The sequence below is a fragment of the Ambystoma mexicanum genome, chromosome 8 (assembly GCF_040938575.1).
Source record: "Ambystoma mexicanum isolate Mex_15411 chromosome 8, UKY_AmexF1_1, whole genome shotgun sequence".
Classification (NCBI taxonomy): Eukaryota; Metazoa; Chordata; class Amphibia; order Caudata; family Ambystomatidae; genus Ambystoma; species Ambystoma mexicanum.
The window spans coordinates 1,720,756,537-1,721,333,252 of NC_090929.1; the positions used below are offsets into that span (position 1 = coordinate 1,720,756,537).

Here is a 576,716-nt window from a genome sequence, read left to right on the forward strand (position 1 = left end):
ACCCAGATGGAGTATGGGCAGCCAGGCAGACACCTGCACAGACAGGTGCTGTCCTTGGTCGTGGTCCTTGGATGTGGAGAGGTACGGTGTTCCATGCCTTGGGTGCCCAGTGGGTGCATGCTTCTTTTTGTGTGCATGTTACATTGCAGATTGGAAAGTGTAGGAGATGTTTGGCTAGCTTGTCTGGTGTTTGTGTGAGCGATGATTTTAAGCTTGTCCTTAAGGTAAGATGTAGTTTTTGAGATGGATGGCTTTAAATGCAATGCAGAGTCCTTTGAAGGCAATTCTCTGTGGCACAGGGAGCCAGTGGAGCTGGGCGAGAACTGATGTGATGTGTGAATGTTTGGGTAGGAGGAGGATGAGTCTGGCTGCTGCCTTTGTATGGCCTGCAGTGGCGCCAAGGGTGCTGCTGGGGAGTCCAGTGAGGAGCACATTGCTGTACTCCAGTTTGGACAGAACTAGTGCTTGGACTTTGGTGCAGAATTCTTTAGGGGGGGATGCATCTGACCTTGCATAGGAGGTGTTGTAGATTGCATGTTTTGGTGACAGCTGCTATGTGGTGTGTGAAGGAAAGGTGGCATCGATGGTGAAGTCCAGGTATTTGACAGGTGTGGAGAGGGAAATGGGTGGTTTGTCTATGGCAAGTTTTGATCCATGGAATGAGGTTCGGGGTTGTTCCTGGGCAGGCGAATGAGGAGGTATTCCATTTTGGAAGGTTTGAGCATGAGGAAGTGGGTAGCCGTCCAGGTGCTGATCGGAGAGAAATAGCTTTTGAGGGTGTGGAATCGTGAAGGGGCGAGATTTGGAAGTATAGTTGCATGTTTTCTGCATACTGGTAGAAATGGATGTTGTGTGTGTTATGGGTCTTGTTAGGACCTGGCCTTTAATGCGGCCGAGAACGTGAGACGCACCAAAAGCAAGTCCCTTCTTGTAGGTGTTCCGATCGCCCTGGAGATTGCAGGCGTCCCAGATGCACCATGGCGACGCACAATGATTTAATTATTGGGCATTTATAAAGCACCTAAACATCAAATGGAGTTTCATGGCGCCACAAGTCAAAAAAGGGGGGGGGGCAGGGGAGGAAACAACAATAAAGGCCCTACTAGGCCTTGTGACATTCGGATCGTACAAGTACGGTAACAAAAAGAGCAGGGGGGTGGGGTGGAGGTGAGGTGGGGGGAGGAGGGGAGGAAGAGGGCCCATGGTGCAAGGCAACTGCTAAGGGGGGGCAGGTGGACACGTGCCAAGGGAAGCAGGGAGTGAGGACTGCATGCTAAGTGCGAGGATGGGGGTGGACTAGGCTGTAGGGATGCACACCCCACCAGGCTAATCAGGGGAAGGGGGCCCGAAGGGCAAGTGCAGGTTGGGGGGAGCAGGTAGAAAGGGGTGCTGGAGTAGACTGGGTGGGGGACCTGGTGGCATGTAGGACTCAGGAGGAACCAGGCAGCCAGTAAATGCTGCAGAGGGGGCATTAGCAGGGGAGGGGGAGAGGGGAGGAAGAAGAGAAAAGGAGGGTCTTGAGAAGCTTCTGAAACTTAAGGAAATCCGGCTCAAGTCTGAGAGGGTCAGGGAGGCCATTCCAGAGGGAAGCTCCTGTCGAAGAGAGTGATCTACTCCCCACTCTCTGCTTGGAAAAGCATCTGATCTGCAGAGAGTAGGAGCTAGAAGACCAAAGGGCTCGAGCAGGGAGGTATTGAGGGAGAGAGAGTTGGATGTAGCAGGGTCCTAGGGCCTAGAAAGCCTTGTGGCTCATGCAGAGGGTCTTGAACTTGATCCTTGCAGCAACCAGGAGCCAGAGGAGATATTTTAGGGCTGGAGAGAGGCAGTTCCTGGGCTTGAGGCCAAGGATAAGTCTTGCATTCCTGTTCTGGGTCAATTGAAGGGGGCGAAGGGCGGATAAAGGAAGAATGAGGAAGAGGCTGTTGCTGTAGACAAGCGTAGAGAGGACCAGAGCTCTGGAGACATTGAGTTTCTGGGGGAAGGGGAGGCAGCTGATGGTGGGCCTTCTTGGCAAGGTCTGCGATGTGAGGAGAGAAGGAGATAGAGGAGTTGAAGATGATGCCAAGGTTTTTGGCCTCACAGGAGGGGTCAGCGGAAGGCTCTTTAAGGAGAAGGTGCACAAGGCAGTGCTTGAGGGGTACCGGGAAGGAACCAGTGGCAAAGGAGTGATTGCAGAAACTGCCAAGGCTGGAGTAAGGGAGGCAATGTTGTCCTTGATAGTTCTGGAGGAGCAGGGGAGGACCTGCTTGAGGAGACTTTCATAGAGAGGACTTGTCTAGGGACCTCATCCGGTGCTATGGGCGAGAAAGAGGCGAGTAGGAGGGAGGGGGAGAGGCGAGTGAGGACAGGATGTCCTGAGTTTTGGTTGCAAAGTGGGAGGCCAGTGAAGTACAGAGGGTCAGGGATGCCATGGGAGAAGTGTAGACTGCAGTAGGATTGGCGAGTTACTTGCAGATTTTAAACAGTTTGCCCGTGTTGTGTGTGGCCCCTGAGATGCGGGCTTGGATAGGAGCCCTCTTCTTCGAGCGGATGAGAGTCTGTATTGCCTTTGGAGCAGGCAGCAGGCCGGTCTGTTGGCGGATGTGCCTGATGCCGATCACTTCCACTCAGCAACTCTGCAGTTGCGTTTCAGAGAGACTTGGTCGGAATCATGCCAGGTGCTGCGCTTGGAGGCAGGCTTCATGCAGATCCTCATGGCAGGGTTGTCAAGGGTGTTGGAGATGGAGAGTTGTGTCATTATGAGAGTCAGTATCTGGAGTGGGAGGGGAAATGAAGGTGGAGGCAAAAGCAGCGACTGACACTCTCTTCATCGGTCGAATGATGGAGAAGGAGACTGCCAATGCAGGCAGAGGCTTAGCTGGGGACCCAGGAGATCCTGAGGAGAGGACAGGAGAGCATGGTCAGACCAGGAGAGAGGTGTAGTGAGAGGGTTGGAAATGGGGATGTCTGCTGAGATGAGAGCATCCAGGGTGTGTCTGGCTGAGTGCGTCTGACCAGAGGGAAGAATGGAGAGAGAAAGAGAGTCGCAGTGGCCGCAGAAGGGTCCAGGAGAGTCAGGTTGAATATTGAAGCCTTTGAGGAGATGTTTGGAGGTGGAGGCCAGTAGAGAAGAGGTGATGCGATGGTGCGTGGAGCGTGGCCATGCATGTGGGTGCTTTCCTCTAAACATGTGGTCGCTTTCCAGTGTACCGTCGCAGGAGAAAGAAATCTCCTTTAGTACGCTGCGCCGTGTGGAGGATCGGCGTTCTTGCAACAGTCATGTTGCTTGAATTCTGGATGCAGCTGAGTGTTAGGGAATTGGGTTTTTAGTTCCAGTTAGTGTTTCTTGACTGCTTCCAGTACTTTTGGACACATAGGTTTACAGGGGACAGCAGCTATATTTCAGGTACCACTTTGTTAGCAATATAGGTGCTAATTTTGTAATGAAAGTACCCGTGCAGTATTCTTGTTTCTTCTTGTGATTGAATTGTCATTTGTACACCTTGCTGCAGCTCCTGTCCTGCCATCAGAGATCGGGTGGGGGGGTGTCACGTAGCACTCCCACCTGGGGGTAACTTTCCCATAGTGTTCTCCTTTTCATTTGACGTTTGGGTGGTTTGCTCCTGGTTGGGTGATGTGTTGCTTCTTGGTCTCCTGGGGGTCTGGCTACAGATTGCATTCCAGAATCTGACAGGTCTGTCCAAGGGGTTCTAGGTGTAGGTTGAAGAGGAGTGGAGACAGGGAGGGGCCTGGCAGGACACGGTACTACTTGCCCGTGTGGGGTCGGATCGGGAAGGGGCATGGAGATAAAGCGTGCCCAGTCAGTGAAGAAGGAGGTGAACCATCCAAGGCAGGGCTGAGGGCTCAATCCTGTGGGACCGGATGTGGTCCATGGGGATGAACTCATTAACAGTAACCTGGTGCAGCTGGAACCCGTGCACAGGGTTTGCAGCTAAGCAACCACTATCCCAACACACCCCACGAATCCCGCTGAGAACAGTCTCTTTCACCCACAAGGGGAGGCATGTTGTGAAATGAAAGCTTGTGTGTGTGTATGTGTGCGCACGCGTGCATGTGTGGGTTGATGTGTGTAACTATGCCCTTGTGTTGACATGTCACTGTGTGTGTGTTTTTGTGTATGTGCCTGAGAGTGTTTATGTGTGTGAGAGACAGAGGGTGTGTGTACCTGTTTGTATCTGCGACAGTGTGTCAAAGAGTATGTGTACATGTCACTGTGTGTGTTTGTATGTATGTGAGAGTGCGCGTATGTGCGTGAGAAAGAGTGTGCGTGTTTGTGTGTGCCCGTGTGTGTCTCCGACAGAGAGAGAGAGAGAGAGAGAGAGAGTGTGTGCGTGTGGTGTGTGTGTCGCTTGCCTTTCTCTGATGTCTCCCCCTCGGGTTGGTGCTGCTGGTTGTACCCACTCCCATCTTGTGAGCTGGGTGACACCCCTGAGCGTATCCCCCTTTCTGGGGTGTGGGTGAGGCATCCTCTCTCACTGCCAGCGCTGCCCCGACCCCCAGCCGTATTGCGCAGTGTTGGCATCTCTGTGCCACGCAGAGATGTGTGTCCTGTGGGTGCTAGAGGTGGCGTGGGGAGGGGGGGGTCAGATTAAGTGGGCGTGAGCTGCTAATAGAGCCGCAGGGGTGGCACCGATCAATGCCTGTCACGAGTGGCGGGGCCTGCATGGGCAGATAGCCGGGCCCAGTAATGGGGTATTGATCTGGCTGTCTTTTCCCTGCTGGCAGCTGTCGGCGGTGATGCTTGGAGATGTTTGGATACCAGGGTTTGGGCCTCACCAGCCCATCCTCTCGGGCAGGGCGTGTAGTCTGTGTGTGTGTGTGTGTGCGAGTGTGTGGACTTGCCACAGTAAGGCTGCTTCCACACAACGGTGGATTCGGAACCAGTAGAGGCCCTGGAAATCATGTTCAGCAAGTCCACGCACGCATTTTCCTATGGGAACATTTGGAAATACCACACAAAAGAGGTCCAGGGTGCAGTACCAGGAAATCTCCAGAGTTCCCTACAGGACAGTGCACCCCTGCTTCCACAGGGTCTTTGCCGTGATGGGCCGCGGGCTCAGGCTTAGACTGATGGGCAGTAGTGACAGAACCAGGCTGAGCCCACCCTCGGGCCCTGTTAGGCAGAATTCTGGGCAGTGCCCTTAGGGACCACTACACACAATTAAGACTACAGGTGGTAATACAAGTTCAGCTTTGGCACAAGCCTGTACTACACTGTTAGAGTGGTAGCAGTGGCGGAGCAGACAGGCTTATCTCCAGAGGATATGAGCAGTAGCAGAGATTACACAAAGGGACCACAATTACTGTGACTCAAGCAAACACTGACTCAAGGTTTCTGGTTAGAAAATATAAGTACATTTATTTTCAGACCATCTGTTCACAAAACACTTCACTTCTATTACATTAAAACCACACTTCAAATACACTACACACAACCAATTCCCCTTGTGCAGAACAATTCAAGGTAAGTACCTTTGGATTTGTGGTGAAGCAAAGATGTTACCGGGGGTTGTTACACGATCACTTTTTGACAGTAATGGCAGTTCGGTCTTACGAAAGAGAAGTGTACCCGCGGGAAGAAATGTTACCCTAGTCAAACACACTTAGAACATGAATTAACACAAGAGAGTTGGGGACAAAAATCATAGGCAATACTTTTGTCAAGGCAGATAGAATCAGGAGACACTTTCTAAAACATAGATAAAAGTCAATAGGCCTGCGCCAGTGTCAATGGGACAGGGGTCCTGTTGTGGAAGATCACTAGGTTAGAACAGTTCACGATTCGGGGTTGCCAGGGTACTTAGATATTGTGGAAAGGGAGGCAAAAGTTATAAGAGGGAAGGAAGATAAGGACAAGCCTTTGGTGAGGAGAAAGGGGGTTCACCCTGGTTCCTCGAAGTCGGACACAGTACCTTATTTCTATGAAGAAGAGCTGGTGCTAGGGCAGTTGTTCCAGGTAGTTCCTGCAGACGCACGGTTCCTGAAGCTTCAGTTGTGGGGACAAGAAGGAGGACGTCTGGAGCGATCTGCACTACCCAGGGATGAAGCCAGCAGCAGCAAAAGCAACAGTGAATAAAAGGTGCGCTCCTTTAAAACAGGAGAGGCTGTTCGGATGGCTATCCGGACCACTACAGCTGTGTGCAGCGATTTCGACCAAGAAGAGGATCCTCTGGCTTTGGAAGACGAGCTGGTTGATCCCACCAGGCTCAAGGGAAGAAGACTCCGGACTGGATCTTCTCTTGTCGTTGAAGGGTAGATAGCTCAGGGCTGCAGCAGTGCTTCACCGGGACCCAGGAGTTGCAGCAGCCGTCTTCTTCTCTGCTTCTCTTCGGTTTCTTGTAGTTCCAGTAGAGACTCTGACTTCCAGCCCAAGAGTCCTGCCTTTTATGCCAAAATCCCCCATTTACACAGCCTGGCTGTCAATCACTCAGCAGGGGGGTTGTCCGGCCCGGACAACCACCTCAGCCAATCGATACAAAGTGCGACTCGAGACCCTCTGCAGGGGGTGACTAAACCCCTCCCTCACATTCAGCCCACCTAGACACCAAGACGCCAAAGGAGGGCTTCTGGACAGAAACCCGCCAAAGGTCGGCGAACAAAGGAGGCAAACATGGTTTGCCGCGCAAAGTAAAACACAAGAAGGACTTTAACAAAAAGAAATAGCAATAAAACCCAACTGGAGCCGAAATAAAAAGTATTTTGTCAAGCTGGTTTAAGTTCGAGGCTAATATAATAGCCTAAAACAGTACCACGTTTATATAGTATGATCGCGATAGACAAGTTAGGGGAGATACCACTGCCACCAGCCAAGTCTTAGTGTTAAGAGAGCAAAATAAAGCTCAGAGAGGCACAGACAAAAAGGGATAGGAGTTAACCCTTTCCAGTACTCCATGTAAGATGGGGTGTACTGGGTCTGTAGTTTTAAATGACTATGTAAAGTAAATGGCAACTTTACCTGTTTTCTGGGGGACAGTAGTCAGCCCCAGAAAAATTGAGTCAGTGGGAAGTCTCAAAGACAACCCTGTGTCACTGCACTGAAGGTGCTGTGTAACACACACAAAAAGTGGGGGCTCATGGAGTGGTGTAGCTCCAGAGCCCAAGATCACACAAACAGTAGAAATACACATGACAAAACACATGTAAGAGTGGGAAAAAGGCTCACACTCTTACCAAGTGGAAAAAATAAACCCTAGAAAGCCAGCAAAGCTGCTGAGGGACTCAGTAGGTAAGGGAAATTAGCCACAAATGAGAATTCTCCCTAACAGGCCCCCAGTTCCAGGGGCCCCTTACACAGCCCTGATGCCTTGGACCCCACCGACCACAAGGCAACTCTGCTGCATAGTGACTGTCCTCACTCAACAGCAAATCACAGAGTATGTCTTCACCCCACAAACACTGATTACCACCTCATCCGTCTTCCTTGTCTCAGTCCTTACTCAGAGGTTCGGCCCCCCCACCTGAGCCTCCTGCACAGCAGCTTCCAAATTCCCCTAAAAAAACCTTCACGGTGCAACCTCCTTCCCACAGCAGGCCATAAAACAGCTCTGCTTGCAGAGACTTCCTTTAAAACAACAATGGGGCCTGGTCAAGTGTTTGGGTAATACCGCCAAACGTGTTTGTGGGGCATGCGATTATTATCGTACTGTTACTCCCTATTTGTGCATCACATAGGACTCCATGGGGATCCAGTCATTGCTGAATGCGTTAATGACACCCCCAGTAATTACCGCATGTGGTACTGGTTGTCTGTGGCAGTCAAATCTTCCACACAAAACCCGCCGGAACCAAACTCATCACTTGGTGGACTGTGAAACACCTGGGCACGATGGTATTAAGCAGCCGGTAAAGTTTTACCACAGCGTCAAAGCATGTGTCTCAAGCGTGAAACTTTCCTCTTCGCCTGATTTTGTGTGGTGGAAGCATTTCTGTGTGCGGTAATTACAACATGCACTAATACAAAAGTGCCCATAGTGCATTGCAAGGAGCATAATAAGGGCCTGATTCATGGAAAGGGCGCAGAGATCGTGCAAAGCCTGCGCACCGAGAACGACTCTGCATGAGCCCGCGCACCGAGAACGACTCTGCAAGAGCCCACGCACCGAGCCTGACTCTGCAAGAGCCTGCGCGCCGAGACTGAGTCTGCAAGAGCCCACACGCCGAGACCAACTGTCCATGAGCCCGCGTGCCGACACCGACTCTGCATGAGCCTGCGCACCGAGACCAACTCTGCAAGAGCCCGCGCACCGAGACCGACTCTGCATGAGCCTGCGTGCCGAGACCGACTCTGCAAGAGCCCGCACGCTGAGACCGACTCTCCATGAGCCCGCGTGCCGACAATGACTCTGCATGATCCTGCGCACCGAGACCAACTCTGCAAGAGCCCGCGCACCGAGACCAACTCTGCAGAAGCCCGCGCACCGAATCCGCCTCTGCAAGAGCCCGCATACCGAGCCTGACTCTGCAAGAGCCCGCGCGCCGAGCCTGACTCTGCAAGACCCCGCACGCCGACACTGACTCTCCATGAGCCCACGTTCCGACACCGACTCTGCATGAGCCTGCGCATCGAGACCAACTCTGCATGAGTCGGCGCGCCGAGACCGACTCTGCAAGAGCATGTGCGCCCAAGACCGACTCTGCATGAGCTAACACGCCGAGACCGACTGCAAAGCCTGCGCGCAGAGAATGACTGCAAAGCATGTGCGCCGAGAACGACTGCATGAGCCTGCGTGCCGAGAACGACTGCAAAACCCGGGCGCCGAGAACGACTGCATGAGCCTGCGTGCTGAGAACAACTCTGCAAGAGCCAGAGTGCTGAGAATGACTCTGCATGAGCCCGCGCACCGAGACCGACTCTGCATTACCCTGCACGCCAAAGTTATTCTGGGAGCTCCGCGGATTCATGGAATTGTTTGTGCAAAGTAACCGTATACGCCCCCACGCAAATCAAAAACAGCCAGAACAGCTACCTTTGCATGCTGCCCCAGGCGCGAATACATGCACCCTTCAAACAGTGCGTGGGTTCCTGGGACTGGGAACGCGTCGAAAATTCGGAAAATCTGCATGCAAAGCAACGTAAACCGTTCCTGCACCCCACTACACTGTGTATGCGCACCCCTAGGTCAGATCGGAACCCCAGCTGCGTACACAAACACCTAAATCCGACACCCGATTTTACCTCTGCGCGGTGAATCCTATGCGCAAGTGTCTGTACGCCTGCCTTCGGGAGGCAGATAGTATTAGAGCTTTGCGTGGCCATTCCCCCGCCAAGCGGTTGCACGCTCTGATCCATGAATATGTACAGTTCCACGCAATAGTGGGCGTGCGATGGACTGGCTGCGTGCCGTCCCTCGTAACGCCCACATTTTTCCTAGTTCTTCCTCATTTTCCAAGTTCCGCCTCCTATCGTGCCCTCTGTGCAAGCCACAGCACGCTCTGCGTGATGTCTCGCACTGGGCACTCGGCCTCTCGCAGTGATGTGCTGAGCCTGTACGAAATCCATAGAAAGTATGAAAAAGTACCAGGCCATCAATTCCATGAATCGACATACGGATCTCGCACGCGGTTTGGCGCGCAAAGTCCCTATTTTCCACACAAATATTTCCATGAATCGGCCCCAAAGGATCCACATGATCTGGAATCATGTGGTCCGTAAAGTCAACCGAGGAAATACTGCTCCCCCCCACCCGTCAACCCCCACTAGCATTTATGTATTAGTGAGGGAACATTTTTTTAGAAACACAGAAAAGAAGTGACGTGACACATGGCAGAGGCAGTCCCAGGGCAGGTGCTCCCACTCCCAGGGCAGGCGCTCCCACTCCCAGGGCAGGCGCTCCCACTCCCAGGGCAGGCGCTCCCAGTCCCAGGGCAGGCGCTCCCACTCCCAGGGCAGGCGCTCCCACTCCCAGGGCAGGCGCTCCCACTCCCAGGGCAGGCACTCCCAGTCCCAGGGCAGGTGCTCCCACTCCCAGGGCAGGCGTTCCCAGTCCCAGGGCAGGTGCTCCCACTCCCAAGGCAGGCGTTCCCAGTCCCAGGGCAGGTGTTCCCAGTCCCAGGGCAGGCGCTCCCACTCTCAGGGCAGGCGCTCCCAGGGTAGGCGCTCCCACTCCCAGGACAGGCGTTCCCAGTCCCAGGGCAGGCGCTCCCACTCCCAGGGCAGGCGTTCCTAGTCCCAGGGCAGGCGTTCCCACTCCCAGGGCAGGTGCTCCCACTCCCAGGGCAAGCGCTCCCACTCCCAGGGCAGGCGCTCCCACTCCCAGGGCAGGCGCTCCCACTCCCAGGGCAGGCATTCCCAGTCCCAGGGCAGGCGCTCCCAGTCCCAGGGCAGGCTTTCCCACTCCCAGGGCAGGCGCTCCCACTCCCAGGGCAGGCGCTCCCACTCCCAGGGCAGGCGTTCCCAGTCCCAGGGCAGGTGCTCCCACTCCCAGGGCAGGCGCTCCCACTCCCAGGGCAGGCGCTCCCACTCCCAGGGCAGGCGTTCCCAGTCCCAGGGCAGGCGCTCCCACTCCCAGGGCAGGCGCTCCCACTCCCAGGGCAGGCGCTCCCACTCCCAGGGCAGGCACTCCCAGTCCCAGGGCAGGTGCTCCCACTCCCAGGGCAGGCGTTCCCAGTCCCAGGGCAGGTGCTCCCACTCCCAAGGCAGGCGTTCCCAGTCCCAGGGCAGGTGTTCCCAGTCCCAGGGCAGGCGCTCCCACTCCCAGGGCAGGCGCTCCCAGGGTAGGCGCTCCCACTCCCAGGACAGGCATTCCCAGTCCCAGGGCAGGCGCTCCCACTCCCAGGGCAGGCGTTCCTAGTCCCAGGGCAGGCGTTCACACTCCCAGGGCAGGTGCTCCCACTCCCAGGGCAAGCGCTCCCACTCCCAGGGCAGGCGCTCCCACTCCCAGGGCAGGCGCTCCCACTCCCAGGGCAGGCATTCCCAGTCCCAGGGCAGGCGCTCCCAGTCCCAGGGCAGGCTTTCCCACTCCCAGGGCAGGCGCTCCCACTCCCAGGGCAGGCGCTCCCACTCCCAGGGCAGGCGTTCCCAGTCCCAGGGCAGGTGCTCCCACTCCCAGGGCAGGCGCTCCCACTCCCAGGGCAGGTGCTCCCACTCCCAGGGCAGGCGTTCCCAGTCCCAGGGCAGGCGCTCCCACTCCCAGGGCAGGCGCTCCCACTCCCAGGGCAGGCGCTCCCACTCCCAGGGCAGGCACTCCCAGTCCCAGGGCAGGTGCTCCCACTCCCAGGGCAGGCGTTCCCAGTCCCAGGGCAGGTGCTCCCACTCCCAAGGCAGGCGTTCCCAGTCCCAGGGCAGGTGTTCCCAGTCCCAGGGCAGGCGCTCCCACTCCCAGGGCAGGCGCTCCCAGGGTAGGCGCTCCCACTCCCAGGACAGGCGTTCCCAGTCCCAGGGCAGGCGCTCCCACTCCCCGGGCAGGCGTTCCTAGTCCCAGGGCAGGCGTTCCCACTCCCAGGGCAGGTGCTCCCACTCCCAGGGCAAGCGCTCCCACTCCCAGGGCAGGCGCTCCCACTCCCAGGGCAGGCGCTCCCACTCCCAGGGCAGGCATTCCCAGTCCCAGGGCAGGCGCTCCCAGTCCCAGGGCAGGCTTTCCCACTCCCAGGGCAGGCGCTCCCACTCCCAGGGCAGGCGCTCCCACTCCCAGGGCAGGCGTTCCCAGTCCCAGGGCAGGTGCTCCCACTCCCAGGGCAGGCGCTCCCACTCCCAGGGCAGGCGCTCCCACTCCCAGGGCAGGCGTTCCCAGTCCCAGGGCAGGCGCTCCCACTCCCAGGGCAGGCGCTCCCACTCCCAGGGCAGGCACTCCCAGTCCCAGGGCAGGTGCTCCCACTCCCAGGGCAGGCTTTCCTAGTCCCAGGGCAGGTGCTCCCACTCCCAAGGCAGGCGTTCCCAGTCCCAGGGCAGGTGTTCCCAGTCCCAGGGCAGGCGCTCCCACTCCCAGGGCAGGCGCTCCCAGGGTAGGCGCTCCCACTCCCAGGACAGGCGTTCCCAGTCCCAGGGCAGGCGCTCCCACTCCCAGGGCAGGCGTTCCTAGTCCCAGGGCAGGCGTTCCCACTCCCAGGGCAGGTGCTCCCACTCCCAGGGCAAGCGCTCCCACTCCCAGGGCAGGCGCTCCCACTCCCAGGGCAGGCGCTCCCACTCCCAGGGCAGGCATTCCCAGTCCCAGGGCAGGCGCTCCCAGTCCCAGGGCAGGCTTTCCCACTCCCAGGGCAGGCGCTCCCACTCCCAGGGCAGGCGCTCCCACTCCCAGGGCAGGCGTTCCCAGTCCCAGGGCAGGTGCTCCCACTCCCAGGGCAGGCGTTCCCAGTCCCAGGGCAGGTGCTCCCACTCCCAGGGCAGGCGCTCCCACTCCCAGGGCAGGCTCTCCCACTCCCAGGGCAGGCGTTCCCAGTCCCAGGGCAGGTGCTCCCACTCCCAGGGCAGGCGTTCCTAGTCCCAGGGCAGGCGTTCCCACTCCCAGGGCAGGCGCTCCCACTCCCAGGGCAGGCGCTCCCACTCCCAGGGCAGGCATTCCCAGTCCCAGGGCAGGCGCTCCCAGTCCCAGAGCAGGCGCTCCCACTCCCAGGGCAGGCGCTCCCACTCCCAGGGCAGGCGCTCCCACTCCCGGGGCAGGCGTTCCCAGTCCCAGGGCAGGCGTTCCCACTCCCAGGGCAGGCGCTCCCACTCCCAGGGCAGGCATTCCCAGTCCCAGGGCAGGCGCTCCCACTCCCAGGGCAGGCGCTTCCACTCATAGGGCAGGCGTTCCCAGTCCCAGGGCAGGCCCAGTCCCAGGCCACTTCTAGGGCAGGCATTCCCAGTCCCAAAGCAGGCGTTCCCAGTCCCAGGGCAAGCGTTCCCAGTCCCAGAGGAAGCATTCCTAGTCCTGGCGCTCCCAGTCCCAGGGCAGGTGCTCCCAGTCCCATGGCAGATATTCCCAGTCCCAGGGCAGGCGTTCCCAGTCCCAGGGGAAGCATTCCTAGTCCCAGGGCAGGCCTTCCCAGTCCCACGGCAGGTGTTCCCTGTCCCAGGGCAGTCCCAGTCCCAGGCCAGTCCCAAGGAAAGCATTCCCGGTCCCAGGCCAGTCCCAGGGCAGGCGTTCCCAGTCCCAAGGCAGGCGTTCCCAGTCCCAGGGCAGGCGCTCCCAGTCCCAGGGCAGTCCCATTCCCAGGCCAGTCCCAGGGCAGGTGCTCCCACTCCCAGGGCAGGTGCTCCCACTCCCAGGGCAGGCGTTCCCAGTCCTAGGGCAGGCACTCCCACTCCCAGGGCAGGCGTTCACAGTCCCAGGGTAGGCGATCCCACTCCCAGGGCAGGCGTTCCCAGTCCCAGGGCAGGCGCTCCCACTCCCAGGGCAGGCGCTCCCACTCCCAGGGCAGGCGTGCCCAGTCCCAGGGCAGGCGTTCCCACTCCCAGGGCAGGAGTTCCCAGTCCCAGGGCAGGCCCAGTCCCAGGCCACTCCTAGGGCAGGCATTCCCAGTCCCAAAGCAGGCGTTCCCAGTCCCAGGGCAGGCATTCCCAGGGCAGGTGCTCCCAGTCCCATGGCAGATATTCCCAGTCCCAGGGCAGGCGTTCCCAGTCCCAGGGGAAGCATTCCTAGTCCCAGGGCAGGCCTTCCCAGTCGCACGGCAGGTGTTCCCTGTCCCAGGGCAGTCCCAGTCCCAGGCCAGTCCCAGGGAAAGCATTCCCAGTCCCAGGCCAGTCCCAGGCAAGGCATTCCCAGGGCAGTCCCTCCCAGTCCCAGGGCAGGCGCTCCCAGTCCCAGGGCAGGCCCAGTCCCAGGCCAGTCCCAGGGCAGGCCCAGTCCCAGGCCAGTCCCAGGGTAGGCGTTCCCAGTCCCAAGGCAGGCGTTCCCAGTCCCAGGGCAGGTGTTCCCAGTCCCAGGGCAGGCGCTCCCAGTCCTAGGGCAGGCGCTCCCAGGGCAGGCGTTCACAGTCCCAGGGTAGGCGTTCCCACTCCCAGGGCAGGCGTTCCTAGTCCCAGGGCAGGCGCTCCCACTCCCAGGGCATGCGCTCCCACTCCCAGGGCAGGCGTTCCCAGTCCCAGGGCAGGCGTTCCCACTCCCAGGGCAGGCGTTCCCAGTCCCAGGGCAGGCCCAGTCCCAGGCCACTCCTAGGGCAGGCATTCCCAGTCCCAAAGCAGGCGTTCCCAGTCACAGGGCAGGCGCTCCCACTCCCAGGGCAGGCGTTCCCACTCCCAGGGCAGGTTCTCCCAGTCCAAGGGCAGGTATTCCCAGTCCCAGGGCAGGCGTTCCCAGTACCAGGGCAGGCGTTCCCAGTCCCAGAGGAAGCATTCCTAGTCCTGGCGCTCCCAGTCCCAGGGCAGGTGCTCCCAGTCCCAGGCCAGTCCCAGGGAAGGTGTTCCCAGTCCCAAGGCAGGCGTTCCCAGTCCCAGAGCAGGCGTTCCCAGTCCAGGCGCTCCCAGTCCCAGGGCAGGCATTCCCAGGGCAGGTATTCCCAGTTGCAGGGCAGGCGTTCCCAATCCCAGGGGAAGCATTCCTAGTCCCAGGGTAGGCCTTCCCAGTCCCACGACAAGTGTTCCCTGTCCCAGGGCAGTCCCAGGCCAATCCCAGGGAAGGCGTTCCCAGTCCCAGGTCAGTCCCAGGCAAGGCTTTCCCAGTCCCTGGGCAGGCACTCCCAGTCCCAGCGCAGTTGTTCCCAGTCCCAGGGCAGGTGCTCCATGTCCCAGGGCAGTCCCAGTCCCAGGCCAGTCCCAGGGCAGGCGTTCCCAGTCCCAAGGCAGGCGTTCCCAGTCCCAGGGCAGGTGTTCCCAGTCCCAGGGCAGGCGTTCCCAGTCCCAGGGCAGTCCCAGGCCAGTCCCAAGAAAGGCGTACCCAGTCCCAGGGCAGTCTCAGGTCAGTCCCAAGGGAAGGCTTTTCTAGTCCCAGGGTAGGTGTTCCCAGTCACAGGGCAGGCGGTCCCTGTCCCAGGGCAGTCCCAGGCCAGTCCCAGGGAAGGTGTTCCCAGTCCCAGGACAGTACCAGTCCCAGGCCAGTCCTAGGGAAGGCATTCCCAGTCCCAAGGCAGGCGCTCCCAGTCCCAGGGCAGTCCGAGGCCAGTCCCAGGGCAGGCGTTCCCAGTCCCCAGGCAGGCGTTCCCTGTCCCAGGGCAGTCCCAGTCCCAGGCCATTCCCAGGGAAGGCATTCCAAGTCCCAGGGCAGGGGCTCCCAGTCCCAGGCCATTCCCAGGGCAGGCGTTCCCAGGCCCAGGGCAGGCATTCCCAGTCCCATGGCAGGCATTCCCAGTCGCAGAGCAGGCGCTCCCAGTCCCAGGGAAGGCGTTCCCAGTCCCAGGCCAGTCCCAGAGCAGGCGTTCCCAGTCCCAGGGCAGGCGCTCCTAGGGTAGGCGTTCCCAGTCCCAGGCCGGTCCCCAGCGAAGGAGTTCCCAGTGACAGGGCAGGCGTTCCCCGTACCAGGACAGGTGTTCCCAGTCCCAGGGCAAGTGATCCCAGTCCCAGGCCAGTCCGAGGGCAAGTGATCCCAGTCCCAGGCCAGTCCCAGGGCAGGCTTTTCTTTAATGCACACCTGGATTATGTAAAACCCTCAAGTCAGGAAGTGATACAAAGCAGGCAGGTGAGGGGGGTGCGCCCCTAGATTGCATTATATTGGGGACTTCTGTTTATCCTCCACCTCCCACAGACATCTGAAGGGTCCCCCAAATCCCCAGGATGCTTAGGCCTGAGCAGCAAAGGCCCCCGCCGTGTTATCCGGTGTGAGCATCAGTTGTGTGTAGCGCGCTTTGGTTGCCTGTGTGCTGCGGTGTGGTGTGGTGTGCGTGCATGCATGCGCACTGCCCAGCGAGGTGGGGGCAGCACGTGTGTGCAGGACTGTGCAGGGCGGGGCCTGCGGGCTGGTTCACTTCTAGTGCACACACACGGACTGCATCCGGGTCTGCGTTGTGTTGAACACACTGCTGACGTGTATCTTGTCTGCAGCTTCCAGGAACACGTGTGTGGTGTCTAAGCAGAAACAGTCCCTCAAAGTCCATTCAGGGGCTGGAACACAAGTCGTTCACCTTCTCTTAGTGTGTATATATATCCCCGTGAGGAGACGTGTTTTCTAGGTTACACCCCCCCCCCCCCCCCCCCGCGCCTGCGTCTCTTTCTGAAATATGGCCTTGTATTCATCCTTGCTGTTTATTTATGTAAAACTCAGCAGCGCCCAAGCGGGCACCGGAATCATTGCGGTGCCATGGCAATACCTCGGCGCGCCGCGAGGCGGCAGTGTGGCTTGCACACACTGATATCCTACTGCCTAGAAATGCACTCAATTCCCCACCGTGCTGCACTGGCCAACTGCACAGGCACTGCATTTCCAAGCCGGGGGCTGGGGGGAGGGGGGGGGTTGTTCTGCCCGGAGAGCAACGGGCAACCCCACCCCCCCTCCCCCGACCCAGCTGTGACTGCCAGCGAGGTCCTCCTCTGGTGGGCAGTACAGTATAAACTTCGATGACCTTGTCACCCCCTCCCCCCAAAGCAGCTGTGACACTGCATGTGCGAGGGCAGCCACACTGCTGCTTGTATGACACTGACGGGCAGTGTGATGTCACCCTTCTTACTTCCGACCCCTGGTGATACTCACAGCACTGACCCCTGAGATACTCACAGCACTGACCCCTGAGATACTCACAGTACTGACCCCTGAGATACTCACAGTACTGACCCCTGAGATAGTCACAGCACTGACCCCTGAGATACTCACAGTACTGACCCCTGAGATAGTCACAGCACTGACCCGTGAGATACTCACAGTACTGACCCCTGAGATAGTCACAGTACTGACCCCTGAGATACTCACAGTACTGACCCCTGAGATAGTCACAGCACTGACCCGTGAGAACCTCAACATACTCACCACTGGGGTGCCCGCAGTACCAAGGATGCACCTGGACATGTGATGGCTGCACCTGGGCATTTCATGGACGAACCTGGGCATACGATGGCTGCACCTGGGCATGTGATGGCTGTACCTGGGCATGGAATGGCTGCACTTTGGCATGGGATGTCTACACATGGACATATTCTGGCTATACCTGGGCATGTGATGGCTGTACCTCGGCATGTGATGGCTGTACCGGGGCGCATATATATATATATATATATATATATATATATATATTCATAATGCGCTTAATACCAGAGATTGATTTGTAAGCGCAGGATCAGGATTCAAACCTGTGCTGTGCTGCGTTGTCTTGCTTCCAAGACAAATGCGTTGCCCCTGAGCTACCCCCTCACGAATATGATGGCTGTACCTGGGCATATGCTGGATGTACCTGGGCAAATGATGGCTGTACCTGGGCATGTGATGGCTGTACTTGGGCATGTGATGGCTGTACCTGGGCATATGATGGCTGCACCTGTGCATATGCTGGCTGTACCTGAACATGTGATGGCTGTACCTGGGCATTTGATGGCTGCACATAGGCATATGATGGCTTCACCTGGGCATATGCTGGCTGTACCTGGGCATATGCTGGGTGTACCTGGGCAAATGATGGCTGCACTTGGGCATATGATGGATGTACATGGCAATATGAGAACCCCCCTGGAAAATGTCTGGGTGTGTAAAGGGTACCTGGGCATATGCTAGCTGTACCTGGGCATGTGATGGCTGTACCACGGCATGTGATGGCTGTACATGGGCATATGATGGCTGTACCTGGGCATGTGATGTCTGTACCTGGACATGCGATGGCTGTACCATGGCATGCAGTGACCGTACCATGGCATATTCTGGCTGTACCTGGGCATATTCTGGCTGTACCTGGGCATATGATGGCTGTACCTGGGCATGTGATGGCTGTACCAGGGCATGTGATGGCTGTACCCGGGCATATGATGGCTGTACCCGGGCATGTGATGGCTGTACCTGGGCATGTGATGGCTGTACCATGGCATGTGATGGCTGTACCTGGGCATGTGCTGGCTGTACCTGGGCATATGCTGGCTGCACCTGGGCATATGCTGACTGTACCTAGGCATATGATGGCTGCACCTGGGTATATGCTAGCTGTACCTAGGCATATGCTGGATGTACCTGGGCAAATGATGGCTGCACTTGGGCATATGATGGATGTACCTGGCAATATGAGAACTCACCTGGAAAATGTCTGTGTATGCAAAAGGTACCTGCGCATATGATGGCTGTACCTGGGCATGTGATGGCTGTACCTGGGCATATGATGGCTGTACATGGGCATGTGATGGCTGTACATGGGCATATGCTGGCTGCACCTTTGCATATGCTGGCTGTACCTGGGCATGTGACGGCTGTATCTGGGCAGGTGCTGGCTGTACCTGGGCATTTGATGGCTGCACATAGGCATATGATGTTATGTTATGTTACATACACTTGTAAAGCGCACGGTCGCCCAAAGGCATCATGGCGCTGGTGTGGAAGCTGCAAGCTAAGGAAAAACAATATAGGCAGAAAGCTAGAACAGAGTGGTCTTCAGAGCTTTCCTGAAAGCCAGATGATTAGCAGAAGATTTGAGTGATAATGGAAGAGTGTTCCAAAGCTTGGCCACGGCAATGGAAAAGGCTCTGCCACCAAGTCTTTCCTGGTTAAACCTGGGGACCGTAAGTAGGTTGGTTGTAGAAGAGCGGAGGTTACGTTGCGGAATATATCGGGAACATTTGGATTGAAGGAACTCCGCTCCTAAGCCATGGAATGCCCGGTGGACAATACATAATGACTTAAACTTGACTCGCTGTACCACAGGGAGCCAATGGAGTCGGCGAAGCACCGGTGAAATATGGGCACCATAGGGGGAGCCAGTGGCTAATCTGGTTGCCAGATTTTGCATACGTTGGAGCCGTTGGAGCAGGCCAGTTGGTTGGGATAAGTACAGGGAATTACAATAGTCCAGCCGTGAGAGGACCAGTGCTGCCACCACGGGGGTGGGGGCGCGCATGGCTTCCGGGATCATAGGCAGGACCCTCTTTAAAACCCTGATTTTATGATGGGCAGACTGGCAGACCGCTGAGACCTGATTTGACATAGAGAGGGAGGCAGAAAGAATAACCCCCAAGTTCTTTACCTTGTTGACAGGACAAGGTAATGGATGCAGTGATGTAGGCCAAAAGGCAGGGTTCCATAGTGAAGGGTTAGGGGGACAGCCCACCAGCATCACTTTTGTTTTGTCGCCATTGAGCTTAAGCCAGTTTTGGTCCATCCAGGCACCGATTGCTTTAAGGCAGTCATGAAGTCAAGCTGAGACCACAGATTGAACCTGATCAAGCCGGATCAGGATTTGGGTGTCGTCAGCGTAGGAATAACAGTTAAGTCATTAAGAGCGAATAAGGCAGACCAGTGCCCAAATATAAATGTTGAACAAAATCGGGGAGAGAGAGGATCCCTGAGGGACACCATAGGTAAGTGCACAAGGGGCAGAGAGAAAGGGAGGCATAGCGAGAGACTGAGAACGGTCTGAAAGGAAAGAAGTAAACCATGCAAGAACAGGACCGGAGATCCCAATCTGTGGAAGACGTGCTAGGAGGATAGGATGGTCCGCTGTGTCAAACGCGGCAGACAAATCTAGTAGGATCGAGGCTCCTACTCCGCCCGCGTTGACTAGTCTGGACATATCGTCTTGCACTGAGACACGCAGACTTTCCGTCCCTCTCCCTGGTATAAAACCTGCCTGTGCGTGATTGAAAATATTAGAAGATTCCAAGAAGGAGGACAGAAGAGGCGTGACCAGAGATTCCAGAAGTTTAGCCAAGAATGCAAGTAAAGAGATAGGGTGGAAATTGGCAGACACAGTGGGATCAAGAGAGGGCTTCTTGAGGAGAGGGATAACCCTTGCAGATTTAAATTCCGGGGGGACCAGTCTGGATTGGCAGGAGTTATTAATAGCCGCAGTAATTTCAGCCAAAATGTCAGGAGCGATCGTTTTCATGCTGATAGCAGGAATGGCATCCTCAGGGGAGGAAGATTTAATCTTTAATATAGCTGCCAGGACTTCTACCTCAGTAAACAGAGGGAAAGTCGACAAGCTGGGAAAAGAATCAGTAGGAGGGGGTGGCACAAAGCTGGTAGTGTCAGGAGGCAGTGTCGTCAGAGATTTAGCAATGTTTGATCTAATCACATCAATTGTAGTGGTGAAAAAGGATGCAAGATCATCGCACAGTTCCTGTGATGGCTTAACCATAGAGGTCAGCGATTCAGAAGAAGCAAGAGATTGAACAATAGAAAATAGAGCTTTCGGTTTAAGTAGAGCATTTAATTTTCTGAGCAAAAAACATTGATTTAGCAAGTTTACCTGGACATACTCTGGCTGTACCTGGGCATATGGTGGCTGTACCTGGGCATGTGATGGCTGTACCTGGGCATATTCTGGCTGTACCTGGGCATGTAATGGCTGTACCTGGGTATGTGCTGGCTGTACCTGGGCATGTGATGGCTGTACCTGGCCATGTGATGGCTGTACCATGGCATGTGGTGGCTGTACCTGGGCATGTGCTGGCTGTACCTGGGCATATGATGGCTGTGCCTGGGCATGTGATGACTTTACTATGGCATGTGATGGCTGTGTCTGGGCATGTGATGGCTGTACCTGGGCATGTGATGGCTTTACCATGGCATGTGATGGCTGTACCTGTGCATGTGCTGGCTGTGCCTGGGCATATGATGGCTGTACCTGGGCATGTGATGGCTGTACCTGGGCATGTGATGGCTGTACCTGGGCATATGCTGGCTGTACCTGGCCATTTGATGGCTGCACCTGGGCATATGATGACTCCACCTGGGCATATGATGGCTGTACCTGAGCATGTGATTGCTGTATTATGGCATGTGATGGTTGTACCTGGGCATGTGCTGGCTGTACCTGGGCATGTGATGGCTGTACCTGGGCTTGTGCTGGCTGTACCTGGGCATGTGATGGCTGTACCTGCCCATGTGATGGCTGTACCATGGCATGTGATGGCTGTACCTGGGCATGTGCTGGCTGTACCTGGGCATAGGATGGCTGTGCCTGGGCATGTGATGGCTGTGCCTGGGCATGTGATGGCTGTACCTGGGCATGTGATGGCTTTACTATGGCATGGGATGGCTGTGCCTGGGCATGTGATGGCTGTACCTGGGCATGTGATGGTTTTACCATGGCATGTGATGGCTATACCTGGGCAGGTGCTGGCTGTGCCTGGGCATATGGTGGCTGTACCTGGGCATGTGATGGCTGTACCTGGGCATATGCTGGCTGTATCTGGCCATTTGATGGCTGCACCTGGGCATATGATGACTCCACCTGGGCATATGATGGCTGTACCTGGGCATGTGATTGCTGTACCATGGCAAGTGATGTCTGTACCTGGGCATGTGCTGGCTGTACCTGGGCATGTGATGGCTGTACCTGGTCATGTGCTGGCTGTACCTGGGCATGTGATGGCTGTTCCTGGCCATGTGATGGCTGTACCATGGCATGTGATGGCTGTACCTGGATATGTGCTGGCTGTACCTGGGCATAGGATGGCTGTGCCTGGGCATGTGATGGCTGTACCTGGGCATGTGATGGCTTTACCGTGGCATGTGCTGTGCCTGGGCATGTGATGGCTGTACCTGGGCATGTGATGGCTTTACCATGGCATGTGATGGCTGTACCTGGGCATGTGCTGACTGTGCCTGGGCTTATGATGGCTGTACCTGGGCATGTGATGGCTGTAACTGGGCATGTGATGGCTGCACCTGGGCATGTGCTGGCTGCGCCTGGCCATATGATGGCTGCACCTGTGCCTGTGATGGCTGCACCTGGGCATGTGATGGCTGCACCTGGGATTGTGATGGCTGCACCTGGGCATGTGATGGCTGTACCTGGGCATGTGATGGCTTTACCATGGCATATGATGGCTGTGCCTGGGCATGTGATGGCTGTGCCTGGGCATGTGATGGCTTTACCATGGCATGTGATGGCTGTGCCTGTGCATGTGATGGCTGTACCTGGGCATGTGATGGCTTTACCATGACATATGATGGCTGTAACTGGGCATATGATGGCTGCACCTGGGCATATGATGGCTGTGCCTGGGCATGTGATGGCTGTACCTGGGCATGTGCTGACTGTGCCTGGGCTTATGATGGCTGTGCCTGGGCATGTGATGGCTGTACCTGGGCATGTGATGGCTGCACCTGGGCGCGTGCTGGCTGCGCCTGGGCATATGATGGCTGCGCCTGGGCTTGTGATGGCTGCACCTGAGCATGTGATGGCTGCACCTGGGCTTGTGATGGCTGTACCTGGGCATGTGATGGCTTTACCATGGCATGTGATGGTTGCACCTGGGAATATGATGGCTGCACCTGGGCATGTGATCGCTGCACCTGGGCATGTGATGGCTGTACCTGGGCATGTGATGGCTGTACCTGGGCATGTGATGGCTGCAACTGGGCTTGTGATGGCTGCACCTGGGCATGTGATGGCTTTACCATGGCATGTGATGGCTGTGCCTGGGCATGTGATGGCTGTACCTGGGCATGTGATGGCTTTACCATGGCATGTGATGGCTGTGGCTGGGCATGTGATGGCTGTACCTGGGCATGTGATGGCTTTACCATGACATGTGGTGGCTGCGCCTGGACATATGATGGCTGCGTCTGGGCATATGATGGCTGCGCCTGGGCATGTGATGGCTGTGCCTGGGCATGTGATGGCTGTGCCTGGGCTTGTGATGGCTGTACCTGGGCATGTGATGGCTGCACCTGGGCATGTGCTGGCTGCGCCTGGGCATGTGATGGCTGCACCTGGGCTTGTGATGGCTGCACCTGGGCATGTGATGGCTGCACCTGGGCTTGTGATGGCTGCACCTGGGCATGTGATGGCTGCACCTGGGCTTGTGATGGCTGAACCTGGGCATGTGATGGCTGCACCTGGGTATGTGATGACTGTACCTGGGCATGTGTTGGCTGCACCTGGGCACATGATGGATACAACTGGCAATATGAGAACTCACCTGGCAAATGTCTGGGCATGTAAAGGGTACCTGGCTGATTGCACCTACCATATGAGACTGCTGATGGCACATGGCGGTCATAATCATACATGTGAGGCGAACCTGCACATGAGAGTGCACCTGGACAGATCTTTCCAGCACCTGGACATCGAAGTGTGGAACCTTTATGTTTGTGTTTTGATCTGTTTTGTGAAGCATAATCGATTCCTCTTTGGTGCTTGCATGCCGTTAAATAGATCTGCGGGTTGAGTGCTCGCTGCTGTGATTTATGTGTGACCTGCAGGTCGCAGGTTCCAGTCCTGCCAAGGCCAACTCAGCCTTTCCTCCTTACGAGGGCGACCTCAGTGGGTAATAATAGCGTGGACAGACATGCGCAGTGGGCGCCACTGTAACAGCGCAGCACCAGCGCATGTTGCTGGGAGACATTCACATCCGTGGTACAGTCATGTGGAATTGGGGCTTGAATCATTGGGTGAGCGGGTGTCCCTTGGGGTGGGTGCCTGAATTGGATGAGACGCAGCTTCACGCACCCCGTGGTGGGTGCAAAGCTGGAGCCTGCCCACTTCTGCAGGGGCTTCTGGATGCCATCGGGTGGGTGGCTCACACGAGCCTTAATGGCATGGGCGGGCTATCGCAAGGATAGCTCAGCGGCAACGTGCTCGCCTTGGAAGCAAGACGACAAGAAGCAACACAGGTTCGAATCCCAGGTCCCCGCTTAGAAACCTCTGGGTATTAAGCGCGTTATAAATACGCAACTTAAACAAAACAATTGTTGTGGCCTAAATAGATGATAGGACGCTGTAGGGTTTCTAACAGTTTTTATTGACTGACAAAAGGGAGAAAGGCTCTAACGTGGCCTGTTGGCGCTGGGCGCTTACTTACAGTTCATTGCGATCAAGTCCTGTGCTTTCCCAGTTGATTCACTGTGGAAAGGTTGTGCTCACCGGTGGCACGCTGTAATCTTCTAGGGCCCCCATGTAGCCTCCTGTGGCTGTGGTGTTACGCCCTAGAAGCTGTGGTGTGAGTCCTGTGGCTCACTGCTTCTTCTCCTGTAATCAGGTGCAGCGCTCCTCTGTGACCGCTTCAGCTGGCAGGGCGCCAACTCTGAAGCGGGAACGTTTTCCCGCGGAGCGTGGGCTCGCGAGATCCCGTCTCGCGAGATCTCGCGAGAACACGCTCCCGCGATCATGTGATGTCCCCACACACCTCCTTTGCTGGGAAAAAGGATGGGTGGTCACTCCATGATGAAGTCCGCATATTTCCTGGGTTTCCTTCTCTCTCTCTGGGGCCTGCCAGGATCGGGGTATGGAGCGGGATCGATGAAGTGTCTTTGGGAAGGTGCTGGTGATTCAGGTTCTCTTTTTCCAGCTCTTTGCTGTGATTCCCTGGGTGTTGTTGGGGGGATGGGGCTTGCGAAGTCGTTGTGATGGTGCGGCTGTATGGTATCTGTACTTGGGAGGTGATGGTTCTCGTATGACTCTTGGCAGACTTGATCTTCTCCAGTGTCTCCTTGTGAGTGTACAGTGTCTTCTTTCCTGCGGTACATGGCTACCCTTTCTAGATTCCATCTCCTGCCATCGCTGGTGCAGATGTGGTTTGTCCCTCTCTCCATGACTTCTATGGGACTGCTGTATCTGGAACCAGTCGAGGTGTCCTTGTGGGGAAGTCGTATCTTCACCAGATCCCCTTTGTTGACTTGTGTGTGTCGAGCGGCTCGGCGCAAATCCCCCTGTGCTTTCATTGCTTCTTTGTTGCGCTGCATGCGGCACGTTATGTCATCCATGTCAACGTCTTCGTCGGCCCTCACTTGCTGGAGCCATGGTGGTACCAGTGAGGATGCTGCCCTTCTCCCCCTCAGCAGATGGAAAGGTGAAACACCTGTGACGGCGTTGGGGGTGAGACGGTGGGCCGCTACGGCTTCTTTGACTGTCTTGTATGGATCTAGGCCCGAGGCGAGCCAGTTGTAGCGCCCCCTTGATGAAGCGGTTTGCCCGCTCGACTAGGCCATTTGCCTGTGGGTGGTATAGACTTGCTTTCCGCTGTTGGATGTTTTTGAGCTTGAGAAATGTTTCCATTTCTCTGGAGACTAGCTGGACTCCGTTGTCCATGACGAATTCTTCGGGCAGGCCCTCCCGCTGGAATATGGCGGTGAGTGTTTCAATGACTGTTCCTGTGGTGATGTCTGAGGTGAAGTCAGCTTCCACCCATTTGGAAAAATAGTCGACCATGACTATCCCGTACCTGTGCTCTGGGGGCATGTTGTCCAGCGGCCCTATGAAATCCAGACCCAGTTTTCGCCACACCCCTTTGGAGACTTCGGTGGGCAGCATGGGGGCTTGCCTCACGGCTAGGCGCTTGTCCCTGTTTGAGCATTCATGGCACCTATCGACCATCTGCCGTACGTCCTGGTCCATGCCTGGCCACCAGTATACGTCGCGTATCCTTCGTCTGGTCATGTTGCACCCTAGATGGCCCGAGTGTGCTCTGCACAGTATGACTTTGCGGATTCCGCTGGGTGGGATGATTTGATCACCTCTGAGAATGAGACCGTTCATGGCGGTGATTTCCTCGTTCACCTTCCAGTAGGGACGAAGGCCTTCGGGGATCGCTCTCTCGTTGGGCCATCCATTTCGAACCCAGGTGCTTACGTGCCTTAGGGCGTAGTCATGCTCGAACTCTTCCTGCCAGTGGCGCTCGCTCATTTCCATGTACTCGACGTTCCTCAAGTCGCCGATGGAAGCAACGACACATTCGTCTTCCAGGAATGTGGTGCCGGGGGCGCTTTGGTTCAGGAGCCTGGACATGTAGTCCGCTTGTGCGTTTTACCAGCCCTCAATGTGTTGTATCTCATAGGTATACTCTTGGAGCTTTGCGGCGATCCTGGCCAGTCTAGGGGTGGCCGTCTTGGTGCCGCCCGGGCTCAACATGTGAATTAGGGGTTTGTGATCGATGATCAACTTGAATCTTGTCCCCCATACGTATAATCTGAAATAGTCGACGGCCCAGGCGCATGCCAACATCTCTTTCTCTACCGTAGAGTAATTCTTCTCGGATGAGGATAATGCAGTGGATGCAAACGCCACAATGTTCTCAGTGTCGCCCTTCTTCTGGGTCAAGGTGGCCCCCAGGCCGTATGCGCTGGCGTCAGTGGTGATGCAGGTGTCCCATTCAGGGTTGTATGGTTTAAGACACGGCGCATGTAGAATCCTTTTCTTGATTTCGCCGAAAGCCTCATCCTGTTCTGGGCCCCAAGAGTAAGCTGCCCCCTTCTTCAGGAGCTCCCTCATGGGAAACGTGGTCTCGGAGAACCTGGGGACGAATTTGGCATAGTACTCGGCTAGGCCCAAGAATGAGCGTAGTTCCTCTTTGGACATCGGCGCCGGTGCTTCTGTAATGGCCTCCATGAGGTTCTTCTTGGGGCTTTCCCCCTCACTCGAGATGCAGTACCCAAGATATTCTACCTTGTTCACCCCGAAGACACACTTTTCATGGCGTAGGTGAATGCCTTCCTCCTGAAGTCTGCTCAGGACTGACTTGAGTGCCTTGTCATGGGTCTCGTTGTCTTTGGCGTACACCAGGATGTCATCTTGGAAGAATGAGACATTGGTGAGTCCTTTAAGCAGGGAGTTCATCATCCTCTGGAATGCGGATGCTGCAGACGATAACCCGAAAGGCATGCGGGTGTATTGGAAGGTGCCAAAAGGAGTGATGAACGCCGTCAGGGCGCGGGAGGACTTGTGTAGAGGAATCTGGTGATAGGCATCACGCATGTCCAGCTTCGAGAAAATGGCCGCCTCCTTCATCATGAGGACAATCTCATTGATGCTGGGGAGTGGGAAGCTATCCGTGATCACCTCTAAGTTCAGGCTTCTCAGGTCGATGCAGATCCTGAGGTCGTTGCTGGACTTTTTCTTTACTAATACTACCGGACTCAGCCACTCTGAGGATTCCACGGTTTCAATGGTTCCTTCTTCGACCATCTTCCGCAGGTGGGCGTCCAAAGCTGGTCTTGCGGTGGCAGGTACTGCCCTTACTTCGTGCTTGACTGGGGTGGCGTTGGGTTTCAGCCGAATCTTGTGGACAAAGTTTTTCACTTTTCCCGGTTTCTCGAAAAACAGGTTTGGAAAGATCTCCTTGTAGTTTTGCGCTGCTCCTGATGAGATCATGAGCACCTGTTCCGGAGTGCTGGGATCTAGTCTCATGCTGAGTTTGTGTTGGTCATCCCACCCCAGCACGGCTGGACCTTTGGGTGAAAAATACACTTTGGTGGTGGTAGACCTCCCTTTAAAATCGATCCGGGCTTTGATGTAGCCCAAAAGGTCGACCGTTGCCCCTCCAAACACGGTCGGTTTTTGCCTGGTTGATCTAATCTCCACTTTTTCTTGTCCCATCATCTCCTTGTACGTGTTGATGGGCAGAATGGTGAGGTCGGATCCCGAATCAGCCATGACGCGCGTTTCCATTCCGTCCACTTTAATGGTGCAGTGGGGCTTTTCTCTTCTGCCATGGGGGGCATTGACCATGACAACCATGGGTCTGTCCGGTAGTTCATCATCATCAGTTGAGGTGCAGTCACCGTCAACACAGGAAACAGTTTTCTCCCGCCACATGCATGCCAGAGCCACGTGGCCAATGCGTCCGCACTTGGAGCACTCCTTATTCCTGGCGGGGCAGTCGCGGTCGTTCGCCATGTGCTTGGAGCTGGCGCATCTGTAACATTTCGGTGCCTCCTTTTTCCTGGGACTTTTGTCTTTGGGGCCGTCGCAGGAATGCTTGTCTCTGCGACCTCTCCATTGAAACGCCGCCATTTCGGGCACAGGCAGGTGACTTCCCGCCTCGTTGTGTCTGCTGGAGGTTTCTTCCTCCGCCCTGGCAATCTGGATGGCTTTATCGAGGGTGACCTCCTTTTCTTGGATGAGTTTGTCCTGTACTTTCCTAGAGTTGGTGTGGACAATGAGCATGTCGCAGATAACCTGTTCTGCATTTTCTCCAAAGGCGCAAAGAGAAGCGAGTTCCCTCATCCTGGTGATGTAGTCATCCACGGGTTCGCTCCCTTCCTGTTTGCGAGTGTAGAATCTCAGCCTGTGCAGTACAATGTTCTCCTTATTGGTGAATCTCTTCATGATGCGACGAGTCGCTTCTTCGTAAACATCGTCGTCTTCGACGTCATTGTCGGCCGCAGGTATTTCTTTAAGGCCGGCAAAGATGCGCTGACCTTCAACCCCTAACGCATTTAACAGCATCGCCCTCTTCCTGATGGAGGCATATCGCGTGCAGCCCACTGCTTCCAAGTAGGTGGAGAACAGGGGTTCCCATTGCATCCAAGGAATTGCCGGTGTCCCTGGCAAGGGGAGAAACGCACAGAGTAGTGTGGCGCCTTGCATGGTGGGTCCGTGGGACTTCTGGTATCCTCGTTGCCAGTTATGTTGTGGCCTAAATAGATGACAGGACGCTGTAGGGTTTCTAACAGTCTTTATTGACTGACAAAAGGGAGAAAGGCTCTAACATGGCCTGGTGGCGCTGGGCGCTTACTTACAGTTCATTGCGATCAAGTCCTGTGCTTTCCCAGTTGATTCACTGTGGAAAGGTTGTGCTCACCGGTGGCACGCTGTAAACTTCTAGGGCCCCCATGTAGCCTCCTGTGGCTGTGGTGTTACGCCCTAGAAGCTGTGGTGTGAGTCCTGTGGCTCACTGCTTCTTCTCCTGTAATCAGGAGCAGCGCTCCTCTGTGACCGCTTCAGCTGGCAGGGCGCCAACTCTGAAGCGGGAACGTTTTCCCGCGGAGCGTGGGCTCGCGAGATCCCGTCTTGTGAGATCTCGCGAGAACACGCTCCCGCGATCATGTGATATCCCCACAACAATTAACGCAACTTTTTAAAAAAAACAATTCCTGTGACAGCGCCTCAATGCCTGCGGACTGTGTGAGCGCTTTAAAGATGTAAACATGCAAAAAAAAGAAATAAATAGTGCCGAGGCTTCCAGGCATTTATATGCAAAGCACAGGATCCTGAATGAGGGGGGAGCAGCACTCTTCCCAGGTGACCTACCTATAGCCTGCTGGTGGAGCAGCACCCTTCCCAGGTGACCTACCTATAGCCTGCTGGGGGGGCAGCACTCTTCCTAGGTGACCTACTTATAGCCTGGGGGGAGGGGGGCAGCACTCTTCCCAGGTGACCTACCTATAGCCTGCTTGGGGGGTTGGGGGGCAGCACTCTTCCCAGGTGACCTACCTATAGCGTGCTGGGGGGGCAGCACTCTTCCCAGGTGACCTACCTATAGCCTGCTTGGGGGGGGCAGCACTTTTCCCAGATGACCTACCTATAGCCTGTTGGGGGGGCAGCACTCTTCCCAGGTGACCTACTTATAGCCTGCTGGGGGGTGGGGGGGCAGCACTCTTCCCAGGTGACCTACCTATAGCTTGCTTGGGGGGGGGGGCAGCACTTTTCCCAGGTGACCTACCTATAGCCTGCTGGTGGGGCAGCACTCTTCCCAGATGACCTACCTATAGCCTGCTGGGTGGGCAGCACTCTTCCCATGTGACCTACCTATAGATTGCTGGGGGGGCAGCACTCTTCCCAGGTGACCTACCTAAAGCCTGCTGGGGGGGGCATCACTCTTCCCAGGTGACCTACCTATAGATTGATGGGGGGGCAGCACTCTTCCCAGGTGACCTACCTATAGCCTGCTGGTGGGGCAGCACTCTTCCCAGGTGACCTACCTATAGCCTGCTGGGGGGGCAGCACTCTTCCCAGGTGACCTACTTATAGCCTGGGGGGAGGGGGGCAGCACTCTTCCCAGGTGACCTACCTATAGCCTGCTTGGGGGGGGGACAGCACTTTTCCCAAGTGACCTACCTATAGCCTGCTGGTGGGGCAGCACTCTTTCCAGATGACCTACCTATAGCCTGCTGGGTGGGAAGCACTCTTCCCAGGTGACCTACCTATAGATTGCTGGGGGGGCAGCACACTTCCCAGGTGACCTATCTAAAGCCTGCTTGGGGGGGTGCAGCACTCTTCCCAGGTGACCTACCTAAAGCCTGCTGGGGGGGAGCAGCACTCTTCCCAGGTGACCTACCTATAGCCTGCTGGGGGGGCAGCACTCAGGTGACCTACCTATAGCCTGCTGGGGGGGGGGGCAGCACGCTTCCCTGGTGACCTACCTATAGCCTGCTGGGGGGGGCAGCACACTTCCCAGGTGACCTACCTAAAGCCTGCTTGGGGGGGGCAGCACTCTTCCCAGGTGACCTACCTATAGATTGCTGGGGGGGCAGCACACTTCCCAGGTGACCTATCTAAAGCCTGCTTGGGGGGGTGCAGCACTCTTCCCAGGTGACCTACCTAAAGCCTGCTGGGGGGGAGCAGCACTCTTCCCAGGTGACCTACCTATAGCCTGCTGGGGGGGCAGCACTCAGGTGACCTACCTATAGCCTGCTGGGGGGGGGGGGGCAGCACGCTTCCCTGGTGACCTACCTATAGCCTGCTGGGGGGGGCAGCACACTTCCCAGGTGACCTACCTAAAGCCTGCTTGGGGGGGGCAGCACTCTTCCCAGGTGACCTACCTAAAGCCTGCTGGGGGGGGGCAGCACTCTTCCCAAGTGACCTACCTATAGCCTGCTTGGGGGGGCAGCACTCTTCCCAGGTGACCTACCTATAGCCTGCCAGGGGGAGCAGCACTCTTCCCAGGTGACCTACCTATAGCCTGCTGGGGGGCAGCACTCAGGTGACCTACCTATAGCCTGCTGGGGGGGGGCAGCACTCTTCCCAGGTGACCTACCTAAAGCCGGCTTGGGGGGGAGGGGGGCAGCACTCTTCCCAGGTGACCTACCTAAAGCATGCTGGGGGGAGGCGGGCAGCACTCTTCCCAGGTGACCTACCTAAAGCCTGCTTGGGGCGGCTGCACTCTTCCCAGGTGACCTACCTATAGCCTGCTGGGGGGCAGCACTCTTCCCAGGTGACCTAGCTATAGCCTGCTGGGGGGTGGGGGGCAGCACTCTTCCCAGGTGACCTACCTATAGCCTGCTGGGGGGGGGGGCAGCACTCTTCCCAGGTGACCTACGTATAGCCTGCTGGGGAGGGGCAGCACTCTTCCCAGGTGATCTACCTAAAGCCTGCTGGGGGGGGCAGCACTCTTCCCAGGTGACCTACCTATAGCCTGCTGGGGGGCAGCACTCTTCCCAGGTGACCTACCTAAAGCCTGCTGGGGGGCAGCACTCTTCCCAGGTGACCTACCTATAGCCTGCTGGGGGGGAGCAGCACTCTTCCCAGGTGACCTACTTATAGCCTGCTGGGGGGGGCAGCACTCTTCCCAGGTGACCTACCTATAGCCTGCTGGGGGGGTCAGCATACTCTTCCCAGGTGACCTACCTAAAGCCTGCTTGGGGGGGGCAGCAGTCTTCCCAGGTGAATTACCTAAAGCCTGCTTGGGTGGGGGGGCAGCACTCTTCCCACGTGACCTACCTATAGCCTGCGGGGGGAGCAGCGCTCTTCCCGGGCGACCGACCTATAGCCTGCTGGGGGGGAGCAGCACTCTTCCCAGATGAGCTACCTATAGCCTGCTTGGGTGGGGGGTGTCAGCACTCTTCCCAGGTGAACTACCTAAAGCCTACTTGGGGGGGGGCAGCACTCTTCCCATTCCTTCTTCCCGCGTAGAAGCACTTATCATAGTTGAGTCGAGAGACCCCCTGCTGGTGGGATTGTCGTGCGGTGTGCGAAGCAGTGTGTCTTGTGAAGGAGTGAAGACAGACCGCTGCTAAAATTCACCTCGATTTGCTATACGGACCTGCAGTCCGCTTTCGACTTCCACAGAACTTTCGACTTTTCTACAAAAGCACCGTGCAGGCGCAGAGCGCGGCGCGGTGTGCGAAGCAGTGTGTCTTGTGTCGGGAGCCGGGTCGGCAAGGCTCTGCCCATTCGGAACTGTGAGTACTGTACACCACTTCTACTCCCTTTATTCATCGCACTTCGCCTTCCATTCCGTCCGCCAATATGGCGCCACTCTCCCCCAGTGAAGATGACATTAGCCGACGGTTACGAAGCAGTAAACCACAGCAGGATCAACAGGATCTCTTCGAAGCGAGCCCTCTGACAAGCCCTGTAAGCCCTGCTACAGTTAACAGCCCCTCCCCGTGACCCCCCTCCCGAAAACACGGCTGCAACTCGAGGGCTCAGGTGTGTCAAAGGACACAAAACTGGACCATCCAGAGTCAAGGGAGGTGGTGGAGACTATCTTACCTGCTGCCAGCGAGAACGATTCAACCAGTTCATCTTCAAGATCCGTGCGGAGGACAGCGCCCGGCCCGATTACCGTTTCGACGAGTGATTCCTCGCCGGAGACTGTCGGAGGACGGTCGCGGCAGGGATCTATTCGGCCGGGTGATGTGATCCAGAATCATCCGCGCACAAATCTGCATTCAAGTTCACAGCCTCACTCTTTGGCGCGCCCTTGCTTGCCACCTCGGGCTGCCACAATTTGCTACCAGGAAGACCAGGATGACCCTACGGATGACGACGTGCTGCAAGACGACAAAAGAGGCAAAAACAATAACCAACGTACATCAAGTATAGCCCAAATTCACTGTAGTCGATTTCAACCTACAGGTCAGCCAAAGCGGGCGCAACATCGGAGGTTGAAAGCCGTCCCGTAGAAAAGCAGCGCCAATGATTCTTGGGACACTGAAAGTGAGGACCAGGTGTTCTCCCCTAATGGGCAGATAGAAGAGGCTTCGGCGGTCAAAGTGAGTTACGTGGTAAGTTCCACGCCTCACGACCCGGAACTTGAGCCTAGAGACCGTATAGAGCTGACTGCGGCTGCCTCCGGCCTGACTCCGCACATTGCGAATTTAAATCTGGCCCCTGGCTACCCCTCTGACCCAAGCGAAGTCCATCAGAGGGACCTAGAGTCTCCAGGTGTTCCTTCAAAGAAAATAATCCAAGCACCCAAGATCCTCTTTACCAATGGAAATTTTAATCCGAAATCAACATCGGGAAAGCTGCCTCTAAAGAAACAGAGGAAAGTTACCCTCAAACCCCAGGGGGGGCCAAAAAGGTGGCCTAGCCCAGTCGACTTCATCATCTCTGAAAGAATATTTTCTAAAACAGCATAAAAGAAAATTAGGTTAAGAGCCTGAGCTGTCGGACGCAGAAATCTTCGAGGCTATCCAAGATCACTCACCACTGACTAAAGCACACAAAACTCATTCAAATTCTCGAGGGCGCAACACAAGCCCCAAATCGCCCCCACAATTAAGCCGAACTCCGGCACCAAGACCAGAGACAGAAAGACCATCGCCTCCAATAGTCTTTCATTCTGAATAAGTATCGACTTACCAAACGGAAATAGGAGTCGGCCCCGCCAACAGGAAATCGCCAAAAGGCGGCCCGAATATGGACCTGAGGCCTACTGCAGTTCCTGTAAAATCTCTTGTTACTGCAGGCAGAGACAAACCCAGCCAAGACCATCGATTCAGCCACAAGACAGACCACTATGCATGGATCCGACCACACATTCAAGGGAACTCGAGCAGAACGCTGGAGGAAATCCCACACACCAGTCAAGAACATACTTCTGCCTCAGAAAGGAGGATTTCCGAGAGATTTACGCTGTTCCAAAGTGATAGAGGTCCAAATGCTCCTCTCAAAACTAGACGGCTTAGTGAAACTCCAATCACATCGGAAAAGGACACACTTTAAAAAAAAAAACAGACTTACTGTCTACCATGTCAGCACTTACGATAGCTCTAAATCCTTTCGGAAAGCTCTTAAAGACAACACAACAATGATAAGTGAAATGAAGGACACACTGATTTTTATTGAAGGGCACCTAACTGCCACAGAAAGGAACTTGAGCAACGTACACTTAAAATTGGAAGAAAAAATAGACAAGTTGACCCATGATTTTAAGAACGTAGGCAAATCTCATCAAACTAGTACAGTGGCCGTGACCAAAGGCACGCAGTCCACACAGACCGAGAAGATCAAAGATTTGGCCCCAATATTTTCAAAAATGTCATCAAAGCCAGCCTCACAATTTGCTACCCCGGCTACGGCATCTACGGCCTCAGGGAGCTGTAAGCAGCACAAAAATTGCAATTTACTTACTACAACAATTCCATCAAAGCCAGGCTTTCAACTTGCTCCCCTGGTTACTGCATCTATGGCCCCAGGGAGCGTCAAGCAGAACAAAAATTGCAATCTACCTAACGCGCTCTTACGGACCCAAGAAAACCTACCAGAAACCTCAGTGCCATCAGGCTCCAATCGAGGGGGGGACATCCCGCTGAACCAGCGGGCTAAAAATAAACTCCAAATGCCATGCAATCAGGCCAAGGCAGGATCTTCAATCATACTGACAACAAATGAGGACCCAGAATCGTCCTTAGACCTGCTGAACACTTCACAGCTCTCAGATGCCATGGAAGTAAACACGTCATCTTCGCCTAAGCTAGAGGTACCATTAAAGCTCACACAAAAAACTCCTACAACAGAAGTGGAGCTCTGCCCTCAAGTGGTAAATAATCGCAAGGTTGAGGATCTCGTAGATCACAATCAACGCCCCCGCTCAAACTCTCCAAGTGCTGCACTAGAGGCACTAAGAAACCTAAAGAAAAAACATCAAACCAAGAACCTTTGCGAGAGAGAGAACCAAGACCGGAGAGAAAGTACAGACATGGCAGTCCACGACTTCAATCTCACAAAGAGGCCAAAAGACCCTCAGAGGCCAACTTAATGAAAGAAAAAAAATTGGCAGGGACGTTACTCTTCAAATTGGAGCAAACCTCGGCAAAGGACACTTACTTGGTCCTGAACCATAGAACAGTCCTAAACATACTGGGGAAAGTAGATAAGCTTTGTCACCTAAGAACTGATGACCTGATACTTGTTGAACCGTAACACCGTGAGCATAGAGCTAAAGCATATCTACATGTAGGAAGCAAGGCTATAAGTGAACTCTCCCCAGAAGTAATAAAAGACCTGCATCGTCTGGAGCTAAAATTACATCAGTTACAGAAACCCGAGCCGGTTCCATCAAACCGGGATGGGGACCCAAGAGAACTTTCGAGCCATCGCCTAGAGCAGTACAGAGAAAGGGACCTGTTAAAGGACCCCAAAAGGACCTATCCTTCAAGTAGTAAGGATTGGGAGTGGCGGACCCCCCACGCCACTCGCGCAAAGAATTGGACAGACGAAAATCACAAAACATCAAAAACTCAAAAAACACATGTGGAAGGCGTACAAAAGGAGTACCACATGGAAATAAAGGGGTCCCTGTCAAGGATGGAATTGAACGAATCAGCTGCCTTAAAACCTTGGAGATGGATAGCCGATACTTTCTCTCGTAACCATAAGAAATAGCAACGAACGCAAGGCCCCACTATCACAAAGACACAGCCAACCGGACCCCTGAACCACCTAAGCAAGAGTACCCTGCATATGGCATCTTGGAACACTAGAGGCCACCGCCATTTAACCACACCCAGCGATGTAAATCTGAGCTCATTTGAGCTGATATGCCTCCAAGAAACATGGCTCCTGGAAATACCGTCCATGGACTGATTCGCAATTGAAGTTTTGCCGGCATCTAAGTCCATTCTGGGCCATCCTTGAGGAGGCCTACTCACGGCAATTCGTCTGGATTCTGGGATTACACTAAAGGGGAAAATCGCAGAAGGATATGGCATGTTAACCACACTGACCTCATGGTTCCATCAAGATTGAGTACGAGACTCTTGGACAAATTCCGAATTGGCAATAATCAACTTATATTGGAACCCGGACAAAACAACTATCAAACAATTCTGCATCCTGGTGGCCACTACAATTGATGATCTAACCGTCGACAGAGAAGTCCCAAACATTATAATATGTGGGGACCTGAATGCTAAATGCGGAGAAAGATCGGGTGACGGCAAAGGCCCTACGATCACCTCGCGGATGGATGAAAGAGGGCGTGCCTGGTCTAATCTAATGAAGGCGAGAAAGTTCCACAATGTGTCATCTCTCCAAGAGAAGAAAACCCAAATTCCAACATGGGAAAGGCTAGGCTCGGCCGCCACCCTCGATTACATCTTCATCACGGAAGGTCTGATTCCGCACTTCACTGACTTTGTAGTCGTAAAAACAACTGAAAGTGACCATAACCTCCTCCAGATGTCGTGGGGGGGGTGGGCTGCTCCGATAAGACTTCTCTACACACAGGACATTGAGTCAAACTTAAAGCAAAATCGACTCTGCCTAACATCTGATAACGTCCGTTCTTTCAAGGACAACCTAACCACGAAATTCGAGCAAGTAAACAAAGGCATGCCAGAAGCTCGACCAGAGTATGTGACTCTGCTGGCTCCTCACAAAGTGAGCTTCACAGGCAAAAACAACAATCAGCCAACGCACATACATGTGTTCAACTTGGAGGTGGCGGCCAAACGGCAAAAGTGAATAAATTAAAAAAACTGGCATCGAGAGCAGAATCCTCTGAAGCCTGGACTACGTATCACATCGAATACAAGCTCTATAAATCCTGGCTAAAATTACAGAGGCAGAAGTTGTACCAAAACGATGCCGAAGCTATGCTCCACACCTGGGCTTCAAGAAATACTCAAGACTTTTGGTCGCTGCTAAAGACTATAAATGGACAGAAGGTAACTCCGCTCTCAAACTCTGTCCCAGAGCAAAAGTGGATCTCGAACTTTACTGAGCTTTATCGACGGCCTCTAATTTCATCTCCATCGCAATTTAAGCCGACTAATGCCCCATCGATCCACTTGTCGCACATTGAAGTCATTCTGGAAGTCATCAAGAACTTAAAATCATCCAGGGCCCCAGGGCCCGACGGGTTGACTAACCTAGATTTTAAGAAATACCCGCAAGCCTGGGCACGAGCGATTGGCGAGCTATTCATCCACTGCCAAAAAACTAAACAAATTCTGAAAACTTGGACAGAGGCAGTCCTGGTGCCAATTTTCAAAAAGGGGGACAGAGACAGCCTGGTAAACTACAGACCTATAGTTTTACTTGACATCATTGGAAAGATCTTTGCATCCCTGTTGCTACGCCACTTTAAAGGCTGGGTCTCCACCTCCCCGGCAGCCGATACCTTCCAAACTGGCTTCCAAAAGGGCGCCGGTACATCGATAAATCTGCTAATTCTGAAAATCATTAAAGCAAAGGTGAAGAGTGGAGCGCCTAAGGTACACATGGCAATGGTGGACCTTTCTCAGGCCTTTGACACAGTGGACCGTCAAAAATTGTGGTCCAAGTTAACTTCTTGGAATTGTCCAGGCTCGATTCTCGACCCAATAAAGGCTCTTCATTCATCAACCTCGCTTCGAGTACGTCTAAATCAGCAAGGGACTCTCTCAGATCAAATTCACACGGAGCGCGGTGTGAAACAGGGCTGTCCTCTGGCTCCAGCCCTGTGTATTGCCTTTATTGGTGACTTTCAAGAATCTGAAAAAATGGTAAGATCTTTTCCGCCAAAAGTTGGAATTTCAAAAGTGTCGAGACTGTGGTACACAGACGACCTGATCCTGATGGATCAGACGGCGATCGGCCTGCAGAGGCAACTTACAAATCAGTCAACATACATGGAAAGTAACTATTTGCAAATCAACAAAACCAAGACAAAAATTCTATCATTCTCTAAAATACCCAAGAAGAGTCACGCCAGTCCATCCTGGTTCTTGGACAAAACAAAAATCGAAGAAGTCAAAGAATTTAAATATCTGGGAGTTCAGTTAGACAACACACTTAAGGAAAGGTCCCTTCAAAATTCCTTGTGGTCAAAGATGAGAAACCTGACAGCACAAACTCGTGCAGTGGATAGAAAATTTGGAAAGTTTTCATGGACTCCGGCTCTACAGTTTTATAAATCATAAGTAGTCCCTACGATAACATAAGGAGTGGCGGCCAATCTAATCCTAGCTGAGGAGTTTTGGACTAAGCTAGAAGGATTCCTGTGGAAATCGGTGCTAGGCTTACCAAAATCAGCCCCAATGCCAGCAATTCGACGTGATCTTGGTTTACCATCCCTAGCCTCCGTGGTAATGCAAAGTGCCATTCTGCTCTATAGGAAAATTCGTATGCCAAATGCCCTCCCGATCTACCTGGTTGTGGCCGCTGAAATCAGCAAAGGATCTTGTAAACCTCTAGTCGAGTGGGTCAGGAAAATCCAAGCAAAGTTGGAAGAAGTTAATTGTAACGAAGACCTTCTCATCTCCAACCCTGGACGAGTTAAGATCAAACTCTGCCAACAAGATTGGATAAATACAAATGAGAGAATTCTACACTCCAAATCTTTAAAACATCTCCCACCAAGCCACAATCAACTAAAGGCGCCCTTGAGGTACTTCGAAAAATTCCCTGAGAAAGACAACTCACATCACAAATGATCAAGCTAAACTATACATTTTGCAAGTTCTCCATTCTCCCATTGGTGAAGTTCTATCTAGCCAAAGTGGTACCAGTCATCCTATATGGCTTAGAAGCAAAGCCGGATCTCTGGTTTACAAACTGGGACAATTTTGAGGGCCATCTATGGGAAAAAGCTCTGGGCCTCCCAAATTGTGCCTCTTTAAAAAGTCTGAGATTTGAATTAGGTCTAAAATCACTGAACTGTATGGCAGACTGGAAGCTCATCTCATTATATCGAGAAATAATAACGAGTAAAGACTCGACAATGTATGGAGATCTTAGACATGAAGCTCTACAAAAGAGATCAACCATTCTCGCCTCATTAGAAGAGAAAACGATGGAAAGACTGGATGCAGTAGATCTAAATGAAGAGATCTTGGCCCTAAACCCACTTAAAATAAAAAAAAGACTCGAACACTGGGACTGGATTAAAACGGTAGAAAAAGTAAGAGAAGACCCAACACAAAACACCTTCTTGAAAGGAGAAAAGAAACTCGGGTGTCTCTCCCGATATCTCCTGAAGTCCCCCAATAGGAAATTGCGTTCAGACGTCCTTAGAATGAGACTGAACCTTGTCCATTGTGGTGCTGTTCTAGTGAAACGCAACCAAGGAGCCATGGCAAAAAAACTATGCTCAGTCTGTGAAAACCCTGCCAAACAAACACTAAGACATGTACTAATGGATTGTGAAGGCACGTGGCCACTGCGATTCAGACTTTTTAGAGATCTCGTGCGGAGGGAGGAAGACATAGTTACAGACCTCCTCTGGGATAGAATTATCTCGGGCACCAACGCTGCATTGATGTTTGCAGCAACCCAGGTCATAATAGAGAGTGGCCTGACAATCTGATATAAAGTAAAGTAGAAGTGTTTGTTAATTTGGAACCAGCAAAAATTAGGAACATTTGGCAGGGTTGGTGGATATCAATGAAATACACATGCACATTTTATAATTTTATTATTTTGTAAAGGCTTGTTCCAAAACAAATAAAAAAAAAAAAATAAAAAAAAAAAAGATCTGAGGAAAGTCTACATGCACGCCCGTTGAAACTTACTTCATACCAGGGAAGTCTTGGCATCCAGAGCACTCTCGTCAGTAACAAACTGCCGCGTGTGCGGAGTGGCAGATCAAGTAGGGACTGTACGTCATCTCCTTACATCGTGTCCAGCATTAATGCGGGAAAGACAGGCATACTTGGCCCCACTCATAACACAGCCGTCTGTTCTAGATGAAGGAAACATATGGTTCCGGCTAATTGCAGGTGACTCCACCAGATGGTCGAGAATGGCAGCAAAATTTCTGGAATTGGCACTTAAAAGAGCTAGCGCACCTGGTGTTTCTTCCAACACAGCGCCTGACGACTAGTTTCCTTCCTCGGCTTCTAGGATCTAAGGTCGTACCAGAAGCTCCAGAAGCTCTAGAAGCTCTTTTCGTTGAATCAGAGTGGTGTCCTGAGTAGCCTTCACAAGACTGAAACAGTTTGACACAGATCTTTTGTAAAAAAAACAATTGGTTAATAAACAAAACAAAAACAAAAAAAAAGATTTTCGTGCGGAGTCCCGTGACCTCTGTGCCCAGGAGTGAGTTTAGGCCACAGTCCCCTCTCATGCCGAGGCCCCTTCCCTTGGTGCAGAAGCCTGTACAAGGGCGGGGCCCAGCATGAGGGCCCCTTCTACTTCATGTTTTCTGACTCATCCAGGAGCCTATCGATGTCAAACCCCGCCCCCTCCTCCCCATCCTGCGGCGCGGCGCCACCTGGGCATATGTGCACGAGCTCAGGTGCGGGTGCGAGGGCCGGGCAGGTGCATTAGTGGTACATTGTGGACCCTGGAGCAGTGCTTAAAGTGGGCCGGGGCCTGCCGCAAAAAGTGGGACTGAGCCGGGACCCTGCCGGGGCCCCCCATCCCACACAACATTGGCGGGATGCATTATCCCGCCCCGGCCGCAGCCGCGACGGGAGATGCGCCCGCCAGTTTAATTTCAGGCGAGATGACAGAAGTGCCAGCCAGGCACAGTGTAGCTGAGGCTGGCTGGCACTACCATCAGTCAGTAACTTCCGTGATGACCCCTCATCTGAGGGGTCATCAGGGAAGTTACAGTTCCTATGTTTGCCCTCGCCAGGTCACTGACCCTTAGGGAACCTGCGGGCTCCATGATCTAATATGCAGATTAGATCCCGGAGCCCGCGGGTTTGCAGAGGGTGAAAGGCGCCTCGGGCTCAGTGATCTATTTGCTCTGAGCAGAGATCACAGAGCCCGAGGCGCCTTTCTCCATCGGCAAAGCTTTATAAAAGATGCCTTGAATTGTTTACGTTTCAAGCCATCTTTTATAAACGTAGAGATATTTCTATGTTTATAAAAGACCGCTTGAAACGTACACAATTCAAGGCATCTTTTACAAAGCTTTATCGATGGACAAAGCCACCTCGGGTTTTGTCCCTCCACAACACTTTATAAAAGATGCCTTGAATTGTGCACGTTTCAAGTCGTCTTTTATAAACATAGAAATATGTTATAAATCCCTATGCTTTTAAGGTGGCTTGAAAAGTGCACAAACCATAGTAAGGTAAGCACACAAGTGTGCGTAAATTACTATGGTTTGTGCACTTTTCAAGCCACCTTTTTATAAACATAGAAATACGTAACATTGGTATGTTTATAAGGCTTGAAAGGTACACAAACCATAGTAGTACGCATACAAATATATAAATGCTCACATACATTTATATATTTGTTTGCGCACCTTACAATGATTTGTGCACGTTTTAGGCCACGCCCACAATGGAAGCCACGCCCCCAAACGAGGCCTCCCCCCCTCAATTTCTTACCCCACTTAAAGCACTGCCCTGGAGAGTAGAGGACACGGGGATAACTTTGGGAGTCTGGCCTTCACTGGGCACACGCTGGACCTGGGGTGCTTTCCACAGCCACTGGGGCGGGGGCGCTGGGGGGGTGCTGGGGGGTCATGTGCCGACTGCGCCAGTGGTTGCATTGGAATGTGCTTATGCATAACTTGCCTTAGGAGGCTGAACTTGGCATAGGAGCCCTGCACCTCATTATGCGAGGCAGGATGTGGTTGCAGCGGCTGCACCTGGGCATATTGAGGTGACTTGGTGCACGTGTGCTTCTTTCTATAGCGCTTTACGCAAAGGTCAACGGTCCAACTCCTGAGGCGGCCGAGGGACATCTTTGCACAGAGGAAAGGTGGTGAGATTTCAAAGGAGAGCGACATTATGGAAACTAATCAAGGGAACGGAGAGAGGCAGAGATCCAGAGTTTAGGGGCCAATCAGGAAAGGGGGCAGGAGGGGGGAGGGGGGTGTTGATTGGTCACAAGGAGGGCGAGGGGCTGAAATGACTGAAAGGGATTGGGAGCAGAAGGGGCGTGGTGGTTGGCACCAGGCAACAATTGAGGAGAGATAAGGAGGCGCCGTGCCATAGAGGCATTTAAAGACAATAGAAAGAACATATTTAAGACGACGTTGAAAGGATGAGCAGTGACGAGAGTTACGATAAGGAGGGCAGCCAATGAGACGGCCTGATGAGTGGTAGATAGACTTATAAGGCTACACCTGGGCATAGGAGTCTGCAGCTGTACATGGCATGGCGGGAAATGTCCAGATGGTGGCGTTCCTGGCATGGATAAAAACTGGCCCTATTGGCTTAGCCAATGTGTGTTTCTTGCACCAGTTGCACATCAGTGAATATTCCGTGATGCCCCTTTGCCTATTTACCCAAGTGAACACATGGACATGGGGGCCTCGTTACAAGTACTAATACCGCCAAACTGCATTACTGCTACCGCTTCTCATGGTGGTATTACCTCCAGGTCAACGCAGGTGGCTGTACATTTTATGAGCTTATGGAGTCATAAAACAGCGGGCACTTAGAAATACCGCCTATTTCACTATTGCTGCATTACTTATAATGAGGCTCGTTAGGGGTCACTACACGTTTGGCGGTATTATCTGGCAGTATTATCTGGGCATATTATTGGGCAGTATTATCTGGTGGTATTATCTGGCAGTATTACCTAGTGGTATTATCTGGAAATACTATCTGGGGGTATTATCTGGTGGTATTATCTGGCAGAATTATCTGGGGGTATTATCTGGCAGTATTATCTGGTGGTATTATCTGGCAGTATTATCTGCCAGTATTATCTGGCAGTATTATTAGGCAGTATTATCTGGTGGAATTATCTGGCAGTATTATCTAGCAGTATTACCTGGTGGTATTATCTGGCTGTACTATCTGGGCATATTATTTGGCAGTATTATCTGACAGTATTATCTGGCGGTATTATCTGGCGGCATTATCTGGCAGTATTATCTAGTGGAATTATCTGGCAGTATTATCTGGCAGCATTTTCTGGTAGTCCCAAGATAGGCGTAAAGACGATGATGTGGTTGGCTTATACCGACGATATAGTCCTCATGAACCCCACCGCAGTCGGATTACAGCACCTCCCGAAAGCCCTCTGCGATTATGCAGAACTGAATGATGTACAAGTCACCCCAAAGAAATCTAAAATGGTGCCTTTTAGAAGACCTGGATTGTGAGTGGTCCCTGGGACAACACATTGTTAGGGAGAATTCTCCAAAATGGCTAATTTCCCTTACCTACCGAGTCCCTCAGCAGCTTTGCTGGATTTCTAGGATTTATTTTTTTCACCTGGTAAGAGTGTGAGACTTTTTTCCACTCTTATATGTGTTTTGCTGTGTGTGTTTTAACATTCTTGTGTTCATAGACTGTGGAGCCTCACCTATTCCATGGGCATCATCTTTTTACTGTGTGTTACACAGCACCGTCAGTGCAGTGACACAGGGTTGTCTTTTTATACTTCCCAACTCAGACTCCATTTTCTGGGAGTGACTACTGTCCACCCGGAAACAGGTAAAGGTGACATTGACTTGATTAGTCTTTTTAAAACCACAGACCCTGTACAAACCATCTTACATGGAGTCCTGGAAAGGGTTAATACTTATCCCTTTTTGTCTGTTTCTCATGGAACATTGTTTTGTTCCGTTTTCATTAAGATTTGGCTGGTGGCAGTGGTATCTACCCTATTTTTCCTACCGCAGTTATTTTAAATAGCCTTGGTATTGTTTTAGACTATCTTAGTAGCCTCGAACTTAAACCCGCTGGACCATATATGTTCTTATTTGGTTCCGGCTGGGTTTATTCACCATTTCTTTTTGTAAAGGTCTTTCTCGTGTTTTACTGTGCGCGCCAATCCAGGTTTGGTTTCTTTAGGCGCCTGAAAGCCTGGGTAGGCAGGATGTGAGGGAGGGATTTTGGGACCCCTACCATGGGTTCTCTTGGTAACCCAAGTAGCACTCCTGTTTGAGTGGCTAGGTGACTGTCCCGCCAGGACGGCCACCCTGCTGTGTGATTGACAGCCAAGTTGGGTGAATGGGGAAAACTGCATAAAAAGCAGGTCTCTGGGACTGAGAGGGCAGAGTCGCCACTGGATCAAGAGAACCAAAAAGAAACTGACAGAAGACCTCTACCATGACTGAACCTTCTGGTGAAGCCCTGCTGCGGGTCTGAATCTCCAAACCTCTACCATGACTGAACCTTCTGGTGAAGCCCTGCTGCGGGTCTGAATCTCTGCAAGGAATCTTGTCCCCTTGAGCTGGTAGTACCAACCAGTTCGCCAAACTCCAAGCAAGGCCTCCCTCCTCTGGTCGAATTTGCTGTGCACATCTACAGTGAACCGGACAGCCAGGAAGGTCGGACCCTGCTTGGGTTTTAAGGAGCGTACCTTTCATTCGTTGCTTGCTCTGCTGCTAGTTTCTTGCCTGGGTAGTGCAGGACCCTCCAGTCTTCCTACTTCGTGTCAGTCCGACAGTCGCTTCAGGAACCGTAAGCCTACAGGACCTGCCAGGAACGTCTGCCTCAGCTACAGCATTCTTCTGCTCTAAAGGTACTGTGCTAACCCGGTTGTTCGATTCGTCCAGCCGCAGTGAAAGTGTGTGAAATCATTCGACAATCCGAGGGCTTGTCCTTCTCTATTCCTTAAAGTAACTTTTCGTCCTATCAACTTCGTTCTGTACTCTTGGCAAAGACTTAACCGCAAACTACCCTGAACTGTGTGATCCTCTGCAAAGACTTTGGTCCATTGACTTTGGCCCAGGCCTCTTGATTTGATTTCCTCACTATAGTTCCTTTTTCTAGATTGCCCTGCTTACTTACCTGTTGGTGCCGCTCAATGTTTGTCTAATTTTGTCTTTCCCTCCCTTTTGAATTATTGGAGTACCATTTTGCTCACACTTCATTTTGAGCTTAACTTGTCCAGAATGTATTGGTCGTGGTGTAGTGTATTAAGAGTGTGATTTTTAAACTGCTTGATAATAGTGAAATGTTTTATAACTGATGTGTAAATAAATGTATATTATTTTACTCAGAAACCTTGAGTCAGTGTTTGTTTGAATCACTGTGATTGCTGTCCTTTGTGTAACTATTGATACTGCTCACTTTACTCTTGAGATAAGTCTGGCTGCTCAGCCATTGCTACCACTTTACTTTGTAGTACAGGCTTTCTACCAAAGGTGAATTTGTACTGTCACTTGTAGTTTTAATTGTGTGTGGTGTTCCCAAAGGGTACTGCATATAATTCTGCCTAACACTGGTGGCAGAAGTGGGATTCAAGTATAGTGATTACACTTAGAGTGCTGCGATTACCTTGGATCTACTAACCACAAGGCTAAACATCACTAAAAAGCAATATTAATCATGTCTGATATGAAAAGCTACAGTCAGGAGACCCTCCTTAGTTACACTGTGGATTATCTGAAAAATCTGTGTAGAGCTAGGAATCTCTCTGTTAAAGGCAAAAAGTCTGAATTGATTGAAAGGTTGTTAGGGAAACAAAGTCTGGAGGGTGGGTCTGAAATACCTACCCCTCAGCAAATGTGGAAAATGATAACAATGATAATGTGTCTATTATTGATGAGTTAGATGAAAGAGGTGGGTCCCACAATAAAGGCCTCACTGCTCCTCTGCCTGCTCAGCAACCTCAACCTTTGTCCACTGGGACCCCCACAGGTCCTACACTCAGTCCGGAATTCATTGCTCTAGAAAATATGAGGCTTGAATTGGAATTTAAACGTTTAAATGCTCAAACTGAACAAAAGCATCAAGAACTTAAGCTCAGAGAAATGGAGATGAACCATGCCTTAGAAATAAAAAAGTTGTTTTTGGAAAATGCTTCCCTCCCAGAGTGTCCTAGGTCTTCCAGTCCTAAGAGACCCCGTATGCCTAAAGAAAGTGTGGGTATGTATGAGGCTAAGCTTAATAGTTTGGATTAGTTGGCAATGTTTGAATATAACTATGGGGTAGGTGGATAGGATGGATTATGAGTGTGTGAAGCTAGCTTTAATTGGTAGATTTGGGAAGACCCCTTCCCAGTACCTTAAGAGGCTTAGGACCCTCAAAAAGCATGATGGCACCCCTTGGGCTACCTGGGTATGTGAATGTTTGAAAAACTTAAATGGTTGGGTTAAGGGTTACAGAGTAAACACTTATGAAGGTATGAAAAATCTTGTTACGTTGGTGTCAATTTATAATGCCTGCTCTCCTGAGCTCAGACAGCACTTGGCTGATTCTAAGGAGATAGATCCAAAGAGGTTAGCTAAGGCTGCTGAGTTGTGGGGTGCCAACAGGGCTACTCACAAGGATTCTGGGGCAACTCAGATGAAAGATGAGGGAAAGCAGCCAAAGAAAGATAACAAAGAGAATTCCAACACCTCCAATCCAAAAGAGGGCCCCAAACAGCAACATAGGGGTAAACCACAAGGGAAACCGAATCAGGCTAGTGCACCATCTGGACCCAAACCAGATGGAGGTCAGAACAAACCCCCATTCATCAAGACATTTGGGAAATGTTATGTTTGTGGGTCAACTGACCATGTGAAAGGGGATCCCAGATGTAAGGGTAAATCTTGCGGGGTCCACACTGTCTCCTTAGCCTTCTCCCCAGAGGAAGAAGTACCTGTGGCAAGTGGAAACTTTCACCTACTGGCTGATGAACCCATGAGAGTCTCAGCCAGTGTTTCTTTAGTGTCCCTGGGCTTGTGGGAACAACATAATGTAGATATCTATAATTCCATCCCAGATAATATTAAAGAGTATTATAAAGATAGTGTTCTTGTGAATGGTCAGGAAACCCCTGCCATCAGAGACACTGGAGCCAGCATAACTGTGGTTGATGAAACATTTTTCAAGGTGGAGGATGTTGCTAAGGCACCCAAGCGCCTGACCAAGTTAGCTGGAGGCCCTGTGCAAATGCTTCCCCAGTTACCAGCTCTCATCCAGTGTAATTATATGACTGTCAAAATACCTGTTAGTGTGCAGAGTGAAGTGCCTAGGAGACTCATATTGGGTAATGACCTGTAAACTCTTGGAGTTGTGTTTAGCACCCCAGGCCTCCCAGTAAGAGGAGACAGGAGCTCACCAGGCCTGCAAGGGAGAGGACCTTAAGAGGCTCTCCAGAGGAGTTGATAGAGGAAGCTATCACTCCAACTCCACAGGAGTTGCTCACTGCTATTTCTGGAAAGAAAGAGGCAAAGGGGAAAGCCAAGACCTCAAGGAAAAAGACAGACAGCACCCCTGTGCTACCAACAAGGACATCCCCAAGATTGTCCAAAGTCACACCTGTGATTCCTCCACCTGCTGAGGCAGAGTGTGAGGTCCAACCCTGTGTGGTTGATCCAGTTTCTGAAGAGTCAGATCTGGAGGAAGACATTGTTCTAGTTGTAGATCTTGACCCTGTTGACCATCCAGAGCTGCAGTCTTTACTGGCAGAAGGTGGACCCAACAGGGCAGACTTCAGCAGAGGACAAAGAGAGTGTCCTACTCTCGACGGTCTTCGACAACAGGCAGCTTCTCGACTTGATGGGCAAGAAGTTGGGAAGCATAGGTTGAGCTGGGAAGATGGCCTCTTCTACAGAGAACCGACTGAGTCTATCCCTGGGGACGGCAAAAGACTTGTAGTGCCCCTATAAAACAGACTCCAGGTCCTACAGTTGGACCATGATATACCTTTGGCTGGTCATTTGAGTTTCAAAAAGACCAAGGAAAGGCTCTCCTTATACTTTTACTAGCCTAAGATGGGTTCAGAAGTTGACAAATTCTGTAGGAGCTGTCACACTTGCCAAACCTCTGGCAAGAGTGGAGCCAAGAATGTGGCAGCCCTGGTGCCTCTCCCAGTCGTGGGAGTTCCTTTTGAGAGGGTGTGCATCGACATGGTTGGTCCCCTTGCCCCTCCCACATCTTCAGGGAACAGGTTTATCCTGGTTGTAGTAGACCATGCTACTAGGTACCCTGAAGCAATACCTATGAGGACTGTTATGGCTCAGGCTGTGGCTAAGGCTCTACTTGGTATTTTTACCAGAGTAGGGTTTCCTAAGGAAGTGATATCCGACAGGGGATCCAATTTTATGTCCCACTACATGCAAGCCATGTGAAAAAACTGTGGTGTCACTTACAAGTTCTCTACAGCCTACCAGCCCCAGACAAATGGACTGGTAGAGAGGTTTAATCGTACTATGAAGAGCATGATAGGTGCTTTAGAGGAACCCCTTAAAAGAAAGTGGGACCTTCTACTGCCATGCCTTCCCTTTGCTTATAGAGAAGTCCCTCAGGAGGTAGTTCGTTACAGTCCCTTTGAACTTCTCTATGGCCATCCAGTCAGAGGTCCATTGGCCTTGATTAAGGAGGGGTTGGAGAGTGCTCCTTCCCCCAAGCCAGACAGAGTGACTGACTATGTGATAAGTCTCCGGAGGAGAATGTCACACATGATGGCAGAAGCTAGTGATAACTTAAAAGCAGGTCAGGTTCTGGTCAAACATTGGCATGACCAGAAGGCCAGCATGGTTGAGTTTACTCAAGACCAGCTTGTATTAGTTATGTTGCCAACAAGGCAGAGGGCCTTGCAGGACAAATGGATAGGACCCTTCAAGGTTGTGGGCAAACTTAGAGAGGTGAACATTTTGGTGGACTTAGGCAGACCTAAGGCAGCTCCCAGAGTCTTTCACACCAACTGTTTAAAGGCATATGTCTCGAGACCAGAAGTGGGAGCTTTGCTTCTAGCTTCAGCTCAAGAGGAGGAGGAGAGTGAACCTCTACCTGACCTACTCAGAGGCCAACCTTTAGATGGGAACATAGAAGGAGTCAATCTCTCTTCTCAACTGACATCTGAACAACAGGAGGAGTGCAAAGTACTGTTAAATCAGTTTGCCTCCCTGTTTTCACTTTCACCAGGCCTGACCCATTGGGGCCAGCATGATATTTTCACTGGTGACTGTTTACCTGTGAAAAGCAGAGGTTACTGAATGTCAGAACATGTAAGATCCCACATCAAAGGAGAGGTCAACAAGATGCTTGATATCAGGGTTATAGAGCCCTCTACAAGTCCATGGTCTAGTCCAGTTGTTCTAGTACCAAAGGCAGGATCCAAGGAGTTGAGATTCTGTGTGGACTATAGAGCTCTAAATGCAGTCACCACGGCTGATGCCCATCCTTTGCCAAGGACAGATGAACTGGTGGATAAACCTGGTGCAGCCAAGTTCCTCAGCACATTTGATCTGACGTCAGGATCTTGGCAAATCACCCTGACACACCATGCCAAGGAGAAAACTGCATTCTCAACCCCAGCAGGCCTCTGCCAGTTTAAGGTTATGCCTTTTGGATTAAAGAATGCACCTGCTACATTCCAAAGGATGGTCAATCAAGTTCTGAATGGGATGGAGGACTTCTGCATGACAAACTTGGATGACATTGCAGTGTTCAGCCCTACTTGGAAGGAACATGTTGATCACTTAGGATATGTTTTGCAGGCTCTTGAGCAGGCCCATCTGACCATGAAGGCAAGTAAATGTCAAATTGGTCAGAGCAAAGTGGTCTACCCTGGACATGAGGTAGGAGGAGGTGAAATGAGGCCATTGCCTAGCAAAGTACAAACTGTGCAAGAATGGGCTACCCCTACTACTCGAACTTAAGTGAGAGCCTTCTTAGGTCTCACTGGGTACTACAGGAACTTCATAGAGAACTATGGGTCCATAGCTTCCCCCTTGAATGTGATATCCTCTCCAGAATTCCCTATAAAGGTTAGATGGAATGAGGAGTGCACTCAAGCCTTTGAAAACCTGAAGAAAACCCTTTGTCAAGCTTCAGTCCTAAGAGCTCCTGATTATCACCAACCCTTCATTGTGCAGTCAGATGCCTCCAATACAGGTATAGGTGCAGTACTCAGTCAAGTGGATGAGAAAGATAGGGAGAACCCCATTTGCTTCATCAGTAGGAAACTGAAGGAACCAGAAACAAGGTGGGCAACCATAGAGCGTGAATGTTTTGCCATTGTGTGGTCTTTGAAGAAGTTTAGACCATACTTTTATGGATCTACTTTTGTAATTCAAACAGACCACCAACCCTTGAGATGGTTAATGCAAATGAAAGGGGAAAACCCAAAACTTCTAAGATGGTCAATCTGCCTTCAAGGGTTTGATTTCACCATTGAGCACAGAGCAGGATGTCACCACCAAAATGCTGATGGTCTCTCTAGGATGTTTTTAACCAACTAAAGTGAAGAGATTCATCCAGGAGTGGATTAAATCTGCCTGTCCCTTAGTCTGGGGGTAGGGGGGCGAGTGTTAGGGAGGATTCTCCAAAATGGCTAATTTCCCTTACCTAATGAGTCCCTCAGCAGCTTTGCTGTATTTCTAGGATTTTCTTTTTTACCTGGTAAGAGTGTGAGCCTTTTTCCCCACTCTTACATGTGTTTTGCTGTGTGTGTTTAACATTTTTGTGTTCATAGACTGTGGAGCCTCACCTACTCCATAGGCAGCATCTTTTTACTGTGTGTTACACAACAACTTCAGTGCAGTGACACAGGGTTGTCTTTTAGACTTCCCAACTCAGACTCCTTTTTCTGGGACTGACTACTGGCTCCCAGAACATGTAAAGTTGCCATTGACTTTATCAGTCTTTTTAAAACCACATACCCAGTACAAACTATCTTACATAGAGTACTGGAAAGGGTTAATAGTTATCCCTTTTCGTCTGTCTCTCATGGAACATTATTTCGTTCCTTTTTCATTAATATTTGGCTGGTTGCAGTGGTATCTACCCTATTTTTCCTACCACGGTTATTTTAAATAGCCTTAGTATTGTTTAGGCTATCTTAGTAGCCTCGAACTTAAAGCCGTTGGACCATATATGTTTTTATTTTGTTCCGGCTGGGTTTATTCGCCATTTCTTTTTGTAAAGGTAATTCTCGTGTTTTACTCTGCATGCCAAACCAGGTTTGGTCCCTTTGTTCGCCGTCCTTTGGTGGACTTCTGCACAGAAGTCCTCCTTAGGCGCCTGAAAATCTGGGTAGGCAGGATGTGAGCGAGGGGTTTTAGGACCCCTGCCATGCGTTCCCTTGGTAACCCAAGTCACACTCCTGTTTGATTGGCTAGGTGACTGTCCCGCCAGGACAGCCACCCTGCTGTGTGATTGACAGCCAGGCTGTGTGAATGGGGGAAAACTGCATAAAAAGCAGGTCTCTGGGACTTGGAAGGCAGAGTCGCCACTGGATCGAGAGAACCGAAGAGAAGCTGAAAGAAGAGGACCTCTACCATGACTGAACCGCCTGGTGAAGCCCTGCTGCTGGTCCAAATCTCCAAACTTCGACGACAGGGAAGATCTGCAAGGAATCTTCTCCCCTTGAGCTAGTGGGACCAACCAGTTCACCAAACTCCAAGCAAGGCTCCCTCCCCTGGTCGAATTTGCTGTACAGAGCTACAGTGAACCGGATAGCCAGGAGGATCGGACCCTGCTTGGGTTTTAAGGAGCGCACCTTTTATTTGTTGCTTTCCTCTGTTGCTGGTTTCTTCTATGGGCAGTGCAGGACCCTCCAGTCTTCCTCCTTTTTGTCAGTCCAACAGTCACTTCAGGAACCGTGAGCCTGCAGGACCTGCCAGGAACATCTGCTCAGCTACAGCATTCTTCTGCTCTAAAGGTACTGTGCTATCCCGGTTGTTCGTTTCGTCCAGCCGCGGTGAAATTGTTTGAAATCTTTCGCTAATCCGAGGGCTTGTCCTTCTCTATTCCTTAAAGTAACTTTTCGTCCGACCAACTTCGTTCTGAACTCTTGGCAAAGACTTAACCACGAAGTACCCTGAACTGTGTGATCCTCTGCAAAGACTTTGGTCCATTGACTTTGACCCAGGCCTCTTCATTTGATTTCCTCACTGTAGTTCCTTTTTCTAGATTGCCCTGCTTACTTACTTGTTGGTGCTGCTCAACTTTTGTCTAACTTTGTCTTTCCCTCCCTTTTAAAATACTGGAGTGCCATTTTGCTCACACTTCATTTTGAACCTAACTTGTCCAGAATCTATTGGGTGTGGTGTAGTGTATTAAGATTGTGATTTTTCAACTGCTTGATAATAGTGAAATGTTTTATAACTGGTGTGTAAATAAATATATATCTATTACTCAGAAACCTTGAGTCAGTGTTTGTTTGAATCATAGTAATTGCTGTCCTTTGTATAACTATCTGATACTGCTCAGGGCACTGCATATAATTCTGCCTAACACACGTGATGCCAGTCGAGGGTGCTTTGGTATATTTGGGCTTCAGACTGTGCTCATGTCCGACCTTGGCACAGCTGGGGTCAGACTTGAATGGGGGGGAAGTTCTCCAACTCGCCTGCCGGATGTGCAAACTATTGGCCAGGTATTGCTCATCATCCCTTGCGCCATTAATAAGATTTTACACAGCAAGCGTGCTATCGGCTCTCCTTTACGGCATTGCTGTAAAACAATTATCTGAGAAAGGAAACTGGAATCAAATTGAGGGGGTGGTTTGAAAGAGGGTGCTGAGGCTCCCGAGCCTGAGATATGAGCTGGGCCTGCAGTCCATGCAAATGCAAGTGGAGTGCAGGTCGGCCTGGTCTTCTAGGCAGGTAAACCCTCTGCGCACCGATTTTATTTATTTATTTATTTGTTGCATTTATCAGATGCCCAAACCCGGGGGGTGTCATGGCGTAGTTATAGACATCTTGATTATATAGAAACAGTAGGATTCACGCTACATTTACAAGTGGAAACAGCAGGATTCACACTACATTTGACAAAATGACATGATACAAATAGGCAAGTCAGAAGTAGAACATGAATTCAAATGTTGGCTAGCCATACATTTTTCAGCAGGTCAGAGGGGTGGGAGGAGGTAGTTACCTGATACTTTGTGTGGTTGATGGGGGGTGTGGGGTGGGAGGCAGCAGACTAGAATTTGTTGAATAGCCAAGTTTTTAAGGACTTCTTGTGATGGCTCATTTCTTATTCCAAGCCTGGATGGCCCAACACCAGCTATGCCTCAATGACGACAAGATGGAGCTCCTCATCCTGGGCACAACACAAACCCTTAGCAAACTTGAGCCATCCTACCAGTCATTTATCATTGATGGCAATACCATCCAAGTCTCGAAAGACACAAAAACCTTAGGCTTTTACCTGGACGCCACTCTATCCTTATCTCGACAAACACATGCAGTCAGATCTGCCTCTGCATACACCTGCAAACTCATCGCAGCCTGCAGGCCATTCCTGACTACTCCAAATAGTGTCACACTAGCCGGAACCCTCATCATGTCCAAAATTGACTACGGTAGCGCCCTCTAGTTAGGAACTAGCCAAGAGAACCTGAATAAACTACAAATCACCCAGAACAACGCTATCAGAGCTGCCTTAAACATCCCTCGAAACCATCACATCTCTGAATCCAGACCAATCTACAGTGGCTACCCGTCAAGCAAAGAATCTCTCTGAAATTACTTTCCCTCATGCACACATGCCTAGCCAACAAGGCCCCCCCGTACCTTTGCAGTCGGCTATCCCGCCATGCGCCCACCCGACCTCAAAGAACCGGCCAGACCCACTGTTTATCGATCCCTATCCCTAGATTCAAACTTCAAAAAGCGGGGGACACAAACTTCCCTGTCCTTGCCTCCAAGCTTTGGAATGCCCTCCCTATCACCATCAGATCTGAAGATTCTTTTAACACATTCAAGTCCAAAACGAAATCATGGCTCTTCGATCAGCATTGAAACATGTTCTGCACACCTCAACCCTACTAGTAACTACCCACTCTTCTCGCCTGCTGTACACTGTTGTCTATATGTCTTATGTAAATCATTTTCTCTGTAAATTATGTAGTGTGTTCTATTTGGTGATTATTATTTATGTGCATTTGCCCGTGCCTGTCAGTTTTCTTGCTTATATGCTCTGTATGTAACTCTGCACAAGTTGCGTCCTGATAAAACAAATTACAGCTGCTTCCCCCAGCTCTGGAACATTTGTAGCGTGGGACAAAGAGATGTGCATTGTTATTCGATGTTGGTACTCTCGTGGTCTTGTTCAGGGTGACGGTGTACTTGATATATGTAGGTGCCTTCTTGGCGAGACATGGGTGACGCAAAGTGTTTTGAATATGATTCTGGCTTTAATCGGTAGCCAGTGGGCTTCCCTCCTGATAGTAGAAATGTGGTCCAAGGGCTGCTCGCAATGCTTTGTTGTGCAGTAATTGAGCAGTAGTACACATGCAGCTGGGGTGTGGGGGGGAGGTGAGGGGCAGGCTCATACCTGCACAGCTTGAAGAATCTGGCGACCAGAGTCTTGCATGTGGAAGGCTTTGCCTCTCACCCAATGGGTGTGAACAAGGTGCCGGGCAGGAAGGGTTCCCCTTGGCCTCTTCCCGCAAGGCTTCCTGGCAGGTGCTTCAGACACTTCCAGACTCCAGATCTAGGAGGAGTTCTTAAGGCTCCGCCCAAACCTGGTTACTACAGGAGAGGTATGGTTACTACAGGAGAGGTATAGTTACTACGGGAGAGGTATGGTTACTATGGGAGAAGTATGGTAACTACGGGAGAGGTATGGTTACGGGAGAGGTATGGTTACTACGGGAGAAGTATGGTTAGTGCGGGAGAGGGGTGGTTACTACGGGAGATGTATGGTTACTACGGGAGAGGTATGGAGAGAAGTATGGTTACTACGGGAGAGGTTTGGTAACTACGGGAGAGGTATGGTTACTACGGGATAGCTATGGTTACTACGGGAGAGGTATGGTTACTACGGGAGAGGTGTGGTTACTACGAAAATGTATGGTTACTACGGGAGAGGTATGAAGAGAAGTATGGTTACTACGAGAGAGGTATGGTTACTACGGGAGAGGTATGGTTACTACCAGAGAGGTATGGTTACTACGGGAGAGGTATGGTTACTGTGGGAGAGGTATAGTTACTATGGGAGAGGTATGGTTACTACGGGAGAGTTATGGTTACTATGGGAGAGGTATAGTTACTACGGAAGAGGTATGGTTACTATGGGAGGAATATGGTTACTACAAGAGAGGTATGGTTACTACGGGAGAGGTATGGTTACTACGAGAGAGTTATGGTTACTATGGGAGAGGTATGGTTACTACGGGAGAGGTATAGTTACTACGGGAGAGGTATAGTTACTACGGGAGAGGTAGGGTTACTACGGGATAGGTATGGTTACTACGGGAGAGGTATGGTTACTACGGGAGAGGTGTGGTTACTACGGGAGATGTATGGTTACTATGGGAGAGGTATGGAGAGAAGTATGGTTACTACGAGAGAGGTATGGTTACTACGGGAGAGGTATGGTTACTACCAGAGAGGTATGGTTACTACGGGAGAGGTATGGTTACTGTGGGAGAGGTATAGTTACTATGGGAGAGGTATAGTTACTATGGGAGAGGTATGGTTACTACAGGAGAGTTATGGTTACTACGGGAGAGATATAGTTACTACGGGAGAGGTATGGTTACTATGGGAGAAATATGGTTACTACGAGAGAGGTATGGTTACTACAGGAGAGATGTGGTTACTACGGGAGAGGTATGGTTACTATGGGAGAAGTATAGTAACTACGGGAGAAATATGGTTACTACAAGAGAGCTATAGTTACTACGGGAGAGGTATGAGAGGTATGGTTACTACGGGAGAGGTATAGTTACTACAAGAGAGTTATGGGCACTACGGGAGAGGTATGGTTACTATGGGAGAAATATGGTTACTACGAGAGAGGTATGGTTACTACGGGAGAGGTATGGTTACTACGGGAGAGGTATGGTTACTACGGGAGAAGTATAGTAACTACGGGAGAAGTATGGTTACTACAAGAGAGCTATAGTTACTACGGAAGAGGTATGAGAGGTATGGTTACTACGGGAGAGGTATGGTTACTACAGGAGAGGTATGTTTACTACGGGGGAGGTATAGTTACTACGGGAGAGGTATGGTTACTACGGGAGAGGTATGGTTACTATGGGAGAAATATGGTTACTATGAGAGAGGTATGGTTACTACGGGAGAGGTATGGTTACTACGGGAGAGGTATGGTTACTACGGGAGAGGTATAGTTACTATGGGAGAAGTATGGTTACTACGGGAGAAGTATGGTTACTACAGGAGAGGTATAGTTATTACGGGGGAGGTATGGTTACTATGGGAGAAATATGGTTACTACAAGAGAGGTATGGTTACTATGGGAGAGGTATAGTTACTACGGGAGAAGTATAGTAACTACGGGAGAAGTATGGTTACTACAAGAGAGCTATAGTTACTACGGGAGAGGTATGAGAGGTATGGTTACTATGGGAGAGGTATAGTTACTACAGGAGAGGTATGGTTACTACGGGAGAGGTATGGTTACTATGGGAGAAGTATAGTAACTATGGGAGAAGTATGGTTACTACAAGAGAGCTATAGTTACTATGGGAGAGGTATGAGAGGTATGGTTACTATGGGAGAGGTATGGTTACTACGAAAGAGGTATGGTTACTACGGGAGAGGTATAGTTACTACGGGAGAGGTATAGTTACTACTGGAGAGGTATGGTTACTACGGGAGAGGTATGGTTACTACGGGAGAGGTATACTTACTACGGGAGAAGTATGGTTAATACAGGAGAAGTATAGTAACTACGGGAGAAGTATGGTTACTACAAGAGAGCTATAGTTACTATGGGAGAGGTATGAGAGGTATGGTTACTACGGGAGCAGTATGGTTACTACGGGAGAAGTATGGTTACTACGGGAAAAGTATGGTTACTACGAGAGAGGTATGGTTACTACAGAAGAGGTATGGTTACTACAGAAGAGGTATGGTTACTTCGGGAGAGGTATGGTTACTACGGGAGAGGTATGGTTACTACGGGAGAGGGGTGATTACTACTGGAGAAGTATGGTTACTACGAGAGAGGTATGGTTACTATGGGAGAGGTATGGTTACTACGGGAGAGGTATAGTTACTACAGGAGAGGTATGGTTACTACGGGAGAGGTGTGGTTACTACGGGAGAGGGGTGGTTACTACGGGAGAGGTATGGTTACTACGGGTGAGGTATGGTTATTATGGGAGAGGTATAGTGACTATGGGAGAGGTATGGTTACTACAAGAGAGGTATGGGTACTACAGGAGAGGTATGGTTACTACTGGAGAAGTATGGTTACTACAGGAGAGGTATGGTTAATACGGGAGAGGTATGGCTACTACGGGAGAGGCATGGTTACTACAAGAGAGGTATGGGTACTACAGGAGAGGTATGGTTACTACGGGAGAAGTATTGTTACTACAGGTGAGGTATGGTTACTACGGGAGAGGTATAGTTACTACGGGAGAGGTATGGTTACTACGGGAGAAGTATGGTCACTATGGGAGAGGTATGGTTACTACGGGAGAAGTATGCTTACTACAGGAGAGGTATAGTTACTACGGGAGAGGTCTGGCACCGTCGCAGGTGCCCAGACCTGCCCTCTCTTTGAGGATGAGGGTAAACGCTCCCTCAAGCAGACAAGAGTCACATTCCTGAGGCGCTCTGTGGGTCGGGAAGGTGCTTTATCTTCTCAGGTGTTTTGGGAGAGGCTGATTGTGGGCCAAAAGTCCACCTCCCGGTGCAAGTAGTAAGGGGGGGCGGGGCGGAAGCCTTGGGCCTTATAAAGAATTGAAAGAGGATGCACATGCTTCATCTCGATAATGATAGCAGGGAAATGTGAAGCATGATTTGGTTTTAAGGAGCTGTAACTTGGGAAATTGTATGAAAATTAAATTCCTTTCCTTGGTTGTAGTTATTCTCTGCATTGTTTGTTTGGGAAAAGTTGATAATTCGAATTGAACACGATACAAAAAACTAAAAAAAAAAGAATCCCCGTTACCGCATGTGGCAAGCATGCAGTAACTTGAGAGAGTCACGTGGTGTGGCAAGCATGCAGTAATGTGAAAGAGTCACGTGCTGTGGCAAGCATGCAGTAACTTCAGAGCGTCACGCAGTGTGGCAAGAATGCAGTAACTTGAGATAGTCACGCGGTGTAGCAAGCAAGCAGTAACTTGAGAGCGTCACGCGGTGTGGCAAGCATGCAGTAACGTGAGAGAGTCACGTGGTGTTTCAAGCATACAGTAACTTGAGAGAGTCACGTGGTGTGGCAAGCATGCAGTAACGTGAAAGAGTCACGTGCTGTGGCAAGCATGCAGTAACTTGAGAGAGTCACGCAGTGTGGCAAGCATGCAGTAACTTGAGAGCGTCATGCGGTGTGGCAAGAATGCAGTAACTTGAGATAGTCACGCGGTGTAGCAAGCAAGCAGTAACTTGAGAGCATCACGCGGTGTGGCAAGCATGCAGTAACGTGAGAGAGTCACGTGGTGTTTCAAGCATACAGTAACTTGAGAGAGTCACACGGTGTGGCAAGCATGCAGTAACTTGAGAGCATCAAGCCGTGTGGCAAGCATGCAGTAACTTGAGAGCGTCACGTGGTGTGGCAAGCATGCAGTAACTTGAGAGCGTCACGCAGTGTGACAAGCATGCAGTAACTTGAGAGCGTCATGCGGTGTGGCAAGCATGCAGTAACTTGAAAGAGTCACGTGGTATGGCAAGTATGCAGCAACTTGAGAGCGTCATGCGGTGTGGCAAGCATGCAGTAACTTGAGAGCATCACGCGGTGTGACAAGCATGCAGTAACTTGAGAGAGTCACACGGTGTGGCAAGCATGCAGTAACTTGAGAGCATCACGCGGTGTGACAAGCATGCAGTAACTTGAGAGAGTCACACGGTGTGGCAAGTATGCAGTAACTTGAGAGCGTCACGCGGTGTGGCAAGCATGCAGTAAGTTGAGAGCGTCAAGCGGTGTGGCAAGCATGCAGTAACTTGAGAGCGTCATGAGGTGTGACAAGCATGCAGTAACTTGAGAGAGTCACGCGGTGTGGCAAGTATGCAGTAACTTGAGAGCGTCACGCGGTGTGGCAAGCATGCAGTAACTTGAAAGAGTCACGTGGTATGGCAAGTATGCAGCAACTTGAGAGCGGCACGCGGTGTGGCAAGCATGCAGTAACTTGAGAGCATCACGCGGTGTGACAAGCATGCAGTAACTTGAGAGAGTCACGCGGTGTGGCAAGTATGCAGTAACTTGAGAGCGTCACGCGGTGTGGCAAGCATGCAGTAACTTGAAAGAGTCACGCGGTGTGGCAAGTATTCAGGAACTTGAGAGCGTCACGCGGTGTTGCAAGCATGCAGTAACTTGAGAGAGTTACGCGGTGTGGTAAGTATGCAGTAACTTGAAAGAGTCACATGGACCCCTCACTTACTGCCCATTAGGACCCCATGGGCAGCGGTAATTACTACAGGTGCTATTTACTGGCAGCAGTAATGCTTGTGTGGCAGTAATTACTTTCGCAGGATGGGGGAGGAGGAAAGAGGGACTATGAGGTACAGGGTGAATGAGGGACTATGAGGGTACAGGAGGGGGAGGAGGAATGAGGGACCACGAGGGCACAGGAGGGGGAGGGAGAAAGGGGGACTACAAAGGTATAGGAGGAGGAGGAGGAATAAGGGGCTACTGGGGTACAGGAGAGGGATGAATGAGGGGCTACGAGGGTACAGGGGGAATAAGGGACTATGAGGATACATGAGGGGGCAGGAAAGAAGGACTATGAGGTTACAGTGGAGAATGGGGGACTACGAGGGTAGAGGAGGGGGAGAAGGAATGAAGGACCACGAGGGCACAGGAGGGGGAGGAGGAATAAGGGACTACTGGGGTACAGGAGAGGGAGGAATGAGGGGCTACGAGGGTACAGGGGGAATAAGGGACTATGAGGATACATGAGGGGGCAGGAAAGAAGGACTATGAGGTTACAGGGGAGAATGGGGGACTACGAGGGTAGAGGAGGCGGAGAAGGAATGAGGGACCACGAGGGCACAGGAGAGGGGAAAGGGGGACTACAAAGGTACAGGAGGGGGAGGAGGAATAAGGGACTACTGGGGTACAGGAGAGGGAGGAATGAGGGGCTACGAGGGTACAGGGGGACTAAGGTTCTATGAGGATACATGAGGGGGCAGGAAAGAAGGACTATGAGGTTACAGGGGAGAATGGGGGACTACGATGGTAGAGGAGGGGGAGAAGGAATGAGGGACCACGAGGGCACCGGAGGGGGGAAAGGGGGCCTACAAAGGTACAGGAGGGGGAGGAGGAATAAGGGACTACTGGGGTACAGGAGAGGGAGGAATGAGGGGCTACGAGGGTACAGGGGGAATAAGGTTCTATGAGGATACATGAGGGGGCAGGAAAGAAGGACTATGAGGTTACAGGGGAGAATGGGGGACTACGAGGGTACAGGAGGGGGAGAAGGAATGAGGGAATACGAGGGCACAGGAGGGGGGTGAGGAAAGAGGGATTACAAGGGTACAGGAGGGGGAGGAGAAGTTATGGATTATAAGCGAAGAAAGGGGAAGAGGAATGAGTGAGGCTAAGAAAATAAAGAGGGTGAGGAAGCAGGGGCTATGAGGGACCAAACTGGTGTTTGGAATGAGGGGTCTCTGGGCCAGGAGGGTGAAGAATGGAGCTGACGACGGAAGAATCAGCCCAAGATGGAGGAGGCAGCAGGGTAACCCCTGCTGGGTCATGCCGCCAGGACCGGGGACCCTCCCCTTGGGGTCAAAAGGCGAAGGGCGGAACCCGTGAAGGGTCGAACAAAGGAAAAGGGGCGGGGCCACCAGGATATAAGCAGGCGGGACCGGGGTGCCAGGCATCTCGCTCCTGCACTGGGACCCGGTCGCCGCCTCGCAAGTGTAAGGAATTTCGTTTGGAGAGATCGGGTCGTGGACGCCGGAGGACCCCAGCAGACGGAGGGAAGCACAGCTGACCGGGGCTGTGGAGTCGCTGCAAGAGGAGGCCGCGAAGGACCAGCAGCAGGATCGCCCAGCGGATCAGGAAGCGGACGCCGGAGGACCGCCAACGGACGGCGGAGAGCCCAGCTGATCCGGCGGGAGGAAGCGCGCACAGCGTCGAGGCGGGGCTGGAGCCCGGACCTGGAGCGGAGCGGTACAGGCGGACCGAAGACGAGCAGGAAAGGAGCCCGCTCGATTCAGCGAACGGCCGGGGGGCGGATCAGGTGAGCAGCTCCAGGGCCTAGGAAGGGCAGGGGCCCAAGGGGCAAGGAGGCGCGGCAAGGACACCCGGGGCAGCAACCCGGATCCGAGCAAGCCCAAACCTCGGCAACCCTCCCCCCATACGGACTGAAGCGGCTCGAACGAAGGGCCTGGCCAGACGCTTCGGAGGGACAGCAGCTCACAGGCCCCCCCCTCCCCCCCAGGAACAGCCACAGGGGAGGAACACTCTTACCAGGAGAAAGGTGCAGGAGAGGAGGCACCAGCGGGGGGGCAAAGGAAACACGAGCAACAGCAGCAGGCTGCCCGTGGAGGCAAGAAGCAGGGGGCTTGCACAGTGAGTGGTCAGCAAACAATGGATCTGGCGGCATTTATGGAGATGGCCAGGGTGGCAGCGGCAACCCATGGCCCGGACTGGATGACAAGGATGGTGGCCCAACTTAGCCAGGAAGGGCCCAGCCAGAGGGTGGAGAACTCCCCTCTGATGTTTCAGGACAGCGGCAGTGAAGCCACGGTGGTCGAGGCAGAGATTCACAGCGTGGAGGAGGAAGAAGAGGAGGAGATCCAAGTGAGCAAAAGGAAAAGGACAATGACGGCCAAGGCCAAGGCAAGCAAGGAACAGGCCAGCAGCACCAAAAGACCGCGGCAAAAGGGGAGGGCGCAGGAGGATGTGGCATTAACGGCTCCTACACCTGCTGAGGCTCCGGGGAACCATGTGAGCCCACCCAGCACTCCTGTGACCAGAACGGTGGAGGTCGCTGATGGAGGAACCACATCCCTGGAGACGGTAAAAGGTATGGTGATTGAATGCATGCAGGCCTGGGGGAAGAATGTGCAAATGCCAAATATTGTTGCCAATACTAGTATGTTAGAGGGAATGGTGTCTCAAGGGGTTATAGCTACGCAACCAGGGGCACCACAGGGGCTAGGGGGGCCATGGTGCGGAGGTAGGAGTCAGGGCTGTTCACAGTCAGGGGGACTAAGTCAGCTGCCACAGAGGAGTGGGATCCCGCCCGGGGGTTTCTTAGCGGTCGGTCTGCCTAATGTGGGCCCACTTATGGGGGGCTGTCAACTGGCACAGATGGCGGGGCCTCCTTGGGGACAGGAATGGGCGGGCCAAGGGCCAAGGGCACCAATGAACGGGGAGATGCCCCAGCAGTTTGCAACAGGGGTACCAACAGCGGCACAGGTGACTCAGAAGGGAGTGGGGCCTGGGCCATGGGCGGTCTTGCCGGGTGGGCAGAGCGCAGCACAGCTGCCGGCGATGGGCCCGAGCAGCGGGGAATCAGGGGGAGTGTGGGGCCAGGCAACCCAGTATGGGAGACCAATGCCGGGGTTCGCACCAATACGGGCTACGGTAAATTCCTTGGTGTGGCACATTCCGTGGGGCGTCAAGGAGAGGTTGTGGAGGAAAGAATTTATTGACATCTTTGACTTATTAGGGATTGTACCCACGGGGGGAGGGCTGAAGGAGTTGTCTGAGAAAGAGAAGGAGAAGAGGGACAGAGAGTGCACCAAGGTGGAGCGGAGCGCTCCATTAACAACTGGCTAAAAGCTTATAGGATGTACATGTCGGTCATGTTGGAGAGGTACCCGCAGGATGCACTGGCAATGATAGCATATGAGCAATACGTGCATGATTTGTACCAGAAATATGGCGGCGAGGGATGGCTGGATTATGACCAGGGCTTTAGGTTAAAGATGCAAATATGGCCAGCAATGTCATGGGACAAAATGGATGTAGGGGGGTATATGGACAAAGTGGTCCCCTGTAGGGAACCCCAGGACAAGCCCCATGGGGAGAGATCCCGGGGGGGAGAGGCAGGGGTGGGTTCTCGCAACAGGGGAGAGGGTCCTTTCGCGGGCCCTCCTCCTGGGTGTACCGGGCAGCAGCTCACCAGGGGGAGCAAGAAATCTGCTGGAGGTTTGCAGAGGGGTACTGCTCATACGGGAAGGCATGCAGATACAAGCACCAGAAGGGTGGCGGAGCGGGCCCCCGCAAAGCCACTCCAGGAGTGGCTAAACCCAGGGAAAGTGGTAAACCAAAGGAGAAAACAAATGGTGATTGATGCGCCGGCAGAACAAGGCGTTGTTAAGGAAGTGGTGAATGACAAATGTATGATTAAAGGGGCACTGCCCACAGCAGTTAGCCTTCTTGCCATGACTCCCTTTCTAAATATATATCACAACAAGGCTGACGCAAAGTTGTTGTGGCAAGGGTTCAGGTGGGGCTTTCGGATCCCTGGGACAGGTGCCCAAGGGGGGAGGGAGGCGGCCAATTTACGGTCTGCACTGGAGAACCCTGAGGTGGTGGAAAGGAAGGTCAACAAAGAAGTGGGGCTGGGGAGAGTGGCCGGCCCATTTACTGGGCCTCCCATGAGCAATCTGGTGGTTTCTCCACTGGGACTGGTGCCCAAAAAGGAAGAGGGCCAATTCCGCCTGATACACCACCTGTCCTTCCCCGAGGGCCAGTCGGTGAATGATGGCATCCCGGAGGAGCAGTGCAGGGTGCATTACGCCTCCCTGGAGGACGCAATACAAATGGTGAAAGCAGCAGGGGAAGGGGCACTATTGGGAAAGGCAGACATCGAATCGGCCTTCTGATTACTACCAATCCACAAGGATAGTTTCCACTTGTTGGGTTTTAAGGTGGGGGACAAGTACTACTACGACAGATGCCTACCCATGGGTTGTGCGATTTCCTGTTCATACTTTGAAGCATTCAGTTCCTTTCTGGAGTTTACGGTTAAACTAGGGAAGAAGGGAGGGGGAATATTGCACTACCTAGATGATTTTCTCTTCATTGGGAGAGATGGGACGGATGAATGCGGGGCCCTGATGGAGGCATTCCAAAAACGAATGGAGCAGCTAGGGGTCCCCCTAGCACCAGGGAAGACCATGGGTCCAGCGACAACATTGACTTTTTTGGGGATTGAGATCGATTCAGTTAAGGGGGAATGTAGGCTCCCGCAAGACAAGGTACACAAATTGAGGGGCCTGATTCAGGAGCTATTGGAGAGAAACAAAGCAACTTTACGGGAGTTGCAGTCACTGGCAGGGAACCTCAATTTTGCAGGCAGAGTGATACCGGCCGGGAGGGCATTTGCCAGGAGTGTGGAGCTAAAAACTGTGGGCTTACAACACGCCTCACAGCACGTCCGATTGGGTTCAGAGGTAAAGGAGGATCTCCGGATGTGGGAAAGCTTCTTGACAGACTTCAACAGGGTGGCGATCTGGAGGGCTGACTGGGCAAGCAGCCAGAAACTCAAACTGTTTACAGATGCATCTGGGTCCCTGGGTTTTGGGGCGATCCTGGGGGACAGTTGGTGCAGCATGGCATGGCCAAGGGAATGGCACGAGAAAGGGGTCACGAAAGACATTACGCTGCTGGAACTTTTCCCCATAGTGGTTGCATTTAAGTTGTGGGGGGGCAGTTGCGGAATTCAAAGGTCGCTCTATGGTTAGATAACTTGGCGGTGGTACAGATTATTAACACAGGGTCATCCAGCAATCTGAGGGTTTTGAGGCTCCTCAGGGAACTCACCAGAAGTCTGTTAATGCTGAACATCGAGGTTAGGGCACGGCACATTCCAGGAGTAAAAAACACGGCTGCTGATTCTCTGTCTCGTTTACAGTGGGACCGGTTCCGAGACAGCTGCCCCGAAGCAAGGGAGGAGATGACCCCATTCGAGGAACAGTGGTGGGGGATGATTGGGGCGACCTGACCTCGCTGGTAGAGACTGCCCTGGCCCCAGGTACAGCCAAAAGGTACAGGGCTTGTTGGGATCGTTTCATGCAGTTTCAGGAGGAGGTGCTGGCTGGTGGCCAGGGGGAGAACCCGGTGAGGGCATTCATAGGCTGGTGCTGGAAGACAGGGAAGACCCGGGCGTGGGTGGGCTACCACCTGGCGGCCATAGCACATTACGCAAAAGTAAAAGGGGAGAAGGACCCCACTAAGGAACACTACATATTGCTGGCCATGAGAGGTTGGGCTAGACAAGCCATAGCAAAGCCAGACGAGAGGCGGCCAATCGATATTGGGAAATTGCATGGGTTGGTTAAATGTCTAGGTGCAGTGTGTAGTGAGGAGGCAGAAAGATTGCTCTTCACGGCCGCCTTCACGGTGGCATTTTTTGGGGCTCTCAGGATCAGCAAATTGGTGCCGGAGAACAAGGCTGGCAAAGGGAATGGGTTCTTGCGCATCAGGGACGTCCAAGTGGGAAGCGCTCAAGTCGTCATTTATGTAAGGAGATCAAAAACGGATCAGAAAGGAAAAGGGGTGGCGTTGACCTTACAGGCAATTCAGGCAAGCAGGGTTTGCCCGGTGGCGGCGGCAGCCACCCACGAAATACAAGCAAGGAGCAGGAGACCTGGGCGTTGCTGTCGCAGGACACCCAGGCCAGGATATGACAAGTTGGCGGTGTTTGGGCAACCAAGCACAAATGATAGACTCCGGACGAGCCAGAAGGAAACGGAATGGGTCTTCGCTCTTCCGGACCAGCGCCTCTTGGGGGCCTAAATGGCGGGGGCGTCTGGTAGGGACAAATAAGGCTCAGCTTCCCCCAAAACAAACAGCGCTCTCCCCACCCACGGACACCTGCACGGGATAGGAACAGGTACAATGGGTCGGGAGAGTTGGGGGCCTACTATATATACCAAGTAGAGGGGGAAGCAAAGGAAATCCGGCAAGCAGGCGCCACACGTACAGACTGAAGTTCACAAATGTGTACAAATAATTCGGTTGTCATAGAAATAAAACTGAGGCCAAGTTTGCCATTTGAAATTCTGTGTCATGCCAATTTGTGGGGATAAGGAGAAATGCATTGGGGGGCATGCGCAAAGAATAATTGGCAGTAAAGGCAAATGGACGGCTGCAGGGGTTATGCGACTTGTTTGGAAATAACAACCGGAAACACTTACTTCGGTGGAGCCTCTCGGGTGATCCTCGGAGCCCATCCTGTGCACTCCGTAATCTCTCAGGTGATTCGCGGAGCCAATCCTGTGATCCCTGGAGCCCATCCTGTGCACTCTGTAGTCTCTCAGGTGATACGCTCCGTAGCCTCTCCTTGCCACCGTCGAACCCATCCTGTGCACCTGGGAGCCCCTCCCGTGCCTTCGGGAGCGTCTCCCCACCTCCGGCGTGTCCCTCTGGGGCTCTGAGCTCTGCACCTTGTCGATTTGGCCTCAATGGGTATTTTTGAGGATCCAGTATGTCAAGAATGGAGAAGGGGGTTTGTGGCGGTCCTGGGACCTTTGCCCCGCCTGGGTCTAACATCTCTCTCGGGTCTGCAGCGTTCCCAATATCTGCTGCTCAGTGATAGGCCCGGCTTCCCTGTGATGGTCTTGCTTCTTAATGATAGACTCGACTACTCGGTGATGGCCCTGCTGCTGCTCAGTGATGGTCACGATAGTTCTGCTGCTCAGTGATGTCCTTGCTGCTCAGTGATGGTCACGCTGCTGCTCAGTGATGGCCCTGCTGCTCAGTGATGGTCACGATAGTCCTGCTGCTCAGTGATGGTCACGCTGCTGCTCAGTGATGGCCCTGCTGCTCAGTGATGGTCACGATAGTCCTGCTGCTCAGTGATGGTCACGCTGTTGCTCAGTGATGGTCACGATAGTTCTGCTGCTCAGTGATGTCCTTGCTGCTCAGTGATGGTCACGCTGCTGCTCAGTGATGGCCCTGCTGCTCAGTGATGGTCACGATAGTTCTGCTGCTCAGTGATGGTCACGCTGCTGCTCAGTGATGGCCCTGCAGCTCAGTGATGGTCACGATAGTTCTGCTGCTCAGTGATGGTCACGCTGCTGCTCAGTGATGGACACGCTGCTCAGTGACGGTCACGCTGCTCAGTGACGGTCACGATAGTCCTGCTTCTCAGTGATGGCCCTGCTGCTCAGTGATGGTCACGCTACTGCTCAGTGATGGCCCTGCTGCTCAGTGATGGTCACGATAGTTCTGCTGCTCAGTGATGGTCACGCTGCTGCTCAGTGATGGTCACGCTGCTGCTCAGTGATGGCCCTGCTGCTCAGTGATGGTCACGATAGTTCTGCTGCTCAGTGATGGCCCTGCTGCTCAGTGATGGTCACGCTGCTGCTCAGTGATGGTCACGATAGTTCTGCTGCTCAGTGATGGCCCTGCTGCTCAGTGATGGTCACGCTGCTGCTCAGTGATGGACACGCTGCTCAGTGACGGTCACGATAGTCCTGCTGCTCAGTGATGGCCCTGCTGCTCAGTGATGGTCACGATAGTCCTGCTGCTCAGTGATGGACACGCTGCTCAGTGACGGTCACGCTGCTGCTCAGTGATGGACACGCTGCTCAGTGACGGTCACGATAGTCCTGCTGCTCAGTGATGGCCCTGCTGCTCAGTGATGGTCACGATAGTCCTGCTGCTCAGTGATGGACACGCTGCTCAGTGACGGTTACGATAGGCCTGCTGCTTAGTGATGGACACGCTGCTCAGTAACGGTCACGATAGTCCTGCTGCTCAGTGATGGCCCTGCTGCTCAGTGATGGTCACGCTGCTGCTCAGTGATGGCCCTGCTGCTCAGTGACGGTCACGATAGTCCTGCTGCTCAGTGATGGTCACGCTGCTGCTCAGTGATGGTCACGATAGTCCTGCTGCTCAGTGATGGCCCTGCTGCTCAGTGATGGTCACGCTGCTGCTCAGTGATGGACACGCTGCTCAGTGACGGTCACGATAGTCCTGCTGCTCAGTGATGGCCCTGCTGCTCAGTGATGGTCACGCTGCTCAGTGATTAGCCCTACTGATCACTGATTGGCCCTGCTGCTCAGTGATGACCTTGAAGCTCTGTCATGGGTTCTATCACTAGCAATTTCACAAGGCGTGTGCAGGCGAGCGCCTGGAGGAGTGCATTAAGGATGGTAGCGCTGGTCCGCGAAGATGCGGCTGTCCTGGGATAACTCTTCTTTGCATGGGGGGAGATGTCCCGAATTAGCCCTGCTCCAGGGGGGGAGATGTCCCGGGTCAGCCCTGATCCAGAGGTGGAGATGTCCCGAGTCAGCCCTGCTCCAGGGGGGGAGATGTCCCGGGTCAGCCCTGCTCCAGGGGGGAGATGTCCCGGGTTAGGTCTGCTCCAGGGGTGGAGATGTCCCGGGTCAGCCCTGCTCCAGGGGGGAGATGTCCCGGGTTAGGTCTGCTCCAGGGGTGGAGATGTTCCGGGTCAGCCCTGCTCCAGGGGGGAGATGTCCCGGGTTAGGTCTGCTCCAGGGGTGGAGATGTCCCGGGTCAGCCCTGCTCCAGGGGTGGAGATGTCCCGGGTCAGCCCTGCTGCAGGGGGGAGATGTCCCGGGTCAGCCCTGCTCCAGGGGGGAGATGTCCCGGGTTAGGTCTGCTCCAGGGGTGGAGATGTCCCGAGTCAGCCCTGCTCCAGGGGGGGAGATGTCCCGGGCTAGGTCTGCTCCAGAGGTGGAGATTGTCCCGGGTCAGCCCTGCTCCAGGGGTGGAGATGTCCCGGGTCAGCCCTGCTCCCCTCTGCCGGTCCTTGCTCTGTTCCCGCCGCAGCACCTGCAGCGGCACAGGGATGGGCTGGGCTGGGGTGGGGGCTGCGGCCAGGGGGCACTGAGAGTAAGGGGCAGGTCACTAGGAAGAGAACATGTATGTCTGTGAGGGTCTTTGATCACTGGGGCTGGTCGGGGGGCGGGGGTCGGTGGGGTGGGTCTGGGATTAGTGTATCACTACCTAACTAGAGAAGGGGAGGGGAGGGGGGCATCTGCGAGGCTTGTACATGAGAAAAGAGCGGGATTGGGGGGTCTGCCGGCGGCCGCGAGATGAATGGAGTCGGGGGAGGGGGGAATGAAATTTAGGAAAGGGGAGGGGACACTCCCGCTCCCCCCCTTACACAATGGTCTTCATGTGAGGGGTGATATATTAGGCATGTCCGGGGACAGGGGGCGCGTGTCCCCATGTTTGCAAACGGGCGAGTGCCGAACATGCGGCTGCGGCTCACGCACGGCAGCTCAGGAGGTTCATGCGCAGCGGCGCGGTACTTGCCTGATCCCGGGGAGGCGGTCGCTTGCTGCAAACTTCTGCCCCCGGGTATTACCCGCTGCTGAGGGGCCAGACAGCTATGGCGTGAAGGAGGGGGTGCGGCAGAGAAAGGACACAATGCGAGGCGAAACATATGAGGGAGGAGATCAAGGAGGGGTGGGGGAGCACACTCAAAAGATACCATCAGTAGCGAAGTCTAGAACTCGCCTCGAGCGCCCCTCCCATCTCCCGGGACATGTGCAGACATTTCCCGACAGTCTTGAAAAAAGGGATATCCCTTTCCCCATCCATTTCACCTGCCAGTGGGAGGAGGTGGGATTCTAGATTGGTCTCTCTCTCTATCCCCCGCTCTCTCTCTCTCTCTCTCTCTCTCTCTCTCTCTCTCTCTCTCTCTCCCCCTCTCCCTCTCTCTCTCCCCCTCTCTCTCTCTCCCTCTCTCCCTCCCTCTCTCTCTCTCCCTCTCTCACCCTCTCACCCTCTCTCTCTCTCTCTCTCTCCCTTTCTCTCTCTCTCCCCCTTTCTCTCTCTCTCCCCCTCTCTCTCCCTCTCTCTCACCCTCTCTCTCTCTCACCCTCTCACCCTCTCTCCCTTTCTCTCTCTCTCCCCCTTTCTCTCTCTCTCCCTCTCTCTCCCTCTCTCTCTCTCTCTCTCTCTCTCTCCCTTTCTCTCTCTCTCCCCCTTTCTCTCTCTCTCCCCCCCTCTCTCCATCTCTCTCACCCTCTCACCCTCTCTCTCTCTCACCCTCTCACCCTCTCTCCCTCTCTCCCTCTCTCAGCCTCTCTTTCTCTGTCTCTCTCTCCCTCTCTCTCCCTCTCTCCCCCTCTCTCTCTCCCTTTCTCTATCCCCCCTCTCTCTCCCTCTCTCTCTCTCCCTCTCTCCCTTTCTCTCTCTCCCCCTCTCTCCCTCTCTCTCTCTCTCTCTCTGTCTCTCACCCTCTCTCTCTCTCTCTCCCTCTCTCCCTCTCTCCCTCTCTCCCTCTCTCTCGCCCTCTCTCTCTCTCTCACACCCTCTCTCTCTCTCTCTCTCTCACACACCCTCTCTCTCTCCCCCCTCTCTCTCTCTCTCTCCCTTTCTCTCTCTCCCCCCTCTTTCCCTCTCTCTCTCTCTCCCTCTCTTCCTCTCTCCCTCGCTCTCTCTATCCCTCTCTCTCTCACCCTCTCTCTCTCTCTCTATCTCATATATATTCCATGGTTTAGCCCAGATGTCCTTCTTCCATGTCTATATTACACACTTTACAAAATTGCCTATGTTTTGAGTTTGGAAAACCCGGTCACCCTAAGTGATAGGTAGAGACCCCCTAAAATGATTGGAAACGAAACATTTTTTTTGTTTGTATTTAATCAAAAAGATTTTGACAAAAATAGACTTTTTGTCATGCTCTTGTCATGCTGAAGAGAGAGAAGAAGAAAAAAGAACTGACTCTCTAAAACTAAAATCATTTCACAACTAGAGAAAGAAGAACCTTAAAGCACAAAATAACATCACATAATTAAAGAGAGACACACAAGATAATCCCACAGTCAGAGAGAGCCCGAAACACACCAGATAATCCAAGTCAGAGAGAGCCCGAAACACACCAGATAATCCCACAGTCAGAGAGAGTCCTAAAAACACCAGATAATCCCACAGTCAGAGAGAGCCCGAAACACACCAGATAATCCCACAACCAGAAAGAGTCCTAACCACACTAGATAATCCCACAGAGAGAGCCCTAAACTCACCAGATAATACCACAGTCAGAGAGAGTGTCCTAAACACACCAGATAATCCCACAGTCATAGAGAGCCCTGAACACACCAGATAATCCCACAGTCAGAGAGAGAGACCCCTGAACACACCAGATAATCCCACAGTCAGAGAGAGAGAGACGCCTGAACACACCAGATAATCCCAGTCATAGAGAGTCCTGAACACACCAATAATCCAACAGTCAGAGAGAGAGACCCCTGAACACACCAGATAATCCCACAGTCAGAGAGAGCGTCCTAAAAACACCAGATAATCCCACAGTCAGAGAGAGCCCGAAACACACCAGATAATCCCACAACCAGAAAGAGTCCTAACCACACTAGATAATCCCACAGAGAGAGCCCTAAACTCACCAGATAATACCACAGTCAGAGAGAGTGTCCTAAACACACCAGATAATCCCACAGTCATAGAGAGCCCTGAACACACCAGATAATCCCACAGTCAGAGAGAGACCCCTGAACACACCAGATAATCCCACAGTCAGAGAGAGAGAGACGCCTGAACACACCAGATAATCCCACAGTCATAGAGAGTCCTGAACACACCAATAATCCAACAGTCAGAGAGAGAGACCCCTGAACACACCAGATAATCCCACAGTCAGAGAGAGAGAGACCCCTGAACACACCAGATAATCCCACAGTCATAGAGAGTCCTGAACACACCATATAATCCAACAGTCAGAGAGAGAGACCCCTGAACACACCAGATAATCCCACAGTCATAGAGAGCCCTGAACACACCAGATAATCCCATTGTCAGAGAGAGCCCTAAACACACAAAATAATCCCACAGTCAGAGAGAGCCCGAAACACACCAGATAATCCAAGTCAGAGAGAGCCCGAAACACACCAGATAATCCCACAGTCAGAGAGAGTCCTAAAAACACCAGATAATCCCACAGTCAGAGAGAGCCCGAAACACACCAGATAATCCCACAACCAGAAAGAGTCCTAACCACACTAGATAATCCCACAGAGAGAGCCCTAAACTCACCAGATAATACCACAGTCAGAGAGAGTGTCCTAAACACACCAGATAATCCCACAGTCATAGAGAGCCCTGAACACACCAGATAATCCCACAGTCATAGAGAGTCCTGAACACACCAATAATCCAACAGTCAGAGAGAGAGACCCCTGAACACACCAGATAATCCCACAGTCAGAGAGAGCATCCTAAAAACACCAGATAATCCCACAGTCAGAGAGAGCCGTGAACACACCAGATAATCCCACAGTCAGGGAGAGAGTGACCTAAACACACCAGATAATCCCACAGTCAGAGAGGGTGTCCTAAACACACCAGATACTCCCACAGTCAGAGAGCGTCCCAAACACACCAGATAATCCCACAGTCAGAGAGAGCCGTGAACACACCAGATAATCCCACAGTCAGGGAGAGAGTGACCTAAACACACCAGATAATCCCACAGTCAGAGAGGGTGTCCTAAACACACCAGATACTCCCACAGTCAGAGAGCGTCCCAAACACACCAGATAATCCCACAGTCAGAGAGAGCCGTGAACACACCAGATACTCCCACAGTCAGAGAGCGTCCCAAACACACCAGATACTCCCACAGTCAGAGAGCGTCCCAAACACACCAGATAATCCCACAGTCAGAGAGAGCGTCCTAACACACTTTATGAAAAGAAGCACCTATTTCTACCCCAAGCAGGCACTCACACCCAGGGCACATTCCCAAAGCGCACCCAGCCAAATACCTAAACATGAAAAGGTGCCCCGCGCCCCCCCTCCCGCCCCCATAAACCAACCTCCCATACCCCCTCCCGCCACCCAGAGAGGATAGTCGTGTGCGCCCCCTCAGCAAGTGCACAGCGGAGAACATGGACGCGTAACTCCAAATGAACACTTGTAGGTCACACGCCCCCAGCACTCACCCACGCACCGCACCGACGCACAGTATTGCGTAGTCAAATGTGATTTGCTACGTGTGCAATTAGTCAAAGGGAAGCCGCTAAACATGGCGCCAAGACTCAGAAGCAGACACGTGTCACAAGTCCATACCGCACCACTGATGCATGGCACCTTGCATGAACCTTTCAAAGAACACCCCGTATGCATGACACCATCTTTGTACCCCCTCAAAAACCACGCGCAGATTACAATTTAATTTGCAATGCATAAGAACAAGGATAGCGCTAATGCCCCACAAACAACTACGTCACTGCTTCAAACCCCGCCAAAACTATCCAAAACATCACACAGAGAAATACCCTTTCCTACAATTAACCACCACCAAAGAAAAAAACACAACAGTTACAACCCTTCTATCTTTAAAGGAAAAACATCTTTAATGCCTCAACAAAACCCTTCTGTGGTGAGTCAGAGGATCACACCTCATTACACTGACCCGGCCCCACAGTGTCCCAATGAAAGGGCTCATTGACAAATCGCGGAATGTGTCCTTTCTTCCCAATGGGGACCCCTTTGAGGCAAGAGAGATGAGCCCGCTTTGCAATATCCTCCCTGGTGGTAGAAGCTAGGGGGACTTCACTGGGAGAGACTCCCCCTTTGGGGACGAGGACTCCCGTTCCTGTGTGGAACTCCCTGGGAAATAAACGCACAATACCTCTTTGAACTTATCATATGAAGACTTGTGTGGAGAAAAAACCAGTATGTATTACTTATTGTCAAATCGAAACTGAAAATGTTTCTTTAAATGAAACATCCCATTTCACTGGGACGAGGAGGATGACGTGTAGAAGAGGAGAGAAGTCGTCTGACAGAGAATGACTCAGACGTACGCTGGGGAAGTCCCTCGACTACGTCATATGTTAGAGGGGAGGAGATTGGAGAAGAGAGAAAACCTGTGAGTTACAAACCAGCAGGGAGGCTGTGACTAGAAAAGACTGAGAAACAGAAGTAGACGGGCTGTGTCTTACCACGAAGCAAAGGAGGGATGCAAAGCCGGACGTGGGGCATCCTGACAATCAGAGAGAGAGAAGGAAAGTGGTGGCGTGACCATGGAAAGCGCGTGGTGGACCGGGTGTCCTAGAAACAACGCCAAGACCACTCTGTGACTGAAGATGTGGAATCTAATGGTAACGGAAATACGGAACGACCATCCTAGACGATGGCACAAAGGAAGAAACATAGAAGGAGCAACAGGGGCCAGTCAGGCAGAAAAGAGAACCGACCCTGTGCAAGTAGAAGCCCTGGTGGCATTATCCCTAAGGGCAGCAGATAATAGGCAAAACGGGAGACCCGAGAGTGGGATAGAAGCTTGTTATGGTTCCAATCATACCCGCCCCCAGTCACGCTGAAGAGACTGTAATATTGAAACCCAGAGGAGTGAATGAGAATTGTTGTGGGATCAATCATACTTGTAACCACAAAAGTGATGGGTGGAAGGTTTTGAATGAATCTAAACCACTGGCATAGCTCTGGGCAACCTTCCATACCACCGTTTTCTAGCCCGTCTGCGCCATTGCATAAGGGGTCCAGCCATGCAAATCAGTCAGGTACGGCCACCAATGGTAGCAGCCCAGCCCGAACTGCTAGGCCAGGTCCCCTCTGCACAGAAAACCAAGCAACCCCAGACATGTTTCAGGCTTGTTGGGCCTCCAAAGTGAGGTGCAGCTTGGTTCCCTATGGCGCAGCGAGCAAGGGACCCACGCCTGGCCATACCCTTTCTCACAAGGCCAAAACATGTCTGGGTTGCTTGTGTTTCCGTGCAGAGGGGACCTGGCCTAGCAGGTCGGGCTGGGCTGCTACCATTGGGGGCAGTACCTGAGAATCAGCTACTGAATAGAAGTTGGTAAAAGACAAAGTATAGGAGAAGGGAGTAATTCTCCTGTCTTTATTTGTTACCGTAGTGGTAGAGTCAGTTAAGGTTAGTTTTGGACGGTGGGAAGATTCACTAACGACTGACGAGCACCTTGGCTACCTTTGTAATGTAGGGACGCCTTATAGCTTAGGGAGAGGTCGTCATTTTCCTTTTTGTTCATAAAGACTACAGTAAAATGACTTATCAGAGTCTGCATCCTTCTTCTGACCCCCCACACCACCCAGGGTTCTATAAGAGCATTTGGTAAGGTGCACATTTTTAAATATTGTGTTAGCACAATCAATGATAAATGGAACTGAAAAAAATACATAATTTCGCTTACATAAGAGTGACACAAGTAAAATAGAGGAGCAAAAAGAGAATGGTACAAATTCTCAAAAAAATATCATCACCATTATTCCAGTATAAGTAAGAATCACTACAAGAAAGGGTCCATACTACTAGATAACTACACTACTAATGAACAGTGCAGGGGAGCTTGCGAGCAACATGAAAGAAAGTTCGTAATAGTTGTACTTTATTACTAATATGAACAACTATTGTGCGTACTACATGCAAAAACCAATACCACATTCGCAACTATAACATCACTTTATATGTCTTAACAGCTTAAAGTCAAGGTAGTTCCCAAAGAGAGAGACTGATTACATTAGGAGAGTGGGACAAGCCACAAAAAAGTGGACAACTCCAAAACGAGAAGCCGGGTAAACCTGCAAACACCAAAAATAAGTTACCCATACCCCCAGTACCAACAAGGAAATGGCCAATGCCTTCCCAGTTACAATTCGGTGTAAGGGAATGCGCTGACAATGTGCAAATCAAAAGAGAATCTGCCAAAATACACGACTTAAATGTTGTCAGCTAATAATATCTTTTATATTCTTTATAGAACGGCCACCAAAACTCAACCACAGCAAAGGCACCAGCCCAGGTACATTCTGGGGGTTACGCCAACGCCACAAGTCCAAGACATATCAAATCCAGGATTCCACTAGTTATAAGACTAGAACCTGCAGTGCTCCTGGGTTAGTGTCAGAGCTGACCCTACAGGGCACCTACCTGGGGCGAGGAGGCTGTATCCGCATTGGTTCACCACATGGCACCCCCATATCAAGGCGGCCCTCCCAGTCGCGAATGCGCGCGACCCGATGCTGCATTGGGCACCACCATCTTGTGGGATCCACACATGCTCGGAGAGTCTGTGTTCCATCCGGGAGCATGCACACTCCACCAGACACTATCGATAGTTGGCGGAAGTGAGGCCAGCCTCCTTTCCATGCCGGACTGTACATCAGATGAGACACACTCTATGGGCCTGATTCATGGAAGTGTTTAGTCCCATAGGGAAACGTTCCATGAATCAGGCCCTATGTCTCAACTCTGTTCTATGTGGTGAGTGCTGCTACTGTTCCTGGCCCTTATCCTCCCTCCTTGACTCCCACACCTGTCTGCCTTGCCCTGTTTCTCAGTCCTTCTCCTGTTCCTTGCCTCCTACTTGCCTGCCTGAAGCCAGTACCACCTTCTTGACTTCTCTCCCTCCTTTCCCTTTGCTTTATTATTCCATCTGCTGGGATTGCACTTTCAGCCATTACCACCCGGATTCATTGCCAGCGAGCAGCTATCCATCCCAATGTTCACACTGCCCCTGCTTCACGTCCATGGTGGACAGCTTTCTGGACTCGTGGGGCAGGGAGCCTCTTATCGCCGACCCTCTGCATTCTCTCCCAAGGCTTGTCTCTGGTTTGCCCTCTGCATCCATAATGAAGGAGCACAGGCTCGTGCTTGCAGGGAGACCACCTGCTTGATAGTTAGCAGGGGACCTTAATTGGGTTAGTTGGAAACTTTGAGCGTATGAGTAAAAAACAATAACTATGTTAGTCAAATTGGGTGACAGTGCAAACAACTTAGCAACACAAAATATTAACTACACGTGTACACCTACGTAGAGAATTAGTTTCACATGTGCGTGGCAGCCAAAGATTGGCTGAAGAAATGCCACCCACTGCAGCATGAAAGCTAAAAACTTGCCATAAATTACAGCTGGTAAGTACACATTATAAACTAAGAAACACTACTACTTAATATTTAGAATATAAACAATAAAGCAGGGTTTATTAAACCGTAAACTGTAATAAAAAAACAAGAATATTGCCTGGTCAAATAAATGGTGTCAAGAACAACATGTAGACATTGTGTGCCAAACCTCCCTTCATATTTTCCCTACGAGCGCTTGTAGCACTGGAAAACCCCAAACCCTTTGGGTTGCTACGAGGCAGCATGTTGCAAACACACAAACAACGCAAAGCACAAACTAACAGCAGTCCTCCATTGTATGTCTTCAAAATATATCTATCTATTGAACATCCCCCGCTCTTTAAAGAGCTAGAGAGAGACCTTGAACGATGGACCTCGCAGGAGATCTCGCTTATTGGGCGGATCACCGCCAACGATTCCTCTACGCCCGCTGCACCCTGCCCACCACTATGCCACTGCCCCCCCTCCTGCGTATGCAGAGGAAAATGCTTTGGTTTATCTGGAAAGGTAGGAAGGCGAGGATATCCCAGAAGGCCATGATGGGCAGTTCCCGATTGGGTAGCTTGGGGGTCCCCGACCTACATATATACCAAGTACCGTCACAACTGGTGCGTGTTCTGGCGTGGGTCATGGCCACCGGACATCTGAAATGGGTGGAGCTAGAGCAGTCCCGCCTCACATGCCCCCTACGCTTTCTTCCACACATTCCGCCCCGATTACTGAGGAACTGGGCTGGGACCGTGGCTTCCACGTAACAATCCCTTAAAATATAGGACTGGACGTTAAAACACAAGGATATCCCACGTGGCTTGGGCCCTTCCTCCCCGATTTTCCACAACCCGGCCTTTTTTCGTGGGTATCACCCATTGAACTTCCAAAACTGGACTACTGGGGGGGTTTGAATCCCTGGGGCAACTCTTCGAGAATGGCCAACCCCGATCCTTCAAACAATGCAAGACAATTCTAGACAATTCTCTGATTGGGTGTAGTAATATTGCCAGGCACAGCCTCAGTCTAGCGCCTTACATTGTAGCGGTCAGTGTCTTCCAGCTGCGCCTCTGCTGCTTCCTCTTTTCCTCTGCTAAACCACTCTGACGGATATGTCTGTGGTTTTCTCATAAAAGTTCTCTATCAGCGCACCGCTGCCGTACCATTGTTGTGCATACTTTGGGCTTTCGTCTTGATGGACACTGCTAGCGTTGTGGTCTCTCTTCTCTGTGTGGTTTGCTGTTGGCACTCTCTCCAAGGTGTCTAAGTTGTATGCTATTACCAGATTCGGCTTACTGGGGAATACCATTGCCCCCTCGATCACCTACCTCGCCTGGTGCCCCTCGTGGTTTCTTTGTTGTGGACACTGTGTCTTGATACTGCGTATGAGGCGGATGGCCGCATTGGTCTAAAAGTATGTCCTTTGCCTCCCTCTTTGCTGCACACACACTAGGGTGCATAGATAACCACATGCTGTACTCTGCACAGGCGTGAGGTTGCACTGATTGAAGAAAAAAAACATAGATTGTCTAAATTTGGTCTTATGCAACCCATTCACTATTTTCAGTAATTCAACACTCAGAGCCTTGCAGTTCTTATCAGTGTTCCTTGTTTCCTGCTAAAAGGGTGCAGCTGATGAAAGAAGTCAGCCAGGATGTGGTTAAGTGCGGCCTCTTTTAGCTTGCGTGACAAACGCGGTTCCTCTACTATTCTCCTCTTGTTCTATATCCCTCACACGTCTATCCACCTTTGCGTGTTCCTGTCTCACCTTCTGTCTCCTCTCTTGTTTGAAGTTACTGCTGTCACCAGGGGTGAATACCAATTATCCTTAGGTTGTCTGTTTGTACCCACCTTGGCATGCAGCCCCTGCAGACCCACTCCCTCCTGTGGCTCCCTACCCTTTACTTTCCAGGACTGCAATGGGCTCTGGGGTCTCTAAAAGGGACCCCTCCCTCTACACCAGCTGTAGGCACCAATGCGTTCTTTATGTTCTCTACATATGGTGCCTTCACCTGTACGTTTTTGACAAAGTGGCACTTCTACACGAGGTTCCAGAAGGTGTTTCAATGGCCATTGGGGTCATCTTCCACTCCACCCTCTCCTTCTCTCCTCACATCATGGACCTCACTAAGAAGTCCCACTACAACTGCACCTCCTCAGAGGTATTCTTCCTTTCCTCTCCTTCCCCAGAAGCTCGCTGTCTCCATAGCCATGGTTCTCTCTATGCTGGACTACTGCAACAGCCTCTTTCTCAATCTGCCTTCCTCCACTCTCCGCCCTCTGCAACTCATCCAGAACAGGACTGCAAGACTTGTCTTTAGCCTCAAGAACACAGATCGTATCTCTCCAGCACTGAAACCTCTCCACTGACTCCTGGTGGCTGCAGGGATGACGTTCAAGACTCTCTGCAAGGCTTTCTGGGGCCAGAGCCCACACTACATCCAACATTCTCTTCCAAAATACGTTCCTTCTCGAGCCCTTCGCTCAGCTACCTCAAACTCTCTGAGGGTCCGACGCTTCTCCAGGCAGAGAGTGGGGGGTAGATCTCTCTCCTCTGCAGGTGACTCCCTGCCCCTCTCAAACTTGAGTCGGACCACCTGAAGTTCTGGAAGCAGCTCAAGACCTTCATTTTCTCCTCTGCTTTCTCTCTCTCTCTCTCTCTCTCTCTCTCCCCCAGCTGACCTACCTGTCTGCTGTACCGACTGGTTGCTTGGCTACCCTCAGAGTCTACTGGATACCAGGTTCCTCCATATTCACTCTCCCCGCGCACTAGTGGCTGTAACTGTTACCTACAGTCCCCTGCTTCTTTGCACTTACCCACAGCTGCACTGCCATGGCTGCACTTACTCAGAGCAATGCTGCCCTTATTGCACTTCCCCCACTTCCCTCTCCCTGGCACTCCCCCCTGCTCCCTTCCCCCTGCACTTTACAGCACAGCATTTGCACGATCTGAATGACACAAGTCCTAGTAGGATTGTTTGTCTTGTCCGCCCTCTGTCTTCCCTCCCTTGTCATGTCCGCCCTCTGTCTTCCCTCCCTTATCTTGTCCGCCCTCTGTCTTCCCTCCCTTGTCTTGTCCGCCCTCTGTCTTCCCTCCCTTGTCTTGTCCGCCCTCTGTCTTCCCTCCCTTGTCTTGCCCGCCCACTGTCTTCCCTCCCTTGTCTTGCCCGCCCTCTGTCTTCCCTCCCTTGTCTTGTCCGCCCTCTGTCTTCCCTCCCTTGTCTTGTCTGCCCTCTGTCTTCCCTCACTTGTCTTGTCTGCCCTCTGTCTTCCCTCCCTTTTCTTGTCGGCCATCTGTCTTCCCTCCCCTGTCTTGTCCGCCCTCTGTCTTCCGTCCCTTGTCTTGTCAGCCCTCTGTCTTTCCTCCCTTGTCTTGTCGGCCCTCTGTCTTCCCTCCCTTGTCTTGTCGGCCCTCTGTCTTCCCTCCCTTGTCTTGTCGGCCCTCTGTCTTCCCTCCCTTGTCTTGTCGGCCCTCTGTCTTCCCTCCCTTGTCTTGTCGGCCCTTTGTCTTCCCTCCCTTGTCTTGTCTTGTCGGCCCTCTGTCTTCCCTCGCTTGTCTTGTCGGCCTATCCTATCATATCATTGGATGGTTCATTTGATATTGATCTCCTGGTTGTTTTGCGAGGGGGTTTTGGAAAATAGAAAATCTAAGGTGTCTCAAGATCACTGGTCTGCTTATTTCACTCAGAGAAAGTCAAACTAGATCTCTTAAGAAGACACAGGCTCTTTTAGAAAATGAATTGGAGCACTGCAATGTGGCTACCAAATCACAAAGATAGGGCATAGACAGGCCTTCACCCCAGCTTGCCAGCTGAACTGTCCAAAGACACCCCATTAGAGGGAGCCAGTACGCCTCCAGTTGATTTTCTGGATAACCTACCTCACCACTCTCCCGCGATCGTTGTGGTCATACCACCGCCACCCGACCCAGCCCCACCAGGGGTTTCTACACCTCCTGTCACTCTGCCCCCTCCCATCCTTGCCCCCTCCAACCCTTCCTAACCCAGCTCCAGCCACCCCACCCCAAGCTACATTAATGCCCTCAGGGTGCGGGTTGCCCTCTGCCTTGCCCACACCACCTTGTCTTGTCGGCCCTTTGTCTTCCCTCCCTTGTCTTGTCCGCCCTCTGTCTTCCCTCCCTTGTCTTGTCGGCCCTCTGTCTTCCCACCCCTGTCTTGTCCGCCCTCTGTCTTCCCTCCCTTGTCTTGTCGGCCCTGTTTTCCCTCCCTTGTCTTGTCGGCCCTCTGTCTTCCCTCCTTTGTCTTGTCAGCCCTCTGTCTTCCCTCCCTTGTCTTGTCGGCCCTCTGTCTTCCCTCCCTTGTCTTGTTGGCCCTCTGTCTTCCCTCCCTTGTCTTGTCGCCCCTCTGTCTTCCCTCCCTTGTCTTGTCGGCCCTCTGTCTTCCCTCCCTTGTCTTGTCGGCCCTCTGTCTTCCCTCCCCTGTCTTGTCCGCCCTCTGTCTTCCGTCCCTTGTCTTGTCGGCCCTCTGTCTTTCCTCCCTTGTCTTGTCGGCCCTCTGTCTTCCCTCCCTTGTCTTGTCGGCCCTGTCTTCCCTCCCTTGTCTTGTCGGCCCTCTGTCTTCCCTCCCCTGTCTTGTCCGCCCTCTGTCTTCCGTCCCTTGTCTTGTCGGCCCTCTGTCTTTCCTCCCTTGTCTTGTCGGCCCTCTGTCTTCCCTCCCTTGTCTTGTCGGCCCTGTCTTCCCTCCCTTGTCTTGTCCGCCCTCTGTCTTCCCTCCCTTGTCTTGTCAGCCCTCTGTCTTCCCTCCCTTGTCTTGTCGGCCCTCTGTCTTCCCTCCCTTGTCTTGTCGGCCTATCCTATCATATCATTGGATGGTTCATTTGATATTGATCTCCTGGTTGTTTTGCGAGGGGGTTTTGGAAAATAGAAAATCTAAGGTGTCTCAAGATCACTGGTCTGCTTATTTCACTCAGAGAAAGTCAAACTAGATCTCTTAAGAAGACACAGGCTCTTTTAGAAAATGAATTGGAGCACTGCAATGTGGCTACCAAATCACAAAGATAGGGCATAGACAGGCGTTCACCCCAGCTTGCCAGCTGAACTGTCCAAAGACACCCCATTAGAGGGTGCCAGTGCGCCTCCAGTTGATTTTCTGGATAACCTACCTCACCACTCTCCCGCGATCATTGTGGTCATACCACCGCCACCCGACCCAGCCCCACCAGGGGTTGCTACACCTCCTGTCACTCTGCCCCCTCCCGTCCCTGCCCCTCCAACCCTTCCTAACCCAGCTCCAGCCACCCAACCCCAAGCTACATTAATGCCCTCAGGGGGCGGGCTGCCCTCTGCCTCGCCTACACCACCTCCACCTCGCCCGCTGCCTGCCGCCTTGGCGTACTCACCACCTAGGACTTGCTCCCATCCTAGTGACTTTCCACCTCAATCTACGTCCACTCCCCTGCTGCACGTGGAGGACCCACCTGCCACAACGTCCTACAGGCGAATGTCTGACAAATTATAGATAAACGTCAGTGGCCTGTTGCCTTATCTGACAGTGATGCTATTACCACCAGTGTTGACGCACTAGCCACCCTCATTAAGCAGAAATACCCAGTTTAATCAGTCTGGACCAAAATGGCTGCCTGTTAGCAAAACCAGCCTGAATCCCCCTCTGACTATCTGTCTAGGTTCACAGACGGTTCTACCAAATACTCGGGCATTGCTACGGCGGGGGAGCAAGCACAGCCTGCCTTTGTGTCTCATTTGTGTTAATGGCCTCCTCCCTGAAATCTCAAACATCCAGAATGTTCGGATAGGCTGGCGAACTGAATCCAGTGAAAAAGCTCTGCAGGCCGCCCAATGAAAAGGCAAGAACAAGATGGTGTCACCCGCCCAATGGCGTTACAAATACAGCATGCTCTGGCTGCTTCAAACCACCGCAGACACCTGGCTAACACACGTCAGCCATGCATTCAACCACCTCTCCTTTTGCCCAGGTCCAGCAGCCTTAACAGACTTATGCAAATCCATTTTTGCTGGCCCAACAGCCTCAACTGGGCCATCCTTTTTGCAGATATTGTAAGCAAACCGGCCACCTTATCCAGCAGTTCCCTACAAAACCTCCCAGAACATGGCAATATGGTCCCACAACTCCCAGAAATGATTTCATCATTCCCCCTGGCCATTCTCCCTTCAATCCTTTTATTGTTCACCAGATGGTATTTACTTGGAGGTTCCACAATCTAAACAGGCTGAATGTTTGTTTCTCCTCCGACGTTCCACCCTCCCAAGGCCCCCCCCGGTGCATCCTCCCTCCCTAAACCCACCCAAGCAACACAGGTCCAACACCTCCTTCACTTGCTCCCTTTGTCTCTGTGGGCTTCTCATGCCAATGTGTGGGACACATCATTTCTGCCAAACCAGTTTGCATCACCTTGAATACTGAGCTTCCTCTGCCAGGCGGGCCCCAGTACAGAATATCCCCCAAGCAGAAGAATGTATCAAACCTGTCATTCAGTCACTCATTGATCAAGGTATTTTATACTATATCACCAGAAACATACTTGTTTGACCACTGCAGCAACCTCACCCTCCACCTTCACGCTAATATAATGCTTGTAGGGAGAAAGATTACGCTCTACACTGCAGAGTGCACGTACAGGGCACTGTATTTCTGTTGCAGTTCTGCTGCCTACCAATGGGTGCCCAACAATCGGATGGGTGAATGCACCCTTGGGTTCATATGTCTTGCCAGCAGACATACACCTCTTTTACCCGGACGCCAGTATACACCACAACATATCAAAAGGAATGCTTGGGAGTGGTTCAAGGGTCTTTTAGGTTTCCCGGTCCCTAGCATCGGTACTGCCATAAACAGAGCCGATCTACACGCCCTATGACTGCTGCTCGAACAAGTAGGAAATGACACTTCAAAAGGCATGAGTATTCTCACAACTGAACAAGTAGCACTCAGAACAATGGTCCTCCAAAATAGAATGCCCCCTAGATTACCTGATGGCTGCGCAAGAGGGGACATGTACATTTATTGGAAAAGAATGCTGCACCTGGGTGCCAGATAACTCCTCCCAGGTAGATTAAGTAATTAAACACTTCCGGGTGTTGGTAAAACCTTACATGATATTAATGAAGGTTATGAAGGGTTCCTTTTGACATGGATTCAGAACACTTTTGGTTCACTGGGATCCTCGATTTTACATGGTGTCTTGATCATTAATGTTGAAATTGTTGCTTTTGCTCTGATCATTTCATTATTCACTGCCTGCTTTCATGCTGTGCAAAACAGTCCTGCAGACCTCACTTACCTGCAGCCGCGCAACTGTTGCCCGTAGAAGTAGAAACACCCGTATGTATGTTTGTTTGTCTTGTATTGTTGTTTGTATTTTGCCTGTATGTTTGTCCTTGCAACTGTTGTACAAATTGCGCCCTGATGCCCCCGGGCCTGATGGTCTGCGCGTTATAAATAAACAAATACAAATACAAATACCCCCGAAGCAAGATGACCCTGAAGTTAAAGAAGTTACAGATGTTCTAGGTGAACTGTCAGATGCTGAGATATACGAATTATTGCATTATGATGCTATAGGACCATATTCCCTGCGTCTGAGGCCACATCCCTTCTTTGACACAGAGACCGAACTGTGTTGAACAAAAGTAGCCAACGGCTAATTGAACTGTGAAAGAGTACAAAGAACTGTGGATACCAGAAGGGGGACAACCAGCAGCAGAGGAGTCTGCCACCACGTGGGTGCTCATTCAGGAAACGCTGGGCGATTACCCGATTGTTGAAACTACTGTAACCATAAGGCCTTGGGAAAGGCAACAACGGGGTCAAAGGGGTTATACAGGGGTCCAGTAAAATCCTCTGTACAGTCACAAGTCTTTAACCGACAGATGATTGTGAAGCTAAGGGAAGTGAATCCTGCATTGTAAGAACTGGTTGAGAAAGTGTACGATTGACATTGTTGGCAAGAGTGCACCCGAAAGAGCGATGCTGATAAACAGGGGGCGCAAAGTCTAAAGTTTCTATATAGTGTATTGACAAGAGTGAACACGGCAGAGGGATGTCCACAGTGAACTGTTTAAAAAGTAATTAAGAGTTGTGAATCTCACAGAGGAGATTGCGTCGAAAGCCACAGTGAACCCGGCGGAAGGAAGGCCAAAAATCGAGAGGGGTCTGAGCCTGGAAGAGGGAGATCCAGAGATGAAAAGCCATCACCCATCGAAAAAAGGCTGTAGTGAATCCGACGAAAGGGAAGGCAAGCATTCGTAACGGGTCTGAGCCTGGAAGAGGGGGATCCAGGGGTGAGAAGCCATCACTCCACCGACAAGTACACTACAAAGAAATCTTTTGAAGAAAAACCAGGGTGAACCCGATGGAGGGAGGCTGATACTCGAAAGGGGTCTGAGCCCGGAAGAGGGGAATCAAGGGGTGAAGAGATATCACCTCCAGGACAATCAAGAAAGAACTTTTGGTGAATCCGAGCCCGGAAGAGGGGGATCCAAGGGGTGAAAAGGCCTCACCCATCGTGCAAGTAGAAAGGGACCTTTGTGTATTATTTTGAAACATGTCACGTCTTCCGAGGCAAGACATATTTTGTAGAAAAGAGACTTAACCACCGAAGGCTCTGCTTGCTAAGAGTGGAACTGTTGACTCGTGCTGGGAAAGCTCGAGCGTGTGCTGTGCTCCAGTATCTTATCTTGTCCCGTGCTGAAAACGTGGGGAAGGGAGACCGTGACTACTGCATCCTGATTTATTATTTGTGAACACTTCCTTCTTTCCTATGAACATGTCCCACACTTCTTTTGTATTTAGCAGAAGGATTGGCAATAGGTTTTCTGTAGTATAGGCCCTTTTATTTGACAAGACGCCACTAGGACTGCCTTATTATTGTTTGATGGTCGAAGCTTGCTCCCATCTTAGATTTAGGTTTAGATTAGGTGTTTTTCCAACCTACCTTTACAGTTTAATAAACACCCTTGAACTGTGGTCACTTGTGTCTGTCTATACTGTTGCCACCATGAGTTCCTTACAGAACCTTCTATAGATGCTTGCGCGCTGTGCAGTTAACACGCTGAGCATTGATGGGAAATCTATGTGTAGTAACAGAGGTCCACGCTAGTTTGGAGAAGCCGCAGAGAGATTTCAGCAGGTGCATCACATTTTAGGACTTATGGTCACTTCGAGAATCTCTGTTATGGAGTAGCATAGGAACCCTGTTTGTTGGCATCTCATCTGGCTTAATGTGGTTAGGTACATGTTCTGAATTGGACGTTCATTCACAATGGAACGTTGTCTGTCTGTATTTCATGTTGCTACACATAAGTTCTTAAAAGGAACACTCCGTCCTCTATGGTAACATGCTCTGTATTCATGTCATCATGTTCTATGTTGCTCTGCACCTTCCATGTATATTTATGTGTTGTGTTCTGTGCATTTATGTCCTTGCATCCATTACCTATGTGTATGGCATTCATTGCTTTTGTGTAACAAGTAGGAAGGAGTGTTTAGGAACTAGTATGAGTGATAGGACAGGATACAGGATTCAGTTTGGTCGGAGAAGGCAGTACAGAAGGTGGGGATGTACCTAATTCTGGGTATCATCCAGTGCTTGTTTTCCCTCTTTACACCCTACTTATCCATTCACGTAACTCTAACCCATTTTCCAGTTTTCCTAAATCCCCCATACCTATGCATAACCTCTCCCTAACCCTCTTTCCTCCATTGGCTTCCTCGTGGTTATCTGTTATCTGCTGTCAGGAACCCACACCAACCAAAGTGGAAGGGTCGTACTCCACTCTGCTTCCGTGATTGAGGGTGTGCATACCAACTCTGACTCTTGACACGGGCGTCAACACCACTCTGTAGTTTTCCAAGGCTTGTTCTGACTTCACTGTAGCAAACATGGGGTAGTAGTCTCGGCATAGTTGTTGGACCCGACGGTCCACCCCCTACACGTCATGCCACTGCCATACATTCTTTGTCTTTGTTTTGGGCCCTCTGCCGGCCTTCTGAGGAGATGCTTTCCGCTCATCAGGGCAATTCGTCTCATTGGGGTGAAAGGCCACTCCTTCTTGGTTGCAGTCTTATTTTCACCTGCTGGCCACCAAGTGTAATTCTGGCATTTGGCGTTCTGTCTGTCATGCATGGCAGGCAAATTACCTCTGGTCCTGGAACACTGTCTTCACACAGAACTGCTTATGCCCATAGAAATGCTAAGCCTTTCTATTCTAAATGGAGGTTGTTTGATATCTTGTCTGGAAAACGACGTTTGCATTATTCACATCGTTGAATTCACGTGATTAGGGATCGTCACGTGTGCTACTGCATTACTTTCATAAGCAGTGTGGAGATGACGCTCGCTGCTTCTGATTGAACCAATATGGCGTCTTGTAGCTGAATTTTTGATCTGCGTCCTCACATCTCCTCAGCAACTTCTTTGGCTTTCCTCATGCGTGTTTCCTCCACACGCACACTCCTGTAGCTGCTTCCAAGAAGTTACGGCAGCTTCCCTTGTTCGCGTGTATCTTTCTACATGCTACCATCAGCAGCTGTCTACTAGAAGACCTAGGGACGGCTTTTCCTGCACACGCGAGTTCTGGCAGTCCCACCAATATTGTTTCGTCCTCATTGTATATGTTGGCATATGCCCAGTCGCTTTGCAAGGAAATCCGTATTGCAAGGTCGTGACCTTAAGTGAATCAAGCCTCCATTTTAGGTTAAAACCGCCATTTTAGTTTATCGTGCAAAGTAACCCTGTGGCCTAAAATGGCCATCTTGTGTTCTCTTGTTCTTGCTTTAACCTCTTCAACCTCTGTAGGAGAGTTAATGTCCAACCTGCCTTCAGGCTACATGTTAGGGTCATGTAGACCTTGTCCTTTGTTGACCTCGGGATCAGGGGATTACTTGAATCGGCGATGTTAACCTACAAGTATACAAGAACGATAACGCTATCTAAACACGACATGTTAAACATCTGTTTGACCTGTATTAAAGCAATGTGTAAAGAGTGTAAAGTTAAACCTAAAGAATAATAGTGTTTGTTAGCAAATGTATTAAAAAGTAAACCGCATGCACGTGATATGTAAATTAGGAAACGAACCTGGCGCGACCCTAGCCCAGTACATGATTAACTTGTAAGAGGCTGGACATCGTTGTAACAAAACTGTATAAATACGCTGATGTCCAGCTAGCAAATCCTGTTCACTGCTCACATTGACCCCTGCTGGTGGTCTCTGTGATGTACTGACGGCCAAATAGCTATTAGTTTACTTTGTTTTGTAAACTGTACAGAATTGCAATAAAGATTCTGGGAATCTTTACAAGCCTGTGTCGGTGTATTTCTCTTTGCATGGTGTAAAAGCCTTAATATTGTATTTTCTGATACCACAACGTGTAAAACCCCACGCGGTTTCCTGAAGTTTTCAAGCGCTGCATTCCTGGCTGCGTGTACTTTTGTCGTGTGCAAAAACACATGCGGGTTCCTGAACTCTGAACGTGCGGCTTTCCTGGCGGCATGTACTTTTGTCGCATGTAAAAACACACATGGGTACCTGAACTTTGAACATGCGGCTTTCCTGGCTGTGTGTAAGTTTGTTGTATGTAAAAACACACGCGGGTTCCAGAACTCTGAATGTGCGGCTTTCCTGGCTGCGTGTAAGTTTGTCACATGTATAAAAACACACAAGTTCCTGAACTCTGAACGTGTGGCTTTCCTGGCTGCGTGTAATTTTGTCGCGTGTAAAAACACATGCAAGTTCCTGAACTATGAACATGCGGCTTTCCTGGCTGCGTGTAAATTTGTTGTATGTAAAAACACACACGGGTTCCAGAACTCTGAACGTGCGGCTTTCCTGGCTGCGTGTAAGTTTGTCACATGTATAAAAACACACGAGTTCCTGAACTCTGAACGTGTGGCTTTCCTGGCTGCGTGTAATTTTGTCGTGTGTAAAAACACATGCAAGTTCCTGAACTCTGAACATGCGGCTTTCCTGGCTGTGTGTAACTTTGTCGCATGTAAAAACATACGTGGGTTCCTGAACTCTGAATGCGCTGTTCCTGGCTGTGTGTACCATTGCACGTGTAATTCCATATGCGAGTTGTGCTACGCTTTTGATTTAAACCCTAGAACCTGTGAGGAGATAACAGGTGGATTTCTACCCCTTATTACTGTTCTACGTGGGAAAGGAAGTACTGCCGACAACTGTTAATTAGAAGGTGAATGTGCACAGTACACATGCACCAACCCGATATCTAGCGTGAGCTTCGTGCCGTTCGGGATAAGTTTTCCCTTACTAACCTTCCTTCCTTTTTTCGTTGTTTCCTTATTTGGATTACTTCAGAGACTTGTTGGGGGAGCCCCAGTTATCAGAATCTTCGGGTTAGTGTTGTACTAGTTGCTATTGCTGTGCTGTTAGTGAGAGTTCATGTTGGGACACTTCCTCATTATACTTTATTGTATTCTAGGCTGACTTCCAATGATTCTCCCACGCCCTTTCCAGTGATCCCTCTCTCTGCCGGTTTTATCAGTCAGAGAGTTGTATCATTTGGAAGGTCTATTTCTGACTTCACTACTTTCAAGCCGTTTGCCTCCTCAAGGATCTGGAAGAGCCCTACCAAGTGTATCCTTTATGTTTATACCTGTATCCTTTTATATAAGATACTTGGGTGATTGATGATACTGTCTTCGTACAGAATGCGTGCTCCAGTCTCTGCTTCTACTTCTCCTCCTAACACCGGAGCGGCCTAATGGGCTTCCTTGTGTGTTCTCCTAAACCACACTCTCCACGTCCCTCTCTCGGCCCGTCCTTTTCTTCCTTCAGCCAAGCCCTTCTCGTTCTTTCTCACTCTCTCGACCTCAGCCTCCTCCTCGATCTCCGTTTTCATTCACGAGTCGGTCTCTCCAACCTCGACTCGCTCATGTTCTTCCTCTTCTTCTTCCTATTCATTCTTTGTCTCCTTCTCGTTTCCTGGTACTCTTCCTCCTTCGGTTGCTTCTTGCGCCCTGATATGGTAGGGCCCGCCCTGACATACCATCCATTTCATTGACTACAGCTGTGCTGGTATTTTTCCCGGTCGCTTGTAGCGTTCTCAAGAGCTTCTTTGTCTCTATACCTAAATTGCTGTGGTGGTTCGATGTTTAACAGTAACACATGGTTTTAGTCATGAGCTTAGACCCATAAGGTTCAGGTACTATCGTCAGCATTCCGGGTTGGGGTTTAAAGATGCTTTGCCTCCCAATCACGTCCTTATCCCCGGGAGAGGAGTCCCTCTCCTTGAGATCCTCCCACATGTTACCATCACATGGGGCACTACTGGTTATTAGCCTCAACTCCCTAGCCTGATGGAGAGAGGTTCTCCCCAACTGAAGAATAGTCACACATACCTATATTACAAGACTACTCAACCCTCACTAACATCCTGTTATGGAGAATTCTCATTGATGGCTAATTCCCCTCACCTAGTGAGTCCCCCAGCAGCTTTGCTGGACTTCTGGAGTTTATTTCTTCCACTTGGTAAGAGTGTGAGCTTTTCCCTACACTCTTACCTGTGTTTTACCAGGTATATTTCTCGGTTTTTGTGATTGTGGACTCTGAAGTATACCACTTCAGTAGCCCCCTTCTGTTGTGTGTCACACAGCCCCTTCAGTGCCGTGGCACAGGGTTGTCGTTGAGACTTCCCCCCGACTCCATTTCTGAGGCTGATTACAGTCCCCCAGAAAAAGGTAAAGTTACCATTAACTTTACTTAGTCAATCTACCACAGATCCAGTACACCCCATCTTCCATGGAGTACTGGAAAGGGTTACTTCGTATCCCTTTTTATCTGTACCTCCTAAAGCATTGTTTCGCTCTTTTAACATTTAGACTTGGCTGGTGGCAGTGGTATCTACCCTAACTTTTCTACCGTGATTATATTAGCTAAACGTGGTATTGTTTTAGGCTATTATATTAGCCTCGAACATAAACCCACTTGATTAAAATTGTCTTTCTTTTGGCTCCGGTTGGGTTTATTCGCCATTTCTTTTTGTTAAAGTCCTTCTTGTGTTTTACTTTGCGCGGCAAACTAGGTTTGCCTTCTTTGTGCACCGTCTTTTGGCAGGCTTCTGCCCAGAAGCCCTCCACCAGACGCCTGGGTGTCTAGGTGGGCTGAATGTGAGGGAGGGGTGTAGTCACTCCCTGCACAGGGTATCCTAGGAAACCCAAGTCGCACTTTGCCATGATTGGCTGAGGTGGTTGTCCAGGCTGGACAACCGCCCTGCTGAGTGATTGACAGCCAGGCTGTGTGAATGGGGGTTTTTGCGCATAAAAGGCAGGTCTCTTGGGCTAGAAGTCACAGTTGACACTGGAACTACAAGGAACCGAAGAGAAGCAGAGAGAACGACGACTGCTGCAACTACCCCGTCCCGGTGAAGCCCTGCTGCAGTCCTGAGCTATCTACCCTTCGAAGACTAGAGAAGATCCAGTCCGGAGTCTTCTTCCCTTGAGCCTGGTGGGGATAACCAGCTCATCTTCTTCAGCCAGAGGTCCCCTTTGTGGTTGAAATCGCTGCACACTGCTGTAGTGGTCCGGATAGCCACCTGAAGAGCCTCTCCTGTTTTTAAGGAGCGCACCTTTTATTCATTGTCGCTGCTGCCGGCTTCATTCCTGTGTGGTGCAGACTCGCTTCAGATGTCCTCCTTCACCTCGAAGCTCCAGGAACCGTGGGTCTGTGGGACACCAACAGGAACAACTGCCAGGGCACCAGCTGCACCATTGGAACAAGGTACTGTGTTCTGTTGAGGAAACAGGGTGAACCCCTTTTCTTCATCTTCAAGGCTTGCCCTTGTCTTCCCTCCTTCTTATAACTTTTGCTTCCGAACATTGACAATATCGAAGTACTTTTGGCTACGGTGAATCGTGAACTGTCTGACTGTGTGATCTTCGGCAACAGGTCCCCGGTGTCACTTAACCCTGGTTCCGGGCCTTTGACTCTTGAACTCCTGTCTCTGAGTGTTGTGATTTTTGCCTCCAACTCCCTCTGGGTATCTCGGGTGCTAAGTGTGTTTTTGCCCCGGTAGCATTTCATGTCACGGATACGCGTTTCGTTATTAGACCGAACTGTCAAAAAGTGATCGCAATCATATTCGCGGTAACATGTTTTGTTTGTAACACTGGTCCATTCAAACACAGGGTACTTACCTTGAGACTTACTGTACAAAGTGAATTGGTTAGTTGTAGTATATTTTTCGTGTGGTTTTAAATCTAATAGAAGTGTCGTGTTTACAACAAATGGTTTAAAAATAAATGTACTTATATTTTTTACCTGAAACCTTGAATCAGTGTTTGCTTGAGCCAGAGTAATTGTGGTCCCTTTGTGTAATCTCTGCTACTGCTCATATACTCTTGAGATAAGCCTGGCTGCTCCGCTACTGCTACCACTCTGACATAGTAGTACAGGCTTGTACCAAAGGTAAAACTTGTATTGCCACCTGTAGTCTTAATTGTGTGTAGTGGTCCCTAAGGGCACTGCCCAGGATTCTGCCTAACACATCCCCACAATGCAGGCAAGATTGCATGGGGAAGGAATATAAGATCGGGGATGCCTATTCTCAGAGAACGCGGTATGCCCCTGCTTCAATACATCCAACCCCTTCTCCAAAACCAAATCCTCCTTCCCCTTCTCTAGATAGAACTAATATGTTCTGTTGTCAATCCATTCAACCTAATACAATTGACAAGACTAAAATATTGAAGAATACCAAGCATATTGCATCTGGTATTAAAATAAGTACTGTGAAGAAAAAGATGACTGAGAGTCCGAGGATCACTCTGGTGAACCAAAGTGTTGGTTGGCCCACAAGAATACAACAATACAACAGAGGAGAAGGAGAACCCAAACATGGTCCAGGATGGAAGGACTACTTGGGCTGCTGCTGAGACGAACCTCTGGGCAACCCAGGCCCAAGCAAAGTGCCCAAACAAGGAGATGCGCTTCCCGGCAGAGTAAGACGTCTGCAGAGCTGCTGCAGACCCTGCCGACAACTCAAACGCTACTGGAACCTGGAGAAGCAACGAAGCTGCTCGGAAACGCTGGTACCTGCCAGAAAGAAACAAACAGGTATGCGGGTTACCCGTGAGGCGTTAGAGGTCTGGGGAAGCAAACGGATGAAAGCAGAAGCTGCAACAAGAGGGTCTGCAACTCTAAGATGAGTTTGCGAGTCTGGGCCCCACACCCATATGAAAGACAAACTATAAGAGGGTCTGCCACCCCGAGAACAGCCAAGATATAGCACTCTGCTCAGGCGCGTCCCTCTGCTGACTTCCCACTTCTGCGCCCTGCTCAGGCGCGTCCCTGTGCTGGCTTCCCGCTTCTGCTCCCTGCTCAAGCGCGTCCCTGTGCTGGCTTCCTGCTTCTGCTCTCTGCTCGGACACGTCCCTGTGCTGGCTTCCCGCTTCTGCTCCCTGCTCAGGCGCGTCCCTGTGCTGACTCTGCTCCCTGCTCAGGTGCGTCTCTGTGCTGACTTCCCACTTCTGCTCCCTGCTCAGGCACGTCCCTGTGCTGGCTTCCCGCTTCTGCCCCTTGCTCAGGCGCATCCTGTGCTGACTTCCCACTTCTGCTCCCTGCTCAGTCGCGTCCCTGTGCTTACTTCCCGCTTCTGCTCCCTCCTCAGTCGCGTCCCTGTGCTTACTTCCCGCTTCTGTTCCCTGATCAGGCATGTCCCTGTGCTGACTTCCCGCTTCTGCACCCTGCTCAGGCACGTCCCTGTGCTGGCTTCCCACTTCTGCTTCCTGATGAGGCGCGTCCCTGTGCTAGCTTCCTGCTTCTGCTCCCTGCTCAGGTGCATACCTGTGCTGACTTTCCGCTTCTGCTCCCTGTCAGGCGCGTCCCTTTGTTGACTTCCCACTTCTGCTCCCTGCTCAGGCGCGTCCCTGTGCTAGCTTCCCGCTTCTGCTCCCTGCTCACGCCCGTCCCTGTGCTGACTTTCCGCTTCTGCTCCCTGCTCAGGCGCATTTCTAAGCTTACTTCCCGCTTCTGTTTCCTGCTCAGGCGCTTCCCTCTGCTGACTTCCCACTTCTGCGCCCTGCTCATGCGCGTCCCTGTGCTGGCTTCCCGCTTCTGCTCCCTGCTCAGGCGCATCCTGTGCTGACTTCCCACTTCTGCTCCCTGCTCATGCGCGTCCCTGTGCTGACTTCCTGCTTCTGCTCCCTGCTCAGGCGTGTCCCTGTGCTGACTTCCCGCTTCTGCTCCCTCCTCAGTCGCGTCCCTGTGCTTACTTCCCGCTTCTGCTCCCTGCTCACGCCCGTCCCTGTGCTGACTTTCCGCTTCTGCTCCCTGCTCAGGCGCATTTCTAAGCTTACTTCCCGCTTCTGTTCCCTGCTCAGGCGCTTCCCTCTGCTGACTTCCCACTTCTGCGCCCTGCTCAGGCGCGTCCCTGTGCTGGCTTCCCGCTTCTGCTCCCTGCTCAGGCGCGTCCCTGTGCCGACTTCCCGCTTCTGCTCCCTGCTCATGCGCGTCCCTGGGCTGACTTCCTGCTTCTGCTCCCTGCTCAGACGCATCCCTGTGCTGACTTCCCGCTTCTGCTCCCTCCTCAGTCGCGTCCCTGTGCTTACTTCCCGCTTCTGTTCCCTGCTCAGGCATGCCCCTGTGCTGGCTTCCCACTTCTGCTCCCTGCTGAGGCGTGTCCCTGTGCTAGCTTCCCACTTCTGCTCCCTGCTGAGGTGCGTCCCTGTGCTGACTTCCCGCTTCTGCACCCTGCTCAGGTGCATCCCTTTGTTTACTTCTCGCTTCTGCTCCCTGCTCATGCGCGTCCCTGGGCTGACTTCCTGCTTCTGCTCCCTGCTCAGGCGCATCCCTGTGCTGACTTCCCGCTTCTGCTCCCTCCTCAGTCACGTCCCTGTGCTTACTTCCCGCTTCTGTTCCCTGCTCAGGCATGTCCCTGTGCTAACTTCCCGCTTCTGCGCCCTGCTGAGGCACGTCCCTGTGCTGGCTTCCCACTTCTGCTCCCTGCTGAGGCGTGTCCCTGTGCTAGCTTCCCACTTCTGCTCCCTGCTCAGCTGCGTCCCTGTGCTGACTTCCCGCTTCTGCACCCTGCTCAGGCGCGTCCCTTTGTTTACTTCCCGCTTCTGCTCCCTGCTCAGGCGTATTTCTGTGCTTACTTCCCACTTCTGTTCCCTGCTCAGTCGCGTCTCTGTGCTGACTTCCCGCTTCTGCTCCCTGCTCAGGCGTGTCCCTGTGCTGGCTTCCCGCTTCTGCTCCCTGCTCGGGCACGTCCCTGTGCTGGCTTCCCGCTTCTGCTCCCTGCTCAGGCACGTCCCTGTGCTGGCTTCCCGCTTCTGCTCCCTGCTCAGGCGCATCCCTGTTCTGGCTTCCCACTTCTGCTCCCTGCTCGGGCACGTCCCTGTGCTGGTTTCCTGCTTCTGCGCCCTGCTCAGGCGCGTCCCTGTGCTGGCTTCCCACTTCTGCTCCCTGCTCGGGCACGTCCCTGTGCTGGCTTCCCGCTTCTGCCCCTTGCTCAGGCGCATCATGTACTGACTTCCCGCTTCTGCTCCCTGCTCATGCGTGTCCCTGTGCTGACTTCCTGCTTCTGCTCCCTGCTCAGACGCGTCCCTGTGCTGACTTCCCGCTTCTGCTCCCTCCTCAGTCGCGTCCCTGTGCTTACTTCCCGCGTCTGTTCCCTGATCAGGCATGTCCCTGTGCTAACTTCCCGCTTCTGCGCCCGCTGAGGCACGTCCCTGTGCTGACTTCCGGCTTCTGCGCCCTGCTCAGGCGCATCCGTGTGCTGGCTTCCCACTTCTGCTCCCTGCTGAGGCGCGTCCCTGTGCTAGCTTCCCGCTTCTGCTCCCTGCTCAGGTGCGTCCCTGTGCTGAATTCCCGCTTCTGCTCCCTGCTCAGACACGTCCCTTTGTTGACTTCCCACTTCTGCTCCCTGCTCAGGCGTGTCCCTCTGCTGACTTCCCACTTCTGCGCCCTGCTCAGGCGCATTTCTGTACTTACTTCCCACTTCTGTTACCTGCTCAGGCACGTCTCTGTGCTGACTTCCCGCTTCTGCTCCCTGCTCAGGCGCGTCCCTGTGCTGGCTTCCCGCTTCTGCTCCCTGCTCAGGCACGTCCCTGTGCTGACTTCCCGCTTCTGCTCCCTGCTCAGGCGCATTCCTTTGCTGACTTTCCGCTTCTGCTCCCTGTCAGGTGCATCCTTGAGCTGACTTCCCACTTCTGCTCCCTGCTCAGGCGCGTACCTGTGCTGACTTCCCGCTTCTTCTCCCTGCTCAGGTGCGTTTCTGTGCTTACTTCCCGCTTCTGTTCCCTGCTCAGGCGCGTCTCTGTGCTGACTTTGCGCTTCTGCTCCCTGCTCAGGCGCGTCCCTTTGTTGACTTCCCACTTCTGCTCCCTGCTCAGGCGCGTCCCTGTGCAGACTTCCCGCTTCTTCTCCCTGCTCAGGTGCGTTTCTGTGCTTACTTCCCGCTTCTGTTCCCTGCTCAGGCGCGTCTCTGTGCTGACTTCCCGCTTCTGCTCTCTGCTCAGGCGCGTCCCTGTGCTGACTTCCCGCTTCTGCTCCCTTCTCAGGCGCGCCTCTGTTCTGACTTTCCGCTTCTGCTCCCTGCTCAGGGGCGTTCCTTTGCTGACTTTCCGCTTCTGCTCCCTACTCAGGCGCGTCTCTGTGCTGACTTCCCACTTCTGCTCCCTGCTCAGGCACGTTCCTTTGCTGACTTTCCGCTTCTGCTCCCTGCTCAGGTGCCTAAACCTTAATTTGACATGTTTCTCTTTTCACCATTAGACCTGCCCTTTTCTAGTCTGCGTAAGACTTCATAAACTCTCTCATCATGTTCCACCTCACTCTTTGCCCCCACAAGAATGTCATCCTGTAAGGATTTGACACCGGATGCATCTCCCAAAATCCTACATCACCCTCTGGAACACCGCAGATGCGCATGCCAACCAAAAAGGCATTCGTACTGATACGAACCCATCGGAGCGATGAAAGCTGGTAATGCAGGCGATGCCAGGTGCAAATTTACCTGGCGATACACTAATGACAAGTTCAAAGTGCTACAACACCCTGCCTCAGCCGTGGTCATCAACATCACTTTCGGCAATGGATATCTATCCGCCCATACACTCCTTTTAAGGTCCGTCAAATCCATGCAGAATCGCATCCGTCCATCAGGACACAGGGTAACCACAATTGGAGATATCCACTGTTCTCAATCGACAGAATTATTCCCGCCTGGCATAGACCTTGCAGTTCCACCATCACTTTCTCTCTTACCGTGAAAGGCACCATTCTGACTTTGTGCACACATGGTACTGCCTCTGCCCTCAACTTTATTTTGTGGCAATATCCTTCAAGCTTTCCTATCCCTTTGCCAAAAACTTTTTTGAACTTCAATCCAAGTACAAACTTGTCGAATCTATTCTCTTTTAAAGCTCTCGCCTGTTTCTTGTTCCCCAGATATAATTCCATCCCTAGTCTCCCTCGGTGCGCCATCCAAGTAAACAATCCACCTTCATTGCTATTTATATTTACCCCTCCACACTTTTCCCACCATATGAGATGGTCTGCTTCACAAATCCAATCACTTTGATTTCCCCCCTCCATATGCCTTTGGCCTTATGTCACTTCAATGCAGCGTATTTGCCTTCTCAGCTCAAATGTCTTTGTATTTCTTCTCTGGTTGTGATCCCGAGTCTGCCAACCTTCTCACCACCTCCCCCACAAGCTTAATTTCTACCCCTGGTGGCACATAATCCCCCTCTGACGTCCTCCACTGCTCCTACACCGCTTTTCTTTCTCGTCCCTTGCACCAGACGCTTATCATTCTCCACTGGTTTGTTTTGCGTAGACTGGCAAAATTCCCTTATTTTCCCACATTTCCTACATGTTACCCGCATTGCAGGGCATTCCTCGGCATTCAAGGCATGCTTTTCAAACCCACACCTGCTGCATTGTCCCTTCTTTGACTCTTGCGGCATTTGAACTCCCCCCTTCCACTTTCCTTTTTTGCAGCACACATCTTGCTCTCCTCGTGTTCCACACCATGTCCTCTCTGTCCCTCACTCACTCTTTGTATATTCTCCTCCCCCACTCTGGCATTCACCTCCTTCAAACATTTACTTGTTCATTCCTTTCCCTTCGCTACGGGCAAGGCCTCTAGCAGCCTCGTATGTGTAGCCTGCCATAAGCACTCCTGGATCTTAGGATTGGACATATGCATCATCAGCTGGTCACGTATGTTCGTCCTTCCTCCCAGTAAATTCAGAAGGTGCCAACAACAACCCTTGAATCCGCAATTTCTTTTATTTTTTATTATTTATCAGTTTGTTAAAAACTTTTTTTTTAAAAGAAAAAGGGACCTCGGTGTGTCATTTCATTAGCCCCTGAATTTTTGCAGAGTCGTGTGAGCTGTGTTTGGTCACCACATAATGTCCCATTAGTTGCACTTGATTTGGTGCCTTTCTGCATTTATGTGCTCTCCGTAGTGAATGATAAAAGTATGGATATTTGGTCCAAGTAAATGGATAGAGCGCAGGGTACTTTTGTGTTTAGACCTTTGCAGACTGTCTGCCACGATTCTGCTCCACTCACAGCGGTCTCTCTGTAATGTGCGCACCAAGATGTCTCGTTCTCAATGTTCTTATGGCTGCAGAGAACAGGGTCAGATGTTTCAATGTCTCCATTGGACCTTGACATAGTCTGCAAATGCGATGATCTTTCGACTTTCAAGGATATCTTTATTAGGAAATAGGTTGAATCGAAGCCTCATGAACAGGTTTCGATGATGTCGGTTTGGAAACCAAGTGATCATGGATTTATTTTCATTGCACACATTTTGGAATAGTTTATATTAATGTCTTTGTTCAATGGTGTCAGACCAATCGCGGTTCCAGAGTTTCCTTCTTACCGCGTCGGGGTTTGTCTGCAATTTGGTCACGGATGTGTCAATATTTGCTAGTAACTTGACACATTGATCAGTCCACTCTTTGAAAATCGGTTCATTTGTGTGTTTGCAGTTTGAACGCAAGATGTCGAACTGTGGGACTGTGTCATCCATTACTATTTTTCTGTACAATGAAAGGACGTTCCAAGCCACTTTGGCGTTTATTGAAATCAAGCCTAGTTCATATCTTATAATGGCTGTAAGTACACTGTTCGGAAGATAGAGTACTGTACCCCAAGGTTTACTCTCCAGGGGTGACCATGTTTTCCAATCACAGCTCACAGCGCAGTCAGCTCCATGGATTAGAGCAGGGATAACTTTCTGTTGGTAAAAGGATGTTATCGGTATTAATGAGAATTTGCAAACCTTTTTGTAAATCATGGTTCCTTGTGCTGTTAGTTGCTTGTTTTTCGATTTGATGCTCGTCACCCACGGAAATCGTTGATGTTTGTGTTGAATCTTATCCCCAGATATTTTGTGAAATCCACTCGGTTCAGTGTCTCTTTCCTGATCCGCCAATGAAAGGTCTTTCTGTTTGTTTTTCTTCCTTTCATATTTTATAGAATCAGAATCTCTGATTTATTGGCGTTGATGTTTAGACCATGAAGGTTAACGTGGCTTTCAAGAATATTCAATTTCTTTTGCAAGCCGATTGGTGTGGAGTCTAACAGCACATGGTCGGCACCGTACAACATCCAACCCAATTTTTGTCTGTTGGTTTTGGGCGAGGATGAAGTGGTGCTTTCTAATGCTTCTCCAATATCGTTTATTGAGAGATTGAAGAGGAGTGCCACCAGGGGGCATCCCTGTTTGACGTCTCTATGTGTTTTGATTGCTTCGGATAAGGTGCCTGAACGGTCTAGGCGTATTTTTATTTCTGTGTCTGTGTGTAGCGCCACGATGGCTATTACAAGGCTTGTTGGGCAGTTCCTTTTTAGTTTTGACCCCAAGCTTGCTGTCAATGCTGTCAAATTCATGAGCTAGATCGACAAAGGCCAAGTAGATTTTGTCTCAGTTTTTGATTACCTTCAGTTTGATTATCAGTAAATTGAGCCTGCATCCAACTCCTTGAACAAAACCTGTTTGTCTTCAGTCATATTGTTGTGAGGACTTGATCCAAGTCAACATTGTTGTTTGTATCAGTGAAGCAAAGATTTTACCCAGTACGTCGAGAAGTTTAATTGGGCGATAATGTTTCGGATTCGTTCTTAGTCCTTTTTTAAATAATCGGGACCACAATTGCACTTCTCCACGTGGTTGGAATTTCTCCTTCTTCTCCTACTCGAGAGAACAGAGACATACAAGAATCGGCCCATTCGTCAGGAGCTTCTTTCAGCATCTGGCTGGTGATGCCACCTGGACCTGGTACTCTGGACGAGCTGGCAGCCTTTTTTTACTTTCTAGTAGGATATCCTCTTTATCAAAGGTGATGCCCCCCTTGTCCAGGGTAGGTAGTGCAGGCATTAGAGACGGCCCTTTCCTTTTGTACAGCTCATCATAATGTTTATGTCATTTATGAACCGCCAAATGTTTCTTGTGTCTCTGCTTGAAAGGGCTCGCATCATACGCTCTGCATCTCTTTCTTCAATTATATCTTTATGTGAAATGTGCTAGTTTTTGTATTTTTGTTGAAGTTTCCTCCTCATGATGGCTTTTGGAAGTATGCTGTTGACCTGATCTCTTTACATAGTACTTTTTCACACTAGTATTTCTGGATCAAATGCATGTTTCTTTTTGAATCTAGATCTTCGACCTTGCCATTGGATTTCGACGTATGGATTCAGCTGTGAGCGGTAGTTGGCTCTGCTGTTGCGCTGTTAGTTTTTTGTTGGTATTCTTCATTGATGTTATTCACTTTCTCATCGTTTAGCTGTAATCTGTTTCTGCCGGGCTCTACCGTCACTAATTTTTTCCAAAGATCTTGTGTCAACGACGTGTGCAGGTGACACGTTAGTTCAAGCAAATTGTGGTCACTCCGGTTCGTTGGTACAGCTTGCAATGTGGCCGTGCTTAGTGCTGCTCTTTCTGAAACAAAGAAGTAGCCCAGCGTGGACTCTTGGGTTCCTCCATTCCATGTTGCCCGCACTGGTATGTTACCCTGTCTATGCCCATTCAACATGGCCATGTCACATACACACATGTCTCTCATCCATGTGTTGGCCGTGTTTGTCCCAGTGTCTGGTCTGTGGGTGACTTTCTTTTTTCCATCTTTGTCTGGTGTTATGCAATTGAGGTTCGGTCGCCACACAACAGTATGGTTGGACTCCTGTCTAAGGATTTTAGATGGTCAATCAAAGTGGTTATTTGGTCTCTGAAGTTAATGGTACCCGTGGCCTTGTGTCGCCAGTAGAGATTCAGAATCGCAATTTGCTTGTCTAGAGCTTTCGGTTTTTCAGCCACATCTAGCAAAGTGAGCTGGTTGTAGGGGCTTGGATTGTCCGATTTGTTGACAGAAAATCCAGCGTTCTTTTTTATTAAGTTGAGTAGGTCTGCCATGGGCCTCCCCTTCTTTATATCTAAGCCCTGTCTGTGCAACTGGAAGTGACAGGTATCCTGCAAACATAAGATATCAGATCGCTCTAGGTTGCAGGCATCTTCGGAGTAATGGTGCGTAAATCCCTGCCTGCTCCAGGAGCCTGTCACGTATGTAGACCCGTGTCGGGGCTCTGGGCATTACCTGAGCGCTTCTGCTGCTAGCTCCAGGATTCTTGCTTTGAGGCTCGAGCTTCTGCATTTCTTTCATTGTTGTGCCCCTTAAGTCCGCTATAAACACATCAACGGATTCAGCAACGCTTTGTGTCTTTATGAAAAATGTATGTCGGTCTAGTACCACATTTGTCTGTTCCCCCAAATGAGCCCCCAAGAAACCCATTAGAGTTGAGAATGTGCGCTCATTAGAGCATCTCTTCCCCCTGAAGCTACAGAATGACATGTGAGCACAGCCTTGCACTGTTCTGGGGGTTCTCCTGTGCTTGTTAAGAATGTTGGCCGAGGTTCTAAATGGGGCCTTTGTCCTGTCCTTTATAACTTTCTGGTCTCCAGCGATGCACCGTTTGGCGGGACCCGGGGCTGTGGTCCTCGTGCTGCTGCTCCCCGCATGCTCCGTCTGGGTGCTACTCCTCACGCCACACACATCTGCACAATCTTCACAAGCAGGGGTGGACTGGCCTCCAGGGAACTCTGGGGATGCCTCTGCCCCCAACATGAACCCAGTTCCTTGGTGGCCGGCTCTGCTGGCTCATTATGTGGCGCCAGAGCCCGCAGGCTATAATGGCTCCTCTGGTGCAGGCTCCTTCAGTTCGGACTCAGCTTTCCAGGACACCACCCATCCGGCATGCCGACTTAACCCCTTCCATGCCATTCCATTCCATCTGGTGCAGCTCTCACCTGACCTCTGCCGGCTGGGGCCACTCCCCACCGTCTCCTCCACCCAAGTTTCACAGGTAAATTCGGTAATTACACTTCCTCTCGCTCTCTCTCTTCATCTCAATCTCTCTACCGTCTGTCTCTAGCTCCCCATGTATCTCTCTCTCTCTCTCTCTCCCACCTCCCTCCCCCTCTCTGCGCCACTCTCTTCATCTCTCGGCCTCTGCCTTTCTCTCTGTATTCCCCTTTCTTCCCCTCCCTTCCTCTCTCCCTCTCCTCTCACTTTCTCTCCCCCTCTCTCTGTATCTCTCGCTGTCTCTCTTTTTCTCTCCCCGCCCTCGTTCTCTGTATCTCTCTCTCTCTCTCTCTCTCTCTCTCTCTCCGTGTCTCTGTCTCTCTCGCTGTGTCTCTGTCTCTCTCTGTCTCTCTTCCCCTCTCTCGGTGTATCTCTCTCTCTCTCTGTCTCTCTCTGTCTCTGTCTCTCTCTCCCTGTCTCTTTCCCTCTCTCCCTATATCTCTTCCTCTTTGTCTCTCTCTCCCTCTCTGTCTCTCTCTCACTCTCTCTCTCCCTCTCTATATCTCTCTGCCACTCTCTCTGTCTCTCTGTCTCTCTCTACCCCATCTCGATCTGTATCTCTCTCTCGCTCTGTTTTTGTCTCTCTCTCCCTGTCTCTCTCTTTGTTTCTCTCTGTATGTCTATGTCTCTCTCACTCCCTCTCGTTCCCTCTCTCCCTGTCTCTGTATCTCTCTATCGCTCCTCCGCTTCCTTCTGTGCCCCCCCCCCCGCCTTGCCCCCACCGCGCGGCGTGTTTACCAGCCCCCCTCTGCCCTCTGCAGGCTGTCAGCAGAAGGTCTCGGGTCGATGCTCCCAGCGGATGGTGTGTGGCCGATAAGGCCTCTGCAGTGTCGTGGGCCCCGGAGTCCTGCTGGAGTGGGGGTAGGGGGGGGGTAGAGGGGGAGGGCTGGGGGGGATCAGGGGGAGGGCGTGGGGCTTCTTCCTGCTCTGGCCCCGTTTGCTGCTGAGATTTGATCTAAAGCTCTGAACCCAGGGGGGAGGCGGGATGGGGGGGGGGGAGTCAATATCACCCAATCACGGCCCTTCTTAAAAGGGCAATACACCTGGGAGGGTCACACACCACTCTACTACCTGTTTATAGAAACACTGGATACCCATTGGCTGCCGAGTGATTGTTGTGTGGGGGTCTAGTTGTTTGGGCAACGTGAGCACCGTGACTGTGTCATGACGCTCACGTGCCCCTTTAATAAAAGGGGCTCTGCTGGCGCTGCGAGGGCAGAACAGCCGAGCCCCCGGAAGCGGCAACTCGTGTCTGTGTTTCTTGTGTGGTGTGGGCCTGCCACGTGGTCATGGCCTTGTGAGTGCGGCGTGGCCCGAGTGCCCTCGGGGCCGCGACCGCTGCAGTCAGGGGGTGACACCCCCGCACGGTGGTTTGTGCGCCCGGTGACCCCGGGGCACCGCAGGGTGATTACTTGCCCGAGACACGCCGGCTGCCCGCCGACGTGTCCCAGGCTGTCGGGTGATCCCGACAGCGTTAGGAGGCTGCCCCGGAGACTGGAGGCAGCCCCCTCACATTGGCGACGAGGAAGTCGCGCCCGCCTACTGGTGTTCGCGGTGGGCGGGTGAAGGGATCCGCGCGAGGACTTGGTGCGGCCGCCCTGCCCGAGGACAAAGAAAGGGGCGGGGCCTGGTGCTCGGCCCGCGGCACATGGCCCGTCGGAGCAGGGAGCACAACAGCTGAGCCCCGTGCTGCCGACGGGCGATGTCGCATGTCGGGAACGCGTTTTTCTCCACGAAGGAGGGGCGCACGTAACGGAGCTGCAGGCGGCCTCCCTTGAGCCTACCTGCATCCGCGTGGCTGGAGCCGCGTGGGGATGGGAAGCCGCAGCCCGACACAAGGAAAAGGGGCGGGGCCTAAGCAACCAGGCCTGCAGCGCTAATCGGCTGTAACGAGCTGGATAAGGGGAAGGGAATACCCTCATCAAGCTTCCTTTTTCGCTCCTTTCTCCCTCATTTGCCGAAACGCAGCCTGAGGAGGGGCGGGGCCTCATCACGTCGTGGCCCAGACAAAGGGAAGGGAGGCCCATCAGCGTCCGGGCCAATAATAAAAAAAAAAAAGAAGGGGGAGCAGCCACCTCCCACATAGCCTGCGGGGCCCAAAGGAAGAGGATTCCAGTGCCCGGGCCGCAGCGGTGATCAGCCGAAGAGGGTAATCCCTGGACCTGGCCAGGCAACTCAGAGGAGGGGCGAGGATAACATCACGTCAACCCCTCCTGCAGGTCACAGTTGCACTGAGCCTGAGGGTTGCGGCTCCGATCCGGAGTGCTCGTGCGCCCTGGGCAGGAGAGACCAAGTGGCCCCGGTGAAACCAACCAGGGAGGGAGAGACTTTGGAAGGGCCCGGGGGAAACGGGCAGTGCAACACCACAAATCACACGTGTGCCAAGCACTGGGGTTGCGGCTCCACCAGGAGCGCTCGTGCGCCCCTGGGCAGGGAGAACGCCAGGCACCGATCAACAGCTACTTGAGCCTGGCAACGGCAAGCGCACATCAACACGAGTGAGTGGCAGATGACGTCCTCACCTGCCAACAGCATGTCGGACGATGAAGGGGTGTGTAGGGGTCAGCTGGCACCAATACCCCATTTTGATGTCCTTGGTGCGCCGGCAAGCCTGGGGGCCCGGTGGGTGGCCTGGGTGGAGAACCTGGAGTTGTACTTCGAGGCAATGGAGATCAAAGACGCAGCCAAACGCCCGACACTCCTATACTCTGCCGGGTTGGCCGTCCAGAGACTGTTCAAGACACTAAAGCCCCGAGATCAATCGTACGGTGCAGCCGTCGCAGCCCTGAACGAATACTTCAGACCCATGGTCAAAAGGGACTATGAGAGGTTCAGGATGAGGTGTGCGAAGCAGGAGGAAGGGGAAAGCCTTTATGCATTCCATGGGAAGCTGCGCGGCATTGCACTGGCCTGTGACTTGGGGAACTTCGAGGAGGACGAGATCCGGGCGCAAATCATCTATGGCTGCAGCTCCACCAAAGTGCGCAAGCAGGTTCTGAAGGACCCAGCGCTGACCCTCGATCGAATACTGGAGCTTGGCCGGGCCCAGGAACTGGCGGAGGGGCGGGCCTCGGTCATGGACTCCTCTAGACACCACCTAAAGATGGAGGTCCCCACGCAGCGAGTGAAGGTTGAGGAGGTGGCGGCTGTCAGCAGGTGGCCAGGAGGAAGAGTGATGAGGAGGGGAGACTGGCCTAAGAGAGACCCCAATGCCACAGTATGTCAACAGTGTGGGTGGGATCTGCCCCACCCGCAGGACTGCCCGGCGATGGGACAAATCTGTGGAAGGTGCGGGAAAGGAGACCATTTCGCACGAGTGTGTCTCGCTCCAGCCCCAGCCGGCATGATGGAGGGGGAATTGGGGGGGAGTGAGGTGAAGGGGAGAAGGACCCCCAAAGTGGCGGCGGTCCAGGTGGCGGAGAGTCCCCGAGAGGCACCGTATGATATGGGGGAGGAGTACGAAGAGAATGTATTCTTCTTGTCCTGCAGCGGCGCCGAGGGCCAGTTTGATCCCGGAATTTTCTGAGTGGGAGGACCCCGTCATAGGGCCCCATGGTGTGGGGACTGGAGCACACCTGTTTTGTCTTGCGGTGTCAAAAGAGAAAAATGTTTGGGTTGGAGTAGCAGCTAGGTGGTGCGCGGACTGGAATGCACCAAATGTTTGTGGTGGGTTTTTGTTTAATTTTGTTTGGTTATAATAAAGAAGGGATGTTGTGTGGGCGTCTAGTTGTTTGGGCAATGTGAGCGCCATGACTGTGTCATGACGCTCACGTGCCCCTTTAATAAAAGGGGCTCTGCTGGCGCTGCAAGGGCAGAGCAGCAGAGCCCCCGGAAGCGGCAACTCGTGTCTGTGTTTCTTGTGTGGTGTGGGCCTGCCATGTGGTCGTGGCCTTGTGAGTGCGGCGCGGCCCGAGTGCCCTCGGGGCCGCAACCACTGGAGTCAGGGGGTGACACCCCCGCACGGTGGTTTGTGCGCCCGGTGACCCCGGGGCACCGCAGTGTGATTACTTGCCCGAGACACGCCGGCTGCCCGCCGACGTGTCCCAGGCTGTCGGGTGATCCCGACAGCGTTAGGAGGCTGCCCCGGAGACTGGAGGCAGCCCCCTCACAGTGATGAAACTCACCAAAATGGCCCACACCAACCTGCTGGGCCTTCACTCTGAGGCTGAGGGAGCTTTCGGGATTTTCACATGAGGGCAAAGCTGGCACGTGTGATAGATACATAGACACAGCTCTGCCACCTGTGAAACGTCATGGCCACCTTTCCACCCGATTCTATCAAAAGCTTTTAGGGTAAAACTCCCGCCCACCGGTCCCCTCACAGTCCAGGGCAGGACAGTTTCTAGCGAACGTGATGCCTAGGGCGAAACACTAGAATGTACACCCCGGACTGGCACACGCCACTCCCAAAAGAAAGAAATGAAGCTGGGTTCATTACATTGTAATGCAAGAACTTTACAGAAGAATTCAAAACACAGCTGCTTCTGCCCAAGTAAATGGCTCTTCTGTCACCTGCTCTCAGGGAAGGCCTTCCCTGAATGCAGTTTCGAAATGCCCTTGCTGGCACACTGCGATGTGACCAGCCTGCCAGGGTCTGAGGATCCACTCACCACTGGTCCTGTGTTGCAGGTGTTCTGTCCCAGCCACTTCACTTGTATTTTGCAAGGGGTAACACTAGACTAACCATATTAATATTTTTCTGGTAGACGGTTATCATTCCAAGGTGGACAGTCTGGTAGACTCCTATTGTACTCTCTCAAAAAATCCCTATGAGAGAGGGAAAGGGGACAAATGGCACCAATGAGGGTTCCTTCCTGTCTGCTTTGCATTAAATCACAGAGCATTTGAAGAAATGTAACAATGATCAGAGATCTCTACATTTGATAAACAAGTCTGTGATAAAATGATTGTATGTGTGAATCTCTAAATGCATAACTGATGCATGGCTTGGCGCTCACATCACGGTTCCCAACACTCACCCTAGCATTGACATGTCTGTAACCATGAACCATACATGCTCATTCAGATATCTCAAGTTTTTGAATGTGGGGATAAAATGGCTGCAACATCAGCCACTGAAATGGGGGAAGAGTGGGGGGTAAGGGCTCTTTTGCTTCTTGTTTCTGGAGAATTTTGGATGAGGAGGGGCTGGGTCTCGGTGTGAGCATGCCCAGCCCCCAATACAGAAACATCCTTAGGGTATTAGATCTGTAGACAGGAACGGATACACTACAAGAGATACACAATAAAGAGGGGACAATTACAGAAAGGATGTACTTCTTACAAACAGTAGCCTGGCCAGTAATACACTGTTGAAGTCTTTTAAACAAAACCGGCTTTTAATGCATGGTAAAAGGTCCACAGTTCCTCGGTCACTACCACCTCACTATTACACAGGCCTCAGGAGTTATTTCTGCAAAAACAAGCAGGTCCATGCTTTATGTGACAGAGCTGGCTTTAGCATCTCTTATTAGTGCTGGCCTGCAGCCAGTGCACATCATGCTGTGGCAGTGTAGAAAGGGGGCTTGGCCTCGTGCATGTACAACCTGAGAGAACCTCTCTGATTGCTCTATGTGTTTAAGTGTGGGCACAGTATGGCATGCTCGTCAGAGCCACATGTACAAAACATTCCAGTGTGCTCTTGTATGGACATGGGACACGTCCGACAAAAACAGGCATATGTGCAGTTACATACAGGAGCGGCACATAGACGCCTTAACAGTCTCTGGAGGATAGCTCAGCGGCAACGCGCTCGCCTTGGACGCAAGACTTCACGGAACAGCATAGGTTCCATCCCCGGTCCGTGCTTAGAAACCGCGCTTTAAGCGCGTTATAAATAACCCATCATATCATAACACACAGGGTGGTGACTTGGGTCATATAAGGAAATGTGTTGGTGTGTCAAATAAAATGGCATGAAAATAAAGAACATCGTTTAAATCTTTTTCTGTGTTGTACGTTAATTCTCAGCTAAGTGATGCTTTGTGCTGACTTGGAGAATAAAAATGCCCCATGCTCAGTTCTTATCACTGTGGTGTAAAAACAATGGCGTGTTACGTGAGCCATCACTTTCAAGGCTCAGTCCACACAAAAAGAGATATGCATAAACTGGAGAGAGGGGTGCAGGGTGTGTGGCTGCTACAGAATATGCATTCCTTTATTTGAAACAAAGGAATGCTTAACCTTTGACTGGCAACAAACTCGGAGGCAGCTCTCTGGGTGGGCCCCTTTCTTTGCCCCCCCCCACTCCTTGAGCTCCTTAAGCTCAGCTCCTCTGGCAGTCACCTGCTTCACCCGCCCCAGGAAACAGGTCTGGTCCTGGGGATGGCCATAAGTCTGCAGAGGGTAGACCCAGACTCTGTAGCTCCCCTGGATGATATTTGGTAGCTGTGGCTGAGCAATCAAAGCCCGGCTTCTTTAAGAGCAGTGCCTGAGGTCGCAGCAGATAACGGGTAAGACAGTGTTACCAGGTCAATAAAGAAGATGGCCAGTCAGAGCTAGATTAGAAAAGAAATATATGTTTCTTTTTTTTCTTTTTTTTTATTGTATATCTTTTAACAAAAAACCTTTACAACATTTTAAAATAAATTCATACATTATAAAACCGAACAGAAATACATCAAAAACAATAATACTAATAATTATACAAATGGAAGAAGAAGAATTAGATCAGAGATCTTCTATCCAATTAATCAAATTAGTTATAAAGAAATCGATTTTAAAAAAAACTTGCGACTGCTAATGCATCAGACACATTTGGTGAATGTAAGCATCTTTGCCCCAGAGACTCTGTATTTATCCAATGTACTGAAAGGAAAAGCTTTCCAAGATAACTCATACACAAAACATTCAGAGCCGGGCAGACTATGATTAGATGTTTGTTAGGGAGAATTCTCATCCTATGGCTAATTTCCCTCACCTAGTGAGTCCCGCAGCAGCTTTGCTGGATTTCTGGAGTTTATTTTTTCCACCTGGTAAGAGTGTGAGCCTTTTTCCCACTCTTACATGTGTTTTGCTGTGTGTGTTTCTACTGTTTGTGTGATAGTGGGCTCTGGAGGACACCACTCCATGAACCCCACTTTTTATGTGTGTTACTCAGCACCTTCAGTGCAGTGACACAGGGTTGTCTTTGAGACTTCCTGACTGTATTTTCTGGGGCTGACTACAGTCCCCCAGAAACAGGTAAGGTTGCCATTTACTTTACATAGTCATTTAAAACTACAGACCCAGTACACCCCATCGTACATGGAGTGTACTGGAAAGGGTTAACTCCTATCCCTTTTTGTCTGTGCCTCTCTGAGCTTTGTTTTGCTCTTTTAACATTCAGACTTGGCTGGTGGCAGTGGTATCTACCCTAACTTTCCTACCGCGATTATATTATATAAATGTGGTACTGTTCCAGGCTATCATAGTAGCCTCGAACATAAACCTGCTTGAACCAAATGCTCTTTCTTTTGGCCCCGGTCGGGTTTATTTGCCATTTCTTATTGGTAAAGTCATTCTTGTGTTTTACTTTGCGCTGCAAACCAGGTTTTCCTCCTTTGTTCACCGTCTTTTGGCGGGTTTCTTCCAAGAAGCCCTCCTCCAGGCGCCTGGGTGTCTAGGTGGGCTGTATGTTAGGGAGGGGTGTAGGCACCCCCTGCACAGGGTATCCTTGGAAACCCAAGTCGCACTTTGGCATGATTGGCTAAGGTGGTTGTCCGGGCCGGACAACCCCCCTGCTGTGTGATTGACAGCCAGGCTGTGTGAATGGGTTATTTTTGCATAAAAGTCCGGACTCTTGGGCTGGAAGTCAGAGTCGCCACTGGAACTGCAAGGAACCGAAGAGAAGCAGAGAAGAAGATGGCTGCTGCAACTACCGAGTCCCGGTGGAGCACGGCTGCAGTCCTGAGCTATCTACCCTTCGACAACAAGAGAAGATCCAGTCCGGAGTCTTCTTCCCTTTAGCTTGGTGGGATTAACCAGCTCACCTTCCACAGGTAGAGGAACCTCTTCTTGGTCGAAATCGCTGCACACAGCTGTACTGGTCCGGATAGCCACCTGAAGAGCCTCTCCTGTTTTAAAGGAGCGCATCTTTTATTCACCGTTGCTTTTGCTAATGCTGGCCTCATCCTTGGGTAGTGCAGATCGCTCCAGATGTCCTCCTTCTTGTCCCCACGACTGAATCACAGGAACCATGAGTCTGCAGGAACTACCAGGAACAACTGCCGTGGCACCAGCTCTTCTTCACTTGTATAAGGTACTGTTTACGACCTCGAGGAGCTAGGGTGAATCCCCTTTCTCCTCACTAAAGGCTTGTCCTTATCTTCCTTCCCTCTTATAACTTTTGCTTCCTCTTGTGACAATATCCAAGTACTCCTGGCCATCTCGAATCGTGAACTATACTATCCGTGTGATCCTCGACAACAGAAACCCTGTTCCACTTGACACTGGCGCAGGCCTATTGACTTTTATTCACTTGTAGGAAAGTGTCCTCTGATTCTATTGCCTTGACAAAAGTATTGCCTATGATTTTTATCCCAAAATCTCTTGTGTTGATTCATGTGCTAAGTGTGTTTTAACTCCAGTAACATTTCTTCCCGTGGGTACGCATATCTTTAATAAGACCGAACTGTCATTACTGTCAAAAAGTGATCACAATTGTCCCACTGGTAACGTCTTTGTTTCACAACACCGGTCTGTCAAAACCAGAGGTACTTACCTTGAATTGTGCTGCACAAAGTGAATTGGTTGTGTGTAGTGTATTTTACGTGTGGTTTTAAATTAATAGAAGTGAAGTGTTTTACGAACAGATGGTCTAGAAATAAATGTACTTTTACTTTTCAACCAAAAACCTTGAGTCAGTGTTTGCTTGAGTCACAGTAATTGTAGTCCCCTTGTGTAATCTCTGCTACTGCTCATTTACTCTTGAGATAAGTCTGGCTGCTCCGCCACTGCTACCACTTTAATAGTGTAGTACAGGCTTGTACCAAAGGTGAAATTGTATTACCACTTGTAGTCTTAATTGTGTGTAGTGGTCCCTAAGGGCACTGCACAGGATTCTGCCTAACACTGGTGTACAGAGGTGAGGATTTTTAAGTATAGTGATTACACTGAGAGTGCTGCTATTAACTTGGGTCAACTAACCGCAAGGCTAAACACCACTAATTCTATTTAACTGAAAAATCATGTCAAATATGGAAAGCTACAGTGAAGAGAGTCTCTTAAACTACACTGCAGATGTTCTGAGAACTATGTGTAGAGAGAGGAACCTCTCTGGTAAAGGAAAGAAATCTGAACTGCTTGCCAAAGTAGATGAGTCCTTGTTAGGAAACCCTACAACTCCCTTGACTACTCATAAAGCACAACCTATGTCCACAGGGACCCCCACAGGTCCTACACTCACTCCTGAGTTTATTGCACTAGAGAAAAAGAGACTTGAATTAGAAGTGAAACGTATTAATACACAAACTGCCATGAAACATCAAGAATTAAGGCTCAGATAAATTGAGATGGCTCATGCTCTAGAAATGAAGAAATTGTCTTTGGAAAATGCTTCTCTCCCTGAGTCTTCTAGGTCTTCCAGCCCTAAGAGCCCCCTATGCCAAAGGAAATGATTGGTATGTATGAGACTAAACTTGATGTTTTGGATTAGTCAGCAATGTTTGAATACAATCATGGGCTTTCCGGGTATCTCAGGGAATCAGCTGATTCCTTGACTTTTCTCTAGGCTCCCCCTGTTGCAAGTGATGCTGTAATGGAGTTGGGGGAGTAGGATAAGCAGGATTATGAGTGTGTGAAACTAGCATTAATAGCTAGATTTGGGAAGACCCCTTTCCAGTTCCTTAAGAGGTTTAGGACCCTCAAAAAGTATGATGGTACCCCTTGGGCTACCTGGGTGTGTGAATGTTTGAAAAACTTAGATGGTTGGGTTAAGGGTTACAAAGTGAACACTTATGAAGGTTTGAGGAATCTTGTGATGTTGGAGTCAATCTATGATGCCTGCTCTCCTGAGCTTAGACAGCACTTGGCTGATTCAAAGGAGATAGATCCTAAGAAGTTAGCTAAGGCTGGTGACTTGTGGGTTGCCAACAGGGCTACTCACAAGGATTATGGGGCTACTCAGACGAAGGATGGGGGGAAGCAGTCAAAGAAAGACACCAAAGAGAATTCCAATAATTCCAATCCAAAAGAGGGCCTCTCAGGAATGTGGGGTAAACTATCCAAGAACAATTCTTCTGACCAGATTCCCCTTCCTCCTCACCTGTCCGTGATTCCTCGGATGAGTCTTCTGAAGATATCTCCCTCCGGCTCCTCCAGGCGTGCTCCGGCTTTTTTGGAGGAGTCTTAAGAAGAGCCCCGCCGGAGGCCACCCTGCCTACTAGCAGCCAACCCGGCATTGGGGACCTCCAGGGGGACTGCCCCACGACAAGGGAAAAGCAAAGCTGAAAAACCCTGGAACGATGTTAAACTGCGGTTCTTGAATGCAGTCGACTGCGTGAGATGAAAATGGCGTATCCCGTCTTTCCAGAAGGTATCGAAAAGGATACGCAAATGCGTGTTAACAGATGCGTTGTAGGAACACAAGTTAAGAGTAAGGAAGGCTCGGAGTGGAAGGACGCTCCGAAGGAAAGCGGAGCGCAGAGGAGGGGCAAAATGGCGGTCGGTAGAATAGAACGAACCGCTAGGAGAAAGTGAGGAAGGAGGTACAGAGAAGACAAAGCAAGGAAGGCGGGAAGGCAGCGGGAACCACCAGAACAGTGGACAGAGAACAAGCGTGTATACCCAAAGAATGAGGGTTGCAACGCATCGTCGCTTAGGCGTGACGCGTATTTGTACGTGACGCGCCGTAAAGAACTAGAGCGCTGCATTAGTTTCCACTCAGTAGCCCTTCTTCCATTTCCACCATAGTTTCCAGGGACGGCGGATCGTGACAGTATGACCCCTTCTTATGGGCACCCCTCCTGGTTTGCCGGGATGATTTCTATGAAACTGACGTAGGAGCCTGGGAGCCTTCACATTCCTTTCAGGTTCCCATGATCTTTCGGACCAGGTGTTAGGCAGAAACCTGTGCAGTTCCCTCTGGGACCACCGCAAAAGATTTAGGACTACAAGTGTTTGGCAGTAAACCCACCTGGTAGCAGTCTGTACCACACAGATTCACTTGGTAGCTGTAGCTGAGCAGTCAGACTTCCCTCAAGAAGAGTTAGGCAGTATACAGAGTATTCACAATAGGTCAAGAGAACACAATAGAACAAGTAAACACTGACCAGGGCTTGGTGTAAAAGAGATATAATTATTTATTTAAAACCACATCTAGAAAAACACACAGGCACTAATAGTAAGCAATCCAAAAACATGGTTACTAAAAGATATACACTCCCTTAAAAGAATATTAGACAAGTCTTAAGTAAAGCCCCCACTTATTTTCAGACACTGGTGAGCGCTTAACGTAGATGGCACTGTAATAATTCGTTTTTAAAAGGGAGAGAAAAGCAGAGAATAAATTGAAACAGATCCCAACACTTTTTCACGAACACAACAAGAGAGGAAGGCAAAGTAACACTGTGAGTTTTAGAGTCAGTAGGCCGGATCCTCTTTAAGAGGATCGAAACGAAATGTGTCCAAGGTCACACGGTTGCAGTGCACAAAAGTCTTGAAAAGGTTCAAAAAGAGTTGGACCAAAGAAAGAGACCAGTTAGAGGGTCAAGGCGGCCCAGTCCAGAAGGTTAAGGAGTTATTATTACCTTGTAGCAATCTTTAGAAAGGGAGGCCTGGCGGACATGGTACCTTAAAGTGGTGAGAATACTCCAGCGGGGGCAGTTGTTCCTGGCAGCGGATGCAAGTCGGTGCTTCGTCCGGGGGAAGAGAAGATCTCGTCGGGGAAGAAGACAGGAGTCCGTTGCACTGCCAGGGAAGAAACCATCCGCGGAGTTTCTCAGGTACAAGGAGCGGTCCATGGATTCGCGGTCAAGTGGTAAGTGCCTATCTGGTTGCCGGGGTGCTTGGCATGGGCAATTCGACCACAAACCGGTCGGGGGTGCGAAGAGAAGAAGGTAAACTGGTTGTGCCCACCAGTCAGGGGAAGAAGCCGCTCCAGCCGGGAGATCTTCTCTGTCGTCGGGAAGTGGTGAGTCGGTTCCGCAGGGCTCCACCGGTGGTGTCGTCGTGGTAGGTCGGCTCAGCTTCTCCCTCGTCGGATTCTCAGGTCCTGTGGCGACTTCTGAAGTTCCAGTCCCCAAAGCCCTGCTTTTATGCAGCATACCCCCATTCACTCAGCCTAGCTGTCAATCAAACATGCTAAGTGGTGAGCCGGCCGGCTCACCACTTGGGCCAATCACACAAGAGTGCGACTTGAGTTACCCAGGTAACTCAGTCCAGGGTGCCTAAACCCCCTCCCACACCCCCTGTGGTACCCAGACAGAGTGGCACCACTTTTGGAGGCTTCTGTGGAGAAGCCCGCAAAAAAGTGGAACAAAGGGCTCGACTTGGGTTGGAGTCACAGAAGTTAACACAACACCATTTTAAAATAGAGTTCTGGCAAAAAATACCAACCGGCGAATTAATATTAAATAAATAAACCGGCGGTATGTTCGAGGCTATAAGAATTAAATAATTAAAGTTGGTAGCCTCGAACAATGGGAAAATCCCATAGAGATATATTCGCGGTCGAATATAAAAAGTAGTATCCACTGCCACCAGCCAAAACTCGATCAGGGGGGACGGAGACGTGCCCCCTCGAACAACAGACACCGGGGTAATCGAATTGCCCCGACCAGTACGTCCACAATATGATGGTTTGTACTGGTTTCTGTTCATAATTTGGGACTAGCAAAGCCAATGGTGACTTTACATGCCCTGGGAGACAGTAGTCAGTCCCAGGGTACAGAGTCTATGTTGGGGGGTCGCAACGACACCCCTGGGTTACTGCACTGAGGATGCTGTGTAACACACATGGTAAAAACACATGAGACCCGATGGAGTAAAGGACCCCATAGCCCAGAAAACACATAGAAAGTTAAAGGAACACCTCAAATCATGTCTAAGAGTGGGAGCAAAAGAATCTCACTCTTAGCAGGAGAGAAAAAAATAAACCCCAAAAATCCAGCAAAGCTGCTGGGGGACTCACTAGGTTTGGGAAATTAGCCTTACAGAGAATTCTCCCTAACAAATGCTATAATATACACATTGAATACTGAACTGAATGAAAATGGGCAAAGTTATTAGCGGATGAAAGAAAAAGGGGAAGTGCCCATTTGAAAGCCATTTACAGAAAAGAGTGTAAGTGTGAAAGAGTGTAACAGAAAGGTAGTGCATGAGCCCGACCACCGCAAAGTTAACTTTATGAATGGGCACAATGCGGCAACGCCAACGAGTGGAAAGAAATGTGTTACATGTTGTGGTCAAGCCAAGAGGCTGATTAGGAGAAGCCAGGAAAGTGTGAAACTGCCCATAAAGTCAACGAGCTGGCTAAGGCCAACTAAATGAACGTGAATCTGTACACTGGGGCAAGTACAGAATAAACTGTGTGGGCTGGAGGTCATAGGGTTCCTAGTTGCGCGACCTGTGATGGGTGGACCGTGTCGTCTGATAACTGTGCCTAGGCCTGTGAGCCCTAAATTGTGAAAGTTAAAGACATTGTGAAATAAACTAAGGACAAGCACTGTAAGCGAACTGGTGTTGCCATCCAGAAGGAGGGTCCGGTTGATCAGGTGTTATGTTGAACTTTGAAAGACGGAAACCAATACCAGTTGCTACATTGAGACAAGTTGCTATGTTCAAGTCTTGGGGAAGGGAACCCTTAGACTTGATGAACTGTGAATTCTGTCTTGAGGATGGAGCCTCAAGACCCTTTCCTGTTGAGCTGTGTTGCTTTGAACTTGGGAAAGGGAATCTTGAGACTTTTGTGGAACTTTCTTGAACTTGGGGAAGGAAAGCTGAGGAGGAAGCTAAGAGCTGTTTGAAGATCAGAACCTTGTGTTGATCATAATGTCTTCATTATTGACATCCCTACTCATGGCTTAGCATTAGTTGTGAGGGCAACGATAGATTTTGGACACAGGCAGACTTTCAAGTTCAACTTTCTGACTAAGACGTTCCTTAGTTTCTTCAGGTAGGGAAATCCCACCTTAGCATGTGGCAAGTTAGGCCTGACATTTGAGTTCATGAAACATTTTGTTTTAAACTTTGAATCCATTGTCTCTGTCATGCTTCATGATGTCTTCCCTGGGGAAGGGGGGAAAAGGAAGAAGACAAACCACAACGTCCCTACTAGGTCTTGAGACAATTTGTATTGTGCAAGGGCCATGAAATAAGAGGGGAGAGAGGGAGAGGAGAGTGCAGGACGCAGAGGAAGGGTGATGCTCAGGAGGGATGGAGGATACGGGTACATTATATGCAAGTGAACAGGATCACTTACACTAGAGGACAGGGTGTACACGGTAGTGCTTGAGGAGAAGCGGGAAGGAGCCAGTGGCAAGGAGTGATCTCAGGATCCGCCAAGGCTAGGGCAACAGAGGCCAAGTTTTCCTCCAAAGTATGGCAATCAGGAGACCCTTAATATACCCTATAGCCAATGTATTTCCTCCTGTCATTTTTTCTCACTCATGTATCCATTTCCCAACACCAGAAGTTAAACTCTGGAGTTTACACCTTAAATTATTCTTATCCATCTGGGCCAAGGTATATACTGTGGTCTGGCCCCACCTTTTTCCAATAAGGGAAACTGCGAAGCCCCAAACTCATTCTCATCTCTCATCATTTGTCTGTCCACCGCAGGGACGATATTCCCACATCGCCTTCTTCCTGGTAGGGATCTTAACCTGCTTACATAAGGCGGCGACTCCCCCCCCTCTCACCATGGAGTTGCCCTTTAGGTTGGTCTGACTGCATCAATGGTTCTGACGCACTAGGCATAGGTGCGTTTAAATCTGACCATCTGACTTCCTTATCCATAGAAAAACATCCCTCAGGGATGCATGCATCCCCTCTCTTCGTTTGACATTTCCTGTGCCCAACTCGTCAACTTCTCTCTTTTTGATCTCTATTTAGTGTCAGTCTTTCTAAAGACAGCTCTTTATGCTTCGTACTACATGAGGCTTCCTCCGTGTCATACAACTGAGTACTCTCAAGTCGATATTTTTTTCCTTTCCCCTTTAGTTCTTTCTGAGCTCTCATTTCATGGTATACTTTATCGATCGATTCCCCAATGCTCCTTGAGTCAAACTCGTCTTCTAGATTTGCTCTAGACGGGCCTGGTAATGACTCGTATTCTGGAAAGAATTCCGCTATATCCTCCCAGGCTACTTCTGGATTAGGATTCCTAACTTCCTTCTCCAGGCAATCAAGATCGTGTGCTCTTTGCCTTTTTTTGAGTTCCATTTCATGTCAAATTCTCTTTGCTTTCTTGCTTCCTCTCTCACTCTGTCTGCCTCTTTTTTCTTCCTATCCTTTCTCTCGTTTGCCCTTCGTAGCTCCTCATCCCTTCGTCTCTTTATTCTTTTTTCTCTAACTTTTGCTCTTCCTCTTCTATTCGTTTTGTTTCTAGTCTTTCCTGCTCATTAATTGTTCTTTGGCTATTGTCACGTTTCCTTTGCTCCTCTGCTCTCTCTTATTTTTTCACTTGTTCATCTTGATATAACTGCTCTCGTCTCTGTCTATCTTTCCTTTTCGCCCCTTCATCTTTCAATCGTTCCTCGCTTTTCTTGTCCTTTTTATCTTGCTCGTCTTGATCTTCTCTTTGTCTTACGTCTTCAATGCTTTTACCATCGACTTTAAACAAAATCTGACCACCCATTCATTCATTCTGTAAAAGCGCTATCTCATCAGTTTTATCTCTATCTCCTTTACTTCTCTTTATTTTTCTTCCTATATCTAGAGATGTACTTGCTCGATCGCTTCTTTCCTTATCGCGTCTCTCCTTGTCTCTCGGGACTTTGGAGATTATCTCTTTCTCAGTATTTTTCTCTGGGCCCTCGTCATTACTTTGTACAGGTGACTCATAAGCGGGGTTGCTATAGCCTGACGCTGCATTAAGCTCCCTCAATGGGTATAACCCATCATCTTTCTTATTCTCGTGTTTTATTTCAGGCTGGGTGGGTGGAGCAGAGGACTCTTCACCCCCCCTCTTTGCATACATTGAGTATCCAATCTAAAGGAGGTGGCTCATCTCGCTCCTCCTGGTACAGTTTCCACAGCTCTAAGCTCGCTAGTCGCTTGTCTAGCTTCTTCTCAGTATATGCTGCATGCAAATACATCATCATATGCTGTAGGACTGTCTTCGATAGTGACCCTCCTTGTGGCCATGACATAAACATTTTATCGACAGTTACTTTAACCCATTCTGCACTATACTGTCTAATAATGTTTCGGCAACTGCTTGCAGAGGTGCACAAGTGGAGTAACATCCACCATTCTCGATTCGTCACTTTTAACCTGTTAATCACTCGTTTGCTTTTATCACAGACTTAAAAATATGTTTCAAGAAAACAACACAATATGAGCAAGCGCCAACCGTCGCAAGCTCCAATCCCTTTGGTCACAGTTTTTACTTTAATCTTACTAAAAAACAACCAACACGTGCAATTTAAAACAATCAATTTCTTTTTCAACTTCGCGCTTTTCTATTTATCATCAATCTTATTCGGTTATGACGTCATCATCAATACATAAATACATAAATCGAACGGACAAACTGTTAGGCAGAGTTACATGCAGTACCCTTTGGGAACACTACACACAATTAAGACTACAAGTGACAGTACAATTTCACCTTGGGTACAAGCCTGTACTGCACAGTTATAGTGGTAGCAGTAGCGGAGCAGCCAGACTTATCTCAAGAGTAAGTGAGCAGTACAAGTGTTTACACAAGGGACAGCAATTATTATGGTTCAGGCAAACACTGACTCAAGGTTTCTAAGTAAAAGAATATATATTTATTTACTCAACAGTTGTATAACATTTCACTATTATAAGCAAGATAAAAATCGCAATCAAAAATACACCATACCACTTCGCTTAAATTCTAGACAAGTTAGGCTCACAAAAGGAAGTGGGAGCAAATTGGCACTCCAGAAATTTAAAAGGGAGGGAAAGACGAAGTTATTAGAAATCAGGCAAAACCAACAGGGACAATGCAGGGCAACTGAACAAGAGAGACTACAAGGGTAAAATCAGATAGGAAAGGCTTAGGGCCAAAGTCATGGGTTCAAAAGTCTTTTGCTCAAGATAATAGGTTCAGTTTAGTTCGCGGTAAAGTTTGTGGCACAGATTCTAGACGAGGTTGGTCGGAAGAAAAGTTAGGTAAAAGAGAAGAGAATGACAAGTCCTCGGATTGGAGAAAGATTTCAAACACTTTCACTGCGGCTGAGCGAAACGCACAACCGGATTTGCACAGTGCCTTAAAACGGAGAGGGAGCTGTAGCTGAGGCGGACGTTCCTGGTGGTTCTTGCAGGCTCCCGGTTCCTGCAGCGACTGTCGGACTGACACGAAGTAGGAAGACTGGAGGGTCCTGCGCCACCCAATGAAGAAACCAGCAGCAGAGCAAAACAACAAATAAAAGGTGCGCTCTTAAAAACCCAAGCAGGGTCTGACCTTCCTGGCTATCCGGCCCACTGTAGCTCCGTACAGCGAATTCGAACAGGGGAGGGGTCCTGGCTTGCAGTTTGGGTGAACTGGTTGGTCCCACCAGCTCAAGGGAAGAAGATTCCTGGAGGATCCTCTCTGTCGTTTGATGCTGGAGATTCGGACCTGCAGCAGGGCTTCACCGGGCGGTTCAGTCGTTGTAGGGGGTCCTCTTCTTCCAGTTCCTCGTTGGTTCTTTCGTTTCAGTGGCGACTCTGCTCTCCCAGTCCCAGAGACCTGCTTTTTATGCAGTTTTCCCCCATTCATACAGCCTGGCTGTCAATCACACAGCAGGGTGGCTGGCCTGGCAAGGCCAGTCCCCTTAGCCAATCAGACAAGAGTGCGACTTGGATTGCTAAGGCAACCCATGGCAGGGATCCAAAGATCCCTCCCTCACATCCTGCCCCTCTAGACTATCAGGCGCCTTAAGGAGAGCTTCTGTGCAGAAGCCTGCGAAAAGACAGCGAACAAAGGAATCTTCCCCAGTTTGGCGCCTAGAGAAAAACACGAAAAATACTTTAACAAAAAGAAATGGTGAATAAACCCAGCCGGAACCAAAATAAAACATATATGGTCAAGCAGGTTTATGTTCGAGACTACTATAATAACCTAAAACTATATCACGTTTATATAGTATAATCGCGGTAGAAAGGTTCGGGTAGATACCACTGCCACCAGCTAAGTCTTAACGTTAAGGGAGCAAAACAAGGCTCCAAGAGGCACAGACAAAAAGGGATAGGAGTTAACCCTTTCCAGTACTCCATGTAAGATGGGGTGTACTGGGTCTGTAATTTAAAATGACTATATAAAGTTAATGGCAACTTTACCTGTTTCTGAGGGACCGTAGTCAGCCCCAGAAGAATGGAGTCAGAGGGAAGTCTCACAGAAACCCAGTGTCACTGCACTGAAGGTGCTGTGTAACACACACAAAAAGTGGTGCCCTGGAGTAGGTGAGGCTCCAGTGCCCAAGATCACACAAAAAGTGAAAACACACACAGTAAAACACATGTAAGAGTGGGAAAAAGGCTCACACTCTTACCAGGTGAAAAAATAAACCCTAGAAATCCAGCAAAGCTGCTGAGGGACTCATTAGGTAAGGGGAATCAGCAATTTATTGAGAATTCTCCCTAATACAAACAGACATACTCAGCCGGTCACATATATTTGTCTCCACAGCCCTTCTCTGGAATCTGTCTTGCCCCTAAAAATGCTCCTTACGGAACTTAAATCAATCTCTTTAGGTCTGTCTTAAATCAGACCCATTTTCTATGTCACGCTACGGGACTCTAGATTAAGATTTCTTCTAATGTTCTTTATCGTTGCCTCTCTCACAATACTTCTTATTGCTCGGCCACACTCATGTCAATATCTGTTCAACATTTTAACACTCTTATTCTCATGTTATGTTTATCCCGCCCCCCTCTGTTACTCTCTTTTTCCCTTATCACCTCCCTTCATTTAGTACGCATGCATCAATTTGCCACTCTCCTCAGTTTCTACTCACCATTCGCTTGTTCACCTTCCTATTCTCGGGATCAAACGCCTTTTTTACAGCCTCTTCAAACTGTTGTCCGATCAGCTTCTCGTAGACGTGGGATGGGATCTTGTACAAACCAGGGGACCCGTCACACTCGCCTTGCAAGGTCTTGGTAATTACACAACCACTATCTACGGGGAGCTTCACGTCCTGTCATTCGAATGGCAAAGGTTGTGCGATATTTCAGGGACTCTAAAGTTTACTTATGTCAAAACGACTCAGGTAGTGTGGCAAAAGGAACACTGTTTTAATGTCAATTATCTAAAACAGGGAGTACAACGAAAATCGGCACTTGCTCGATCATCTTACTCAACGAATCTTACAAAAACGGAGGTTATATTCAGAGAATTCGTCATCAGTGACGTTTTGACCTGTGTCATTACCAATGTCATCCTCCCTGGCAAACTACAAAAACCTATTGAAGGAAGTGATAGGCTCTAAGTGAATATCTAAGTATACGTTCCATATCAGTATGTGACAGTGAATGAAAGTCATAGGGTACTTAACATCAGGTGGGGCAACTAAGCCCTTCCCTTAAAATGGACACTATGAACGTCACTAAATACACAACGTCTTATTGGCTACACAAACTATAGGACCCTTAATTATGCAGTCCTCTGCAATTGGTTGGCTTCTAACCCCCGTCAGTACTTTTCCACCTACGTCTAGCAGCATGCAGACTAAACATCCAGGTGCTGGTGAGCTTGTCTTATCACTAGCTTCTCATCAATTAGCAAATCAATCCATCATCACCTCCATGGTCTAGTGTCAATTAGGGCTTTGAAGCTCAGCCTTGAGTTTGTACTGTGCTCTGAGAAATTTAAGGGGGTGTGGGCACACTCTGCCCTCGTGCGTAGGTGTGACCACCTCGTTCGTCCAACTTTTTCTTCCATGTGACTAGAGACCATGGAATCGAGCCTTTTGGTGCATTTAATACTATTTTTTAATAAACCTCTGACGTCTTCCTTGTTATGTTCATGCCTTCTGAACAGGAGTTTTGTTCTTTCACACGATTTGTATCCAATGTCAGTTCACTCCAGTTTGATAAGACCTTGGCTTCTTGGCTTGGCCAACTCTTTCTGCTGAGATTCATTTTGTAATTCAATTCTGCTTTTTTAACTGCGACACACTGAAATGAGGCCTTTTTATTACTGTCCAGCACTGCTATAATGCGTAGTGGAAACATCCACCCTTTACTTGTCCATATGCATATATATATATATATATATATATATATATATATATATATATATATATATATATATATATATATTCAGTAAAAAAACTTTGTTAAAGGGACGTTATGGTTAAGTTGTGCTACTGAAAACCTATGAAATTCAGTGAAAAAACTTTGTTAAAGGGACGTTATGGTTTAAAGTAAAACCGAAAAACCCCTGAAATTCGGCAGTTATGGTAAGATAAGCAACCATAGCTCGCGCCACCGTGCACTGCTAACACTAACACCCAGGACATCAAAGATGACATCATAAATGTCATTGATGACATCACTGATGACATCACATGTCTGGCTCTCCCTTTTTTCCGTTTACTGACATATCTAGGCCACATAGTTTTCTTCAGTAACAGTCCAGAAGTAAAAATTGAAAAGGTACTGTATTTGTAGACTTAGGGTCAAGTCAAATCATATGAAACATATACATAGCGGAAGACACAGGCTTGAAAGAGAGCAATCCTTTCTGTGCATGAAGATAATCATTAGGGTTATCAGCACTTTCTCATAGTTTTATTTTTATTACTCTACCTTCCCTGTATATGCTCATATTTGTATACATTGTACTCACTCTCCTTTCCTTTGGGTGCAGTCACATCATGTGATACACATACATATGGTAAGTAGCAGCTTTGAAACAGAGCAATAGTTTCTCTTTATAAAGACAATCAGTTAGGTTATGAACTCTTTCTGCTACTACTTCTGCTTTTTTGTTTACTTCACTGTCCCTGTATATACTCATATTTGTATGTGTTGTTGTCTCTTTGTGTTTTGTCTGTAATAATTATGTATTAAGTGGGTTTTGTTATCTACTTATCACAAGTTTCACAGTACGCAAAACTCTAATAAGAAAGCAGTTATCATTTCAGTATTCAACATGGCAAGATTATGAATATGGCTCCTTCATCATGTATACTGCACACACTGCCTATGTTTCTGCATGAGTAGCTTAGTATACTGGATAGAACTTCATAATAGAATGCTATTTATATCAATGCATTGCTTAATGCACTAATTAGCTCATGATATTTATCCCAATGATCCTTGACAGTTTTTGGTCAGCATTATAAGAATCCCTTGTACAGAGTTTTTATGAAAAGTAAATGCACATGTGATGTCATCAGTGATATCATCAATGACATTTGTGATGTCATCTTTGATGTCCTGGGTGTTAGTGTTAACAATGCACGGTGGCGCGAGTTATGGTTGCTTATCTTACCATAACTGCCGAATTTCAGGGGTTTTTCGGTTATACTTTGAACCATAACGTCCCTTTAACAAAGTTTTTTTTACTGAATTTCATAGGTTTTTAGTAGCACAACTTAACCATAACGTCCCTTTAACACAGTTTTTTTTACTGAATTTCATAGGTTTTTATTAGTGCAACTTAACCATAAAGTCACTTTAACACATTTTTTTTTACTGAATGTCATAGTTTTTTATTAGTTCAACATAACCATAACGTCCTTTTCAATGGAGGAAGACCACTAGCATCCTAGGTTCTCAAAGTGGGAACCCGGAGTGGTAAAAAAAAGATTTTTCTTCCCAAACCAGGACACTGCAGGCAGGCGTCCCGGTGTAGGAAGGAAAATCTTTTACCAAGATGGACACCAGGGAAAGGGAAGGCAGGGTGTACAAAGAGAACACAACTGGGCATCGGCAGGGGGTCGGGAAGACCAGGAGAGAGACACGGGGCATGAGTGGGGGGTAACACGAGGGAGACACGGGGCATGAGCAGGGGGTGGAAAGAAGAGAGACACGGGGCATGAGCGGGAAAGAAGGGAGACACGGGGCATGAGCGGGGGGTGGGCGTGAACAGGGGAGACACTGGCCATGAGCGGGGGGAAAAGGAGGGAGACAGACACGGAGCATGAGCGGGGCTGAACAGAAGAGACACGGGCATGAGCGGGGGTAGGGAAAGGTGGGGCCCCCACCCCCGCTCATGCCCCGTGTCTGCCCTGTTCCAACAGTGCAGACACGGGGCATGAGCGGGGGTGGGGGGGAAGAAGGGAGACACGGGGCATGAGCGGGGAGAGGGGGGGAAAAGGAAGACAGGGCATGAGCAGGGGGAGGGGGAAGAAGGGAGACACGGGGCATGAGCGGGGGGTGGGGGAAACAAGAGGTCAACAATGGGCATCATAGGAGAGGGTGACAAGAGGAAGACACGGGGCATCAGCAGGGGGTGGGAGGGAACAGGAGGAAGACACGGGGCATGAGCGGGAGGTGGGGGGTACAGGAGACAGACACGGGGCATGACCAGGGGGTGGGGGGCAACAGGAGAGAGACACGGGGCATGAGCGGGGGGTGGGGAGAACAGGAGACAGACACGGGGCATGAGTGGGGGGTGGGTGGAACAGGAGACAGACACGGGGCATGAGCGTGGGGTGGGGGGAACAGGAGACAGACATTGGGCATGAGCGGGGGGGTGGGGGGCAACAGGAGAGAGACACGGGGCATGAGCGGGGGGTGGGGGAGGGACAGGAGACAGACACGGGACATGAGCGGGGGGGTGGGGGGAACAGGAGACAGACACAGGGCATGAGCGGGGGGTGGGGGGTACAGGAGACAGATACGGGGCATGAGCAGGGGTGGGGGGCAACAGGAGAGAGACACGGGGCACGGAGCAGGACATTTCGGGGAGGCCGGTTCGGCGTGGGACGATTTTGCGCGCCCGGTTCGGCGCGGCACGGCGCGGCAGCCCGCGCCGAACTGGCCGCACATAAATGTCCTGCGAGTTCTTCATGCAGGCACCACAGCCACACCGAGTACTCAGCCGGGCCCGCGAAGGTAGGGGCTGTGCTTCTCGGAGCAGTCTGCTCTGAGCAGCACAGCCCCCAACCTCGTGAGCCCGGCAGATCAATTCTGCTCTGTGCGCCGCACCCCAGTGCACATCGCCTGCTGTTTAGGGAAACGTTCAGTGCCGTGCACTGAAAGTGCGAGTTTCAACTTCATCCCACACAATTTTCAAATGAAACCACTCTAGAGCAGTTTCATTTTAAAATAGTGTGGGGTGAAGTTGAAACTCGAATTTTCAGTGCACGGCACTGAACGTTTCCCTAAACAGCAGGCGATGTGCACTGGTGTGTGGCGCGCCAAAACATCCCGTCGCCGAACCGGCGACGCCGAAATGGGGTGTACCGATGGGGCATGAGCGGGTGGGGGGAACAGGAGACAGACACGAGGCATGAGCGGGTGGGGGGAAACAGGAGACAGACACGGGTCATGAGCGGGTGAGGGAAACAGGAGACAGACACGGGGCATGAGCGGGGGGTGGGCGGCGGGAGGAATAGAGACATGGGGCATGAGTGGGGGGTGGGCGGCGGGAGGGATAGAGACACGAGGCATGAGCGGGGGTGGGCGGCGGGAGGGATAGTTACACGGGGCATGAGCGGGGGGTGGGCGGCGGGAGGGATAGAGACACGGGGCATGAGCAGGGGGTGGGTGGCGGGAGGGATAGAGACAAGGGGCATGAGCGGGGGGTGGGCGGTGGAAGGGATAGAGACACGGGGCATGAGCGGGGGGTCGGGGGGGTGGGGGAGGGGAGAGACACACGGGGCATGAGCGGGGGGTGGGCGGGAGGTCGAGAGACACACGGGGCATGAGCGGGGGTGGGGGAGAGGGAGAGAGACACACAGGGCATGAGCGGGGGTGGGCGGGAGGGGGAGAGACACACGGGGCATGACCGGGGGGTGGTGGGGAGGGAGAGAGACACACGGGGCATGAGCGGGGGTGGGCGGGAGGGAAAGAGACGCACGGGGAATGAGCGGGGGGTGGGCGGGAGGGAGAGAGACACACGGGGCATGAGCGGGGGGTGGGCGGGAGGGGGAGAGACACACAGGGCATGAGAGGGGGGTGGGCGGGAGGGAGAGAGACACACGGGGCATGAGCGGGGGTGGGGGGGGAGGGAGATAGACACATGGGTAATGAGCGGGGGTGGGCGGGAGGGAGAGAGCCACACGGGGCATGAGCGGGGGGTGGGCGGGAAGGGGAGAGACACATGAGGCATTGAGCAGGGGGTGGGCGGGAGGGGGGGAGAGACACGCGGGGGTTGGGCGGGAGATGGAGAGACACACAGGGCATGAGAGGGGGGTGGGTGGGAGGTTCGAGAGACACACGGGGCATGAGCGGGGGTGGGGGGGAGGGAGATAGACACATGGGTAATGAGCGGGGGTGGGCGGGAGGGAGAGAGCCACACGGGGCATGAGCGGGGGGTGGGCGGGAAGGGGAGAGACACATGAGGCATTGAGCAGGGGGTGGGCGGGAGGGGGGGAGAGACACGCGGGGGTTGGGCGGGAGATGGAGAGACACACGGGGCATGAGCGGGGGTGGGGGGGAGGGAGAGAGACACACGGGGCATGAGCGAGGGGTGGAGGGGAGGGAGAGAGACACACAGCATTCGTGTGCAGGCAGCAGATCTCGCTCCTCGGCCCTCCGCAGGCCACCGTGTGCCGATGGCGTGAGCGGGGGGCTGGAGGAACAGGGGAGAGATGGAGCATGAGTGGGGTGGGGGGACAAGAAGGACACACGGGGCATGAGCGGGGGTGGGAGGAACAGGAGACAAACACGGGCGGACTTACTGTGCAGGCGGCAGATCCCGCTACTGCTGACAAAGCCTCTCATGCGAGGAACAAAGATGGCGGGCGTCTCTGAAGCCAGACGCACTGCACGCTTTCACCGCATCCAATGAGAGAGCACGTCAGATGTCCGCGGACATCACGCAAGCTGCTTGCCCAATCACCGTCCTGTCCGCGGAACGAACAGGGAAGTGTGTCCACGAAGCGAACACAGATATCATTAATTTTTTTAACTACTGGATGGATTTACACCAAATAAAGCAAAGCACGCTTTCAGGGCCAAGCCGCCACTCCTGCCGCAAATTTGGTGTAAATCCGTCCAGCGGTTTGGGCTGTAGGCGTGAGCAAAGTTTTTTCCCATTATGTCTATGGGAAAAAACAAACGTTTTGGGACCCCCTATAACTTTTCCCCCCCTGGACAAATCCTCACCAAACTTTGCAAAACAATTCAGAGTGGGCCATATACTTTTTTTGCAATGTTTGGTGAGGATTCGTCCAGGGGGAGCGAAGTTATAAGCCGCCCAAAAAGTGCTCTTCCTATGGAAACACCAACTTAACCATAACTACATTGCCACTACCGTGGCCATGTAATATATATATATATATATATATATATTGGCGCTTGCCGCAACCTATTCACTATAAAGCTAGCCTCATGATTACTTTGTCTACTTGCGTTTCTTTTGCATCTGTACATGTTTAAACTAGCTTAATAGCTTCATCTGTTTCTGTGGCATAAGCTTCTTCACCGTGATCCCAAGATGTCACTTATCTTTGATACTTTCTTGATGCCTTATAGAATATCTGCATTCTCTGGTCTCTGCATCTCTTCTGTAGATGTCAGCTCAATTGTGTGTGACATCACCATTCGTGTTTGCCGTTTATTTGCTCTGCTTCTTCCGGGATTTCATTCAAATGGTCACATTTTCTTGTGTGCAAGTACGGTTTTCTTAATGGGTACCTTGCCTCCCAGATTCTACTGCACAGAGTCGATACTCTGCTCTTTGTCTGTTCAACTGCTCCGTGTATGTCTCATACTCTGGTTTTCAACAGACAGGTAATATGGGCGGGATGATTGATGTGGGGGTACTTAGCTCCTTCTCTACACTTGTGTTGGGGCATGTCAGTATACTGCTCAAGTGTTAGTCCTTTTTCTTTCACAGGGAGCTGCTGTCCTTTTGAAAGTGTTCATGTCGATAAAGGGGGTGTGGGGGGGTTTAAGTTCCTAGGTATCCTATCAGGTAGGATGCAAAAAAGGTGCTATAGGGACGGGGATACTGCATCTCACCATCCGGCATCCCACTCCCACTCCCCGAAGACCCCCCATCCAGGTGATCTTCCCGCACTGATCCACCCGCAGGAACTGGATCCAAAAGCAATGGGCGTGTCCTGGCCACCTGGATGACAGATCCCCAGGGACTAGTGGGTGAGATACCAATTTGCCTCAATTGAGTCGTATCAAACTCCTGACACCATATGTAGGGAAGGCATGGTATCACATGTATTGACTCTGACACAATGGATACAATTTGTAAAACTTTTATTGAAAATGTTGGGGTTGGAGAAACTCCTATTGTGCCCTATAACTAAGATGGGAGTAGTCTAGACCATCAAACGATAAACAAAACAGTCCTAGTGGAGTCTTGTCAAATTAAAATGGCCTACGCTAACAAAAGCCTGCCCTATTTTTTGTACGAAAAGTGTAAAAAGCAGAACATGTATGTAAAAGGAAATGTCAGTGTTCAATTGATAATGTGCCTGAACCAGCTCTCCTCCCCACGTTAAGCCTCACTGGGAAAGGCGATCCTTCTAGGCAGGATGATACACTCTTGCTCGGCTTCCAACACAGTACACAGTTCAAAACCGTGGCCTTCCACGTTTAAAGTTCCTTTCTCTGACTTTCAAAATAATGTTTCAACCAAAACGTTCACAAAGGTTCCTCACTGCCGGGCTCAGACCTTTCACCACACAGTTCTCGTAGGTCCCATCTCTGCCGGGCTCAGGCCTCTCACAATACAGTTCACATACAGTTTCAAGGGGGCTCCCTTCCCCATGCTTAATATACTTCGGGTCTCCCTCAATCCGGCTCGTACCACTTTCAGATGTGGAAGTCTTTTGAATGTGCGTTGCTTTCGTTACAGACCACCGCAGGACTACTTCGACTCAACGTTCTCTATTTGATTTCACTCTTTCTGTTTGTTCGCCCTTTAGCTTCAAGCAATACACCTTTGACAGCGACTGTCGAATGGGCTACTTCCTTTCACTAGACCACTCCGTTATTTAGTATAGCTGATCTTGCAGCTCTGTTTTACTTTAAAGTTAATTCATGGGTCTGCCTTTGTTTGTGTCTCATCCACGCGCGTGTAGCTTTCTCTTGTGATATGATGTTGCTACTACATTCACTTTAACACACACCGGTCTCTCAGGTCACTTGCCAACTCACCGACTGTGTGCGCTTCTTTCCTGTTTTACGTTTTCTGATTTTTGAGTCAAAGTTAGTACCGCAGGCTTGACCTTGCCTCCCCAAATCTACTGTTCACCTGGGAGGGTTGCTGGCATCCTTGAAAGACAGTGCAATCTTCACTTGTGGGATCTGGCTTTCTCCATGTGTCTTTCATGGTCTGTCAGAGGCAATGACCTCCAGTAGGAAAGCCTTGGGATTTTGGGCCTGCTGCTCTTGTCCCTTGGTCTGTTGCTGTGCTCCAGCAGGTGTGCCTTCGTCTCGGAAGTTATGCTCGTTCTCGTGTTCCACCTTGCTCAGACTGTGTCTTTAGGTATTGCCTTTTAATTGTGTGAGGAGAGCTAATTGGTCTCAGGTGTATGCACTTAGGGTAAAGTGCCTGACTTTGCCTGACCCCATTAACGGGACAAGTACAGTATTATGCGAGAGAGTTAGTCTGGTTGCTCTCAGTAACCCTCTTCCTCGACCCAGTGTTTGTGTAAAAAGGCAGGGGGAGTTGGGACTTGGGGAAATCCTAAAAAAATATGATTGTAATTGTTTGTAAATGTTTATTTATACAGCACGTATAGACATGTGGAGTGCTTCAAAGTGCTTCAAGGTGTGAGTGGAACAAGGGAATACAGTAATCATTCTTAGGCCTTTAAGTTTCCAAAGGAGTCTAAACAGAAAAACTAGCATACTAGGCCTGACTGCATTTCTCCTAGTGCAAGTGCATGAAGTGTTACAGTTGGGGAGGGCGGGGGGGCGAGGGACAGGACAGACAAACATTACTTGTCCTAGTACATTTACGTCATGCATGCATAAATACTGAGGTGCGAGGAAGAGGGTAGTGGGGGGAACAAACGCGTCCAGTCCAACAGGGCCCTGGATTAAGTGCAGAGAGGTTGCCTCACTCGTGAAGCGTGAGCTGAAAGTGCAGCAACGCTGAACAAAGCGCAGTGGCCCAGAGGCAAGTGCAAAGACTGGCGGGGGGTGCCTGGGACCTGTAAGGCTCTGAGGTGAACCAGGCAACCAGTCAGCAAAACTGATCAGAGTTAGGGAGGAGAAGAAGGAAGGAAGGACGGTGGAGAGAAAAAAGAATGGAGGTTAGCAGGGGAGAGGGTGAAAGAAGGCGGAAGAGAAGAGGAAGGTATTCAGGAGTTTCCGGAACTTAAGGTGCTCTGGCTCAAGTCGGAGAGAGGCAGGGAGGCTGTTCCAGAGGGAGGCACCTGCAGGGTATAAAGATCTACCCCCAAATCGCTGTTTGTAAAAGCGGCTCACCCGCAGAGAGTTGGAGGGGGACGTGCAGAGGACTCCAGACGGAGAGTATTTAGGAAGAGAGCGTTGTAGATAATGCAGGCCCCGGCTCCAGAAAGCCTTGTAGATTATGTAGAGGGTCTTGAACTTGATCCTTGCAGCCACAGGGAGCCAGTTGAGGAAGTTCAATGCCGTAGAGATGCTTTCCCTGCACTTGAGGCCAAGGATAAGTCTTGTGGTTCTGTTCTGGATGAGTTGTAGAGGACGGAGAGTAGAAGTGGGAAGATTGAGAAGGAGGCTGTTACAATAGTCCAGCCTAGAGAGAACCAGGGCTCTCGAGGTGGTATAATACCACTGAGGAGGTGCAGTGGGTAGTGGGACTTTTTGGAGATGTCTGAGATGTGAGAAGAGAAGGAGAGAGTGGAGTCGAAGAGTACCAGAAGATTTTTTGCCTCATTGGTAGGTGAGGGTGTAGGGCCAAGGGAAGCCGGCCAGTGTGAAAGTGGGAAAGCGGGAGCAGGGGTCCCAATGAGGATGATCTCTGTCTTACTGGCATTCAGGCAGAGATTGTTAACAGCACATCAGGCCTGAATTGCAGATAGACAGTTAAGGATGAGCGAGGAGGAGGAGGCTGAGGGGAGCCTGAAAGAGAGCTGTGTGTCATCCGCATAACACTGAAAGTTAGAGGTACGGGTAGAGATCCTGAGCGCCAAGGAGGCCATGTAGATATTGAAGAACCAGGGGGACAGGTTAGATTCCAGGGGGACACCACAAGTATAGAGAGTGAAAGCGGAGAGAAAGGACTGAAGTTCTACCTGGGAGGGTCGGTCAGAGAGAAAGGAGGCGAGCCACGTCAGGGCCTGATCTGTGATTAACAGGGCATCACAGAAGCAGGTGATCAGGATGTTATGGTTAACCATATCGAAAGCAGAAGAGAGGTCAAGGAGAATGAGGACAGAGGGAGAGTTCGAGTCAGGATTTGAGAGCAGGTCTTCACGGGTGCTCACAAGAGCAGTTTCTGTGCCTCTGGATGCTCTAAGGCCAGACTGATGTTCATGGAGACAACCAACAGATTCAGTGTGGAGGGTAAATTGGGGGATAGCCAGCTTCTCCAGGAGTTTTCACAAGAAAGGGATGATAGAGATTGGGCGATAGTTTGCCAGAATAGACAGGTTGGCAGAGGGTTTTTTGAGCAGAGGGTGCACAAGAGAGTGCTTGAGGGGAGAGGCAAAAAAGTACAGTGGCGAAAGAGAGGTTGCAGAGGTTGGCCAAGGCTGGAGCAAGAGTGTCAATGTTTTCCTTGATGGTTTTGGAGGGGCAAGGGTCCACCTGTTTGGAGGAGGCTTTCATAGACTGGACTAGTCTAGAGACCGGTCGATGAATGGGCTAGATGAACAGAAAAGGGGGGAATACTGCATCTCACCATCAACTATCTCACCCCCATTCCCCGAAGACCCCTCACCCAGGTGATCCTCTTGTACTGGTCCATCCCCAGGGCCTGGATCCAAAGGCGATGGCTGTGCCCTGGCCACCTGAGAGAGATCCCTGGGGACTAGCGGGTGAAACACCCTCTGGTATCTCACAGTAAGAAAGAGGGAATAGGAGTCCCAATAGAAAGGATCACAGTTTTGCTGGCATTGAGGCAGAGATTGTTGGAAGTACACTAGGACTGGATGGCAGATAGGCAATCCGGGATGATGGAAGAAGTAAGAGGGTCAGCGGGAAGTTTGAAGAAGAGTTGTGTGCCATCTGCATAGCACTGAAAGCTAAGGGAGAAGGTGGAAATGGGTAGTGCCAGTGGAGCAAGGTAAGTGATAAAAAGAGCCAGGGGGAGCGGTTAGAGCCATGTGGGACACGACAGGAGGAGAAAGGGGAAGGGGAGGAGAAGGAGCCCAGAATAACCTGGGACAGGCGGTGACTCAGGAAGGAGGTCAGCCAGCTCAGTGAATGCTCGGAGATACCCAGAGTATCATGAAGCCGTTTAATGAGGATGGAGTGGTTGACCGTGTCAAAGGCAGAGGAGAGATTGAGTAGGATGACGACAGCTGGAGAGAGTTCAGAGACGCGAGCAGTTCTTCACCGGTGTTCAGAAGAGCAGTTTCCGTGCCTCTGGATGCTCGGAACCCAGACTGATGGTTGTGGAGTCCACCAACAAGTTCGGTGTGTGAAGTAAGTTGGGGGAAGGCCAGTTTCTCCAGGAGTTTCCTGAGGAAGGGGGTGATAGAAATATGGCGGTCGTTGGCTGGACAGGTGGGGTATGCTGAAGGTTTTTTCCAGAGGGGGCGCACAAGGTAGTGCTTGAGGGAGGAGTGGAAAGACCCGGTTGCAAAAGAGTGGTTGCAGAAATCAGCAAGTGCAGGAGCTAGAGAGACAATGTTGTCCTTAATTGTTCTGGAGGAGTAAGGTGTAAGAAACTCATAATGGCATCAGTAAAGACAGACACAAGTGATCACAATTCAAGGGTGTTTATTAAATTGTATTTGCGGGTTGGAAAAATGCCTAATCTAAACCTAAATCTAAGATGGGAGCAAGCTCCGACCATCAAATGATAATAATACAGTCCGAATGGCGTCTTGTCAAATAAAAGGGCCTATACTAAGAAAAACCTATTGCCAAGCCTTACAACTAAATACAAAAGGGTGTGGGATAAGATTCACAAGAAAGAAAGAAGTGTTCACAAATGATAAGTCAGGAAGTATTAGCCGGGGGTCCCCCTTCCCCATCCATGTTTTGAGCATGGGACAAGGTGGGATTCCGGAGCACAGCATACACTCGAGCTTTACCAGCATGAGCTAACAGTACCATTCTCAGGTATCAGGACCTTTGGTGGTGAAGTCTCTTTTCTACAAAAAAGTCTCTTGCCCCCGAGGACTTGATGCGTTCAAAATAATAAACAAAAGTTTCCTTCTGCTAGCACATTGGGTGATGCTTTTTCTCACCCTAGGTCCCCCTCTTCCGGGTTGAGACCCTTCTTGACTGTTAGCCTCCCTCCATCGGGTTCACTGCGGCTTTCCTCAAAACACTTTCACCTGTTGCATTCATAAGTCTTAATGTCTTTTTAAACAGTTCAGTGTGGACATCCCTCTGTCTGGTTCACTCTTGTCAACACAATGATCATCGGGGCATCGTGATTTGCCCAGTTTTGCCAGCATCACTAAGTCGGGTTCAAATTTGCCAGCTTCCCAGTTCCTTTCTACTGTCTTACGATGCAGAATGTACTTCCCTTTGGGTTTTCAATGGTTTGTCGGTCAAACATTTTCGACTGAACAGGGGATTTTGCATGACCACTTTGACCTTTTTCTTGCGGCTCACCTAGGGCCTTCTGGTACTGGTAGTTTCAACAAACGTGGGATCAACCAGAGTCTCTCGAATTAGCACCCACGTGGTGCATGACCCCTCTGCAGATTGTTTGCCCTCAATGTTAACATTTCTTTGAACTTCCCTTATTTTGCCATTTGCAACTTTCGTTCAACACAGTTCGGTTTCTTATCTGTTCTCCTCTCAACTCACTGGCTGTGATGAACCACTTGGCTTTTCTTGTCTATGGAGTCAAGGATGGTACCACAGTAGCCAGTATCTCTCCCTCGCCTGGTTATCAGTGGAGGAGGGCTCTGTGTAGCGTTGACATCTGTTGCAACACACGCTGGCTACTGTTTCGCAGTTTTGGTTTCGCGGGTCTGGGTTGGAAAGGGCAAGGTTGCTTCTCTTCTTGCCACCCTTTCGGTTCTCGCCGCCTTTCTCCTCCTCTTGAACTGCCGTACTTGGATAATTGTCTCGTCACACGGTCTGCCTTGCTCGTAGTGTGCTCTCATGCTCCACCTTGTATCCGTGTGGGGAAGGGCCGTCAGGCGTGTGTGATTCTGATCAATTGTCTGACTTTGCCTGACCCTTGTATTGCGACAAGTCAGGTAAACGGCTCTGGTGTTAGTCCATTTTTCGTTATAGTCTAAAAAAGTGTTTGTGTCAGAAAAGGGGCAGGGGTAGAGTTTCGGAGTATCCTATGTGGTAGGATGGGGAAAAGGTGTTATAAGAAGGGGGATACCGCATTTCATGCGTCAGTGTCCTGCTTCCACTCCCCGAGGACCCCCCATCCAGGTGATCCTCCCTCACGGACCACCCCCACGAACTGGATCCAATAGCGATGGCCGTGTCCTGGCCACCTGGATGATAGATCCCCGGGGACTAATTAGGCACCTTCAGGTTTCTCACAAAGGGGACAGTGTTTGGAGGAGACATTCATGGAGCGGACAGCTCTGGTGACCGCATCAGGTGTATATGAAACAGGTGGTGGTGCCGGAAACACGAGAGCAACTGAAGAACAAGGCAAAGGATATTACATCAAATATTCATTTTATTTTGTTATAAATTGTAAAACATCATTAATTCATTCATTTTATAAAAAACATCCTATATAGCAGACATTCATACATTCATTCAACTAATACAACTCTAAAAATAGTACATTTACATTTTTTTAAAGGAAATGTGAAGCAAATGCAACAACTGTTCCATTGTTAAGATAAAAATTACACTTTCAAGAAAAACAATTAATGTGATCAAAGGAAAGCAATCAAGTAAAAAGATACAAATTCTGTATAATGGAAATGTAAACAACACTTGCAATGTTCAATAATAGTGGTTCACTCCAGACAAAAGTTATCGACTATTAGTGCCCAGACTATTGATGCCAATACAAATAAGTCTTCTTAGTCAAACAGGCTTCTTAATACATAGTTTCGACTTGGATAGTTATCTTTGTCTTCATCAGGATAGGGATGAACCTAACAACATTTCTAAAAAGAAAAAACAAACAAAAAGAAAAAACAACAAACAAAATAAATGATACAGTTAAAATTAATTGTTAAAAATTCTTAATTCACTCAGTTGCTCTCTGTGAATACCAATAGTCCAAATATGGAGAATGGACAAATTAAGTCATACTCTGAAACCGACACAAAATTTGGCTAAATGGAGAGGGTTAACTCGAATTCATTTGAATACTGCTCACTAAAGGGCAGTGCATAACTCAAAGGCCTCACATAACATCCAGACCTCCATCTCCCTCAAAAGGATAGAGAATTCAATGCAGAAGGAAAGAGAAAATCATTTCCCATTAGTGGGACACTGTAATTTCGTGTCACTCTATTTTCCCCAAATCTAACACCCCACTCCCCCATGTCTCCATTCATGTCACCATCAGGTGTGACAGGGGAGAAGGAGGAGAGAGAGAAAGAAGGAGGGTGGGAGGCTATAGAAGGTAGAGGGGTGGAGGGAGAAGGACGCAACCGTGCTCAAGATGTCCTGAGTTTTAGTAGTGAAGTGTGTGGCCAATGTGTTGTAGAGGGTTTGGGAGGGGTGTGGAGGAGACTACGGATGGGTTGACTAGTTCCCTGCAGAGTTTAAAGAGTTCAGCCGAGTTGTTGGATGCACCAGAGACTTGCGCCTGGATGTGGGCCCTTTTCTTGGCGCGGATGGAAATTCTGTATTGTCTTTGGAGCAGGCGACAGGCCAGTTTGACAGAGGGTGAGCCAGAGGACTGCCACTTCTGTTCTGCAGCTCTGTACTTGCGTTTCAGGGCTGAAAGTTCAGAGTCGTATGAGGTGTTACGCTTAGAGGCAGGTTTCAGGTGGATCCTCATGACTGGGGCAAGAATGTCCAGGCTGTTAGTAATGGCCAGATGAAGGTTACCGAGAACAGAGTCAGAGGTAGAGTCTGGAGTGGGGGCATAGGGGAGATGAAGGTGGATGCGATGGCAGCAGCTGACACTCGACGGATGTTCGTGAACGAGGTTGGCAGGGCTGGGGGAGGTGTGGTCAGAGGGCCGAGGGGACCCAGATGAGAGGAGAGAGTGGTTGGACCAGGAGAGAGCGGTGATCAGTGGGCAGGAGAGTGGGTGAGGACATCCAGAGTGTGTCCAGCCACGTGGGTTGGACCAGAAAGGAGAATGGAGAGGGATAGCGAGGTGCAGAGGTCATGGAAGAGAGTGGATGCCAGGATAGAGGAGTCTAGATGGATGTTGAAATCGCCCAAGAGAAGGAGTTTAGATGTGGTTGCAAGGAGAGAGAAGCAGAAATCGGCCCATTCAGGGTGGTAGAGCCAGGTGGCATGTAGATAGTGGCAATGGTTAGAGAGGAGGAGGGAGAGATGACAAACTTGCAAACCAGGCTCTCAAAGGAAGAGTAAGGCTGGGTGGGTATGAGAGAGGAAGTAACCAACTCAGGGAAAATCAGAGCAAACTCACTGCCAGCACGGTTAGGGCGTGGCTTGGAAATGATCTTATAGACATCAGGGAGAAGGGATTTAAAATCAGTGACTGAGCTGGCATTGAACCACATCTCGGTGAGAGCGAGGATATCAAGGTCAATGTTTTCAAGAAGGAGGCATATGTCTGCTGGGTGTTTGTTTGCTGAGCAAGCGTTGAGTGTTGCCAAATGAAGGAGGCCTCCACCTTTGAAGGTGTTCTGAGGAGGGTTACAGGGGTGTGGTACACAGTCGGAGAGGGTGGGACAGAGAGACTGGTCGAGGGAGAGGCATTAAAGATCAAACGAAGAAGAGCCTGGCTGCATCTGAATGATGTAAAACTCTACAAAGGAGAGAGACTGACCCCTCCTGCACCCGTCGACAGTGAAGCAAGAGAAGAAGTTCCATGGATGACAACAAAAACTCTTCGAAATAAAGACAATTTAACTTAAAAAAATTCCCAAGTCTAAATGGAAAGAATAAACTTTGCAGCAGTTCCAGAACTATTCAAGAATTATTCTACATAGGTTAAAGAGACAAGCCAATGATACAAAGAAGAGCACACAACACTTTGTGTTGCCTATAAGAATAACATGGCACACATTCTTGTATGCTGTTTTTACTTACACACTTCACTCTTACCCAGCTTTAGTAAGACGACACGTTGATGTTGTTACATTTTTGGGAAATCCTAACAACAGTCCTATTATTTTCCGAATCATCATTGCAATCATTTTACAATTTCTATTATAAAAAAAGTGTGGTTTTTAAAAATAGTAATAAGAATAACATGTTCATAAAAAGAATGGGAATGTTCCAGGTTACAGGAGCCACACTACCAGCAAGAAGAACGATAAGCTTATCTGGAATACTTCATGTAGCCTCATTCTGTACAACTGTGTGTCTTCTCTTCCTTAATACCATGGCATTTCCTCAAGTAATGATCAATCAGGCAGGTGAAGCATTGAGCAATGAGACATCTATTTTTATGCCTAACAAAGTCACAAGTGATATTTTCCCTGATATTTTTTGATTTAAGAGAGATGCTCAAGAGTTCATGAAGATATAAATAGATACCCTGATAACTCAGCCCATTTAAAGCATAACATGTGGTAGCTGCACATGAATGAGGTGAGGAGAAGAACGTCAGATGAGAACTGCTATGTGTGTTCTCTCATCCCTTATGCCATGAGCACAGCCAGAACATTTATAGCAAGAGAAGGCGTCTCAGTCATGTAGCAGCATATACGATAAGAGGACAATTTGAAGGAAGATGTGCAACTCTATTATGAGGTCGAGAAAGACATTCCCATATGAAGTGCATGTATAAAAACACAGAAAATGGAAAATTACCCAAATTGGAAAACCAGAATGCCCCTGTAGTCACTCAGTGGTATGACTGGAGACCAGATAATGATTGATGTACAAAGGAGACTGGGTTGTGCAGATGCATGGGAAACCCCATGATTGCCAGGATGCTCAGAGAGTCCTCAGGTATGGATATGCACATATATGGACGAGTAGCAACCAGCACTGGATGGCAAGACGGAATGCTAGCATGCAGTACACATTTATTGATGACAGCACCAGTGCAGAGAGTGCAAACAGGGAATGATGAATACCTGAAAGATTGGGCCAAGTATTCAAAATTATTAACATGGGTTGAAAATTAAACAGGACCTGTATCCATGCTGCCACGAAGAACGCCACATTGTGTTTCATGAACAAGGGTTTGTCCAAAGTTGGAGAAAATACAGGCCGCAAGCAAATCATTGATGTACCAGGAATTAATGGAGGAACTGCCGTGTTAATGCACCACTATTGGGCACGTAGATCTAGACCGTATATACAGCTGGGGGGGAATATGCTCTATAGTGATCCTACATGTTCCTACCTTAGTGATTCCCCAGGTGTACAAAATGGAAATCACCTGCCTACTAAACAAGTTTAAGCACCTGTTAGAAAGGGTGGGTTGCCTCAAAGGTCAGGAGGTCTGTCTGCACATCGACCAATCGGTCCCACCAGTAGCACGCTGCCACCAACAGATAGCATTCCACCTCAGAAAAAAGGTGAACAAGAGCTGTCCAAGCTAGAGACTGCCGTCATTATCGAACGGGTGGAGGGCCCGTCACCATGGGTGGTGCCAATAGTGGTGGCTAACAAGCCGAAGTGTCCTGAGAAGGTCCGGATATGTGTGGACATGAGGCTCCCCAACAAGGCCATCCATTGGAAATGCCAGCCCATGCCTATGCTTGATCATATCCTGGCTAATCTTCAGGGGGCTAATGTCAAACTCAAAAAGGAAGAGAGCATCAACACCCTTTCCCGAACCACAGAAGCGGAATGGATTCGACCCTCCCACTGTGGTTGGCACGGGCGCCTAATGTCCAGATCACAGATAACCACATGGCAGCCAAAGGGGGGAAGAGGGATTAGGGAGAGGTTGTGGATAGGAAGGGGGAAGTTAGGAAAACTGGAAAGAGGTGAAGGGTTATCATGATTGGAAAGGTATGGGAGAGTAAAGGGAAAAAACACTTGCACAGTGAACCTGTTCACAATCTTCCTAGCCCTGATTCTACCTGCCACCTCCCTATACTCCTAACCTCCTGTAACCTAAAATCGCCATACAATAATCATACACCGTCTCCCTGTTGCAATGTGGATTAAACACAAGACAAATGGCATGACACAAGATGAGGCATGGAAACATACATAACACTGAGCAAGCAGTATTAACCACACAAGGGACATTTTCCCATATAAATACACAAACTCATGGCCTCAAGGGCAAAGCAAAGCAAAACATGACACAAACAGAAAGCAGCCTTCTGGCCCATAGCATGGAGGGTCCTTGATACTGTCTGGTGAAAATTGTGGCGTGTTAACTGAGCACACACACCTGTAACTCCAACAAGAGAGTGGATCCATCGCCCTTTTCCTCCTTCGCCTGAGTCAGTGTGCTTTAAATTAAACAAACACTCCTAGCATGGCATCTCAATTGCAAAAACAGTTCAAGGGGTAATCCCTGGTCTTCCAACACAAGTGAATGCCAAAACAATGAGCAGGCCACTTAGTTTAGGGCCGGAAGCCCACACGGGACTATAGCGAAGTCAAAAGAAAGTGTCCGCTCACCGCCGCTGCCCTCAGGTAGTTCCTTCACAGCCCATTACTCCGGCGTTCCAGCTACACCTTCAGTGTCTCTCCCAACCGCCGCAACCGCCTGTGCCGACTTGCATTAATCTGCACCTGGCACTGCGTCCTGATAAGTCTGTGATAATTATGCACGGATGCACACGGGCATGCACAAGAACTACATGCCTTCCCAATGCTACTAGGAATTGTAGTTTCTTCCTTCGCTCTGGCCCGTTAGCACCTTCCTTGCCACAAACGTCCCCATTTGCTCCAACCCTTAACCCTAACAGTGCCTCCTCCCCCAGGGCCCTTCCCAGGACCTGGTTTCTCAGGATGTTGCATATGCACCAATTTCAGAGCATGAACCGCCCGGTTCCCATGAACAGTCTTCTGGACCATAACCGGACCATTGAATTAAATACCATAAACCTTGTTGCTTTCTCATGGAGTGCACAATCCGTTTCACCAGTGTTAGGCAGAATTACATGCAGTGCCCTTAGGGACCACTACACACAATTAGGACTACAAGTGGCAGCACAAATTCACCTTTGGAACAAGCCTGTACTACACAGTAACGTGGTAGCAGTGGCTGAGCAGCCAGACTTATCTCAAGAGTAAAGTGAGCTGTATCAATAGTTACACAAAGGACAGAAATTACTATGATTCAAACAAACACTGACTCAAGGTTTCTGAGTAAAAGAATATATATTTATTTACTTTTTAGTTGTATAACATTTCACTAAAGTAAAGCAGTAATAAAATCAGACTCTTAATACACCACACCACTCCCAATAGTTTCCAGACAAGTTAAGCTCACAAAATGAGGTGTGAGCAAAATGGCACTCCAGCAATTAAAAAGGGAGGGAAAGACAAAGCTAGGCAGAAATTGAGCAGCACCAACAGGTAAGTCAGCAGGGCAATCTAGAAAGAGGAACTACAGTGATAGAATCAAATCAAATAGGCTTACGGCCAAAGTCAATAGGACAAAAGTCTTTTGCTCAAGATCACATGGTTTAGGGGAGTTTGCGGTTAAGTCTTTGCCAAGAGTTCCGGACGAAGTTGGTTGGAAGAAAAGTTAGTTCAAAGAGTAGAGAAGGACAAGCCCTTGGATTGGAGAAAGATTTCACACACTTTCACTGCGGCTGAACGAAACGAACAACTGGATTTTGAACAGTACCTTAAATGGAGGAAAGGCTGTAGCTGAGGCGGACGTTTCTGGCAGGTCCTGCAGGCTCACGGTTCCTGAAGCGACTGTCGAACTGTCACGAAGTAGGAAGACTGGAGGGTCCTGCACTTCCCAGGGAAGAAACCAGCAACAGAGCAAAGCAACGAATAAAAGGTGCGCTCCTTAAAACCCAAGCAGGGTCCGACCTTCCTGGCTATCCGGCTCACTGTCGCTCTGTACACTGAATTCGACCAGAGGAGGGAGTTCTGGCTTGGAGTTTGGGTGAACTGGTTGGTCCCACCAGCTCAAGGGAAGAAGTTTCCTGAAGGATCTTCTCTCTCGTCGGATTCTGAAGATTCGGACCTGCAGCAGGGCTTCACCGGGGGGTTTAGTCATTGCAGGGGACCTCTTCTGTCAGTTGGTTCTTTTGTTCCAGTGGAGACTCTGCTCTTCCAGACCCAGAGACCTGCTTTTTATGCAGTTGTCCCCATTCACACAGCTTGGCTGTCAATCACACAGCAGGGTGGCTGGCCTGGCAAGGACAGTCCCCTTAGCCAATCAGACAAGAGTGCGACTTGGGTTACCAAGGGAACCCATAGCAGGAGTCCGAAGATCCCTCCCTCACATCCTGCCTACCTAGACTATCAGGCGCCTTAAGGAGGGCTTCTGTGCACAAGCCTGCGAAAAGACGGTGAACAAAGGAACCAAACTTGGGTTGGCGCGCAGAGTAAAACCCGAGAAAGACTTTACCAAAAAGAAATGGCGAATAAACCCAGCCGGAACAATATTAAAATCAATATGGTCAAGCGGGTTTAAGTTCGAGGCTACCAAGATAGCCTAAAACAATACCATGTTTATATAACATAACCATGTTAGAAAGAATAGGGTAGTTACCACTACCACCAGCCAAGTCTTAATGGAAAGGGAGCAAAACCGTGCTCCAAGAGGTACAGACAAAAAGGGATAAGAATTGACCCTTTCCAATACTCCATGGACTATACGGTGTACTGGGTCTGTGGTTTAAAGAGACTACATAAAGTTAATGGGAACTTTACATGTTTCTGGGAGACAGTAGTCAGTCCCAGAAAAATTGAGTTAGTGGGAAGTCTGAAAGACAACCCTGTGTCACTGCACTGAAGGTGCTGTGTAACACACATTAAAAAGATGATGCCTATGGAGTAGGTGAGGCTCCATAGCCCAAGATCACACAAAAAGGTAAAACACACAGAGCAAAACACATGTAAGAGTGGGATAAAAGGCTCACACTCTTACCAAGTGAAGAAAATAAATCCTAGAAATCCAGCAAAGCTGCTGAGGGACTCCCCGTTTGCTCCAACCCTTAACCCTGACAGCTAAGATGTTCTCTACCCTTGACCTCAAAGCAGGATACCACCAGGTCTGCCTCCACAAGCATTCGAGGCCGATAACGACATTCTCATCGCACGTAGGGCTATTTTGCTATTTTGGCGTGCCCTCTGTGTAAAGACTGAAGGAGGTAACTCTATTTCTACCTCCTATACAGTTAGGGCAGATGCACAGAGCATGCCAGCCAAAGCTCTCACTTGGTAACGTTGGACGAGCAGGAGGTGAAGCAGGCTCGTTCTTAAGTACAGTGAATACTCAAGTCCCCACAAAGGAATGTCCACACACTATGTTATGTGATAACACAGTTCTTTTATTACTACCATCAAGGTTAAGATAAATAAGGTTCAAGTAAATATATACATCAATAAATAACACACTTTGTACTCAGGCAACACTATCATAATAATGATAAATATATACCTATCTATGTGGTACCACCATATACTTTAGATTCAATGTCGAATGCACCCACTGCTGATAGTTATTTAAAAACATAGGATTCATAAAACATTGGAAAATGCCACAGATATTCCTGTAGAAAGGCAGGTAAGATTAGGAACATTGGCAGAATGCTGTCTTTAAAGTAGATAGGCAATACTGTGTGAGGATACCCCCACCTGGGCAGCCTGGAAGGGAAAGGTTAAGGGGTACATTATAGCCCAGTCCAAATATGTTCAACAATGCTTTGCTTCTATTCTTACAGAACCCACTACCCCAAAGTACCTGGGAAGCCACAGGGGAACAGGATCCTTGGCAAAGCTGGGACCACTGCATGATTTCTGAAGATGGAAGATGGTCTTCGTCGTCACAGTTCCTGGGGTGCCTTGACAGGCGAAGTGGTGGAGATTATGGCCTTACTCGATGGGACCCCTCGAGTATGGAACCCCTTTTGAAGGAGTCACTGGGATGTCGGTGGCGAGATTAGAGACGGAACCAAGCAGTGTCGGAAAGACAGCACTTTCGGTCTTCGCAGTGTTCTCCGTTGGCTAGTAGTTACTCCAGCTGTGAATGTCAAACATAAGTGAAACTTGCTACGGACCATGAAAAGGCTGGCTGAAGAAGATACGACCCTTGGTGGCCTTGAATTACTTCCGATGATGACAGGTGCAGTGGCAGAAGTAAGTATCAGATTTTGGGATTTCACGGTTTAGCACCTTTTGTTTCTTCAGTGCTGCAGCCCGGACCTCTAGATGGCTTCTGGTGACCTAGACACTGTACTGGACTGTGGACACTCAGCAAGTCTGGACACTCGGGATGTCTTCTTCAGATTTTGGTGGTGGGAAACCCACCGGCAGACACTCCACTGCAGGTAGCTACCCTGGACCTTCTCTGGTGTGGACAAGTGACCACATGTCGTGGCAGGTATTCCGCTTGAAGAATTCTTTAGCGTTTTGGAACATTCGCAGCTCTGGGTGTCAAGCAGCACTATGCCAGGGTACCCCCTCTTCTGGGTGATACTCAGCAACCTGGCTTCCAGCAGTCACAAAGACTCCTATGGACCGTGGGCGACAAAGACAAACTTCTTGGCTTCAAGAGGTTCAGGCACTCTTCTTCTGGACCCGCGAAGATCCCTTCTCTGGATGGCAGGCCCACAGCACTGGCTTCCAGGATACGTCGGGTGAAGAGCAGCAGTGGCACGATGTTCCCTCGTAGCTCGGGAAGAAGTCGCCTATCCAGGTCCTCTCTAGTTCAGTCCTTGAGTCAGCACAGCAAATTTCAGATTTGGTGAAGAAATGCAGCTGCAGACTTCTTCCTCCAACTGAACTCCAGGATGCAAGCTCAAAATTACTTCAGCTTCAGCTTTCCTGTTACAGCTTCTGACAAGGAGGTGAGTGTGTGGCCCCTGTTATACTAAGCACTCCCCATTCACTCAGGCTGAGCCAGCCAATCACACACAAGTGGTGCGTTCACGCAGACAGTTCCCAATCAGCCTCACAGTAGTTCAGGCTATTCATTCGGAAACCCACAACACAGAATGTGGATTAGGGGTTACTCCCCAGCCTTTCAGTGCACCACACTGTGTTCATTCCAGTTTCAGTCAGGGCTGGCTCAGGCATTGTGTCGCACAACCAAATCCACACACTCACAACACAGAATGCATACTGACTACTCACTCCATTCAGGTAGGCTCCACCCCACGGGTGTACCCACAACAGGCAGCCTCTGTGAAGTCTCCAGGCAGTCTGGCAGGCGCCAGCCCCAGAGCCATATATGGTCCTTCCACCCAACAGCCATCCAGGGGAAGGGGACTGAGCCATGGCTTCTCGGGACTTTGAGAAACATAGGGGTAAGGCAAAGGAAACCAAGAGGCCACCAGTGGCCATCTTGCCTTTGTGCAAGAATCCATTGCTTCCTATTGCAGGGCCTGGGTATCCCAAAAATGGAGGATACCTAGAGCTACTGCCAAGTCAGCATGTAGCTGCCACAGGCCCATACGCTGCTCTGTGGGCAACACACACATGCCCAAAAACATACACTAGGCCGGGGTTACAGGTTTGTACCCCTACCCATGGGTGCCCTATGGACATCCCATGCAAACTGTTCACCAAGAACAAAATGAAGAGCTGCTTTGCCAGGGGTTCAAACTGCATCCCTGTGCAGAAAATATGCAGAATACACAGAATAAGAAGGTATAGGACAAGGACAAAGAGGTCCTGTCCCTCCGATGCATTTCCAGCATCACACTCCGTGGCAGTGGTGTTCAAGCACACAATCCGTGGAGAACTGGCAGGGCTGCCTGAGGTGCTTAATGTGAGTGATGACATGCTCATCTTCTCCAAATGGCACAAGGATGGTTTATCGCGGCTGATGGCTGTGCTGACAAGGATCGATCAGCATTGATTGATGCTAAACAGGAGGAAGTGTCGATTGATGCAGGCGAAGGTGGATTTCTTTGGGTTTGTATTCCATGCCGGGGGCCTATGCCAGACCCACGCAATGTTCAAAACATCATGGGCGCTGTAAAGACTGGTAGGGGGTTATCTGTACTCCTGCTCTCTATGTGGCAGAGTCAAAGCACAGAGCACCCCAGCCAGGATTCTCTATTGTGTTAGCAATGGACGAGCAATCAAGACCTAGCTTCTCAGGAAGGTGATGCAGGCTGGTTCTTAAGTACAGTGTAATCCCCAAGCCCCCACAAAGGAATATCCACACACTATGTTAGTGAAAACAACGGTCTTTATATAAATAAGGTTTTGATTATGTACACATACAATAACACACTTTGTGCTCCGACAATTCTGGTAAATATATACAGTCTCAATGTGGTACCGCAATTACTCTTGATTCTATTAAAATGCATCAACTGTACTTAGTTCAAATGTCATACATTGTCATTGCCCTGTTACCTAGACACAGTCCTGTGTGAGGATCCCCCCACCTGTGCAACCTGTGAATAAAGATATACTACAAGCCCAGTCCAAATATTGTTTATCTGAGTCTTATTTCCTTCTATAACAGCTCTACGCCCCAATGTACCTGGAATAGCAGAGTTTGACGTCAGATCGTCAACGGATCCTTCTTGAGCGGCTCCCTTTAAGGCAGGAGCCACGGATCATCGAGATCCCACGAGGAAAAAGGGTGAACACTGTCGTTGTGGCAGCAGCTTCGGTTCTTGTGGTGCTCGTTGACGATCGGTCATAAACGTCCTGCAAGCTGAGGCGTGCGGTGCACCTCAACGACGAGGGTTCGTTGCCGCAAGGAGTCACTGAAGAACTTTAGCCCAGCAAGAGCGTCGAGTCGTCAGCATCTCTGCGTCTTCGGTTGGCAGGAAACCCACCAGTGGATTCTCCTCGGTCGTTGGCGGGCTTGATTTCCTCTGGCAGGATGAAAGCGGTCGACGAGGATGAGCAAGGGAGTCCTTGTTTCAATGTTCTTAGGCAAAGGATCACTGCGGCTCCGGTCGGCAGTGGCGGTCGTCGACGGTGATGGACTTCAATGTCCAGGCGCTTCGCTTCGTGATTCCGCGGCGGTCCCCGTCCCCGGTCGGCAGCCTTGCGAGGGTCTGGCATCCAGGGAGCTTTGGCAAAGATCAGCTGGTGCACGATGGTCCCTCGTAGCTTGGGAAGATGTCTGCTAGCCAGGTCCTCTCTTGGATCAGTTCCTTGGAGGCACAGCAGCTTTCAGATTAGCGAAGGACAGCAGCAGCAGTTCTTCTTCTTCCAGTGGGCTTCAAAGTTAAGCATCGGTTTCAACTTCAGCTTCTGAACTAAATTTAGCAGTGAGAGGCCCCCAAATATACTGTTCTGTCTCTCATTAATTCTGCTGGGTCACACTGAGGCAACCAATCACTCAGAAGGGCATTCAGCAGGCAGGCAGCCAATCAGGTTTACAGTGCATTAAGGCCATTCTCCTCCCTCTCAGACACTCACAACAAGGAATGTGTATTGGGACAAGCACCCAGCCATTCAGCACTACACACTGCATTCCTACCAGTTTCGGGCAGGGCTGTCTCAGTCTTTGTGTCACATACCAGAAACTAGACACCCATAACAAGAAGTGCATATTGGTCACACACTCCATTCACCCTGGTCCCACCCCAAGGGCGTACCCACAACATACAGTCACTGGGAGGCTCCAGCCAGTCTGGCCTGGACTTCCCCACAACACCATGTATGGAACTTCCACCCAACAGCCAGTCAGGGGGAAGGGTCAGAGTCAGGGCTTCCCAGGACTTTGGGAAAAGTAAGGTAACAGGTGATAGAAAGCAAGAGGCCACAGGGGCCATCTTGTTTCCTATCAGGAATCCACTGATTCCAATGAAAGGGCCTGGGTATCCCCAAATGGAGGATGCAAAGGGCACCTGTCAATTCAGCACGGAGCTGCCACCAGCCCGTACCCTGCTCTGTGGGCCACACAGAGGTGCCCAAAAACATACACTAGGTGCGCAGGGCTGTACCTCCACCCATGGGTGCCATAAGGGTATCCCAAGGGTCTGTTCACCGAACCAAAAAGAGGACCAGCCTCACCGCCAGGAGTCCCACATAAACTCCTGTGCGGAAAACATGACAGAGCATACATGAAAAGCAATAAAGGACAAGGATTTGGAGGACCTGTCCCTCCAATGCATTTCCAGCATCACAGACGTGGTTCCCAGAGTTCTCCATCTGAAGAAGTTAGGAGCTTTCTGGGCATGGTGAATTTCTGCGGCAGATTCATCCCCAACCTGGCCACAGTGACTGAACTACTGCAGGCGCTGACCAAGAAAAACCATAACAGGAGGTGGGGCACGGATGAGCAGGATGCTTTCCAGGCAACCAAGGAGGCATAGCAATGGCTTATTTCAACCCTTCACAAAGTACAGAGCTGGTCGTGGATGCCAGTCCCGTGGAGCTTGGTGCTGTCCGCCTCCAAGTGGACCCAAAAAGGAAGACAGACGACCTGTGGCTCATGCCAGCAAAGCCCTGACAAGCACAGAACGATGATACTCACAAATTGAAAGAGAAGCAATGGCAATGCTCTGGGGCTGCAGACATTTTCCTATCTACATTCATGGGTACCCTGTGACGGTGCTTACCGACCACAAGCCTCTACTGCCGATCGTGTCGGTATTGGCTCTGAGGCCACCGATCCGGCTTGAGGTGGCTGCTCCAGTTGCAAGGATACAGGGTCATGCTGCTATTCTGTGCTAGTGTGGACAACCCGGCCGACTACCGGTCTCGGCACCCGGGGGGCACAGGAGATGGTTGCCAAAAAGGGTGAGGATGGCATCCAATAGTTTATGGCCATGATCACACGGGCGGCAGTTCCCAAGGTGATGTCCCTGGAGGATATTATGGCGGGCACGCAACGCTATGCAGGACCTTGTGAACCAGACCTTCCTTTCCAGTACTCATAGAACCTCAGAAGCACAGGTGTTTCGACACGGGCTGTAGAAGGTGAGACGGGAGCTAGTGGTGGGGCAAGAAGCTGGACTGCTCTGAGGGGCCCCGCTCGTCATCCCACTAGAGTTGCAGTTAAGAGTACTAAGTCTGGCACACGCCGGACATCAAGGGGCCAGCAGGACCAAGGCGAGGCTTTGCAAGAAAGTTTGGTTCCCAGACCTGGAAGCCAAGGCCCAAGAAGCTTTTTTGGTTATCCCTCCTAAGCCAGTCTACAGCAGACCCTATTTTTAAGGTCTGGGTCACAAAGCAGTTGTCTTTGATAGACTCACCACATGTATTGTATTTCTGGTACATCGTTTCTGACTAATATGAAGTAATATTTAGCCAAACTATGTATACGTGAGGTCACACTATACAACTGTTTATGTGTGTTTTGGATTTATCCCTACAGGACACTTCAGAACTCTGCTTTTTACTTGATTTAAAGTATGTTGTTTATTGTCCTTTTCTCACAATTGTCCATGCACTTTTTGGATTTACTTTTACAGAACACTTGAAAAACCTGCTACTGATTTAATTTAAAGTGTTTTGTTTATTTTCTTTTAAAAAAATATCTACATGTGTAGCCAAATTAAAAAAAGGCAACAACTTTCCAATGGTTGGATCATTCCTTTTCCAGTAATACATATTTGTTGAATGTCTTACTGTCGATTTTTGGAGGTTTGAATAATTACTGCAACAAATCATTGCAGCTTGTAAATATCTGAGGACAGGACTACTCCCTCGTACACAGTAAGGTCCAAGCAGCAACTGGTCGCTGTGAGTGGTGCCAGGCTGCCAGACCACTCGCCAAAGAACCACCAATTGCGTTCCCGTAGAGAGCCGTGGCTCCATGGAGACCACTAAGGCTTGGCTTTGGGACAGTGTTACAGTCCAAACACTTCCTGATCATCCTGGGCGAGTTCTCGCTCTACCCCATAGTGCGGTTCGTTGAATCCACGGCCGCAGGAAAAGCGATACCTATTCTGGAGAACTTATTTGCAGCCCTGGGGATCGCTGAGTCAATCTGCCCCGACAATGGGCCCCCAGTGCTGAGTTTGCACGGTTCTTACAGTTTTATGGCATCTCCCACCGGCGTATCACACCCTGCTGGCTGTGGGCAAACGGTGGAAGTCGAGCTATTTATAAGGAGGATCAACAAGGCGTTCCGCATTGCGGTGGACAAGGAGCAGCCGTTAGGTCTTGTGCTCACATCGTTCCTCATGGCGTACTGGACAACCCCACACACCATGACAGGCATTGCGCATGTGGAGGCATTCTTGGGGTGGAAGGTAACGTTCCTCACACCCGAATACGAGTCCAGGGAGCTGGTGAACCCGGGCCATGCAAGGATGAGGCAGAAGCAGGGCAATGCCAGGGAGACAGCCAGAAGATGGTCAGAGATCATCCGGTGCAGTTCGGTGACCGAATTTTGGTGAACGAGTAACCTGCCTCACAAGTTGTGACTACCACATGATGCTGTACCGTGGACAGTGGCTTGCACAAAGGGATCCATGGTCATAGCTGTGAGAAGACGGGAGTCTTATCACCGAAAACTGCAGTTGGTTTAGGCGACAGAAGAAGGATGGCCCTGCTGCCAAGGTTGCCAACACTCCCGAAGGAGAGAGGGACCTGCAGGACTGCTGGAAGGTAACGACTATCACCACGTGGGCCCAGAGCAGGAGTATGTGAGAATGTGTGATCCAGGACAACCGGCATCCCGATACCCCAAGAGACTGGAGCGGAGAGCCCCAGAGAGGCTGCAGGATTATGTCATGGAGTGAGGGAAGTGTTATATACGCCTTACGTCCCGCTACACAGTGACGTAAGGCATTAATAATAAAAGCCCCGCCCCCGCTCAAATAGAGCAGTTCCGGGGCAGGACAGCAACGCAGCAGCGTCCGTGTCTTCTTTGCTCCTGTTGGAGCTGTGCAACGCGGCCTGGTCGCCCCAGGCATTTCTAACCATGCTTCCCTCCGACGCATCGGTTGGGAGCAGGGACATAACATTGGCGACGAGGAAAGTGAAACGTACGACACACGCGACTGCCTGCCAATTAAGCCCTTGGCAAGGGCACCATTTTTGGAAGCACAATGGGGGGCCCATCCCCCAGAGAAAAAAATTATTTTTTTTTTCTCTTCTCATTCGCCTCCCTGTCTCCCTTATTCCACTACATAAATGGACTGGAACTGACCGGCACATATCCAGTACCTTGGACACAGTGGCCACACATCCAAACCTGAAGGCCCAGGAACAACTGGCAGGCGTTTTTGAGGCCCATCTGTGTGGAAAAGGAAGACAGGCAAGAGCATCGAACCTATACCTCCACTACACGACGTGGGAACCAAGCTGGGTTGCGAATACCAAGGTGAGGGCATTTCAACAAGTGCACACAGGCAAGCACCGGAGCTATGCACCGTAGCGACAGGAAGCTCGACTCCCAGGCCTAGCACGCCCTCCAGAATGGCTGCAAATCTGTCACTTTCCACACCACAAGCACGCCCGCAAGGGGGAACGTCAATCGCACTTGGCCCTTTCGGTCCATACACCGACCCGTCATCGGTTGGCCCCCGGTGGCAGCTGTGGTTGCAAAAATTTGAGATGGCCATGGATTGCAAAGACATTACCACATCAAGGAAATTGAGGTCACATCTCCTACTAAATGTTGGGGATGAGGTCGTATGTATATACAACTCGCTGGCAATAGCAGATGGCCTCGACGTCTACCAACAAACCAAGGACGCACTCACGGCCCATTTTATGACGCAGCTCAATCCCGACTATGAGACATTCATATTCTGTACCACTATTCAGCTAGAGGACGAGACACTGGATGCCTATCACACCAGGCTACGCAAACTCGTAATCTCATGTGAATTCACCAATGTTGAGAAGGAAATCCGTCGACAGATCATTAATGGGATGCACTCAGAAAAGCTGAGGAGGATGGTTCTCAGTGAAAAAGGCATATCTCTGACCAGAATCCTGGAACTTGGCTGCCAGAGAGAGTTGGCACATGCCAGAGCAGCGCACATGGGCACGACCCTGCAGAAACTCCAACCGGCACTCATGACGGCGACGGTGGCCCTAATCACAAACCGTCAATACACAAGGGAGGAGGCTGGCGGTAACAACACACACTCCAGATGGCAACCAAGGACTCCTGGACCCACAGAATGTGGGTGGTGCGGAGGACCTCACCGTGGCAGACGAAATTGCCCAGCCCGAGGCACCACGTGCGCAGCATGCAGCAGAAATGACCACTACGCTAAGGTCTGCAGATCATCGCGTTGACACAACAACCCCAGACTCCCCAAGAGAGGACCTCAACCTTGGGAAAGAAGAAGAAACAGGCTAGTGGTTGCCTAGTCGAGACTGCAAACTCATCGACCGAGGAGGAAGGGGACGATGTAACACAATTCCAGCAAGGGGTTGCAAACGAACAATGGAGAAAAGGAAATAAAGTGTACCTGGTCTCAGCACTGAACTACGGAGACAACACACCCAAACGGAAACTGAGAAGACGGAAATGCCAAATAGCCATACAAGGACAAGACACGCAAATGACCACAGACATGGGGCATCCGTAAATGTCATGCCGCTGACCGCATTCCATAAACTACAGCCCCCGCCGGTCCTGAAAACAACAGACACACTGTTATTTGCGTATGGGTGCAAAACTACACTGCCCATAGTGGCCCGTTTCCGGACCACACTCAGCAAGGGTGACAAGTCGCTTTAGTCCAAAATCTATGCTGTAAATGCCAGAATTGAGTGTCTACTGAGCGGAGACGCAGCAGAGGACCTCGGGCTCATATGCTTCATATGCGAGGTGACCGAACCACAAAACGTCGACAGCATTCTAGGGAGATACCCGAACCTCCTCAAGGGGAATGGATGCCTAAAAGTCAAGTCCATCAAGCTGCACATCGATGAGTCCGTCCAACCATGAGCAGTACGACATCGAAGAACACCATTTCACATACGAGGGCAGGTGGAGAAAGAGCTCTGGGTACTTGAGAAAGCGGACATCATTGAGGAAGTGACAGGACCCACACCATGGGTGTCACCCATGGTTGTTACCAAGAAGCCCAAACAACCCGGGAAGGTGAGAATATGTATTGATATGCGCCTCCCCAACGCAGCGATAAAACGAGAGCATCACATCACCCCGACCCTTGATGAGATAGTAGCAGACCTCACAGGCTCCAAGGTATTCTCGAAAGTCAACCTCAATGCTGGGTACCACCAACTGAAACTTCAACGTTATTCCAGGTACATCACAACATTTTCCACTCACATCGGCCTACGCAGATACAAGCAGCACAGCTTCGGGATCTCCTATGCAGCCGAAGTATTTCATTAAACGATCCAGGAGGTGATACGCGGCATCCCGGGGTTATTAAACGTCAGTGACGACATTCTCATACATGCAGAGAGCACGGAAGAACACATACGACGGCTCCACATGCTACTCACCAGGCTAGAGGATGCAGGCTTAACAATCCACAAAGACAAGTGCGAGTCCCTAAAGGAAGAGATTTCTTTCTTCGGGTATACTTTCAACAGTGCAGGCATCTCGGCGGATCCCCAAAAAGTAGCGGACATCCAAGCCGCCTCACTCCCCATGACACCAACAGAGGTATGCAGTTTCCTAGGGATGGCAACCTACTACGGGAGGTTCATCCCGAACCTGGAGACGCTGTCAGAACCATTAAGGGAGCTCACAAAGGTCAGCACGAAATGGGTTTGGGGGCCTGCCTGCCAAGATGCGTTAGAGAAAATCAAGGCATCACTCTCGGCAGACACCACCATGGTATACTATGATCCGACTCTGTCGACCGAGCTGTACGTCGATGCCAGCCCGGTGGGCCTAGGAGCCATCCTCATACAAGTGGCCAACAGAGGAGAGTCAATGCCGATCGCATATGCCTCCCGTGCCCTGACGCCGACGGAGCAACGATACTCCCATATTGAAAAAGAAGTGATCGCAGTGCTGTGGGGCTGCTGCCATTTTCATCTGTATCTCTATGGCTGTAAATTCAAGGCCTACACGGACCACAAAAAGCTACTCCCCATCTTCACTGGCTCATCCTCACATCCTCCGGCCAGGATAGGAAAGTGGTTACTACACCTACAACAATATGACTTTGAATTAGCATATCAACCAGGCAGTGGAAACCCAGCTGACTTCCTATCGAGACACCCGCGAGCAGCCACACCAGGGGAGATACACGCAGCGGAAGAAACAGAGGAACACATTTGCCAGGTGATCCATACAATGAAGCCGAGAGCCATCAGCCTTGAAGACATTGCAGAGGCCACGCAGACCGACCTGTGCTGTGACTTAGTCAAAGACACGATCATCTCGGGGGGATGGAAGTCCTTCCTACGTAACATCTACAATCGAACGGCTGAGGCCAAAGAATTCCTAACTTGCATCTTCGCAGTGAGACAAGACCTATCAATCACAGAAGAAGGACTCATTCTACGAGGGACCCATATCGTTATCCCCACAAGCATGCAGGATAGAATCGTGGCACTGGCACACGAGGGTCACCAAGGAATGGTAAGAACCAAGGCCCGGATCAGACACTGCGTATGGTTCCCACAGATCGATGGGAAAGTGGAGCAACTGATCAACACATGCCTCCCATGCCAAATAACGGGGGCGCCACCCACTCCCGAGCCCATACTGTCAGTGGAGCGAGGGTCCTCAAGATGGGACGCCATCAGCATAGACTTCTGTAAGATACAAGGAGGCCTATACCTATTGGTGGCGATCGACGACCACTCCAGGTACCCAGAAGTCGAAATCGTGACTTCCACGGCGGCGGAGGTGGTCATATCAGCAATGGAAAAAATGTTCGCCACTCACAGCCTCCCAAGGCGGATCCGGAGTGACAACGGTCCACCATTCCAAGGAGAGGAGTTCAGAAAGTACCTAACCGAACTCAACATTCAGTACCACCACATCATTCCACGATGGCCGCAGGCCAACGGCGACATGGAACGCTTCATGCGAACAATAAACAAAGTCCTGCGCCTGTCGGGCGAAAACTCAAGCCCTTGGAGAGTGGACCTATACAGATTCCTGAGGAATTACAGGGTAACACCACACAGCACCACGGGGATACCGCCGGCAGACATAATGTTCGGAATCATCATTAACTCATCCATCCCACATCACCCGAGCAGAAGCACGGACACGTTTGACAGGGTACGCACCGAACTGGGAGCAACAAGAGAAACTCCACCGAGTAGGCAACCAGGTTGTGATGGTGAGAAACCCATCCAAGTCCAAACTGGACACACAGTATGACTCTGTCCCATGGACCATAACACAAAGGCACGGGACCATGGTAACTGCCAGGAGGGGACAGAGACAAGTCACAAGAAATGCATCTTGGTTCAAGACAGTCCTAAAAGACTTATGGACGGATGGTGCACCGCAACACGAAGAAGATGACCAGCTAAGGGGAGAAGAAAGTAATCACCAGGAAGGCGAAATGTCCCTCGACGACAGAGTGGAAGAATTGCCGAGCGAACCAGAGCTGGGTGAGCCGAACTATGAAGGTGAGCAACCTGAGGGGTGTCAGGGGATAGCACCCAGGGGTGGACGCTATGAGCTAAGAATGGCGCACCGGCCCCCAACAAGGCTCAGAGACTATGAGTGGTAGAAGAACAGCCCGAGTGACTACCAAACTCACTGCAATAGACACTACCCAATGTCACATTGTTTTTGTTCATGTTTTGGTTAAAATAAAGGAGGAAAGTTATATCCGCCTTACGTCCCACTACGCGGTGACGTCAGCCGTTAATAATAAAAGCCCCACCACCGGTCAGATAGGGCAGTTCCGGGGCAGGCCAGCAACGCAGCAACGTCCGTGTCTTCTTTGCTCTCGTTGGAGCTGCTCAACGCAGCCTGGGCGCCCCAGGCATTTCTAACCCTGCTTCCCTGTGACGCATCGGTTGGGAGCAGGGACACAACAGGAAGTATCATAAGACTTCAGTGGGGGGCAAAGTGTGCACTCTTGTTTTGGTGTGCTGTTTATCTTGTTAAGGGGGTTGGACGCTACTGGTGGTCAGGTGACGACCTACGTCAAGTTAGAAATAAAGAGGACCCCTCCCAGACCCGGGTAGGGAGTCTGCGAAAGACACTAAGCTTGTGTGTCTCTTTTCATTTCGGACCGCAAGCCGTGGCCTGCGTGTCCCCACACACCCCACCTTCACTGATCCCCACCGACTGATCCACAAAATATCCCTTCCTGTGCATTTTAACAGCTCAATGGTGTCTCCATTGCTCCTGGCGGCGGTGCGGTCCCACGAGGAGCCGCCGCTGACGATTCCTGGTGATAGAGGCCAGAGGTCACTCCCATGGTGAGGACGTGGCGCCGGCCAGCACACCAACACCCTATGGGTCTGCATCTAACTCTCTCCTGCCCCAAAGATCCCCAGGTATAAGTAGCCCCCACCCCCCGCTGGGGTCCCTTTCTGGACCCGGTAGAAGGAGCTAAAGAGCTACTAGTGAGGCTCCCTCCCATGGCAGGGTCGGAAATTATTCCACCCTTGGCTCCAAGTCTTCCAAAGGAAAGCCTCACTTTGGGGCTCAGGGCCTAGGAACCCTTTTGTACTTGGCCAAACCTCCAACTTTCCATCCAGCAGATCCACTCCTGGATACTAAAGCCCGCCTGTCCCCACAGGGGGGGGGGGGGGTGCGGGTGCACCGGCATGCTGCAAGCCTGACACGGAGGGGCGGGGTCATGTCTTATTGGGAGGGGCTGGGAAGGGGGAGGGGCAGGCTCGTGTGTGAAGAGGGAGGACTCCGGGGGGGGGCATGTTGCAGGGGAGGGGCAGGCTCGTGTGTGAAGAGGGAGGACTCGGGGGGGGGCATGTTGCAGGGGAGGGGCAGGCTCGTGTGTGAAGAGGGAGGACTCCGGGGGGGGGGGGCATGTTGCAGGGGAGGGACAGGCTCGTGTGTGAAGAGGGAGGACTCCCTGGGGGGGGGCATGTTACAGGGGAGGAGCAGGCTCGTGTGTGAAGAGGGAGGACTCCCTGGGGGGGGGGGCATGTTACAGGGGAGGAGCAGGCTCGTGTGTGAAGAGGGAGGACTCCCTGGGGGGGGGCATGTTACAGGGGAGGAGCAGGCTCGTGTGTGAAGAGGGAGGAGTCAGGGGGGGCAAGCCTGAGAGACTGGCAGCGCGATGGCGGCTCCAGCCTGGGCCGGGGGCCTGCGGGGGCTACGGGCGCTGCTCCTCGACATCAGTGGGGTGCTCTATGACAGCGGGGGGCCCTCGGGGGGCACACCCATCCAGGGGAGCAGGGAGGCCGTCAGCAGGTGAGGAGGGCCCAGGAGGGGCAAGGCCACAGTAAACATGGAATGTGGGGGCATTAATTCTGAGCAGTTGCCCATGTCTCCTGCTGGAGGGGGAGGGGAGGGGAGGGGGGGGGCCCAGGGCACAGCCCTAGAGAAGCACTGGCCATTGCAGGTGCCAAATGGTGCCCTTACCCGGGCATCTGACAGCAGTGCCTGGCCAAGGCCTAGTGCTTATACACCAGCCAACACTGCTGGCTTTGCCAATGCTTGCTTTTGGTGAGGGGGGGTTACTTCAGGGCAAAACTTTAACGCAGCGCAGCACAGGTTCGAATCCCGATCCGCGCTTAGAAATCACTCACAGGTATTAAGGGCCTTATATTAAAAAAAACAATCATAATATGAACAGGACTTCAGTGAAACACACACATCATGCTTCTGAAGTGAGCGGCTAAAGGCAGACCTAGTTAAGACCTTTGTATTGCACCAGTAGCAGGTTTACACCTCCCACTTCCAAGTGCTGAAACAATGGTGGAATTACTAGCACATGTAATGGCACGAAATGTGTCACCATCGGGAGGAGGACGGGCTGATTAGGCGCTGCCAAGATCTGAACTTGGAAAGGGCAGGCAGGCACATGGCACAGTTCAGCATTTAACTCACTGGGCCATACACAACTCACTGGGCTATACACAACTCACTGGGCTATACACTCACTGGGCTATACACCACTCCTCACTGGGCTATACACCACTCCTCACTGGGCTATACACAACTCCTCACTGGGCTATACACAACTCCTCACTGGGCTATACACAACTCCTCACTGGGCTATACACTCACTGGGCTATACACTCACTGGGCTATACACAACTCCTCACTGGGCTATACACAACTCACTGGGCTATACACTCACTGGGCTATACACTCACTGGGCTATACACAACTCCTCACTGGGCTATACACAACTCCTCACTGGGCTATACACTCACTGGGCTATACACAACTCCTCACTGGGCTATACACTCACTGGGCTATACACTCACTGGGCTATACACAACTCACTGGGCTATACACTACTCACTGGGCTATACACTACTCACTGGGCTATACACAACTCACTGGGCTATACACTCACTGGGCTATACACAACTAACTGGGCTATACACAACTCACTGGGCTATACACGACTCCTCACTGGGCTATACACAACTCCTCACTGGGCTATACACTCACTGGGCTATACACAACTCACTGGGCTATACACAACCACTGGGCTACACACTCACTGGGCTATACACAACTCACTGGGCTATACACAACTCACTGGGCCATACACTCACTGGGCTATACACTCACTGGGCTATACACAACTCACTGGGCTATACACAACTCACTGAGCTATACACTCACTGGGCTATACACTCACTGGGCTATACACAACTCACTGGGCCATACACCCACTGGGCTATACACTCACTGGGCTATACACAACTCACTGGGCTATACTCTCACTGGGCTATACACAACTCACTGGGCTATACACTACTCACCGGGCTATACACTACTCACTGGGCTATGCACAACTCATTTGGCTATACACTCATTTGGCTATACACTCACTGGGCTATACACTCACTGGGCTATACACAACTCACTGGGCTATACACAACTTCTCACTGGGCTATACACAACTCCTCACTGGGCTATACACTACTCACTGGGCTATGCACTACTCACTGGGCTATGCACAACTCACTGGGCTATACACTCACTGGGCCAAACACAACTCACTGGGCTATACACAACTCCTCACTGGGCTATACACAACTCCTCACTGGGCTATACACAACTCCTCACTGGGCTATACACTCACTGGGCCATACACAACTCACTGGGCTATACACTACTCACTGGGCTATACACAACTCACTGGGCTATACACAACTCACTGGGCTATGCACTACTCACTGGGCTATGCACAACTCACTGGGCTATACACAACTCACTGGGCTATACACTCACTGGGCTATACACAACTCCTCACTGGGCTATACACAACTCCTCACTGGGTATACACTCACTGGGCTATACACAATTCCTCACTGGGCTTTACACTCACTGGGCTATACACTCACTGGGCTTTACACTCACTGGGCTACACAACTCACTGGGCTATACACTACTCACTGGGCTATACACAACTCCTCACTGGGCTATACACTCACTGGGCTATACACAACTCACTGGACTATACACTCACTGGGCTATACACTACTCACTGGGCTATACACAACTCCTCACTGGGCTATACACAACTCACTGGACTATACACTCACTGGGCTACACAACTCACTGGGCTATACACTACTCACTGGGCTATACACAACTCCTCACTGGGCTATACACAACTCCTCACTGGGCTATACACTTACTGGGCTATACACAACTCACTGGGCTATACACTTAGTGCAGATACACATATTTGCCCCACGCTCTCTCCTGACCCCCTGCTCCCTCCAGTATTATTGCTGCATTTATAAGAACTGTGCTATGACCTATTTATCCTGCTTCTAAGCACTGCATTATTAATGAGACATGTAATCCACACAAAGTATTATGACACGTTGCGAGTATGCACATATAAGGAGAAATGTCTAACTGGCAGCATCAATCATTCCACACAAAGGCTCAGAGCCACGTCATGGTCCTAAATCAGTGTTGTCAGTGTGGATCTAAGTGTGACTGTTGTGATGCTTACTAAACCTCAGTTCTGTCCCTACAAAAACCCTATCCCACGCAGTTTCTTTGCTTCCATGAGACATGTACTAATCTAATTAGTGTAGGCTGTATAAGCTGAAACTATTGCATTAGAGTGCATAGGGGGAAATGCATATGAGGAGGGAGACACAGCTTGTAGGTATTGTTTGGTTATGTGCCCGCCTATTGAATGCCCATGGCCATGCCCACGCCATTCCTGCTCCTCCCCACCCAGAACACCTCCTCATGGGAACTGTTAGTGCTGGCTTTAATCAAGCCTTGCCATCAAACATTGCTCTGAAGTGCCTCTCAGTGTTTTTCCAAAGCAGTCTTCTGAGACTTCATGACTTAATTGGGTCTGTAAATGCACTACTGTTGTAATAAAAATGTCATAACCAGGTCTGCCTTTATCCACCTTGTTTATAAGCACAACACATATCCTTCACTGAAGTTCTGTTAAAAACAAGCCTTGGCAAAGCCAGCAGTTTGTGCCTAAGTATTAGGCATATGCCAGGCACTGCTATTAAATGCCCACGTACTGGCTGGTTAATACCACTATGGCAGTTGCTGGCAATTGCCTTTCCTATGCCTACACAAAAGCCCAAACTGTTGGCTTTGCCAATGCTTGTTTTCCAATTGAGTTGGGAAATGATGAAAGGGGTGCAGGTTGTCGTGTGTAATGGAGAAGTGTCAGGTTTGAGAGCCTGAGGATGCCGTTCTAATCCCGCATTCACCCTGATGCACAGCACATAGTTCATTGTTAAAGTTGATTAAATAGAGAATCCTACCTTGGTTTTACAACAAGCCCCAAAAATACACATGGAGGCCGGCATCATACCCCTGAAAAAAGTGAGCGGACAAGTCCACCTGTGTTTACCCTCGAGCTGTGCCCTCTTGGTGACTGTCCAAGGGTAATGCAAGTGGTTCTGGTGTTTGCCCTAAGCTAAGGGTGAACAGGAATGGCTACGGTGTACGAGCGCGATATAAATAAATTATCACATCATATCATATGGGATTTATAAAGCACTTACTTGGATAGGTAGCAATACAGCGCTATACAAAGGGGGCGCACCCGGGGGATACAAGTAAGATGCTGGGATGATGGCTCCGGGCGCAGGAGGGTTGAGTGGAGCAAATATATACCTTTCAACTCAAACCTTTTCTGTTTGGGGGATGTCACCCACCGTGGCCTTAGTCCACTCACATGGAGCCATTTACACGACCATAGACTTCAATGGGCTCCCATCCACCCAAAACAGAATAATCCAGGCAATTCAAAAGATTGAGAGGTGTGGACTAAGGGCAGTGATCGACGTGAGCGGGAACGGTCGGGAGCCATTCCTCTACTTTTTAGGACCCTATTCACCATTCTGGGTAGAGGATTTTTCCATTCATGTCCCTGTGCAAGTGTAAAGTTGTAATAGGAACCTTAGTTACTAGTCAGTCGGGCTATTGCAATGCCCCGGCTGCAACACCTAGTAACATGTTACACTAGGCTTCCTCCTCCCCTCTCCTCCCTCTCCTTAGCCAGTGCTTCAGTGTTCCCATCCCCATGCAGCCCTGGGAATGGCAACTTGCATACCACCGCCACCTGTGATATTCCGATAACACCGGAATGCCAGGTGGTGGTAACGGTAAGGTGAGGTTACCGGCCACCTCATAATGAGCCCCATTGTGACAGAGAATCGGGTGCACTTTCTCATACCTCTCAACTCACCTTTGTTTGGAGGGTGTCACCCACTTTCATTCTCCCAGCAAGCCCTGCCTCTTTGCTGCGCTTGCCCCCCTCGCTCCCAGGAAAAATATCATATTGACTTCAATGGGACCACCCACCAGAAACATCTGATATCAGTCAATAAGCATGGGTTTTAATCATATTAGACAAGCCCAGTGCACACAACAAAACACACTCAGAAAGCGGTCCTGCACGGATGCCAGTTTCTCCTGGTTCTGCAAGGCATCAACAGAAGAGCACAGCTTCTATCCTGTCCCTCTTCCCTCACTAACCAGTCCCACCCACATTTCTTACAGAGCCAAGTGAGTGCCTGGAGACCATGCAATGGCAGCGGTGCGCGTTATCAATCATCACAACATAACACAACCCCGGCAATAGGGGAAACTATCCTATTATTCCACAAGGAAAGAGTGGGATATAAAGGAGAGAAAAAGTGAACTGAAAGACACAGAGATTCCCAAGAGACATAATATACAACCGAGATCAGGCTGGAAAGAGCTGAACTAGAATTGTCCGGAGAGAAAGACAGACAGAGGGAAATCTACCCGCCAAGGTTACTCAAAGCCCATTACCCAGACCCAAAGGTTCAACAAAGGTTAAGAAAAGAAGTTTCTAAAGAGGAGAGAAAAGCCAACAATATCTTGAGAGAACTACGTGAATTGATGAAGAAAGTAACAAGAGACTATTTAAAAATTGCATATTAACAAGAGAAAGAAAGAAGACCACTGCAAGAAGCAATCATCAGGGGAAGGGAGTCACTCTCCTGGCCTTAGCTTGTTTGGAATAGTGGCAGGGCTAGTTTTGGACAGCAGACTCATTCCTTTTGGACATTCACTGAAGACCGACAAGCACCTTAGTAATATAGGTAGGGAACACCCCATAGACATAGGGAAAGAGGGGCCTTATTCTGATTCTTTAATGAACACACGTTGGAAATGTCCTCAGAGTGTCTGCGTCCTTCTTCTGACCCAACACATATGGTGTCAGAAGCAGGATGTATACCACCTGATAAATGTTGGGGACCTGTACTGTTTACTAAGTTGAGTCTCAAGGCCAAAGCCCCCATGGTAGCCACAGCTGAGTCCATAAGGTATGACCATAAAGCACTGAAGAAATTGTGATACCACCTGGTAAAAGACGCCTGATTCCCACTGTGCAGATATTATCACCTCCCCAAGGAACCTATCTTAGGTTAGCTTCCAAATCTGGGTTGGTTTGGAGTTATGGGTTGGATGTTATGGCAGGTGTCATCAATCCTGACTTCCGAGGAGTTATTAATATTCTCCTACATAATCATGGAAATAATCCATATACATTCTTTGAAAAAACATTGTTCCTTGGTACCCCAAGAGGTAGCAGGACAAAAGGATACAGACAGGGGATCAAAAGGATTTGGAGAAGCCAATCTTCCCAAGAGAGAGAAACCCACCAAGGTATCGGAAGAGGTCCCCCTTTAACGGATCTAGCATTCACTCAGAGGAACAACCCCGTCCTCACGGAAGCCTTTAGTAGGGTAACCACAGACAAAACCGGATGTAGTCAGGCTAGTCATTTCTTTTTCTTGAAAAAGGGGTTACTATATCGGTGTAATGTGACTACAGAGGGAGTATGGCAAACACAACTAGTGGTTCCCCGAAGTCCTAGGTGAACTGTCTTGGAGTTAGCACACTCCCATCTGACAGCAGCCCATCAAGCAGTGGGGAAGACCCAAAGTCAGATCACCCCCAGGTTCTATTGGCCAGGAGTATTTGCCGATATCAAGAATGTTGTACTGACCTGTGAGATCTATCAGAAAACGGCAACCACTCCAGTTCCAGCGCCCCCATTGCAACCCTTTCCCATCATCGATATTCTGTTTTGAAGGATAGCAATGGACATAGTTGGCACACTAGAAACCTCTAAACAAGGAAATCGCTTCATCCTAGTAATCGTGGACTATTCCATTAGTTATCCTGAAGTCTTTTCCCCAGCGTAACAACACTAAGCAACAAATATTAAAGTATCTAGTACCTTTCCTTTTGGAGAGTAGAATTTATACCTGACATGTCCCAATACAATGGTCAGGCAGAGTCAGGCAATTACCGATCATTACACACACCTGACTTCCATCGCACTTCCCCACACAGATAAAAGGGGGAGCACGAAAGAACACTCTGAGCAAGGCAAAGCACACGAGGAAGCAGCCGTTCCAAGATGGCAGTTTAATACAAGACGAAAGAGAGCACGAGGATAGTGCCCTTGACCTTTTCACCGAAAGATGTCACTTTCATGAACCTTCGAGAATAAGAAATGTAAAACCAGGAATCAAGGCTGAAGAATCCTGTATTGTGTGTCAGAGGTACCCAGGGCTCTCCTGAGTCGATAGTCAAGGCGGGGAGAATCGTTTTCTCTCTGTAGTACTGTCATTGGCTCTTACAACAAAGCAGCACCAGTGAAGTTAGCACAGCCAGTGAGTTGGGGAGACTGATACCAGACCAGTCTGTGTTGAAGCAAAGATTGGAAGCGGCAACATTTTATAGTCAAAACTGAGGAGAACAGTGTATAAAGCATATGTGGCAAGAGACGTGAATTAAACAGCATAGGAGTGATTGAACTTTGAAGCCAAGATACAATACCGTAGACAGTGGTCCGGTACCATCTGCGTGCTCATTCGAAAGTCTCTGTTAGGTATCCAGCTGAAGTGACAATTGTAAAAGTGATAAAGAATTGTGAAATCAAAGTGGTCCTTCAACAGGTCAAGCAAAACCCTGTGCACATTCAAAACTCTTTGATAACTAATGAATAGATATAGCTAGCTGGGTCTCAGATTTGGCTGTGGGCGTCCCGAAGAATGATGGAGGGGAATCCAAGTGAGGCAGCATTTTATTGCATGTTCGGCATCAGTGTCTGGATGAAGTTTTTGCCACGACCGAGAGGGAGTTGGAGGATTTTAGAAGGTGCTAGGTCAGAGCTTTCTCAGGCAGCGGCCGTTTTGTATCCGCGCAACAGTGCCCCCCCCCTCCTGAATCAAGAGACTTTCAAAGGTAAAGAGACTCGGGCATGGAAGGCCCTGATGCTAATGTTTGAAGTGCACCCTGGTGCCGAAGAAGCCACTGAAATGTCCAGGCACGCCAAGAACTCACTAGAACCCTGCAAAAAAAGAAGAGAAGACCCGACAAGAGAAAGGAACAAAACCAACGTCCTCACCCCTTATATCACAAAAACACAAGGGCAGTGTAGGCAACAACATCTAAACATAGAATATAAAGAAGCAGAAAGAAGAATCCATCAGCCCAACAATCAATCTAACAAATCGTTTCAGCGAGGAAGTAGACTGCACGGACCAACAACCAATTTGTGACAACAACACAGAAGAATTCCAACAGAACAACCACAAGTCAAAACAAGGATTAAAAAACAAACCCAACCATGTCAAAAAGATCCATTGCAACCTAATCAATGCTAGATCAATGTCCAAACATGCCACAGAGATCTTCAACCGCCTGTCCGATGGGGTTATCAACACTTTATTCATAACCGAAACATGGCTATTCGACAACTACAAAATCACACTGCATAACTGCATTCCTGGCAACTTCAAGTGGTTACAAGCAAACAGGAAAGATAAAAGAGGAGGACTGGTGATAGCATACAAGGAACACCTGAAAATCAAAACGGATAAACCACTAAACATCAAAAACTGTGAATCCATAATCCTTCCCCTGACCGCAAACCCCAAAACAAACCTCAAATTTGTTCTGGTATACAGACCACCAACATATGATGCAACCTTCGTGGACACCTTCACTGAAGCCATCACCAACCTAGCCATCGAACCGAAACACCTGTTAATCCTGGGAGACTTTAACATCTGGTTTGATGACGAAACAGCTAACTCACAAAAATCACTAACCAAAAAACTTAAAACTATGAATCACGCTACCAACAAAGACAGACAAACAACCTGAAAAACTGCCGACTGCGATGAAAAGCAACTGAGGATGATCAAAGCCAGCAACCCAGCAGAAAAACTAGAAATCAACAAACCACCAACAATGATCCTGGACAAAGCTGTCCTCGACAGAAAAACAGAACTACTTCACAAATGGATCGCCGGAACAATCGACGAAATCAATCAAGGAAAAACATGTCACCCCATCCCACAAAAGAGCGACAGAAAAATGGTTTACCCCACTATTCATCACCATGAAAATAAAGAACAGGAGCTTGAACTGGAATGGAGGGGAAAAAAACAATTGGGTGAAGAAATTTCAACTCCAGCGACATTTCCACTCATACAAAAAGGAAATCCAGAAGGCCAAAAGGAAATACTACGATAACAGAATCACCAAAGCTGCCAACACCCAAAGAGAACTGTTTAAAATCATACACAAAATGAGAAGCCCCCTGGATGCAGAAACACACCGACACCTTCGCTGAGACTATGCAATGCCCTTGCAGACCATTTCAAAAACAAAATCAGCATCATCCAACAGATCATACAAAGCAGACCAGGCAACTACAACATGCAACCCACCCAGCCACCAGAGGATCACCAGAACAAACTCTGAAGCTTCCCCCAAATATCAGCGGAGACATTTGTCCAGCTGATAAACAACAGCAACAAAGCAGGCTTCCCCATGGATCCATGCCCCCCAAACTTACACAAGTCAGTGCTCATACAAGGCGCACCCATGGAATACTATAGAAACCTCTTCAACCAAGCACTTTCAACTGGGAAAGTACAGCAATTATTCAAATCGGCATGCATCAAACCGCTCCTCAAGGACACAGCAGGAAACATGGAGGACCTCTCCAACTACAGACCCATATCCAACATCCACTACCCCAGAAAATGCTTGAAATCATACGTCTGTAGAAGAACACAGGAGTTCATAGAAGATCACCAACTACTGGACCAGGCAATATTAGGCTTCAGACTGATGAGAGCAACAGAAACTGTGCTGCTTTCAATCTGGGACAGTCTAAAGGCTAATGCAGATGCAGACAAAAGCACAGCTCTAATACTTCTGGATCTCTCTGCTGCATTTGACAGTCAACACGATTGGAAGAAATAGGAACCGACATAGCCCTACTATGGATTAAATACTTCTTAACAAACAGAACAGGAACCATACGGATCAAAACTTTCAAATGCACTACAAGGGAATCCACATGCGGAGTACCGCAAGGATCATCCCTATCCCCACTGCTCTTCAACATTTACTTGATGCCACTAATCAAGCTCCTTAAAAACATGGCCTCACTTGCTACAACTACGCTGATGACACAAGGATCATCTACAAAATACCCACAGGAAGGCAACAACGCTGAAAGGCTGCCTACAAGAACTCTACAGCTGGATGAACACTAACAGCCTCAAACTCAACCCGGGCAAAAAAGAAACAATGATCATATCCAAAAGCAGGGAAAACAATCACTACATCTCAGGGCCGATGGAACTAGGAACAGCACTGACTCTGTTGACGATAGTGAAGAACCTGGGAGTCTTAATGGACAACAACGATCTAACACTTCAGCCACAAGTAAACGCTATAACCAAGAAATATTGCTTCCTCCTACATGCGGTAAAAAGGATCGATCCTCTCTTTCACCCACAAAACACTCATCATCATCGCACTCATCATGTCCAGAGTAGACTACGCCAACAGCCTATACCTAGGAATGTCAGAACGACTATTAAAATAAATGTACGCATCCAAAACACTGCAGCCAGACTCCTGCTCAAAATACAGCGAAGACAACACATTACCCCAGTGCTGAAACTGCTACACTGGCTACCAATAAAACAGTAAATTAAGTTCAAAATGAAGGGCATAACACACCCAGCAATCCACGGCCAAGATGCAAAGTTCCTAAATGAGAAAATAACCGTCTACCATCCAACAAGAACACTCTGATCAAGCAATGACATCCACTTAGAACCAAAACCATACAATAAAAGGACATTCGGAGGATCATCCCTCTCTCACCTGGCAGCAATAACCCGGAATGACCTACCAAAAAAACATACGCAACACAAGGGATCATCTGGAATTACTCAAAACTTGTCTCTTTGCTCCAGGACTAGAAGGAAACGACTAGGAAGCTTAGACCCAACAGGAACCAAGAATCCCAGGGAGCAAACCATGACCCCCTAGGTTTATCCTCCATAACCAGAAAGCTGGAGGGGGGCGCCCATCCACCCATGTCCACATACTGCTAATCCACAGAAGAACCTAGGTAGTTAATATGACCCACATGGCATAGGCAGGGAGGGAGGGAACCCCTAACCTAAACATCCCCAACCTAGGGTGGGGAAATACGACTAGAGTAACACAGAGGAAATCTGCCACTCCTCAACATACCTGCCAACTAGGCGGACAAACTACAATTCCAAACACACAGGACAATCATAGCTGTTGAGCACAGAAACGCAAAGACAAAGAGGTACGGAAAACCCGCTAACAGAAACGTAAAAGAAAAGAGGTAAGGAAACCCTGCTAACCCAATTCTCAACTTCCCACATACAGTTCTCATACAGAAACTCACACAACCACCTTGTTGCACAGCAATCTGCACGCACTTCCCCACACTGCAACTACAGACTAACAACACATAACCTGGCACAAGAGCAAATGGGAATTCACACAGATCTGAAAACCGCAATTAAGCTCAGCGAACGGTGCAAACCGAACTGAAGCTGCCAACAGGACATTGCAACTCTCACTTTCCTATTCCCACTGCACCCTACTAACCCCCCACTTCCCACTTTCTTTACACTCTCCTTTTCAGATCCGCCAGAGCACCAGGGGACCACTCCGGTGGTGACGGTGCGCAGTACAAATACCTTTAACATTAATTTTATTTATAGATTGTCACAAATGCATAGTTAAATTCAAATAATGTATTGGTTCGGCATCATTTGGCTTGGGCAGCCAAAGGTAGCTACTGGTAGCTGTTGGTTTTAAGCTAACCAGGCTCTTCTAGGCAGGAGCTAAAAAGCTCCCAGCTCCCCTCAATTTCTAACCCTGCACCGTGGGAGCTTTTTTCGGGCAACGTTGAGAATGTTCCACTGTTTTGGTGGTGATGGCGGAAGGGTCTCTATGCATTAAAGTGTTTCTTGGACTTTGGCATTGTGGCAGTGCAGGACTAGCTGGTGTAAGGAAGGTATGGTATCAACAGTAAGATAGACAGTGACCACAGTTCAAGGGTGTTTATTGGTTTAAAAAACACCTATCTAATCCTAAATCTACAGATGGGAGCAAGCTACGACCATCAAATAGTAATAACGCAGTCCCAGTGGTGTCTTGTCAAAATAAAAGGGCCTATACTAATAAACCTATTGCCAATCCTTACCTCTAAATACAAATAGTGTGGGTAACCGTGTCACGAAAAAGAAAGAAGTGTTCACAAAATGATATGGGAGGATGTTCAGGCCGTTGGCCTCCCTTCACCACGTTTTCAGCATGGGACAAGGCGGTACACTAGAGCTTAGCACAGTCTCTGGCTTCTCCAGCACGAGGATACAGTTCAATCATTAGCATCAGAGCCTTCCGTGCTCAAGTCTCTTTGCCTTTTAAAGTCTCTTCTTTCAGAGGCCCTGATGCGACCAAAAAACATTACATTTTCACAAGTACTCAATTTCTCATGTGATTCACTGTTTGCCTCGGATCCCCTCAGCCGGACTCAGATCCTCTTTAACACACTGTTCAATTAGTCTCCCTCTGCCGGGCTTGGATCAACTTCATTGTCATCAACTTTCTTTATGTTATTAACATGGAAGACTTTCGATTGTGCACAGGACTTTACTTGACCCGTTGCAGGACCACTTCGATTCACAGTTCTTTGTGACTTTTTCGCTTTTGCCACCTTTCAGTTGGATATCTTGCAGAGACTTTCGAATGAGCAACCATGTGGTGCCGGACCACTCTGTCGAAGGTATCGTATCTTGGCTTCAAAGTCCAAACACTCATTTGTTCTTCAATTTTACTCATGTTGATTATCGCATACGCTTAATACACTGTTCTCCTCCATTTTGACTATACAATTTTGCTGCTTGCAACCTTGGCTTCGTCACAGACGGGATTGTTATCAGTCTCCCAAACTTACCGGCTGTGCTGACTTCGCTGGTGCTGCTTTGTTGTAGGAGCCAATGACAGTACCACGGTGGCAAGCAATTCTCCCCGCCTTAACTATCAGGGCGGGAGAGCCCTGGGTACCTCTGACACACAATGCAGGATTCTTCAGCCTAGTTTCCTGGTCTTACGTTTTCTATTCTCGAAGGTTTCTGAAAGTACCTGTCCCTCGTCGAAGAGGTCAAAGGCATTTCCCTCCTTGCAATCCTCTTTGGTCTTGCCGTCTTTCGCCTTCTATTAAACTGCCATCTTGAACTGTTGCTTCCTTGTGTGCTTTCCCTTGCTCAGAGTGTGCTCTCGTGCTCTGCCTTTTATCCGCATGAGGAAGTGTAATGGAAGTCAGGTGTGTGTGATGGTCAGTAATTGCCTGACCCTGCCTGACCATTATATTGGGACATGTCAGGTATATTATTATTATTTATTATTATTATATGGCTTGGGTGTTAGCCCGTTTTCTTTTATAGCTGGCTGCGTGTGAGAAAGTGTTCGTGTTGGAAAAGGGGGGTTGAGTTCCTAAGTATCCTACTTTGTAGGATGGGGTGAAGGTGTTAGGGAGGCAGATACCGCATCTCACCATCCAGTGTCCCACTTCCACTCCCCGAAGACCCCTCACCCATGTGATCCTCCAACACTGGTACACCCCCAGGAACTGGATCCAAAAGCGATGGCCATGTCCTGACAACCTGGATGACAGATCCCCGGGGACTAGAGGGTGAGACACCTTCAGGTTTCTTACACTGGACTCTGATGAGTTGATCAGTCATCAAGCGTGGAACGACCATTGGCCAAATAGGGTTTTGCCCATTATTTCTGTAAAATATTTCATGGTTAGCAACTGTATCAATTTTTAGGCAATTGAAATTGTGATGGAACGTTAGAACCTGCATGTCAGGGGAGTGAAAATGTGGAAATGCAATAGTGGACAGGAGACTACTCCTCCTCACGCCAGTCCTTAACTGTGTGGTTTCAGACGTGAAAGGGAGAGTTCACGGCTTTAACCCTTTAACACTGAATCTTCTGCAGAAGAGGCTCACTAGAATTTGTAAAGAAGTTAGATGCCCTAAACACCACATTTGGTCCCACAGAAAGAAAGTGACTCACCACGAGAAGCTACTGTTTAAAGCCGAGTTTATAACCCCCAAATGAAAAGTCCCACCATAGCGAGGCTCCGATTTAAATGTGACGATGCTGCAATGCAGGTGGACATGGACAATGACCAGCAACCTCCTTAGCCTGCTCCAATCTGGTTTCCACCTAGGCCACGGAACTGAATCAGCCTTCGTTGATTTAAAGATACAAATGGACGACTGCATGGACAACGGCAATCATGCCCTTTTCCTCCTTCTTGACCGCTCTGCTGCCTTTGACCTGGTGGGCCACAATACACTCTACCATCCCTTGGCCTCAGCAGAACACTTCTCGGCCGAGGCGATCGCCTGGATCAAATCGTTTCTATCCAACAGAACCATGAGAGTCTTCTCATCATCAGCCGCAGTCACTATAGGTGTCCCCCAAGGCTCTTGCGTCTCTCCCACACTTTACAATATTATCACCAAGCCCCTTTTCGACTGCCTTCGACTACTTGGGTATCTTCTACACTAATTGTGCAGATGATACCCAAATCCTCATCCCCATCACTGGCAACTATAATACCGACTCCTGTGCCCAGAACGCTGTTTACCAAAACAATCAGGCTTGGATGGCTATGCACTCGGGATGCCTTAACGGCGATAAAACAGAGCTCTTGCTCATTGGCTCACCCAACTGACTAAACAAACTCGACAAATCCTACGCATCCTTTGTGCTAGACGGAAACACCATCCCCATCTCCAAATCAGTAATAACCCTGGGAGTTTATCTCAGTGCCTCCTTCACTAAACAGGTGCATGCAATAGCCTCCCCATCAGCCTATACATGGAAGTTCATTCTTCCTGACCACTCATAGCTGCCTTACCCTAGCCAGAGCCCTCATCCTTTCAAGACTTGACTACTGCAATGCCCGCTTTGCAGGAACTTCCACCAGTAACTTAAAAAAACTCCAAGTTATCCAAAATAATGCTCTTGGAGCAGCTCTGAATATCCAGAAAAAAGAACACATCTCCCAACGCCAGAAGGAACGCGCACTGGCTCCCTATCCGCAAGAGAATCCACTTCAAAAGCCTCACCATTACACATACATGCCTAGCCAACACTGCCCCCAAATACCTCACTAAAAATTCAAGAAAACCCAAGCGACCAGACCAACCAGGACATCCTTGTCCAACATGCTCCTTACACCCAAATTCAAACTACGAAAATCCAGAGGACGCCACTTTCCTATAGTCGCATCTGAACATTGGAACGCCCGTCCTGCACATCTCAGAGCTGACGCCTCCTATTGGTCATTCTGCAAAAGACTCAAAACTTGGCTGCTCTCACTAGATAACGAACTTATTTAGCACACCCTTTTAGAGCCTTTTTGCCAAGAAGCACTCACCGCTCTCTGTGACTGCACTGTTCGTTTGTACTAATCCTAATGTAACCTAGGAATGCCTATAAATGCCTGTAACAGAACTCTGATGCCTGCGGGTTAGGTGCGCTATACAAATAAATAAATAACATAAATAACATGAATGCAAGCTTGCAAAAGCCAACCAGGCGGCACTTCCCAAGCACAGCATTACCATGTTGGCAAGTACCAAGAGAAACATGCACAATGAACTACCAACTGACAAAGCTAACCACACACCCAAAGCAAAGCATTACCACTCCTGTGTAGAGGGGATGGCTGAAGGCAACAGACTTCACTCCTGTGTATGGGGACAGCTGAATCACCACACTTCACTCCTGTGTAGAGGGGACGGCTGGGGTCCCACACTTCACTCCTGTGTAGAGGGGACGGCTGGGGTCCCACACTTCACTCCTGTGTATGGGGACGGCTGATGGCCCACGCTTCACTCCTGTGTAGAGGGGACGGCTGGGGTCCCACACTTCACTCCTGTGTATGGGGACGGCTGATGGCCCACGCTTCACTCCTGTGTAGAGGGGATGGCTGGGGTCCCAACTTCACTCCTTTGTAGAGGGGATGGCTGGGGTCCCACACTTCACTCCTGTGTAGAGGGGATGGCTAAAGACCCCACACTTCACTCCTGTGTAGAGGGGGTGGCTGATGTCCCACACTTCACTCCTGTGTATGTGGACAGCTGAATTCCCACATTTCACTCTTGTGTAGAGGGGATGGCTGGGGGGCCCACACTTCACTCCTGTGTATGAGAACAGCTGAAATATCACACTTCACTCCTGTGTAGAGGGGACGGCTGGGGGGCCCACACTTCACTCCTGTGTAGAGGGGATGGCTCGGGTCCCACACTTCACTCCTGTGTATGGGGACGGCTGGAGGCCCCACACCTCACTCCTGTGTAGAGGGGATGGCTCGGGTCCCACACTTCACTCCTGTGTATGGGGACGGCTGGAGGCCCCACACTTCACTCCTGTGTAGAGGGGAGGGCTGGGGTCCCACACTTCACTCCTGTGTATGGGGATGGCTGATGGCCCACACTTCACTCCTGTGTAGAGGGGATAACTGAACACCCACACTTCACTCCTGTGTAGATGATTGGCTGGCGGCCCCACACTTCACACCTGTGTACGGGGACGGCTGGAGGCCTCACACTTCACTCCTGTGTATGGGGACGGCTGGAGGCCTCACACTTCACTCCTGTGTAGAGGGGATGGCTGGGGTCCCACACTTCACTCCTGTGTATGGGGACGGCTGATGGCCCACACTTCACTCCTGTGTAGAGGGGATGACTGAACAACCACACTTCACTCCTGCGTAGAGAATTGGCTAGAAACCCCACACTTCACTCCTGTGTATGGGGACAGCTGGGGGCCTCACACTTCACTCCTGTGTATGGGGACGGCTGGAGGCCTCAAACTTCACTCCTGTGTATGGGGACGGGTGAAGGCCCCACACTTCCCCCTGTGTATGGGGACAGGTGAAGGCCCCACACTTCACTCCTGTGAATGGGGGCGACTGGAGGCCCCACACTTCACTCCTGTGTAGAGGGGATGGCTGGGGTCCCACACTTCACTCCTGTGTATGGGGACGGCTGGAGGCCCCACACTTCACTCCTGTGTAGAGGGGATGGCTGGGGTCCCACTTCACTCTTGTGTATGGGGACGGCTGATGGCCCACACTTCACTCCTGTGTAGAGGGGGTGGCTGGGGTCCCACACTTCACTCCTGTGTAGAGGGGATGGCTGGGGTCCCACACTTCTCTCCTGTGTAGAGGGATGGCTGAAGGCCTGCACTTCACTCCTGTGTAGAGAGGATGGCTAAAGGCCCCACACTTCACTCCTGTGTAGAGGGGACGGCTGGAGGCCCCACACTTCACTCCTGTGTATGGGGACGGTTGAAGGCCCCACACTTCACGCCTGTGTATGGGGGCAGCTGGAGGCTCCACACTTCACTCCTGTGTATGGGGGCGGCTGGTGTCCCACACTTCACTCCTGTGTAGAGGGGACGGCTGGGGTCCCACACTTCACTAATGTGTAGAGGGGACGGCTGGGGTCCCACACTTCACTCGTGTATGGGGACGGCTGGAGGCCCCACACTTCACTCCTGTGTATTGGGGACGGCTGGAGGCCCCGCACTTCACCCCTGTGTACGGGGACGGCTGGAGGCCCCACATTTCACTCCTGTGTATGGGGACGGCTGAAGGCCCCACACTTCCCTCCTGTGTATGGGGACGGCTGGAGGCCCTGCACTTCCCTCCTGTGTATGGGGACGGCTGGAGGCCCCGCACTTCACTCCTGTGTAGAGGGGATGGCTGGGGTCCCACACTTCACTCCTGTGTATTGGGGACGGCTGAAGGCCTCACACTTCACCCCTGTGTACGGGGTTGGCTGGAGGCCCCGCACTTCACTCATGTGTATGGGGACGGCTGAAGGCACCACACTTCCCTCCTGTGTATGGGGACGGCTGGAGGCCCCGCACTTCACTCATGTGTATGGATTCCCACATCACCCATGTGTGTCTCCGTGTGTGCTCTGTTGTCTGTGTTGTGTTGCTCGCGTGATTCTTTATTCGTGTCGCACTGTGTTGCTTTTACTGGGTGTCTGTTTTGTTACATTCTGTGTTTCTCACTGGTGCTGTTGGCGCTGTGTTGTGCATATGCCCGACTGGACTGTATTTCTCTCGCCGCCGGTGCGCGCGGGTGTGTGTGTGTTGTGTTTGGTGTTGCACGGCACTGTGTGTGTCTTACACGAGCGGCTGCATCGTCCAGTGTTGCTCACAAATGTGTTTTGTGCTGCACAGCCACGGGTGCTGTTGGAAGGTGGCCATGTGTTTAGTGCTTTGTACTGGGCTGTGCCTGGCTTGCTCGCACAGTCGCACGTGCTGTTCTATCTGGGGGCTGTGTGTGCCCCTCCCCACCCTGGCATGTGAGCAGTAACAGGAGGTGAGCTATTCCGGGCTCACGTCCTGACAGGAGGGCACTGCAGGGCGGTTAATGCTCCATAAAGGACCGCCCCTTCGCATTCAAATCTTTGTGGCGGGTCCGGTCATTAACACGTGCATATGAATGCGGGGGCTGGTTGGACATTTACAACATCCTGCTGCTTGAGGGGGCGGCATCTGTTAGCAGTCCCCTGGAACAAGGGCATGGGGGGGACGTGTGCCCAGGAGCAGCCGGGCAGCCATGCTCGGACAAGAGTGCCTGGCAGGGGGCAGGGGCATAAAAGCGTCCAGCAGCAGGCGCATTCCACCTGCTGCTGCCATGGCAGGCCCCGGGCATGCAGCAGGGGGGAGGGGGACCCCCAGCCCACGCCCCGGAGGTGATGGGAGGGGGGACTGGAAGTGTTGCTGCTATACAGGAACATGGCGTGTGTTTAGTGCCTGCAATTGAGGGTGTTACCTAGAGGTAAACGGCCAACACAGGCCCCTGCGGGAACTCTCCCCTCTCCAGGCAGCACTGGGAAGCGCACGGCACGCACTGCAGCGCCGCTAAGCGCTAGGGCACTCGAGGCGCTGCAACACTAGCATCTCTGTGCATTGCCCTCGTGTGAAGTGTTGTGCTTGCCCCGAGGTCTTCACATGACACCCTTTCCTGTCCAAATCCCCCCTCCTCCCCGACTTCTGAGAGAGATCGTTTTCCTCGCAGACTGTGGGCCGGGGAGTGTTTGGGGCACTCTCCTTCTGCCCTGCAGGCACTTTCTGCCCCCCCCCCTGCAGTGCTCTGTGACTCTATGCAGCTACTGTATCATGCTTGTGGCCCCTCTCGTCTTCATGGGGTCATCGTGTTTCAGGGCCCGGGGCCCTGTGTTCCTGGCCCTTACAGTATGTGGAATTGGGGCTCTGAGTTATGTTATTGGTGCATTATAAAGCTCACGTTATACCTTCTCCTAAACATACATCACCCTCGACCCCATGCCCTACCTCTGCCGGGCACCGTGTTTCCCCAGCTGTGCCTTCCATTATGCCCCATATTGCCCTAGTTGTGCCCCTGGCAGGTGCTAAGGTTCCCTAGCTGTTGTCCCATTATGCCTTGTCTGGCCCAAGTTGTACTCCCTGGGGGGCTCTGTGTTTCCCCAGCTGTGTCCATTATGCCCTGTATTGCCCTAGCTGTGCCTCTAGGTGGGCACTGTTTTCCCTAGCTCTGCCTTCCATTATGCCCTGTATTACCCTACTTGTGCCCCCGGTGGGATCTGTGTTTCCCTAGCCGTGTCTTTCATTATGCCCTCTTGCCCTCTATTGCCATAGCTGTGCCCCTTGGTGGGCTCTGTGTTTCCCTAGCTGTGTCTTCCATTATGCCCTGTATTGCCCTAGCTGTGCCCCCTGGTGGGCACTGTTTCCCTAGCTGTGTCCATTATGCCCTGTATTGCTGTAGATGTGCCCCCTGGCAGGCACTGTGTATCCCTAGCTGTGTCTTCGATTATGCCCTCTATTGCCCTAGCTGTGCCCCTGGTGGGCACTGTGTTTCCCTAGCTGTGTCTTCCAGTATGCCCTGTATTGCCCTAGCTGTGCCCCCTGGTGGGCACTGTTTCCCTAGCTGTGTCTTCCATTATGTCCTGTATTACCATAGATGTGCCCCCTGGTTGGCACTGTTTCCCTAGCTGTGTTATGCCCTGTATTGCCCTAGCTGTGCCTCTTGGTGGGCACTGTGGTCCCTAGCTGTGTCTTCCATTATGCCCTGTATTGCCCTAGATGTGCCCCCTGGTGGGCACTGTTTCCCTAGCTGTGTCTTTCATTATGCCCTGTATTGCCCTAGCTGTGCCCCCTGGTGGGCACTGTCAGGTTGCTTGATTGTCGTGAAGAGTATTGAAACCTCCGTCCCCAAGTACCACAGAGAGAGAATACAAGATTACTCCCTATGCGATCATTGAGGCCACAGGTGGGTAGTTCTTGAAGCCCGGAATCACGGAATGTCGAAACCCAAGGCAGCTGTAAAGGAAACCCTTTATTAGCAATCAACTGAGCACAGTACAAGAAAACAAGGAGAATAAAGAGCAGGGTTTACCTAAGCTAATGGGTGAGGAAGCCCAGAATCCTATGATGGTAGATAATTCCGTGCAGGGGCACGTGAGCTGGTTTCCCCGATGACAGTGGGGAGAAGAACTGTAGGCTGGGTTATAACCCAACTTGCCCTCCTGTAACTTGATGAAACAAAATGACCAAAAATCCAAAGTACTTGATAACGTAATGCAGTAAAGAGAAAAAAATGCCAAGTCCACTTCCGGGTAATCCAAAACAGTCCAAAAGGCGTTCCGAGTTCAAGATGATCCAGCAAACAGAGCCAAAAGACGTGAGCAAAGCAAATCCGAAAACAGTCCAAGAGTCAAGAGCCGTGAAACACAAGGTATCCAAACGCTGTACAGAGTCCTCCAAAGAACAGCTGTGAAGCGCGGACGTGCGGAAGTTCAGCGCTTAAGTAGCGGAGGCTTCCGCGTCACCTGATCCGCGAGTGAGATGGACGAGCGCGTCACGTGACCTGCAGACGCGACACGTGAGCGTTGTTTTGATCTCAATTGTCTCCATGATCGTGGAATTGGCTTTCTGCGTGCAGCGACCTGTAGCCGGCGCCTGCGAGCTCCCTCTTGCAGACGCCAGTGAAGGAACGGGGGACCCTTGAGTCTGCATATGTGGCCCTTGGGGTAAACCCGCTCACGTGACACCCGTCCAGTGTGAGGGACATGGAATGGAAATCTGACTGGGGTAACTGGTGTATTGTGAGTGTTGCCTGTCCTAGATAGAGTGTGAGTATTGTCTGACCTAGATGCTTGTGAAATAGGGACAGAATGAGGGGACAGCGTGACAGGCACTGTGTTTCCCTAGCTGTGTCTTCCATTATGCCCTGTATTGCCCTAGCTGTGACTCCTAGTAGTCACTGTGCTTCCCTAGCTGTGTCTTTCGTGTTTTCATAGTTGTGTCTTCCAATATGCCCTGTATTGCCCTAGCTGTGCCCCCTGGTGGGCACTGTGTTTCTCTAGCTGTGTCTTCCATTATCGCCTGTATTGCCCTAGCTGTGCCCCCTTGTGGGCACCGTGTTTCCCTATCTGTGTGTTCCATTATGCCCTGTATTGTCCTAGCTGTGCCCCCTGGTGGGCTCTGTTTCCCTAGCTGTGTCTTCCATTATGCCCTGTATTGCTCTAGCTGTGCCTCCTAGTTGGCACTGTGTTTCCCTAGCTGTGTCTTTCTTGTTTTCATAGTTGTGTCTTCCAATATGCCCTCCATTGCCCTAATGACAAAGGACAATGCAAAACATTGCAACATCTTATAACTGAATGCCCCGCCCTATATAACATAAGAGCAAAATGCTTTGGAAATAAATTGTTGGTCCAGAGTGGTACTAGTCACAGACAGTTATGGAATCTCTTATTTTCTAACCCAAGATTAACAATACAGCTTGCAATTGTGCAATTTCTTAATCAAATATTTCCTGATACGAAGACTGCTTGTATCTATGTGAAGTAAAAGGCAATCTGGTAGTCATAACATTATACATTTTACTGTTTTATGCTGTCTTGTAATGATTTGTAATGAGATTCAAAGAATGATTGACTTTCTTTTAACGTTGTAAGTATGGAAATGTAACTACAAAAATGATAATGAGTGTAAATATTTGAAAAGTTGGTTTACCAGCTAAAACAAATAATAATAAAAAAATAAAAAAAAATAAAAATTATCCCCTGTATTGCCCTAGCTGTGCCCCCTGGTGGGCTCTGTGTTTCCCTAGCTGTGTCTTCCATTATGCCCTGTATTGCCCTAGCTGTGCCCCTGGTGGGCTCTGTGTTTCCCTAGCGGTGTCTTCCATTATGCCCTGTATTGTCCTAGCTGTGCCCCCTGGTGGGCACTGTTTGCCTAACTGTGTCTTCCATTATGCCCTGTACTGCCCTAGTTCTGCCCCTGGTGGGCTCTGTGTTTCCCTAGCTGTGTCTTCCATTATGCCCTGTATTGCCCTAGCTGTGCCTTCTGGTGGGCTCTGTATTTCCCTAGCCGTGTCTTCCATTATGCCCTCTGTTGCCATAGCTGTGCCCCCTGGTGGGCACTGTTTCCCTAGCTGTGTCTTCCATTATACACTGTATTGCCCTAGCTGTGCCCCCTGATGGGCTCTGTGTTTCCCTAGCTGTGTCTTCCAGTATGCCCTGTATTGCTCTAGCTGTGCCTCCTAGTGGGCACTGTGTTTCCCTAGCTGTGTCTTTCTTGTTTTCATAGTTGTTTCTTCCAATATGCCCTCCATTGCCCTAGCTGTGCCCCCTGGTGGGCATTGTGTTTCCCTAGCTGTGTCTTCCATTATCCCCTGTATTGCCCTAGCTGTGCCCCCTGGTGGGCTCTGTGTTTCCCTAGCTGTGTTTTCCATTATGCCCTGTATTGCCCTAGCTGTGCCCCTGGTGGGCTCTGTGTTTCCCTAGCAGTGTCTTCCATCATGCCCTGTATTGCCCTAGCTCTGCCCCTGGTGGGCTCTGTGTTTCCCTAGCTGTGTCTTCCATTATGCCCTGTATTGCCCTAGCTGTGCCCCCTGGTGGGCACTGTTTGCCTAACTGTGTCTTCCATTATGCCCTGTACTGCCCTAGTTCTGCCCCTGGTGGGCTCTATGTTTCCCTAGCTGTGTCTTCCATTATGCCCTGTATTGCCCTAGCTGTGCCTTCTGGTGGGCTCTGTGTTTCCCTAGCCGTGTCTTCTATTATGCCCTGTACTGCCCTAGGTCTGCCCCTGGTGGGCTCTGTGTTTCGCTAGCCGTGTCTTCCATTATGCCCTCTCTTGCCATAGCTGTGCCCCCTGGTGGGCACTGTTTCCCTAGCTGTGTCTTCCATTATACACTGTATTGCCCTAGCTGTGCCCCCTGGTGGGCTCTGTGTTTCCCTAGCTGTGTCTTCCAGTATGCCCTGTATTGCCCTAGCTGTGCCCCCTGGTGGGCTCTGTGTTTCCCTAGCCGTGTCTTCCATTATGCCCAGTTTGCCCTAGCTGTGCCTCTTGGTGGGCACTGTGGTTCCCTAGCTGTGTCTTCCATTATGCCCTGTATTACCCTAGCTGCGCCCCGTGTTTCCCTAGCTGTGTCTTCCATTATGCCCTGTATTGCCCTAGCTCTGCCCCTGGTGGGCTCTGTGTTTCCCTAGCTGTGTCTTCCATCATGCCCTGTATTGTCCTAGCTGTGCCCCCTGGTAGGCACTGTTTCCCTAGCTGTGTGTCCCATTATGCCCTGTATTGCCCTAGCTGTGCCTCTTGGTGGGCACTGTGTTTTCCTAGCTGTGTCTTCCATTATGCCCTGTATTGCCCTAGCTGTGCCTTCTGGTGGGCTCTGTGTTTCCCTAGCCGTGTCTTCCATTATGCCCTGTATTGCCCTAGCTGTGCCCCCTGGTGGGCACTGTTTCCCTAGCTGTGTCTTCCGTTATGGCCTTTATTGCCCTAGCTGTGCCTCTTGGTGGGCACTGTGTTTCCCTAGCTGTGTGTTCCATTATGCCCTGTATTACTCTAGCTGTGCCCCTGGTGGGCACTGTTTCCCTAGCTGTGTCTTCCATTATGCCCTTTATTGCCCTAGCTGTGCCTCTTGGTGGACTCTGTGTTTCCCTAGCTGAGTCTTCCATTATGCCCTGTATTACCCTAGCTGTGCCCTGTGTTTCCCTAGCTGTGTCTTCGATTATGCCCTGTATTGCCCTAGCTCTGCCCCTGGTGGGCTCTGTGTTTCCCTAGCTGTGTCTTCCATTATGCCCTGTATTGCCCTAGCTGTGCCCCCTGGTAGGCACTGTTCCCCTAGCTGTGTGTTCCATTATGCCCTGTATTGCCCTAGCTGTGCCCCCTGGTGGGCACTGTTTCGCTAGCTGTGTCTTCCATTATGCCATGTAGAAAGATGCCCGGACCATCTGCATAGTGACCCACACGTCAACCCCAAATTAACTGCACAGTGGCTTTCCCCGTCACATGTGGACTCATGGATATGGACTGATTGACTGAAACTAATCTCAACTAAAACACACCACCACTCGCCAGCCAACCAGTCCCTCACCTCCAGAAATGCCATCAGCAAGAGGATAAAACTCTCCATCAGACTCCAATCCGAAATCCAAGCCATAGTCCTAAACTGCACCTGCCAACCCCGATCCGCCACCGCCTCATGCCACGGCAACCATCCAGAACACTCCATGCCCACCTCTACCGATAGTCCCAGTGAGGAGCCCACCGCCTTGGCTCTCTGAACATCCCTCTGGCTGCGGTCAAGGGCAGGGCCCATTTAGGTTCCCCTTTCATTGCCCACCCTTGACGCCGTCTCTTGCACTGCATTGTAACTCCTGCACACCCATTAGTCGAAAACCTGACCATGCCGATGAGCCCATCAACCACAGAGGATTCTGCAAAACCCCCCAAACTACCACCAGCAAACAGCCCCCATTAGAATAGAGCCAAGAACAGTAAGAAGCGTGGTGCCCTCGGTGAAAGACTGGAGCGGGCCAGTCTAGCCGTTCAACCGAACAAAAGAGTCTCATACCGGTATTGTGCCGATAATTCCGGTGGGATACCGGCAAAATGACCTTACCGTTTCCACCACCCGATATCCCAGTATGACCGGGCTATCCTGGTAGCACAGACACCGGTAAATTCCCATTCTATGGACTCCATGGGATGGGATTGCTGGAATTACCGGGACGGGTAGCACCGGTGCTGGTGAATCCAGCATTTATTTGCCGGCAGGGGCCTGAACTCCCAGCAGGTCAGGCATGCCGGTAGTTCACTGCCCCCACCGGCAAACTTGCGCTTCCCTGGTACCTAAGAAATGCCGGTGCCGGAACTAGCTGCATTTTTTCCCGACCGGAACGAGCCCGCCTTTGGCATTACCCTACACACACAGTGGCCCTGCTTACAACCCTGGCTGTAGCCATGCCGGTAAAAAAAGGCAGGCTGCCGCCGGAGTTGTTTTTTTCCGGCACCTAGCTCCACGGAAACACTGGGGGATTACAGCCCCGGCGGTACCTGTAGCCTGGCGCTGGAAACTACCTCCCCGTTCCCTTCCGAGTCCCGTAGGGAGGACGGAAGCACCGGCCGCTGTGCAACAGTGATATGGCATTTGTAACGCGCCTATGCACAAGTGCTTGTGCTTACATCAAAGTCTGTGAGCAGCTGCCGTCTCGCCGGCATCCGGCTTGCAAACTGTACTCTGCCGGTCCGGTAACGCCGGTGAGCCTACCGGCAGGGTCATAATAAGGCCTGCTGCTGCGGGCGGGACCCGGGCTAGATCGGGTATGTGTTGGGGGTTACTGGCCGGCCCAGCAGGGGGCAGGCAGGCTCTGCGGGCGAGGAGTTATCTGTGCTGGCTGGATGCAGGGGTCTTTCAGCACCGCTTGGCAGCCCCTGGATGTGAAGGCAGCTGCTCCTTGGCACGGGATGTGGAGTGCAGAGCCCGGCCATCCCTTTGGTTCAGCTTTCTGCCCCCGGCAGCCTCTGCTGGCATGATGGGCCCGGCCTGCTGCCCTCGCTGCGAATCCTGGGAATTGCACCATGATGGGGCAGCGCTGCTCTTGGCCTGAATTCATAGAAAAAAGACGCCCTTATCTCGCACCACAGGAGGATAGCTCGGGGGGCAAGGCAAGTGTGGTTTGGGGATGAAATGAAGCATTGTGGGGAAGAAGTCTCTGGCCTGTGCTTGTCTGCAGGGCACATTGGGGGCAGATCCCCCTCAGTCTCTAGTTCCAGATTGGGGTCGCTTGGCCTGGATTTGGTGAATGTTTGCCCACCCTCCGCCCCCTAGCTGTTGCTGCTTCGTCCCTATCCCCCCTGCTGCCTGCTCCCCAAATCCAAGGCTGCTTCGATGCCTCCTCCCCAACCCACCCAGCAGGTGGAAACGGCCCCCACCCTGACTGCGGGCAGATGTGGGCCTCCTCCTCCCCACAGCACCCAGGGCGGGCACTGGGTCCCCTCCTCCCCACAGCACCCAGGGCGGGCACTGGGCCCCCTCCTCCCCACAGCACCCAGGGTGGGCACTGGGCCCCCTCCTCCCACAGCACCCAGGGTGGGCACTGGGCCCCCTCCTCCCCACAGCACCCAGGGCTGGCACTGGGCCCCCTCCTCCCCACAGCACCCAGGGCTGGCACTGGGCCCCTTCCCCCCCACAGCACCCAGGGTGGGCACTGGGCCCCCTCCTCCCACAGCACCCAGGGTGGGTACTGGGCCCCCTCCTCCCCACAGCACCCAGGGCGGGCACTGGGCCCCCTCCTCCCACAGCACCCAGGGCGGGCACTGGGACCCCTCCTCCCCACAGCACCCAGGGCGGGCACTGGGCCCCGTCCTCCCCACAGCACCCAGGGCGGGCACTGGGCCCCCTCCTCCCCACAGCACCCAGGGCGGACACTGGGCCCCGTCCTCCCCACAGCACCCAGGGCGGGCACTGGGCCTCCTCCTCCCACAGCATCCAGGGCGGGCACTGGGCCCCCTCCTCCCCACAGCTCAGCACCCAGGGCGGGCACTGGCCCCCCCTCCTCCACACAGCACCCAGGGCGGGCACTGGGCCCCCTCCTCCCCACCGCACCCAGGGCGGGCTCTGGGCCCCCTCCTCCCCACAGCACCCAGGGCGGGCACTGGGCCCCGTCCTCCCCACAGCACCCAGGGCGGGCACTGGGCCCCCTCCTCCCCACAGCACCCAGGGCGGGCACTGGGCCCCGTCCTCCCCACAGCACCCAGGGCGGGCACTGGGCCCCCTCCTCCCACAGCTCAGCACCCAGGGCGGGCACTGGCCCCGTCCTCCCCACAGCACCCAGGGCGGGCACTGGGCCCCCTCCTCCCACAGCATCCAGGGCGGGCACTGGACCCCCTCCTCCCATAGCACCCTGGGCTAGCACTGGGCCCCCTCCTCCCCACAGCACCCTGGGCTGGCACTGGGCCCCCTCCTCCCCACAGCACCCAGGGCGGGCACTGGCCCCCCCTCCTCCCCACAGCACCCAGGGCACGCACTGGGTCCCCTCCTCCCCACAGCACCCAGGGCGGGCACTGGCCCCCCTCGTCCCCACAGCACCCAGGGCGGGCACTGGGCCCCCTCCTCCCACTGCACCCAGGGCGGGCACTGGGCCCCCTCCTCCCACTGCACCCAGGGCTGGCACTAGGCCCCCTCCTCCCACAGCACCCAGGGCGGGCACTGGGCCCCCTCCTCCCCACAGCACCCGGGGTGGGCACTGGGCCCCCTCCTCCCCACAGCACCCAGGGCGGGGACTGGGTCCCCTCCTCCCCACAGCACCCAGGGCGGGCACTGGCCCCCCTCCTCCCCACAGCACCCAGGGCGGGCACTGGCCCCCCTCGTCCCCACAGCACCCAGGGCGGGCACTGGGCCCCGTCCTCCCCACAGCACCCAGGGCGGGCACTGGGCCCCCTCCTCCCACAGCTCAGCACCCAGGGCGGGCACTGGCCCCGTCCTCCCCACAGCACCCAGGGCGGGCACTGGGCCCCCTCCTCCCACAGCATCACGGGCGGGCACTGGACCCCCTCCTCCCATAGCACCCTGGGCTAGCACTGGGCCCCCTCCTCCCCACAGCACCCTGGGCTGGCACTGGGCCCCCTCCTCCCCACAGCACCCAGGGCGGGCACTGGCCCCCCCTCCTCCCCACAGCACCCAGGGCACGCACTGGGTCCCCTCCTCCCCACAGCACCCAGGGCGGGCACTGGCCCCCCTCGTCCCCACAGCACCCAGGGCGGGCACTGGGCCCCCTCCTCCCACTGCACCCAGGGCGGGCACTGGGCCCCCTCCTCCCACTGCACCCAGGGCTGGCACTAGGCCCCCTCCTCCCACAGCACCCAGGGCGGGCACTGGGCCCCCTCCTCCCCACAGCACCCGGGGCGGGCACTGGGCCCCCTCCTCCCCACAGCACCCGGGGTGGGCACTGGGCCCCCTCCTCCCCACAGCACCCAGGGCGGGGACTGGGTCCCCTCCTCCCCACAGCACCGAGGGCGGGCACTGGCCCCCCTCCTCCCCACAGCACCCAGGGCGGGGACTGGGTCCCCTCCTCCCCACAGCACCCGGGGCGGGCACTGGCCCCCCTCCTCCCCACAGCACCCGGGGCGGGGACTGGGTCCCCTCCTCCCCACAGCACCCGGGGCGGGGACTGGGTCCCCTCCTCCCCAGAGCACCCGGGGCGGGCACTGGCCCCCCTCGTCCCCACAGCACCCAGGGCGGGCACTGGGCCCCCTACTCCCCACAGCACCCGGGGCGGGCACTGGCCCCCCTCGTCCCCACAGCACCCAGGGCGGGCACTGGGCCCCCTACTCCCCACAGCACCCGGGGCGGGCACTGGACCCCCTCCTCCCCACAGCACCCGGGGCGGGCACTGGGACCCCTCCTCCCCACAGCACCCGGGGTGGGCACTGGGCCCCCTCCTCCCCACAGCACCCAGGGCGGGGACTGGGTCCCCTCCTCCCCACAGCACCCAGGGCGGGCACTGGCCCCCCTCGTCCCCACAGCACCCAGGGCGGGCACTGGCCCCCCTCGTCCCCACAGCACCCAGGGCGGGCACTGGCCCCCCTTATCCCCACAACACCCAGGGCGGGCACTGGGCCCCCCTTGTCCCCACAGCACCCAGGGCGGGCACTGGGCCCCCTCCTCCCCACAGCACCCAGGGCGGGCACTGGGCCCCCTACTCCCCACAGCACCCGGGGCGGGCACTGGGCCCCCTCCTCCCACAGCACCCGGGGCGGGCACTGGGCCCCCTCCTCCCACTTCACCCAGGGCTGGCACTAGGCCCCCTCCTCCCACAGCACCCAGGGCGGGCACTGGGCCCCCTCCTCCCCACAGCACCCGGGGCGGGCACTGGGCCCCCTCCTCCCACAGCACCCGGGGCGGGCACTGGGCCCCCTCCTCCCACTTCACCCAGGGCTGGCACTAGGCCCCCTCCTCCCACAGCACCCAGGGCGGGCACTGGGCCCCCTCCTCCCACAGCACCCGGGGCGGGCACTGGGCCCCCTCCTCCCCTCCTACCCACAGCACCCAGGGCGGGCACTGGCCCCCCTTGTCCCCACAGCACCCGGGGCGGGCACTGGGCCCCCACCTCCCACAGCACCCGGGGCGGGCACTGGGCCCCCTCCTCCCACAGCACCCAGGGCGGGCACTGGGCCCCCTCCTCCCCACAGCACCCAGGGCGGGCACTGGGCCCCCTACTCCCCACAGCACCCGTGGCTGGCACTGGGCCCCCTCCTCCCACAGCACCCGGGGCGGGCACTGGGCCCCCTCCTACCCGCAGCACCCGGGGCGGGCACTGGCCCCCCTCCTACCCGCAGCACCCGGGGCGGGCACTGGGCCCCCTCCTCCCCGCAGCACCCGGGGCGGGCACTGGGCCCACTCCTCCCCACAGCACCCGGGGCGGGCACTGGCCCCCCTCGTCCCCACAGCACCCGGGGCGGGCACTGGGCCCCCTCCTCCCCACAGCACCCGGGGGCGGGCACTGGGCCCCCTCCTCCCCGCAGCACCCAGGGCGGGCACTGGCCCCCCTCGTCCCCACAGCACCTGGGGCGGGCACTGGCCCCCCTCCTTCCCACAGCACCCAGGGCGGGCACTGGGCCCACTCCTCCCCACAGCACCCGGGGCGGGCACTGGGCCCCCTCCTCCCCACAGCACCCAGGGCGGGCACTGGGCCCCCTCCTCCCCGCAGCACCCGGGGCGGGCACTGGCCCCCCTCGTCCCCACAGCACCCGGGGCGGGCACTGGGCCCCCTCCTCCCCGCAGCACCCAGGGCGGGCACTGGGCCCCCTCCTCCCCACAGCACCCGGGGCGGGCACTGGGCCCACTCCTCCCCACAGCACCCGGGGCGGGCACTGGCCCCCCTCGTCCCCACAGCACCCGGGGCGGGCACTGGGCCCCCTCCTCCCCGCAGCACCCGGGGCGGGCACTGGCCCCCCTCGTCCCCACAGCACCCGGGGCGGGCACTGGCCCCCCTCCTCCCCACAGCACCCGGGGCGGGCACTGGGCCCCCTCCTCCCCACAGCACCCAGGGCGGGCACTGGGCCCCCTCCTCCCCACAGCACCCGGGGCGGGCACTGGCCCCCCTCGTCCCCACAGCACCCGGGGCGGGCACTGGGCCCCCTCCTCCCCGCAGCACCCAGGGCGGGCACTGGGCCCCCGCGCTGTTAGCGCTGTGGCTCTCTCTGCTTGGTGCCTGGAAATCGTTGTTGCTCTGCCAGTGGCCTCATAGCCTGGCCTGGGTTTCATGAGTACATTCTATTTCTGTCAGCCAGTTGCTCTTAACCAGCACGAGTTATTCCTCTCATTTGATTTGAAGGAGCGTGTTTTGGGGATAGTGACGTTTCCTGCCATCGTCTTGTGTCTTAGCTCGTGTACTCACTCTGTCGTTTTTCTATGGCACTCTTATATATGTGTAGTTTGTTTTTTGTTTTGTTTGTCTTGACTTCGTTATTGGTGTCTGCGCCCTGATGCCTACGTGCTAGCTTTGGCGCTACACGCCCCAGCCCCCATGGTCAGGGCGGGGAGGAACGCACTCTCCACGGGAACACATCAAGGCTATGCAACATCAGTCCCATGCTTAGAAGCTGGAGAATCCAGCGTCCAGCGCTATATAAACGCACAATAGTGTAGGGTGACTAGATTTTAAAGAAAATAAAAACCCAGGACAGGCCACCGACATAGAAGTAGGACTACAATTTTGCGGGTCACTGACACAAAAGTAGGACTACATATTGTAGCACTGATAAAGACAAAAGAGGGACTACAAACAGCACCTATGAGATTGAAGTTTGGGGGCAGCCACAGCAGATGAAATGCTGGATTAATGTACACATACCTGTGAAGCCGCTATTTGGCACGGTTTTCTGTTTTTAGAGTGAATTCTTGGGGATCCACCTGTACAGGTAGAGCACTGCAGTGGACTGGGGTTATTGTCAACCCAACAATATTTTGCTGTGAGATTAAAGCAAGCATTTTCACAATTGCACACACTTTATGAAGACTGCTGGCCCCCTTGCATCATAGAATGGCACAAAAGTACTGCACCCCACATGCGTATGGCAACCTTCATTGTGGAATTATTTCACCCGAAAAGGTTTTTGGTGATGAAAAGAACTATGCCTTTATTGCAAAGAATGAAAACAGTGAAGATTGAAAACAGTGAAGATAAAAAGCAAGAGAATTGCTGTACACGTTTTATTACTATTATGAGTACTTTGCTGATGAATGTATTCTTTGTAGCACCGATTTGTCTTTCTGTAGCCTGCTATGGAACTCGGAGCAGCTCAGGCTAAAATTAACCCTAGTAACCAATATGGATTTCAAAGTCTCAATGTCCATTCGGTTTCGTTCATCGGTCCATGTATTGTTCATAATTGAAAATATTCTTTCTACTGGCGCATTTGTGCCGGGCAAGCACAAGACAAACTGGACCATCATGCTCATGTTTTTCATTGTTATGTTCTGCTGTGAAAAATAGGTGAAAACCTCCACCCACCGTTCATCTGCAGACTTTTTTTGCTCGTTCCACTGGGCCAGCCTGTAAGCTGTGTAGTTACACACACAGCTCAGCTCATCAAAAAGCTCTGTGTCATCGAGTTTGAGCCTTCCTGATGTAGACTGCACAAATTGTAGGGAGCCCTCTACATCTCCCCAAACAGGGACACTGTTCAGAAGGACCCAGGAAAAAACGTTCAGTTCTGTGAAGTGAGCGCCCCATTCTTCTAGGTACTTTACACAGCAGTCATAAAAAGAGTACACATATTCGTTGAATTGGGTTTCATTTAGTTGCCCTTGTTCACGGAGGTCATTTAGGAGGCCTTTTACTTTGTTACTCAGAAAACATGCATCACGCCGCCCTATCATTTTCTCCTTCAGCCTCATCAACCTTTGGGCAACATCAATAGTATTTGAGTTTTGCTTTTCAAGAACCTTAATCGTATCATTAAACAGGACTAGCTGGTTCTGCAGGAAACAGAACCACGCCTCACCAATAGGGTTCTGCAAAAACTTGGTAATGGCTGTAGGGTTTTTTCCTGTGAGAAAAAGTATGACTTCAGGGCTGGGTACAGTTGGAGCACCCTCTCAAGAGCTGGCAATAGGGACAGCCAGCGTGTGTTACTGGTGCCAAGAAGGCTCTGGTAGTCTATCTCCACAAATTCACAAAATTCCTTTAATTGTTCTGTTCTCACAGTATAGATGTGGGAGTATTTATACACTTTCAATATGAAGGATTCTATATCCACGGGGAGCCCATCAGCTGCAGTTTGCATTGCATTATGCACCATGTGTGCTGCACACCCCACACCAATTAGTTTATTTTCAGGGATTGCCTCCTTCAACTTACAAAAAACATTGTTTTTCCCTGCTCTTGCTTTCCCACCAAAGTTTGTGTTTGTGTTATCCGCACAAAAGGCAATTACCTTTTCCCTTAGATTGTTTTTCTCCAGGGCTTGAAGCAGTTCCCCAAATAATATTAATGAGGTTTCCCCAGGGACCGAGGTGAACTCCAAAATCTTAACTTTCACCCCCTCAAGGTCCTGGAAATATCGGAGTACAATTGGGATGAGCTTCACCTCTTTTCTGTTCGAAGCATCGACCGAAACTGATAGACAGGTAACATTACTCAAATCACGCTGGAGATCCTCCATAGCTAAAGGCGCCAGCACTTTGGATACTAATGCTTCTGCTTTTGTACCGGCACAGGTAAATTTCTCATCATACAATTTCCTTATCAATGAGGATGTGCAGTCCATTGATCTAAAGCTGTGGTTGTGCTTTGCAAGGTGATAGGCAAAAGTGCCCTCAGCAGCAGCCCTACTGAGGTCTGTGTCCCCAGGAACAGCCTTCCCAAAAAACTGTGTGATATTGCTGCTGCTGGCTCCAGATAACCGAAATTTGTGCTTTTTGGTTTGCACGTGCTCCTTAATATCTCTTTTTCCACCATGGGCAATAGAAAAAGAGCATCTGCAGTGCTTGCAATACACTTCACTGTCACTCCTGGCAACCTTACTCAGGAAAGGGAATGACGTTTGCATCTCCTCAGTGGCGGTACATCTCCTCTGGGCATCTTTGGTAGCTGCCTAGCTAGTGTTTCTAGATAAAGCTTGAAGAAAAAAGTAATGTCATTCATCGTGATATGGTGAACTACGTCTCACGCAACAACAACAAAAATATCTTGATGACTGAACTACGGTTGTAGAAGTATACCTGGAAAGTCAATAAATCCTCAAATGTGTTTGTGACTTATACAGGTGCAACAAAGGGCACAGCATTGGCATTTGCCAAAAAACAAAATGAGAGTAGAGTGGTGCCTAATTTGCAGGAGGGAACTGGGCAAGCATTTACAGGCAAGCATAAAGCCTACACAGGCTCTCTTCATATAAACAAAAAATGTTGAGGACAGAAGGCAGGGGGTTTGTTCTGTCCCAGAGGCAGGAGCGGCTGAGTTTAGAAATAAAAGCCAGGCCACCATTGAAAACATGTCCTTGCTGGCTGCACAATGCCCCCTGTCCCCAAATAAGAACACTCAGGTTGTGGTTGCCTCCTAACACCAGTAAAATGTTACATGTCAAGGAAAGCTTGCCTTGTGGGTTGCACAAATGCTCCCCATGTAAGAACATTAATCATGTTGCCTTTGACACCTGTAAACAAATGTCATATGCCCCCGTCTGAGAACACATATGTTGGCTTTACTCTTAATGCGAGCATAAAATTCCATGCCATAGTACAACCCAGCCAGCCTCATTGTAGTGCCCTCCACGTAATAACACTCAGCACGTTGGCTTGCATAACAATTACATCACAGGAAAACACAAGACATATTGTTGGCACCACCGGAGCATTCTAATATACACAACCCATCAAGCAGCACAACATGGAAACTGTAACTAAGTGGCGTGCAAGTAACAGCGCTGCAATGGCCAAGGCCTGTCTGCGCGCTGTACAAATGTAAAAATAAATCGTACAAATAAATAAGTAGGGTTGGCAAGTATTCTTAAAGAACATGTACAGAGGAACTGCTCCGCTACCAGATGGAAGCAAAATGAGTAACCTGCAAATCACATTTCATTTCCTTACCTGTTGGATATTGCAGGACGATGTGGGTGTTCATCATCATATGCCCAGGTACTTGCATCATCCACCTGCGAGACCCAGGGAGGCGGAGGCATCAACCCCAGCCAATCCTTACCATCCCCCACCGCCCGTACAGCTACAACTAGGTACCACGGGGTTGTGGAACGGACGAGAGACCACCAATCACCACACAATCGGAAGTATGGACACTAGCAGGTGCGCTGGTCATGTGGGCGAGGGTGAGGAGCATGCAAAGTTATTGAGGGAGCGGACGGAGGGGACAGCTAAATGCTCAAGCGGCCCCGAATGCAAAACGGACACGTACCTTCTAAGGCACTGGGTGCGCAAGCACCCCGTCGTGTAAGATTAGACGAGCCCAACCGGTCAATCCAGGATATAGATACCAACTAACCAATACCACTAACAATTTCCTTCTCTGCATACACCTCTCAAACTCCAAACCAAACACAACCACAAACCCCCAGCACAACAAACCGCATGAACTTCACTACCTTGCAACAACAAAACAATAAACATACATAGACGCGCACATCAGCACACGACGACTACCGGCCGCGTACACCCCAGGCCCAGCCGACGGAACCAACGGGATCAGGCTGCCAACAGCACATCACTGCAATCTTGCACTTTTCCAGCCTCCACCCACTAACCCACCTCTCCCTCCCTCTTTCAGAGCCGCCAGAGCGCCAGGGGACCATGTGATAGTGCGCGGTACAAATATCCTTTAACATTAACATTAACATCATATGCCCTGGTACTGGCATCACATGCCCAGGTACTTGCATCATATGCCCTGGTACTGGCATCACATGCCCTGGTACTGGCATCACATGCCCAGGTACTTGCATCATATGCCCTGGTACTTGCATCACATGCCCTGGTACTGGCATCATATGCCCTGGTACTGGCATCACATGCCCTGGTACTGGCATCATATGCCCAGGTACTTGCATCACATGCCCAGGGGCTGGCATCACATGCCCTGGTGCTGGCATCATATGCCCAGGTACATGCATCACATGCCTTGGTACTGGCATCGTATGCCCTGGTGCTGGCATCACATGCCCTGGTGCTGGCATCACATGCCCTGGTACTGGCTTCGCATGCCCTGGTACTGGCATCACCTGCCCAGGTACTGGCATCATATGCCCTGGTACTTGCATCATATGCCCTGGTACGGGCATCACATGCCCTGGTACTGGCATCAAATGCCCTGGTACTTACATCACATGCCCAGGTACTGGCATCATATGCCCTGGTACTGGCATCATATGCCCTGGTACTGGCATCACATGCCCAGGCACTTGCATCATATGCCCAGGTACTGGCATCACATGCCCCAGTACTGGCATCATATGCCCTGGTACTTGCATCATATGCCCAGGTACTTACATCACATGCCCTGGTACTGGCATCACATACCCTGGTGCTGGCATCACATGCCCAGGTACTGGCATCACTGGCATCACATACCCAGGTACTGGCATCATATGCCCAGGTACTTGCATCACATGCCCAGGTACTGTCATCACATGCCCTGGTACTGGCATCACATGCCCAGGTGCTTGCATCACATGCCCTGGTACTGGCATCACATGCCAAGGTACTTGCATCACATGCCCAGGTACTGGCATCATATGCCCTGGTACTGGCATCACATAATCACATGCCCTGGTACTGGCATCACATGCCCAGGTACTGGCATCATATGCCCTGGTACTGGCATCACATGCCCAGGTACCGGCATCATATGCCCTGGTTATGGCATAACATGCCCTGGTACTGGCATCACATGCCCAGGTACTGGCATCATATGCCCTGGTACTGGCATCACGTGCCCTGGTACTGGCATCACATGCCCAGGTGCTTGCATCACATGCCCAGGTACTGGCATCACTGGCATCACATGCCCAGGTACTGGCATCATATGCCCTGGTACTGGCATCACATGCCCAGGTGCTTGCATCACATGCCCAGGTACTGGCATCACATGCCCAGGTGCTTGCATCACATGCCCAGGTACTGGCATCACTGGCATCACATGCCCAGGTACTGGCATCATATGCCCTGGTACTTGCATCACATGCCCAGGTGCTGGCATCAGATGCCCAGGTACTGGCATCATATGCCCCGGTATTTGCATCACATGCCCAGGTACTGCGATCATATGCCCTGGTACTGGCATCACATGCCCTGGTACTGACATCATATGCCCTGGTACTGGCATCACATGCCCAGGTACTTGCATCACATGCCCAGGTGCTTGCATCACTGGCATCACATGCCCAGGTACTGGCATCACATGCCCTGGTACTGGCATCACATGCCCAGGTGCTTGCATCACATGCCCAGGTACTGGCATCACTGGCATCACATGCCCAGGTACTGGCATCATATGCCCTGGTACTTGCATCACATGCCCAGGTGCTGGCATCACATGCCCAGGTACTGCGATCATATGCCCTGGTACTGGCATCACATGCCCTGGTACTGGCATCATATGCCCTGGTACTGGCATCACATGCCCAGGTGCTTGCATCACATGCCCAGGTACTGGCATCACATGCCCTGGTACTGGCATCACATGCCCAGGTACTGGCATCATATGCCCTGGTAATGGCATAACATGCCCTGGTACTGGCATCACATGCCCAGGTACTGGCATCACTGGCATCACATGCCCAGGTACTGGCATCACATGCCCAAGTACTGGCATCATATGCCCTGGTACTGGCATCACATGCCCTGGTACTGGCATCACATGCCCAGGTACTTGCATCACATGCCCTGGTACTGGCATCACATGCCCAGGTGCTTGCATTACATGCCCAGGTACTGGCATCACTGCCATCACATGCCCAGGTACTGGCATCACATGCCCAGGTACTTGCATCACATGCCCTGGTGCTGGCATCACATGGCCTGGTACTGGCATCACATAGCCTGGTACTGGCATCACATGCCCAGGTACTTGCATCACATGCCCTGGTACTGGCATCACATGCCCTGGTGCTGGCATCACATGCCCCGGTACTGGCATCATATGCCCTGGTACTGGCATCACATGCCCAGGTACTGCCATCACATGCCCAGGTACTGGCATCACATGCCCTGGTACTGGCATCACATGCCCTGGTAATGGCATAACATGCCCTGGTACTGGCATCACATGCCCTGGTACTTACATCACATGCCCTGGTACTGGCATCACATGCCCAGGTACTTGCCTCATATGCCCTGGTACTGGCATCACATGCCCAGGTACTGGCATCACATGCCCAGTTACTGGCATCATATGCCCTGGTACTGGCATCACATGCCCAGGCACTTGCATCATATGCCCAGGAACTGACATCACATGCCCCGCTACTGGCATCATATGCCCTGGTAGTTGCATCACATGCCCAGGTACTTACATCACATGCCCTGGTACTGGCATCACATACCCTGGTGCTGGCATCACATGCCCAGGGACTGGCATCACATGCCCTGGTACTGGCATCACATGCCCAGGTACTGGCATCACTGGCATCACATGCCCAGGTACTGGCATCACATGCCCAGGTGCTTGCATCACATGCCCTGGTACTGGCATCACATGCCAAGGTACTTGCATCACATGCCAAGGTACTTGCATCACATGCCCAGGTACTGGCATCATATGCCCTGGTACTGGCATCACATAATCACATGCCCTGGTACTGGCATCACATGCCCAGGTACTGGCATCATATGCCCTGGTACTGGCATCACATGCCCAGGTACCGGCATCATATGCCCTGGTTATGGCATAACATGCCCTGGTACTGGCATCACATGCCCAGGTACTGGCATCATATGCCCTGGTACTGGCATCACGTGCCCTGGTACTGGCATCACATGCCCAGGTGCTTGCATCACATGCCCAGGTACTGGCATCACTGGCATCACATGCCCAGGTACTGGCATCATATGCCCTGGTACTGGCATCACATGCCCAGGTGCTTGCATCACATGCCCAGGTACTGGCATCACATGCCCAGGTGCTTGCATCACATGCCCAGGTACTGGCATCACTGGCATCACATGCCCAGGTACTGGCATCATATGCCCTGGTACTTGCATCACATGCCCAGGTGCTGGCATCAGATGCCCAGGTACTGGCATCATATGCCCCGGTATTTGCATCACATGCCCAGGTACTGCGATCATATGCCCTGGTACTGGCATCACATGCCCTGGTACTGACATCATATGCCCTGGTACTGGCATCACATGCCCAGGTACTTGCATCACATGCCCAGGTGCTTGCATCACTGGCATCACATGCCCAGGTACTGGCATCACATGCCCTGGTACTGGCATCACATGCCCAGGTGCTTGCATCACATGCCCAGGTACTGGCATCACTGGCATCACATGCCCAGGTACTGGCATCATATGCCCTGGTACTTGCATCACATGCCCAGGTGCTGGCATCACATGCCCAGGTACTGCGATCATATGCCCTGGTACTGGCATCACATGCCCTGGTACTGGCATCATATGCCCTGGTACTGGCATCACATGCCCAGGTGCTTGCATCACATGCCCAGGTACTGGCATCACATGCCCTGGTACTGGCATCACATGCCCAGGTACTGGCATCATATGCCCTGGTAATGGCATAACATGCCCTGGTACTGGCATCACATGCCCAGGTACTGGCATCACTGGCATCACATGCCCAGGTACTGGCATCACATGCCCAAGTACTGGCATCATATGCCCTGGTACTGGCATCACATGCCCTGGTACTGGCATCACATGCCCAGGTACTTGCATCACATGCCCTGGTACTGGCATCACATGCCCAGGTGCTTGCATTACATGCCCAGGTACTGGCATCACTGCCATCACATGCCCAGGTACTGGCATCACATGCCCAGGTACTTGCATCACATGCCCTGGTGCTGGCATCACATGGCCTGGTACTGGCATCACATAGCCTGGTACTGGCATCACATGCCCAGGTACTTGCATCACATGCCCTGGTACTGGCATCACATGCCCTGGTGCTGGCATCACATGCCCCGGTACTGGCATCATATGCCCTGGTACTGGCATCACATGCCCAGGTACTGCCATCACATGCCCAGGTACTGGCATCACATGCCCTGGTACTGGCATCACATGCCCTGGTAATGGCATAACATGCCCTGGTACTGGCATCACATGCCCTGGTACTTACATCACATGCCCTGGTACTGGCATCACATGCCCAGGTACTTGCCTCATATGCCCTGGTACTGGCATCACATGCCCAGGTACTGGCATCACATGCCCAGTTACTGGCATCATATGCCCTGGTACTGGCATCACATGCCCAGGCACTTGCATCATATGCCCAGGAACTGACATCACATGCCCCGCTACTGGCATCATATGCCCTGGTAGTTGCATCACATGCCCAGGTACTTACATCACATGCCCTGGTACTGGCATCACATACCCTGGTGCTGGCATCACATGCCCAGGGACTGGCATCACATGCCCTGGTACTGGCATCACATGCCCAGGTACTGGCATCACTGGCATCACATGCCCAGGTACTGGCATCACATGCCCAGGTGCTTGCATCACATGCCCTGGTACTGGCATCACATGCCAAGGTACTTGCATCACATGCCCAGGTACTGGCATCACTGGCATCACGTGCCCAGGTAGTGGCATCACATGCCCAGGTACTGGCATCATATGCCCTGGTACTGGCATCACATAATCACATGCCCTGGTACTGGCATCATATGCCCAGGTACTGGCATCATATGCCCTGGTACTGGCATCACATGCCCAGGTACCGGCATCATATGCCCTGGTAATGGCATAACATGCCCTGGTACTGGCATCATATGCCCTGGTACTGGCATCACGTGCCCTGGTACTGGCATCACATGCCCAGGTGCTTGCATCACATGCCCAGGTACTAGCATCACTGGCATCACATGCCCAGGTAATGGCATCATATGCCCTGGTACTGGCATCACATGCCCAGGTACTTGCATCACATGCCCTGGTACTGGCATCACATGCCCAGGTGCTTGCATCACATGCCCAGGTACTGGCATCACTGGCATCACATGCTCAGGTACTGGTATCACATGCCCAGGTATTGGCATCATATGCCCTGGTACTTGCATCACATGCCCAGGTGCTGGCATCACATGCCCAGGTACTGCGATCATATGCCCTGGTACTGGCATCACATGCCCTGGTACTGACATCATATGCCCTGGTACTGGCATCACATGCCCAGGTACTTGCATCACATGCCCAGGTGCTTGCATCACTGGCATCACATGCCCAGGTACTGGCATCACATGCCCTGGTACTGGCATCACATGCCCAGGTGCTTGCATCACATGCCCAGGTACTGGCATCACTGGCATCACATGCCCAGGTACTGGCATCACATGCCCTGGTACTTGCATCACATGCCCAGGTGCTGGCATCACATGCCCAGGTACTGCGATCATATGCCCTGGTACTGGCATCACATGCCCTGGTACTGGCATCACATGCCCAGGTACTGGCATCACATGCCCAGGTGCTTGCATCACATGCCCAGGTACTGGCATCACTGGCATCACATGCCCAGGTACTGGCATCATATGCCCTGGTACTGGCATTACATGCCCAGGTACTGGCATCACATGCCCAGGTACCTGCATCACATGCCCTGGTACTGGCATCACATGCCCAGGTGCTTGCATCACATGCCCAGGTACTGGCATCACTGGCATCACATGCCCAGGTACTGGCATCACATGCCCTGGTACTGGCATCACATGTCCAGGTACTTGCATCACATGCCCTGGTGCTGGCATCACATGGCCTGGTACTGGCATCACATGTCCTGGTACTGGCATCACATGCCCAGGTACTTGCATCACATGCCCTGGTGCTGGCATCACATGCCCCGGTACTGGCATCATATGCCCCAGTACTGGCATCACATGCCCAGGTACTTGCATCATATGCCCCGGTACTGGCGTCACATGCCCCGGTGCTGGCATCACATGCCCCGGTGCTGGCATCACATGCCCAGGTACTGCCATCACATGCCCAGGTACTGGCATCACATGCCCAGGTACTTACATCATATGCCCAGGCACTGGCATCACATGCCCAGGTACTTGCATCACATGCCATGGTACTGGCATCACATGCCCTGGTACTCACTCCCGTTTCCAGCTGTTGTGATCTTGTGGGCGGCTAGTACCATGATGACAGAGCCTGCGAATGCCTATCCCATGCCTAAACAAAAGCCAACACCTTTGGCTTTGCCAATGCTTGTTTTAGCTGGTATGTGCTCACACTGGCCCTCACTTCCTGGAACGCTTTACCTCTAAGGGTGAGCATGCCAAGCCCCCATGTGCTGATCCCCAGGGGGTCGGGGTGGGGTTGGGGGGGATCTGTGCCTCTGCCTCTAGGGGTGAGCATGCCAGGCCCCCATGTGCTGATCCCCAGGGGGGCGGAGGGGATCTGTGCCTCTGCCTCTAGGGGTGAGCATGCCAGGCCCCTATGTGCTGTCCCGGGGGGGGGGGGGGGGGTGGGTGGGGGGAATCTGTGCCTCTGCGTCTAGGGGTGAGCATGCCAGGCCAAGGAAGGGGGTGATAGGAATATGGCGGTCGTTGGCTTGACAGGTAAGGGTCTGCTGAAAGACTTTTCAGGAGGGGGTGCACAAGGGAGTGCTTAAGGGAGGAGGGGTAAGAACTAGTAGCAAAGAGTTTTTGAAGAAATCAGCGAGTGCAGGGGCGAGAGAGCCAATGTTGTCCTTGATGGTTCTGGTGGCTCAAGGGGGAACCTGTTTGGAAGAGGCCTTCATGGAGCAGAAAACTCTGGTGACTTCTTCAGGTGTGAAGGGGGAGAGAGGTAGAAGGAGGGTGGGAGCCCATAAGAGACAAGAAGGTGTGTGAGGGGTTGAGGCGAGGGAAGCAAGGGTGCTCAGGATGTCCAGTTTGAGTGGTGATGTGTGTGGCCCATGTGTTGCAGAGGGCCTGGGAAGGAAGAGGGGGGAGGAGACTGGATGAATTGGTGTTGTTGGATACACCCACTACCCTCTCCACCTGTGGCCTTCCTATGCAGCCACTACCCTCTCCACCTGTGGCCTTCCTACGCAGCCACTACCCTCTCCACCTGTGGCCTTCATACGCAGCCACTACCCTCTCTACCTGTGGCCTTCATACGCAGCCACTACCCTCTCCACCTGTGGCCTTCGTATGCAGCCACTTCCCTCTCCACCTGTTGCCTTCATATGCAGCCACTACCCTCTCCACCTGTGGCCTTCATATGCAGCCACTAACTTCTCCACCTGTGGCCTTCATATGCAGCCACTACCCTCTCCACCTGCGGCCTTCATATGCGACCACTACCCTCTCCACCTGTGGTCTTCATATGTAGCCAATACCCTCTCCACCTGTGGCCTTCGTATGCAGCCACTACCCTCTCCACCTGTTGCTTTCATACACAGCCACTACCCTCTCCACTTATTGCCTTCATATGCAGCCACTACCATCTCCATCTGTGGCCTTCATATGCAGCCACTACCCTCTCCACCTGTGGCCTTCATATGCAGCCACTACCCTCTCCACCTGTGGCCTTAATATGCAGCCACTACCCTCTCCACCTGTGGCCTTCATGTGCAGCCACTACCCTCTCCACCTGTGGCCTTCACATGCAGCCACTACCCTCTCCTGCTGTGGCCTTCATATGCAGCCACTACCCTCTCCACCTGTGGCCTTCAAATGCAGCCACTGCCCTCTCCACCCTCTGTCTTCATATGCAGCCACTACCCTCTCCACATGTGGCCTTCATATGCGGCCACTACCCTCTCCACCTGTGGCCTTCCTACGCAGCCACTACCCTCTCCACCTGTGGCCTTCATACGCAGCCACTACCCTCTCTACCTGTGGCCTTCATACGCAGCCACTACCCTCTCCACCTGTGGCCTTCGTATGCAGCCACTTCCCTCTCCACCTGTTGCCTTCATATGCAGCCACTACCCTCTCCACCTGTGGCCTTCATATGCAGCCACTAACTTCTCCACCTGTGGCCTTCATATGCAGCCACTACCCTCTCCACCTGCGGCCTTCATATGCGACCACTACCCTCTCCACCTGTGGTCTTCATATGTAGCCAATACCCTCTCCACCTGTGGCCTTCGTATGCAGCCACTACCCTCTCCACCTGTTGCTTTCATACACAGCCACTACCCTCTCCACTTATTGCCTTCATATGCAGCCACTACCATCTCCATCTGTGGCCTTCATATGCAGCCACTACCCTCTCCACCTGTGGCCTTCATATGCAGCCACTACCCTCTCCACCTGTGGCCTTAATATGCAGCCACTACCCTCTCCACCTGTGGCCTTCATGTGCAGCCACTACCCTCTCCACCTGTGGCCTTCACATGCAGCCACTACCCTCTCCTGCTGTGGCCTTCATATGCAGCCACTACCCTCTCCACCTGTGGCCTTCAAATGCAGCCACTGCCCTCTCCACCCTCTGTCTTCATATGCAGCCACTACCCTCTCCACATGTGGCCTTCATATGCGGCCACTACCCTCTCCACCTGTGGCCTTCATATGCAGCCACTACCCTCTCCACCTGTGGCCTTAATATGCAGCCACTACCCTCTCCTCCTGTGGCCTTCATATGCAGCCACTACCCTCTCCACCTGTGGCCTTCAAATGCAGCCACTGCCCTCTCCACCCGTTGCCTTCATATGCAGCCACTACCCTCTCCACATGTGGCCTTCATACGTAGCCACTACCCTCTCCACATGTTGCCTTCATATGCAGCCACTACCCTCTCTTCCTGTTGCCTTCATACGCAGCCACTACCCTCTCCTCCTGTGGCCTTCATATGCAGCCACTACCCTCCCCTCCTGTGGCCTTCATATGCAGCCACTACCCTCTCCTCCTGTGGCCTTCATATGCAGCCACTACCCTCCCCTCCTGTGGCCTTCATATGCAGCCACTGCCCTCTCTTCCTGTGGCCCTCATATGCAGCCACTACCCTCTCCACCTGTGGCCTTCATATGCAGCCACTGCCCTCTCTTCCTGTTGCCTTCATATGCAGCCACTACCCTCTCCTCCTGTGGCCTTCATATGCAGCCACTACCCTCTCCACCTGTGGCCTTCATATGCAGCCACTGCCCTCTCTTCCTGTTGCCTTCATATGCAGCCACTACCCTCTCCACCTGTTGGCTTCATATGCAGCCACTGCCCTCTCTTCCTGTTGCCTTCATATGCAGCCACTACCCTCTCCACCTGTTGCCTTCATATGCAGCCACTACCCTCTCCACATGTTGCCTTCATATGCAGCCACTACCCTCTCCACCTGTGCCCTTCGTATGCAGCCACTACCCTCTCCACCTGTTGCCTTCATATGCAGCCACTACCCTCTCCTCCTGTTGCCTTCATATGCAGCCACTACCCTCTCCTCCTGTGGCCTTCATATGCAGCCACTACCCTCTCCTCCTGTGGCCTTCATATGCAGCCACTACCCTCCCCTCCTGTGGCCTTCATATGCAGCCACTGCCCTCTCTTCCTGTTGCCTTCATATGCAGCCACTACCCTCTCTTCCTGTTGCCTTCATATGCAGCCACTACCCTCTCCACCTGTGGCCTTCATATGCGGCCACTGCCCTCTCCACCTGTGGCCTTCATATGCGGCCACTGCCCTCCCCACCTGTGGCCTTCATATGCAGCCACTGCCCTCTCCACCTGTGGCCTTCATATGCAGCCACTGCCCTCTCCACCTGTGGCCTTCATATGCAGCCACTGCCCTCTCCACCTGTAGCCTTCATATGCAGCCACTGCCCTCTCCACCTGTGGCCTTCATATGCAGCCACTGCCCTCTCCACCTGTGGCCTTCATATGCAGCCACTACCCTCTCCACCTGTGGCCTTCATATGCAGCCACTGCCCTCTCCACCTGTGGCCTTCATATGCAGCCACTACCCTCTCTTCCTGTTGCCTTCATATGCAGCCACTACCCTCTCCACCTGTTGCCTTCATATGCAGCCACTACCCTCCCCACCTGTGCCCTTCATATGCAGCCACTGCCCTGTCCACCTGTGGCCTTCATATGCAGCCACTACCCTCTCCACCTGTGGCCTTCACATGCAGCCACTACCCTCTCCACCTGTGGCCTTCACATGCAGCCACTACCCTCTCCACCTGTGGCCTTCATATGCGGCCACTACCCTCTCCACCTGCGGCCTTCATATGCGGCCACTACCCACTCCACCTGTGACCTTCAAATGCAGCCACTACCCACTCCACCTGTGGCCTTCATATGCGGCCACTGCCCTCTCCACCTGTTGCCTTCATACGCAGCCACTACACTCTCTTCCTGTGGCCTTCATATGCAGCCACTACCCTCTCCACCTGTGGCCTTCATATGCAGCCACTACCCTCCACCTGTGGCCTTCATATGTAGCCACTACCCTCTCTGCCTGTGGCCTTCATATGCGGCCACTACCCTCTCCACCTGTGGCCTTCATATGCGGCCACTACCCTCTCCACCTGTGGCCTTCATATGCGGCCACTACCCTCTCCACCTGTTGCCTTCATATGCAGCCACTACCCTCTCCACCTATTGCATTCATATGCAGCCACTACCCTCTCCTCCTGTTGCCGTCATATGCAGCCACTTCCCTCCCTTCCTGTTGCCTTCATATGCAGCCACTTCCCTCCTTCCTGTTGCCTTCATATGCAGCCACTTCCCTCCCTTCCTGGTGCCTTCATATGCAGCCACTACCCTCTCCACCTGTGGCCTTCATATTCAGCCACTACCCTCTCCACCTGTTGCCTTCATATGCAGCCACTACCCTCTCCACCTGTTGCCTTCATATGCAGCCACTACCCTCTCCACCTGTTGCCTTCATATGCAGCCACTACCCTCTCCACCCGTTGCCTTCATATGCAGCCACTACCCTCTCCACCTGTTGCCTTCATATGTAGCCACTACCCTCTCCTCCTGTTGCCTTCATATGCAGCCACTACCCTCTCCACCTGTGGCCTTCATATGCAGCCACTACCCTCTCCACCTGTGGCCTTCATATGCAGCCACTACCCTCTCCACCCGTTGCCTTCATATGCAGCCACTACCCTCTCCACCTGTTGCCTTCATATGTAGCCACTACCCTCTCCTCCTGTTGCCTTCATATGCAGCCACTACCCATGCAGCCACTGCCCTCTCCACCTGTTGCCTTCATATGCAGCCACTACCCTCTCCACCCGTTCCCTTCATATGCAGCAACAACCCTCTCCACCCGTTGCATTCATATGCGGCCACTACCCTCTCCACCTGTGCCCTTCATATGCAGCCACTACCCTCTCCACATGTTGCCTTCATATGCAGCCACTGCCCTCTCCTCCTGTTGCCTTCATATGCAGCCACTACCCTCTCCACCTGTGGCCTTCATATGCGGCCACTACCCTCTCCACCCGTTGCTTTCATATGCAGCCACTATCCTCTCCACCCGTTGCTTTCATATGCGGCCACCACCCTCTCCACCTGTGGCCTTAATATGCAGCCACTGCCCTCTCCACCTGTGGCCTTCATATGCAGCCACTACCCTCTCTATCTGTGGCCTTCATATGCAGCCACTTCCCTCTGTTCCTGCTGCCTTCATATGCAGCCACTACCCTCTCCATCTGTGGCCTTCATATGCAGCCACTTCCCTCTCCATCTGTGGCCTTCATATGCAGCCACTACCCTCTCCACCTGTGGCCTTCACATGCAGCCACTACCCTCTCCATCTGTGGCCTTCATATGCAGCCACTACCCTCTCCACCTGTGGCCTTCATATGCAGCCACTACCCTCTCCACCTGTGGCCTTCATATGCAGCCACTATCCTCTGCTCCTGTGGCCTTCATATGCAGCCACTACCCTCTCCTCCTGTGGCCTTCATATGCAGCCACTACCCTCTCCACCTGTGGCCTTCATATGCAGCCACTACCCTCTCCATCTGTGGCCTTCATGTGCAGCCACTACCCTCTCCACCTGTGGCCTTCATATGCACCCACTTCCCTCTCCACCTATTGCATTCATACGCAGCCACTTTCCTCTCCACCTGTTGCCTTCATACGCAGCCACTACCCTCTCCACCTGTTGCCTTCATATGCAGCCACTACCCTCTCCACATGTGGCCTTCATATGCGGCCACTACCCTCTCCACCTGTGGCCTTCATATGCAGCCACTACCCTCTCCACCTGTGGCCTTAATATGCAGCCACTACCCTCTCCTCCTGTGGCCTTCATATGCAGCCACTACCCTCTCCACATGTGGCCTTCATATGCGGCCACTACCCTCTCCACCTGTGGCCTTCATATGCAGCCACTACCCTCTCCACCTGTGGCCTTAATATGCAGCCACTACCCTCTCCTCCTGTGGCCTTCATATGCAGCCACTACCCTCTCCACCTGTGGCCTTCAAATGCAGCCACTGCCCTCTCCACCCGTTGCCTTCATATGCAGCCACTACCCTCTCCACATGTGGCCTTCATACGTAGCCACTACCCTCTCCACATGTTGCCTTCATATGCAGCCACTACCCTCTCTTCCTGTTGCCTTCATACGCAGCCACTACCCTCTCCTCCTGTGGCCTTCATATGCAGCCACTACCCTCCCCTCCTGTGGCCTTCATATGCAGCCACTACCCTCTCCTCCTGTGGCCTTCATATGCAGCCACTACCCTCCCCTCCTGTGGCCTTCATATGCAGCCACTGCCCTCTCTTCCTGTGGCCCTCATATGCAGCCACTACCCTCTCCACCTGTGGCCTTCATATGCAGCCACTGCCCTCTCTTCCTGTTGCCTTCATATGCAGCCACTACCCTCTCCTCCTGTGGCCTTCATATGCAGCCACTACCCTCTCCACCTGTGGCCTTCATATGCAGCCACTGCCCTCTCTTCCTGTTGCCTTCATATGCAGCCACTACCCTCTCCACCTGTTGGCTTCATATGCAGCCACTGCCCTCTCTTCCTGTTGCCTTCATATGCAGCCACTACCCTCTCCACCTGTTGCCTTCATATGCAGCCACTACCCTCTCCACATGTTGCCTTCATATGCAGCCACTACCCTCTCCACCTGTGCCCTTCGTATGCAGCCACTACCCTCTCCACCTGTTGCCTTCATATGCAGCCACTACCCTCTCCTCCTGTTGCCTTCATATGCAGCCACTACCCTCTCCTCCTGTGGCCTTCATATGCAGCCACTACCCTCTCCTCCTGTGGCCTTCATATGCAGCCACTACCCTCCCCTCCTGTGGCCTTCATATGCAGCCACTGCCCTCTCTTCCTGTTGCCTTCATATGCAGCCACTACCCTCTCTTCCTGTTGCCTTCATATGCAGCCACTACCCTCTCCACCTGTGGCCTTCATATGCGGCCACTGCCCTCTCCACCTGTGGCCTTCATATGCGGCCACTGCCCTCCCCACCTGTGGCCTTCATATGCAGCCACTGCCCTCTCCACCTGTGGCCTTCATATGCAGCCACTGCCCTCTCCACCTGTGGCCTTCATATGCAGCCACTGCCCTCTCCACCTGTAGCCTTCATATGCAGCCACTGCCCTCTCCACCTGTGGCCTTCATATGCAGCCACTGCCCTCTCCACCTGTGGCCTTCATATGCAGCCACTACCCTCTCCACCTGTGGCCTTCATATGCAGCCACTGCCCTCTCCACCTGTGGCCTTCATATGCAGCCACTACCCTCTCTTCCTGTTGCCTTCATATGCAGCCACTACCCTCTCCACCTGTTGCCTTCATATGCAGCCACTACCCTCCCCACCTGTGCCCTTCATATGCAGCCACTGCCCTGTCCACCTGTGGCCTTCATATGCAGCCACTACCCTCTCCACCTGTGGCCTTCACATGCAGCCACTACCCTCTCCACCTGTGGCCTTCACATGCAGCCACTACCCTCTCCACCTGTGGCCTTCATATGCGGCCACTACCCTCTCCACCTGCGGCCTTCATATGCGGCCACTACCCACTCCACCTGTGACCTTCATATGCAGCCACTACCCACTCCACCTGTGGCCTTCATATGCGGCCACTGCCCTCTCCACCTGTTGCCTTCATACGCAGCCACTACACTCTCTTCCTGTGGCCTTCATATGCAGCCACTACCCTCTCCACCTGTGGCCTTCATATGCAGCCACTACCCTCCACCTGTGGCCTTCATATGTAGCCACTACCCTCTCTGCCTGTGGCCTTCATATGCGGCCACTACCCTCTCCACCTGTGGCCTTCATATGCGGCCACTACCCTCTCCACCTGTGGCCTTCATATGCGGCCACTACCCTCTCCACCTGTTGCCTTCATATGCAGCCACTACCCTCTCCACCTATTGCATTCATATGCAGCCACTACCCTCTCCTCCTGTTGCCGTCATATGCAGCCACTTCCCTCCCTTCCTGTTGCCTTCATATGCAGCCACTTCCCTCCTTCCTGTTGCCTTCATATGCAGCCACTTCCCTCCCTTCCTGGTGCCTTCATATGCAGCCACTACCCTCTCCACCTGTGGCCTTCATATTCAGCCACTACCCTCTCCACCTGTTGCCTTCATATGCAGCCACTACCCTCTCCACCTGTTGCCTTCATATGCAGCCACTACCCTCTCCACCTGTTGCCTTCATATGCAGCCACTACCCTCTCCACCCGTTGCCTTCATATGCAGCCACTACCCTCTCCACCTGTTGCCTTCATATGTAGCCACTACCCTCTCCTCCTGTTGCCTTCATATGCAGCCACTACCCTCTCCACCTGTGGCCTTCATATGCAGCCACTACCCTCTCCACCTGTGGCCTTCATATGCAGCCACTACCCTCTCCACCCGTTGCCTTCATATGCAGCCACTACCCTCTCCACCTGTTGCCTTCATATGTAGCCACTACCCTCTCCTCCTGTTGCCTTCATATGCAGCCACTACCCATGCAGCCACTGCCCTCTCCACCTGTTGCCTTCATATGCAGCCACTACCCTCTCCACCCGTTCCCTTCATATGCAGCAACAACCCTCTCCACCCGTTGCATTCATATGCGGCCACTACCCTCTCCACCTGTGCCCTTCATATGCAGCCACTACCCTCTCCACATGTTGCCTTCATATGCAGCCACTGCCCTCTCCTCCTGTTGCCTTCATATGCAGCCACTACCCTCTCCACCTGTGGCCTTCATATGCGGCCACTACCCTCTCCACCCGTTGCTTTCATATGCAGCCACTATCCTCTCCACCCGTTGCTTTCATATGCGGCCACCACCCTCTCCACCTGTGGCCTTAATATGCAGCCACTGCCCTCTCCACCTGTGGCCTTCATATGCAGCCACTACCCTCTCTATCTGTGGCCTTCATATGCAGCCACTTCCCTCTGTTCCTGCTGCCTTCATATGCAGCCACTACCCTCTCCATCTGTGGCCTTCATATGCAGCCACTTCCCTCTCCATCTGTGGCCTTCATATGCAGCCACTACCCTCTCCACCTGTGGCCTTCACATGCAGCCACTACCCTCTCCATCTGTGGCCTTCATATGCAGCCACTACCCTCTCCACCTGTGGCCTTCATATGCAGCCACTACCCTCTCCACCTGTGGCCTTCATATGCAGCCACTATCCTCTGCTCCTGTGGCCTTCATATGCAGCCACTACCCTCTCCTCCTGTGGCCTTCATATGCAGCCACTACCCTCTCCACCTGTGGCCTTCATATGCAGCCACTACCCTCTCCATCTGTGGCCTTCATGTGCAGCCACTACCCTCTCCACCTGTGGCCTTCATATGCACCCACTTCCCTCTCCACCTATTGCATTCATACGCAGCCACTTTCCTCTCCACCTGTTGCCTTCATACGCAGCCACTACCCTCTCCACCTGTTGCCTTCATATGCAGCCACTACCCTCTCCACATGTGGCCTTCATATGCGGCCACTACCCTCTCCACCTGTGGTCTTCATATGCAGCCACTACCCTCTCCACCTGTTCCCTTCATATGCAGCCACTACCCTCTCCACCGGTTGCCTTCATTTGCAGCCACTACCCTCTCCACCTGTTGCCTTCATATGCAGCCACTACCATCTCCACCTGTGGCCTTCATATGCAGCCACTACCCTCTCCACCTATTGCCTTCATATGCAGCAACTTCCCTCTTCACCTGTTGCCTTCATATGCAGCAACTACCCTCTCTACCTGTGGCCTTCATATGTAGCAACTCGCCTCTCCACCTGTGGCCTTCATATGCAGCCACTACCCTCTCCACCTGTGGCCTTCATATGCAGCCACTACCCTCTCCACCTGTGGCCTTCATGTGCAGCCACTACCCTCTCCACCTGTGCCCTTCATATGCAGCCACTTCCCACTCCACCTGTTGCCTTCATATGCAGCAACTACCCTCTCCACCTGTGGCCTTCATATGTAGCCACTACCCTCTCCACCTGTGGCCTTCATATGCAGCCACTACCCTCTCCACCTGTGGCCTTCATATGCAGCCACTACCCTCTCCACCTGTGGCCTTCATATGCAGCCACTCGCCTCTCCACCTGTTGCCTTCATATGCAGCAACTACCCTCTCCTCCTGTGGCTTCATATGCAGTCACTACCCTCTCCACCTGTGCCCTTCATATGCAGCCACTACCCTCTCCACCTGTTGCCTTCATATGCAGCCACTACCCATGCAGCCACTACCCTCTCCACCTGTTGCCTTAATATGCAGCCACTACCCTCTCCACCCGTTGCCTTCATATGCGGCCACTACCCTCTCCACCTGTGCCCTTCATATGCAGCCACTACCCTCTCCACATGTTGCCTTCATATGCAGCCACTACCCTCTCCTCCTGTTGCCTTCATATGCAGCCACTACCCTCTCCACCTGTGGCCTTCATATGCGGCCACTACCCTCTCCACCCGTTGCTTTCATATGCAGCCACTACCCTCTCCACATGCGGCCTCTACCCTCTCCACCTGTGGCCTTCATATGCAGCCACTGCCCTCTCCACCTGTGACCTTCATATGCAGCCACTACCCTCTCCATCTGTGGCCTTCATATGCAGCCACTTCCCTCTCTTCCTGCTGCCTTCATATGCAGCCACTGCCCTCTCCTCTGTGGCCTTCATATGCAGCCACTACCCTCTCCATCTGTGGCCTTCATATGCAGCCACTACCCTCTCCACCTGTGGCCATCATATGCAGCCACTACCGTCTCCATCTGTGGCCTTCATATGCAGCCACTACCCTCTCCACCTGTGGCCTTCATATGCAGCCACTACCCTCTCCACCTGTGGCCTTCATATGCAGCCACTATCCTCTCCTCCTGTGGCCTTCATATGCAGCCACTACCCTCTCCTCCTGTGGCCTTCATATGCAGCCACTACCCTCTCCACCTGAGGCCTTCATATGCAGCCACTACCCTCTCCATCTGTGGCCTTCATGTGCAGCCACTACCCTCTCCACCTGTGGCCTTCATATGCATCCACTACCCTCTCCACCTATTGCATTCATACGCAGCCATTTCCCTCTTCACCTGTTGCCTTCATACGCAGCCACTACCCTCTCCATCTGTTGCCTTCATATGCAGCCACTACCCTCTCCACATGTGGCCTTCATATGCGGCCACTACCCTCTCCACCTGTGGTCTTCATATGCAGCCACTACCCTCTCCACCTGTTGCCTTCATATGCAGCCACTACCCTCTCCACCTGTTGCCTTCATTTGCAGCCACTACCCTCTCCACCTGTTGCCTTCATATGCAGCCACTACCCTCTCTGCCTGTGGCCTTCATATGCAGCCACTACCATCTCCACCTGTGGCCTTCATGTGCAGCCACTACCCTCTCCACCTATTGCCTTCATACGCAGCAAATTTCCTCTTCACCTGTTGCCTTCATATGCAGCAACTACCCTCTCCACCTGTGGCCTTCATATGTAGCCACTACCCTCTCCACCTGTGGCCTTCATATGCAGCCACTACCCTCTCCACCTGTGGCCTTCATATGCAGCCACTACCCACTCCACCTGTGGCCTCCACATGCAGCCACTACCCTCTCCACCTGTGGCCTTCATATGCAGCCACTACCCTCTCCACCTGTGGCCTTCATATGCAGCCACTACCCTCTCCTCCTGTTGCCTTCACATGCAGCCACTCGCCTCTCCACCTGTGGCCTTCATATGCAGCCACTACCCTCTCCTCCTGTTGCCTTCACTTGCAGCCACTTCCCTCTCCACCTGTGGTCTTCATATGCAGCCACTACCCTCTCCTCCTGTTGCCTTCACATGCAGCCACTACGCTCTCCACCTGTGGCCTTCTTCTGCAGCCACTACCCTCTCCACCTGTGGCCTTCATATGCAGCCACTACCCTCTCCACCTGTGGCCTTCATATGCAGCCAGGACCCTCTCCACCTGCGGCCTTCATATGCAGCCACTACCCTCTCCACATGTGGCCTTCACATGCAGCCACTACCCTCTCCACATGTGGCCTTCATATGCAGCCACTGCCCTCTCCACCTGTGGCCTTCATATGCAGCCACTACCCTCTCCTCCTGTTGCCTTCACATGCAGCCACTACCCTCTCCTGCTGTGGCCTTCATATGCAGCCACTACCCTCTCCACCTGTGGCCTTCAAATGCAGCCACTGCCCTCTCCACCCGCTGCCTTCATATGCAGCCACTACCCTCTCCACATGTGGCCTTCATATGCGGCCACTACCCTCTCCACCTGTGGCCTTCATATGCAGCCACTACCCTCTCTACCTGTGGCCTTCATACGCAGCCACTACCCTCTCCACCGGTTGCCTTCATATGCAGCCACTACCCTCTCCACCTGTGGCCTTCATATGCAGCCACTACCCTCTCCACCTGTGACCTTCATATGCATCCACTACCCTCTCCACCTGTGGCCTTCATATGCAGCCTCTACCCTCTCCTCCTGTTGCCTTCATATGCAGCCACTACCCTCTCCACCTGTGGCCTTCATATGCAGCCACTACCCTCTCCTCCTGTTGCCGTCACATGCAGCCACTACCCTCTCCACCTGTGGCCTTCATATGCAGCCACTACCCTCTCCATCTGTTGCCTTCACGTGCAGCCACTTCCCTCTCCACCTATTGCATTCATATGCAGCCACTACCCTCTCCACCTGTTGCCTTCATACGCAGCCACTACCCTCTCCACCTGTGGCCTTCATATGCAGCCAATACCCTCTCCACCTGTGGCCTTCATATGCAGCCACGACCCTCTCCACCTGTGGCCTTCATATGCAGCCACTACCCTCTCCACCTATTGCATTTATATGCAGCCACTACCCTCTCCACCTGTGCCCTTCATATGCAGCCACTTCCCTCTCCACCTGTTGCCTTCATATGCAGCCACTACCCTCTCCACCTGTGGCCTTCATATGTAGCCACTACCCTCTCCACCTGTGGCCTTCATATGCAGCCACTACCCTCTCCACTTGTGGCCTTCATATGCAGCCACTACCCTCTCCACCTGTGGCCTTCATATGCAGCCACTCGCCTCTCCACCTGTTGCCTTCATATGCAGCAACTACCCTCTCCTCCTGTGGCTTCATATGCAGTCTCTACCCTCTCCACCTGTGTCCTTCATATGCAGCCACTTCCCTCTCCACCTGTGCCCTTCATATGCAGCCACTTCCCTCTCCACCTGTGGCTTCATATGCAGTCACTACCCTCTCCATCTGTGGCCTTCATATGCAGCCACTTCCCTCTCCACCTGTGGCCTTCATATGCAGCCACTACCCTCTCCATCTGTGGCCTTCATATGCAGCCACTACCTTCTCCACCTGTTGCCTTCATACGCAGCCACTACCCTCTCCACCTGTTGCCTTCATATGCAGCCACTACCCTCTCCACCTGTGGCCTTCATACGCAGCCACTGCCCTCTCCACCCATTGCCTTCATATGCAGCAACTACCCTCTCCACCTGTGCCCTTCATATGCAGCCACTGCCCTGTCCACCTGTTGCCTTCATATGCAGCCACTACCCTCTCTGCCTGTGGCCTTCATATGCGGCCACTACCCTCTCCACATGTGGCCTTCATATGTGGCCACTGCCCTCTCCTATGTTGGCCTTCATATGCGGCCACTGCCCTCCCCACCTGTTGCCTTCATATGCGGCCACTACCCTCTCCACCTGTGGCCTTCATATGCAGCCACTACCCTCTCCACCTGTTGCCTTCATATGCAGCCACTACCCTCTCCACCTGTTGCCTTCATATGCAGCCACTACCCACTCCACCCTTGGCCTCCACATGCAGCCACTACCCTCTCCACCTGTGGCCTTCATATGCAGCCACTACCCTCTCCACCTGTGGCCATCATATGCAGCCACTCACCTCTCCACCTGTGGCCTTCATATGCAGCCACTACCCTCTCCACCTGTGGCCTTCATATGCAGCCACTACCCTCTCCGCCTGTTGCCTTCATATGCAGCCACTACCCTCTCCACTTGTGGCCTTCATATGCAGCCACTACCCTCTCCTCCTGTTGCCCTCACATGCAGCCACTACCCTCTCCAACTGTGGCCTTCATATGCAGCCACTACCCTCTCCACCTGTGGCCTTCACATGCAGCCACTACCCTCTCCTGTTGCCTTCACATGCAGCCACTACCCTCTCCACCTGTGGCCTTCATATGCAGCCACTACCCTCTCCACCTGTTGCCTTCACATGCAGCCACTACTCTCTCCACCTGTTGCCGTCATACGCAGCCACTACCCTCTCCACCTATTGCATTCATATGCAGCCACTACCCTCTCCACCTGTTGCCTTCATACGCAGCCACTACCCTCTCCACCTGTGGCCTTCATATGCAGCCACTACCCTCTCCACCTGTGGCCTTCATATGCAGCCACTACCCTCTCCACCTGTGGCCTTCATGTGCAGCCACTACCCTGTCCACCTGTTGCATTCACATGCAGCCACTACCCTCTCCACCTGTTGCCTTCACATGCAGCCACTACCCTCTCCACCTGTTGCCTTCATATGCAGCCACTACCCTCTCCACCTGTTGCCTTCATATGCAGCAACTACCCTCTCCACCTGTGGCCTTCATATGCAGCCACTACCCTCTCCACCTGTGGCCTTCATATGCAGCCACTACCCTCTCCACCTATTGCCTTCATATGCAGCCACTTCCTTCTCCACCTGTTGCCTTCATATGCAGCCACTACCCTCTCCTCTTGCTGCCTTCATATGCAGCCACTACCCACTCCACCTGTGGCCTCCATATGCAGCCACTACCCTCTCCACCCGTGGCCTTCATATGAAGCCACTACCCTCTCCACCTGTGGCCTTCATATGCAGCCACTCGCCTCTCCACCTGTGGCCTTCATATGCAGCCACTACCCTCTCCACCTGTTGCCTTCATATGCAGCCCCTACCCTCTTCACCTGTGGCCTTCATATGCAGCCACTACCCTCTCCACCTGTGGCCTTCATATGCAGCCACTTGCCTCTCCACCTGTGGCCTTCATATGCAGCCACTCGCCTCTCCACCTGTGGCCTTCATATGCAGCCACTACCCTCTCCACCTGTGGCCTTCATATGCAGCCACTACCCTCTTCACCTGTGGTCTTCATATGCAGCCACTACCCTCTCCACCTGTGGCCTTCATATGCAGCCACTACCCTCTCCACCTGTGGCCTTCATGTGCATCCACTACCCTTTCCACCTGTGGCCTTCATATGCAGCCACTACCCTCTCCACCTGTGGCCTTCACGTGCAGCCACTACTCTCTCCACCTGTTGCCTTCACATGCAGCCACTACCCTCTCCACCTGTTGCCTTCATACACAGCCACTACCCTCTCCACCTATTGCCTTCATATGCAGCTACTTCCCTCTCCACCTGTGACCTTCATATGCAGCCACTACCCTCTCCACCTATTGCCTTCATATGCAGCCACTTCCCTCTCCACCTGTGGCCTTCATATGCAGCCACTACCCTCTCCACCTGTGGCCTTCACATGCAGCCACTTCCCTCTCCACCTGTGGCATTAATATGCAGCCACTACCCTCTCCACCTGTTGCCTTCACATGCAGCCACTTCCCTCTCCACCTGTTGCCATCACATGCAGGCACTACCCATGCAGCCACTACCCTCTCCACCTGTGGCCTTCACATGCAGCCACTACCCTCTCCACCTGTGGCCTTCACATGCAGCCACTACCCTCTCCACCTGTGGCCTTCATACGCAGCCACCACCCTCTCCACCTGTTGCCTTCATACGCAGCCACTACCCTCTCCACCTGTGGCCTTCATACGCAGCCACTACCCGCTCCACCCGTTGCCTTCACATGCAGCCACTACCCATGCAGCCACTACTCTCTCCACCTGTGGCCTTCATATGCAGCCACTACCCTCTCCACCTGTGGCCTTCATACGCAGCCACTACCCTCCCCACCTGTGGCCTTCATATGCAGCCACTACCCTCTCCACCTGTGGCCTTCATATGCAGCCACTACCCTCTCCACCTGTGGCCTTCATATGCAGCCACTACCCTCTCCACCTGTGACCTTCAAATGCGGCCACTACCCTCTCCACCTGTGGCCTTCATACACAGCCACTACCCTCTCCACATGTGGCCTTCATATGCAGCCACTACCCTCTTCACCTGTGGTCTTCATATGCAGCCACTACCCTCTCCACCTGTGGCCTTCATATGCAGCCACTACCCTCTCCACCTGTGGCCTTCATATGCAGCCACTACCCTCTCCACCTGTTGCCGTCATATGCAGCCACTTCCCTCTCTTCCTGTTGCCTTCATATGCAGCCACTACCCTCTCCACCTGTGACCTTCAAATGCGGCCACTACCCTCTCCACCTGTGGCCTTCATACACAGCCACTACCCTCTCCACATGTGGCCTTCATATGCAGCCACTACCCTCTTCACCTGTGGTCTTCATATGCAGCCACTACCCTCTCCACCTGTGGCCTTCATATGCAGCCACTACCCTCTCCACCTGTGGCCTTCACATGCAGCCACTACCCATGCAGCCACTACCCTCTCCACCTGTGGCCTTCATATGCAGCCACTACCCTCTTCACCTGTGGTCTTCATATGCAGCCACTACCCTCTCCACCTGTGGCCTTCATATGCAGCCACTACCCGCTCCACCTGTTGCCTTCACATGCAGCCACTACCCATGCAGCCACTACCCTCTCCACCTGTGGCCTTCATATGCAGCCACTACCCTCTCCACCTGTGGCCTTCATACGCAGCCACTACCCTCCCCACCTGTGGCCTTCATATGCAGCCACTACCCTCTCCACCTGTGGCCTTCATATGCAGCCACTACCCTCTCCACCTGTGGCCTTCATATGCAGCCACTACCCTCTCCACCTGTGACCTTCAAATGCGGCCACTACCCTCTCCACCTGTGGCCTTCATACACAGCCACTACCCTCTCCACATGTGGCCTTCATATGCAGCCACTACCCTCTTCACCTGTGGTCTTCATATGCAGCCACTACCCTCTCCACCTGTGGCCTTCATATGCAGCCACTACCCTCTCCACCTGTGGCCTTCATATGCAGCCACTACCCTCTCCACCTGTTGCCGTCATATGCAGCCACTTCCCTCTCTTCCTGTTGCCTTCATATGCAGCCACTACCCTCTCCACCTGTTGCCTTCATATGCAGCCACTACCCTCTCCACCTGTTGCCTTCATATGCAGCCACTACCCTCTCCACCCGTTGCCTTCATATGCAGCCACTACCCTCTCCACCTGTTGCCTTCATATGTAGCCACTACCCTCTCCTCCTGTTGCCTTCATATGCAGCCACTACCCTCTCCACCTGTGGCCTTCATATGCAGCCACTACCCTCTCCACCTGTTGCCTTCATACGCAGCCACTACGCTCTCTTCCTGTGGCCTTCATACGCAGCCACTACCCTCTCCACCTGTTGCCTTCATATGCAGCCACTACCCTCTCCACCTGTGGCCTTCACATGCAGCCACTACCCTCTCCACCTGTTGCCTTCATATGCAGCCACTACCCATGCAGCCACTACCCTCTCCACCTGTTGCCTTCATATGCAGCCACTACCCTCTCCACCCGTTCCCTTCATATGCAGCAACTTCCCTCTCCACCCGTTGCCTTCATATGCGGCCACTACCCTCTCCACCTGTGCCCTTCATATGCAGCCACTACCCTCTCCATGTGTTGCCTTCATATGCAGCCACTACCCTCTCCTCCTGTTGCCTTCATATGCAGCCACTACCCTCTCCACCTGTGGCCTTCATATGCGGCCACTACCCTCTCCACCCATTGCTTTCATATGCAGCCACTACCCTCTCCACCAGTTGCTTTCATATGCGGCCACCACCCTCTCCACCTGTGACCTTCATATGCAGCCACTGCCCTCTCCACCTGTGGCCTTCATATGCAGCCACTACCCTCTCCATCTGTGGCCTTCATATGCAGCCACTTCCCTCTCTTCCTGCTGCCTTCATATGCAGCCACTGCCCTCTCCCCTGTGGCTTTCATATGCAGCCACTAATCTCTCCATCTGTGGCCTTCATATGCAGCCACTACCCTCTCCACCTGTGGCCTTCATATGCAGCCACTACCCTCTCCATCTGTGGCCTTCATATGCAGCCACTACCCTCTCCACCTGTGGCCTTCATATGCAGCCACTACCCTCTCCACCTGTGGCCTTCGCATGCAGCCACTACCCTCTCCACCTGTGGCCTTCATACGCAGCCACTACCCTCTCCACATGTGACCTTCATATGCAGCCCCTACCCTCTTCACCTGTGGCCTTCATATGCAGCCACTCGCCTCTCCACCTGTGGCCTTCATATGCAGCCACTACCCTCTCCACCTGTGGCCTTCATATGCAGCCACTACCCTCTTCACCTGTGGTCTTCATATGCAGCCACTACCCTCTCCACCTGTGGCCTTCATATGCAGCCACTACCCTCTCCACCTGTGGCCTTCATATGCAGCCACTACCCTTTCCACCTGTGGCCTTCATATGCAGCCACTACCCTCTCCACCTGTGGCCTTCACGTGCAGCCACTACTCTCTCCACCTGTTGCCTTCACATGCAGCCACTACCCTCCCCACCTGTTGCCTTCATACGCAGCCACGACCCTCTCCACCTATTGCCTTCATATGCAGCTACTTCCCTCTCCACCTGTGGCCTTCATATGCAGCCAATACCCTCTCCATCTATTGCCTTCATATGCAGCCACTTCCCTCTCCACCTGTGGCCTTCATATGTAGCCACTACCCTCTCCACCTGTGGCCTTCATATGCAGCCACTACCCTTTCCACCTGTGGCCTTCATATGCAGCCACTACCCTCTCCACCTGTGGCCTTCACGTGCAGCCACTACTCTCTCCACCTGTTGCCTTCACATGCAGCCACTACCCTCCCCACCTGTTGCCTTCATACGCAGCCACGACCCTCTCCACCTATTGCCTTCATATGCAGCTACTTCCCTCTCCACCTGTGGCCTTCATATGCAGCCACTACCCTCTCCACCTATTGCCTTCATATGCAGCCACTTCCCTCTCCACCTGTGGCCTTCATATGTAGCCACTACCCTCTCCACCTGTGGCCTTCATATGCAGCCACTACCCTCTCCTCCTGTTGCCTTCACATGCAGCCACTCGCCTCTCCACCTGTGGCCTTCATATGCAGCCACTACCCTCTCCTCCTGTTGCCTTCACATGCCGCCACTTCCCTCTCCACCTGTGGTCTTCATATGCAGCCACTACCCTCTCCTCCTGTTGCCTTCACATGCAGCCACTACGCTCTCCACCTGTGGCCTTCTTCTGCAGCCACTACCCTCTCCACCTGTGGCCTTCATATGCAGCCACTACCCTCTCCACCTGTGGCCTTCATATGCAGCCAGGACCCTCTCCACCTGCGGCCTTCATATGCAGCCACTACCCTCTCCACATGTGGCCTTCATACACAGCCACTTCCCTCTCTTCCTGTTGCCTTCATATGCAGCCACTGCCCTCTCCAACTGTGGCCTTCATATGCAGCCACTACCCTCTCCCCCTGTTGCCTTCATATGCAGCCACTACCCTCTCCACCTGTGGCCTTCATATGCATCCACTACCCTCTCCACCTGTGGCCTTCATATGCAGCCACTACCCTCTCCATCTGTTGCCTTCACATGCAGCCACTACCCTCTCCATCTGTTGCCTTCACATGCAGCCACTTCCCTCTCCACCTATTGCATTCATATGCAGCCACTACCCTCTCCACCTGTTGCCTTCATACGCAGCCACTACCCTCTCCACCTGTGGCCTTCATATGCAGCCACTACCCTCTCCACCTGTGGCCTTCATATGCAGCCACTACCCTCTCCACCTGTGGCCTTCATATGCAGCCACTACCCTCTCCACCTATTGCATTTATATGCAGCCACTACCCTCTCCACCTGTGCCCTTCATATGCAGCCACTTCCCTCTCCACCTGTTGCCTTCATATGCAGCCACTACCCTCTCCACCTGTGGCCTTCATATGTAGCCACTACCCTCTCCACCTGTGGCCTTCATATGCAGCCACTACCCTCTCCACTTGTGGCCTTCATATGCAGCCACTACCCACTCCACCTGTGGCCTCCATATGCAGCCACTACCCTCTCCACCCGTGGCCTTCATATGCAGCCACTACTCTCTCCACCTGTGGCCTTCATATGCAGCCACTCGCCTCTCCACCTGTGGCCTTCATATGCAGCCACTACCCTCTCCACCTGTTGCCTTCATATGCAGCCCCTACCCTCTTACCTGTGGCCTTCATATGCAGCCACTACCCTCTCCACCTGTGGCCTTCATATGCAGCCACTTGCCTCTCCATCTGTGGCCTTCATATGCAGCCACTCGCCTCTCCACCTGTGGCCTTCATATGCAGCCACTACCCTCTCCACCTGTGGCCTTCATATGCAGCCACTACCCTCTTCACCTGTGGTCTTCATATGCAGCCACTACCCTCTCCACCTGTGGCCTTCATATGCAGCCACTACCCTCTCCACCTGTGGCCTTCATGTGCAGCCACTACCCTTTCCACCTGTGGCCTTCATATGCAGCCACTACCCTCTCCACCTGTGGCCTTCACGTGCAGCCACTACTCTCTCCACCTGTTGCCTTCACATGCAGCCACTACCTTCTCCACCTGTTGCCTTCATACACAGCCACTACCCTCTCCACCTATTGCCTTCATATGCAGCTACTTCCCTCTCCACCTGTGGCCTTCATATGCAGCCACTACCCTCTCCACCTATTGCCTTCATATGCAGCCACTTCCCTCTCCACCTGTGGCCTTCATATGCAGCCACTACCCTCTCCACCTGTGGCCTTCACATGCAGCCACTTCCCTCTCCACCTGTGGCCTTAATATGCAGCCACTACCCTCTCCACCTGTTGCCTTCACATGCAGCCACTTCCCTCTCCACCTGTTGCCATCACATGCAGGCACTACCCATGCAGCCACTACCCTCTCCACCTGTGGCCTTCACATGCAGCCACTACCCTCTCCACCTGTGGCCTTCATATGCAGCCACTACCCTCTCCACCTGTGGCCTTCATACGCAGCCACCACCCTCTCCACCTGTTGCCTTCATACGCAGCCACTACCCTCTCCACCTGTGGCCTTCATACGCAGCCACTACCCTCTCCACCCGTTGCCTTCACATGCAGCCACTACCCATGCAACCACTACCCTCTCCACCTGTGGCCTTCATATGCAGCCACTACCCTCTCCACCTGTGGCCTTCATACGCAGCCACTACCCTCTCCACCTGTGGCCTTCATATGCAGCCACTACCCTCTCCACCTGTGGCCTTCATATGCAGCCACTACCCTCTCCACCTGTGGCCTTCATATGCAGCCACTACCCTCTCCACCTGTGGCCTTCAAATGCGGCCACTACCCTCTCCACCTGTGGCCTTCATACACAGCCACTACCCTCTCCACATGTGGCCTTCATATGCAGCCACTACCCTCTTCACCTGTGGTCTTCATATGCAGCCACTACCCTCTCCACCTGTGGCCTTCATATGCAGGCACTACCCTCTCCACCTGTGGCCTTCATATGCAGCCACTACCCTCTCCACCTGTTGCCTTCATATGCAGCCACAACCCTCTCCACCTGTTGCCTTCATATGCAGCCACTACCCTCTCCACCCGTTGCCTTCATATGCAGCCACTACCCTCTCCACCTGTTGCCTTCATATGTAGCCACTACCCTCTCCTCCTGTTGCCTTCATATGCAGCCACTACCCTCTCCACCTGTGGCCTTCATATGCAGCCACTACCCTCTCCACCTGTTGCCTTCATACGCAGCCACTACGCTCTCTTCCTGTGGCCTTCATACGCAGCCACTACCCTCTCCACCTGTTGCCTTCATATGCAGCCACTACCCTCTCCACCTGTGGCCTTCATATGCAGCCACTACCCTCTCCACCCGTTGCCTTCATATGCAGCCACTACCCTCTCCACCTGTGGCCTTCACATGCAGCCACTACCCTCTCCACCTGTTGCCTTCATATGCAGCCACTACCCATGCAGCCACTACCCTCTCCACCTGTTGCCTTCATATGCAGCCACTACCCTCTCCACCCGTTCCCTTCATATGCAGCAACTTCCCTCTCCACCCGTTGCCTTCATATGCGGCCACTACCCTCTCCACCTGTGCCCTTCATATGCAGCCACTACCCTCTCCACGTGTTGCCTTCATATGCAGCCACTACCCTCTCCTCCTGTTGCCTTCATATGCAGCCACTACCCTCTCCACCTGTGGCCTTCATATGCGGCCACTACCCTCTCCACCCGTTGCTTTCATATGTAGCCACTACCCTCTCCACCAGTTGCTTTCATATGCGGCCACCACCCTCTCCACCTGTGGCCTTCATATGCAGCCACTGCCCTCTCCACCTGTGGCCTTCATATGCAGCCACTACCCTCTCCATCTGTGGCCTTCATATGCAGCCACTTCCCTCTCTTCCTGCTGCCTTCATATGCAGCCACTGCCCTCTCCCCTGTGGCCTTCATATGCAGCCACTAATCTCTCCATCTGTGGCCTTCATATGCAGCCACTACCCTCTCCACCTGTGGCCTTCATATGCAGCCACTACCCTCTCCATCTGTGGCCTTCATATGCAGCCACTACCCTCTCCACCTGTGGCCTTCATATGCAGCCACTACCCTCTCCACCTGTGGCCTTCATATGCAGCCACTACCCTCTCCACCTGTGGCTTTCATACACAGCCACTACCCTCTCCACCTGTTGCCTTCACATGCAGCCACTACCCATGCGGCCACTACCCTCTCCACCTGTGGCCTTCATATGCAGCCACTACCCTCTCCACCTGTGGCCTTCGCATGCAGCCACTACCCTCTCCACCTGTGGCCTTCATACGCAGCCACTACCCTCTCCACATGTGGCCTTCATATGCAGCCCCTACCCTCTTCACCTGTGGCCTTCATATGCAGCCACTCGCCTCTCCACCTGTGGCCTTCATATGCAGCCACTACCCTCTCCACCTGTGGCCTTCACATGCAGCCACTACCCTCTTCACCTGTGGTCTTCATATGCAGCCACTACCCTCTCCACCTGTGGCCTTCATATGCAGCCACTACCCTCTCCACCTGTGGCCTTCATATGCAGCCACTACCCTTTCCACCTGTGGCCTTCATATGCAGCCACTACCCTCTCCACCTGTGGCCTTCACGTGCAGCCACTACTCTCTCCACCTGTTGCCTTCACATGCAGCCACTACCCTCTCCACCTGTTGCCTTCATACGCAGCCACGACCCTCTCCACCTATTGCCTTCATATGCAGCTACTTCCCTCTCCACCTGTGGCCTTCATATGCAGCCCCTACCCTCTCCACCTATTGCCTTCATATGCAGCCACTTCCCTCTCCACCTGTGGCCTTCATATGCAGCCACTACCCTCTCCACCTGTGGCCTTCACATGCAGCCACTTCCCTCTCCACCTGTGGCCTTAATATGCAGCCACTACCCTCTCCACATGTTGCCTTCACATGCAGCCACTTCCCTCTCCACCTGTTGCCTTCACATGCAGGCACTACGCTCTCTTCCTGTTGCCTTCACATGCAGCCACTTCCCTCTCCACCTGTGGCCTTCACATGCAGCCACTACCCTCTCCACCTGTGGCCTTCACATGCAGCCATTACCCTCTCCACCTGTGGCCTTCATACGCAGCCACTACCCTCTCCACCTGTTGCCTTCATACGCAGCCACTACCCTCTCCACCTGTGGCCTTCATACGCAGCCACTACCCTCTCCAGCTGTTGCCTTCACATGCAGCCACTACCCATGCAGCCACTACCCTCTCCACCTGTGGCCTTCATATGCAGCCACTACTCTCTCCACCTGTTGCCTTCACATGCAGCCACTACCCTCTCCACCTGTTGCCTTCATACGCAGCCACGACCCTCTCCACCTATTGCCTTCATATGCAGCTACTTCCCTCTCCACCTGTGGCCTTCATATGCAGCCACTACCCTCTCCACCTATTGCCTTCATATGCAGCCACTTCCCTCTCCACCTGTGGCCTTCATATGCACACACTACCCTCTCCACCTGTGGCCTTCACATGCAGCCACTTCCCTCTCCACCTGTGGCCTTAATATGCAGCCACTACCCTCTCCACATGTTGCCTTCACATGCAGCCACTTCCCTCTCCACCTGTTGCCTTCACATGCAGGCACTACGCTCTCTTCCTGTTGCCTTCACATGCAGCCACTTCCCTCTCCACCTGTGGCCTTCACATGCAGCCACTACCCTCTCCACCTGTGGCCTTCACATGCAGCCATTACCCTCTCCACCTGTGGCCTTCATACGCAGCCACTACCCTCTCCACCTGTTGCCTTCATACGCAACCACTACCCTCTCCACCTGTGGCCTTCATACGCAGCCACTACCCTCTCCACCTGTTGCCTTCACATGCAGCCACTACCCATGCAGCCACTACCCTCTCCACCTGTGGCCTTCATATGCAGCCACTACCCTCTCCACCTGTGGCCTTCACATGCAGCCACTACCCTCTCCACCTGTGGCCTTCATACGCAGCCACTACCCTCTCCACCTGTGGCCTTCATATGCAGCCACTACCCTCTCCACCTGTGGCCTTCATATGCAGCCACTACCCTCTCCACCTGTGGCCTTAAAATGCGGCCACTACCCTCTCCACCTGTGGCCTTCATACGCAGCCACTACCCTCTCCACATGTGGCTTTCATATGCAGCTACTACCCTCTCCACCCATTGCCTTCAAATGCGGCCACTACCCTCTCCACCTGTGGCCTTCAAATGCGGCCACTACCCTCACCACCTGTGGCCTTCATACGCAGCCACTACCCTCTCCACCTGTGGCCTTCATATGCAGCCACTACCCTCTCCACCTGTTGCCTTCATATGCAGCCACTACCCATGCAGCCAGTACCCTCTCCACCTGTGGCCTTCAAATGCGGCCACTACCCTCTCCACCTGTGGCCTTCATACGCAGCCACTACCCTCTCCACATGTGGCCTTCATATGCAGCCACTACCCTCTCCACCCATTGCCTTCATATGCAGCCACTACCCTCTCCACCTGTGGCCTTCAAATGCGGCCACTACCCTCTCCACCTGTGGCCTTCATACGCAGCCACTACCCTCTCCACCTGTTGCCTTCATATGCAGCCACTACCCATGCTGCCACTACCCTCTCCTCCTGTTGCCTTCATATGCAGCCACTACCCTCTCCTCCTGTTGCCTTCACATGCAGCCACTACCCTCTCCATCTGTGGCCTTCAAATGCGGCCACTACCCTCTCCACCTGTGGCCTTCGAACGCAGCCACTACCCTCTCCACATGTGGCCTTCATATGCAGCCACTACCCTCTCCACCCATTGCCTTCAAATGCGGCCACTACCCTCTCCACCTGTTGCCTTCAAATGCGGCCACTACCCTCTCCACCTGTGGCCTTCATACGCAGCCACTACCCTCTCCACCTGTTGCCTTCATATGCAGCCACTACCCATGCTGCCACTACCCTCTCCTCCTGTTGCCTTCATATGCAGCCACTACCCTCTCCACCTGTGGCCTTCAAATGCGGCCACTACCCTCTCCACCTGTGGCCTTCATACGCAGCCACTACCCTCTCCACCTGTTGCCTTCATATGCAGCCACTACCCATGCTGCCACTACCCTCTCCTCCTGTTGCCTTCATATGCAGCCACTACCCTCTCCACTTATTGCCTTCATATGCAGCCACTACCCTCTCCACCTGTGGCCTTCATATGCAGCCACTACCCTCTCCACCTGTGGCCTTCATATGTAGCCACTACCCTCTCCACCTGTGGCCTTCATATGCAGCCACTACCCTCTCCACCTGTGGCCTTCATATGCAGCCACTACCCTCTCCTCCTGTGGCCTTCATAGGCAGCCACTACCCTCTCCACCTGTGGCCTTCAAATGCAGCCACTGCCCTCTCCACCCGCTGCCTTCATATGCAGCCACTACCCTCTCCACATGTGGCCTTCATATGCGGCCACTACCCTCTCCACCTGTGGCCTTCATATGCAGCCACTACCCTCTCCACCTGTGGCCTTCATATGCAGCCACTACCCTCTCCTCCTGTGGCATTCATATGCAGCCACTACCCTCTCCACCTGTGGCCTTCAAATGCAGCCACTGCCCTCTCCACCCGTTGCCTTCATATGCAGCCACTACCCTCTCCACATGTGGCCTTCATACGCAGCCACTACGCTCTCCACCTGTTGCCTTCATATGCGGCCACTACGCTCTCCACCTGTGGCCTTCATATGCAGCCACTGCCCTCTCCACCAGCTGCCTTCATATGCAGCCACTACCCTCTCCACCTGTTGCCTTCATATGCGGCCACTACCCTCTCCACCTGTTGCCTTCATATGCGGCCACTACCCTCTCCACCTGTTGCCTTCATATGCGGCCACTACCCTCTCCACCTGTGGCCTTCGTATGCAGCCACTACCCTCTCCACCTGTGGCCTTCATATGCAGCCACTACCCTCTCCACCTATTGCCTTCAGACGCAGCCACTGCCCTCTCTTCCTGTTGCCTTCATATGCAGCCCCTACCCTGTCCACATGTTGCCTTCATATGCAGCCACTACCCTCTCTTCCTGTTGCCTTCATATGCAGCCACTACCCTCTCCTCCTGTGGCCTTCATATGCAGCCACTACCCTCTCCACCTGTGGCCTTCATATGCAGCCACTACCCTCTCCACCTGTGGCCTTCATATGCAGCCACTACCCTCTCCACCTATTGCCTTCATACACAGCCACTGCCCTCTCCACCTATTGCCTTCATACGCAGCAACTTCCCTCTTCGCCTGTTGCCTTCATATGCAGCAACTACCGTCTCCACCTGTGGCCTTCATATGTAGCAACTCGTCTCTCCACCTGTGGCCTTCATATGCAGCCACTACCCTCTCCACCTGTGGCCTTCATATGCAGCCACTACCCTCCCCACCTGTGGCCTTCAGCCACTACCCTCTCCACCTGTTGCCTTCATATGCAGCAACTACCCTCTCCTCCTGTGGCCTTCATATGCAGCCACTACCCTCTCCACCTGTGCCCTTCATATGCAGCCACTTCCCTCTCCACCTGTTGCCTTCATATGCAGCCACTACCCTCTCCACCTGTGGCCTTCATATGTAGCCACTACCCTCTCCACCTGTGGCCTTCATATGCAGCCACTACCCTCTCCACCTGTGGCCTTCATATGCAGCCACTTACCTCTCCACCTGTGGCCTTCATATGCAGCCACTACCCTTTCCACCTGTGGCCTTCATATGCAGCCACTACCCTCTCCACCTGTGGCCTTCACGTGCAGCCACTACCCTCTCTACCTGTTGCCTTCACATGCAGCCACTACCCTCTCCACCTGTTGCCTTCATACGCAGCCACTACCCTCTCCACCTATTGCCTTCATATGCAGCTACTTCCCTCTCCACCTGTGGCCTTCATATGCAGCCACTACCCTCTCCACCTGTGGCCTTCACATGCAGCCACTTCCCTCTCCACCTGTGGCCTTAATATGCAGCCACTACCCTCTCCACCTGTTGCCTTCACATGCAGCCATTTCCCTCTCCACCTGTGGCCTTCATATGCAGCCACTACCCTCTCCACCTGTGGCCTTCACATGCAGCCACTTCCCTCTCCACCTGTGGCCTTAATATGCAGCCACTACCCTCTCCACCTGTGGCCTTCACATGCAGCCACTTCCCTCTCCACCTGTGGCCTTAATATGCAGCCACTACCCTCTCCACCTGTTGCCTTCATATGCAACAACTACCCTCTCCTCCTGTGGCCTTCATATGCAGCCACTACCCTCTCCACCTGTACCCTTCATATGCAGCCACTTCCCTCTCCACCTGTTGCCTTCATATGCAGCCACTACCCTCTCCACCTGTGGCCTTCATATGTAGCCACTACCCTCTCCACCTGTGGCCTTCATATGCAGCCACTACCCTCTCCACCTGTGGCCTTCATATGCAGCCACTACCCTTTCCACCTGTGGCCTTCATATGCAGCCACTACCCTCTCCACCTGTGGCCTTCAAGTGCAGCCACTACCCTCTCCACCTGTTGCCTTCACATGCAGCCACTACCCTCTCCACCTGTTGCCTTCATACGCAGCCACTACCCTCTCCACCTATTGCCTTCATATGCAGCTACTTCCCTCTCCACCTGTGGCCTTCATATGCAGCCACTACCCTCACCACCTGTGGCCTTCATATGCAGCCACTACCCTCTCCACCTGTGGCCTTCACATGCAGCCACTTCCCTCTCCACCTGTGGCCTTAATATGCAGCCACTACCCTCTCCACCTGTTGCCTTCACATGCAGCCACTTCCCTCTCCACCTGTTGCCTTCACATGCAGGCACTACGCTCTCTTCCTGTTGCCTTCACATGCAGCCACTACCCATGCAGCCACTACCCTCTCCACCTGTGGCCTTCACATGCAGCCACTACCCTCTCCACCTGTGGCCTTCACATGCAGCCACTACCCTCTCCACCTGTGGCCTTCATACGCAGCCACTACCCTCTCCACCTGTTGCCTTCATACGCAGCCACTACCCTCTCCACCTGTGGCCTTCATACGCAGCCACTACCCTCTCCACCTGTTGCCTTCACATGCAGCCACTACCCATGCAGCCACTACCCTCTCCACCTGTTGCCTTCATATGCAGCAACTACCCTCTCCACCTGTGGCCTTCATATGTAACCACTACCCTCTCCACCTGTGGCCTTCATATGCAGCCACTACCCTCTCCACTTGTGGCCTTCATATGCAGCCACTACCCTCTCCACCTGTGGCCTTCACATGCAGCCACTACCCTCTCCACCTGTTGCCTTCATACGCAGCCACTACCCTCTCCACCTATTGCCTTCATATGCAGCTACTTCCCTCTCCACCTGTGGCCTTCATATGCAGCCACTACCCTCACCACCTGTGGCCTTCATATGCAGCCACTACCCTCTCCACCTGTGGCCTTCACATGCAGCCACTTCCCTCTCCACCTGTGGCCTTAATATGCAGCCACTACCCTCTCCACCTGTTGCCTTCACATGCAGCCACTTCCCTCTCCACCTGTTGCCTTCACATGCAGGCACTACGCTCTCTTCCTGTTGCCTTCACATGCAGCCACTACCCATGCAGCCACTACCCTCTCCACCTGTGGCCTTCACATGCAGCCACTACCCTCTCCACCTGTGGCCTTCACATGCAGCCACTACCCTCTCCACCTGTGGCCTTCATACGCAGCCACTACCCTCTCCACCTGTTGCCTTCATACGCAGCCACTACCCTCTCCACCTGTGGCCTTCATACGCAGCCACTACCCTCTCCACCTGTTGCCTTCACATGCAGCCACTACCCATGCAGCCACTACCCTCTCCACCTGTTGCCTTCATATGCAGCAACTACCCTCTCCACCTGTGGCCTTCATATGTAACCACTACCCTCTCCACCTGTGGCCTTCATATGCAGCCACTACCCTCTCCACTTGTGGCCTTCATATGCAGCCACTACCCTCTCCACCTGTGGCCTTCATATGCAGCCACTCGCCTCTCCACCTGTTGCCTTCATATGCAGAAACTACCCTCTCCTCCTGTGACTTCATATGCAGTCACTACCCTCTCCACCTGTGCCCTTCATATGCAGCCACTTCCCTCTCCACCTGTGCCCTTCATATGCAGCCACTTCCCTCTCCACCTGTGGCTTCATATGCAGTCACTACCCTCTCCATCTGTGGCCTTCATATGCAGCCACTTCCCTCTCCACCTGTGGCCTTCATATGCAGCCACTACCCTCTCCATCTGTGGCCTTCATATGCAGCCACTACCCTCTCCACCTATTGCCTTCATACGCAGCCACTACCCTCTCCACCTGTTGCCTTCATATGCAGCCACTACCCTCTCCACCTGTGGCCTTCATACGCAGCCACTGCCCTCTCCACCCGTTGCCTTCATATGCAGCAACTACCCTCTCCACCTGTGCCCTTCATATGCAGCCACTGCCCTGTCCACCTGTTGCCTTCATATGCAGCCACTACCCTCTCTGCCTGTGGCCTTCATATGCGGCCGCTACCCTCTCCACATGTGGCCTTCATATGCGGCCACTGCCCTCTCCACCGTTGGCCTTCATATGCGGCCACTGCCCTCTCCACCTGTGGCCTTCATATGCAGCTACTACCCTCTCCACCTGTTGCCTTCATATGCAGCCACTACCCTCTCCACCTGTGGCCTTCATATGCAGCCACTCGCCTCTCCACCTGTGGCCTTCATATGCAGCCACTACCCTCTCCACCTGTGGCCTTCATATGCAGCTACTACCCTCTCCACCTGTTGCCTTCATATGCAGCCACTACCCTCTCCACCTGTGGCCTTCATATGCAGCCACTCGCCTCTCCACCTGTGGCCTTCATATGCAGCCACTACCCTCTCCACCTGTGGCCTTCATATGCAGCCACTACCCTCTCCACCTGTTGCCTTCATATGCAGCCACTACCCTCTCCACTTGTGGCCTTCATATGCAGCCACTACCCTCTCCTCCTGTTGCCTTCACATGCAGCCACTACCCTCTCCACCTGTGGCCTTCATATGCAGCCACTACCCTCTCCACCTATGGCCTTCACATGCAGCCATTACCCTTTCCGCCTGTTGCCTTCACATGCAGCCACTACCCTCTCCACCTGTGGCCTTCATATGCAGCCACTACCCTCTCCACCTGTTGCCTTCACATGCAGCCACTACTCTCTCCACCTGTTGCCGTCATACGCAGCCACTACCCTCTCCACCTATTGCATTCATATGCAGCCACTCCCCTCTCCACCTGTTGCCTTCATACGCAGCTACTACCCTCTCCACCTGTGGCCTTCATATGCAGCCACTACCCTCTCCACCTGTGGCCTTCATATGCAGCCACTACCCTGTCCACCTATTGCATTCATATGCAGCCACTACCCTCTCCACCTGTTGCCTTCACATGCAGCCACTACCCTCTCCACCTGTTGCCTTCATATGCAGCCACTACCCTCTCCACCTGTTGCCTTCATATGCAGCAACTACCATCTCCACCTGTGGCCTTCATATGCAGCCACTACCCTCTCCACCTGTGGCCTTCATACGCAGCCACTACCCTCTCCACATGTTGCCTTCATATGCAGCCACTACCCTCTCCTCCTGTTACCTTCATATGCAGCCACTACCCTCTCCACTTATTGCCTTCACATGCAGCCACTACCCTCTCCACCTGTGGCCTTCACATGCAGGCACGCTCTTGAGCAACATCATGACAGCTGGTACCTGCACTAGGGGCAGATGAGAGGAGGCAGCCAGTGGGCACTTCCAGCCTTGGTGCCCCTCCCTGGCAGCAGGAGCTGGGCTCTTCCCTACCACGGATCTCTCTTGGGGCCCATGCCTTGCGTTCTGCTGCCCCCTGCTGGCGGCGCCTGGAAGAGGAACACATCCAGACAATCCCACCTGTGACGCTGTGGTCAGGTGAATTCCACTGGACTCTGGGATTTTGGAGCAGCTCTATACCCCCCCCACACCACGTGATTTTAATTAATAGCACTGTTTTCCTTTTGCCAAAGCGCCACGTTATGACCCCCTGTTTGGCAGACACCTGTGCAGTTCCCTCTGGGACCACTGCAAAAGATTTAAGACTACAGGTGTTTGGCAGTAAACCCACTTGGTAGCAGTTTGTACAGCACAGATTCACTTGGTAGCTGTGGCTGAGCAGTCAGACTTCCCTCAAGAAGAGTTAGGCAGTATACAGAGTATTCACAATAGGTCAAAAGAACACAGTAGAACAAGCAAACACTGACCAGAGCTTGATGTAAAAGAGATATAATTATTTATTTAAAACCACATCTAATAAAACACACAGGCACTACTATTAAGCAGTTCAAAAACACGGTCACTAAAAGATATACACTCCCTTAAAAGAATATTAGACAAGTCTTAAGTAAAGCCCCACTTATTTTCAGACAGCGGTGAGCGCTTAACGTAGATGGCACTCTAATAATTTGGTTTAAAAGGGAGAGAAAGGCAGAGCATAAATTGAAACAGATCCCAACACTTTCAAAAGAACACAGCAAGAGGGGAAGGCAGAGTCAAACCGTGAAGTTAGAGTTCAGAAAGCCGGATCCACTTTAAGAGGATCAGAACGAAATGTGTCCAAGGTAACATGGTTGAAAAGTGCACAAAAGTCTCGAAAAGGTTCAGAAAGAGTTGGACCAAAAGAAAGGGACCAGTTAGATGGTCAAGGCGGCCAGCCCAGTCCAGAAGGTTAAGGGATTATTATTACCTTGTAGCAATCTTTAGAAAGGGAGGCCTGGGGGACACGGTACTTTAAAGTGGTGAGAATACTCCAGCGGGGGCAGTTGTTCCTGGCAGCGGATGCAAGTCGGTGCTTTGTCCGGGGGAAGAGAGGATCTCGTCGGGGAAGAAGATAGGAGTCCGTTGCACTGCCAGGGAAGAAACCAGCCGCAGAGTTCTCAGGTCAAAAAGGAGCGGTCCTTTTATTCGCGGTCCAGTGGTAAGTGGCTATCCGGTTGCCGGGGTGCTTGGCACAGGCAATTTGACCACAAGACGTCCTGGGATGCGCGGAAAAGAAGGTAAACTGGTTGTGCTCACCAGTCAGGGGAAGAAGACTCTCCAGCCGGGAGATCTTCTCTATCGTCGGGAAGTGGTGAGTCGGTTCTGCAGGGCTCCACCGGTGGTGTTGTCGTAGCAGGTCGGCTCAGCTTCTCCCTCGTCGGATTCTCAGGTCCTGTGGCAACTTCTGAAGTTCCAGTCCCAAAAGCCCTGCTTTTATGCAGCACACCCCCATTCACTCAGCCTAATCTGTCAATCAAACATGCTAAGTGGTGAGCCGGCCGGCTCACCACTTGGGCCAATCACACCAGAGTGCAACTTGAGTTACCAAGGTAACTCAGTCCAGGGTGCCTAAACCCCCTCCCACCTCTGCTCTGGTACCCAGACAGAATGGCACCACTTTTGGAGGCTTCTGTGGAGAAGCCTGCCAAAAAGTGGAACAAGGGGCTCGACTTGGGTTGGAGTCACAGAAGAGAACACAAACGCCATTTTAGAATCGAGTCCTGGCAAAAAATACCAACCGGTGAATTAATATTAAATAAATAAACCGGCGGTATGTTCGAGGCTATGAGAATTAAATAATTAAAGTTGGTAGCCTCGAACAATGGGAAAGTCCCATAGAGATATATTTGCGGTCGAATATAAAAAGTAGTATCCGCTGCCAACAGCCAAAACTCGATCAGGGGGGATGGAGACGTGCCCCCTCGACTAACAGACCCCGGGGAAATCGAATTGCCCCGACCAGTACATCCACAATATGATGGTTTGTACTGGTTTCTGTTCATAATTTGGGACTAGTAAAGCCAATGGTGACTTTACATGCCCTGGGAGACAGTAGTCAGTCCCAGGGTATGGAGTCTATGGTGGGGTGTCACTATGACACCCCTGTGTCACTGCATGGAGGGTGCTGTGTAACACACATAGTAAAAACACATGAGACCCTATGGAGTAAAGGACCCCATATCCCATAAAACACATTAACAGTCAAAGGAACACCACAAATCATGTCCAAAAGTGGGAGAAAGAGAGTCTCACTCTTGACAGGAGTAAAATACAAACTCCGAGAAATCCAGCAAAGCTGCTGGGGGACTCACTAGGTTAGGAAATTCAGCCCAAAAAGAGAATTCTCCCTAACACCCCCCCACATCCCCCTCCTGTGCTCGGCCATGGTGCATGCCATTAATGCCTGAAAGGATAGGTTTCCTGGGGGCCTGGACTCGTGAGACTGGATGCTCCCCCATCCCCCCCCCACCCAAGCAGCTCTCTCGGGATTCCAGGGGCACCTTCAGCCTCGAGCCTCATGGCAGGTCATGGGTGCACGACCCCCACGTCTTCATCCAGGCACGTGACGCCCTAGGGCCCCTCTAGCCACCCAGGCAGTCACCCCTGGGGGGCCACTAATTGAGCACATTGCGTGGGCCTGTGTGATGCCTGCATGCTGCCAGGGTCACCCCACAAGGGCTCCTGAGGCGGGGTTGTCGTTGCCATGGTGCTAGTAATCGTAAACTTTGCACAGTTTGAGATTTATTGCGGGTATTCGTGAACCGCGCATGCGCCTCTGCACAGCAGGTGGTGGGGGGGGGGGCGCTCAGTACCAGAGATTATGGCCCGCACTTGGAGCATTCGGGTTGGTTCAGAGGAGGTCCATTATAGAGTCTATAGGCCAATAAAGCTCTACAGGCCCTGCCTGGGGGCCGTATTGGGGGTCATGGTCCATAACTCCAGGTACGGGCTGGGGGCGGAGTCACTCATAGCCCAGTGGTCATTCAGTAACTGCTCATCCAGATGTCTGGGACAATAACTACCATCGACCCGTGATGTCATGTTTAATGGTGAATGTACGGGGGAGGGGGGTCGCATAATGAATAACCCTACTATATATAATAAAACAGGAGTTTAAAACACAGGAATCCACCTGGGGAGGTCGCAGATAGCTGTCTCCACACAAATGGCGAAATGGATAAAAATGTGAGGAGGGGTAGAAGGATGGTCAGGGAAGGAAGATCCCTGCGGCAGGTAAGGTATGGAGGTGCGTGGAGCGGCACAGGCATAGTGGACAAGAATAAGTGGCCTACCAGAGGCGTGGAGTACGAAATGGCAGCTGTGAGGAGTTCGACCATCCGCACGGTGGGTGTGCGCTCGCATGGGCTTTTTAAAATTTTGAAATAAAATTGATTGTAGATCAGCCTCTGAAATGTAGGTGAGAGCCTTCTTAGGCCTCAATGGGTATTACAGGAATTTTATTGAGAGCTATGGGTCCATAGCTTCTCCACTGAATGTCATCTCCTCTCCTAAATTCCCTAAAAAGGTTAGGTGGAATGAGGAATGCAATCAGGCCTTTGAAACCCTGAAAAAGGCTCTTTGCCAAGCCCCAGTACTCAGAGCTCCTGACTACCACCAAACTTTCATTGTGCAAACAGATGCGTCAAATGTAGGAATAGGTGCAGTCCTCAGCCAACTGGATGGGAAAGGTAGGGAGCACCCCATTTGCTTCATCAGTAGAAAACTGAAGGATCCTGAAACAAGGTGGGCAACCATTGAACAAGAGTGTTTTGCTATTGTGTGGGCTCTGAAGAAGTTTAGGCCATACTTGTATGGTTCTACTTTTGTCATTCAGACTGACCACCAACCCTTGAGATGGTTAATGCCAATTAAAGGGGAAAACCCAAAACTATTGAGATGTTCAATCTGCCTGCAAGGGTTTGATTTCAACATTGAGCACAGGTCAGGGTGTCACCACCAAAATGCCGATGGTCTCTCTAGGACGTATGTCATCGACTAGAGGTATGAGATTCATCCAGGAGTGGATTAAATCCTCCTGTCCCTTAGTCTGGGGGGGGGGATGAGTGTTAGGGAGAATTCTCTCTTTAGGCTGCATTTCCTAACCTAGTGAGTTACCCAGCAGCTTTTCTGGATTTCTGGAGTTTGTTTTTTTCTCCTGCCCAGAGTGAGACTCTCTTTCTCCCACTCTTGGACATGATTTATGGTGTTCCTTTGACTGTTCATGTGTTTTATGGGCTATGGGGTCCTTTACTCCATAGGGTCTCATGTGTTTTTACTATGTGTGTTACACAGAACCCTCAGTGCAGTGACACCGGGGTGTCATAGTGACACCCCACCATAGACTCCATACCCTGGGACTGACTACTGTCTCCCAGGGCATGTAAAGTCACCATTGGCTTTACTAGTCTCAAATTGTGAACAGATCCAGTGCAAACCATCATATTGTGGACGTACTGGTCGGGGCAATTCGATTGCCCCGGGGTCTGTTGTTCGAGGGGGCACTGTCCAGTTCCCCCCCAACCGAGTTTTGGCTGGTGGCAGTGGATACTACTTTTTATATTCGACCGCGAATATATTCCTATAGGATTTTCCCATTGTTCAAGGCTACCACATTTTAAAATAGCCTCGAACATACCGCCGGTTTATTAAATGAATATAAATTCACCGGTTGGTATTTTTTGCCGAAACTTGGTTCCAAAATGGCGTTTGTGTTCGCTTCTGTGACTCCAACCCAAGTCGAGCCCTTTGTTACACTTTTTGGTGGGCTTCTCCACAGAAGCCTCCAAAAGTGGTGCCACTCTGTCTGGGTACCACAGGGGGTGTGGGAGGGGGTTTAGGTGCCCTGGACTGAGTTGCCTCGGCAACTCAAGTCGCACTCTTGTGTGATTGGCCCAAGTGGTGAGCCGCCCGACTCACCACTTAGCATGTTTGAGTGACAGCTTGGCTGAATGAATGGGGGTTTTCTGCATAAAAGCAGGGCTTTGGGGACTGGAACTTCAGACGTTGCCACAGCACCTAAAGAATCCGAGAAGGGAGAAGCCGAGCCGACCTGCAACGACGACACCACCGGTGGAGCCCTGCTGAACCGTCTCACCACTTTTCCCGACGACAGAGGAGATCTCCAGCCCGGAGAGTCTTCTTCCTTTGACTGGTGGGGATAACCAGTTTGCCCGTCTTTTCGCCTTCCTGGACCATCTCGTGGCCGCCTTGCCCGTGCCAAGAACACCGGCAACCGGAATACCACGGTTTACCACTACAGCGAAGAAAAGGGTAGTACCTTGTAACCGGGAAACTCCACGGCTGGCTTCTTCCCTGGCAGTGCAACAACCTTCAGCTTTCCTCCACATCGAGACCTCCTCTTCCTCTGGAGGAAACACCGATTTGCACCCGCTGCCAGGAACAACTGCCCCCGCTGGAGCGTTCTTCCCATTTTCAGGTACTGTGTCCCGCCTGGCTTCCCTTGCGACAGATCATTTGGGGTGACAGTAAATCCTCGACTTTCTAACCTGTGGTAGCCTGGGGCCTGTTAACTAACTTTTCCTGACTTGATCTCAATCTTTTATGAACTATCTACAAAGACTCTTTGGGCATAACCCCACTGTGTGGTCCTGGACACATTTCGCTTGCTCTCTCTAAGAGTGGGCCTGGCATTTGAACTTCGTTGCTCTCCAGTTGACTTTGCCTAACCTGCATCACTGTGGTTCTTTAAAAAGTATAAATTGTGTGCTTTCATAACTGTGCCTTTTTCCCTCCCTTTTTCTATAACTTATTAGAGTGCCATCTTATGTTAAGCGCTCACCTCTGTCTGAAAATAAGTGGTGTTTCGCACTAAGACTTGTCTAATAAGTAATCAGGGTTGTATATATATAATAGTGACTGTGTGTTGAATTTACTTACCTCTTTTTGTGCTAGTGTAATTTACAAGTGTGTCTTTAAATAAATAATTATATACTTTGATACCAAAGCTCTGGTCAGTGTTTGCTTGTATTATTGTATCCGAGTGCCTATTGTGTATACTCTGCATACTGCCTAACTCTTCTTGAGGGAAGTCTGACTGCTCAGCCACAGCTACCAGGTAAATCTGGGTAGTACAGACTGCTACCAATTGGGTTTACTGCCAAACACCTGTAGTCCTAAATCTTTTGCACAGGTTTCTGCCTACCACGTTGGGATCATCATTCCGCCTCATTGCAGACTTGGGCTGTGTATCTGCCTCCCTTAGTTGATGGCTTTCAGGGCCTCCCTCTGTCCGGGCGACCGGCAGAATCTGTGTCACTGGCTGTGATCCAAGGTAGCACTGGCGTTTGGTGTAAACGCTTCCGCTGCCTCTCTAGCAAAACAGGAGATTTTCTACCGGAAGCCGAACCGTGTCACTTCCACAGTTCCACTTTTACAGGCATGGAAATGAAAGATGCACTCGGCTCCCAAAAAGGTGGAACAGCACCAATCTGGGTGCCTACATTGCATTGTAATTTTCAATGCCCTGTTGCTAACAAATAAGATACCCGAGTTATGGCCCAAAGGCGAGAGAGTGCCAATAAACAAGAAGGGGGGCAGAGAGGGCCCAGCTAATTACCGCCCCATATCATGTTTGGACGCTGCAGGGGTTATCTTTGCAAAGGCAGCGTTGAGGAATTTACAGGAATGTGATGCTATGAACGCCAGCAGCACCTACAAGAGGGCCCCCACTACCTGAAAAAAGAAGACCCTGCGGTGCCGGTTCCCGATCACGGAAGTAAAGGGAACAGACGTTGCAGGGACACAGGGAGTCGGCGCCACACAGCAAAGTGTGCCGCTGAAGGGTAAGTAATGGGGTGGGTGGGAGCGGGGTGTCTGAAATGACCACGGGTGGAAAAAACGAACAAATAATAAATCATGGGCAACCCAAAGCTAAGGGCATCCCCGAGTTCCCCGAGTAGCTGTTGGGGATCATTCAACAGCTTTATGGTAAGAACCAGGCTGGTAAGCGGGGACCTTGCAGGTAAAACCACGAAGCCTTCCGCAGTCGATAGGGGCCTTGGGCAGGTTGCGCATTGGCACTGACTCTCTCCTGCTTGAGTTCTGACCCCGAACCTTGGATGCATAAGATTCTGGGCTCTTTATTACTGGTGATGGTGTCTCCCCAGGTGATGGTGTCTCCCCTGGTGATGGTGTCTCCCCTGGTGATGGTGTCTCCCCAGGTGATGGTGTCTCCCCTGGTGATGGTGTCTCCCCAGGTGATGGTGTCTCCCTGGGGGCTTAACACATCACTGGGAACGCAAGGGGATGGGACTGGAGGCCAATGCTGCTAAGACGAAGGCCCTTGCTATTTGATTCAAAACGCATAAAGCGCCCAAGATTGGACGTACCCATCCAGGGCAAGAGGTTAGAAAGGTCCGGGTTTACCCTGAGCAGCACAGGTGGCCGAATCTGATATATTATGACAGGCAGAAACTCTGGGGCAGTGCTGAGATGTGCCCCCAGGCTCGGCAGTGAGGCTCTGAAAGCAGCCATGGAGAGATGTGATATTGGGACCCGCTAAGTCCTGTGACTTAGCCAAGCAGCTTCATCTCCCCCAGAGCAGCCCCCAATATGCTGCTACATTTGGAAACTGATGTAATGGAGCCAGAGGACCACTGCTGTGGCCCCCCAAGATATGACACTGAAGGGGGGGGGTGCCCTCCCGGGGGGGGTGCCCTCCCTTGGTTTCAAGAGATTAAATCCTTGCAAGCAGTTAATAAAATGTTCTTTCATCTTCTCTGGAACCAGGACGGAACTGCTGGGTGGGCACCAGGTTACCCCCAGGACCCTCCCATTAGTTATTGAAAGCAGGTTCTGGGTCTGAGGAGCCCTTGGACTTTGAGGGGAGCTCTGGGTGTTGCAAGGTTCCCAAGGACATGGGAAGAGTCCCAGGGCTGTCCTTGCCCAGCTCCTGAGAAAGAGAGGAGTCGATGAGCATGTTACAGGGGCTTCAGAAAGCGGGATCTCTAACATACGTGGCAGGAATGGCGCCATGGTTGTGTGTAAACTGGCCCCCTCGCAAGGTACTCTGTGCTTTAGAAGATGCCCATTGGCCAGGAACCCAAGCTACACGGGTGCATTAGCAGTTCCACCAGGCTATGCCCAAATGTACTTCAATTCTGAAACACCAAATGCCCCAAGTTTGCTAGCGACTTGCTTGGCTAATGCCCCATGCCAAAAGAATACTGCTAATGGTACTCTCTACTGCCCGCGTACAGCTCTGGATACATATGATAGGACCTTAATAACGCGTCTGCACGCAAGTGTTTCAAGGTGCAACGAGGCAAGGGAGGGAAGACAGAGGGAGGACAAACAACGATCTTACTAGGCCTTGTAACATCCAGATGGCGCAAGTGCAGGGGGGGGCGGAAAGTGCAAGGGAGAGTGGAGGAGAAAGCAATGATCTTACTAGGCCTTGTGACATCCAGATGGCGCAAGGGGGAGGGGGAAGTGCAAGGGAGAGGGGAGGAGAAAGCAATGATCTTACTAGGCCTTGTGACACCCAGATGGTGCAAGTGCAGGGGGGGGAGGGGAAGTGCAAGGGAGAGGGGAGGAGAAAGCAATTATCGTACTAGGCCTTGTGACATCCAGATGCCGCAAGTGCAGGGGGGGAGAGGGAAGTGCAAGGGAGAGGGGAGGAGAAAGCAGTGATCTTACTAGGCCTTGTGACATCCAGATGGCACAAGTGCAGGGGGGCAGGGGGAAGTGCAAGGGAGAGAGGAGGAGAAAACAATGATCTTACTAGGCCTTGTGACACCCAGATCGAGCAAGTGCAGGGGGGTGAGGAGGAAGTGCAAGGGAGAGGGGAGGAGAAAGCAATGATCTTACTAGGCCTTGTGACACCCAGATCGCGCAAGTGCAGGGGGGAGGGGGAAGTGCAAGGAAGAGAGTAGGAGAAAGCAATAATCGAACTAGGCCTTGTGACATCCAGATGGCGCAAGTGCCGGGGGGCAGGGGGAAGTGCAAGGGAGAGGGGAGGAGAAAGCAATGATCATACTAAGCCTTGTGACATCCAGATGGCGCAAGTGCAGGGGAGTGAGGGGGAAGTGCAAGGGAGAGAGGAGGAGAAAACAATGATCGTACTAGGACGGCTGACATCCAGTTGGCGCAAGTGCAGGGGGGAAGTGCAAGGGAGAGGGGAGGAGAAAGCAATGATCTTACTAGTCCTTGTGACATCCAGATGGCACAAGTGCAGGGGGGAGGGGAAGGGGAAAGTGCGAGGGAGAGAGGAGGAGAAAACAATGATCTTACTAGGCCTTGTGACACCCAGATCGCGCAAGTGAGGGGGGGGTGCAAGGGAGAGGGGAGGAGAAATTAATGATCGAACTAGGCCTTGTGACATCCAGATGGCGCAAGTGCAGGGGGGAGGGGGAAGTGCAAGGGAGAGGGGAGGAGAAAGCAATGATCTTACTAGGCCTTGTGACATCCAGATAGCGCAAGTGCAGGGGGGAGGGGAAGGGGAAAGTGTAAGGGAGAGAGGAGGAGAAAGCAATTATCGTACTAGGCCTTGTGACATTCAGATGCCGCAAGTGCAGTGGGGGAGAGGGAAGTGCAAGGGAGAGGGGAGGAGAAAGCAGTGATCTTACTAGGCCTTGTGACATCCAGATGGCACAAGTGCAGGGGGGCAGGGGGAAGTGCAAGGGAGAGGGGAGGAGAAAACAATGATCTTACTAGGCCTTGTGACATCCAGATGGTGCAAGTGCAGGGGGGGCAGTGCAAGGGAGAGGGGAGGAGAAAGCAATGAACGAACTAGGCCTTGTGACATCCAGATGGCGCAAGTGCCGGGGGGGCAGGGGGAAGTGCAAGGGAGAGGGGAGGAGAAAGCAATGATCATACTAAGCCTTGTGACATCCAGATGGCGCAAGTGCAGGGGGGTGAGGGGGAAGTGCAAGGGAGAGGGGAGGAGAAAACAATGATCTTACTACGACGTCAGACATCCAGATGGCGCAAGTACAGGGGGGAAGTGCAGGGGAGAGGGGAGGAGAAAGCAATGATCTTACTAGGCCTTGTGACACCCAGATGGCGCAAGTGCAGGGGGGGGAAGGGGAAGTGCAAGGGAGAGAGGAGGAGAAAGCAATTATCGTACTAGGCCTTGTGACATCCAGATGCCGCAAGTGCAGGGGGGGAGAGGGAAGTGCAAGGGAGAGGGGAGGAGAAAGCAGTGATCTTACTAGGCCTTGTGACATCCAGATGGCACAAGTGCAGGGGGGCAGGGGGAAGTGCAAGGGAGAGGGGAGGAGAAAACAATGATCTTACTAGGCCTTGTGACATCCAGATGGTGCAAGTGCAGGGGGGGCAGTGCAAGGGAGAGGGGAGGAGAAAGCAATGAACGAACTAGGCCTTGTGACATCCAGATTGGGCAAGTGCCGGGGGGGCAGGGGGAAGTGCAAGGGAGAAGGGAGGAGAAAGCAATGATCATACTAAGCCTTGTGACATCCAGATGGCGCAAGTGCAGGGGGGCGAGGGGGAAGTGCAAGGGAGAGGGGAGGAGAAAACAATGATCTTACTACGACGTCTGACATCCAGATGGCGCAAGTACAGGGGGGAAGTGCAAGGGAGAGGGGAGGAGAAAGCAATGATCTTACTAGGCCTTGTGACATCCAGATGGCGCAAGTGCAAGGGGGAGGGGGAAGTGCAAGGGAGAGGGGAGGAGAAAGCAATGATCTTACTAGGCCTTGTGACACCCAGATGGCGCAAGTGCAGGGGGGAGGAGAAGGGGAAAGTGCAAGGGAGAGAGGAGGAGAAAACGATGATCTTACTAGGCCTTGTGACACCCAGATCGCGCAAGTGCAGGGGGGGAGTGCAAGGGAGAGGGGAAGAGAAAGCAATGATCGAACTAGGCCTTGTGACATCCAGATGGCGCAAGTGCAGGGGGGCAGAGGGAAGTGCAAGGGAGAGGGGAGTAGAAAGCAATGATCATACTAAGCCTTGTGACATCCAGATGGCGCAAGTGCAGGGGTGTGAGGGGGAAGTGCAAGGGAGAGGGGAGGAGAAAACAATGATCTTACTAGGACGTCTGACATCCAGATGGCACAAGTACAGGGGGGAAGTGCAAGGGAGAGGGGAGGAGAAAGCAATGATCGTACTAGGCCTTGTGACATCCAGATGGCGCAAGTGCAGGGGGGAGGGGGAAGTGCAAGGGAGAGGGGAGAAGCAAGCAGTGATCTTACTAGGCCTTGTGACATCCAGATGGCGCAAGTGCAGGGGGGTGAGGAGGAAGTGCAAGGGAGAGGGGAGGAGAAAACAATGATTTTACTAGGCCTTGTGACATCCAGATGGCGCAAGTGCAAGGGGGGAGGGGGAAGTGCAAGGGAGAGGGGAGGAGAAAACAATGATATTACTAGGCCTTGTGACATCCAGATGGCGCAAGTGCAGGGGGGAGGGGGAAGGGGAAAGTGCAAGGGAGAGAGGAGGAGAAAACAATGATCTTACTAGGCCTTGTGACACCCAGATCGCACAAATGCAGGGGGGGGTGCAAGGGAGAGGGGAGGAGAAAGCAATGATCTTACTAGGCTTTGTGACATCCAGATGGCGCAAGTGCAGGGGGGCAGGGGGAAGTGCAAGGGAGAGGGGAGGAGAAAGCAGTGATCTTATTAGGCCTTGTGACACCCAGATCGCGCAAGTGCAGGGGGGAGTGCAAGGGAGAGGGGAGGAGAAAGCAATGATTGAACTAGGCCTTGTGACATCCAGATGGCGCAAGTGCAGGGGGGAGGGGAAGGGGAAAGTGCAAGGGAGAGAGGAGGAGAAAGCAATTATCTTACTAGGCCTTGTGACACCCAGATCGTGCAAGTGCAGGGGGGGGGAGTGCAAGGGAGAGGGGAGGAGAAAGCAATGATCATACTAGGCCTTGTGACATCCAGATGGTGCAAGTGCAGGGGGGAGGGGAAGGGGAAAGTGCAAGGGAGAGAGGAGGAGAAAGCAATTATCTTACTAGGCCTTGTGACACCCAGATCGTGCAAGTGCAGGGGGGGATGCAAGGGAGAGGGGAGGAGAAAGCAATGATCGAACTAGGCCTTGTGACATCCAGATGGCACAAGTGCAGGGGGAGGGGGAAGTGCAAGGGGGAGGGGAGGAGAAAGCAATGATCATACTATGCCTTGTGACATCCAGATGGCGCAAGTGCAGGGGGGTGAGGGGGAAGTGCAAGGGAGGGGGGAGGAGAAAGCAATGATTTTACTAGGGCGTCTGACATCCAGATGGCGCAAGTGCAGGGGGGGAGTGCAAGGGAGAGGGGAGGGGAAAGCAATGATCTTACTAGGCCTTGTGACATCCATATGGTGCAAGTGCAGGGGGGAGGGGAAGTGCAAGGGAGAGGGGAGGAGAAAACAATGATCTTACTAGGCCTTGTGACATCCATATGATGCAAGTGCAGGGGGGCAGGGGGAAGTGCAAGGGAGAGGGGAGGAGGAAACAATGATCTTACTAGGCCTTGTGACATCCAGATGGCGCAAGTGCAGGGGAGAGGGGAAGGGGAAAGTGCAAGTGAGAGAGGAGGAAAAAGCAATTATCTTACTAGGCCTTGTGACATCCAGATGGCGCAAGTGCAGTGGGGGAAGAGAAGTGCAATGGAGAGGGGAGGAGAAAGCCATGATCTTACTAGGCCTTGTGACATCCAGATGGCGCAAGTGCAGGGGAGAGGGGAAGGGGAAAGTGCAAGTGAGAGAGGAGGAAAAAGCAATTATCTTACTAGGCCTTGTGACATCCAGATGGCGCAAGTGCAGTGGGGGAAGAGAAGTGCAATGGAGAGGGGAGGAGAAAGCCATGATCTTACTAGGCCTTGTGACATCCATATGATGCAAGTGCAGGGGGGTGAGGGGGAAGTGCAAGGGAGAGGGGAGGAGAAAGCATTGATCTTACTAGGCCTTGTGACATCCAGATGGCGCAAGTGCAGGGGAGAGGGGAAGGGGAAAGTGCAAGTGAGAGAGGAGGAAAAAGCAATTATCTTACTAGGCCTTGTGACATCCAGATGGCGCAAGTGCAGTGGGGGAAGAGAAGTGCAATGGAGAGGGGAGGAGAAAGCCATGATCTTACTAGGCCTTGTGACATCCATATGATGCAAGTGCAGGGGGGTGAGGGGGAAGTGCAAGGGAGAGGGGAGGAGAAAGCAATGATCTTACTAGGCCTTGTGACATCCAGATGGCGCAAGTGCAGGGGGCTAGGGGGAAGTGCAAGGGAGAGGGGAGGAGAAAACAGTGATCTTACTAGGCCTTGTGACATCCAGATGGCGCAAGTGCAGGGGGGAGGGGGAAGTGCAAGGGAGAGGGGAGGAGAAAGCAATGATCTTACTAGGCCTTGTGACATCCAGATGGCGCAAGTGCAGGGGGGGAGGAGGAAGTGCAAGGGAGAGGGGAGGAGAAAGCAATGATCTTACTAGGCCTTGTGACATCCAGATGGCGCAAGTGCAGGGGGGGAGGAGGAAGTGCAAGGGAGAGGGGAGGAGAAAGCAATGATCTTACTAGGCCTTGTGACATCCAGATGGCGCAAGTGCAGGGGGGGAGGAGGAAGTGCAAGGGAGAGGGGAGGAGAAAGCAATGATCTTACTAGGCCTTTTGACATCCAGATGGCGCAAGTGCAGGGGGGTGAGGAGGAAGTGCAAGGGGGAGGGGAGGAGAAAGCAGTGATCTTACCAGGCCTTGTGACATCCAGATGGCGCAAGTGCAGGGGGCTAGGGGGAAGTGCAAGGGGGAGGGGAGGAGAAAGCAGTGATCTTACTAGGCCTTGTGACATCCAGATGGCGCAAGTGCAGGGGAGGGAAGGGGAAGTGCAAGGGAGAGGGGAGGAGAAAGCAATGATCTTACTAGTCCTTGTGACATCCAGATGGCGCAAGTGCAGGGGGGGAGGGGGAAGTCAAGGGAGAGGGGAGGAGAAAGCAATGATCTTACTAGGCCTTGTGACATGCAGATGGCGCAAGTGCAGGGGGGGAGGGGAGCGGAGGTGTAGTGTAAATGGTGATGTGCTGGGCTTCATGCAATGAAACATACTTTTAATCGGACACGTTATTGTTAGGGAGAATTCTCATTTCATGGCTAATTTCCCTTACCTATAGAGTCCCCCAGCAGCTTTGCTGGATTTGAAGAGTTTATTTCTCTTTACCTGCTAAGAGTGAGACTCTTTTTCCCACTCTTAGGCATTTTTGCTATGTGTTTTCTAGGCTATTTTTGTGTTTAATGCCTATGGGGTTTCTCTCTCCCATAGGAACCATCTTTATTCACATGTGTTACACAGCACCCTCAGTGCAGTGACACAGGGGTGTCGTAGCGACCCCCAAACATAGACTCCATACCCTGGGACTGACTCCTGTCTCCCAAGGCATGTAAAGTCCCCATTGACTTTACTAGTCAAATCTTATGAACTTAACCAGTACAACCCATCTTACTATGGAGCTACTGGGAAGGGTTAATAGTTTTTCCCTTGGGTTTATTTTCGAGGGGTACCCTAAAGTCCCGCTCTCTAAAGTTTCTGGCTGGTGGCAGTGGTTACTACCAAAAATATTCAACCGTGAATATTTTCCTATGAGATTTTCCCATTTTTCGAGGCTAACACTTTTACTGACAGCCTCTAACATACCGCCGGTTTATTTTATTATTAACTTTACTCCGGTAGGTTTTATTTGCCAGAACTTTAATATAACTTCTTTTTCGTGTCTTACTCTAAATTCCTAACCCAGGTCAGGGATCCTTTGTTCGCTCTTTTGGCAGGCTTCTGCCAAGAAGCCCTCCGTTCAGAGCCGCTGAGTCTGGGGTGGGTCTGTTGTTTGGGAGGGGGAGTACAACCCCTGGACAGAGTTGCCGCAGCAACTCAGGTCGCACTCTAACCTGATAGTCTGGAGGGTCTCCCGCCAAGAAGACCACTCCACTGTGTGAGTGACAGCTAGGCTGTATGAATGGGTCTCTTTCTGCATAAAAGCAGGGTCCTGAGGACTGGAAGGGCAAGACATCGCCATTGGAACTACGGAACTGAAGGGGAGAGAAGCCACAGACATCTTCAGCATCTACACCACCGGTGAAGCCCTGCCGGATCGTCTCACCACTTTTCTTCCACACGACGAGAGAAGATCTTCATCGAAAGAGCCTTCTTCCCTTGAGCTGTTGGGAACAACCAGTTCACCCATCACTCCCCCGGACCTGCCTTGGTTGAATGGACAGTGCCCAGCACTTGGAGACCGGATAGCCAGGCAGCTATCGAGCCGGACCGCAATTAAAAGGAGCGTACCTTATAAACTTCGTTTGGCAGCACCGCGGCTGGTTTTATCCCTGGGTAGTGCAGTTACTCGAACCTTCCTCCACGATGAGAGCCTCTCTTCCTCTGCTGGACCCCTCAAACTGCAGGAACTACCAGGAACAACCGCCACGGCAGGAGCCACTTCTCCACGTTTAAGGTACATTGTTCCGCCAGGCCTCCCTTTCCCCGTGGTAGCCCTAACGGTGATTAAAATCCTTTATCTACCTGTAGGGTCGGCAGCCCGCTCTCTTAACATTGTCTTTCACCTCGCATCTACCTTTTCAATATTCGTTTACCAAAGACTTGACTGCAGCTACAAGAACATTTTTGCTCCTAAGCTCTTGGTCCTGTACCACTGACTCTGGCTCAGGCCTATTGACTCTGGCTGATTTGTTAGATCTGCTCTCTCTAGATTGATTCTCAATAAGAAATGTGTGGATGCACCTGAATCTTCTAAACCCCTCTTCCTTCCTACTGTCTTAACTTGTGGAGTGCCATTTTGCTCAGTTTTCATTCACTTATCTTTCTGCTAAAGTGTTACTGTGCATTACTTGTTCACAAAACTTCATGGAAGTTTCGCTAGGGGGTGTCTGAAGATATTTCGGTTTAACTTGTGCTTTCCCTCCCTTTCGTTGAATTGTTAGAGCGCCATTTGTAGTTGCTTTACACAGTGCCGTTTTGCTCAGTTTTCACTCTACCGCAAACTTGTCTACAAGTGAATAGGGAGTTGTATATCATTTTCCTTGACTAAACTTAACTTACTTTATTAACTGGGTATTTATGTGTTGAACTAGATGTGTATAAAATAAATATATATATTCTTTTTAATACAAAACTTTGGTCAGTGTTTCCTTGCTCCATAGTACCGTACTACCTATTGTGTAAACCCTGAATACTGCTCATCTCCCTCTTGAGATAAGTCTGACTACTCAGCCACAGCTACCAACTAAATTTTTGTGGTATGGACTGATACCAAAGGTGATTTATTGCTCTCACCTGTAGTCCTAATCCTGGGTAGTGGTCCCTGGGGGAACTGCACAGGATTCTGCCTAACAGTTATACATTCTATGTTTGTCAAGACTTCCCTTTTAACTGAGCGTGCAACATTTGACACTTTTTTCCTATGGTCCTGTAACTTGTGCAAGGCCTTTAGTTATTGGGAATTAAATGGTTTGTGCAGCTGACGTGTGTTAGTGAGGATGGAGCTGACCCCACACCTGGGATCTGGTCCCCAGAGGGCAATGGGGTGGCGCCACTCCCTGGGAGGGGTGGGGGAGGGCACACCTTATTTTTGGTGTTTCTGAGGTTGGGGAGGGCCAGGTAGTAAATATCAGGACTTTTTCCGACTGTTATTGTAATTTTCCATTGTTTCCTAAAACTGGGCAAAAGCCTTTCCCAATCAGGATGTTTCTCGGCCCGTCCCTGTTGGCATTTCCCCAGGCCTATGAAGGAGGGGGGGGGGCGGGGGCTTTTATTGATGTCTTCTGAGGTGTGCCCTTATGCACTGGGTAAATAGCTGAACGGCAAAGTGCTCACCTCTGCCATGGGGCAAGGATGCCGCTTGCTGAACTGCACAATACACCTCATTATCACAGCTCCTAGAAGCGGGCAACATTCAATGCAAAGGGCCATATAAAAACCTTATGCTGCATCAAACACCTTGAATTCCTGGTTAAAGATGCTTCTTTAAAGAGTCCAAATGATGTCCATGCTGCCTGCCCACTGCAGGCTCTCGGCTCATGTGTGACTCTAGTCCAGAGGCATTCATGCAGACCCCCCTGGCTGGGGCCCCAGATGCCAGATTTTTCTGATTTATTAAAAGCAGTCACCGTTCTCGCTTTATACAGTGCCCCGCACAACCCCCGCCCCCCTGCAAATTCTTCAGACCCCGCTAAGGGAACCAGCCCCACAGTTTGAAGACCACAGACCTACTGTGACTGTATGGACCCGCCTGTCTGTCTACTTCACACTGAAGACAGTCCTGCTCTTGCATGGGCCAGGCCTGCTCTCACACATCAGGCGGTCCCTGCTCTTGCATGGGCCAGGCTGTCTGTGTCCCAGTGTGGGGGCTTCTGCTCATGTTCAGGCCAGGCTGCTCTCACACATCAGGCGGTCCCTGCTCTTGCATGGGCCAGGCCTGCTCTCACATATCAGGCGGTCCCTGCTCTTGCATGGGCCAGGCCTGCTCTCACACATCAGGCGGTCCCTGCTCTTGCAGGGGCCAGGCCTGCGCTCACACTTCAGGCGGTCCCTGCTCTTGCATGGGCCAGGCCTCCTCTCACACATCAGGCGGTCCCTGCTCTTCTATGGACCAGGCCTGCTCTCACACATCAGGCGGTCCCTGCTCTTCTATGGACCAGGCTGTCTGTGTCCCAGTGTGGGTGCTTCTGCTCATGTTCAGGCCAGGCTGCTCTCACACATCAGGCGGTCCCTGCTCTTGCATGGGCCAGGCCTGCTCTCACACATCAGGCGGTCCCTGCTCTTGCATGGGCCAGGCCTGCTCTCACACATCAGGCGGTCCCTGCTCTTGCAGGGGCCAGGCCTGCACTCACACTTCAGGCGGTCCCTGCTCTTGCATGGGCCAGGCCTCCTCTCACACATCAGGCGGTCCCTGCTCTTCTATGGACCAGGCCTGCTCTCACACATCAGGCGGTCCCTGCTCTTCTATGGACCAGGCTGTCTGTGTCCCAGTGTGGGTGCTTCTGCTCATGTTCAGGCCAGGCTGCTCTCACCCGTCAGACGGTCCCTGCTCTTGCATGGGCCAGGCCTGCTCTCACACATCAGGCGGTCCCTGCTGTTGCATGGGCCAGGCCTGCTCTCACACATCAGGCGGTCCCTGCTCTTGCATGGGCCAGGCCTCCTCTCACACATCAGACGGTTCCTGCTCTTGCAAGGGCCAGGCCTGCTCTCACACATCAGGTGGTCCCTGCTCTTGCATGGGCCAGGCCTGCGCTCACACTTCAGGCAGTCCCTGCTCATGCATGGGCCAGGCTGCTCTCACACATCAGGCGGTCCCTGCTCTTGCATGGGCCAGGCCTGCTCTCACACATCAGGCAGTCCCTGCTCTTGCATGGGCCAGGCCTGCTCTCACACATCAGGCGGTCCCTGCTCTTGCATGGGCCAGGCCTGCTCTCACACGTCAGGCAGTCCCTGCTCATGCATGGGCCAGGCTGCTCTCACACATCAGGCGGTCCCTGCTCTTGCATGGGCCAGGCCTGCTCTCACACATCAGGCAGTCCCTGCTCTTGAATGGGCCAGGCATGCTCTCACACGTCAGGCGGTCCCTGCTCTTCTATGGACCAGGCCTGCTCTGACACATCAGGCGGTCCCTGGTCTTGCATGGACCAGGCCTGCTCTCACACGTCAGGTGGTCCCTGCTCTTGCATGGACCAGGCCTGCTCTCACACATCAGGCGGTCCAGCCTGTCTGTGCCCCAGTGTGGGGGCTTCTTCTCATCTTCAGGCCAGGCTGCTCTCACACATCAGGCGGTCCTTGCTCTTGCATGGCCCAGGCCTGCTCTCACACATCAGGTGGTCCCTACCTGCTCTCACACATCAGGCGGTCCCTACCTGCACTCACACATCAGGTGGTCCCTGCTCTTGCATGGACCAGGCTGTCTGTGTCCCAGTGACGGTGCTTCTGTTCATTTTCAGGCCAGGCTGCTCTCACACATCAGGCGGTCCCTGCTCTTGCATGGGCCAGGCTGTCTGTGTCCCAGTGAAGGTGCTTCTGCTCATGTTCAGGCCAGGCTGCTCTCACACATCAGGCAGTCCCTGCTCTTGCATGGGCCAGGCTGCTCTCACACATCAGGCAGTCCCTGGTCTTCTATGGACCAGGCTGTCTGTGTCCCAGTGAGGGTGTTTCTGCTCATGTTCAGGACAGGCTGCTCTCACACATCAGGTGGTCCCTGCTCTTGCATGGACCAGGCTGTCTGTGTCCCAGTGTGGGGACTTCTGCTCATGTTCAGGCCAGGCTGCTCTCACACATCAGGCGGTCCCTGCTCTTGCATGGACCAGGCCTGCTCTCACACATCAGGCAGTCCCTACCTGCTCTCACACATCAGGCGGTCCCTACCTTCTCTCACACATCAGGTGGTCACTGCTCTTGTATGGACAAGGCTGTCTGTGTCCCAGTGAGGGGGCTTCTGCTCATGTTCAGGCCACGCTGCTCTCACACATCAGGCGGTCCCTGCTCTTGCATGGGCCAGGCTGTCTGTGTCCCAGTGAGGGTGCTTCTGCTCATGTTCAGGCCAGGCTGCTCTCACACATCAGGCGGTCCCTGCTCTTGCATGGGCCAGGCCTGCTCTCACACATCAGGCGGTCCCTGCTCTTGCATGGGCCAGGCTGTCTGTGTCCCTGTGTGGGGGCTTCTGCTCATGTTCAGGCCAGGCTGCTCTCACACATCAGGCAGTCCGTGCTCTTGCATGGGCCCGGCTGTCTTTGACCCAGTCAGGGTGCTTCTGCTCATGTTCAGGCCTGGCTGCTCTCACACATAAGGCGGTCCAGCCTTTCTGTGTCCCAGTGTGGGGGCTTCTGCTCATGTTCAGGCCAGGCTGCTCTCACACATCAGGCGGTCCAGCCTTTCTGTGTCCCAGTGTGGGGGCTTCTGGCCATGTTCAGGCCAGCTGCTCTCACACATCAGGCGGTCCAGCCTTTCTGTGTCCCAGTGTGGGGGTTTCTGCTCATGTTCAGGCCAGGCTGCTCTCACACATCAGGCAGTCCAGCCTTTCTGTGTCCCAGTGTGGGGGCTTCTGCTCATGTTCAGGCCAGGCTGCTCTCACACCTCAATCAGGTGGTCCCAGCTCTTGCATGGAGCAGGCTGTCTGTGTCCCAGTGTGGGGGCTTCTGCTCATGTTCAGGCCAGGCTGCTCTCACACATAAGGCAGTCCAGCCTTTCTGTGTCCCAGTGTGGGGGCTTCTGCTCATGTTCAGGCCAGGCTGCTCTCACACCTCAATCAGGTGGTCCCAGCTCTTGCATGGACCAGGCTGTCTGTGTCCCAGTGTGGGGGCTTCTGCTCATGTTCAGGCCAGGCTGCTCTCATACATCAGGCAGTCCAGCCTTTCTGTGTCCCAGTGTGGGGGCTTCTGCTCATGTTCAGGCCAGGCTGCTCTCACACATCAGGCGGTCCAGCCTTTCTGTGTCCCAGTGTGGGGGCGTCTGCTCATGTTCAGGCCAGGCTGCTTTCACACATCAGGCGGTCCAGCCTTTCTGTGTCCCAGTGAGGGTGCTTCTGCTCATGTTCAGGCGAGGCTGCTCTCACACATCAGGCGGTCCCTGCTCTTGCATGGGCCAGGCTGTCTGTGTCCCAGTGTGGGGGCTTCTGCTCATGTTCAGGCCAGGCTGCTCTCACACATCAGACGGTCCCTGCTCTTGCATGGGCCATGTTGTCTTTGTCCCAGTCAGGGTGCTTCTGCTCATGTTCAGGCCAGGCTGCTCTCACACATCAGGCGGTCCAGCCTTTCTGTGTCCCAGTGTGGGGGCTTCTGCTCATGTTCAGGCCAGGCTGCTCTCACACCTCAATCAGGTGGTCCCAGCTCTTGCATGGACCAGGCTGTCTGTGTCCCAGTGTGGGTGCTTCTGCTCATGTTCAGGCCAGGCTGCTCTCACACATCAGGCGGTCCAGCCTTTCTGTGTCCCAGTGTGGGGGCTTCTGCTCATGTTCAGGCCAGGCTGCTCTCACACATCAGGCAGTCCAGCCTTTCTGTGTCCCAGTGTGGGGGCTTCTGCTCATGTTCAGGCCAGGCTACTCTCACACATCAGGCGGTCCAGCCTTTCTGTGTCCCAGTGTGGGGGTGTCTGCTCATGTTCAGGCCAGGCTGCTTTCACACATCAGGCGGTCCAGCCTTTCTGTGTCCCAGTGAGGGTGCTTCTGCTCATGTTCAGGCCAGGCTGCTCTCACACATCAGGCAGTCCCTGCTCTTGCATGGGCCATGCTGTCTTTGTCCCAGTCAGGGTGCTTCTGCTCATGTTCAGGCGACGCTGCTCTCACACATCAAGCGGTCCAGCCTTTCTGTGTCCCAGTGTGGGGGCTTCTGCTCATGTTCAGGCCAGGCTGCTCTCACACATCAGGCAGTCCCTGCTCTTGCATGGGCCATGCTGTCTTTGTCCCCGTCAGGGTGCTTCTGCTCATGTTCAGGCCAGGCTGCTCTCACACATCAGGCGGTCCAGCCTTTCTGTGTCCCAGTGTGGGGGCTTCTGCTCATGTTCAGGCCAGGCTGCTCTCACACATCAGGCGGTCCAGCCTTTCTGTGTCCCAGTGTGGGGGCTTCTGCTCATGTTCAGGCCAGGCTGCTCTCACACATCAGGCGGTCCAGCCTTTCTGTGTCCCAGTGTGGGGGCTTCTGCTCATGTTCAGGCCAGGCTGCTCTCACACATCAGGCGGTCCAGCCTTTCTGTGCCCAGTGTGGGGGCTTCTGCTCATGTTCAGGCCAGGCTGCTCTCACACCTCAATCAGGTGGTCCCAGCTCTTGCATGGACCAGGCTGTCTGTGTCCCAGTGTGGGGGCTTCTGCTCATGTTCAGGCCAGGCTGCTCTCACACATAAGGCAGTCCAGCCTTTCTGTGTCCCAGTGTGGGGGCTTCTGCTCATGTTCAGGCCAGGCTGCTCTCACACCTCAATCAGGTGGTCCCAGCTCTTGCATGGACCAGGCTGTCTGTGTCCCAGTGTGGGGGCTTCTGCTCATGTTCAGGCCAGGCTGCTCTCACACATCAGGCAGTCCAGCCTTTCTGTGTCCCAGTGTGGGGGCTTCTGCTCATGTTCAGGCCAGGCTGCTCTCACACATCAGGCGGTCCAGCCTTTCTGTGTCCCAGTGTGGGGGCGTCTGCTCATGTTCAGGCCAGGCTGCTTTCACACATCAGGCGGTCCAGCCTTTCTGTGTCCCAGTGAGGGTGCTTCTGCTCATGTTCAGGCGAGGCTGCTCTCACACATCAGGCGGTCCCTGCTCTTGCATGGGCCAGGCTGTCTGTGTCCCAGTGTGGGGGCTTCTGCTCATGTTCAGGCCAGGCTGCTCTCACACATCAGACGGTCCCTGCTCTTGCATGGGCCATGCTGTCTTTGTCCCAGTCAGGGTGCTTCTGCTCATGTTCAGGCCAGGCTGCTCTCACACATCAGGCGGTCCAGCCTTTCTGTGTCCCAGTGTGGGGGCTTCGGCTCATGTTCAGGCCAGGCTGCTCTCACACCTCAATCAGGTGGTCCCAGCTCTTGCATGGACCAGGCTGTCTGTGTCCCAGTGTGGGTGCTTCTGCTCATGTTCAGGCCAGGCTGCTCTCACACATCAGGCGGTCCAGCCTTTCTGTGTCCCAGTGTGGGGGCTTCTGCTCATGTTCAGGCCAGGCTGCTCTCACACATCAGGCAGTCCAGCCTTTCTGTGTCCCAGTGTGGGGGCTTCTGCTCATGTTCAGGCCAGGCTACTCTCACACATCAGGCGGTCCAGCCTTTCTGTGTCCCAGTGTGGGGGTGTCTGCTCATGTTCAGGCCAGGCTGCTTTCACACATCAGGCGGTCCAGCCTTTCTGTGTCCCAGTGAGGGTGCTTCTGCTCATGTTCAGGCCAGGCTGCTCTCACACATCAGGCAGTCCCTGCTCTTGCATGGGCCATGCTGTCTTTGTCCCAGTCAGGGTGCTTCTGCTCATGTTCAGGCGACGCTGCTCTCACACATCAGGCGGTCCAGCCTTTCTGTGTCCCAGTGTGGGGGCTTCTGCTCATGTTCAGGCCAGGCTGCTCTCACACATCAGGCAGTCCCTGCTCTTGCATGGGCCATGCTGTCTTTGTCCCCGTCAGGGTGCTTCTGCTCATGTTCAGGCCAGGCTGCTCTCACACATCAGGCGGTCCAGCCTTTCTGTGTCCCAGTGTGGGGGCTTCTGCTCATGTTCAGGCCAGGCTGCTCTCACACATCAGGCGGTCCAGCCTTTCTGTGTCCCAGTGTGGGGGCTTCTGCTCATGTTCAGGCCAGGCTGCTCTCACACATCAGGCGGTCCAGCCTTTCTGTGTCCCAGTGTGGGGGCTTCTGCTCATGTTCAGGCCAGGCTGCTCTCACACATCAGGCGGTCCAGCCTTTCTGTGCCCAGTGTGGGGGCTTCTACTCATGTTCAGGCCAGGCTGCTCTCACACCTCAATCAGGTGGTCCCAGCTCTTGCATGGACCAGGCTGTCTGTGTCCCAGTGTGGGGGCTTCTGCTCATGTTCAGGCCAGGCTGCTCTCACACATAAGGCAGTCCAGCCTTTCTGTGTCCCAGTGTGGGGGCTTCTGCTCATGTTCAGGCCAGGCTGCTCTCACACCTCAATCAGGTGGTCCCAGCTCTTGCATGGACCAGGCTGTCTGTGTCCCAGTGTGGGGGCTTCTGCTCATGTTCAGGCCAGGCTGCTCTCACACATCAGGCAGTCCAGCCTTTCTGTGTCCCAGTGTGGGGGCTTCTGCTCATGTTCAGGCCAGGCTGCTCTCACACATCAGGCGGTCCAGCCTTTCTGTGTCCCAGTGTGGGGGCGTCTGCTCATGTTCAGGCCAGGCTGCTTTCACACATCAGGCGGTCCAGCCTTTCTGTGTCCCAGTGAGGGTGCTTCTGCTCATGTTCAGGCGAGGCTGCTCTCACACATCAGGCGGTCCCTGCTCTTGCATGGGCCAGGCTGTCTGTGTCCCAGTGTGGGGGCTTCTGCTCATGTTCAGGCCAGGCTGCTCTCACACATCAGACGGTCCCTGCTCTTGCATGGGCCATGCTGTCTTTGTCCCAGTCAGGGTGCTTCTGCTCATGTTCAGGCCAGGCTGCTCTCACACATCAGGCGGTCCAGCCTTTCTGTGTCCCAGTGTGGGGGCTTCGGCTCATGTTCAGGCCAGGCTGCTCTCACACCTCAATCAGGTGGTCCCAGCTCTTGCATGGACCAGGCTGTCTGTGTCCCAGTGTGGGTGCTTCTGCTCATGTTCAGGCCAGGCTGCTCTCACACATCAGGCGGTCCAGCCTTTCTGTGTCCCAGTGTGGGGGCTTCTGCTCATGTTCAGGCCAGGCTGCTCTCACACATCAGGCAGTCCAGCCTTTCTGTGTCCCAGTGTGGGGGCTTCTGCTCATGTTCAGGCCAGGCTACTCTCACACATCAGGCGGTCCAGCCTTTCTGTGTCCCAGTGTGGGGGTGTCTGCTCATGTTCAGGCCAGGCTGCTTTCACACATCAGGCGGTCCAGCCTTTCTGTGTCCCAGTGAGGGTGCTTCTGCTCATGTTCAGGCCAGGCTGCTCTCACACATCAGGCAGTCCCTGCTCTTGCATGGGCCATGCTGTCTTTGTCCCAGTCAGGGTGCTTCTGCTCATGTTCAGGCGACGCTGCTCTCACACATCAGGCGGTCCAGCCTTTCTGTGTCCCAGTGTGGGGGCTTCTGCTCATGTTCAGGCCAGGCTGCTCTCACACATCAGGCAGTCCCTGCTCTTGCATGGGCCATGCTGTCTTTGTCCCAGTCAGGGTGCTTCTGCTCATGTTCAGGCCAGGCTGCTCTCACACATCAGGCGGTCCAGCCTTTCTGTGTCCCAGTGTGGGGGCTTCTGCTCATGTTCAGGCCAGGCTGCTCTCACACATCAGGCGGTCCAGCCTTTCTGTGTCCCAGTGTGGGGGCTTCTGCTCATGTTCAGGCCAGGCTGCTCTCACACATCAGGCGGTCCAGCCTTTCTGTGCCCAGTGTGGGGGCTTCTGCTCATGTTCAGGCCAGGCTGCTCTCACACCTCAATCAGGTGGTCCCAGCTCTTGCATGGACCAGGCTGTCTGTGTCCCAGTGTGGGAGCTTCTGCTCATGTTCAGGCCAGGCTGCTCTCACACAGCAGGCGGTCCAGCCTTTCTGTTTCCCAGTGTGGGGGCTTCTGCTCATGTTCAGGCCAGGCTGCTCTCACACATTAGGCGGTCCAGCCTTTCTGTGTCCCAGTGTGGGGGCTTCTGCTCATGTTCAGGCCAGGCTGCTCTCACACATCAGGCGGTCCAGCCTTTCTGTGTCCCAGTGTGGGGGCTTCTGCTCATGTTCAGGCCAGGCTGCTCTCACACATCAGACGGTCCCTGCTCTTGCATGGGCCATGCTGTCTTTGTCCCAGTCAGGGTGCTTCTGCTCATCTTCAGGCCAGGCTGCTCTCACACATCAGGCGGTCCAGCCTTTCTGTGTCCCAGTGTGGGGGCTTCTGCTCATGTTCAGGCCAGGCTGCTCTCACACCTCAATCAGGTGGTCCCAGCTCTTGCATGGACCAGGCTGTCTGTGTCCCAGTGTGGGTGCTTCTGCTCATGTTCAGGCCAGGCTGCTCTCACACATCAGGCGGTCCAGCCTTTCTGTGTCCCAGTGTGGGGGCTTCTGCTCATGTTCAGGCCAGGCTGCTCTCACACATCAGACGGTCCCTGCTCTTGCATGGGCCATGCTGTCTTTGTCCCAGTCAGGGTGCTTCTGCTCATGTTCAGGCCAGGCTGCTCTCACACATCAGGCGGTCCAGCCTTTCTGTGTCCCAGTGTGGGGGCTTCTGCTCATGTTCAGGCCAGGCTGCTCTCACACCTCAATCAGGTGGTCCCAGCTCTTGCATGGACCAGGCTGTCTGTGTCCCAGTGTGGGTGCTTCTGCTCATGTTCAGGCCAGGCTGCTCTCACACATCAGGCGGTCCAGCCTTTCTGTGTCCCAGTGTGGGGGCTTCTGCTCATGTTCAGGCCAGGCTGCTCTCACACATCAGGCAGTCCAGCCTTTCTGTGTCCCAGTGTGGGGGCTTCTGCTCATGTTCAGGCCAGGCTACTCTCACACATCAGGCGGTCCAGCCTTTCTGTGTCCCAGTGTGGGGGTGTCTGCTCATGTTCAGGCCAGGCTGCTTTCACACATCAGGCGGTCCAGCCTTTCTGTGTCCCAGTGAGGGTGCTTCTGCTCATGTTCAGGCCAGGCTGCTCTCACACATCAGGCAGTCCCTGCTCTTGCATGGGCCATGCTGTCTTTGTCCCAGTCAGGGTGCTTCTGCTCATGTTCAGGCGACGCTGCTCTCACACATCAGGCGGTCCAGCCTTTCTGTGTCCCAGTGTGGGGGCTTCTGCTCATGTTCAGGCCAGGCTGCTCTCACACATCAGGCAGTCCCTGCTCTTGCATGGGCCATGCTGTCTTTGTCCCAGTCAGGGTGCTTCTGCTCATGTTCAGGCCAGGCTGCTCTCACACATCAGGCGGTCCAGCCTTTCTGTGTCCCAGTGTGGGGGCTTCTGCTCATGTTCAGGCCAGGCTGCTCTCACACATCAGGCGGTCCAGCCTTTCTGTGTCCCAGTGTGGGGGCTTCTGCTCATGTTCAGGCCAGGCTGCTCTCACACATCAGGCGGTCCAGCCTTTCTGTGTCCCAGTGTGGGGGCTTCTGCTCATGTTCAGGCCAGGCTGCTCTCACACATCAGGCGGTCCAGCCTTTCTGTGCCCAGTGTGGGGGCTTCTGCTCATGTTCAGGCCAGGCTGCTCTCACACCTCAATCAGGTGGTCCCAGCTCTTGCATGGACCAGGCTGTCTGTGTCCCAGTGTGGGAGCTTCTGCTCATGTTCAGGCCAGGCTGCTCTCACACAGCAGGCGGTCCAGCCTTTCTGTTTCCCAGTGTGGGGGCTTCTGCTCATGTTCAGGCCAGGCTGCTCTCACACATTAGGCGATCCAGCCTTTCTGTGTCCCAGTGTGGGGGCTTCTGCTCATGTTCAGGCCAGGCTGCTCTCACACATCAGGCGGTCCAGCCTTTCTGTGTCCCGGTGTGGGGGCTTCTGCTCATGTTCAGGCCAGGCTGCTCTCACACATCAGGCGGTCCAGCCTTTCTGTGTCCCGGTGTGGGGGCTTCTGCTCATGTTCAGGCCAGGCTGCTCTCACACATCAGGCGGTCCAGCCTTTCTGTGTCCCGGTGTGGGGGCTTCTGCTCATGTTCAGGCCAGGCTGCTCTCACACATAAGGCAGTCCAGCCTTTCTGTGTCCCAGTGTGGGGGCTTCTGCTCATGTTCAGGCCAGGCTGCTCTCACACCTCAATCAGGTGGTCCCAGCTCTTGCATGGACCAGGCTGTCTGTGTCCCAGTGTGGGGGCTTCTGCTCATGTTCAGGCCAGGCTGCTCTCACACATCAGGCGGTCCAGCCTTTCTGTGTCCCAGTGTAGGGGCTTCTGCTCATGTTCAGGCCAGGCTGCTCTCACACATCAGGCGGTCCAGCCTTTCTGTGTCCCAGTGTCGGGGCTTCTGCTCATGTTCAGGCCAGGCTGCTCTCACACATCAGGCGGTCCAGCCTTTCTGTGTCCCAGTGTGGGGGCTTCAGCTCATGTTCAGGCCAGGCTGATCTCACACATCAGGCGGTCCAGCCTGTCTGTGTCTCAGTGTGGGGGCTTCTGCTCATGTTCAGGCCAGGCTGCTCTCACACATCAGACAGTCCAGCCTGTCTGTGTCCCAGTGTGGGGGCTTCTGCTCATGTTCAGGCCAGGCTGCTCTCACACATCAGGCGGTCAAGCCTGTCTGTGCCCCAGTGTGGGGGCTTCTGCTCATGTTCAGGCCAGGCTGCTCTCACACCTCAATCAGGTGGTCCCAGCTCTTGCATGGACCAGGCTGTCTGTGTCCCAGTGTGGGGGCTTCTGCTCATGTTCAGGCCAGGCTGCTCTCACACATCAGGCGGTCCAGCCTTTCTGTGTCCCAGTGTGGGGGCTTCAGCTCATGTTCAGGCCAGGCTGCTCTCACACCTCAATCAGGTGGTCCCAGCTCTTGCATGGACCAGGCTGTCTGTGTCCCAGTGTGGGGGCTTCTGCTCATGTTCAGGCCAGGCTGCTCTCACACATCAGGCAGTCCAGCCTTTCTGTGTCCCAGTGTGGGGGCTTCTGCTCATGTTCAGGCCAGGCTGCTCTCACACATCAGGCGGTCCAGCCTTTCTGTGTCCCAGTGTGGGGGCGTCTGCTCATGTTCAGGCCAGGCTGCTTTCACACAGCAGGCGGTCCAGCCTTTCTGTTTCCCAGTGTGGGGGCTTCTGCTCATGTTCAGGCCAGGCTGCTCTCACACATTAGGCGGTCCAGCCTTTCTGTGTCCCAGTGTGGGGGCTTCTGCTCATGTTCAGGCCAGGCTGCTCTCACACATCAGGCGGTCCAGCCTTTCTGTGTCCCAGTGTGGGGGCTTCTGCTCATGTTCAGGCCAGGCTGCTCTCACACATCAGACGGTCCCTGCTCTTGCATGGGCCATGCTGTCTTTGTCCCAGTCAGGGTGCTTCTGCTCATCTTCAGGCCAGGCTGCTCTCACACATCAGGCGGTCCAGCCTTTCTGTGTCCCAGTGTGGGGGCTTCTGCTCATGTTCAGGCCAGGCTGCTCTCACACCTCAATCAGGTGGTCCCAGCTCTTGCATGGACCAGGCTGTCTGTGTACCAGTGTGGGTGCTTCTGCTCATGTTCAGGCCAGGCTGCTCTCACACATCAGGCGGTCCAGCCTTTCTGTGTCCCAGTGTGGGGGCTTCTGCTCATGTTCAGGCCAGGCTGCTCTCACACATCAGACGGTCCCTGCTCTTGCATGGGCCATGCTGTCTTTGTCCCAGTCAGGGTGCTTCTGCTCATGTTCAGGCCAGGCTGCTCTCACACATCAGGCGGTCCAGCCTTTCTGTGTCCCAGTGTGGGGGCTTCTGCTCATGTTCAGGCCAGGCTGCTCTCACACCTCAATCAGGTGGTCCCAGCTCTTGCATGGACCAGGCTGTCTGTGTCCCAGTGTGGGTGCTTCTGCTCATGTTCAGGCCAGGCTGCTCTCACACATCAGGCGGTCCAGCCTTTCTGTGTCCCAGTGTGGGGGCTTCTGCTCATGTTCAGGCCAGGCTGCTCTCACACATCAGGCAGTCCAGCCTTTCTGTGTCCCAGTGTGGGGGCTTCTGCTCATGTTCAGGCCAGGCTACTCTCACACATCAGGCGGTCCAGCCTTTCTGTGTCCCAGTGTGGGGGTGTCTGCTCATGTTCAGGCCAGGCTGCTTTCACACATCAGGCGGTCCAGCCTTTCTGTGTCCCAGTGAGGGTGCTTCTGCTCATGTTCAGGCCAGGCTGCTCTCACACATCAGGCAGTCCCTGCTCTTGCATGGGCCATGCTGTCTTTGTCCCAGTCAGGGTGTTTCTGCTCATGTTCAGGCGATGCTGCTCTCACACATCAGGCGGTCCAGCCTTTCTGTGTCCCAGTGTGGGGGCTTCTGCTCATGTTCAGGCCAGGCTGCTCTCACACATCAGGCAGTCCCTGCTCTTGCATGGGCCATGCTGTCTTTGTCCCAGTCAGGGTGCTTCTGCTCATGTTCAGGCCAGGCTGCTCTCACACATCAGGCGGTCCAGCCTTTCTGTGTCCCAGTGTGGGGGCTTCTGCTCATGTTCAGGCCAGGCTGCTCTCACACATCAGGCGGTCCAGCCTTTCTGTGTCCCAGTGTGGGGGCTTCTGCACATGTTCAGGCCAGGCTGCTCTCACACATCAGGCGGTCCAGCCTTTCTGTGTCCCAGTGTGGGGGCTTCTGCTCATGTTCAGGCCAGGCTGCTCTCACACATCAGGCGGTCCAGCCTTTCTGTGCCCAGTGTGGGGGCTTCTGCTCATGTTCAGGCCAGGCTGCTCTCACACCTCAATCAGGTGGTCCCAGCTCTTGCATGGACCAGGCTGTCTGTGTCCCAGTGTGGGAGCTTCTGCTCATGTTCAGGCCAGGCTGCTCTCACACAGCAGGCGGTCCAGCCTTTCTGTTTCCCAGTGTGGGGGCTTCTGCTCATGTTCAGGCCAGGCTGCTCTCACACATTAGGCGATCCAGCCTTTCTGTGTCCCAGTGTGGGGGCTTCTGCTCATGTTCAGGCCAGGCTGCTCTCACACATCAGGCGGTCCAGCCTTTCTGTGTCCCGGTGTGGGGGCTTCTGCTCATGTTCAGGCCAGGCTGCTCTCACACATCAGGCGGTCCAGCCTTTCTGTGTCCCGGTGTGGGGGCTTCTGCTCATGTTCAGGCCAGGCTGCTCTCACACATCAGGCGGTCCAGCCTTTCTGTGTCCCGGTGTGGGGGCTTCTGCTCATGTTCAGGCCAGGCTGCTCTCACACATCAGGCAGTCCAGCCTTTCTGTGTCCCAGTGTGGGGGCTTCTGCTCATGTTCAGGCCAGGCTGCTCTCACACCTCAATCAGGTGGTCCCAGCTCTTGCATGGACCAGGCTGTCTGTGTCCCAGTGTGGGGGCTTCTGCTCATGTTCAGGCCAGGCTGCTCTCACACATCAGGCGGTCCAGCCTTTCTGTGTCCCAGTGTAGGGGCTTCTGCTCATGTTCAGGCCAGGCTGCTCTCACACATCAGGCGGTCCAGCCTTTCTGTGTCCCAGTGTCGGGGCTTCTGCTCATGTTCAGGCCAGGCTGCTCTCACACATCAGGCGGTCCAGCCTTTCTGTGTCCCAGTGTGGGGGCTTCAGCTCATGTTCAGGCCAGGCTGATCTCACACATCAGGCGGTCCAGCCTGTCTGTGTCTCAGTGTGGGGGCTTCTGCTCATGTTCAGGCCAGGCTGCTCTCACACATCAGACAGTCCAGCCTGTCTGTGTCCCAGTGTGGGGGCTTCTGTTCATGTTCAGGCCAGGCTGCTCTCACACATCAGGCGGTCAAGCCTGTCTGTGCCCCAGTGTGGGGGCTTCTGCTCATGTTCAGGCCAGGCTGCTCTCACACCTCAATCAGGTGGTCCCAGCTCTTGCATGGACCAGCCTGTCTGTGTCCCAGTGTGGGGGCTTCTGCTCATGTTCAGGCCAGGCTGCTCTCACACATCAGGCGGTCCAGCCTTTCTGTGTCCCAGTGTGGGGGCTTCAGCTCATGTTCAGGCCAGGCTGATCTCACACATCAGGCGGTCTAGCCTGTCTGTGTCTCAGTGTGGGGGCTTCTGCTCATGTTCAGGCCAGGCTGCTCTCACACATCAGACAGTCCAGCCTGTCTGTGTCCCAGTGTGGGGGCTTCTGCTCATGTTCAGGCCAGGCTGCTCTCACACATCAGACAGTCCAGCCTGTCTGTGTCCCAGTGTGGGGGCTTCTGCTCATGTTCAGGCCAGGCTGCTCTCACACCTCAATCAGGTGGTCCCAGCTCTTGCATGGACCAGGCTGTCTGTGTCCCAGTGTGGGGGCTTCTGCTCATGTTCAGGCCAGGCTGCACTCACACATCAGGCGGTCCAGCCTTTTTGTGTCCCAGTGTGGGGGCTTCTGCTCACGTTCAGGCCAGGCTGCTCTCACACATCAGGCGGTCCAGCCTTTCTGTGTCCCAGTGTGGGGGCTTCTGCTCATGTTCAGGCCAGGCTGCTCTCACACATCAGGCGGTCCAGCCTTTCTGTGTCCCAATGTGGGGGCTTCTGCTCATGTTCAAGCCAGGCTGCTCTCACACATCAGGCGGTCCAGCCTTTCTGTGTCCCAGTGTGGGGGCTTCTGCGCATGTTCAGGCCAGGCTGCTCTCACACCTCAATCAGGTGGTCCCAGCTCTTGCATGGACCAGGCTGTCTGTGTCCCAGTGTGGGGGCTTCTGCTCATGTTCAGGCCAGGCTGCTCTCACACATCAGGCGGTCCAGCCTTTCTGTGTCCCAGTGTGGGGGCTTCTGCTCATGTTCAGGCCAGGCTGCTCCCACACCTCAATCAGGTGGTCCCAGCTCTTGCATGGACCAGGCTGTCTGTGTCCCAGTGTGGGGGCTTCTGCTCATGTTCAGGCCAGGCTGCTCTCACACATCAGGCTGTCCATGCTTTCTGTGTCCCAGTGTGGGGGCTTCTGCTCATGTTCAGGCCAGGCTGCTCTCACACATCAGGCGGTCTAGCCTTTTTGTGTCCCAGTGTGGGGGCTTCTGCTCATGTTCAGGCCAGGCTGCTCTCACACATCAGGCGGTCCAGCCTTTCTGTGTCCCAGTGTGGGGGCTTCTGCTCATGTTCAGGCCAGGCTGCTCTCACACATCAGGCGGTCCAGCCTTTCTGTGTCCCAGTGTGGGGGCTTCTGCTCATGTTCAGGCCAGGCTGCTCTCACACATCAGGCGGTCCAGCCTTTCTGTGTCCCAGTGTGGGGGCTTCAGCTCATGTTCAGGCCAGGCTGATCTCACACATCAGGCGGTCCAGCCTGTCTGTGTCTCAGTGTGGGGGCTTCTGCTCATGTTCAGGCCAGGCTGCTCTCACACATCAGGCGGTCCAGCCTGTCTGTGTCCCAGTGTGGGGGCTTCTGCTCATGTTCAGGCCAGGCTGCTCTCACACATCAGGCGGTCCAGCCTTTCTGTGTCCCAGTGTGGGGGCTTCTGCTCATGTTCAGGCCAGGCTGCTCTCACACATCAGGCGGTCCAGCCTTTCTGTGTCCCAGTGTGGGGGCTTCTGCTCATGTTCAGGCCAGGCTGCTCTCACACATCAGGCGGTCAAGCCTGTCTGTGTCTCAGTGTGGGGGCTTCTGCTCATGTTCAGGCCAGGCTGCTCTCGCACCTCAATCAGGTGGTCCCAGCTCTTGCATGGACCAGGCTGTCTGTGTCCCAGTGAGGGGGCTTCTGCTCATGTTCAGGCCAGGCTGCTCTCACACATCAGGCGGTCCAGCCTTTCTGTGTCCCAGTGTGGGGGCTTCTGCTCATGTTCAGGCCAGGCTGCTCTCACGCCTCAATCAGGTGGTCCCAGCTCTTGCATGGACCAGCCTTTCTGTGTCCCAGTGAGGGGGCTTCTGCTCATGTTCAGGCCAGGCTGCTCTCACACATCAGGCGGTCCAGCCTTTTTGTGTCCCAGTGTGGGGGCTTCTGCTCACGTTCAGGCCATGCTGCTCTCACACATCAGGCGGTCCAGCCTTTCTGTGTCCCAGTGTGGGGGCTTCTGGCCATGTTCAGGCCAGGCTGCTCTCACACATCAGGCAGTCCAGCCTTTCTGTGTCCCAGTGTGGGGGCTTCTGCTCATGTTCAGGCCAGGCTGCTCTCGCACCTCAATCAGGTGGTCCCAGCTCTTGCTGTCTGCCTCACATCGCTGGAGCAGAGGTGTACACAGGGTAGGGCATGAGCGGAAAAGGCCCACCCAAAATCTGTAAATGCCCACTCAGCAGCGCTCTGCGGGCATTTACTGATGTTAACGTCACCGTGGTGGGCCCATGTAGATTAGCTTCACGCCCCACTTGCTACACAATACTGGCCGGGCCTATGCGATTCTGCCCCCCAGCCCCCACCGCACAGCCAAGCTCTCTTGCTGTCCCACACTTGGCAGGTCCCTGCTCGTGCCCGTCTCACTGTGGGAAGCCTCTCTCTCCTCCTGTATGGGCCCAGGAAGTGCCAGCATCCAGTATAAAGGTTACCTCCTCTCAGACTTAGTTCTGCTTCGGTGGCAGCAGTGACAGGTGCCATCTGCCTGGCCAGCCCCCATTGCCCACGTACTCTTCTGAGAAGGGCACAATGCAATTAACTCGCAGTTATGACTCCCTGGAGCCCTCGCCCCCACCAGCCTCATTACCTTGGGGCGAGTCTCCCAGCAGCCCATCCTTGGAGAGAGCTGTGTTTGTGTGCACAGGGGAGGCCATTATTCACGTATTAACTGCCCGCTGAAGGGGACGGCTCGCTCTGTGAAGGGCAATTAGGCCGGTAATTCACCAGCGCTGGAGGGGAGGGGAGGGGAAGGGAGAGGGTGTCCCTGCCCGTGGGGAGAGGTCACCAGCCCTCAGGAAGTTCCAGGGAGAGACTCCAGGTAAGTGCATGTGTGGGGCCATGTGAGTGCAGGTGCAGTGCCCCACGGGAACATAGTGAGTGCCACTGTGAGTGCCCGCACAGTGCTCCTAATGAGTCTAGGAACAGTGGGCCTCATTCTAAGCCGGCCTGTCCGGTAAAAAAAAGTGCTGGTATTTGTGCATACCGGCACTTTACCGGACTGGCCGACTACAGGTTTGCCGGTAGGGCGCCTGTGTTACCGCAGGCGCCCTCCTGGCAAAAAAGCTGTAATTACCGCCACCGGTATTACTGATGCCGGTGGTGCCGGCAAATCCCCCATGAAGGACTCCATGAATGGGGATTTACACAGTCACTCCGACGCTCAGGACCGAGTGCCGCAAACGGTCTCTACATTTTCGCCAGGATACCACCAGGGTCAGAATGAGGGCCACTATTTGGGTGATTTCCGTGTATTAATCAATACTGTGCACGAGGACAGCAGTGAGTGAATAAAACCCTCTGGAGGAGCCAAGAGGAGTGGAAGGGGGGGGGGGGGAGGGGTAGAGGGGTGGGGGAAGCACCTGTCAGAATGAGTAGGGCTTGAGATGCCGAGTAAAGGGGGGGTACTCCAGAAGTGGAGTTTCACACATTAATATTATCATCAGGGTGTTTATTGAGCTCCGACCTGCCTTCTGGAAGCAGAGGAGCGCTTTCCAGTCTTAGGGGGAAGTACATGGCGAGGGAAGCAGATATACACGGGGCGGGGGCCATTTTACAGCAAGGGAACTACAAGCAACCAGGGGAGGAAGCCAGGGGAGCAGATCACGCAGTCTCAGGTTAGGTGAAGAGGGTTACGCAGGTGCCATTCCCTGAAGAGGAGGGTCTTGAGCTCTTTGCCGAACTGTAAAAGCAAGAGGGTGAATCTGGTGTTGACAGGGAGGAGGTTCCAGAGTCTTGGGGCATAGGCAGAGAAGGGTTGACTTCTGGTACTTTCTTTCCTTCCTGCAGCGGTGGAGCTCACACCAGCACGTGGCCTTACTTCTGGTGCCTCGTAGGCCTCCAGAGATGCTGGATTTCCCAGTGAGATAGCCTGGGGACTTCAGGGTGACAGACTAGTAGACGATGCAGCAGGATGTGAGGATAGGGGCCTGGGGACTTCAGGGTGACAGACTAGTAGACGATGCAGCAGGATGTGATGATAGTGGCCTGGGGACTTCAGGGTGACAGACTAGTAGACGATGCAGCATGATGTGATGATAGGGGCCTGGGGACTTCAGGGTGACAGACTAGTAGACGATGCAGCAGGATGTGATGATAGGGGCTTGGGGACTGATAGGGGCTTGGGGACTTCAGGGTGACAGACTAGTAGATGTAGCAGCAGTAGATGCACGTGTAGATGTTGCAGCAGGATGTGATGATAGGGGCGTGGGGACTTCAGGGTGACAGACTAGTAGATGTAGCAGCAGTAGATGCACGTGTAGATGTTGCAGCAGGATGTGATGATAGGGGCGTGGGGACTTCAGAGTGACAGACTAGTAGATGTAGCAGCAGTAGATGCACGTGTAGATGTTGCAGCAGGATGTGATGATAGGGGCGTGGGGACTTCAGGGTGACAGACTAGTAGATGTAGCAGCAGTAGATGCACGTGTAGATGTTGCAGCAGGATGTGATGATAGGGGCGTGGGGACTTCAGGGTGACATACTAGTAGATGTAGCAGCAGTAGATGCATGTGTAGATGTTGCAGCAGGATGTGATGATAGGGGCGTGGGGACTTCAGGGTGACAGACTAGTAGATGTAGCAGCAGTAGATGCACGTGTAGATGTTGCAGCAGGATGTGATGATAGGGGCCTGGGGAGGGCCTGGGGACTTCAGGGTGACAGACTAGTAGACAATGCAGCAGGATGTGATGATAGGGGCCTGGGGACTTCAGGGTGACAGACTAGTAGACAATGCAGCATGATGTGATGATAGGGGCCTGGGGACTTCTGGGTGACAGACTAGTAGACGATGCAGCAGGATGTGATGATAGGGGCTTGGGGACTTCAGGGTGACAGACTAGTAGACGATGCAGCAGGATGTGATGATAGGGGCGTGGGGACTTCAGGGTGACAGACTAGTAGATGTAGCAGCAGTAGATGCACGTGTAGATGTTGCAGCAGGATGTGATGATAGGGGCGTGGGGACTTCAGGGTGACAGACTAGTAGATGTAGCAGCAGTAGATGCACGTGTAGATGTTGCAGCAGGATGTGATGATAGGGGCGTGGGGACTTCAGGGTGACAGACTAGTAGATGTAGCAGCAGTAGATGCACGTGTAGATGTTGCAGCAGGATGTGATGATAGGGGCGTGGGGACTTCAGGGTGACAGACTAGTAGATGTAGCAGCAGTAGATGCACGTGTAGATGTTGCAGCAGGATGTGATGATAGGGGCGTGGGGACTTCAGGGTGACAGACTAGTAGATGTAGCAGCAGTAGATGAACGTGTAGATGTTGCAGCAGGATGTGATGATAGGGGCGTGGGGACTTGAGGGTGACAGACTAGTAGATGTAGCAGCAGTAGATGCACGTGTAGATGTTGCAGCAGGATGTGATGATAGGGGCGTGGGGACTTCAGGGTGACAGACTAGTAGATGTAGCAGCAGTAGACGCACGTGTAGATGTTGCAGCAGGATGTGATGATAGGGGCGTGGGGACTTCAGGGTGACAGCCTGGTAGACGATGCAGCAGGATTTGAAGGGGATACAGGCTTCATCAGGGAGCCATTGCAGTGCGATGAGAGTTGGGTGATGTGGTTGCATTTGTGCAGTCCTCTGATGAGGCGTGCTGCAACATGCAGGACACACCTCATGCATGCCAGGGTAGTCGCTGCAAGGTGTTATAGAATGGCATTGCCATCACCCAGGTGGGAGAGGACCAAGGCTTGGACAGCAGATGGGAAGTTGCTTTTTGGGATGAAGGGGTTGATTTTTTTGCAGAAAAGAAAGTTGGTACCAGGCCATATGTGTCTTCCCTGCTGTGTGCTGTTTGACGGAGAGAGCTGACTGCTGATGTCAAACACAAGGGACTTGGCGTAGGTGGCCAACCCTCGAGGTGCATGGCAGAGAGCCATGTCTGGATGCCAGGGTGTTCGGTGTTGTTGGCCAGCAGTAGGAATTCCGTCTTGGAGGGGTTGAGCTTCAGGTAAGCACTGGGCATCCAGGACTGGATCGATGTGAGGCAGGCCTGAGCCTTTGGATGTCTCCGAGGGAGGATATCTTGCGGTAGAGCTGCGTGTCATCTGCGTGTTGGTGGATGTGGATGTTGTGTGGAGAGAGGAGGATCCCACACAATTCCATGTAAAGATTGAAGATCACGGGGGGCAGGATGGATCCTTGCAGGACTGGAGTGGCTGATCTGGAGGAATCCTCTTAGCCTCATAGTTTGTGCGGAGCCAGCCCATGTGAAGCCAGTGTTCCTATCTGGGAGAGGGTTGGAAGACGTATGAAGTGTGAATTGCTAAGGTAGGAATTGTATTACTACGGCATTAGTCAAGACACCCAAGAACCAGAGTGGAGATAAAGGTTTGAGTAAGATAGCTCAGCGGGTTGAGCTTTCGCTGCTGCAATCTATGTGGGATATGAAGGTCGTAGGTTTGAATCCCGGCGAGGCAAACTCAGTCTTTCATCCTTCTGAGGTTGCTAAATGAGTACCAGCCTCGGTTGGGATGATGTGTGTGAATATGTCCTATGTACGGCGCTTAGGTGTAGGCGCTATATTTTTAAGAAATGCTTATCATTATCACCAGTAGAGTGTGAGGGGAGGAGATTACCAATCCTGCAAATATTCAGAAGGTTTTATCTGACACTGTTGAAGGGGAACTCATGTTTGTTTTTAGTATAAAAGTGTGTATGGCTTTCAAATAAAACCTTTTACACAAAAGACAATAATAGCATTTATGAAAATGACATTCCAAAATTAACTAACATGCACGCAAATGTTCCTATAGAAGTATTTAAACAGTAGGAGTGAGATGATTATACTATATTATCAACATTAACGGAACCAGTAGCAATGCATGATTAGTTGTGCAGCAGCACAGGTGGGGTAAGGTCTCAAGTGAAAGCAAGAGAAACATGTTTACAGCCTCCCGCCAGGTGCACTCTCCTGCCGCCGCCGTCAACATAACTGAGTTTGGCCACACTTGTGCATCCGAGCTGCATCGCATACTCGGCGTTCATGGCCTTGAGAAGAAACTGTTGGCACTGAGTCTGCAGTGGGCATGTTGGGTAGTTAATGGCACCGAGTCTGCAGGGGGCATGTGGAGTAGTTTATGGCACTGATTCTGCAGGGCCGTGTTGGGTAGTTTATGGCACTGAGTCAGCATGAGTCGTGTTGGATAGTTTGGCATGTTGGGTAGTTTATGGCACTGGGTCTGCAGGGTGCGTGTTGGGTAGTTTATGGCACTGAGTCTGCAGGGAGAGTGCTGGGTAGTTTATGGCACTGAGTCTGCAGGGGGCGTGTTGGGTAGGTTATGGCACTGAGTCTGAAGGGGGCATGTTGGGTAGTTTATGGCACTGAGTCTGCAGGGGGCATGTTGGGTAATTTGGCGTGTTGGGTAGTTTATGGCACTGAGTATGCAGGGGGTGTGTTGGGTAGTTTATGGCACTGAGTCTGCAGGGAGAGTGCTGGGTAGTTTATGGCACTGAGTCTGCAGTGGGCATGTTGGGTAGTTAATGGCACCGAGTCTGCAGGGGGCATGTGGAGTAGTTTATGGCACTGATTCTGCAGGGCCGTGTTGGGTAGTTTATGGCACTGAGTCAGCATGAGTCGTGTTGGATAGTTTGGCATGTTGGGTAGTTTATGGCACTGGGTCTGCAGGGTGCGTGTTGGGTAGTTTATGGCACTGAGTCTGCAGGGAGAGTGCTGGGTAGTTTATGGCACTGAGTCTGCAGGGGGCGTGTTGGGTAGGTTATGGCACTGAGTCTGAAGGGGGCATGTTGGGTAGTTTATGGCACTGAGTCTGCAGGGGGCATGTTGGGTAATTTGGCGTGTTGGGTAGTTTATGGCACTGAGTATGCAGGGGGTGTGTTGGGTAGTTTATGGCACTGAGTCTTCAGGGGGGTGTGTTGGGTAGTTTATGGCACTGAGTCTGCAGGGGGCGTGTGGGGTAGTTTGTGGCACTGAGTCTGCAGGGGGCGTGTGGGGTAGTTTATGGCACTGAGTCTGCAGGGGGCGTGTTGGGTAGTTTATGGCACTGAGTCTGCAGGGGGCGTGTGGGGTAGTTTATGGCACTGAGTCTGCAGGGGGCGTGTGGGGTAATTTATGGCACTGAGTCTGCAGTGGGCATGTTGGGTAGTTAATGGCACTGAGTCTGCAGGGGGCATGTGGAGTAGTTTATGGCACTGAGTCTGCAGGGGCGTGTTGGGTAGTTTATGGCACTGAGTCAGCAGGAGTCGTGTTGGATAGTTTGGCGTGTTGGGTAGTTTATGGCACTGAGTCTGCAGGGTGCGTGTTGGGTTGTTTATGGCACTGATTCTGCAGGGAGAGTGCTGGGTAGTTTATGGCACTGAGTCTGCAGGGGGCGTGTTGGGTAGGTTATGGCACTTAGTCTGCAGGGGGCATGTTGGGTAGTTTATAGCACTGAGTCTGCAGGGGGCGTGTTAGGTAGTTTATGGCACTGAGTCAGCAGGGGGCATGTTGGGTAATTTGGCGTGTTGGGTAGTTTATGGCACTGAGTATGCAGGGGGTGTGTTGGGTAGGTTATGGCACTTAGTCTGCAGGGGGCATGTTGGGTAGTTTATAGCACTGAGTCTGCAGGGAGAGTGCTGGGTAGTTTATGGCACTGAGTCTGCAGGGGGCGTGTTGGGTAGGTTATGGCACTGAGTCTGAAGGGGGCATGTTGGGTAGTTTATGGCACTGAGTCTGCAGGGGGCATGTTGGGTAATTTGGCGTGTTGGGTAGTTTATGGCACTGAGTATGCAGGGGGTGTGTTGGGTAGTTTATGGCACTGAGTCTGCAGGGAGAGTGCTGGGTAGTTTATGGCACTGAGTCTGCAGTGGGCATGTTGGGTAGTTAATGGCACCGAGTCTGCAGGGGGCATGTGGAGTAGTTTATGGCACTGATTCTGCAGGGCCGTGTTGGGTAGTTTATGGCACTGAGTCAGCATGAGTCGTGTTGGATAGTTTGGCATGTTGGGTAGTTTATGGCACTGGGTCTGCAGGGTGCGTGTTGGGTAGTTTATGGCACTGAGTCTGCAGGGAGAGTGCTGGGTAGTTTATGGCACTGAGTCTGCAGGGGGCGTGTTGGGTAGGTTATGGCACTGAGTCTGAAGGGGGCATGTTGGGTAGTTTATGGCACTGAGTCTGCAGGGGGCATGTTGGGTAATTTGGCGTGTTGGGTAGTTTATGGCACTGAGTATGCAGGGGGTGTGTTGGGTAGTTTATGGCACTGAGTCTTCAGGGGGGTGTGTTGGGTAGTTTATGGCACTGAGTCTGCAGGGGGCGTGTGGGGTAGTTTGTGGCACTGAGTCTGCAGGGGGCGTGTGGGGTAGTTTATGGCACTGAGTCTGCAGGGGGCGTGTTGGGTAGTTTATGGCACTGAGTCTGCAGGGGGCGTGTGGGGTAGTTTATGGCACTGAGTCTGCAGGGGGCGTGTGGGGTAATTTATGGCACTGAGTCTGCAGTGGGCATGTTGGGTAGTTAATGGCACTGAGTCTGCAGGGGGCATGTGGAGTAGTTTATGGCACTGAGTCTGCAGGGGCGTGTTGGGTAGTTTATGGCACTGAGTCAGCAGGAGTCGTGTTGGATAGTTTGGCGTGTTGGGTAGTTTATGGCACTGAGTCTGCAGGGTGCATGTTGGGTAGTTTATGGCACTGAGTCTGCAGGGAGAGTGCTGGGTAGTTTATGGCACTGAGTCTGCAGGGGGCGTGTTGGGTAGGTTATGGCACTGAGTCTGCAGGGGGCATGTTGGGTAGTTTATGGCACTGAGTCTGCAGGGGGCGTGTTAGGTAGTTTATGGCACTGAGTCTGCAGGGGGCATGTTGGGTAATTTGGCGTGTTGGGTAGTTTATGGCACTGAGTATGCAGGGGGTGTGTTGGGTAGTTTATGGCACTGAGTATGCAGGGGGTGTGTTGGGTAGTTTATGGCACTGAGTCTGCAGGGGGGTGTGTTGGGTAGTTTGTGGCACTGAGTCTGCAGGGGGCGTGTGGGGTAGTTTGTGGCACTGAGTCTGCAGGGGGCGTGTGGGGTAGTTTATGGCACTGAGTCTGCAGGGGGCGTGTTGGGTAGTTTATGGCACTGAGTCTGCAGGGGGCGTGTGGGGTAGTTTATGGCACTGAGTCTGCAGGGGGCGTGTGGGGTAATTTATGGCACTGAGTCTGCAGTGGGCATGTTGGGTAGTTAATGGCACTGAGTCTGCAGGGGGCATGTGGAGTAGTTTATGGCACTGAGTCTGCAGGGGCGTGTTGGGTAGTTTATGGCACTGAGTCAGCAGGAGTCGTGTTGGATAGTTTGGCGTGTTGGGTAGTTTATGGCACTGAGTCTGCAGGGTGCGTGTTGGGTAGTTTATGGCACTGAGTCTGCAGGGAGAGTGCTGGGTAGTTTATGGCACTGAGTCTGCAGTGGGCATGTTGGGTAGTTAATGGCACTGAGTCTGCAGGGGGCATGTGGAGTAGTTTATGGCACTGAGTCTGCAGGGGCGTGTTGGGTAGATTATGGCACTGAGTCAGCAGGAGTCGTGTTGGATAGTTTGGCGTGTTGGGTAGTTTATGGCACTGAGTCTGCAGGGTGCGTGTTGGGTAGTTTATGGCACTGAGTCTGCAGGGAGAGTGCTGGGTAGTTTATGGCACTGAGTCTGCAGGGGGCGTGTTGGGTAGGTTATGGCACTTAGTCTGCAGGGGGCATGTTGGGTAGTTTATAGCACTGAGTCTGCAGGGGGCGTGTTAGGTAGTTTATGGCACTGAGTCAGCAGGGGGCATGTTGGGTAATTTGGCGTGTTGGGTAGTTTATGGCACTGAGTATGCAGGGGGTGTGTTGGGTAGTTTATGGCACTGAGTATGCAGGGGGTGTGTTGGGTAGTTTATGGCACTGAGTCTGCAGGGGGGTGTGTTGGGTAGTTTATGGCACTGAGTCTGCAGGGGGCGTGTGGGGTAGTTTGTGGCACTGAGTCTGCAGGGGGCGTGTGGGGTAGTTTATGGCACTGAGTCTGCAGGGGGCGTGTTGGGTAGTTTATGGCACTGAGTCTGCAGGGGGCGTGTGGGGTAGTTTATGGCACTGAGTCTGCAGGGGGCGTGTGGGGTAATTTATGGCACTGAGTCTGCAGTGGGCATGTTGGGTAGTTAATGGCACTGAGTCTGCAGGGGGCATGTGGAGTAGTTTATGGCACTGAGTCTGCAGGGGCGTGTTGGGTAGTTTATGGCACTGAGTCAGCAGGAGTCGTGTTGGATAGTTTGGCGTGTTGGGTAGTTTATGGCACTGAGTCTGCAGGGTGCGTGTTGGGTAGTTTATGGCACTGAGTCTACAGGGAGAGTGCTGGGTAGTTTATGGCACTGAGTCTGCAGTGGGCATGTTGGGTAGTTAATGGCACTGAGTCTGCAGGGGGCATGAGGAGTAGTTTATGGCACTGAGTCTGCAGGGGCGTGTTGGGTAGTTTATGGCACTGAGTCAGCAGGAGTCGTGTTGGATAGTTTGGCGTGTTGGGTAGTTTATGGCACTGAGTCTGCAGGGTGCGTGTTGGGTAGTTTATGGCACTGAGTCTGCAGGGAGAGTGCTGGGTAGTTTATGGCACTGAGTCTGCAGGGGGCGTGTTGGGTAGTTTATGGCACTGAGTCTGCAGGGAGAGTGCTGGGTAGTTTATGGCACTGAGTCTGCAGGGGGCATGTTGGGTAGTTTATGGCACTGAGTCTGCAGGGGGCGTGTTAGGTAGTTTATGGCACTGAGTCTGCAGGGGGCATGTTGGGTAATTTGGCGTGTTGGGTAGTTTATGGCACTGAGTATGCAGGGGGTGTGTTGGGTAGTTTATGGCACTGAGTCTGCAGGGGGGTGTGTTGGGTAGTTTATGGCACTGAGTCTGCAGGGGGCGTGTGGGGTAGTTTGTGGCACTGAGTCTGCAGGGGGCGTGTGGGGTAGTTTATGGCACTGAGTCTGCAGGGGGCGTGTTGGGTAGTTTATGGCACTGAGTCTGCAGGGGGCGTGTGGGGTAGTTTATGGCACTGAGTCTGCAGGGGGCGTGTGGGGTAATTTATGGCACTGAGTCTGCAGGGGGCATGTTGGGTAATTTGGCGTGTTGGGTAGTTTATGGCACTGAGTATGCAGGGGCATGTTGGGTAGTTTGGTGTGGTGGGTAGTTTATGGCACTGAGTCTGCAGGGGGCGTGTTGGGTAGTTTATGGCACTGAGTCTGCAGGGGGCGTGTTGGTATAGTTTGGCGTGTTGGGTAGTTTATGGCACAGAGTCTGCAGGGGCGTGTGGGGTAGTTTATGGCACTGAATCTGCAGTGGGCATGTTGGGTAGTTTGGTGTGTTGCGTAGTTTATGGCACTGAGTCTGCAGGGGGTGTATTGGGTAGTTTGGCATGTTGGGTAGTTTATGGCAGTAAGTCTGCAGGGGGTGTGTTGGGTAGTTTATGGCGCTGAGTCTGCAGGGGGCGTGTCAGGTAGTTTATGACACTGGGTCTGCCGGGGGGCGTGTTGGGTAGTTTGTGGCACTGAGTCTGCAGGGGGCATGTGGGGTAGTTTATGGCACTGGGTCTGCCGAGGGGCGTGTTGGGTAGTTTGTGGCACTGAGTCTGCAGGGGGTGTGTGGGGTAGTTTATGGCACTGAGTCTGCAGGGGGTGTGTGGGGTAGTTTATGGCACTGAGTCTGCAGGGGCATGTTGGGTAATTTGGCGTGTTGGGTAGTTTATGGCACTAAGTCTGCAGGGGGCGTGTTGGGTAGTTTATGGCACTGAATCTGCAGGAGGCGTCTTGGATAGTTTGGTGTGTTGGGTAGTTTATGGCATGGCACTGAGTCTGCAGGGGGTGTGTTGGGTAGTTTGGCATGTTGGGTAGTTTATTGCACTGAGTCTGCAGGGGGCATGCTGGGTAGTTTATGGCACTGGGTCTGCAGGGGGGGTGTCAGGTAGTTTGGTGTGTTGGGTAGTTTATGGCACTGCGTCTGCAGGGGGCGTGCTGGGTAGTTTATGGCACAGAGTCTGCAGGGGGTATGTTGGGTAGTTTGGTGTGTTGGGTAGTTTATGGCATGGAGTCTGCAGGGGGTGTGTTGGGTAGTTTGGCATGTTGGGTAGTTTATTGCACTGAGTCTGCAGGGGGCGTGCTGGGTAGTTTATGGCACTGAGTCTGAAGGGGGGTGTGTCAGGTAGTTTGGTGTGTTGGGTAGTTTATGGCACTGAGTCTGCAGGGGGCGTGCTGGGTAGTTTATGGCACTGAGTCTGCAGGGGGTATGTTGGGTAGTTTGGTGTGTTGGGTAGTTTATGGCATGGAGTCTGCAGGGGGCATGCTGGGTAGTTTATGGCACTGGGTCTGCAGGGGGGTGTGTCAGGTAGTTTGGTGTGTTGGGTAGTTTATGGCACTGAGGCTGCAGGGGGCGTGCTGGGTAGTTTATGGCACTGAGTCTGCAGGGGGTGTGTTGGTATAGTTTGGCGTGTTGGGTAGTTTATGGCATGGAGTCTGCAGGGGAGTGTGGGGTAGTTTATGGCACTGAGTCTGCAGGGAGCGTGTTGGGTAGTTTGGTGTGTTGGGTAGTTTATGGCACTGAGTCTGCAGGGGGCTTGTTGGGTAGTTTATGGCACTGAATCTGCAGGAGGAGTGTTGGATAGTTTGGTGTGTTGGGTAGTTTATGGCACTGAGTCTGCAGGGGGCGTGCTGGGTAGTTTATGGCACTGAGTCTGCACTGGGCATGTTGGGTAGTTTGGTGTTTTGGTTAGTTTATGGCACAGAGTCTGCAGGGGGAGTGTTGGGTAGTATATGGCACTGAGTCTGCAGGGGGTGTGTTGGTCTAGTTTGGCGTTTTGGGTAGTTTATGGCACGGAGTCTGCAGGGGTGTGTGGGGTAGTTTATGGCACTGTGTCTGCAGGGGGCATGTTGGGTAATTTGGGGTGTTGGGTAGTTTATGGCACTGAGTATGCAGGGGGCGTGTTGGGTAGTTTATGGCACAGAGTCTGCAGGGGGCGTGTTGGGTAGTTTGGCGTGTTGGGTAGTTTATGGCACTGAATCTGCAGGAGGCGTGTTGGATAGTTTGGCGTGTTGGGTAGTTTATGCCACTGAGTCTGCAGGGGGCATGTTGGCTAGTTTGGCATGTTGGGTAGTTTATTGTACTGAGTCTGCAGGGGGCGTGCTGGGTAGTTTATGGCACTGGGTCTGCAGGGGGCGTGTTGCATAGTTTATGGCACTGAGTCTGCAGGGGGCATGTTGAGTAGTTTGGCGTGTTGGGTAGTTTATGGCACTGAGTCTGCAGGGGGCATGTTCGGTAGTTTGGTGTGGTGGGTAGTTTATGGCACTGAGTCTGCAGGGGGCGTGTTGGATGGTTTATGGCACTGAGTCTGCAGGGGGTGTGTTGGTATAGTTTGGCGTGTTGGGTACTTTATGGCACGGAGTCTGCAGGGCCGTGTGGGGTAGTTTATGGCACTGAGTCTGCAGGGGGCATGTTGGGTAGTTTGGTGTGTTGGGTAGTTTATGGCACAGTGTCTGCAGGGGGTGTGTTGGGTAGTTTATGGCACTGAGTCTGCAGGGGGCATGTTGGGTAGTTTGGCGTTTTGGGTAGTTTATGGCACAGAGTCTGCAGCGGCGTGTGGGGTAATTTATGGCACTGAGTCTGCAGGGGGCATGTTGGGTAATTTGGGGTGTTGGGTAGTTTATGGCACTGAATCTGCAGGAGGCGTGTTGGATAGTTTGGCGTGTTGGGTAGTTTATGGCACTGAGTCTGCAGGGGGCATGCTGGGTAGTTTATGGCACTGGGTCTGCAGGGGTGTGTGTCGGGTAGTTTATGGCACTGAGTCTGCAGGGGGCGTGTTGGGTAGTTTATGGCACTGAGTCTGCAGGGGGTGTGTTGGTATAGTTTGGCATGTTGGTAGTTTATGGCACGGAGTCTGCAGGGGCGTGCGGGGTAGTTTATGGCACTGAGTCTGCAGGGGGCATGTTGGGTAGTTTGGTGTGTTGGGTAGTTTATGGCACAGAGTCTGCAGGGGGTGTGTTGGGTAGTTTATGGCACTGAGTCTGCAGGGGGCGTGTTGGGTAGTTTGGCGTGTTGGGTAGTTTATGGCAGTGAGTCTGCAGGGGGCGTGTTGGGTAGTTTATGGCACTGAGTCTGTAGGGGGCGTGTCAGGTAGTTTATGGCACTGGGTCTGCAGGGGGCGTGTCAGGTAGTTTATGGCACTGAGCCTGCAGGGGGCGTGTGGGGTAGTTTATGGCACTGAGTCTGCAGGGGGCGTGTGGGGTAGTTTATGGCACTGAGTCTGGAGGGGGCATGTTGGGTAATTTGGCATGTTCAGTAGTTTATGGCACTGAGTATGCAGGGGGCGTGTTGGGTAGTTTATGGCACTGAATCTGTAGGAGGCGTGTTGGATAGTTTGGCATGTTGGGTAGTTTATGGCACTGAATCTGCAGGAGGCGTGTTGGATAGTTTGGCGTGTTGGGTAGTTTATGGCACTGAGTCTGCAGGGGGCGTGCTGGGTAGTTTATGGCACTGGGTCTGCAGGGGGGTGTGTCGGGTAGTTTATGGCACTGAGTCTGCAGGGGGCGTGTTGGGTAGTTTATGGCACTGAGTCTGCAGGGGGTGTGTTGGTATAGTTTGGCATGTTGGGTAGTTTATGGCACTGAGTCTGCAGGGGGCGTGTGGGGTAGTTTATGGCACTGAGTCTGCAGGGGGCATGTTGGGTAATTTGGCGTGTTCAGTAGTTTATGGCACTGAGTATGCAGGGGGCGTGTTGGGTAGTTTATGGCACTGAATCTGCAAGAGGCGTGTTGGATAGTTTGGCGTGTTGGGTAGTTTATGGCACTGAGTCTGCAGGGGGCGTGTTGGGTAGTTTGCCATGTTGGGTAGTTTATTGCACTGAGTCTGCAGGGGGCATGTGGGGTAGTTTATGGCACTGAGTCTGCAAGGGGCGTGTTGGGTAGTTTATGGCACAGACTCACTGGCACTGAGTCTGCAGGGGCGGGAATGACGGGTAGGACATGTTCTATTCTCATGAGGAAGGTCTTCCCATGCACCAACCTATTTCTGAGGGGTCGCAAGGAGAGTACATCTGTTCTGGCCCGTGTTGGGCCGCCGCTCACTCAACATGCACACTCAATAATACGCAGGACATGGAGCTGTGCAGCATACGTCTTTCTTTATTCCTTTCCTTCTCTGAACTCTCTACACCCGCCCTCCCACGTCCCTTCCTCCCTCCCATCTTCCCGCCTCCCTGTGCCCTGGAGCACGTCAAAGTGACATCTTCCCCCCTTTTTAAACAGTAACTGGACTTGTCACAACAGGTGAAGGTCCAATATGGTTAACTAAGCCATCTCTTCAATTAAGCGTCGAGGCTTGTTGTGACCTTGCTGCGGTTGCTAGCACCCGGGCCCTGGAGGACTACAGCTAGCTCCACAGTCCACTTGGTATTCGGGGTCGGAGCTCCCGGTATCTTCTTAATCTCCATGATAAGGATAATCTGATACGTAGTCAATGGGGACAATCACTCAGCCACTGAGGCGTCGGGACCCTAGCGAGGGAATTCCCTTGAAGTGTGAGGAGTTGCGAGTGATGGACCCTTCCATCCTTCCATTCCTTGCGCGGTGACCATTGGCCCTTTTTTTCACGGTGACGAGTAATGGCTCTTCCTGAAAATCCGATCACCTATTTCAATCTGAGGCTTGCGGGCTCCTACCTGCATATCAGAATACACTTTCATGCAATCTTTAGCTGCTTCATCACACTCTCCTCTCTTGGTCTACATCGGGCCGGTTCTTAGTCATTTCCGACTGGGGCAGTCTTGTCTTGATGTTCTTTGCAAATATTATCTCTGCTGGGGTTTTCCCGGTGGTGCTCTGCGGAGTACTTCTGTAGTCCTGCAGTAGTTGCTGTAAGACTTGTTCATATGGCTGTCTGGTGAGCTTGGCGACTTGTAATGCTCGCTTCAGGTTGGCCATGAATCTCTCTATTATGCCGTTGGCCTGCGGCCACAGTGGAGTGATTTTCCGATGATAAAAACCCATGCATTCTGCGAACTTCGCAAAGTGATGCCCATTGAATGGGGCTCCATTGTCTGTCTTTAGCACCTTTGGAATCCCATACGTAGTGAAGATGCGATCCAGTACTGGTATTACCTGCTGATCCGCCGTTGAGGATATTAGTTGGGCTCCCGGGTATTGGGAGTATTCGCCCATGATGGCTAGGACATATTTCCCCCCTTTGATAGGTCCAAGAAATCGGCCGCTACCGCTTCCCATATCCCATCGGGGAGTTCCGCCATGTTTAGCAGTTCTGGGTGCCTGTTGGGGGTGATGAGGCTGCACGTGGGGCATGATTTTAGTATGTCCTCCACCATTGCGTCGAGCTGCGGGAACCAAACTTTCTGGCGCAGCATGCGCTTAGTAGACACTATTCCCCAATGATTTTCATGAGCTAGATCGATGGTCTTTTTCCTCAGGGCTGTGGGGATTGTTAGGCAGAATCCTGTGCAGTGCCCTTAGGGACCACTACACACAATTAAGATTACAGGTGGCAATACAAGTTTTACCTTTGGTACAAGCCTGTACTACTATGTCAGAGTGGTAGCAGTGGCGGAGCAGCCAGGCTTATCTCAAGAGCAAATGAGCAGTAGTAGAGATTACACAAAGGGACCACAATTACTGTGACTCAAGCAAACACTGACTCAAGGTTTCAGGTAGAAAAATATAAGTACATTTATTTTTAAACCATTTGTTATCAAAAAAACCACACGTAAAATATACTACAACCAACCAATTCACTTTGTACGGTAGGACTCAAGGTAAGTACCCTGTTTTTGAATGGACCGGTGTTATGAAACAAGACACATTACCGGGAATACGATTACGATCACTTTTTGACAGTTCGGTCTACTAAATAAACGCGCATCCGTAACAAGAAATGCTACCGGGGCAAAAACACACTTAGCACCTGAGATACCCAGAGGGAGTTGGAGGCAAAAACCACAGGCAATATGGTAGTTAGGCAGACAGCATCGAGAAACACTCATAGACAGGAATTCAAGAGTCAATAGGCCGGAGCCAGTGTCAAGTGGAACCGGGTTCCTGTTGTCGAGGTTCACACAGTCGTACAGTTCAAGATTCAACGTTGCCAGGAGTACTTAGATATTGTCAACAGAGGAAGCAAAAGTTATAAGAAGGAGGGAAGACAAGGGCAAGCCTTGGAGGCGAAGAAAAGGGGTTCACCCTAGTTCTTCAAGCAGAACACAGTACCTTATTCAATGAAGAAGCTGGTGCCACGGCAGTTGTTCCTGGTAGTTTCCTGCAGACCCACGGTTCCTGGAGCTTCTATGCAAAGGAGGACGTCTGGAGGGGTCTGCACCACACAGGGATGAGGCCGGCAGCAGCGACAGTGAATAAAAGGTGCGCTCCTTAAGGATGTATACGAATTGTTCGAACTACAATTGTTCGAATTACAATTGACCTTTGCACAATTGACTGAATTGTGAAGGTCAATTGTTACATATATGCGGGGGGAAACCCCCCGCAACCCCCCATTATATATATAAATATATATATATATATATATATATATATCACCAAACCAATATATATATATATATATATATATATTTATATATATATATATATATATATGCGGTCAATTGTGCAAAGGTCAATTCGGACCCTCGACTTTCCGTCAATTCGGTAATTCGAACAATTGTGTTCGAACAATTTGGGTAATACCCTCCTTAAAAACAGGAGAGGCTCTTCAGGTGGCTATCCGGACCACTACAGCAGTGTGCAGCGATTTTGACCAAGAAGAGGATCGTCTGGCTGTGGAAGATGAGCTGGTTATCCCCACCAGGCTCAAGGGAAGAAGACTCCGGACTGGATCTTCTCTGGTCGTCGAAGGGTAGATAGCTCAGGACTGCAGTAGGGCTTCACCGGGACGGGGTAGTTGCAGCAGCCGTCTTCTTCTCCGCTTCTCTTCGGTTCCTTGTAGTTCCGTTGGCGACTCAGACTTCTAGCCCAAGAGACCTGCCTTTTAATGCGAAAATCCCCCATTCACACAGCCTGGCTGTCAATCACGCAGTAGGGGGGTTGTCCAGCCCGGGCAACCACCTCAGCCAATCATGGCAAAGTGCGACTTGGGTTTCCTAGGATACCCTGTGCAGGGGGTGACTACACCCCTCCCTCACATTCAGCCCACCTAGACACCCAGGCGCCTGGAGGAGGGCTTCTTTGCAGAAGCATGCCAAAAGACAGTGAACAAAGGAGGCAAACCTGGTTTGCCACGCAAAGTAAAACACAAGAAGGACTTTAACAAAAAGAAATGGTGAATAAAACCGACCAGAGCCAAAAGAAAAAGTATTTGGTCAAGCAGGTTTAAGTTTGAGGCTAATATAATAGCCTAAAACAATACCACGTTTATATAGTATAATCGCGGTAGAAAAGTTAGAGTAGATAGCACTGCCACCAGCCAAGTCTAAATGTTAAAAGAGTGAAACAATGCTCTAGGAGGTACAGATTAAAAGGGATACGGAGTAACCCTTTCCAATACTCCATGTAAGATGGGGTGTCCTGGATCTGTGGTTAAATGACTAAGTAAAGTTAATGGCAACTTTACCCTTTTCTGGGGGACTGTAGTCAGCCCCAGAAATGGAGTCGGTTGGACGTCTAAAAGACAACCCTGTGTCACTGCACTGAAGGTGCTGTGTAACACACAAAAGACAGGGGCTACTGAAGTGGTGTACTTCAGAGTCCACAATCACAAAAACAGTAGAAGTACACATGGCAAAACATGGGTAAGAGTGGGGGAAAGCTCACACTCTTACCAAGTGAAAAAAATAAATTCCGGAAATCCAGCAAAGCCGCTGGGGGACTCACTAGGTGAGGGAAATTAGCCATAGAGCGAGGATTCGACCTAACAGGGAGCACCCGTTTGCGATCCTTTAGCAGTATGTGATCATCCTCGTCCTTCACTTGCAGTAGTCTGTCAACCTCTAGGCGGACGGTGTCACCCACTGCTCGCCCCTTTTCTTTGGCCCTCCTCCAGAGGCCAGAGCTCAGTCCCTCAAAGATAATTTGACAGGCTGTGTCATTCTCAACCTCACGGGCTATCAGTGTCGTTTCCATACCCTCCGGGGCGGCTTGATGAATGAGACATCGAAGATATCTATTCACCACTGACGGTTCTCGTATGCAGCCCCCTCTGGGACGTCTGGAGAGGAAGTCAGCGGGATTTTCACCTTTGCCCGGCCGGTGGGTGATTTCAAAGGAGTAATCCTATAGTCTTAACCCCCATCTCGCGATGCGGGGCGGCATCTTCGCTTGCGGGTTGCCATATCGAAATAGTAAGGCCTGATGGTCCATGATCACACGAAATGGTTTGCTGTACAGGAAGAGGTGGAAATGTTTGCATGCCCACACCACGGCTAAACCCTCTTTTTCAGCCTGAGATTATGCCTGCTCAGTGGTGGAGAGGCTCCCACTGGCATAGGCAACTATGTGGGTTTGAGATGGGTCTTTTGGGTCCACTTGCGCGAGATGGCTCCTAGGCCTAACGGGCTCGCATCTACCATCAATTCAGTCTTGTGACAGGCATCCCAATATGACATGTATTCAGCCTCTGCTACCCTCTCACAGATGATTTCGAAGGCCTTTAGACATTTGTCTGTCCAGTTGAAAGCGGTCTCCTGCTTGGTCAGCATTCTCAACGGCTCACTTACCGTGGAAAAATCCTTAATGTAGCCATTGCAGTAGCTGGCGAGGCCAAGGAAGGAGCGCAGCTCTGGCACGTTTGATGGGGGCGCCGTTTCATTTAGTACGGCAACCTTTTCAGGGGCCAGGTGTCATGCCAGTCTCTGAGAAAACGTGGCAGAAGAATCGTAGTGTGCATTTTCTGAATTTGCGTTTGTCGCGGTTCAGCGTGAGATTTGCAGCTTCCAGGGCTTTGCATACCTTCAGTAGGGCTTTGTCGTGCTTGTTGACATCTGTCCCGAAGATTAAGATAGCATCACTATAATTGAGGCAGTTCGGAATGTCCTTGATAACGTTGTGCACTTTGGCTTGGAAAATTTCTGCCGCTGATGATATACCAAAACTAAACCTCACGGGGCTCAGCACAAGGTGAGCGACAAAGGTGGTAATGTTTCTGCTCTCGGGGCTCAGCACAAGGTGAGCGACAAAGGTGGTAATGTTTCTGCTCTCGGGGCTCAGCACAAGGTGGGTGACAAAGGTGGTAATGTTTCTGCTCTCGGGGCTCAGCACAAGGTGAGCGACAAAGGTGGTAATGTTTCTGCTCTCGGGGCTCAGCACAAGGTGGGTGACAAAGGTGGTAATGTTTCTGCTCTCGGGGCTCAGCACAAGGTGAGCGACAAAGGTGGTAATGTTTCTGCTCTCGGGGCTCAGCACAAGGTGGGTGACAAAGGTGGTAATGTTTCTGCTCTCGGGGCTCAGCACAAGGTGGGTGACAAAGGTGGTAATGTTTCTGCTCTCGGGGCTCAGCACAAGGTGAGCGACAAAGGTGGTAATGTTTCTGCTCTCGGGGCTCAGCACAAGGTGGGTGACAAAGGTGGTAATGTTTCTGCTCTCGGGGCTCAGCACAAGGTGAGCGACAAAGGTGGTAATGTTTCTGCTCTCGGGGCTCAGCACAAGGTGGGTGACAAAGGTGGTAATGTTTCTGCTCTCGGGGCTCAGCACAAGGTGGGTGACAAAGGTGGTAATGTTTCTGCTCTCGGGGCTCAGCACAAGGTGGGTGACAAAGGTGGTAATGTTTCTGCTCTCGGGGCTCAGCCCCAGGTGAGCGACAAAGGTGGTAATGTTTCTGCTCTCGGGGCTCAGCACAAGGTGAGCGACAAAGGTGGTAATGTTTCTGCTCTCGGGGCTCAGCACAAGGTGGGTGACAAAGGTGGTAATGTTTCTGCTCTCGGGGCTCAGCCCCAGGTGAGCGACAAAGGTGGTAATGTTTCTGCTCTCGGGGCTCAGCACAAGGTGAGCGACAAAGGTGGTAATGTTTCTGCTCTCGGGGCTCAGCCCCAGGTGAGCGACAAAGGTGGTAATGTTTCTGCTCTCGGGGCTCAGCCCCAGGTGAGCGACAAAGGTGGTAATGTTTCTGCTCTCGGGGCTCAGCACAAGGTGAGCGACAAAGGTGGTAATGTTTCTGCTCTCGGGGCTCAGCCCCAGGTGAGCGACAAAGGTGGTAATGTTTCTGCTCTCGGGGCTCAGCACAAGGTGAGCGACAAAGGTGGTAATGTTTCTGCTCTCGGGGCTCAGCACAAGGTGAGCGACAAAGGTGGTAATGTTTCTGCTCTCGGGGCTCAGCCCCAGGTGAGCGACAAAGGTGGTAATGTTTCTGCTCTCGGGGCTCAGCCCCAGGTGAGCGACAAAGGTGGTAATGTTTCTGCTCTCGGGGCTCAGCACAAGGTGAGCGACAAAGGTGGTAATGTTTCTGCTCTCGGGGCTCAGCCCCAGGTGAGCGACAAAGGTGGTAATGTTTCTGCTCTCGGGGCTCAGCACAAGGTGAGCGACAACGGTGGTAATGTTTCTGCTCTCGGGGCTCAGCACAAGGTGAGCGACAAAGGTGGTAATGTTTCTGCTCTCGGGGCTCAGCACAAGGTGAGCGACAAAGGTGGTAATGTTTCTGCTCTCGGGGCTCAGCACAAGGTGAGCGACAAAGGTGGTAATGTTTCTGCTCTCGGGGCTCAGCACAAGGTGAGCGACAAAGGTGGTAATGTTTCTGCTCTCGGGGCTCAGCACAAGGTGAGCGACAAAGGTGGTAATGTTTCTGCTCTCGGGGCTCAGCACAAGGTGAGCGACAAAGGTGGTAATGTTTCTGCTCTCGGGGCTCAGCACAAGGTGAGCGACAAAGGTGGTAATGTTTCTGCTCTCGGGGCTCAGCACAAGGTGAGCGACAAAGGTGGTAATGTTTCTGCTCTCGGGGCTCAGCACAAGGTGGGCGACAAAGGTGGTAATGTTTCTGCTCTCGGGGCTCAGCACAAGGTGGGCGACAAAGGTGGTAATGTTTCTGCTCTCGGGGCTCAGCACAAGGTGGGTGACAAAGGTGGTAATGTTTCTGCTCTCGGGGCTCAGCACAAGGTGGGTGACAAAGGTGGTAATGTTTCTGCTCTCGGGGCTCAGCCCCAGGTGAGCGACAAAGGTGGTAATGTTTCTGCTCTCGGGGCTCAGCACAAGGTGAGCGACAAAGGTGGTAATGTTTCTGCTCTCGGGGCTCAGCACAAGGTGGGCGACAAAGGTGGTAATGTTTCTGCTCTCGGGGCTCAGCCCCAGGTGAGCGACAAAGGTGGTAATGTTTCTGCTCTCGGGGCTCAGCACAAGGTGAGCGACAAAGGTGGTAATGTTTCTGCTCTCGGGGCTCAGCCCCAGGTGAGCGACAAAGGTGGTAATGTTTCTGCTCTCGGGGCTCAGCACAAGGTGAGCGACAAAGGTGGTAATGTTTCTGCTCTCGGGGCTCAGCACAAGGTGAGCGACAAAGGTGGTAATGTTTCTGCTCTCGGGGTTCAGCCCCAGGTGAGCGACAAAGGTGGTAATGTTTCTGCTCTCGGGGCTCAGCCCCAGGTGAGCGACAAAGGTGGTAATGTTTCTGCTCTCGGGGCTCAGCACAAGGTGAGCGACAAAGGTGGTAATGTTTCTGCTCTCGGGGCTCAGCCCCAGGTGAGCGACAAAGGTGGTAATGTTTCTGCTCTCGGGGCTCAGCACAAGGTGAGCGACAACGGTGGTAATGTTTCTGCTCTCGGGGCTCAGCACAAGGTGAGCGACAAAGGTGGTAATGTTTCTGCTCTCGGGGCTCAGCACAAGGTGAGCGACAAAGGTGGTAATGTTTCTGCTCTCGGGGCTCAGCACAAGGTGAGCGACAAAGGTGGTAATGTTTCTGCTCTCGGGGCTCAGCACAAGGTGAGCGACAAAGGTGGTAATGTTTCTGCTCTCGGGGCTCAGCACAAGGTGGGCGACAAAGGTGGTAATGTTTCTGCTCTCGGGGCTCAGCACAAGGTGGGCGACAAAGGTGGTAATGTTTCTGCTCTCGGGGCTCAGCACAAGGTGAGCGACAAAGGTGGTAATGTTTCTGCTCTCGGGGCTCAGCACAAGGTGAGCGACAAAGGTGGTAATGTTTCTGCTCTCGGGGCTCAGCACAAGGTGAGCGACAAAGGTGGTAATGTTTCTGCTCTCGGGGCTCAGCACAAGGTGAGCAACAAAGGTGGTAATGTTTCTGCTCTCGGGGTTCAGCACAAGGTGAGCGACAAAGGTGGTAATGTTTCTGCTCTCGGGGCTCAGCACAAGGTGAGCGACAAAGGTGGTAATGTTTCTGCTCTCGGGGCTCAGCACAAGGTGGGCGACAAAGGTGGTAATGTTTCTGCTCTCGGGGCTCAGCACAAGGTGAGCGACAAAGGTGGTAATGTTTCTGCTCTCGGGGCTCAGCACAAGGTGAGCGACAAAGGTGGTAATGTTTCTGCTCTCGGGGCTCAGCCCCAGGTGAGCGACAAAGGTGGTAATGTTTCTGCTCTCGGGGCTCAGCCCCAGGTGAGCGACAAAGGTGGTAATGTTTCTGCTCTCGGGGCTCAGCACAAGGTGAGCGACAAAGGTGGTAATGTTTCTGCTCTCGGGGCTCAGCCCCAGGTGAGCGACAAAGGTGGTAATGTTTCTGCTCTCGGGGCTCAGCACAAGGTGAGCGACAAAGGTGGTAATGTTTCTGCTCTCGGGGCTCAGCACAAGGTGAGCGACAAAGGTGGTAATGTTTCTGCTCTCGGGGCTCAGCACAAGGTGAGCGACAAAGGTGGTAATGTTTCTGCTCTCGGGGCTCAGCACAAGGTGAGCGACAAAGGTGGTAATGTTTCTGCTCTCGGGGCTCAGCACAAGGTGAGCGACAAAGGTGGTAATGTTTCTGCTCTCGGGGCTCAGCACAAGGTGAGCGACAAAGGTGGTAATGTTTCTGCTCTCGGGGCTCAGCACAAGGTGAGCGACAAAGGTGGTAATGTTTCTGCTCTCGGGGCTCAGCACAAGGTGAGCGACAAAGGTGGTAATGTTTCTGCTCTCGGGGCTCAGCACAAGGTGAGCGACAAAGGTGGTAATGTTTCTGCTCTCGGGGCTCAGCACAAGGTGGGCGACAAAGGTGGTAATGTTTCTGCTCTCGGGGCTCAGCACAAGGTGAGCGACAAAGGTGGTAATGTTTCTGCTCTCGGGGCTCAGCACAAGGTGAGCGACAAAGGTGGTAATGTTTCTGCTCTCGGGGCTCAGCACAAGGTGAGCGACAAAGGTGGTAATGTTTCTGCTCTCGGGGCTCAGCACAAGGTGGGCGACAAAGGTGGTAATGTTTCTGCTCTCGGGGCTCAGCACAAGGTGAGCGACAAAGGTGGTAATGTTTCTGCTCTCGGGGCTCAGCACAAGGTGGGCGACAAAGGTGGTAATGTTTCTGCTCTCGGGGCTCAGCACAAGGTGGGCGACAAAGGTGGTAATGTTTCTGCTCTCGGGGCTCAGCACAAGGTGAGTGACAAAGGTGGTAATGTTTCTGCTCTCGGGGCTCAGCACAAGGTGGGTGACAAAGGTGGTAATGTTTCTGCTCTCGGGGCTCAGCACAAGGTTGGGTGACAAAGGTGGTAATGTTTCTGCTCTCGGGGCTCAGCACAAGGTGGGTGACAAAGGTGGTAATGTTTCTGCTCTCGGGGCTCAGCACAAGGTGAGTGACAAAGGTGGTAATGTTTCTGCTCTCGGGGCTCAGCACAAGGTGGGTGAATCCCTTTTGCGAATCTAGTTTAGAGAAGACCTTGGCCCCATTCAGTAAGTGGATCATGTTTGTTATGCGTGGAGCGTGTGTCTCTCCCTTTGTATCGCCTGATTGGGTCGCCTCATGGCGATGCATAGCCAAATAGCCTCAGATCACTTTTTGGGGAAGGGCCCTATCGGCGACACCCAGGTGGTAGGGCCTGTGGATGGCTCAATTATGTCCTGTTCTAATAGTCTGTGCAGCTCATCCTCCACTTTCTTTTGAATATTGATTGGGATGCCTCTATAATGCTGTGCAATGGGGAGTCGGACAGAGTCATCTACGTGAAGATTCACTTGTCGGTTTTTCAGCTTCCCGATGGGCTTGAAAATGTGGGGGTATAAGTTGATGATCATTTCGATGGGGTCAATATATTTGTGGACCATAATATTGTAGAGTATGTGTATGAGTCCCATATCGGCAGCCGTTTTGAAGCTGAGAACACACCCTTTTTCCGTTTCGGTGGCTTGGACGTGTATGCGTATTTGTTTCTCTTGGCCTTTGTAGCGACAGAGACCCTCAAATTGTCCGAGGCATTTGAGGGGAGCCTTGGCCCCATATGCTTAGATGTCTACTGTTGCCGAGTGTAGTTTCGGTCTTTGTGGCAGGTCTTTGAATACTTTTTCGCTAACCACATTTAATGTGGCGCCCGTATCGATAAGGAACTCAGTTGGTTGTTCGTTCAACTTAATGATCAATGTTGGGCTGTGCTCCGTGGCCTTGGGATTGCCCAGCACGTATATGTACGCCTTGTTCCTTTGATCACTCCCTGACAAGCTGGGGTCAGAGTCTGATGGTGATTGCTCCACTAAGTATCGTACATGGCGCCTGGATCTGCGCACTGGTCTTGTGCGCAAAACATATCTTCTGCGTTCTCTTCTCTCTCTCCTTTGCAGGTCTTCACCTGAGTCTCTTTGTCTTTGTTCAGGATAGGCGTGACTTTGAGATCTTTGTGATGTGGAGCCGGGATGCGACATCGATGGAGGGTCGGTTCTCACCTTGTTCCTAGATGGTGCTTCTCCCTCCCTTTTTCACGGAAGAGCCTGCATACGGATTTGAAAGGGCCTTCCTCCCCGCATGTGACACAGCGTTGGCCGTTGTGTGGGTATTCAAACCCGCACTTGTAACAGAACGGTTTCTCTGGTTTTCGTTCTAGTTGGAGTCAGTGAACGGTTTCTGCCGCTGTGGGATGATTGAAGGTCTCTATCTTTGAGTCGACGTCTCTCTCCGCCCTGGTTAAAGCCAAGATTTCGTCCAGGGTGCGGGTCTTTTGTAGTAGCTTCCTCCTAAATGTTTGCGATTCACATCCCGCGATGATGTGTGACCTTAAGGCCTCCGTTTTGGAATAGTTGGCAAAGTCACAATGTTTCATTTTAGTGCGCAGTCTCATCGTGTCCATAGTTTCTCCCTTGGTTTGTTTGGTGCTATGGAACAGGTGGCACTTGTAATCCACGTTAGTGTGTGGGGTGAAATAGGTGGCCAGAGCGTCTTTCAGGTCCTGAATAGTGTCGATGGAATCCAAGGGCATCTCGTCAATGATTTCTCTAGTGGCCGGTCCCACCGCTAACTTGAGGAGACATTTTTGTCTTTCATGCGCTATGGGCCCTGTAGCTCCCATGTATAGGTCAAAATCCTGTATCCATCGGGCCCATATGGGCCCCAGGTTGCTGGTATCTGTGACATCAGATGTGCCTGGCATTTGAGCTGCCAGAGTGTCTGGTAGTCTATATGGGGCATGTTCATGCGCCTGTGGCCCTTGCGCCGGTGGACCTTGAATTTGGGCTTGTGCTCCCTGGTTCCCATCCTGAGCAGGCATTGTGAGTGGATTAGGTGCCAAATGTCGGTATCCTGTACTTCTGTGGCCCCTCCCTGGGCTAGCTGGGGGACACTGATCCTGAGTTTGGCGTGTGGGTGGTGCCAGAAGCCACTGGCTCTTCCTTGATGGCCGCCAAGGTAGGCACGAGCACCATCAAAACTGGGTACACCAGGAGCCACTGGCTCTTCCTTGATGGCCGCCTAGGTAGGCACGAGCACCATCAAACTGCTCTGCACTGTAGCCTCACTTTTCCTTGGGGCGTGCCTGTGAGGCCGTGGGCCTTGCACCTGTAACAGTACCTTTATTGGTGATGTATGATCACCGCAGCACCCCAAGGATGTGAGCGTTGCATTATCACGTTGCCCGCTCTTGAATCACCGCTGCGGCCCGGTCCGTGTCCCTGAGCATGCATTTCCTGCTTGGGCGCTCCCACGCTGGCATATGCGACCTTGCTGCTGTGTCTGGGTGCGTGATGCTGCGAACTGCGCCGGTTCCGTGTTCGACCGCCTCTGCTGTGGTCCGCGTCAGCCTTTAAATGCTGCCCACCTCGTTGCCAGTGTTGTGGCCCGTGTTGGGCCGCTGCTCACTCATCATGCGCACTCAATAATACGCAGGACACTGAGCTGTGCAGCATACGTCTTTCTTTATTCCTATCCTTCTCTGAACCCTCTACACCCTGCCCTCCCAAGTCACTTCCTCCCTCCCAGTCTCCCGCCTCCCTGGTCAAAGTGACAACATCGAAGACCCTAAGATGTGAATTATTCAGTTTATAGGGTCACTGGAGGGAGAAAGACAGGGAATTCCGCGTTTGACATATTCTGAGACCTCCCTTTCAGTGTTGAGAGCCCTTCCGGGTCATGAATGCATCCCATGTTAATGCTTCAGCTTTACTTTCTTTCATGGAGAGGCCATAATGAAAGTGCCCCGAAGGAGGCGTACCCTCTCACGGGTGTAATTAGGTCCTGTTGGCAAATACTCCCACTGGTGAGGGGTCATTCCCATAGAGGAAATGTCTTCCAGAAGGTGAGAAGTGAGGTAGGCCCAGCTCCAACCATGGCTTCCAAACTGGGAAGGCCAATACTCGCCTCCACGAGCTTCAAGCAGACGAGGCGCTTCTGGGGAAGTCTCTAAGAGGATGTGGGGCGATGCTTGATTTGTATATCTCAAGGAGACCTTCAGTACACAAGCCACCCTTTAAAGAAATCTAACCCCTAAAGGCTTGGAATTTCCGTAGGGCTTGTTATGTACGCCTTATGTCCCGAGAGCGTGGTGACGTAAGGTGCCTAAAAGTAAAGAACCCGGCCTGCCGCGAGCGAGGCAGTTCCAGGCACGACCAAAACCACGAGTGTCATGTCTCCTTAGAGCTCTGCACCGCCGGGCCTTTCACGCAGGCCATCATGCATTCTCCTGTCAACCGGCACACCGACAAGTGAGAACACAACACTGGCGACGAAGGACGGATCAAACAATTAACACAAACATAGCTACAACTCGGCCTACAAGCCCTCGGCACGGGAGAATTTTTGGAGACACTGCTCTCTTATTACTCCATCTCCTCCTGCAACGCCCCGACATCCGAAGACTACAGAACATCAAACTGACCAAAGTAGATGTGAATCAGTGGTCTACCTGCAGACCCATCCTCAGGCCAGGCAACGCAGGAGGCTCCACTGCACCGCATACAGCAACGGAGAAGAGCCGCTGGGCACCTCTGCGCCCCATCAACGCAAAGGTCACGAAAGTGAGGAGTGATTCACCGCACACACACGTCGACTGTGGCAACACCAACACCGGAACAACATGACGACTGGCCTGTCCACACCGAGACCCAGCACGCCGTTGATGATTGCAGCGCCACTGACACCCACAGCACCATCCCCTCAACCTCATGGTGGGACGACAATAGCGCTGAGGCCGTTCGACCCCTACACCGACTCATCGTCAGTGGGCTCCCGCTGGCTATTGTGGATCCAGAAGTTTGAGATGGTGATGGACTGCAAAGACATCACAACGCCCAGGAAGATGAGGTCACACGTTCTGCTTAATGTGGGTGACGACGTCCTGTGCATTTTCAACTCACTGGTAATCAGCGATGGCTCAGAAATCTACCAACTGGCCAAAGACGCTCTCACAGCACATTTCATGCCACAATTAAACTCGGACTATGACACCTTTATCTTCTGCACCACTATTCAGATGGAGGAGGAAACACTCGACACCTACCACACAAGACTCAGAAAACTTGCACTCTTGTGTGAATTCGACAACGTCGAGAAGGAGATAGGACAACAAATCATCAATGGCATGTACTCCGAAAAACTGCGCAGAATTGTGTTGAGGGAAAAAGGTATCCCCCTAGCCAGGATCCTCGAATATGGGCGTCAAAGAGAACAGTCACACGCAAGGGCAGCACATATGAGCACCACATTGCAGAAGCTCCAACTGATGCCGATGACGGCGACAATAGTTGAAATCGCCAACCGCCGAGGCAGGATTTCAGTGAAACAAACAACTCATCACGGTGGCAATCATGGATCCCAGGGCCTACAGAGTGTGGATGGTGCGGAGATGTGCGTCATGGAAGAAGAAATTGCCCAGCAGAAGGAACCACGTGCAGAGAATGTGATGGCAGGACCAGTACGCGAGAGTCTGCAGATCGTCAGGGTAACCACAACGCCCCCAACTGCAACAAGACAAAGCATCCCCAAGAAGAACAAACAAGCCAACGCCCACCGCAAAGAGACTGCCAACTCATCAACCAACGAATCCGGCGATGATGATGGTGACCCAACGAAAGATGCGGGTAGTGGACAAACGAGAAGGAGAAGGGAAAGTCTACCTAGTCTCGGCACTTGAACAAAGAGGCGTTGAGTCGGCGAAGAGACAAAGAAGATGCAAATGCCTAGTTACCTTACAGGGCCAAGAGAGGCAAATGACAATTGACACTGGAGCATCAGTAAATGTCATGCCGGCAACAATGTTCCAAAAGCTGCGTACCCGCCCCGGCCTAAAGCCAACAGACACTCTTATTTGCCTACGGATGCAAAACCCCACTACCAGTGGAGGGACGTTTCAGAACAACACTCAGCAGAGGCGATCGAGTCCTACAGACAAAGGTATACGTTGTCAATGCAGTAATCAAATGCCTACTAAGAGGGGATGCAGCAGAACACCTGGGACTAATCCGTTTCATCTGTGACATAACAGACTCAACAGACATCACCAGCCTCCTCGGGAAGTACCCTGGCATCCTTAAAGGCATCTGATGCCTAAAAGGAAAACTGCGTCACAGAAGAACCCCGTTCCACATGAGGGACCTAGTCGAAAGGAGCTGCGAGAACTTGAAAAGGCAGGAATCATAGAAGAAGTAACTGGGCCGACACCGTGGGTGTCACCCATGGTAGTGACAAAGAATCCAAAGCAACCGGAAAAGGTGAGAACCTGCATCGACATGCACCTTCCAAATGCAGCAATCAAGCGGGAACGACACATCACCCGCCACATTTGACTAGATTATTACGGACCTCACAGGGTCGAAAGTGTTCTCGAAAATTGACCTCAGTGCTGGGTACCATCAGTTAAAGCTACATCGTGACTCAAGATATATCACTACCTTCTCTACGCACCTGGGCCTACGCCGATACAAAAGGCTGAGTTTCGGCATCTCCTCGGCAGCAGAGGTTTTCCAGCAGGCCATCCAGCAGGTGATACAGGGCATCCCCGGAGTGCTGAATGTCAGCGATGACATCCTCATCCACGCCAGCGACTGACACGAACACATGCATCGCCTCGAGATGGTGCTCAGTAGGCTGGAGGCCGCAGGTTTGACCATCCACCGGGAAAAGTGCAAATTCATGAAGGAGGAGATCACATTCTTCAGATACGTGTTTAACAACGCAGGAGTGTCAGTGTTAGGCAGAATCCTATGCAGTCCCCTTAGGCAGCTCTACAGAAGATTAGGACTGAAGGTATATGCAATAAATCCCCTTTGGTATCAGTCTGCACTACAAAGATTTAGTTGGTAGCTGTGGCTGAGCAGCCAGACTTATCTCAAGAGGGAGATGAGCAGTATTCGGGGTTTACACAATAGGACTACAGTACTGTGGGACAAGAAAACACTGACCAAAGCTTTGTATCAAAAATAATATATATATTTATTTAACACACTCTTAATTCAACACACAAGTCACTATCATTAAAGCAAGTTAACACAGTCAAGAAAAGTTTACACAACTCCCTATTTAAATTGTAGACAAGTTTGAGCAAGAGTGAAAACTGAGCAAAATGGCACAGTGTAAACCAAGCAGAAATGGCACACTAACAATTTCTTCAGAGGGAGGGAAAGGTCAAGTTATACAGGGTTAGACTCCTAAACACACCGGCAACACTTCCCAATTGGATTGTGAACAAGTTAGGCAAGGTAATACTTTAGCATAAGCAATACTTAGGTGAAAACCGAGCAAAATGGCACTTCAACAATATATAACGGGGAAGGAATGGTGGTTATAAGTGTTTTAGGTGCACCAACATATTTCTTGATTAAAAGCAACCTAGAGAAGGCAGTTGTAACAGATTTAGCCAGAGTCAATAGGCCTGGACCAGAGTCAGTGGTACGAGGCAAAGTGCCCAGGTTCAAACGGTTCTAGTAGCTGCAGTCAAGTCTTTGTTTAACGGTTGAAAAGGAGGGTGCAGAAGGTAAAAAGACAGTGTTAGACGATTGGGATGGCCAGCCCAGAAGGTAAGTAAAGGATTTAAAACACCTTTAGCAGTACCCAACGAAACAGTAGGCCTGGCGGAACAAAGTATCTTAAAAGTGGAAGAGGCTCCGGCGAGGGTGGGAGTTCCTGGCAGTTCCTGCAGTTCAGGAGATCCAGCACAGGAAGAGAGGCTCTCCTCGTGGAGGAAGGTTCGAGTCACTGCACTGCCCAGGGAAGAAGCCGGCTGCGGTGATGCCAAAACGGAATAAAGGGTACGCTCCTTTAAATCGCAGTTGTGGTGGACGGGTGCCTGGCTATCCGGTCTCCTAGTGCTTGGCACTGGCGATTCGACCAAGCCAGGTCTGGGAAGGCAGTTGGCGAACTGGTTGGCCCCACCACCTCAAGGGAAGAAGGCTCTTGCAAGTGAAGATATTCTCTTGTCGTTGGAGAAAAGTGGTGAGAATCTGCAGCAGGGCTTTGCCGGTGTTTCAGTCATTGCAGATGTCTTCGGCTTCTCTCCTCTTCGGATTTCTCAGGTCCAGTGGCAACGTCTTGTCCTCCAGTCCTCAGATCCCTGCTTTTATGCAGAAAACCCCCCATTCATACAGCCTACCTGTCACTCACACAGCGGGGTGGCTATCCTGACGGGATAACCCCCCAGCCTATCAGGGCAGAGTGCGACTTGGGTTGCTTATGCAACCCTGTCCAGGGTGCCTACCCCCCTCCCACACATCCTGTCTACCCCAGACTCACTGGTGCCGGAAGGAGGGCTTCTGTCCAGAAGCCCGCCAAAAGGACGAACGAAGGGGCCCCGACCTGGGTTTGGATTACAGAGCGAGACACGAGAAAGAAATATTATCAAAGATCTGGCAAAAAGAAACCACCGGAGTAAAGTTAATAAAAAGATAAACCGGCGGTATGTTAAAAGCTATCATAAAAAGTGATAACCTCGAACAATGGGAAAATCACATAGGAAAATATTTGCGGTCAAATATTAATGGTAGTAACCACTGCAACCAGCCACAAACTTTGGAGATAGGGACTGGACAGTACCCTCTCGAAAATGACCACCATGGAAAAACTATTATCCCTTCCCAGTACCTCCATAGTAAGATGGGGTGTACTGGTTTTGTTAATAAATATTGACTAGCAAAGTCAATGGTAGCTTTGCATGCCCTGGGAGAAAGTAGTCAGTCCCAGGGTATGGAGTCTATGTTTGGGGGTCACTATGACACCCCTGTGTTACTGCACTGAGGGTGCTGTGTAACACACATGAATAAGATGATACCTATGGGGTGAGAAAAACCCCATAGACCATAAGCACAAAAATAGCCTCAAACACATATCAAAAATATGCCTAAGAGTGGGAAAAAGATTCTCACTCTTAGCAGGAGAAAAATAAACCCGGGAAATCCAGCAAAGCTGCTGGGGGACTCTATAGGTAAGGGAAATTAGCCTTTAAAGAAAATTCTCCCTAACAGTCGGCTGACCCACAAAAAGTTGCGGACATTAAGGAAGCATCTCCCCCAACAACACCCACGGAGGTACGTAGTTTCTTGGGAATGGCGACATACTGCGGGAGGTTTATCCCCAACCTGGCAACAATGTCCAAGCCACTTAGAGAGCTCACCAAATCCAACACCAAATGGGCTTGGAGCCCCGACTGCCAGGAGGCATCAGAGCGGATCAAAACATTCTTCTCAGCGGAGACAACAATGGCCTACTATGACCCCACACTATCAACAGAACTGTATGTCGACGCCAGCCCTGTCGGCCTCAGGGCCATCCTCGTTCAAGTAGCTCGAACAGGGGAGATGAAGCCAATCGCCTACGCGTCCCGTGCCCTAACACCAACGGAAAAACGGTACTCACACATAGAGAAAGAGGCCTTTGCAGTGTTTTGGGGATGCCACCATTTCCACAACTATCTCTACGGACGAAAGCTTAGGACTTACACAGACCATAAACCCCTTATCCCGATCTTCACTGAGTCATCTTCACACCCCCCGGCCAGAATAGGGAAGTGGTTGCTACACCTGCAACAGTACAAGTTCAAGTTGGCCTACCAAACAGACACCAACAACCCAGCGGACTTCCTATCCAGGCACCCGAGGGCAGCCACCCTAGGAGAAGTGAAGGAGGCAGAAGAAACGGTGGAGCACATATGCCAGGTCGTACACACTACGAAACCCAAAGCAGTCACCATCGAGGACATCATAGAAGTCACCCAAACTGACCCCTGTAGTGACCTAATCAAGAACCCTATCAAATCGGGCGAGCGGAAATCCTTCCTCCGCAATGTACACAACCGCACACCCGAGGCCAGAGACTTCCTCACAGGCATGGTCCCAATACGACAAGACCTGTCGGTCACCAGTGAAGGGTTAATCCTGAGATGGGCCCGTATCGTGATCCCCGATAGTCTGCAGGACAGAATCATAGCGCTGGCCCATGAAGGCCACCAGGGAATGGCCAGGACGAAAGCCAGGATCCGACATCAAGTGTGGTTCCCACACATTGACACCAAGGTGGAGCAACTCATAGCAGCCTGCCTCCCTTGCCAGATTACAAGTGCACCGCCGAACCCTGAACCCAAACAGTCAGCAGAGCGTGGGTACTCAATATGGGACACGATCAGCATTGATTTTTGCACAGTTCAGGAAGGAACGTATCTGTTGGTAGCAATTGATGACCATTGAAGATACTCAGAGGTGGAGATTGTGTCCTCCACAGCAGCAGGAATGGTGATACCGGCCCTGGAAAAGATGTTTGCCACACATGGCCTGCCACGACGCATCAAAAGCGACAATGACTGCCATTCCACGGTACGGAGATCAAGAAGTACCTGGATGATCTGCACATCCAATATCACCACATCACGCCGAGATGGGCACAAGCCAACGGCGATGTAGAGCGGTTTATCCGAACAATTAACAAGGTACTATGTCTATCCAGGGCACATTCCAGCCCCTGGAGAGTGGATCTGTACCGATTCCTACAGAACTATCGGGTGACGCTCCACAGCTCCACAGAGCTATCACCGGCAGACCTCATGTATGGGACATTGATAAACTCGTCAATTCCCCATCACTCAAAAACAGGGGCATAGATACCTTTGACAGTAATCGCACTCAATGTAGGAGAGTAATTGCAAATGAACGCATGAGTATCAGGAGACATGCATGGAACTCGGAACACCAAGTCGGAGACCAGGTGCTGGTGGTGCAAAACCCCACGAAGACCAAGCTCGAAACACAGTATGACCAGGTCTCCTGGACTGTGACCCGAAAGGAAGGGACAATGGAGACGAGCATGAGGGCACCGCCTGATCACCCGGACCGCCTCGTGGTTCAAGAGGGTGCCCCGACAAATGTGGACTGACGGCGACCAGCAGCTCCTGGAGGAAGCTGAGCCGCCGTTGGAGGGTGCAAACCATCAACCCGAGGGAGAGATGACCCTGAGGTACGAGTCAGACGAACCACCGGATGGACCTGATGAGGCGTCTCCAAATGATGAAGGTGAGCCCAAACGTGGAACCAGTCCGGGGACGGCCCCTAGGCCAGGACATTATGCTTTAAGAACAGCACTGAGGGCCCCAGAGAAGTTAAGACTGTGAGTGGTAAAGTGGCATTGGAGGGAGGGCAAAGCAGTGCTGGACTAGAGTGCACAGAAGAGTTCAACTGTTTTGGTTAACACAGTTACGTAGATTATGTGTTATTGTATTCTGCTGGAAAAAAGGAGGAATGTTATGTACGCCTTACGTCCCGCGAGCGCCCGCCCCGCCGTGAGCGAGGCAGTTCCGGGCACGACCTACATCACGAGTGTCGTGTCTCCTTGGCGCTCTGCAACGCCAGGCCTTCCACGCAGGCCCTCATGCGTTCTCCTGTCAGCTGGCGCATCGGCAAGTGAGAACACAACAGGGCTGTGGGAGCAAGGTGATTCTCAGGGTGCTCGCAGCTGGGGTGCTCCTAGGTAAGTACACGCGCTCACTACTTCCGTGGGGCCATCGATCGTCCATATACAGCTGTTCTTTTTCAGTCAGTGATTAAAGTGGAGCTTTAGTTCACCGTGGGGGTGCAGATGCCACTAGTGCCCAGACCGGAAGTAGTACGTGTTTAAGGATTGGACCGTCATGGAGGAGGTGAGAGACAGGCCTTAGCAGTCCCTGGGCATAAGAGAGAGGATGAAAAGTGGATAGGGCGATGGCAGGTAGCAGCTTGCTAATTCTATGGTGGTCTCTGTGTACTATGTGACTGCCGGACAGACCCCTACCTGGGTGCAGATAAAATACCCCATGTGACTACAGGCAACGTGTGCTTGTGCGTGTGGGTATACTGCCCCCCCCCCCCCCTCAGACCCCTGTGCGTACAGGCACAGTCCCCATAGGAGTCCAGGTACTGTGCCCCAAATGACCCGGGAATAGTGCCAGCTTCGAGTGCAGATGCGGTGGCCATTTCTAATACGGCCACAACTGGCCTGATGAGCCCAGGTACAGTGCTCGCGCCCGATGCAAAGTGACTCTGCACTGCCGACACAAACCCTGATTCATGGAACTGTGCAACATGTATTGAAATACAAAATGGACTTTGAACTGACTTTGCACTGCAAAATAAAAATTCCATGGGGGCGTGGTACAGTTTCCCATGTCAGTGCAGCACAGTGTCTGTGGGACTGCGGTACAGTGTCTCTGGTGAGTGCAAGTAGACTTTCCCAGGTCAGCGTGGGCACACTATTCATGGAAGTGCGGGTACAGAGTGTCATCTCATTGTGGGTACAGTTTCTTATGTCCGCGCAGTGTCTCATGTGAGTGTGGGTACAGTTGGCCATGTCAGTACCCAGGCAGCGTCCATCCGAGTCTGGATGGAATGTGCCATGTAAGTCCAGGAAGTGTTTGCCACGTCAGTGCAGGCACAGTGTCTCATTAGAGCTGGTTATTTTCTACCATGCCTGTGCAGCACCGAGTCCATCTCAGTGTAAGTGGATTTACAGTTTGCCATGTCATTGGGGACGAAATGTGTGTTTCATGTGAGTGCGGGTACACTTTCCCACGGCAGTGTAGGCACAGTTTCCATCTGAATGCAGGATCAGTGTCTCACGTGAGTACAGGCACAGCACAGCCTCCCTGTGATTGTGTGTGCAGCGTCTCATGTGAGCGGGGGCACGGTGTCCCTGTGAGTGTGTGTGCAGCATCTGATGTGAGTGCGGGCACGGTGTCCCTGGGAGTGTGTGTGCAGCGTCTCATGTCAGCGTGGGCACGGTGTCCCTATGAGTGTGGGCACAGTTCCTGTGAGTGTGTGAGTCTCATGTGAGTGCGGGCACGGTGTCCCTGTGAGTGTGGGCACAGTTCCTGTGAGTGTGTGAGTCTCATGTGAGTGCGGGCTATGTCCATGTGGATACAGTTCCACTGTTGGAGGCATCAGCCAACAACTGAAAGCCAGGTTTCAAGTTCCTAAGTTCTTTATTATATCAACAGAAAAGTAAGGGATAAGGTAAAACCAAAGGAATCCAGCTTTTACCAGGACCGTGATCCTCAGTCCTCCCCTCCCACTTGGGCGCCGCCTTCCTGGTAGTGAACGTGGTCCTCAGTCCTCCCCTCTCACTGTCAGGTTTTACTAAACAATGCCTCTCGACAAATAACTCACCAGTAAAACCCTGAGGGATGTGGTCCAGACCTTGCCTGCTCTTGGCCGGACAAACTGGTCTATTGAAGAAAATAGACCTTCCCCATGATATGCCCCACTGGCTATTATAATGTAAGAGCCAGATGAGCCGATCAATTGGAAGGGGGTGGATAGTACTGGAACACACCAGGCTGGAATAGAATGACAAGGTTCAGTAAGGGTCCTTGTTTGAAGCAAGAACAGAGGGTCCCAGTTATGCAGAACTAACCTTATCGGAATCGGAATCCTACTCCGGAATGAACAGATATGCGCCTCTTCCTGTTTCCTCCTAATAAGAGAAGCGGAACGTGGTGTTGGAGAGAGAGAGACTCACTACTCATCCCCCCGCCCCCTCCCCTGAATCCTAGTCTAGGTGTTACTAGAATATCTCTAGTAGTGTACGCAAGTGTACTGTTGGACTGAGAGCCGTGCTGTTTTGGCGTGCGCTGCGCCCAACGTTGTAACTGTGGTCTTGCCGCTGCTCACTGAGACCCACTAGTGCACAAGAGGAAGGGTCGTGTTCCTCCAAACACGCTGCTCGTGTCTCTTTGCTTCAGGAAAAAACGCCGCCCCACACCGTCACCAGTCCCTCCCCCCTCCTGGATTGTGATTGGCAGAACCTATTACAATTACCTCGGTCACGCGCACCGCAGTGTACGCAAGTGTACTGTTGGACTGTTTGACGGTGTGGCGGGTGTCGGGTGAGTTGACTTTCAAGTAAGTTGTATTCAGTACACTTTGGAAACTCTACTTTTAGTCCCATGCAACCTTTATTGCTGATTACACTGTATTTGTGTGGCACCTGTGCCTGTTACACATAACTGACTGACTATGCTTGGGAGTTTACGCAATGGGAAAAGTGTATCCAAGGTTAAAGTGGATACTGCACTTGATGGTACTGCTCCCATTCAGCTTCATGTCTCTACCTTGAATTAGTCTGTTCCAATGCTGTACGAGACACATGGAAGAAAACGGGAAATGGACGGCAATACGGTCCCCTATAGCCTCCAATCTTTGTCTGTCGAACCGAATGATGAAACAGATATAGGATTGGATGCAAAGTCGAACTCGCACTTGGGAGCAGTGCAAAAAGGAAATGCTCTAAAAATGCCTATTTACATGACTCCGTTTAAGGGGAAAAACCCATTTTCCTCTTCCACTAAGATCTCTAAAAGCGAGCTCTCTGATATATCTATCATGGCTCCTGCACTTGTTAACGAATGGGAAAATCGATGTCGCATTTCATTAGGGCCTTCCTCACCTGCAGTACTGCATCCCTCAGATATTGAAAGCATTCACTTACACAATGGCGATAATCTGATTCATGCTGTGTCCTCCTCTGAACATGATCTACCTTCAATGCCACCACTTGCTGGCCCCTCCACTAGCTCTCCCTCTAATCAAACTCGGCGGGAATAGGGGTGGTTGGGGTATCAGCTTCTAGCAATCGAAATGCTAATATGATGGGAGTGGGCGATGAAAATCACCCTTCAGACAAAAACTCTGATATTGGTGCAAACAGTGTTCTTAATCCAACCAATATGGGTGATGAAAATGACGCATTTCCCGTAATTACTTCTATCCTGAATTTACTGGACAAGGGTCATCACCTTACCCATGTATATCTAAATTCGATTAAGGATAATCTAGCTGACTTGTCTGGGAAAATAAGTAAAATTGAGGGCTTCATGTTGGCTTATGCCACGTGTCAAACTGATAAAATGACGCTGCTCGATTCTCACTTATTAAAAATGATGCAAACAATGTCTACAAAAAATCAAGATTCGTCATCTCAGACTGAGGAACCTTCCTACGCTAATGCATTGACTCTAGGGGCATGTGGCCAAAATACAGCACCTAGTACTTCATCAAGTGTGCTCCTAAAACTTATTCAAGCAAACTCAGTTAAAATAGACGAAGTGCTTTACCGATTAACGGTTCAGCAATGTCTTGCGAGAAAAGCTTGTGAAACTGACACTCGTGAAAGAAGCCTAGCGATTTCAGCCGATGTTAAGCTTGATGATTATCCAGGTAGCCCTATGCCACTTGTTAATATGATAACGAATGCTGAGGCAGATCAAGGATTGATGGAAGGTGGTAAGCCGAGAGCTGATAATGATGCTAACACAGCCAATGGTGTAACTAATATTGAGAGTGAAACCGGATCTTGCAAAAACATTCCCATACCCTTTCTATCTTGCAAGATGAAACGTGCCCAAGCAAAAGCTCTAAAAAAAAGTTAATAAAAAAAATCTTGCCCTGACTACTAAAGAGTCTACTAAGTCTAAAAAAAACTAAAAAAAAATCAAGGACAACTCAATAGTTCTAATGGTGGCCAAGAAGAAAAGCATGTGGCAAATGTTAATGAGCAAGCCAATGAGCTTGTGATTGACTTATCTCAATTAAATGATGAATCAAAAGCATTGCTGAACTTGGCTCTCCCCCATGAGCAGAAATTAAAAGGCTCAGGAGGGAAGGCCTTGGTAAGAGATACGCATCTGTGCAGGGTTATGGCTTCTGATGAACTCAACACACAGAAGCAAGGGCGTCTTTCAGCATTCTATCCTGTCATTAAAACTAAGACGAGCAGAAAAGAATTAACCTATGATGCTAAAACATCCCTACCTCCCAAAGAAATATCTCATGCGAATGTGAGCAATCTTGTTAATAAAGAGTTACAGAAATCTAGAGCGGTGACTCTGAATGCTAAGCAAAAAAATGGCTCAGTTGCTGAATGTAGGGAAAGTGATGAACACTCGGAAATTGTTGATGCAATAACCAAAAATATTCTAGAAAGCATTGAAAATGCTGTCTCTCACCAAGATAAAGCAGCTCAAAATCAGAGTGATCATCCTTTAAACATCAACCAAGAGGAAACTGATTCAGAAAATTGTGGACAGCGGTCACCTAAAAATTCGGAGGTGGTTAATGAAGAGTGCTCATTCTCTAGGGATGCACGTTATATATTGGGTTGGCAAAGTGATCCTCAAATGAATGGTCAACAAAGATTGAATAGATCATTTCTATTCAATGTATTTAAAGGGAACCTGCAATTAAGAACCTTACATTCAGATGACATCGAATGGATTAGACTGGCAAATCATAACAATCTACGCATGATCTGTGCACCCCAGTCCTTAATAATTACGAGGCTACTTTGGGAAAACAGGAAGGATTTTAACTTGCGTGGTTTAGAGTTTTCTTTATTGCGGTCTATGGAAGAATCTGAGGCTTTTTTGGATGCACCGCCTGTGCCTGAATCCAACCAATTTGGGGAGAAGAGTCAAGCTGGCAGCCAGGAACAGGCAGCTGTCTTTATTACCCAAATTACGACACTGGTAGGCGCAGCCTCTAATCTAACTTGGCTGGCGCCTCTGATGACATCCATTATCGACATGGCCGCTAAACAAAAACAATCCTAATAACGCTGACTTGAGATTTATTTCATGGAACTGTTGTGGGATGAAAAACCTTGGTGACTGGCTTAAGGTTTCTGTGTGTATTCAGTCGCCTAATGTTTTATTCATACAGGAGACAATGTGTTTGAATTTTTTCTTCATTGATGGATATGAAACGTTCAGCGTACCTGCTCGTCAAGGGCTCACTGGTCGTCCTTCTGGCGGTGTGGCAATTATGATTAGTAACTCTATTAACCATAATTCAAAAATTCTGGATTCAGCGGATAATCTATTGGTGATCGAATTCTCCGCTTGTGATCATCCCGAGCACATATACCTATTAATATGTGTGTACTACAATCCAACAGATTCCTCAGTAGAAAAATGTCTTGATACGTTTGATGTGAATCTCTTAGCGGCAATGGAGCAAAACCCCAATTATATGATGTTGATTGGTGGGGATTTTAACTCTATTTGTACTAGCTTGGGGCTTCTCGACAGACATCATTGTATCTCCAAGTACAAAGACACTTCAATTCATAGAGGAAAAAAACGGATGCAATATTTTAGAGATTGGAACATCGTCCTGGTGGACTTTGAATCTGGGTTGCACACCGGTACCTGGAAGCGAGGTAGTGTGTCCTCCTATCTGGACTACTTTTTTATCTCAGAGAGACTAATGGGGCGCGCGAATAAGATAATAATAAATGGCACTCCTTATAGTGATCACGCGCCTATTAGTATGACTATTAAATTAGTATTCTCTACTCTAGAAACCATTCCAATCCTAAAAATGATTAACATGAAGTGAGCGCAACATTCTTTAGGATGGCACCCCTCCTTGTGTAGACGCTTGAATTTCCTGGTTCACAAGGATTTATGGAGAGTCCCCAAAGGAGGTGATATAAAACAGAATGCATATTTACGTGAGGCATGGAAAAACATGGTTATAAAAAATCATCTTCAATCTATTATATATAGCGAAGGGCTGTGTAATTCTCGACACCCTCATGTGTTCAATGTTGAAATTGCCTCCCTAAAACGTGATAAAAAATGTTGTTTGAGAAAACTGCGAAAATCGATTATGAACACTGATTGTTACTTATGTTGTAAAAACAAAATCTGCTTAAAATATAGAAACAAGATCAAATGTCTAAAATACCAAAGTAAGCTACTCGAGAATCAACTAACTATCAAAGCAATAGTTTGCAATGATACTCGCAGATTATGGTCAATTATTAATGACACTAACAGACATGAGCAGTACGACCTAAGCTCCTCGGTTCCATCAGAATCTTGGAAATCTTTTATGACGGAGAAATTAAAATTACCAACACAATTCTGTAACATAAATAGTGACATCATCGAGGAACAATGCTCTGACGATGTGTCAATCACCATGGATGATATACTGGACGCTATTAACACACTAAAATTGTCTAAAGCGCCAGGTCCTGATGGGGTGCCCTCATGTATTCTGAAGGACGATCCGATTTTCTGGGCTGCAATCCTTTATACCAAATTTTCTAATATATTGGTCTCAAATTGTATTCCCATATCATGGCAAAACGCCATAATTATTCCTATCTATAAGAAGGGCGATCCAAATGACCCTGCAAACTTCCGGCCAATTGCCCGTATGGATGCCTCGGCCAAGGTTTTTGCCATTTGTCTATTAAAGATGCTACAAATTTATATCGACAAGAACGATATTTACTCAAAGTTTCAATCTGAGTTCAGAAAGAATATCGGAATTTCCCTCAATGCAATTAGACTGTCTCACTTAAATGCAAAATCAAAATTACCTGAGTCTGGACCAATATATATTGCATAATTAGATCTAACCAGTGCATTTGATTGTGTAGTTTGAGAAGTGTTGTGGTTAAAAATGATTAATCTAGGTTTCCCCGATAGACTTATGCAATTGCTTGCAATGCTGCACACGAACACCTGTTTTCAAATTAGAATAAACAAGGAAGGTGCTCTTTCATCCCTCATTACTTCGGAAATGGGGGTAAAACAGGGCTGCAATCTTGCGGCAACCCTGTTCAACTTGTACCTTTCTGACATTGATAGACTATGGGCATGTATTGGTATGAAACTAGACTGGCTTTGCTTTGCCAATGACATTATTCTATTAGATAGGACTCCTTCAGGACTGCAGCTAAAATTGAACACCTTTTACGATTATGCGGCAGATCACAATCTTGTGGCTAACCCTAACAAATCTCAGATCATCATTTGTCACCAATAGAAAAAAAATAAAGTCTTACTTTTGGACAATTGCTGATGGCAGATTAGAAATCACTCAGTCTATCAGATACTTAGGATACCCCTTGGCTAACAGCTACTCTCTTAACTCAAGGAAAGAGCTCTTAGCTACAAAAACCCGCTCTCTTTTATCTATGATGAAGGTTATTCATGGCAAATATTGTATGTTTTCGGTGCTGCCTTTGTTAGACTTTTATCTATTAAAAGCCGAATCCATTATTCTTTTCAGCTTAGATATTTGTATAATGAACATTGATCGGTATCTCAACCTGATTCAAGGGACTCTTTGGAAAAAAACCTTAGGGCTATCTCTTGCAATACCTAATTCGATTATTTGTCATGAATTGGGTTTATCTTCGCTAGCGTCGAAATGGAGATGACGACAATTAATGAGATACAACAAAATGCTGTTGCCACCCAGAAATTCTTTGTATGAAGATTTAAATGTTGTATTAATGAATGGTGATGTGCAATCATTGGAATTGTTTAAAAATCAAATGAACTCGCTCTTGGATACCATTGAAGTAACTATTGATGATCTAATAACTGGTTTAGCTAGAAATAAATGCACATTATATGATTGGGACTGGAGGATGACAATCAAAAAAAATCAGAAATATTCTCTGTACACGGAGTGTGCTAGTAGATTTAGGAAGAGGGGTACTCGTCCTTTATACCTTATTAGATGTCCCTATTATAAGATGCGAAATATCTATCTAAGACTTAGACTCAATCAATTCTCCACCTTGGAGCGTATATTCAAATGGACCCATGTTAAAGAATCGATTTTGGATGCAAACTGTCGCTTTTGTCTTTCCACTAGGCAGATTGAATCTATAAAACATCTTGTGGTCTATTGTCCTTACTTTGAGGAAAACAGACGTACGCTCCTGGGGGAATACCATCCAGGCCTAACTTATATAGCAAGGGCTGTCTTCTGGGAGCGCAGCATGCAGGGTGACAGTATGCGTTTGATCTTGGCACTATCAAGTTTATTATTTAAAATTGATGAGAATCTGAAAACTAAGAATTTGACACTAGGAATATCTCCCACTCTAGAATCTCAATATAGTACTTTGTAATGGGGGAAACGTCATACAATTGCTGTTCGGTTTTTTACCCTACAAATGAATGAAATGGTAAAGCTGCGCGATTATTGTTTGCAAATGTACTGAACGAGAGACTGATTGTGTCCTCCCGTTATTCTATCTTACGAAAAAGGGTCTCATTGAAAAGATCTAAATGTCTCTCAAGGAAATCAGGTGGATATCATATGTTATGTTGTATGTAAAGTATAAAATGTAAAATTATTATGTATGCAATGTGTAAAATGTAAATTATGAATGATGACTTTTTTTTTTCTTTTCCATTTTAAATTTTTCATGAAGTAATATTAAGTGATGATTTAGTTGTAAAAGTTTATAATTTTATGTAAACTATAAACAATTTTTAATAAAAAAAATAAATATATATCTCTTACTGTAGGTTGTGTTGAGGAGGGGTTGACGGGTGACAAAATCCAAGGTTAGTAAGAGGAAAACAGGGAAAAAAGGGGCAGATTAGTATGGGACTATTCCCGGGCAGCACAAGGGTCGCACTAGAGTCAGCTTAGTGCACCATGGAAGAGTCAGCAAGGCGTCCCAATGTCCGGTGCACTGTGGCTTGAATGGGAGGTACCAAATCCACAAGAAAAAGGCAGTCAAGTAAGCGGGCCAAGGTCAGTAACGTGCGGGCAGAGAAAGTGCCAGTTCAGCAGGAGAAGGCAATCCAGTGAGCGGGTCAAGGTCGGTAACGTGCGGGCAGAGAAAGTACCAGTTCAGCAGGAGAAGGCAATCCAGTGAGTGGGCCAAGGTCGGTAACATGCAGGCAGAGAAAGTACCAGTTCAGCAGGATAAGGCAATCCATTGAGCGGGCCAAGGTCGGTAATGTGCGGCCAGAGGAAGTACCAGTTCAGCAGGAGAAGGCAATCCAGTGAGCGGGCCAAAGTCGGTAACGTGCGGGCAGAGGAAGTACCAGTTCAGCAGGAGAAGGCAATCCAGTGAGTGGGCCAAGGTCGGTAACATGCGAGAAGAGGAAGTACCCGTTCAGCAGGAGAAGGCAATCCAGTGAGCGGGCCAAGGTCGGTAACATGTGGGCGAGAAGAGGAAGTACCAGTTCAGCAGGAGAAGGCAATCCAGTAATCAAGCTAAGGTCGGTAACGTGCGGGCAGAGGAAGTACCAGTTCAGTAGGAGAAGGCAATCCAGTAATCAAGCCGAGGTCGACAACGTGCGGGTAGAACAGCAACGTCAGAAGCAGAGACACAGAAAACAGGCTGTGAACAGCAACGAATTCTGTGGGCAGAAAAACCGGTCAGCAACAGGAATCTCAATAATACAGTTTGACGGCGTGACAACAAAAGCTTCAGGAGAAATCTGTAAGTCGCGTGATCGGAGCACTTGTCTGGATCACAGCATTAGCGTGCTGCGTGCAGAGGTAGCCAGTGGCAGGATTGTCATGGCCATCTAAAATTTTGGAAAAAATTGTGACAGCTGAGCTGCAGGAATATGTGGACCAGGAGAATCTGCTGGATCCATTGCAATCCGGATTCCGACCAGGTTTTGGGACAGAGACGGTATTGCTGACAGTCTGGGCCGATCTGTTAGTGATGGCGGATCAGGGGGCCATGTCGTTGTTGGTCATGTTGGACCTGTCCGCCACCTTTGATACGGTGGACCATGGGAACATGTTGAAACGTATGAGAGAAGTAGGTGGGGTGGGCAAACAAGCCCTCTAATGGTTTGAATCTTTTCTCTCCAAACGAGAACCAAGAGTTCGACTGGGCGATTTCTTGTCAGATTCAGTATTACAAAGCTGTGGAGTTCTGCAGGGATCCTCGCCGTCTCCACTGCTTTTTAATTTATATGTTAAACTACTCATAGACATTCTCAGGAAGCACAGCATACAGTTTCACTCGTATGCAGATGATACTCAGGTGTTCTTGAGGATACAGAATCTAGAGGAGACATATGAAACAGTTGAACGGTGCCTACAAGAAATACAGGCTTGGATGTGTGCGAACCAGTTACTGCTGAATGCCAGCAAAACAGAAGTAACTTTATTTGCTTCAAAATACCACCTGCAGAGGTAGCATATACACTCCCCATGCTTCCTGGCGACACAGCTGAATTTCTCTAAGAAAATAAAAAAGTTAGGCTGTGTCTGGGAGGAAAACATGCCTCAGGTCAGTGCAAAGGTGCAAGCAGCGTTCCACTCACTACGTCTATTGAAACTCATTTTACCATTCATTGCGAATGAGGACAGAGCGGTAGTTATTGGCACTTTGGTCAACTCTAGACTGGATTATGGAAATGCACGGCTGTCTGTTATCCCAGTCTATCAGCTGTGAAGATTGCAGGTGGCCCAAAATGCAGCGGTGAGACTGGCGTACAGGGTAAAAAAATCAGCTCCAATCTCTAACTTAAGAAGAGCCCTACGTTGGCTGGGAGTAAAGGAGATAATCAAATTTAAGGTACTCTGCCTCGTCTATAAGTGTGTTAACAAGACAGGACCAAAATATTTATCAGATAAAATTCGGAGGCACGTTCCTACCCAACAAAACAAAATCTGCTTCATATACACAGTGGCAGGTTTATGAGCAAACGGGACTGCAGATTTGGAGTCTATGGTCCAAGAGCATGGAATAACCTACCCAGAGGAATGTGTGAGATTAAACCCCTCCTGCCATTGCGGAGGGCCGTGAAGACCCGCCTGTTCCATTAGAACTCTCCTGGGTCTTAGTCGATGCATTTCATCCACATATGATGAAGTGGATGAAGACATTGTTTAGTGGCAAGTGATACATCTGCGCCCAATTACGATTAAATTCGTCCAGTGCGCATTATAAATGTTAAACAATCAAAATCAAATCAAATCGTGTCCCCATGGCAACAAGTTGTGCCAGCGCTTCCATTGCCAGAAGAACGTTCTTGCAGCCGATCTCTGGGCAAATGGAATGCTTGTCCGTTTTTTATGCCAGGCATGTTTCCGATGGGTGCTAGTGAATCAGCAGGCATGACACTCACTTGGGTTCTGCCTTCCTGCTAGTGAACGTGGTCCTCAGTCCTCCCCTCTCACTTAGGCTCCGCCTTCCTGCTAGTGAACGTGGTCCTCAGTCCTCCCCTCTCACTTAGGCTCTGCCTTCCTGCTAGTGAACGTGGTCCTCAGTCCTCCCCTCTCACTTAGGCTCTGCCTTCCTGCTAGTGAACGTGGTCCTCAGTCCTCCCCTCTCACTTAGGCTCTGCCTTCCTGCTAGTGAACGTGGTCCTCAGTCCTCCCCTCTCACTTAGGCTCTGCCTTCCTGCTAGTGAACGTGGTCCTCAGTCCTCCCCTCTCACTTAGGCTCTGCCTTCCTGCTAGTGAACGTGGTCCTCATTCCTCCCCTCTCACTTAGGCTCTGCCTTCCTGCTAGTGAACGTGGTCCTCATTCCTCCCCTCTCACTTAGGCTCTGCCTTCCTGCTAGTGAACGTGGTCCTCAGTCCTCCCCTCTCACTTAGGCTCTGCCTTCCTGCTAGTGAACGTGGTCCTCAGTCCTCCCCTCTCACTTAGGCTCTGCCTTCCTGCTAGTGAACGTGGTCCTCATTCCTCCCCTCTCACTTAGGCTCTGCCTTCCTGCTAGTGAACGTGGTCCTCATTCCTCCCCTCTCACTTAGGCTCTGCCTTCCTGCTAGTGAACGTGGTCCTCAGTCCTCCCCTCTCACTTGGGTTCTGCCTTCCTGCTAGTGAACGTGGTCCTCAGTCCTCCCCTCTCACTTAGGCTCTGCCTTCCTGCTAGTGAACGTGGTCCTCAGTCCTACCCTCTCACTTAGGCTCTGCCTTCCTGCTAGTGAACGTGGTCCTCAGTCCTACCCTCTCACTTAGGCTCTGCCTTCCTGCTAGTGAACGTGGTCCTCATTCCTCCCCTCTCACTTAGGTTCTGCCTTCCTGCTAGTGAACGTGGTCCTCATTCCTCCCTTCTCACTTAGGTTCTGCCTTCCTGCTAGTGAACGTGGTCCTCAGTCCTACCCTCTCACTTAGGCTCTGCCTTCCTGCTAGTGAACGTGGTCCTCAGTCCTCCCCTCTCACTTAGGCTCTGCCTTCCTGCTAGTGAACGTGGTCCTCATTCCTCCCCTCTCACTTAGGTTCTGCCTTCCTGCTAGTGAACGTGGTCCTCAGTCCTACCCTCTCACTTAGGCTCTGCCTTCCTGCTAGTGAACGTGGTCCTCATTCCTCCCCTCTCACTTAGGCTCTGCCTTCCTGCTAGTGAACGTGGTCCTCAGTCCTACCCTCTCACTTAGGCTCTGCCTTCCTGCTAGTGAACGTGGTCCTCAGTCCTACCCTCTCACTTAGGCTCTGCCTTCCTGCTAGTGAACGTGGTCCTCATTCCTCCCCTCTCACTTAGGCTCTGCCTTCCTGCTAGTGAACGTGGTCCTCATTCCTCCCCTCTCACTTAGGTTCTGCCTTCCTGCTAGTGAACGTGGTCCTCATTCCTCCCCTCTCACTTAGGTTCTGCCTTCCTGCTAGTGAACGTGGTCCTCAGTCCTCCCCTCTAACTTAGGTTCTGCCTTCCTGCTAGTGAACGTGGTCCTCAGTCCTCCCCTCTCACTTAGGCTCTGCCTTCCTGCTAGTGAACGTGGTCCTCAGTCCTCCCCTCTCACTTAGGCTCTGCCTTCCTGCTAGTGAACGTGGTCCTCATTCCTCCCCTCTCACTTAGGCTCTGCCTTCCTGCTAGTGAACGTGGTCCTCATTCCTCCCCTCTCACTTGGGTTCTGCCTTCCTGCTAGTGAACGTGGTCCTCACTCCTCCCCTCTCACTTAGGCTCTGCCTTCCTGCTAGTGAACGTGGTCCTCATTCCTCCCCTCTCACTTAGGTTCTGCCTTCCTGCTAGTGAACGTGGTCCTCAGTCCTCCCCTCTCACTTAGGCTCTGCCTTCCTGCTAGTGAACGTGGTCCTCACTCCTACCCTCTCACTTAGGTTCTTCCTTCCTGCTAGTGAACGTGGTCCTCAGTCCTCCCCTCTCACTTAGGCTCTGCCTTCCTGCTAGTGAACGTGGTCCTCAGTCCTACCCTCTCACTTAGGCTCTGCCTTCCTGCTAGTGAACGTGGTCCTCATTCCTCCCCTCTCACTTGGGTTCTGCCTTCCTGCTAGTGAACGTGGTCCTCACTCCTCCCCTCTCACTTAGGCTCCGCCTTCCTGCTAGTGAACGTGGTCCTCACTCCTCCCCTCTCACTTAGGCTCTGCCTTCCTGCTAGTGAACGTGGTCCTCAGTCCTCCCCTCTCACTTAGGCTCCGCCTTCCTGCTAGTGAACGTGGTCCTCAGTCCTCCCCTCTCACTTAGGCTCTGCCTTCCTGCTAGTGAACGTGGTCCTCATTCCTCCCCTCTCACTTAGGCTCCACCTTCCTGCTAGTGAACGTGGTCCTCAGTCCTCCCCTCTCACTTAGGCTCTGCCTTCCTGCTAGTGAACGTGGTCCTCAGTCCTCCCCTCTCACTTAGGCTCTGCCTTCCTGCTAGTGAACGTGGTCCTCATTCCTACCCTCTCACTTAGGCTCTGCCTTCCTGCTAGTGAACGTGGTCCTCAGTCCTACCCTCTCACTTAGGCTCTGCCTTCCTGCTAGTGAACGTGGTCCTCAGTCCTCCCCTCTCACTTAGGCTCTGCCTTCCTGCTAGTGAACGTGGTCCTCAGTCCTCCCCTCTCACTTAGGCTCTGCCTTCCTGCTAGTGAACGTGGTCCTCATTCCTCCCCTCTCACTTAGGCTCTGCCTTCCTGCTAGTGAACGTGGTCCTCTGTCCTCCCCTCTCACTTAGGTTCTGCCTTCCTGCTAGTGAACGTGGTCCTCAGTCCTACCCTCTCACTTAGGCTCCGCCTTCCTGCTAGTGAACGTGGTCCTCATTCCTCCCCTCTCACTTAGGCTCCACCTTCCTGCTAGTGAACGTGGTCCTCAGTCCTCCCCTCTCACTTAGGCTCTGCCTTCCTGCTAGTGAACGTGGTCCTCAGTCCTCCCCTCTCACTTAGGCTCTGCCTTCCTGCTAGTGAACGTGGTCCTCATTCCTCCCCTCTCACTTAGGCTCTGCCTTCCTGCTAGTGAACGTGGTCCTCAGTCCTCCCCTCTCACTTAGGCTCCGCCTTCCTGCTAGTGAACGTGGTCCTCACTCCTCCCCTCTCACTTAGGCTCTGCCTTCCTGCTAGTGAACGTGGTCCTCAGTCCTCCCCTCTCACTTAGGCTCCGCCTTCCTGCTAGTGAACGTGGTCCTCAGTCCTCCCCTCTCACTTAGGCTCTGCCTTCCTGCTAGTGAACGTGGTCCTCATTCCTCCCCTCTCACTTAGGCTCCACCTTCCTGCTAGTGAACGTGGTCCTCAGTCCTCCCCTCTCACTTAGGCTCTGCCTTCCTGCTAGTGAACGTGGTCCTCAGTCCTCCCCTCTCACTTAGGCTCTGCCTTCCTGCTAGTGAACGTGGTCCTCATTCCTACCCTCTCACTTAGGCTCTGCCTTCCTGCTAGTGAACGTGGTCCTCAGTCCTACCCTCTCACTTAGGCTCTGCCTTCCTGCTAGTGAACGTGGTCCTCAGTCCTCCCCTCTCACTTAGGCTCTGCCTTCCTGCTAGTGAACGTGGTCCTCAGTCCTCCCCTCTCACTTAGGCTCTGCCTTCCTGCTAGTGAACGTGGTCCTCATTCCTCCCCTCTCACTTAGGCTCTGCCTTCCTGCTAGTGAACGTGGTCCTCTGTCCTCCCCTCTCACTTAGGTTCTGCCTTCCTGCTAGTGAACGTGGTCCTCAGTCCTACCCTCTCACTTAGGCTCCGCCTTCCTGCTAGTGAACGTGGTCCTCAGTCCTCCCCTCTCACTTAGGCTCTGCCTTCCTGCTAGTGAACGTGGTCCTCAGTCCTCCCCTCTCACTTAGGCTCTGCCTTCCTGCTAGTGAACGTGGTCCTCATTCCTCCCCTCTCACTTAGGCTCTGCCTTCCTGCTAGTGAACGTGGTCCTCTGTCCTCCCCTCTCACTTAGGTTCTGCCTTCCTGCTAGTGAACGTGGTCCTCAGTCCTACCCTCTCACTTAGGCTCCGCCTTCCTGCTAGTGAACGTGGTCCTCATTCCTCCCCTCTCACTTAGGCTCCACCTTCCTGCTAGTGAACGTGGTCCTCAGTCCTCCCCTCTCACTTAGGCTCTGCCTTCCTGCTAGTGAACGTGGTCCTCAGTCCTCCCCTCTCACTTAGGCTCTGCCTTCCTGCTAGTGAACGTGGTCCTCATTCCTCCCCTCTCACTTAGGCTCTGCCTTCCTGCTAGTGAACGTGGTCCTCAGTCCTCCCCTCTCACTTAGGCTCCGCCTTCCTGCTAGTGAACGTGGTCCTCACTCCTCCCCTCTCACTTAGGCTCTGCCTTCCTGCTAGTGAACGTGGTCCTCAGTCCTCCCCTCTCACTTAGGCTCCGCCTTCCTGCTAGTGAACGTGGTCCTCAGTCCTCCCCTCTCACTTAGGCTCTGCCTTCCTGCTAGTGAACGTGGTCCTCATTCCTCCCCTCTCACTTAGGCTCCACCTTCCTGCTAGTGAACGTGGTCCTCAGTCCTCCCCTCTCACTTAGGCTCTGCCTTCCTGCTAGTGAACGTGGTCCTCAGTCCTCCCCTCTCACTTAGGCTCTGCCTTCCTGCTAGTGAACGTGGTCCTCATTCCTACCCTCTCACTTAGGCTCTGCCTTCCTGCTAGTGAACGTGGTCCTCAGTCCTACCCTCTCACTTAGGCTCTGCCTTCCTGCTAGTGAACGTGGTCCTCAGTCCTCCCCTCTCACTTAGGCTCTGCCTTCCTGCTAGTGAACGTGGTCCTCAGTCCTCCCCTCTCACTTAGGCTCTGCCTTCCTGCTAGTGAACGTGGTCCTCATTCCTCCCCTCTCACTTAGGCTCTGCCTTCCTGCTAGTGAACGTGGTCCTCTGTCCTCCCCTCTCACTTAGGTTCTGCCTTCCTGCTAGTGAACGTGGTCCTCAGTCCTACCCTCTCACTTAGGCTCCGCCTTCCTGCTAGTGAACGTGGTCCTCAGTCCTCCCCTCTCACTTAGGCTCCGCCTTCCTGCTAGTGAACGTGGTCCTCAGTCCTCCCCTCTAACTTAGGTTCTGCCTTCCTGCTAGTGAACGTGGTCCTCACTCCTCCCCTCTCACTTAGGCTCTGCCTTCCTGCTAGTGAACGTGGTCCTCAGTCCTCCCCTCTCACTTAGGCTCTGCCTTCCTGCTAGTGAACGTGGTCCTCAGTCCTCCCCTCTCACTTAGGCTCCGCCTTCCTGCTAGTGAACGTGGTCCTCACTCCTCCCCTCTCACTTAGGCTCTGCCTTCCTGCTAGTGAACGTGGTCCTCATTCCTACCCTCTCACTTAGGCTCTGCCTTCCTGCTAGTGAACGTGGTCCTCAGTCCTACCCTCTCACTTAGGCTCTGCCTTCCTGCTAGTGAACGTGGTCCTCAGTCCTCCCCTCTCACTTAGGCTCTGCCTTCCTGCTAGTGAACGTGGTCCTCATTCCTCCCCTCTCACTTAGGCTCTGCCTTCCTGCTAGTGAACGTGGTCCTCAGTCCTACCCTCTCACTTAGGCTCTGCCTTCCTGCTAGTGAACGTGGTCCTCAGTCCTCCCCTCTCACTTAGGTTCTTCCTTCCTGCTAGTGAACGTGGTCCTCAGTCCTACCCTCTCACTTAGGCTCTGCCTTCCTGCTAGTGAACGTGGTCCTCAGTCCTCCCCTCTCACTTAGGTTCTTCCTTCCTGCTAGTGAACGTGGTCCTCAGTCCTACCCTCTCACTTAGGCTCTGCCTTCCTGCTAGTGAACGTGGTCCTCAGTCCTCCCCTCTCACTTAGGCTCCGCCTTCCTGCTAGTGAACGTGGTCCTCAGTCCTACCCTCTCACTTAGGCTCTGCCTTCCTGCTAGTGAACGTGGTCCTCACTCCTCCCCTCTCACTTAGGCTCTGCCTTCCTGCTAGTGAACGTGGTCCTCAGTCCTCCCCTCTCACTTAGGCTCTGCCTTCCTGCTAGTGAACGTGGTCCTCAGTCCTACCCTCTCACTTAGGCTCTGCCTTCCTGCTAGTGAACGTGGTCCTCAGTCCTCCCCTCTCACTTAGGCTCCGCCTTCCTGCTAGTGAACGTGGTCCTCAGTCCTCCCCTCTCACTTAGGCTCTGCCTTCCTGCTAGTGAACGTGGTCCTCAGTCCTACCCTCTCACTTAGGCTCTGCCTTCCTGCTAGTGAACGTGGTCCTCATTCCTCCCCTCTCACTTAGGTTCTTCCTTCCTGCTAGTGAACGTGGTCCTCAGTCCTACCCTCTCACTTAGGCTCTGCCTTCCTGCTAGTGAACGTGGTCCTCAGTCCTCCCCTCTCACTTAGGTTCTTCCTTCCTGCTAGTGAACGTGGTCCTCAGTCCTACCCTCTCACTTAGGCTCTGCCTTCCTGCTAGTGAACGTGGTCCTCAGTCCTCCCCTCTCACTTAGGCTCCGCCTTCCTGCTAGTGAACGTGGTCCTCAGTCCTACCCTCTCACTTAGGCTCTGCCTTCCTGCTAGTGAACGTGGTCCTCACTCCTCCCCTCTCACTTAGGCTCTGCCTTCCTGCTAGTGAACGTGGTCCTCAGTCCTCCCCTCTCACTTAGGCTCTGCCTTCCTGCTAGTGAACGTGGTCCTCAGTCCTACCCTCTCACTTAGGCTCTGCCTTCCTGCTAGTGAACGTGGTCCTCAGTCCTCCCCTCTCACTTAGGCTCCGCCTTCCTGCTAGTGAACGTGGTCCTCAGTCCTCCCCTCTCACTTAGGCTCCGCCTTCCTGCTAGTGAACGTGGTCCTCAGTCCTCCCCTCTCACTTAGGCTCCGCCTTCCTGCTAGTGAACGTGGTCCTCAGTCCTCCCCTCTCACTTAGGCTCTGCCTTCCTGCTAGTGAACGTGGTCCTCAGTCCTACCCTCTCACTTAGGCTCTGCCTTCCTGCTAGTGAACGTGGTCCTCACTCCTACCCTCTCACTTAGGCTCTGCCTTCCTGCTAGTGAACGTGGTCCTCATTCCTCCCCTCTCACTTAGGCTCTGCCTTCCTGCTAGTGAACGTGGTCCTCATTCCTCCCCTCTCACTTAGGCTCTGCCTTCCTGCTAGTGAACGTGGTCCTCAGTCCTCCCCTCTCACTTAGGCTCTGCCTTCCTGCTAGTGAACGTGGTCCTCATTCCTCCCCTCTCACTTAGGCTCTGCCTTCCTGCTAGTGAACGTGGTCCTCAGTCCTCCCCTCTCACTTAGGCTCTGCCTTCCTGCTAGTGAACGTGGTCCTCACTCCTACCCTCTCACTTAGGTTCTGCCTTCCTGCTAGTGAACGTGGTCCTCACTCCTACCCTCTCACTTAGGCTCTGCCTTCCTGCTAGTGAACGTGGTCCTCAGTCCTCCCCTCTCACTTAGGCTCCGCCTTCCTGCTAGTGAACGTGGTCCTCATTCCTACCCTCTCACTTAGGCTCTGCCTTCCTGCTAGTGAACGTGGTCCTCAGTCCTCCCCTCTCACTTAGGCTCTGCCTTCCTGCTAGTGAACGTGGTCCTCAGTCCTCCCCTCTCACTTAGGCTCTGCCTTCCTGCTAGTGAACGTGGTCCTCATTCCTCCCCTCTCACTTAGGCTCTGCCTTCCTGCTAGTGAACGTGGTCCTCATTCCTACCCTCTCACTTAGGCTCTGCCTTCCTGCTAGTGAACGTGGTCCTCATTCCTCCCCTCTCACTTAGGCTCTGCCTTCCTGCTAGTGAACGTGGTCCTCAGTCCTCCCCTCTCACTTAGGCTCTGCCTTCCTGCTAGTGAACGTGGTCCTCAGTCCTCCCCTCTCACTTAGGCTCTGCCTTCCTGCTAGTGAACGTGGTCCTCAGTCCTCCCCTCTCACTTAGGCTCTGCCTTCCTGCTAGTGAACGTGGTCCTCAGTCCTCCCCTCTCACTTAGGCTCCGCCTTCCTGCTAGTGAACGTGGTCCTCAGTCCTCCCCTCTCACTTAGGCTCCGCCTTCCTGCTAGTGAACGTGGTCCTCAGTCCTCCCCTCTCACTTAGGCTCCGCCTTCCTGCTAGTGAACGTGGTCCTCAGTCCTCCCCTCTCACTTAGGCTCTGCCTTCCTGCTAGTGAACGTGGTCCTCAGTCCTACCCTCTCACTTAGGCTCTGCCTTCCTGCTAGTGAACGTGGTCCTCACTCCTACCCTCTCACTTAGGCTCTGCCTTCCTGCTAGTGAACGTGGTCCTCATTCCTCCCCTCTCACTTAGGCTCTGCCTTCCTGCTAGTGAACGTGGTCCTCATTCCTCCCCTCTCACTTAGGCTCTGCCTTCCTGCTAGTGAACGTGGTCCTCAGTCCTCCCCTCTCACTTAGGCTCTGCCTTCCTGCTAGTGAACGTGGTCCTCATTCCTCCCCTCTCACTTAGGCTCTGCCTTCCTGCTAGTGAACGTGGTCCTCAGTCCTCCCCTCTCACTTAGGCTCTGCCTTCCTGCTAGTGAACGTGGTCCTCACTCCTACCCTCTCACTTAGGTTCTGCCTTCCTGCTAGTGAACGTGGTCCTCACTCCTACCCTCTCACTTAGGCTCTGCCTTCCTGCTAGTGAACGTGGTCCTCAGTCCTCCCCTCTCACTTAGGCTCCGCCTTCCTGCTAGTGAACGTGGTCCTCAGTCCTCCCCTCTCACTTAGGCTCCGCCTTCCTGCTAGTGAACGTGGTCCTCAGTCCTCCCCTCTCACTTAGGCTCTGCCTTCCTGCTAGTGAACGTGGTCCTCAGTCCTACCCTCTCACTTAGGCTCTGCCTTCCTGCTAGTGAACGTGGTCCTCACTCCTACCCTCTCACTTAGGCTCTGCCTTCCTGCTAGTGAACGTGGTCCTCATTCCTCCCCTCTCACTTAGGCTCTGCCTTCCTGCTAGTGAACGTGGTCCTCATTCCTCCCCTCTCACTTAGGCTCTGCCTTCCTGCTAGTGAACGTGGTCCTCAGTCCTCCCCTCTCACTTAGGCTCTGCCTTCCTGCTAGTGAACGTGGTCCTCATTCCTCCCCTCTCACTTAGGCTCTGCCTTCCTGCTAGTGAACGTGGTCCTCAGTCCTCCCCTCTCACTTAGGCTCTGCCTTCCTGCTAGTGAACGTGGTCCTCACTCCTACCCTCTCACTTAGGTTCTGCCTTCCTGCTAGTGAACGTGGTCCTCAGTCCTCCCCTCTCACTTAGGCTCTGCCTTCCTGCTAGTGAACGTGGTCCTCAGTCCTCCCCTCTCACTTAGGTTCTGCCTTCCTGCTAGTGAACGTGGTCCTCATTCCTCCCCTCTCACTTAGGCTCTGCCTTCCTGCTAGTGAACGTGGTCCTCAGTCCTCCCCTCTCACTTAGGCTCTGCCTTCCTGCTAGTGAACGTGGTCCTCACTCCTACCCTCTCACTTAGGCTCTGCCTTCCTGCTAGTGAACGTGGTCCTCATTCCTCCCCTCTCACTTAGGTTCTGCCTTCCTGCTAGTGAACGTGGTCCTCATTCCTACCCTCTCACTTAGGCTCTGCCTTCCTGCTAGTGAACGTGGTCCTCAGTCCTACCCTCTCACTTAGGCTCTGCCTTCCTGCTAGTGAACGTGGTCCTCAGTCCTACCCTCTCACTTAGGCTCTGCCTTCCTGCTAGTGAACGTGGTCCTCATTCCTCCCCTCTCACTTAGGCTCTGCCTTCCTGCTAGTGAACGTGGTCCTCAGTCCTCCCCTCTCACTTAGGCTCTGCCTTCCTGCTAGTGAACGTGGTCCTCAGTCCTCCCCTCTCACTTAGGCTCTGCCTTCCTGCTAGTGAACGTGGTCCTCAGTCCTCCCCTCTCACTTAGGCTCCGCCTTCCTGCTAGTGAACGTGGTCCTCAGTCCTCCCCTCTCACTTAGGTTCTGCCTTCCTGCTAGTGAACGTGGTCCTCAGTCCTCCCCTCTCACTTAGGCTCTGCCTTCCTGCTAGTGAACGTGGTCCTCAGTCCTCCCCTCTCACTTAGGTTCTGCCTTCCTGCTAGTGAACGTGGTCCTCATTCCTCCCCTCTCACTTAGGCTCTGCCTTCCTGCTAGTGAACGTGGTCCTCAGTCCTCCCCTCTCACTTAGGCTCTGCCTTCCTGCTAGTGAACGTGGTCCTCATTCCTCCCCTCTCACTTAGGCTCTGCCTTCCTGCTAGTGAACGTGGTCCTCAGTCCTCCCCTCTCACTTAGGCTCTGCCTTCCTGCTAGTGAACGTGGTCCTCACTCCTACCCTCTCACTTAGGCTCTGCCTTCCTGCTAGTGAACGTGGTCCTCATTCCTCCCCTCTCACTTAGGTTCTGCCTTCCTGCTAGTGAACGTGGTCCTCATTCCTACCCTCTCACTTAGGCTCTGCCTTCCTGCTAGTGAACGTGGTCCTCAGTCCTCCCCTCTCACTTAGGCTCTGCCTTCCTGCTAGTGAACGTGGTCCTCAGTCCTCCCCTCTCACTTAGGCTCTGCCTTCCTGCTAGTGAACGTGGTCCTCACTCCTACCCTCTCACTTAGGTTCTGCCTTCCTGCTAGTGAACGTGGTCCTCAGTCCTCCCCTCTCACTTAGGCTCTGCCTTCCTGCTAGTGAACGTGGTCCTCAGTCCTCCCCTCTCACTTAGGTTCTGCCTTCCTGCTAGTGAACGTGGTCCTCATTCCTCCCCTCTCACTTAGGCTCTGCCTTCCTGCTAGTGAACGTGGTCCTCAGTCCTCCCCTCTCACTTAGGCTCTGCCTTCCTGCTAGTGAACGTGGTCCTCACTCCTACCCTCTCACTTAGGCTCTGCCTTCCTGCTAGTGAACGTGGTCCTCATTCCTCCCCTCTCACTTAGGTTCTGCCTTCCTGCTAGTGAACGTGGTCCTCATTCCTACCCTCTCACTTAGGCTCTGCCTTCCTGCTAGTGAACGTGGTCCTCAGTCCTACCCTCTCACTTAGGCTCTGCCTTCCTGCTAGTGAACGTGGTCCTCAGTCCTACCCTCTCACTTAGGCTCTGCCTTCCTGCTAGTGAACGTGGTCCTCATTCCTCCCCTCTCACTTAGGCTCTGCCTTCCTGCTAGTGAACGTGGTCCTCAGTCCTCCCCTCTCACTTAGGCTCTGCCTTCCTGCTAGTGAACGTGGTCCTCAGTCCTCCCCTCTCACTTAGGCTCTGCCTTCCTGCTAGTGAACGTGGTCCTCAGTCCTCCCCTCTCACTTAGGCTCCGCCTTCCTGCTAGTGAACGTGGTCCTCAGTCCTCCCCTCTCACTTAGGTTCTGCCTTCCTGCTAGTGAACGTGGTCCTCAGTCCTCCCCTCTCACTTAGGCTCTGCCTTCCTGCTAGTGAACGTGGTCCTCAGTCCTCCCCTCTCACTTAGGTTCTGCCTTCCTGCTAGTGAACGTGGTCCTCATTCCTCCCCTCTCACTTAGGCTCTGCCTTCCTGCTAGTGAACGTGGTCCTCAGTCCTCCCCTCTCACTTAGGCTCTGCCTTCCTGCTAGTGAACGTGGTCCTCACTCCTACCCTCTCACTTAGGCTCTGCCTTCCTGCTAGTGAACGTGGTCCTCATTCCTCCCCTCTCACTTAGGTTCTGCCTTCCTGCTAGTGAACGTGGTCCTCAGTCCTCCCCTCTCACTTAGGCTCTGCCTTCCTGCTAGTGAACGTGGTCCTCAGTCCTCCCCTCTCACTTAGGCTCTGCCTTCCTGCTAGTGAACGTGGTCCTCATTCCTCCCCTCTCACTTAGGCTCTGCCTTCCTGCTAATGAACGTGGTCCTCAGTCCTCCCCTCTCACTTAGGCTCTGCCTTCCTGCTAGTGAACGTGGTCCTCATTCCTCCCCTCTCACTTAGGCTCTGCCTTCCTGCTAGTGAACGTGGTCCTCATTCCTACCCTCTCACTTAGGCTCTGCCTTCCTGCTAGTGAACGTGGTCCTCAGTCCTACCCTCTCACTTAGGCTCTGCCTTCCTGCTAGTGAACGTGGTCCTCAGTCCTACCCTCTCACTTAGGCTCTGCCTTCCTGCTAGTGAACGTGGTCCTCAGTCCTCCCCTCTCACTTAGGCTCTGCCTTCCTGCTAGTGAACGTGGTCCTCATTCCTCCCCTCTCACTTAGGCTCTGCCTTCCTGCTAATGAACGTGGTCCTCAGTCCTCCCCTCTCACTTAGGCTCTGCCTTCCTGCTAGTGAACGTGGTCCTCATTCCTCCCCTCTCACTTAGGCTCTGCCTTCCTGCTAGTGAACGTGGTCCTCATTCCTACCCTCTCACTTAGGCTCTGCCTTCCTGCTAGTGAACGTGGTCCTCAGTCCTACCCTCTCACTTAGGCTCTGCCTTCCTGCTAGTGAACGTGGTCCTCAGTCCTACCCTCTCACTTAGGCTCTGCCTTCCTGCTAGTGAACGTGGTCCTCAGTCCTCCCCTCTCACTTAGGCTCTGCCTTCCTGCTAGTGAACGTGGTCCTCACTCCTACCCTCTCACTTAGGCTCTGCCTTCCTGCTAGTGAACGTGGTCCTCAGTCCTCCCCTCTCACTTAGGCTCTGCCTTCCTGCTAGTGAACGTGGTCCTCATTCCTCCCCTCTCACTTAGGTTCTGCCTTCCTGCTAGTGAACGTGGTCCTCAGTCCTCCCCTCTCACTTAGGCTCTGCCTTCCTGCTAGTGAACGTGGTCCTCAGTCCTCCCCTCTCACTTAGGCTCTGCCTTCCTGCTAGTGAACGTGGTCCTCATTCCTCCCCTCTCACTTAGGCTCTGCCTTCCTGCTAATGAACGTGGTCCTCAGTCCTCCCCTCTCACTTAGGCTCTGCCTTCCTGCTAGTGAACGTGGTCCTCATTCCTCCCCTCTCACTTAGGCTCTGCCTTCCTGCTAGTGAACGTGGTCCTCATTCCTACCCTCTCACTTAGGCTCTGCCTTCCTGCTAGTGAACGTGGTCCTCAGTCCTACCCTCTCACTTAGGCTCTGCCTTCCTGCTAGTGAACGTGGTCCTCAGTCCTACCCTCTCACTTAGGCTCTGCCTTCCTGCTAGTGAACGTGGTCCTCAGTCCTCCCCTCTCACTTAGGCTCTGCCTTCCTGCTAGTGAACGTGGTCCTCATTCCTCCCCTCTCACTTAGGCTCTGCCTTCCTGCTAATGAACGTGGTCCTCAGTCCTCCCCTCTCACTTAGGCTCTGCCTTCCTGCTAGTGAACGTGGTCCTCATTCCTCCCCTCTCACTTAGGCTCTGCCTTCCTGCTAGTGAACGTGGTCCTCATTCCTACCCTCTCACTTAGGCTCTGCCTTCCTGCTAGTGAACGTGGTCCTCAGTCCTACCCTCTCACTTAGGCTCTGCCTTCCTGCTAGTGAACGTGGTCCTCAGTCCTACCCTCTCACTTAGGCTCTGCCTTCCTGCTAGTGAACGTGGTCCTCAGTCCTCCCCTCTCACTTAGGCTCTGCCTTCCTGCTAGTGAACGTGGTCCTCACTCCTACCCTCTCACTTAGGCTCTGCCTTCCTGCTAGTGAACGTGGTCCTCAGTCCTCCCCTCTCACTTAGGCTCTGCCTTCCTGCTAGTGAACGTGGTCCTCATTCCTCCCCTCTCACTTAGGCTCTGCCTTCCTGCTAGTGAACGTGGTCCTCAGTCCTCCCCTCTCACTTAGGCTCTGCCTTCCTGCTAGTGAACGTGGTCCTCATTCCTCCCCTCTCACTTAGGCTCTGCCTTCCTGCTAGTGAACGTGGTCCTCATTCCTCCCCTCTCACTTAGGCTCTGCCTTCCTGCTAGTGAACGTGGTCCTCAGTCCTCCCCTCTCACTTAGGCTCTGCCTTCCTGCTAGTGAACGTGGTCCTCAGTCCTCCCCTCTCACTTAGGCTCTGCCTTCCTGCTAGTGAACGTGGTCCTCACTCCTCCCCTCTCACTTAGGCTCTGCCTTCCTGCTAGTGAACGTGGTCCTCAGTCCTCCCCTCTCACTTAGGCTCTGCCTTCCTGCTAGTGAACGTGGTCCTCATTCCTCCCCTCTCACTTAGGCTCTGCCTTCCTGCTAATGAACGTGGTCCTCAGTCCTCCCCTCTCACTTAGGCTCTGCCTTCCTGCTAGTGAACGTGGTCCTCATTCCTCCCCTCTCACTTAGGCTCTGCCTTCCTGCTAGTGAACGTGGTCCTCATTCCTACCCTCTCACTTAGGCTCTGCCTTCCTGCTAGTGAACGTGGTCCTCAGTCCTACCCTCTCACTTAGGCTCTGCCTTCCTGCTAGTGAACGTGGTCCTCAGTCCTACCCTCTCACTTAGGCTCTGCCTTCCTGCTAGTGAACGTGGTCCTCAGTCCTCCCCTCTCACTTAGGCTCTGCCTTCCTGCTAGTGAACGTGGTCCTCACTCCTACCCTCTCACTTAGGCTCTGCCTTCCTGCTAGTGAACGTGGTCCTCAGTCCTCCCCTCTCACTTAGGCTCTGCCTTCCTGCTAGTGAACGTGGTCCTCATTCCTCCCCTCTCACTTAGGCTCTGCCTTCCTGCTAGTGAACGTGGTCCTCAGTCCTCCCCTCTCACTTAGGCTCTGCCTTCCTGCTAGTGAACGTGGTCCTCATTCCTCCCCTCTCACTTAGGCTCTGCCTTCCTGCTAGTGAACGTGGTCCTCATTCCTCCCCTCTCACTTAGGCTCTGCCTTCCTGCTAGTGAACGTGGTCCTCAGTCCTCCCCTCTCACTTAGGCTCTGCCTTCCTGCTAGTGAACGTGGTCCTCAGTCCTCCCCTCTCACTTAGGCTCTGCCTTCCTGCTAGTGAACGTGGTCCTCACTCCTCCCCTCTCACTTAGGTTCTGCCTTCCTGCTAGTGAACGTGGTCCTCAGTCCTACCCTCTCACTTAGGCTCTGCCTTCCTGCTAGTGAACGTGGTCCTCATTCCTCCCCTCTCACTTAGGCTCTGCCTTCCTGCTAGTGAACGTGGTCCTCAGTCCTCCCCTCTCACTTAGGCTCTGCCTTCCTGCTAGTGAACGTGGTCCTCAGTCCTACCCTCTCACTTAGGCTCTGCCTTCCTGCTAGTGAACGTGGTCCTCAGTCCTACCCTCTCACTTAGGCTCTGCCTTCCTGCTAGTGAACGTGGTCCTCAGTCCTACCCTCTCACTTAGGCTCTGCCTTCCTGCTAGTGAACGTGGTCCTCATTCCTCCCCTCAATCCTCCCCTCTCACTTAGGTTCTGCCTTCCTGCTAGTGAACGTGGTCCTCAGTCCTCCCCTCTCACTTAGGCTCTGCCTTCCTGCTAGTGAACGTGGTCCTCAGTCCTCCCCTCTCACTTAGGCTCTGCCTTCCTGCTAGTGAACGTGGTCCTCATTCCTCCCCTCTCACTTAGGCTCTGCCTTCCTGCTAGTGAACGTGGTCCTCATTCCTACCCTCTCACTTAGGCTCTGCCTTCCTGCTAGTGAACGTGGTCCTCAGTCCTACCCTCTCACTTAGGCTCTGCCTTCCTGCTAGTGAACGTGGTCCTCAGTCCTACCCTCTCACTTAGGCTCTGCCTTCCTGCTAGTGAACGTGGTCCTCAGTCCTCCCCTCTCACTTAGGCTCTGCCTTCCTGCTAGTGAACGTGGTCCTCACTCCTACCCTCTCACTTAGGCTCTGCCTTCCTGCTAGTGAACGTGGTCCTCAGTCCTCCCCTCTCACTTAGGCTCTGCCTTCCTGCTAGTGAACGTGGTCCTCATTCCTCCCCTCTCACTTAGGCTCTGCCTTCCTGCTAGTGAACGTGGTCCTCAGTCCTCCCCTCTCACTTAGGCTCTGCCTTCCTGCTAGTGAACGTGGTCCTCATTCCTCCCCTCTCACTTAGGCTCTGCCTTCCTGCTAGTGAACGTGGTCCTCATTCCTCCCCTCTCACTTAGGCTCTGCCTTCCTGCTAGTGAACGTGGTCCTCAGTCCTCCCCTCTCACTTAGGCTCTGCCTTCCTGCTAGTGAACGTGGTCCTCAGTCCTCCCCTCTCACTTAGGCTCTGCCTTCCTGCTAGTGAACGTGGTCCTCACTCCTCCCCTCTCACTTAGGTTCTGCCTTCCTGCTAGTGAACGTGGTCCTCAGTCCTACCCTCTCACTTAGGCTCTGCCTTCCTGCTAGTGAACGTGGTCCTCATTCCTCCCCTCTCACTTAGGCTCTGCCTTCCTGCTAGTGAACGTGGTCCTCAGTCCTCCCCTCTCACTTAGGCTCTGCCTTCCTGCTAGTGAACGTGGTCCTCAGTCCTACCCTCTCACTTAGGCTCTGCCTTCCTGCTAGTGAACGTGGTCCTCAGTCCTACCCTCTCACTTAGGCTCTGCCTTCCTGCTAGTGAACGTGGTCCTCAGTCCTACCCTCTCACTTAGGCTCTGCCTTCCTGCTAGTGAACGTGGTCCTCATTCCTCCCCTCAATCCTCCCCTCTCACTTAGGTTCCGCCTTCCTGCTAGTGAACGTGGTCCTCACTCCTCCCCTCTCACTTAGGTTCTGCCTTCCTGCTAGTGAACGTGGTCCTCAGTCCTCCCCTCTCACTTAGGCTCTGCCTTCCTGCTAGTGAACGTGGTCCTCATTCCTCCCCTCTCACTTAGGCTCTGCCTTCCTGCTAGTGAACGTGGTCCTCACTCCTCCCCTCTCACTTAGGTTCTGCCTTCCTGCTAGTGAACGTGGTCCTCATTCCTCCCCTCTCACTTAGGCTCCGCCTTCCTGCTAGTGAACGTGGTCCTCAGTCCTCCCCTCTCACTTAGGCTCTGCCTTCCTGCTAGTGAACGTGGTCCTCATTCCTCCCCTCTCACTTAGGCTCTGCCTTCCTGCTAGTGAACGTGGTCCTCAGTCCTCCCCTCTCACTTAGGCTCTGCCTTCCTGCTAGTGAACGTGGTCCTCATTCCTCCCCTCTCACTTAGGCTCTGCCTTCCTGCTAGTGAACGTGGTCCTCAGTCCTCCCCTCTCACTTAGGCTCTGCCTTCCTGCTAGTGAACGTGGTCCTCAGTCCTCCCCTCTCACTTAGGCTCTGCCTTCCTGCTAGTGAACGTGGTCCTCATTCCTCCCCTCTCACTTAGGCTCTGCCTTCCTGCTAGTGAACGTGGTCCTCACTCCTCCCCTCTCACTTAGGTTCTGCCTTCCTGCTAGTGAACGTGGTCCTCATTCCTCCCCTCTCACTTAGGCTCCGCCTTCCTGCTAGTGAACGTGGTCCTCAGTCCTCCCCTCTCACTTAGGCTCTGCCTTCCTGCTAGTGAACGTGGTCCTCATTCCTCCCCTCTCACTTAGGCTCTGCCTTCCTGCTAGTGAACGTGGTCCTCAGTCCTCCCCTCTCACTTAGGCTCTGCCTTCCTGCTAGTGAACGTGGTCCTCATTCCTCCCCTCTCACTTAGGCTCTGCCTTCCTGCTAGTGAACGTGGTCCTCAGTCCTCCCCTCTCACTTAGGCTCTGCCTTCCTGCTAGTGAACGTGGTCCTCAGTCCTCCCCTCTCACTTAGGCTCTGCCTTCCTGCTAGTGAACGTGGTCCTCATTCCTCCCCTCTCACTTAGGCTCTGCCTTCCTGCTAGTGAACGTGGTCCTCAGTCCTCCCCTCTCACTTAGGCTCTGCCTTCCTGCTAGTGAACGTGGTCCTCAGTCCTACCCTCTCACTTAGGCTCTGCCTTCCTGCTAGTGAACGTGGTCCTCAGTCCTCCCCTCTCACTTAGGCTCTGCCTTCCTGCTAGTGAACGTGGTCCTCAGTCCTCCCCTCTCACTTAGGCTCTGCCTTCCTGCTAGTGAACGTGGTCCTCAGTCCTCCCCTCTCACTTAGGCTCTGCCTTCCTGCTAGTGAACGTGGTCCTCATTCCTCCCCTCTCACTTAGGCTCTGCCTTCCTGCTAATGAACGTGGTCCTCAGTCCTCCCCTCTCACTTAGGCTCTGCCTTCCTGCTAGTGAACGTGGTCCTCATTCCTCCCCTCTCACTTAGGCTCTGCCTTCCTGCTAGTGAACGTGGTCCTCAGTCCTCCCCTCTCACTTAGGCTCTGCCTTCCTGCTAGTGAACGTGGTCCTCAGTCCTCCCCTCTCACTTAGGCTCTGCCTTCCTGCTAGTGAACGTGGTCCTCATTCCTCCCCTCTCACTTAGGCTCTGCCTTCCTGCTAGTGAACGTGGTCCTCAGTCCTCCCCTCTCACTTAGGTTCTGCCTTCCTGCTAGTGAACGTGGTCCTCACTCCTACCCTCTCACTTAGGCTCTGCCTTCCTGCTAGTGAACGTGGTCCTCACTCCTACCCTCTCACTTAGGCTCTGCCTTCCTGCTAGTGAACGTGGTCCTCACTCCTACCCTCTCACTTAGGCTCTGCCTTCCTGCTAGTGAACGTGGTCCTCAGTCCTCCCCTCTCACTTAGGCTCTGCCTTCCTGCTAGTGAACGTGGTCCTCAGTCCTACCCTCTCACTTAGGCTCTGCCTTCCTGCTAGTGAACGTGGTCCTCATTCCTACCCTCTCACTTAGGCTCTGCCTTCCTGCTAGTGAACGTGGTCCTCATTCCTCCCCTCTCACTTAGGTTCTGCCTTCCTGCTAGTGAACGTGGTCCTCACTCCTACCCTCTCACTTAGGCTCTGCCTTCCTGCTAGTGAACGTGGTCCTCACTCCTACCCTCTCACTTAGGCTCTGCCTTCCTGCTAGTGAACGTGGTCCTCACTCCTACCCTCTCACTTAGGCTCTGCCTTCCTGCTAGTGAACGTGGTCCTCAGTCCTCCCCTCTCACTTAGGCTCTGCCTTCCTGCTAGTGAACGTGGTCCTCAGTCCTCCCCTCTCACTTAGGCTCTGCCTTCCTGCTAGTGAACGTGGTCCTCATTCCTCCCCTCTCACTTAGGCTCTGCCTTCCTGCTAGTGAACGTGGTCCTCAGTCCTCCCCTCTCACTTAGGCTCTGCCTTCCTGCTAGTGAACGTGGTCCTCAGTCCTACCCTCTCACTTAGGCTCTGCCTTCCTGCTAGTGAACGTGGTCCTCAGTCCTACCCTCTCACTTAGGCTCTGCCTTCCTGCTAGTGAACGTGGTCCTCAGTCCTACCCTCTCACTTAGGCTCTGCCTTCCTGCTAGTGAACGTGGTCCTCATTCCTCCCCTCAGTCCTCCCCTCTCACTTAGGTTCCGCCTTCCTGCTAGTGAACGTGGTCCTCACTCCTCCCCTCTCACTTAGGTTCTGCCTTCCTGCTAGTGAACGTGGTCCTCAGTCCTCCCCTCTCACTTAGGCTCTGCCTTCCTGCTAGTGAACGTGGTCCTCATTCCTCCCCTCTCACTTAGGCTCTGCCTTCCTGCTAGTGAACGTGGTCCTCACTCCTCCCCTCTCACTTAGGTTCTGCCTTCCTGCTAGTGAACGTGGTCCTCATTCCTCCCCTCTCACTTAGGCTCCGCCTTCCTGCTAGTGAACGTGGTCCTCAGTCCTCCCCTCTCACTTAGGCTCTGCCTTCCTGCTAGTGAACGTGGTCCTCATTCCTCCCCTCTCACTTAGGCTCTGCCTTCCTGCTAGTGAACGTGGTCCTCAGTCCTCCCCTCTCACTTAGGCTCTGCCTTCCTGCTAGTGAACGTGGTCCTCATTCCTCCCCTCTCACTTAGGCTCTGCCTTCCTGCTAGTGAACGTGGTCCTCAGTCCTCCCCTCTCACTTAGGCTCTGCCTTCCTGCTAGTGAACGTGGTCCTCAGTCCTCCCCTCTCACTTAGGCTCTGCCTTCCTGCTAGTGAACGTGGTCCTCATTCCTCCCCTCTCACTTAGGCTCTGCCTTCCTGCTAGTGAACGTGGTCCTCACTCCTCCCCTCTCACTTAGGTTCTGCCTTCCTGCTAGTGAACGTGGTCCTCATTCCTCCCCTCTCACTTAGGCTCCGCCTTCCTGCTAGTGAACGTGGTCCTCAGTCCTCCCCTCTCACTTAGGCTCTGCCTTCCTGCTAGTGAACGTGGTCCTCATTCCTCCCCTCTCACTTAGGCTCTGCCTTCCTGCTAGTGAACGTGGTCCTCAGTCCTCCCCTCTCACTTAGGCTCTGCCTTCCTGCTAGTGAACGTGGTCCTCATTCCTCCCCTCTCACTTAGGCTCTGCCTTCCTGCTAGTGAACGTGGTCCTCAGTCCTCCCCTCTCACTTAGGCTCTGCCTTCCTGCTAGTGAACGTGGTCCTCAGTCCTCCCCTCTCACTTAGGCTCTGCCTTCCTGCTAGTGAACGTGGTCCTCATTCCTCCCCTCTCACTTAGGCTCTGCCTTCCTGCTAGTGAACGTGGTCCTCAGTCCTCCCCTCTCACTTAGGCTCTGCCTTCCTGCTAGTGAACGTGGTCCTCAGTCCTACCCTCTCACTTAGGCTCTGCCTTCCTGCTAGTGAACGTGGTCCTCAGTCCTCCCCTCTCACTTAGGCTCTGCCTTCCTGCTAGTGAACGTGGTCCTCATTCCTCCCCTCTCACTTAGGCTCTGCCTTCCTGCTAGTGAACGTGGTCCTCAGTCCTCCCCTCTCACTTAGGCTCTGCCTTCCTGCTAGTGAACGTGGTCCTCAGTCCTCCCCTCTCACTTAGGCTCTGCCTTCCTGCTAGTGAACGTGGTCCTCATTCCTCCCCTCTCACTTAGGCTCTGCCTTCCTGCTAGTGAACGTGGTCCTCAGTCCTCCCCTCTCACTTAGGCTCTGCCTTCCTGCTAGTGAACGTGGTCCTCATTCCTCCCCTCTCACTTAGGCTCTGCCTTCCTGCTAGTGAACGTGGTCCTCAGTCCTCCCCTCTCACTTAGGCTCTGCCTTCCTGCTAGTGAACGTGGTCCTCAGTCCTCCCCTCTCACTTAGGCTCTGCCTTCCTGCTAGTGAACGTGGTCCTCATTCCTCCCCTCTCACTTAGGCTCTGCCTTCCTGCTAGTGAACGTGGTCCTCAGTCCTCCCCTCTCACTTAGGTTCTGCCTTCCTGCTAGTGAACGTGGTCCTCACTCCTACCCTCTCACTTAGGCTCTGCCTTCCTGCTAGTGAACGTGGTCCTCACTCCTACCCTCTCACTTAGGCTCTGCCTTCCTGCTAGTGAACGTGGTCCTCACTCCTACCCTCTCACTTAGGCTCTGCCTTCCTGCTAGTGAACGTGGTCCTCAGTCCTCCCCTCTCACTTAGGCTCTGCCTTCCTGCTAGTGAACGTGGTCCTCAGTCCTACCCTCTCACTTAGGCTCTGCCTTCCTGCTAGTGAACGTGGTCCTCATTCCTACCCTCTCACTTAGGCTCTGCCTTCCTGCTAGTGAACGTGGTCCTCATTCCTCCCCTCTCACTTAGGTTCTGCCTTCCTGCTAGTGAACGTGGTCCTCACTCCTACCCTCTCACTTAGGCTCTGCCTTCCTGCTAGTGAACGTGGTCCTCACTCCTACCCTCTCACTTAGGCTCTGCCTTCCTGCTAGTGAACGTGGTCCTCACTCCTACCCTCTCACTTAGGCTCTGCCTTCCTGCTAGTGAACGTGGTCCTCAGTCCTCCCCTCTCACTTAGGCTCTGCCTTCCTGCTAGTGAACGTGGTCCTCAGTCCTACCCTCTCACTTAGGCTCTGCCTTCCTGCTAGTGAACGTGGTCCTCATTCCTACCCTCTCACTTAGGCTCTGCCTTCCTGCTAGTGAACGTGGTCCTCATTCCTCCCCTCTCACTTAGGTTCTGCCTTCCTGCTAGTGAACGTGGTCCTCACTCCTACCCTCTCACTTAGGCTCTGCCTTCCTGCTAGTGAACGTGGTCCTCAGTCCTACCCTCTCACTTAGGCTCTGCCTTCCTGCTAGTGAACGTGGTCCTCACTCCTACCCTCTCACTTAGGCTCTGCCTTCCTGCTAGTGAACGTGGTCCTCATTCCTCCCCTCTCACTTAGGTTCTGCCTTCCTGCTAGTGAACGTGGTCCTCACTCCTACCCTCTCACTTAGGCTCTGCCTTCCTGCTAGTGAACGTGGTCCTCTGTCCTCCCCTCTCACTTAGGTTCTGCCTTCCTGCTAGTGAACGTGGTCCTCAGTCCTCCCCTCTCACTTAGGCTCTGCCTTCCTGCTAGTGAACGTGGTCCTCAGTCCTACCCTCTCACTTAGGCTCTGCCTTCCTGCTAGTGAACGTGGTCCTCACTCCTACCCTCTCACTTAGGCTCTGCCTTCCTGCTAGTGAACGTGGTCCTCATTCCTCCCCTCTCACTTAGGTTCTGCCTTCCTGCTAGTGAACGTGGTCCTCACTCCTACCCTCTCACTTAGGCTCTGCCTTCCTGCTAGTGAACGTGGTCCTCATTCCTCCCCTCTCACTTAGGCTCTGCCTTCCTGCTAGTGAACGTGGTCCTCACTCCTACCCTCTCACTTAGGCTCTGCCTTCCTGCTAGTGAACGTGGTCCTCTGTCCTCCCCTCTCACTTAGGTTCTGCCTTCCTGCTAGTGAACGTGGTCCTCAGTCCTCCCCTCTCACTTAGGCTCTGCCTTCCTGCTAGTGAACGTGGTCCTCAGTCCTACCCTCTCACTTAGGCTCTGCCTTCCTGCTAGTGAACGTGGTCCTCACTCCTACCCTCTCACTTAGGCTCTGCCTTCCTGCTAGTGAACGTGGTCCTCATTCCTCCCCTCTCACTTAGGTTCTGCCTTCCTGCTAGTGAACGTGGTCCTCTGTCCTCCCCTCTCACTTAGGTTCTGCCTTCCTACTAGTGAACGTGGTCCTCACTCCTCCCCTCTCACTTAGGTTCTGCCTTCCTGCTAGTGAACGTGGTCCTCATTCCTCCCTTCTCACTTAGGTTCTGCCTTCCTGCTAGTGAACGTGGTCCTCAGTCCTCCCCTCTCACTTAGGTTCTGCCTTCCTGCTAGTGAACGTGGTCCTCATTCCTCCCCTCTCACTTAGGCTCTGCCTTCCTGCTAGTGAACGTGGTCCTCATTCCTCCCCTCTCACTTAGGTTCTGCCTTCCTGCTAGTGAACGTGGTCCTCATTCCTCCCCTCTCACTTAGGCTCTGCCTTCCTGCTAGTGAACGTGGTCCTCATTCCTCCCCTCTCACTTAGGTTCTGCCTTCCTGCTAGTGAACGTGGTCCTCAGTCCTCCCCTCTAACTTAGGTTCTGCCTTCCTGCTAGTGAACGTGGTCCTCATTCCTCCCCTCTCACTTAGGCTCTGCCTTCCTGCTAGTGAACGTGGTCCTCATTCCTCCCCTCTCACTTAGGCTCTGCCTTCCTGCTAGTGAACGTGGTCCTCATTCCTCCCCTCTCACTTAGGTTCTGCCTTCCTGCTAGTGAACGTGGTTCTCAGTCCTCCCCTCTCACTTAGGTTCTGCCTTCCTGCTAGTGAGCGTGGTCTTCAGTCCTCCCCTCTCACTTAGGTTCTGCCTTCCTGCTAGTGAACGTGGTTCTCAGTCCTCCCCTCTCACTTAGGCTCTGCCTTCCTGCTAGTGAACGTGGTCCTCATTCCTCCCCTCAGTCCTCCCCTCTCACTTAGGTTCTCCCTTCCTGCTAGTGAACGTGGTCCTCAGCCTTCCCCTCTCACTTATGCTCCACCTTCCTGGTAGTGAATGTGGTCCTCAGTCCTCCCCTCTCACTTAGGCTCCGCCTTCCTGCTACCCCTCTCACTTAGGTTCCGCCTTCCTGCTAGTGAACGTGCTCCTCAGTCCTACCCTCTCACTTAGGCTCTGCCTTCCTGCTAGTGAACGTGCTCCTCATTCCTCCCCTCTCACTTAGGCTCTGCCTTCCTGCTAGTGAACGTGGTCCTCAGTCCTCCCCTCTCACTTAGGTTCTGCCTTCCTGCTAGTGAACGTGGTCCTCAGTCCTCCCCTCTCACTTAGGCTCTGCCTTCCTGCTAGTGAACGTGGTCCTCAGTCCTCCCCTCTAACTTAGGTTCTGCCTTCCTGCTAGTGAACGTGGTCCTCATTCCTCCCCTCTCACTTAGGCTCTGCCTTCCTGCTAGTGAACGTGGTCCTCATTCCTCCCCTCTCACTTAGGCTCTGCCTTCCTGCTAGTGAACGTGGTCCTCATTCCTCCCCTCTCACTTAGGTTCTGCCTTCCTGCTAGTGAACGTGGTTCTCAGTCCTCCCCTCTCACTTAGGTTCTGCCTTCCTGCTAGTGAGCGTGGTCTTCAGTCCTCCCCTCTCACTTAGGTTCTGCCTTCCTGCTAGTGAACGTGGTTCTCAGTCCTCCCCTCTCACTTAGGCTCTGCCTTCCTGCTAGTGAACGTGGTCCTCATTCCTCCCCTCAGTCCTCCCCTCTCACTTAGGTTCTCCCTTCCTGCTAGTGAACGTGGTCCTCAGCCTTCCCCTCTCACTTATGCTCCACCTTCCTGGTAGTGAATGTGGTCCTCAGTCCTCCCCTCTCACTTAGGCTCCGCCTTCCTGCTACCCCTCTCACTTAGGTTCCGCCTTCCTGCTAGTGAACGTGCTCCTCAGTCCTACCCTCTCACTTAGGCTCTGCCTTCCTGCTAGTGAACGTGCTCCTCATTCCTCCCCTCTCACTTAGGCTCTGCCTTCCTGCTAGTGAACGTGGTCCTCAGTCCTCCCCTCTCACTTAGGTTCTGCCTTCCTGCTAGTGAACGTGGTCCTCAGTCCTCCCCTCTCACTTAGGCTCTGCCTTCCTGCTAGTGAACGTGGTCCTCATTCCTCCCCTCTCACTTAGGCTCTGCCTTCCTGCTAGTGAACGTGGTCCTCATTCCTCCCCTCTCACTTAGGTTCTGCCTTCCTGCTAGTGAACGTGGTCCTCAGTCCTCCCCTCTCACTTAGGTTCTGCCTTCCTGCTAGTGAACGTGGTCCTCATTCCTCCCCTCTCACTTAGGTTCTGCCTTCCTGCTAGTGAACGTGGTCCTCAGTCCTCCCCTCTCACTTAGGTTCTGCCTTCCTGCTAGTGAACGTGGTCCTCATTCCTCCCCTCTCACTTAGGTTCTGCCTTCCTGCTCGTGAACGTGGTCCTCAGTCCTCCCCTCTCACTTAGGCTCTGCCTTCCTGCTAGTGAACGTGGTCCTCATTCCTCCCCTCTCACTTAGGTTCTGCCTTCCTGCTAGTGAACGTGGTCCTCATTCCTCCCCTCAGTCACCCCCTCTCACTTAGGTTCTCCCTTCCTGCTAGTGAACGTGGTCCTCAGCCTTCCCCTCTCACTTATGCTCCACCTTCCTGGTAGTGAATGTGGTCCTCAGTCCTCCCCTCTCACTTAGGCTCTGCCTTCCTGGTAGTGAACCTGGTGTTCAGCCTTCCCCTCTCACTTATGCTCCACCTTCCTGGTAGTGAATGTGGTCCTCAGTCCTCCCCTCTCACTTAGGCTCCGCCTTCCTGCTAGTGAACGTGGTCCTTAGTCCTCTCCTCTCACTTAGGCTCCGCCTTCCTGGTAGTGATCAAAGAGTCACTCAAACACACTTTGGTGTTAAAGCCCCCATATTCCTTTCTTGCCTTTGATGCCTTTCTTGTCAGGATGTCGCTCCTCTACTTCCCATTGTAAATACCTTTTTGGGAGCTCTGGAGCATCAGGACGGGGCCAGTCATGTGTCTCTTGATGACCCTGGCCAGGATGGAGTTAGGCCAAAGGTATGTTCTGCTCAACCCATTTTGAACTGCGGGGGACCGTCTTGGCACAATCTGGTCAGGGTTCTCTCCAGAAGCTGGGGTGTGAAGCCCTCGAGGTACATAGGATTGGAGGTCAGGGTGTTCGGTGTTGTTGGTCAGCAGTAGGAATTCAGTCTTGGAGGGGTTGAGCTTCAGGTAAGCACTGGACATCCACAACGGGATCAATGAGAGGCCGGCCTGGACCCTGTGGATGTCTTCAATGGAGGATATCTTCTAGCACACCTGTGCGTTATCTGCGTATTGGTGGATGTTGTACGGAGCAAGGAGGGACCCAAGCGGTACCATGTAAAGATTGAAGATCACAGGGGAGAGGCTGGATCCTTGCGGGACTCCACGGGTAATGGGTAAAGTTGGTGATCTGGAGGAATCCATCTGTATAAACTGGTGGCGATCTCGCTGATCCCCATGTGGCGATGTAGATTGTCGGTGAGTGTCGGGTGGTCTACTGTGCCGAAGGCTGCTGAGAGGTCCAGGAGAACCAGAAGGCCAGGATGACCATCATCGAGGATTTCAAGGGCCTCGTTGATCAACTTGATGCTAGCCGTTTTGTGCTGCAGCTGGGTCTGAAGCCAGGTTGGTAGGACTGAAGGAGGTTTTCTCTACAGGCCCTTAGAGGTGTGGTCTAGCAGCACAAATCGTCAGCATATTCTAAACATTGGATGTTCATAGTGCCCGATTCAGGGTAAAGATTTCACCCTAACCTAGAGGAGTTCAGTCACCAAGATATAGATTGGATAGTGTGCGGGCCAGAACACACCCCTGTTTAAGACCCGTTTGTGTGGCAATTGAACTGCTAGTGCTTCCTTTTCCTTTTTGGCAGAAGCGTACCGCCACATGTGTGTTATTATGCAACGCGATGCTCATATTTGGAAGCCTCCCCGATATCCCTGGTTGATAGTTTCTGCCATAACTTGCTGCGACATACAGCATCGAAGGCGGAACTAAAATCTGAGAATGCCACGTAGACAGGACATCCGCATGTGCTCCCGCCTGCTCTATGATGGTAACCAATGAGAATATATTACTCAAAGTGTATGCATCTTTCCGGAAGCCCATCTGATTAAATGGAATGGTGTTGTGTCTATCCATTCACTTAGCTCACTTCATAGAACTCTACGAACATGGCCATCATTTTTGGAGGGAACAAGGGTGTTTGTCGTCGTACCACCAACTTTCTGGCATACTATTGTGTCCCACTGATTCGGCAGGGGCCCCTTTCATTTAGATGTCACGTCCCTTCCAATATGTTCAGCAAAGTTACTCCACTGTCTACCAAACACTTTAGCCAGGATATCCAGCATGGCTAATATTCTATAGGTATTCGGTTCTGCGATAGGTCCACGCTTTATACAGGAACAGAAAAACTATGCAGCCAGCTAGTGGGCACTGCTCCATATGTACTGATGCGCACGGACAGCACATGCAGGATATCCCCCCATATAATAAAGCATTGCATCCAGCGGCAGTCGAGCGCCTCGATACACGCATTATATTTATGACATCTATCGCCCGTGAAGTTTTATTTTCAGCTAGGATTGCTAACTCCCAGGCCCAAAACCCAAAACAAGCAAACTCAATCCAAGGAGCAAAAATGAGTGCACGAATTGCAAGAAAAACTAAGTTTATTACATCCTATCTGAGCCGGGAGAAAAAAGACGAGCTGGATTCAATGCATCATCATTAAATGGCGATATATGTAGGAGAGAGTCATGTGAGAAGAGTCGACATTGTTTCAAGACATATGAAAAAACATTGCAATCTTATTGGCTGATGCTAATAACCCCTACAGAAAACCATACATTTGTTAGGCCAATTGGCTCAAACCTTCCCACGTGACCAGACAGTACCATCCCTCTAATAGTGGCCTATGTCTGGGTCAACTGGAGTGCTTCATGCTCATTGGCCGGTGGTCTTAGGTTCACTTTGCTGCTTTTGGCCACTCTCCCATTGGTCAAATCACCCTCGAGTGCTGTTAGGGAGAATTCTCATTATATGGCTAATTTCCCTAACCTAGTGTGTCCCTCAGCAGCTTTGCTGTATTTCTGGGGTTTATTTTTTTCCACCTGGTAAGAGTGTGAGCCTTTTTCCCACTCTTAGATGTGTTTTGCCATGTGTATTTCTACTTTTTGTGTGATCTTGGGCTCTGGAGCCACACCACTCCATGAGCCCCACTTTTGTGTGTGTTACACAGCACCTTCAGTGCAGTGACACAGGGTTGTCTTTTGAGACTTCCCACTGACTCCATTTTTCTGGGGCTGACTACTGTCCCCCAGAAACCTGTAAAGTTGCCATTAACTTTATGTAGTCTCTTTAAAACTACAGACCGACTACACCCCATCTTACATGGAGTATTGGAAAGGGTTAATTCCTACCCATTTTTGTCTGTGCCTCTTGGAGCTTTGTTTTGCTCTCTTAACATTAAGACTTGGCTGGTGGCAGTGGTACCTACCCTAACTTTTCTACCGCGATTATAGTATATAAACGTGGTACTGTTTTTGGCTATTATATTAGCATCAAACATAAACTTGCTTGACCAGGTACTTTTTATTTTGGCTCCGGTCGGGTTTAGTCGCCATTTGTTTTTGGGAAAGTCCTTCTTGTGTATTACTTTTTGTGCCAAACCAGGTTTGCCTTCTTTTTTCGCCGACCTTTGGCGGGCTTCTGTCCACAAGCCCTCCTTTGGCATCTGGGTGTCTAGGTGGGCTAAATGTGAGGGAGGGGTTTAGTCACCCCCTGCACAGGATCTCCTTGGAGACCCAAGTCGCACTCTGTGTCGATTGGCTGAGGTGGTTGTCCGGGCCAGACAACCCCCCTGCTGAGTGATTGACAGCCAGGCTGTGTGAATGGGGGATTTGGGCATAAAAGGCAGGACTCTTGGGCTGGAAGCCAGATTCGCCACTGGAACTACAAGAACCGAAGAGAAGCGGAGAAGAAGACGGCTGCTGCAACTCCCGAGTCCCGGTGAAGCCCTGCTGCAGTCCTGAGCTATCTACCCTCTAACGACAGAGAATATCCAGTTCAGAGTCTTCTTCCCTTGAGCCTGGTGGGATCAACCAGCTCACCTTCCACAACCAGAGGATCCTTTTCTTGGTCGAAATCGCTGCACACAGCTGTAGTGGTCCGGATAGCCATCTGAAGAGCCTCTTCTGCTTTAAAGGAGCGCACCTTTTATTCTCCTTTGCTTCGCTGCTCAAAGGAGAATAAAAGGTGCACTCCTTTAAAGCATCCCTAGGTAGTGCAGATCGCTCCAGACGTCCTCATCCCTAGGTAGTGCAGATTGCTCCAGACGTCCTCCTTCTTGTCCCCACGACTGAAACTCCAGGAACCGTGAGTCTGCAGGAACTACCAGGAACAACTGCCGTGGCACAAGCTTGCTTCAATCGAATAAGGTACTGTGTCTGACTTCGAGGAATTAGGGGGAACCCTTCTTCCTCACCAAATGCTTGTCCTTTTCTTCCTTCCCTCTTATAACTTTTGCTTCCCTTTTGACAATATCTAAGTACTCTTGGCAATCTCGAATCGTGAGCTGTTCTAACCGTGTGATCCTCGACAACAGGACTCCTGTTCCACTTGACACTGGTGCAGGCCTATTGACTTTTATCTACTTTTTAGAAAGTGTCCTCTGATTCTATCTGCCTTGACAAAAGTATTGCCTATGATTTTTATCCCCTATTCTCTTGTGTTAATTCATGTGCTAAGCGTGTTTGTCTTTGGTTACATTTCTTCCCGCGGGTACGCTTTTCTTTCGTAAGACCGAACTGTCATTACTGTCAAAAAGTGATCATGTATTAACCCACGGTAACGTCTTTTGTTTCACAACACCGGTTTGTCAAAACCCAATGTACTTACCTTGAATTGATGTACACAAGGGGAATTGCTTGTGTGTAGTATATTTGGAGTGTGGTTTTACTTTAATAGAAGTGAAGTGTTTTGTGAACAGATGGTTTAAAAATAAATGTACTTATATGTTTTAACCATAAACCTCGAGTCAGTGTTTGCTTGTGTCACAGTAATTGTAGTCCTTTGTGTAATCTCTACTACGGCTCATTTTCTCTTGAGATAAGTCTGGCTGCTCCGCCACTGCTACCACTCTTTCTGTCTAGTACAGGCTTGTACCAAAGGTGAAATTGTATTACCATTACCACTTGTGGTCTTAATTGTGTGTAGTGGTCCCTAAGGGCACTGCACAGGATTCTGCCCAACAAATGTCCATGCCTCAGATTTAACCAATACCATCTTGAGGTGTAGAGAGTGTGGCAACAAAATCAAATACTTCCTGTTCCCATTCAACTCCCTGATGGTTCTCACCCTTGTAGCTGCACAACTGGCAGCTTATATTGCGACTTCTGTTTGGAAACATGTTGCATTTCCAGATCCAGAGCTCTTCTTATCATGGGAACAAGCAACCTTATGAAAACATTACTGGGACACCACTCAGATGGGAATATATTCCTGAATTTTCTGAGTTCTGCTTCCCTTAGTTTCTGCAGTACCAATTGAGTGGCCATTCCTTCTGTGGGAGCAGTGCAGTCGCACCCTATAAAGCTTCCCCTGGTAGCCCTTCAACATTACCGTGTTCTCATCAACCTGTGTCCTTCGCCTTCTGAAATGCTGGCTAAGGGTTTGACACATTACTTGTTATACCAGCCATTGTTTGATGCGTGGGATCCTACTTTGCGCTGCACCCTCACCCACCACTGCGCAGCATTTCACACCACCCCCCAAGGATGCTGGCCCTGTCTGTGCACCAGCTAAAATGAATGAGAATGAAGCCTAATTCACTGTACTTTATGTTCTGCCATTTCCAACATGACCAATTCCATATTAGCAAGACGCTTTGCTTGCTGTTACCACACGTCTCTATTTCCTTAAACGTTTTTTAAGCAATCCACCTCTGCCTTTGAACTACCAGGGACGCCTCTTGCACTTCTCTCCTCCTGTGAATCAGCTGCTTCTGTCCAATGATCCCACCGGGCCCACCCTCTATGTTTGGTGCATACTGCATGTCAATGCCCTACATGTCTTCATAGAATGCATGTGCACCTGACACAGCTAGTACGCAGCAGAGTAGCCACGCACAAGGACAGAATCGCTGACCCTTTAAATGGCCCAATCTGTGTATTCTAGGAACCTCCTTAACCAGTACTTTCTCTCGCGTTTGGGGCATTGGACTTGCATCCCAACATTGTAGACTGTGCTGTCACCTTAGTGGATAGAATGTAATGTTTCCTGCTGCCAGAGAAGCTCCTCCTATAGGAGTCCCACGCGATGATGGACCATTGACTCCCAAAATCTCTGGGAATATTGTGTATTGATAATATCAGTAAATTCCTACCATCTTTGGATTTTTTTAAATCTCAAATGTTGTTTCAACACTTTTTTGCTTTTGCACACTTTGGTAATTGAGGCTACAGGAAGTATTAATCACAGGTGGACACACTCAGTCTTGCAGGGGTGGGTTGCATCAAGTTCTCCTCTGATCTATGACTTACTGCCAAACCCAGAGCCTTCCATGGAAGTCAGGGGAACGTTCAGAGGTAGCCACATCCAGAGCCTTCCATGGAAGTCAGGGGAACGTTCAGAGGTAGCCACATCCAGAGCCTTCCATGGAAGTCAGGGGAACGTTCAGAGGTGGCCACACCACCCAGAGCCTTCCATGAAAGTCAGGGGAACGTTCAGAGGTGGCCACACCACCCAGAGCCTTCCATGGAAGTCAGGGGAACGTTCAGAGGTAGCCACATCCAGAGCCTTCCATGGAAGTCAGGGGAACGTTCAGAGGTAGCCACATCCAGAGCCTTACATGAAAGTCAGGGAACGTTCAAAGGTGGCCACACCACCCAGAGCCTTCCATGGAAGTCAGGGGAACGTTCAGAGGTAGCCACATCCAGAGCCTTACATGGAAGTTAGGGGAACGTTCAGAGGTAGCCACATCCAGAGCCTTCCATGGAAGTCAGGGGAACGTTCAGAGGTGGCCACACCACCCAGAGCCTTCCATGGAAATCAGGGGAAAGTTGAGAGGTAGCCACATCCAGAGCCTTACATGAAAGTCAGGGGAACGTTCAAAGGTGGCCACACCCAGAGCCTTCCATGGAAGTCAGGGGAACGTTCAGAGGTAGCAACATCCAGAGCCTTCCATGGAAGTCAGGGGAACGTTCAGAGGTAGCAACATCCAGAGCCTTCCATGGAAGTCAGGGGGACGTTCAGAGGAGGCCAGATCCAGAGCCTTCCATGATATCAGGGGAACGTTCAAAGGTGGCCACACTCAGAGCCTTCCATGGAAGTCAAGGCAACGTTCAGAGGTGGCCACACCCAGAGCCTTCCATGGAAGTCAGGGGAACGTTCAGAGGTAGCCACACCAGAGCCTTCCATGGAAGTCAAGGCAACGTTCAGAGGTGGCCACACCCAGAGCCTTCCATGGAAGTCAGGGGAACGTTCAAAGGTGGCCACACTCAGAGCCTTCCATGGAAGTCAAGGCAACGTTCAGAGGTGGCCACACCCAGAGCCTTCCATGGAAGTCAGGGGACAGCCCCTATGGAATGAGGCAGTGTTCTTTCATACATGGGAGTAAACTTCCAAATGGGATTTCCCCCTATAGGTGCCAGTTGTAGATGGCAGTCCATACACTACTAGCCTCCACCAAACTGTCGACGGAAGGGCAGCAGACACCACCACTCTGTAGCTGAACACCAGAGTGCTGTTCTCAATCCGTCTCCTAAAAGCAAAGAACTCACCCATTCAACTCCAATGAAGGGTTCCAACCCATTAATCTTACCACAAATATCGGGTACAAACCCATTGGGTATCTCTTCCCTCACTAATATATTTGTATCAGACATGCACCTAACCTCCCAGCACATAAACGGAACACTTGGGGCATATAACGCCCACCTGCAGCTGTAGTACTGTAGAGCTGTCGTCGGAATGTGGGACCATGAAGGCAGTAATTCTAGGGTGATTTCAGCAGGGTGCATGTGAGTGGGCCTATAAGCAGTAGTACAGGTAGAGCTCAGCTTCATGTCTGCGCTTGTGGGACCTGGGAGGCTCTAGTATTGGGCAAGCTCAGCTGGGTGATTGAATCTGGCCTCCTTGGTCCATGTGCATGCAGAGTATCACACTTCTTTGCCATTGCAGTCTTGTTTATTGTCTGTTCCTTGGACACAGAATCAAGAAGTCGGGTCTGAAGCTCCGTTTCTGCACCAATGAGACACAGGCGACTCGCGGGAAGTTTGTGGAGAAGCTGCAGCACCTTGGCTTTGATGTGTCTGAGGATGAGGTGTTTGCCCCAGCACCTGCGGCCTGCCGCATCCTGCAGGAGCGAGGCCTGCGCCCTCACCTGCTGGTGCACGATGGTGAGTACCAACCCCTGGACTCAGGAGCAGGGGCTGCAGGGGCAGGCCATGACTATGCAGTCTATACAAGGAATGGAGGGAGGTGACCGTGCTGTGAGGAGCCAGGAATGAGACACGACACAGAGAGCTTATGATTGTGGTTACAAACTTGTATTCAAATTGTCATTGTAATTGTTTATTTGTGCAGCGCTTATACACAAGTGATTCAAAGCACTTCAAGGCGGGAAGGGAGCAAGGGAATACAGTAGTCATTCTTGGGCCTTGAGGTTTCCGAATTATCTAACAATAAAGTAACGAGGGATTGTAAAATGCCTCACTGTCCCTATTCTAAGAGGTATTTCCCTACCTCAAATAAAACTATGGATTTGTCCAATGTCAAGATATCCAAAGCAAAACTGTCCTGTTTGTGAAATCCTATCCTCAGGCCTCCAGATAAGGTGCGTACTTGGCCTTTTTACGCATGAAAATCTTGCAAATACGACAGCTTTATTATTTTCCTGCGTACATTTACACACAGGTTTAGAGCAGAGGGCATTGCAAAGGTCAGGTTACTTGACAGAAACCAGAAGGCTTTTTTTGATTTTTATCTACATGGATGCAATTACAAGCCACCTCTGAAACTGAATGTATTTCTCTGAAGCCAGCTAGGTTTTTGTGATTTCAATATTTAAATATATACAGGAGAGATCAAATGGCCAGACCTTAGAGAAATAATAAAAGGTGTATTCTGTCACAATGCAGAAAGCTGCCGTACGGTAAGGATTTCCACACAGTTTGTGCTTGCGTCGCTGGATGTCACATACATTTTACTCTCTTGCAAAGGAGAAAAGTCATTTTTACTCTCTTAAAATCACATTTACTCTCAAAGTTTAAAAGCAGGGAGTAAAATAATCCCACCACAAATTCTTATCTGGAGCACTATTTTTGCCCTCACATTCTAAAAGTAACTCTAAGGTGCTAAGGGAAATGTATCTAGTCTTGAAATGTGCACAAATGTTCAAGTTCAAAATAAATATGTAGATACTCCAACACAAAGTTCCCAATGGAAAAGGTTCACTATTCCAGGGCAGGGCTCCCTTCCCCAGGTTTCTATGCAAGATTTTTAAGTTTCAAGGGTACAGATCTTCCCTGAACGTTTCTGGTCAGCAGCAAAACACTTTGTATTCAACAACAACTTAATTGTGAATTCCATCCATGCAAGATACCTGCCAGGTTTGTCTCTGCTTTAGTTTAGCTTTATTCACAGTCTTGTTTTGGCCTGGGCATCTTTATCTGGTCTGCTTTATACACTTGAAAACTTTGGCTTTGCCTGATATCTCCTTCCAAGACTTTTATTACGATTCTTTTCACACGCGAATAGACTTGGGTTTTCCTGGTATACTCTCCTGCCAGTGCTTTTAATGTGAGTCTCTTTTATCCACTTGCAACTGTAATGGTTTCACAAAGTTCACAAGATGAAGGGTAGTCCTTCTCTCCCCTTGACTTTTCTTGGGCTTTGCTTCCCTTGGGTGCGAGTCCCAGATGCATTACTATTATGGCTTTGCAAAAGTTCTTCAGGTGAGGGGTTATCCTTCTTTCCCCTTGACCTCCCTCTGGCTTTGCTTCCCTTTCACACACTTGTTAAACTTGTATACTTTTTATACTCCTTTCCATTAGTTCATTTTCAGCAAAATCGCGTCTCATATTCTTTTACATTCCATTCACTGTATTTTCACGTTCTTCGTTAACATTGCTGAAGCGCCCGTGTGTCCCACTCTCCCTTCTTTGGACTCACTGGTCTCCTGTAGCATTCTTCGGTTCGCTTGCGGTAGACAGGGAGAAGCATTTCGATGCTCCATCTCCAGTGCGCAGGCTCACTGGCTTCACTCGCCAGTCTCCATGTCCTTTGCTGCTCCTGCCTGGTTGCTGAGACTTTCTCCGTGCTCGGGCAGCTGAAGTGCTGCTCTCCGGTTCCCACGGCCACCAACCAGACTTGCCTTTCCCTTCTGGTGCGGTCCTAGCGCGGCAAATCATTTCCTCCAGCCTTCTGCCTTCCTCTTGAGCTGGTTGGCTCCAAGGACCTCTCTCCAGTGGCTCAGTAGTCCTTCGATCAGTTTAGAGCGGACACAGCTTCCCCAGGGCGCTCTCTCTCCTTCATCCAAGTTCTGCTTTTTGAATGTCCCAACACCTGTCATACGCTTGTGTACACTAGAGCACGTTCTGCACTTCAGTCTCATGGATCTTCAGTGCTCCCGTCAGCCTCCTTGTGTCAGTATTCTCATATGTATGAAAAGGTTCAGCCTTTCTGGGTTTTCTTTTTGCATGGCACTGGAAGTGGTTATTAGCAGATCTTGTAGGATGTGGGAAGGTTCCTTTAGAATAAGCCATAAAAGCTTAAGTTACGGAAGGAACATCACTAAAAGAGGGGGTTATGTGTCTTCATCTGATGATGCCATGTTATCCCTTTGGGGGTCATGTGATGAATCCTGCAGTGTCACTCATCCCCAGCCGAAGATCTCCTGCCATGTGGCCCGGGGACAGCAGTCGCTACCTGATCCTGACCCTGGGGGTGGTATTGTGAGGGAGGATCACATGGGAAAAGATGGCTGATGTGGAGATCCCATCAGGAGATATGATATGATATGGCATTTATAATGTGCCTATACACAAGTGTTTCAAGGCGTGACGAGACAAGGGAGGGGAACAAAGGGAGGACAGACAACGATCCTACTAGGCCAGGTGTCATTCAGATCGCGCAAGTGCGTGGGAAGGGGGCAGGGACAGGGCAGTACATGGGAATAGATAATACCAATAAGTAAGTGACAGCTAGCAGGTGACAAGTGTATGGGTAAGTGCAGACATCCGGTGTCAAGAGCTTGTAGGGGGACTGTGGGGATACAGAAACAGTCTCCAAGTGCAGGGGTTGCCACGTGGGCAATACAGGTGTGGCGGTGGAAGGACCTGGGCCCCAGATCAGAGGGTGTCCAGGTAGCTTGTGCAGGTCCGGTTACAGCCAGGAGATCAGCAGGGGAGAGGAGAATAAGCAGAAGCAAAAAGAAAGATTTTGAGGTGCTTCCGGAACCGGATATGGTTCTCCTCAAGTTTAAGGGAGGCAGGGAGGCTGTTCCAGAGGGAGGCACCAGCTTAGGAAAGAGATCTACCACCAACTCTTTGCTTGGAGGAGCGTCTGACCCTGAGGGAGTTGGAGGCGGATGAGTGAAGAGCTCGAGAAGGAAGATATTTAGGAAGAGAGAGAGTTGAAGGTATGGAGGACCCTCCCCAGAAGGCCTTGTGGACGATGGAGAGGGTTTTGAACTTGATCCTCGCCGCCACTGGGAGCCAATGCAGAGATTTCAGTCCTGGAGAGGACCATTTTTGTTGGATTCATATATTTGTTTTACATTTGAACACTTTTTTTGTTAACCTTGTTAAACCTAGATCAGAGACAATTTTCCTTACACTTCTTAATTGTTTAATTTATAGTGTGAGGGTCAGATATGTTTTAGACAAAAGGACAGGTTTCCTAAATTTGACAACAAGACACAGACAGATCTTTAGTTTTAGTTTCCCAGGAAAGGAATCTCTCTTAGGAAAGGGACCGAGAGGCCTTTACCCTTTTCTTTAAATAAAGATGATGTTGACAACACTACCAGTTTGTGTCCGCCTTTTATTTCTGACTCCTCACAGTCACCTCCCCTCATGCGGTCCTCCCTTATATAGCCGCCCTCGGGGTCAGGATCAGGTAGCGGCTGCCGTCCCCGGGCCACATGTGGAGAGGCCACCGCCGGGAAAGGAGTGATGACACCATCAGATTCATCACAGGGCCCATGGGGTTTCTTTTCACTGGTGCTCAACAATGGTGAACAGAGCACCATCCTGGTGACGCCCTTATCAATGGCACAACTCGCTACAGTATGCTTACAGAACAGCACCCATTATCAATAAAGAATGTTCATCCTCAAAGAGCTTTCAATGCACAATGATGCTTCCTTTTAATTCTTGGTGATATAAATGTCAATATCCATGTGAGATCTTGAAAAAGTGACCATTTTACCACTCACTGGGCTGTATGATATTTAAATAAAAGAACACATCCTTAAATCAAATCCACAAGATGTTTCGGTGTACAAAGCAAGGCCTTCATCAGGTACAATCCGAAGATCATACTTCAACGATCAGTCTTCTATGTTGCCGACTGACAGCTGCAGGTACGGCTGTACTGTGCCGTTTGTACTTTTAAAATGTGCTTTCTTTGATTTCAATTTTGGACATTTGCCTTTTAAATATTTCTTTTAGGCTCTGCTCTGCTGTGTCAAGTGGGTGACTGGACACCGCTTTTGCACTCCTCCAGACATGCTTACGTTATTCTTTATGTATATATAGTTCTTAGTTCTACCATTATTTTGTAATTTTAGTTGCTTTTGGTTCCTTTTAGCCAGATTTCTTGTCAGGAAGGTACCTGGCTTCATTCATGCAGGGTCTTGTGCCGTTGACACTAGTTGTTGCTTTTATTTTCTGACCCCCAGACATACTGCGTAGTCTTTTCTTGGTTTTCATTCAGGCAGTGGCCTGGGATTGGCTCTTACGATACAATGTGTGATCAAACCTGATACAGCCCAGGAAGTGCGGCAAACAAATGCAGCGGGAACGTGCCTTGCGCGGCGAAGTCAAGCCCATCTGTGCTTGCTCGTTACGCTGCTGGGGTGTGGATGTAGCCACCCTAGCTTCCCGCCTCTCAATACAACTTTATTACTGTCCTGCAATTGTTTTACTTCGACTGACCCCGCCAAATACAGTGCTGCCGGTGGATGCTCCATCTTATTCACTGGTAAGCTCTGTCTCGGGGTCCCTGAATGTAAATTTTCTTAAATGTTTTTTACGCTCTGTGGTTGCGCATGCAGCGTCCTGCTGTGATCTTCTATTTGAAGATAGGCCTGATGTTGCTTGCATTAGGGAAAGCTGGTTGTGGGAATTTTCTGACCCGGTAGTTGCCCATGCTATTCCAGACAAGTATAGTATTATCCGGCTCGATCGTGCCTCTCCTCATCGTGGTGTTGCTGTGATTTACAACTCTTTTCTCTCTGCCTCCTCATTACCGCTCTCTCACAACATCAAGATGGAGGCCTTGCAGGTTCCTCGGACCATTACTTCCTCTACTACTGTCCCATGCGTTCTGATTCATCCTTTTGTGAGTCATTTCATCCTTTCATCCTTTCATCCTTTTGTGAGTGGTGGCATTGCCATTATCCATAAAAATGCTCTAAACTTCCACCTCTCCTCCGCGCATCACTTTTCCGCTATGGAAGCACTGACAGCTAAACTAGCCGTTACCCCCAACCACTCTATCACCTTCCATCTACTTTACCGGCCACCTGGGCCGTTATCCACCCTTGCTGAGGACCTCTCTAACATCATCCATCACAACACCAAAACCAAATCCCATGACACGATACTGGGGGATTTTAACTTAGGCCTTTCTGACCCCAATGACACTGCTGCCATGACTATTGATAATATGCTTATGAATGCAGGATTCACACAGTTCATAAACCAACCCACCCACGACAAGGGCAGAACCCTTGACTGGCTAGCCGCCCATAACTGTCCCATCAATATCACCTCCAACCAACAGTGTTCATGGACTGACCACAACTTAATTACGTTTAACATCCAGTCCACACCTGTCAGCCCCTCTCCCAGCATTTCACCTGCTACGGCCACTCATAATAAACGTGACATCACTTGCGACAGACTCCTCCAACTCCTCCTCCCTGCCCTCAATGACCAGGCTCACACATGCTCCGACCCCACGGCTCTGGTTGACACATTTAACCGCGCTATGCAAAAAGCCTTAGACATCATCGCCCCATCTAAACTGAGAAAATCCAAACCTGGAGCCCACCTGAACTCCTGGTTCACACCCCAGCTTAGAACCTTGCGCAAAGAAAAACGTATTGCGGAATCACATTGGAAAAGCAACCAGTCTCTAGCCAACAAATCGTGTCTATTCCTGACTACCCTTAATTACAAGGAAGCCATACTCCAGGCTAAAAAAGACACATACAATAAACGCATCGAACAAGCCAAATCCAACACCAAAGAATTGTTCAAAATCCTAAAAGAACTTGAAACTCCAGTTACTGCACCAGACACCTGCGCCAAAGATAGCACTTGGTGCACCAAAATCCAAGAGGCTCTCCTAGGCAAGATTGCCAGTCTCCAAATTAAAATCAAACACAAACAATCCAGCTTACAATCGAACCCTCAACCTAACATTATCCCCACCCTAAACCACTCCATCCCAGATTCTCTGACTCCTTTTAGCTTCTCTCCACTTTCCATTTCTGAAGTGGAAAAGATCATCGCTAGCCTTAAGCCATCCAACTGTCAAGGCGACCTCTGTCCTGCGCCCATTATTAAGGAAGCAGCTCACGACCTGGCACCATTCATCACTACGTTCATCAACTCTTCCTTTAGTTCTGGGATTGTACCTGACAACCTAAAGGATGTGTGGGTCATCCCTCTTCTGAAAAAACCTACCTTGGACCCCAGCATACCCACTAACTACAGGCCAATCACTACTGTCCCGTTTCTACTAAAAATCCTCGACCGAGCTGCATATTTACAAATTCAAGAGCACCTTGAATCAAACAAACTTGTGGGACTCAGGCAATCTGGGTTTCGGCCACGTGACGGTACTGAAACTGCCCTTATTGATTTAAAAACACAGATCGAAGATCTAAAAGACAAAGGCAAACTTGCTCTATTACTCCTTTTGAACCTCTCGGCGGCCTTTGATCTTGTCAATCATGAAATTCTTTGTCACCACCTCAAATCAGCTGCACACTTCTCTGACAAAGCTACAACCTGGATAAGCTCCTTCTTAGACAACAGATCTATGCGCGTGTTCTCTCCAAAAGCAGCCGCCCCACCCGCACCTGTCTCTTGTGGCGTGCCACAAGGATCGTGTGTCTCACCCACGTTGTATAACGTGTTCACCAAACCCCTTTTCGATATTCTGGACTATCTGGGTGTCACTTACACCAATTACGCTGACGACACCCAGATACTAATCCCTATCACAGGTGACTACACTGCTGACTCCCTCGCTAGCAATGTCATCTACCAGGTCATCCAAGCGTGGATGGCTCAACACGGACTCTGTCTAAATGATGAAAAGACAGAGCTCCTCATTCTTGGCTCGCCACAAAAACTCACCAAACTCGACCCTGCGTTTAAGTCCTTCACCATCGATGGGAATACTATCCTAACTGCTAAGGATACAAAAACCCAAGGGATCTAAATTGACTCGACCTTATCCTTGATTAGACAAACCAATTCAGTCTCTTCTGCAGCGGCTTATACCTGCAAGCTTATTACAGCCTGTCGCCCTTTTCTCTCTACAGCCAATTGTGTGACCCTGGCTAGGACCCTTGTACTATCAAAGGTTGATTACTGCAACGCCCTTTACCTAGGTACTAATGGCTGTAACTTAAATAAGTTACAAATTGTCCAAAACAATGCGATCAGAGCGGCCCTTAACATTCCTAGGCACCAACACATAGCTGACACTAGATGCAACCTTCACTGGCTCTCAATCCCACACCGAATTTCCTTGAAATCTCTGGCTCTTACCCATAAATGCCTTCATAACCAAGCTCCCTGTTACCTGGCTAACAGATTTGCCTTCCACAACTCCACTAGACCTCACAGAATGGCCCAAGCCAACTGCCTTGTCATCCCACGATACAATCTCCAAAGATCAGGTGGAACCAGCTTCCCCATCATGGCAGCCAAATTATGGAAATCACTCCCTAATGAGCCCAGAGCAGAACCCTCCTTTCTGAGATTCAAACAACTTACCAAAGTGTGGTTGTCCTCCCAAGACATTTAACACTGGACTCACTGCTTAACTTGTACTTAGACGTACCCTTGTATATACATTCTGCTTGTCCTCTTAGTGTTATTATTTTGCTTGCAAACTTTGTAATATACCTGTAAAATCGTGTAAGTACTGACCTGTCTGCTTTTATCATGCTGTATCTAAGAGATGGGCCCGGTTGCCCCTAGGCCTGGTGCGCTATATAAATAAAATAAATACAAATACAAATACAAATTTCTTGAATTGGAGGCCAATCTCCAACTTCATTTCCCTAACCTGCTAATAGCAGGGGATGTTAATCCTAGATTTCATGCTCCAATTGATTCATCTTCCACTCATTTCCTCACTACAATGTCTGACTTTGGCCTCCAGCAACCGGTGATGGAGCCCAGACACCAGCTGGGAAATTGCTCAGACTCTGACCACTATTTTCCCCTGTGTTTCAGGTGGCCTGGACTGGCCACTTGATTACTCCTTTTTCTGTTGATACTAAGGCTCAGTGGCTTATTTCTTTCTATTCACATGAGGTATTGATACGCAACTGATGTTCAGTTGCCAAATCTGATATTACATCTTCTAATGACACTAACCTAAATAGCAAGTTCGATGTTGACTTGTCTCTATTGGCTCAGGCCCTCTTTGCTATTGCAGATAGTTCATCTCCACTTAGACCTTTCAAGCATTGCGGCTGTTCTTCTGAGCCTTGGTTTAACAAATACCTCCAGTCACTTCGTCTATGTACTGCCAGAATGATAAAATGCTGCTCCAGCAGATAACTTCAACTTCTCGTGAAGCCATCCAGGAGGCTAAACATGTTCTCTATGCCTCAATCAAGGAATTGTTTACCTTATTAGTACCCGGTGAGAGCCAAGCAGAATGCAACACACATTCTGATGGGTTCTCGCCGGGTCATCACCCGGCCGAGAATCCCTCGATTCTCGGCCGAGATTCCAGCCGCCTTGCCCACGGAGGCGTAGGGAGAGTGCCAGGCAGAGGTCAACACAGCAGAAGTGGAAAGTCCCTTGGAGGCGTAGGGAGAGTGCAAGACGGAGGTCAACACAGCACAAGTGGAAAGTCCCTTGGAGACATAGGGAGAGTGCTAGACGGAGGTCAACACAGCACACATGGAAAGTCCCTTGGAGGTGTAGGGAGAGTGTCAGACGGAGGTCAACACAGCACAAGTGGAAAGTCCCTTGGAGGCAGAGGGAGGGTGCCAGTTGGAGGTCAACACAGCACAAGTGGAAAGTCCCTTGGTGGCACAGTGAGAGTGCCAGACGGAGGTCAACACAGCACAAGTGGAAAGTCCTTTGGAGGACAAGGAAAAGCTACAATACTGTCAACAAGAGGTGCTGTACATAGGCCAGTTAATTTCGCATGAGTGGGAAAAAGGTCACCTCAGAAAGGGCTGAAGCTATCATGAACAGGGTTAAGCCGCTCACGATAAAGCAAATGCAGCGCTTCCTAGGCCTGTGCAATTATGTCAGAGCATGGGTCTTCGATTACAGCTCGTATAACAAGCCCTTGCTCCAGGCCCTAAAGAAAGCCCAGGCGACAAAGGAAAACATTGAATGGACTGAGGCAATGGAAAAAGGGTTTACAGAACTCAAGAGAGCGATTTGCATGGCTCCAGTTATCGGGATTCCTAATTATGCAGAGGAATTCTACCTGTTCTCACACACGAATGGCAACGTTATGATGGCAGTGCTCGCCCAAAGAACCTCGTTGGGGTTCAAGCCCCTGGCGTATTACAGTGGGAATCTGGACCCACTCCGGTGTTTATGAGAGGCTCAATGGCTTATTAAAAGAAAAGAGGCCAGTTCCCATGTGAAGAACGTTTAGCTGCCGCAGAGTTCGCTATAGAGAAGGCAACCACTATTGTAATGGGATGCTCCATGACGTTATATGTCGAGCACTCATTATTCGCCATCTTAGAGAACCCACAAGGCACATTGACATCTCAGAGAGCTTCTGCGTATGAGGTGATCATATCTAATCCATCGATCAAAATAGTTTGATGTAAAACAGTAAACCCAGCTACGTTCATAGCTGAGCCAGTCACTGAAGGAGAGCCGATACATGACTATGCAAATTATGAAGAATTCTGTGATGAAATCCCCAGGGTGAAAAAATGCCCTGGCTAGTGGTGAGATTGTTTTCATTGGCGGTTCTTCGAGAATCGACCAAGAAGACGGACAAAGATACACAGGCGTTGCTGTAATGAAGCACATAGAAAACAGAGAATTTCAAGTACTCAGTGCACGAATACCATCTCATTATTCAGCACAGGCTGCAGAACTACTGGCATTGATACTCGCCATTGAGAATCACGCAGACCAGGAAGTAACGGTGTACAGTGATTTTGCCTATGTGACGTCCACAGTGCACGCAGGGCTAGCGCGCTGGAAAAGGAGGGGTTACCTCCGAGCGGACGGCACGCCAGTGCAGCACGCAGCCTTATTGGACAGGCTGATAAAGGCACTACCGCTCCCAGTGGGCATAGCGGTCATGAAATGCGCCGCCCACACCAAGGGGACAGATTTTGTGTCACTCGGAAACCATGCAGCAGACACAGAGGCCAAGCGTATGGCGTCTAAAAGTGAGACAATCATGGAAGTAGAAGTGGCACGCACCCATGAACGAATGATGGTAGATCGAGCCACACCAGAGGCCTATAGTAGTATGGGGCAGACTCAACTGATGGAGCTTCAAGGGGAGGCACCTCAGGATGAAAAGAACCTGTGGAAGCGTCAAGGGTGTTCTTTAAACCCCTCTGACGGATTGTGGCGGCAAGACAATACTGATAAACCAGTAATGCCTGCAGCCCTACTAAAAATAGCATTGGAACAGTTGCATTACCCATTTCACATGTCAAAAGAAAATCTAGCTGCAACGCGTGCAGAAGACTACTTTATACCGAATTTAGCAAAGCATATTGCATTCTTTATGGTGAACTGCATAATCTGCCAGCAATTCACCGCTGGGCACACATTAAAAGTAATGAGAAGAGTCATCCCCCGGCCAAATGGGCATTTTCAGCACTTGCATATCGATTATGTCGACATGATTCAAGTGTGTAACGGGTACAGGTACTTAATTGTAGTGGTGTGTCCATTCTCTAGATGGATAGAAGCAGGTCCCTGAACACACCCAGACTCAACCTGTGCTACCAAATACCTGGTGAAGGAAGTGTTCCCTAGATGGGGGGGTGTGAAGTGATGAGGTCATACAACGGGGCTCATTTTGTTAACGCAGTCTTTGAGCAGATCAGCTTGCTGCTTGGTATAAAGAACAAGTTCTCATCGGCGTATCATCCGTAAGGTACCGGTGTTTGTGAGAGGCTCAACGGCTTATTAAAAGAAAGGATAACCAAGTTGAAGCTTACTCTAAAGAGGGGATGTCTGCACTGTCTACCACTGGCATTGTATGCTCTTCGGAACCAACCAGGCTCCAACCATCATCTTACGCCGCACAAGATAGTTACGGGAAGGAGAATGCACACCCCCCCTCACCCCACGAGATAGAGCTGGATGTGATGCCCAGGCAACCCGAGAGGTCTTGGGAACCGAGCTGCAGGAATACCTGAACTGCATGACATCAAGCCTTACTATCATTTCAGACCAACTACAGCGATGACGAAAAGGGTGCAGTGCTGCACAAAACCCAACAGGAGATGCTGAAACAGACGCAGTTCAAGGTCTGTGTATGCCTCTCATCTTCCCTGGAGATGCCGTGTTGGTAAAGAACCACACGAGAAAAAGGTGGGATGAGCCAAGATTCAACGGCCCTTTTATCGTAGAGGACTGCACTCCGTCAGCCGTTAAATTGCTGGGCAGGAGAGCATGGATCTTTCTGAATGACATAAAACCCTATATCGGTGAGATCCCTCTAGCTGCACCCCACCGCAAAGAAATCAGACAACAGGGAAGAACCTCAGCACGTGCAGACAAGTTCCATGACGATGAAGAAGGACGCATGAGCAGCAAAAGCCAAGACAAAAGAACCCCTTTGCAAGTTGTGTCTTAAACTGGACATTTCCTCTAAGCAAGAAAGAGGATAAGGACATAACGGACACTCTGTGCATCATAGTTGCAGGGTGAAGAAGACAATTGCGCATCTAAGCCACAACACATTGATAAATACGAACTCTTGAACCAAGCCACATTCAAACATAGTTGAAAAACAAGACTCTAATAGACTGTGATTGAGGACTCTTATCTTAAAAACGTAACACCGTATCCTGAATCATCAAAGATCAAGACGTCGGTTTGCAGCATTTATGTTATCTCCCAGCATAAATCTCACAAGGGATGTACTCACCTACTTCCAGTTAGTGGTAATATCATATCCGTCACTTGTAGGAACGTAACCTGTGTCACAGACTTTGTTCAAGATCCTGCCAACAAGAAAGTAATCCGGCAACTGCTGACTGTCATCTCGGAAGCCTTCGCTGAGTTACCCGAATACAGTGATAAGGACACAAATGCTTCCACCACAGGTGATCATAGATGAACTCACGTACACACTTTTCTTTCGCATCATAGAGGAATGCCCAGCACTCGTCGGGAGAACCACGGACACACTTACATACATTAGAGATCCAAGAAACACTGATCATTTGAACCAGCTGTGGATCAAGCTCAACTACGTGGTCGCAATCCACGCAGCAGGAAAGTGTAGCGACTGTTCACATCAAAAGAACGGCCTGTGATCCAGAACCCAGCAAAGCAGGACAAATGTCCCTGTCACCCGAGGACAGCCGACTGGCACACAATGTCCTATTCCGTCTAGTCACTGACTTTCCAGAAATGGTGGGGAGACCTGCCGAGGTTGACGTCATCGCCTTCATCAGAGATCCAGCTAATGTCGCGCATATGGGAACGCTCCTCCATGGAATCATGCTCCAGATGGAACTGTCCAACTTTCAACAGGAGTATCTAAGGAGATTCCAGTGAAACCTTCCGCCGAGGGACAGATCCAGGAGACAGAGACAAAGCACTTCATCTTTCCGCCGAGGGACTGATCGAGAGAGCTGAGACGAGAACTTGACTGTCTTATTTTTCTTATTTTTATTTTTTATTTTCTGACTTTGATTTGGATTAATTGCTATTTTTTCCCAGTTTTTACCTTAAACAGGAACCAGCATGTCTTCGGGACTGAAGCAAATTGGGGGGGGTGGACTGGGAGTTGATCTATTTTGAATATGCTCAATGAATGTGACTCACCAAAGGGGATAGTCCAATCCTTTTCCATAGTCTAGCAAGGGAACTGCATCCCGTAACCAGAGACAATTGTCACCCGCAAGAGGGGGGACACTTACGAAGCACAAGACACTTTATGTTACAAACCTTCTTAGAGACAATAATGGAGTAAGTGAAAAGTATAGAACTTTAACAATTGATATGATTGAAATGGGGGCCCAGAACAGTAACCTTGTCCTCCCACAAACAGAGGGGCGCCCCCACTTCCCTGGAAGAAAATGCTGCCAATTGTCATACCGCATGATTATGTGTATATGCATAGTGATGATCATTGTTTTTCTGTCACTAACAATCAGAACTGCTTTCTTTATTAGTGCACGAAGCGTTCCAATTTCAGTGCACCCACCAGATAATGTACGTATGAATCCTACGAAAGCACCCAGACCCTATATAGTTATTCCAGTCCCGAGAAAATCTTATGGTAAGGTAAAAAAAACTAAAATTGAATGTAATTAGCAGTGATTCATACACACTTGAGGTAACAAATGAAGAGTAAAGCTGGAGACAGGGTCAGCGCGGAATGAATGAAAATGTAGCACTGGCCACTACACGCACACACACACACTGAATGCACACGAACAAGCGCAAGTGTCAATGGCTACAGAACCTCGAACGAAGACAACAGAAAGTACGAGACTGCCTACCGAACAACCAGTCCCAGAAAATAGTAAAGGTGACCAAAAAGAATCAAATGAAAGGCCGACTAAAGAAGTATAGAAAAAGCCCTCCAGAAGACAGAAGCGGCTACAGGAGAATTCACTGCAAGGACACAAATGCTGATGGATCATTTATTCCCGTCTATAGCTATAGCAAGGAAACTACATGAGGAACTCAAAAATAGAACCACAGAGACTGCAGTGATAAGCACACCAGTTCCAACACAAATAACAAGCATCAGGCCCACGATGCGGCCTTATGTTGGGCTGATGTCAGACGGATGGTGGGTAAAGACACTCTACGAAAGAATACAAGAGGAGAGGAAGAGAAACGCAAAACCGCCTCTTCGCATATCGATTCAGATGAAGAAACCTGCTTCACCGACCAGAATGCCCGAGAGTCCTCCAGCAAAGAAAAGTCACTCAGACGCGTTTAGAGATGTAGTTATAGCGAACTACAGAAAGACACTAAGGATTAAGAAAAGCCCACACGACGATAACAATTAACTAAACGATTACCTGGACAGCACAGCACATCTAGGAAACAACATTTGGTACCAACACATGAAGGAGGTCGGAAGAAGAAAATCGGAAGGAGAATGCTTCGTCTGTGCACTTCTACTGTACAACATGGGAAAATCCAAGATCTTTGTGGCTGTAGAAATTGATGTCCAGACAGCACACTGTATGTCGCACGTAGCATTGTGCAAGACCAGAGGCCAGTTCATGGGCAGTGATGCCCCCCTGAAATGGGCAACTGAAGCAACTGATCCTGACGAGGATGATTATGTTCAAGACATAAAGACCAGAAACAGAGCTCATACTAAGAATCATGTAATCAGGTACGAGAACCCTGGAGTAAAAGGGGCTGAAATTAGATGGGAAGTGAATCAGAAGCTAAATGTCCAAGGAAAAACTCCAGCGGAGGCTCGAAGTTGGAAGAACAGAGGCCAAATGCAGATTGAGGGACAGTGCTTTCACCAGACGGATGGGAGAAAGGAGTAGTGATCTGCAGAGCCTGGATGGTCATTGGTCAATACGGACCTACCATCAACATAGTGCGGAACGGATGCAAGCCATTATGGCCAAAACTTGCAATCCTACTCACATGGGTCGAAGACAGAGGAGGACCCTTGCAGATAGTGCCAGTAGAGAACCCAAAGTCCTGTTTCAGACATAATGGCACAAGGAAGATGGGAGAGAATCAGAACTGTGGATGAGTTTTCGACGCTCCAGGAATGGTACATGGAACCGCAGTAATTATGGATCATTACTGAGCCTGTGGATCGAAGGCATACATAAGACTGCCGAAAAACTGGGGAGGCATATGCACAATAGTGAACGTCCACGTTCCTGCACTAGTGATCCCGAAAAGTGACCTGAATATTGACAGTTTCCCGAAAGCAGATGCTCACCTAAGGAAGAGGAGGTCTGTGGAACTGGTATCCCGAATGAAGAGAGAGAATTACTTTTCTGCCAAATCAGAAGAAGCATTTCATGCGATCCCTTATGAACACAGGCTGTTTAGCCTCACCTCACCAGTATTCACAATGATTCTCTGGCCACACATCCAAGTCAGAGTAAATACGAAATGGTTGCAGATAACCAGATGGGAGTTATTGCAGACCATCAACACTACCATAAATGGATTCAATGCGATCAAAGAAGAACTAAGAGCAATCCGATTGATGACCCTCCAGAACAGATATGTACTTGACATGATCACCGCGATGGATGGAGGTGTTTGCGCAAAAATCGGAGAATCATGTTGCACATGTATACCTTCGCATGATGAAGAAAATGGAACTTTAACAGAAGCCATAAGTATGCTGACAAACCTGCAGAACCAGATGATCAACGAAACTGACGAGGTTGATGATGACAGCTGGTTTGGAACTCTATTCTCATGGGTCCCACAATGGATGGCGGATATATTCAAGTTTCTGGGAGCCCTGCTATTGATGATACTACTAGGATTTTGTGTTATCAAGATAATCATGGATATCCACAAAATTTGAACCTGGGTTGGGAGTGGAAACCTCGAATCTTCCCTAACGTTATAGCACACTCGGATTTGAGTTAAATTGATTCTGTTATTGCTTCTCTTTAGGGTTTTTACTCCATTGTTACAGATTCCTGGGTGTTGCCTTCAGGGTTCCACACAATTTTTGGGGTTGCTTTTCAATGTTGTTTTCCAAATAAACAATAACTTTTTTATTCGCGTTCTTTGGATTTTGCAACTGATTAAAATTAGAGTATTAGACCTCAATTGTAGTATTAGTCTACTCGGCCCTGAAGAAAGTGGTTACACTTACTGCTACACCACTGAAACCAGTCGGCTTTTCGGGTGATCTGAGTAGACTAATACGGATCAGGAAGATCCCTACATCAGACCCCCTCTTCTGATCCCGACATTAAGATGGGATCTCTGACTTTTTATTGATAGGGGAATTGAGCTCACAGATATATAATAACTAAAGCAGATCTCCAAAATTCTCCCCCTAAACAAATAGGAGTTTACCTCTGTCTACTAGCCATCTTTGACTAGCTACAATCGAGGTCTAATACTCTAATTTTAATCAGTTGCAAAATCCAAAGAACGCGAATAAAAAAGTAAATGTTTATTTGGAAAACAACATTGAAAAGAAACCCCAAAAATTGTGTGGAACCCTGAAGGCAACACCCAGGAATCTGTAACAATGGAGTAAAAACCCTAAAAAGAAGCAATAACAGAATCAATTTAAGTCGAATCCGAGTGTGCTATAAAAATCAAGATAATCATCACACAATGCCAGAAAACTGCGAAGAAAGCCATTGGGATGAAGATCATGATCGATGTCGAACCAGGATGGAAGCTGAGGGACCTGACAGATGAAGAAATAAGAGACTTTGTAAAGGCCAGGGAATTTGGGCCAGAGGGAACAAAGTTTGTATATCCCAGAAAACTAAGAAAATATGAAGGAAAGTGGATCTACGGCAGCCCAAATGGACAATGCCAGCTAATGACCTGTAAAAAGATGAACATGTAAAAACAACAGGAAGTTTGAAAGGAGTGATAAAAATATGGACTCCAAAGAGACATACATTCACACCATCATGTACAAACCCAGAAGACGATGAACAAGATGCAGAAGAGCCAAACCCAAAGGAGGAAGCACAAGTGGTCGAAGAACTGACCAGAGGGGGGAGTGTAGAGGAGGTCCAAGACCTGGCCTGCACCCCAGCCCCCCATTTTGAGGTACCAGGAACATACTCACCAAGGTATGTGACGGATGAGGAACAAATGAACCAACAGAGAGCAGCTCTAGGCCTCTGCCCAGTGCCTATCAGAAGAGCAATACCTGTTGAAGTGCCTATAACCAGACAACCATGGGCAGCTCAGTACCCGCTGAGACAACCGTACCAGCAGCTGACCCGAAATGAAGACTACCTGCAGACTGTCCCCAAAGAGACTCAAAGAGCCTTAATGAAAGGCAAATGGTGATGACATAAAAGCCCGGACAGACGTACAGATGAACATAAACAACAATCGAAAGATGACACACAAGGGCGAAATGCAAAGAATAACGATGTAATGGACTTGTAAGAAGAAACAATGTTGATATATAAAGAAACATAACCAGGAAGTGAGATGAAAATATGCAACTAACAAATGCCTGTAAATAGGCTTGGAACGCAAGAAGCCAAGGAAACGGTGCTGCTTGCAATGCTTATTAGAAAAATAGAGCGGCAAGCGCCAATTATATATCTACCTCAATGAAGCACATTATACAAGTGCGACTCCATTTTGTAAAGCAGAATTAAGCCCAGGCTGCAAGGGGTAAAACGGGCCGAGATTCATATTCCAGCTAAAGCCAGAAGGGAAGAGCGGAATCGAAACTCAGTAAGAAGTAGCTCATGCTTGGGAATTCAAGGTCAACTCCAAGAAGGGAGGAGAGCGGCAGCTTCGAAGAATCGAAACTTCAGAGCATAGCAGCCAGCCAGTGAAGGTCGAGATAAGGAGGCCCCAGGCAGGTGGCAAGGCTAAGAAAGAATCAAATACACGAAAAGAAGGAAAATGAAGCAGATTCACGGTGAACAGACACGTGACCAGCCAAGGGCAAAGAGGTACCAACGTCTGATGTCACCCAGAACCCAAAGATGCCATAACTTTTCCTGATAAGAAGCTACAGTTTCAAGGCCATCCTCAGCCAACTAATTGACACATAGCCCTAAAGTACTGATTGATGGAAGGGAGGCAGGGTGAATCTTGGGGCACACCGCATCTGGGTGTCCATTCTGCATGCTGCTAATTAAAGTGGAGATTTATGCCTAGGGGTGTAACCCACCCAATCATAATGGACCAAATAATCTAGGGTCCTATAGCTAGTAGAACCAATAAGACGTCGTAGTTGTAGTGACGTCTATCACAAGTGATGTAGAGGGATGGGCGTAGACGCCCACCCGATAAGAGTTATCCAATCCTCACGCTCTGTTACCATATACAGATATAGCACCTATACTTAAGTTACCTTTTCCAACCAATAGAATTGCATGACAAACTTATGAGTGTTACACATTAATGATGATGAATTTTGGGTATAACTGTTACTGTTTGAATGAAGATCGTGGGAGTTGAAGCGAGACGGGCCATCACACCATTGTTGATCTCCATGTTTCCCCGTTTCTTGTACTTGTCATTAAACGGACTCTCATTTGCCAAACCATTGACTTGTCCTTATTGATTTGTGTTGGAGTAAGAAACCTGCACCCCCATCCACCTCAAGGTGCAGTTATCGCGTCTTAAAAGTACTTAAGGGTGAGCTCTGATCCCATGGGCCCGTCAGAGGTCGCTCCGCCCTCCTGTACATACCTGCAGGAGGGAGTACAGTGGATGGAGTTCTTGTATGTTTGGACAGTGTGGGTTAAGTACCTACAGGAGGGAGTACAGAGGGTGGAGTTCTTGTAGGCTTGGACAGGGTGGGTGAAGTACCTTCAGGAGGCAGTAGAGAGGGTGGAGGTCTTGTAGGCTTGGACAGGGTGGGTTTAGTACCTACAGGAGGGAGTACAGAGGGTGGAGTTCTTGTAGGCTTGGACAGGGTGGGTTTAGTACCTACAGGAGGGAGTACAGAGGGTGGAGTTCTTGTATGCTTGGACAGTGTGGGTTTAGTACCTACAGGAGGAAGTACAGAGGGTGGAGTTCTTGTAGGCTTGGACAGGGTGGGTGAAGTACCTTCAGGAGGCAGTAGAGAGGGTGGAGGTCTTGTAGGCTTGGACAGGGTGGGTTTATTACCTACAGGAGGGAGTACAGAGGGTGGAGTTCTTGTAGGCTTGGACAGGGTGGGTTTAGTATCTACAGGAGGGAGTACAGAGGGTGGAGTTCTTGTAGGCTTTCACATAGTGGGTGAAGTACCTACAGGAGGGAGTACAAAGGGTGGAGGTCTTCTAGGCTTGGACAGGGTGGGTTTAGTACCTACAGGAGGGAGTACAGAGGGCGGAGTTCTTGTATGCCTGGACAGGGTGGGTTTAGTACCTACAGGAGCGAGTACAGAGGGTGGAGTTCTTGTAGACCTGGACAGGGTGGGTGAAGTACCTTCAGGAGGGTGTACAGAGGGTGGAGTTCTTGTAGGCTTGGACATGTTGGGTTTAGGTACCTACAGGAGGGAGTACAGAAGGTAGAGATCTTGTAGGCTTGGACAGGGTAGGTTAAGTTCCTACAGGAGGGAGTACAGGGTGGAGTTCTTGTAGGCTTGGACAGGGTGGGTGAAGTACCTGCAGGAGGGAGCACAGAGGGTGGAGTTCGTGTAGGATTGGACAGGGTGGGGTTAGTATCTACAGGAGGGAGTATAGAAGGTGGAGATCTTGTAGGCTTGGACAGAGTGGGTGAAGTAACTGAGCATACAGAAAGCTGGGAGGATCACCTGTTGGAGTGAGTGAACGGTATGCTGTACATGGAGGCATGGCTACCATGGGTAGACTATCCTAAGGCATAGCAGGGTGGGTTTAGTCCCTGGAAAAGTGACAAGAAGGATGCTGTAGCTGCAGGATTGGGTGAGGTGGGTGAAGTCCCTGGAGGAGTGGTAGGGTGAGTGAGGTTCTGGGGGAGTGGTAGAGTGAGTGAGGCTCTAGGGTGAGTGGTAGGGTGGGTGGAGTCCCTGGAAGAGTGGAAGGGTGAGTGAAGTTCTAGGGGAGTGATAGGGTGGGTGAGGCTCTGGGGGAGTGGTAGGGTGAGTGAAGTTCTGGGGGAGTGGTAGAGTGAGTGAGGTTCTAGGGTGAGATGTAGGGTGGGAGAAGTTCTGGGGGAGTGGTAGAGTGAGTGAGGTTTTAGGGGAATGTAGGGGTAGTGAGATTCTAGGCTGACTGGTAGGGCGGGTGGAGTCCCTGGAAGAGTGGTAGGGTGAGTGAGGTTCTGGGGTGAGTGGGAGAGTGAGTGAGGTTCTAGGTTGAATGGTAGGGTGGGCGAAGTCCCTGAAGGACTGGATAAGTGAGATTCTGGGGGCAATGCGAGGGAGGGTTCATGCTTTGAGGTGTGGTAGGGTGGGTGAAGTCCCAGGAGGGAAAGCAGGATGGGTAGAGCTCAGTGACGCTGGGACCCTTAACTGATTACTTCTTTGAATATCTTTCTTGCCAGCTCTGGTCCCAGAATTTGATCAGATTGAGAAGAGTAACCCAAACTGTGTGGTCATTGGGGACGCCGCCGAGAACTTCTCCTACAGCAACCTGAATGAAGCCTTCCAGGCCCTGATGGGGATGGACAAGCCCCTCCTGATCTCCTTGGGAAGAGGGTGAGTGTGAAGTGAAGGCAAGTGCGTTCAACCCTCAGGTGTGCATATCCCACAGCGCCATAGCGACTATCAGTGTTCACCTCTTATCGATGGTGGGGAGAGTGCCCACCTCTTCATCCTGCCTGGCTGATGGTACTTGGGCTTGTAACATAGCATGGGCACGTGTGCGCAGCCCGTGGAGATGGTGAGTGGGCACTTTCTGCAGCTGTGAAGGATGGGGAGTCCGGTGTGGGATAGTCAGTGCTGGAGATTGTGGTTAAACACCCCCTGGAAGCGACTAGGACAATCCCTGATACTAAGGAGGGATTCCTAGAGGGACCAGGGACGGGATGCAGCAGCAAAAAGTCAGGCTTTCCGATCACTCGGCCCCTTGGCAAGTTCTGGCTTTAAATGGCAAAACCAAACGCCTACTTTTCGAAGTTCCTGCCCCTCCCCCAACACCCTAATCTACAAATAACACCTAGAATGCCTGAGCCATCAGAAAAGTCCCAAGATCTCTTGTTTAGCCCTAAGGCTCCCCTAAGCTATAAACCCATGTCTTAAGATTCGATCACACCAACACTGCTTTGCCCTTTTCTTCAGAAGTCCATCCCTAAGCGATTCAAAACCAAAATGGAACCATGCACATGTTTGTTTATGTGTATTTATGTGAAGAACATGGATGCCAATTTTGCTCTAAATATGTTACAATAACACACTTGCAGATAGTGGGGGCATTCCCACGAATGCTGCCCGTAGAATACAACGAAGGTGAGAGCAAGTGGGGAGACAGTTTGAGGGACATAGACCATTGGCCAAAGACAACAAGAAACCGGTGACTTACAAAGGTAACATTCTCCTAGGGCGGGCAAGCTGGTTTAAACAGTAACTTGAGGGGGTGGGAGGATTCGAGGCCTAGTGCTTTAGTCTATTTGTAGCCCCTGTTTCCCAGCCCTGGTCCGTGCAAGGGTGTACACTCCCCTTCCCCGATACAGGAACAGTTCCCATGGAAACCACCAGCCCACTCCCAGCCCGCACACTCTTTTGTATTCTGGGTGGCCCTCTGCGCGAGTGGGAGTCCTCCCACACATCTCTGCCGCAGCCAAATGTTAACTTCAAGGTGAGCCTTGTTGGCTGGGGGCTCATTCGCACTCACTGCCCACCCATGGTATGGATATTATTCTAGGTGGGCCCCATTGGCTAGGGGGGCCGACCCGGCATCACCGCTGCACTCTGCAGCACCTTTTTGCCTAAGGCCATCTTGGATTTGGCAGCATCCCCATGCCAACAGGGGACGCCACCATGCTCACTGCTTCAGACAGCTTACCTTCACCCTGGCCAGCCTGTGACTTAAAGGAGCAGTCCAGGACTTCCTCGCCCCTCCTCTTCACCCAGGTTAACAAATCAGATTGATGGACATATCAGAGGAGGTTCAACTGACAGACAGATAAGAGGAAAGGCTGATGGGCAGATCAGTCCAAGGACTGACAGACAGATGAGAGGAAAGGCTGATGGGCAGATCAGTCCAAGGACTGACAGACAGATGAGAGGAAAGGCTGATTGGCAGATCAGTCCAAGGACTGACAGACAGAGGAGAGGATGGGCTGATGGGCAGGCCAAAGAGCGACTGACAGACGGTTCCTAGAGGGGTTAGGGGAGAGATCTTTGGAAGGAATGTCGGACATACCCAGGGGGAATGGGTGTTTGTGACATCACAGGAAGCACTCACAGACTGATAGTGGAATGCCTCATTGAGTTATCGGAAGAAGAAGGACATGCAGACAGCTCTGACCAATGACTGGTGCAGAAATGAGAGGGGTGGCTGTGGTATACAAGGAAAGAGGGAGGTGTGATGGAGAGAGTGCTCCTGGGGGCAAGACCGAAAACTGCTGAGAGGTGGGTCCTGCCCTTATTGAGTGTGGGGGTGGCGGGTTCAATGGGCTTCCATTGGCCTGCTCGGTTGTACGTCTCCATGACACTGTCCTTCATATGTGCTTCTCGTCATTTAAAACCAGTCTTAGAGAAATGTTCTTCTGCCACTATTTACCAACGTCTACATTTTCTTTTGCAGACGATACTATAAAGAGACGGATGGACTAAAGCTCGATGTTGGCGTTTACATGAAAGCACTGGAGGTATGGTACTGTGCCCATTAGTGTGTACCCGAGAGACTGGACAGTATGCTACTGAGTGTGTGTCTGTGTGCATGTCAGGCTTGCACTGCCCCCCACACACGCACACAGACTCATTCCCACGGCTGTCAGTGGACGGTGCAGACCAAGGATCCAACTCTGAGCGAAAAGAGAACACGGAAGAGACCAGATAAATAAGAGTATTGATAACCAAGCAGAGCACTCTATCTCTTCATGCCTGAGTAAGACTGAAGGTATGAAGGAGGTCTCCAGGGGGGGTGTCTAGTGCGGTGTAGAGCAAGAGAGAGTCCAGGGAGAGGAGGGCAAGAGTCCAGAGAGAGGAGAGCAAGAGTCCAGGGAGAGAAGAGCAAGAGTCCAGGGAGAGGAGAGCAAGAGTCCAGGGAGAGGAGAGCAAGAGTCCAGGGAGAGGAGAGCAAGAGTCCAGAGAGACGAGAGCAAGAGTCCAGAGAGAGGAGCGCAAGAGTCCAGGGAGAGGATAGCAAGAGTCCAGGGAGAAGAATCTTAAAGATTCTGGACAAAGCAGCTTACCTGCAAGTTCAAAAATTAATTGAGGACAACCACCTTCTTGGCCTTCGCCAATCCGGCTTTCGTCCTCGTCATGGCACCGAAACGGCGCTACTTGACCTAAAAAATCAAATAGATGACATAAGAGATGCAGGCAAACCTGCATTCCTTCTGCTCCTAGACCTCTCTGCGGCCTTCGATTTGGTAAAGCACAAAACCCTATGCCACCATCTCGCAACCACTGCAAACTTCTCCCCAAAGGCTTGTGCTTGGATCAACTCGTTCGTGCAACAGAGAGTAATGAAGGTTTTCTCAGACTCCTCTAATGCCACACCGAGTCTGATCAAATGTGGAGTCCCTCAGGGCTCTTGCATTGCCCCTACCCTATATAGCCTCTACACCAGACCTCTATTCCGTATTCTGGACTCACTGGGCATCTCATATACCAACTATGCAGATGACACCCAGGTGCTCATACCTCTATCGGGGGACTATCGTACTGATACGGACACCCTCAACCTCATCTACTCCACCATTCAATCCTGGATGGCAGACAACTGGCTTTGTCTAAACAGCGAAAAAACCGAACTCCTGCTGATTGGGTCTCCCTTCACACTGAGCAAACTCGACAAGGAGTATCATGCCTTCAATATAGACAACACCCCATCACAGTATCACAAACCATTAAGACCTTGGGCGTATACCTAGAGCCAAGCATGACCATGGACAGGCAGGTCAATGCCATAGCGTCCTCTGCAGCGTACCATTCCACATTGATCAATGCTGTCAGGCCATTCTTGACCCAACAGAACTGCATTACCATAGCTAGAGCCATCATTGGCTCCAGACTTGACTATTGCAATGCCCTTTCTCTCGGTAACTCTCAAAGAAACCTGGCTAAACTCCAGATTGCCCAGAACAATGCCTTAAGGGCCGCAACAGGCATTCACGAAGGGAACACATCTCATTGGTTAGGAGACCGGTACACTGGCTACCTATCAAAGAAAGGGTGGTCTTCAAAACACTTGCCTTAACACACAAATGTCTTCACGGAATCGCACCCATGCATCTTGAACAAAGGATCTCCAAACAAACAGCAACCAGACCCTCCAGGGCCGCCTATGCCAACCGCATCTTGATCCCTCACACGCGTAGAGTGCGTGCTGGGGGATCGAGCTTCCCAACAATGGCAGCCTCTCTTTGGAACAACATCCCGAACGAGATCAGATCAATCGAATCCCATGCTGCCTTCCGTAAGGCCTTATAAATCAGGCCCTGTGTGTCACACCTCTGCAATGTATAACACTGTTTCTCTATAACTGTACCAACCAGTGCAATTGTTATATGCTTTTTCTTGGGCCGCTTATTGTAACCCTCAAGCAAGCCTTCTTAAATATCCTTGATAGCGCCTCTATGTCCATGGGCTGCAATGCGCTCTACAAATCCAAAAAATAAAAATAAAATAGAAATAAAGGAGAGGAGAGCAAGAGTCAAGGGAGAGGAGAGCAAGAGTCCAGGGAGAGGAGAGCAAGAGTCCAGGGAACGAGTGCAAGAGTCCAGGGAGACGAGTCCAGGGAGAGAAGAGGAGAGCAAGAGTCCAGGTAGAGGAGAGCAAGAGTCCAGGGAGAGGAGAGCAAGAGTCCAGGGAGAGGAGAGCAAGAGTCCAGGGAGACGAGTGCAAGAGTCCAGGGAGACGAGTGCAAGAGTCCAGGGAGACAAGTGCAAGAGTCCAGGGAGACGAGAGCAAGAGTCCAGGGAGAGGAGAGCAAGAGTCCAGGGAGAGGAGTGCAAGAGTCCAGGGAGAGGAGTGCAAGAGTCCAGGGAGACGAGTGCAAGAGTCCAGGGAGACGAGTGCAAGAGTCCAGGGAGACGAGTGCAAGAGTCCAGGGAGACGAGTGCAAGAGTCCAGGGTGACAAGTGCAAGAGTCCAGGGAGGGGAGAGCAAGAGCCCAGGGAGACGAGAGCAAGAGCCCAGGGAGACGAGTGCAAGAGCCCAGGGAGACGAGAGCAAGAGCCCAGGGAGAGGAGAGCAAGAGTCCAGGGAGAGGAGAGCAAGAGTCCAGGGAGACGAGTGCAAGAGTCCAGGGAGAGGAGAGCAAGAGTCCAGGGAGAGGAGAGCAAGAGTCCAGGGAGAGCAGAGCAAGAGTCCAGAGAGACAAGAGCAAGAGTCCAGGGAAACGAGTCCAGGGAGAGAAGAGGAAAGCAAGAGTTGAGGGAGAGGAGCGCCAGAGTCCAGGGAGAGGAGAGCAAGAGTCCAGGGAGAGGAGAGCAAGAGTCCAGGGAGAGGAGAGCAATAGTCCAGGGAGAGGAAAGCAAGAGTCCAGGGAGAGGACTCTCTGTCTCTTTTTCTATCTCTCTCTCTCTCCCTCACCCTCTCCCTTCCTCCTGTAGACCATGTGCCCCTAAATCTCAAGGTGTTCTTCCGTCTACTGCTACTCTCCCTTGCTCTTGTCTGGTCTCCCCACTACTACCTTCAACTCTACTCTGTACTGCTCTCTGCTGTCACTTTTCCACTATACTATTCTCTCCCTTCTCTCCTCTACTACTCTCCCCCCTCACCCCACTCCCTGCCCCTCAACTACTCTCCCCTCTCATCTCTATCACTCCCCTCAGTCCACTCATCTCTCCAGGACACACTGCACCACACCCCTCCTTCTCTCACAGTTACACTTTCACTATCTCATTCAACTAGTTCTCTCACTTACACCCCCCCTTTTGCACTTAATCTCAGTCACTCTCTTCACTCACCATACACGCAAGTCTCACTTTCTCTCACCAACCAATGCCTCACCTTGCACATGCTCTTTATAACCCTCTTCCATGCTGCGCTGCACCAATATCCCTCTGCTTGGTCTCTTAGTCCTTCACCTGCTCCTTTGACCTCGCCCGAACAACTGACACTGCCCCGTTTCGTGTGTCCTCTTTAATGCTCCTACTCCCAATAGTCCTGACGCTTACTTATTGCCCTGTGCCAATTGCTAGATTGTTCTTTCCCCAGGGGACGGGGGTGTTATGCAGGCACAAGGCTTTAAAATGTCTCTGAAGCCTGCCCCTCCTCTAACACAGATCCGTTGTAGTTCTCTATTGGTGGCCAGCGACAAACAGAGTAATTCTCAAAGTTCTTATGCGCATAGTCTTCAAAAGTGGGTCCGCCAGAGTTCTGCAATGGTGACACACGAGAAACACAGTCAATCACAAAGTCTTTATGTATGTCTTTTGGACCTTCTTGTGTGCCGGTCTGTCCCACGTACCGCTCTGCAGCCCTGCTGTTCACTGGTGACTCTCTTGCTTTTGGGTTCCTCGTTTCCCTCCTCAGTCGCAAGAACCTCTGGGCTCTGTAGTCCTAGAAGGGAGTAAAATGACCACTGTCCGAAGCACGGTACAGCAGGTATGGGGTGGTAACAAGTGGTACTTGACAGTTGCAGCCAGGCACAGGCTGAAGGGACAGCGACTGGGGGCTTTCCAACTCCCACCTCTGGGGCAGGACTGGCTCTGGCAAACCCCCTGGTAGGCCTCCTGTCGCAGGTGTAGAGGGGTCCCCATCCCCTCATGGCAGAGCCGTCCCTGACCCTGCCACAGTGTGTATGTAGGCATGTGAGCTTTCTCACCTGGCTAATGGTTCCCTGCCAGCTGGCTGTCTGTCGGAGACTCCTGTTTGCTTCAACCTTCTCTAGCCTGCCCCCTTAATTATGAGTTTTAATCAAGAAGTGGATAGGTGTTATATCCTCATCACTGTTAGTTGGAGCCACCATGCGACGGGGTGCTATATCACACTGATTGTGAGTTTGAGCCAAGAAGCTGCTGTGCTCTATATCCCTGTGACTGTATGATCCAAGTAGTGGGTGGGAGTGTTGTTCCTGAGGCTGTGTTAGAGAACCTCAGAGAGACCAGAGTCTGACCACTTTATAATTTAAACAATTCATTTGCCTTTGTGTTTAGAATAAACCCTGAGCGGGCACGAAGGTGGAACCCTGATAGCAGGTTCCATGGGCATTTCTCCAACACCCATTTCCTTTTCCCTGCCTGGAGAGCAAACAGATGTACCCTGGGGGAAATCCTTCTCACAGAGGGAGATGTCCCCTCAAGCAGCAAACAAGGCATGTATTGACTTCATTAGGAAACCTGGCACCTTATAATTTGACCTATCCTGCTACCTTATATGTAGGGCAATCGCGAGGGTGAGGTTTCTGTTTTGTTGCAGATAAACACTTAGACCCCCTGTGGTTCATCCCAACTGTGACAAATTGAGGGGAAGTGTCCCTTCTTCCCAAGTGGGAGCCTCCCGCTGTGAGGCTTTGCAACACCCTGCATAGGAGTCCGGGCAAGTGGGACCTCACTGGGAGAAGCTCCCCCTTAGGGGACAAGGACTCCCGTTCCCGTGAGAACTCCCGAAGTCATTTCCCATGGTGGCATTCATGGGACCATCAGATGTGAAGAACAGTATAAACTCCAGAGACTGGGCTGAGGACAAAACTAACATGTACCGTTAAGAACAAGAAAGAGTATCTGTCTCTTTAAAAATGTGATCTCCATTTAACTGAGTCGAGGCGACTGCCAAGGGAGCGCATGGTAAGGCAAAGCAGAGAGACGCATACGCAGGCAGGTGCGATGAAGCAGAGGTGATCATCCCAAAGACCCTGGCTAGGATCCCCTTTCACGTGGCCAGGGAAAGGCAGACGCTTGCTGATCCCGACCCTGGGGTTACTGTTCTGTGGTAGGATCACATGGGAGGGGACTCAGGTCAGGAGAATTGGCAGAACCCTTTAAACAACTTCCCTGAATATCCCACAGTCTTAATGACCTATTGTAAAATTGAAGCATTTGATATAAAAAGGAACCAGCACACTAAGGACTTCAGGTCCCATAATGCTCCAGGTACTGGGACGAGGAAGAGGGGCTCAGAGGCACAGAACTGCAATGCGCAGTCTAGTGGTTCTAATGCCCACACCTGTGCAGGACTTTTTAGCATTTAAGGCCCCTTCAGGTGCAGGCTATTAGAAGAAGTAGAAGGAGAAGTGGATAGCAGCAGTGGGAAAAGCAGAAAGAAGACGCCAGAACAGCTACTGTGATTTCAGCAGAGTGCAGTGCTGAGAGAGTTGTAGAACCTGGGAGTCTTCCTTGCAAAGGACACGCAACGTGAAGTGGTGCACTTGCGGGCTGTCCCGTGGGAGAGAGGAGCTCTCCTTGCCCAGCGTCGTACTCCGGTGGTTGGCGTTCACCAGAGCACGCAATGAACGTGACACTCCTATTGCAGTAAGCGCAGGAGTATGGCCGGAGCTGTCGAACACCCTGGATCCAACCTGAGAAGAGAAGACTGAAGCGGCAGCGGATGGAGCAAACACGCAAAGGTGGACCGGTGAGTTGGCCTTCATTCGATGACCCCAGGGTGCTCTGCACTAGACCGCTGGCTGTAAACGGTCGTTTTGAATACCAAGTATTTGTGGTCTAATTTACACATTGAAGGAAAGCAGGTATTTAACCCAGATTACAACCATCATTGCCCAAGTAAATTGTTTTCCTCAAGAGAGAAATGTGAATAAGAGCCATTGGGCCTTATTACGAGTCTGGTGGGTTGCCGCCGGACTCTTAGCTCTTTTCCGGCGCCTGACTTTCTGGTGCACCGGGATATTACAAGTCCCAGCGGATCGGGAAGTCAGGCGCTGAAAAATGTTGGTGTCCATTCCCATGGAGTCCTATAGGAGGGGACTCTGAAACACTGGCACCATTGCTAACGGTGCTGGTGCTTCCGTGATAGCTCTGCTATCTGGTGCCCTTGCACCCGGCAGGTCAGACCTCCCGGGCTCACAGGCCCCAGTAGGCAGAGTTGTAGTATGGCGGTCCGGAAAGGATACCTGTACGGTGCGACCAGCACCCTTATTACCGGACCGCCACAGATGTAATGAGACCCATTATCAGCAGTTAACTGGTGTGGTAGTAGAAAACCTAAGGAGGCAGGAGAGAAGCCCTTCTTGTAGAAAGCCTCATGGAGGAGAGGAACTTAACCTGCGGTGCAAGTGGCAAACATACCAGTGGAACAAACAGCATCAATGTGTACTGTATCCTTATGAAAGAAGTTGTGAATGGTGAAAGTGATGGTGAAAGTTAAAGACTTTCTTTAAAGCTGGAAGCAAGCATCACCACAAAGTACTTGTAGTGGTAAGAGGTTTATCCTGGCAGGTGAGTATACCAGGAAAGGGATTATTAGTGGTAGTCCTAGCAGGCTAGTGAACCAGGAAGAAGACATTGAAGTACTACCTTATGGTTGAAGGTTGTGGTTGTTAGAAGGTGTCAAAGCCACTAATGTGTTATGATTTGAACTGTGGTAAATCCATCCGGACAAAACTGTATTGTTTATAAAGAAGAAATGTTATCTTGAAACTGGCTGGAAGAGTGAAGGCATAGCCTTCTGGTTTATTGAGCAGGAGATTATGGAACCCATTGAACATCATATTTGAAGAGTGATAAACCTTGTTTAACATATCCAAGTTCCAAGTGAAAGACTTATGAAGTGAAAAGAACTTTATATTGCATTTGAGGCAGAATTTGGATGTTGAAAAGAACTTTCTTGATTGGAACTTTTATTTTGAAAATCTGCATTACTCTTGGGGACTGGAAATGCAATCCACGTTACAAGGATACATGTTTACAATGTTTGCATCTAACTATTACAATGTTGAGTTTAATTAGCCATATGATACCTGTATCCCACTACCCAAGCACCCCCCCCCCATCCTGGTGATCCTCCCCCACCGGACCACCCCCTGAATCTGGATCCAACAGTGATGGCCGTGTCCTGGCCACCTGTATAAATAATTCCTGGCTCCTACACAGGAGAGCACCCTTAGGTTTCTTACAGCTCCTATGGGTAGACATTCTGCTGCACTCACTGTCTGCTGTGCTCTCCCAGCAGGGGAAGGCCCACTGCTAGGGAAAGAAGGTACCATCTGTTGATTGGCGGAAACATGTTGACACACGCAGTGTGATGTCGGTATGACATCACATTGTGGCAGACCAGTGGCATTACAATGGATGAGCGATGGGTGAGAGGAGTGATGAGGTCTTCTGCCTGGCTCTAGGACTTCTAGCAGGGTAGTCCCTGTTGCATGGCAGGGGATAGTCACATGAGGCCCAAAATCTCTCGCTTTCAAAGCTCAACTCTGGAACAGGGAAGCATTAGAAATAATGTCACAATGCTTCAAAGCGTTCCTTGCCCTCCCAACAGCAGCCACCCAAATGTGATAGTTACTGACACTGTGGCCCTGCTTCATGGAATTATTTGCATGTAAAACAGGGATTTGCGTCGTATTCACACTAAAGTTAGTAATTCATGGAGATGTGGGTAGTGGACACAAATAGTAAATAAATAATATTCAGACGTGTGTGTGCTCATACTTCATGCCCCTGCAAAGGGCCACCCCATTCAAAGGAGCCTGGACGCGCCACTGCGCACACACTACGTGTCCTCCCAGGGGCCAACACAGATCCCAGGAGCATGTTCTATTCTCATGTTAAGTCTGTCTGAGCAGGGCCCATCATGTCGGTCCCCCTGCAGCACTCTTTTCCCAAAAAAGTCCTAGGGCAGGGTCTATATCCCCCTGGGAACCCTGGGAAATGGACCTGAGACGCCACCAAGGGGGAAGTGGAGGCTCATCGGTGGAAAGGTTGGTTTCAGCTGTCCAAATCCCATACAGGTGAAGAGGGGTCAATCTCCATTCCTCACTTATTTGCCTCACAGGTCCCGACCCTCACAGGGAGGTAAACGTCAACGGGAGGGGCTACAGGGTTATATAAACCCAGGTGCTCAGTCTGCTGATGTAGGAGCTGGCAGAGAAAGTTTGAAGGGGGTGGGTGAGATGAGAGAAACTTGGAGGGGGTCGAAAAGAGCAGGTAGGAGAAAGGGGGGAAGACTTGGAAGAAGTTTGGTGGGGGAGATGAACTAGTTGTGAGGAGGTTGGAAGGAGAGCAAAGAATTGTGTGGAAGTGACAAAGGATTTAAAAGGAGCCAAATTAGAGGGGGAGAAGAGGTATCAGAAGGTTTGAATCAGGAAGCAGTAGACGGTCAGGAAGGGGCAGCGGAAGGAAGCAGTAGACTGTCAGGAAGGGGCTGAGGAAGGAAGCAGTGGATGGTCAGGATGGGGCGGCGGAAGGAAGCAGTAGACGGTCAGGAAGGGGCGGCGAAAGGAAGCAGTAGACGGTCAGGATGGGGCGGCGGAAGGAAGCAGTAGACAGTCAGGAAGGGGGGGCGGAAGGAAGCAGTAGACTGTCAGGAAGGGACGGCGGAAGGAAGCAGTAGACAGTCAGGATGGGGCGGCGGAAGGAAGCAGTAGACAGTCAGGATGGGGTCGGCGGAAGGAAGCAGGAGACTGTCAGGAAGGGGCGGCGGAAGGAAGCAGTAGACGGTCAGGAAGGGGCAGCGGAAGGAAGCAATAGACGGTCAGGAAGGGGTAGAGGAAGGAAGCAGCACATTCATCAGGTGGCAAGCCAGGCCCTAGCAGGTAACATCACAAAGCACCAAGAGGGTAGGCTTGCCTGAAGGCATGACTTAGGAGATGAGACCCTGATCCGGAAGGCGAAGGAGGAGACAAAGCAGCACAGGAGTTGCTAGGTAGGGGCCATCCTAAAAGCCACTCCTGAAAAAAATCTAGGGAGAAAAAAGTCTAAGGAGATAAACGCCAACTCCCTCCACATGCAAGTCATAAGTAAGAAGGCGAGACCTGAAAAGAGTAGAGGAGGAGAGACCCCCTAACCTGTGGATGGATAAGAGTGCAGGACTGAGACCGAAGGAGAAGAGCCTGAGAGAAGTACAGAGCATACGGCTGCGTGGACCCCCTAAACTCGAGGCCGAGAACCTAGCTGCAAAGATACTCCAGAAACTCTGAGAAGGAGGGAGTGGGATCATTTAAACCCGAGACAGAGAACCTTGCTGCAAAGATCTCCAGAAACTCTGAGAAGGAGGGTGTGGGAACCCCTTATACCCGAGACAGAGAACTTAGCTGCAAAGATACTCCAGAAACTCTGAGAAGGAGGGTGTGGGAACCCCTTATACCCGAGACAGAGAACTTTGCTGCAAAGATACTCCAGAAACTCTGAGAAGGAGGGAGTGGGATCATTTAAACCCGAGACAGAGAACCTTGCTGCAAAGATACTCCAGAAACTCTGAGAAGGAGGGTGTGAGATCATTTAAACCCGAGACAGAGAACCTTGCTGCAAAGATCTCCAGAAACTCTGAGAAGGAGGGAGTGGGATCATTTAAACCCGAGACAGAGAACCTTGCTGCAAAGATCTCCAGAAACTCTGAGAAGGAGGGTGTGGGATCCCTTAAACCCGAGACAGAGAACCTGGCTGCAAAGATCTCCAGAAACTCTGAGAAGGAGTGTGTGGGAACGCCTTAAACCCGAGACAGAGAACTTAGCTGCAAAGATACTCCAGAAACTCTGAGAAGGAGGGTGTGGGATCATTTAAACCCGAGACAGAGAACCTTGCTGCAAAGATCTCCAGAAACTCTGAGAAGGAGGGTGTGGGATCCCTTAAACCCGAGACAGAGAACCTGGCTGCAAAGATCTCCAGAAACTCTGAGAAGGAGGGTGTGGGAACCCCTTAAACCCGAGACAGAGAACCTTGCTGCAAAGATCTCCAGAAACTCGGAGGAGGGTGTGGGATCCCTAAGCTTGACCAGAGACTAGAAAGCACTCCCATTTCGAAGAAGGGGAACGGTAGAGTGCAGGAACCCCTTTAAAACGGTATTTGTGTCGTCCCAAGTTACAAGAAGACTCATTTGGATCCTGAGTTATGGTCTCACTGCCCCTTTGTTGTGTTTTCCACCCTGCCTTATATTACAAGAATACAAACACGTTGTTTAACTAGTGTCGTTTAACTGGTCTCTCCACCTTGGCCTGTTTATTGATCCTCATGATGGAGGTGAGTAGGCAGCACTGTTGAGTGCTGTGCATGGGAGTGATGTGGGGGTGCTTGGTGAAGGGTGTATGCAGCTGTGTGAGTTCACTGGGCGTTCCTCTTACCATGCCTGCTTTTCCCTCAGTACGCCTGTGACATTGAAGCTGAAGTGGTGGGGAAGCCTGCGAGAATGTTTTTCCTCTCAGCGTTGGCGGACATGGGAGTAGAGCCTCATCAGGTGAGTTGGCCTCACACTATTGAAACATTTTCACTCTGTCACTCCTGCACTTAGTGTTCAGTGTGTGCAGAGAGTTTAAGTGTGTTTTGAACAAGGTGTAAGTGTCCTCTGCAGCAGCATCTTAAGAAGGATGTCCTTATATTGTTTTAAAGAACGCATGGTTGGGTGCTCTGGTGCTGGGTGTTCTCTTGGGCCCAGGAGATATAGTGTTGAATGGTGCTCACAAATTAGCATGTCCTCAGGCACATGCTCCAGGAGCCACTAACTTAGTGTTTGGGTGTTTGGCAAGGTGCATGGATTAGGGGTACAGAGAGTGTTAGTGTCCAATTGGGAGCACGGATAACCGTTATAAATAGTATACTGGTACATGTTGTGGAGGGGCACAGGTTAGTGATCTATAGAGTACATGTGTCATTGTTCTATAGTTTAGTGTTCTAGAGGGGCAAAGGTTAATGTTCTAGAAGGTGCCTGGGTTATTGTTCTGTGGATTAGCGTTCTAGATGGTGCAAGGGTAAGTGTTCTAAATGGTGATCAGGTTAGTGTTCTAGATGGGGCATGGGTTAGTGTTCTAGAGGGGGCATGTGTTAGTGTTCTAGAGGATGTCTGAGTTAATGTTCTGTGGGTTAGCATTCTAGGTGGTGCATGGGTTAGTGTTCCAGTGGATGCATGGGTTAATGTTCTGTGGGTTAGCATTCTAGATGGTGCATGGGTTAGTGTTCTAGTGGATGCCTGGGTTAATGTTCTGTGGGTTAGCGTTCTAGATGGTGTATGGGTTAGTGTTCTAGATGGTGCATGGGTTAATGTTCTAGTGGATGCCTGGATCAATGTTCTGTGGGTTAGTGTTCTAGATGGTGCATGGGTTAGTGTTCTAGTGGAAGCTTGGGTTAATGTTCTGTGGGTTAGTGTTTTAGAGGGGGCACAGGTTAGTATTCTAGAGGGGGCATGGGTTAGTATTCTAGAGGGGGGCACAGGTTAGTGTTCTAGAGGGGGCACAGGTTAGTGTTCTACAGGGGGCACGGGTTAGTGTTCTACAGGGGGCACGGGTTAGTGTTCTAGAGGGGGCATGAGTCAGTTTCATCCATTTCATTAATTTCCACCACTTTACTGCTTTCGTACTATTCATTCTTTTTATCCACTTCACTGCTTTGACCTACTCTACTCATTCTATTCTGTTTGTCCTTTTTTAGTTTACCTTAGAGGTTAGTAGTTTTCGATTTCTCGCTTGGATCTTGATGATGTATTGTTGTTTGTTTTATTGCTATTTGAGATCTAGTAGTTCAGGTTAGTAGAATTGTTGTTTTCCGCTTTATTCCTCACGTCTACATTGATCCTCTTGTTCATTACATTTGTTTTGTCCATTTCATTAATTTCAGCCACTTAACTGCTCTTTCACAGCTTATTCTTTTTATCTACTTCGTAGGATTAATCCCTTTTGCTTAATCTAATTTGGTTGTACTTTTTAGCTAACCAATAGAGGTTATTATTTTCGATTTCTCGCTCGGTTCATGATGCAGCATTGCTATTTATGATCTAGCGTTTGGCAAAGTCATTGAAATGCTGTTTTCCAGATTGAGTTTGGGTCGGTTTTAGGGGAAGAGCTAAGTTTTCAGTAATTTGCGGAAAGACATGAGGTCTTCAGTGAGTCGTAAGTGGTGAGGGAGTGCGTTCCACAGCGTGGGGGCCAAGGCTGAGAATGATGATCCGCCTAACCTGACTGAGTTTGTTTTTGGTATGACTAGGAGGCCGGCTGAGCTTGATCTTAGAGTACGTGCAGGGTGGTAGGGTTTTAGTTTGTCTTGGAGATATTGAGGTCTGGTTTTATGCACCGCTTGGTGAGAAATGCATAAGGTTTTGAAAGTCACCCTTCAGGCAACCGGAAGCCAGTGCAGAGTTTTGAGGGCTGGGGAGATGTGGTCTTTCGGGCCAAGCGCTAGTAGCAGTTTGGCTGCAGTGTTTTGTGCTCTTTGTAGTTTAGTCAGTTGGTAAGCATGGACTCCGAGGTAGAGGGGGTTAGCGTAGTCCAGTCTTGATATAACAATTGATTGGACTGCGGAGAGTCTGTTGGGAAAGGAGAGATATGGAAAGATGCGCCTAAGAGTTTTAAGGTGGTAGTGGCAGGACTTTGAGACATTGTTGACTTGGCGTGAGAGTGTTAGGTCAGAGTCTAGGGTGCATTCAAGTTTTTTTACTGAATTAGAGGGAGTCAGTGAGTTGCCCATGGCAGATGGCCAGGGTAGTGGGTCTGGAAGAAGTTCGGTGTTGCCACATACCAGGATTTCAGTTTTGGAGGGGTTTAGCAAGAGGTGGTTTGTGGTCATCCAGAGCTCTATGTCGAGGAGGCAGGAAGCGAGATTGGGTCTGCAGTTGGGATTTGAGTTCTGGATTTTTAGAATCAGTTGAGTGTCATCAGCATAGTTGTAGCACAGGATGTTGTGTGAGTGAATTATTCGTGGGAGGGTGGCCATGTAGAGGTTGAACAGGAGGGCTGATATGCATGCTCCTTGCGGAACTCCCGTGTCGACAGGTCGGTCTTGGGAGGAATAAGTGGACAGTACGGTTATCTGGTTCCTGTTTTTGAGGAAGGATGCTATCCATTTCAGAGTGTTTCCACAAATTCCTAGGGAGAGGAGGCGGTCAAAGAAGACTGAGTGATTGATTGTGTCAAAGGCGGTGGATAGGTCAAGAAGGATTAATGCAGCGCATCCCGCAGAGTCTGCTGTGTTTTTAAGGTCATCCCAGATTGAGGTTAGGGTGGTTTCAGTTCTGTGTCGGGCTCTGAAACCTGATTGAGCGGGGTCTAGGAGGTTGTTGGCTTCGACAAAGGCATTTAGTTGGGAGTAGGCGGTTCGGTCGATGAGTTTGGCAAGGAACCTGGTGTTTGAGATGGGGTGGTAGTTTTGGGCTCGTGAGGGTCTAGGGAAGTTTTTTTTATTAGAGGTTTGACATGAATCGTTTTGAATGCGTTGGGAAAAATTCCCAAGGAGAGGGAGTCATTTATGATGCTTCTTGCATGTTCTCCTGCGCAGGTGGAAGCAAACATTTCTTTGATGGTTGTGGCCAGGCAAGTGTCTAGCGGAGAGCCGGATGGTTTGCGGGCAGAGAGAAGTTTGAGAAATTGGTTGGCTGATATTGGACTAAAGGAGTCGAACGTTGGTTGGGTAGTGGTCGCAGGCGGTGGATGGCTGGTATGGAGGGTCGATTGCCTGGTGGGTGTAAGAGAGCTAGTTTGTTGGTTAGAGTGGTTGTTCTTTCGAGAGCTGTGTGTGTAAAAGTGGAGAGAGAGTGAGTCGCACAGCGATTGTGAGGGGGTCGGGACGGTGGTGGTGCACGATGGTTTGGTGAATTCAGCGATGATTTTGTGAAGTTCTTTGCTGAGGTTTTAGGATTCGGGAGTTGTAATGGGCTTTTTTTGCTTTCTGGATTTCGGCCTTGTACTGATGAAGGTGCCGGGCCAAGGTGGATCTGCTCAGGAGAGTTTTGTCTTTCCGCCATTTGCGTTCAAGGTATTTATATAGTTGTTTACTGGCCTTCAATTCAGGTGTGAATCATCTGGGGAAAAGGCCACGGCAGGCTGATGGTTTGCAAGAGGGTGTGAGCCGCATTAGTGAGGTGTTGAGCCATGAGTCAAAGGCGTCAGGGGTTAATTGATTATTGGGTAGGTAGGTAGGTGGAGGAGACTGGTGGAGTGTAGTGACTAGGTCGGGAAGGATTATTAGTTTCTTCCAGCATTTGCGTAGATTCGGAGGTTCAGGTTCGGGTACGGGAAGCGGGTTGGATGAGAGAATGGTGAAAGACACAATGAAGTGATCGGACCAGATGATAGGGGAGGGGGGTTTAGATGTATCCGGTTGTGGGAGCTGAAGATGGCATCGAGAGAGTGTCCTTTATGGTGAGTCGGGCCGTTCATGTGGGGTTGGAGGTTAATTGCGTCTAGGCCGCCAACCAGAGAGTGTGTCATAGGGTTGGTGGGAATGTCGAGCCAGATGTTGAAATCTCCTAGAAAGGTGAGGTTGGGATGGTTTAGTTGGAGGGTGGCAATAGAGTTGCAGAGGTTGTTTGAGAATTGTCTATCATAGCCAGGGGGTCTGTAGATTATTAGGAAGCTGTGGGAGAGGGAAGGGGAAAGGGATAGTTTAACGAGGAGCGATTCACAGGACAGAAGGGAAGGTTGGTTGATGATGATTGAGGCGTGGAAGTGAGACATGAAGGCGAATGCTATTCCTCCCCCTCTAGAGGGACGGATCAGTGGGATGAGGGAGTAGTCAGGGGGGAAGGCTTCATTGGCGATCGGGGCGAAGTCGTCAGAGAACCAGGTTTCGGTGATGAAGACCAGGTCTGGATTGTCAGAGGCGAGGAGGTCAAAGATGCTGTGTCTGTTTTTCGCTACAGATCGGGCATTAAATAGGCTAAGCCCGGCGCGCAAAGGGCATCGTTTGTTGTGGATTGAAGGAGCTGTTAGGCTGTTTGGCTGCTTGCGGTGGCGGTATAGGTACTGCCTGACTACCAGCTGCGGGAAGCTACTGAGGCGAGAGATAACGAAGACCCTTTCGAGACAATAAAGTCAATCCCGGTCTCAAAGGGTATGCAAGGAACAGGATTAAGAACACGCCTGCAGGTAAGAGAGAGATTCGCTTCCCTCCCAGAAGTAAATGGGAGCCCGGAGCAAACCCTGAGAACTACGATGCTAAAACAAAGCCGACTACCATTTGGTACTGAGAAAAGGAAAAGCTTATCAGTGGGAGACAATCAATCACATACGGAAAAATCACTCTCACAGGTAGCGGAAAAAGGTGATAAGCTGTGGTTGGCACCTAATTCTCCAGAACTACCCATGGCTTGTACCATCCCCACGGAAAGAGAAATCATAAAAATGCTTTCCCCATCAACATTTCCAGGCCAGGTAGAGGCGGTATCTGAGGGGATTTGTGAGAGGAAAGTAGCTGGACAAAGCATTCTAGAATCCAATGTAGTAGCTGAAATAACAATTGAGGATATCTGCGAGGAGAAAGTAGTTCCACCTGATGAAGTGCCAGCAGGTGAGGACTCTATCTCCACACAGGAAAAGGAGACAACAAAGTCAAACCTATTGTCAACTAATTCACTTGAAGACATGGTAGGTAATCAGAAGACGCTACAAACAGAGGATGAGGCCCTTGGAACAGTTCCTAAAGAGGGGATAGGGGGGGACCTCAGTGAATCAATAATTCAAGAAAGTCTGGACATGAGTCTAGAAAACCATACAAGGCCATCAGTGGCACAATTTTGCTCTGGCGTGACTAGTATTGTAAATAGCCAGCAAACAGTAGAAACATCATGGGATCAAGTTGACAAATGGGACGTGTTGGATTTGGGACATATCGAAGACGCTCTGCAGGACTCGATCAATCAGAATAAAAATACTGACCTCAGAAAGCCATCAATGACAGTGCAAGACCATATAGACATTTTCCAACCATATAGGGAAGAAAGGATTAGTCCCACATTGAGGAAATACACCATAGCAGTTAGCCCCACAAAGGAGAAGGGGAATCGATCTGCAAATCCCCCAAATGAAGTAAATAAAGGAGTTCTTACAGATGACTACGGCACAGGATCCATTAATTCCCGCCTGGGAGGGCGGAGGCCGTTAGAAAGACTGAATAACAACAGTGCAGTTGATACTGCACCGGCAAGCTTGAGTAATCTTTGCCTGGCAGATAAAATCATGCAAGACATCACTACACTGACGGATAAAATAGGAAGAGAAAAAAGGAGGAGTTTCTGCTTGATCAATGAAAAAATGGCTGCCTTGGATAAAGAACAGTTTGAGAATATGACAGCCCTGAAAGGAACTCATTTGCCACTTTGGGACGGGAGAAATAAAACTTTGCCAGTGGTTAGGGTGAATGAAGGTATGGAAAATACAGAAGTAAGGAAGGATCACACGGGAAGCAATTTAGCCAGCCGCTTAAACTTGGAAGAGGAAAACAGGCCTACAGGAGACATATGGAATAAACAAACTCTAAGGACAATAACTGAGGCCTGTAAGACTGAAAGAGAAAAAGACTTGAACCATATTGAAAAAGTGGTCATGTCCTCGCTAACTATAACATTGGCTCCTTTTCTTAAGCTCTATGAGGCAATTAAAGATTCTGTTCAAGAGGTAACCATCAGCAACACTCAAATAAAAGAGAATCATGTTAATATGACCTCGGTCCTGCAGAGCTTAAATGAAAGAACAAACAAAGAAGCTGAACTAACTCAAATTTGGCAATCTCGCCTTGGCGATCTAGCTAGGCGAGATGCGACTGATAAATCTGTATTAATGGAAGCGGTCCTAGAAGACTGTAAATGGATGAGAAGCACCCACAAACACAACAACCAAAGGAATAAGGAGGATTGTCCTGATACAAAACTTAAAGAAGGCAAGGGACCAATGAAATTGAAAAAGGATGCAACTAACCTCCCGAATCAAAAGGAGCAACATCAAGAGGAGGTGATCTTGATCCCGCCCGGGATAAAGGAGACTAACAAGCTGACCTCTGCAAATTTAGAACGATCCTCTTTTGCAATATTTGCAGGGGCGACGCCGAAGGATCCGATCCACCGAAATGGTAAGGAGATTACAAGTGCATTGAATGAAAAAGGGAAAAAAACCAAAAATGAATCCCTTAAACGTAAAGTAAATGGTTCAAGAGCCTTCTTGAGAAATCTAAGAACCCCACCAAGAAGAGAGAACACACACTGTGCCAAGAAATCTAGAAGAGAGATGAGTATGAGTGGACATACAGAGATCGAGGGACTAAAAGATCAAGAAAAGGTGTCAAGGGAAGAAAGCAGGGAGGATCCAGAACAGCAAGCAAATTTGAGTGATCTTATTGAGCTGATGGAATCCGATAGTGAGAAGGAAGACTGGGATAGCATAAGTATCTCGGATTGGCAAACTTTAGACAATTGGGAAACAGTAGACCTAACCCAAAAATCTAAGGAAGATCTGAAGCCAAAGCCCCACAAGAAAAATGCCCAATAAAACATCAGGGGAAAAGAAAGAAGACCAGGCACAAATTAAATTGAATTGGATTCTGACCAGTAATCTATTAGATTTAAGACATTGGAACAAAAAAGAAAAGAAATGATGAATGAGAGGAGGATAGAAAAAAAATCCAGGGCAACCCTTGTCTTAAAGAATTAACTGATAAGGGGAAAAAAAAGGACATTGAAGTCAAGAAAAGGAAAGAGCTACCGCTAAGATCACCCCCGAAGAAATCCATTTTACTCAAGGGATATTATCTAAAATTAGAAACAGCTGCAAATGGACCAAGAAGGGTGATCTTAAATAGAAGATACGTGGTGGAGCTCTGCAAGCAAGCCCTGTCACCAAGGACGATATCAACGGAAGATATAAAAATAGTGGAATTCCCAAAGGAACAAAGGCTAGACCAAGTTATCTTGCATTTGTCATCTAAAAATACAAAGCAGAAACTCTTGGATGTATCAGACACTTTAAGAAAAAGAGGGTTCCTACTGGAGGACTTGGGCGAGGAATCTAGACAATTAAAAGAAAAAGCCCGTACAGAACAAAGAAAGGAGACAAAGAAGGAAATCTCAGTAAAAACTAGATCAATAATTCTGGGGGAAAATTTGAAGAAGAACGATGAAAAAAGTAAAAAAGAGAAAGAGTCTCAGGAGGAAGAGTCTTTATCAACTGAAAAGAGTGAGGTGATATTGAAAACCCTGAGGTTCACAGTGGATAACTCGGAAAACTTAAGGAGGGTTAAGAACAAACCCACTAAAGTAGACAATCGGGGAAAGGAATGGGCCTGGATGGCAAATGCCTTGAATTCCAAGAAGAAACAATAGAGTACGGAGAATGAGCAGAACCGGATCCTTTGTGCATCGTGGAACACAAGAGGTTTCAAACATCTGCTCTCTAGTAAATGCGATTTCCTGACCCAATATGATTCATCTCAATACAAGAATCATGGCTACGTAAACCCCCTGTATGCGAGGGTTATGAGGTCTACACAAACCCAGCTAGGAAGGGGCCAAAGGGAAGACCTTTTGGAGGCCTCATGATATTAAAGAAACTGGAATGTCCATTAAAAGTAACGGAACATCTGACACCAAACCCCTATGTGCAAATCCTGAAAGTAACATCTGAAGTGGAATGCCCAAAAACCCCGAAACAAATGGTCCTGATTAATGTCTACTGGAGCGAGAATATGCAGGGCCAGACGAACTTTGTAACGTCAATCATGGAGGTAATTGATCAGTCCATGATGGAGGGGAATGGCCAGTTGATAATATTAAATGGCGACCTAAATATCAAAGTCCTGGATAAAGATGGCAAGATCAAAGCTACTGAACATCTGCTAGGAAAGGAAAAAGTATGGATGCAAGAAATGAGAATCCGTGAGATGAAGATGTTAAATGGCCAGACTAAGGGAGATCTCCAAGGGGCCAATACTTGGCACAGTGGGAAATCAGGTGCTTGCTTAGATTATTGCTTTGTGGGAGGAAACACATTGGAGCGAATACTTTCCTTCACAATAACAAAACAAACGAGTAGTGATCACTGCCTGTTAGCAACTGAACTTGTCTGGGAAATAAGAACTAATAGAGGAACCGAAAGAACAATGGAAACTGAGGCAAGATCCAACTAAAAAAAAGAACATTAAAAAAAACATGCGTATGATGAACAACTTGTGTTAAGAAGGAAACAATATAGGTCAGAATTGAGACTCATAAAAAAGAAAAACGGCCCAGAAAGATACGAACTCCTGAGAAAATGTCAACAAACATATAAAAACTGGCTGAGACAAACTCGATATCTAAGACTGCAGAGAGATGCCGAAAAAATGATGGCAGCCATATCGACAAACAACGCTAGAAGTACCTGGGACTTACTTAACGACAGAGAGCACAATCAATCTGCCGTAGGTATCAATCAAGTCTCAGAAGACAAATGGTTCGAACACTACACTGCTCTTTATGAAGTTGAAAATGGGGGAAAAACCATAAAAGAGATCTCGGACTCTACTCCCTGGGCCTTGAACTTTGACAAGGATGATATCCGAATCCTGATAAAAAAACTTAGTACCTCAAGAGCAGCTGGCCCAGACGGCATTTCCAACAAACTACTAAAAGAAAACTGTGAGACCTGGACGGATCTAATATATATATACTATTTCAACAAATCATGAAAACCAAACAAATACCAGCTACATGGACGGAGGCTTATATAGTACCGATATATAAGAAGGGAGATCGTGAAAACCCTAGGAACTATAGGCCCATAGCGCTCCTAGACTCAATTGGCAAGCTATTTGCATCACTGCTACTGAGAGATCTAAAAAAATGGGCCACCGAGGCGAAAATCCTAGATGAAAGACAGACAGCCTTTGTAAGTGGAGTTGGCACCGCCTTGAATCTATTTTTGATCAACTTGTTGAAGGCAAAGACACTAGCCGGGAAAAAAAGCTTTATCTTGCATTTATTGACCTCAAACAAGCCTTCGATGGAATCAATAGAGAGCTCTTGTGGTCAAAGATGAGAAATTGGGGATGCCCCAAGGATCTACTTGAAGCCATTAAAACATTATACACTGATACCTCAATTAAAGTCCAAATTACAAGCAATGGGGGACTCTCGAGGAGGATTAGAACCTTTAGAGGAATCAAGCAGGGCTGTGCAGTAGCCCCATTCCTCTTTGTCTTATATATGGCTGATATGAACATAGCTCAGGAGAAGATTCGTGCATTTCCGCCGAAAATAAATGGAAAAGAAACACCTTGGATGCTGTACGCTGATGATGCGGTATTCATCGATCAAACACCAATAGGCCTACAACGACGGATTGAGTCCTTTAACAACTACTTAAAAGAAAATAGCATGAAGATGAACATCACAAAATCCATGATCTTAACAATGAAATCTAGTCGGGGCAGGAGACATAAGGTGGTCATTAGAAAACCAGAATTTGGAAGAAGTAGAAATGACACTCTACCTGGGGATAATGATAAACAAAAACTGCAACGAACAGGCTCACTACTCTCTGATCCGGGAAAAACTAGTGGCTCTGACAAATCAAGGGATTTGCTTACATCGCAGATATGGGAAGTTTTCTTTAACTCCAATTGTAACTTTCTACAAGCAAAAAGTGGTGGCGGTCATCACTTATGGCACGGAAGCACTCTTAGCACTTAGATTGGAGGTTTGGAATCTCTGTGAAGCGTATTTTTGGCGTAACATTTTGCGCCTACCAACCTCATTAGCAGTGGAGCTCATTAGAACTGAGCTCAGACTCCAATCAATAAACTCTGTCATACTTTGGAAAACCCTATCATTGTATAGAAAGTGCATTCTGGATCTACCACCAAAACCATTTGAAATTCTAGCCCAGACGAACATCCTGAATGAAGACAAAATGCTTAATGATTGGAAAAGCAGATGTAAGGCTCAGTTGGAGCAAGTAAATCTCGCGGAGGATACCATAAAGAATAACCCGGATAAAGCAAAAAGAGTGATTCGGGAAAAAGATTGGGAGGAAATCCAGGAACAAAGACTGAAAAGAAATCTATGTTATAACATCATCTGGGAAAAAAAAGGCTTGAACATCTTACCGCCATATCTGTTGAAATTTCCAACTGAGCATTACCGGGACTTGCTGCTGCGTTGCAGACTCAACATTTGGAATAGCAGAGAAGTGAAATGGAAAAGAAGACAAATTGACAGAACAGCTGCATATTGTCGGTTCTGTAAACGGAACCATCTGGAAACGATAAGACATGTTATGTTAATTTGCCCAGCTTTAAAATGCAAAAGAGAGATCTATATGGGAAGCTACATAATGAATATCACCGAGGAGACGGAAGAAAATTATTGGGAAAGAATCCTCACTGTGGACAAAATTGGCAAAACACTCGATGCATTGAAATTTGTTGAAATGTTGAACTTGAATCAGGAGGAGTAAGGATCTGATCTGTAAGAGAACGATACGAGCAGTCCTAGATACTTAAGTATCGAACTACCTTGATTGCCCAAATTTTGAATTAATGGAGCAGTGGATCATAAGATAACGGAGAGACTAGGACAATGTTTGGGCAATTATTGCTGATGACAATTGGAATTAAGGAAGTCTTAACAAAGGAACAATGTTTTTACTAAAGGAATAAGGATGTAATGCTTAAGGTTTAACTATACTTAACCAATAAAACAAAAAAAACAAAAAATTAAATAGGATGCAATTCACTTTGGTAGATGAGGTTGATGTCGGAGCTGCAGAGATGGAGGGGTGGGGTGGGAGAGGGTGGAAACTGGAGAGCGAGAGGGGTGGGGTGGTTGATGGTTGATGGGAAGAGTGGGCGAGCAGAATAATTAGGTAGTTTCGGGTGGGAGTGGATGGACGCGTGTGTTGGGATGATTGGGTTTGGGACCGGGGATTTGAAGGTGGGGTGTGAATGGGTAGGAGTTTCAGTTGTGGTCGGCGAGAAATCGAGGGAGAGGGGTTTCAGGCAGGGTGAGGTGTGGGGGGAGGGTGGTGATTGGGGGGCTGAGGTGGTGGGTCGAGACAGTGGAGGCGATGAGTGCTGAGAGATTGAGGGGGACCAGGTACGTTTCCTCTTTAGTGTCTTTGTTGCGATTGGTGTGTGCGAGAGGGTAGGCGTGGTCAGAGGGGGAGGGGGATGATGCTTCTGTTCTTGCTAGTGCTAGGCGTGCGGTTTTCAGGGAGGGGAAGGAGTGTGGACGGGGGATAATGGTGGGGGTTGATGGGAAAAGCGGGGGTTGCATGATTGCTGGGCAGGGTGTGCTCGGTATGCTAGTGAGGGGAGCGAGTATGATCATAGTAGGCTGATCAGTGGAGGGGCTCAGAGGAGCAGTGGTCTTAGGGTGGTTGGCTCTCCATCGAGCCCCTCTGGCTTGGTGTATGGAAAGGGTGTGGGTAGGGGATGTGGTGGAGGGTAGGATGGTTTGGGGAGGAGGGGACTGGCGGCAGGCTGGCAGGGTGGGTGGTGTACAGGGATTGTTTCCAGCAGACCTTGGTGGATTGGGCGCACTCATGGTTAGTAACTGTGATATAGATGGGTTGGAATATTTCCAAGGCACGCTATTAGGCAGACTTCTAAATTCAACTTTGCACAGAGAGGATATTAGGCAGATTTCTAAATTCAACCAGGGCATGCTATTAGGTACACTACTAAATTCAACTTTTCACAGAGAGGGTATTAGGCACACTTCTAAATTGCAAGCAAGGCACGCTACTAGGCACACTTCTAAGTTCAACCAATGCACGCTAGTGGGCACACTTCTAAATTCAATTTTACACAGAGAGGATATTAGGCACACTTCTAAAATCAACTTTACACAGAGAGGATTAGGCACACTTCTAAATGCAACCAATGCACGCTATTAGGCAAACTTCTAAATTCAACTTAGCACAGAGAGGATATTAGGCACATTTCTAAGTACAACTTTACACAGAAAGGATATTAGGCACACTTTTGAAATCAACTTTGCACAGAGAGGATATTAGGCACACTTCTAAATTCAACCAATGTACGCTAGTAGGACACTTCTAAAATCAACTTTACACAGAGAGGATTAGGCACCAATGCACAGAGAGGATATTAGGCACACTTATAAATTCAACCAATGCATGCTATTAGGCACACTTCTAAATTCTACCAGTGCACACTTTTAGGCACACTTCTAGATTCAACCAATGCACGCTATTAGGCACACTTCTAAATTCAACCAATGCACGCTATTAGGCACACTTCTAAATTCAACCAATGCACGCTATTAGGCACACTTCTAAATTCAGCCAATAGATGCTAGTAGGCACACTTTTGAATTCAACCTTGCACAGAGAGGATATTAGACACACTTCTAAATTCAACTTTGCACAGTGAGGATATTAGGCACACTTTTAAATTCAACCAATGCACGCTAGTAAGCACACTTATAATTCAACTTTGCACATTAAGGATTTTAGTCACACTTCTAAATTCAACCAATGCACGTTAGCAGGTACACTTCTAATTCAATTCAACTTTGCACAGAGAGGATATTAGGCAGCTAAATTCAATTTTGCACTGAGAGGATATTAGGCTAATAGGTACACTTCTAAATTCAACCAATGTACGATATTAGGCACACTTAAATTTCCACTTTGCACAGAGAGGATATTAGGCACACTTCTAAGTTCAACTGTACACAGAGAGGATACTAGGCACACTTCTAAATTCAACCAATGCATGCTAGTAGGCACACTTCTAAATTCACCTTTACACAGAGAGGATATTAGGCATGCTAGTAGGCACACTTCTAAATTCACCTTTACACAGAGAGGATATTAGGCATGCTAGTAGGCACACTTCTAAATTCAACTTTACACAGAGAGGATATTAGGCATGCTAGTGGGCACACTTCTAAATTCAACTTTACACAGAGGATATTAGGCATGCTAGTGGGCACACTTCTAAATTCAACTTTACACAGAGAGGATATTAGGCACACTTCTTAATTCAATTTTGCACTGTGAGGATATTAGGCTAATAGGCACACTTCTAAATTCAACCAATGCACGCTAGTAGGTACACTTCAAAATCAATGCAATTTTGGCCGGAGAGGCTATTAGGTAGACTTTCTAAATGCAACCTAGACCGCAGATGGAAAAGTTTATAACAGTTTAGCATTTAGTGGATCCCTAGGTTAATGTTCTGTGGGTTAGTGTTCTAGATGGTGCATGGGTTAGTGTTCTAGTGGATGCCTGGATTAATGTTCTGTGGGTTAGTGTTCTAGATGGTATATGGGTTAGTGTTCTAGTGGATTCCTGGGTTAATGTTCTGTGGGTTAGTGTTCTAGATGGTGTATGTTTAGTGTTCTAGATGGTGTATGGGTTAGTGTTCTAGTGGATGCCTAGGCAAATGTTCTGTGGGTTAGCATTCTAGATGGTGCATGGATTAGTGTTCTAGTGCATGCCTGGGTTAATGTTATGTGGGTTAGTGTTCTAGATGGTGTATGGGTTAGTGTTCTAGATGGTGCATGGGTTAGTGTTCTAGTGCATGCCTGGGTTAATGTTCTGTGGGTTAGCGTTCTAGATGGTGCATGGGTTAGTGTTCTAGTGCATGCCTGCGTTAATGTTCTGTGGGTTAGTGTTCTAGATGGTGTATGGGTTAGCGTTCTAGATGGTGCCTGGGTTAGTGTTCTAGTGGATGCCTGCATTAATGTTCTGTGCGTTAGCGTTCTAGGTGGTGCATGGGTTAGAGTTCCAGTGGATGCCTGGGTTAATGTTCTGTGGGTTAGTGTTCTAGATGGTGCATGGGTTAGTGTTCTAGATGGTGCATGGGTTAGTGTTCTAGTGGATGCCTGGGTTAATGTTCTGTGAGTTAGTGTTCTAGATGGTGTATGGGTTAGTGTTCTAGTGGAATCCTGGGTTAATGTTCTGTGGGTTAGCATTCTAGATGGTGCATGGGTTAGTGTTCTAGTGGATGCCTGGGTTAATGTTCTGTGGGTTAGCGTTCTAGGTGGTGCATGGGTTAGTGTTCCAGTGGATGCATGGGTTAATGTTCTGTGGGTTAGCGTTCTAGGTGGTGCATGGGTTAGTGTTCTAGTGCATGCCTGGGTTAATGTTCTGTGGGTTAGCGTTCTAGATGGTGCATGGGTTAGTGTTCTAGATGGTGCATGGGTTAGTGTTCTAGTGGATGCCTGGGTTAATGTTCTGTGGCTTAGCGTTCTAGGTGGTGCATGGGTTAGTGTTCCAGTGGATGCCTGGGTTAATGTTCTGTGGGTTAGCGTTCTAGATGGTGCATGGGTTAGTGTTCTAGATGGTGCATGGGTTAGTGTTCTAGATGGTGCATGGGTTAGTGTTCTAGTGCATGCCTGGGTTAATGTTCTGTGGGTTAGCGTTCTATATGGTGCATGGGTTAAATGCTCCTGCAAATCTGTAGAATCCTGGGCGTTTGGCTAACCCCTTCATTAGCAGGCTTTTGCCAAGCCAACACTTGACTTGAAAGATGGGCTTATCGGGAAATGCATGGATGGGTCGCATAGAGGTGGCGCGACACATTTGACAATAATGAGACCAGGAACAGCGCTCTTTCTTTTTCTGTGTTTATATATTTTCCGGCCCACAGGTTGCAATCTTTATATACCCTAGTTTTCAGTCGCTTCTTCTTTCTCAGGCTTCTTCTTTCTCAGGCTTCTAGCTTTCTCAGGCTTCTTCTTTCTCAGGCTTCTTCTTTCTCAGGCTTCTTTTTTCTCAGGCTTCTAGCTTCTTCAGGCTTCTTCTTTCTCAGGCTTCTTCTTTCTCAGGCTTCTTCTTTCTCAGGCTTCTTCTTCCTCAGGCTTCTTCTTTCTCAGGCTTCTTCTTTCTCAGGCTTCTAGCTTTCTCAGGCTTATTCTTTCTCAGGCTTCTTCTTTCTCAGGCTTCTTCTTTCTCAGGCTTCTAGCTTTCTCAGGCTTCTTCTTTCTCAGGCTTCTTCTTTCTCAGTATGCCCGTGTATTTTCTTATGCTTCCTCCAGTTCCTCTTCTCTCGACTTTTGGTGAGAAAATGAGCATCCTGATGTTTCCTGGGCTTTCTTTTATGTCCCCTTCTCCCTCCTGATTGGGCTATATCCAATCCACCTCCTGGGTAGGCTAGAAAGAGGAGAGTTAGTGTACTGTGCCCTTCCTGAGGAGAGGGACTTCCTCCACCAGCTGCAGCCTTTTTTTCCTTCACGTCTGCCTGGCCCGGCCCCCCTGTGTTGTCTCTGGGCACCAGAGTACAGGTGAGTCTTGGTTTAGCCACTGGAAGGCCGTTTTGGGCTTCCCGATCCACTGTGTTTTGTTGTCGCAGCGGTAGTTATAGGATATTGTACTGTGGCTTCCCGGGTCGCCCAGAGTGTTTGTTGGTAATGGCCTGCCTGGAGCATGTGCTTTGGTGGTTCCCAGGTTGCACACCCGAGTCTGCCTTGACTCCCTCCTGCTGAAGAGCTGCGACTTGGACCGCCCTGTGTCCTGGCTGTCTTGATTTTCTCTTGTGGGAGCACGGTGTCCCAGGCTGCTATGACTCCCTCCTATGGGAGTGCCACGACGCGGTCCGCTGCCACATCCCCGGTCACCTTGGTTTCCTCTAGTGGGAGCACAGCACCCCAGGCTGCAGTCATGACTCCCGCTTGTACCGTTGTGTCCTGGGCTGCCTGAAGCCCCTGCGGCAGTGTTGCTCCTTGGGCCGTTGGCACTGTGGCATCACTAAAGATAAAAATGAACCTCATTCCTTGAGTTCTCTCTGCATGTTGGGGACTCCCTATATGATATCTCGACGCCCCAGCTCACTCCATCCAACACAAAATACTAAAATTCATATGGTCGTAGAAGCACCAGAGAATTCTGATAAAACTATTACCAGAAGGAACCATTTGGGAGGTCTGGAGGGCCCCAACATCAAAAGAGTCATTGTCTCCTCGCAAATAACTCCATTGTTTCAGTGGTCCACTCAAGAACCTCCCCCACACTGGCTAGTGTTTGGACAAGAAGTCTCAATTGTTCTCTTGGAGTCACTTCCTTTCCTTGGCACTTCTATTAGAACTACAATTGGGTCCCTTCTTGCGTCAAACTAAATTACCCTTAATTAATGGGATAGAGCCAAAAAGGTATGCACTCGAAGGGGGGGTTCATAGACAGCCCATATTGTACCCCAGGGCTGTACAAGCCTGCCTTTCAGTCTGGAGAAATGGAGGATTGAAATATTGCAAACAAATATATAGCACAATAATGTTCTGGCTTTGGAGACCAAGTTCCATCTTCCTGAACCAGAAAGATATCATCACACTCAAGTCTGTTACTGGGCCACAAGGCTGCAGGAACTGCCCAACCCATATCTCTGGAGCTCTGCCTCTACTCCAGTTTACTTAAAAAGTGCGTATCGCACCTATACAGGCTACTAGATAAGCTTGTCGCAATCGGAACTCCTCATTATATGGGGACAGAGACCAGCTCAGAGGCCCGGATCAATAATTGGACCAGACCGGGGCACACAAATCATCGTGTTGTATCAGAAACCAGCAATGTGCCTATAAAACCTGCTCCAGGTGCTATCTTCCACCATATCCTATTACTGAAGTGACTCCCACCTGCTCCCGCTGTGCTAGAGAGGCTGAGGCGAAATGGGCACAGGCGCTCATACAAGGTGGTTCTCCCAAAATGCTAGGCTCTTCTGGAAGGAGATTCAGTGGAGATCTACCCAATGGTGGGTCCAAAGGCAGAACTATTCATACACCTCCTCACGGCAGCGACATTAACCTTAACCAAGAACTGGAACACTCAAGAAGTCCCAACCCCGAACATGTGGAGGCCCAAAGTATGGGAGGTTATGGCAACGCATTGAATGACAGCCTTCACCTGCAACCGCTTTCAAAAATACATACAGGTTTGGACCCCTCTTATATCTCTTTATAGCTAGTACCCACAACTGATATTCAAGCCCTCTCTCTATTTGCATTTCCCTTTTCTTTGGTCATGGAGTTACCTTGCTGTGTAATTGGAATGGGTGGGGGCTCGCCAGGTTGCTCCCCCAGAACTGGTTTAGTACATGGACATCAAGGCCTGGATCAGGACGCTGTAAAGACTTAACGCACTATCTGACTCATTCAAGTTATTTGATTACTCTACTGATCACCGGAAGCACCCTGGCCCATTTTTGTTATTGTTGTGTTATTCTGTTTTACTTGAAGAATAGCTTTGATGTAACAAATGAAAATACAAGTTTGTATAATTGGTTACCAAGCAAGAGTTATAATGGTTTAAAACAAAAATAGTAAAAGAATTTTGGATTGGTTTTGCATTGTAAAGGTGTTTGTGCTGGGCTATGCCAGTTAGCCTCTTGGGTCACCTCCACTACAGCTCTTGTGCGATTGTAACATTTATGTAACGCAACCATAATAACTGAGAGGCAACAAAAGCTGTAGATATCTTTCAGGAACCCCAGAATTTCATAGCAAATTAGGATGCTTGGGAATGGTTCAAATCTTACCAAGTATTCCCTAAAAGATTAGTATATGATCGTCAATATAATGTATTACATGTACTTTAGGACAATCATTTGATCTATTATTAAAGTTTATTATTTTTGCAACAAATGAAAACAATGTGAGAAACAGTATAAACATTGCAATGCACCACCAATTCCTGTTATTTAATACATTCTACAACGTCGTACAGCAATGAAGCACGTTCACCCCCCTCTTATTTGGGCACCTTACGTTCATCTGTTACACACAAACATATCACATTTGTTTTCAGTCTCTAAAATGCTGAAACTAATTAAAATACAAAAAACCAAACATTCTTTATCTTTACATCACATATCAAACCATCATATATTTACTCGTACCCAACATGTTTCTGTCCTGCTCGCTTCCCAATGTAGGACCTGCATCAAGAGTATCCAGTTGCATTTAATTCTAACTTCCCTGTAATTCAAGGAGTGTTTTATTTGTAGGTTTACAAAGTAGTCTTAGAGTCTGTGGATCGTATAAAGATACCCAGAAATTACTATTATAATATCTAGTAGCTGTACCAGAATCACATCGTACGATGCCGTCTTATCAAGTGAACTATTACCTGAATATGCGGCTAATTCTGGACATCTACCATTAGGAAAGTAGAGCAAACCCAAACACCCTCGTTACTCCTCTTCATAATTACTGCTGAAATTCACAATGGCTTATAATTGATTACCTGCAATTCCCGACTATAAATAAAGTAGCCTTTACATTTTTCCTGTTGTATGTTATGGTTATTTTCTGAAAAAAGAATATCACCCTGTTTTGCTATTATCCTATATCTTCTATTGGTGTGCTTATTTATAACACCAGTAAACAAACCTTTACTTTCATAATGTTAGTAACTATGATCCTGGACAGTTTCTTGGGGTGCCACCTGTAAAGTCTGCCCAGCCTGGGGAAGGTGCTCCTTAGCCGCCGGATGTCGCCCTCATTCTTCATGTTAATATCACTTAAACAGCTCAAGGGCGGCTCTCAAGTACTGTTGGTCATTTAGCTGTTCAGCAACTATTGCGCGGATTAGTAGTAGTAGTTTGTCATTTATATAGCACCTTTACACCATTACTATGTGCTCAACGCACTTGTGCGGGTGAACGCCCTCAGGGTACCAGAGTCCAATGTATGAACAGTCTCAGAAACAATAGCATGCGTGTGCGCTTTAGGCCAAGATAGGGAGTTTGGAGGGATGGGCGTGCTCCAGTAAGCTACCCATGATGCTCAGGCATGTGGATGGGTGCTAGGAGGTGGTCAGGAGGGTGTGCAAGTGCAAGAGACTCGTTATGTGTCAAGTGAAGGAATGCCCCAGAAAAAAATGCAACCCGCTAGGGAAAAAAGGGCAAGAGATTTATGCAGGGATAACAATTTTTAATAGCACAAAAAATAAGTATGCCAACAAAGAACTCTGCTGCTTTAGAACGTTCTGCCGTAAAATAGTACAAGTAAATGTTATATGGCAACACATCATCATTACTACGTCATACCAACGTGGCTGGTTGGTTAGAACCTGTACATGGGGGGCCTGCTCCATAGGAGATGCCAGGCTGCAATTGGCCCCCACCCCGTCCGTCCATCTTCCATCACGTGGGGTCAGCTGAGCTCATCGTCTCCAGGGAATCAAGGTGGAGTTCGCAATGAGTTATTATGTGTAACAATGTTGCTCTATTACTATGGGGTTCACCTGGGGGAACTCGGGGACTGATGCAGGGGGAGGCTTAAGATCATGCTGATCCACACATTCTTCACTCAGTCCATATCGCACTATCGACACCCAACGTATCCACCCTCACTTTGGACTACAATTTATTCCTCACTGTACCTTGCATTACAAAGTGTGTCAAAGAGAAGTTTCTATGGGAATTAGCAGCACAGGTCTTTTTACCATCCGGGCTTGGGCCTATTCAGGTTTCTTCAGCGGTCTGTGTTAACTACACAGCCATGCCAGGCCAAATGTGTCTACCATAACTATAAAAATGGCATCTCCTTCTCCGTGCACACTAAATCTACACATTTATATGTAATATTGTGTCCGTGCAGAGTTTCTTAGCATGTCCTCCTCCACGCTGGTTCATCGCAAATGTATCTATGGGACTCTCCTCACTCTAAAGTGCCTAGGAGAGTGGGAAAGGTTCATTTCCTTCCCAACATTCCCCCCCTTTGTTACTTCTACAGTAATGAATTCCTCCGCATACTTGTAATCATTTTCCCTTCTTACTGCATCTTCATATGGTGGTGTTCCCTTTATTGGCACCCATGTCCTACATACATCCCGCAGGCTTTCCCCTGCTTGCGCTTATTCTACCCAAACCTCTTTTTAATTTTCGGGGGGGAGGAACAATAATCGTGTTAGATATTGTCTGTCTACTTCATCTCCATAAGGTATGGGGACAATGCAAGGGATAGGGTGGTCTGTTTGTATTTCTATCTCTTTTGTATTATGAGGTACTTTTGAAACGCCAAGTGAAACCATCATTGTGTTACTAGGCACTGCTTTGGCACAATATCGGAGTCTAATTTGGCACATGCAGAAAAAAACCGGGAGGAAAATGGTGGTGGGCACCAGCATCTTCACGGGGGCTCTTTTCCAGGATGGGGCCCAGTCAAATGTGAGATTAAACCAATCCCCTCCTTAACTACCAATGACTTTCTTTATTTGCACCCCCAGGCCGTGGGCTGCCGCTATTATGTGAGACAATGATCAATTTTTTGCATCTTCGGGAGGTACGAATGTGCAACATGAATCTCGGATGTTTTGGCACACGACTCCTTCCATTGCTGTCAGCATATCCAGGATGTATCTGTTCTGCATCATCATCAACCTCATGGCACAGAGCTCCACCTTTATGATGTTGAACCCCTGCTCTGTGTCATTTGCCAACTGGACCAGTTCCCAGCGGACGATCTGCAGCCATTTAGCATTCGCTCTTCCCTGTATGCCAGGTAGCAAGAGCGAGGCAAAAAAAGGTTTCAGCAGAGCTAAGCAATCAGTATTCTTCAGTTATCTCCCCAAGCAGTGCTGTTGAGTCTTTTGATAGATAGTTTGATCCTCTCTTCTTTCTCCATAACTTATCATATTGGCTCTTTTGCTGGGTAAGAAATTCTGGCGCTGGCATTAGGTTCTGTTCTTTGAATGCTGGGGAAACTGTTGGTGCTGTGTCTGGTATTGGCCCCCTTTCAGGTGTTCTTCTGGGACTACTAATAGCGCTGAGTGTATCGTGACCAGCGAACAGTAGCCCCTCGAGGATGGTGGGAGGTGCAAGTACACTTGTTGGCCACAGACCCAGTGGTAGTCCATCACTGCCGCTGTGCCCCTTTTCAAGTCTGGAATCAACAATGTCCCATTGCATTGCTCATTGGTGCCGACAAAGACAGTTCCTTCACTGTGGAAGCACTGCTCGTAGCTCTCCTCTCGGTGCACCTTCACTGGCTTCTCCATTGCCGCAATCCATGTCAGTTTTGTGTCGTGTTCTGTCCATATCTGTGCACATGTCTTTCCCACGAATGCCACTACTTCCTCTTCGTATCCCAGGAGGTCTTCAGCTAGGCAGCTGAGCATAGTTTCCTGCCACTTGCTGTTTACATAGTTCACCCTATCAATCTCTAAGTATGGTTGTTGTAAGCAGTTGAGGTTTTTCTGTTTTTTCTGTCGCACACTGTGTGCCTGGAAGGTGCCTTTTATTCTACATAGTGCAAGATGAACTAGGCATTGTGCCTTTTATAATTGGAACTTCCTGTGGTACTAAAACCTCGGGTACCCCCAATGCGTGCAGTATCAATGAGCATACATGACAGCTAGTATTTGTAGTTTGTCTTCCTACCGCACTCATATCAGCATACCATCTATTCGATTTCTCGGGATGTCTATCTTCAATAGCATCCAGGCCTAGGCCGTGGTATGCATCATACATGGGTCTACGTGCTTGCCTTTTCATTCTGTCATGGCGCGATACATATCTCCCTGTTAATATACTACTGCTAACATTGTTGCTATTCATAATATTTGTGCTACAAAAGAGATTTTTAATTGTGGGAAACATTCAGGTATATTTTCTTGCATGTTGGCACTGTTGATACTGTTATTACTTATTTGGGAAGTACTATATATATATTACTGTTGCGTTGCTGGTTTCATTTGACATTGCAGTTGCTTTTAGCAGTGCAGCAGTTTGTATTTGTATTTTTGTATTTGTATTTAGTTTATTTATAAAGCGCAGCCAGGCCCTGGGGGATATGGGCGCGTAAGGTAGAGCTGGTTACAGGGGAGCAGTTAAACAGAGTTACGTTACAGTTACAGGAAGGTTACAGTTACATAAGTGTGCAATCAAAACAATACGGTCGGCCAGGTTCCAAAATGGTTACAGGTAGGAACTGGCATAATAAGCAAGTGCATGTGCAGAAGTTAAGCTGTCAGGAGTCCGTGTTATGGAGCCAACACTTCGTGCTATGTTTGAACCGGTTGAATGAAGGTGAGTTCAAGTTCACCCTCCACCCTCTTTTAGATGGCTTGCCCAGTTAAAAGATGTACCCCAATAAATTTCTAACATTAATATAGTAAATAGGATGGCAGTGAAGTGTAGGCCACACATGTAAGAATATAGTAGAGCTAACAGTATATCTAACTTTATTCTGAACATGCAATTAATTATTTGCTGTTGAGTGCGTCACGTCGTATAATCCTGTAGAGGCAACCAAAACAGGGAGGAAGGGAGAAAGGGGGAGGAGAGGGAGAGGAGAGAGACATAGAGAGAGAGCGAGAGAGAGAAAGAGAGAGAGAGAGAGCGAGCGAGAGAGAGGGAGGGAGAAAGAGAAAGAGTTTATTTTACTTAGAAGTGTGTATGCTTTTAGCAGCAATGCATGTTTATGCTTGTGGACATACAGTTACATTATTACTTTTGAGGTAGGTATTGCGAGTTAGATTGGTTGTTTCTTTCAGGATACTGGTGAGGAATATTGGGGTGCCATACAAACATCTGAGAGGTGAATTCAATACCTGAGACCTTTCACTTTTAATAATAATAATAATAATAATAATAATTTGGCATTTATATAGCGCTACGAACCCTCAGGTATCTGAGCGCTGCTTATTATTACCCACGGTGTGTGGTGCTCATTTATCGACCTCGGAAGGATGAAACGCTGAGTTTGGCGCTGCCGGGATTCGAACCTGCGTTCGCAGGCTCTGCACTGATGTCAAAGCGAGCGCTCTACTCGCTGTGCCACTTGACCGGCATAACAAATTTTACTGCAAGAGTGGTGGAAAACACCACTTCATAAGGACCATGGAATCTAGGATTGTTCCATTTAAGCACAAAGCTCCTGACATATATTAGGTCATCTGGGACTAGTGGATGGGCAGGCGTGGTGTCTGTGGCAAGTTCTTCTGCAGTACCCTGTATGTTGTCTAGGCAAGGAGGTGCGATCTGTCAGGAGACATATTTCATCGCATGTGCCAGGTTTGTTGAATTCCTCACCCAGAACCGCTGCAGCTTTATGGTCATCTGATGCTCTCCTACCTGGAGAGACAGGTGTGTGCATGCGCCTGCCAGTTACTATTTCGTGTGGTGAAAGTTGATGGACTTTACTTGGCTGAGTGTGCAAACTGAACAGGGCCAGGGGCAAGAAATGCACCCAGTTTTTCATTAAGATGTTGCAGAGCTTGGAGAGCTTGCTTTTAAGAAGGCCATTGATTCATTCTACAATGCTGTTTGCTTGGTGGTGGTAAATTTGCCAAGTAGTGCTTTGAATTCCTTGAAGAGCTCATTGAAAAATTGTGTGGCATTGTCAGACTTTAATGTATCGCACACACCCCAAAATGTAGTCGCGCATTTGGCATCCGGATGTGCACTAGGTGCAGCTTCAACCCATCATGAAAAAGGGCATACTACAACTATTGGGTATCCTTGTGATGCACGTAGCACCTCGATGAGTGCCACCAGTTCTGCTGCCTGCGCCAAATAGTGCAAGGGTAACCTCTTCATCACTAGTGTTTCATATTCTCCTCCTTCGAGGCACACTACTGCTGCACCTGTATATCTTTGCCTTGTGTCCTGGTCAATTGTCGCTGACCCGTTCAACAAAAATTACTTCACCCCCCTCTAGTGGACAGTCTTTTGGGGATGTCCTCCTCTTCACCTTCATATGTGGCACAGTCGTGCCATTGTAAGTCTTCGTCAATGCTCTCTGGGTGGTCATGGTGGGCTTCGACCTCTTTAAGATCGCAAATACTGAATGCTCCAATTGTGGAGCTTTTCTCAATGGTGAGGCCAGCTGCAGCAAGAGCTTGTTCGCGTGTGAACTCCCCTTGCATGAGTGAATTGAATGTGCCACTGTAGTAGGCTAATGGCTTGTGGCCCATTGTGCTCTTCTGTGTTAGCATAGTGGTCACAAGTGTGCCATTTGAGTGTGAGAATGTGTAGAACTCGTGTATAATCTGGGGTGGTGAGGACTGGGGCTGTGGAAAACTTTGTTCAAATCATTAAAATGTTGTATCATGTCTGCTGACCATTCTAGTGTATGGTTGCCTTTTTGGACTTCATTGAGACCCTGTAAGAGCGGTCTTGTGTATGCTGCACAGTCCAGAATCCACGCCCTGCAGTAATTACATAACCCCAGGAATTTCTGCGCATCGTTTACTGTCACAGGTTTGGGAATGGCGCACACGGTTGCTGCTCTGCCTCGTATTATTCTCTTGACGTCTTCTGAGATGAGCTGTCCTAAGTAAAGCACCTCAAGCTGGCAATACTGGAGTTTGGTGTTGTTGACCTTGTACCCCTTGTGGACCAACAGTTGTAGGAAGGTGATGGAATCTTTGCAACAGTTTTGCTCACTGTCACTGCAAACTAGAAGGTCGTCCACGTACTGGATGACCGTGCTAGGCACATGGATGTTGCCTAAGTCTTAGTGTAATATTCTGTTGAATATGCTTGGGCTCTCACAGTACCTTTGGGGCAAGCAAGTGTGTTTGTAGCTCTTTCCGCCATGTGTGAATGCTGTGAGATACTGTGAGCCGGGGTTCAAGGGTATTGAAAAAAAGGCTTTCTTTAAATCACCAACTGTGAAGTGCGTTGCTTCCTTGGGGATACTGCACAAAATGGTGGCAGGGTTCGGAACTAGAGAGAATCTTTCTGTACTATGTCATTAAGTGGCCGGAGATCCTGGATCATTCTCCAAATGCCACCCATTGCTTTTTGACAGGGTATATGACAGTATTGCATGGTGAGGTAAAGGGGCATTATTATCCCTTGGTGTAGTAGAGCCTGTATTGTACCTTTTATTCCCTCTTCCGCCTCCCTTGATCATGAGTACTGTTTTACTCTGGGTAATACTGCTCCATTTTGTTGTCTGATCTGCACTGGGGTCACTTCCTTTAGGAGTAGCCCTACGTCATGTGGGTTGGTTGTCCACAAATGTGCTGGCACATACTCTAGGTCAGCCTGGATGAAGGGAGCTGGCACGACAATGGCCATTAGGGGGCACTGCACTCTTCTGTACTGCACCATGATCTCACAGGGGATACATATCTCATATCTCCCAGTCATTGTCTTCAAAAGGTTCAGCATCTGTCACTTCCTTGAGAGGTACGGTGGGATCAATGCACAGTACAGTACACCTCTGGCACCCTTGTCTGTCTGTTCCGAGAACAGCTACTCTTTTTGAAGATACTAACAACCCTTGTAGGTCCAGGGATAGTATTGTACCTGCTACCAATTCTGTGGCTACTACAGGGCGGAAAATGAAATCAGTTGGCAGTCTCCAGCAGGCTTTGGTAATTTGTGGCACTGCTTGCATAAGCACTGTTATGCCATAGACAAACATATTTGGGTCAGCGGGAATGCCGCGTACCACTACGTCATGTGTCATGGAGTGTATTATGAGCATCATCCTCATTGCGCACATTCCTGATGTGGCACAGACAATGCCGTTATCTGTAAATGAGATCATCATGTTCAACTTGCTAAGGAGATCGCTCAGAATACAATGGGGAAGCACGAACTACCCTTCCTCCCACCTTTACATCTAAATCCTTTGTATATGGAACTGTGGGAATAGCCCCAGAGACACCCTGTGTGTCGAGAGTTTTGCCAGATAACGGAAAGTCCCCTTCAATGATACATGATTTCTCAGCACCCGGATCCACCATAAAGATGATTTGTTTGTTTCCTATCCCTGCCCCCACCAAGGGTTCCTCTTCTGGGTTGAGGATCATTGACAGGACCGGACACACAAGTGCTCTCTGTGGGCTCTCCTAGTCAGGATAAGTATTTGTCCACTGTAGCACCTTGGAACGGGGTGTAAGGAAGGCATGGTATCAACAGTAAAACAGACACAAGTGACCAGAGTTCAAGGGTGTTTATTGAACTATCTAATCCTAAATCTACAGAGGGGAGCAGGCTACGACCATCAGATAATAATAACGCAGTCCTAGTGGTGTCTTGTAAAAATAAAAGGGCCTATTAAATAAACCTATTGCCAATCCTTACCTCTAAATACAAATAGTGAGAGAAACAATGTTATGTAACTGAAAGAAGTGTTCAAGAAATGATATGTCGGGATGTTCAGGCCGTTGGCTTCCCTTCCCCATGTTTTCAGCATGGGATAAGACGGTACACTCGAGCTTAGAACAGTCTCTGGCTTCTCTCGCACGAGGGTGCAGTTGTAATGTAAATGTAATTGGTTATTTATAACGGGCGTAATACCCAGAGGTTTCTAAGCGCAGCCCCTGGAATCAGACCTGTGTTGCGCTGCATCGTCTTCAAACATGAGTCTCTCTGCTTTCCAAAGTCTCTTCTTGCAGAGGATCTGATGCAACAAAACTATACTCCTCTTTGGAATTTCACACATACTCAGTATCTCAGGTGATTCCCGATTCAGCCGGGCTCAGGTCCCCTTTAATACAAACTTCATAGGATTTTCCTTTGTCAAGTTTCTCTGGTGATTCAGTGTTCACATGTGTTTCATACACTGTTCGCTTCAGCGCTCACCATACAATGTTGCCTCTTGCAACCTTGGCTTCAACACAGACCGGTTTGGTAACAGTCTCCCCAATTCATCGGCTGTGTTGATTTCACTGGCAATGCTTTGTTGTAGCAGTCAAGGACAGTACCACGACGGCAATCAATTTTTCCCGCCTTGATTATCGACGTGGGAGGATCCCGGCTACCTCTGATACACAATGCAGGATTCCTCAGCCTGGTTTCCTGTTCTTACGCTTTCTATCCTCGAGTGTTCATGAAAGTAATGGTTCCTTGTCGAAAAGGTCAAGGGCACACTTCCATCCTTGCGATTCCCCTTTGTTTTGGCCATCTTTCTCCTCATGTTAAACTGCCATCTTGGAACTGCTGCTTCCTAGTGTGTTTTGCCTTGCTCAGAGTGTGCGTCCATGCTCAGCCTTTAATCCATGTGGGGAAGTGTAATGGAAGTCGGGTGTTCATGATGGTCAGGAATTGCCTGACCACTGTATTGGGACATGTCAGGTATACGTCTCGGGTGTTAGTCCATTTTCTCTCATAGCGAGCTGTCCATGCATGAGAAAGTGTTTGTGTTGTGGAGTAGGGGGGGTGTTGAGATCCTAAGTATCCTACGTTGTAGGATGGGGAAAAGGTGTTACAGGTAAGGGAACCATCCAGTGTCCCACTCCCCAAAGACCCCACACCCAAGTGATCCTCCCAGACTGGTCCACCCCCAGGAACTGGATCCAAAAGCGATGGCCATGTCCTGGCCACCTGGATGTCAGATCCCTGGGGACTAGCGGGTGAGACACCTTCAGGTTTCTCACAGGGGCCACTGTGCCACTGGGCGCACCAATAAAGGGGTTTGTGTTTCCTGCCTGCTGGAAGTTGTTGTGAGGTGGGTATTGTTGTATCGTCTGCTGGGGGTGTCGCTGTGGGGGAAGGCCTGGTATCTGCGGGGGCAATTAGGTGTAAGCTTTATGTATCTCATAGGGTATGGTGGTCATTCTGGGCAGTGGTGTGCTGTAGTTCTGTTGGCCATAGGTGTACCCCACTCCTTGACCCCTCCTGCCCTCCCTTGGAAAATGCCCCCACTTTCCACAGTTCCAGCATTGTGTCACAGTGCTTCTGAAAGGGGCCCCTAGGGGTCCCTAACGTCTATGGAAACAAGGCGAGTCACCACACACGATAGATACGCCAGACACGAGGTTGTATTCCCAAAGCTAGGGTTTATTGCAAAGCAAAAGTCTCAGTTGGCCAACTCGGTCTCACCCCCCACGACGTGTATCTCTAGACCTCCAGGGACGCAAGAGAGTGAATTCAAACAATATCATATCAAACAATCAGCTATGACATATTTAACACCCCCCTTTTATTGGGTTTCTTTGAACGTGGTGTGATAATGGACATCTCTGACAACTATGACACCTTCAAACACCTATTCTAGTAACAATTTGCAATTTGTGAGTGCGGAGGTATCTTTCAGTTGTTGAATAGAACACAACGCTTCTGTTCTTGGAAGCGAGCTACATACGGGGGGAAGACCCTGCTATCTATTAGGTGCTATTTGTGTCCTGGGAGCCGACACGCTCTAGCGGGGCTCAGCAAAGGAGGGCCGTAAGAAAAGCATAATTCAAGCCTTTAGCTTTATTATTCTAACATATTCTACCATTTAACGAGACTGACTGGCAGCTGCGAAATGATTAAATGCCCTGCAGCTCTGCTTCAAGGCTACATTCAGGAGGGAGCCAGGCATTCTTCCTGGCACTGCCTACGTTGTGTTTCAACAAACTCTTGTTATCCTCACGGCCCTGCGGCCTTGTCCTTTTTACGTGCAGACAACAATGTTTTACAGTCGAGCAGTGTAAGCAGAAAATATTCTGCAATGCAATAGGAACAGAAAGCAATGGTTAGAAAACAAAATGGCGATTCTTGTTACATCAAATGGCCGTTCATTGGCAAGCTCGAAAACCTATATTCTGTCATATCGTGCATGAGATGGTTGGCCCACGGCCACCAAAATACGTTTGTGGTCATAAAGTAGAGGCATCCATTTTTCTAGACTGACAAACCCTCCTTTGGCCGTATGCCAAAACATCTCATCTATTTATTGAAACCTCCTCTAGTGATGATGAGTCTGAAGTACTTATGTCTGAATTTTGCATGCTATCGTAAACATCATCGTCTTCATCAATATCTATAGCCATCAACTCTTTTACGGTTTTCATCTCATTTGGGTCTTGGTCTGCTCGACCATGAGGTTGTTTTTTCTTCGTCATCATATGCATACATCCTTCCGTACATCCCTCAGTTACCTCAGCGCAAACTATTGGTAGGCAATGTATGCAACAACAGCACATTAGGAATATTCCAAACACCACTACTAATATTGAAATCAACTTCCACCCCCAAGAACGTAGTATTCCCCAAAACCAAGATCCTATTCCCCAGCCCCCTTCTTCAGTAGGCAGTTCAGAGCTTAGGACATGCATTTTCTTTATCGCTTCAAAGATCGTAGGGGAATAGTCGTCGACATAAACGCAACACGCTGATCCCACTATTTTGCAAATTCCCCCACGATCAACCAGGATCACATCGAGAGCCATTCTATTTTGCAGCGTCATTAACCTGATTCCTCTTTGTTCCAACGTCATGTTAAATAGTATATCTGTTGTTGTGTTTATGGTATTTTTTAGAATTCTGGACAGCTGCCTTATATTATAAGAGTTCACTATCTGCCCTAAGAATGGAATGAATGATTTTGCTACATCAGTTGCTATCAAAACACCCTTGTCAGTCCTTTTGACTCTAGTTCTGGATAGTCTGGCCATGTCTGCTGTTTCTAAGAGGAATACTCCTGGGAACAGTAGACCTAGGTAACATGTACCTCCCCAGTTTCTGGGCAATCAAGGATATGCTTTCTCTCCACATATAAAATAAACTGGATCACCTACATATACTGGTTCTATTTCCCATTTTAATACCACTGTATTCATGCATCCAGTATATGTTCCGACTGAAAAAGAGTCTTTCTTTTTTAGACAAAAAGGGACAGTTCTTGGGCTATAATTCACCGTGTAAGATGGGGGATTGCATCTTTGTCCCCTTCTGTTCTTACACGAAACGGCATTACAGATGTCTTTTCTGGTGGGGACAATCTATCTCGTCTATTTTGTCTTGTTATCTTTCGTGTACTTTTCCTCGTGGGCTCTGGGGCTATTACTTGTGCTTTATGGAAAATGGAACAACCCACAGGCTTCATTATTATCTCCTCAAACTCATTCATGTTGGTTCTGTCTAATTGACCCGTACTACTCTCATTCCATTTACCATAAAACATTGCACCTAAAGATGCACTACATGCAGAACTTAATGGTAATGGCTGCACATACCACCCTATTCCTTTCCCAGCATGCTGTGGTAAATGGGCACATACCCAGCAATTTGTTTTCTTCAGAATTGCATGTGTCATGTTCATGATTAATAACAACGTATTATTCCCAAAACCTTCCCTGTGTCTTTCTTCCATTGGGGGCAGGGTGTAGGTAATCACCTGAACCGGGCTTTCAGTAGTGGATACATTAATTATTGGTAAAAACATTTCTAATGGGTGTATCGCTTCCACATACCATAATATTAGGGCTGTCGATATTGGTGCTACCACGCTCATAAAGCACATTATTATTGTCAGTGCTAGTATACAATTCGTTTTACCATGCATTTTTCTTAAGCTTACAGTCTTTATAATTGACTCATTCTCAGCAGTGGTGGTGCAGGAGGAGACTGGAACCGGTCCCGGCATGTTTCTCGTCGTCCTTCTTCTTCCTTATCACAGTTCGTCGTGGATATCTCTCTTCGTCGCGCTTGCTCTGATGTCAATAAGTTCAACGGAATTGTCACAGTTCAGTTCTGCCAGTCCTTAATAGCCTGGATTTGATTATTCGTTTTTGGGCAAGATCACTTGTCCTTTCTCATACTGCTCAGAGGACCTTTGATCAGTTATCTTATTGCCTTAGTACCATGTGCACCCAGCTTGTCCGCTCTGGTTCCTGACACATGTACTTTTATGATCGCACCGAGGAGCGGCGAGTCTTGAATTGTCCGACTTGCACAATTCTCACGCTTCTCTCCTCTACACCTCCTGTTCCTTCTCCGTCCATGAGCTGAACCAAAGGTTGACATAAACACCAAAAAAGAACTGCGGATCACTTTGTCTTTCGAGGCCCTAAATTGTATCGCCTTACTCCTGGTATCGTGTGATCCGTGAACAGTGCCGGTGCACTTCCAGATTCAGGCTCAAAGTCAGCCTGTGGCGCCACTGCAGGTGCTGGTGTGCGCCGCGCCAATGATGCAGATCCGTCTTTGGCGTGCTGGCAAGTGCTGGTGGGCGCCAAAGGGGTACACGATTTGTTTCTGCTGGTATTTGCAAGGCAGATTTTGTGTCGGCCAGCAGTGATGTCGATTCTGCTGGACAATGTTGGGGCACTCTTTGCCCTTCCCCCTCTTTGGCAATCGTCTGAGGCTTTGTTTCGAGTTTCACTTTGGCAGATTTGGTGGCTGCTTACTGGCAACAGTTTCTTCCGTTTCTGGGACCGCTGTCTCTTTTCGGTCATCTGGGTCAGGCAAGTCTTTCAGTGAAGTTGGAATCTTCTTGGCATGGGTGGCATGGATCCACGACTTCCTTCCATCCACCCATATTGCCGTCTGCGTTGCCAAGAGTACTTGATAGGGCCCACGCCACCTGGGTGCTAACGATGACTTTCTTTCAAAATTCTTTAGCAGCACCCAGTCTCCTGGCTCCAGCATGTGCCCCGGACCGGTGTATCTCACTGGTAATGCCTCCTGCACCTGCTGATGAATCAAACGCAATTTCTGCATTAAAAGGCCACAATAAGTACTAAGCACAGGATGTTCTACCTCACTAAGTCGTTTTGGCTGTGGTGCGCACCATACATTTGCCGGCCTCCCCATTACGATCTCGTACGGGGAGAGCCCAGTTTTAGCCTGTACAGACGTACGCATGCATAATAGTGCTATTGGTAATGCCTCCACCCAACTCAACTTGCTTCCAGCACAAATATTGCTAATCTTTGTTTTGAGAATCCCGTTGTGCCTCTCCACAAGACCGGCAGAACTCGGATGCCTTGAACTATGGAATCTCTTATCAATCTGAAGACCAGCACATATCTGTAACACCACTGCGCCCACAAAATGTGGTCCATTATCGGACCATAGGACACGGGGCAAGCCAAATCTGGAAAAGTACTCCTTCAACATTACTTTTGCCATGCTCATTGATGTGCAGTCCTTCAAGGGATATGCCTCCACCCACTTACTGAATGCACAGATGACCACTAAGACGTATTTTAAGTTTCAGCATCTCTCCATCTCTATGAAATCAAAATGGATCACCTCAAATGGCATAGAGGGCGGGCCAAAACTGCCTATTGGAGTCACTGTTCCCTTTCCTACATTGTGTTGCAAACACGTCATACAGTTCTGCACCAACCACTCTGCATTCTTTTTTATGTTTACATTCTGCCATTCTGTAGAAAGGTGCTGTATTATCTTTTTCGCACAGATGTGAGTAGGGCTGTGGGCCATTGTGACCATTGCAGTCACATACAAATTTGGCAACATCCAGTTTCTAGTTCCCTTGTCCACCCAACAACCTTCCAGATCTAACTCAGCAGAGCCCTCTGCCCACCCCTGTATTTCATCGGCCGTAGCTTCGGCCTGCATTTCTTTGACAGTGGCAACTCCATTTTCTATCATACAGGGTACTTCCTCAGTCTGCACCGTCATCATTTTGGTATTTAAATCAGTGGCAGTTTGTTTCGCAATTCTGTCTGCAAACGCGTTCCCTCTCCTATTTTGCATGTTACCTTTTTGTGTGCCTCGCATTTCACTATTGCTAGGCGTTTTGGAAGCGTGAGTGCAGACAGCAATCGTACAATCAAAGAGACATGTTGAATTCTGGCGCCATGTGATGTCAAAAACCCTGTCTCAGCCCAGAGTCGACCAAAGTTATGAACCACCCCAAAAGCATACTGGCTATCAGTATATATATTCATATTCAAATTTTCAGAAATCTCGCAGGCTCCGGTTAATCCTATTATCTCTGCGGCTTGTGCCGAATTGTAGGGAATTATTTTGCTTTCTACAACGCTCTCTAGGGTAGTGATAGCATATGCAGCAGTTGTCGTGCCATCTGGTAATTTAAAACATGAGCCGTCACAAAATAACTCTCCATCTGGCTCTTTCTGTGGGGTATCACTTAAATCAACTCTCCCCTTGGTTTCTTCCTCTGTGACCATTAAGCAATCTTGGGGGGTGTTTCATCCTCCCCAATTTCTTTTATGGGTAGTGGCATTAATTCTGCAGGATTCAAAGCGCTACACCTCATAATTTGGATATTGAGCGCGAACAAGATAATCTCATAACTTGTCAATCTAGCAGAGGTGAGGTGTTGCGTCTGTGTCCTATTTAATAGAACGTCTATGGCATGTGGCACCATCAAAATTAAAGTGTGCCCCAATACCATCCCTTCCGTTTGTTTCACTGACGCAGCAGCCGCCACGACAGATTGCAAACATCGTGGTAGTGCGCGCGCTACAGGGTCCAGCGCAGAAGAAAAATAGCCGCATGGCCTATTTCTTCCACCTTGTTCCTGTGTCAAAACCGCCAATGCACATCGTTCACTTTCACACACAAACAGTGTAAAATCTTCTCATAATTCGGCGTACCCAAAACTGGAGCCGAGCATAATGCAGTTTTCAATTCATCAAATACTTTCTGACATTTCTCATCCCACTGTAACGGCATAACCGCATCTTTTTTAGTCAAATTCACCATCGGTTTTACAATTAACGCAAAATTACCAATCCATTGTCGGCAATATGAAGCCATGCCTATTATGGCTCTGACTCCTTTTTGTGTCTTTGGAATAGGCATACAAGAAATACTTTCTATGCGTTCTGGCGTTAGCCTTCTCTCTTATTTCGACAGTAGGTAGCCTAAATAGGCCACCTCCTTTCGATTATATTGACATTTCTTCAAACTAGCTTTATGGCCATGTGCCGCTAGGTGTGACAGTAGTAATACAGTGCTTTCTTCACAAATCTCCTCTGTGTCTGCAGCTAGCAATAGATCGTCTATGTATTGCAAGAGTACACAACCCACCGGTAATTCCAGCATGTCTAGCTGTTCTTTTAATGCTCTACTGTAAATACTTGGGCTTTCCGTGTAACCTTGCGGAATCCGCGTAAATGATCATCCTCCTAATGTAAACGTGAACAAATATCTGCTGTCCTTGTCCACTGGAAGGCTGAAGAACGCGTTTTTCAAATCCACTACGCTAAAATATTCTGCTGAAACAGGTATCATTGTCAATATTGTAGTGACATCTGGCACTAGAGGAAATTGTGGATTTACTACCTTGTTTAATGCGCGCAAATCAATTATAAAACGGTATGGTACTTCATTGCCTCCTTTTTTATAAACTGGAAGAATCGGGCTGTTGCATGTACTGCCTGTAATTTCCTTGATTACCCCTAGTTTCACCAAATCTGTAACAATACTCTTCAATCCTTTCTCACCTTCAGCCAAAATTCTGTATTGGGGAATTCGTGGTAGGGTAACACCTTCTTTCAAAATGATCTTTACTGGCTCTATCTTTAAGCATCCTACATCATTGTCATGCATTGCCCATATACAGGTTGGCACTTTACTTAGTTCGCCTTTTAAAGTTTCGGACATGAATTCTGACACAGGGGCATCGTGTGGCCAAATCGTTAGGAACACTCCGTCTGCCGTGCAATGTATAACGGAACCTAATTTTTTCAACAAATTTAATCCCAACAAGTTCTCCCCACAATTGTCTGTTAAAAGGAAAGGACAATGTTCAGTAAATGGTCCTATTGTAACTGGGACTGGTTTGGACACTGGGTTTATGACTGGTGTACCTGCGAACCCTACGGAAACATTATTTTGCCCTGACAGTGGTATATCCAGAACCAAGTGGTGGTCTATTAAACACTTCTGTGCTCCTGTATCTACAAGAAAGCGGTGCTCCTCATTCCCGACTCTCATTTCTACGTAGGGTACTCTCTGATTCACGGGAATAAACACTGGTTCCGACCCCTGTCCTGGGCTGTCCTATTGGGGAAATAACACATCGTCCGATGTGTAATCATTGCTGTTACTGTAATACGTGTTTGGCTGTGTATCGAAAAACGTTCCCACTCTTTCCTCTATTTCCCCCACTCTGGTTTCCATACTGTTGTTTTTGCTGTCCCTGACTCTGGTTTGGGGCATTTTGGTTTTGGCCTTTGTTTTGATTACCTCCGTTATTGTGATGCTGCTGCATACTATTCCTATTTGGTCCATTCGCTCCTTGGTGTTCTCTATGCTGTCTCCTCTGACCAGACCCATTTCTATTCTGCAGATGCGGACATTGCACTCGCCAATGTCCTTCCTCCTTACAATACGCACACTGATTTGGTCCCATTGTTCCCCCATGCATATTCAAATTACTCCTTCCTTGTGCATTCCCCCGCCCTCTATTATGTCCTACTACTTGCTGCAGTAGTACCTGCGTTTTCAATAGGAATGCTTTCAAGTCTGCCCCCATCTGTTTTAGCAACGATAATTCATCCACCATTTCCTTCTGCCCCGGTGATGGTAACTGCTGCCGTTCATTATGTGACCCCTGCATTCCCTTCCAATGTCTCTCAATATCCCTACTCCTGTACCCAGGTGTAAACATTTCGGCATAATCATTATCTAATTCATCTTTAAGTTCAAAAAGTCCATATACATGTTCTCTCACCTCTTCATCCCTCTCCCTACAGCGTGCTAATGCATCCAAATCTAACAATCGCTGCGGTGGTAATTTCCCAATTAACTGTTTCCATTTCTCCACCAAATATTCACCCATGCATTCCAACACTACCTGTCTTTCGTTGCTTCTTCGAAAGTCATACATCGGAGCTAATGCTGCCATCCCATCATTCCCGTCTATATACATCTCTGCCTGTTGCTGCAATTCCACTTTCCTTTCTTTGCTAATCGCACTGCGACTTACCCTCGTGCATCCCCGTTGGTCGGTCCCGCCTCTTGCCCCTGGGGTTTCAACTTCAACCCCGGGAAGAACGGACGGTACCGAGTCTGTGTCTGAGGCGGGAGGTGCGGATGGGACAATGGGAAAAGGGAGTGTCTGTTGTGGGCCTGGTTGGCTAATAATAAGAGCTACGTGCGCGGTCTGTGGCTGTGGGAGGGCTTGAGCTACCAGAGGGAGAGCTTGGGCTACGGGCGGGTTTTGGGCAATAGCTACTGACGTGTCTGGCCTCATTTCTGATCTTGGGTCTTGTTTTGTATGGGTCAATATGTTTTCTATCAATTAATCTGCTATGTGTAATTCTCGTTGTGGATATATCTTTTCTATATTCAACTGGTCACGCCTACCTGCCCTTCTTAGACTCTCAGTCCACTCCTCCTCTTCTTTCTCTTCCGCTACTTCACCTTTCGATTTATGCCTGCGCGTATGCTTCGCTCTGCTTTTAAATCGGAGCATTGCGTCCCTTCTCCAGTCTTTAATAGTCTCAAATGCTGCAAGACGCGCTTTCTTTCTTATCAACACCTTTCCAAGTTATCTATTTTCGCTATCTCAAAACTACCATTAATCAGCCACTGATGGTCTTGTTGCTTTCTGGTTTGCCTATGCCAAGTCTCACAGAATATTATCGCACCCACTCCATACTTCACATACATCTCATACGCCGGCGTTCCCCCAGGTGGTACAATTTGGCCATCTTCCAAAGATTGTCTACCACAGCGGAAAAACCCTGCTAAGGTGGACAATACCCCAGGCATGTTTCAACCTTCCCCCTGGTTAATCAACCTTACCTAGGGCATTTGATTTTGCAATGTCAACTCTCAACCAATATCAGGATTACTTTGAATCGGGGAATGACTCACCTGATAGATCGTCGTGTCTGTGTTTCTTGGCTTCCGCCTCGTTTCGGGACCCTCGCCTCCTTGTTCTCTAGCCAGGCACGTCGATCAGGGATCAGATGTGTGCAGATCTGCAAAGGAGTCTCTCATCACTTCTACAGGGCGCCCCGAACACCTCTTGATCCCGGCTCGATCGTCCCGTCCTCGCCGTTCTCTGCCTTACTGAATTACAACGTTATGCGATGGAACAAGTGGGGGAGGGTCCCTATTTGGGTGCCATCTTGAAAGGGGCCCCTAGGGCTCCCTAACGTCTATGGAAACAAGGCGAGTCACCACACACAATAGATACGCCAGACATGAGGTTGTATTCCCAAAGCTAGGGTTTATTGCAAAGCAAAAGACTCAGTTGGCCAACTCGGTCTCACGCCCCGCGACATGTATCTCTAGACCTCGAGGGACGCAAGAGAGTGAATTACGTAGATCAGTTACATATATACAAAATGCATATCAAACAATCAGCTATGACATGTTTAACACCCCCCTTTATTGGGTTTCTTTGAACTTGGTGTGATGATGGACATCTCCGACAACTATGACACCTTCAAACATCTATTCTAGTAACAATTTGCAATTAGTGAGTGCGGAGGCATCTTTCAGTTGTTGAATAGAACAAAGCGCTTCTGTTCTTGTAAGCGAGCTACATACGGGGGAAGAGTTGCATTCCAGACCTTGCTATCTATTAGGTGCAATTCGTGTCCTGGGAGCCGACACGCTCTAGCGGGGCTCAGCAAAGGGGGGCCGTAAGAAAAGCATAATTCAAGCCTTTAGCTGTATTATTCTAACATATTCTACCATATAACGAGACTGGCTGGCAGCTGCGAAATGATTAAATGCCCTGCAGCTCTGCTTCAAGGCTACATTCAGGAGGGAGCCGGGCATTCTTCCTGGAGCTGCCTACGTTGTGTTTCAACGAACTCTTGTTATCCTCACGGCCCTGTGGCCTTGTCCTTTTTTTACGTGCAGACAACAATGTTTTACAGTCGAGCAGTGTAAGCGGAAAATATACTGCGAAGCAATAGGAACAGAAAGCAATGAGCAATGGTTAGAAAACAAAATGGCGATTCTTGTTACATCAAAATGGCCGTTCATTGGCAAACTCGACAACCTATATTCTGTCATATCGTGCATGAGACGGTTGGCCCACGGCCACCAAAATACGTTTGTGGTCATAAAGTAGAGGTATCCATTTTTCTAGACTGACACCTCCTCCGTGTCGGCTCTGGAGCAGGTGGAAACTGTGCCGCCATTAACGTGCCATCACGTTTCCCTTGGAATGTGGGTGAGCGGTCCATGCTTTTCCAAGAAAACCGCCGCCACAGGGTTCTTATTTCAACCCTTCTCCTTTGGGCCATACGCTGTAAGTTTTCCTTCTTATCTGTTCCTCTATTCTTTCTTTGCCTGATTCCTTGCTAGCTCGCTGCTTCCCGCTGACTCTGCTTAGCGCTTCTCTTCCTTGCCTTTGCTCGCTATTGATTCCCTTTATTGCCCTGCATTTTCTGCTCCTCCCGTGGTGCTTACAAGGTCCTCTTCTGTTGGACTTTGGACATTGATTTCTACATTGCATCTCCTGGACAATCTCCAACTCCTAGTTTTTTTTTAGCCTTGTGGCTTTTTCCCCGTCCCTGCGGCTCCGGAAGGGGGTCCTGTGTTCAGACACTTGATTTGTGATTATACCTGCTGATCTGGCATAGTGGCTTCCATCCGTAGCAGACCCTATCTCCACAAGGAGAGAAGAACCACCAAGATTAGAAGAACGTAAGGATACCCCAGCAAGACCCTTCATCTTCTTCATCATTTGACGACTCATGTAAGGAGGAGGAAGCAGCTTTTGACATATTGCCCCATTTCTCCTCCTCTGGGTCCCTTTCCTCTGAACTCCCATCCCCTTGATCCTCTGAACCCACCTCATCCTCGCTGTTGTCCTCCTTGCCACTGTGACCCAGGGTATTGTGTGTTTCTGCCCCACTGTCCTTGTCCTCCTTCGCCCCACATTGCTGCTATTCTGGCATTTGTGAAGTCAGGTGTGTATCCTGCCACTTCCGTCTGTGCTGGCGCTGATACTGACGCCTCCACAGCTACCTTAGCTAATTTGTTTTGGTCCTGTTTCGCTTCCTCTTCCAGTCGCCTCTGAGTCATTTCTTTCTCATGTTCTTTTGTTCTTCTACAATGGTGCACTATTATGCTCTGAATTTCAGGACACCCCTTCGCCTCGACACCCAAAATCGTGTCTAATGCTTTTTGCACTTCTTTGGGTAGGCCTTGTTTGACAATAAAATAGAAAAAGGGTATTGATTGGTCCCATGCATTTCTGCCCTCCACATCCCTTGGACCTTAAGAATGAATTGTGAGGCATCCTAATCATCACCATGGTGCACTGCACAATGGATTGCAAATCGTGTGTGTCTGGGAAAGCTTGCCGCAGCGCATCCCACACTTTTGCTCTAATCTTACTGAAGCATGCTCCATCATGTGCATTGTTGCTCAGAGTTAGTCCCGGCTACCCAGCCTTCACCCACACATCGGCAGCCTGATCTCTGATAGTGGCCACCAATAAGCTTTTCATGTCACCTATTGCTAGCGGTACCCCCGCGTTTGTTTTTCAAATGCATATATCCATTTTCCTGCACCGGACGTAAGGGCTGAAGCACTTTTATTATGTTGTTTTTGTCCATCTGTGCCCATGGTACATAGTGCGGTCTCCCAATACCCTTATGTATTAAGGGCATTTGCATTTTTTGTTTACTTCTCTCGCCCTTCTTCGCACTTCACTTTTTCCTTGCTACTGCCATACGGTCAAACCTCTCTCTCAACCTGCCGTCCCATAAGCTCTCTACTCTAGCGGTATGTTGAGGTGCTTGCCCCGCTTCCTCATCCTCAACCTCCTCAACCTCGTTGAACGTGCTCCAATCATCTTGCTCCCCCCTGCATGAAACAACATTCTCATAAACCCAGCTATCGGTTTCGCCGTCACGTTCTACGTGTACGGTTCTTATGGGCACGTTGTCTATCCTAAATAAGAAGTCTCCTGATTTCCGCTCATCTGCCCCCTGCTGTGCTGGTGTGTCTGCCTTAGTGACGTCATGTGCAGCGCGCAGTCTGGCGAGTCCTGAGCGTGTTGATGCCAGTGCTACTTCTAGGTCTCTTGTATTAACGTCTGCATGTGCTGTTACATCAGGAGGGGAGGCATATGGGGGCAGCGGGGCTGTCGCCGGGGTTGACGCATACGTTAGATTTGTGTACCCCACCACGGGACGGGCTTCTAAGGGATATATTCCCTTGTGTCCTGCTGAAGTCTTCCCATCTTCACTTAGGCCTGCGCCTGTGCTATTGTTGTACACCCCTTCTTCTCCCTCGTGCTCCTCTATATCCTCAAATATCTTCCTGAGGTTCAATACTTCCCTTATGTTCTGTAATTGTTTCCCCTTGTACTTTGCTGTCAAAAGATGGACATGACTACGGAAATTCATCCTGAGCACAAACTGTTACCAAGTAGATCTTTGGGACTCCGGAAGATGGCCCTATCAAACACTTTGCACTTGTTTTCTTTACATCAGAATCCTCACTTTTTACGAGACTTATCTCACTTCGCTTTACTTCAATCCTCCTCATGTTTTAATCTCCTGTGTTGCAACTTCATATGATTCTCAGGTGCTTTTGTCCATTTGTCACAGTAGAGCGTCGACAACGGGGTACACCTTGTAGTGGATGTTATGTGTTAGCTGTTGTATTGGACCTGAAGGAACGAGAACATCAGTCTAGTGTGATATACATATCAATTCAACAGGGAGAGCCAATCAACCCAGGAAGTCAAAGAACACTCAGCATTTAAAAGGAAGGGCTGATCGGAGGGCAGTTTAGTCAGCAAGCGGATCCAACAAGGAGATCGAACCAATGGAGAAGGGGAGTAACCAGAGTACTTCAGCAGAAACAAAATACCTAGCAGATCAGAAATCTAGGAAGCAAGTCCCTACAACAGACTACAAGGCAAAAACAGCACACTGTCAAGAACTGCTCTGATGGAAGGGTACTCTCTTGGCCAAGAAGACGTGTGCCGCACATGACCAGTAGATGATCTACAATCCTGGAAAATAAGATGGCCATTGCACATGGCAAGAAGGACTGAAGGGTTGATGGGGGTTGTAGTTCTTGCGGGATGTCCCTGTGATAGCAGAGCATGAGGAAAGAGGTGAACTAGTGGAGTCAAGGGTAATGAGAATGTACCTAGCTGACGAAGCCATGCGTGGACTTGGAGAGCAAAGAGCAAGAAGGGTCATCCCTCAGGACTAGCAGCTCATGAGGCGGTACCTACGGATCGGTGCCTGACGACAACAACGCCAAGAGGGAATAAGGGTAAAAGGGATCACCCAACATGCCCCACTGTATATAATAGTTGGGGGTTGGCGAAAGTGAATGGGAGGCACCAGGGCAATAAATCAGAATCTACTTTTATCTATTCAGATGGGCAGCCAATGGTGGGCAGCGGTCTTCCTTCCTTTTACAGAAAATTACAGAAAATGTTATTCACAGCAAGGACAAGAGGCTGCTTAGACATGTTCGTGTAGCCAGCCCAGTCTCCATCCTGAGAGAGAGCTACAGTACCTGTGACAAGCAGTGCACATCCTCCCAGGAAGGGAGCACCTTCAGAAAAGTCCTTCTGCTGGAGTACACAAGTAATACCTAAAAGAACATGTTTATTTATTTTATTTTTATTTATTTTGACATTTATATAGTGCACCTAACCCGGAGGCATCTAGGCGCTTTTTGCTTCAGAAGGATGGTTACATTGGTTGCCTGCATAGGTATTAGGTTACAGAAATGGTTTGCATAGGTTACAGAAATTCGTTAGGTTAATTACATCATACAGAGGTTGCTTGCATAGGTTACTGAAGTTCGTTACATTCATCACATAGTACATTAGTGCTCGGTGCAGGTAGGAATATAGTAAAGGTGCATTTAGGTGTCTTGGGAGAAGAGACAAGTTTTGAGGCCTTTGCGGAAGGACCAGAGGGAGGGGCCTGATCTCAGGGCTAGGGGCACAGAGTTCCATTGTTTGGCTGCAATCACAGGGAAGCTGCAGCCTCCTGCTTTTTGCCGTCTAAACCTTGGGATGACAAGGTGGGCTGTGTAAGCTGAACGGGTAGGTCTGGTGAATTGTGCTTTGGATATTTGTTTGGCCCGGTAGATAGATGCGCTGTTTGAGAGGCATTTGTGAGTTAAGGATAAGATTTTGATATTGGTTCGATCCCGAACCGGCAGCAGGTGGATATTCCGTCTGGCTGAAGAGATATGTTCTTTTTTGGGGATTGTGATGTTGAGGGCGGCTCTAACTGCATTAATCTGGATTATTTGTAGCTTGTTGATGTTTCTGGCGTTGGAGCCTGCAAAGAGGGATTTGCAATAGTCAATCCTTGATATAATGAGTGCTCTGGCGAGGGTGATGGAGTTGTCGGCGGTTAAGAAGGGTCTACTGGAAGTAATCAGTTTGGCAGTGTAAGCCGCTGCTGTGGAAATGGCATTGACTTGCCTTGTTAGGGAGAGAGATTAATCCAGGTAGACTCCTAGTGTTTTTACCTCTTTTGCTACCGTGATCGGATTGTCGTCAATAGTGAAGAGTTTATAGGATTGGGGTAGGTTGTTTACCCTATGTTGATTGCCAATAACAAGTAGTTCTGTTTTTTCGTCATTAGGGCTAAGCTCATGTTGCACCATTCAAGCTTGTATGGTGAGGTAGATCGTGTTCTGAGTTTTGGAGTCGGTGTCGTGGTTTCCAGAAGAATCTTTTGGATGTCATCCGCGTAATTGGTATATGTGACTCCCAATTTGTCTAGGTGGTCGAATAGTGGTTTAATGAACAAGTTGTACAGTGTTGGAGGGACGCAGGAGCCTTGGGGAACCCTGCAGGGGACTGCGGCAGGTGGGGGCTGCTGCAGATATAGAGAAGACTCATGGTACGGTTGGAGGGGAAGGATTCAATCAATTTTATGGTGTTGCTCGAGAAATGGGACGCCAGGGCAAGGTGTTGGCAAAGTATGTTATGATCGACTAGGTCGATAGCCGCAGAGAGGTCAAGTAGGAAGAGAAGGGCCAATTCCCCATTGTCTTTGATTTCGTCCATTTGAATTTAGAGTTGAGGCAGGGCAGTTTCTGTGCCGTGACCCGGGCAGAACCTAGATTGGCGGAGGCTTAGAAGGTTGTGGGTTTCCAGGTATTTTTTAATTTGCACGTATCCTACTCTGTCAAAAATGTTCAAGAGGAACGGTACCGTGGTAATAGGTCTATAATTAGTGGGGACATTTGGGACCAGTGTAGGTTTTTTGAGCAGTGGGAGTACCCATGGGTTCTTCCAAATTCTCTGGGAAATTACTAGTAGAAAAGGAGTTGTTGATCAAAGTTGTAATGAAGAGAGCAAGCTTGTCAGCTCATTCTTTGATCAGAGAGGCTAGGCAAATGTCTCCTTGGCATCTAGATGGCTTCAGTCCCTTGATGATTTTTGTAGTTTCGGCGGAGGTAACGGGTGAATTTGAATCTGGGAATGGAGGTTGGTGGCGTGAGGGGAGAGGGCTGTGGGTCTGAGGGGTGTGCGACAGAAACTAGTTTTACTTTTCTGGCTTGGATTTTGTTTTGGAGTAAGGACATTTTAGATGTTCGTACACCTTGACCTAGTGGTCTGGAGATGGGGCTGGTGATTCATACACTCGTAGTATGGTATGTTATAAGCATGTTTACATTCAGGTGCCCAGATAACATGTTATGGGCGAGGGGGTACTTCATTCTTTTTTTAAATTTGGGAGTAAAATTATTTGTTTGTGAATAAAAGAGTAACTCTGATTCTCAGTGAGGGTAGGCAAGTGGACAAATGTTTCCTTTCAAACACATCTTTTTACAACTTGTGCTTCTTTGCATCTAGTAATTAATGCAAGAAAAAGGGTGCAATTTATCTTCTGGTGCTTCTTCAGAGCAGTCAGTAATATTAGAGCTCTCCCTTGTGGCACTGCCACGCTGGTGCCACTGGTGCTTCTTCAGAGCAGTCATTAACAATATTAGAGCTCCCCCTTGTGGCACTGCCACGCTGGTGCTTCTTCGGAGCATTCAGTAATATTAGAATTCCCCCTTGTGGCGCTACCACGCTGGTGCCACTGGTGCTTCTTCGGAACAGTCAGTAATATTAGAGCTCCTCCTTGTGGCACTACCACGCTGGTGGCACTGGTGCTTCTTCAGAGCAGTCATTAACAATATTAGAGCTCCCCCTTGTGGCACTGCTATGCTGGTGCTTCTTCGGAGCATTCAGTAATATTAGAATTCCCCCTTGTGGCACTGCCACACTAGTGTCACTGGTGCTTTTTCGGAGCATTCAGTAATATTAGAGTTCCCCCTTGTGGCGCTGACACACTGGTGTCACTGGTGCTTCTTCAGAGCAGTCATTAACAATATTAGAGCTCCCCCTTGTGGCACTGCCACGCTGGTGCTTCTTCGGAGCAGTCAGTAATATTGGAGTTCCCCATTGTGGCGCTGCCACACTGGTGTCACTGGTGCTTCTTCGGAGCAGTCAGTAATATTAGAGTTCCCCCTTGTGGCACTGCTACGCTGGTGCTTCTTCGGAACAGTCAGTAATATTAGAGCTACTCCTTGTGGCACTACCACGCTGGTGGCACTGGTGCTTCTTCAGAGCAGTCATTAACAATATTAGAGCTCCCCCTTGTGGCACTGCTACGCTGGTGCTTCTTCGGAGCATTCAGTAATATTAGAATTCCCCCTTGTGGCACTGCCACACTGGTGTCACTGGTGCTTCTTCGAGCATTCAGTAATATTAGAGTTCCCCCTTGTGGCGCTGACACACTGGTGTCACTGGTGCTTCTTCAGAGCAGTCATTAACAATATTAGAGCTCCCCCTTGTGGCACTGCCACGCTGGTGCTTCTTCGGAGCATTCAGTAATATTAGAATAACCCCTTGTGGCGCTACCACGCTGATGCCACTGGTGCTTCTTCGGAACAGTCAGTAATATTAGAGCTCCCCCTTGTGGCACTACCACGCTGGTGGCACTGGTGCTTCTTCAGAGCAGTCATTAACAATATTAGAGCTCCCCCTTGTGGCACTGCCACGCTGGTGCTTCTTCGGAGCATTCAGTAATATTAGAATTCCCCCTTGTGGCGCTACCACGCTGGTGCCACTGGTGCTTCTTCGGAACAGTCAGTATTATTAGAGCTCCCCCTTGTGGCACTACCACGCTGGTGGCACTGGTGCTTCTTCAGAGCAGTCATTAACAATATTAGAGCTCCCCCTTGTGGCACTGCCACGCTGGTGCTTCTTCGGAGCATTCAGTAATATTAGAATTCCCCCTTGTGGCGCTACCACGCTGGTGCCACTGGTGCTTCTTCGGAACAGTCAGTAATATTAGAGCTCCTCCTTGTGGCACTACCACGCTGGTGGCACTGGTGCTTCTTCAGAGCAGTCATTAAAAATATTAGAGCTCCCCCTTGTGGCACTGCTACGCTGGTGCTTCTTCGGAGCATTCAGTAATATTAGAATTCCCCCTTGTGGCACTGCAACACTGGTGTCACTGGTGCTTCTTCGGAGCATTCAGTAATATTAGAGTTCCCCCTTGTGGCGCTGACACACTGGTGTCACTGGTGCTTCTTCAGAGCAGTCATTAACAATATTAGAGCTCCCCCTTGTGGCACTGCCACGCTGGTGCTTCTTCGGAGCAGTCAGTAATATTGGAGTTCCCCATTGTGGCGCTGCCACACTGATGTCACTGGTGCTTCTTCGGAGCAGTCAGTAATATTAGAGTTCCCCCTTGTGGCACTTCTACGCTGGTGCTTCTTCGGAACAGTCAGTAATATTAGAGCTCCTCCTTGTGGCACTACCACGCTGGTGGCACTGGTGCTTCTTCAGAGCAGTCATTAACAATATTAGAGCTCCCCCTTCTGGCACTTCTACGCTGGTGCTTCTTCGGAGCATTTAGTAATATTAGAATTCCCCCTTGTGGCACTGCCACACTGGTATCACTGGTGCTTCTTCGGAGCATTCAGTAATATTAGAGTTCCCCCTTGTGGCGCTGACACACTGGTGTCACTGGTGCTTCTTCAGAGCAGTCATTAACAATATTAGAGCTCCCCCTTGTGGCACTGCCACGCTGGTGCTTCTTCGGAGCAGTCAGTAATATTGGAGTTCCCCATTGTGGCGCTGCCACACTGGTGTCACTGGTGCTTCTTCGGAGCAGTCAGTAATATTAGAGTTCCCCCTTGTGGCGCTGACACACTGGTGTCACTGGTGCTTCTTCAGAGCAGTCATTAACAATATTAGAGCTCCCCCTTGTGGCACTGCCACGCTGGTGCTTCTTCGGAGCAGTCAGTAATATTGGAGTTCCCCATTGTGGCGCTGCCACACTGGTGTCACTGGTGCTTCTTCGGAGCAGTCAGTAATATTAGAGTTCCCCCTTGTGGCGCTGCCACACTGGTGTCACTGGTGCTTCTTCAGAGCAGTCATTAACAATATTAGAGCTCCCCCTTGTGAAACTGCCACGCTGGTGCTTCTTCGGAGCAGTCAGTAATATTGGAGTTCCCCATTGTGGCGCTGCCACACTGGTGTCACTGGTGCTTCTTCGGAGCATTCAGTAATATTAGAGTTCCCCCTTGTGGCGCTGACACACTGGTGTCACTGGTGCTTCTTCAGAGCAGTCATTAACAATATTAGAGCTCCCTCTTGTGGCACTGCCACGCTGGTGCTTCTTCGGAGCAGTCAGTAATATTGGAGTTCCCCATTGTGGCGCTGCCACACTGGTGTCACTGGTGCTTCTTCGGAGCAGTCAGTAATATTAGAGTTCCCCCTTGTGGCGCTGCCACACTGGTGTCACTGGTGCATCTTTGAATCAGTCAGAAATATTAGAGCTTCACCTTGTGTCGCTGCCGCGCTGGTGCCACTGATTCAAGCACATGTGTGGGTGGAAACAGGGTTTTATGTTTCCCTTGTCCCCTATTTTTTGGTGTAAACATGTTACCCCTTGTTTTATTTTGTTGGGATTACTTTTAGGACTTTTCATTTTTTTAGGGAGTAAAAGTGTCTCCTACGTCACTTGTATGTAAGCCTGCTTGCAATGTAAAGCAGACGTTACAGTTACAGTAATGTTCTCTAAGAGGATACAGCTGAGCATTGAGGCGGCGCAGAAGGCAAGCCAGGCCTGGCAGGAGAGAGTAGGAGCGGCAAGGGAAGTCCCTGTATACAGGACATTGTGGGCAGTGGCAGGACCCTGAAGCTGGGGGGTTAGACACCAAGCCTCTAGGGTCGATCCAGCTCTGCGCCGCCTTCTGGATGTTCTGGGTTTTTCTGCAGCACTGCCAGCTTCTGCCCTTGCCCAGACCGAACGGGTGGGTGCACATAAGCCACAGCGGCCCCTTGAAGAAGAGACCCCCCCAAGATGAAGGACGAAAAGCAGAAGACCAGAGATGGTGTATCAAGGACATGAGAGAGAACTTACAAGCCTCAGGATTTTGGCTGCACTGGACTGAGATTTACAACTTAATAGACCTGAAGGTTTCCAAGCACGGAGAAGCCGCCCTGCCTTATTCACTGAGATTTCACATCCCCTTTAATTCTAACTGACCCTAATAAATCATCATGAAACTAGCATTTCTCATGACTGTCTGTTGGCGCCGCTCGGCTTGTGCGTGAGTCAGAATCCTCTCATTTTAGAAGGTCCACTTCAGAGTCAGGATGTTGAGTCTTGTGGTCTGGAGTGCCTGGAGGATACGTTGTGCTGCAAGGACTCCCTGTCCTCTTTGTTTGTTGCTGCCTCACTGCATTAAATCTCCCAGTGACCGCGGAGTGGGCCGCGGAGTCAGGACGTTGAGTCTTGTGGTCTGGAGTGCCTGGAGGAGACGTTGTGCTGCAAGGACTCCCTGTCCTCTTTGTTTGTTGCTGCCTCACTGCATTAAATCTCCCAGTGACCGCGGAGTGGGCCGCGGAGTCAGGACGTTGAGTCTTGTGGTCTGGAGTGCCTGGAGGATATGTTGTGCTGCAAGGACTCCCTGTCCTCTTTGTTTGTTGCTGCCTCACTGCATTAAATCTCCCAGTGACCGCGGAGCGGGCTGCAGAGTCAGGACGTTGAGTCTTGTGGTCTTTGGGCTCTGAGGGCGACGAGGGCCCAGCGGCCCCGGCAGATGAACACACTCTCCACCAACAGGAAATCTGGTAGGTGATTCGATCTACTTTTGTCCATTACACCTTTATCTACCAGATAAACTATCAACGAGTAACTGAGGCTACTGCTTGGAACTTTTGGGAGACTGCAGGGGCTTTGCCCCTTTGATCCCACTCGACGTCCCCCAAGCCAAGATTCTTCTTGACACGAACTAGTGCTACACCTAATAGCGCAACGATTTTATAAGCCGTATACCGGGAAACTGCGGGGGCTCCCCCCTTTGATCCCGATTTTTTTGGTTTTTTTGTGTCTATTCGTTATAAACCTCAGTGCAACTGATTTTTACATCAAGAAAAATGACTTCTCAAGTAAATTCATGTATCTCTGCCCCCGACCAACACCAAATTGCGTCCCAACACGAGACAACGTGTGAAACAAGATAAACGAACACTTCCTATCATTGCGAATCAATCTTTCCAACCTTCCGTAATACATGCCCTGCTCAAAAAAGAAATGACAAAAAGAATTTTGCAACAACTCACCTTTAAAGTACTGAGGACGGGCTTGCATGAAATAGACATGAAGCCTAGCTCCATCCACACAGAGCATGTGAATTTACTTCAACCAGAAGCTCCCGTAGATGAGGATGAGAATACCCAAGAATTTAGAAGTGCTCCTCCCGATATATCAAGTTGCATGCCGTCTAATGCAGTTCATGAAGGACAAACAATGTCCGCTTTAGTCTGAGGAAATAACACCATTAACCAACCAATTCAAATTGCAAATGATTTGTTTACTGATGACGAAGCGCCCCACCATAAACCCAATACTTCTCTTCCTTTAGTTACTCCATCGAATTCGCCCATCACACCCATTTCTCAGTCTCTGGGAGTAAATTCGATGGAGCGTGACACCGCGATGTCCCTAGGGCTTCAACAAATGGAGAAAGCCATTGAGTTCAACCTGGTCCGACTCTCAAAGACAATGACCACATTGCCAACTAGACCGCCCAAAGATGCGGTAGCGAACTCCGACGAATATCAAACACCAGAATTATCCAAAAGCGAACAAGCAAAACAAGCAAAATTAAGATGGTTACAGTCTTATACGGCCCAGAGTCTTGCTAAACCTATGAAGACAAAAGAGACGCAACAATCTAATTTAAGGGCAGCCCGTCTCTCCCTAGACATCACCGAAATCGAGTCCTTGCTCACAAATATTGAAAAAAGAAAAGAAGTATTTGGAGATCCGTACTTACAACGATCAAATAATCACCCTACGACATCCACCCCGGTTGCGAACATATCGTATCACCCAGGCAATCCTTTACAGATGAATGATCCACTTCATCACTCTGCAAACACTGAAAAGGACTTACCTGGAAAGAAAAACAAATGCGTCCATGAGGATGCTGACCCCTCCATGTTTAATTGTCAAGAAACCCAGAAGAACGATGCCCCTTCTATAAACTATCCACACGACCAAGAGCCCCTCAATAAATGCTTATGTCTTTCACCGGACGCCCAAACAACTCAGCGGATACCGACTACGATGGTTGATTTACAAAACATCCTTACAACCATCACGACACAAGCAATGATTCCATTTTGCAAACTCTACGAGGCGGCCAATGATACAATTAAAGATCAAGCTACCCTCCTAGCACTAATACACACCAAACAAATTCACCTTGAAGCATTCGTTAATAATATCGAAAATCGTCTAGATCGGGAAGGAGAGCACTCCCACCAATGGCAATCAAGATTGTTCGAGATGACAGTGGCTGAAAGAGCTGAGAAAGCTACCCTTACATCGACTCTGATCACACTGATGAAGGCCCAGTCTTTGCATAATCCAAAGCCCCTTCTGGACCCTGCAACAATATTGCATTCTTCGAAGAGTACACAGTTCATAACAGACCCACTGGTAATCGCGGCCATTCACCCTCAACCTGCTGTTACAAAATCACCCCTTCGGCCAATCATACCCAAACCAATAGATACCTTTGACATTTTCTCTAATAACAAACCTGGCAACCAACTAGCATCCATCAAACAGGTTATCAAACCTAAAAATATACGATCGAATGGCAAAAAGCAAACAGGCTCTCGAGCCTTTCTAAGGAACTGTAACCTCATGGGAACCTCTGAAACAAAGCCCAAACCAAAAAAGAGTACCACCAACGAGAAAAGAACTATTGAATCTACCTTGCCTATCAACCCTGAACCTCTGATAAGTCCATTACAAGGGCATTCCAACACCCCAGAGGCGGAAATAGAGGATCTACTCAAACTCACCACACATTTGGAGCATGAACCGACAACTAACAACAATGAATCAATATTGATAACATTGGACGAATACCACACTGCGCAATCTGATGACTCAGCGGGTATCAATCTCAATTGTGAAACTATCTCAGATTCGGAATCTTGTTACACAGGTGACATCACTGCTATTTCGGATGCCCCTTCAAACTATTCGATCAACACATCACGATCAAGTGGTAAATCGATCTATAATGAAACATATACCTCTGAAATGGAAAGAGATATGCAGGAAATACAACAAAAAGAATCATAGAAGATCCATACTACTGATATCTATAACCTTCCACAATTTATTGACCCTTGGCAAAAAAAAGCAAAATACATCCTGCGAGTAGCTTGTATTGAACACACACGACCGCAAATCACAACTCAATAGGGCTAATCTACTAAGATTATTCCAGGTACTTCCAGAACTAAACTCAATACACTCACAGGAAATCAAGACAGTGAGCTTTGAATGTGATCACTCGCTGGATAAAGTACTGATCGAATTCCATAACCCAGATACCATGAATCATATCTTACAGATGGCTGTCCCGTTACTTTCATTAGGGTTTGCGTGTACAGTAGATACCAAAGACGCAACAAATGTAACAGAAACGTGCCAGCATCATGCACTTTCACAGAACAAGGATCATATCGATGCACATGACGTTACCTATCCTTTCCGTCGAGTGTATGAAGATATGATTCTAAACTCTACAAACAGCCTCGATGCTCGATTATAACCATTACCACAACTAACCACACACACATGGACGCTGTGCTCCTGGAACACAAGAGGATCGTCTCATCTCTTTGAATTATTAGATCCTGTATTAGAATCCTCCCAAATCATATGTCTCCAGGAAACCTGGTTATCCCAGACACCCGTGTGTGAAAGGTTATATAACCGCTCTCAACCCAGCCATAAAAGGAATAAGGGGCCGACCATCGGCGGGCCTACTAACCCTAATAAAAATATCCCCTTCGTGGAAAGTTATCGAATCCGAAAATATCAATCCATGGACTCAACTTACCATCATAATAATCACGAAAGGTGTTGATTCAAATCCGTCAGCTCCAAATCAAATCCAAGCGTCGAGTATGATGGCAATTATTAATGCATATTGGAATCCAGTAGCAATAAATTATGCTAACTTTCTGGACTGCGTCTTTCTGACAATCGACAGAACCGCCGTAAAATTCCCCAAAACCAGTTTTATCATCTGTGGAGACCTTAATATACATCTGTATACTGCAGAAGGCGTAAGGAGACAATCACATTCACTATCAACAAGAGCTCTTCGCTGGTCAAACGAGATTGGCATGAGGGATCTAGAACTAATAAATCAGCCCTATGATAAACAAAACTGCCTTCTGCCAACCTGGTCATCCAGAAAGACGACTGCAATTATTGATTACAAATACCTGTCTTCAGATATGAACAATAAGTTAGTAGGACTGCAAGTATTCCCTACCATCAAAAGCGACCACTCAATGCTCAAGATCTCAGTGGCAGGAGGAAAAGTAACATATGCGGCCCACCCACCTACCTTGCTGGAAATAACAGGAGCAACACCCAGATTAAGAATCAGCAATAACCAGTTGCAGTTGGCCGCCATCCCACAGCTCTTTCAACAAACAGAGATGCCAGACGAATTTAAAATAAACTATGACTGGATCCTGATTCTGTATCAAATGAAACGGAGCACTATAGAGAAACCAGCTCACTGTCATTATTATAATCCAGAAATAGTATTAAAAAAGAAACCTCTGACAAAACATTCAGAAGTGGTCAAAGGATCCCACCGCAGAAAATCTTAAAAAGATTAAAAATGCTAAGCAAGCCTATAGAAATTGGAATAAAACTAATGCGTTTAAGTTACAACAAGATGACGCAGAAGCTATGCTAGCTACACTGCGTAACAAAAATTTGAGATCCCTCTGGAACCTGCTAAACAACAATGCAAGACAGCAGCATTTGATGGTAGCCAACGTCACAGAAAAGAACTGGATCGCACATTTCGCGAATCTCTATAAAGATCGAACCCAAAATGAACACCTGGATAAAATCCCCAGCACAAACAAATAGACCCTTACCTGGGAAAAAGAGCAATTTGTAGAGATGATCAACAATCTAAATGTATCCAGAGCACCTGGTCCTGATGGATTATCTAATGCCGCCTTGAAACGAGATCCAGAGACTTGGGCGAACCTTCTGGACCACATTCTAACTTTGGTCAACTCACTAAAGGTGCTACCCACCACCTGGTCTAAAGCGGTATTGATACCGATCTATAAACAGGTCAACAGAGATGATCCTGCCAACTTCAGACCCATTGCCCTGTTAGACCCTTTAGGCAAATTATTTGCAAGCTATCTCCTCAAATAGCTGTCCGCCTGGGCTAAAGCGACCAACCGCTTCGACTGTCGACAAACAGGATTCACTCCAAAAGTTGGGACAAACGGGAACCTGTTTATTCTAAATGTTCTAAAACATGAAGAATTAACATCTAAAACCGCTCTTTACGCGGCCTTCATAGATCTGCATATGGCCTTTGATGCCATAAACAGGAATATCTCATGGAACAAGCTTGCGAGTTGGAAATGCCCTCCAGAGATATTGGAACCCATTAAGTTACTCTACTCCAATACTACAATTTCGATTAGATTACCGAAACAAGAAACCACTACTGACTCTATAACAACTTGGCATGGCCTAAAACAGGGCTGCCCTCTGGCAGCAACGTTATATAACCTATATACAGCTGACTATTCTTCAAATATCAGATCACATCTTCTGAATCCACTGAAAATCAACTCAGTTCCGATCCCATATTTGATGTATGCTGATAACATAGTTCTCCTTGATAAGACACCTTCAGGATTACAGGAAAATCTATGTATGACAGAAACATACATGAAAGCTAACGAATTACAGATCAATACAAAAAAAAAACAATGTTATTAACTACTTATCAAAATACAAAGCATCGATATAGGACACCGAATCTCACACTGGATAACAATCTACTGGCCAGTGTAACTACCTTCAAATACCTAGGTGTTGTGCTGAACCAACATAAGGCAGAAATAGCCTGGGCAACTACACTGGAGACTAAAATGCAATTGCTAGCCCGACAAGGGGTTTTTGTAGCCTTTTATCGGCAGAAAGTCATCCCTATAATTATCTATGGGAGTGAAGCTATGATTACACCTACCCTCATAAACTGGCAAAAGCTCGAAGCTATTTTCTGGCGTAAGATCTTGCATCTCCCTAAGAACTTTCCTATGCCCCAAATTCGCTTTGAGGTGGCATTGCAATCTCTCTCCTCATTAGTTCTCTGGAAACAGCTAGATTTCCTACGAAAAATCATAAATGGAGAACAAACACCTGCTTTACAAATCCTACAGGAAATCCCTCAGGCGATGAATAATACAGTGCTGAATCAGTGGAAGACACGTCTTTTCTTGGCCATGGTAAAAGAAGACATTACTGTCGAAATGCTCATCAAATGGCCACAACGTGCAAAGATTAAGCTGCAACGCAATGATTGGCACAAAACAACAGAAGAGAAAACTAGGTATAACATGAACTTACTTTCTTCATTTGACACACGAGCCCTGAATGAACTTCCACAGTATCTGGCACTCTTTGCTGATCCTACTATCCGGGCAATCTTCATGAAACTTCGCTTTAACATCCTGCCGACGCGATAAAGACTAGCCCACATCCACAAAGTACCAAAAGATGAACAATTCTGTCGATATTGCAAGGATATAGATGCCACAGAATCCCTCAAACATTTAATCATGGTATGCCCTGCACTATCCGCCAAGAGAGCCCTCTACGGAGAAGCATTTAACATCGCCCAGCAACAAGAGGAGGGAGATAACAGATGGCTAAAGCTTTTGGAGGCAAAAACAAAAAATAATTTTCACAATCGTCCAATTCCTGGTTGATATTCTAGATTATAACCAAGAATGAAGCATATAGTCAGCACTGTGAAATGTATTTATTTTGCCTTTTCTTTTTTCTTTTTCTAAATCTTGTAAACTAACGATGAATGAAATATGTATGATAATTTAAATGAAAAGAAGGTCCACTTCTAAAGTAAGGTAGTACTGGGCTGCTGCCCAGAGTGGCCCCAGCCAAAGGGAGCCAGATTGTCCTTATGGGAGCACACTGATGGGCGCATTGTTTCTTGTTTTATTATTTCTAAAGTGCAAGCAATGCCACAAGCCAGTAGCTTTCAGGCACCAAATAGTAGCAGCAATGAATCCGTCCGCGGTCTAGGTGTGTGGGATAGCATTCTCCAGGGTGAATGGGTTAGTGCTCCAGAGCGGGTGCTGCTGAGTGTTATGAAGCGTTGTAGCGCTTATGTGTGGCTTTGGGTTCTATTGGTTTTGTGGGTGATTGCCCTAGAGGGTGTGCAAGTTATTTCTCTGGATGGTGTGTGGGTCAATGTTCTAGGAGCTGCATGGTTTAGTGCTGAAAAGAATTTGGGAAGTGTTCTGGGGGTGTGGCTGTACACTACAAGGTTTTTGGCTTAGGGTTCTAGGGGGTAATGGAAGTGTTCTAGAGCCTTGGGATGCTCTGTAAGCTTTTATGTTTGGGTTTTAGAGGGGACATTTGGATATTTTTCTGGATAGCCGATGTGCTAGAAGCTGCCTAGTTTAAAGTTCTGGGAGGCAGAGGGAAGGGGGGGGTTATGTACTCTGTAGGGTTTTGGGCTTGGGTATGTGTGAGGTACTGTTCTGGAACTTTGTTGGTTAGTGTTTTAGTCGTTTATAGACTAGCCTGTGCCTGAAGTCCTGCTCACCGGTATGTGGCAATGACTCTAGTATCCTGAGGACAGATCTCCATAACACCCTTCCCCGGCATACAATGCACCCTGGCAGTTCGGGCTCTTCCACCCAGGCACCAGATCTGTGTTTTGAGGTTTTCAGTTCAGTTTCTGTGCACCCATGTTCCCTTGCTTATCCCCCCGACCCCCACCCCATTTCTAATATCTGTGTGTCTCTTCCTAGGCTCTCATGATTGGCGATGACATTGTTAATGATGTGGGCGGAGCCCAGCAGTGCGGTATGAAGGCGCTGCAGGTGCGCACTGGGAAGTACAGGTGAGTTCTGGCTGTCTCTTCATCCTGCTTGGAAAGTGTTTCTTTTATCCAACCATGATACACAGGCATAGGCAGGAAGTGACCTCCCCATTCCCAGAGGAGTACATGCGTGATCCCTCGCCATTGACTATGCTGGCTGGACTCACCTCCCCCCATCCCCCTAGCATTGCTGCCTTTGATCCTTGAGGGCTCGTTCGAGCTACCAGAGGAGGGAACATGTTATGTAGTGAGCTACTCTGCAGCTAGTCTGTGAATGGACTGATCGATTTAATGAGGGTATTTACTACAGAACGGTGGAGACATTCACTCAGGGCCTTTCAGGACAATAATAAGGCAGCTCCCCCCCCCCCCCCCCCACTAAGACAGCCTGAAGCTCTCTCTGAGCAGACCATGTGCTCACAGAGAGAACTAAAAAGACAAGTGAATTCGTGTGTTTGCGCTAGGACTATGGTAGCGTGGTGGAAGACGCAGAGGCTGGAAAGACAGCGCAGAGTGGCAGCAGCGGAGAGCTGGAGGAGGCAATAATAGCCAAGAGGATAAAGAAGGAGGGGCTGAATCAATCGGGGGAGGTCATCTCGGAGACAGAGAGGGGGTGAGAAAAGGTGGCCACGCGTAATGGACACACAGGATGTGGTAACATACGCAGGTGCAGGAGGTGGTGGTGAGAATCAGAATGCAGAAGAAAGGAAATGACATCAACGGAAGGAAGTGACGCAGAGGGTGTGGAGGAAGGCCTGCCACAAGGGGGCGGTGGTCGTGAACGTGGCACAGAGGAGGTTGGAAGTGGAACATCATGAGGAGATAGAAATTCCCTGGAAGAGAGGGAAGCCCAGAGGAGAAGGACAGTTGGAGATGGTGACCGCAGGTGGGGAACCCAGAACAAACTAGAGGGCAACAACCCAAGAGGGGGAAGACAGGCTAAGATCAGGAGGGGGAGAGGAAAACATAGGAACATCAGCTGGCGAAGGAGGGACAGAGGCAGAGAAAAACATCTTTGTTAGTAAAAGCAGGCAGGGTTCCGGTGTCGCCGGGCGGCCCTAAGACGAACCAGACGGTGCAACGAGAGACACAACAGGGTCAGACCGAGTACTGGGACAGCAGTAAGACACTTCTCCAGCACTGGAGCTTACATCAGTTGCCACGCTTTTAATATGTCCCTGTCATCATTATGCAACCACAATAGCAACACAATTAAAAGTAAAATTGAGTAGCCTATCTGTAGTCTTGTCTTTATGTGCTTGGCCCTGCATCTGGACCCTGCACGCACAGTGAGATCTGTGCATTGGGCAAGGTGAGCGGAGCGGGAAGACGTAGACGAGGCATGCAAGGAAACACACAGGAGGTCTCGCTGCATGAACATCACAGCGGGCTGGCTAAGGGACCACCACTTGGCTCTCCCACCACAGTGGTGATGAGGAGGGACCAACAAAGAAACCACTGCCCACATTCAGAACCCAAATGTGAGTGCACCGCTGCCAAATGGTGCACTTAGGAAACCAGAATATAACCGCCACTGCTCAACAAGTATGTGCTGTAGCACCTTGAAGCATGTGTTGCACTAGATGGAATTGCCATGCAAAATACTTCGAACCCAATAACCGGACAGACTCAAAGGAGATGGTCAAATACTGCTTTAATCTCAAAAAGTACAGCAGGGTGAATAAACACTCATCAACTCAACTCATGCAGGATCACACTGTCTTATCATTTGTTTTCAGCTTGTATAATCCTAGATGCATCATCTATGACGTCATCCTACATGGCAAACAGTAAAAAGCTATTGAGGGGTGGGATCGGATTAAGGGATCACCTCTGCCTATAGAAAATGTGCGTGTTAGGAGACCACCAATGAAGACTATCTGTGAGGCACACCCTGAGCTATTTCTAAACATGTGGTGTAAGGCACTCGTCATAGCAGGAAATGTGGCAGCGGAATAATGTGCATGGCAGGCTATTCTAATTGGTTGGCAGCCCAAATCCAACCTTGGAGATACGTTGTTTCTTCCTTTGTTTCCTAATTAGGCCATCCTCTTTCATCGGTAGGCCCCAGGCCAGTGTCTTCTGTTTGAAGGTTGACCTTACCAGTCTGCTCAGTCTCGGGACATTCGAGGGAGTGTAGGTACAACGGTATCTTAGCTTCAGGCCTAATGAATAGCCCTTGTTGCAAGCTCTTCATCACGTGTTTTGCTGGGTGCACTTCTTTTGTCCTTTAGAGACTTGCTCACTCCATTCCATATTGACGTTTGTGCCCTTTAATCATCCAATATTTGGCATCAGTTAAGGTTTGTGTTCCTCCTAATCTTTAGGAAATATGTCCTTGTGCATGGTCTGCTCCTGAATTCCCTTTGTGCTTTTTCTTCATCGCTCAAAATTGCATCCTTGGTTCAATGCCAATGTACTATTCTATTTTGCAATGAACAGTTTCTGTATCGTCTCTCCACGTTTAAGATCCTAAGCCTGTGTTTTTGAGGTGACTGGGTTGATTGACATGAGCCGTCAATCTTGTTCCGATTGTAGCCCTAAACGATGAATATATACCTCTCCTAAGCAAGCTTCGACGTATTCTTTCTCCCTTTTAGTTTCAGCGAATTTACAGTTATTGACCGAGGAACACTCATTCTTCTTTATTTTCGTATCTACTGCACCGTGAAGTATATGGTTCTATTACTGCTTCAGTTCCATCGTACATTCTTACATATTCTCATATCGTTTCAGCATAGGATCATATATCTTCTTTCAGACACTTTTGTTATCCTAAGACTTTGTTTAACGTACATTCATGTCGCGCATCATTTTATTCACAGCGGCTTTTTCGACAGCTCGGCAAAGAACATCCCTCTTGGTAGGTTTCTTCCATTGTTTCAGCGTGAGGGTATCTTCTGAATGGCTGCCTGAGTGCACATCGGTTCACATACAGTTGACATGGTATGGACTTGTTGCATAAACATGTGCAGGGGTTCCCAATTATAAGTCCTCGTCTGTTATTCCAATGAGGTGGGGCTGAGGGGGTGTTGACTAAGGAGAATTCATCCACTTGATTCTCTACAAGTGGAAGCCCTACCAGCCTTCCTGTCCACTGCAGGAACACTAAAAACTGTAAACCAGCTTCAAAGAATACGGAATACTAAATACTGAAATAAGAATAAGTGTGGAGGCCTCGCAGCCTCGTTCGATGTTGAGCACATTGTGTTCTTCCACCATTATCATTCCTTTGTGCCTTGCTTGGCTGAGCATGGCCTTTACCTACAGCATGGCCACCATGTTTACCCTGCTCCGGAGTGCCTCTGCTGCTCCCCCTGCATGCAGTGATTGTCCAGCTCCTCTTACTTCTTAGGCAATCAAGATAGCTGGCAGGCGAACGCCGGCCCCCACTCAGGGCCCTCAACTAAGGCTTTGGGCCTGTATCGTTCTACAGGTGCTGAAATACATCTTGATGCTGGCACATCTTCCATGCACCCTCGGACTATGGCATACCCCCTTCCTGACATTATGTGAGTGTTGACTGTTTGCTCCGTTGCCTGGCTCATCTCTCCTTTGACTCTGTGCCTGTGCCACTCCTGACATTGTCACCGTTCTATCACAGCTGGCATTCTCCTCTTTACTACATGCTCTAAACATTTCACCTTGTCTTCCCTCCCGGAGCTCTCATTCCCACTGCCTAAACTACTGTACTTCTGTGCAGCATTACCCTTGTCTTAAAATCGAGTTTAGATATCTTGTATCTGCTAGTCAAAAATGTAATTTAGGTGTGCTCGCATCCTGCACTATTTTTTTGTCTGCTAGTCAAAATTCCAACGTACTCCTTGCCCTCTGTACTGTTTCTGTTTTGCTCCCTTGCACCCCCAACCCCCTTAGCTCTCACTGTTTTCCCAGTCCTATTGTGTACTCCCTTGTGTGCTTGTTCCCTCCTGTCAACTCCCTCCCCTGTGAGTCAGCTTTTTAGCCTGGTTAACTGTACTGCACTCTGTGCCTCCTTACAGTGGCGCTTTTTATGTCTCCTATTTTCTTTAACTGCTTCTCTATCTCCTATCATTCACCGCTTACCAAGTCTGGCAGGAAGAAACTTAAGAAGGACACAGTTGTCTGCAGCACAGGCGTTCCTATTGCGGACACCTACGTCAGTGCTTCCTCCAGAGAGACTCTCACCGACATCCTTTTTGTAGTTCCTTCTCCTGACCTATGGACTCTACACATGGTCACTCTGCTCTCTCCCTACTCTTCCTCACACATCAATGGTGGCACCCACTGGGTCTTTCTTGCCTTCTTCTCGACCTCCAGGGTCATCATAAATGTCTATTGAAATGGTACCGTCTTGGTACAGGGGCCTCAACCCAACCTCCTTCTCTTTGACAGGCTCCTCCCTCACCTTATCAACTTTCCACCTTCCTCATTGGCTCCCTTGCCATTTGCCCCAACGACCTCCCTGGCTCCCTTGCTTGGTAGGGCCACCCTTGCTCCCTCTCCCACACTCTATGCACAGACAATCTCAACCTCCCCCATGCTGGTGCCCTTGCCAACCACTGCTGATGAATCTAGGGCTCCATTGCCCCCTGCGGCCCCTCCCTCACGGGCTTCCTTGCCATCTTCTACTGTCCTAGTTCCCTTGCCTGCACTCTCCTCACTAACATTTTTGTCATCTTAGGCCCTCTGCATCCTCCTGCCTCTATCTCGCAGGCACTCCCACCGCTTATGGGGGGGACATCTGTCCCCTGCATGCACCCTCGTAAGTCTTTCAAAAATGGCAATCTGCTCCACGTAGCCACGCTCAAATCTCGCTCTGCAGTCATGCACTTCTCTGATATCTTCCACCTCCTTACTGAGACATGGTTTAAGGACAGCTCTGTCACAGGTTTTGACACACTTCTCCCTGAATGCTAAAAGATCCTCTGTGAACCCAGGCCCAACAGGCCAGGAGGTGGAGTAGCCCTCATCTTTCCTGAGTGGATCCCTGTTTCCATCATTGCCACTCAGGGCTATTCTTCCTTTGAATGCCTGGTCTTCAGGCTCTCTTTCTCTCTCTCTCCTGTCTCCTCTCTTACTCTGGCCACCTTCTATCGGCCGCCGGGCCAGTCCACCCTCTTCCTCTCTGAATGGGCTGACCTGGCATCTACTCTCCTTTCTTCCTCCACACAACTCCTCCTGTTGAGGGATCTCAACATCCATCTTGACTCTGCTGACTCTTCAGGAGATTTCCGCAACCCATGCGACTCACTCTCTCTCTCTCCATTCTACTGTCTGGTCCGACGCACACCGCCGGCCCCACTTGGATGCTCTTATCTCCAGACATTCCTCTCTCTACTCCTCTCACCACCCCACTCTCATGGACTGATCGCTCTCTTCTCTCCTCTCACTTGAATCTTTCCTCTCCTTTAGCACTGGCACACCCTGTACTGCCTCCCACGTTCAAGGTCACCTGACCCATGAAGGTGACCTTGAAGGTCTACCTACTCTCCTCCTCCTACTCTTGTGGCTGACTCTCACCCAGACACAGCCCTCTCTAACTTTCACCTCTCCCTCGCCAAGCCTCTCGACATCCTTGCCCTTGTCATGAGGGTTTGACTGAAGCCTTCCAGAAAGTACAACTCTTGGTACGACTTTGATTTGGCTGACCTTAAAAGCAAGTGCAGGGCAGCGGAACGGTAATGGGGATCTTCAGGTGCATTCTCTGACATGCTGGCCTGCCACCTTCTGTAAAGGCAATACAGACTCTCTGTCCAGTCCAAGAAAAGAGTCCATATTCAAGCCTGCATATCCACGGCATCCAACAACACGGCCAAACCTTTCAAAATCTGCAAGGAACTAGACAACCCTACTGCCACACTATCCTCTACTGCATCCACCCAGGCCCTTTGCTCGGCGCTGGCTGAACACTTCACCGCTTAAACACAGGACACTCTGTCCTCTCTCTCCAACGCAACCACTCATGCACCATCATCTCTTGGGCCCCCCCCTCTGCCACTCTCCGCTCCCCCTCTTCTCTCCTCCCTCTCCCCTGTCACACTTGGGGAGGTTTCCAGACAATCTGGTCTATCAAAGCCTCTTCCAAACAGATGGACCCCTGCCCCTCCAAAACCATCAAGGACAACATCGACTCTCTCGCTCCGTACTTGGCTGACCTCTGCAACCTCTCCTTCACCACTGGAGTTTTCCCCACTGCTCGCAAGCACTTTCTTGTGCACCCTCTGCTAAAAAAAAAAACTCTGCTGACCCTTCAATTCCAGCAAACTATTGCCTGATCTCTATCACCCCTTTCCTGGGCAAACTCTTAAAGAAGCTGGCTATCTCTCAGCTTACCCTCCACACCGAATCTGTTGGCTGTCTCCATGACCATCAGTCTGGCTTTAGAGCATCCAGAGGCACTGTGAGAAACATGAAGGTGTCTCCCTGACTAGACCCTGAGGATCTGTCATCCAGGTGGCCAGGACATGGACATTGCTATTGGATGCAGTTCCTGGGGTGGACCAGTGCGGGAGGATCACCTGAGGGGGATCCCCAGGGAGTAGAAGTGGGACACTGACGGGTGCGATATGGAATCCCCCTTCTTATAACACCTTTTTCCTCATCCTACCTCGTATGATATTCGGACGCTCTACCCCACCTTTCCCGACACGAAAGACAACAGACTAACACCAGAGCCGTTTACCTGACATGGTCCAACACAAGGGTCAGGCAAAGTCAGGCAATTGACCAGAACCGCACACACCTGATGGCCCTTGTTCTTCCCACAGGGATAAAAGGTGGAGCATGAGAGCACACTACGAGCAAGGCAGATCGCACAATGAGACGGCTATCCCAGGGTGGCAGTTCAAGAGGAGGAGAAAAGCGGCGACAACCGAAGGTGTGACAAGTTTAGTAAAAAGCCATAGTGAACGAGACGGAGGAAGGCTAACATTGGAGAAGGGTCTGAACCCGGGAGAGGGGGACTCAGCAGTGAAAAGTAATCACCTAATGTATATACGGAAAGGAACTTTTTGTTTGGTTATTTGGAGCACATCAGGTCCTCGAAGTCAAGAGACTTTTTTGTATAAAAGAGACTTAACCACCAAAGCTCCTGAGCTGTAGTCTCGTGCTGGGAAATCTCAAGAGTATGCTGTGCTCAGGAGTCCCGCCTTGTCCCGCCCTTAAAAATAGGGGAAGGGAAACCCTGGCTACCACATCCTGACTTATCATTTTGTGAACACTTATTTCTTTCTTGTGATCCCTATTCCACACTCTTTTTGAATTTAGTTGGAAAGATTGGCAATATTTTTTTTTTAGTATAGGGCCTTTTCATTTGCCAAGACGCCACTAGGACTGCCTTATTATTATTTGATGGGCGTAGCTTGCTCCCATTTTAGGTTTAGGTGTGGATTAGCAGTTTTTCCAGCCTACCTATACAGTTTATCAAACACCCTTGAACTGTGATCACGTGTGTCTGTCTTTACTGTTGCCACCATGAGTTCCTTACATATGGTGTCAGCTGTGGGATGTGACTCAATTGAAACTAATTGGGGAACCCTACAACTTCAAAAACCTAGTCAGAGAGCTTCTAACCCTTCCATAGCCACCAAGGAATCAATAGGGTTTGCTGTCTGTAGTAGTAGGGAAGCTATTATCCCCCTGGGAAAAGAGGAACTATTCATACAGACCTGGTTTTGATACTCCCTCCGGGGTGCTACATAAGATTGGCCCCGAAATCTGGCCTAGCATGGAAGTTTGGGATAGACGTCTTAACAGGCGTTATTTATCCCGACTTCCGGAGAGATGTGAAGGTTCTCTTACAGAATAAGGGTGTGATCCCTTTTGAAGTACGTCGTGGAGATCAAATTGGCCCGAACATTTTGGAAAGAGCTCTCTTTCAGTTTAAAGAAAGTGAACCAGATAAAACTGAAAAAGGTAACTAAGGCTTTGGGGAAGCTGATAAATCTTTTAACATTGAGGCAAGGAAGGGAGAAGAACCTACCATCTATCAAGACCTAGCCTTCGCCCAGTGAAATTATCCAGCTCTCGATGAAGCTTTTCTACAAGCAATTCCGGAAGGAGAAGGCTTAGAGTAGGGAAGTCCCTTTTTCTTCTTTAAACAAGGATTGCTATATAGAAGAGAGACATCTACGGAAGGTTTAGTAAAACACAGTTGGTAATACCCAAGAGACACCGAAAGGTTGTGCTGGAGATCGCGCATTCCCATTTTACTGGAGGACATTTAGGGCAATCTAAAACGCAGGCACATATTAGTGGGAAATTTCACTGGCCACGTATCCACGGTGATATACAGACTTTCTTCCAGACGTGCGAAATATGTCAAAAGACCAGCACACACATCCAATTACCTGCCCCTCAGAACCCATTGCTGATCATAGAAGTCCCCTTTTCAAGAATCGGTATGGACATAATTGGACCTTTAGAGACATCCAGACTAGGCAATAAATATGTCCTTGTAATTGTGGATTATGCGACCCGATATCCCGAAGCATTCCCAATGCGAAATAATACCACACAGCAAATCCTTAAACACCTTCTACCGTATTTCTCCAGGGTTGGCTATCCCAAGGGAAAAACTAACAGACCAGGGTTTGAATTTTATGAGTAAGCTTATGACAGAAGTCAAAGAGCTACTGTCATGGTCATGAAGTCAGGGGCACAGGCATGCAGGGGTCGCATGCACAGGAGACCTGGGTGGACACTGTCCTGGCGCCTTTCGCGCCAGGCTCATGAACAAAAGTAAACAAGAACATCCATTTAACACCAAAAAGCTTTTATTATGGACATAGCACTTCAGATGCATTAACCTTGAACATTCCATTCATTAAGCAGCCCCAAGTGTATTCTTGGGTGTGGCTGCTAATGGATTCACAGCTATATAAGCTGCCCTGATCATCAAGACAGACGCTTCGCCTTATTCTGAACTTACAAGCAGCGTAACGCTCACTGTCGCCTGAGGTCAGACCTGATTACCTTTGAAGACCCTGCTTCCTGGACATCCTGCTTCCTGCCATCATACTTACCAACTGGGGGAAGCTGTTCTGACCTGTACATCTCTTCGGCAAACCGAGCATTCATCTTTACACTTTCCGGAACGCCAAAATCTTCATCTTGGCGCCGCAGCACGACACGCTCCATCGTCGACAGCAGCGCCTGCAAGGAAAAACAGAAGACAAGGTTACACATCGAAAAAACAGTCAGCTTAAGGTTGCGCTTTGCCATACTTCACGCTTTTCCTTAAACCATCACTTACCTGCTGTCGAACGTTGCGGTCGCATCAATCTTCCATCCGGCCACGTCTCGCGTCTCACAGCTGCATTGAGGCCGCATTTCTATCTAAGGGAAGAAAACAGAAGAGAGACATTATTGCGGGCTTAAGGAGCAACATAGAAAGACATTAAACAGAACAAACAGATTCACAAGAGCTCAAGAGACACTTACCAATCATAAGGAGAAGCATAGTCGCAGCTGGACTGGACTAATCCTTATCAGGGATCAGTGTAGGAACTAGATCCCATTCAACGCGCCCCTGCCAGAAGAAGCAGGACGGAGAGCTTACCTTCTATAATTAACAGTTGAGCTTTATGGGCCGGCGTATACTCACAGAAACCGTACTTTGGGGAGAAGGGTTTGAGAGGTACAACAATCACAGATTGGCGCACTCACACACTCTTATCTCCACACTGGAGCAGTATCACCACGTACCACCGCTCACAGCTTTTCTACCGAGGGAGAGGCCTGAAGGGGATGATTCAATTTTAGGGAGGGCTGCAACCATGCCCCAACACCTCCGCAGAGACCAGGTGAGCGTAACAGCTACTCCACATTGCCACCTTGCAAACTTCTGGCAAACATCTGGCTTGGTAGAAAGATTCAATAAAACCCTGAAGCTAATTTTGCGAAAATTGGTGGATAAGGACGGAAAAGACTGGGACCAAATAATCCTGTGGGCACTATTTGCAGGAAGGAAACCCCCTCAGGCTTCCACAGGTTTGTCTCCTTTCAAACTGCTCTTTAGCAGAGAGCCCAGAGATGTCCTGGACATGCTCTGGGAAAAACGTGAGGAGACCCCGCATTCCCATCTTGCAAACCACCACCAGAATGCGAGAACCTATGAAATTGGTTTGAGACTTAGTTTCTACTCATATGGAAAAGGCTCAGAGCCAACAAAAATCCACTTGTGACAAAAAGGTGAATTTAAGATCATTGTCCATAGGACAAAAAGTATTGGTCCTTTTACCCACCTCAGAAAACTAACTTGTCTCCAAGTAGCACGGACCTTATGAGATTGTAGAACAAACGGGATCCTGCACTTATAAGTAGCCCAACCGGATAGAAAACAGAAGGTCCCTTTGTGTCATGTAAATCTCTTGAAAGAGTGGAAAGAGAACCCGGCAGCTACCCATGCCAAAGTACTACCCTGTCTGATTCCCGAAGAGATAGATAACTTTGACTTAATTCCTCCCGAGCTATCTATCCAACAATTTCAAAAAAGGTAGCAGGCGCTTCTCTCCAGAAAGAACGTGGCATGATAACCTGTTCTGAGATGAGAGTTTGAAGCACACACTTTTTGCTCACTGTAACTTTCACAGATGGGAAATATCCATTTGCACATCAGTCTTTGTCCCGCCCACATAGGCAGAACAGCACCAAAATGCTATGGCAATTCCTCTATGAACAAGAGTACCAACAGCAACCCCATACACGTGTTTCAGCCTTGTTGGGCCTCATCAGTGAGGTGAAGCTGTGCCTCTCAAAGTACAGTGAGGAGGGAGTTCACGTCTGGTTGCCCCCAGGTAACTCAGGGTGACCAACACCAAGTTCCTTGCAAATATTTCAAAAAAGGTAGCAGGCGCTCCTCTCCAGAAAGAACATGGCATGATAACCTGTTCTGAGATGAGAGTTTGCAGCACACGCTTTTTGCTCACTGTACCTTTCTATCCAACAACTAGATCTAAAAAATTTAGTTGACTCATTCCCGATGTATTCTCAGAAAAACCAGGAAGAGTAAAAGGCACCTACCACTATATTAGAACACCTAAAGGTAAAGTGGTTCATTTAAAACCGTATAGACTCCCAAAAGCACGTAAACAGATAGTGATCGAGGAAGTCAACGAAATGTTGAAAGCCAATATTATCGAGCCTTCGTCAAGTCCATGGTCCTCTCCTATCGTGTTGGTCACTAAACCTGACCGTTCCTGGAGATTCTGCATAGATTTCCTCAAGTTAATGCCATTTTGGACTTCAATGCCTATCCCATGCCTCGCATCGATTACCTAATTGATAAACTCGGAGCAGCCACCTATCTATCCACCCTAGATTTAACCAAAGGGTACTGGCAAGTTCTTGTTTATGGGCCAGATAAGGAAAAGACAGTGTTTTCAACGCCTCTAGGACTATTCCAATTCAAAGTCCTTCCTTTTGGCTTACACAGCATGCCAGCTGCTTTCCAACGCCTCATGGATCAAATCCTAAAACCCTATTCTGATTTCGGTGGAGCTTATATTGACGATATTGTCATTTATAGTTAGACTTGGGAGGACTATCTCTTCCATCTTTATACCATCATGAAAGTTCTCAGTAACGCTGGCCTAACTGCTAACCCAGCTAAGTGCAGATCGGCCGAATAAGCTGTAAAATATCTTGGCTTCTTTGTAGGGAACATGAATGTACAACCACAACATGAGAAGGTAAAAGCTGTCTTAGATACAACAACCCCCAAGACCAAAAGAGACCTTAGAGCTTATCTTGGGTTAATAGGATCATACCATAGGTTTATCCCCAACTTTTCGGACAAAACGGCCCAGCTAACAGATAAACATAATAATGCTGAACCCCAGAAATTCATTAGAATGATGAGAATGAGATATGTTATAACACCTCGAAACAGACTCTGTGCCAGAGCCCAATCCTGAAGGTAGTAGACTTCTCTAAAGAGCTTGTATTACAGAAGGATTCCTCCCTTACAGCGTGTTAGGCAGAAACCTGTGCAGTTCCCTCTGGGACCACTGCAAAAGATTTAAGACTATAGGTGTTTGGCAGTAAACCCACTTGGTAGCAGTCTGTACCACACAGATTCACTTGGTAGCTGTGGCTGAGCAGTCAGACTTCCCTCAAGAAGAGTTAGGCAGTATACAGAGGAGTCACAATAGGTCAAAAGAACACAGTAGAACAAGTAAACACTGACCAGAGCTTGGTGTAAAAGAGATATAATTATTTATTTAAAACCACATCTAGAAAAACACACAGGCACTAATAGTAAGCAATTCAAAAACACGGTCACTAAAAGATAGACACTCCCTTAAAAGAATATTAGACAAGTCTTAAGTAAAGCCCCACTTATTTTCAGACAGCGGGGAGCACTTAACGTAGATGGCACTCTAATAGTTTGTTTTTAAAAGGGAGAGAAAAGCAGAGAATAATTTGAAACAGATCCCAACACTTTTACAAGAACATAACAAGAGAGGAAGGCAAAGTAAAACCGTGAAGTTAGAGTTCAATAGGCCGGATCCACTTTAAGAAGATCAAACGAAATGTGTCCAGGGTCACACGGTTGCAGTGCACAAAAGTCTTGTAACGGTTCAAAAAGGAGTTGGACCAAAGAAAGGGACCAGTTAGAGGGTCAAGGTGGCCAGCCCAGTCCAGGAGGTTAAGGGGTTATTATTACTTTGTAGCAATCTTTAGAAAGGGAGGCCTGGCGGACACGGTACCTTAAGTGGTGAGAGTACTCCAGCGGGGGCAGTTGTTCCTGGCAGCGGTTGCAAGTCGGCGCTTTGTCCGGGGTAAGAGAGGATCTCGTCGTGGAGGAAGACAGGAGTCCGTTGCACTGCCAGGGAAGAAACCAGCCGCGGAGTATCTCAGGTACAAGGAGCGGTCCGTTGATTCGCGGTTTAGTGGTGAGTGGCTATCCGGCCGCCGGGGTGCTTGGCACGGGAAGTTCGACCACAAACCGGTCTGGGGTGCGAAGAAAGAAGGTAAAACTGGTTGTGCCCACCAGTCAGGGGAAGAAGCCTCTCCAGCCGGGAGATCTTCTCTGTCGTTGGGAAGTGTTGAGTCGGTTCCGCAGGGCTCCACCGGTGGTGTAGTCGTGGTAGGTCGGCTCAGCTTCTCCCTCGTTGGATTCTCAGGTCCTGTGGCGACTTCTGAAGTTCCAGTCCCCAAAGCCCTGCTTTTATGCAACATACCCCCATTCACTCAGCCTAGCTGTCAATCAAACATGCTAAGTGGTGAGCCGGCCGGCTCACCACTTGGGCCAATCACACAAGAGTGCGACTTGAGTTACCAAGGTAACTCAGTCGAGGGTGCCTGAACCCCCTCCCACACCACCTGTGGTATCCAGACAGAGTGGCACCACTTTTGGAGGCTTCTGTGGAGAAGCCCGCCAAAAAGTGGAACAAAGGGCTCGACTTGGGTTGGAGTCACAGAAGAGAACACAAACGCCATTTTAGAATTGAGTGCTGGCAAAAAATACCAACTGGCGAATTAATATTAATTAAATAAACCAGCGGTATGTTCGAGGCTATGGCCCTCATTCCAACCCAGGTGGTAAATTCCCTACTTTACCACCATGTTGTAAACTCTGTTAAGGCATAACATTAAACTGGTGGTGGGGCGTGGCTAACCGCCATGTAGGAAGGACGTGTTCGGCGCAGCTCCGCTCGATACGATTATGGATCCGCCACCAACTACCGCTTAAACTTGACTGCAGCCACTTGAAAACAGAATATAGGTCGTGTGAAGGAGTGTTCCGCCTGTTGACGAAGTTTGGGAGCCTCACGACCCTCTGAGGGCCCGCACCATCAAAAAGAAACGGAACGTCGTACGAGGACAGAAAATGGCGGCCATGACGATGCCCAGCCTGACGCTGTAGCGGAGCCCTGTGACCGACCGGGAGGAACCCGCAAGGGGCCAGCCTTTATGGAACTCGATCTGAAGTGGCAGAGATTGCCTAAGCTGAGACCTGTGCTCCTGTGTCCCGAAGAAGAGCAGCGAGGAGACGGAGGGGGGAGCGCCTGATGCGGCCTTAACTACACCCTCACCGGGCCCTGCTGAGCGGCCCACTGGCGCAGCCCGGCGGGCGGCCGACGCACAACCCCCCCCACGAAGCATCCCCAGCACGGCGCCATCGGACACAGACTGTGTAGTGCCTGCCGAGGCCTGACGGACCACGAAGATAGGACATGACCACTAAGGGCGCCCGAAGCAGACACCGCCAAACTACCATGGAGTCCTTCGCGGCCGCTGGAGCGATCGGACCCGCGGAGGCTTCTGCCCCTGTGGAGGTGCCGGGCGCCGCGAGACCCGAGCCAGCTAACTCCCAACTGCTAGAGGCCATCAAGACACTCCAGAAAACTATGGAGGACAAGATTGATGCGGTTGCGATCGACCTGAATTTACTGAGGCAGGATGTGCGCTCTATCACCGGCAGAACGGACGCTCTCGAGATCCAAGTCCGAGACAATACCGATGCCAAAACTCAACTTTTAAAGGATGTAGACATTTTGGCGCAGAAAGTGAAGAACCTAGAGGACAGGGCTGAGGAGGCCGAAGGAAGGGCCCGCAGAAACAATATCAGAATTATCGGCCTGCCCGAGGGCATCGAGGGCAACGACCCTACCAACTACGTCGAGAACCTGCTCATACAGGAAATTGGGGCCGGGAAACTGTCGCAGGGCTTCACTATTGAAAGAGCCCATCGCTCCTTAGCCAGGAGGCCCCCACCGGGGACCCCACCAAGACCCATAATAGCCAAAGTCCTCAACTATAGGGACAGGGAATCCATTCTGGCCTTCACCAGGATGGGCGGATCCATACAGAGGGACGCCGCAAAGATAGCAATCTACCCTGACTACACCCTGCAGGTTCAAAGGAGCAGGGCCCAGTTCCACCACACCAAGGCGAGACTCAAGGAAGCAGGCCTGCGCTATCTACTCCTCTACCCGGCTAGACTCAAGGTCCTGCGCAACAACAAGGCCCACTTGTTTGATAACCCAGCAGAGGCCTGCGAATGGATGGACAGAGAACAGATCCCGGACATCGAACGGAAGCAGCGCGGGCCCTAGCCGCCCGCAACATAGGAACTTCTCCACTCATTGACTGCAGTCGCCGATTGTACATTCATATGACAATAGTCGTGGCGACACTGATGGAACCGGAGCCGCGCCGGTCGTGGCGCACCTCCTGACAACACCTTCGGAGGCAGCCCCCTTCCTAACCCCAGGATACTTTGGGTGAGTTCACCCGCCCGTAGGGCACCGGAAGACCCTGGTCTGATGGGGCAGAAACGGGGATGTCAGAGCAAGGGCAACCTCGCTAGACGTGTTATGTTTGAAGTTGTGTTTTTTGTTAAGTTAGACGTTGTTGTTTGTGGGGGTTCGAACCCCAAGTTGGGATTGCAGTTTGAATTGGACACAAACCGGACCGGGACCAAGCGCAGCAGAATTGCAACCAGGACGACCAGGTTCGTCAAACCCCTCAACCTCACGCTTCCCACAGCCGCACGACCACACACAGACCATGGCTGAGAGGATCAGAGTCATGTCCTGGAACGTCAGGGGGCTAAACAGCTATATCAAACAGCGACGCATCCACGCCTACATGAAACGCCACAGGGTCGGAATCGCCCTCCTTCAGGAGACCCACTTATGTGGCCCTAAGCTTGCAGCGTTGGCCAAGGTCTGGCGGGGCACCCTAGTGGGCTCCCCCTACTCCACCTACGCCAGAGGCGTCTTGATATGGATCGCCCCCTCTGTCCCAGTCAAGCTGACCCACACCAAAACGGACAATGAAGGTAGGATGGCCCTGGTTCAGGGCACCATAGAGGGGAGGGACGTCCGCCTGATTTGCACCTATGCCCCGAATCATGATGCCACTGTTTTCTTTCGCTCGCTGTACGCTCGGCTGACCCCGAGTGATGAATGCATAACGATATGGGGAGGTGACAATAACTGTACCCTGAACCCTTGCATAGACAGGTCGGATGGTAAACACGGGGACCCCTCCCCACCCGCCAAGATATTGAACGCCCTCACGCAGCAATATGCCCTGAAAGACCTGTGGAGAGTGCAAAACCCCGAAACCAGAGGCTACTCCTTTTACTCCCCCCCACATAAGGTCCATACCAGGATAGACTGCCTGTTCATTAGCGAAGAGCATGTGGCGGGATTTGAGGACACGCAGTACCTAGCCAGGGTACTTTCAGACCATTCCCCTTTGATGACCTCGTGGGTGACCACGACGCCCAGGCCCCCCATCCCCACGTGGAAATTGAGAAGCGAAGCGCTGTTGGACAAAGCCTTCAGCGAACAAATCAGGGAGGGTTCCACACATTACTGGCAGACCAACATTGATAGCGTCAGATACTTAGGCACAGCCTGGGAAGCCTACAAGGTGGTAACTAGGGGGGAAATGATAGCCGCGGCTGGAGGGGCCCTAAAATCCGTCACGTCCCTGCTAGCGCACGCTGAGACTGAACTCCAAGATCTCGAAGCCACCCCGTCCCCTGATCCCGCCCACTTGCAAAAGATGATTGATCTTAAACAAACATGCCTAACACACTGGGAGACGCTGGGGAAGTTGAGCTATACTAAATTCACGGAGAGGAATCATGCCCTGGGCGATAAACCCGGGAAGCTTCTTGCATGGCTTTATAAACGAGAAACCCCCAGATACCCCATTTGCTCCATTCGTAATACAGACGGCCTGACCCTCCACACGCAAGTGGGTATCAATGCAGCGTTCAAACAATATTACCAAACCCTTTACTCCGATCCAGCCCCGCCCCCTGACCACGCGATCGAGGACGCCCTAGACGCCATCTGGCTCCCATGCCTGGAGGACCACTTGGCAGATCCCCTCGGAGCCCCCGTCACCCCCGACGAGGTCACAGCCACCATTAGGTCATTGCCCTCGGGTAAAACGCCGGGACCGGACGGTCTCCCGAGCGAATTTTATAAGGCCTATGAGGATATACTGGCCCCCCTGTTGTCCAAAGTATATAACGAGGCGTATGACATAGGCCACCTCCCCGACACCATGATTGAAGCCACCATCATCCCCCTACTTAAGCCCGACAAGGACAGCTCTGACTGCGGCTCATACCGCCCACTATCCATGTTGAATGTAGACAACAAAATCCTCACCGCATTACTGGCCAGAAGGCTTCGTGCAGCCGTCCCATACCTCATACACCAGGATCAGACGGGCTACATGCAGGGTCGCTCTATGTCCGAGAACCTGCGAAGGCTGCACCACGTGATACACAGCACAAACGGCATGCCCGGTAAATATGCAGTTGTGTCCCTCGACGCCTCTAAAGCCTTTGATTCGGTCCGATGGACATGGCTTTATGCCACCTTAGCAAAGATGGGGATCGGAACGGCTTTTTTGAACTGGGTAAAACTCATTTACACCAACCCCACCGCCAGAGTGCGTACCAACAACACTTTTTCTGAAAAATGGAGCCTGGCCAGGGGCACTCGACAAGGGTGCCCCCTATCCCCTCTACTTTACATCTTAGCGATTGAACCAGTGGCAGCATACCTTAGGCAGGAATACGGTGACGGGGGAATAACGATAAATGGTGTGAACCACCTTGTCTCCATGTATGCGGATGACATGCTCCTCTACCTGAGGGATCCCGAACACCTTCTCCCCTACATCCTGGAAACCCTAGACGGGTTCCACAGATGTACAGGGGTCCAGATTAACCACAGCAAGTCTTGCTTATTCCCCCTGGCTGCACTTAGTGGAACCAAGGAAGAACACCTCCCCCCTTTGGCCCTTAAATGGGAACCCACTACGTTCAAATATCTGGGCGTCGTGATCCACCGGGACCCTGAGACCGAACATGTTCTGAACACGGGCAGGGCTAAGGAGGGACTGGCTAAATCAATCGACCTATGGTGCAAACTGCCCCTTTCGATGGCTGGTAGGGCGGGACTCCTTAAAATGGTAGCACTCCCCCGTCTCCTACACTTCTTCACCAACGTCCCCTACAACATCCCCCAGCGTTTTTTCAAAGACCTGGCCATGCTATGTAGGAAACTCTTATGGCGGGAGGGGAGGCACAGAGTTGCCCTAGACATTACTCAAAGACCGTACGAGAGGGGAGGCCTGAACACACCTAACTTTGAGCTCTACTACATAGCGGCCCAGCTTAAGCACGTGATCCAGTGGATGGCTGATGATGCCATGACGGACACACGCCTATTGCAGCCCCCAGACGCACCATGGCTGCTCAGGGACCTCCTCTGGATCGGACCAATGCCCAAAACGCTGGACGCGCACCTCATCCGCCTAGGCACTCAAATTTGGAGTCGGGCCTGCAAGTTGGTCAAGCTGTCCGACCCTTACTCCCCACAGATCCCTATAGCCGCCATCATGTTCACTAGGCCGGAAGACCGGAGGGCGATCCGGAATATATGGGAGCCCTCTGGCGTCGCCACTCTGGGCGATCTGGTGGATGACCAGGGCATCCACACATTTCCCGAGCTGCACGAATTGACTGGGGTCCCACTGGGTCAGTTCCTTCTATACGGGGCGGTGCTGGACAGACTTAGGAGGCGATGGCCGGATGCAGAATCCCAATGCGCCGGACACGAGGCCATAGAGAACCTGATAGGTGTGGCAGAAGGGGGACACGAAACCTCTAGGCTTTATGAGATCCTAATTGACAACACCACACATAGCGAACTCACATGCAAGAGCAAATGGGAGGCCGAGCTGAACACACTATTTGGCGACACGGAGTGGGAAACAATAACACACTATCACAAAAAGGTCTCTAGGAATGCCCGATTTCAACTTATCCAATTTTACATCATCCATAGGGCCTACCTTACCCCAGCTGTCATCTCGAGATTCAATGGCGCTGGTGTGGTGCGGTGCCCCAAGTGCCAAGAACCTGCGGCCTCCCTGACCCACATGTTTTGGGCCTGCCCGAACATACGAACCTTCTGGTCGCAAATTCAGACCAAGGTAGCAGAGGAGGACATAACGCTAGACGTGCAATCCCCCAAGGCATGTCTATTGGGCTCGTACCCACGAGGGAAAAAAAACAAATCTCTCAACAGGCTCAAAGATTTGATGTACATCCTCGCTAAAAGGCGCATCGCAATGGCCTGGAAGTGTCCCAGAGCCCCTAAACTTGTAACATGGTGGGAGGACCTTCGCAGATGGACTGTGGCTGAAACCGGGGCCTGGGAGCTGGCGCAAAGACAGCAAAAAATAAATGACTCGGAGGACCTCCTGCAGTGGATTGCCCTCACGACGGCCCTGTTCAGTCCTAAGGAAGCCAGCACCTCAGGTGAGGACCCGGACAGCCCGGGCTCACCCTAATGCCAGCAGCAGACTGCGTAACCCCGGTCCGGGTTCACTTGGGGAGGGAGGGAATGGGAATTATTGCGGATATTTAATTGATTGTCGTGTTGATGATACTGGTTGTATGTTTCTTGAAAAAAACAATAAAAATATATTTAAAAAAAAAAAAAAACATTAAACTGGTATAAGCGGATTTACTGCCCCATTCCAAGGTGAGTGGGGCGGTAAATCCCCAATCCCCATTTACCCTTCCCCATCCCCATTTTTGCCCCATAGGGCATAATGGGAGTTGGGAAGGCGGTAATTACGGCACCGTAAATTAACGCCTGCTAAAAGCAGGCGTTAAGGTGGAAATCAGGTGTTAAGGGTTAACGGCCCCGACGGCGCCGTTAAACCCTTAACGCCTGGATTGGAATGAGGGCCTATGAGAATTAAATAATTAAATTTGGTAGCCGCGAACAATGGGAAAATCCCGTAGGGAAATATTCGCGGTCGAATATAAAAAGTAGTTTCCACTGCCACCAGTCAAAACTGGATCAGGGGGGATGGAGACGTGCCCCCTCGACTAAAAGACCCCGAGGCAATCAAATTGCCCCGACCAGTACATCCACAATATGATGGTTTGTACTGGTTTCTGTTAATAATTTGGGGCTAGTAAAGCCAATGGTGACTTTACATGCCCTGGGAGACAGTAGTCAGTCCCAGGGTATGGAGTCTATGGTGGGGTGTCACTATGACACCCCTGTGTTACTGCACGGAGGGTGCTGTGTAACACACATCGTAAAAACACATGAGACCCTATGGAGTAAAGGACCCCATAGCCCATAAAGCACATTAACAGTCAAAGGAACACCATAAATCATGTCCAAGAGTGGGAGAGAGTCTCACTCTTGGCAGGAGAAAAAAACAAACTCCAGAAATCCAGCAAAGCTGCTGGGGGACTCACTAGGTTAGGAAATTCAGCCTAAAGAGAGAATTCTCCCTAACACTCGCCCCCCCCCCCCAGACTAAGGGACAGGAGGATTTAATCCACTCCTGGATGAATCTCATACCTCTAGTCGATGACATACATCCTAGAGAGACCATCAGCATTTTGTTGGTGACACCCTGATCTGTGCTCAATGGTGAAATCAAACCCTTGCAGGCAGATTGACCATCTCAATAGTTTTGGGTTTTCCCCCTTCATTTGCATTAACCATCTCAAGGGTTGGTGGTCAGTCTAAATGACAAAAGTAGAACCATACAAGTATGGCCTAAACTTCTTCAGAGCCCACACAATAGAAAAACACTCTCGTTCAATGGTTGCCCACCTTGTTTCAGGATCCTTCAGTTTTCTACTGATGAAGCAAATGGGGTGCTCCCTACCTTTCCCATCCAGTTGACTGAGGACTGCACCTATTCCTACATTTGAAGCATCTGTTTGCACAATGAAAGTTTGGTGATAGTCAGGAGCTCTGACTACTGGGGCTTGGCAAACAGCTTTTTCAGGGTTTCAAAGGCCTGATTGCATTCCTCATTCCACCTAACCTTTTTAGGGAATTTAGGAGAGGAGATGACATTCAGTGGAGAAGCTATGGACCCATAGTTCTCAATGAAATTCCTGTAATACCCAGTGAGACTTAAGAAAGGCTCTCACCTGGGTCTGAGTAGTAGGTGTTGTCCAATTTTGCACAGCTTCAATCTTACTGGGCAAAAGCCTTATTTCTCCACCTCCTACCTCATGTCCAAGGTAGACCACTTTACTCTGTCCAATCTGGCATTTACTTGCCTTTATGGTCAGATTGGACTTTCCAAGAGCCTGCAAAACATATCTCAGGTGGTCCAGATGTTCTTCCCAGGAATTGCTGAACACTGCTATGTCATCCAAGTATGCCATGCAGAAGTCCTCATCCCATTCAGAACCTGGTTTACCATCCTTTGAAACGTAGCAGGTGCATTTTTCAATCCAAAAGGCATAACCTTAAACTGGCATAAGCCAACTGGGGTAGAAAATGCAGTTTTCTCCTTGGCATGGTCTGTTAGGGCTATTTGCCAATAGCCTGACTTCAAGTCAAATGTGCTGAGGAAATTGGCTGCACCAAGTCTATCCACCAACTCATCTGTCCTTGGCAAAGAGTGGGCATCAGTCTTAGTGACTGCATTAAGAGCTCTGTAATCCACACAGAATCTAAGTTCTTTAGATCCTGCCTTTGGTACTAACACAACTGGGCTAGACCATGGACTAGTAGAGGGCTCTATTACCCCGAGATCAAGCATCTTGTTGACCTCACCTTTGATGTGGGTTCTTACATTTTCTGACATTCGATATCCTCTGCTTCTGACTGGCAGACAGTCACCAGTGAGTATGTCATGCTGTCCCCAAGGGGTAAAGCCTGGTGAAAGTGAGAACAGAGAGGCAAACTGATTTAACATAGATTTGCACTCTTCCTGTTGCTCAGGTGTCAGATTTGAAGAGAGATTTACTCCTTCAATCTTTTCATCTAAAGGTAAGCCTCTGAGGAGATCAGAAAGAGCTTCACTCTCTTCTTCTTCCTCTGATAATGCTAGAAGCAAAGCTCCTACATCAGGTCTGGAGACATACGCTTTTAGTCTGTTGGTGTGGAAGACTGTTGGAGCCTCCTTGCGGTTACCCAAGTCCACCAGATAGTTGACCTCTCCAAGTTTACCCACAACTTTGAAGGGTCCCATCCATTTGTCTTGCAAGGCCCTCTGCCTTGTTGGAATCATAACGAGAACTAGCTGGCCCTGAGTAAACTCGACCATGTTAGCCTTTTGGTCATGCCAGTGCTTGACCAATGGTTGTACAGCTTTCAAGTTATCACTTGCTTCTGCCATCATTTGTGACATTCTCCTCCGGAGACCTATCACATAGTCAGTCACTCTGACTGGCTTGGGGGAAGGAGCACTCTCCAACCCATCCTTGATCAGGGCCAATGGACCTCTGACCAGATGACCATAAAGAAGTTCAAAGGGAGAATAACCTACTCCCTCCTGAGGGACTTCTCTCTAAGAAAAGAGAAGGCATGGCAGTAGAAGGTCCTACTTTCTTTTAAGGGGGTCTTCTAAAGCACCTATCATGCTCTTCATGGTTCTGTTGAACCTTTCAACCAACCCATTTGTCTGAGGGTGGTATGCGGTTGAGAACATGTAAGTAACTCTGCAGGTTTTCCACATGGCTTTCATGTAGTGGGACATAAAATTTGACCCCCTGTCAGAGATTACTTCCTTAGGAAACCCAACCCTGGTAAAAATACCTAGGATGGCCTGAGCCACAGCCAGAGCTGTAACAGTCCTCATAGGAATTGCCTCAGGGTATCTAGTAGCGTGGTCTACTACAACAAGTATAAACCTGTTGCCTGAGGAAGTTGGAGGATCAAGGGGACCAACAATGTCAATCCCTACTCTCTCAAATGGGACACCCACTACAAGGGAGAGGCACTAAAGGTGCCACATTCTTGGAGCCAACCTTACTGGCAGGTATGGCAGCTCCTGCAGTACTTATCTACTTCAGCCCCCATCTTTGGCCAATAAAGGTAGAGTGAGAGCCTTTCCTTAGTCTTCTTGAAACTCAAGTGACCAGCCAAAGGAATCTCGTGGGCTAACTGCAAGAACTGTGGTCTGTTCTCTTGGGGTACTACAAGTTATTTGTTGTCCCCAGGTGCAGACTCGGTTGGTTCACTGTAGAAGAGGCCATCTTCCCAGTGTAACCTATATTTCCCAGGCTCTTGCCCTTCAGCCTGAGCATCTGCCTGGTGGCGAAGACCTTCCAGAGTTGGAAATTCACTCTGTCCCTTACTGAAGTCTGCCCTGTTGGATCCACCTTCTGCCAGTAAAGACTGCAGCTCAGGATGGTCAACAGGATCCAGATCTCCAATGAGTTCCTGGCCTTCCACTAGCTCTTCTTCAGAGTCTAGTTCAACCACACAGGGTTGTACCTCCCTCTCAGCCTCAGCTGGAGGGGGAGTTACGGGTGTAACTTTGGACAACCTTGGGGAAATCCTTGTTGGCTGCACTGGAGTGCTGGCTGTGAGGTTCTTTTTAGAAGTTTTAGGTTTCCCTTTTTCTTATAGTTTCTTAGAGACAGCAGCTGACATTTCCAGTGGAGCAGGAGTGATCTCTTTCTTCATCATCTCCTTGGGAGTACCTCTCATGGTTCTCTCCCTTGCAGGTCTGGTGAGCTCCTGTAACCTTTTACTAGGAGGTCTGGGGGTATGTGACACTACTCCAAGAGTTTTTAAGTCATTACCCAGCAGAACCATTCCTGGCACCTCACTTTGTATGCTGACAGCTATCTTCACAGTCATGTCATTACACTGGATGAGAACTGGTAATTGGGGAAGCATCTGCACAGGCCCTTGGTAGAGCTTGAAACACTTTTCGCATAGGGTCATTATTGATGATGAAATGAACATTGCATGTTGTAAAGAATTATACCTGGGATTTCAAAACCAAGAAAGAATTGTTTATTTATTTATGCAATGAAACATGTACAATGTACACAGAAAATTGCAATGTCCAATTAATTGCGAGTAATAGAGAAATTCCGGTTTGGAAATGTGTTTTGTTTTGTAACATTCAAAAATTAACCAAACTACATAAGAGTACACCATAATTGAAAGGTAATATTCAAATTTGCATATTGATATGCACAAGAGTGTGCACGGAGACACGGCGACCCTTTTCATTTTGTCTGTTTAGATTAGATTGTGTAGCCCAGAATCAGTCTCTGTCAGCACCTAAATCGTATCTAGAAACTGGACAATAACCTTTTCTTGAATACTCTTACAAGTTCACGTCAACAGGATCAATCATTAATCAGGAGTGCTCCTCTACACCCACATTACCTCATTATTGATGATGACCTATCATCAATCAATCAGAATGTCGCCAGGCCTAGTACGGTAGTTTATTGTTCTGTATGTCTTTTTCCCCTCATTTCCCCCTCCTTCTCTCCCCATTCTTTATCATGATCTTGCACTATCTGACAAGTCGTTAGGCCTAGTATAGGAGCTTATTGACTGTATGCTCTTTCCTTCTCCCCCACCCGTTCTTTCCTTCCCTCCTGTCATGCACTGGTAGAAATGCCTCGTGCCTAGTTTGCTAGTTAATTTTGTTAGATCATTTAGAAACTTCAAGGCTTAAGCATGACTGCTGTCCATCCAGCTAAGGCTCTACATCAATCACCCCCTTAATGGTAAACTGCTGGAGAAGCTGGCCTTGCCCCAACTCAACTTTCGCACTGAACTTGTCGGTGGTCTCCACGATCATCAATCTGGATTACGAGCATCCAGAGGCACTGAAACTGCTCTTCGGTGAACACCCGTGAAGGACGGCTCACATCCATGGACTCCAACTCCACAGCTGTTCTCATCCTACTTGATCTCTCCTCTGCCTTTGACACTGTCAACCATTCCATCCTCATACAAAGACTCCATGATACCCTTGGTATCTCAGAACTGGCACTGGAATGGCTGACCTCTTTTCTAACTGCCCGCTCTTCCCAAGTCATCTTGGGCACCTACTCCTCTCCTACTTCCTACTCCACCTGTGGTGTGCCCCAAGGATCCATCCTCTCCCCATGGCTCGTTAACATTACCTTGCTCAGCTGGCACTCCTCATCTCTTCCTTCTCCCCCAACGTTTAGTGTTATGCAGACAACACTCAACTCTTGTTCATACTTCCTGCTGAATCACACACAACTTCCTTCATCCCTGACTGCCTATCTTCCATCCAGGCCTGGAGCACTTCCAACGATCTCAGCCTCAATGCCAGCAAAACTGAGATCCTTCCAATTGGGATTCGTCCTCCCTCCTTCCCTTCTCTCTGTCGTCCCACCGTGGGCTCTCCCCCTGCTCCTTCTTCTGAAGCCAGAAATCTTGGAGTCATCTTTAACTCCTCTCTCTCCTTCCTCCCTCACACTCGGGACATTGCCAAGAAGTCCCACTTTCAGCTCTTCCTTCTCAAAGGAATTCTCCCTTTTCTCACGTTCCCCCAGAAGCTCAATTTCTCCCAAGCATGGTTCTCTCTAGGCTTGATTATTGAACAGCCTCCTCTTCAACCTACCTTCTGCCACTGTGCAACCCCTTCAGCTAATCCAGAATAGAGCAGCGAGACTTATCCTTTGCCTTAAGACTAGGGGCCGCATCTCTCCTACCCTAAAAAGTCTCCACTGGCCCCCCGTTGCTGCATGGATCAACTTCAAATCCCTCTTCATCATCCACAAGGCTCTCTGGGGCCGGGGGCCACACTATCTGCAACTCTCCCTTACAAAATACTCTCCTTCTAGACCTCTACATTCCACTGGCCCCAACTCCATGTGTGTAAATCGTTTTGCTAAACAGAGAGCAGGAGATTGTTGGCTTTCCTTAGCTTGATCCCTTCCAAGGAACAGCCTCCCCCTCCCTCGCGTCTTGAGCAGGACCATGGTTAGTTCCAAAAGCACCTCAAGACTTTCACTCTTTTCCTCCTCCTTCCCTTCTTCCCTCCTCTGCTAATCTCACAGTTGCTGTGATTGGTGTCATGGACCCTTATGCATCCTCAGGGCCTCTGACCATTCGCACCCAATCTTCCCAGCTTCTGTCTTCCTTAAGCACTTGCCTTGTCACACCCTCTGCACTGGAAACTCGCACTTTTCCACCCAACGCGGCTCCTGGCTGCATAGCACTTACCATACCTTTCACTTCATCTGTGACTCACCCTCGAGCATGGACACCACAGCTCCTACCCCTCTGCCCTCGCTGCACTTGCACGTTCTGAATACTCACAAGGCATAGTAGGATCGGCCGTGCCTTCCCACACTGTATTTCTTGTATATTTTAATTGTCCTGCAAGCCCATGTTCCCTCCCTGTTGCCCTCTGGGCACTTTGAAACAGAATTGATTCACTGTATAAGCGCCTAAAAAGCAAACAATAAATAAATAAATACATTCTTATTTCAATAATTATTCCTTTTACTTAAGTCTGGTTCTTTGTTTATCACGACTTGGTACATAATGGCCTCAAGGAACACTGTCGCATCCATGAATGCATTGTTCATAACTATTTCATGTAAATGTGGTTTCAGTAACTCGCTGCAAATACACTACTTCCCAAGTAGGCACATTCTGAGTCACCCATACCCCATTTATCTCATTTTTCAGTCAGTGCACTTTCTACAGTATTAACCCTTCATAGAGTGCCAGCCTGGTCGCCTGCTCCTCAAACATGTGCAGGCTGCGCAATAGCAGCAGGGCAGTTTGCTCATTAAGATTAAGGAAAGGGGCCCTGTGATTGTGCATTTGCAGGCATCCCTCTGTGATGGCAGTCATTATTTCCCCTCAAATGAATGTTGTCACTTTTGTCTCCTCAGACCCTGCGATGAGCATCACCCCCAGGTCAGGGCTGATGGTTATGTGAACAACCTGGCGGAAGCGGTCGACACCATCCTGCAGCAGCTGAACCAGGGAGAATCTGCACAAGCAGCAGGAATGTGATCCGGGGTCAGGGGGCACTGTCACAGCAATAACCTGGAGGCGTGCTCTCGAGGTACTGAACTGGAGGGAGCTTTCAAGGCACAAGCCAGTAGGGGTTCTGTACATGGACTGATCTTGAGGGACGTTCTGAAGATTGACCTGGAGGGGTGCTCTGAAGACGGTGAAATGGGAGGGCATTCTGCCCATATATACCTAACCTACCATCTTCCAGTGATTCGGAGAATGCTCCTTAGCTCTGATACATATAAAAGAGAAACGACTGCCGGCCCAACCCGCATCGGCTACGAACAGCTCATGGTAAAGACCAGCGCTTACGGTACCACTCCATACACAGAGCACACGTTTCGGAAAACCTTTTACAGACCCAATACTTGAGAACCAAGCACCTCTAACAGAACCAACCCTTCATCTCTCGCAGAACTAGCACTTGACCTCAATCAGGACTAACATTTGAACCCGTTCGCTGCTAAAAGAACCATTATTTCAACCAGCGGAGCACTTACAGAATCAAACTGTGCTCCGACACAACTCTTACAGAATAAACGTATAAACCAGTGTGCCTTTTACAGATCCACCTCTTAACATAGCACAACTCTTACAGAATCAAGACTTGACTGACCCAGAATATCTTACAGAACTAACTGTTGACCCTGTGCTCCTCCTACAGAACCAAGGGTGGACCCAGGAAACCCCTTCTGAAACCAGTCCTTCAACCAGCGCAAACCAATGGCCTAGAGCACAGCTACCAGAAATGTGACCCAGCACCCACCATTGATCTGGAGCAGGTATCAAAAACACTTGATCCACTCTATCGCTCAAAGAAAACATTTAACAGATCCAATCCTTAACCCGGAGCAGCTCGCAAATGCCAACCAGTCACACCACTTCCAAGCGAACCCAAATACCGAGCACACTTCTTAAGGAGCCACTTACAGAACATACCCAGAGCTCAGAGCCCTTCTTACAGAAGTTACACTTTCCTTATTGAACTAACCCTTCACCGAAGCCAATCTCTGGGAAATGTATCATTGAAAAATCTGTCTGATGCTAAATGTCAAACCGTAGTGGTTGGTTTGCAGATTAGAATAGGCACTACAGTTAATAAATACCAGCATTAAAAATGAAGTTGTGTGTCATACACTATGGTAATGGAACAAATGGACGTGTAATTAGTGCAGTATGTGAAGACTGTGGGAGTGGGTTCAGTACAGTGCCAGGAACATGTGTGGGTTCAGAAGAGTGCATGAGGAACGCATGGTCTGAACATGTGGGGTGGGTTCATTAGAGTGCATGAAGAATACATGGTCTGAACATGTAGTGTGGGTTCAGTATGGGGCATTAAAAACATGGTCTGAACGTGTGGTGTGGGTTTAGTAGAGTGCATGAGGAACACATGGTCTGAACATGTGGTGTGGGTTCAGTAGAGTGCATGAGGAAAACATGGTCTGAACATGTAGTGTGGGTGCAATAGGTGCATGGGAAACACATGGTCTGAACATGTAGTGTGGGCTCAGTAGGTGCATGGGAAACACATGGTCTGAACATGTGGTGTGGGTGCAATAGAGTGCATGAGGAAAACATGGTCTGAACATGTAGTGTGGGCTCAGTAGGTGCATGGGAAACACATGGTCTGAACATGTGGTGTGGGTTTAGTAGAGTGCATTTGTAATCCATGGCCTGAACATGTAGTGTAGTTTCAGTAGAGTGCATGAGGAACACATGGTCTGAACAAGTAGTGTGGCTCAGTAGAGTCCATGAGGAACACATGGTCTGAACTTGTAGTGTGGGCTCAGTAAAGTGCATTCGGAACCCATGGTCTGAACATGTAGTGTGGGCTCAGTAGAATGCATGAGGAACACATGGTCTGACCATGTGGGGTGGTTTCAGTAGAGTGCAAAAGGAACACATGGTCTGAACATGTAGTGTAGGTTCAGTAGAGTGCAAAAGGAACACATGGTCTGAACATGTAGTGTGGGTTCAGTAGAGGGTTAATGTTAATGTTAAAGGACATTTGTACCACGCACTATCACCACCGGAGTGGTCCCCTGGTGCTCTGGCGGCTCTGAAAGAGGAGGGGAGGTTGAGTTAGTGGGGGGAAGCAGGAAAAGTGCAAGAGAGCAGTGATGAGCTGTTGGCGGCCTCAGCCCGGTGGGTCAGTTGGCTGGGCCTGGGGTGTTTGCGGCCGTTAGGCGTTGTGTACTGTTGTGCAAGACTATGTGTGTTTTTGTTTTGTTGTTGCAATGTAGTGAAGTTTGTGAGGTTTGTTGTGCTGTAGGTTTTGGTTGTGTTTGGTTTGGAGTTTGAGAGGTGTATGCAGAAAGGGAAATTGTTAGTAGGGTTGGTTAGTTTGCGTCTCTATCCTGAATTGAGGCGCTCGGCTTGCGTAGTCTCCCCTGATCTGTCCTGATCTGGGTCCGACTGGCATACAAGGTTCCTTACTCCTCTGGCCCCCACCTCTAACATGCTCTATCATAGCTCCCCTTATCCTCCTTTTATACTCCTGTGGCCAGTGTACCTGCCAATGTCAATCTCTCAGGTAGTGTGGTGATTGCCAATATCTCGACAATTCCACACCACTGTGGTACCTGGCGGTAACTAAGGGGCGGGCAAAAGTGTTGGTGGGATTGTCTGGGGTAGTTGACTCAGTCTCCGTGCGTGCCGCCTGTGTTCCAGTCTATCCGATGTCACCCATCCAGGTGCCATGGGAGTTACCCTCTCGGGTCGAGGATGTCCGTGTCCTTTCCGGTTTAGTCATCCTTTTTCCGGTTTTGGTTTCCAGATTTAGTCTGTGGTGTTGAAGAGCCAGGTTTTTAGTGATTTCCTGAATTTCAGGTGATCTTCAGTGTTTCTTATTTCTTTTGGGATGTTGTTCCAGGTTTTTGCGGCTAAGTGGTAGAAGGAGGGGCCTCCAAGTTTTTTCTTAAGGTATGGTTTGAGTTCCAGGTGGATTTCGTTGCTCGCTCGGAGGGGTCTCGTTGGTTTGTAGACTGTTATTTTCTTTTGTAGGAATTCTGCTCCTTGTCCGCTGATTGCCCTGTGTGTTATGCACATTGTTTTGAAGGTGATGCAATGTTTTACTGGGAGCCAGTGTAGTGTTTTTAGGGCTAGAGTGATGTAGTCTCTTCTGGATAGTTTGAGGAGTAGTCTTGCTGCTGCATTTTGGATCCGTTGCAGTTTCTTCAGGAGGTATTCTGGTATTCCGAGGTAGAGGCTGTTTGCATAGTAGATTTTTGACATGATTAGGGCGACGATAGTGAGTGTTTTGTTCGTGAAGGAGAGGAAAGGTAGAATTCTTCTTACCGTGTGGAGGAGGAAAAAGCATTTCTTCACTGTTGCATTTATTTGTGGCTCCAGGGTTAGGTTGTTGTCCATTAGGACTCCCAGATTTTTTACTACCTTCGATGGTGTTGGTGCGTTTCCCATTTCTGTCAGCCATGGGATGGTGGTTTCGTTCTCTTGGTCTTTGGATATGATCATGATTTCCGTCTTTCCTGGGTTGATTTTCAGGTTGTTGGCATCCATCCAGTCGAAGACTTCTTTTAGACAGTCGGTAAGGGTTGAATGGTCGGTATCGGTGTCTTTGATTTTGTAGATGATCTGAGTGTCATCTGCGTAGTTGTAACATGTAATGTTGTATTTTTTGAAGATTCTGATGACCGGAGTCTGGTAGATGTTGAAATATACTAGAGATAGTGAGGATCCTTGAGGTACTCCACAGTCGTTAACTCGTGGAGTGGATTTGAAAGGTTTTATCCATACGGTTTCTGTTCTGTCTGCTAGGAATGATTTGGTCCAGCGTAGTGCTGTGTCTGTTATGCCTATGTCTTCTAGTCTTTTGGTCAGGGTGTCGTGGCTATCTGTGTCCAAGGCTGCGGAGAGGTCGAGCAGAATAAAGGCTGAGGTAGTGTTTGAGTCTGCGTTAGTTTTGAGGTCATCCCAGATGGATAGCAGTGCTGTTTCCGTTGAGGAAACACATGGGAACACATGGTCTGAACATGTAGTGTGGATCCAGTAGAGTGCACAAGGAACACATGGTCTGAACATGTAGTGTGAGTTCAGTAGAGTGCATTTGGAACCCATGGTCTGAACATGTAGTGTGGGTTCAGTAGAATGCATGAGGAGCACATGGTCTGAACATGGTAGTGTGGGTTCAGTAGAGTGCACAAGGAACATATGGTCTGAACATGTAGTGTGGGTTCAGTAGAGGGCATGAGGAGCACATGGTATGAACATGTAGTGTGGGTTCAGTAGAGTGCACATGGAACATATGGTCTGAACATGTAGTGTGGGTTCAGTAGAGGGCATGAGGAGCACATGGTCTGAACTTATGGTGTGCGTTTAGAAGAGTGCATGAGGAGCACATGGCCTGAACATGTAATGTGGGTTCAGTAGAGTGCACAAGGAACACATGGTCTGAACATGTAGTGTGGGTTCACTAGAGTGCATGAGGAGAACATGGTTTGAACATGTGTGGGTTCAGAAGAGTTGAGGAACACATGGTCTGAACTTGTGTAGGTTCAGTAGAGTGCATGAGGGACACATGGTCTGAACATGCGGTTTGGGGAGTGGGGTATGAGATAGGTGCTGTGGTGCTCATGGAGAACAGCAGGTGAAGTGCTATGAGGAAAGGTAAGTGCAACCTGCAGTGGTGGAGGGTGAGCCGAGGCAAGTGCAGAGGATAGACAGCAGCTGGGATGAAGATGTGGGATGTTAGGACCCTGAGGATGATATGATATGGCATTTATAACATGCCTATACACAAGGGCCCTGCACTCACTTCAACTCCAAAACCCATGACATACTGAACAACCTTGTCACGCACTCTTCCAGCCCCCCCCTCATCCTCCTTCTTCCTCCTTTTCCTCCTTCACCTCTGTCTCTCCAGAAGAGGTCACCAGAGTTGTTAAGTCTATGAAGGTCTCTTCCAAACAGGTTGCCCCTTGCTCATCCAGAACCATCAAGGAGAACATTTCCTCTCTCGCCCCTGCTCTCTCTGATCTTTGTAACCACTTTTCTGCTACTGGTTCCTTTCCATCCTCCCTCAAGCACTTCTTTGTGTGTCCCCTCCTTAAAAAACCGTCAGCAGACCCTTCCTGCCCAGCCACCTATCGCCCCATCTCCATCACCCCTTTCCTGGGGAAACTGCTTTAGAAGTGGGCCCAGCCCCAACTTAACCTCCATGTTGAACTTGTTGGTGGTCTCCACGACCATTAATCTGGATTCCAAGCATCCAGCGGCACAGAAACTGCTCTTCTGAACCCCCGCAAATAACTGCCTGCATCCCTCGATTCCAACTCCCCTGCTGCCCTCATCTTCCTTGATCTCTCTTCTGCATTTGACACAGTGAACCACTCCATTCTCATAAAAAGGTTCCATGACACCCTTGGTATCTCGGAGCAGGCACTGGACTGGCTGACCTCCTTACTAACTGACCACTCTTCCAAAGTAATACAGGGCACCTTCTCCTCCCCTTCTTCATATCCACCTGTGGCATCCCCCTTGGCTCCATTCTTTCGCTTTGGCTCTTTAACATCTACCGTACTCTGCTGGCATGACTCATTTCCTCCTTTGCCCCCAACTTCCAGTGCTATGCTGACACCACACAACTCTACTTCAAACTTCCTACAGATGCCGATGCACCCTCCATCATCCCCGACTGCCTCTCATCCATCCAGGTCTGGTGTACCTCCAATGATCTCTGCCTCAATGCCAGCAAAATAGAAATCCTCCCTATTGGGACCTTGGCACCCAACTTCTTCCCTTCACTCTGGCCTTCTTCCGTGGGCTCTCCCCCTGCTCCCTTTTCGGAAGCCAGAACTCTCAGAGTCATCTTCGACTCCTCTCTGTCCTTCCTCCCTCTTACATTGCCAAGAAGTCCCACTTTCAGCTTTTTCTTCTGAAAGGAATTCTACCTTTCCTCACCTTCCCCCAGAGACTCAATGCTACCCAGGCTCTGGTTCTCTCTAGGCATGACTATTGCAATAGCCTCCTCGTTAATCTACCTTTGCCCACTCTGTGACCGCTCCAACTAATCTAGAATAGGGCAGCAAGATTTATCATTGGCCTCAAGCCCAGGGACCTCATCTCTCCTGCCCTTCAAAGTCTTCACTGGCTCCCGATAACAGCACAGATTCAATTCAAATCCCTCTGTATCATTCACAAGGCTGTCTGGGGCCGGGGACCACTCTACCTGCAACTCTTTCTGACTAAATATTCCCCCTCCAGACAACTGTGTTCCTCTGGCACCAACTCCTTGTGCATAAAGCAGTTTGCTAAATAGAGGGCAGGTGGTTGGTCGCTTTCCTCTGCATCTTGAGCAGGACCTCCTTAAGTTCTGAATAAGCCTCAAGACCTTCCTCTTGACCTCTTCATTCCCTCCCTCTCTCCCCTGCTAATCGCACAGTAGTTTGATTGATGTGCATTGGCAATTGAACTTATGGTTTTAGTCCCTAAAAAACATTTTACTCCCACTTTTAAAAAAAATAAGTAGTAAATTACTCCCACTTACAAATCCTATCTGGAGCAGTGGTGTCTCGTATAAGGAGGGTTGTGCTGCTGCAGCCTTTGTATTACTCTCATGCAACCTCTTGGCTGCTGACAATGCAGGTTGCAATTATTCCCCAATTTGTATCCCTTATCAGGGAAGTTGCATCCTGGCTGTCTTATTTCATTGGGTCGGTATACAAAATCATTAGTTTCAGTGAAAGAACTTTTTTTCGGAGCGCCCTGGGGTCACCTGGAGTCTCAGGCCAACTCACTGGGTTTCCCTTGCATCTTCTTCTCACTGAAAGGTACTGCAGAGGATATGCTCAGGTATGTCTGCAAGGCTGCCAGCTCCGGTATGACTGTTGTGCAAGCGAAGTCTTTCAGGGGAGCTCTGACAGCTCTGTGAAATCTCAGGTTCTGCTTCTTTACCAGAGCGGTTCACTGCGTGTTGGGCGCTCATCTCCCACACAGTGTGGCTTTCCCTATTGCTGCTTCCAGCTGTGCCTTCTCTGCACAGCCAGATGTCTTCTCCCGTGTTGGCCTCAGCTGGTGCTTCCTCTTCCTCCACAGCGTCTCCTGCATGCAGTCCTGCTGCCGCCTCTGCTACTCCATCAGTGTCTCCTACTTGTCCCACCTGAAACTCATTCCTGCATTTAAATATCCCGCTCAGGTGCTTCTTACTACAACAACTAGACTGCTCATTAAGCTTCATGGTACCTTTTAATCTTCATTAACTCGGAGTCTCTCTTCCTCGTCCCAGTACCCCAGACATTGTGGGTTCTGAAGTCCATAATGTTTTTGGTCTTTTTATAGTTAGTTAACACAAACTGATTTGTGAACTGATAGTTGTCAAGTTCATGTGAGGTTGTAAAAAGAGGTTGTGATTTACCTTTGTGTTCAGGAACTTCAGGAACTCTATATAAGGCAGAATCATAACAATTTGAGTCGTCATATTTACTTCCTGAACCTCCAATGTACCAACTTAATGTTGTTTATCAGACTTTTCATAGTCTGTATATTGGGTAATTCTAGAAGAGGGACTTGTACACTGACGGCATGCCATTAGATATCTGCATATCATTATGGGAGAGGATGAATACCTTCTGGAGGAGTTACCACTTCCCTTTGACAGCCGTCTCCTCCCACGTGATCCTCCCTCATGACACCACCACCAGGGTCAGGATCAGGTAGCAGCTGCCTTCCCCAGGCCAAATGGGACGGGATCTTAGGGGGACGGTGATGACTCCACAGGATTAATCACACCTAGTAGTCCACAACACAAGGGAAGAAAGAAGCAGTCCAGCCCTCCTGGAACATTAAAAGTAACGGAGAGAAGAGGGTCCAGGAACCCTGCTAGTCCACAACACCATGGAAGAAGGAAGTGGTGCAGCCCTCCTGGAACTTTAGAAAGCACAGAGAGAAGAGGGTCCAGGAACCCTGCTAGTCCACAACACCAGGGAAGAAGGAAGCGGTGCAGCCTTCCTGGAACCTTAAAAGGCACAGAGAGAAGAGGGTCCAGGAATCCTGCTAGTCATCACACCAGGGAAGAAGGAAGTACTGCAGCCCTCCTGGAACCTTAAAAGGCACGGAGAGAAGAGGGTCCAGGAATCCTGCTAGTCCACAACACCAGGGAAGAAGGAAGTGGTGCAGCCCTCATGGAACCTTAAAAGGCACTGAGGGAAGAGGGTCTAGGAACCCTGCTAGTCCAGAACACCAGGGAAGAAGGAAGTGGAGCAGCCTTCAACAGACATGGAGAGAAGATGGTCCAGAAACCGTGTTAGTCCACAACACCAGGGAAGAAGGAAGCGGTGCAGCCTTCATGATCCTTAAAAGACATGGAGCGAAGAGGGTCCAGGAAACCTGCTAATCCACAACACCAGGGAATAAGGACATGGTGCAGCCCTCCTGGATCCTTAAAAGGCACGGAGAGAAGAGGGTTCAGGAACCCTGCTAGTCCAGAACACCAGGGAAGAAGGAAGTGGGGCAGCCCTCCTGGAACCCTAAAAGGCACAGAGAGAAGAGGGTCCAGAAACCCTGCTAGTGCACAACACCAGGGAAGAAGGAAGCGGTGCAGATTTCAACAGACATGGAGAGAAGATGGTCCAGGAACCCTGCTAGTCCACAACATCAGGGAAGAAGGAAGCGGTGCAGCCTTTGTGGATCCTTAAAAGACATGGAGAGAAGAGGGTTCAGGAATCCTGCTAGTCCAGAACACCAGGGAAGAAGGAAGCGGTGCAGCCTTCAGCAGGCATGGAGAGAAGATGGTCGAGGAACCCTGCTAGTCCACAACACCAGGGAAGAAGGAAGTGGGGCAGCCTTCCTGGAACCCTAAAAGGCACGGAGAGAAGAGGGTCCATGAACCCTGCTAGTCCACAACACCAGGGAAGAAGGAAGTGGTGCAGCATTGGAAGAAGGAAGCGCTGCAGCCCTCCTGAAACCTTCATAGGCACGGAGAGAAGAGGGTCCAGGGACCCTGCTAGTCCACAACACCAGGGAAGAATGAAGCGGTGCAGCCCTCCCGGATACTTAAAAGGCACGGAGAGAAGAGGGTCCAGGAACCCTGCCAGTCCACAACACCAGGGAAGAAGGAAGCGGTGCACCCTTCCTGGAACCTTAAAAGGCACAGAGAGAAGAGAGTCCAGGAACCCTGCTAGTCCACAACACCAGGAAAGAAGGAAGCGGTGCAGCCCTCCTGGAACCTCAAAAGGCACGGAGAGAAGAGGGTCCAGGAACCCGCTAGTCCACAACACCAGGGAGGAAGGAAGCGGTGCAGCCCTCCTGGAACCTTAAAAGGCATAGAGAGAAGAGGATCCAGGAACCCTGCTAGTCCACAACACCAGGGAAGAAGGAAATGGTGCAGCCTTCAACAGACATGGAGAGAAGATGGTCCAGGAACCCTGCTTGTCCACAACACCAGGGAAGAAGGAAGTGCTGCAGCCCTCATGGATCCTTAAAAGGCACAGAGAGAAGAGGGTCCAGGAACCCTGATAGTCCACAACACCAGGAAAGAAGGAAGTGCTGCAGCCTTCCTGGAACTTTAAAAGGCACATAGAGAAGAGGTTCCAAGGACTCTGCTAGTCCACAACACCAGGGAAGAAGGAAGCAGTGCAGCCTTCCTGCAACCTTAAAAGGCACCGAGAGAAGAGGTTCCCGGAACCCTGCAGGTTCACAACACCAGGGAACAAGGAAGTGGTGCAGCCCTCCTGGGACCTTAAAAGGCACAGAGAGAAGAGGTTCCAGGGACCCTGCTAGTCCACAACACCAGGGAAGAAGGAAGCGGTGCAGCCTTCCTGGAACCTTAAAAGGCACGTAGAGAAGAGGGTCTAGGCAGTGCTTTAAGTGGGGTAAAACATTGAGGGGGGGGCCTCGTTTGGGGGCGTGGCTTCCATTGCGGGCGTGGCCTAAAAGTGCACAAATCATAGTAAGGTGCGCAAACAAATATATAAATGTATTTGAGCATTTATATATTTGTTTGCGTACCACTATGGTTTGTGATTTTTCAAGCCTTCTTTTATATACATAGCAATGTTACATATTTCTATGTTTATACAAGGTGGCTTGTAAGTTACGCACACTTGTGTGCTTACCTTACTATGGTTTGTGTACTTTTCAAGCTGCCTTTTAAAAACATAGACATTTGTAACATATGTCTATGTTTATAAAAGACGTCTTGAAACGTAGGTATCTTTTATAAAGCGTTGAGGACGGACAAAACCCAAGGTGGCTTTGTCCGTCGACAAAGTTTTATAAAAGATGCCTTGAATTGTGTACGATTCAAGCCGTCTGTTATAAACATAGAAATATGTCTACGTTTATAAAAGATGGCTTAAACGTACACAGTTGAAGGCATCTTTTATAAAGCCTTTCCAAAGCATAAAGGCTCCTCGGGCTCAGTGATCTCTGCTTAGAGCACTGACCCCGAGGCGTCTTTCACTCTCTGCGAACCCGCGGGCTCCGTGATCTAATCTACATATTAGATCATGGAGCCCGCGGGTTCGCTGAGGGTCAGTGACCTGGCGAGGGGAACTAAGGGACTCTAGCTTCCTCTGATGGCCCCTCAGATGAGGGGTCATCAGAGAAAGTTACAGTGACTGACGGAAGTGCCAGCCAGTCACTGCAACGCTGTGGCTGGCTGGCACTTCTGTCAGCTTGCCTGACGTTAAAGTGGCAGGCGCATCTCCCGTCGCGGCGGGATAATGCGTCCTGCCATGGCGTGGGGACCCCGGGAGCCCCGGCAGGGCCCTGGCTCAGCCCCACTTTTTGGAGACTGCCGGGGCCCGGCCCCGGCAGGCCCCGGCCCACTTAAAGCACTGGGTCTAGAAATCCTGCTAGTCCAGAACACCAGGGAAGAAGGAAGCGGTGCAGCCCTCCTGGAACCTTAAAAGGCATGGAGAGAAGAGGGTCCAGGGGCCCTGCGAGTCCACAACACCAGGGAAGAAGGAGAAGATGGTCCAGGAACCCTACTAGTCCACAACACCAGGGAAGAAGCAAGTGCTGCAGCCTTCTAGGAACCTTAAAAGGCACGGAGAGAAGAGGGTCCAGGGACCCTGCTAGCCCACAACACCAGGGAAGAAGGAATCAGTGCAGCCCTCCTGGAATCTTAAAAGGCACGGAGAGAAGAGGGTCCAGGAACCCGCTAGTCCACAACACCAGGGAAGAAGGAAGTGGGGCAGCCCTCCTGGAACCCTAAAAGGCACGGAGAGAAGAGGGTCCAGGAATCCTGCTAGTCCACAACCCCAGGGAAGAAGGAAGCGATGCAGCCTTCCTGGAACCCTAAAAGGCACGGAGAGAAGAGGGTCCAGGAACCCTGCTAGTCCACAACACCAGGGAAGAAGGACGTGCTGCAGCCCTCCTGGAACCTTAAAAGGCACTGAGAGAAGAGGGTCGAGGGACCCTGCTAGCCCACAACCCCAGGGAAGAAGGACGTGCTGCAGCCCTCCTGGAAACTTAAAAGGCACAGAGAGAAGAGGGTCCAGGAACCCTGCTAGCCCACAACACCAGTGAAGAAGGAAGTGCTGCAGCCTTCCTGGAACCTTAAAAGGCACGGAGAGAAGAGGGTCCAGGAACCCTGCTAGTCCACAACGCCAGGGAAGAAGGCAGTGGGGCAGCCCTCCTTGGATGTTATATTTCAGTTAGCCCACTCCAGGTCATTCCTAATAAACCAGTGTATGAACTTTGTGGTCTTGGCCTTCTTCTTGATCCTCCTTGACCCCTACATGACACTGCCTAAAACTGAACTAAAAAAGGGAACAATCACCCAAAGTGACTGCTTCTGCGGGGTGGCAATGCTGGACTCTTCCTGCAAATCTCTGCCATAACCTGGGCATTTGTCCATTAGTTAGGCCATGTGTATCACCCATTTCTCATTCTTGCCAGCCCCTTTCCTGTCCCCTCTAGTAAGGTGCTGAATGAGACATTTTCTTTTGGTTTGGCGTAACAAGGCCGCAGATTTATTTTCACATAAATACAACCACAGCAAACAGATCTTGAAAATAGTTCCAAAGATGTAGCGACTGCTCCTTGTCCTGTTTCCCCCTTTTTATCCATGTCCATTGCAGGCTCAACTCCCCCAAGACCTTCGAGTCTGAGAACCGCCTGCCCCTGCAGGTATTTGCGGACTGGGGGAGCGCCGTTTGTTGGGGGGAAGCTGAGCCCCAATTGCTACCGCCAGACGCCCCGCCGTTTAGGCTCCCAGGAGGCGCTGTCCAGACTGGGCGAAGCCCCTTCCGGTTTAGCAATGGCTCATTCGGAGTCTTTCTCTTCTCATTGGTCGCCACAACACCGCCACGCCAAAGGTGGGTTACCGCCCACCGTGGCTCCCCCCTTTTCCTATTTTGTAGTTCTAGCAGATCTGAGTACACCTTGCTGCCCAGTGCAACTCCGTCTATCCTCCTTTGACCAGGGATTTCACCTTTGCCGGTTGTGTCTGATCTAGGGATACCTCCGTCCCCTCCATCTTTTCCGTCATACCTTGACCTACTCTCGCACAACCGGCTCCTGGTTCGACCACCGCTTTGAAGCCAACTGCCTCACCTTTCTTCCAACCATCCCTTGGTAGCCCCAACTCTCTCAACCCTCCGTGCTTGCTATCCCCCTGCCCCTGCAGGTGTTTCTGGGCTGAGAGAGCGCCCTTTGTTCGAAGCAGCGGAGCCCTCGTTGCCACCACCAGACGCCCCTGCCGTTTTAGGCTCCCAAGGGGCGTTGGCCCGACCCCGTTCCTTGCATAGTCCAACCATCTCCTTCTTAGACACCACTCTCTCAACCCTCCATGCCTGATACCCACCTGCCCCTGCAGGTGCTTTGGACTGAGAGCGCAATTTGCTCGAGGAAGCGGAGCCCTCGCTGCCCCCACCAGACGCCCCTGCCGTTTTAGGCTCCCAAGAGGTGCCGGTCCGACTCCGTTCCTTGCCTAACCATCTCCTTCGTAGACACAACTCTCTGAACCCTCCGTGCCTGATACCACCCTGCCCCTGCAGGTGTTTTTGGGCTAAGAGAGCGCCATTTGTTCGAGGAAGTGGAGCCCTCGTTGCCACCACCAGACGCCCCTGCTGTTTCAGGCTCCCAAGGGGCGCTAGTCTGACTCTGTTCCTTTCCTTGTCCAACCATCTCCTTCGTAGACACGACTCTCTCAAACCTCCGTGTCTGATACCCCTGCCCTTGCAGGTGTTTTTGGGCTGAGAGAACGCCATTTGTTCGAGGAAGCGGAGCCCACGTTGCCACACCAGACGCCCCTGCCGTTTAAGCTCCCAAGAGGCGCTGGTCCGACTCCCGAGTAGTGGAGTCTATACCTGAGGCTACTGTACATACTGACTTGCATTCTGGATCGAAACTTATCCCTTTTTTTTTTTTTTTTATTTTTGTTGTTTGCCTCCTACTACTGGTCTTATATTGTTTCAACTTAACTGACCACCTCGCACAAGCCCCAATAAATTGCGCTGTGTATTAGTATCCTTCGTGGCCACTTCTGCAGCCCAATGGATAGCCTGAGACATCTCCCCCGCATCAGTGCCCTTGCAACTACCAGGCCATGCAGTGATAAGGGACCCCACCATGCCCCAAACCTGAACAAACTACCTTGTAGGGTATGCCCTCTTGTGCCTCCACCTCGGTGGATCAGCCACTGACCTGAGTGACCCAGCCACCTTCACCCCCTGGCCAATTTAGACATGTGTCCCATACCGTGAACCTTAGCATCTGCCCAGATATGGCCTACAGGGGTATCCATCTACCTCTGTGCCCTTATTGCCTCGCCGGCCTGTTCCCCCATCCTCTCCCAACCTGCTTTATAACATTTGGCACGTTGGTATGAGAGTAGGTTCTTTATAATGCGCTTAATACCCCAAGGTTTCCAAGCGCTGACATGGGATCGAACTAGTGTTGCTCTGTGTCATCTTGCTTCCAAGGCGAGCTTGCTCCCCCTGAGCTATCCTCCGGGGAGCAGAACCGCCTCTCTTAGCTTTCGCTCCTGCGCTCTATTTACTCCAACTCAACCCAAGCCTTATTTCCATTCAGTGCCTTAACCATACTAAGCACAAGTGCCCCCATGAGCCCCCCCTGTTGACTCCGGGCTCTTACCCACTGCCCACTTGCATCCGTCCAGCCAATCCCAATGGAGCCACTGTGAGTAACCCAGTCCCCTCAACCATACCAGCGAACACTGAGCCTATACCATGCTGTGCATTGCCAATTGACCCATAGCGAACCATCATAAGTGAAAAGCTCGCCCTTTGTCGTCCCAAATGCACATCACAGCTGCCTATACCGATGTAAGTAGTGAACACTTGCGTACCGGTGCGTTACAACTGCCCTATGTGGCTAGCGTTCCCTTCGCATTGTGGAAAGCGTGAGTCTAGAACATATATAGTTACCGCCAATACTGCATGCTCCCCCAAGCCAATATCGCCTCATTCCTTGTGCATACACCACTTCGAGTCCGCATTATATATACACACACAGTGTACAGCAGCACCGTTCCAGGCCCACCCTTCAAAGGCCTACTCAATCATACACGGAACCGGCACTGCACCTAGATACTCTTTCCTTAATGGTAGTTCTAACAGCGACGCCACTCCGCCTGTGGTGAAATTTACACGTGTACAGTCTATAACACCACCAGGTAACCATTTGCCCACGGGTATCGTATAATCACATCCTGCTTCCATCACTTAGACGCGTGCCTATCGCAACACCAATTCGTTTGGGCTAAACCGAGCATACTCTGTTTGCAGTAATCTTGGGCACCCAAAATCCACTCTCCAAACTCTTGCATGCGGACCATAAGCCCCTTTACCGCTGCAAACACCCCTACAGCACAACGTCCCTCCCCCAGTGCTCGAACGCCCAGGATGTGGCTTTCATTTTTACTCTAGCAGAGCTCCCACTGCGCGACCCCTCACTGTAGTCCCTCAACACCGCGCGCGGCCATTCCAAATGTCCTGCCATTCAAATGCTGGAGTTGGGCATGCCTTTTTCTTTGATCCGTCCTTAATGCACCTAGGCCCGCACTGCGTCATATGGCACCTGTTTGGCTGGCTAACTACCGACAACTCTGTATGTCCCACACCGTACGACTGCCACAAAACCTTCCCCGGGGATAGTTGTGCGCATTAATCCCCACATTTCCCCTTTCAACTGCACCTCATCCCGATTCCGGGACGGGCAGGGAACTGAAAGAAGCCCTGGCTATCGTTACTGGGGACCAAAAGAGGCCCTGGAAATAATGTTCACAGTGGCCCCATATGACACATTTTCAGCAAGCCTAATTCTTTTCTTATGAGCACATTTGGAATAACCACACAAAAGAGGCCCTGTGTGCCGAGGCCCGCCGGGAAATCTCCCGAGTTCCCTCTAGGCCAGCCCTCCCCTGCCTAGGGTGCAGAGGCTCACTGAGAACTCCCCAGAATCTCCCATAGGCCTGTTCTCCCCTGGCCTGCGTAACATCCTCCCCTGCATAACCTTGTGCTATGAATGTACCCCTGCAGCACCTTATTGCCCATTCTGCTGTGTGTGCGCGTGTTCAGCGCCCCAGCTCCGCCATACAGGTTACTCTGAGAAGGCCAACAACCAGTTGCTCCTCCTACGAAGTATTTCTCCTTTCAGTCCCTGTTTACTGCACCGCTTCGCGTTGTGACCCCGCTCGTGTCCCTGTGGCCTTTCGCAAGCCTTGTCTGATCTTCCCGCCGCCTTCTTGCTTCCTTCCTGTCATCGTGTTTTGCAATAACTCCCGAAGGGTGCTAAGAATACCACCGCCACATTATGCATATAATTTCCGTGCTTACTGAAAATTAGCATCAGGATGTATTTTCAACCAACACCCCAGGTAAGATACCAATCGTATTCCGTCGGACGAGATAAAAAGGCACACGACACACCCAAATGTGCAACATGCATTTACCGTCAAAACCCCGCCTTAAAACTCTCATACAGGCATACAAATATCTGGCAGTGGTAGCTTTCTCGCATTTAGCATCATGCTGTATTCCCAACAATCGCCCTTTAGAAGCCCATAGGGTAGCAAAGAGACGTCTTGCGACGGGAGGGCTACACAGGTACAAAAACGCCCTAAAATGCACCGAACTGCTCACAATGTAGTCAATGGACAGAAACCCCCAAGCAGCCGACCAGAGAAAACAGAAATTGTCACATAATATCTCGGCCCAAACCATTAGCTGCGACCAAACCAGCAAAACTCGACGCCGGTATGAGATTATTACAATTGTACTTAAATGCATGTATAGCCGAAACCTAATCCGCGTATTATATTCCATTGCACCCATAAAACAAGGTGCTGCGCGGCGTCTTACACACTTAACCATGCTTGCAATAAATTAACTCTTCTTTAAAATAACAGCGCTCCATCACCTCAAAAACAGTGTACATTCCCATGGTGTAACCACGCGCTTCGCTGAGCTGAGAACAAAACCAGACTCCGGCGAACTGTCGCCCTCGCCTTGCGACCACTTGCGTCCGCCGCCACTCTTTTGAACCACTTTGGTAGCTGTTCTAAGAGCGTTTTTCATCACAACAACTCGGGGGCCGTAGTCGCTTCGCTGAAAGCCTGTCTTGCTCTCTGAAAACCATGCCCCCAGCTCGTCAGTATGCTCGGGAAAACACCAAGCTCATCACACCGGACACGGAACCGAAAAAACAAACCCAGTATCCAAACACTTTGCACGACCCTGGCAATCTTAGCGCGGCTCTACATTACAATGTTAACATGCTAGTTCCCCCGGAAAACGAATGGCACAGTGTATCCAAGTAGACCCGAGGCCCCTTCCCACTCACGACAGGCGTAGTACATATTAGGCAAGCCCAGCCGCTATTTCCCCACACCAAGCTGCCGCCGCATCCCGCCACTAGTATGATAATAGCGGCCATGACACTAATAAACCCCATTAAAACATCTCACAAGCAAAGGCTCTGTTCCACGAATGTGCCCAGCTCGCCTTTCATACCATATTCTGGTTCCGCTGCAATGGCATCCCCTCCTTCACTGGAACCGGCCGTCCTGCACACTTCTCCTGGAACGGAAACCGCATCCCGAACAAGCCACACGAACCAGGACCAGGAACAAAACGAAATCCTGCTGCGGCGTGCGACGTCCTCTGCCGAAGGGGCTGGATGCAAAACGAAATTCTCTCCTGGTTGACGGGCGCCCGGCTGCTGGAAGAGCTGCAAGTGCTCCTGTGCCGGGCGCCCGCTGCATATGAAGCCCTTGCCCCTCCCCTTTCCATTGTTGCCCTTCGCGGGCTTCCTGTTGCGCTTGGTGCTCTTTTGAAACTCTTGCCGCCCTCTCCCCTGCCCCCGAGGGGGGAGGGGGGACGAGAGAGCGGAAGGAGGAAGGCCCCTGCCCCGGTTATCGGGGTGCCTCCTCCATTTTCTTTCTGTATTTCCGTCGTCACCTTCACAAGAGCTGCTACCACGGGCTGAAAAGCACTTTTCATCATTGTGGCGCCCGCCTGCTCTCTGTGCCCTAAGATCTGTTGCAGGGCCGCTACTGATTGTTACCGGAAGCTCTGAACTCTTGCAGTCCTGCAACCGCCAGCCCTGAGTAGAGCTGAACAACGGACAAATCTGGAAGGAAAGACCTACAGATCACGGGCCGCGAGGCATCCATGCGTTTTACATTCCCTGCAGAGGAGCCTGGAGGGCCTTACCTAATGCTTAGTACCCATACACAGGGCTGTTCCCTCAGAGGTTAAATATTTCTGATCATAAGACCTGTGTTTCTGTGTTCCACCTACACTAGGGCCCCACACCCGTAAAGACACAATAAGAAATCTGCCCTCCCCTGGTGTATTCTACGGGAGACCTGTACCCTGAATGACAAGAGACTGGTTCAGTGATCTCCTCGTCCCCACATAAGGGTGTACATGAGGGTGTACATGAGCGCGACTGTATGGTTGACCATAACCTGATGATCACAAAATATTTAACACTTTCTCCCAAGAATTTGGGACGTCTACATTTTATCTTGTCCTTAACTACACAAAAAGATTCACCTATTTGCAACGAGACGTATAACATATTACCCTGTTTTCCTGTCCACCCGGCTCCCACCCATGAGAGTTTGAGTGGGCACCAGCTATGAAACATCTTTCCAATGTCGAATGGCCGCTGTCATCATGCGCACTCTTGGAATGCCTTCCCATCCATAAGGAAGCCAGAAAAAGTTCACCTGCATCTGCTTAATGGGCAACATGTCCTTCTCTCCTGCGATTTGAACTGCTTCACCTGGTTCCCATGTGCACTGTGTTTCCATCTCGGGCCCTCAGATGATGGGGAGTACCGGTCTATGGAAGGGCGGAGGTGCTGGTTCTGTAGGGGAACCTTTTGGTGTCTCCATCATCTAGTGAAACATTTCCCGGGCCCCTCCTCATTACATGGATGTACACCACGTGTGAACGCAGGCTCTGCCCCTTGGACATAGGTCCTGCCTCTGTCACCCAATCCTTAAACGATGCCACTGCGATTCTTTGCATGCCTGGCACTCGGCCTGCTGGGTGTTAATAGGATTAATGACTGGTGCATGCTCAGGATGTTACCCAGCCAATAATTTCCCCAAGCCCTGAATGAAGCTCACTTTGCTCCGACATATAACCTTGGGTTATAAGGAGATTAACAGGCAGTAAAGCCCAACTGCACAGTTTGTTGAGATCTGGAACAGAAATCCTAAAACCAGCTATTGTAGTCCCATAAAAAAAATCTACAAATGTTCATCCCACCGAGAGTAAATAGTTAACAGTCAAAGTTGTAAGACAGGTTCAAGATGATTTTGGATAGTTATACAGCACCCACATATCGCAGAGTGCTGCATGTATGAACACATTATTCATAAACCTCAAAACAATGAACAATACCCTAATAATGAGTTCGGGATTATATATAGTTCGTCATGCCAGAGTACTGCTGTGTCGGAGTGATATGTAGCTCTATAACCTCTCTGATTCTGTAGGCCGCGGGCAGTGTAACTAAGGGGGCCGAGTGCCTCCCCAAATCTGTGGATGATGGGACCTATGGCAATATGGGAGGTCACCCTCCCCTGGTCCCTCCCAAATGGCAGGGGTCAATCACCATGCCCAAGACCCTCCCCAGGTTCTCCTACCTAGTGGCTTCTTCAAGGTGCCCACCAGACTCTCTCCACGCCAGGAATCACCATGCCCAAGACCCTCCCCAGGTTCTCCTAGCTAGTGGCTTTTTCAAGGTGCCCACCAGACTCTCTCCACGCCAGGAATCACCATGCCCAAGACCCTCCCCAGGTTCTCCTAGCTAGTGGCTTCTTCAAGGTGCCCACCAGACTCCCTCCACGCCAGGAATCACCATGCCCAAGACCCTCCCCAGGTTCTCCGAGCTAGTGCCTTCTTCAAGGTGCCCACCAGACTCTCTCCACGCCAGGAATCACCATGCCCAAGACCCTCCCCAGGTTCTCCTACCTAGTGGCTTCTTCAAGGTGCCCACCAGACTCTCTCCACGCCAGGAATCACCGGACCCTCCCCAGGTTCTCTTAGCTAGTGGCTTCTTCAAGGTGCCCACCAGATTCTCTCCACGCCAGGAATCACCATGCCCAAGACCCTCCCCAGGTTCTCCGAGCTAGTGCCTTCTTCAAGGTGCCCACCAGACTCTCTCCACGCCAGGAATCATCATGCCCAAGACCCTCCCCAGGTTCTCCTAGCTAGTGGCTTCTTCAAGGTGCCCACCAGACTCTCTCCACGCCAGGAATCACCATGCCCAAGACCCTCCCCAGGTTCTCCTAGCTAGTGGCTTTTTCAAGGTGCCCACCAGACTCTCTCCACGCCAGGAATCACCATGCCCAAGACCCTCCCCAGGTTCTCCTAGCTAGTGGCTTTTTCAAGGTGCCCACCAGACTCTCTCCACGCCAGGAATCACCATGCCCAAGACCCTCCCCAGGTTCTCCTAGCTAGTGGCTTCTTCAAGGTGCCCACCAGACTCCCTCCACGCCAGGAATCACCATGCCCAAGACCCTCCCCAGGTTCTCCGAGCTAGTGCCTTCTTCAAGGTGCCCACCAGACTCTCTCCACGCCAGGAATCACCATGCCCAAGACCCTCCCCAGGTTCTCCTACCTAGTGGCTTCTTCAAGGTGCCCACCAGACTCTCTCCACGCCAGGAATCACCGGACCCTCCCCAGGTTCTCTTAGCTAGTGGCTTCTTCAAGGTGCCCACCAGATTCTCTCCACGCCAGGAATCACCATGCCCAAGACCCTCCCCAGGTTCTCCGAGCTAGTGCCTTCTTCAAGGTGCCCACCAGACTCTCTCCACGCCAGGAATCATCATGCCCAAGACCCTCCCCAGGTTCTCCTAGCTAGTGGCTTCTTCAAGGTGCCCACCAGACTCTCTCCACGCCAGGAATCACCGGACCCTCCCCAGGTTCTCTTAGCTAGTGGCTTCTTCAAGGTGCCCACCAGATTCTCTCCACGCCAGGAATCACCATGCCCAAGACCCTCCCCAGGTTCTCCGAGCTAGTGCCTTCTTCAAGGTGCCCACCAGACTCTCTCCACGCCAGGAATCATCATGCCCAAGACCCTCCCCAGGTTCTCCTAGCTAGTGGCTTCTTCAAGGTGCCCACCAGACTCTCTCCACGCCAGGAATCACCATGCCCAAGACCCTCCCCAGGTTCTCCTAGCTAGTGGCTTCTTCAAGGTGCCCACCAGACTCTCTCCACAACAGGAATCACCATGCCCAAGACCCTCCCCAGGTTCTCCTAGCTAGTGGCTTCTTCAAGGTGGCCACCAGACTCTCTCCACGCCAGGAATCACCATGCCCAAGACCCTCCCCAGGTTCTCTTAGCTAGTGGCTTCTTCAAGGTGCCCACCAGACTCTCTCCACGCCAGGAATCACCATGCCCAAGACCCTCCCCAGGTTCTCCGAGCTAGTGGCTTCTTCAAGGTGCCCACCAGACTCTCTCCACGCCAGGAATCACCATGCCCAAGACCCTCCCCAGGTTCTCCTAGCTAGTGGCTTCTTCAAGGTGCCCACCAGACTCTCTCCACGCCAGGAATCACCATGCCCAAGACCCTCCCCAGGTTCTCCTAGCTAGTGGCTTCTTCAAGGTGCCCACCAGACTCTCTCCACGCCAGGAATCACCATGCCCAAGACCCTCCCCAGGTTCTCCTACCTAGTGGCTTCTTCAAGGTGCCCACCAGACTCTCTCCACGCCAGGAATCACCATGCCCAAGACCCTCCCCAGGTTCTCCTAGCTAGTGGCTTCTTCAAGGTGCCCACCAGACTCTCTCCACGCCAGGAATCACCATGCCCAAGACCCTCCCCAGGTTCTCCTAGCTAGTGGCTTTTTCAAGGTGCCCACCAGACTCTCTCCACGCCAGGAATCACCATGCCCAAGACCCTCCCCAGGTTCTCCTAGCTAGTGGCTTTTTCAAGGTGCCCACCAGACTCTCTCCACGCCAGGAATCACCATGCCCAAGACCCTCCCCAGGTTCTCCTAGCTAGTGGCTTCTTCAAGGTGCCCACCAGACTCTCTCCACGCCAGGAATCACCATGCCCAAGACCCTCCCCAGGTTCTCCTAGCTAGTGGCTTTTTCAAGGTGCCCACCAGACTCTCTCCACGCCAGGAATCACCATGCCCAAGACCCTCCCCAGGTTCTCCTAGCTAGTGGCTTCTTCAAGGTGCCCACCAGACTCTCTCCACGCCAGGAATCACCATGCCCAAGACCCTCCCCAGGTTCTCCTAGCTAGTGGCTTCTTCAAGGTGCCCACCAGACTCTCTCCACGCCAGGAATCACCGGACCCTCCCCAGGTTCTCTTAGCTAGTGGCTTCTTCAAGGTGCCCACCAGATTCTCTCCACGCCAGGAATCACCATGCCCAAGACCCTCCCCAGGTTCTCCGAGCTAGTGCCTTCTTCAAGGTGCCCACCAGACTCTCTCCACGCCAGGAATCACCATGCCCAAGACCCTCCCCAGGTTCTCCTAGCTAGTGGCTTCTTCAAGGTGCCCACCAGACTCTCTCCACGCCAGGAATCACCATGCCCAAGACCCTCCCCAGGTTCTCCGAGCTAGTGCCTTCTTCAAGGTGCCCACCAGACTCTCTCCACGCCAGGAATCACCATGCCCAAGACCCTCCCCAGGTTCTCCTACCTAGTGGCTTCTTCAAGGTGCCCACCAGACTCTCTCCACGCCAGGAATCACCGGACCCTCCCCAGGTTCTCTTAGCTAGTGGCTTCTTCAAGGTGCCCACCAGATTCTCTCCACGCCAGGAATCACCATGCCCAAGACCCTCCCCAGGTTCTCCGAGCTAGTGCCTTCTTCAAGGTGCCCACCAGACTCTCTCCACGCCAGGAATCATCATGCCCAAGACCCTCCCCAGGTTCTCCTAGCTAGTGGCTTCTTCAAGGTGCCCACCAGACTCTCTCCACGCCAGGAATCACCGGACCCTCCCCAGGTTCTCTTAGCTAGTGGCTTCTTCAAGGTGCCCACCAGATTCTCTCCACGCCAGGAATCACCATGCCCAAGACCCTCCCCAGGTTCTCCGAGCTAGTGCCTTCTTCAAGGTGCCCACCAGACTCTCTCCACGCCAGGAATCATCATGCCCAAGACCCTCCCCAGGTTCTCCTAGCTAGTGGCTTCTTCAAGGTGCCCACCAGACTCTCTCCACGCCAGGAATCACCATGCCCAAGACCCTCCCCAGGTTCTCCTAGCTAGTGGCTTCTTCAAGGTGCCCACCAGACTCTCTCCACAACAGGAATCACCATGCCCAAGACCCTCCCCAGGTTCTCCTAGCTAGTGGCTTCTTCAAGGTGGCCACCAGACTCTCTCCACGCCAGGAATCACCATGCCCAAGACCCTCCCCAGGTTCTCTTAGCTAGTGGCTTCTTCAAGGTGCCCACCAGACTCTCTCCACGCCAGGAATCACCATGCCCAAGACCCTCCCCAGGTTCTCCGAGCTAGTGGCTTCTTCAAGGTGCCCACCAGACTCTCTCCACGCCAGGAATCACCATGCCCAAGACCCTCCCCAGGTTCTCCTAGCTAGTGGCTTCTTCAAGGTGCCCACCAGACTCTCTCCACGCCAGGAATCACCATGCCCAAGACCCTCCCCAGGTTCTCCTAGCTAGTGGCTTCTTCAAGGTGCCCACCAGACTCTCTCCACGCCAGGAATCACCATGCCCAAGACCCTCCCCAGGTTCTCCTACCTAGTGGCTTCTTCAAGGTGCCCACCAGACTCTCTCCACGCCAGGAATCACCATGCCCAAGACCCTCCCCAGGTTCTCCTAGCTAGTGGCTTCTTCAAGGTGCCCACCAGACTCTCTCCACGCCAGGAATCACCATGCCCAAGACCCTCCCCAGGTTCTCCTAGCTAGTGGCTTTTTCAAGGTGCCCACCAGACTCTCTCCACGCCAGGAATCACCATGCCCAAGACCCTCCCCAGGTTCTCCTAGCTAGTGGCTTTTTCAAGGTGCCCACCAGACTCTCTCCACGCCAGGAATCACCATGCCCAAGACCCTCCCCAGGTTCTCCTAGCTAGTGGCTTCTTCAAGGTGCCCACCAGACTCTCTCCACGCCAGGAATCACCATGCCCAAGACCCTCCCCAGGTTCTCCTAGCTAGTGGCTTTTTCAAGGTGCCCACCAGACTCTCTCCACGCCAGGAATCACCATGCCCAAGACCCTCCCCAGGTTCTCCTAGCTAGTGGCTTTTTCAAGGTGCCCACCAGACTCTCTCCACGCCAGGAATCACCATGCCCAAGACCCTCCCCAGGTTCTCCTAGCTAGTGGCTTCTTCAAGGTGCCCACCAGACTCTCTCCACGCCAGGAATCACCATGCCCAAGACCCTCCCCAGGTTCGCCTAGCTAGTGGCTTCTTCAAGGTGCCCACCAGACTCTCTCCACGCCAGGAATCACCATGCCCAAGACCCTCCCCAGGTTCTCCTAGCTAGTGGCTTCTTCAAGGTGCCCACCAGACTCCCTCCACGCCAGGAAACACCATGCCCAAGACCCTCCCCAGGTTCTCCTAGCTAGTGGCTTCTTCAAGGTGCCCACCAGATTCTCTCCACGCCAGGAATCACCATGCCCAAGACCCTCCCTAGGTTCTCCGAGCTAGTGGCTTCTTCAAGGTGCCCACCAGACTCTCTCCACGCCAGGAATCACCATGCCCAAGACCCTCCCCAGGTTCTCCTAGCTAGTGGCTTCTTCAAGGTGCCCACCAGACTCCCTCCACGCCAGGAAACACCATGCCCAAGACCCTCCCCAGGTTCTCCTAGCTAGTGGCTTCTTCAAGGTGCCCACCAGATTCTCTCCACGCCAGGAATCACCATGCCCAAGACCCTCCCTAGGTTCTCCGAGCTAGTGGCTTCTTCAAGGTGCCCACCAGACTCTCTCCACGCCAGGAATCACCATGCCCAAGACCCTCCCCAGGTTCGCCTAGCTAGTGGCTTCTTCAAGGTGCCCACCAGACTCTCTCCACGCCAGGAATCACCATGCCCAAGACCCTCCCCAGGTTCTCCTAGCTAGTGGCTTCTTCAAGGTGCCCACCAGACTCCCTCCACGCCAGGAATCACCATGCCCAAGACCCTCCCCAGGTTCTCCTAGCTAGTGGCTTCTTCAAGGTGCCCACCAGACTCTCTCCACGCCAGGAATCACCATGCCCAAGACCCTCCCCAGGTTCTCCTAGCTAGTGGCTTCTTCAAGGTGCCCACCAGACTCTCTCCACGCCAGGAATCACCATGCCCAAGACCCTCCCCAGGTTCTCCTAGCTAGTGGCTTCTTCAAGGTGCCCACCAGACTCTCTCCACGCCAGGAATCACCGGACCCTCCCCAGGTTCTCCTAGCTAGTGGCTTCTTCAAGGTGCCCACCAGACTCTCTCCACGCCAGGAATCACCATGCCCAAGACCCTCCCCAGGTTCTCCTAGCTAGTGGCTTTTTCAAGGTGCCCACCAGACTCTCTCCACGCCAGGAATCACCATGCCCAAGACCCTCCCCAGGTTCTCGTGGCTTTTTCAAGGTGCCCACCAGACTCTCTCCACGCCAGGAATCACCATGCCCAAGACCCTCCCCAGGTTCTCCTAGCTAGTGGCTTCTTCAAGGTGCCCACCAGACTCTCTCCACGCCAGGAATCACCATGCCCAAGACCCTCCCCAGGTTCTCCTAGCTAGTGCCTTCTTCAAGGTGCCCACCAGACTCTCTCCACGCCAGGAATCACCATGCCCAAGACCCTCCCCAGGTTCTCCTAGCTAGTGCCTTCTTCAAGGTGCCCACCAGACTCTCTCCACGCCAGGAATCACCATGCCCAAGACCCTCCCCAGGTTCTCCGAGCTAGTGGCTTCTTCAAGGTGCCCACCAGACTCTCTCCACGCCAGGAATCACCATGCCCAAGACCCTCCCCAGGTTCTCCGAGCTAGTGGCTTCTTCAAGGTGCCCACCAGACTCTCTCCACGCCAGGAATCACCATGCCCAAGACCCTCCCCAGGTTCTCCTAGCTAGTGGCTTCTTCAAGGTGCCCACCAGACTCTCTCCACGCCAGGAATCACCATGCCCAAGACCCTCCCCAGGTTCTCCTAGCTAGTGGCTTCTTCAAGGTGCCCACCAGACTCTCTCCACAACAGGAATCACCATGCCCAAGACCCTCCCCAGGTTCTCCTAGCTAGTGGCTTCTTCAAGGTGCCCACCAGACTCTCTCCACGCCAGGAATCACCATGCCCAAGACCCTCTCCAGGTTCTCTTAGCTAGTGGCTTCTTCAAGGTGCCCACCAGACTCTCTCCACGCCAGGAATCACCATGCCCAAGACCCTCCCCAGGTTCTCCGAGCTAGTGGCTTCTTCAAGGTGCCCACCAGACTCTCTCCACGCCAGGAATCACCATGCCCAAGACCCTCCCCAGGTTCTCCTAGCTAGTGGCTTCTTCAAGGTGCCCACCAGACTCTCTCCACGCCAGGAATCACCGTGCCCAAGACCCTCCCCAGGTTCTCCTAGCTAGTGGCTTCTTCAAGGTGCCCACCAGACTCTCTCCACGCCAGGAATCACCGTGCCCAAGACCCTCCCCAGGTTCTCCTAGCTAGTGGCTTCTTCAAGGTGCCCACCAGACTCTCTCCACGCCAGGAATCACCGTGCCCAAGACCCTCCCCAGGTTCTCCTAGCTAGTGGCTTCTTCAAGGTGCCCACCAGACTCTCTCCACGCCAGGAATCACCGTGCCCAAGACCCTCCCCAGGTTCTCCTAGCTAGTGGCTTCTTCAAGGTGCCCACCAGACTCTCACCACACCAGGAATCACCGTGCCCAAGACCCTCCCCAGGTCCTCCTAGCTAGTGGCTTCTTCAAGGTGCCCACCAGACTCTCTCCATGCCAGAAAACCCAAGCCCCCATATGTCATCCTTAAAACCTTCAAGGGGGTGATTAGCAAGGTGGTCCTGTGGCCATGAGTGCAATGTTTACAAATCTCACAGGGCGACCTGCGCAGGTCCTTTGTCCCATTTCGGGGTTAAATGACCTGCTTGAGAGCCTGTGAACACATGGAAATTAATGCAAACACTACGGAGAACCTGAAATCAAGGTTAGAAACACCCCTAAAAACGTGTAAGGGTGTGCTGCCTACCAAATAGCAGCACACAGGTGTGTTCCTTGCCTAGGTATCTCTCTCAGCCCCACCTTATACAAACATGAAACCTAAGATGGCTGCCAGTCTTCATCTATGTTTAGGCTTGCCCCTTTCAGCCAACTGGATTCAAGTGAGGCTGGAGACAACAGCCAATCCAAGCCCTCCAACAATTGGGAATCACAGGGAAAGACCTCCACCCAAAGTCCCACTCAAGCAGAGGAGGATCTCCATATCTCGCTATATGTAGCAGCCATCAGTGGGAGCAGGAACAAGAGGCTCACCCTTGGAGAAGGCTGAACACTAGAGAATGCTGGAGAGACAGAGGAGCTCGGGGCCGTTACAGCATTAGCGAGGAAGTTGAGGTGGAAGCAGGACCTGGCCAGCAACAGAGCTGTGTATAGATGCTCAACTGAACAAGAGACAATGTAATAGCAATTAATAACTGGCAGGGAGGGCAAAGCAGCCCTTTGTATGGCTTGAATGGTTTTATGGCTGTTGTCCCACGAGCGGTTAATTCCACATATCCATGTCTGTTCCCTTTCTGCTTTTGTGCACTTTGTCTCCCAATCTGACAAGAACAGATTGGGTGAAAATTCACAATTGCTAAACGAATAAAGGGGAGTCTGCCACCAACTTTCTAGACAGACTGGAAGTTCCATTTGCACAGCATTCCGGAATTAAGAAATCAACAGACACCACACAAGAGGTGATTGAAGCTGATTTTGTCCAAGGTTTGCAACCAAAAATACAGTAACAGTTGGCGGTTATCTGTGTCAGTTGGCAAACAAAATGACTGACAGAATTAGTGACTGTAGCAAATCACTGTGTAGCCTGCCAGCAGCAGAAGAAAAAGAGTACAGAGGCAAAACCTATGGTATTGCCTCTGTACTCTTCTAGCTCAGCTTGGAATTTTGTTCACCAATTTCGCTGACGATACACAGCTCATCTTAGAGTTGAGTGGAAACCATTCCTTAGACAACGAGAAGTTATCGATTATCTATAACACCATTGAAAACTGGATGTTAACACACTGGATGTGTCTTAATAGTTCTAAAACGGAACTTATGACCTTTGGAAGCGCGAAAGCCTTAAAAAACCTTGGCTCGGACTATTCCACCTTCACTATAAAAGACTCCACCATTAAGGTATCAAATAAGGTCAAAACCCCAGGTATTTATTTACAATCTTCCCTAGGTGCAGAAGCCCAAACCGCTCATTTAAAGCGAAATTGCCAATATTATCAAAGGTTTCTCTGCCAGATCAGCCCATTTCTTAACATCAAGAACAGTGCCACGATAGGGAGAGCTACCATCCTGTCTCGCTTGGACTATGGTAACGCGTTAATGCTTGGCGCTAGCAATAATTGCCTGAAACAATGCCAGATTATTCAGAATAATGCTGTCGGGTCCATCACTAACAAATCTAAGCGAGAACACATCACCAAGGACAGAAATGATTTCCATTGGTTGGCAGTGAAGGAACGGATCCTGTTTAAATCACTAACCCTAACCCACCGTTGCCTCTACGGCACGGCACCAGCATACCTTAAGAAAAAGTTCAGGTGGTATGAGCCAAGTCGTAGCTTGAGATCCGCCAAGCAAGGACTGATCAATCCTAGCCTTCCAGGCAAAGCCACTGGTCTCGGTCAAGCTTTTCCGAGTTTGGCAACTTCCCACTGGAACAAACTGCCTTGGAGCCTTAGACTGGAAAGCAACACCCAACTCTTTAGGAGGCATCTGAAGACCTTTCGCTTCAAATAACTAGGCAATTTCTACACCAAATCATGTTGCCATCTTTCTGCCCCCCTCTCTTTACTTTCTTTTGTGTCGTCCTGTTAATCTTCGTCCTCGTGTCTTTTTCGCGCCCTGATGCTTGCGAGCTACGGAGCGTTACAAATAAATAAATAAATAAATAAAATAAATTACCGTTACAGAGTTTCTGGGGCAGAGCTCGCGGCTCTGGCAGAGGAAATGTGCAGGGAGGGTTGGTGAGGAAGAGGAAATGTGATTGCCACTCAATATAAAATATCAAATAGCAGCACTGCTTGTCATTGTGGTAACTAGAGAGATAGGTTTGAAGGTTCTAATAGGCCCCCAGCAGAAATGGTCATCCCATTCCCTAATGTAACATTGTTTTTCAGCACAGAACATAACAGGCTTTCCCCTGAAGGGCATCACAGCCCTGCTCTAGGTGAAGATTAAAACAGAAATCCCTTTATTTCTTTCAATCAAAAGGTACGTTTGTACAATGCGTACTAGAGGGACAGTCTGTTTATTGGTTTTTGTAGATACTGGAGCTAAGGAGTCAACTCTCTGCTCTAAAGACCAATAGACCAGGACACGGCTATCACTTTAGGATCCAATTCCTGGGGGTGGGCCAGTGCACTAGGATCACCTGGGTGAGGGGTCTTTGGTGAGGGGGGCACCGGATGGTGAGACATGGTATCCCCTTCCCTGTAACACCTTTACCCCATCCTATCAGGTAGGATATTTAGGAACTCAACCCTCCCCTTTCACAACCACCGTAGGAAGGGCAGGAGACCCGTACACCTCTGCTGGACCAGCGTCCTTCTCCAGCAACATCCGCTTGCCCACCTTGGCATGCACGATCGTCCCCTCAGCTGTGCCATATTTCACACAAGGAAGCGTTGTGCAGCCCACTTCTCGTTGTTACAGTGTATTTTACTGTAATTATAGGCGCCCACGAGGCTGTGTCTGTATCTCGACGGCCATTTGCAAATGGGCAACTTGCCCACAACTCACTCTCGGGAGCTGGCGCTTCCACGCATTTCCAAGCACGGCCACGACCAGAGGCGGAAGCCGGCCACGCAACTCAAAGGGCCAGCCTCCTTAAGGGCCTGTCTGCAGCTGCCTGTGAAGGGGCCGCTGCAGACCCTCCGTTTCCATTTGGGGATACCACCTGCTAATCCGTTATCCACCACCCTCCTCAACTCCAGGTACTAAGGCAGAGGAAGCCAACTCGCGCTCTTTTCTGACATTTGGATCGTGTGAGGCTAAACACTTTCATGCCAGCACTCACGATGTGATCTACAGTCCACCATTCTAATCAACTTGTGGGTCACGCGTACTTGGCGCATCCATCCCACCCACGGTCATACGCCTTTAAAATCATCAAATAGACACATGTACGAGCAATTCCTTAACACATGACGCCTTCTTCCCCACTGTTAATAATCCTACTTAGTATTCCCTAGCGACTGCACTGCATTACCGCCACCAGTTGTTGTGTAACCCAATTAGTATCACTAGTGCTGTTAATAACCCCCCAATTGCATAGACCACTGAGCAGCCATATCTGATTTGAATTGCCAGCATTCTACTGTTGTACTAAGTTGCTACCATGACACTAATGACTAGTACTGGCAATCACTGCCCATCTGCATAGTCTGGCACACCAGTAACCGATGCCCTACTGAATGCCTATGACTTGCTGTCTGAATGCCCACAATTTGCTGTTGTCATCCGCATGTCCTCCCAACAGCGCACCATTGTTTTCACTAAACCCGCGCACTCTGACCCCATACTGCCTAGCATTAGTAATAGAGCAGTGCGCACATGCATTCACAGGCCTAGATGTTATTTAAAGTGGCCTCTCATTGCCTGTTTTACACAATATTCTGCGTCATCAGCCCTATGCCCCACTGAAAGGGACACTTATTGATTTCAATTCCATGACCCATAGTGCATGCATGCACCGTATCTAGACTCACTCGGCCGCTTTACATAAATCTCTTACTACCCACCTACAGTGTTAAAGTATGAGTGAGATTCCTATCCCAATATGGCCCCCACTGCCTTGCACTTTAGATCCACAGGCACATTACGTATACTAAATATACTAAGGGGCACTGCAAGACTCTCTACAGCTCATTCTCTTATTGATAGACCCTAAAATGCCTACTGACGCAGTTCTGCACCCAGCCCAATTTAACAACCCTACACAGGGTTTGTTCCTAAGCAACCCCTGCAATACCGACATGAGGAATTCTAGACTCCGGGCTAGACTAGCCAAATTATTTGAACTGCCTGCCAGACTCTGTCCTATCCAAGATCTCAAAAGAATGAATACCTCCCTACATCAAAATACCACTAACTCAAAACATACAGTTACCTGTTTACCTCTCCCTGGCACTACTAAGTACTGTACCACCAAACCCTCTAAGCATGCAACCATTTCTAAACAATCCATGGGTGTTCTCACCAAAATCCATCCCACATCTATTCCAGATCAATCCATCCCTCCTCTCAAGGGGGCACTAATAAATGTCAGATCTCTGGTTGCTCATGCCACAGAAATCGCTGATCTGATACTGGCAGAGAATTTTGACTTTCTTGCCATTACTGAGTCATGGTTGCATACTGCAGCAGGCCCCGTGCTCATGTTAGCAGTTCCTGACGACTACATGATTCTAAGACAAGATAGACTTGAGGAACAAGGCGAAGGCATTGCCATCATTGTCAAATCCTCCCTATCCATGAGACTAGCCCCTTCCCAGGCCATTCAATCCTGTGAAGTTCTTACAGCCAAATGACCTCTAACTAATGCCCAGACCCTCCCCATTCATCTCATTTATTGACCTCCTGACCCTATTGGAACCTTTGATGAGGACATTTCCACCATTCTCTCAAATAACCTCAAAAACACATTGCGAGTACTTCTATTAGGTGACCTCAACTTGGGCTTTAATGACCCACTAGATAAACATGCTATCACTGTCAGAATCCAGTTGCCCACGTCGTGTAGCCGAAGAGTTCTTCCTCCCGATGGAACCCTCTGGCCCCAGGAACGGACAGCCAGAGCGATCAATCAGAGGAAAGAACGGATACCTGATGAGACCCAGAGGACGCAGGAGTTGTAAGGTAGAGTCAGGGTGGTACGAGTAGCCGAGGACAGGCGTTGGATCTGTAAGTGAGGAGTTAACACAATACAGATAATATAACAACCGCCCTTCTGACCAAACCCGAACACAACAGAAAGAATGCAATACGATGAACCCAATTCTGATAACAACCCCTAGGCTTACCGTTACTCCGGGGGGGGGACCAGATGGAACCAGGAAGAGAAGAACTCCGAAGTCCACAATGCAGAATATCAGCAAAGCTCACCACCTATCCCGCAGGCACGAGGACGTCTAAAATACACTAGATAGTGTGCGTCACAAGGAAACCCCAGGTTGGAAGTTCATAAGTTCCAAGTGCAATAATCCAAAAGTTCAAGAGTTCCAAGGTCAACAATCCAAAGTTCAAGAAAAGTTCCAAAGTTCCTCAAAATACCCAGATGCAGTCCAGATGATTGATGATCCAGAAGATAACCGAAGAGCAACCAAAACCAATGGGCGAAGGCTAGGAATTCCGTGAGCGGTCCGAGGTCGAAGAATGATGCGGGCAGCAAACAAGAACAAGGCAGTCCAATATCCAAAGCCAGGTAAACGGTCCGGGTCGAGGCAACGAGGTAATCAGAAATGCTGGAGGGAAGGGAAAAGGAAAGGGACAGAACCGGGATCAAAGGGAAAGCTGGATACAAGGTACAAGATACGAGGCGCCACCAATTCTCAATCAGAAGCACCGATCTGGAGTGTAGGCGGAGACTATAAAGGTGAGGTCACATGACAGCGTTCCGCAGCTTCCAGCGTCGACCGTGGGAAACACTGAGAGGACGCCAGCGTTGCCATGCCAACTTCCAAGCCCCTGGTTGTAGTGTTCTTAAAGGGCTATGCATCCGTTTCTTGACATTGCTTACACGCCGGTACATGACAGTTTCCTCCCTCAAAGGGGGTGTCACCCCCCGAGCAGACCAGAAACGAGACAATAGGGCCGGAGCATGGATGTTTCCCACAGGTTCCCACGTACGGTCTTCGGGACCATAGCCCTTCCAATCGACCAGATAGAGGCGTCTGCCCCTTCGGACTTTGGTATCCAAGATCGCACCCACCTCATATTCATCAAAACCACGCACCCTAATCGGTGTTGGCTGAGCAGGAAGTCTGGTAGATGGGTGGCATGGTTTCACTAGAGAGACATGGAATACCGGGTGTACCTTCCATTTTGCAGGAAGAGCCAATCGGAGGGCCGCAGGGTTAATAACCTGCAGAATGCTGTAGGGACCCACGAACCGAGGCAATAGGGATCTTCGACCAGGCAGGCGTAGATTTTTCGTGGACAGCCAGACCTTCATCCCCGGTCGGTAGTTAGGGGCCGGTGAGCGATGTGCATCTGCCGATGACTTAGTACGTGACTGGGCCTGTAATAGTTGACTCTTAACTATAGCGTGGGTATCTGATAGGTTCCTAAGACAACCAGAGGCAGCCGGATTTTGTAATGGCCAATCAGCAATGCTGGGCAAAGACCGGGGGTGCTGGCCATATAGTGCAAAGAACGGAGATACTCCTGTCGCTGTATGCATAGAGTTATTGTAGGCGAACTCGGCCAGAGGTAGAACAGAAACCCACGTATCTTGGCGTTGGTGGGTAAGACATTGCAGATACTGTTCCATGGTGGCGTTAAGCCTCTCTGTTTGCCCATCGGTTTGTGGATGGTAAGCACTAGAGTACCTGCCGTCTATACCCAACGTTGAAGTCACGGCTCTCCAAAAACGAGAAGTGAACTGTGGTCCCCGGTCAGTAACAAGAATGGAAGGCAGACCGAATCTTCGGTAGACGTTCTTCAAGAACAGTTCCGCCAAAACCGGAGCAGAAGGAATCCCCTGGCAGGGTACAAACAAGGCTGATTTCGTGAAATAGTCCACGACCACCCATATAGTGTCGTAGCCTTCGACTACCGGAAGCTCTACTACGAAATCCATAGAGACCATAAGCCAAGGCTTGTCTGGAATAGGCATGGGTTGAAGCAGGCCCACCGGTTTGCCCGGTTGATGTTTACACTGTGCACAAATGGCACAAGAAACGATGTATTCCCGAACATCGTGTGACATGGAGGGCCACCAGCACCACCTTCTCAAAAGGTCAATAGTTTTCCCAGTCCCTGGATGTGCCGCTACCGCTGAATCGTGACACCATTGTATGGCGGTGTGTCTTGTGTCGGAGTCAGGCACATATATTTTACCCTTCATATAAGGCAATGAATTGATGACCTCCAACCCCAGGCTAGAAATCTCGGAGGGAGTAGTTCTCACCCATTCTTGTATCCTTGTTTTCAGAGAGGGGCGCAAGGTACACCCACACACCACTTGATTGGGTAATAGAAGAGCTCCTTTATGCTCGGATGGTTCAGGGACTCCATGGATGCGGGAAAGAGCATCAGCCTTCGAATTCAGAGAACCAGGGCGATAGGTAATGGTGAAGTTGAACATGGCGAAAAATTCATGCCACCTGGCATGACGTGCCGTAGTACACTTCACTGATTGCAGTGCCAAGAGATTCCGATGATCAGTAAACACTTGAACTGGTTCGGAAGACCCCAAAAGATGATGTCTCCATACCATAAAGGCGTCTCTTACAGCCAACAATTCCCGTTCTGTGATCGTATAATTCCTCTCGTAGGAGGTGAGTTTTCTGGAGTGATACGCAACAGGATGTAAACCAGCGGACTCGGGGCACAGTTGGGACAGGATAGCTCCCAGTGCAACATCTGAAGCATCTGCTTCTACAATGAAAGGCAAAGAGGAATCCGGATGTTGAAGGACGGGAGCCGTGGTAAAAGCAGATTTTAGGGCCTCAAAAGCCTGTTGAGCTTCCTCGTTCCATTCAAACAAACTTTTAGTGCTGGTTAGTTTGGTAAGTGGGGAGGCAATGGCTGAAAAGTCTTGGATAAACCGCCGATAGAAATTTGCAAAACCTAGGAAGGATTGCAGAGCCTTCAAGGTATCAGGACGAGGCCACTCCAATATCGCGGTGATCTTAGACTGGCTCATTTGCACTCCCCGGCTAGTGATATCATAGCCTAGGAACTCTACCTCGGTTTCATGAAACCTGCACTTGTCCAACTTAGCATACAAGTGATACTCTCTTAGACGTTGCAAAACGTTGGAGACATGGATGACGTGAGTGTCCACCGAAGGAGAGTAAACCAAGATGTCATCTAAGTAAACGACTACATACTGGTCTAGCATGTCATGAAATACGTCGTTGATGAAGTATTGGAAGGTCGCCGGAGCGTTACATAGGCCAAAGGGCATAACGCAGTATTCGAAGAGGCCATATTTGGTTTTGAAGGCCGTCTTCCACTCGTCGCCTTCGCGAATTCGGACGAGATTGTAGGCTCCCCTCAAATCTAATTTAGTGAACACCTTAGCTGCACCCAATTGGTCCAATAAGACTGAAATCAGAGGAATCGGATACTGATTTCTGATCGTGACGGCATTTAATGCACGGTAATCGATGCAAGGACGCAGGTCCCCCTCCTTCTTAGGGACAAAGAACATGGGTGAGGCAGCAGGTGAGCGGGAAGGACGAATAAAGCCAGTACTCAAGGATTTGTCGATATATTCCTTCAAAATCACGTCCTCTTTAGGGGTCAGGGAATATATGCGCCCAGACGGAATCTTAGCTCCAGGAATCAGCTCGATAGGGCAGTCATACGGCCTGTGGGGTGGAAGTATCTCTGCCCCACGTGCGTCGAATACGTCCTGATATTTCCTGTACACCATAGGAAGGACAGTGTTAAGTACTGCCCCCACGGTACGGGTAGTTTCAGCAAGAGCATGACTTGGATTGGTGATCTCCGAACTGATAGTGAGGCATCTCCTTTCACAGTAATCCGACGGAAAACATACCTCCCCAGAATGCCAATCCACAGAAGGATTATGCAATTTTAACCAAGGTAAGCCAAGAATGAATTTAAACTGTGGTGCCGCAATGAGATCAAAGTAGATGCTCTCTTGATGACCGCAGTCAGTGATCATGGTGAGGTCAGTAGTCCGCTTCGTCACCAACCCAGAGACCAAGGAAGAGCCATCCACCGAATTTACCACTTCGGGACATGATTTGTGCATAACTGGCAGACCCAACTCCTGAGCATAAGTGGCGTCCACGTAATTCCCTGTGGCGCCTGAGTCCAGGACCATCATCACGGCCCATTTCTCAGAACCGGGAGACGACAGGGAAACAGATAGACAATAAGGACTGTATATGGTAGGGTCTATCGAAGAAACACCCGGCATCTGGACCCCTTCAGTCACCGGGTTTTGGCGTTTCCCTGTTTCTTAGCAGGTTTTTTGGTACATTCTCGGAGCAAGTGGTCTGAACCTCCGCAATAGAAACATAATCCATTCTTTCTCCGGTGTTCCCTAACTTCAGCCGAGAGAGGGGTTCTAAGTGCCCCAATCTGCATGGGTTCCGTGGATCCAGTGGCAGGTAAAGGAACGGAGATAGCAACAGGAGGAACCGTTCTCTTTTCACCCCTCCGTGCTGCTTGTCGGGAATCGATCTGGAGAACCAAATCCAATAGTTCCGAAAAAGCAGTAGGTATCACCGGAACGGAAGCCAGTGTGTCTTTTAAGGAGTCGGATAGCCCTTTATAGAAGAGAGAGGCCTTCTTCTCTTCGGGCCAATTAGTTTCCGCCACCAGCTGATTGAACTTGGCTAGATAGGACAGGAGAGGTGTACTGCCTTGTTGGAGACCAAGCAGTTCTAAATCCGTAGCTTGTGTGGCATAACGTGTGTCGAACACACGACTCATTGCCTCAATTAGGGCGTCACAATTGTAAAGAAGATGACTGCCCTCTTCCAACAACGGATTAGCCCAGGCAGCCGCGGTACCCCCTAAATGAGATAACACAAACGCCGCCTTAGTAGTGGAGTCTGGAAAAGAGGCAGGACGACACAGAAAGTGTAGTCTACATTGGTTCAAAAAGGTCCTAAAGGTCTTGGGGTCTCCACTGAAGCGTTCCGGTGGAGCCAAAGGGAACTGGGTAGTCATACAAACTGGTCCAGCACCCTGTTGGGATGGACCAGCACCTGCCCCAGAGACACTGGCCAAAGGTGGGGCAGCTGCCCCAAGGGGTTGGAACCCTGCTTGCAACTCATCAATGCGTCGCTGCGTGGCTGAATGAGCCGCAGTCATATCATTACGTAAATCGGCCACCAATTGTAAAATAGTGGACAGCGTCTCACTGGTATCCATATAGAATGGCTTCTGATTATGTCAGAATCCAGTTGCCCACGTCGTGTAGCCGAAGAGTTCTTCCTCCCGATGGAACCCTCTGGCCCCAGGAACGGACAGCCAGAGCGATCAATCAGAGGAAAGAACGGATACCTGATGAGACCCAGAGGACGCAGGAGTTGTAAGGTAGAGTCAGGGTGGTACGAGTAGCCGAGGACAGGCGTTGGATCTGTAAGTGAGGAGTTAACACAATACAGATAATATAACAACCGCCCTTCTGACCAAACCCGAACACAACAGAAAGAATGCAATACGATGAACCCAATTCTGATAACAACCCCTAGGCTTACCGTTACTCCGGGGGGGGGACCAGATGGAACCAGGAAGAGAAGAACTCCGAAGTCCACAATGCAGAATATCAGCAAAGCTCACCACCTATCCCGCCGGCACGAGGACGTCTAAAATACACTAGATAGTGTGCGTCACAAGGAAACCCCAGGTTGGAAGTTCATAAGTTCCAAGTGCAATAATCCAAAAGTTCAAGAGTTCCAAGGTCAACAATCCAAAGTTCAAGAAAAGTTCCAAAGTTCCTCAAAATACCCAGATGCAGTCCAGATGATTGATGATCCAGAAGATAACCGAAGAGCAACCAAAACCAATGGGCGAAGGCTAGGAATTCCGTGAGCGGTCCGAGGTCGAAGAATGATGCGGGCAGCAAACAAGAACAAGGCAGTCCAATATCCAAAGCCAGGTAAACGGTCCGGGTCGAGGCAACGAGGTAATCAGAAATGCTGGAGGGAAGGGAAAAGGAAAGGGACAGAACCAGGATCAAAGGGAAAGCTGGATACAAGGTACAAGATACGAGGCGCCACCAATTCTCAATCAGAAGCACCGATCTGGAGTGTAGGCGGAGACTATAAAGGTGAGGTCACATGACAGCGTTCCGCGGCTTCCAGCGTCGACCGTGGGAAACGCTGAGAGGACGCCAGCGTTGCCATGCCAACTTCCAAGCCCCTGGTTGTAGTGTTCTTAAAGGGCTATGCATCAGTTTCTTGACATTGCTTACACGCCGGTACATGACAATCACAACTGATAATTTCTTAATTGAACTAGTCCTCACCCAAATAATAATAAAGGGAGACTTCTCGATTGGGTGGCAGATTACAATTTTAATGCCAATATTACCTCCATCTCCCCACAAGCATGGACTGACCACTTCCTTTTGGCATTTACCCTTATCACTACCAAACCCCTCCCTATAGTTACTCATACTGCTCCACCCACCTTTACTAGGAACAAAAAGCCTATTACAGCAGACAGCCTTATCCTCTCAACCTACCCACCCGCAACTCTCTACCAGATAGCACTGACCCTAAAATGCTTGTCGATGAGTACAATAAAATTATGACAACCACACTAGATACCATTGCCCCACTCAAACTTAGAGAAAGTAAGCCCAAAGCTCACTTGAACAAGTGGTTCACCCCACACCTAAAAGTCTTACGACAAAAGAAGTTGTGAGACTTCGTGGAGATTATTCCCATCAGAGGAAAACAGAATCAAACTCTCCAAGATTTCTTCCCTTTACAAAGAAGAAATCTGTCTGGCCAAACAGGACTCCTAAAACAACCGTATTTCACAAGCCAACTCCAGTATAAAGGAATTATTCTTTTTTTTATTATTATTTATTTTTTTGTTTTATTAGTTCATTACAAACTTTTAAAATACACATTTTCCACAATAAAATACAAAGAAAAAGAGAAAAACGAGAAAAAAGATGCATCAGAGCAATCATCCCGATTTGTCAAAAAATCCTGCTATTTCAAATGGTCCAAAAAGCTAATACTAGCATAAACAAGAAAGGTAAATGGGCAGGACAGCGTATATTTATCAGATGAGATGGGAGCCCTTCATCTGGCTTCACACATTATTTCCCATCGTTACTTAACCACTTTTCCAAATTCTCCAAGAAGAATGTTAGAGCAAAAGTTACTTGTTTGATGTCTCCTTCGTGGAGTAAACTCCACACTATTTCTGAGCTTCGACATATTGCTAAGACGTTTACTTTTTTAAGGATGGCTTGTCTTATTCCGTTAAACTTTGGACATAACAGGACGAGATGTTTTAATGTTTCTTTGTCTTTTTTGCAGAAAGGCATTCCTCGTCAGTTATTAAGGATTTGTTCCAGATGTTTATTTTTTCCTTAGTTCGATACAGATTTAGACGGAACATCATAAAAGCTCTGCTTTTGTGGTTGGAGGGATAGATTTCCAAATATTTAGGAAGTTTCAAACATTGTCGTGCTTCTATAGGAGCATTCTTCATTCAACGATGCACTCTTCGCTGTTCCGAAGTTTCAGACCAATCTTGGTCCCATCGTTTTTTTTTAATGTTATTTGGGTTGTGAATCAATGTATATAGATCCGATTCCAGATCGCTTAACATTTTTGCACATGATTCTTTCCACATTGCCAGTATAGACATTGTTCGCTCCACCCCACTGGAATTTAGGGTTTGGCACTGCGGATAGCTGTCAGCTCCCATGATTTTCCGATATAAGGATAAAGTGCTCCATTGTATTTGGGCATTTATCGAGACCAACCCAAGTTCATACCGAAGGCACGTAATCGGAGCTCCTTTTGGCAGTCGCAAAATCTTGGACCAAAAAGTGTTTTCACACCAAGGCCAGATGGTATGTGAGCATCCAAGCATAGGTTCCGCTCCAAATATTAACGATGGTTTAACTTTAACTCGATGAAAGTCCATGACAGGCTTCAGACTGAACTTCCCATATTTGTTGTTGATCACAGCTCCTTGAGCTGCTAGCATTCTACATTTTCGTCTGATCCTTTGCGTCATTGGGTCGTCGTTTATGTTTGAGCTGATTGTTACTCCCAAGTACTGCACTTGGGTCGCTTGGGCTGTTAACTTGTTTCCAATATACCATTTAGGATCTTTGTTCCTTGTCTTTGTCCTTAGATTTTGAAAAGTTAGGATCTCGGTTTTGGATGGATTAATTGTTAGCCCGTTTTTTTCCATATACATTTCTAGGGCTATCAGCTTTCGCTGCAGTCCAATTGGGGTCTGATCTAGAATGACCATATCGTCTGCATAGGCCATATGATGCAGCGGTCTCTCGTTTATCTTCGGAGGGAAGGAGCGGACTTCTGACAGAGCTTCATCTACTTCTGAGATTAAGAAATTGAACAGAGTTGCCCCCAATGGGCAGCCCTGCTTAACTCCTCGTGATGTTAGAATTGCGGAGGAGAGCAAACCCGCCAGGTTTAGCCTTATACGAATTGATGTTTCTGAATGTAGATCGTGTATTGGTGTTAGCAGATTTCCTGGGCAACCATGGAGCTCAAGTTTTCTCCATAGAATCTGTCGATCTACACTGTCAAAAGCACATGCCAAATCAACGAATGCCACATAAACCTTCTTGTTGTTCTTAATCGCCTCCATTTTCAGAATGTTAAGCATCAACAGGTTTAAGGCGCAACCAACTCCTTTCACAAACCCCGTTTGCCGGATGTCGAAGATGTTAGAGTCGTGTATCCATGCGGTCAAGTGATTTAATATCTGAGTTGCAAAGATTTTTCCAAGTACATCCAGGAGAGCGATTGGTCTGAAATTCTCTGGCTCGCTTCTATCTCCTTTTTTAAATATTGGCACTATGATGCCCATCTTCCATGACATTGGAACTCTTTGTTTCTTTTGCAGGTTTCGAAACAAGTTAAAGCAAACCTTTGACCAAGCCTCAGGATGTTCATTTAAGAGGTAATTTGTAAGCCCACCTGGCCCTGGGGCTCTTGAAGTACTAAGTTTTTGTATGTTCTTGAATATATCTTGTTCAGTGATTTGCAGCTCCCAATCTTTTTTATCATCCGCTAGTTCATAGCTGATACCAGTTTGTTTTGCAAACAAGCCTGAAAAATGTTTAATCCATCGGGCCTCTGGGACTAAACTTGAGAGGAGCGCTTTCTGTGGAGCTTCCGTTTTATTTATGACTTCCCAATATTTTGCTAGATTTCTATTGGTCATGAGCTTTAACATTGCTTCAGCATCTTCTTGTAGCATGTTCTGTTTGTGTAATTTTAGCCATGATTTGTAGGTTTTTTTGATTTTGTCAAATTCCAGCCACCATTCTTGGTTTCCTTTTTTCTTCAGTTGTCGTCGTATTTTTCTCAACTCTCGCTTCTTTACCACTATCTTTGGATCATACTTATGCTTATGACTCAGCTTGTTCTTTAACGGGCCACGCACAATCTCTGAGTATTGGTCAAACATTGTCGGATAATCTTCGTTTATGTCCATATCTTCTTTATATGTATTTTCCAGGATAGTTGACATTTTGTTGATTTTTCTTTCGTTCCATGGAATCCGGTTTCGACCTGGTTCGACCGTGATCGGGGTTTGCCAGAGATCCCTCTTTCTTCTATCGAGTCCATCTATAGTGGCTATCACCAGATTATGGTCGCTTTGTGTCATTTCTGCAATGTTTAGACTAGAGACTTTTTCAATGATTGAGTCTGACACATAGAAGTAGTCCAAGATTGAGTGGTGCTTCCCGTTACTCCATGTAAATTGCGGAGGTATATCCCCGTTTGTGTTTCCGTTCAAGAGGGCCATTCTCCTTAGGTCCATTTCTTCAACCCATGCCATTTTTATCTTAAAGGCGTCTTTGGTCACAGCTAAATTTGTGGCAGTTTGATTAGAATCCACAAGGTGAAGAGAGGGCATGTTCAAATCGCCGCATAATATTATGTGAGGTTTTGCTTCGTCACTTTGCAACGAATCGATCAGATCACATATTTGATCGAGAAAGTCTGATTTGTCTGAGACATTGTGTTGCCAATAAAGATTGATAATGGCAAATTGTTCTTTTTTGCCATTTTTGGGAGAGCCAACCTCAATCCAAGTCACTTGTACATATGGCGAAATATTTTTTGAGGATCTCATGGTTAGAAATGTTCCACTCTTGGTTAATGTAATCAAACCTGCTTTCGGTCGTCCTTTCATTAGTTTCACTGCCGGGTTGAAGGCGATTTTGTAATTTGTAACAACCGGGCATTCTAACACCCATGTTTCCTGGTGACAAATTACGTCCAGCTGCTTAAGTTCGTTTGGGAATGTGTTAAAACGATAAGCAAAACCTCGGGTGTTCCATGACCCGATCCTTAGGGACTGGTCCTGCTGCTGCTTTCCGGCATCATTTGTCTAAGTTGGTGTTTAGCGCACTCGCTAACCAAGACCAGGAGTCTTTCTCCATTGGGACATCTACTTTCTTTGCATCCGCAGTTTCTATATCGGTGGTCGTTTCAGCTGTGAACGTGATTTTAATTACATCACGCTCCTCTGATCTCTGGCTTTTTTCCTGACGTATTTGGCTTTCATTCAGAGCGATTACGCAATCAAAGGTCTCTGATTTCTCCTGTTGGTAGTGGTTATCGGGTTGCCGTGAAGTCTGAGCTTGTTCATTAGATTTTTTTGGCCAGTTATTTCTGGAGATCACACGGACTATGTAATCGCTCTAATTCTGCATCTTGGAATTCGGACAGGTCGAAGCCTAGACAATTCAAATCAGAGCTATTCGGCAGCAGCAGGTCTCTCACAATTCTTGAATGTATATGGAGTTTTACAACATCCATTAGATTTTCGTTAACAAATTCCACTGTCCTAATGTCTTCGGAAGCAATTGATCTCAATTGTGGTATGTGATTAAACAGTTGAAAAACAGTTCTACGGTTTAAAATTAGCTCATCTTTTCCTTTTAGAATCTGCTCTAGAATCAGACAGTAGTTTGCTATCTTTATTATTTTTGTTGCTGATTGTTTTGATTTTGAGTTTTTGAGATCCAACTTTGCTTTGAGTGAAATCTTTCACCTGCTTCATGTCCAGTTTTGTTCAAGATAATACCATTTATTTGCCGCTCTTCATTTACACGACACGAATCATTAGTATTTGCCAATTGTAGAGCTGTCTTTTTTTTTGCTTCTATTATATTTAGACGCTCACTAAGGGTTAAATAGATAGGCTCCGTTGGCAGTTCTTTGCTATGGATCGGTATTGGAGTGGTGGATTCTGGGAGATGCTTAATGATTTTGCACCTTCTTCCTATTCTCCCACAATCTCTTCCAATAGGTCGGGCACTATTCAATGGTTCAGCCGCTGGTTTGGGCAGCTTGTCGCTAGTAGATTCAGGCTTATTAGAGGCTGGCTGTTTTTCACTAGGTTCGCCTTGATCGTCTTCGTATGTGGAAAGGTTTATTAATGCGGCGATATCATCAACTTCTGTTAGATCATCTTCTAAGATCGCTATTGGATCGGCGACGTGAGCGGCATCTTCTCCAGACGTACCCGGTTGGTGAGCTGCTTCTAAACAAACATTAGGTTTAGTGGGATTTGCAGCTTCCGAATCTAGTCTCGTCTGTAACAAGGCATTTAAGGTCTTCACGTTCCTTAAGAATTTACATGAGCCTCGGGCTTGTTTTTTTTTTTCGTTTTATTATGTTTTTGGATTTTCGTTGTTGTTTTTGGCAGACTTTTTTTTGCGTTTCCTGACTCGTTCAGGTCGTTTACATCTTGGGAAGGTTTTTGGAAAATTGGAAAAATAGGTTGGCTTTTCTCCATTGCTTTATCAGGGCAGAGTTCCGCTTGGATCTCAATCGCAATTGACTTCTGAAAAGACATGAGTGGTTGAGCGGAGGTGGAGGGTAGAGTTTCACAAAAAGAAGCTGTCAGCTCTCCAGAATCCAGCGGTGGATTTAACAGGAGAGTGTCGTTTGGTACGTTTGTGTTATTTGAAGACTTATCCTTGATTGGTACTGGCATCAACATTTGAACTTCTCGGGTGATAACTTTGAGGTTTCTCTGCGGAGTATCCACATCATCATCAGTGTTGCAGAGTACCGCATCACCTGTTGCCTCTTGTGTTTGGTTTTTAACAAATTTAGGATCAGAGCGTACTTGTGAGCCAACTTTTTGCATTCGATCATCACTCTTTTGAGAAGAAAGGAAATGTGTTGTTTGGTAGCTTTTCATCATTGATACAGTTTCTTTGGCTACCTCCGCAAAGAGACGTTTGTCATCAGCATTTGTTTTTAACTGCTCTCTAATTATCTCCATAAATGAGCCACATGCCTTTGTGTCGTTTTTCGAATCGCTTTTTATTCCTTTGATTTCATCTTCACAACTTATCATGTTCACATTTAATAAAGCCAACAGCACGTTTTGATCGCGGCATGATTTGTTCAGCTGTTCATAAAGTTTGATTAAAGGTGCTACTGTAATTGTCAGGGCCGATGTTAAGTTAGGTCGAAGTTCATTAATTACTTGTTCGATCAGATTAAAACATTGTTGCCCATTTTTGTCGACCTTGCCTTGGTTACTTTTACTGTCAGTATCTGGATGAATCATCCGTCCATTTGTTTTTTGGTTCGTGTAGTTTTGCGATTCAGAATCAGACGAACTTGTATCAGAACTAGATGAAGGACTTATTCTGGGGCCTCTCTTTGTAATTATTGGTAATAAGTTTCCTGTTACCTGTTCCAGGTCTGTACATAGCCGTTTCTGTGATAACGGAATTGATCCGTGGAAGCTATGATCCATCCTTCTACGTTTCAGTTGCTGAAACAAATTTATCGTGGACCTCTGACCAAGACTCAATATAACAGGTTGAGCAGTCAATATATTTTCAGGAGAGGTCACAGGTGACTGCGAATCTAAGTTTTCCAGCATTGATGATATGTTTTGTTTTTGTCTGGTTTGTGCAGCCCTCATTGACTGATTCATTACTCTTAAGTTTTCAATCAGTTTGTCAGCAACACTCAGAGAATCTCGACGATTTTTTGTAGAATCGTCGGGATTCTGAGTTTGTGCATCATGCGGATGTGGGCTGGTGATCGAATACTTCGCTGGCAACATAGCTCCTTCAGAATGTTGTTGTATGCGTAATTGAGCCTCAAAGACTTCCTCGTGAGCTAAAGTCAGCGCCACCTCTGACAAGGGATCGCTTGTTTTTTCCAATGTTACAAGATCACTAGGATTGTGATAGTTTGCTTTAAGATCAACATTGAGTCCTGGATTCGCTGTTTTATTTTTTGCTTTAATCAAAAGTGCTTCTTGCGCTAGATTGTACAGTGAGCTTATTTTATCATTGGGACTACTAACACAGATTTGTTTGGAGTCCATGTTCTCCGAACCTCCAGGCTCACATGCACAGAAACATAAGTCAACACATGCGGATTTAGAAATAGGGGCTAGAGTCAAAGGAATTTCGGTTTTGGTTGCAGTACTTCCCTTATTACTTTGCCCTGCCAGCATAACTTGACCAACTGAGTTTAAATCTTTCCCGGAAATGAAATGACATTGTTTACATTTGGTAAGCGTAGGCAATCCCACTCCCCCAGATTCACTTACGTGTGGTGGGCCGAAGGTCTCATGGACCTGAGATCGCGATGAAGCCGACTCAGATTTAGAGCGCTGCACAGAGATGGCGCGCACGTTGGTGGCGGAGGAAGTTAGCCACATATCGAGAGAGTACTGCTTTGTGCTTCCCCAGCGAACACAGCAAACACACTCTGCTCACTCCGCCTCGGCTCTGCCGAGGGGTGGATGTTTATAGCTCCGCCTGATGGATTCAATGAAAGTGAAGACAGACTCCGGTCTGGGACTTCACGGCACGGCAGCAATTCCACAGGGAAACAAATATTCAGAGCAGCAAACGCACTCTGCTCACTCCGCCTCGGCTCTGCCAAGGGGTGGGTGTTTATAGCTCCGCCTGATGGATTCAATGAAAGTGAAGACAGACTCCGGTCTGGGACTTCACGGCACGGCAGCAATTCCACAGGGAAACAAAGATTCAGAGCAGCAACACACACTCTGCTCACTCCGCCAAAATATATAACCTACAAAACAAAATAGTAAAAAAAAAGCTTCCTTAACCACCTTAACTCCTCCTTACAATGTCCCTCCTACGCCTGACACACCACATACCCGATTCCACTTCTCTAAAACCTCGATTCTTGAGGTGGAAAGAGTCTTATTATCTCTCAATCCTTCCAATTGCTAGGGTGACCTTTGTTCAGCCCAGCTTATCATGGATGCAGTGAGGGATCTAGCTCCATTAATATCAAAGCTTATTAATGACTCATTCACATCTGACACTATCCCTAATAACCTTAAAGAATTGTGGGTGCTCCAACTTTTAAAAAAACAAACCCTTGACCCATCCATACCTACTAATTACCGGCCTATCACGACAGTTAGCTTTCACTTAAAAATCTTGGATAAAGTCGCGTATTTACAAATCCAGAAATACCAGGAACTACACAACCTTTTAAGAGCTTGCCAGTCAGGCTTCCGTCCCCAACATGGAACGGAAACTGCCCTCATCGACCTCAAGGCCCAAGTTGATGAGCTGAGGGACAAGGGGACCACAGCTCTCCTTCTCCTCCTTGACCTCTCGGCTGCATTCAACCTTGTGGACCACAAGGTCTTATGCAGCCATCTAGACTGGACCAAGGAGGCGGTGATCTGTATTAAGTCATTCTTAAGTAATAGGACCATGAGGGTCTTCTCCCCCACGGCAGCTGCAGACCCTATTCCCATTACCTGCGGGGTGCCCCAGCGATCCTGTGTCTCCCCCACTTTGTATAACATATTCACTAAGCCCCTCTTTGATGATCTGGACCATCTTGGTATCACCTACACTAACTATGCAGATGATATTCAGATTCTCCTCCCACTTTCCGGGGATTGTAGTGAGGATTTGGCCTTGCTGAATAGAGTTTAACTCATCATCCGGGCTTGGATGGCTACTCATTGTCTATGCCTGAATAATGACAAAACAGAGCTCATTATCCTGGGTACCCACCACTAACCTCAAAAAACGAGGCAGTGAATACACCTAATTCATAATTGATGGCAATATCATCAAAGTTGCCAGCAAGGTTAAAACCTTACTCTTCTATCTCAACTCCACTCTCACCTTCTCCAAACAAGTCAATGCCTTGGCCTCTGCTACCGTTTATACTTGTAAACTCATTAGAACTGGCAAACCATTTCTCTCTAATAATAGCTGCATTATCCTGGCCAGAGCCCTCATCCTGTCCAGGCTGGACTACTGTAACGCCCTCTACATCGGCTCCAACCAATACATCATCAGGAAAATCCAAACTCTCCAAAATAATGCCCTCAGAACAGCTCTAGGCGTAGCCAGGAGAGAACATATATCTGAGATCAGGCGACAAAACATCTGGCTTTCTACTAAGAACAAAATCCAGCTGAAAACCGCCTCGCTTACCCACAAATCACTGAACGATGTGGCACCTAGCTATCGATGTGAGAGATTCCATAGAAGGACTTCTACTAGATCATCGTGACCAATTAACTCTAACTGCCTCTCTAACCCTAGGTTTAAACTTTCAAAGATTGGGGGCAGCAGCTTTCCTGTCAAAGCAGCCCAGCTTTGGAATTCCGTGCCGCCCCCACTCCGATCAGATCAACCATACCAGAACTTTAGATCTAGCTTCATTAATTGGCTCAAGTCCACAGACCACTAAGGCCCGCCAGCTGCACACTGCTCCTGCCTGATCCTTTATTTCTGTTTGACGACGCCCAATTACCACCTTTCATTTATCCTCCTTCCTTATTTTGTCTGTGTAATTTATTTTGCAACCTATGTTTATGCTTAATGACTACCTTTGCCTGACTTTGTGCTTTTCCTCCAATGTCATTTATTTCTGTAACCTAAGCTGTGAATTGTCTTGTAACTCTTCGGCGCACTGCTACCTGCGCGTCTGGTGCGCAATACAAATAAATAAGCAAACAAACAACAGAAACACTCACGGACAGCCCGCTATGAGAAAAAACAGACTAACACCCAGCCGTATACCTGACGTGTCCCAATACAATGGTTAGGCAGGGTCAGGCGAGTATTGACCACCATGCATACCTGACTTCCATTACACTTCCTCACACGGATAAAAGGCGGAGCACGAGAGCACACTGAGCAAGGCAAAACACGTGAGGAAACAGCAATTTCAAGATGGCTCTTTAACACGAGGATGAAGACGGTGAAACTGAAGGCGATCACAAGGAGGGAAGTTCCTTTGATATTTTCGACAAGGAACCGTTACTTTCATGAAACTTTGAGAATAGAAAGCGTAAGACCAGGAAACCCGGCTGAGGAATCCTGCATTGTGTGTCTGAGGTACCAGGGGCCCTCCCCTGATTGATAATCAAGACGGGGAGAATCGCCTGCTGCCGTGGTACTGTCCTTGGCTCCAACAACAAAGCAGCGCCAGTGAAATCAATACAGCTGTTGAGTTTGGGAGACTGATACAAGATCTGTCTCTGGTGAAGCCGAGGTTGCAACATTGTTGATAAAAGTGAAAGAGTGGCAAAGGATTGTGAATCGAAGAGGTCCTGCAACGGGTCAAGACAAATCCTGTGCACAATTGAAAGTCTTCGATGTTGATACAGTAAAGAAAATTGATAGCAAAGTAGATAAAGTTGGTCCGAGCTCGACGCAAGGCGATCAGTTGAAAGCTTTGTGTTAAAGTCAGTTTGTGTTACAATAGATAAATTGGTCCAAGCTCGGCAGAGGGAGACTGATTGAAGATTTTGTGTCAGAACGGATTTGAACCCAGCAGGGGGGATCTGGGGTGAACCGTGAATCATCTGAGACATTGGATACGTGAAAATCCTAAGAAAATTGTGTATAGATGAAAATACAAACTTTGTGTTAAAGTGGATCTGAGCCCGGAGGAAGGGGATCTAAGGTGAACAGTAAATCACCCAAGAAGTTGTACATGAGAATCCTGAGGAGAAAGGAACTTTTCAATACTTGTCGTATCAGGCCCTCTGAAGTAAGAGACTTTAAATGGCAAAGAGACTTTGGCACAGAAGGCCCTGATACTGAGATTTGAATTGCATTCACATGCTAGAGAAGCCAGAGACTGTGCTAAGCTCGAGTGTGCTGCCTTGTCCTGTGATGAAAACATGGGGAAGGGAAGCCAACGGCTTGAATATCCTGACATATAATTTCTTGAACACTTTTCATTTGTATAACATTGTTTCCCAAACTATTTGTATTTAGAGGTAGGGAATGGCAATCGGTTTATTAGTATAGGCCCTTTTATTTTGAAAAGACACCACTAGGACTGCATTATTATGATTTGATGGTCGTAGCTTGCTCCCATCTTTAGATTTAGGATTAGATAGTTGTTTTGCAAACCAAAATGAAGTTCAATAAACACCCTTGAACTGTGCTCACGTGTGCCTGTCTTACTATTGATAGCATGCCTTCCTTAGACATGGTACAACTCCTCCTTTCATTTCTGTCAGGACTCTGGGCAAGCATGCATTCCCTCTGAACCCGTCTTTCCCTGTAAACCTATTAGGATGAGATCTTTTGTGTCTTGAGATGTTCTCTGTGTAAACATGGAAATAGTTCTTGCACCATTGCGAGAAGGGATGGTACACCACATACTCCATATGACATGAACATTGATCAAGATCTTGCTAACTTGTTATCTCATGTCCCTGATTGCTTATGGTCTCAACTTGACAACGAAGCAGGTTGCATATGGAACATACAGCCTGTGACGATTCGAGTGAACCCCCTAAAGGAACTTCCCGAAAGCTCTCCACTACCCACTGCGCCCTGAATCAGAAGTAACTCTCACTCATTCACTTCTTTAGCAAGGGATCATTTTCCCCGACTACCAGTCCATGTAACGCCTCAGTTACACCCGGGAAAACACCTGGAAAATATGCATATCCCATTTTGTCCAGGAGTTGTGTGCTTTAAACACTGTAGTGTTGCCAGCCTTTCCTGTAGTGCTGTGCACAGCTAGATGTCTTGCCTGCATGTCACATGCAGCTAGCTGTTTCACCATAGTGGCTTTGTGCTCTGCTTTCTTTCTATAACGATAGGCCCTGATGGTCAGCATTTGTGTGCCTTTACATAACATGGATTGCAATACAACTGGACTAGGCTACCTAAGGGGTCACTGGGTTCCCTACCCTGTTCTCCCAATTTTGAAAAAGGATCTAAATGACATCACATTTCCTAAAAAAGCTGTGATTCTGAAACACATGCATACTTGCTCTTAACCTCACCCTCTCATGAAGCTTCTAAACCAGGTACCCCAACACTCTTCACAGGTCTAGCCATGAAGGGTCATAAAGCCTTCAAACTAAATCTGCATCTATCTCAGAATAGGATACATTACTTGGGCCCGATACAACATATGTAACATTAACGCAATCTTTCCTTGGCATGCCTGTATTAAAAAAACATGGAAATGCGGTTATGCAGCAATTGTTAAACCATTACAGATTCTGAAATGCTTGGACACTCCAGAACCTCTACAATGATCCCCAGAGGCAGGCAGAGGCATTTACCACAGTTAAACACACCCTTTCTAGTGCACCAACATTAGTTATCCTGGCTATGACAAACCTTTCACACCTTTCTGTCATGAGCTGGAAAGGGTTGGCGCTAGTTGTTCTCACATAAAACATGTAGGGAAGTGCTATCGTTTATTGTATTATATCACTGCTTTAGACCCTGTTGCCACTGGACTCCCTCACTGTCTCCATTATGTAGTAGCTGCTGCACTAGCCGTGCTGTTGTCAGAAAGCTTTATTCTAGGCTCTCCATTGAGTGTTGCAGTGCCACACAGTGTCAATACCTTTTCACGCAAAACAAAACTGTCATGATGCCTACCCCCGGGCAGCTGGACCAAGCCCATTCGCCCCGGAAGCAGGCATCCGGACATCTGTTTAAACCTCAGAAGCCCGGCTAGGGGCTATCTGGGTTCAGTCCTGGCGCCTTAGGCGCCAAGCTCATAGTAGAAATCAGTCCTGGTGCCTAAGGCGCCAGGCTCATAGTCATCACTTACCTCAGGCAGACCATGCTGCACATGCATCCAGGCCAACGTGAGACCTGGAGGGACTATTTTTCCACAAGGACTACTTTTCACTCGGGTGTGGTTCTTGGAACTTCTTACCTGGGACTACTTTCAAAGCTATTTAAACCACGCCCGATCTTCAACACACGCTTCGCATTATTCTGCATTTAGCAGCGTAACGCTCACCGTGTCAGCAAACCTGCATCCAGCCTTCTGCTACGCCCGCCTCGAACACGGAGCCCCTAGGAGAGAAAGGAAAATAGAAGAAGAGGTTAGATTACAGACTTTAATCTGATTCCTCACCTGATTTCGGATCCTGCATCAGTCCAAGCCTGAAGGGACATTCTTCCGGCATGCGTCGCATCCCAGCTACAGCGCCGCTCCATTTTCACCAGCCCACAGCATCTCCAACTCGGCGCTACCTCCGTCACTTTTTCGGTGATTTTCAACACCTGGGGAAAAGACAAGAAAAAGCAAGGTGAGCCTAAAGAGACTAAAAAGACAATCACTTATATTACAAGACTTACCTGATTATCACCGGAGGCTTTATTCTTCAATACGCCGCATCTAGGAAAAAAGGAAAAGACAGTGAGCAATTTTCACGCACCTTTACAGGACAGTTTGGGTAATACAGACTCTTACCTGAACGCCGCCAGCAACCTCCAGACAGTATTTGCTGCCGCAAATCAACAGGGGAGTGCAAGAGTGAACTTTGGACATTTTGAACTCTTTAAAAACTTGGCAAACTCAGGACTCAATAATCGTCCAGAACCCCAACACCTAAAACCAGTGAAGTAACTGGTATCTACGCGCCCCTGCATGCCACGCAGGATGGAGAGCTCACCAATCAAAAATGTAAGGTGAGAACACTGACTAGAAATATCGGAGGTGGCAAGTGGGGAGAACGGGAGCAGGGAGGGGGGTCTGCATTCACACCCACGGGGCTAAATAACTTTCTCCATTTACAGGAGAATATTTCTACGAGTCAAGCTTACAAGACTGAGGGGGTCCATCCAGACGGTCATCTTTGCCCTACGCTTCACGCTGGTGGAGGCCGCAGCTGTCCGGCTTCGATCTACGCCCCTGTGGGAGCCAGGTGAGCGTAACCGAACGCGAAGCCTACTTAAAAAACCCACCCGGGCGTTATGGAAACTTCTGAAGCCGACTAACTAGCCCAACTGTTAGGGGAACTTAGGGCAGAGGTGCACTCTGCACGTCAAGAGACTAATGCCCTCAGGAGAGAACTTATTTCATCAAAGGAACGCACTGGTGATCTTGCTAGACAACTGCTGCAAAGCTGAGCCAGCCAAACACCACTACCTGGACTCTGAGGGAATCCAACTCCTGTCTCTTCGAGCAATCCTGTGCAAGTGGTTCTCCCAGGGAGCATTCCTCTAGCTCCACCCGAACGTTTTGCTGGGGCCCGAAAAGGTTTGAGGTGTTCATGAACCAGTGCCGCTTGCACTTCCTATCCAGACCAGGAGCCTTCCCAAACGACCAAGCCAAAGTAGCCTTTGTACTGTCGTTACTTAGTGGCAGCGCAGCAGATTGGTCAATCCTGCTGGTCAACCAGGATGACCCTCTTCTTTGGGATTTTCAAGGTTTTCAATTGAGTATGGAAAAGCTATTTGTCAGGCATTTGCAGGGTCAGGCCCTGGATAATGAACTTTTACGACAAGGCACTCAGGATCTGTTAACCTATATCGCAACCTTCAACAGGTTAGTGGTAGAAATCGGCTGGCCAGATGAGAAAAGAATTACTTTATTTCATTGTGGGCTTCGGGGTGAACTCAAAGATGTTTTGGCCCAAGTAGTGAACTCACCCCAAGATTGCACAGAATATATGGACTTAGTAGTCCAGTTAGACCACCGACTCCAGAATCGAAAGGCTGATCGAGCCAAATTCGAGAATCGAGTTCTGGTCAAACCACATGTTACCTCCAAAGGAACTGACATATCAGAACCCATGCAGATCAGGGGGTTTAAGGGACCCTTAACGCAAAAAGAAAGAGAAAGAAGACGACAAATGCAATTGTGCCTTTATTGTGGGGCTTCAGGACATTTTCTAAGAGATTGCCCAATTAAACCATCCAAGAAGGTAGCCGGAGTAGCTGTTAGAAATCAAACAGAGCCTGAATCGGGAAACAACCACACCCGACAAGCGTAGAGGTCCGCTTGCCAAGCTTGAAGAAGGACACTCAGACCTCGCATCTGTTCATACCAATGGTCCTCATTGATCCTAGACTCCCATCACGTATGCACGCAGCAAGGGCATATATCGATAGCGGGGCCGTAGGAAACTATATGGCCCATAAATTGGCTTCTAGGATGAATCTATCTCTCTGCAAAAAGACCACTCCGGATGTCGTCACCACAGTCGATGGAACTGAAATTGCCTCAGAGCCTGTAACTCATTCCACTACAGAGATGACATTGCTGGGTCAGGATGGGCATCGAGAGACTTTTGTGTTTGACTTAATCAAAGCCCCACAGTTCCAAATAATACTGGGGATACCTTGGTTAGAAACACATAATCCTTGTATTGATTGGCGAGAGAACAGAATAACCTTCCCGGATTGTGGACACACCTGCTACCCGGAAAAACCCTTGAACAAAGGCCTGGCCACAGTCACTACTCCAGTCGTGCAGTTACCTCAGGAATACCAAGAATTCCAGGATGTTTTCCAAAAAGAACAGGCAAATACCTTACCGCCACACAGATCATACGATTGTCAAATCGACCTCCTCCCCGTTGCACAACCCCCAATCAGCAGAATCTACGCCCTCACGGAACCCGAAAATCTGCACCTACGACAATATCTAGACCAATACCTAGCTAATGGTTTCATTCGTCCATCCAAGTCCCCTGTTTCCTCAGCTTTGTTCTTCGTACCGAAAAAGGAAGGTGACCTTAGAACATGTATAAACTACCGCGCATTAAACCAGATTACTGTAAAGAACTGATACCCATTACCTTTGATCCCCGAGTTACTAGACCAGGTAAAGGATGCTTGCATTTACACTAAATTAGATCTCAGAGGGGCATATCATTTGGTACGTGTAAAGAAGGGCGACGAATGGAAAACTGCCTTCCGCACCAAATACGGATTGTTCGAATATCAGGTGCTGCCCTTCGGGTTGTGCAATGCACCAGCAGCCTTCCAGTATTTTATGAACGATGTCCTTCGTGAACTCTTCGACGTCTGTGGTGTCGTTTACATTGACGACATTCTAGTGTACGCTTCCTCAGAATCAGATCATGTTGAGCAGGTTCGAGCAGTCCTTCAGAAACTACGTCAGCACAAGTTATTTGCAAAACTGGAAAAATGCGTTTTTCATACCATGGAAGTAGAGTTCCTGGGATTTATCTTGACTCCAAAAGGAGTCCGAATGGACGCTCGAAAAGTGGATGCAATCCTCAAATGGCCATCACCCAATTCAGTTAAAGGAGTACAAAGCATGCTCGGATTTGCTAATTTCTACTGCAGATTTATTCCAGACTTCTCAGAGGTTGTACACCCCACCACAGCACTTTTGCGAAAAAACAAACGCTTCTTGTGGACCGAAGAGGCTGAAAGAGCCTTCCAGGAGTTGAAGTCGAAATTCACAACAGCACCTGTCTTGAAGCATCCACGTCCGAACTTCCATACATAGTCGAAACAGATGCGTCCAGTTTAGCCATGGGGGCTGTCCTGTCCCAGAAGGATCCCGAAACCGGTCAACTTCATCCTGTAGCCTTTTGGTCCAGAAAGTTTTCGGCCCCCGAATTAAACTATGCGGTTACCGATAAAGAATTGTTAGCCATCAAATCCGCCTTCAAAGCTTGGAGACATTACCTTCTCGGTGCTAGGCACAACATCACAGTAATCATTGACCACAGGAACCTGCAGTATTTAAAAACAGCCAAGGCCCAATCATCCCGTCAACTCCGTTGGGCGCTATTCTTCGCCGAATTCGATTTTGTGATTACTTATCGACCTGGTTGCAAGAATGGTAAGGCACATGCCTTATCCCGAATAGGAATGGGAGAAGCATTTTCAAACCCAGAACCAGTACCCATAGTTCCAAGACAAAGAATCCTCGGCGTAACTACTTTACAGACTTTGGAAGATATTCATTTAAAGATTCAACAACTTTTCGATTCAACAGCCCTGCAGGACTGGAACAAAAGAGGCCCAGATTATTCAGTCTTTAATGAGTTACCCTACTATCAAGGGCATCTGTTTTTACCACACAAGGAACTGCAAGAACTGGTAATCTCCAATTACCATGATGCGTTGATGGAAGGACACCCAGGTATTGCCAAGACTGAAGCTAAAATTAAAAGACAATTCTGGTGGCCCACCTGGCGAAAGGACATAAAGTCATTTGTAATGTCCTGTGGCATTTGCGCCCAAAACAAAAGCCAGAAGAAGAAACCAGCCGGTCTTTTACAGCCTTTGGATATTCCACCTACACCTTGGCACACTTTGTCTCTAGACTTTATTACAGATCTACCTCCATGCAATGGGTTTAACACAATTCTAGTAGTTGTTGACCTTTTTTCCAAGATGTCTCATTTTATTCCTTTAAAGGGATTACCTTCCGCTTCAGTTTTGGCCAAGGAATTCCTTGAAAACATTGTTCGAGTATATGGATTTCCTTCTATATTGGTGTCAGATCGAGGTAGTCAATTAATTTCGCAATTCTGGAGGAAATGTTGCCAACTAGCGCATATCGACATGACGTTATCTACTAGTCACTATCCCCAGACCGATGGTCAGACGGAAAGGACCAACCAGACTCTGGAACAATACCTACGTTGCATGTTACATCAGACCGAGGGCAATTGGAAGGATATATTATGGATTGCCGAATATGCATACAATAACTCAGTACATTCTGGAACCGGACAAAGTCCCTTTTATACCATTTATGGTCATCATCCCCGAACCTCAGAACTTGATTCACCCCAACACTTGGAAATGCCAGCAGTGACCCATCTGCATTCCACTATTACTCAAGCCTTTAAGGAAGCAACTGAACATTTGAAAAAAGCAAAGGAGAAATCCAAGAAGAATGCCGATCAGCATGGGAGTGACACTCCCCATTATCAGATTGGAGATCAATTTTGGCTGGCAACCAGACACATACCCCTAAAAGGGACTCAAACTTTTAATCCTAGATACCATTAAAAAAATTATCAACCCGGTAGCAGTTAAATTAGAATTGCCCTCTAGTATGCGGATCCATCCCGTCTTCCATGTTTCACTTCTAAAACCAGTTCAACCCGGAACAAGATTAGCCAAGCCACCTGACCCCATCCTAATAGATGGAGAACCTGAATTCGAGGTAAAGGATATTCTGGACTCTAAGATGGTTAAATCTAAACTTTTTTATTTAATCGATTGGAAAGGTTACGGACCACAGGAAAGGTCATGGGAACCCTGTGACCACGTCCATGCACCTCGATTAGTGAAGAAATTCCATCGGAACTTCCCAGACAAACCAAGGCCCAGAGGAAGAACAACCTTAGGGGGGGCCTTGAGGGGGAGTGCTGTCATGATGCCTACCCCCGGGCAGCTGGACCAAGCCCATTCGCCCCGGAAGCAGGCATCCGGACATCTGTTTAAACCTCAGAAGCCCCGGCTAGGGGATATCTGGGTTCAGTCCTGGCGCCTTAGGCGCCAGGCTCATAGTAGAAACCAGTCCTGGCGCCTAAGGCGCTAGGCTCATAGTCATCACTTACCTCAGGCAGACCATGCTGCACATGCATCCAGGCCAACGTGAGACCTGGAGGGACTATTTTTCCACAAGGACTACTTTTCACTCGGGTGTGGTTCTAGGGACTTCTTACCTGGGACTACTTTCAAAGCTATTTAAACCACGCCCGATATTCAACACACGCTTAGCGTTATTCTGCATTTAGCACCGTAACGCTCACTGTGTCTGCAAACTTGCATCCAGCCTTCTGCCATGCCCGCCTCGAACACGGAGCCCCTAGGAGAGAAAGGAAAATAGAAGAAGAGGTTAGATTACAGACTTTAATCTGATTCCTCACCTGATTTCGGATTCTGCATCAGTCCGAGCCTGAAGGGACATTCTTCCGGCACGCGTCGCATCCCAGCTACAGCGCCGCTCCATTTTCACCAGCCCACAGCATCTCCGACTCAGCGCTGCCTCTGTCACTTTTTCGGTGATTTTCAACACATGGGGAAAAGACAAGAAAAAGCAAGGTGAGCCTGAAGAGACTAAAAAGACAACCACTTATATTACAAGACTTACCTGATTATCACCGGAGGCTTTAGTCTTCAATACGCTGCATCTAGGAAAAAAGGAAAAGACAGTGAGCAATTCTCACGCACCTTTACAGGACAGTGTGGGTAATACAGACTCTTACCTGAGCACCGCCAGCAACCTCCAGACAGTATTTGTCGCCGCAAATCAACAGGGGAGTGCAAGAGTGAACTTTGGACATTTTGAACTCTTTAAAAACTTGGCAAACTCAGGACTCAATAATCGTCCAGAACCCCAACACCTAAAACCAGTGAAGTAACTGGTATCTACGCGCCCTTGCATGCCACGCAGGATGGAGAGCTCACCAATCAGAAATATAAGGTGAGAACACTGACTAGGAATATCGGAGGTGGCAAGTGGGGAGAACGGGAGCAGGGAGGGGGGTCTGCATTCACACCCACGGGGCTAAATACCTTTCTCCATCTACAGGAGAATATTTCTACGAGTCAAGCTTACAAGACTGAGGGGGTCCGTCCAGACGGTCATCTTTGCCCCATGCTTCACGCTGGTGGAGGCCGCAGCTGTCCGGGTTCGATCTACGCCCCTGTGGGAGCCAGGTGAGCATAACAAAAACACAGCACTTGTCTACTTCCCAGCTCACAGAGGGAAGCCGCTACAAGTGATGCAGCTCGCTGGTGAGATATTGAGGAAATCTGAAGCAGAGCGAGGACCGCAGGCAAGTACAGCAAAGAGTGCAGCAAAGAGAGCAAATGAACCCCAGACTCTTAAGAGTCCCAGGACAATTTCCTAAACAGAAGATAGGTAACGTGGGACCGAGGAGGCAAGGGAAGGATAACAAAGAGTATAATTCAGACCAAATAGCTCGTCTCAGTACAAATAAGAGTTACTCTTTTGGAATTGTGAAACACAAAACATATAACGCTCATTGAAGGAGAGTTGAATACAAGTGAATTATTATTGTTAAATGTGAATTGTGACCGCTTGGTGAAAAGAATAAGACTGTTCCCTGCAGGGGATGAAGGCAGAAATATAATATACTTACTAAAAGTGAACTCTGCTAATACAGGTGAAGAAAGAATAAAGTTCCCAAAGAGGGAGGTGGATGAAAGTGAGAGTAGCCCAGGGGTAACCTTAATGAATGGGAACCGTTTGGGGGGATATCAGGAATTAAAAGCCCACCTGGCCTGTACAAGCAAACAAGCTGAACAAAGCAAGGACTTGCCTAAAGTGGAATACAAACTGTCTAATGTGCAAAAGGAATTATCAGAACCGATAAAGAGAGTTGCCAAATAAGAGAACCTATACCAAGAAGCTTATTTAAAATGTCCTCAGAGTCGGCGTCTTTCTTCTGCCCCGTCACAAACTATAAATCACAAAGATCCTTCTGTGATCCGATTGGCTTCAGGTAATAGTGAACCGTGTCTGAGTGCCATAATGATGGAAGACGAACATCATTTAATTCATTCTAATGACAGTTATAAGACGCAAGCGTTTTGTGAATGGAGAGGGAACTACCACAGTGGGAGGAGAGCACGTGTTACGCAGAGGCGAGCCCCTGCATTATCTACTTCCTGGAGGGGCAGAGCTACGCTGAGCCGCAGAGCCAACAGTGATGAGCAGGACGATAAACCTGCTAGAGGGAGGCTGGACAGCGGGTGCCAGAACCGAGAAAGAGGCTCCGGTCAAGGCAAGATTGAGACAACCGCCTTCCAGTGTGGCGTGACCACTGAAGAGCAGTGGTGGGCCTGGCGTCAAGCAACCCGAGCCAAGACCTGAGAGGAAAGAGGAACCCGAGATCCCGAGCGCCAGCCGACACGCATCTTTCCCACCACAAGAGGCACAGACGGGGAAAGAGAATGTATGAACCGTTGGAGGCGAACAAGATACAAGACTGCTCATTTCCAGGAGCACAGAAACCCACACAGGTATGAAACCCATGGCAAATGTAATGGGTGCACAGCCCCATGGAACCAGAGAGCAAACAATATGAACATTGTACTGAAAGGCTGGACTAGCTTCCATTGCTACAAACAGTCAAGAAAACGTAAGGTGCATCTGGCCCCTCTAATCCATAGAGAAAAGGGATATGAACAATGTGATGCAAGGCTGGAATAGCCAACAAAGTATGCCAAGTTAAGACAATGAGACCGGCACACAGCCCTCACTAAATAATAGTGGGAAAAAAAATACAAAAACTGTATACCATTATAATTGTTCTTTTATAACACGCTTCATACCAGAGATAGGTTTCTAAGCACGGGATCAGGATTTGAACCTGTGTTGCACTGCATTGTCTTGCTTACAAGACAAACATGTTGCCCCTGAGCTATCCCCCCTCACCTATCAAAGTTGAAGTAGCTGCCAAGAGTACCAAGAAAGCACAGACAGAAGCCCTGTCTTGAGACAGCGTAAAGGGAAGCAGAATTCTATTTAGCACGGACAGCATAGTGTATAATTCACGGGGAGCAGTACTATTCAACTGAGCAAGACACCTAAGCTAAATTGTATATTGAGAGAGAAATCATTTTACTACAGAGCTATGTAAGGGAGACATGATATCACAAGTAGACACTGACACAAGAGATGCACGTTTCAAAACCTTTATTGCTAAATTCAAGGAGGTTGGAAAAACTGCTGTCTGGCCCTGTAACTAAAATGGGAATAATCTCAACCATTAGATAATAAAGAAACAGTCCTAGTCAGTCTTAGTCAAACATTAAAGGCCTATACTAACAAAACCCTAATGCCTGCCCTCACTCTAATACACTCTAATGTGATATAGGGATATGCATATAAAAAAGGAAAAATCAGTGGTGAAACGAAATGTCAGAATGGCGATATAAATCAGTGTTATTCTCGTCCCCACGTTGTATAGCACGGGGTTAGATGGAACACTTGTTGGATGAACACGCATTGGCTTGCAAACACAGTTAGACGGCTGTCTCTGTCCTCCAGAGCCTTTTTGGCCTTTCAAGGCTGAGTCACAAGTTCACGGGTTTAACCTCTCAGGTTCCTCTCACCCAAGTCCAAGTCATCCTTCAAGCTTCTACACAGTTTCAGCAAAACAGTTTCTAAGTATAGTATTTGATACAGTTCACCATAGGTTGCCTTCAATCAGGCACAAACCTTTTCTCTTTGGTGGGTTTCCCTTCCCCAAGCTTTCTTCACATTCCACACTACAGGATCCCCTCAAACCTCCTTTCGTATTTTGATTTTGTTGTCAAAGGAAACTGGGAAGATTTTCGCTCTCACCTCCAGATGACCACTTCAACCCTCCTTTCTTTCTTTACTTCCACTTTACATATTTTCCTTCAGTTCCAATGTCTTTTTGGAAAATGTACTTGTTATGTATGACTTGTTTTTTCAAACGGGTCTCCCTCATTTGGGCTCGGACCCTCATTTTACTTTCACACATGGGTCTCTCTCGGTCAGGCTTGGACCCTCCTTTTACTTTCACACATGGGTCTCCCTCGGTCAGGCTCAGACCCTCCTTTTACTTTCACACATGGGTCTCCCTCGGTCAGGCTCAGACCCTCCTTTTACTTTCACACATGAGTCTCCCTCAGTCGAGCTTAGACCCTTCTCCTGCTTTTCACATGGGTCTCCCTCATTTGGGCTCGGACCCTCATTTTACTTTCACACATGGGTCTCCTTCGGTCAGGCTTGGACCCTCCTTTTACTTTCACACATGAGTCTCCCTCAGTCGAGCTTAGACCCTTCTCCTGCTTTTCACATGGGTCTCCCACAGTCGGGCTTGGACCCTCCTTTCGTTCTCTTGCCAGATTCAACAAAACAAAGTTCAACAGTTTGTGAGCTTTTCACTTAAGGCTCATCTCTCGCTTCACCCTGCCTCTACAGCTTTAAAACATTTCACAGAGACTTTTGATTGGGCAATCTCATTTCGCCAGACCACTCTGCTAGTTTGTATTTCGTATTCACAGTTCTTAACAATGTTTTCACTTTCTCTCGCAGTTTATCGGCGTTCGCGTCACCTTCATCCCTCGGATACTGTCGCAAGCATTTCAATCAAACACAGACTAGGCTTTCTTTGCTTCCCTCAACTCACCAGTCATGTTAAGAGGCTTTCTGTCTTTCGCGCATTTGATGTAGGAGTCAAGGTTGTTATCACTGCCGCTTCTGCGCATCTCCAACTCTGCCGTTCACCCGGGAGGGTGGCTGGTAACCTTGTGGCACTTGGAAGACTCTTTCTCCCTTCCAGCTGGGCTGTTGTGAGCAATCCTCACAGCCTTTTAGAAATAATGATCTCTCAATTTGGTTGGGTGGGGGGGGGGGTTCTGGCTTCCTGCACTTCTGATTAACCCCTCGGTTTGTCGCTCTCCTACACCTTGTTCACCATAGCCCTGGAGGGACTGCTCCTTCTTGTGCACCGCCTTGCTCCAAGTGTGTCTCAGTGTTCTACCTTTTAACCATGTGGGGAGAGTTAATAGCTATTAGGTGTGCGTGATTAAAGTCAAGTAACTGACCCTGCTTGATCTCGTTAGAGGGACATGTCCAATGTATTGCATGAGTGGTAATCCTTTCAGCCTTAGACCTCCTCTTCCTCGGCTCAGTGTTTGTGTAGGAAAGGGGGGGGATCTGGGAAGTTAGAATATCTCATAAAATAGGATTGCATAGGGGTATTGGAAAGGGAGGGGGGGGTACCGCATTTGCCATCGGGTATCCCTCCCCCACGCAGGGATGGACTGGTAATCAAAAGAGGCCCTGGAAATAATGTTCAAAGTGGCCCCATATTACACATTTTCAGCAATCCCAACCCTTTTCCTATGAGAACATTTAAAAATAAAATAGGTTACCACACAAAAGAGGCCCAGGGTGCAGAAGCCTACCAGGAAATCTCCAGGGTTCCCTATAGGCCAGTCCACCCCTGCTCAGGGTGTAGAAGCCTACCGGGAAATCTCCAGAGTTTCCTATAGGCCAGTCCACCCCTGCCCAGGGTGCAGAGGCCTACCGGGAAATCTCCACAGTTCCCTATAGGCCAGTCCACCCCTGCCCAGGGTGCAGAAGCCTACTGGGAAATCTCCAGAGTTTCCTATAGGCCAGTCCACCCCTGCCCAGGGTGCAGAGGCCTACCGGGAAATCTCCACAGTTCCCTATAGGCCAGTCCACCCCTGCCCAGGGTGCAGAAGCCTACTGGGAAATCTCCAGAGTTCCCTATAGGCCAGTCCACCCCTGCCCCACACCCCAAGGAGCACTCACCTAGGTGATTCTCCTGCACTTGTCCACCCCAGGGTCTGGATACAAAAGCGATGGCTGTGCCCTGGCCACCTCAGCCAGGGATCCCCGGGGTCTGGGCAGTGAAACACCCTCTGGTTTTTCACATACCCTTCCCCTATGCCATGTGGACTGCTCTGTTTCACAAGGGAACCAGGAAAGTAAGTCAATGTTCCCCTGGTCTTTACCCTTTCGAGGTTCCACCACGAAACAGTATTGTTGCAAGTCCAGGAGCCAACGCATGACTCGAGGGTTAGATTCTTTCCTTTGACTTATCCATACTAATGGTGAATGATCAGTAATGAGGGTAAATTTCCTTCTGAGTCGCTGAGATGGAGGATCGCCCATTTGATGGCAAGGGCTTCTAGTTCTTACACAGAGTAGTTTTTCTCTCTGGGAAATAGTTTGCGACTGGTAAATAATATGGGATGTTCTAAGCCATCATGTATTTGAGACAGTACGGCTCCTAATCCAGTCAGGGAGGCATCAGTCTGTAAAACAAACTCTTTCGAGAAGTCTGCCTCTTTTAATATGGGATTCTGACACAAAGTTTGTTTGAGGTTGTTATTACAAACCTCATCCTCATCGGTCCAACACATTTTCTGGGGTTCTGCATTTTGGAATTTATCTGTCAACCGTGATGTTTTATCTGAGAATGTTGGGATAAACCTGCGATAATGCCCAATCAAGCCCAAGAATGCTCTAAGATCTCTTTCAGTCTTGGGTGTGGGGGCATCTAGGACGGCTTTCACTTTTTCTTGCTGAGGCTGTACACTACCATTCCCTACACACAAGCCCAGATATTTTATGGCCGATTGAGCCAACTTACACTTGCTATGGTTGGCAGTCAATCAAGCTTCTCAGAGAGCTCTCATAATAGTGTAGAGATGGGAAAGGTGGTGCTCCCACATTTTACTATAGATAACTATATTGTCAATGTAGGCCCCACAGAAATCGGAATACGGTTGTAGTATTCTGTCCATAAGTCGTTGAAGAGTCGTTTGGGCCCCATGCAGACCAAAAGGGACAACTTTAAACTGTTTTTCCTTATCACGTCCGTGTACAGGGACCTGCCAATACCCTTTAGTTAAATCTAGAGTTGACAAGAACACTGCGTTTCCCAGTTTGTCTATCAATAAAGGCAGGATACTTGAGGGATTCAGGCAATGCCTGGGAGCAGATCAATAAAGGCAGGGCAGTTGAGGGATTTGGGCTCTTTCTGTGAGCAGATCAATAAAGCAGGGTAGCTGAGGGATTCAGGCCTTTTCTGGGAGCAGATCAATAAAGGAAGGGTAGTTGAGGGATTCAGGCTCTTTCCAGGAGCAGATCAATAAAGCAGGGTAGTTGAGGGATTCAGGCTCTGTCTGGGAACAGATCAATAAGGCAGAGTATTTGAGGGATTCAGGCTCTGTCTGGGAGCAGATCAATAAAGGAAGGGTAATTGAGGGATTCAGGCTCTATCTGGGATCATATCGATAAAGCAGGGTAGTTGAGGGATTCAGGATTTGTCTGGGGGAGCAGATCAATAAGCAGGGTAGTTGAGAGATGCAGGCTCTGCCTGGGAGCAGATCAATAAAGGAAGGGTAGTTGAGGGATTCAAGCAAAGTCTGGGAGCAGATCAATAAATCAGGGTAGTTGAGAGATTCAGGCTGCCTGGGAGCTGATTAATAAAAGCAGTGTAGTTGAGGGATTCAGGCTCTGGAAGCAGATCAATAAAGGCAGGGTAGTTGAGGGATTCAGGCTCTGCCTGGGAGCAGATCAATAAAGGCAGAGTAGGTGAGGGATTCAGGCTCTCCTGGGAGCAGATCAATAAAGGCAGGGTAGTTGAGGGATTAGGGCTCTGCCTGGTAGAAGATCAATAAAGACAGGGTAGTTGAGGGATGGATTCAGGCTCTGTCTGGGAGCAGATCTAAAGGCAGGGTAGTTGAGGGATTCAGGCTCTGTCTGGGAGCAGATCAATAAAGCAGGGTAGTTGAGGGATTCAGGCTGTTTCTGGGAGCAGATCTATAAAGACAGGGTAGTCTATGGATTCAGGCTCTGCCTGGGAGCAGATTTACAAAGCAGGGTAGTTGAGGGATTAAGGCTCTTCCTGGGAGCAGATCAACAAAGGAAGAGTAGTTGAGGGGTTCAGGCTCTGTCTGGGAGCAGATCAGTAAAGGCAGGGTAATTGAGGGATTAGGGCCCTGTCTGGGAAGACAATAAAGCAGGTAGTTGAGGGATTCAGGCTCTGTCTAGGAGATCATTAAAGGCAGGGTAGTTGAGGGATTCAGGCTCTGTCTGGGAGCAGATTTAAAGGCAGGGTAGTTGAGGGATTCCGGCTCTGTCTGGGAGCAGGTCAATATATGTGGGGTAGATGAGGGATTAAGGCTGTCTGGGAGCAGATAAATAAAGGCAGGGTAGTTGAGGGATTCAGACAATGCCTGGGAGCAGATCAATAAAGGCAGGGTAGTTGAGAGATTCAGGCTCTGCCTGGGAGCAGATCAATAAAGCAGGGTAGTTGAGGGATTCAGGCTCTGCCTGGGAGCAGATTAACAAAGGAAGAGTAGTTGAGAAATTCAGGCTTGGTCTGGGAGCAGAACAATAAAGCTGGGTAGCTGAGGGATTCAGGCTCTGTCTGGGAGAAGATTTAAAGGCAGGGTACTTAAGGGATTCCGGCTCTGTCTGGGAGCAGGTCAATAAAAGCGGGTAGTTGAGGGATTCAGGCTGTCTGGGAGCAGATAAATAAAGGCAGGGTAGTTGAGGGATTCAGGCAATACCTGGGAGCAGATGGATAAAGGCAGGGTAGTTGAGAGATTCAGGCTCTGTCTGGGAGCAGATAAATAAAGCAGGGTAGTTGAGTGATTCAGGCTTTTTCTGGGAGCAGATCAATAATGGCAGGGTAGTTGAGGGATTCAGGCTCTGCCTGGGAGCAGATCAAAAAAGCAGGGTAGTTGAGGGATTCAGGCTCTGCCTGGGAGCAGATTAACAAAGGAAGAGTAGTTGAGAAATTCAGGCTTGGTCTGGGAGCAGAACAATAAAGCTGGGTAGCTGAGGGATTCGGGCAATGCCTGGGAGCAGATCAATAAAGCAGGGTAGTTGAGGAATACAGGCTCTGCCTGGGAGCAGATCAATAAAGCAGGGTAGTTGAGGGATTCAGGTTGCAGATGAATAAAGACAGGGTAGTTGAGGGATTCAGGCTCTGTCTGGGAGCAGATCTAAAGGCAGGGTAGTTGAGGGATTCAGGCTCTGTCTAGGAGCTGATCAATAAAGCAGGGCAGTCAAGGGATTCAGGCTCTTTCTGGGACCAGATCAATAAAGGCAGGGTAGTTGAGGGATTCGGGCTCTGTCTGGGAGCAGATCAATAAAGCAGGGTAGTTGAGGAATACAGGCTCTGCCTGGGAGCAGATCAATTAAGCAGGGTAGTTGAGGGATTCAGGTTGCAGATCAATAAAGAGAGGGTAGTTGAGGGATTCAGGCTCTGTCTGGGAGCAGATTTAAAGGCAGGGTAGTTGAGGGATTCAGGCTTTGTCTGGGAGCTGATCAATAAAGCAGGGTAGTAAAGGGATTCAGGCTCTTTCTGGGACCAGATCAATAAAGGCAGGGTAGTTGAGGGATGCAAGCTCTGTCTGGGAGCAGATCAGTAATGCAGGGTAGAGGGTTTCAGGCTCTGTCTGGGAGCAGATCAATAAAGAAAGGGTAGTGTATGGATTCAGGCTCTGCCTGGGAGCAGATTTACAAAGGAAGAGTAGTTCAGGGATTCAGGCTCTGTCTGGGAGCAGATCATTAAAGGCAGGGTAGTTGAGGGATTAGGGCTCTGTCTGGGAAGACAATAAAGCAGGTAGTTGAGGGATTCAGGCTCTGTCTGGGAGATCATTAAAAGCAGGGTAGTTGAGGGATTCAAGCTCTGCCTGGTTGCAGATCAATAAAGACAGGGTGGTTGAGGGATTCAGGCTCTGTCTGGGAGCAGATTTAAAGGCAGGGTAGTTGAGGGATTCCGGCTGTGTCTGGGAGCAGGTCAATAAAAGCGGGGTAGTTGAGGGATTCAGGCTGTCTGGGAGCAGATAAATAAAGGCAGGGTAGTTGAGGGATTTAGGTAATGCCTTGGAGCAGATCAATAAAGGCAGGGTAGTTGAGAGATTCAGGCTCGGTCTGGGAGCAGATAAAGCAGGGTAGTTGAGTGATTCAGGCTTTCTCTGGGAGCAGATCAATAATGGCAGGGTAGTTGAGGGATTCAGGCTCTGCCTGGGAGCAGATCAATAAAGCAGGGTAGTTGAGGGATTCAGGCAATGCCTGGGAGCAGATCAATAAAGCAGGGTAGTTGAGGGATTCATGCTCTGTGTGGGAGCAGATTTACAAAGCAGGGTAGTTGAGGGATTCAGGCTCTTCCTGGGAGCAGATCAACAAAGGAAGAGTAGTTGAGGGATTCAGGCTCTGCCTGGGAGCAGATCAATAAAGCAGGGTAGTTGAGGGATTCAGGCAATGCCTGAGAGCAGATCAATAAAGCAGGGTAGTTGAGGGATTCATGCTCTGTGTGGGAGCAGATTTACAAAGCAGGGTAGTTGAGGGATTCCGGCTGTGTCTGGGAGCAGGTCAATAAAAGCGGGGTAGTTGAGGGATTCAGGCTGTCTGGGAGCAGATAAATAAAGGCAGGGTAGTTGAGGGATTTAGGTAATGCCTTGGAGCAGATCAATAAAGGCAGGGTAGTTGAGAGATTCAGGCTCGGTCTGGGAGCTGATAAAGCAATGTAGTTGAGTGATTCAGGCTTTCTCTGGGAGCAGATCAATAATGGCAGGGTAGTTGAGGGATTCAGGCTCTGCCTGGGAGCAGATCAATAAAGCAGGGTAGTTGAGGGATTCAGGCAATGCCTGGGAGCAGATCAATAAAGCAGGGTAGTTGAGGGATTCATGCTCTGTGTGGGAGCAGATTTACAAAGCAGGGTAGTTGAGGGATTCAGGCTCTTCCTGGGAGCAGATCAACAAAGGAAGAGTAGTTGAGGGATTCAGGCTCTGTCTGGGAGCACATCATTAAAGTCTTAATACTAGGCGGATAAACAGGTCTGCTTTCGGGAACTGTGCAAGTATTCTGTTCCGAAACTCTGCTTGTCTTGCCCTTTCCCTCCTCCTCCTCCTCCTCACCTGAAGTTATGGAGCTGTCCTTTCTTCCCCTTTCTTTCTTTGGCTTTGGATGTCTCCGGTCGAAGAGGAATGGTCTTCCTCGGTCGGGAGCCACCCTGATGCCCTTTTGTAGTTGGCAAGCAAGAGGGCCTTCCTTCCGAAGAAGTCCGGTTCTCAAGAGGAAAAAAGCCCAATGCAGAAAAAAACCTCTTGACGGTAGCAGATCCGGAAAGGTAGGTACTCGAACTACGGGTCCCAGAATGCAACAGAGGAGGTCGGCGATTCCTACCCGTGTGGGTAATGGTCCGGAAAGCTTCTATAGCAGATGAGGATCACGTGGAACTCCGTGAAAGGTAGGAGCACACCCGGGAGCTGCAGCCGGGGGCAGCCCGATGGAAGACACGAGCCAAGGGAAACCCGGAGGAGACCTCGGCTGCAGCGAGAGAAGCGGCGGAGCAGGAAACCCGCCAGGACAGAAGGCAAAAGAACTAGGAGGCAAGGACAAAAAGGAGGGAGCCGGAGGGAAAGCGGAGAGGGAGAAAACGGGGAAGAGCCCAGAAACGAACGTATAACTCACGGAGAGGAGCACAGTGAGTTGCAACGCACAGAGAGGGGGGAGGGGAGGGGTTAAGAGGGAACCGGGAAAGAAAGACTAGACCCACACCCAAACCAGGAAGAGGAAGGGGAATCATCGGCTATGTCGTAGCCTACGGGGCCAAAGGCGCCAGGTAAAGCGGCGCATGACATAAAGGCAGTGTAGTTAAGGGATTAGGGCTCTGTCTGGGAAGACAATAAAGCAGGTAGTTGAGGGATTCAGGCTCTGTCTGGGAGATCATTAAAGGCAGGGTAGTTGAGGGATTCAGGGTCTGTCTGGGAGCAGATTTAAAGGCAGGGTAGTTGAGGGAGTCAGGCTCTGTCTGGGAGCTGATCAATAAAGCAGGGTAGTCAAGGGATTCAGGCTCTTTCTGGGACCAGATCAATAAAGGCAGGGTAGTTGAGGGATGCAAGCTCTGTCTGGGAGCAGATCAATAATGCAGGGTAGAGGGATTCAGGCTCTGTCTGGGAGCAGATCAATAAAGAAAGGGTAGTTTATGGATTCAGGCTCTGTGTGGGAGCAGATTTACAAAGCAGGGTAGTTCAGGGATTCAGGCTCTTCCTGGGAGCAGATCAAAAAAGGAAGAGTAGTTGAGGGATTCAGGCTCTGTCTGGGGCAAGATCATTAAAGGCAGTGTAGCTAAGGGATAGGGCTCTGTCTGGGAAGACAATAAAGCAGGTAGTTGAGGGATTCAGGCTCTGTATGGGAGATCATTAAAGGCAGGGTAGTTGAGGGATTCAGGCTCTGCCTGGTTGCAGATCAATAAAGACAGTGTAGTTGAGGGATTCAGGCTCTGTCTGGGAGCAGATTTAAAGGCAGGGTACTTGAGAGATTCAGGCTCTGTCTGGGAGCAGATAAATAAAGCAGGGTAGTTGAGTGATTCAGGCTCTTTTTGGGAGCAGATCAATAATGGCAGGGTAGTTGAGGGATTCAGGCTCTGCCTGGGAGCAGATCAATAAAGCAGGGTAGTTGAGGAATACAGGCTCTGCCTGGGAGCAGATCAATAAAGCAGGGTAGTTGAGGTATTCAGGTTGCAGATCAATAAAGACAGGGTAGTTGAGGGATTCAGGCTCTGTCTGGGGGCAGATTTAAAGGCAGGGTAGTTGAGGGATGCAGGCTCTGTCTGGGAGCAGATCAATAAAAGCAGGGTAGTTGAGGGATTCAGGCTGCCTGGGAGCAGATCAATAAAGGAAGGTAGTTGAGTGATTCAGACTTTTTCTGGGAGCAGATCAATAATGGCAGGGTAGTTGAGAAATTCAGGCTCTGTCTGGGAGCAGAACAATAAAGCTGGGTAGCTGAGGGATTCAGGCTCTGCCTGGGAGCAGATCAAGAAAGCAGGGTAGTTGAGGTATTCAGGCCTTGTCTGGGAGGAGATCAATAAAGGAAGGGTAGTTCTGGGATTCAGGCTCTTTCCGGGAGCAGATCAGTAAAGCAGGGTAGTTGAGGGATTCAGGCTCTTCCTGGGAGCAGATCAACAAAGGAAGAGTAGTTGAGGGATTCAGGGTCTGTCTGGGAGCAGATCATTAAAGGCAGGGTAGTTAAGGGATTAGGGCTCTGTCTGGGAAGACAATAAAGCAGGTAGTTGAGGGATTCAGGCTCATGTCTGGGAGATCATTAAAGGCAGGGTAGTTGAGGGATTCAGGCTCTGCCTGGTTGCAGATCAATAAAGACAGGGTAGTTGAGGGATTCAGGCTCTGTCTGGGAGCAGATTTAAAGGCAGGGTAGTTAAGAGTTTCCGGCTCTGTCTGGGACCAGGTCAATAAAAGCGGGATAGTTGAGCGATTCAGGCTGTCTGGGAGCAGATAAATAAAGGCAGGGTAGTTGAGGGATTCAGGCAATGCCTGGGAGCAGATCAAAAAAAATTCAGGCTCTGTCTGGGAGCAGATATATAAAGCAGGGTAGTTGATGAATTCAGGCTCTTACTGGGAGCAGATCAATAATGGCAGGGTAGTTGAGGGATTCAGGCTCTGCTTGGGAGCAGATCAATAAAGCAGGGTAGTCGAGGGATTCAGGCTCTGCCTGGGAGCAGATTAACAAAGGAAGAGTAGTTGAGAAATTCAGGCTCGGTCTGGGAGCAGAACAATAAAGCTGGGTAGCTGAGGGATTCAGGCAATGCCTGGGAGCAGATCAACAAAGGCAGGGTAGTTGAGGGATTCGGGCTCTGTCTGGGGGGAGATTTAAAGGCAGGGTAGTTGAGGGATGCAGGCTCTGTCTGGGAGCAGATCAATAAAAGCAGGGTAGTTGAGGGATTCAGGCTGTCTGGGAGCAGATCAATAAAGGAAGGTAGTTGAGTGATTCAGGCTTTTTTTGGGAGCAGATCAATAATGGCAGGGTAGTTGAGAAATTCAGGCTCTGTCTGGGAGCAGAACAATAAAGCTGGATAGCTAAGGGATTCAGGCTCTGCCTGGGAGCAGATCAGTAAAGCAGGGTAGTTGAGGTATTCAGGCCTTGTCTGGGTGGAGATCAATAAAGGAAGGGTAGTTCTGGGATTCAGGCTCTTTCCGGGAGCAGATCAATAAAGCAGGGTAGTTGAGGGATTCAGGCTCTGCCTTGGAGCAGATCAATAAAGCAGGGTAGTTGAGGGATTCAGGTTGCAGATCAATAAAGAGAGGGTAGTTGAGGGATTCAGGCTCTGTCTGGGAGCAGATTTAAAGGCAGGGTAGTTGAGGGATTCAGGCTCTGTCTGGGAGCTGATCAATAAAGCATGGTAGGTGAGGGATTCAGGCTCTCCTGGGAGCAGATCAATAAAGGCAGGGTAGTTGAGGGATTAGGGCTCTGCCTGGTAGAAGATCAATAAAGACAGGGTAGTTGAGGGATTCAGGCTCTGTCTGGGAGCAGATCTAAAGGCAGGGTAGTTGAGGGATTCAGGCTCCGTCTGGGAGCAGATCAATAAAGCAGGGTAGTTGAGGGATTCAGGCTGTTTCTGGGAGCAGATCTATAAAGACAGGGTAGTTTATGGATTCAGGCTCTGCCTGGGAGCAGATTTACAAAGAAGGGTAGTTGAGGGATTAAGGCTCTTCCTGGGAGCAGATCAACAAAGGAAGAGTAGTTGAGGGGTTCAGGCTCTGTCTGGGAGCAGATCAGTAAAGGCAGGGTAATTGAGGGATTAGGGCCCTGTCTGGGAAGACAATAAAGCAGGTAGTTGAGGGATTCAGGCTCTGTCTAGGAGATCATTAAAGGCAGGGTAGTTGAGGGATTCAGGCTCTGTCTGGGAGCAGATTTAAAGGCAGGGTAGTTGAGGGATTCCGGCTCTGTCTGGGAGCAGGTCAATATATGTGGGGTAGTTGAGGGATTAAGGCTGTCTGGGAGCAGATAAATAAAGGCAGGGTAGTTGAGGGATTCAGGCAATGCCTGTGAGCAGATCAATAAAGGCAGGGTAGTTGAGAGATTCAGGCTCTGCCTGGGAGCAGATCAATAAAGCAGGGTAGTTGAGGGATTCAGGCTCTGCCTGGGAGCAGATTAACAAAGGAAGAGTAGTTGAGAAATTCAGGCTTGGTCTGGGAGCAGAACAATAAAGCTGGGTAGCTGAGGGATTCAGGCTCTGTCTGGGAGAAGATTTAAAGGCAGGGTACTTAAGGGATTCCGGCTCTGTCTGGGAGCAGGTCAATAAAAGCGGGTAGTTGAGGGATTCAGGCTGTCTGGGAGCAGATAAATAAAGGCAGGGTAGTTGAGGGATTCAGGCAATACCTGGGAGCAGATGGATAAAGGCAGGGTAGTTGAGAGATTCAGGCTCTGTCTGGGAGCAGATAAATAAAGCAGGGTAGTTGAGTGATTCAGGCTTTTTCTGGGAGCAGATCAATAATGGCAGGGTAGTTGAGGGATTCAGGCTCTGCCTGGGAGCAGATCAAAAAAGCAGGGTAGTTGAGGGATTCAGGCTCTGCCTGGGAGCAGATTAACAAAGGAAGAGTAGTTGAGAAATTCAGGCTTGGTCTGGGAGCAGAACAATAAAGCTGGGTAGCTGAGGGATTCGGGCAATGCCTGGGAGCAGATCAATAAAGCAGGGTAGTTGAGGAATACAGGCTCTGCCTGGGAGCAGATCAATAAAGCAGGGTAGTTGAGGGATTCAGGTTGCAGATGAATAAAGACAGGGTAGTTGAGGGATTCAGGCTCTGTCTGGGAGCAGATCTAAAGGCAGGGTAGTTGAGGGATTCAGACTCTGTCTAGGAGCTGATCAATAAAGCAGGGCAGTCAAGGGATTCAGGCTTTTTCTGGGACCAGATCAATAAAGGCAGGGTAGTTGAGGGATTCGGGCTCTGTCTGGGAGCAGATCAATAAAGCAGGGTAGTTGAGGAATACAGGCTCTGCCTGGGAGCAGATCAATTAAGCAGGGTAGTTGAGGGATTCAGGTTGCAGATCAATAAAGAGAGGATAGTTGAGGGATTCAGGCTCTGTCCGGGAGCAGATTTAAAGGCAGGGTAGTTGAGGGATTCAGGCTCTGTCTGGGTGCTGATCAATAAAGCAGGGTAGTAAAGGGATTCAGGCTCTTTCTGGGACCGGATCAATAAAGGCAGGGTAGTTGAGGGATGCAAGCTCTGTCTGGGAGCAGATCAGTAATGCAGGGTAGAGGGTTTCAGGCTCTGTCTGGGAGCAGATCAATAAAGAAAGGGTAGTGTATGGATTCAGGCTCTGCCTGGGAGCAGATTTACAAAGGAAGAGTAGTTCAGGGATTCAGGCTCTGTCTGGGAGCAGATCATTAAAGGCAGGGTAGTTGAGGGATTAGGGCTCTGTCTGGGAAGACAATAAAGCAGGTAGTTGAGGGATTCAGGCTCTGTCTGGGAGATCATTAAAAGCAGGGTAGTTGAGGGATTCAGGCTCTGCCTGGTTGCAGATCAATAAAGACAGGGTGGTTGAGGGATTCAGGCTCTGTCTGGGAGCAGATTTAAAGGCAGGGTAGTTGAGGGATTCCGGCTCTGTCTGGGAGCAGGTCAATAAAAGCGGGGTAGTTGAGGGATTCAGGCTGTCTGGGAGCAGATAAATAAAGGCAGGGTAGTTGAGGGATTTAGGTAATGCCTTGGAGCAGATCAATAAAGGCAGGGTAGTTGAGAGATTCAGGCTCGGTCTGGGAGCAGATAAAGCAGGGTAGTTGAGTGATTCAGGCTTTCTCTGGGAGCAGATCAATAATGGCAGGGTAGTTGAGGGATTCAGGCTCTGCCTGGGAGCAGATCAATAAAGCAGGGTAGTTGAGGGATTCAGGCAATGCCTGGGAGCACATCAATAAAGCAGGGTAGTTGAGGGATTCATGCTCTGTGTGGGAGCAGATTTACAAAGCAGGGTAGTTGAGGGATTCAGGCTCTTCCTGGGAGCAGATCAACAAAGGAAGAGTAGTTGAGGGATTCAGGCTCTGTCTGGGAGCACATCATTAAAGTCTTAATACTAGGCGGATAAACAGGTCTGCTTTCGGGGACTGTGCAAGTATTCTGTTCCGAAACTCTGCTTGTCTTGCCCTTTCCCTCCACCTCCTCCTCCTCACCTGAAGTTATGGAGCTGTCCTTTCTTCCCCTTTCTTTCTTTGGCTTTGGATGTCTCCGGTCGAAGAGGAATGGTCTTCCTCGGTCGGGAGCCACCCTGATGCCCTTTTGTATTTGGCAAGCAGGAGGGCCTTCCTTCCGAAGAAGTCCGGTTCTCAAGAGGAAAAAAGCCCAATGCAGAAAAAAACCTCTTGACGGTAGCAGATCCGGAAAGGTAGGTACTCGAACTACGGGTCCCAGAATGCAACAGAGGAGGTCGGCGATTCCTACCTGTGTGGGTAATGGTCCGGAAAGCTTCTATAGCAGATGAGGATCACGTGGAACTCCGTGAAAGGTAGGAGCACACCCGGGAGCAGCAGCCGGGGGCAGCCCGATGGAAGACACGAGCCAAGGGAAACCCGGAGGAGCCCTCGGCTGCAGCGAGAGAAGCGGCGGAGCAGGAAACCCGCCAGGACAGAAGGCAAAAGAACTAGGAGGCAAGGACAAAAAGGAGGGAGCCGGAGGGAAAGCGGAGAGGGAGAAAACGGGGAAGAGCCCAGAAACGAACGTATAACTCACGGAGAGGAGCACAGTGAGTTGCAACGCACAGAGAGGGGGGAGGGGAGGGGTTAAGAGGGAACCGGGAAAGAAAGACTAGACCCACACCCAAACCAGGAAGAGGAAGGGGAATCATCGGCTATGTCGTAGCCTACGGGGCCAAAGGCGCCAGGTAAAGCGGCGCATGACATAAAGGCAGTGTAGTTAAGGGATTAGGGCTCTGTCTGGGAAGACAATAAAGCAGGTAGTTGAGGGATTCAGGCTCTGTCTGGGAGATCATTAAAGGCAGGGTAGTTGAGGGATTCAGGCACTGTCTGGGAGCAGATTTAAAGGCAGGGTAGTTGAGGGAGTCAGGCTCTGTCTGGGAGCTGATCAATAAAGCAGGGTAGTCAAGGGATTCAGGCTCTTTCTGGGACCAGATCAATAAAGGCAGGGTAGTTGAGGGATGCACGCTCTGTCTGGGAGCAGATCAATAATGCAGGGTAGAGGGATTCAGGCTCTGTCTGGGAGCAGATCAATAAAGAAAAGGTAGTTTATGGATTCAGGCTCTGTGTGGGAGCAGATTTACAAAGCAGGGTAGTTCAGGGATTCAGGCTCTTCCTGGGAGCAGATCAAAAAAGGAAGAGTAGTTGAGGGATTCAGGCTCTGTCTGGGGCAAGATCATTAAAGGCAGTGTAGTTAAGGGATAGGGCTCTGTCTGGGAAGACAATAAAGCAGGTAGTTGAGGGATTCAGGCTCTGTATGGGAGATCATTAAAGGCAGGGTAGTTGAGGGATTCAGGCTCTGCCTGGTTGCAGATCAATAAAGACAGTGTAGTTGAGGGATTCAGGCTCTGTCTGGGAGCAGATTTAAAGGCAGGGTAGTTGAGAGATTCAGGCTCTGTCTGGGAGCAGATAAATAAAGCAGGGTAGTTGAGTGATTCAGGCTCTTTTTGGGAGCAGATCAATAATGGCAGGGTAGTTGAGGGATTCAGGCTCTGCCTGGGAGCAGATCAATAAAGCAGGGTAGTTGAGGAATACAGGCTCTGCCTGGGAGCAGATCAATAAAGCAGGGTAGTTGAGGTATTCAGGTTGCAGATCAATAAAGACAGGGTAGTTGAGGGATTCAGGCTCTGTCTGGGGGCAGATTTAAAGGCAGGGTAGTTGAGGGATGCAGGCTCTGTCTGGGAGCAGATCAATAAAAGCAGGGTAGTTGAGGGATTCAGGCTGCCTGGGAGCAGATCAATAAAGGAAGGTAGTTGAGTGATTCAGACTTTTTCTGGGAGCAGATCAATAATGGCAGGGTAGTTGAGAAATTCAGGCTCTGTCTGGGAGCAGAACAATAAAGCTGGGTAGCTGAGGGATTCAGGCTCTGCCTGGGAGCAGATCAAGAAAGCAGGGTAGTTGAGGTATTCAGGCCTTGTCTGGGAGGAGATCAATAAAGGAAGGGTAGTTCTGGGATTCAGGCTCGTTCCGGGAGCAGATCAGTAAAGCAGGGTACTTGAGGGATTCAGGCTCTTCCTGGGAGCAGATCAACAAAGGAAGAGTAGTTGAGGGATTCAGGGTCTGTCTGGGAGCAGATCATTAAAGGCAGGGTAGTTAAGGGATTAGGGCTCTGTCTGGGAAGACAATAAAGCAGGTAGTTGAGGGATTCAGGCTCATGTCTGGGAGATCATTAAAGGCAGGGTAGTTGAGGGATTCAGGCTCTGCCTGGTTGCAGATCAATAAAGACAGGGTAGTTGAGGGATTCAGGCTCTGTCTGGGAGCAGATTTAAAGGCAGGGTAGTTAAGAGTTTCCGGCTCTGTCTGGGACCAGGTCAATAAAAGCAGGATAGTTGAGCGATTCAGGCTGTCTGGGAGCAGATAAATAAAGGCAGGGTAGTTGAGGGATTCAGGCAATGCCTGGGAGCAGATCAAAAAAGGCAGGGTAGTTGAGAGATTCAGGCTCTGTCTGGGAGCAGATATATAAAGCAGGGTAGTTGATGAATTCAGGCTCTTACTGGGAGCAGATCAATAATGGCAGGGTAGTTGAGGGATTCAGGCTCTGATTGGGAGCAGATCAATAAAGCAGGGTAGTCGAGGGATTCAGGCTCTGCCTGGGAGCAGATTAACAAAGGAAGAGTAGTTGAGAAATTCAGGCTCGGTCTGGGAGCAGATTTAAAGGCAGGGTAGTTGAGAGATTCAGGCTCTGTCTGGGAGCAGATAAATAAAGCAGGGTAGTTGAGTGATTCAGGCTCTTTTTGGGAGCAGATCAATAATGGCAGGGTAGTTGAGGGATTCAGGCTCTGCCTGGGAGCAGATCAATAAAGCAGGGTAGTTGAGGGATTCAGGCTGTCTGGGAGCAGATTAATAAAGGAAGGTAGTTGAGTGATTCAGGCTTTTTTTGGGAGCAGATCAATAATGGCAGGGTAGTTGAGAAATTCAGGCTCTGTCTGGGAGCAGAACAATAAAGCTGGATAGCTAAGGGATTCAGGCTCTGCCTGGGAGCAGATCAGTAAAGCAGGGTAGTTGAGGTATTCAGGCCTTGTCTGGGTGGAGATCAATAAAGGAAGGGTAGTTCTGGGATTCAGGCTCTTTCCGGGAGCAGATCAATAAAGCAGGGTAGTTGAGGGATTCAGGCTCTGCCTTGGAGCAGATCAATAAAGCAGGGTAGTTGAGGGATTCAGGTTGCAGATCAATAAAGAGAGGGTAGTTGAGGGATTCGGGCTCTGTCTGGGGGCAGATTTAAAGGCAGGGTAGTCAAGGGATTCAGGCTCTTTCTGGGACCAGATCAATAAAGGCACGGTAGTTGAGGGATGCAAGCTCTGTCTGGGAGCAGATCAATAATGCAGGGTAGAGGGTTTCAGGCTCTGTCTGGGAGCAGATCAATAAAGAAAGGGTAGGGTATGGATTCAGGCACTGCCTGGGAGCAGATTTACAAAGCAGGGTAGTTGAGGGATTCAGGCTCTTCCTGGGAGCAGATCAACAAAGGAGGAGTAGTTGAGGGATTCAGGCTCTGTCTGGGAGCGGATCATTAAAGGCAGGGTAGTTGAGGGATTAGGGCTCTGTCTGGGAAGATAATAAAGCAGGTAGTTGAGGGATTCAGGCTCTGTCTGGGAGATCATTAAAAGCAGGGTAGTTGAGGGATTCAGGCTCTGCCTGGTTGCAGATCAATAAAGACAGGGTGGTTGAGGGATTCAGGCTCTGTCTGGGAGCAGATTTAAAGGCAGGGTAGTTGAGGGATTCCGGCTCTGTCTGGGAGCAGGTCAATAAAAGCGGGGTAGTTGAGGGATTCAGGCTGTCTGGGAGCAGATAAATAAAGGCAGGGTAGTTGAGGGATTTAGGTAATGCCTGGGAGCAGATCAATAAAGGCAGGGTAGTTGAGATATTCAGGCTCAGTCTGGGAGCAGATAAATAAAGCAGGGTAGTTGAGTGATTCAGGCTTTTTCTGGGAGCAGATCAATAATGGCAGGTTAGTTGAGGGGTTCAGGCTCTGTCTGGGAGCAGATCATTAAAGGCAGTGTAGTTAAGGGATTAGGGCTCTGTCTGGGAAGACAATAAAGCAGGTAGTTGATGGATTCAGGCTCTGTCTGGGAGATCATTAAAGGCAGGGTAGTTGAGGGATTCAGGCTCTGCCTGGTTGCAGATTAACAAAGGAAGAGTAGTTGAGAAATTCAGGCTCGGTCTGGGAGCAGAACAATAAAGCTGGGTAGCTGAGGGATTCAGGCAATGCCTGGGAGCAGATCAACAAAGGCAGGGTAGTTGAGGGATTCGGGCTCTGTCTGGGGGCAGATTTAAAGGCAGGGTAGTTGAGGGATGCAGGCTCTGTCTGGGAGCAGATCAATAAAAGCAGGGTAGTTGAGGGATTCAGGCTGTCTGGGAGTAGATTAATAAAGGAAGGTAGTTGAGTGATTCAGGCTTTTTTTGGGAGCAGATCAATAATGGCAGGGTAGTTGAGAAATTCAGGCTCTGTCTGGGAGCAGAACAATAAAGCTGGATAGCTAAGGGATTCAGGCTCTGCCTGGGAGCAGATCAGTAAAGCAGGGTAGTTGAGGTATTCAGGCCTTGTCTGGGTGGAGATCAATAAAGGAAGGGTAGTTCTGGGATTCAGGCTCTTTCCGGGAGCAGATCAATAAAGCAGGGTAGTTGAGGGATTCAGGCTCTGCCTTGGAGCAGATCAATAAAGCAGGGTAGTTGAGGGATTCAGGTTGCAGATCAATAAAGAGAGGGTAGTTGAGGGATTCAGGCTCTGTCTGGGAGCAGATTTAAAGGCAGGGTAGTTGAGGGATTCAGGCTCTGCCTGGGAGCTGATCAATAAAGCAGGGTAGTCAAGGGATTCAGGCTCTTTCTGGGACCAGATCAATAAAGGCAGGGTAGTTGAGGGATTCGTGCTCTGTCTGGGAGCAGATCAATAAAGCACGGTAGTTGAGGAATACAGGCTCTGCCTGGGAGCAGATCAATAAAGCATGGTAGTTGAGGGATTCAGGTTGCAGATCAATAAAGAAAGGGTAGTTGAGGGATTCAGGCTCTGTCTGGGAGCAGATTTAAAGGCAGGGTAGTTGAGGGATTCAGGCTCTGTCTGGGTGCTGATTAATAAAGCAGGTTAGTCAAGGGATTCAGGCTCTTTCTGGGACCAGATCAATAAAGGCACGGTAGTTGAGGGATGCAAGCTCTGTCTGGGAGCAGATCAATAATGCAGGGTAGAGGGTTTCAGGCTCTGACTGGGAGCAGATCAATAAAGAAAGGGTAGGGTATGGATTCAGGCACTGCCTGGGAGCAGATTTACAAAGCAGGGTAGTTGAGGGATTCAGGCTCTTCCTGGGAGCAGATCAACAAAGGAGGAGTAGTTGAGGGATTCAGGCTCTGTCTGGGAGCGGATCATTAAAGGCAGGGTAGTTGAGGGATTAGGGCTCTGTCTGGGAAGATAATAAAGCAGGTAGTTGAGGGATTCAGGCTCTGTCTGGGAGATCATTAAAAGCAGGGTAGTTGAGGGATTCAGGCTCTTCCTGGTTGCAGATCAATAAAGACAGGGTGGTTGAGGGATTCAGGCTCTGTCTGGGAGCAGATTTAAAGGCAGGGTAGTTGAGGGATTCCGGCTCTGTCTGGGAGCAGGTCAATAAAAGCGGGGTAGTTGAGGGATTCAGGCTGTCTGGGAGCAGATAAATAAAGGCAGGGTAGTTGAGGGATTTAGGTAATGCCTGGGAGCAGATCAATAAAGGCAGGGTAGTTGAGATATTCAGGCTCAGTCTGGGAGCAGATAAATAAAGCAGGGTAGTTGAGTGATTCAGGCTTTTTCTGGGAGCAGATCAATAATGGCAGGTTAGTTGAGGGGTTCAGGCTCTGTCTGGGAGCAGATCATTAAAGGCAGTGTAGCTAAGGGATTAGGGCTCTGTCTGGGAAGACAATAAAGCAGGTAGTTGATGGATTCAGGCTCTGTCTGGGAGATCATTAAAGGCAGGGTTGTTGAGGGATTCAGGCTCTGCCTGGTTGCAGATCAATAAAGACAGTGTAGTTGAGGGATTCAGGCTCGGTCTGGGAGCAGATTTAAAGGCAGGGTAGTTGAGAGATTCATGCTCTGTCTGGGAGCAGATAAATAAAGCAGGGTAGTTGAGTGATTCGGGCTCTTTCTGGGAGCAGATCAATAATTGCAGGGTAGTTGAGGGATTCAGGCTCTGCCTGGGAGCAGATCAATAAAGCAAGGTAGTTGAGGAATACAGGCTCTGCCTGGGAGCAGATCAATAAAGCAGGGTAGTTGAGGGATTCAGGTTGCAGATCAATAAAGACAGGGTAGTTGAGGGATTCAGGCTCTGTCTGGGGGCAGATTTAAAGGCAGGGTAGTTGAGGGATGCAGGCTCTGCCTGGGAGCAGATCTATAAAAGCAGGGTAGTTGAGGGATTCAGGCTGTCTGGGAGCAGATCAATAAAGGAAGGTAGTTGAGTGATTCAGGCTTTTTCTGGGAGCAGATCAATAATGGCAGGTAGTTGAGAAATTCAGGCTCTGTCTGGGAGCAGAACAATAAAGCTGGGTAGTTGAGGTATTCAGGCCTTGTCTGGGAGGAGATCAATAAAGGAAGCGTAGTTCTGAGATTCAGGCTCTTACCGGGAGCAGATCAGTAAAGCAGGGTAGTTGAGGGATTCAGGCTCTTCCTGGGAGCAGATCAACAAAGGAAGAGTAGTTGAGGGATTCAGGCTCTGTCTGGGAGCAGATCATTAAAGGCAGGGTAGTTAAGGGATTAGGGCTCTGTCTGGTAAGACAATAAAGCAGGTAGTTGAGGGATTCAGGCTCATGTCTGGGAGATCATTAAAGGCAGGGTAGTTGAGGGATTCAGGCTCTGTCTGGGAGCAGATTTAAAGGCAGGGTAGTTGAGAGATTCAGGCTCTGTCTGGGAGCAGATAAATAAAGCAGGGTAGTTGATGAATTCAGGCTCTATCTGGGAGCAGATCAATAATGGCAGGGTAGTTGAGGGATTCAGGCTCTGCCTGGGAGCAGATCAATAAAGCAGAGTAGTTGAGGGATTCAGGCTCTGCCTGGGAGCAGATTAACAAAGGAAGAGTCGTTGAGAAATTCAGGCTCGGTCTGGGAGCAGAACAATAAAGCTGGGTAGCTGAGGGATTCAGGCAATGCCTGGGAGCAGATCAATAAAGGCAGGGTAGTTGAGGGATTCAAGCTCTGTCTGGGAGCAGATCAATAAAGCAGGGTAGTTGAGGAATACAGGCTCTGCCTGGGAGCAGATCAATAAAGCAGGGTAGTTGAGGTATTCAGGCTCTGCCTGGGAGCAGATTAACAAAGGTAGAGTAGTTGAGAAATTCAGGCTCGGTCTGGGAGCAGAACAATAAAGCTGGGTAGCTGAGGGATTCAGACAATGCCTGGGAGCAGATCAATAAAGGCAGGGTAGTTGAGGGATTCGGGCTCTGTCTGGGGCAGATTTAAAGGCAGGGTAGTTGAGGGATGCAGGCTCTGTCTGGGAGCAGATCAATAAAAGCAGGGTAGTTGAGGGATTCAGGCTGTCTGGGAGCAGATCAATAAAGGAAGGTAGTTGAGGGGTTCAGGCTCTGTCTGGGAGCAGATCATTAAAGGCAGTGTAGTTAAGGGATTAGGGCTCTGTCTGGGAAGACAGTAAAGCAGGTAGTTGAGGGATTCAGGCTCTGTCTGGGAGATCATTAAAGGCAGGGTAGTTGAGGGATTCAGGCTCTGCCTGGTTGCAGATCAATAAAGACAGTGTAGTTGAGGGATTCAGGCTCGGTCTGGGAGCAGATTTAAAGGCAGGGTAGTTGAGAGATTCAGGCTCTGTCCGGGAGCAGATAAATAAAGCAGGGTAGTTGAGTGATTCAGGCTCTTTCTGGGAGCAGATCAATAATTGCAGGGTAGTTGAGGGATTCAGGCTCTGCCTGGGAGCAGATCAATAAAGCAGGGTAGTTGAGGAATACAGGCTCTGCCTGGGAGCAGATCAATAAAGCAGGGTAGTTGAGGGATTCAGGTTGCAGATCAATAAAGACAGGGTAGTTGAGAGATTCAGGCTCTGTCTGGGGGCAGATTTAAAGGCAGGGTAGTTGAGGGATGCAGGCTCTGCCTGGGAGCAGATCAATAAAAGCAGGGTAGTTGATGGATTCAGGCTGTCTGGGAGCAGATCAATAAAGGAAGGTAGTTGAGTGATTCAGGCTTTTTCTGGGAGCAGATCAATAATGGCAGGGTAGTTGAGAAATTCAGGCTCTGTCTGGGAGCAGAACAATAAAGCTGGGTAGCTGAGGGATTCAGGCTCTGCCTGGGAGCAGATCAAGAAAGCAGGGTAGTTGAGGTATTCAGGCCTTGTCTGGGAGGAGATCAATAAAGGAAGGGTAGTTCTGGGATTCAGGCTCTTACCGGGAGCAGATCAGTAAAGCAGGGTAGTTGAGGGATTCAGGCTCTTCCTGGGAGCAGATCAACAAAGGAAGAGTAGTTGAGGGATTCAGGCTCTGTCTGGGAGCAGATCATTAAAGGCAGGGTAGTTAAGGGATTAGGACTCTGTCTGGGAAGACAATAAAGCAGGTAGTTGAGGGATTCAGGCTCATGTCTGGGAGATCATTAAAGGCAGGGTAGTTGAGGGATTCAGGCTCTGTCTGGGAGCAGATTTAAAGGCAGTGTAGTTGAGAGATTCAGGCTCTGTCTGGGAGCAGATAAATACAGCAGGGTAGTTGATGAATTCAGGCTCTTTCTGGGAGCAGATCAATAATGGCAGGGTAGTTTGAGGGATTCAGGCTCTGCCTGGGAGCAGATCAATAAAGCAGAGTAGTTGAGGGATTCAGGCTCTGCCTGGGAGCAGATCAATAAAGGCAGGGTAGTTGAGGGATTCAAGCTCTGTCTGGGAGCAGATCAATAAAGCAGGGTAGTTGAGGAATACAGGCTCTGCCTGGGAGCAGATCAAAAAAGCAGGGTAGTTGAGGGATTCAGGCTCTGCCTGGGAGCAGATTAACAAAGGTAGAGTAGTTGAGAAATTCAGGCTCAGTCTGGGAGCAGAACAATAAAGCTGGGTAGCTGAGGGATTCAGGCAATGCCTGGGAGCAGATCAATAAAGGCAGGGTAGTTGAGGGATTCAGGCTCTGTCTGGGGGCAGATTTAAAGGCAGGGTAGTTGAGGGATGCAGGCTCTGTCTGGGAGCAGATCAATAAAAGCAGGGTAGTTGAGGGATTCAGGCTGTCTGGGAGCAGATCAATAAAGGAAGGTAGTTGAGTGATTCAGGCTTTTTCTGGGAGCAGATCAATAATGGCAGGGTAGTTGAGAAATTCAGGCTCTGTCTGGGAGCAGAACAATAAAGCTGGGTAGCTAAGGGATTCAGGCTCTGCCTGGGAGCATATCAGTAAAGCAGGGTAGTTGAGGTATTCAGGCCTTGTCTGGGAGGAGATCAATAAAGGAAGGGTAGTTCTGGGATTCAGGCTCTTTCCGGGAGCAGATCAATAAAGCAGGGTAGTTGAGGGATTCAGGCTCTGCCTGGGAGCAGATCAATAAGGCAGGGTAGTTGAGGCATTAGAGCTCTGTCTGGGAGGACAACAAAGCACGTAGTTGAGGAATTCAGGCTCTGTCTGGGAGATCATTAAAGGCAGAGTAGTTGAGGGATTCAGACTCTGTCTGGGAGCAGATTTAAAGGCAGGGTAGTTGAGGGATTCAGGCTCTGTCTGGGAGATCATTAAAGGCAGGGTAGTTGAGGGATGGATTCAGGCTCTATCTGGAGCAGATCAATAAAGGCAGGGTAGTTGAGGGATTAGAGCTCTCTCTGGGAGGACAATAAAGCAGGTAGTTGAGGGATCCAAGCTCTGTCTAGGAGATCATTAAAGGCAGGGTAGTTGAGGGATTCAGGCCCTGTCTGGGAGATCATTAAAGGTGGGGTAGTTGAGGGATGGATTCAGGCTCTGTCTTGGAGCAGATCAATAAAGGCAGGGTAGTTGAGGGATTAGAGCTATCTCTGGGAGGACAATAAAGCAGGTAGTTGAGGGATTCAGGCTCTGTCTGGGAGATCATTAAAGGCAGGGTAGTTGAGGGATTCAGGCTCTGTCTGGGAGCAGATTTAAAGTCAGGGTAGTTGCGGGATTCAGGCCCTGTCTGGGAGCAGATCAATAAAGCAGGGTAGTTGAGGATTCAGACTGTGCCTGGGAGAAGATTAACAAAGGAAGAGTAGTTGAGAAATTCAGGCTCTGTCTGGGAGCAGAACAATAAAGCAGGGTAGCTGAGGGATTCAGGCAATGCCTGGGAGCAGATCAAGAAAGGCAGGGTAGTTGAGGGATTCAGGCTCTGTCTGGGAGCAGATCAATAAAGGCACAGGTAGTTGAGGGATGCATGCCCTGTCTGGGAGCAGATCAATAAAGGAAGGGTAGTTGAGGGATTCAGGCTCTTTCTGTGAGCAGATCAATAATGCAGGGTACCTTGGGGGTTCAGGCCTTGTCTGGGAGCAGATCAATAAAGGAAGGGTAGTTGAGGGATTCAGGCTCTTTCCGGGAGCAGATCAATAAAGCAGGGTAGCTGAGGAATACAAGCTCTGCCTGGGAGCAGATCAATAAAGCAGGGTAGTTGAGGGATTCAGGCTCTGGCTGGGAGCAGAACAATAAAGGCACAGGTAGTTGAGGGATGCTTGCCCTGTCTGGGAGCAGATCAATAAAGGAAGGGTAGTTGAGGGATTCAGGCTCTTTCTGTGAGCAGATCAATAATGCAGGGTACCTTGGGGGTTCAGGCCTTGTCTGGGAGCAGATCAATAAAGGAAGGGTAGTTGAGGGATTCAGGCTCTTTCCGGGAGCAGCTCAATAAAGCAGGGTAGTTGAGGGATTCAGGCTCTGCCTGGTTGCAGATCAATAAAGACAGGGTAGTTAAAGGATTCAGGCTCTGTCTGGGAGCAGATTTAAAGGCAGCGTAGTTGAGGGATTCAGGCTCTGTCTGGGAGCAGATCAATAAAAGCAGGGTAGTTGAGGGATTCAGGCTGTCTGGGAGCAGATATACAAATGCAGGGTAGTTGAGGGATTCAGGCAATGCCTGGGAGCAGATCAATAAAGGTAGGATAGTCGGGGGATTCAGGCTCTGTCTGGGAGCAGATCAATAAAGCAGGGTAGTTGAGTGATTCAGGCTTTTTCTGGGAGCAGATCAATAATGGCAGGGTAGTTGAGGGATTCAGGTTCTGCTTGGGAGCAGATCAATAAAGCAGGGTAGTTGGATGCAGGCTGTGCCTGGGAGCAGATTAATAATGGAAGAGTAGTTGAGAAATTCAGGCTCTGTCTGGGAGCAGATCAATAAAGCAGGGTAGCTGAGGAATACCAGCTCTGCCTGGGAGCATATCAATAAAGCAGGGCAGATGAGGGATTCAGGCTCTGTCTGGGAGCAGAACAATAAAGGCAGGGTCGTTGAGGGATTCAGGCTCTTTCTGTGAGCAGATCAATAAAGCAGGGTACCTGATGGGATCAGGCCTTGTCTGGGAGCAGATCAATAAAGGAAGGGTAGTTGAGGGATACAGGCTCTTTCCGGGAGCAGATAAATAAAGCAGGGTAGTTGAGGGATTCAGAATCTGTCTGGGAGCAGATCAATAAAGTAGGGTAGTTGAGGGATTCAGGCTCTTCCTGGGAGCAGATCAACAAAGGAAAAGTAGTTGAGGGATTCAGGCTCTGTCTGGGAGCAGATCATTAAAGGCAGGGTAGTTAAGGGATTAGGGCTCTGTCTGGGAAGACAATAAAGCAGGTAGTTGAGGGATTCAGGCTCATGTCTGGGAGATCATTAAAGGCAGGGTAGTTGAGGGATTCAGGCTCTGACTGGTTGCAGATCAATAAAGACAGGGTAGTTGAGGGATTCAGGCTCTGTCTGGGAGCAGATTTAAAGGCAGGGTAGTTGAGAGTTTCCGGCTCTGTCTGGGAGCAGGTCAATAAAAGCGGGATAGTTGAGCGATTCAGGCTGTCTGGGAGCAGATAAATAAAGGCAGGGTAGTTGAGGGATTCAGGCAATGCCTGGGAGCAGATCAAAAAGGCAGGGTAGTTGAGAGATTCAGGCTCTGTCTGGGAGCAGATACATAAAGCAGGGTAGTTGATGAATTCAGGCTCTTTCTGGGAGCAGATCAATAATGGCAGGGCAGTTGAGGGATTCAGGCTCTGCCTGGGAGCAGATCAATAAAGCAGGGTAGTTGAGGGATTCAGGCTCTGCCTGGGAGCAGATTAACAAAGGAAGAGTAGTTGAGAAATTCAGGCTCGGTCTGGGAGCAGAACAATAAAGCTGGGTAGCTGAGGGATTCAGGCAATGCCTGGGAGCAGATCAATAAAGGCAGGGTAGTTGAGGGATTCGGGCTCTGTCTGGGAGCAGATCAATAAAGCAGCGTAGTGAGGAATACAGGCTCTGCCTGGGAGCAGATCAATAAAGCAGGGTAGTTGAGGGATTCAGGTTGCAGATCAATAAAGAGAGGGTAGTTGAGGGATTCAGGCGCTGTCTGGGGGCAGATTTAAAGGCAGGGTAGTTGAGGGATGCAGGCTCTGTCTGGGAGCAGATCAATAAAAGCAGGGTAGTTGAGGGATTCAGGCTGTCTGGGAGCAGATCAATAAAAGCAGGGTAGTTGAGGGATTCAGGCTGTCTGGGGGCAGATCAATAAAGGAAGGTAGTTGAGTGATTCAGGCTTTTTCTGGGAGCAGATCAATAATGGCAGGGTAGTTGAGAAATTCAGGCTCTGTCTGGGAGCAGAACAATAAAGCTGGGTAGCTAAGGGATTCAGGCTCTGCCTGGGAGCATATCAATAAAAGCAGGGTAGTTGAGGGATTCAGGCTGTCTGGGAGCAGATCAATAAAAGCAGGGTAGTTGAGGTATTCAGGCCTTGTCTGGGAGGAGATCAATAAAGGAAGGGTAGTTCTGGGATTCAGGCTCTTTCCGGGAGCAGATCAATAAAGCAGGGTAGTTGAGGGATTCAGGCTCTGCCTGGGAGCAGATCAATAAGGCAGGGTAGTTGAGGGATTAGAGGTCTGTCTGGGAGGACAATAAAGCAGGTTGTTGAGGAATTCAGGCTCTGTCTGGGAGATCATTAAAGGCAGAGTAGTTGAGGGATTCAGGCCCTGTCTGGGAGATCATTAAAGGTGGGGTAGTTGAGGGATGGATTCAGGCTCTGTCTTGGAGCAGATCAATAAAGGCAGGGTAGTTGAGGGATTAGAGCTATCTCTGGGAGGACAATAAAGCAGGTAGTTGAGGGATTCAGGCTCTGTCTGGGAGATCATTAAAGGCAGGGTAGTTGAGGGATGGATTCAGGCTCTGTCTTGGAGCAGATCAATAAAGGCAGGGTAGTTGAGGGATTAGAGCTATCTCTGGGAGGACAATAAAGCAGGTAGTCGAGGGATTCAGGCTCTGTCTGGGGGCAGATTTAAAGGCAGGGTAGTTGAGGGATGCAGGCTCTGTCTGGGAGCAGATCAATAAAAGCAGGGTAGTTGAGGGATTCAGGCTGTCTGGGAGCAGATCAATAAAGTAAGGTAGTTGAGTGATTCAGGCTTTTTCTGGGAGCAGATCAATAATGGCAGGGTAGTTGAGAAATTCAGGCTCTGTCTGGGAGCATAACAATAAAGCTGGGTAGCTGAGGGATTCAGGCTCTGCCTGGGAGCAGATGAAGAAAGCAGGGTAGTTGATGTATTCAGGCCGTGTCTGCGCGGAGATCAATAAAGGAAGGGTAGTTCTGGGATTCAGGCTCTTTCCGGGAGAAGATCAGCAAAGCAGGGTAGTCGAGGGATTCAGGCTCTTCCTGGGAGCAGATCAACAAAGGAAGAGTAGTTGAGGGATTCAGGCTCTGTCTGGGAGCAGATCATTAAAGGCACGGTAGTTAAGGGATTAGGGCTCTGTCTGGGAAGACAATAAAGCAGGTAGTTGAGGGATTCAGGCTCATGTCTGGGAGATCATTAAAGGCAGGGTAGTTGAGGGTTTCAGGCTCTGTCTGGGAGCAGATTTAAAGGCAGGGTAGTTGAGAGATTCAGGCTCTGTCTGGGAGCAGATAAATAAAGCAGGGTAGTTGATGAATTCAGGCTCTTTCTGGGAGCAGATCAATAATGGCAGGGTAGTTGAGGGATTCAGGCTCTGCCTGGGAGCAGATCAATAAAGCAGAGTAGTTGAGGGATTCAGGCTCTGCCTGGGAGCAGATTAACAAAGGAAGAGTGGTTGAGAAATTCAGGCTCGGTCTGGGAGCAGAACAATAAAGCTGGGTAGCTGAGGGATTCAGGCAATGCCTGGGAGCAGATCAATAAAGGCAGGGTAGTTGAGGGATTCGAGCTCTGTCTGGGAGCAGATCAATAAAGCAGGGTAGTTGAGGAATACAGGCTCTGCCTGGGAGCAGATCAATAAAGCAGGGTGGTTGAGGGATTCAGGCTCTGCCTGGGAGCAGATTAACAAAGGTAGAGTAGTTGAGAAATTCAGGCTCGGTCTGGGAGCAGAACAATAAAGCTGGGTAGCTGAGGGATTCAGGCAATGCCTGGGAGCAGATCAATAAAGGCAGGGTAGTTTAGGGATTCGGGCTCTGTCTGGGGGCAGATTTAAAGGCAGGGTAGTTGAGGGATGCAGGCTCTGTCTGGGAGCAGATCAATAAAAGCAGGGTAGTTGAGGGATTCAGGCTGTCTGGGAGCAGATCAATAAAGGAAGGTAGTTGAGTGATTCAGGCTTTTTCTGGGAGCAGATCAATAATGGCAGGGTAGTTGAGAAATTCAGGCTCTGTCTGGGAGCAGAACAATAAAGCTGGGTAGCTAAGGGATTCAGGCTCTGCCTGGGAGCAGATCAGTAAAGCAGGGTAGTTGAGGTATTCAGGCCTTGTCTGGGAGGAGATCAATAAAGGAAGGGTAGTTCTGGGATTCAGGCTCTTTCCGGGAGCAGATCAATAAAGCAGGGTAGTTGAGGGATTCAGGCTCTGCCTGGGAGCAGATCAATAAGGCAGGGTAGTTGAGGGATTAGAGCTCTGTCTGGGAGGACAATAAAGCACGTAGTTGAAGAATTCAGACTCTGTCTAGGAGATCATTAAAGGCAGAGTAGTTGAGGGATTCAGACTCTGTCTGGGAGCAGATTTAAAGGCAGGGTAGTTGAGGGATTCAGGCTCTGTCTGGGAGATCATTAAAGGCAGGGTAGTTGAGGGATGGATTCAGGCTCTATCTGGGAGCAGATCAATAAAGGCAGGGTAGTTGAGGGATTAGAGCTCTGTCTGGGAGGACAATAAAGCAGGTAGTTGAGGGATTCAAGCTCTGTCTAGGAGATCGTTAAAGGCAGGGTAGCTGAGGGATTCAGGCCCTGTCTGGGAGATCATTAAATGTGGGGTAGTTGCGGGATGGATTCAGGCTCTGTCTGGGAGCAGAACAATAAAGCAGGGTAGCTGAGGGATTCAGGCAATGCCTGGGAGCAGATCAAGAAAGGCAGGGTAGTTGAGGGATTCAGGCTCTGTCTGGGAGCAGATCAATAAAGGCACAGGTAGTTGAGGGATGCATGCCCTGTCTGGGAGCAGATCAATAAAGGAAGGGTAGTTGAGGGATTCAGGCTCTTTCTGTGAGCAGATCAATAATGCAGGGTACCTCGGGGGTTCAGGCCTTGTCTGGGAGCAGATCAATAAAGGAAGGGTAGTTGAGGGATTCAGGCTCTTTCCGGGAGCAGATCAATAAAGCAGGGTAGCTGAGGAATACAAGCTCTGCCTGGGAGCAGATCAATAAAGCAGGGTAGTTGAGGGATTCAGGCTCTGGCTGGGAGCAGAACATTAAAGGCACAGGTAGTTGAGGGATGCATGCCCTGTCTGGGAGCAGATCAATAAAGGAAGGGTAGTTGAGGGATTCAGGCTCTTTCTGTGAGCAGATCAATAATGCAGGGTACCTTGGGGGTTCAGGCCTTGTCTGGGAGCAGATCAATAAAGGAAGGGTAGTTGAGGGATTCAGGCTCTTTCCGGGAGCAGATCAATAAAGCAGGGTAGTTGAGGGATTCAGGCTCTGCCTGGTTGCAGATCAATAAAGACAGGGTAGTTAAAGGATTCAGGCTCTGTCTGGGAGCAGATTTAAAGGCAGCGTAGTTGAGGGATTCAAGCTCTGCCTGGGAGCAGATCAATAAAAGCAGGGTAGTTGAGGGATTCAGGCTGTCTGGGAGCAGATATACAAATGCAGGGTAGTTGAGGGATTCAGGCAATGCCTGGGAGCAGATCAATAAAGGTAGGATAGTCGGGGGATTCAGGCTCTGTCTGGGAGCAGATCAATAAAGCAGGGTAGTTGAGTGATTCAGGCTTTTTCTGGGAGCAGATCAATAATGGCAGGGTAGTTGAGGGATTCAGGTTCTGCCTGGGAGCAGATCAATAAAGCAGGGTAGTTGGATGCAGGCTGTGCCTGGGAGCAGATTAACAATGGAAGAGTAGTTGAGAAATTCAGGCTCTGTCTGGGAGCAGATCAATAAATGCAGGGTAGTTGAGGGATTCAGGCTTTGTCTGGGAGCAGATCAATAAAGCAGGGTAGCTGAGGAATACTAGCTCTGCCTGGGAGCATATCAATAAAGCAGGGCAGATGAGGGATTCAGGCTCTGTCTGGGAGCAGAACAACAAAGACAGGGTCGTTGAGGGATTCAGGCTCTTTCTGTGAGCAGATCAATAAAGCAGGGTACCTGATGGGTTCAGGCCTTGTCTGGGAGCAGATCAATAAAGGAAGGGTAGTTGAGGGATACAGGCTCTTTCCGGGAGCAGATAAATAAAGCAGGGTAGTTGAGGGATTCAGACTCTGTCTGGGAGCAGATCAATAAAGTAGGGTAGTTGATGAATTCAGGCTCTTTCTGGGAGCAGATCAATAATGGCAGGGTAGTTGAGGGATTCAGGCTCTGCCTGAGAGCAGATCAATAAAGCAGGGTAGTTGAGGGATTCAGGCTCTGCCTGGGAGCAGATTAACAAAGGAAGAGTAGTTGAGAAATTCATGCTCGGTCTGGGAGCAGAACAATAAAGCTGGGTAGCTGAGGGATTCAGGCAATGCCTGGGAGCAGATCAATAAAGGCAGGGTAGTTGAGGGATTCGGGCTCTGTCTGGGAGCAGATCAATAAAGCAGCGTAGTGAGGAATACAGGCTCTGCCTGGGAGCAGATCAATAAAGCAGGGTAGTTGAGGGATTCAGGTTGCAGATCAATAAAGAGAGGGTAGTTGAGGGATTCAGGCTCTGTCTGGGGGCAGATTTAAAGGCAGGGTAGTTGATGGATGCAGGCTCTGTCTGGGAGCAGATCAATAAAAGCAGGGTACTTGAGGGATTCAGGCTGTCTGGGAGCAGATCAATAAAAGAAGGGTAGTTGAGGGATTCAGGCTGTCTGGGAGCAGATCAATAAAGGAAGGTAGTTGAGTGATTCAGGCTTTTTCTGGGAGCAGATCAATAATGGCAGGGTAGTTGAGAAATTCAGGCTCTGTCTGGGAGCAGAACAATAAAGCTGGGTAGGTAAGGGATTCAGGCTCTGCCTGGGAGCAGATCAATAAAAGCAGGGTAGTTGAGGGATTCGGGCTGTCTGGGAGCAGATCAATAAAAGCAGGGTAGTTGAGGTATTCAGGCCTTGTCTGGGTGGAGATCAATAAAGGAAGGGTAGTTCTGGGATTCAGGCTCTTTCCGGGAGCAGGTCAATAAAGCAGGGTAGTTGAGGGATTCAGGCTCTGCCTGGGAGCAAATCAATAAGGCAGGGTAGTTGAGGGATTAGAGCTCTGTCTGGGAGGACAATAAAGCAGGTAGTTGAGGAATTCAGGCTCTGTCTGGGAGATCATTAAAGGCAGAGTAGTTGAGGGATTCAGGCTCTGTCTGGGGGATCATTAAAGGCAGGGTAGTTGAGGGATGGATTCAGGCTCTGTCTGGGAGCAGATCAATAAAGGCAGGGTAGTTGAGGGATTAGAGCTCTGTCTGGGAGGACAATAAAGCAGGTAGTTGAGGGATTCAAGCTCTGTCTAGGAGATCATTAAAGGCAGGGTAGTTGAGGGATTCAGGCCCTGTCTAGGAGATCATTAAAGGTGGGGTAGTTGAGGGATGGATTCAGGCTCTGTCTTGGAGCAGATCAATAAAGGCAGGGTAGTTGAGGGATTAGAGCTATCTCTGGGAGGACAATAAAGCAGGTAGTTGAGGGATTCAGGCTCTGTCTGGGAGATCATTAAAGGCAGGGTAGTTGAGGGATTCAGGCTCTGTCTGGGAGCAGATTTAAAGGCAGGGTAGTTGCGGGATTCAGGCCCTGTCTGGGAGATCATTAAAGGCAGGGTAGTTGAGGGATGGATTCAGGTTCTGCCTGGGAGCAGATCAATAAAGCAGGGTAGTTGAGGATTCAGACTGTGCCTGGGAGAAGATTAACAAAGGAAGAGTAGTTGAGAAATTCAGGCTATGTCTGGGAGCAGAACAATAAAGCAGGGTAGCCGAGGGATTCAGGAAATGCCTGGGAGCAGATCAAGAAAGGCAGGGTAGTTGAGGGATTCAGGCTCTGTCTAGGAGCAGATCAATAAAGGCACAGGTAGTTGAGGGATGCATGCCCTGTCTGGGAGCAGATCAATAAAGGAAGGGTAGTTGAGGGATTCAGGCTCTTTCTGTGAGCAGATCAATAATGCAGGGTACCTTGGGGGTTCAGGCCTTGTCTGGGAGCAGATCAATAAAGGAAGGGTAGTTGAGGGATTCAGGCTCTTTCCGGGAGCAGATCAATAAAGCAGGGTAGCTGAGGAATACAAGCTCTGCCTGGGAGCAGATCAATAAAGCAGGGTAGTTGAGGGATTCAGGCTCTGGCTGGGAGCAGAACAATAAAGGCACAGGTAGTTGAGGGATGCATGCCCTGTCTGGGAGCAGATCAATAAAGGAAGGGTAGTTGAGGGATTCAGGATCTTTCTGTGAGCAGATCAATAATGCAGGGTACCTTGGGGGTTCAGGCCTTGTCTGGGAGCAGATCAATAAAGGAAGGGTAGTTGAGGGATTCAGGCTCTTTCCGGGAGCAGATCAATAAAGCAGGGTAGTTGAGGGATTCAGGCTCTGCCTGGTTGCAGATCAATAAAGACAGGTTAGTTAAAGGATTCAGGCTCTGTCTGGGAGCAGATTTAAAGGCAGCGTAGTTGAGGGATTCAGGCTCTGTCTGGGAGCAGATCAATAAAAGCAGGGTAGTTGAGGGATTCAGGCTGTCTGGGAGCAGATATACAAATGCAGGGTGGTTGAGGGATTCAGGCAATGCCTGGGAGCAGATCAATAAAGGTAGGATAGTCGGGTGATTCAGGCTCTGTCTGGGAGCAGATCAATAAAGCAGAGTAGTTGAGTGATTCAGGCTTTTTCTGGGAGCAGATCAATAATGGCAGGGTAGTTGAGGGATTCAGGTTCTGCCTGGGAGCAGATCAATAAAGCAGGGTAGTTGGATGCAGGCTGTGCCTGGGAGCAGATTAACAATGGAAGAGTAGTTGAGAAATTCAGGCTCTGTCTGGGAGCAGAACAATAAAGCTGGGTAGCTGAGGGATTCAGACAATGCCTGGGAGCAGATCAATAAATGCAGGGTAGTTGAGGGATTCAGGCTCTGCCTGGGAGCTTATCAATAAAGCAGGGCAGAAGAGGGATTCAGGCTCTGTCTGGGAGCAGAACAATAAAGGCAGGGTCGTTGAGGGATTCAGGCTCTTTCTGTGAGCAGATCAATAAAGTAGGGTACCTGATGGGTTCAGGCCTTGTCTGGGAGCAGATCAATAAAGGAAGGGTAGTTGAGGGATACAGGCTCTTTCCGGGAGCAGATAAATAAAGCAGGGTAGTTGAGGGTTCCAGACTCTGTCTGGGAGCAGATCAATAAAGTAGGGTAGTTGAGGGATTCAGGCTCTTCCTGTGAGCAGATCAACAAAGGAAGAGTAGTTGAGGGATTCAGGCTCTGTCTGGGAGCAGATCATTAAAGGCAGGGTAGTTAAGGGATTAGGGCTCTGTCTGGGAAGACAATAAAGCAGGTAGTTGAGGGATTCAGGCTCATGTCTGGGAGATCATTAAAGGCAGGGTAGTTGAGGGATTCAGGCTCTGACTGGTTGCAGATCAATAAAGACAGGGTAGTTGAGGGATTCAGGCTCTGTCTGGGAGCAGATTTAAAGGCAGGGTAGTTGAGAGTTTCCGGCTCTGTCTGGGAGCAGGTCAATAAAAGCGGGATAGTTGAGCGATTCAGGCTGTCTGGGAGCAGATAAATAAAGGCAGGGTAGTTGAGGGATTCAGGCAATGCCTGGGAGCAGATCAAAAAGGCAGGGTAGTTGAGAGATTCAGGCTCTGTCTGGGAGCAGATACATAAAGCAGGGTAGTTGATGAATTCAGGCTCTTTCTGGGAGCAGATCAATAATGGCAGGGCAGTTGAGGGATTCAGGCTCTGCCTGGGAGCAGATCAATAAAGCAGGGTAGTTGAGGGATTCAGGCTCTGCCTGGGAGCAGATTAACAAAGGAAGAGTAGTTGAGAAATTCAGGCTCGGTCTGGGAGCAGAACAATAAAGCTGGGTAGCTGAGGGATTCAGGCAATGCCTGGGAGCAGATCAATAAAGGCAGGGTAGTTGAGGGATTCGGGCTCTGTCTGGGAGCAGATCAATAAAGCAGCGTAGTGAGGAATACAGGCTCTGCCTGGGAGCAGATCAATAAAGCAGGGTAGTTGAGGGATTCAGGTTGCAGATCAATAAAGAGAGGGTAGTTGAGGGATTCAGGCGCTGTCTGGGGGCAGATTTAAAGGCAGGGTAGTTGAGGGATGCAGGCTCTGTCTGGGAGCAGATCAATAAAAGCAGGGTAGTTGAGGGATTCAGGCTGTCTGGGAGCAGATCAATAAAAGCAGGGTAGTTGAGGGATTCAGGCTGTCTGGGGGCAGATCAATAAAGGAAGGTAGTTGAGTGATTCAGGCTTTTTCTGGGAGCAGATCAATAATGGCAGGGTAGTTGAGAAATTCAGGCTCTGTCTGGGAGCAGAACAATAAAGCTGGGTAGCTAAGGGATTCAGGCTCTGCCTGGGAGCATATCAATAAAAGCAGGGTAGTTGAGGGATTCAGGCTGTCTGGGAGCAGATCAATAAAAGCAGGGTAGTTGAGGTATTCAGGCCTTGTCTGGGAGGAGATCAATAAAGGAAGGGTAGTTCTGGGATTCAGGCTCTTTCCGGGAGCAGATCAATAAAGCAGGGTAGTTGAGGGATTCAGGCTCTGCCTGGGAGCAGATCAATAAGGCAGGGTAGTTGAGGGATTAGAGGTCTGTCTGGGAGGACAATAAAGCAGGTTGTTGAGGAATTCAGGCTCTGTCTGGGAGATCATTAAAGGCAGAGTAGTTGAGGGATTCAGGCCCTGTCTGGGAGATCATTAAAGGTGGGGTAGTTGAGGGATGGATTCAGGCTCTGTCTTGGAGCAGATCAATAAAGGCAGGGTAGTTGAGGGATTAGAGCTATCTCTGGGAGGACAATAAAGCAGGTAGTTGAGGGATTCAGGCTCTGTCTGGGAGATCATTAAAGGCAGGGTAGTTGAGGGATGGATTCAGGCTCTGTCTTGGAGCAGATCAATAAAGGCAGGGTAGTTGAGGGATTAGAGCTATCTCTGGGAGGACAATAAAGCAGGTAGTCGAGGGATTCAGGCTCTGTCTGGGGGCAGATTTAAAGGCAGGGTAGTTGAGGGATGCAGGCTCTGTCTGGGAGCAGATCAATAAAAGCAGGGTAGTTGAGGGATTCAGGCTGTCTGGGAGCAGATCAATAAAGTAAGGTAGTTGAGTGATTCAGGCTTTTTCTGGGAGCAGATCAATAATGGCAGGGTAGTTGAGAAATTCAGGCTCTGTCTGGGAGCATAACAATAAAGCTGGGTAGCTGAGGGATTCAGGCTCTGCCTGGGAGCAGATGAAGAAAGCAGGGTAGTTGATGTATTCAGGCCGTGTCTGCGCGGAGATCAATAAAGGAAGGGTAGTTCTGGGATTCAGGCTCTTTCCGGGAGAAGATCAGCAAAGCAGGGTAGTCGAGGGATTCAGGCTCTTCCTGGGAGCAGATCAACAAAGGAAGAGTAGTTGAGGGATTCAGGCTCTGTCTGGGAGCAGATCATTAAAGGCACGGTAGTTAAGGGATTAGGGCTCTGTCTGGGAAGACAATAAAGCAGGTAGTTGAGGGATTCAGGCTCATGTCTGGGAGATCATTAAAGGCAGGGTAGTTGAGGGTTTCAGGCTCTGTCTGGGAGCAGATTTAAAGGCAGGGTAGTTGAGAGATTCAGGCTCTGTCTGGGAGCAGATAAATAAAGCAGGGTAGTTGATGAATTCAGGCTCTTTCTGGGAGCAGATCAATAATGGCAGGGTAGTTGAGGGATTCAGGCTCTGCCTGGGAGCAGATCAATAAAGCAGAGTAGTTGAGGGATTCAGGCTCTGCCTGGGAGCAGATTAACAAAGGAAGAGTGGTTGAGAAATTCAGGCTCGGTCTGGGAGCAGAACAATAAAGCTGGGTAGCTGAGGGATTCAGGCAATGCCTGGGAGCAGATCAATAAAGGCAGGGTAGTTGAGGGATTCGAGCTCTGTCTGGGAGCAGATCAATAAAGCAGGGTAGTTGAGGAATACAGGCTCTGCCTGGGAGCAGATCAATAAAGCAGGGTGGTTGAGGGATTCAGGCTCTGCCTGGGAGCAGATTAACAAAGGTAGAGTAGTTGAGAAATTCAGGCTCGGTCTGGGAGCAGAACAATAAAGCTGGGTAGCTGAGGGATTCAGGCAATGCCTGGGAGCAGATCAATAAAGGCAGGGTAGTTTAGGGATTCGGGCTCTGTCTGGGGGCAGATTTAAAGGCAGGGTAGTTGAGGGATGCAGGCTCTGTCTGGGAGCAGATCAATAAAAGCAGGGTAGTTGAGGGATTCAGGCTGTCTGGGAGCAGATCAATAAAGGAAGGTAGTTGAGTGATTCAGGCTTTTTCTGGGAGCAGATCAATAATGGCAGGGTAGTTGAGAAATTCAGGCTCTGTCTGGGAGCAGAACAATAAAGCTGGGTAGCTAAGGGATTCAGGCTCTGCCTGGGAGCAGATCAGTAAAGCAGGGTAGTTGAGGTATTCAGGCCTTGTCTGGGAGGAGATCAATAAAGGAAGGGTAGTTCTGGGATTCAGGCTCTTTCCGGGAGCAGATCAATAAAGCAGGGTAGTTGAGGGATTCAGGCTCTGCCTGGGAGCAGATCAATAAGGCAGGGTAGTTGAGGGATTAGAGCTCTGTCTGGGAGGACAATAAAGCACGTAGTTGAAGAATTCAGACTCTGTCTAGGAGATCATTAAAGGCAGAGTAGTTGAGGGATTCAGACTCTGTCTGGGAGCAGATTTAAAGGCAGGGTAGTTGAGGGATTCAGGCTCTGTCTGGGAGATCATTAAAGGCAGGGTAGTTGAGGGATGGATTCAGGCTCTATCTGGGAGCAGATCAATAAAGGCAGGGTAGTTGAGGGATTAGAGCTCTGTCTGGGAGGACAATAAAGCAGGTAGTTGAGGGATTCAAGCTCTGTCTAGGAGATCGTTAAAGGCAGGGTAGCTGAGGGATTCAGGCCCTGTCTGGGAGATCATTAAATGTGGGGTAGTTGCGGGATGGATTCAGGCTCTGTCTGGGAGCAGAACAATAAAGCAGGGTAGCTGAGGGATTCAGGCAATGCCTGGGAGCAGATCAAGAAAGGCAGGGTAGTTGAGGGATTCAGGCTCTGTCTGGGAGCAGATCAATAAAGGCACAGGTAGTTGAGGGATGCATGCCCTGTCTGGGAGCAGATCAATAAAGGAAGGGTAGTTGAGGGATTCAGGCTCTTTCTGTGAGCAGATCAATAATGCAGGGTACCTCGGGGGTTCAGGCCTTGTCTGGGAGCAGATCAATAAAGGAAGGGTAGTTGAGGGATTCAGGCTCTTTCCGGGAGCAGATCAATAAAGCAGGGTAGCTGAGGAATACAAGCTCTGCCTGGGAGCAGATCAATAAAGCAGGGTAGTTGAGGGATTCAGGCTCTGGCTGGGAGCAGAACATTAAAGGCACAGGTAGTTGAGGGATGCATGCCCTGTCTGGGAGCAGATCAATAAAGGAAGGGTAGTTGAGGGATTCAGGCTCTTTCTGTGAGCAGATCAATAATGCAGGGTACCTTGGGGGTTCAGGCCTTGTCTGGGAGCAGATCAATAAAGGAAGGGTAGTTGAGGGATTCAGGCTCTTTCCGGGAGCAGATCAATAAAGCAGGGTAGTTGAGGGATTCAGGCTCTGCCTGGTTGCAGATCAATAAAGACAGGGTAGTTAAAGGATTCAGGCTCTGTCTGGGAGCAGATTTAAAGGCAGCGTAGTTGAGGGATTCAAGCTCTGCCTGGGAGCAGATCAATAAAAGCAGGGTAGTTGAGGGATTCAGGCTGTCTGGGAGCAGATATACAAATGCAGGGTAGTTGAGGGATTCAGGCAATGCCTGGGAGCAGATCAATAAAGGTAGGATAGTCGGGGGATTCAGGCTCTGTCTGGGAGCAGATCAATAAAGCAGGGTAGTTGAGTGATTCAGGCTTTTTCTGGGAGCAGATCAATAATGGCAGGGTAGTTGAGGGATTCAGGTTCTGCCTGGGAGCAGATCAATAAAGCAGGGTAGTTGGATGCAGGCTGTGCCTGGGAGCAGATTAACAATGGAAGAGTAGTTGAGAAATTCAGGCTCTGTCTGGGAGCAGATCAATAAATGCAGGGTAGTTGAGGGATTCAGGCTTTGTCTGGGAGCAGATCAATAAAGCAGGGTAGCTGAGGAATACTAGCTCTGCCTGGGAGCATATCAATAAAGCAGGGCAGATGAGGGATTCAGGCTCTGTCTGGGAGCAGAACAACAAAGACAGGGTCGTTGAGGGATTCAGGCTCTTTCTGTGAGCAGATCAATAAAGCAGGGTACCTGATGGGTTCAGGCCTTGTCTGGGAGCAGATCAATAAAGGAAGGGTAGTTGAGGGATACAGGCTCTTTCCGGGAGCAGATAAATAAAGCAGGGTAGTTGAGGGATTCAGACTCTGTCTGGGAGCAGATCAATAAAGTAGGGTAGTTGATGAATTCAGGCTCTTTCTGGGAGCAGATCAATAATGGCAGGGTAGTTGAGGGATTCAGGCTCTGCCTGAGAGCAGATCAATAAAGCAGGGTAGTTGAGGGATTCAGGCTCTGCCTGGGAGCAGATTAACAAAGGAAGAGTAGTTGAGAAATTCATGCTCGGTCTGGGAGCAGAACAATAAAGCTGGGTAGCTGAGGGATTCAGGCAATGCCTGGGAGCAGATCAATAAAGGCAGGGTAGTTGAGGGATTCGGGCTCTGTCTGGGAGCAGATCAATAAAGCAGCGTAGTGAGGAATACAGGCTCTGCCTGGGAGCAGATCAATAAAGCAGGGTAGTTGAGGGATTCAGGTTGCAGATCAATAAAGAGAGGGTAGTTGAGGGATTCAGGCTCTGTCTGGGGGCAGATTTAAAGGCAGGGTAGTTGATGGATGCAGGCTCTGTCTGGGAGCAGATCAATAAAAGCAGGGTACTTGAGGGATTCAGGCTGTCTGGGAGCAGATCAATAAAAGAAGGGTAGTTGAGGGATTCAGGCTGTCTGGGAGCAGATCAATAAAGGAAGGTAGTTGAGTGATTCAGGCTTTTTCTGGGAGCAGATCAATAATGGCAGGGTAGTTGAGAAATTCAGGCTCTGTCTGGGAGCAGAACAATAAAGCTGGGTAGGTAAGGGATTCAGGCTCTGCCTGGGAGCAGATCAATAAAAGCAGGGTAGTTGAGGGATTCGGGCTGTCTGGGAGCAGATCAATAAAAGCAGGGTAGTTGAGGTATTCAGGCCTTGTCTGGGTGGAGATCAATAAAGGAAGGGTAGTTCTGGGATTCAGGCTCTTTCCGGGAGCAGGTCAATAAAGCAGGGTAGTTGAGGGATTCAGGCTCTGCCTGGGAGCAAATCAATAAGGCAGGGTAGTTGAGGGATTAGAGCTCTGTCTGGGAGGACAATAAAGCAGGTAGTTGAGGAATTCAGGCTCTGTCTGGGAGATCATTAAAGGCAGAGTAGTTGAGGGATTCAGGCTCTGTCTGGGGGATCATTAAAGGCAGGGTAGTTGAGGGATGGATTCAGGCTCTGTCTGGGAGCAGATCAATAAAGGCAGGGTAGTTGAGGGATTAGAGCTCTGTCTGGGAGGACAATAAAGCAGGTAGTTGAGGGATTCAAGCTCTGTCTAGGAGATCATTAAAGGCAGGGTAGTTGAGGGATTCAGGCCCTGTCTAGGAGATCATTAAAGGTGGGGTAGTTGAGGGATGGATTCAGGCTCTGTCTTGGAGCAGATCAATAAAGGCAGGGTAGTTGAGGGATTAGAGCTATCTCTGGGAGGACAATAAAGCAGGTAGTTGAGGGATTCAGGCTCTGTCTGGGAGATCATTAAAGGCAGGGTAGTTGAGGGATTCAGGCTCTGTCTGGGAGCAGATTTAAAGGCAGGGTAGTTGCGGGATTCAGGCCCTGTCTGGGAGATCATTAAAGGCAGGGTAGTTGAGGGATGGATTCAGGTTCTGCCTGGGAGCAGATCAATAAAGCAGGGTAGTTGAGGATTCAGACTGTGCCTGGGAGAAGATTAACAAAGGAAGAGTAGTTGAGAAATTCAGGCTATGTCTGGGAGCAGAACAATAAAGCAGGGTAGCCGAGGGATTCAGGAAATGCCTGGGAGCAGATCAAGAAAGGCAGGGTAGTTGAGGGATTCAGGCTCTGTCTAGGAGCAGATCAATAAAGGCACAGGTAGTTGAGGGATGCATGCCCTGTCTGGGAGCAGATCAATAAAGGAAGGGTAGTTGAGGGATTCAGGCTCTTTCTGTGAGCAGATCAATAATGCAGGGTACCTTGGGGGTTCAGGCCTTGTCTGGGAGCAGATCAATAAAGGAAGGGTAGTTGAGGGATTCAGGCTCTTTCCGGGAGCAGATCAATAAAGCAGGGTAGCTGAGGAATACAAGCTCTGCCTGGGAGCAGATCAATAAAGCAGGGTAGTTGAGGGATTCAGGCTCTGGCTGGGAGCAGAACAATAAAGGCACAGGTAGTTGAGGGATGCATGCCCTGTCTGGGAGCAGATCAATAAAGGAAGGGTAGTTGAGGGATTCAGGATCTTTCTGTGAGCAGATCAATAATGCAGGGTACCTTGGGGGTTCAGGCCTTGTCTGGGAGCAGATCAATAAAGGAAGGGTAGTTGAGGGATTCAGGCTCTTTCCGGGAGCAGATCAATAAAGCAGGGTAGTTGAGGGATTCAGGCTCTGCCTGGTTGCAGATCAATAAAGACAGGTTAGTTAAAGGATTCAGGCTCTGTCTGGGAGCAGATTTAAAGGCAGCGTAGTTGAGGGATTCAGGCTCTGTCTGGGAGCAGATCAATAAAAGCAGGGTAGTTGAGGGATTCAGGCTGTCTGGGAGCAGATATACAAATGCAGGGTGGTTGAGGGATTCAGGCAATGCCTGGGAGCAGATCAATAAAGGTAGGATAGTCGGGTGATTCAGGCTCTGTCTGGGAGCAGATCAATAAAGCAGAGTAGTTGAGTGATTCAGGCTTTTTCTGGGAGCAGATCAATAATGGCAGGGTAGTTGAGGGATTCAGGTTCTGCCTGGGAGCAGATCAATAAAGCAGGGTAGTTGGATGCAGGCTGTGCCTGGGAGCAGATTAACAATGGAAGAGTAGTTGAGAAATTCAGGCTCTGTCTGGGAGCAGAACAATAAAGCTGGGTAGCTGAGGGATTCAGACAATGCCTGGGAGCAGATCAATAAATGCAGGGTAGTTGAGGGATTCAGGCTCTGCCTGGGAGCTTATCAATAAAGCAGGGCAGAAGAGGGATTCAGGCTCTGTCTGGGAGCAGAACAATAAAGGCAGGGTCGTTGAGGGATTCAGGCTCTTTCTGTGAGCAGATCAATAAAGTAGGGTACCTGATGGGTTCAGGCCTTGTCTGGGAGCAGATCAATAAAGGAAGGGTAGTTGAGGGATACAGGCTCTTTCCGGGAGCAGATAAATAAAGCAGGGTAGTTGAGGGTTCCAGACTCTGTCTGGGAGCAGATCAATAAAGTAGGGTAGTTGAGGGATTCAGGCTCTTCCTGTGAGCAGATCAACAAAGGAAGAGTAGTTGAGGGATTCAGGCTCTGTCTGGGAGCAGATCATTAAAGGCAGGGTAGTTAAGGGATTAGGGCTCTGTCTGGGAAGACAATAAAGCAGGTAGTTGAGGGATTCAGGCTCATGTCTGGGAGATCATTAAAGGCAGGGTAGTTGAGGGATTCAGGCTCTGCCTGGTTGCAGATCAATAAAGACAAGGTAGTTGAGGGATTCAGGCTCTGTCTGGGAGCAGATTTAAAGGCAGGGTAGTTGAGAGTTTCCGGCTCTGTCTGGGAGCAGGTCAATAAAAGCGGGATAGTTGAGCGATTCAGGCTGTCTGGGAGCAGATAAATAAAGGCAGGGTAGTTGAGGGATTCAGGCAATGCCTGGGAGCAGATCAAAAAGGCAGGGTAGTTGAGAGATTCAGGCTCTGTCTGGGAGCAGAAACATAAAGCAGGGTAGCTGAGGAATACTAGCTCTGCCTGGGAGCTTATCAATAAAGCAGGGCAGAAGAGGGATTCAGGCTCTGTCTGGGAGCAGAACAATAAAGGCATGGTCGTTGAGGGATTCAGGCTCTTTCTGTGAGCAGATCAATAAAGCAGGGTACCTGATGGGTTCAGGCCTTGTCTGGGAGCAGATCAATAAAGGAAGGGTAGTTGTGGGATACAGGCTCTTTCCGGGAGCAGATAAATAAAGCAGGGTAGTTGAGGGATTCAGGCTCTTCCTGGGAGCAGATCAACAAAGGAAGAGTAGTTGAGGGATTCAGGCTCTGTCTGGGAGCAGATCATTAAAGGCAGGGTAGTTAAGGGATTAGGGCTCTGTCTGGGAAGACAATAAAGCAGGTAGTTGAGGGATTCAGGCTCATGTCTGGGAGATCATTAAAGGCAGGGTAGATGAGGGATTCAGGCTCCGCCTGGTAGCAGATCAATAAAGACAGGGTAGTTGAGGGATTCAGGCTCTGTCTGGGAGCAGATTTAAAGGCAGGGTAGTTGAGAGTTTCCGGCTCTGTCTGGGAGCAGGTCAATAAAAGCGGGATAGTTGAGCGATTCAGGCTGTCTGGGAGCAGATAAATAAAGGCAGGGTAGTTGAGGGATTCAGGCAATGCCTGGGAGCAGATCAAAAAGGCAGGGTAGTTGAGAAATTCAGGCTCTGTCTGGGAGCAGATACATAAAGCAGGGTAGTTGATGAATTCAGGCTCTTTCTGGGAGCAGATCAATAATGGCAGGGTAGTTGAGGGATTCAGGCTCTGCCTGGGAGCAGATCAATAAAGCAGGGTAGTTGAGGGATTCAGGCTCTGCCTGGGAGCAGATTAACAAAGGAAGAGTAGTTGAGGGATTCGGGCTGTCTGGGAGCAGATCAATAAAAGCAGGGTAGTTGAGGTATTCAGGCCTTGTCTGGGTGGAGATCAATAAAGGAAGGGTAGTTCTGGGATTCAGGCTCTTTCCGGGAGCAGGTCAATAAAGCAGGGTAGTTGAGGGATTCAGGCTCTGCCTGGGAGCAAATCAATAAGGCAGGGTAGTTGAGGGATTAGAGCTCTGTCTGGGAGGACAATAAAGCAGGTAGTTGAGGAATTCAGGCTCTGTCTGGGAGATCATTAAAGGCAGAGTAGTTGAGGGATTCAGGCTCTGTCGGGGGGATCATTAAAGGCAGGGTAGTTGAGGGATGGATTCAGGCTCTGTCTGGGAGCAGATCAATAAAGGCAGGGTAGTTGAGGGATTAGAGCTCTGTCTGGGAGGACAATAAAGCAGGTAGTTGAGGGATTCAAGCTCTGTCTAGGAGATCATTAAAGGCAGGGTAGTTGAGGGATTCAGGCCCTGTCTAGGAGATCATTAAAGGTGGGGTAGTTGAGGGATGGATTCAGGCTCTGTCTGGAGCAGATCAATAAAGGCAGGGTAGTTGAGGGATTAGAGCTATCTCTGGGAGGACAATAAAGCAGGTAGTTGAGGGATTCAGGCTCTGTCTGGGAGATCATTAAAGGCAGGGTAGTTGAGGGATTCAGGCTCTGTCTGGGAGCAGATTTAAAGGCAGGGTAGTTGCGGGATTCAGGCCCTGTCTGGGAGATCATTAAAGGCAGGGTAGTTGAGGGATGGATTCAGGTTCTGCCTGGGAGCAGATCAATAAAGCAGGGTAGTTGAGGATTCAGACTGTGCCTGGGAGAAGATTAACAAAGGAAGAGTAGTTGAGAAATTCAGGCTATGTCTGGGAGCAGAACAATAAAGCAGGGTAGCTGAGGGATTCAGGAAATGCCTGGGAGCAGATCAAGAAAGGCAGGGTAGTTGAGGGATTCAGGCTCTGTCTGGGAGCAGATCAATAAAGGCACAGGTAGTTGAGGGATGCATGCCCTGTCTGGGAGCAGATCAATAAAGGAAGGGTAGTTGAGGGATTCAGGCTCTTTCTGTGAGCAGATCAATAATGCAGGGTACCTTGGGGGTTCAGGCCTTGTCTGGGAGCAGATCAATAAAGGAAGGGTAGTTGAGGGATTCAGGCTCTTTCCGGGAGCAGATCAATAAAGCAGGGTAGCTGAGGAATACAAGCTCTGGCTGGGAGCAGATCAATAAAGCAGGGTAGTTGAGGGATTCAGGCTCTGGCTGGGAGCAGAACAATAAAGGCACAGGTAGTTGAGGGATGCATGCCCTGTCTGGGAGCAGATCAATAAAGGAAGGGTAGTTGAGGGGTTCAGGATCTTTCTGTGAGCAGATCAATAATGCAGGGTACCTTGGGGGCTCAGGCCTTGTCTGGGAGCAGATCAATAAAGGAAGGGTAGTTGAGGGATTCAGGCTCTTTCCGGGAGCAGATCAATAAAGCAGGGTAGTTGAGGGATTCAGGCTCTGCCTGGTTGCAGATCAATAAAGACAGGGTAGTTAAAGGATTCAGGCTCTGTCTGGGAGCAGATTTAAAGGCAGCGTAGTTGAGGGATTCAGGCTCTGTCTGGGAGCAGATCAATAAAAGCAGGGTAGTTGAGGGATTCAGGCTGTCTGGGAACAGATATACAAATGCAGGGTGGTTGAGGGATTCAGGCAATGCCTGGGAGCAGATCAATAAAGGTAGGATAGTCGGGTGATTCAGGCTCTGTCTGGGAGCAGATCAATAAAGCAGAGTAGTTGAGTGATTCAGGCTTTTTCTGGGAGCAGATCAATAATGGCAGGGTAGTTGAGGGATTCAGGTTCTGCCTGGGAGCAGATCAATAAAGCAGGGTAGTTGGATGCAGGCTGTGCCTGGGAGCAGATTAACAATGGAAGAGTAGTTGAGAAATTCAGGCTCTGTCTGGGAGCAGAACAATAAAGCTGGGTAGCTGAGGGATTCAGACAATGCCTGGGAGCAGATCAATAAATGCAGGGTAGTTGAGGGATTCAGGCTCTGCCTGGGAGCTTATCAATAAAGCAGGGCAGAAGAGGGATTCAGGCTCTGTCTGGGAGCAGAACAATAAAGGCAGGGTCGTTGAGGGATTCAGGCTCTTTCTGTGAGCAGATCAATAAAGTAGGGTACCTGATGGGTTCAGGCCTTGTCTGGGAGCAGATCAATAAAGGAAGGGTAGTTGAGGGATACAGGCTCTTTCCGGGAGCAGATAAATAAAGCAGGGTAGTTGAGGGTTCCAGACTCTGTCTGGGAGCAGATCAATAAAGTAGGGTAGTTGAGGGATTCAGGCTCTTCCTGTGAGCAGATCAACAAAGGAAGAGTAGTTGAGGGATTCAGGCTCTGTCTGGGAGCAGACCATTAAAGGCAGGGTAGTTAAGGGATTAGGGCTCTGTCTGGGAAGACAATAAAGCAGGTAGTTGAGGGATTCAGGCTCATGTCTGGGAGATCATTAAAGGCAGGGTAGTTGAGGGATTCAGGCTCTGCCTGGTTGCAGATCAATAAAGACAAGGTAGTTGAGGGATTCAGGCTCTGTCTGGGAGCAGATTTAAAGGCAGGGTAGTTGAGAGTTTCCGGCTCTGTCTGGGAGCAGGTCAATAAAAGCGGGATAGTTGAGCGATTCAGGCTGTCTGGGAGCAGATAAATAAAGGCAGGGTAGTTGAGGGATTCAGGCAATGCCTGGGAGCAGATCAAAAAGGCAGGGTAGTTGAGAGATTCAGGCTCTGTCTGGGAGCAGAAACATAAAGCAGGGTAGCTGAGGAATACTAGCTCTGCCTGGGAGCTTATCAATAAAGCAGGGCAGAAGAGGGATTCAGGCTCTGTCTGGGAGCAGAACAATAAAGGCATGGTCGTTGAGGGATTCAGGCTCTTTCTGTGAGCAGATCAATAAAGCAGGGTACCTGATGGGTTCAGGCCTTGTCTGGGAGCAGATCAATAAAGGAAGGGTAGTTGTGGGATACAGGCTCTGTCTAGGAGATCATTAAAGGCAGAATAGTTGAGGGATTCAGACTCTGTCTGGGAGCAGATTTAAAGGCAGGGTAGTTGAGGGATTCAGGCTCTGTCTGGGAGATCATTAAAGGCAGGGTAGTTGAGGGATGGATTCGGGCTCTATCTGGGAGCAGATCAATAAAGGCAGGGTAGTTGAGGGATTAGAGCTCTGTCTGGGAGGACAATAAAGCAGGTAGTTGAGGGATTCAAGCTCTGTCTAGGAGATCATTAAAGGCAGGGTAGTTGAGGGATTCAGGCTCTGTCTTGGAGCAGATCAATAAAGGCAGGGTAGTTGAGGGATTAGAGCTATCTCTGGGAGGACAATAAAGCAGGTAGTTGAGGGATTCAGGCTATGTCTGGGAGATCATTAAGGCAGGGTAGTTGAGGGATTCAGGCTCTGTCTGGGAGCAGATTTAAAGGCAGGGTAGTTGCGGGATTCAGGCCCTGTCTGGGAGATCATTAAAGGTGGGGTAGTTGAGGGATGGATTCAGGCTCTGTCTGGGAGCAGATCAATAAAGGCAGGGTAGTTGAGAGATTAGAGCTCTCTCTGGGAGAAAAATAAAGCAGGTAGTTGAGGGATTCAGGCTCTGTCTGGGAGATCATTAAAGGCAGGATAGTTGATGGATTCAGGCTCTGTCTGGGAGCAGATTTAAAGGCAGGGTAGTTGAGGGATTCAGGTTCTGCCTGGGAGCAGATCAATAAAGCAGGGTAGTTGAGGATTCAGACTGTGCCTGGGAGAAGATTAACAAAGGAAGGGTAGTTGAGAAATTCAGGCTCTGTCTGGGAGCAGAACCATAAATCAGGGTAGCTGAGGGATTCAGGCAATGCCTGGGAGCAGATCAAGAAAGGCAGGGCAGTTGAGGGATTCAGGCTCTGTCTGGGAGCAGATCAATAAAGGCACAGGTAGTTGAGGGATGCATGCCCTGTCTGGGAGCAGATCAATAAAGGAAGGGTAGTTGAGGGATTCAGGCTCTTTCTGTGAGCAGATCAATAATGCAGGGTACCTTGGGGGTTCAGGCCTTGTCTGGGAGCAGATCAAGAAAGGAAGGGTAGTTGAGGGATTCAGGCTCTTTCCGGGAGCAGATCAATAAAGCAGGGTAGCTGAGGAATACAAGCTCTGCCTGGGAGCAGATCAATAAAGCAGGGTAGTTGAGGGATTCAGGCTCTGGCTGGGAGCAGAACAATAAAGGCACAGGTAGTTGAGGGATGCATGCCCTGTCTGGGAGCAGATCAATAAAGGAACGGTAGTTGAGGGATTCAGGCTCTTTCTGTGAGCAGATCAATAATGCAGGGTACCTTGGGGGTTCAGGCCTTGTCTGGGAGCAGATCAATAAAGGAAGGGTAGTTGAGGGATTCAGGCTCTTTCCGGGAGCAGATCAATAAAGCAGGGTAGTTGAGGGATTCAGGCTCTGCCTGGTTGCAGATCAATAAAGACAGGGTAGTTAAAGGATTCAGGCTCTGTCTGGGAGCAGATTTAAAGGCAGCATAGTTGAGGGATTCAGGCTCTGTCTGGGAGCAGATCAATAAAAGCAGGGTAGCTGAGGGAATCTGGCTGTCTGGGAGAAGATATACAAATGCAGGGTAGTTGAGGGATTCAGGCAATGACTGGGAGCAGATCAATAAAGGTAGGATAGTCGGGGGATTCAGGCTCTGTCTGGGAGCAGATCAATAAAGCAGGGTAGTTGAGTGATTCAGGCTTTTTCTGGGAGCAGAGCAATAATGGCAGGGTAGTTGAGGGATTCAGGTTCTGCCTGGGAGCAGATCAATAAAGCAGGGTAGTTGGATGCAGGCTGTGCCTGGGAGCAGATTAACAATGGAAGAGTAGTTGAGAAATTCAGGCTCTCTCTGGGAGCAGATCAATAAATGCAGGGTAGTTGAGGGATTCAGGCTTTGTCTGGGAGCAGATCAATAAATCAGGGTAGCTGAGGAATACTAGCTCTGCCTGGGAGCATATCAATAAAGCAGGGCAGATGAGGGATTCAGGCTCTGTCTGGGAGCAGAACAATAAAGACAGGGTCGTTGAGGGATTCAGGCTCTTTCTGTGAGCAGATCAATAAAGCAGGGTACCTGATGGGTTCAGGCCTTGTCTGGGAGCAGATCAATAAAGGAAGGGTAGTTGAGGGATACAGGCTCTTTCCGGGAGCAGATAAATAAAGCAGGGTAGTTGAGGGATTCAGACTCTGTCTGGGAGCAGATCAATAAAGTAGGGTAGTTGAGGGATTAGGGCTCTGTCTGGGAAGACAATAAAGCAGGTAGTTGAGGGATTCAGGCTCATGTCTGGGAGATCATTAAAGGCAGGGTAGTAGAGGGATTCAGGCTCCGCCTGGTTGCAGATCAATAAAGACAGGGTAGCTGAGGGATTCAGGCTCTGTCTGGGAGCAGATTTAAAGGCAGGGTAGTTGAGAGTTTCCGGCTCTGTCTGGGAGCAGGTCAATAAAAGCGGGATAGTTGAGCGATTCAGGCAATGCCTGGGAGCAGATCAAAAAGGCAGGGTAGTTGAGAGATTCAGGCTCTGTCTGGGAGCAGATACATAAAGCAGGGTAGCTGATGAATTCAAGCTCTTTCTGGGAGCAGATCAATAATGGCAGGGTAGTTGAGGGATTCAGGCTCTGCCTGGGAGCAGATCAATAAAGCAGGGTAGTTGAGGGATTCAGGCTCTGCCTGGGAGCAGATTAACAAAGGAAGAGTAGTTGAGAAATTCAGGCTCGGTCTGGGAGCAGAACAATAAAGCTGGGTAGCTGAGGGATTCAGGCAATGCCTGGGAGCAGATCAATAAAGGCAGGGTAGTTGAGGGATTCGGGCTCTGGCTGGGAGCAGATCAATAAAGCAGCGTAGTGAGGAATACAGGCTCTGCCTGGGAGCAGATCAATAAAGCAGGGTAGTTGAGGGATTCAGGTTGCAGATCAATAAAGAGAGGGTAGTTGAGGGATTCAGGCTCTGTCTGGGGGCAGATTTAAAGGCAGGGTAGTTGATGGATGCAGGCTCAGTCTGGGAGCAGATCAATAAAAGAAGGGTACTTGAGGGATTCAGGCTGTCTGGGAGCAGATCAATAAAAGAAGGGTAGTTGAGGGATTCAGGCTGTCTGGGAGCAGATCAATAAAGGAAGGTAGTTGAGTGATTCAGGCTTTTTCTGGGAGCAGATCAATAATGGCAGGGTAGTTGAGAAATTCAGGCTCTGTCTGGGAGCAGAACAATAAAGCTGGGTAGGTAAGGGATTCAGGCTCTGCCTGGGAGCAGATCAATAAAAGCAGGGTAGTTGAGGGATTCAGGCTGTCTGGGAGCAGATCAATAAAAGCAGGGTAGTTGAGGTATTCAGGCCTTGTCTGGGAGGAGATCAATAAAGGAAGGGTAGTTCTGGGATTCAGGCTCTTTCCGGGAGCAGGTCAATAAAGCAGGGTAGTTGAGGGATTCAGGCTCTGCCTGGGAGCAGATCAATAAGGCAGGGTAGTTGAGGGATTAGAGCTCTGTCTGGGAGGACAATAAAGCAGGTAGTTGAGGGATTCAAGCTCTGTCTAGGAGATCATTAAAGGCAGGGTAGTTGAGGGATTCAGGCCCTGTCTAGGAGATCATTAAAGGTGGGGTAGTTGAGGGATGGATTCAGGCTCTGTCTGGGAGATCATTAAAGGCAGGGTAGTTGAGGGATTCAGGCTCTGTCTGGGAGCAGATTTAAAGGCAGGGTAGTTGCGGGATTCAGGCCCTGTCTGGGAGATCATTAAAGGCAGGGTAGTTGAGGGATGGATTCAGGTTCTGCCTGGGAGCAGATCAATAAAGCAGGGTAGTTGAGGATTCAGACTGTGCCTGGGAGAAGATTAACAAAGGAAGAGTAGTTGAGAAATTCAGGCTCTGTCTGGGAGCAGAACAATAAAGCAGGGTAGCTGAGGGATTCAGGCAATGCCTGGGAGCAGATCAAGAAAGGCAGGGTAGTTGAGGGATTCAGGCTCTGTCTGGGAGCAGATCAATAAAGGCACAGGTAGTTGAGGGATGCATGCCCTGTCTGGGAGCAGATCAATAAAGGAAGGGTAGTTGAGGGATTCAGGCTCTTTCTGTGAGCAGATCAATAATGCGGGGTACCTTGGGGGTTCAGGCCTTGTCTGGGAGCAGATCAATAAAGGAAGGGTAGTTGAGGGATGCAGGCTCTTTCCGGGAGCAGATCAATAAAGCAGGGTAGCTGAGGAATACAAGCTCTGCCTGGGAGCAGATCAATAAAGCAGGGTAGTTGAGAGATTCAGGCTCTGGCTGGGAGCAGAACAATAAAGGCACAGGTAGTTGAGGGATGCATGCCCTGTCTGGGAGCAGATCAATAAAGGAAGGGTAGTTGAGGGATTCAGGCTCTTTCTGTGAGCAGATCAATAATGCAGGGTACCTTGGGGGTTCAGGCCTTGTCTGGGAGCAGATCAATAAAGGAAGGGTAGTTGAGGGATTCAGGCTCTTTCCGAAGCAGATCAATAAAGCAGGGTAGTTGAGGGATTCAGGCTCTGCCTGGTTGCAGATCAATAAAGACAGGGTAGTTAAAGGATTCAGGCTCTGTCTGGGAGCAGATTTAAAGGCAGCGTAGTTGAGGGATTCAGGCTCTGTCTGGGAGCAGATCAATAAAAGCAGGGTAGTTGAGGGATTCAGGCTGTCTGGGAGCAGATATACAAATGCAGGGTGGTTGAGGGATTCAGGCAATGCCTGGGAGCAGATCAATAAAGGTAGGATAGTCGGGTGATTCAGGCTCTGTCTGGGAGCAGATCAATAAAGCAGAGTAGTTGAGTGATTCAGGCTTTTTCCGGGAGCAGATCAATAATGGCAGGGTAGTTGAGGGATTCAGGTTCTGCCTGGGAGCAGATCAATAAAGCAGGGTAGTTGGATGCAGGCTGTGCCTGGGAGCAGATTAACAATGGAAGAGTAGTTGAGAAATTCAGGCTCTGTCTGGGAGCAGAACAATAAAGCTGGGTAGCTGAGGGATTCAGGCAATGCCTGGGAGCAGATCAATAAATGCAGGGTAGTTGAGGGATTCAGGCTTTGTCTGGGAGCAGATCAATAAAGCAGGGTAGCTGAGGAATACGAGCTCTGCCTGGGAGCTTATCAATAAAGCAGGGCAGAAGAGGGATTCAGGCAATGCCTGGGAGCAGATCAAGAAAGGCAGGGTAGTTGAGGAATTCAGGCTCTGTCTGGGAGCAGATCAATAAAGGCACAGGTAGTTGAGGGATGCATGCCCAGTCTGGGAGCAGATCAATAAAGGAAGGGTAGTTGAGGGATTCAGGCTCTTTCTGTGAGCAGATCAATAATGCAGGGTACCTTGGGGGTTCAGGCCTTGTCTGGGAGCAGATCAATAAAGGAAGGGTAGTTGAGGGATGCAGGCTCTTTCCGGGAGCAGATCAATAAAGCAGGGTAGCTGAGGAATACAAGCTCTGCCTGGGAGCAGATCAATAAAGCAGGGTAGTTGAGGGATTCAGGCTCTGGCTGGGAGCAGAACAATAAAGGCACAGGTAGTTGAGGGATGCATGCCCTGTCTGGGAGCAGATCAATAAAGGAAGGGTAGTTGAGGGATTCAGGCTCTTTCTGTGAGCAGATCAATAATGCAGGGTACCTTGGGGGTTCAGGCCTTGTCTGGGAGCAGATCAATAAAGGAAGGGTAGTTGAGGGATTCAGGCTCTTTCCGGGAGCAGATCAATAAAGCAGGGTAGTTGAGGGATTCAGGCTCTGCCTGGTTGCAGATCAATAAAGACAGGGTAGTTAAAGGATTCAGGCTCTGTCTGGGAGCAGATTTAAAGGCAGCGTAGTTGAGGGATTCAGGCTGTCTGGGAGCAGATCAATAAAAGCAGGGTAGTTGAGGTATTCAGGCCTTGTCTGGGAGGAGATCAATAAAGGAAGGGTAGTTCTGGGATTCAGGCTCTTTCCGGGAGCAGGTCAATAAAGCAGGGTTGTTGAGGGATTCAGGCTCTGCCTGGGAGCAGATCAATAAGGCAGGGTAGTTGAGGGATTAGAGCTCTGTCTGGGAGGACAATAAAGCAGGTAGTTGAGGGATTCAAGCTCTGTCTAGGAGATCATTAAAGGCAGGGTAGTTGAGGGATTCAGGCCCTGTCTAGGAGATCATTAAAGGTGGGGTAGTTGAGGGATGGATTCAGGCTCTGTCTGGGAGATCATTAAAGGCAGGGTAGTTGAGGGATTCAGGCTCTGTCTGGGAGCAGATTTAAAGGCAGGGTAGTTGCGGGATTCAGGCCCTGTCTGGGAGATCATTAAAGGCAGGGTAGTTGAGGGATGGATTCAGGTTCTGCCTGGGAGCAGATCAATAAAGCAGGGTAGTTGAGGATTCAGACTGTGCCTGGGAGAAGATTAACAAAGGAAGAGTAGTTGAGAAATTCAGGCTCTGTCTGGGAGCAGAACAATAAAGCAGGGTAGCTGAGGGATTCAGGCAATGCCTGGGAGCAGATCAAGAAAGGCAGGGTAGTTGAGGGATTCAGGCTCTGTCTGGGAGCAGATCAATAAAGGCACAGGTAGTTGAGGGATGCATGCCCTGTCTGGGAGCAGATCAATAAAGGAAGGGTAGTTGAGGGATTCAGGCTCTTTCTGTGAGCAGATCAATAATGCGGGGTACCTTGGGGGTTCAGGCCTTGTCTGGGAGCAGATCAATAAAGGAAGGGTAGTTGAGGGATGCAGGCTCTTTCCGGGAGCAGATCAATAAAGCAGGGTAGCTGAGGAATACAAGCTCTGCCTGGGAGCAGATCAATAAAGCAGGGTAGTTGAGAGATTCAGGCTCTGGCTGGGAGCAGAACAATAAAGGCACAGGTAGTTGAGGGATGCATGCCCTGTCTGGGAGCAGATCAATAAAGGAAGGGTAGTTGAGGGATTCAGGCTCTTTCTGTGAGCAGATCAATAATGCAGGGTACCTTGGGGGTTCAGGCCTTGTCTGGGAGCAGATCAATAAAGGAAGGGTAGTTGAGGGATTCAGGCTCTTTCCGGGAGCAGATCAATAAAGCAGGGTAGTTGAGGGATTCAGGCTCTGCCTGGTTGCAGATCAATAAAGACAGGGTAGTTAAAGGATTCAGGCTCTGTCTGGGAGCAGATTTAAAGGCAGCGTAGTTGAGGGATTCAGGCTCTGTCTGGGAGCAGATCAATAAAAGCTGGGTAGTTGAGGGATTCAGGCTGTCTGGGAGCAGATATACAAATGCAGGGTGGTTGAGGGATTCAGGCAATGCCTGGGAGCAGATCAATAAAGGTAGGATAGTCGGGTGATTCAGGCTCTGTCTGGGAGCAGATCAATAAAGCAGAGTAGTTGAGTGATTCAGGCTTTTTCCGGGAGCAGATCAATAATGGCAGGGTAGTTGAGGGATTCAGGTTCTGCCTGGGAGCAGATCAATAAAGCAGGGTAGTTGGATGCAGGCTGTGCCTGGGAGCAGATTAACAATGGAAGAGTAGTTGAGAAATTCAGGCTCTGTCTGGGAGCAGAACAATAAAGCTGGGTAGCTGAGGGATTCAGGCAATGCCTGGGAGCAGATCAATAAATGCAGGGTAGTTGAGGGATTCAGGCTTTGTCTGGGAGCAGATCAATAAAGCAGGGTAGCTGAGGAATACGAGCTCTGCCTGGGAGCTTATCAATAAAGCAGGGCAGAAGAGGGATTCAGGCAATGCCTGGGAGCAGATCAAGAAAGGCAGGGTAGTTGAGGAATTCAGGCTCTGTCTGGGAGCAGATCAATAAAGGCACAGGTAGTTGAGGGATGCATGCCCAGTCTGGGAGCAGATCAATAAAGGAAGGGTAGTTGAGGGATTCAGGCTCTTTCTGTGAGCAGATCAATAATGCAGGGTACCTTGGGGGTTCAGGCCTTGTCTGGGAGCAGATCAATAAAGGAAGGGTAGTTGAGGGATGCAGGCTCTTTCCGGGAGCAGATCAATAAAGCAGGGTAGCTGAGGAATACAAGCTCTGCCTGGGAGCAGATCAATAAAGCAGGGTAGTTGAGGGATTCAGGCTCTGGCTGGGAGCAGAACAATAAAGGCACAGGTAGTTGAGGGATGCATGCCCTGTCTGGGAGCAGATCAATAAAGGAAGGGTAGTTGAGGGATTCAGGCTCTTTCTGTGAGCAGATCAATAATGCAGGGTACCTTGGGGGTTCAGGCCTTGTCTGGGAGCAGATCAATAAAGGAAGGGTAGTTGAGGGATTCAGGCTCTTTCCGGGAGCAGATCAATAAAGCAGGGTAGTTGAGGGATTCAGGCTCTGCCTGGTTGCAGATCAATAAAGACAGGGTAGTTAAAGGATTCAGGCTCTGTCTGGGAGCAGATTTAAAGGCAGCGTAGTTGAGGGATTCAGGATCTGTCTGGGAGCAGATCAATAAAAGCAGGGTAGTTGAGGGATTCATGCTGTCTGGGAGCAGATATACAAATGCAGGGTGGTTGAGGGATTCAGGCAATGCCTGGGAGCAGATCAATAAAGGTAGAATAGTCGGGTGATTCAGGCTCTGTCTGGGAGCAGATCAATAAAGCAGAGTAGTTGAGTGATTCAGGCTTTTTCTGGGAGCAGATCAATAATGGCAGGGTAGTTGAGGGATTCAGGTTCTGCCTGGGAGCAGATCAATAAAGCAGGGTAGTTGGATGCAGGCTGTGCCTGGGAGCAGATTAACAATGGAAGAGTAGTTGAGAAATTCAGGCTCTGTCTGGGAGCAGAACAATAAAGCTGGGTAGCTGAGGGATTCAGGCAATGCCTGGGAGCAGATCAATAAATGCAGGGTAGTTGAGGGATTCAGGCTTTGTCTGGGAGCAGATCAATAAAGCAGGGTAGCTGAGGAATACTAGCTCTGCCTGGGAGCTTATCAATAAAGCAGGGCAGAAGAGGGATTCAGGCTCTGTCTGGGAGCAGAACAATAAAGACAGGGTCGTTGAGGGATTCAGGCTCTTTCTGTGAGCAGATCAATAAAGCAGGGTACCTGATGGGTTCAGGCCTTGTCTGGGAGCAGATCAATAAAGGAAGGGTAGTTGAGGGATACAGGCTCTTTCCGGGAGCAGATAAATAAAGCAGGGTAGTTGAGGGATCCAGACTCTGTCTGGGAGCAGATCAATAAAGTAGGGTAGTTGAGGGATTCAGGCTCTTCCTGTGAGCAGATCAACAAAGGAAGAGTAGTTGAGGGATTCAGGCTCTGTCTGGGAGCAGATCATTAAAGGCAGGGTAGTTAAGGGATTAGGGCTCTGTCTGGGAAGACAATAAAGCAGGTAGTTGAGGGATTCAGGCTCATGTCTGGGAGATCATTAAAGGCAGGGTAGTTGAGGGATTCAGGCTCTGCCTGGTTGCAGATCAATAAAGACAAGGTAGTTGAGGGATTCAGGCTCTGTCTGGGAGCAGATTTAAAGGCAGGGTAGTTGAGAGTTTCCGGCTCTGTCTGGGAGCAGGTCAATAAAAGCGGGATAGTTGAGCGATTCAGGATGTCTGGGAGCAGATAAATAAAGGCAGGGTAGTTGAGGGATTCAGGCAATGCCTGGGAGCAGATCAAAAAGGCAGGGTAGTTGAGAGATTCAGGCTCTGTCTGGGAGCAGAAACATAAAGCAGGGTAGCTGAGGAATACTAGCTCTGCCTGGGAGCTTATCAATAAAGCAGGGCAGAAGAGGGATTCAGGCTCTGTCTGGGAGCAGAACAATAAAGGCAGGGTCGTTGAGGGATTCAGGCTCTTTCTGTGAGCAGATCAATAAAGCAGGGTACCTGATGGGTTCAGGCCTTGTCTGGGAGCAGATGAATAAAGGAAGGGTAGTTGTGGGATACAGGCTCTTTCCGGGAGCAGATAAATAAAGCAGGGTAGTTGAGGGATTCAGGCTCTTCCTGGGAGCAGATCAACAAAGGAAGAGTAGTTGAGGGATTCAGGCTCTGTCTGGGAGCAGATCATTAAAGGCAGGGTAGTTAAGGGATTAGGGCTCTGTCTGGGAAGACAATAAAGCAGGTAGTTGAGGGATTCAGGCTCATGTCTGGGAGATCATTAAAGGCAGGGTAGTTGAGGGATTCAGGCTCCGCCTGGTAGCAGATCAATAAAGACAGGGTAGTTGAGGGATTCAGGCTCTGTCTGGGAGCAGATTTAAAGGCAGGGTAGTTGAGAGTTTCCGGCTCTGTCTGGGAGCAGGTCAATAAAAGCGGGATAGTTGAGCGATTCAGGCTGTCTGGGAGCAGATAAATAAATGCAGGGTAGTTGAGGGATTCAGGCAATGCCTGGGAGCAGATCAAAAAGGCAGGGTAGTTGAGAAATTCAGGCTCTGTCTGGGAGCAGATACATAAAGCAGGGTAGTTGATGAATTCAGGCTCTTTCTGGGAGCAGATCAATAATGGCAGGGTAGTTGAGGGATTCAGGCTCTGCCTGGGAGCAGATCAATAAAGCAGGTTAGTTGAGGGATTCAGGCTCTGCCTGGGAGCAGATTAACAAAGGAAGAGTAGTTGAGAAATTCAGACTCGGTCTGGGAGCAGAACAATAAAGCTGGGTAGCTGAGGGATTCAGGAAATGCCTGGGAGCAGATCAATAAAGGCAGGGTAGTTGAGGGATTCGGGCTCTGTCTGGGAGCAGATCAATAAAGCAGCGTAGTGAGGAATACAGGCTCTGCCTGGGAGCAGATCAATAAAGCAGGGTAGTTGAGGGATTCAGGTTGCAGATCAATAAAGAGAGGGGATTTGAGGGATTCAGGCTCTGTCTGGGGGCAGATTTAAAGGCAGAGTAGTTGAGGGATGCAGGCTCTGTCTGGGAGCAGATCAATAAAAGCAGGGTAGTTGAGGGATTCAGGCTGTCTGGGAGCAGATCAATAAAAGCAGGGTAGTTGAGGGATTCAGGCTGTCTGGGAGCAGATCAATAAAGGAAGGTAGTTGAGTGATTCAGGCTTTTTCTGGGAGCAGATCAATAATTGCAGGGTAGTTGAGAAATTCAGGCTCTGTCTGGGAGCAGAACAATAAAGCTGGGTAGCTAAGGGATTCAGGCTCTGCCTGGGAGCAGATCAATAAAAGCAGGGTAGTTGAGGGATTCAGGCTGTCTGGGAGCAGATCAATAAAAGCAGGGTAGTTGAGGTATTCAGGCCTTGTCTGGGAGGAGATCAATAAAGGAAGGGTAGTTCTGGGATTCAGGCTCTTTCCGGGAGCAGATCAATAAAGCAGGGTAGTTGAGGGATTCAGGCTCTGCCTGGGAGCAGATCAATAAGGCAGGGTAGTTGAGGGATTAGAGCTCTGTCTGGGAGGACAATAAAGCAGGTAGTTGAGGAATTCAGGCTCTGTCTGGAAGATCATTAAAGGCAGAGTAGTTGAGGGATTCAGGCTCTGTCTGGGAGATCATTAAAGGCAGGGTAGTTGAGGGATGGATTCAGGCTCTGTCTGGGAGCAGATCAATAAAGGCAGGGTAGTTGAGGGATTAGAGCTCTGTCTGGGAGGACAATAAAGCAGGTAGTTGAGGGATTAAAGCTCTGTCTAGGAGATCATTAAAGGCAGGGTAGTTGAGGGATTCAGGCCCTGTCTGGGAGATCATAAAAGGTGGGGTAGTTGAGGGATGGATTCAGGCTCTGTCTTGGAGCAGATCAATAAAGGCAGGGTAGTTGAGGGATTAGAGCTATCTCTGGGAGGACAATAAAGCAGGTAGTCGAGGGATTCAGGCTCTGTCTGGGGGCAGATTTAAAGGCAGGGTAGTTGAGGGATGCAGGCTCTGTCTGGGAGCAGATCAATAAAAGCAGGGTAGTTGAGGGATTCAGGCTGTCTGGGAGCAGATCAATAAAGGAAGGTAGTTGAGTGATTCAGGCTTTTTCTGGGAGCAGATCGATAATGGCAGGGTATTTGAGAAATTCAGGCTCTGTCTGGGAGCAGAACAATAAAGCTGGGTAGCTGAGGGATTCAGGCTCTGCCTGGGAGCAGATAAACAAAGCAGGGTAGTTGAGGTATTCAGGCCTTGTCTGGGCAGAGATCAATAAAGGAAGGGTAGTTCTGGGATTCAGGCTCTTTCCGGGAGCAGATCAGTAAAGCAGGGTAGTTGAGGGATTCAGGCTCTTCCTGGGAGCAGATCAACAAAGGAAGAGTAGTTGAGGGATTCAGGCTCTTCCTGGGAGCAGATCAACAAAGGAAGAGTAGTTAAGGGATTAGGGCTCTGTCTGGGAAGACAATAAAGCAGGTAGTTGAGGGATTCAGGCTCATGTCTGGGAGATCATTAAAGGCAGGGTAGTTGAGGGATTCAGGCTCTGTCTGGGAGCAGATTTAAAGGCAGGGTAGTTGAGAGATTCAGGCTCTGTCTGGGAGCAGATAAATAAAGCAGGGTAGTTGATGAATTCAGGCTCTTTCTGGGAGCAGATCAATAATGGCAGGGTAGTTGAGGGATTCAGGCTCTGCCTGGGAGCAGATCAATAAAGAAGACTAGTTGAGGGATTCAGGCTCTGCCTGGGAGCAGATTAACAAAGGAAGAGTAGTTGAGAAATTCAGGCTCGGTCTGGGAGCAGAACAATAAAGCTGGGTAGCTGAGGGATTCAGGCAATGCCTGGGAGCAGATCAATCAAGGCAGGGTAGTTGAGGGATTCGAGCTCTGTCTGGGAGCAGATCAATAAAGCAGGGTAGTTGAGGAATACAGGCTCTGCCTGGGAGCAGATCAATAAAGCAGGGTGGTTGAGGGATTCAGGCTCTGCCTGGGAGCAGATTAACAAAGGTAGAGTAGTTGAGAAATTCAGGCTCGGTCTGGGAGCAGAACAATAAAGCTGGGTAGCTGAGGGATTCAGGCAATGCCTGGGAGCAGATCAATAAAGGCAGGGTAGTTGAGGGATTCGGGCTCTGTCTGGGGGCAGATTTAAAGGCAGGGTAGTTGAGGGATGCAGGCTCTGTCTGGGAGCAGATCAATAAAAGCAGGGTAGTTGAGGGATTCAGGCTGTCTGGGAGCAGATCAATAAAGGAAGGTAGTTGAGTGATTCAGGCTTTTTCTGGGAGCAGATCAATAATGGCAGGGTAGTTGAGAAATTCAGGCTCTGTCTGGGAGCAGAACAATAAAGCTGGGTAGCTAAGGGATTCAGGCTCTGCCTGGGAGCAGATCAGTAAAGCAGGGTAGTTGAGGTATTCAGGCCTTGTCTGGGAGGAGATCAATAAAGGAAGGGTAGTTCTGGGATTCAGACTCTTTCTGGGAGCAGATCAATAAAGCAGGGTAGTTGAGGGATTCAGGCTCTGCCTGGGAGCAGATCAATAAGGCAGGGTAGTTGAGGGATTAGAGCTCTGTCTGGGAGGACAATAAAGCACGTAGTTGAGGAATTCAGGCTCTGTCTAGGAGATCATTAAAGGCAGAGTAGTTGAGGGATTCAGACTCTGTCTGGGAGCAGATTTAAAGGCAGGGTAGTTGAGGGATTCAGGCTCTGTCTGGGAGATCATTAAAGGCAGGGTAGTTGAGGGATGGATTCGGGCTCTATCTGGGAGCAGATCAATAAAGGCAGGGTAGTTGAGGGATTAGAGCTCTGTCTGGGAGGACAATAAAGCAGGTAGTTGAGGGATTCAAGCTCTGTCTAGGAGATCATTAAAGGCAGGGTAGTTGAGGGATTCAGGCCCTGTCTGGGAGATCATTAAAGGTGGGGTAGTTGAGGGATGGATTCAGGCTCTGTCTGGGAGCAGATCAATAAAGGCAGGGTAGTTGAGAGATTAGAGCTCTCTCTGGGAGAACAATAAAGCAGGTAGTTGAGGGATTCAGGCTCTGTCTGGGAGATCATTAAAGGCAGGATAGTTGATGGATTCAGGCTCTGTCTGGGAGCAGATTTAAAGGCAGGGTAGTTGAGGGATTCAGGCTCTGTCTGGGAGCAGATTTAAAGGCAGGGTAGTTGCGGGATTCAGGCCCTGTCTGGGAGATCATTAAAGGTGGGGTAGTTGAGGGATGGATTCAGGCTCTGTCTGGGAGCAGATCAATAAAGGCAGGGTAGTTGAGAGATTAGAGCTCTCTCTGGGAGAACAATAAAGCAGGTAGTTGAGGGATTCAGGCTCTGTCTGGGAGATCATTAAAGGCAGGATAGTTGATGGATTCAGGCTCTGTCTGGGAGCAGATTTAAAGGCAGGGTAGTTGAGGGATTCAGGTTCTGCCTGGGAGCAGATCAATAAAGCAGGGTAGTTGAGGATTCAGACTGTGCCTGGGAGAAGATTAACAAAGGAAGGGTAGTTGAGAAATTCAGGCTCTGTCTGGGAGCAGAACCATAAAGCAGGGTAGCTGAGGGATTCAGGCAATGCCTGGGAGCAGATCAAGAAAGGCAGGGTAGTTGAGGGATTCAGGCTCTGTCTGGGAGCAGATCAATAAAGGCACAGGTAGTTGAGGGATGCATGCCCTGTCTGGGAGCAGATCAATAAAGGAAGGGTAGTTGAGGGATTCAGGCTCTTTCTGTGAGCAGATCAATAATGCAGGGTACCTTGGGGGTTCAGGCCTTGTCTGGGAGCAGATCAATAAAGGAATGGTAGTTGAGGGATTCAGGCTCTTTCCGGGAGCAGATCAATAAAGCAGGGTAGCTGAGGAATACAAGCTCTGCCTGGGAGCAGATCAATAAAGCAGGGTAGTTGAGGGATTCAGGCTCTGGCTGGGAGCAGAACAATAAAGGCACAGGTAGTTGAGGGATGCATGCCCTGTCTGGGAGCAGATCAATAAAGGAAGGGTAGTTGAGGGATTCAGGCTCTTTCTGTGAGCAGATCAATAATGCAGGGTACCTTGGGGGTTCAGGCCTTGTCTGGGAATAAAGGAAGGGTAGTTGAGGGATTCAGGCTCTTTCCGGGAGCAGATCAATAAAGCAGGGTAGTTGAGGGATTCAGGCTCTGCCTGGTTGCAGATCAATAAAGACAGGGTAGTTAAAGGATTCAGGCTCTGTCTGGGAGCAGATTTAAAGGCAGCGTAGTTGAGGGATTCAGGCTCTGTCTGGGAGCAGATCAATAAAAGCAGGGTAGTTGAGGGATTCAGGCTGTCTGGGAGCAGATATACAAATGCAGGGTAGTTGAGGGATTCAGGCAATGCCTGGGAGCAGATCAATAAAGGTAGGATAGTCGGGGGATTCAGGCTCTGTCTGGGAGCAGATCAATAAAGCAGGGTAGTTGAGTGATTCAGGCTTTTTCT

General features: G+C 50.5%; 2 protein-coding genes across 2 annotated transcripts; both read left to right on the top strand.

Moving 5' to 3' along the window:
• Window positions 1-156,241: 156,241 nt before the first annotated feature.
• LHPP (phospholysine phosphohistidine inorganic pyrophosphate phosphatase) lies at window positions 156,242-457,369 on the top strand. Its single transcript, XM_069612039.1, has 7 exons — window positions 156,242-156,424; window positions 340,441-340,628; window positions 361,014-361,167; window positions 363,218-363,281; window positions 373,843-373,935; window positions 429,400-429,491; window positions 456,121-457,369. Exons 1-7 carry the CDS (start codon window positions 156,291-156,293, stop codon window positions 456,242-456,244), a joined length of 849 nt encoding a protein of 282 aa, XP_069468140.1. The 5' UTR covers window positions 156,242-156,290; the 3' UTR covers window positions 456,245-457,369.
• On the top strand, window positions 365,207-367,291 carry LOC138473356 (serine/arginine-rich splicing factor 4-like). Its single transcript, XM_069612038.1, has one exon. The coding sequence runs from the start codon at window positions 365,233-365,235 to the stop codon at window positions 366,493-366,495; it is 1,263 nt and encodes a 420-aa protein (XP_069468139.1). The 5' UTR covers window positions 365,207-365,232; the 3' UTR covers window positions 366,496-367,291.
• Window positions 457,370-576,716: the final 119,347 nt, after the last annotated feature.

Bases quoted from the DNA above. Each gene is read 5' to 3' on its own strand.
- LHPP (XM_069612039.1), top strand. From the start codon at position 156,291: ATGGCGGCTCCAGCCTGGGCCGGGGGCCTGCGGGGGCTACGGGCGCTG. The intron at 363,282-373,842 runs GTATGGTACTGT...CTTTTCCCTCAG, and splicing joins TTTACATGAAAGCACTGGAG to TACGCCTGTGACATTGAAGC. The intron at 373,936-429,399 runs GTGAGTTGGCCT...GTCTCTTCCTAG, and splicing joins TGGGAGTAGAGCCTCATCAG to GCTCTCATGATTGGCGATGA.
- LOC138473356 (XM_069612038.1), top strand. From the start codon at position 365,233: ATGCGCTCTACAAATCCAAAAAATAAAAATAAAATAGAAATAAAGGAG.